Source organism: Canis lupus, chromosome 19 (assembly GCF_048164855.1).
Source record: "Canis lupus baileyi chromosome 19, mCanLup2.hap1, whole genome shotgun sequence".
In the NCBI taxonomy this organism is placed as follows: domain Eukaryota; kingdom Metazoa; phylum Chordata; class Mammalia; order Carnivora; family Canidae; genus Canis; species Canis lupus.
The window spans coordinates 33575507-34142518 of NC_132856.1; the positions used below are offsets into that span (position 1 = coordinate 33575507).

Sequence of the window (567012 nt, forward strand, 5' to 3'; positions counted from 1 at the left end):
AATAGACTCTGTGAAGTAATAAATTTTACTATTGCTTTTTTTGTTTACCAATTTAAAAAAATTATTATTGAGTATAGTTGACATACAATGTTATATTAGTTTCAGGTATACAACAGAGTGATTCCACAAATCCATACATTACTCAATTTTCACAGTAAGTGTGGTCATTTTATTGCTATTTCAACTGCTAAGTTTGAGGCTAATGTGTTCCGCCGTGAAAGATAACTAATGTACTTGGTATGCTATAATCCACATAAAAGAGTGCACAGAAAGATAGAGATATGGCATGACTTCTTTAGCTACTCAAAGTGTCTCTTCCATCCCAAGTTTCATTCCTCATGAGTAGGTGTCTTTAGATATTTAGAATTTTACCACATGGCCAACCCTGTAATCATGAGAAAATGCCCCCCCCCACCATCCCCTGCCAGATCTTCTTCTTTATGTCTTTCTATCCCACTGCCCCAAAGGCCCATCTCCTCATGTTTGGCTTCCCACGGTGAATTGTCAGCCATTTTTATCCATCCGGTTCCACTGTCAGATGGCGAATGGGCCCTCCAGCCCTAAGACTGGAGAAGGGGAGGAAGTGTTCTCTCCAAAGTGTCTACTCAAAGTGGGGAATCAAAAAATAAAACTCAGACCTTTCACACAACGAAGATTGACCCTCTTTCTTCCCAACATGTCTCCTGTAAGTTACTAAACTCACTACATGGCAAAAGGCTTGAGAGGATCCAGTGCCTGAAGCCAAACAGTAAAATAATACTGCCTGCTTTCCTCTTCTCTAACAAATGCTCTAGCTCAGTATTTCTCAAACACATGGATCCCTAGGCTCTTGGGATTCCCAGGGGAGAAAAAAATATGTATCTTCTGTGGACAAGAAGTTAGAGAATTGCTGTATTCTGTAGCCCCCTTGTGGAGATCCGCAACATGTGTTCATGTCCTGCAAAGCAGTGTTTCAATACAAAACCTAGTTAACCCAGCAATTCCCAAATGTGTCTGGACACAGAATATTTATTCTTGCCTAACATGAAAGTTGTGGAATTAGTGTTTAGCAGAATCTTTTGGGAAAATAATGTTTTAGCCAAAATTTTTATTCTCTTTTTCAGTTCAGGTTTCATGACAAAGGCAAATAATGAAGCATTGGATGAGGAGCATCACTGCCAGGTAGATGGACTACAGGAGTGAAGTAAGAAAACCCAGGGTATTTTATTTTAGAGTTTTATTTATTTGCTTACTTTTTTGGAAAAAAAAAACCTTAACATTCACAAGAAATTATAAAGAGTACGGAGCTCCCATGTATACTTTACATAACTTAATGATAATATCTAACCACATCATCAAAAAACTGACTGATGCATTAATAACTAAGCAATTACTCAGATTCCACCAGTTTTTACATATACTTTTTTTTGGCATATAGATTCATGACATTTTATCACATGTATATGTTTGTGCAACCACCACCACAATCAGGATTCAGAACTGTTTTGTCCCCATAAAGAAAGTCTTTTATGGTCTCCTTTTATAGTCATTCACAGAATGTCTCTCTGTTTCTTCACCAGTAATGGGAGATAATAATGGTCCAAATTTCGTACTGATTTGAGAATTGGAAATGTAATGTCCAAATTACCAGGCACACTGTAGGCACTTCTATATGACAGGTCTCTTCCTTCCCCTATTTCAGGAAGAAGGAAGGAAGGAAGGAAGGAAGGAAGGAAGGAAGGAAGGAAGGAAGGAAGGAAGGAAGGAAGGAAGGAAGGAAGGAAGGAAGGAAGGAAGGAGAACAAGAGAGGGGGAGAGGGAGGGAGGGAGGGATGGAGTAAGGGAGAAAGGGAGAGGGAAGGAAGGAAGGGAAGGAGGAAGGAAGGAAGGAAGAAATCATAGAAGAGATCACTCTGAGAATAAGAACTAAATTAAAGGGAGGCCTGGGTGGCTCAGCGGTTGAGCGTCTGCCTTCAGCTCAGGGTGTGATCCCGGGGCCATGGGATTGAGTTCCACATGGGGCTTCCCACATGGAGCCGCTTCTCCCTCTGCCTATGTCTCTACTTCTCTCTTTGTGTCTCTCATGAATAAATAAATTAAATATTTTTTTAAAAAAAGCTAAATTAAAGTGGAAAGTCATTCTGGAAAAAAAATAATATTAAAAAAATTTTTTAATAAAATGGAAAGGTGTGTTTGAGCTTAAGTGTCCATTTACATTTTCTGAACATCAGTCTCCTCATCTGTCAAATGAGGATAGTAATACTATGAAAACTCCAGTCACTGACCCACCTCACCCAGCCCACTCAATTAACTCACACCCTCAGGCACCCAGTGAATGCCCATGGCATCCCGAGCATTCTCAGCAGCACTCAGAGTGCTATCTGACCCCTCCAGCCAATTCCCCACTTGAACTGATGTTCTGATTAACCTCCAACTACCGGTCTCAATTATACTGGGTGAGAGGGCTGCTATACTAGCATGGGCCACCCCAGGGCAGTATAAAACCCTGTTCGATGGTCATTAATGAAATGAACTGTTCCTAGTCACCTTGGTCCAGGTATTCCAGCTATCAGAGCGCTTACAGGTCCTCCATGCACTGGAGATTCCAGGCAGGTGGAAGCCAATGCTCGAGCCTCTCCAGGCTCACCTGAGCACTGCTGCTAAAGTGTACTAAGTAGGGCTTCTTCCAGTAGCTGAGGAGGGACAGGTGCTTCTTCACTGAGTCGGGAAGGGCCTCTCCTAACTCTCCTTCATCCCAGCTCTTTAATCTTACTCTTTCCCATGGGCCGTGACCCTGCCCTTGCCAAGGTCAAGCAGGAGATCCAATTTATTTAACTGAGCACATGCTAACAGTGCTTTAAAAGAAACGATGCCCATCCCTCATACCAAAAGATGACATTCAAGGTGTGCATCAGCCCATAGACACACATACAAATCAATGTGGCTGAGCATTGTGCTTGTTAAAATTCTCAACTTTGCCTGTTTTTGTTTCAACGGGTATATGTGAAAACTGCCCAGACGAGGAGACACAGGTTGGGTGTGCTTACAGTGGTTTCTTTCTGGAGGCCAGGGCCATGTACCTTTTAATTCTCTCCTATGTGTTTACATTCCAAGTTTCTACAATAAGTATGTCTTGTTTTATGAAGGGGAAAACAATGCAGTAAATTTTTTTTTTCTTTAAAAAATAGTTCAGAGGACACTGGTGGTTGAATGTCTGTCTGCCTTTGGCTCAGGTCATGATCCCTGGGTCCTGGGATCGAGTCCCGCATCAGGCTCCCTGCCAGGGACCTGCTTCTCCCTCTGACTATGTCTCTGCCTCTCTGTGTCTCTCATGAATAAATAAATAAAATCTTTAAAAAAATATTTCAGGACTGGGGCACCTGGGTGGCTCAGACAGTTAAGCGCTCGACTCTTAATTTTGGCTTAGATCGTGATCTCAGGTTGTGGAATTGAGCCCTGCATGGGGCGTCACAATGGGCATGGAATCTTCTTACGATTCTCTCTTGCTCTCTCTTAAAAAATAAACAAATAGCTCAGGATTAAGGAAAATATTTTCCAGCAGCCCATTTGCACAGTATAAAACATACTGGACATATGAAGAGCCGCCTGGTTCGAGCTGTGTTTTGGGTAAGATGGAAGCTTGATTGGCAGGCATCACCACATGTAGGGTTGAATGGGCACTTGCCCAGCACTTTCTTGACCGGTGGCAAACCAGAAGGTTTGCCTGGAAGTTTCCCAACCTGCTCTCGGCTAGAACACCTGGCCTTTCAGGCCTCCCATTGCCCAAGAAGAGTCCAGCCTGTTAAAAAAAAAAAAAAAAAAAAAAAAGAAGAGCTACATGAAAACCTCCCCTTGTCCAAACATCACTGATTTCCTCCTGCCTCATCCTGCTTTGGTTCCGTGAACAAAAGTGCACATTGGCAGCCAGGGCAGAAAGCTAAGCCCTTGTGAAAGGCTGGACAAGCCACTAGTTCTGATCAACATAGGCTATGTGTAAAGAAAATAAACCCAGCAATAAAACATGTGTTTGACATAAGAAAATTATGACAGAAATGTATTTGGTAATGTTTCCTCCCTGACACCTGAAACCAGCCAGGTCTGTGAATAAGCATCTCACAAACATTTGCTCTTAATGTTTACACTCTGTAGGTGTGGGCCAAGCTAGAAGGAGCAGAACAGGAAGCAAGAGAACTTGATTCTAGTCATGGCATGAGGGATGGGCTCCCCACTAAGCACTGGCTGGTCTTGGTCAGCGGGCAGGAGATGGGGTAAACCATGGGCCAGGGCCTGGGAAAGGCAAAATCTATGCATCACCTGCTATGTTTCTTCCCATTGCAGAACGTGTAAAGATAACCCCCCAAAGGGTGGGGGTTGATCTCATCCCTTTGATATGGAAGAGTTTGGTTCTTGTCTCACCAGTCAAAGAATGAATCTTGTGGCAGACAGAGAGGGAGCAAAGTGATAGAAATTTATCAAGCGAAGATACAGACAAAGTTCTCAAAAGTGAGAGGGGTCCCAACAGGGTTGCCATTGAGGGCTTTTTTTTTTTTTTTTTTTTTTTTTTTTTTTCTCTTTTACAGGCAACTGACCAGGAAACTTAGCAAATTTCTTATCAATATCAGAGTGGATTTATAAATTTCATGTCTATAGTTAGAACAAACATGGTGGACTTGTAACAAACAAGATGCTTCTTCATGAGCACAAACAAGGTGTTCCCTTCTCTCTGGTTAATACCCCCTCCATAATATTTCTCTACATCTGGGGTTTCTGTGAGTCTAGTAGCCATTAAAGGGGGATACTCCCTAACAATTTGAAGCTAGGGAGCCAGATTTATTTTCCTATTTTTACAGTCTTATCTCTGTTTCCTTGGGATGGGTAGGAGCCTGACTCTGGGGCCTTTCCCTTACCTTGCCCTGCCTAGCCCCATCTGCCCTAACTTGTTCCTACATCTCCTTGAGCAGGATTTCAGGCATCAGGATACCACAGGCTCCCGTGTCCAGGGAGAAGAATATCAGGTAGCCTTGTGGGGAGGAAAGAACCCTGAACTCGGGAGTATGTGACTTTGGGCAAGTCCTTTAACTTTTCCTCTCCCACGTGTTAAATAAGATAATAAGTAGTTCTATGTATTGAGCATCAACTGTGCACCAGGCACAGACTAAATACAGTTTATCTCATCCCCTAAGCCCTAAAAGCTGGTGAGGACATTAAACAACTTGCTCAGGATCCTACTGCCAGCCAATAGTCAAGCTGGAATTCGGTCTCAGGTCTCTCTGACCCCAAAATTTATGCTCCTAACTAAGGGGCGACACTGTCTCCTGCCTCAAAGGGATCAAGTTGAGTTAATGCAAATGCCAACCATAAAATGATAATCAGGTATCAGAGCTGGCTGTTGTTATTGCCATTTTTAATAACCAACAGAATTACAGAGGCTAAGGTCATTGCTTCTAGCAAATGACAGTCCAAAGCAGACCAGTGTTGGATATAAAAGTTTGTAATATGAACCAAGACATTGACAGATGAGTGAAAGCTTCAGAGAAATGGAAAGAGGCTATGGGGAGTCCATAGAGACAATTGGCACACCCACCCGTTTAGGTCTTGTCTGCCCGTCTCCTGAGATCCACGCTTTTGCTGAGCCCTAAAAGATTAAGACTCACGAGTGAGCATTGGCCAATTATATACACATAAGCCTTCTAATGGGGACAAAACCTCAGTCAGTATTTTCTCTGAACAACATTTCTCATCAAGATACTGGGGCTTAGTTCAACTAAAAGCTATTATCCTTCAACAGAGACTCTGAACAGGACTCGAGGTGAGGAGTTTACTTAGCTCTCTATGGATTGAGGTCAAAGTTGGCCTGGGCAGTGGATTTTAGCATTGTGCTGGTGGCCAAGGGCTCACGGAGAAGCAGCCCAGAGTGAAGACAGGGCCGAGACAATCATCAGAAATGGAGCCAGAGCAATGAGTCGACCACAGTGTGTTCTCTTCTGGAAAAATGTATCCTCTTAGTCAGTGACAGGGATCCTCCGGAAGGCAACTGAACTTTGGTATCAGAACTTCTGCAAAAAGGGACGCCTGGGTGGCTCAGTGGTCAAGCGTCTGCCTTCGGCTCAGGGCATGATTCCAGGGTCCTGGGATCGAGTCCCACATCAGGCTCCATGCATGGAACCTGCTTCTCCCTATGTCTCTGCCTCTCTTTGTGTCTCTCATGAATAAATAAATAAAAATCTTAAAAAAAAAAAAAAAACCACCTCTGCAGAGCCCAGATTCTTCCTAAGAGAAACAAGAGGGAATGCTGAGTGCTTTCTCCCAGAAATTCTGCCCCCTGACTCAAGTGCTAGAAAGGTACGTCCAGCCCAGTTGGGGGTATCTCAGAGATTTTCCACAAAATGTAATTCTGAAATTTTAGAATCTTGGAATCATAGCCTCTTAGAATCAATGAATTTCAAAATTCCTCCAGGGCATGGGTCATGTCTTATATTTGCTTCCTCAGCACATAGCACAGACTCTGACACAGTAGAGGTGATGAAATGTTTCTGTAACCTTCCTATATTCATGAGTGTCCTCTAGCCAAGCTGCGGAGTCATATCCAAATAAGTACGGTCCAGCTTCTAAATGAAGATTTTTGAAGAAATCTTTTTAATTTATGTTTCTCAGGAAACCTGATAGGGGCTCCAGTTAGTCATCCTCAAGTACTCATGCCTCTTCTCTCCAGTTTCTCACACCCAGCAACCTCTCCAGATGACATCTCCCCACGCCCCAACCTCTTGGACATTTTTCCTGTATCCCTCCTTAACCTTCATCCCCCAGCCCTTTATTTTTTTAAGATTTTTTATTTATCTATTCATGAGAGACACACACAGAGAAAGGCAGAGACATAGGCAGAGGGAGAAGCAGGCTCCATGCAGGGAGCCCACTGTGGGACTCAATACCAGGACCCCAGGACCATGACCTGAGCCAAAGACAGATGCTCAACCACTGAGCCACCCAGGTGTCCCTCCCCAGCCCTTTATACCATGTTGCAATTCAGCATGTCCAGCTAAGTCCTTCTCCCCTTCTTCTCTGCCAATCTCTCCCTACATTTTCTTGAGATTAAATACAACATCAGCTCTGAGAACAGGGATGGCAACCACTGAACCCATCCTGGATGGGAAGGGAGAAGGTGTCAAAAGTAAAGAAGGCAAATCAGGGTGGCTGGAGGTAAATTTAGCAGAAGACAAAAGACATAGCAGAAAACCCTCACCTCCACTATAGTTTTAGGAAACACCATCCTGCAGGTTGATAAACAAGTGGATACCTAGAACGTCAGAGTCTGGAAGGACCCAGAACACACCTCATTCTTTCCCAATCTACCAGCACCAGGAGTTTTCTCTGTACTGTCCAGGGTTTATCCAGCTGCCACGGGAACACTTCTGGGAACCAGCCACATCCAGAGAGGAGCAGAGCCTGGAACAGGTCCATCCCCTCATGAGCCCTCACACGGTGAAGCTCTCACGAGGCTCAGTCTGGAATGGGAAGCCTCTGGCAAAGCTAACCCCAGAAACTGCTCCAAATGGACCCAACCTGCCACGGAGCTACCTCTCTTCTTCAGGAAATCGCTGAAGAAATGGCAAAGGAAAACCAAGAAGCAAGTCAGGGAAAGAAAGGACGAAGCAGAGAAAGGAGGTACAGGGCTGCCTATGCGGGGGCCTGGGCCCGGGCCCTGAGCGCAGGCTCACCTCTGCAGCCTTTTGGGCAGCGGATCATCCCGGGCTCCTGCCCGCGTCCTGAGGCCGAGGCCGAGGCCTCTCGTCCCTCAGCACCTTGCTGTCACCGTCAAAGGCAAAGGTACTTGCGAATGCTCATTCTCCTGATTTCCCCTCCTCCCCGAGCCCCCATCCCTGTGTACAGAGTCCCAGGCCGGGAAGTGGGTGTCACCTGCCGTGTGCCCGAGTCCCTGCTAGACTCGCACTGAAGGCTGTGTTTTTTTGTTTTTGTTTTTTGTTTTGTTTTGTTTTTTCTGAAGGCTGTGTTTTAACAAGTGCGCCAACGCCACTATATTGTCCCCTGCTCCCCGAGGAGAGAATCTGGCACCGTCTCCGGGTTCCGTGAGCACCTGCTGCTCGCCGGCAGGCTGGATTTCCATGCTCACGAGGGCAGGGCAAGGGGTCACAGATTTTTCTTGGGCCTCTCCAGCGGCGCCAGGGGCCACAGCGATCTGGTTCTCAGGCCCAGCAACTGGCATACGCTGGACCGGGGAGTGGATGGTGGTTTGAGCATCTCGGAGGCCGTAAGCGCGCTCCTCCTGTACCGTGCCCCTGGGCAGCCAGCCAGCAGCACCAGCTGCTGTCAGGGAGAAGCTTCTGGCGCGGCCGCTCGCCACCCGGAATGGGAGTGGGGAGACGTGATGTGATTGCACTCTAGATAGGGCGGTGGTTACACAGAAGGAACAGCGCAAATACTTGATGCGATGGCTCTGGGCAGGGCAACGGCTGCAAATAAATAGAACATTTCACTTTTGGTCAAAGGTTAAAGGAATTAATACAGTTTTTGACACAAGAAGAACTGAGGTCTTACCTTGCTAAGTGTACTAAGGTGCCGATGCCAGATGACCTCTGCTGCTCCCTAGCAAGCAAGATGATTCGAGTACCTGCTGTGTGGTGGTCCTTGTGCTATGTGCCAATACCGGGGACCACCCAGAGACGAGCAGGCATATATGAGAAGCTGTTTAGGGGAGTCCCCCATCAGCTAGAGCCCAGGTAAGCATGCCCCTCCATTCGCTGGCTGTGTGTCTTCCTGCACGTTACCAAACGTCTCTGTGCTTCAATTTTCTCATCTTAGAAATAATTTCTGTTTCATAGTTTGTAGGGATTCAGTAACAAAGTACACTTACGGAGCATAGCACATTGTCAGTGCTTAAAAACGAGATGTGACTTAGTAAATTAATTTTTAATAAAGTCCAAGGCAGACTCTAGTTAGTGCCTGTAGTTAGTGCTACACTGTGAGAAATACAGAAGGAAGAGAGACAGTTGCACATGAGAGAAGCAGAGAAGCTGCCCTGATGAGGAGATGCCTCAACTGCAAAATTTATAACACCTGCTCCACTACAAGGTCCTGATAAGGTGTATTCTCGAATTTTCACACTCATTTTAATCTAAAGCATTGGAAGGATGACAGAAATGGCCGCAGGTTTAGAAAAAAAAATTTACCAAAAGTGGAGGTCATTTTAAGAGGCAAAATAATAGTTAATAAAGATCGATTATTAACTCTCGTATATCACGGGATCTAAGACACATGGATATTTTATGCACCACCAAGAAGGAGTAACAGCTATGAACTGAATAATGAGACAGTGTTTTCATAACAGCAATTGTTAAGATGCATCCTATTTCAGATATGTTTTAAAAGGTGAAAAAAATGAGCATCTGCGAATCAGTGAAGTATTTGCCATACTCTATACTAATGAGGATGCATTTTAAAAGCATTTTTTCATTAAGCCCCTGCAAAAATAGGTACAATAAAATCCATTCAACAGATGAGGACACTGAGGCACAGAGTAGTGAAGTAATTTGTTTAGGGTCCCATAACTAGAGCTGGCAAGCAGATTCAGAGCCACCTGACAGAAATCCCAAGGGCCTATGTGCCATAGTATGCACGAAAGCCCTAAAACCCCGAGCACCTGAGTGAGAGAGACAGAGAAGTACATGCAGAATGTAGAGAGCTCTGAATGCTGGGGTTAGGACTGGCCCTCCGCTCCAGGGTCATACACTGAGCCTCGCTGTATGGCAAGGACCTGTTAGGCACTGGGGGGGTGGGGAGGGGGGGCAGCCCCAAGTAAGAAACAGACCAGACCCGTGCCTTGCAGAGCTCATGGCTGAGCAAAGGATCGGCATCTGATGGACCATTCAGGGGGACAGGTGCCAGGCTGAAGGTTTGCAGAGAGTACACCTGGAAGGGAAATTTGACCCAGTGTTGGGAGGTCAGGGAGGGCTTCCCAGAGAAAGTGACATGGTGATCTGAATAATGGATCAGAAAAGGAGAAAGGTGTGGCACCAAGTACCCCATGCGCTCTCCTACAATTTCCCAGCCTCCCTTGCAGCTAGGTTGGAGCCATCTGACCAATTCTGCCAATAGAAGGTAAGAGAAGGTGACCCGTGGCACTTCCAGGCTGAGTCCGTTAAAAGACGGGGACTCCTCCTTTTCCTTTGCACCAGTGACTTAGAGGCCACTTCTCCAGAGGGAAAGGACCACCCGATCCATACTGCACCTCACAGGAATGAGACATAAACTTTAAATGAGTTCAGTGACTGAAATTTAGGGTTTAATTCACTATCACCACATAACGTAACTGATTCTGATTCATTCAATAGGAGGAAATGTTCCATGCAGGGAAAACAGAATGTGAAAAGGCAAGAGCGTGGGAACTTGGAGGAGCTGAGGACTTCCTCCGACTGCAACAGGAGCACAGGGGAGCTGGTGGCATGAGAGGAAGCTAGAGAGATAGGACTGCCTCCCAGGGTGCTGCAGGCCGTGAAGGAAGTCTGGGCGGCTATGGTTCAGAGAATGGATTAAAAGTGGAGTGAGACCAGCTGACCGATGCTGGAGACTTCAAGTTCTGAGAGTGGCATTGAGTGTGACTATAAAGAAACAGACATGAGAAATACCACCACATGGTATTTGAGGTGGGTCAAACTTCCCTCCAAGATCTTGAGATACCAGGACGATGGTGGTGTGCTCAGCAGAAGGGGTCTGACCTGCACATGTTGACACTGAGGTTAAAGGATCATCGTCCCAGGGAATTCAAGGAGCAGGGCCTGGCAGGGCAGATTCAGATTCGGGAGCTAGCCTCTGCTTCCTCCTGGGCTACGATTCCTTCCTGCTTCTCTCTATTCGCAACAGGTTCAGCTAGATGTGCTCTCTACATTAAGACTTCTATGACAGGCTGAGTTTTCCTAAATGCTCTGTAAAGACCAATTAATTGCACTAATTTATCTATCAGCTTTTTCTGGAATGAGCATCTAAGACATAATTAGACAACTGTCGTTAAACCTATGGAACAGCTCCCTGGGAGCAGTCAGCAGTGAAGGGGTATGTTTTCCTTTGTGGCTGCCACCTCAGGTGGCGGTGGGAAAATATAAAGAAACAGGTATAGAGGTGTCGGAGAAGGGAAGGAGGCTCAAAGCTACCACCTGGTGAATTGCTCCCTAGAGAAGAATGTGCTGTGACCCGGTGGTGGCTCCGTGTGCTGGAACGGGCTCCTACCAGCTCAGAAATTAAATATTTAGGATTCTTGCAAGCTGGCTGGTAGCTCAAGGTTGGCCATGGCGAGAGTCAGCACAGAAATCCACAAATGCTACAAGTCAGGGCTCTTCACGAAAGGAGCAGGGAGCCTGTTAACCAGCACATCACTGGTTTATACCGAAGGAAGGTTGCAGGAATGGGAATGTAGGGGTTGGAAAGCCATCTCAGTATCTGGCGCCACCCACTTCTTGGGGGAATAGCCAAGAGCCGTTCTTGATGGCTACCTTTCCCTCATGCTCCAGTTCCAATCGACCAAATACTCTCAATCCCGTCTCCCAGAGACATCTTCGTTATCTGGCACCTGCCCTCTCACCTAGCACTCCTCTCCTTCTCACTATGTTTAGAACATTTCCAGTCTGGACCTTTGCATACTCTGGGGTACTCCTAGAATGTTCTTCCCCCCGTTAGGAGTGATTGGGGTCGGGACATCTGGGTGGCTCAGTGGTTGAGCATCTACCTTCAGCTCAGGGCGTGATCCTGGAGACCCGGGATCGAGTCCCACGTCGGGCTCCTTGCATGGAGCCTGCTTCTCCCTCTGCCTGTGTCTCTGCCTCTCTCTGTGCGTCTCTCATGAATAAAAAAAAAAAAAAATGGAGTGACTGGGATCATCTTATCTTCAGATCTCAACTGTAAAGTTGCTTCTCCTGAAGACCTCCCAAGACTACACCTCCTAAAACAACCCCTCTGGGGTGTCTGGGTGACTCAGATGGTTAAGCGTCTGCCTTCAGCGTAGGTCATGATCTCAGGGTCCTGAGATCAAGTCCCAAATCTGGTTCCCTGTTCAGTGGGAAGTCTGCTTCTCCCTCTCCCTCTGCCTCTCCCCACCACTTCGTGCTCAACCTCCCTCTCTCAAATGAATAAAATCTTTTTAAAAAATAAAAAATAAAACAGCATTCTCTATAGTATTTTTCTTTTTTTCACTTTGTCTCTTTCATAGCACTTTTTACACTTTATCTTGTTGTATGACTCTTTCGTTGACTTTCTAGCAAGTGGGAAACTCCAGGAGGGCAAGCTTGGTTTCTATCCTATTACTCATGCCTCCCATGGAGGCACAGAATTGGAGACCAATAAGTATTTACTGCAGAAACATTGGATAAAGTGGCAAACCCCCCAAATTCTGTAGTTGTGAGTCATACCAACACCCCCTTTTTCAAGGTCTGGTCCTTCTTAAGGCTGGAGGGTGTTGCTATTAAAAATTCAAACCAGGGCGACTGGTGGGTGGCTCAGTCAGTTAAGGAACTGCCTTCAGCTTAGGTCAAGACCCTAGGGTCCTGGGATCAGTCCCACATTGGGGCTCACTGCTCAGCGGGGAGCCTGCTTCTCCCTCTCCACCTTGCTCTCCATCCTATTCATTCTCTCTGTCAAATAAATAAATCAAATATTTTTTTAAAAATTCAAACCAATGGAATTCACAAGACGGATGATCTCGCTGATGCTGTAAGCCATCTCCAGTGGCCAGATGGAAGTAAGGTGATGATGTTTCCTCCCCCAGCTGATATGGGAGGGCATTTCAATGGAGTTTATGGGCCCACCTCTTCCATTGCATTATTTCACAAGTTTCTCTCTTCACCATGACAGTCCAAAGTAAAATCAAAGGGAAGAGTTTTCCTGTCACTGTGACCTTCACTTCTAAGCCTGAAATGATCGCTTTTGACAGTCTCTTCTTTCCCTGAGCCCTCCTGACATCATAGAACACTCAGGACCTTCCTTGGAGGTTTAGAAGGATTGGAGTTTACTAGACTTGGCACCAAGGAAACCATTTGGCTCCTCCTATGTGTTCCGCATCAGCATAAATAAATACCAAAATCACATACATCAACCACCTCAACAGGGAAATGTTCTAAAACAGGAGAATGGCCCTCTTCCCCAGACTCCTTGGTAGTCTGTCAAGTGGGAGAACCTTGTTGCCGTCCCTTCGCCTACTCCACTCCCAAGGAGCCCTATAAGTCTCAGTCATACATGAGTGTATCTCCATCCACATTAGACAGGTTGGTGTCTAGATCAGCAATGCCTGCTGGGAGCTCTGTTGCCTAGAACATGGCATTCAGCCCAATGGCCAGATGCCAAGTGACAAAACCATTGGGGGAGGAGATGACTCCTTCAACACCTTCTTCAGTGATACAGGGGCTGGCAAGCATGTGCCCAGGGAAGGGTTTGTAGACCTGGAACCCACGGTCATTGATGAAGTTTGCACTGGCACCTACTCAGGCTCTTCCACCCTGAGTAGCTCATCACAAGCAAGGAAGATACTGCCAATAACTATGCCCAAGGGCATTACACCATTGACAAGATCATTGATCTTGTCTTGGGCCAAATTAGGAAGCTTGGTTGACCAGCACTTGGTTCTTCAAGGCTTTTTGGTTTTCCACAGCTTTTGGAGTGGGAACTGGTCCCAGGCTTAACACCCTGCTGATGGAACATCTCTCTGTCAAACATGGCAAGAAGTCCAAGCTGGAGTTCTCCATTTAGCCAGGCCCCCAGATTTCTATAGCTGGATTCGAGCCCTACAACTCCATCCTCACTACCCACACACCCTGGAGCACTCTGACTGTGCCTTCACAATAGACAACAAGGCTATCCATGACATCTGTCATAGAAACGTCACTATTGAACACCCAACCTGCACCAACCTTAACTACCTTATTAGCCAGACTGTGTTTTCCATCACTGCTTCCCTCAGATTTGACGGAGCCCTGAATATTGCTCTGATGGAATTCCACATGAAACTGGTGCCCTATCCCTGCATCCACTTTCCTCTGGCCACATATGCCCCTGTCATCTCTGCTGAGAAAGCCTACCATGAACAGCTTACTGTAGCAGAGATCACCAATGCGTGCTTTGAACCAGCCAACCAGATGGTGAAGTGTGACCCTTGTCATGGTAAATATATGGCCTGCTGCCTGTTGTACCATGGCAACATGGTTCCCAAAGATGTCGATGCTGCCATTGTCACCATCAAGACCAAGTGTACCATCCAGTTTGTGGACTGGTGTCCCACTGGCTTAAAAGTGGGCATTAATTGCCAGTCTTCCACTGTGGTACCTGGTGAAGACCTGGCCAAAGTACAGAGAGTTGTGTGCATGCTGAGCAACACCACAGCCATTGCTGAGGCCTGGGATTGCCTGGACCACAAGTTTGACCTAATGTGTGCCGAGCATGCCTTTGTTCACTAGTATGTGGATAACAGCATGGAGGAAGGAGAGTTTTCTGAGGCCTGTGAGGACACAGCTGCCTTAGAGAAGGATTATGAAGAGTTTGGATCAGATAGTGCTGAGGGAGAGGATGAGGGTAAAGAGTATTAACCTGTCTATGATTTTAAACTCTGTTGTCTTGGGACTGTCTTATTTCTGTTGTGGAAGCTGTCTGTTGTGGCCCTAACTTGTCAATAAAAATTATGTTTCTATCTTTAATTAATTAATTAATTAATTAATTAAAATAAAACAGGAGAATGCAGGGATTACTGACTGACTCTTCTCAAGAACTAAAGCCATATCTCACGGTGGGGTTGGGGACAGGGATACAAAGCAGTGTAGCCAACAGAGCCTATGGTGACCTCCAATGACCTCCACCTCCTGGTATTCATATCTTGTATAGTTCTCTCCCAATGTGGATGGAAACCGTGACTTGTTTCTAACCAAAAGAATATGGAAGATATGAAGGGAATTTGCTGATTTGAGATCCTAAATCAATTTGAGTTCATCAAAGGATGTATTATCCTCAGTGGGTCTACTTTAACTGCACAAATGGCCTAAAAACAGAGACTTCACCCCCCTCAAGGCAAGAGATTCTCCACACTGGCTTGATGAAGTACTATGGTGAAGAAGCCCATATAGTAAGGAACTGTGAACATTCCCTAGGACCTGAGAACAGCCTCCAGGCCACAGCCAGCAAACACCTGGGGCCTTTAGTCACATAACCTCAAGGAAATAGGCGACAACTTCAGCCACAGCACACGAATGAGCTTGGAAGCGGGTTCTTCCCCAACTGAGGCTCCAGATGAGAATGCAACCAAAAAAAAAAAAAAAAAATACCCACTTGATTACAATCTTGTAAGACACTGAGTGGAAGACCCAGTTAAAATGTGCCCAGATCCAATGCACAGAAACTTTGAGATACTATTTGTTGTTTTAACCCATTAAGTATGTGGTAATTTGTTATGCAACAATAGACAATTCACACAGGCAGTGACAAGAGCTAATCCCATGAAATAGTAACTAGAGATTCATTAATACCCACCGTCTGTAATGTCCTGCTTGTTAGTCCTGCTGTGGGTCATTTCTGATCCCAGACAAAGCATTTCAGGTGTTCCCTAGGATGTAAACTTGGTCATTCACTTGAGCACCCCCTATGTACCAGGCACTGTTAGGGACTGAGGATTCAAAGAGACTATGATATTATCTTTCTTTCAAGGAGCTTACAGACCAGGTGGAGAGATAATGTAAGTCACTGCTTGATCAGCACATGTTTACAGAGGGATGACAGTGTGGCAGGCATTGTGCTAAGTACTGTGGCCAGAGAAGGAAAAGGGTCCGCTCAACTTGAAGTGTCATCCAGATTATAAGGAACTGGAGGCAGCTTCTAATGGCTGACAAGAGTCAATTGTTAAAATTTCCATGACCCAATTGTTTAACACAGTCATAATTAGAAGTTAAATTATTTAAACTTACAAATTAAATAAATTATATTTTTTAAAGGTAATAAATACCCAAAACTCATCATATCCTAATTGTTTTTCTACATTTTACTTCTATCTATGCTCTTGAAGTTGCAGGCAACTATTATATATGTGGGGTGGAAATGCTATATAGTGGTGTGCTAGTATGTGTGTCTTCCAAACTCCACATTTAGTGATTTTTGCAATGGCAGCTGCAAATACACACAGCCATAGTGTGTGTATTTATGCCACAGAAATTGGCAAACATTACAGATTTGAGCTTGATTTACTGCCTTGTTGATACTCTAAGCCCTAGGCCTTAAGAAAGTGATGGAGAAATGTTAACAATGCAGCAAACATTAAGTGTGTCATGTGCTATAGCCATTACATTTAAGATGAACAAAAAAATCAAGGAAACATTCTTCCAGTATCCAAAAACTGTTGTGTAATTCAGCAAAGGAGTCATTCATGTCATTGACAATCAAGTGAAGTTTTGACACACATCTTAAAACTCACTTTCATTTTATTTATTAATGTAAATGAAAATATCAACCAAAGTTCATCACAGAACTACACTTGCTCATCATGAAAGACCTCTTTACTGAATCAGAAAGTGATCAAATATATATTCATAGTCTAATGGTGTCAAATCGTGGTTGAATTGCAACCAAAAATTGGCTAAGATAAGAGTCAGAATGAAAGCATTCTGTGAGTCAATGACCATATGAAATTTATAAGAAAGAGTATTGGGGATCTCTGGGTGGCTCGCAGTTTAGCACCTGCCTTTGGCCCAGGACATGATCCTGGAGTCCTGGGATCCAGTCCCACATCAGGCTCCCTGCACGGAGCCTGCTTCTCTCTCTGCCTGTGTCTCTGCCTCTCTCTATGTGTCTCTCATGAATAAATAAATGAAGTATTTTTTTAAAAAAGAGTATTGTGTTATTCTTATGTAATAATAAGTGTGTTTTTGACACATATCCTTTATACCAGTACAATATAATAAATCTACTTATGTAAAGAAGATGTGGTATATATATACAATGGAATATTACTCAGCCATCAGAAAGGATGAATACCCACCATTTACCTGGACGTGGATGAAACTGGAGGGTATCATGCTGAGTGAAATAAGTCAATTGGAGAAAGACAATTATCATATGGTTTCACTCATATGTGGAATATAAGAAATAGTGAAAGGGACTATAAGGGAAAGGAGGGAAACTGAGTGGGGAAAATGTAGAGAGGAAGACAAACCATGAGAGACTCCTAACTCTGGGAAACAAACAAAGGGTTGCAGAAGGGAAGGTGGGGGTGATGGGGTAACAGGGTGATGGGCACTAAGGAGGGCACGTGATGAGATGAGCACTGGGTATTATACTATATGTTGGCAAATTGAATTTAAATAAAATATTAAAAAATAATAAAATAAAATAAATCTAGTAATGTATATATGTGCCTACATATTTTTTCTGAAGAGCTGGTTGCGAACTTCCATTTACACATCACCTGGCGGAGACAGACACAGATGTCTATCAGTGAATTCAAAGCAATCATCAAAGTATGAATGAAGATGCGAGGCAGTAGCAGGGAGTGACATCTCTCTAACTGAAAAGATATGAGGGGCGATTTTCTTACCCAGGTCACTACTCTTAACTAGGTTGGGGAGGATGTGATTCAAAGACTAAGGTGAGACACTAACTCCCCACATCACCCTTGCCCCAGCCTGGGCACAGGCTGGCCCAACATTGTGTCTCCTTCCAACTTAATAAGGAAAAAGGCATTTAGAAAGCTGTCAACCAGGGAGTTCTCTTTATTGCTCCTGTCTGAGTCCCAATTCTAGACCTCATTGTGGCCTGGGAGATGGGGTCACAAAGCAAGGTCTCAGCAACCATCAGGATCTTCTGCAAAGAAAAAGGACAATGGAGTCACAAAGAAAGATAGCAGCTGACAGGGAAGAAGCATCCTGCTTGCTAGGCTCCGTGGCAGTTTTACCTGCATCATCTCATTTCATCCTCATGACAACCCAGTGAGGACATCTATCTTATCAACTTCATTTTACAGAGGAGGAGACTGGGGCTCAGAGAGAGGAAGTGACATATCCAAGCATTCTCACACTACCAGTCAGTGCTGGAGTCAGGATTTGAACCCAGGAAAATGGACCACGTGCACATTACAGTGATGGGGGAAGCTGGATCTTGCCCAGCCATCTTAGTGAAGACAATATGTGAGCAAGACAGGAAAGCATGGGAAACATAAGGCCTCATCCATGTCCATCATGATAATGATGAAGAAGCATCTGTAAGAACTGGGGGTGGGAGGAAATTCTTCCATTTAATTTGGCTTTCAGATTTTTTTTGCTGTTAGGTTGTTTCCTCCAACTTACAAGAAACAAATTTTTCATTGTTTTCACAAATTTTTATTGAGTTGCTACTATAATTCTAGGGGTGGGAGTTATGGCAAAGAACAAGAAAGACAGTAAGAAACAAATGGTGGAGCTCTTCTTTTGGCATCCACCCCAGACTATGTCAGGAAGCAGACTAATCTTCCCCAGCTTGGTGTCTAGCCCAGAGAAGGTACTCATTGAGTGTTTATGGGTGAACAGCTGAATGGGTGAATACCACAAGGGATAATCATACCACTTTACCTGTCCCATTCCAAAGGTGCCTGAAGATAATCAGAATGAAAAAACTCCCAAATGTGCTCAGTGTCTGCTTTCCTCCAGGCTGGCCCTAAGAGAAGACCCACCAGCCACCTCCTGACTGGCCCACCCACTCAGAGCCCAGCCCCTGGGTGGGAAGCTCCTGGTCACCCATGCAGTTGGCTCCCTGCACTTCTGATTCCTCTACTTCCCCCACAGTCACTGTAGAAGACAGACCCCATAGCAGAAGGGCAGGTAGGAGCCAGCATGGTTACCTGGAATCTGAGAAGGGTGAGCCCTCTCCTCTGGAATGAAAGGACAATAGCTGTGAGCTCCAATAGAAAAGTGATAAGGTGGCCATAAAGGCCAGCTGCTTCCTCTCCAGACCATCAGATTCCCTGCTCCATCTGAGTCCTCCCCACAGCATCAAAAAGCAGGGCAGCCTCAATTTGCATTGCAATTTGTTTATCTACTTTTAAAACATGTGTCCCCACCTAACGAAGATTCCACCCAAGGAAGACCCCACCCACGGAGGAACTACCCAAGGAGGATTCCATGGTCTTGGGGAGTGGGGCACCCACTGAAAGGAAAGGCTAGGGGAGAGAAACACAGAGTATCGACAATAAATTTTATTATGATGATTATAAAGCAATCTACTAGGTGTAGAAAATGTAAGGGGTGGGGGGAAGAGTTGTGTCAAGGGGAAAATTAAAATCACCATAATCCCACTTCTGAGAGACAGCATTGTTTGTACTTTGCTGCATTTCTTGCAGCCTTTCATCTATATGTGTCCTTGTCTTCACAGTGTGTAATTGAAATCCTTTGCAGAATACTGTTTAGAAATCTGTGACCATGTGAAAAGAAAAGGAGAGGCCAGATCCTGTTTCCACAACATCACTAAGCCCCACCCCACCTCCATTTTTTTTAGGCAACCAGGAAAGATGAAGGGAACTCCAGAATTATGGCTGGTACTGAAGTTGAATTATGGTTAATACTGAAGTTCTCGCCACCTGACAAGTGGTTTGGAGTAAGATTTAACTTGATTTAGAAAAATAAAGAAATATGACATTTCTTATACCTGTGGTGTGGAGTAAACTTTATGCCAGCTGAATGGATGAGTGGATTGAGGGATGGCTGCCTGGACAGCAGGTAAAAATGAGGAGTAATAGAGAAATGGAAAGAAAAAGAGAGAACAAAAGAGACACACATATATATGCTTGTATGTGCAGAGAATATTCTAGAAGGATACTTAGAAACTTTGAACAGTAGATCCATCTTGGAGAGTAGGTGAAAGTGGGCCTTTAAATGGTTATTTTATTACCTCTGCACCACTTTGAATATTTGACTATGAAGTAAGCATTACCTTTTAATTCCTAAAACATTCAAAGTTATTTTTCCCACATTAGGTATTATGAATACATTAGGAATGAAGGCTGCAGATGGTATTAAGGTTGCTAATCAGCTGACTTTAAAATAGGGAAATTATCCTGGATTATCCAGGTTGACCCAGTTGTAATCACAAGGGTCCTTAAAAGTGGGCGAGGAGGAGCAAAGAAAAGAGTCAGAGAGGGCAGCCCAGGTGGCTCAGCGATTTAGCACCGCCTTCAGCCCAGGGCGTGATCCTGGGGTCTCGGGATCAAGTCACATGTCGGGCTCCCTGAATGGAGCCTGCTCCTCCCTCTGCCTGTCTCTCTCTCTCTCTCTCTCTCTCTCTCTCTCATAAACCAATAAAGTCTTTTAAAAAGAGAAAGATATGCAAAGATAGAGGAAGGGGCTGCAAGCCAAGAAAGTAGCCTCTGAAAAGTGGAAAAAAGCAGATTTCCCCCTGGAGCCTCCAGAAAGGGATGCAGCTCTGGGACACGCTGATTTTAGCTCTGTGAGAGCCATATCAGACTTCGAACCTGATCCCATGGCCCTCCCCCTCCCACCCACAAAGTGATCCACTTGTGCACAATTTGGCCAGACTGCCCATGGGCCAGGCCTCCAAGGCCAAGAGCTTCTGCACCAGCTACCCACACTGGTCCCAGCATGGTCGGCAAGACTTCCATTCCCACGTTTTGTTGTTGCTATTGTTTAAAGAAACGGCAGCAGCACTAAATGAATGGAGGAATTAATTATTACTGCTTGCAAACAGAATCTCGAACTCTATTAGTATTCTAAGCTTAGCTGTGCCTGTCACGCCAAGGCGCGGATTCTATTACACAGCAGATCGAGGCACCAGGCACACGTGGCCACATTGGATTTGGTCGATTAACAAGGGGCAAGGAAAAGTGTTAAGTTATTCGTAGTTTCCAGTGCCACCACTTGGCATAGTAATGTTCGTGCCTTTCCCCCTTGGCTTCGACACACACCTGACTTCCTTTTGTTACCAAGGCCCGTGGCAGCTGTGAAAAACCGCTGGCGATCTGGTGCTGAGGGGAATACACAGGAATCCCTGCCTAGGTCCTGGTCCAGTTTCTTCTCGAAGATTAGAACCAGAAAGATCGTGTGGTGGACATTGATCACATTAGCAAACCACTTCTTTTATCTTTGGGCACCCAGACGGTTAAATACTGAGTACAAAATACAGTGAACCAAACACACACACCTGTATACCCCTGTGCACACACGCACACACGCTCATGGGTACCCAAGAAACAGACACACACACGCTTTTGGGCACCCACACTTAGACACACACATACACACACACATACACACACACGGTGACACAGCTCTGCATTTTATCTCAGACATGCCGGGGGTAGGTTCTGCTCCTCTGGGCTTTCCTCTCTGAGCGAAGCATTCTAATTCAGAAGCTACCCTAGCTCTGGGGAAATAATCTTCAGATTAGTTTCTCTGCCTGCCAGGAACACAGGGCCATGTTCGATTTTTAAAAAGTGCTGTATTTCAGGAAGTGCTGGGGGGCCTAGGGTGTTCTGGAGCCCCTGAGAAGGTCCCAGCTGCTGACCCCACAGCTCTCAGAGGTGCAGATGGGTGGGTGGCGTGTGTCCCTTCCCAATTTCCCACTTGCTAGCTATGTCATCAGGGGCAAATTGCTTATACGCTCTATGCCTCAGTTTCCTCAAGTGTAAGTTGTAGGTAAAAATAATACTTCCCTTGGAGGGTTGTGCTAGGAATTATTCTGATCCACCCAGGCGCCCCTAATGCCCCCTACTTTTTAGGAACACACACATACACATACACATCCCTTAAAAAGGCATTGCTCAGAACACGGCTTTCTATTTGTGGACAGCTCTTTTCCCCCATGGTTTTGAAAGCCCCTTGAGATTCATGTTCTTTTTGTTTCATAAAACCTTGTGGGGCAGGAAGGCTGAAATTATTGGTTCTATTTTTTAAAAGGTGCACCCTCTGGGTCTCAGGAATCCTTGCAATAGCTCTGGGAGGAGGAGAAGGTCACAAGACGTACCTGTAAAAATTCATCACAGTGTATGTATAACCCACACACACAGAAATCATCAAACACCCAGCAGTCGAGGAGGGCAAATGAAGGTGGTGCTTTGTAACATGCAAGAGTGTGCAATCATTAAGAAATCAGTCCACGAGTTTCCAGTGACGTGGGAAATGCCTGAGCTCTAATGCTGAGTGAAGAGAAGGGTTACAAAACCGGATACACATGAGGAGCTCCATTCAACAATCAGGGGGAGGAAATAGGCCAAAATATTAACGTCATTCCCAAGAGAGGTTATACTTGCCGGATATTTTTTCCTTTATACTGTTCGGTGTTTTCCAAAAATCTCCAGGATGGAATTGTATTATTTTTATAATAAAATTTTAAAAACACAGGGCACCTGGGTGGCTCAGCAGTTGGGCGTCTGCCTGTGGCTCAGGTCCTGGGATGGAGTCCCACATCGGGCTCCCCGCGGGGAGCCTACTTCCCCCTCTGCCTGTGTCTCTGCATCTCTCTCTGTGTCTCTTATGAATAAATAAATAAATAAATAATTTTAATAAGCTATCGAGTTACAGTTGCTTTCCTGAGGACATGCAGCTGGCTGGCAGTAGAGACAGTGCCCTGAACCATTCAGCAATGGGAGGGTTGGTGACCATCCCCTCCTTCGATACCAACACTCCCAAGGAAATGAATCAACTGTCATCAACTGTCACACACCAATAATTTTACTTTGAAGACCTCTTACCAAACCCTGAATCCAGGCTTGACAGTGACCCCCACTCCTGCAGTATTGTCATCTGAGAGAGAGAGAAGGCATCCTGGACCTTTCACCTGAAAAGTCAAAGTCACAGAAGACTTTTTTATACTAATAAGAAGTAATTATAATCACAGAGTTTACTGAGCATCTACTATGGGCCAGGTTCTTCAAACAGATTCTCATAACTATCCTGTGACATGAGGATTACCCCGCTTCATAGAAGAGAAAATCAAGGCTTGAAAATGAGAAGGCACTGGCCAAGGGCGTCCAGCAGGTCAGTAGCAGAGTCAGGCCTGAATAAGCCAGGGCCCATGCTCTCCACCTGCACTGCAGACTGGGCCCCAGTGCTGAGACCCAGTGGACTCCTCTCTGAGCGAACACTGGAAAGAAGTTCCCTGGGAGGCCTGCTCAGGCTGATGCTTCATTAAGGGCTTTGCCATTGAAAGAAAAATGAAGCAATGATTTCCTGATGGCTAGTAATTTCTCCAAGGCCTGAAGCCCTTGAGGAGACAGACTTTCCTGGGCCTTCTCCTCCTCTCAGAGCTATTGCAAGGATTCCTGAGACCCAGAGTGGGGGGAGGGAAGGCCCAGGGGTCACACAACTGCTCTGAGTAGAGTAGGGGTCATGGCTTATGGCCTCCAGACTGGTGCTGTCCGTATTGATACCAATGCAGAGATGAGCTGGCACTCACTCACTCACTCACTCACTCATTCATTCATTCATTCAGTAAACCTTTACTGAGCACGTGCTGGGCACCAAGCATTGTTCTAGTGAGCAGAACCCTGCCTGCATGGGATTCACTTTCCAGTAAAGCAGGACAGATGACAAGTGAACAAATATTCAAGAAATATCTTTTCAGGCCGTCATAAGTGCTACAGAGAAACTGAAACAGGATTGCACTTGATGTTAGCAGAATAATGGCCTTCGAGGACACCAACCTCCTCAAACCCAGGGCCCTGCAAACATGTGCCATTAGTTACATAACTAAGGAATTAAAGTTGCAGATGGAATGAAGGTTGGTAATGAGGAACCCCTGAGACAGGAAGAGTATCCTGGAGTATCTGGGTGGGCCCAATGTCTCCAGGGGCCTTTAAAAGCAGAAGAGGGCAGCAGAAAGGAGAGGAAAAGAGGTGACCCAAGGAGGATCATTGATATGACACTGTTGGCTTGGAAGATGGAAGAAGGGGTCATGAGCCAAGGACAGCAGGCAGCCTCCAGAACCTGGAAAAAGCAAGGAAATGAATTCTCCCTGGGGCCTCCAAAAAGGAGCACAGTCCTACCTACACCGGGATTTTACCCCAGTGAGGCCCGTCAGACGTGTGGCCCACAGAACCGTGAGACAGCACATGCATGTTGCATCGAGCCACTCAGGTTCTGGTGGTTTGTTACAGCAGCCCGGAAACAAGACAGCATCGGAGAGGCCTCAGCTGATCAGCTGCTGGAGGACGTTCTCCTGCTTTCTGCTATTCGCTGCTACAGGTTCCTTCCCAGAACTCACCACAATTTTAATTCAATAACTCATTTGTTTACTTTGGGAAGGAAGGGAGAGGACCTTGACGTGGAAGGTCGGGCCTGAAGGAGGAAAAGACACCAGCCATGGGCATATCCGTCCAGGCAGGGGAGAGGAGTAAAACGAAGACAGGGCCAGATGGGAGGCCAGGCCTAAAACCAGCCAGGATGCAGGAAAGTGCACCCCCACTTTGGTGGGCGCCAGAACAGCAGGCCTTTATCTTCTTTATCTTCTGACCAGCTCTCTGACCTCATGTCCTTGGATAGTCATCCCAGGGGGCAGCACATCCTTTCTGGAAGCAGTCGGGGTAGAAATCACCAACTACAGCAACACCCTCTGCCAGCAAAGAGGAAGACACCAACCCCCCAACCCCACAACGAGCCCATGTGGAATGCAGTGCCTACTGGGAAAGAACTCACCCTAAGGGGAAAAGTTCTTGGAAATGAGAATCACGAGTAGTAGCAAAGCTGGGGCTGTTTGATGGGAGTGGGGGACACTGAGTCCCAGGGAGAGAGAACGGCAATCAACACTACATTTGCTGTTGTGCAAGAATTTTACCACCTATTGGCACTTCTCTGTTCCCTTCCCTCCTGCCCTCCTCTCTCCAGCTTCAACTTCTAACTCGTCCCCCAGACCAAATCCAGAATTTTCTCCCCAGACCACTTCCTGTGCCTGGTCATGAGGGCCCCTTGTCCATCATCCAGGCTCACTGTCTTTAGCTGCCTTTACCTCCCCCACCCACAGCGTGTGTCTCCTCCCCCGGCTCACCTCCTGCCTACTTCCTCCAGTGCAGCCACCCTGGCCTAGAACCTCAAAGCAGGTGGCTTCACTCACTCACTGGACTGCTCCCTCTTCACACCCAGGGCCTGGAAAGGGCACCATCAGGGAGTTGGTTTGTTTGGCGGGGCGGGGGGGTGTCATATTGTGTCTTGTTTCCCTTTCTCAAGCAACAATTGTGGTATTTCATTCCTCATTAAATTGTTCAAATCCCCACCCGAACTTCCCCTGCCAAGGCCAGAGAGCTCTGTGGGGAAGAGATGCTCACAGCCCCCCTAAGCCAGGGCTCTAAGTGGCTCTTCAGCCAGGCAAGACTTTGGACTCATTTCCTCCTCTGGATTAATTTCCTCCTTCCTGGGAAGATTGTTTAACAGGGCAGGGAGAGTTTATGGCAGGCTCCTCTGCAGGAGGGCAGAGCCAGGGCAGAACCAGGAGGAGCTAGCCTGTCCCTGCCCATGAGGTGCCCATGAGCCACTCTGTCCCTGCCTCTGGGCCTGCTGCATCTACAGAGCCCACCTGGGAGGCCCCAGCCCCTCAGAGAACCAGCAGGCTGGCCCCTCACAACAGCTGGTCCAGGGGGCTGGCTGGCTGGGTCAGGGACCCCAAGGCACCAGCTGGAACATCTCATCTTCTCCATCGAAGCAGGGAAGCGGGAGACTTGAGCCCTCAGGTATGTTTCTACTAGCATGGAAAGAGCTATCCATCTGGGTCCACGTTATTTAGAGAAAGGAAAATAGATGTGGGGTGGGTGGAAGATTAAGGAGCAAAGGTGCAGGGCATGCAAGCCAGGGATTTGATCACCCACATTGCAGGCTTTTTCTCTACGCCACAGGGGCCCCTCAGCTTTTGTTCATTCATTCATCTCTTCATTCAAAAAACACATTTGAAAAATCAACCATGAGCCACACCAATATTTAAGGAATAAACAGGGACGCCTGGGTGGCTCAGCGGTTTAGTGCCTGCCTTCAGCTCAGGTCGTGATCCAGAGGTCCTGGGATCAAGTCCCACATGATCCAGAGGTCCTGGGATCAAGTCCCACATGAGGCTCCCCTTGAGGAGCCTGCTTTTCCTTCTGCCTATGTCTCTGCCTCTCTGTGTCTCATGAATAAATAAATAAAATCTTAAAAAAAAAAAAAAGAATAAACGAGAGAGGCCCCAAATCTCCTTTTTCTCTGAAAATAATGATCTGAAAAGTTACAACAAAAGCACGTGGTCTTGAGAGATCTTCTAGCTGTGTGATTTTGGGCCAGTCCCTACGCTTCACTAAACTTCAGTTTTCTGATCTGTAAAATGGGAGTGCAAGTCTGGCTATCCCCCATCCATCCTTGCAGTTCCCTGTCTAGGCATCTAAAATAGCAATCACAAAAACACATAAAACAGCGTCTGTCATGTGCCAGGCTCTGGGCTAAGTGCTCTCTATATAATAACACATTTAATCTTCGTATCACATCTATGCGATAGGCATCATATCACTCCCATATTTTGGATGGGGCGCTAAGGCATGGAGAGACTAAATAGCTTGCCTGAGCAATGTGACTGCAAAATGTATGCTCCCAGCATTAGGCAGCACTGCCTCTCTCGTGCGGTTCATCCAAAGTCTGTGGCTGGAAGAGCTGGTGCGAGAGAACCCTTCCAGATGATTCATTCAGAAAGCATTAACTGAGCACTTCCTGAATGTCAATTAAATAAGAATACAATGATTAAGACAGGATTAAAAAAAAAAAAACAGGTATCGGGTGCCTGGGTGGCTCAGTCAGTTAAGTATCTAACTCTTGGTTTCGGCTCAGGTCGTGATCTCAGGGTCATGAAATTGAGCCCTGTGTCAGGCTTTGCCCTCAGCGTGGAGCCTGCTTCTCCCTAGCTCTTTGCCCCTCCTTCCACCATGCTTGGTCTCTCTTTCTCTCTGTCATAAATAAAATCTAAAAAAAAAAAAAAGAAGTATGGCTCTAGCCATCAAGTGAAAAACAATTTGCACAAATAGTCATTTCAAGAACACTTCGGACACGTACCATAAAGGAGGTAGGCGTCAGGACAGACTTCTCGGAGATTAAATTTGCTGAGGAATGCTGGGGGGGGGGGGGGGGGTGGTAAGCTTTGGCACCCTGCAGAATCTAAGAGAAATGGGAGAAGGGGCAGGGAAGAGGGGGGAATAGTCCCACAGGGAGAGGGCCGGAGCCGGCAAGGGGAGCTGAGGACAGACAACAAGGTGCTCACGCCTACCCGGGCCCAGCAGGCTGCGGGGTGGAGTCCGGCTCTCCCCAGGGTTTGCTCCAGTCTGTCCGTCTGCTCTTGGGCACCTCCCGGCTCCCCCTTCCGGCTGGCCACTGCCTGCCTGAAGCCAGGACCAGTAGACGGGATGATCTGGGAGGAGGGGCAGCTGCCACTGGGGTTCCGTCTTCTGGCCATCATCTACACCCCGTCCCTCTGAGCTCACCTCCACCTATACACGGCCCGAAGCTGCATTCCAATAGGAATTTGGAAGCCTGCTGAGCAGAGGTTATTTCCTGGGGTGAGGGATGCTGGAAGCCATGGTTTGCCAACACCTGCTCAGGCTGGGCAATTCCTCCTCGGATGAGACAAGCGTGTCTAATATTGCTGGGCAGACCGGGAGCAGCTGCTGGTGGGCAGCGGCCAGCCTGTGTGGGGGTGGCAGGCCCCCGCTAGCCTGGCCCCCCCAGCACGCAGCATAGGCCTCCTGGAGAGGGCAGACACTTCTGATGGTCGGTACCCATCGCTTGCTCTGGGAGGCCCTGGGAAACAGAGGTGGGAATGCCAGGGTCTGCTCCCCAAGGCCTAGAGGTCGTGGAGAGGGCACCACCTTTGGAGTTGGAATCCTAGCTCTGCCTTTTTTCTTGCTGTGTTACCTTGGGCAGCTTACTCACCTGTCTGTGGATGTAACTATGGTTGAAAATGGGAAAATCTTTGTGTATCAGGGGTTACTCTTCTGGGTGCAAGTAACAAAAAAAAAAAAAAAATTCAAACCAGCGACAAATAAAGGACCTATATTGGCTCACTTACTGGAAAAGTCCAGTGATCCTCTGACAGACAGAGCTGGATTTAGGGGCTCGATGACATCTCAGGACTCTGACTCCATCTCTGGGATCCTTTCCTCTACGTTGCTTTATTCTGGCAAAGTCTCCCCACACAGTGGCAGATACCCATCAAGTTTTAAGTCATTTCTAGTCAGCAACCTCAGCAGAAAGGCAGATCTTCCTCCCTGCCAAGTCCATCAAGACCCCTGGGAGGGCTGTGATCTTCTCAGCATGGGTTGCCTGCCCATCTCTGTGACCAAGAAATCGAGTTAGGCCTGGGTCCCATGGCCACGCTTGGAACCAGGATTGGGGCCATCCCTAGCCAACTGCACAGCAGGGAACACAGGAAGGGAGTTTGATTCCCAAAGGAAAATCTAGGTGAGCTCCAGATAAAGCAGGAATGGGTGCTGGAAAGATGACCCAAGCAGCAGGTGTCCACCACAGTCCGGCTCCAACCATCCCTAATCACAGTTACAATATTGCATCAGTCACTCCACTTGTGTGACCTTGGGGAAACCACTTAATCTCTTTAAGCCCCTCACCAGTAACATGAAGTCCATAAAAGAATCTGCCTCACAATACTCTTGGGAAGATTAAGTGAAAGGACACGGGGCTCAAATCCAGCCAACTAACAGTGTTAGTACTTGTTAGACTCATCACTATGATTATTATTAAGATTTTTTCTCTTTCAGAGATGTGTAGATCCCACATGGCTCTGGGGAAGATTTATCTCCTAAAGCCTTCCCAAAACCCCATTGACGTCATTGTGAAGGCCGCCATCTTGTTAATCACAGAGGCCAAGACCCAGCTCTCTCTGATGGAAAGGAATAGGATTGCCCACTGGGTCTGAGGTGAATTTCGTCATGCTTGACCTGCTGAAGTGATTGAGACAGGCCAACAGCAGGCCATGGCTCAGGGGATGAACCCAGACGCTCCAGGCAGTCCCCTCCTGATACAGTAGTCCTCTCTGGTGACACAGAGCCAGACTCAGCAAAGAGAAATTCTGATGGCACTAACTGGCCTCTCAGACTAATGCACCCAAAGATGCCTAGGGGAGGAGAAGGAGGCTGCATGTTTGGCCAGATACCTCCTCCTTCCTCCTGTTGCTCCATCAGGGCCTGGAGGAACCCATTCCAGATCCATAGCATACTTTTCTCTCATTCTGGAGGGATTTCTGCCAACTTGGGAGGTAGGGAGGAGGGCACAGGGGCATCCCCAAGCAGAGCACAAAGGGGCCTACTTGCTTAACAACTGTCCTTATAGAGCATTTCCTCCATAACAGGTACTGTGAGTGGGGTCTATTCTCAAATTTAATTTTTACTAAATTAGGGATTGTGATAATCACATAAGGAAACCAAAGCTGAAAGGGCTGTGTCCACAGAATCCAGATGGGGCTTCAAACCCCCCACTCAACCACCGTATTATGTAAACTTGAAATCCCCAGGCCAGATGAGGCCTCTGCAAACCCGAAGGTGCAAATATGGCTAGAGCTGCCATTTACCGGTTGCTTCCTGAGTGCCAGGCACTGAGCAAGGCAACTTCAGATAATAATCTAGTCAGGTAAATGTGGAGGAAAGTCCAGGGCCGGGTTGCTGGGCCCTGCTAAACAAGCAGGGAGTTGGTGGATCTGCCCCTGAGGAGCACACTGGCTGCTGGGTGGAAACGGAGGACAGAATGATAGGAACTCTCTCTTATCCTACGGAAGCCTTCCTTCTCCACTACCAACGGTCGAGCCAAACCCAGGCAGGCTGAAGCTCAGGAAAGGGAGCACCCAACCTCATGCTCACTTTGGACTAAAAGGGGCAACACCCAAATCAGGTTGGACAAACTAAGGCCCATGGCTAAATTCAGCAGCACCTGTTTTTATAAATAAGTTTTATTAGAACTTAGCCACATTCATTCATTTACATACTCCTACTTCTGCTCCTTTCCCACTACGATGGCAGAGCTGAGTAGCTGTGACTGAGAACATACGGCCCAGAAAACCCAAAATATTTCTTCTGGTCCTTTGCAGAAAACTGCCCAGCCCTAGTCTAGAGGAGTTGGACACCGTGGTTAAGACTGCAGACTCCTGGGCTCCTCTCTGGGATCCTTTTCTTCCTCTGCCTTTCACCAGCTATGCCCTCTCACTCTGTGCCTTAGTTTCCCCAAACTCTTCATTAAGCTGCTGATGATTAAATTAGTTAAAATAAGGAAGCCTCAAGGCAGCAGCTGGTACATGTGTTTTTTTTGTTTGTTTGTTTGGTTGTTTTTTTTTTTTTTTTTTTTTTTTTTTTTTTTTTTTTTGTCTTGTTCTGGGAAACATCCCAGGCACTTGAGGAGTAAAAAGCCTCAGAATCCTGTGCCTCTCACGGCTTCTTGAATCTCCTGTTGGGTGGCTCTGCATGGCCCAGTAATTCTACAACTGGCCAGAGCTGGAGAAAACCATTCAAACCAATAAATAAAATCAAAACAGGGCAAAATGGGAATCACGGGCTTTTTTTCCTTCTAAAATAAATGTCACTGAAACAAATTGTTCGGGCCACCAGCCTTATTGTTTACAGATTCATTTGCAGTTTCTGTCCCTCTGTACTGGTGACATGATCAATTAATTGCCCCTAAATACCAGGGGTTGACCAGAAGGACCGTTTAGAGAATGAAAGGCAGCCTCTGGTTCCTCTGATTCTGGGCCTGGGCCTTGTGGTCAGGATGCAGGATGGCCTTGAGGGTCGACTGGAAGCTCAAGGCAGGTGGCAACTGGGTCTGGGCAGGGCCACACGTGTCCCCTGGTCCCACTCAGCACCTGACTCCCATGTGTGTGTGCATGCACATGCGTGCACACAAGCGGGGTCACGTGCCAGCGCACGTGTGCATCTGTCAGTGTGTCTGTCACTGTCTCCTAGTGTTTCTGCTGCTTTTCCATTCTGTTGTGTCCCTCTGCCTTAGTGTCCCTGGTGCACAGAGCGTCCCTGCACCCTGTGGCCCCTCTGCAGCTTCTGCCTCCTGCGCTGGGCATCCCGCCTGCACAGGGGGGTGGGGGGCAGAAAGAAGCCCATGGAAGAGTAAATGCCCCCTCCTCCCCCGTGCCGCCTGTGGAGATGTCTTTTTTTTTTTTTTTTTTTTTTTGTGGAGATGTCTTTAAGTCCGCAGGACTTCCAGGGCTGACGAGGAAAATGGCCTGAGCTTGCATTTAGCCAGAAGAGGCTAGAGTCTGAACCTGTCCTCTCTAGAGGGAGTTCACTTTGGAGAAGACCGTGGGGCGCAGGGAAGACACCCCTCGGATGGAAGGAGCATCCATGGTGTGTCTGGGGCCTTTTCTCCCTTAGTTTCTTTCCCAAACAGAAAGAAACCTGTTTGGTTTCTGCACACCTACTATGTACCATGGTGCTAGCGTCTGGGCCGTGCGTGAAGAAGGCTCTCAGGCCCCCACATTAGGCTGAGCATGAGGCATGACAAGGTGATTCCTTAATGGAGGGATTCCGTAATGGAGGAGCCAGAGGCCGGGGAAGGCTTCTTGGAGGAGGTACCACTGTCTCCACGCTGAGCTGAGGTTTTATCACTGGCCCCGTTTAATTCTCCCTGTAGCTCCCCCATCACCTCAGAACAAAGCCCACGGTCATTACATTAACCCAGTCCTTAGGGCCCTAATGAACAGTCCCCCTTCCCTCCTTCACTTTGGTCTCTACCTTCAGAGTTTCCCATTCTGCCTCTCCTCTGAGCCTCTGTACATGCTCTTTCCTCTGCCATGTTTCCTCTGGTCCCAAAAAAGCTAATGCCATGAAGAGGCCCCAGCTCCAAGTCCACCCAGCCCCTTGCCCCACACAGAGAAGGCCCCACTCTAGGGATGACAGAGCTCATGGGCCAGCCCCAAGAGACTGGTGGGAAAGAGTCTGAGCCCTCTTCTGTTCTTGGCCAGGAGAAGCACCGTGCTGACTTCCTGAGGCCATGGATGGGGGTCACGGAGTGGCTGCACATCCCTGGCCCAAAGCTCAATGCTCGAATGAAGGAAAATGTGAGCCCTCAGTGGCCTGGGGATAGGACCCTTCCTCGGTGAAGAATTATCCTTTTGTTCCTAGTTTTTCAAGAGTTCAGCCTTACTTCTAGGCACACAGAACTCACTTGGACCTAGGCCCTTCCCTGTTGGAATCTGGTGAGCGTGGGTCAGCCTCAGGCCCACCAGCTGCCACAGTTGTCATCCGTCTGCTGTCTGCAGCTGAGGTGTGACTCTCGGCTCTGCTACCACAGCTGTGAGACTCACCCCCTCCAGGCTTCAGCTTCCTCCTGGAAGAAGAAGAGACAGTAATATCCAACTCACGGGGTTGCCATGGGGATTTGGCAAGATATACATGTAAAATTCTCAGCCTAATTCCAGCCGCATGGTAAGCACTCAATAAATGGTAGCTAGTTTTCTTATTTTATTGATAATTTATTATTTTTATTATGAGCTAAAGCTCTAGGACTTGGGCAGTAATTTGAGGTATGGTTCTGGGCAGAGAATAGGAAACCTGATTGCCAGCAGGTGCCTGGAAAACTGAAGGGCTAAAGCTAATAGGAGTGCAGCCATAAAGCTACAGTTGTTGTTCATTGCAACCTGATTTCTCCAAGCTCCATATCAGGCTTCAAGTTTATGCCTCCTTAGAAACGACCTGATACACAGAGAACAAAGTTGAATCTGTGGCTAATGCCCATATCGGAAAATGCAGAGCATGCTCATGGAGCTCTTTCCATTTTACCTGTGGCTTAGGGCTAATTCAGAACTGAGTGTTGGCTGAGCCTGGTTCCTTAAGATGTGCTAGGAAACACCTTCTGAGTTCTATCTTTTCAACAACAAAGGGCTGCTTGAGTAAGGACCTGAGGCCAAGGAAGAGTTGCCCACGTGGATGAGTCAGGGAAGGGCAGTCCACATAGGGAACAGCATGTGTGAAGCTGGCGAGGGAGAGAGCCTCATTCGGGGCAACTCTGAGCATCTAGGGCAGAAAGTGAAGTGGGGACCGCAGATGATGAGGTTGGCAAGGTCAATCCCGGCGAGGGTTTAAATCATGCAAGGCCTTGTAAGTCACATGAAATACTTTGGCCTTTATCCCCTAGGGCTTTAGGGACCAGAGACCAGACTTTAGCAGGAGAAATACCTGTTCCATCAAGATGCTTTCCTATACCCTCCTCGCCTGGACAGGGAGTAATCCTCTCTCCAGCTGTCTTGGTTCTGGGACAAGTCATGGTTGAGTCCAAAGGCATGTGAGTATAGAGGACTCCAGGAAACAGGAAGAAACCAACGTCCCAGCTCCTATAGGACCATTAAGAAAAGTCATGAACAAGCAGGCTGTGATGGCATTTTGGTTCTGTAAGAAGAGCAAACATCCGGATAGGAATCCTGCCAAGGAGTGTGCTAACAGGAAGCAGCAGGGTGAGTGGGGCATGCCAACAGGGAGGAGAGGTGGGGTGCATATTATCAGGCCAGCAAAGCCCTCGTAGATAGGCTGCCTCCCTTCCTGACACCCTTTCACGACAGGTAGGTGGCATCACCCTCATTTACATAAGAGGAAGCCAGGGCCCAGAGAGGTGTGCCCCAAAACACACAGGTACTGAGTGACTAACCCAGGTCTGTCTGACGGACCCAAAGTCCATCCTCTTTCCTGATATCACAGGCTTTTTCCTCTCTGATTCTCTCAAGACCAAGGCCCCAAGCACAGCCTCAGGTTCAGCCCTGGTATTTGCATCTTCTGGCAGGACTTGCCCACAGCAGGGGGTGATGTGTTAGAGTAGCTGAGAAAGGGGCTCCAGCAGCCCCAGACTCACAGATGCCCAGCTTAGAGCCATCGGGGACAAAATAGCTTCTCTCTCCTCAGTTTCCAAAATCTATCCCAGGAAAATCTCCAACTGGCCTTGATTGGGTCATTCTGAACCAACCACAAGGAAATCGCTGTGCTCTGACAGGCCAACTCCTCTTGACAAGACTGGGTGCCATGATGGGTGTCCCCTCATCCAGGACCACAGGAGGGCATTTAACCATGATTTGAAGGGCCAGGAAAGGCCTCTCAGAGGAAGTGACTTCTATACTAAGACCTGAAGTATAAGTAGGAGTGTTCCAGGCAGAAAGAGGGACAGAAGACAGAGAGGGACTAGCAGCAGAAAGGCTCAGGGATGTTCCAGAGCATGCCTTGTCATAGCCCTACCCCCTGCCTCATGCACAGACTGCCTTCCCTGAGTGTTGAGATAATCCTTCAGAAATGAAACCCACAAGTGGCTGTGTGGCCTTAGACAAGTCACTTGCCCTCTCTGAACTTCCGCTTCCCTCTCTACACAGTGGTTTCATTATCCTAACCCTTCAGGACTAAGCAAGAACCCAGTTCATTCAGTCCCCAAATACTCATCGAGCACCCCCTCTGTGCTCAGCACTGTACAGGGCCTGCAGGAGACAAGGCCTGCCACGGGAAAGAAAAGCATGTCTGGGACTTATGCACCTGGCCAGACCCACAGCCAGAAATCCAAAGGGTGGTCCAAAAAGACAGGCAGGACAAAGGCAGAGGCTCAAGACAGTGAGGGTGGACAATGGGCTCCGCCTTCCCCCTGCCCACCCCTCCACTCCATCCCCTCCTTCCCACCCTCCACCCTCCTGCCCCTCCAGCCTTGTGACCACATACTGCCCTGGGGCCACCATACGTGTACCTGGGCGGGTGGAGCCAGCGTGCAAAGGCAGTGGGACCTTTCTTCCTGTGCCTTTGGCCCACAGCTCCGTAACCTGAATAACAGGTTGCGACAGACATTCTCGAAGGAACAAATAAGAAAGAAACTTTTGGGTTTGGGTGGCTCTGGAGGGAATTCCTGCCCCGCCCTGTGTACCAGGCGCCTTTCTCCCTCCCTCCCCACCCCTAGCAGACCAGTCCTGGAGCCCAAGGACCCTGGAGCTGGAGCCTCCAGAGCACCCAGGCTGCCAGGTTGAGCCGGCTGGGGACTCAGGAGCCTGGAGGGCCCTGCAGGTGCTGAGCGGACAGTCGGGGACTCAGCCAGGAGGGACATCAGGCTGGAAGAGGCCTCACGGCCCATGCCCCTCCCCAGCCCCCTGACCTGAAGCCGGAAAGAATCCCTGCTTGGCATGGGCAGGACAGCGAGAAGCTAGCCCCCTGCCCAGGTACGTGCCCCGCCTCTACCTCTGTCCTGTTCCCTCGTCTCTCTGAATGGCACGGTCGGTCGTCTCCCTCTGGGTCTCTGTGGATACCTGTCCTGAGGATTTGCTCTTTATCTCTGCCCCTTTATCTGTTTTCGTCCTCTGTCCCTGGCCCGTTTTTCTCTTTGTGTCCCTCTCTGGATCTCTGCCGACCTCTCTCCCCTTTGTCCTTTGTCTCTCCGAGTTCTGTCTCTGGCAGGCTCTCTGTGAAGAGAGCATCTGTCCCTTCATCTGTGCCTCGTCAGCTACCTGACCCTGTTCCCATCCTTCCATCTGGTCTGGCCCCCCAGCTCTCCCGGGTCCTCCACACGTGGGGATCCACGGTTCCTCCTTCCAACATCATGCAGGGGCCTGGGCTCCCGGACTGTAGGTCAGATCCCATGAACATTCAAAAGCATAATATACTCTTGTATCTGAAAAAGGGCGGGGGTGAGGGTGGGGGTGGTGGATGAATGATAATTTGAATTTCAGGAAGTTAAGTTCTACAAAATCTCTGCGGGGACGGGGAGGGGTACAGGGGTCAGGCACCAGCTCACCTTTCTCACCTGGAAGGACCTAAAGAATCAGGCCAGAGTGGGTGGGAACATTTTCATACTTATCAAAAGGAAATGTAAATTTATACTTGCTATTGTTTAGATATCAAGGGCTGATCCAGCCCCAACTGCTTCTAAGGCAGCCATTAAGCCTCCTGTCTCTTATCTGGGTCCTTGGCGGTTGGACTTTGGAGACCATGTCTGTTGAAATGGATTCTTAGGATAAAGAAGATTCTGAGGTGGGGAGGGGGGCAGGAAGAGTAGTGGGAGCAAGTCCCTGCAGTCAGAGCCCTTCCAGCTGGCTGCAGGGGTTCAGAGACTTGGAACAGTTACCACCAGCCCTGCCCTCCCCTCCCCTCCCCTAGGTTTCTAGAGACCTCCTGGGGGGTGAAGCTGTCAAATCACTGGTAACTGCCCAGTACCTGGGGGTGGCATAGGGGACAGGTGGGGCCGAGGGTAACCCTACCCCTGCCCAGGGTTCAAGAAGGGAGGAAACTCCAATTTCAACTCTCCTCTAAGACAAAAGGCACTGGCAGTGGGAGGCTGTGGGGATTGGGCAGTGGAGACCGGCATCCAAATTCTGACTTTGATCCTTACAAGCTGAATAACCCTGGGCTTAACCATGGTGAGACTTGGCTTACCTACCCCTAAAATGAGGGAGTGTGAAGATGAAAGGAGATAATTGCATATCTAGCACCTGGTACAAACTAATCTGTAATGTGAGCTTTCTCATTAGTCTTCATGTTGGCACTTCAGCAGAAATCACTTGAGCTTGTTTCCTGGTGGTTTTACTAGAGCTACCTAGCTCAATGTCTCTCAGCTGGCTGGAGGGATGGAAAGGTGAAGGGTAGAAGGATGGATGGATGGAAGGATGGATGGATGGAAGGATGGATGGATGAGCCAATAGATCAATTCCAGGGACAGTGGCTGGAAAACTACATCTTCCTCTACCTGCCAACCTCTGCATTCAAAAAAGACATGTTGAAGTGAATATAAAATTCTAGAGACAAAAGTGAGGGAGAGGTGGAGGCAGAGGGTGAACAGCTGGCAGATGGTGAGGAACCAAACTGACAGGTCTGTGATCTCCCCAGTGAGAAGATCCATCCCTAATCGTCAGTCTAATTCATTTGTAGACCCCAGGTGCCAAGTTTCCAATTTGATTTCTTTCTCTCCACAGGCTAACACTGACCCCAAGCTGCTCCTCACCTGGACAAGATGAGAGTGTCAGGTAGGACCAGATTCTGAGGATTCAAGGTCTCAAAGATGAGGTCTGATATTGGTTTAGGAATCATTTTTCTATTTGCAATGCAGCCAGTCCCAGGACTCAGAGGTTGTTCGGCTATATGTGCTCTCAAATCGTCAGACCAGAATAACTCCAGGAGGAAACCTGTCCAGGGAGAGCCTGCAAGAGCGGGGAGAAAGACAACTTGCTGCCCCACAGCTGAAAGGCTGGAGAAGCTTTGGCATCATGGCCCCACCTGGCTGGGCTCACAGGGACTGACCCTGTTTTGGAAAAACCTGACGCTGGAAGGAAGTGAGGGACAAAATATTTGTCTCAAGGAGGGCTATTCCAGGATCCTCATGCCACAGAGCTGGGCACAAGGAGCAGGGTGCCTTTGCCTTCTCATCCAGGCTCTCATGCTGTACCCTGTTTGTACAGAAAGGGAAACTGAGGCACCCAGGAAGAAATGGACATAATTCACTTACATTTCCAAATAGCTGTGAGGAAGTTAAGAGCACAAGTTTCAGAGTTAGCACACTTTCCTGGGTGCCTGTGTCACTTACCACCAAGTGACCACCTCCCTGAGCCTGTTTCCTCATCCACAAACTGGTAATAATCAGCAGCATCCAACGCAGACGTTTACTGCGAGGATGGACTGAGATGCTGTATGTGAAAGATGTTCACCTGGTGCCTCGAACAAAATGGCTGTGAACTCCAGGTGCCAACAGCCACACTGTGTCCCAGAAGATGAGGGACCCCCACAGACCTGAGCCCTGCCACCACAGGATCCAGGGGGCCTTCTCCACTCCCAGTAGTCAGAGACCAACACAAGACGTCAGAGCTGAATTCAGGGCCACAAGGAGGTCAGGAGCAGAGCTAGAGAACGTGTTCTGATGGCTGCTGGGCCACAAGCATCCCTGAGCTGGGAGGTGTAGTGAATCCCCCTCTGGCCTTCGAGGAAAGGGAGTGAGACAGGGAGCTCTGAGGATCTGTCCTGGTTGGGGGGGGGGCTCCCCACAGATGCAGAAGCAGTCACGCTGGGAGGCCAGGGAAGCCACATGAGCAAGGCCAGCGAGTGTTCCTGTGGACAGGACTGTGTGGTTACAGCCCCAGCCCCAAGCCACCCTGGAGGCTGCCCACTAGTGACGACTATCACATCCCTCCCAACAAGCTGTGGGCTAGAAGCAAGGATGTTGAATCATGTCTACTCTGTGACCAAGACATCCCTGCCCAGAGAGACTGAGATTTTGCCCAAGGTCACACAGCGGCGCTGGCTGCCCAGAGCACTGGCCGCAGCCTTCTAGACTCCAATAGTGGGGCTCACCCCCTAGGACTGTCTACAGCAGAGTCTGCCTCTTGCTTTCCTGCCACACCTCTCAGGCTCCACCTCAGGTTGCTAGATAAAAGTGTAGATTCCCAGGCCTTACCCCTAAAGAATCTGTCTCTGGACACCTAAGTTGAGCCCGGGAAAGAAATTTCTAACTTTTTGTCCCAGTGGACCCACTTTGGGAAACGTTGCCATGTAATCTTGCAGCATGATCTCACCATTTGATCATTGCATGGATTCACACATGGTGTCCGGTGGTCCCCTGAATTGGTCCAAGGTGTGGGCCTTAGTCTGGGGCTACAATATGGGGTCTCCTGGTGGGATCTCATGACATGATCTTATTGTGGGGATTTGGTAAGGACTCACAAATAGCCTTGCTATGTGGCCTTGTGACATGGCTTCATGACTCTGTCTCCTTGCTCTTCAGGTGTGCTTCGCCTCCTGGCCCTCATCTTTGCCCTGGTCACCACATGGATCTTTATTCGCAGCTATGTCAGCTTAGACATGAAAACTATCCGTCTGCCCCGCTGGCTGGGTAAGTGGGGCTCACTGCTGAGGGTAGGGACTGTAGACCAGGATGGAGCCAAGGATATAGTCCTCCCTCCATCTGTGGGTGACCCATGAGATGGCCAGACATGGTAGGGTGTGGGCTGCCTTTGGGACATGGGGGTGGAGGCTGCCAGGAAGGCTGGAGCCCATGGGGGAACAGAGAAGTGTTCCAAGGCCCTAGCCAAAACATGTGCCTGTATCAAGGGCCATTTTGGAAATGTGATTCCAAAAAAAGGAAGGACGGAGGGAGGAAGAAAAGAAGGAAGGAAGGGAGGAGGGAAAGAAGGGGGCCAAGAGAAACAAAACTCAGCATTGAGGGGCATCCAATTGAAGCTGCTATTACCTCTTCCTGAAACACTCTTCACACAGATGTCCCTGTAGCCAGTTCTTCTCCAACTTCAGGTCTCTGCTCAAATGTGACCTCCTCAGAGAGGCCTTCCTCAACAACCCCAGCTGCAGCCATGCCCCCTCCTCCTACTTGAGACCCTCATGTTAGCCTATTTCCTTCAGAGCTTCACTGTCATCTGTCATCAGGATGTTTATTTGTCTACTTAGTTGTTGCTGATCACCATCTCCTAGAATGTAAGCTTCTTGAAGGCAAAGATTTTATCTTGTGTACATCCATTTCTCTAGCACCTGGTGCAGAGCAGATGCTCAGTAAAAATTTGATGAATGAAAGAAAAATGGATGGATGGATGATGGGTGGGTAAATGGATGGATGGATGGATGTATAGGTGGGTGGATAGATTGATGATGGATGGATGGGTGGATTGGTGGATGATGGATGGATGGATGGGTAGATGGATGGATGAGTGGCTGACAGATGGGTGAATGGTGGATGAATGATGATGGATGGATGGACATGTAAATGGATGGATGGATGTGTGGAGGGGTGGGTGATGGATGAATGATGGATGGGTGGTAGATGGATAGATGAGTGGATGATGGATTGATGGATGGGTAGATGAAGGATGAATGATGAGTGGGTGGATGGATGCACAGATGGATGGATGGGTAGATGGATGAGTGGACAATGGATGAATGATGGATAGGTGGATAGATGGATGGATGGGTGGGTGATAGATGGGTAAATGAATGATATATGAGTGGATGATGGTTGAGTAATAGATACCAGTTACTTACATGAATAATCTCATATAATCTGCACAAATGGCCCCATGGTGTGGTTGTGGAATGGACTCATATGTGACCTTAGGGTGTGGTTTTATGTGTAGGCTAAAAAAAGAGAAGCTCAGGGAGCTTCAGAGGGATGAAGAAAGTTGCCCAAATTTCCCTTATAGATGTCAGCAGGCATGGGAACCCAAGTCTCCCAGTTCTAAATCCTTTCAAAGGAAGGAAAGAAAGGGAAGGGATTTATGCTTCTTCATTTGTCCTCCTTGGATCAGAGAATGACCCTCACTGACATAGTCAAACTAAGTAACCTCCAGTGGCCCAGGCTGGCTCACAGCTTCACAGCAGCAAGAAGCCAGTCACCCCACAGAGGGGTCCCTGAGATCCCTCACCTCATCCTTGTCATTCTTGTCAAGTATGGCTCACAGCCACGTCAGGATGAATTATATAGATGCATGGTAGCCACCATGACCCCAGCCCCAGGGCACTAATTTTATAGAGATGGACTTGGCTGCGCTGACAGCCTGGGAAGAACTGGGCCCATGTCAGTGTAGGAGGCTCAGAGAAGTGGAGCTCAGGGGTATCCTCTAGAAGAGAAAGCCCCAGCCTGAAATGAGAAAGAGAAGAGTTTGAAAGTACATCCCAGAACTCAGCTATCTGAAGTTTGATGAATCAACGCCTCCAACCAATAGTCATGGAGCCACTTTTCTGTGTTAGGTCCCAGGGACCCCAAAATGAGAAACATGTGGTCCCTGCTCATGGTCTGAGTCGGGGAGACAAACAGACTTAATTACAGAATAAACAAAAACGAAAGTGATGATCCAGTCTTGAGAAATGCTTACGGTGACAGGACATGGGAAAGTGGGAAAGTGGGAAAGTGGCCATCGAAAGCCATGAATGTTCAGCCACTGAAAGGGGTAATATTCATTTTCTTCAGAGGTTCCTAGCCTGGCTGCACATACCCCCCACCTTGTTATTTAATGCATTAATATAGAAACATATATTACTGTAGCACAAATTTATGTTTTAATATTTTATTATTATATTGATATATAGTTGGTTTCCATTCTAATCTATTTTATTTTATGCATTTAATAACATGCTCTGTTAGAGTAGAAAGTGCTGTGTGTGTGTGTGTGTGTGTGTGTGTGAAGGGGTGGCAGCAGCAAGTGAGGGAGGGCTCCCTGACAGGGTGGGAACTTTAGAGCTCACTGCAGCAACCCCCACAGGAGGAGAATGCTTGGCCAGGCCAATGCCACGCCCCAGGCTCCAGCCTCCAGCAGGGGGGCCCAAAGCATTTTCCCTCTAACCAGAGTCTGTCCTCTCTCCAGCAGGTTTCAGCAGCGCCAAGAAGATCCGTGAGTATCACCCCAGCCCTGTCTTTGCCTCAGGGTGAGATTTCCCAGGGTTGCTCCTCCTGGCCCTGCAGGCCCTAGAAAAATCCTAGTGTCCAGAATCCGCTCCACTCTCCCCTCCCATGGCCCAATGGGGCCTTCTGAAGCCCCCGGGCCCTGTAGCAGTAGGGGCCTCCTCTCAGCCATTCAGACTGATAGGGATGGCTCAACTGTCCATTCCTCAGCACCCCCACTCTGCAGTCTGGATTGCCTCCCTAGTCACAGCACCTGGCCCTGCACAGCCGCCTCCCCACTCTGACCCCCACTGAGTCTGAGCCCTGAAGCTGGGCGCTGTGCTTATGATCATCATGCAGTGACCCCAGGCTTCATTCACAGTACCTGTGCCAAAGTCCCAGGAGCCATGTGGGGCACTAGGTGTGCCCCCAGAGGAATACAGAAGGGGGTGCTGATTGTCTGTTGGGGTAGAAGTGCCAGATGTGCCAAGAGAGATGGGGCATAGTGTTCGGACTCAGAGGGCTACCCCTTCCAATGGGATGAGATGAGAGAAGGCATCTGGGAGGGACTGGCAAAGGTCTAGAGGCAGGAATGTGTGGGGGTGCAGGGGAGATGGTGGCTGGAGACTCATTCATGGAGAAGTGGGAATGCCGGACACTGCAGCCTTCTGAGCAGGGCTTCAGCAAAGACCCCAGCACCCAAAGTCTGGAGACGGTGGGAGGGAGGGACTGTTATGATGACTGCAACAGTAGAATAATGGAGGACCTACTATGTGCCAGACACTGTGTTCAGAGCTTTACAGGCATCTCATGCAATCCTCACCACAACCTTGTGTGGATGCCAGAATTATCCCCATTTTATAGATGAGCAAACTGAAGCTCAGAGAAGTGAAATCTCTTGGCCAAGGCAGCACCACTGTACCTGGTGGAACAGGAGTTAACGTCCAGTCGAGCCCAGAGCCCACCGTCTCAACACCTCCTTGCAAGAGGCAACATCTCCAAGTCCCCCCTTCTCCCACCCCAGCATAGTAGTGACTGAGGGGGACATGGTGGTTCCAGGAAAAGAATTTTGGCATGGGACCCCCAGTGCAGAGCAAAGGCCATATGCATCAACACCAACCATTGGCCCCACACCCTCAACTCCATTGACCTGAAGCCTCCTGAGTTGTATTCTGAAGTAGACGCAGAGTGTCACAGCATCTTGGTACCAAACAAACACTCTGATGTCACCTGCTGGGGGATGGCAACTCCAGGCCCCTGTGCCACCACCTGCCTTGGCTGCTCCCCTGGTGGACATGGCCAGCCAATCCCAGCACTTTCCCTCCAGGCCCGGAGGTAACCACTACGGCTTTATCATTAAGAGTCTAATAGCAGATGTGCTGACAGTTCAGAGACAAGCTGTTTGACGTCTCTAATCTAAACCAACTCCCTCATTTTACAGCTGGCAAAGGTAAAGGGAGAGAGATTTCTGGCACAGCACACCGCAGATCACTGAAGAGCAGCCCATATTTCCTGACTGCTCCCCCTCCAGTGTTCGGCTTCACACCCTCAGCAGCAGCACTAGGAGTTCCCAGGTGGCTTGGGCCTCAGGGTTTGAGGCAGCTGGTGGGGGCAACCCCCAAGCCCGAGCCCAGAGAGCAACTCCCCTGCCTCTTAGTGGCTGAGACCCCTGGACATCATCCCCTTCATCCAGTAGCTCAACCGTGAAGGCTGGATGGTCAGAAAATCAATTCTGGAAAAGCCTGCTTAAGCCAGTCTGTTGACACCAGGTTTATCAGACTTAGCTGCAGTTGATTAGGCTCTGGGCAAACTCTAGGGTAGTGTCAGGGCCACAGCAATCCTTCCAGCATAGGTGGGAACCTCTGGTCTCAAGAGCAGACTGGCCTCCCTGTGAGGGAGGGGTCAGGGGACCAGAGGTTAGGGCCCAAGGCTCACAGGAGAGGAGGACCCTTCCTCAGCCTCATCCTCAGCCTGGTCTTCGGGCAGGTGCTGGGCCTCCTGAGAAATGTCCTCTCCAGAAGTTAGGGAAAGGGAGCTACAGGCCTAGACATCCACTCTCTCCTCAACAGCCCCTTGTGGGTGTCTCTGCTCCTGGCCCTCGCTCTGGTGACAATGTCCTGGTCTGAGCTCTGGTTATACCCGTCAGGTGGGTGTATTGAAACTCGGGGTGACACAGGGGCAGAGTGCCTAGGATAAGCATTCCACTCAGACCTCCAGGGCTGCCCAGTTGGCAAGGGTACCCTGATGTGAGCGGCGTCCACTCCTAGGAAGGAGCACCTTTACCTACTCAGAGGTGCCATGGGCTTGCCAAGTGTTGCTCCAGTGGGTTGTCTCTCCCCCTCCCCCAGGGCACTTTTCCCTAATGCACTCCCTAGAGGCTGGCAAGGACCCTGAAGATCCTAATCACCCTGACCACGTTGTTTCTCCCAGGTTGGAGCTCATCCATGCCCAAAGCTCTGTGTGTTCATCAGTGAATATTTACTGAGTGCCCACTATGTGCCAGGCACAGCAGTTACCGGCACAATTTAATAAGATAATAAATGCAAAGTGCTTGCCACAGTGCCTAGCACACAGCAAGCCCTGGGCGTGTGCCAGCGCCCCGTAGGCAGCCTGTGGGTTTGCTCCCAGAAACGCACTGCAGTAGCTCAGCCATGTGCGTGGCTCGGGGTGGAGGAGAGAGGCTGCCGGCCCAGCTTTCCCTTTGCAGGTGAACTTTCTCGAAGTCCTAAGTCCATGTTTACCCAATCCTCCCGACTGGTAGTTTCCAAACTGTCAGGTGGTAGTAAAAAAAAAAAAAAAAAAAGGCATTAATGTAAATTAGAACCTGCCAGGCTGAAAGCACAGGTGACAGATATCCCAGCTCAGCATCCGTTGAGGGCTGAGTAGCTGGGCAGCTGGGGACGTGGCGGGGGGGGGGATCCTATATACCTCTCCCACCTTTCACAGGCCTCCCCACTTTGCCCAGCAAGTACCACGTGGAGAGGACATGGGTCTTAATCAGAGGCACAGAGAGCCAGGCCCTGAGCTGGGGCTAGAGGCATCGGGAAACCCTGAAAAGACGTCTCTGGGGGGATGGCCGGAGGCACCCTGCGAGCTCAGAGGGCAGGTCCCTGGACCCCGCGGTGGGCCCAGGCGCCCTGGACAAGGCCTCTGCGCCGCTCGCCACCCCTTCCCTCCCTCCCTCCTCCGGGGCCTGTTCCCCAGCTGCACCCCTGAGGTTGGCTGTCCCCCCCACAGGGGTCGTGAAGACCAAGTGCGGCCTCAGCAAGCCCTGCCCAAACGACTTCTTCGCTTTTAAAATCAGCAGCGGAGCCGCTAACGTGGTGGGCCCCACCGTGTGCTTCGAAAATCTTGTGTAAGTTTCTTGCGTCTCATTTCTCCTCGTTGGTTCATTGGCAGAGTCCGAGGCTGCAAGGGCGGGCCCTGGAACCAGCCCACACCTCCACTCGCTTCCTTTTACTCTGGGGGGATGAATCACAGATAAAAAAAAAAAAAAAAAAAAAAGGATTATTGTTAAGATTTTACTAATTTATTCCTGAGACAGAGGCAGAGACACAGGCAGAGGGAGAAGCAGGCTCCATGCAGGGAGCCCGATGTGGGACTCGATCCTGGGTCTCCAGGATCACGCCCTGGGCCAAAGGCAGACGGTCAACCACTGAGCCACCGAGGGATCCCCACAGATAACAATAATCCTAAGAGCTTCCGCATCTCACAGCTCCTGCTAAACGCTCTAGAAGCTTCCTCTCATTCATTCCCCCAGCCGTCCCAGAAGTGGGGCCGCAATGATCCCCTCTGTAAAGATGAGGAAGTTGAGGCTCAGCATTACCCAGCTGACTGATGGAGAGTCAGGATTTCAGCTCCGGTCTGTCGGTCAGCCAGGCTGCTGGGCTTCCTATAAGGAGGAATGCCTTTGGGGACGGTTCAAAATCAAGATCCAGGTGTCAAAGTTCAGATGCAGCAGGTGCCAGGGCCTCCACCCAGGTGCAAGAGAAAGCACCATTATCCAAACCAGGTAGTAAAGGCCCTGGGACAGTAAGTTGATCCTACAAAAGAAGCCAGAGACAGGTGTTTTGTTTATTTATTTTTACTTCTTTCTTTAAATTCAATTTAATTAATATATACTGGGGGATCCCTGGGTGGCTCAGTGGTTTGGCGCCTGCCTTTGGCCCAGGGCGTGATCCTGGAGTCCCGGGATCAAGTCCCGCGTCGGGCTCCTGGCATGGAGCCTGCTTCTCCCTCTGCCTGCGTCTCTGCCTCTCTCTCTCTCTCTCTCTATCATGAATAAATAAATCTTTAAAAAATAATAATAATAATAATTAACATATACTGTAGTATTAGTTTCAGAGGTAGAATTTAGAGATTTCTTCGCATCTTCACCAACATCTGTCATTTCCAGACTTGTTCATTTTAGCCATTCTGACTGGTGTGAGGTGGTATATCAATGAGATTTTGATTTGTGCTTCCCTGATGCCGAGTGATGTTGAGCATCTTTTCATGTGTCTATTGGCCATTTGTATGTCTTCTCTGGAGAAATGGCTGTTCATGTCTTCTGCCCATTTCTTGACTGGATTTTTGTTGTTGTTGTTCTTTGGGTGTTAAGTTCTTTATAGGTTTTGGATGCTAAAATCTGATGAGACATTTGCAGAGATCTTCTTCTGTAGATTGTCTTTTGGTTTTATCAACTGTTTCCTTTGCTGTGCAAAAGCTTTTTATCTTGATCAAGTCTCAACAGTTCACTTTTGCCTTTATTTTCCTTGCCTTTGGAGACCTGTCTAGCAAGAAGTTGCTGCATTCGAGGTCACAGTGGTTGCTGCCCGTGTTCTTCTCTAGGAATTTGATGGGCTCCTGTCTTATGTTTAGGTCTTTCATCCATTTTGAGTCTATCTTTGTGTGTGGTATAAGAAAATGATCCAGTGTTATTCTTCGGCTTGTGGCTGTCCAATTTTCCCAACACCATTTGTGGTAGAGACTTTTTTCCACTGGATATTCTTCCCTACTTTGTTGAAGATTAGTTGATCATAGACTGAGCGGCCATTTCTGGCTTGTCTATTCTGTTCTATTGATCTTTGGTCTGTTTTTGTGCCAGTATCATACCGTCTTGATGATTACAGCTTTGTAATATAACTTGAAGTCTAGAATTGTGATGTCACTAGCTTTGGTTGTCTTTTTCAATATTCCTTTGGCTATTTGGGGTCTTTTCTGATTCCATACAAATTTTAGGATTATTTGTTCCAGCTCTGAAAAAATATTGATGGTATTTTAATAGGGATTGTATTGAATGCGTAGGTTGCTTTGGATAACACGGTCATTTTAACAATATTTGTTCTTGCAATCCATGAGCATGGAATATTTTTCCATTTCTTTGTATCTTCCTCAATTTCTTTCATGAGTGCTCTATAGTTTTCAGAGTACAGATCCTTTGCCTTTTTGGTTAGGTTTATTCCTAGGTATCTTATGGTTTTTGGTGTAATTGTAAATGAGATCAACTCCTTGATTTTTTTTTTTTTTTCTTTCATCTTATTACTAGTGGGTAGAAATGCAACTGATTTCTGAGCCTTGATTTTATATCCTGCCATTTTGCTGAATTCCTATATCAGTTCTAGCAATTTTGGGGTTGTCTTTTGGGTTTTCCGTTTGTGAAGAACGAGTTTGACTACTACTTTGCCAGTTCAGATGCCTTTTATTTCTTTTTGTTGTCTGATTGTTGAGGCTAGGACTTCCAGTACCATATTGAACAACAGTGGTGAGAGTAGACATCCCTGTTATGTTCCTGACCTTAGGGGGAAAGCTCTCAGTTTTTCCCCCATTGAGAATGCTATTTACTGTGGGCTTTTCACATATAGCTTTTATGATACTGAGATATGTTCCCTCTATCCCTACACTGTGGAGAGTTTTAATCAAGAAAGGATGCTGTACTTTGTCAAATGCTTTTTCTGAATCTATTGAGAGGATCATATGGTTCTTGTCCTCATATTAATGTGACCTATGACATCGATTGATTTATAGATGTTGAACCACCCTGGCAACCCAGGAATAAAGCCCACTTGGTCATGGTGATTTAATCCTTTTAATGTACTGTTCGATCCTATTGGTTAATATCTTGGTGGGAATTTTTGCATCCATGTTCATCGGGGATATTGGTCTATAATTCTCCTTTTCAGTGGGGTCTTTGCCTGGTTTGGGGAACAGGGTAATGCTGGCCTCATATAAAGAGTTTGGAAGTTTTCCTTCCATTTCTATATTTTTTTATTTTTATTTTTTTTAATATTTTTTTCTTTATTTATGATAGTCACACAGAGAGAGAGAGAGAGGCAGAGACACAGGCAGAGGGAGAAGCAGGCTCCATGCACTGGGAGCCCGACGTGGGATTCGATCCCGGGTCTCCAGGATCACGCCCTGAGCCAAAGGCAGGCGCCAAACCACTGCGCCACCCAGGGATCCCCATTTCTATTTTTTAAAACAGCATCAATTCTCCTTTAAATATTTGGTAGAATTCCCCTGGGAAGCCATCCAGCCCTGGACTCTTAGTTGCGGGGAGGTTTTTGATTACTGATTCAATTTCTTTGCTCATTATGCGTCTGTTCAGGTTTTCTATTTTTTCCTATTTCAGTTTTGGTAGTTTATATGTTTCTAGGAATGTATCCATTTCTTACAGATTGCCTAATTCATTGGCATAGAGTTGCTCATAATATATCCTTATAATTGTTTGTATTTCTTCTGTGTTGGTCATGATCTCTCTTTCATTCATGATTGTATTTATTTGGGTCCTTTATATTTTCTTTTTTATAAGTCTGGCCAGGGTTTATCAATCTTATTCTTTCAAAGAACCAGGTCTCAGTTTCGTTGATCTGTTCTACTGTTCTTTTGGTTTCTCTTTCATTGATTTCTGTTCTAATCTTTATTAATTCTCTTTTGCTTACTTTAGGCTTTATTCGCTGTTCTTTCTCCTCCTTTAGGTGTACGGTTAGGTTGTGTACTTGAGACTTTCTTGTTTCTTGAAAAAGGCTTGTATTGCTGTACACTTCCCTCTTAGGACTGCCTTTGTTGCATCCCCAAGGTTTTGAACAGTTGTGTTTTCATTTTCATTTGTTTCCATGAATTTTTTTAATTCTTTAACTTCTGGTTGGCCCAATTTTTCTTTAGTAGGCTGCTCTTTAATTTCCATGTATTTGTGTTCTGTCCAAATTTCCTCTTGTGATTGAGTTCCAGTTTTAAAGCACTGTAGTCTAAAAATATGCAGGGAATGATACCAATCTTTTGGTACCAGTTGAGACCTGATTTGTGACCCAGTATGTGATCTATTCTGGAAAACGTTCCATGTGTACTCGAGAAGAATGTATATTCTGTTGCTTTCGGATGGAATGCTCTGTATGTGTCTGTGAAGTCCATCTGATCCAGTGTGTCATTTAAAGCCCTTGTTTCGAACGTGAGAGACTCCTAACTCTGGGAAATGAACAAGGGGTAGTGGAAGGGGAGGTGGGCAGGGGGATGGGATGATTGGGTGATGGGCACTGAGGGGGCACTTGATGGGATGAGCACTGGGTGTTATGCTCTATGTTGGCAAATCAAACTCCAATAAAAAAATATACAAAAAAAATATATATACAAAAAAATAAATTAAAAGTTGGGCTAGTAGGTTGTTTCAAAATTAAATAAAAATAAAGCTCTTGTTTCCTTGTTGATCTTCTGCTAAGATTATCTGTCCATTGCAGTGAGTGGGGTGTTAAAGTCCCCTACTATTATTATATTATTATCAGTATGTTTCCTTAATTCTGTTATTACTTGATTTATATAATTGGCTGCTTCCATGTTAGGGGCGTAAATATTTACAATTGTTAGATCCTCTTGTTGGATAGACCCTTCAATTGTGATACGGTGTCCTTCTCCATTTCTTATTACAGTCTTTGGTTTACAATCTAATTTCTGATATAAGGATTGCTAACCCAGCTTTCTTTTGATGTCCATTAGCATGATAAGTGGTTCTCCACCACCACCACCCACTTTCTTTTTTTAAAAGATTTTATTTATTTATTTATCCATGAGAGACATAGAGGCAGAGACATAGGCAGAGGGAGAGGAAGGCTCTCAGCAGGGAGCCTGATGCAGGACTCGATCCCAGGACTCCGGGATCATGACCTGAGCCAAAGGTAGACACTCAACCACTGAGCCACCCAGGTACCCCTCACTTCATTTTCAATCTGGGGGTGTCTTTGGGTCTAAAATGAATCTCTTAGATACCATCAACAGGTCTTTTTTTTATCCAATCTAATGCCCTGTGTCTTTTGGCCTATTTACTTTCAGAGTAACTATTGAAAGATATGAATTTAGTGCCATTGTATTACCTTTAAAATCACTGTTTCTGTATATTGCCTCTGTTCCTTTCTGGTCTGCATTACTTTGGGGCTCTCTCTTTGCTTAAAGAATCTCCTTTAATATTTCCTGTAGGGTGGTTTACTAATCACAAATTCTTTTAGTTTCTGTTGGTCCTGAAAGCTCTTTACCTAGAAGGCTGTCATTTAGAAGGAGAGATAAAGTATTCTTGGATGCATATTTTTCTCATTTAACACCCTGAATATATCATGCCAGTCCTTTCTGGCCTGCCAGGCCTCTATGGACAGGTCTGCTGCCAGCCTTATGTTTCTACCCTTGTAGAGTAAGGACCTCTTGTCCTGAGCTGCTTTCAGGATTTTCTCTTGAGACAGGTGTTTTATTTTATTTTATTTTATTTTTGAGACAGGTGTTTTAGTAGGGATTCTGAACCTAACTCCAACTCACTTAAGCAAAAGAAGAAACTTAGTGATTTACATATAAAAAATCCGGAGATATCAGGCTTTAGGACCAACTGGATCCAGGGATTCAAACCATATCATCAGGGATCCCTCTCACACCATCTCTAGCCTTGTTCTCCTGTTAGATTCAGTTTTCTCAACAGTGAAGGAGGGAAGCCACTAGCTGGTTGATATATTAGCCCAGGGTGGCACCCCACTGGGAAGAAAACTTTCCCATCCAAATCATCCCTGTAGAAGTCCCAAGACTGAGTTTCATTGGCTGGCCTGGGTTACATGACCATACATACCTGGCTCAATCATGGTGGTCAGGGACACAGGATGCTCTACTACTTTTCCAGGCCTGGAAGACGGAGATCAATACCAAGAACTACCTGGTCTGAAAGTAGAGAAGGACAGTTTTCCCAAGAAACACTGGAAGACTGGCGTGTGGATGCTGCACAGGCAGCTGGACTCCACACAGCAATCCCAGACTCTGCAGGGTGGCAGCAATGCTCTGGGTTCAGCCTTCTTCCTGGCAGCCAGGCCTCACTGCTTGGGGGAGGTGGGCCGGTCCCACCTCCAACACCTCAGATCCCCAGGCAGGGACCTTCCCTCTTTTCTGAGCAGATTGTTCCCATCCAAACATGCCAGGAGTAGTCTTCAGAGAATCCAGCCCACCGCTCGTTTCCAGGAGAAAACAGATGGCCCGAATTATTCCGTGTGCTTCCTAATGCTTCTGCATAGCACCATGTGGGCCCTCTCAGAGCCACAGAGTCACAAAAGCAGAGTGTTCGTTCCACACTTGGGACCAACTGTTGTATTTTGTTTTTCTTCTTCTTTAGGATCATGAGTCCCGTGAAAAACAATGTGGGCAGAGGCCTGAACATTGCCCTGGTGAATGGTGAGCTGCTGATCCACATACCACCACCCCCGACCCCAGAAAGCCCCTACATACTCTTCGTACTGGGAGGGGCAGTGGCACGGGGAGGTAGTTACACATTTATTCAACCAACACTGGCTCAGCCCCCATCAAGTGCCTGGGGCCGTCCTGTAGTGTGCAAGAGGAGAAGCCTGTGGAGACAGAAGGTCTAAGAGACCTGGTCCTACCCACCAGAGTCCTGATCAGGCCTCTGCCATGTGCAACTATCCCAAGAGGGTACGCTCCTCCTGTGAACCATGACCCCGTCTTCAAGGTCACACAGCCTAAACCAACACACATGAAACCATGGGGGACAACTACCAACAACGTAAGATCGTGAGCTGATCACACACCTTCATTCATTCACTCAACAAAGATTAACAGCAGCTACTGTGGGCCAGGCCCTGTACAGAGCACTGGGTGGTCAGCCATGAACTAGAAGGGCAGGCCCCGGTCTCATACTCCCTAGGGTGTCCAGGAAGTTGACAACCAATCCAACGTGGTAAGCATCTATGAAGGAGAAGGAAGCACAGCCCTGAAACCTGGGACACAGAGCTGGGAGCGGCAGTAGTCAGGGGAGGCTTCCAGAGAGAGGTGCTGGTCAGCCGAGGCCTGAAAGATAGGAGGGGTTGGCCAGGAAGAAAGTAGGAGAGGCTCCTTTGAGGCAGGGACAACAGTGTGGAGGGAGCAGAGAAGGGAGTGGGAAGAGGCATTGGGGGCCACAGAGGGTCTTTCTGGCTGCCCTAGAGAAGCAGGGGTGACCAGTACAGCTGGGGAGGCAGGCAGGGGTGACAGGGTGAGGGGTACCATCCTGCTATGAAATACGGGCTTGAAGCTAAGGACAATAGGGAGCCTGCGAAAGGCTTTATCAGGACATGAGGGCCCAGCCCTGCATTCCAGAAACTTCCTTCCAGCTTGGAGTAGGGAGGCTGGAGGCAGGGAGATGTGGGGGGAGGCCCACAGCCTCACTACTTTGCATCTCTAGCAGGGAACAGCTGCAGGCCAAGCCTGAAACAGGGACACATTTCAGGAGGGGATGGGTTTATAGGGACGGAATAAGGAGCAGGTGTCTGCCCTAGCCAAGACCCTCCCCTCTGCTGTCAGCTCTTAGATGGAGAACAAAGACCATTTCCCTGAATTTAAGAGCCACTTCCTGGGACAAAGACTAGGGCAAGTAGAGAAAGGGCACAGCAGACACTCCAGGAGGAAAAGGTGAAGCTTGTGTATGGCATGGCCGCGTGAACACACCTAGGAAGGGCCAGGGTAGGATTGGAAGCCTGGCCTGTTGTTCCAGGGGAGCCCTCTCCCTTCTGTCAAGAACCGCTGAGTCAGGGGAAAGGTCAAAGCCTGAAACAAAAATGGAGCCTCACCCAGAGCAGGAGGTCAGAAGGTAGCCCTGGCCAACTTCCTGGGAGCCTGGGAAAGTGGGGCGGAGCAGGGCATGGCCCCTCCCAAGTCTTGAGAAGGAGAGCCAGGCCTGGTTCACTCCATTGGGGGCCCCAACCTACAGGGAGGCCGGGCCAGCAGAAGACGGTGGAGTCTCCGTCTACAGTGACTCTTCTACCCAATCTCCACTCCCCCCCACACACCCCCTCCCCAGTGAGGAGGGCAGTTACTAGCCGAGACTGCAGCCCATCTGGTGGAAACCTGCTGGCTCTCTCTTCCCTGAAATGGGCCACTGCAGAAGAAGTCTCCCAGGAACTGGCTCAGACTGGGGTGGCCTTCCCCGCTGCCTCACAAAGCACAAAGACAAAAACAAGCCCTAAGAGCTAAGGTTTACTGAGCACTCACTGTGTGCTCGCTATTTCATTCAACCTCACCCCGAAACTACGGTGGCATGTGCACAGTATCCCCATGTTCCCGGTAAGAAAATGGAGGCTCAGAGAGGTTAGGCAACTTGCCCAAGGTCACACAGCCAACAGAATCAGCTAGATTTGAACCTGGATCTGACTGACTCCAGGTCTCAATCCCTCAGCTGAACTGAACCTCCCTAAGCTAAAAACCCCTGGAAGCATCTACTGCATGCGGCTGTGGGGAAGTCCAACCAATCACTCCCAGGGCTTCATCTGTATAATGAGCCAGCAAGAATTGCTAAAGATTAGTGGTTCTCAATCTTTTAGGGGCAGAGATTCCTTTAAGAAACTGTTCGAACTACACGTTCTCTTTCTAATTCCAGAAAAATCCGCAAATGAACATGATCATGGTTTCGTGTGCATACAGACACACACCCCGGCCCCCTGCTTCCAAGGCCCCTGCACTGGTGGCTCCGAGAATCCAGGAAGGGCTGCAGTGTAAAGCCCCCACTCTTCCACCCAGCAGGGGAGCCTCCACTACCCAGCACCTGTCCCCACTCTTCAGGGATCCACAAACTGGTGGGGGGGATGGGACCAGTGGTGAAAACGTAGAGCTGCCATCCCCTCTGCAACACCCCCATCTAGTGGCATAGACGGGGAACTGCGACCCCCCAAACACCTGGTTCCCCATAGGACTTAGAACCCTTTGCAAAAACCTACAAATGCAATTCAGATCCCTGAGCTCAGAGCTTTCCATACATTTAGCCCACTGCAAACCCCTTTGCCTCCAAGAGTCGGAGGACTCAAATTATAGATTTCCTGTTCAGGGAGGAATGATGATAATGATTGCAGTTATTTTTACCACTCTTCTCCAGCTAAAATTTATCTTGTATGTTGACTACCTATTTTAAAACCCATCTCCCTTAGTTCCTATAGCCCATTGTTCGGATGCCAAAAATTGAGGTCAAAATACCAAGTGGTGCGTTAGGAAGTGGCAAGGTGGAAGACAGACCCAGACTGGTTGGATACCATTCGATTCCAGAGATCCTCCACTATTGTGTTCTCATACCTCTCAGATCAGCCCAAAACTTATTGGGCCCCAACTTAGTCCTGCATGCTTTCTATAGGACCTGATTTTACTCCCATTATTATTCTATTTTTAAGTCTTAGACTAAAGACTAGCTATTTTCTGTAAAATGATAGGATGACCTGTTTCAGGAAATCATGGTTTTTGCTCTCTTATCCCCAGGAACCACAGGAATGGTGCTGACACAGAAGTATTTCGACATGTACTCTGGAGGTAAGCACCTCTGTTGGCACTGAGGTCACAGGACCCCAGGATCACACCCTGAGCCGAAGGCAGACGCTCAACCCCTGAGCCACCCAGGCGTCCCAAAGGTATTTTATTCTAAGGCCACGGAGGTCTCTATCGGGCCCAAGGACAAGGCCTCCCAAGGCCCAGGAAGGATAGCTCTGAGGCTCCCAGCTCTCTGTGTCTTTCTGCAGACTTCTTTTCTTCTCTCGCGGCATAGACACACTTTCTGAGCTCCTCTGTGCAAGTAGCCACCCCCACTGTCCTCCCTGCCCTTAACCTGGGGACAGGACGCTGACCTGCAGGGGCTGGAAGCTCCTGCCAGCAACTTCCTCACCCACAGGCTGCCTGGCAAAGCCATGATGGGGGTGGGACTCTCACCCTGACATCTTCCAAAACGTGCTAGAATCAGTCCCAAGCCCAGCTGGCAACCCTCCTCCTTCCCGCTGACCCAGGAACCTCAGCAAGGAGCGAAAAAGCATCTGGGCAGCCCCTCACAGACCTACAGAAGTTGTGGTCCTGCAAGGACTGGTTTCCATCAGGTCAGATGAGCCCGCTTCCCAGATCCCAGCTCAGCTCACTTTGCCTCCCGTGCCCAGCAGCCACAGCTGGGGACGTGCCGAAGGTGATCTGCAGCAGCACCCTTAGAGACAGGCGCCGGGGCCCGGGCCCAGGGCTTCAGATGGTCTCGTGGGTCCCCTGGTGGCCATCATCCAGCTGAGTCTCACCTCCCACGGTGGGTCTGAGGGTCTGCAGGGCTAGGTAATGTGCCCACCAGAAGCCTGTATCACGCAGACTTCATGCAGGTGTGCCCCGCTAGGACAGGAGCTGCAGACACACACCCCTAGGACTGAGGGGTGGCCAGGGCAGGGCAGTGGCTGGAGGGGAGGGAGGTGAAGACGGAGCTTGGACGGGCAGACTGGGGGTGTCTACATGCAGGCATGCGAGGCCCCTCCTGGTGAGGAGAAGGTGGGGCAGGCTAGGGGCCGAGGGCTCTGTCCAGGACCTTGAATGGGTTTGGGGTGGCCCAGGGCCAGGTTTATGGACAAAGGAACTTCAGGTTGAAGCAGGTGACACCTTTTGAGTTTCAGTTTTGCCGTCTGTAAAATAGAGGTAAACCACAGTGTCTACTTCATGAGACTGATGTAGGGGATTGAGTGGGAACTGGCACCCAGTGGGAGGGGCCCCGCCTGGCCTGGGGAGGGACCCAGGGGTCCATTCAGTGCTCATTACATACAGTGCCCGTCTCCCAGTTATGCCATCCACCCACCCCCCTCCTTTCCAGCAACCCTGTTTGTTTCCTAGGATTAAGAGTCTCTGTGGTTTGTCTCCCTTTCTGATTTCATCTTGTTTCATTTTTCCCTCCCCCTGTGATCCTCCGTTTTCTTTCTAAAATTCCACATACGACTGAAATCATATAATTGTCTTTCTCACATGGACTTCTTTTGCTTAGCAGGATATCCTCTAGTTCCATCCACATCATTGCAAATGGCAAGACTTCATTCTCTTTGATGGCTGAGTAATATCCGATTGTGTATATAGATACACCACATCTTTATCTGTCAATGGACATCTGGGCTCTTTCCATAGTTTGGCTGTTATGGACATTGCTGCCATAAACATTGGGGGGGTGTGCCCCTTCGGATCACTATGTTTGTATCCTTTTGGTAAACACCTAGAAGTGCAACTGCTGGGTCATAGAGTAGCTAGCTCTATTTTCAACCTTTTGAGGAACCACCGTGTTTTCCAGCATGGCTGCACCAGCTTCCATTCCCACCAACCATGTAAGAGGGTTCTTCTTTCTGAGCATCCTCACTAACATTTGTCCTTTCCTGACTTGTTCATTTTAGCCATTCTGACTGGTGTGAGGTGGTATCTCACTGCGGTTTTGATTTGTGCTTCCCTGATGCTGAGTGATGTTGCGCACTTTTTCATGTGTCTGTTGGCCATTTGTATGTCTTCTTTGGGAAAATGCCTATTTATGTCTCCTGTCCATTTCTTGACTGTATCATTTATTCTTTGAGTGTTGAGTTTGATGAGTTCTTTATAGACGTTGGCTACTAGCCTTTTATCTGATAAGATATTTGCAAATAGCTTCTCCCATTCTGTAGGTTGTCAAAAAGGGTAAAAAATAATTTAAAGGAAACTAAATTTTATATTACTCTATTATGAACATGGATGTAACCGTGGCTGATGGGGACCCAGAAACAGAAGCAGTTGAGGACAAGTAGCCCCTTCCCACAAGAGACAAAGGGAGACTATGACTTCTTAAAGTGGGACGATAATTAACAGAAGGCACACTTCATTTTTTTCTAAACATTACTGTCCATCCCAGACCAGAACAGATCTTGGTATCTAGAGCTAATGGCTTCAACCAATTTTCAGAGTTCCCTATTTGTCTCAAAAGTTCAAGGGTTCAAAGGCACCTGGGTGGCTCAGCAGGTTAAGCATCTGCCTTCGGCTCAAGTCATGATCCCAGGGTCCTGGGATTGAGCCCCACATGGGCTCCCTGAGCAGCAGGGAGTCTGCTTCTCCCTCCACCCCTCCCCTCCCAACTTGTGCTTACTCTCCTCTCTCACACTCTTTCTCAAATTAATAAAATCTTTTTAAAAAGGAGATCAAGGGCCATTGCACTAACAGAGCCACTGTGGTCATTGACTGCAGACCTCTGTGTTACTGAGCTGGTTGGCAGCTGGCCTTGCTGTCAGGATTTGATTCTTCCCCTAGGTCTCAGGGATCCCTGGGGACTACTAAAAACTGGCTCGTCTTCATGGGTGTGTGCCATACAGGACACTGCACTTAGTGCAAACTCAGGTTTGGTCCGATGCTCTGCCTTCACAGTCTTGAAATGCTTAATTTTTTAACGAAAGACTCCAAATTTTTATTTTGCAATGGACCCTAAAATTTATGTCACCAATCCTGCTAATAATTGCAATTCCATTATAGTGTACTTTCCATATGCCCAGAGTCATTGTCACAATTTGCTCTTTACAAAAATGCTGTGGGCAGGGCTACAAATCATCCTCATTTGACAGATGTCACCCCTACTTTTCCCACTAGGCCAATCTTGCCCATACTTCCTCAATTATTCAAGAGCCTCCTGTACCAGCTACACCACATCCAGAGTATCATCTGAATTATTAGTATTTTCCTTTGAATTGGCTCCCTTTTTTTTAATCTAAGTATATGTTAAAAGGAAATTATATCACTGCCCTAAGTTACGAGTTTTTGTGCAAGAAAGGTGACCATAAAAATAAGCACAATGGAAACAAATCCATACCCTTGAAGTGAGCTGGGTGCCGATGCCCCCCGCCCCAGGTGCTGCACCTAGGCCTGCTCTCTGTTAAATGCAGAGATTTTGCAAGTGCAGGGAGATATTAAAGATGCAAAGGGAGGCTTGTTCCTTGGCATAAACTGGAGAATTGTAGGACACTGATGTTCTCTCTCAGTGACCTGAGTCGCTTGTGGTCCAGTGAGTATATCCTATAGACAAGTTAGGTTCTTAACTAGTGTAGCAGGGGGTCGGAAGGGGTGTGCAAAGAGCCCAGAGTTCCTGAGAGATGCCTGTGCTCCATACCTTGGGTCCCCAAGGGCCCTTAGAACAAGGTCTCTCACTCCTGGCTGCACATCAGAACTGCCTGTGGAACTTTTGAATTCCAGTGTCCACCCTTGACCATCCGAATGAGGGTCCACTTGCTCTGTGCACTTTGCTCTCCCCTGGACAAAGGCTGCAGGGAGCTCCACCCAGGATGTCCCCTCCTGCTGACCCCAGCCACTCCTGGATCATCAGGGCAGCAGAGAATGAGAATGACCAGCTGTCATTTCCCTTAAATGACAGCTTTCCTTCCTCCCTCAGATATTAAGCTCCTGGAGAAATTCCTTCAAGAAATTCCAGAGGGTGCGCTGGTGCTTGTGGCCTCCTATGATGACCCAGGAACCAAGTAAGTGGGAACCTCCACCTGCCGGGCCATGGGTTGAAGCGAACCAAATGCTTCCAAGCCCTATCAGTGCCTTTCCCCGCTCTCCTGCTGGCTTGATCTTCCAGCAGCTTCTCCTAGGGAAATAACCAGACAAGTAAACAAAGACGGGTTCTAGAGCCTCATCACAGCCTCGATTACAACATTGGAAAACTGGACACTCTGTCCCTGTCCAATAAAGGCCAACTAGTTTCAGAAATTGACACATGTTGATAGGACATATATATACATAAAAGAGGATATGCTGCATCAAAAATGATTCAGAAAATGGTTTAAGGAATGAAAGAATGCCCACCCTTTAGTATTAAGTGAAAAATGACACAGATTATCAAAGCATTGGGAGGATCCCCCAGTGCATGGGGGGAAAAGACCCTAAGGAAACACAGTAAAATTTTACGATTATGTCAAGTGAGTGAGACTGTAATTTTCAGTTTCTCTGTGATGTTCCATATTTTCCAAAGAAACGTGTATTTGTAAACAGAAGCAAAACCACTCGGCCCTTTCCTCCTGGACACAATTATGCACAGCACAGCTGCTGCACACAGCAGATCGTAGGGCAGAGGGGAGGCCAGGTACTTGAGAACCCCACCTTCCTACCCCCCCACCCCCCACCTCATGGTCCTCTCTGGTCCTCTGCAGAATGAACGATGAGACCAGGAAGCTCCTCTCCAGCTTGGGCAGTTCCTATGCAAAGCAGCTGGGCTTCAGAGATAGCTGGGTCTTCTTAGGAGCCAAAAACCTCAAGGATAAAAGCCCCTTTGAGCAGGTAGGTCCCTGGCGGCCTCCCTGTCCCAGGGAAGCAGGTGGAGGTAAGGTGCCAGGAATGGTGGCTTGGGAGGGAGAGTGTGGGGACCCCAGAGGTCATGCTGGCCTGATTGGCTAATCCCCTAGCAGAAGTAGCCTTCACCATTTTGCAAGGAGCTGGGTCATATATAAATGGATGAGTAACAGAAAGGAGAAGGAAAAGGAGAAAAGAAAGATGAGGGAAGTGAGGAATGGGGGAAATGAGAAAGGAATGTAGAGATGAAGCCTGCATGAGGGGCAGAGAGGGGCGCCCAGAGCAGGGGTTGGGGGAGGGGGTTGTCTGGCTTCTAGTCCCAGTGGAAACCTAAGCCAAGCCCCTTCTCCCCACCCCCTTCCCTGGCCTCAAGCTCCCCTCCAGGGGGGAGAGGTTTGGACCAAGGGTGCTGTCCCCTTCTAAGCTCCCAGTGGAGAGGATAAATTTGCATCAAGAGGAAGACAGGAGAGTGCACCTGAGTATGTGGAAGGAGTCAGGAGTGGCCCATGACATGCAGCTCCACACTCACAACCCAGGGGTGGCCCCAAGCAGAGTCTGGGAGGCAGCCCGCAGTGGAGTCTCAGAGGAGGAAAGGGGAGTCCGTGAAGGGTTGGGAGCCTCCGGGGAAATTCTGCACTTTTTTTCCTGTCCCTCATCTGCTGATCCACAGCTGGAGCAACTCCCAAATGTGGGAGAACTAGCCAGGTCCTGCAGGGCATGAGCTAGTCCGTTGTCTGGTGGTGAGACTGTTCAGCGCTGCCCAGATGCCAAGGCAGGCAGCTAAGAGTCGACTCAAACGTAAAGGACTACGGGGAGAGTCCGCTCCATCCTGAAGGCAATGGGGAGCCGTGGAGGGCTTAGGCGGGAAAGCCAGAGGGCGCATTGATCATGTAGGAAACACAAGCGTTCAGCAAGCACTTGCTCCGCGCAGGTTGATTCCGCAGTGAGGTAGGTAGGGTCATCCTCCACAGCTCTAGAGAGGTGTTGGCCAGCGGCGTGGGTCCGATGCGCACGTAGCTCTGGGCTGCGAGCCTGCCTCCAGAGATGCCCGTCCTGACGCCCGCAGCACAGCCTCCCCGGCTAAGCAGGGAGGGGCCCAGGCCATAGGCACAGCGTCAGACACTGGACTCCAGGTGAGGGGACCGCAGCGGGCTGCAAAGGCGGCCTCATCTGGAAAACGCTGGTCTGGTTTGCACGTGTGCGTTTCTGAGAGAATGAATTCAGGGCGTTAGAAATCAGTGTTTATAGCCCCTGGGGAATGAACACGGGCGGCGGGGCGCAGACCTATCACCCAGAATGAACTGGAGACCATGATGTGACGGAAACCATTGGGTCTTTTGGTTCCCACACATGGGGCTCGAGGATTTGGAGAAGGTGCATTGAGAATTCCTTTTTTTTTCCTGAGGGTTAGCCACAATTATTCCCCTGGTAGATTTTGCTGTTTATACTTTTTTTTTCCTCCATAAATGAAACCTAGGCATTGGAAACACAATCTTAACTGATTTTATTCTCTGTATTATTAACCTTACACAGTGGTTCTGCCACTAGGGTTACTTTGGCCCTCTAGGCCTCAGGTTTCCCATCTGTAGAATGGGGTGATGATGGTATGCCCTTCCTCGGGCTGCTGTAAGGGGAAAATGCCCAAGGCACTTTGCACCTGGCATAGAGCGAGTGTTCATGAATTGCTAGCATGCTCCTCTTCATTGTTGTGGGTGGTGTTTGGGGGTGTCCTAAAGAGGCTGGTGCAGAATTTGACAGAGGAGCTAACACTCTGCAAGCCTGCACCCCCCCCCACACACACACACACTTGGTACCCCACCCCCGGGGCATGACAGGCAAGGACTGAGCCCTGATCTCCTCTGTAAAACCTTGGGCAGTTGCTGTTCCTCTGTGCCTCGTTCCCCCACCCGTGAAACGCGCTGGTCCTGTCCAACACCACCACCTCCCCATGGGGCCAAAACCAGGGTGATATGAGTAAAGGCGTGAGTTGTTTGTTTTTTTTTTAAGATTTTATTTATTTATTCATGAAAGACAGAGAGAGAGAGAGGCAGAGACACAGGCAGAGAGAGAGAAGCAGGCTCCATGCCGGGAGCCCAATGTGGGACTCGATCCCGGGACTCCAGGATCGCGCCCTGGGCCAAAGGCAGGCTGTAAACCACTGAGCCACCCAGGGATCCCCAAAGCGTGAGGTTTTAAAAGCACAGTGAAAACTCAGGTGTGAATCCTGAACAGCCTCCCCCATGGTCTGCGTCATTCTCTGTCTCCTCTCTCTCTAGTTCTTAAAGAACAACCCAGGCACCAACAAATACGACGGCTGGCCGGAGCTGCTGGAGCTGGAGGGCTGTGTTCCCCGGAAGGTCTTTTAGGGCGCCGTGGCTCTTCTGGGCCGGGACCCAAGAAGCTCCTGGCTGGCCTAGGGTTGGAGCCCGCCGCGGCGAGGAGGGAGCCAAGGGCCTACGGAAAGTGCCGGGGCCCCCACTGCGCATCTTCGAATGCACCCCCTCCCGGGGGCTGAGGCGGCCCACCCCAGGGCCAGCCATCCGGGTCCTGGAGGCGCCCGGCTGCAGGAAGAACAGGGGTGCTCTCCCTCAAGACGGCTGGCGGCCCTTCCCAAGGAAGGACGGACTGCCCACACCTGCGGCGCACAATTAAATTTTATTTTTGCTGATTTTGAAGGAACTTTCTGACCTGCAGCGTTTCTCCCTGGGATCGAACTGGCCCGGGCCGGGTTTGCCTCCGGCCTGCAAGGTGGGCGGGTCGGTGACAGCTCTGGGCACCAGGTCAGAGGCTGGGGGAGAGGCTGAACTCACAGGGATTGTGCTGGAGGGCGAGGGAACCCTTTGCTCCGGGCCGAAGGTGCGAGACCCCGGGGAGCAGAGAAAGCCAGGGGCCAGGAGCGGTGGCGGGGAGCGCTGGAGGATTCCAGAGTGGGGGCCCGGCCGAGGCAGGCTGGGAGGAACAGGCCGGCTTCAGGGAGGACCCCAGGAGCGGCCCCTGAGATTTAATCAGGAAGCGATGCTGGCAAACGCCAGTGGGAGTGGGAAGGCAGGCAGTAGGGGAGTGTCGTCGGCTCGCCTGGGGCCCTGGGGAGTGGAGCTTCGTTCGAGGAGCCCCGGGACTCAGAGCAGAAGGGCTCTCAGCCAGGGCCATGGCTCGGGGCGGGGGGCCGCTAGCGAGGGCCTGACGTGAACTCCTGAGCACTCTGGTCTGCCCCACAGAGGAAAGGGTGCCCCCCCCCCATGGCTTCACGGTGAGTCCTTGGCCAAGCGACGTTGACACCGCCACTGGGGCCCACGGAGGTGGTAAGGCCCGAGGGATACGGTACAAACACCCTGCCGGAGGTCTCTGAGAAGGGCCAAGGGTGGGGTGCCTAGACCAAGTCCTGGGAGGGGGACATGGGAGCCAAAAGTACCGGTACCCGGGCTCCCAGAGTGTGGACCAGGGCGACTGCAGAACTCACGTCCTGAGCAGTGGATGGGCAGACGCCCAAGTCCCGGGCACACCAGCGGTGTGGGGCGCTGGGGCCAGGCAGGGCTTCGAATGTGCCAAGCGGGCCTGGGGTACAGAGGAGGACAAGCGTGTGGGACCCTTCGGCCAGGGGCCGTGTGGGCTGGGACTTGGGCTACGGTTGCTGTGGGGTTGAGATCAGTGTTCAAAGCCTGATGGGACAACTTTGAGCAGGTTGGGCAGAGGGAGGGCACCCAGCCAGCCACTGCACCCCCAACTCCATTACCCCATTTTCCCAGTGCAGATCACGATCAAGGACTAAAGAGGGAGTTTGCTGGCAGCCCCCACTAACTCTTATACAGACGCTCAGGTGTGTGTGTGTGTGTGTGTGTGTGTGTGTGTGTGTGTGTGTGTAGAATGCCTGGAGCTACGTAAGCAAACGAATTTGTTCCATTCCTGCCATTTTGTTCCAAGCGGCAGGGTCTCCTGTTCACATCTGACACTCAGTGCTAGAAAGGGCTGCCACTGAACCCGGTCACCCTTCCTTCCCACGAGCCTGGAGTGAATGGAGGGTTTCTGCAGGCCGGAGAGCCTGGGGGTGCCACTCCTTTCTCTTAGCTGACTCCCCTCCCGTCCTAACCTACTACAGGCAGTGTGGCCAGATGCAAAGCCCGGCCTGGGTCTGAGCACTGGTTCTCCACTTGCTCGCTGGGTGAGCAGATGTCACCTCACTGAGCCATAGTTCCTGTTGAGAAATGAGGGATTAAATCAGTCTCTCAGGGGTTCGTGGGCATTAAATATGATAAAATATCCCCATCACCAAAAGTTGTCAAAGAAGAGGGGGAGAAATTATATAATGTTTGGGAAAATGTCTGGCCAGAGACCCACTCTGGGAATGAAGGTGGCGGGAAATTTCCATTACGACCCATAAACACCTTCATATTTTTACAACAAGCAAGAATACCTTATAAAATTAGAAGGACCAATAAGGACTTCTGAAGTGAGCTCATGGCCAGAGTGGGGCTAAGCAGAGCTCTTGGCAGCGGCCACGATTTTAAAAGGACATGCGGTGGCCAGCTGGTTATCAGAGAAGACTCGTGGTACTTTTCCAGAAGCTGTCTTGCGTAGCACTTTAAAGACGATTGAGGCAATGTCAGCCGTCTGGATCAGAGAACTGGGGAAAGGGTCCCCTGGGATGGGGGAGCTTGGAAAGGTACCATGGAGGAACGGCTCGTGCCCACCCGCGTCCTCTCTCCCAGTTTTCTCTTTGGAGAACCGCCCTCAGGCTACTCATTTTTAGCTCCCAGAAGCAAAAAAGAGAGGCCAGGAAGAGCCAGGAGTTTCCACTGGGGCAAGGTGGGCCCTAGCTCATGGCTGCCTGGCTGGGAACATGAAGACCAGGGGCCCCCTGTCTTGGGGTAGGACAAGGATGGTGCGATTGACATTCCCCAGGACTCTTCCATGGAGTCCAGCTGGGAGTTCACCTGAACAGGTCACTTAGCTTGGTTTTTTCCCCTTCCCTATCCTGCTCCCCTACCTGTGTCCTTAAGAAATCACTTGCATGAGAATACCCCAAATTCGGCTTGGGGGGGGGGGGAACCCATCATAAAAGAGTTCCACCCAGCTGGCCATAGTCACTTTCTGAGTCTGGGCTAGGAGACAAGACCACCTGGTGGGCACGAATTGTCGTGAAGAGTCTGATCCCCGTGAGGAAAGGCTCCAAGTCTTGCTGACTCCCACCTCCCCTCCTCAACCAGGGGCAGGTCTCAGTTGGCACATCCTCCAGATGGTGGAAAGGAGCCCAAATGACCATCCTGCTATACCACCAAAACCCACCAAGGAGATAGCCTTCTCGAGCCAGCCCTTTCTAGGTCCCCCTCCCTGGGTGGGCATCACAAAGTGGCATATACCTGTCAGGTTCTCTCAACACGATTGTCAGGGCACTGTGGCCACTGTAGAGACCCCAGTTGGCTCAGGATTGGGCAAGACAGAGTCCAAGAAAATGGCTGTAGAGAGTTGGGTCTGCAGCCCCTGCATGAGACTGTCTGACTCTGTCATTACTCACCCGCTGTGCATTGATAACTGGGTAGGCAGTGAGGATGCCACGGGGAAGGACACCAGACACAGTCCCTGCTCACAGTCCAGGGGCGGCCCAGATCAAGAGACACGTGACTTGATAAGGGCTATGTTGGGGGAAAACTGCAGATCTGGGAAGGCATCCTGGCGGAAGCAGCATCCACACTGAGCCTTAGGAATGCACGGGAGCTCACCAGGCAAAGAGGGAAGGGAGCCCAGGCCAGGGAGCAGCATGAACAAGGCCTGGAAGGGGCAGAGGTGGGTCACCAGGGCTGAGTGGGCAGGGGTGACAGCCATAAGGGCCCTGTGGGCCGGGTGAAGAGGTTTGAACTTTGTCCAGGGGCTGTGAGGAGACATTGAGAGATTGAAGTTGGGGAAAGACCTGATAAGATGAGCAGTTTTTGGAAATTCCTCTTGGCTGCTGTGTGGAGAAAGGGAGGCTAGTGAGCAGGCTGCTGCATCAGCCAGAGTGGTGGCCTGGACCGGACGGAGCAAAGAGGACCAGTCCCAAGGATATTCAGGAAGTAAAACGGACAAGACTCGAGAACGGGTTTTTCTCATCAGGGTGGACAGGCCTTCCAGACTCTCTGCAAGCTACTCATGGGCTTCAAAATGGGGGGCTCCTATTTCCCTATCCTCTTCCCGCCAGCACACTGCTCCTCTCTCCTGGGACTGAAGACCGAGAGGGCCCAGGGTCCTTCCCTCAGCCACTGCAGGGCTTCCCAGCAGCTGTAATTCTGGTCTTCACCAGTAGGTGACAGCCCAAGATAGAAAGGGAAAGGTAGCAGGGTTACCCCGGCCCCCCGGTTTGGCGAAAGGTGCTGTGCTTAATGGACGAGATGCTTGGACTTACCAATGGGCAGTGGGTTTACTATCACGTTATTAAGAGCATCGTAACTGCAGCACCTAACTCCTAGGGAGTTGCTGCTGTACACTCTGTGCAGGGGGTTACACGAATTCCATCCTCACAGCCCCATGTGGTGGGGCTCATTGTTACCTCCTTTTACACGTGAGGACAGTGATGCTCAGAGAGGGCAAGGGACTTGCCCAAAGACACACAGCTAAGGAGCTTCAGATTAAGGGTTGGAATCCCAGCCTGTCTACCTCAAGACAGAAAACAAGCCCTTCGGAAATACTTGCCCTGAAACTACTCAGAGGCGAACAAGCTCTCCCCTCCTTCCTTTTCTTCCTCCTCCTCCTCCTCCTCCTCCTCCCTCTTCCTGAATGCCTCTGAAGACATTTGAAAATTGCTCAGAACCTCTGAGTCAACAGTCTCAAAACTTTCCCCTGTTTTGTAAGCCTTGCTTCCCTCTCCAAGACCGTAGGTCAAAAAGCAGCAGGTGTTTATGTCCATTTCACAGGTGGAGAAAGACTACAGGCTGTGCCCCGGTCACACAGTGAGACAAGGCAACGCTGGATCCTGACCCCGCACCACCAACTGCCTTTTCATAAATCACCTGTGCCCGCCTCCCGAGCACCTCCTTGGTGCCTGGCCCTGGGCTAGGCTCTGGGGCCACCACCCCCCTTCCTACCCGGGGCATGGGGTCTGATTGTTGCATTTCAGACCCACATCCTGCCAGGAGCCGGGCTTCGGACCCTCAGCCAATCAAGGCCTCCATTTAACCAGCCTTTCAGTGCAGCTCATAAGTCATATTTCAGTAAGACTCCAAGCAGATGGGGAAAAATTAATAAATGGGTAAAATTCCTTTTCTCTCCTCCCATCCCACCAGGATCCAAGCTGGTGGATAATTATGGGATGGCTGCCAAAGGAGTTTGATCTTCAGGGTTGACTTATGGCATTTTTACCACTCTGGCTGACAGCCAACTTAGTCACTGCTCTTTACAATTTTGTGGATGGTCTCCTTACTGCAGGAATTAGAAGCTGTACCCCAGCCCTGGCTGAAACAGGGAGAAATGGGGGGAGGCTGAGGCAAGGGCTGGACCTGGGAGAAGGAGCAAAGGAAGAAGCCACGTTTGTGCTTGCCTGGTGGGGACAGTACTAATATTTGCCATGCAGGGAGCTCCTGCAATGAGCTCGGACTGTGTCAGGCGCTCTATATACTTAGACTATTTCATTTCATCCCTCATCGTGTACTTACCCACTCCACCAATATTTGTGGAGTGACTGCAGTGTGCCAAGCTCTATTTTAGAACCAGAGGGTAAACTGATGAATGAACAGACTGGGTCCCAGCCCTTGTGGAGCTGCCATTCAGGTGCAGGAGCTGAACCATAAACGCAGAAATAAAATCATTCCAGTTGCTGATAAATGTTATGAAGAAAAAAATGAACAGAGAGCCTCGGAGGCTACTTTGCATAGAGGGTCAGGGCAGGCTTCTTTGAGGAGGTGATCCTTGAGCCTAATGGATAAAAAGGAAAGAATTGCACGAGATTTAAAAATGTAGTCAAGGGAGAGAGATGGAAAACCTTCCCAGCAGAGAGAACAGCATGTGCAAAGGTGCTGGGGTGAGGAGGAGGGTGGTATGATCCAGGAATTGTCAGGCAGAGAGGGGAATGGGAAATGAGGTCTGAGAGGCCAGCAAGACTTCATGGAACAGAACTGTGTTGGACCATGGGGAATTTGATTCTATGGGCAAAGGTGGATCTAGAATACTTGATCCTGACCCTTCACTACCAACTGCCATTTCATAATCCTTTGTACAATAAGTCCTCACCACCCCGGAGCCAGGCATTGTGCTAGATAGAGGAAAGACAGGGCTGCAAGTTTTCCCTGGCCCAGCCATCTCTTAAGAAAGGCTGTTCTGCTTAATCAAACTGGTTACCTGGGACTTGCCAATGGGCAGTGGTTTTATCACGAGTGGCATTAACAGCATTATAACAAGCAGCACCTAACTTCTCTGGAAAATTCCTATTCTCCAAATCCTCTGCCCAGAGCTTTACACAAGTCACCTCATTTCATCCTCAGGGCCCCATGGGGTCAGGGGCCATCATTACCCCTCTTCCGTCAAGGGGGAGAGTGTAAAACAGAGAATAACATCATCTGATTTATGCTTTAAGGGAACAATGGCTCTGGCTGTGCACACCGACTTCTTTCAGCCATCAGAGCAACCCTGTGCTGTGTGATTATAGGAACACACACACGAAGAAACGGAGGCTCCCAGAGGTCAAATCATGCCCCCCACCCCCCACCCCCTGGGTCATACAACAGTGAGGAAAGAGTTGGGTTTCAAGCCCAGGCTGGTTCGGGCCTTAACCTCCTCGCTCCATGCTGTTGATAATAATGAAGGAGGGTAGCAAGTAAGGAGGAGGGTAACTGCTGGGGGAACTTTGAGAACTTGGCCCAGGGCCCGGAATCCAGCCTCCAGATAGTCTCCTGGCCTAAGCCCAGACCAGCCCTCCCCAGCTGGGCTACTGTCCTGTTGAATGAAGTACTCTGCTCTCAGTGTCTCCGCTCCACGAGAGCCCTTGCCCCCAAGTGTCTTCAAAGATCTACTATTAATGGGGCTGCTGCCCAGCCCGAGGTTTACATCCCCACACAAGCCAAGCCTGCCCTGAGCCCCATACCCCAGCTAGTCCACACAGCCTCCACTGTCTGGGGCCTGTCTGCTGATCGGTGCCCAGCCTGGCAAGAAGGCCAAGTCCTGCCTGCTGGGCCAGCCAGAGGTCACCCGCTGTACTCAAGCTGCCGGCCGCATGGTGAGAGGACGGCTTTGCTTCTCACCTCCCCACGGATGCCTCAGTCTCCCCTCCTGAGAGAGGCAGGGGTGCAGGAAGTGAGGAGCTACAGGGACCACAGGACGTGTGGGCCCTCTGGGGACACCATACCCCTCTGACAGGATCAATCACCCTAAGCCTGTCTGAGGAGCTCTGGGCTTAGGAGCAGCTGTGAAAGCCTCCTTTGTGCCTGAGAAGAATGAGCCACGAGAGGACGGGGGACCCTGGCCCAGGGAACCCCTTGGGCCCCAGCTCCTGAGATCAGCATCGGCAGGGAGGACCCCAGCCGGGCCCCCCAAGGCCCACCCAGGCCTGGTACCCGCTTTGTGCCATGGGAGCAGTCCATGGGAAGAAGGTAAGAGCCCCCGAGGGTCCTGCTGGGTCCCTGAACATGGGGAGGGAGACTGCACCTACCGGGTGGGAGCCCCCATCTACCTACCTGCCAGCTCCATGGGCCTGAGCCAGGCACTGCCCACCAGCCTCCCTCCCTGAGCTCACAGCCAAGATTTGCATCTAGAAACCTAGCTGGGGCTTAGGACAAAGCCTTCGGATCTCTCCACCCCTGGAACAGACCTGGACTGCCCAACCTCACAGGCTCTCTGGTCTTAGACACACACCTCTCTACTTCCCTGCATACAGGCTCCGTGGCCGCACCTTCCCCGTGTGCCAGGGAGCGCCGGTGGGCAAGTTACTGACGCTTCCTGTAAGTCATTTCCCCATCTGTAAAATGGGGACAATAGTCACTACCTCAGAGGCTTATAGTGAGAATTAAATGAACAAAAATATATGTAAAGTGTTTCAAACAGTGCCTGGCACATAGTGAGCTATATATAAGCTATGTTCTGTTATTAGAGTTCTCTTCATATTTTTATGCATCACCTTCTATGTCTGGGCTCTCAGTAGGAGATTTGTAGACAGAGCCTATGCAGTGTTTCTGAAAATGTGGTCTATAGAGACCCCGTGTCTGCATTAGAGATGGGGCATGGGAGGGGGCTTGCTCCACAGTCTCCTTCTTAGGGCTCACCCACACTTCCTGGATCAGGGGAAGGGGAGGCAGGGCTCCCCAGGGATTCTTATACACGCACTCAGTCCACATCACCAGGACTGTGACCCCAGCGGTAAGGTCAGGCTGCCTGGGCCCTAGCTCCTCCACCTGCCTTATAAGGAACTGAACCCCCCTGGATCTCTGGATCTCAGCTCCTCACCTGTAAAGTAGGGCTGGTCCTCACCCCTTGGGAGGGGCCACGAGAGGATGCTATAAAGTATGTAGCATGCAGCCTGTCACCCAGACAACCCTAATAAACGGGGGCTCTAACCCTCAAACAACTATGGTTCTGCATGACTCTAAATTTTCTGCCAACCGAGCCCAACCCACATTTTTCAAATTTAAAGTAAAACACATCATTGGCAGTCCCCATGGAACAAGCTTTCTGGGCCTCAGTTTCCTCATCTGGAAAATGAGCATTGGGTTAGATAACCCCTGGGGCCGCCTTGCACCAGCCTCTGCTCCCAACCTCCTTTGTTTCGGGTGCAAGTCAGGCCTGGAAACTCCTGCCTCCCCTCAGCACCCCTAGCAGCAGTATCCTAGAAGGTTGTTGTCCTGGGGCTGTCCCTTCTCCATCCCGCCATGCTCATGGGAGCCCCCAGTTGCTGTTGTGGGTCACCTGCTGTTCTTGTGTCTTCTCTGATACAGCCCAGAGCTGCCTTCCCAGCAGAGCTTTGCACCCTGGCCCCACCCAGCCCCCTTCAGGAACATTCTTCCAGCTTCTCCCCTCTCCCAAGGGAGAATGAGCTCAGCCTCTAGATCCTACCTGTGCAGGTGCAGTCACCTTGGAGAACGGCTTCTTCCCAGGCCTGGAAAAGACCCCGACAAGGTCTAGCCTAGGAACAGCAATTACAGCTCACAGACTGCCTCTCTCTCTCCTCTCACCGGTGACAAACTTCACGAATCGGTCCCTACACCCTTTCCCACGAAGTCCAGATGACCTCAGAATCTTCCTCAGCACAGCATCCCGATCAGAACTAGCCCCCAGACTGAAAAGCAGGCATGTGCTGGGCCCAGGCCCTCCTCCTGCCCCCAGGGAGAGGAGGCCGCAGAGGGTGAATGGGAACACGGGCTCTGAGGTCAGACACACCTGAGTCAGTTCTTCCAAATACCCGGGGACCGTGGACAAGACAGGACCTCAGGTTCCAACCCCATAGACTAAAGATAATAATCCTTCTCACACTGTTGTAAAATCTAAATGACACCATGCCTGGGGATGAAGTAGATCCTTAGTCAACGTTGTCTCCCTCTGGGTTTGATCCTCTCCTACCTGCGTCCTTGTCAGCTCTTCACACCCTCCCTTTGATCCACCAGGGGCATTAACATCACACCCATGGCAGATGAAGAAGCTGAGTCATGAGCCAATGTGACTTCCCACAGCCAGCCAGTGGCTGAGCCAGCCTGGAGCAGAGGCTATGAGCCGGCCCAGGCCAGGCCTGCTGTGGGGCTCCCCCGTCTGTGGACCACCCCCCAGCCCTCCCCCACACATGCCTCCTGCTCTGTTTCTGGAGGCAGTAACCCAGCTGGCCTCTGCAGGATGTCTGTGACATGCCTGGGCCGTTTGAGGTCTAGCACCCACTGGCCTGTGCTATAAAGGTCACGGAGCTGTCCTGGGGGGCTTCTCGGACCCCCTTCCCACACTCATGGCTTAACCATAGCTATAAAATCAGTTCTGGAAAACCCCTGGCAAAGTGGTCCAATCCCTTCCCCATTGTACAGCTGGGAAGACCGAGGCCCAAGGGCGGAAAGACTTGCCAGGGCCACGCAGCCAGGGTCAGACCATTTCCACAAGGCCCAGCAGCTCCAGGCCAAACTCTGGAAGCACACGGGAAGGCAGTCGGTCTCCTTCCCCTGCACCGTGAAGGGCGGGCATAGAGGACTCCTGCCCACGTGTACACAACTGTCTGCCCCATCTTCATCTGCCCCCACCCCAGCCGCCCGATAACAAACCTTAACCAGGTAGGTACCTCTGCTGGGAGCTGGGCCAAGGAGGGAAAGGCATCCCTGCCCTCACACCAACTCCCACCCACCTCAGACACCAGGTGATAATCCATGGACACCGGGGGTCAGGCACTCGGTCCTTGGGCCCCAGTCAGCAGCCGAGGTCCCTCCCCCAGGAAGGGGGCAGGCCCACAGGCTGTCATGGGCAATTCCTACACAAGTCCAGCGCCCCAGGCATGATCCTAATTCTACCCCTAAAGCCACCAACACTAAAAACAGAGACTAAACGATATCCTGATACTAAACAGAAAAGGTTGCTCGCCACGGCTTACCATGCACTGCAGCTTCGGCAAAGACTCATTCAGTATTCCCAGAGCATCCTCTGCGGTGGGCACTTTCATGACCCAAACAACCAGAGGCACAGAGACACTGAACGAGATTCGAGAGCACAAGGCCACCCGGCTAGTAAGCAGTGGGGTGGAGAATCGAACCAGGCGGTCTAAAGAGCCTTGACCCCTTGGCTCACGAACCACACTGCTGGCGTGTGTGAGGTGGGCTCTTGAACCGGAAGCACGGTGTCCAAATCCACCTGCTTATCCTCTCTGAGCCTCGGTCTCATCATCTGCTAAATGGGATCATGATGTCCCCTTGCACGTCAGGAGGAGCTGAGGCACCTGGCACAGAGTTGGTGTCAGGGAATGGTGGGTCAAGCTCTTACCTCTGCTCTGGAAGCTGAAGGTGGAGCTTCATCAGAGAGGGGCCGGCTGTACCCCCAGATCCACAGTAGAACCCCTTCAAGGCTTGGGCACTCAGCATGCTCTCAGACATTTCTCCAAACTCAGCACCACCTGGGTTTTTCACTTCCCTGAATGAAGCCTGTATTCTGACTGCGTTGGCTTTTGCCAAGTCACTCATCGCTCTGCATTCGTCTTCATTAGAAGAAAGTCTCCTTGACGGAAACAAACGGAAAAAAAGATGAGAGATCCAGCTAAATTTGATAAATGGCCTGAAAGGGAGTGTTCGTTCTTATGGAGTCCAAAAGGCGCACATCTGGCTGGGCCCCCCTGGCTCCCTGAACAATTATCCCCACCGATGATGGATGGTTCCTGCTCACCGGCACCTGCTCAGCGGGGCGTGAGGGCCTCGTTAGGAGGCTCTCGCTGCCCCTGCCATGCCGTGGCCCCCACTCTGCCCACCGCCTCCGACTGCTTCCCTGAGGGGAACTGGAGCCAAGCTCCCCCACTCCTACCCTCATCTGTGCACGCAGGGCACGCTCCTGGGGGCTCTGGGATGAGGCATGAGCACACATGCTACGATTGTGAGCACAGCTTGCCAAACCCTGGACTTTGTCATTCAGGTCCAGACTCTCCTTTTAATTCCATCTGTTCACGCCATGGATCTGAAAGCCCCTGAATATTTTCCTCCCCGGCCTGAGCAAACTGATAAACATGCTGTTCTCCCCTTCACTGTGAGCTCCCTCTCCACCTGCTTTACCACCCTCAGAATAGCCTGGCTTGCAACCCTTGAAAAAGTTGGAGCTGAAATTTCTTCCCTGGGAAAGCCCAGGGACAGAGGGTGAGGACTGGGAGCTGTAGGGCTATGTACTGGCAGCAACTGAAAGGGGTATTGAAAGCAGGCAGAGAGGCCTTTGGAAGCAGGGAAATGCACTTTTCCAGTTCCCAGAAGCCTCCCAATGGGGCTTTCCTTCTCTTCTGCCCTTGGCTTCCCCAAGCTGGGTTCGGAAGCTGAATGCCCTGGGCTGCCTTGAACAGATGCACAGGCTGGGCACTGCACAAAGGCAATGAGTGGATGGGTTAGCAGTCCACTCTCTACCAGAGGAGCTTGGTACCCAGGTGTTGGCTAGGTCTGCCCAGAGCAAAGAATGCTGCTCTGTGATTTCACCGTGCCATCACTTTACAGCCCTACAATACCCCTTCCAAGATAAAATTTCTCCTGTCCATCCTTACGGCTGGAAGCCCCACTTAGGTGGGAAAGAAACTGAAGGAGAAATAAAAGAAGAAAGATGCCAGCTCAACTGGCACTTCTTCCAGGAAGTCTTGCCTGAGTGGGTCTCAAATGTCAACTTAGGGCAAGAGGCTAAGGTGGGGGGTGAGAGAGAGCAAGCTTGTCTCAGAGTTGTATTTTTGTGAATAGGCTGCAGGTTTTCCTAAGCCCGGAGGATCACCAGGGATAGCTGAGAAGAGGCCAGAGAGATTAGAAGGTGCCCAGGGCACCACCACTCGCCCTGAGTTCCCAGACTGGGACAAATCCCATTATGCTCTCAGCACTCTCCCCACCACACTGATCGTGGTTGTAATTTCATCTTTAGCTCTGTGATTTATCCAAGAAGGAAGAGACACTGTGTTTGACTTGTGGCTCACCATTGTGTCCCCAGCACCTCGCATCAATATGATCAGTCCCCAATAAATTGAGGAAGAAAAGGAGAGAGAGACAGCGAGCGTCTGGATCTCTGTGGATAAAGGCCAAGCTCATGGAAATGATGTGGTTTGGGAATATAGGTGAGCCTGGTGGGGTGCAGTCTGGAGCCAACAACCTTTGGTGCACACGGTGCAAAAAAACCCTCATGGGTTGATTTTTCATCATTCATTCAACAAGCGTTGACTGAGCCCCACTCAGGGGCTCAGGCATGGGAGACAGTACAGTGCACTGGACTCAGGCCCTGACCTCGGGGTACACAGCCCAGCAAGAGAGAAATAAGTCTCTGGTGATGACAAGACAGGTACTGGGTGCTCTGACAAAGCAAGAAGAGCAGTGAGGGAAGCTTCCAGATGCCCAAGCTGTGTTCTGAAGAATGAAGAAGAGTTACTCAGGACAAGGAGCTGGGAGAGGCTTCCAGGGAACACAACAGGACCTGCCAGGGCCCAGAGGTATGGGGGGCCTGACATGTCCCCAGAATGGAAAGAATCTCTTGGTTTGCAACACTCTTCCTGAGCCTGTAGGGCCTTCTGATTCCTGGTTCTAGGGTTGGGACCTGCCATGGGGCTGGTTCAAGTGGGGCCCTAACTCCCCACTCCCCCAGCTACCCCACTACTCACCTTGCCACAACACTCTCCCCCCAAAAGCCAACTATGTATCTGTCTCAGACTCTTTGATCAAGGAGAACATTTTCTTTTTTTTTTTTTTCCCCTCTACTTTCTTTTGCTCAAGTATTCAAAACAGCAGAGAAGAAAGCAAGAGAAAGAGATGGAGAGGGAGAAAGAGGCGAGGATACAGACAGAAGACACAAAAGCCACCAAAAGAAAGTCCCCTGAGAGCAGAATGAGGAGACCCCAAGCCTGTCCTCCCTGACCTCCACCCCTCTGCTGCCTCCTGACCAGAAAAGGGGAGGAGGAGCCAAGATGGCAGGCTTTACCTCATGCTCGGGCCACAAGAAACAAATCTTTCCTGGACAGTAGATGGAGGACATTATTTTCATTCCTTCCTTACATCTTAGTCCAATCTTCCCCCTCTGCTAACAAGAAAAAGTCTTCACCTCAGAGGCCCTGAGTGACCCTGGGCAAGATGGTTTACCTCCTGGGTTCCAGTTTCTTCCCCTGTCAATGCAGAGTTGGTAGCCGTGCTACTCACAGGTCTAGGGGCAAAATGAGGCAGGGAAAAGAGGGGAGGTGGGAACAATCATCCCCCAAAGGGTGCAGTGCCAGGCCCCATGCACACAATGGCAGTTGCCCCTCTCTGCTGCTTGGCCAGTGTTGTCTCCCCCATTGCACGGCCACGAAGGGGTGGGATTAAATCACTGAGTGGATGTGAGGTGGCCTTCAGACTCCTCTCACACATGCCAGGAGCCAAGAGCTTGCAGGAACCTTGCAGCCTGACCCTCGCCTATACCCGTAAGCCAACCGAACCCACCTGCAGGGGTTCCACAGCCTAAGGGGTCACAGGCCTGAGAGGCCTCCTTCCTTCTCATCTATAAAATGAGCGCTTCTGGAAGGTAAAAATACAAATGCTTTCCAATTACTAAACTCCCATGGAATCCTCACCACAAACTTAGTCACAAACATCTCCATGTCCCCACTTCACCAAGACAAAAATCCAGACTCTGAGAGGTTGAGTTCACCGCTCAAGAGCACACAGCCAGCAACTGCCAGAACCGAGACTTGAACCCAGATACCCGGGTTCCCAGCTGGGAACAGCTCCCAGCTCTGGCTCCCCAGCTCACTGGCTTATTTTTCAAGTGTCTCGATGAAACCGTGCCTCTCAAGCCAGCGTAAATCTTCACCTTGCTGGGTAGGGTTACTTAGCTGGTGGTGGCTCCAGTCCCACAGGGAGCAGAGCTGTAGAGGGACCTCAAAGTTCAGAAGAATTTAATTTCCTTCATGAAAGGGCTCGGAGGTGGGGCAGGAGGGGCCAGATGAAAGGCTGGCTTTGAAAAAGGCAAGAATCCAGAAATGCAGCTCCCTGGGGGTGGGGGGTGGGGGGCCAGGGATCTACTTTCAGAACACAGTGTCTCCCAAACTGACATGAAGGAGGGGCTTTGTTTAAGTGAGAGATCAGATCTCAGGGCCTGGGGTAGGGAAAGGGCAAGGAGCTGGAACTTTCCTTTTGTCTTCTAAAATCTAGGAGGAGGCCAAGGAAAACATTAAGGCACCCTGGGGAAGCTGGGGTAGCCTGGCTGGGTCTTGGCGACACCTTGCTCCCATGGACATTCAGGGGAGGGCACGGGGTGTCCCCCAAGGGATGGCACCCCCAGAACCTGCAGAACTCAGAAACTGGGCAGTGATGCTGATTTAGGGGACCACCCAAGAGCTTTTCCTCATGCACCGGAGCTCTTGGGAGTACTTTGGGGTCATCTTGGGGTAGATGTTGTGGCAGATTTCACGGAGAGTCCTGCCATCAGGACCTGCAGGCCCCACAGCGGCCAGTTTGCAAAGGGCCCGCGGTGACTGTGCCCCAGCTGGGCAGCCCGGAGGGACGCGCTGGCTCCCCAGGGCTGCCAAGCCACCTACCGCCCACCGGGTGGCTGAAAACAGCGGAGGTCTATTCTCTCCCGGTTCCAAAATCAAGGTGTTGGCAGGGCTGCGCTCCTGCGAGGCCTCTAGGGGAGGAATCTTTCTCTGCCTTTCCTTTAGCCTCTGGTGTCACCAGCCATCCTCCTCCCGTGGATGACAAATGCCGCCGCCACTGTCACGTGGCGCTCTCCTGTCTGTGTCTTGTCTCCTCTACTTATCAGGACACCGGGGTCGTACTAGCTTAGCGCCCACCCTAACCACCTCGTTTTAACTTGATTACAACTTCAAAGAACCTACTTCTAAATAAGGTGACATCCACAGGCATGGGGGCTAGGATTTCAACATATCTCTTGCGGGGGGGGGGGGGGCATAATTCAATCCGTTAACTATGACCCTCCGAGCCACCCAGGCGCCCCACAGACCTCTATGCTTCTTAGGCACCTAAAGGTACATGTTAGTGTAGCGGGAACCCATCCATCCTCTGCTGGCTGCCCTCCTGGGGCCTGGAGTTCACTTTAGCTCCTGTTTGCTGCAGCGACTTTCTACACGGCACGGCCAGAGCAAGCAATTTTGATTCAGAATCAAATCCCCTATTCTCCTGGGTAAAACCCTTGGAGAACAGATACGTGGAAATCCACGTGGAAATCCACAGCCCCCAGGGCCCCCGTGACCCCAGTGACTCCCATCTGGCCCAGCCTCCTAAGGAGGCTGGCTTTCACTCTGTTTCTCTGCCTCAGAGCCTTTGCCTCTGCTGTTCCCCCTGCCTGGTGCTCTCTTCCCACACAAGGCTCAGCTCAGAGAGAGGCCTTCCCCGCCCCTGGCAGCTCAAGCATCCCCATGTTGGTCCCCAGTCTTGTGGTTGCTCACAGAACTTACCGCCATCCGAAATTAGCTTCTTTGGGTAGGACTTGAGCTGTTTCCGACTGGGCTTTCCCAACCAGCACGCCTGCCCTCCCAGGGCAGGGCCTGGTCTCTGCGCTCACCGTGGATGCTCAGGGCCTGGTGCAGGTCTGACCTACAAGGCATGAGCAAATGCATGAATGCATGGCTAGCATGGAGGGAACTCACTCTCTCTGATGCATAAACATCTCCTGAGCATCCGTGAGGAGCCACGTGCTGCATCAGGCCTGAGTCAGTCACAGTCCACTCAGGGAGACAGTACAGGCCACAGTGACCGACCGACAGGAACACCATCCTTCTTCACAGGCCTTCAGCAGCAGCTGTCAGAAAAGCAGAAATTCAAATTACACTATCTATAAATGACAACGACGCTGAGATGCCAGCACAGGGATGTCCCCAAGGACCAGCTGCCCCCTTCCTGACGTCCAACCCCCCACTCCGCAGAAGCCCGCTACCCCCTATGGCTCTGGAGCAGAGGAAGAAAACACAAGATCTCGGAAACTATAGAGATGGAGTTTCTGCCAACCAGCAGGTTCAGGACTCAAACTGGCACTGAAATTCCACATAGCAATCAAGAACTTTGTCATTATGCAAATGCTGCTGTGAACTTTGTCTCAGAGCTTCCACGTGTCTCTCACGTGTGGACCCAGAATGCAATCACGGAGTCCGAGGGCACATGCATGCTCCTCCACAGGGGAGGCAAATTCTAGCTCTACTCTCTTAGGGTCTCTGGCTGGGCCTGAGAATCCAACCAACCTAAGACAGGTGAATAGGAGAAAACCTTGGGGGTTTGCACAGGTACATTAGAGACCCCACAGGAAAACAGCCCCAACCAAAGCGGGGAGGCCCAAGACTTCCCCACCAGGTTCAGCAAAGAATAGCGATGGTGGGAAAGTAGCTGAAACATATGGAGAGATGAAAGGAAGGCAAGGTGCATTCTTACAAGATCTGTTCCTATAGATTTTTCTCGGCTCACTTCCCCGTCTCTGGTGATAAGAATGTTTCTTTTCCCCTGGGTAGGGAGGGCATCTTTCACGTGGGATTTTTATCTCCTGCTTTTGGGGAGACAAAGAAAGGTCAGGGCACCCTTCTTACACCTGCCGTTTTCCAAGCGTCTTTAGCTCAAAATAATCCTTAGGCAAAGTGGCATGTTTGGCGGTGGCCTATATGCCGCCCTCTGCACCTTTACTGGATAAAGCCAGACTGGGTTAGAGCAAATTCCATGCCCATGGCCAAGGTGTAAGTGTTTGGTTGCCCTGCACCCTGACATTTTTACTCTTCAAGCTTTTTTTTTAAAAAAAAAAGAATTAGATTATTTATTGATTTATTCATAATAGACACAGAGAGAGAGAGAGAGGCAGAGACACAGGCAGAGGGAGAAGCAGGCTCCACGCAGGGAACCCGACGTGAGACTCAATCCCGGGACTCCAGGATCATACCCTGGGCCAAAGGCAGGTGCCAAACCGCTGAGCCACCCAGGGATCCCTACTCTTCAAGCTTTTTAATTTTTGTGAAACTGACAGCAGTCTTGATTTTAAAAGTATATGTTTTTTTAAGATTGTATTTATTTATTTGAGAGAGAGAGAGAGAGAGAGAGAGCTCACGCCTGGCTGAATGGGAGCCACACATGAGGCTCCATCCCAGGACCTCAGGACCATGACCTGAGCCGAATGCAGACGCTTACCGACTGAGCCACCCAGGTACCCCTAAAAGGTATATTTAGACACAGATAAAAATGTTTGCAAGCTCTAGCAGAGTATTCACAAGTGTTGACCACATGGTAAGTTACAAAACAAATCCGGATACCCTACACATTATAGCGTAGGTCTACCACGTAACTAAAAGGCAATAACAAACAAGTTACAAAGAAAACTAAAATATATTTGGAAGATAGGAAGCACTTCTAAATGGATCAAAGATATTGGGACATACATCCTCAGACCTGAATGGTGATGAAGATGTACGTCAAAACACAGCTAGCCCTGCGTCTAGGAGAGGCTTATAGCCTTATAAGCAGATAGAAAAGAAGGCTGGGATTTAATGAACCAAATGTCAAAGGTAAAAAATTGGTAAAAGAACAGCAGAACCAACCCCCCCCAAAAAAAGTGTAGAAATAATGAGAAAATAAAAATAAGAGCAGAAACAAAAGTGTGATAACAAAGATCAATATGGCGCAAAGTTAGTTTTTTTAAAAAGATAGCAGATATGGCTATGATATGGCTGACTTTACGCCTGTAAAATTTTAAACTCTCTAGAAACATCTAGAGAATATTGTTGAACAACTGGCTCGAGGAGGAATAAGCAACCTGAAGAGCTAGTAAACACTTTAAGAAATTGAACTATGGGTTAATCTGCCCACAGAGAAACCATCAGACCATCAGCTTTATAGGGGAGTTCTATTCAACTTTAAAGGCATTTTATCCATTTGGTTTTATACTCTGACTTCTGAACAACAGAAAATGAGAGAACATTTTCCACTTCACTTTATGATAAAATAATTTTGATATTGGGGCACCTGGTTGGCTCAGTCAGTTAAGCTTCTGACTTGATTTCAGCTCAGGTCTTAATCTCAAGGTCATGAGTTCAAGCCCCACGCTGGGTATGGAACCTACTTAAGTAACAATTTTGATATCAAAATTAAACAACGACAGTGAAAGAAAAGTAAATCACAGTCCAATCCACTCATGAATATTGGTGCAAAAAAACTCGAAGCAGGACTCCCAGATCCCACAGCCAGGCCCTGGTGGCACAGGCATTACATTTAGCCCGTGGACTACACACACCTCCTCTCTGTGATTCTAGTCTGACTCACAGACAGCCAAGAAGTTCAAGCCTGAAATGGCCACGGGCTCTCTCTCCTCTGAATCCTGCTATTCTAGAGCCAGGCCAGAGTAAATGGAAAGTTCCAGTGGCAGTTTTTCCAGGGATGTCTCACCCAGGCTCAGGCAGGTTAACTAACATTGGAGAGAGGGAGAGACATCCTGGGGTGACTTCACTGCTCCAGTCCTGCCACTGGCACTGTGATCTGCAGGCACCCCCCTGCCCCTGGCCTGCTCTGCCTGCAGCTGGGAGCCACCAGGCAGCAGACCCTGACCTGCCTCCCTGGGAGCCACAGGCTGCAGGGGGTCACGGTGCCAGCAGGAGCGCAGCCAGAGGCTGTCTGCGGCAGATGGGACTTGTAGACCTCAGACAGGCCATAAGCGCTAAAGTTTCCTATCTTTGCCTCCTGCCTGGCAAAATTCCCACCATCCCAGAGCGAGGATCTGACAGTCCGGGAGGCTGAGCTCCTTGACAGGGCTGGGTAGAGTAGACTTCTTCAGAGATCAGGGCCTCTTCCAAGCTCACCCCTCACAGGGAGGAGGGAGGTAATGGCCATGGGGTACCCAACCCGAGGGAGGGGGGCATGCTTTCATGTCAATCCCTTCTCTGTGGGCACATGGTATTCCCCTAATATAGACATGCCATGATTTGCTTGAACAATCCTTGATTTGAGAGGGTTTTTTTATTCCTGTGCATCCTGGTAGATATATCTGGGTGCATATCCTTTATGCCTTCCTTGGGATAAATTCTACTTTTAGGCTCATGGGTGGGTTTCTATGAAGTTAGATGCAAAGTGCTGTGTGTACATGAAGATTAGACCCTTAAGGGAGCTTGTTTCCAGCATCAAGAACCTCTGCTGCAGGGACACCTGGGTGGCTCAGTGGTTGAGCATCTGCCTTCAGCTCAGGTCATGATACCAGGGTCCTGGGATCGAGTCCTGTATCAGGCTCCCTGCAGGGAGCCTGCTTCTCCCTCTGCCTGTGTCTCTGCCTCTCTCTGTGTGTCTCTCATGAGTAAATAAATAAAATCTTTAAAAAAAAAAAAAAGAAAGAAAGAAAAAGAACCTCTGCTGCGGAAAACACAACCTGCAGTGTGACTTGTCTCCCCGCTTTCTTCATCCTCATACAGAGCAGTTTGACAACTTGGACGATGGGGTTTCAAATAACTTTATTTCAAGGAAATAATTTGCCATTTAGTTAGTCATTATTCCTTTACACACACCTTCCCAAAACAACTCCATGAAGTTGGTACTGCTGTTATCCCCACTCTACGGATGGGACGCTGAGCTCAGAGACGTCAGGTGCCTTGTCTAAGGTCACACAGCAGGTCAGTGGTGAACCCAGGAATCAGACGCAGGCAGCTGCCTCAGAGCTACCTCCCTGAGCACGCACCCACCCAAGCATCACCGCCCAGTGCTGTGGGTGGGCTTCCCAGAGCCCAGGAAGCAAGCCCTGAAGCAGCAGCGCCCTTGCTTCTCTCAGGCAAGTTGACAAGTCTCTTTGGGCTGAGTTTCCATCAGAGTCCTGCCTATAAATAGGCAGAGTAATAAATCAAGAGTACGTGCTGATGGAAGGAGCCGTCCAGGGTGAGCAAAGGTCAAGCTGCTGGCTGGGCCTGCTGAGCTCCACTAGCGACACTTCCACCAGCTCAGAACAGCACCGTGTCAGGAGGACGAGCGTGGAGGTCACAGTTCTGCTGATCTCAGACTGGGAGGAGGAAGTAGAATGGATGAAGGGGATGTTGGGGGCCTTTGGGCAGGACCCCCTCTTTCCTGCCACCTCCTTTCACACTGGAGCTCATGTCCGCCGCAGCCCAGACCAAAGGTGACATTATCTGGCACGACGGAACCAACCCCCACGTGCTGGGGGAAGGCAGGGGTTTCCTTGGACTAAACCGGCCACAGCCCTGCCCACCCCTCAGGTGGAAGGAACGTGGCCTTTGGACCTTCAGTAAGTGCTCCGGGAATAACGTCAGCGATAAAGTTATTAACAGCGGGATTTACTGAGCACTTACTATGCCCCACGCCTATGCTGAGAGCTCTAGGTCATCCAGTTCCGTCCTCTCGCCAACACTTCGATCATCCCCACTTTCCAAGTGACAAACTGAGGCCCGGAGAAGTGAGGCAGGTGACAGAGCCAGGAGGTGTCGGAGCAGGAATCTACACCAAGGCAGTCCGACCCCCGAGCTTGCAGCCTTCTCCCTCTAGGCCTCGGCACACCCGGGAACGTGGGGGAAGCTCTCAATCCCAGAGGGGGAGCTCCCCACGGGCGGGCGGGGATCAGGCCTTCCGCCCCCAGACTGGCTGCAGCTCCGCGGGAGGCTCCTCCACAGGCGGACCTGGGAGAAAGCCCCCGCTCGCCACCTGCCCGCTCTGTGGCCCTGGGAGAGTTACCCGGAATGGCCGAGCCTCAGTTTCTTCACCTGTCAGTGGGAACTAAGGACACTCAGTTCCTTTGGTGGCCGTAAGCAGCAAAAGGAAGGAGTTGGCGCAGGGCTGCCTCGTGGGTGGAAGTGGTCGTCATTGATGCTGTTGTTTCCATCCTGCAAGCGACTCAGCTCTCTCCTCCTGTCCGATGCCAATCAGAGGCGCCGAGAGGGACTAGCCTCAGGCTGCCGAGCCCCCCTAGGGCTGCCGAGCCCCCCTAGGAATCATAGCAGCAGCTAAGATGTATCGCCTGTACACTGTGTGCCAGGCACCGGTCCTAATCGCTTTACGTATTAACTAGTCAGCAGGAAGCCCCGGAGAGGGCAGCAGGGAGGAGAGCCAGAGGTCCACAAGCCACGCCAGGCCAGCCCACCTGTGCGTGGGCCTGCTGGTCACATGGGTCCCCACCAGCAGCCTCTAGGCCCCAACGATGGCCCCAGGTACATGTGTGAGACCTGCAAAATGCCCTTCGACCTCACCAACCCCTCAGGTGGTTCTGAGTGAGGACCCGGGGTTGAGTGTGTTGCCAGAGGGCTGGAGAAACAGAAGGAGGATGTGGGGGCTGCCGGGGGAGGGCTGCCTCCAGGTCACCCAGGGCCTAGAGCAGTGCTCAATAATGTTCGTTGACTAATAATTGCTGATTATGATATAAGTGGGGGCTCTATTTTCGGGCACAGTGGCTCAGGTATTGGGATCTACTAGCCACTTTTTTTTTAAATGCATGCATGGAAAGAAACCTGGAAGGATATATACTAAAAGTGAATCCTGATGATCTTAATGGGGAAGAATAATGGGAGGATCTCATGGTCATTTTTTTGCAGGTTTTTTTCCCTTTTGTACTTGCTACATTGTCTATAATGAACAAGTATTAATTTTATGCTCAGAAGAAAATAAACTTTTGTGTGAGCTTAGGACTCATTCAATTTTACAGCACAAAAAGAAATTTTACAGAAGAAATTGAAGTCCAGAGAGGTTAAGCCGTTTGCCCGAGGCCACACAGCAAGGCAGGTAGGGCTGGGACAGACCCAGGTCTGCTAGCCCATCCCCTGCACCCTCTGGGAACTCAAGCCTTAGGACGGGGGGGGGGGCATCTCCAGCTCCTGCATGGTGAGGACTCGTTTCTCTTTTTTTCACCACCATACCCTGAAAACACCCCCAACCCAATCTTGCCAGCTCCCCCAACTCCTGCGAGAGTCCCCTGAGAGAAGGAGGGATGTCTGCAGATGTTAGTAAAGTGATCAATGGAAAGAAATACATATAAGCCCCCATTCCAGCTTCACGGACTTGCTGCTGATTCATAAATAAAAGAATGCCCAGGCTATTTTGGGCACCTGCAATTTTCTACTTGAATAACCAGGGAAGTGGCTGCCTGCCCGCTTCTCTGCCCTGCTCGTGGCGCCAGAACGGGGGAAACGTGATCTCCCCCGGCGTAATGGGATCTGGGGCCAGGCCTCACTGCTGATTTCCTTGCTTTGCCCCGCTCCAGAAAACCCAGGTGTCCCCCACACCACATCCATGGGAGTATGGGAAGGGAGACTCCAGGCCCGATCCAGATGCTGTGGATTCAGTGGTTCCTTCAAGGTATAGGAGGCAATCTCAGCTCTGCCACCTGCCATCTGTGGGACTTTGGGCAAGTGATTCAACCTCTCTGAGCCCCAGTTTCTTCATCTGTAAAATGGGGATACTTATATCACTTTGCAGGTTTGGTACAGGTGAGGTGCCTGGCTCTCTCAGGGGAATTATTATTTAAGGTATGAGAGAGGAGCTGCTCTGGAAAGAGCCCCAAATAGGATTCTCAGGCTGTTGTTTGATCTTTTGGTTCCAGGAGCTCTGAGTTAAGGGGGAAGAAAAGATCATTTATCAGTTCTTGTCTGAAAGTCTGGGAGTAATGGCTTCAGGCAAGGCTGGATCAAGGGTCTTGAGTGAAGTCTTCAAGATCTGGTCCTTCTCTTCCTCATGGCTCCACTTTACTCTGGTTGACCTCATTCCTGGGCCAGTCCCCCTTCATGGAAATTCCCAGCAGGTACAGGCTTATATCATTCTTACAGCTAGAAGGGTATGAAGGCTGGAGGGGGAAATAAGTATGGGGGGAAGGGTGACTTATGACAAGTGAAAGAATAGGTTGAAATGTTGGACTGGAATGCAGACAGAAAATACTAGCCAGGAAAGGAAAGGAAAAAGGAAAGGAAAAAAGGAAGGAAAGGAAAGGAAAGGAAAGGAAAGGAAAGGAAAGGAAAGGAAAGGAAAGGAAAGGAAAGGAAAGGAAAGGAAAGGAAAGGAAAGGAAAGGAAAGGAAAAAGACTAGCCTTTACTCTGCGGCTTACTCCTCTGTAGTCCATTTTCCGGTATGTTCCACAAGATTTTAATAGGCATTGGATGAGCCAAGGGTTTCAGGGCCAAAAGACTGGGTGAAGCCCAATGTTTTTAAAGATTCTACTTATTTATTCATGAGAGACACAGAGAAAGAGAGGCAGAGACATAGGCAGAGGGAGGAGAAGCAGGCTCCATGCAAGGAGCCCGATGCAGGACTCGATCCTGGGACCCAGGGACCACACCCCAGCTGAAGGCAGACACTCAACCACTGAGCCACCCAGGCGTCCCTGGGCGAAGCCCAATTAAACAGGTTTCTTTGCTACAGAGCCTCTACATGGTCACTCTTCCAGCTGTGATTCTCCAAGAGGAGAGCTATGGGCTATAGCATTCCTTAAGTTCTCAATTCTTTGGGAAGGGCCACTATGGGTCATAGGAGCAAGATAATAAGACAGCAAGTGTTCTGGGGAGAGGACAGTGGAAGCCCCATAGGCGACAACTGTAATTGTCCACGTGAAGGGTGATGACTGCCAGAACGGAGTTCCATGGCAGAAACAGGAATAAGGGTACACAGCGAGAGATGGGATGTAGGAAAATATGTGTATCAGCTCAGAAAACGTTGCAGTTTTGGTGATGGTAACAGCGAAATATAGTTTTGATCTTAGCTTCTCCACTGAAAGCAATACAGAGACAAAACATGGGCTCTGCAGTCCAGCAAATTCTTCAGTAACTTGCCCCATTTTGCTACTAGGGCAAGTTACTGCACCCCTCTGAACCTGTTCCCTCGCTTTTTTTTTTTTTTTTTTTTAAGATTTTACTTATTTATTCATGAGAGACAGAGAGAGAGGCAGAGACACAGGCAGAGGGAGAAGCAGGCTCCATGCAGGGAGCCCGACATGGGACTCGACCCAGGTCTCCAGGATCATGCCCTGAGCCAAAGGCAGACACTCATCCCGGGAGCCATCCAGTCACCCCCTGTTTCCTTGCTTATTACAGGAGGATATTAAGCCCTTTTTCTCAGGGTCCTTGTAAACATTCCAAGATGAATGTAGAGAGAGTGCCCAGCTATGAGCTGGACTTCCCCTTCCGGCCATAACAAAGGACTTGGTACCACACCAGCCCTCCCAACAAAAATAGCCTAACACTTGACAAAATCAGAGGCAGCCAGTCTTCAGAGAGCAGGTCAGAGGGACTCCCCCCACCCCCACCCCGCCCATGAGCCCCTCCCCACCGGGCTCTCAGAGGAGCTCACACAGAGCACCACGGTCCCTCTGAGCTCAGGAGGCAGGGATCAGAGTTTGGGCCTCTGGGACGACAAAAACAGAAGGAATCTGCAGGACGGGACACTGGAGAGGAGGGAGCTGCATAGCCAGGGGGGTGGGGGTGTCCCAAGAAGTCTGTGGAGGGGACTCCGGGACCCACAAGTCCTTGCCCAAAGGCTGGTCTGTGCAAGCACAGGATGAAACTATCCAAGGTTTACCAGCAGGCTGGGAGAGGTTGGAGAGACCTTCCTGAGCCCTCCAGCTGAGACACCAGAGAGGCTGAGCCCTAGGAGTGAGGACCGTGCCCTAGTGCAAGTGCGGCTGTAGACCTGCCCCAACAAAGCCTGAAGCCAAGTCCTTTGATTTCCTCAGAGTTGAAAGGCAAGCTCTGCCAGGTTCTGGAGGCTTGGGAAACAGCTCGGGCTTTGCGTGAATTCTCCCCAACAAAGTGTAAAACGAAGCGCATGGGATTTCGAAAGGATCAGCCAGTGATTGTGCTGTCTGCTAAAATAAAACTTAACACTCTTCAGAAGAAAACAGAATCCAGATTCTATAACACATCACACACACAACATCCAGTATATGATCAAGATTTTCTAGACATGTGAAGAAATGGGAAAATGTGATCTTTAGTCAAGAAAAAAACAGCCCATGGAACCAGACCCCAAGATGGTTCAGAGGTCAGATTTAGCAGGTGAAGACCCTAAAGCACCTATTCCGGGTTTTGGCACATAGTAGATGCCCACCAATTAATGCTAACTGCTCATCTCCATTCGAGCAAAGTAATCATTTGTCCCCCAAAAGGCTTTGAAACGCGAGGATTAATAAAGGGGAAGGACCCAGTCCTCATATACTGAGTGTTGCTGTCTTCCCCGTACACGATTCAGAGAATGGGGGGCTGCCTTGTGCAATAATGAAACACAAGTGATGACCGTGCCACTAGCTCATTGTGTGATTTCCTCATCGCCCTGTGCCTCAGTTTCCCCATTTACATAATAGGGAGGGCAGGCAGGTCATCTCAAAGGGCTCTTTCTTTCCATGATTCTGAGTTTGTCTGGCCCAGGAGTTGTTTTCAGCCAGGATACACTCTGAGCTGGGACCTGGACGAACCAGTAGAAGGAATTGGATCCACATCTAATACCTTGGGGGAAACACAGGCTGGGATGGCTTTCTCCCAGGTATCATAATGTGAGGCTATGAGCAGAGCCGGGGCTCATTTCCCAAAGGAAACTTTCTTGAGAAATGTCTCCTAGCAACCAGCTCCACCAATATACAACCTTCAGGGACCTCTGCAGAAACATAAAGGCTTTTTGTGACTCTCTTCTTCAAAAGCTCACGTTGGAAGTGCTTATCAATCAAGACGCTAATGTGAAGCAGGTGGAGGGGGCCCATGGTGGGCAGGGGATGTTGGATGGGCATCCACCCACAGCTTCGATCTCCTTCCACTCTGTGAAATTACCAGCAGTCTGGTTTCCGGGCTCAGAGCAAGAGCTTCAGACTTGTTCAAAACCAGGCTCCATCTCCTACCAGCTGAGTAACCTTGGGCAAGTCATTTAACCTCTCTGAGCCAGTTTCCCCATCTGTAAAATGAGGCTAATGACATGTAGGAGGATAGTTCTCCACCCAGGTTCCCGGCACTCGTCCAGCACACGCAGCCACCAGGTGCTGTAAGCGTTTGCCGCTAACAGCTACATTCTTAGAACTATTAGCTGATGGGAGGTGACTCACCAGAGGTAGATGGGAGGTTGACACCATCTGGTTATCCCTTCTCGTGTCCTACAGCCAATGACCAACTAATGTAGAGGGATAAAAGACCAGTCCTCTTGCCTCAAAGCAGGACAACGTGGTGCCATGTATAGTCATGACCAGACTCCAGCTAAACCCCCATCCTTGCTGAACTTCTACTACCCCATCCTACTTCCCTCCCTTACTCCTTCACAGACTTCCTATGAATGCCCCCCTCAATAAGTCACTAGCACAAAGTCCCCATTTCAGGCTGTCCTAGGAAATCCAAAGACACGAGAGTATCTATGTCTCAGGTCACTGTGAGGATCCGATGAGAGAATGTGCATGAATTACCAGGCGCGCAGGGTGTGCTCAATAAACCAACATCATTATCCTCTTCCTCCTCCTCATTATTACTGTAATTACAGACAGTCCTGAGATCAGAGAGGGCTTCCAAAGTGGACAAGAGTTGGGGGCAGTCTTGGTGTGAGGGGATAGTTGCACTTAGACTGGCTAACATAGGTGAGACAGAGTTATCAGCTTTCTTTGCTTCCTAATTAATATTAACGTTATTTTTCCTATTATAAAAACAATACGAGCTCATTGGCAAAAAATGAATAAATAAACCCCTCAGCAATGCAGAGAATGACAAAAATGAATGAATGAATGAATGAATGAATGAATGAATAAAATTTCCCACCACTTGGGTATAATCACTGGAGACATTTTCCCTCACACCCTTCCAAACATTTCCCACATAAATTCAAATAATATACATATGTGGACACACATATACACATATATACATGCAAACATATATAATTAATATATGTAACATATGTATATATAATATGCTATTTCTAGAGGATAATACTATATGCATAATAATATACATATAACTAATTTTGTTACTGATAAAAATGGAATCACAAATACTATTTTGTAACCTGGTTTTTTTCCACTTGATTTTCATATGCAGATAGTGGGCATCTCCCATGTTAAAAAACACGAGTCTACAGCATCAGTTTTAGCCAAAGATTGTTACCTTTTATGGCAATAACACAGCTTATTTAATCAATCCTCTACCTCTAGACACTTACTTATTGTCACTTTTTTTTACTATTATAAACAAGGCTGGTTAATGCAAATCCTTGAGTGTGTATCTTCGTGCATATGTTCAGTTGTTTCCTGAAAACAAATTCCTAGAAATAGAAGAGTATGGATATCGGAACGCACACATTTCCCTGCAGGATGACTGGACTATCCTCACTCCCTCCAGGAGTACTGGAGTGTACATTTCCCCACACAAAGTATCCAGCAGTCTCCAATACTAGATATCATTTTTGTTTTAATTTTTGCCAATCTGATAGGTGAAAAATAATACTGCGTTGTTGCTTCAGTGTGCATTTCTTTGGCTGCTGGGGAGGCCAAGCATCTTTTCTTACACTTGTGGGCTGTTTGGATTTCGCCTGCTGAGAATTGCTATTGTCCAGTCCTTGGCAAGGCCCTGCTGGGTGTCTTTTCTCCTCTCCCTTCCCCACCCAGATCCACAGGTTCAGTTCATAAGCAGCAAAGCCCTGTTTCCTACAGGATTGGTACACTGGGAAGGCAGAGTTTTTGCCCTCAGGCTCCAACAGCCAGCCAGAGCTGGGATTAGGAGGGGTTCAGTCCTCTGACTCCAGGGTGCCCTCTCACCAAGCCCCCTCTCCCGCCCTTATCCATGTCCCTACACAATGGAGACCTTAGAAGCCAGATCTGCTTAAAGGAAAAATTTCTCCAAAATTCCAAACTTACCCAGCAAATACATTCCAGGGGCGATTATTAGCATGGTTTGGGGAGTCTTGTCAGAAGAACCTACTAGAACATTCCTTTAAAGTCCAGCGCTCTCAAGAGGTTTGAAATGAGATTTTATATATGACAAGATCTATCACAGTTACGAATACCCCAACCATTGCCCCAGCGACACCACAGGTAAGAATTTTCCCTCCAGCAGACCCACTTACCCATGTACAAAAGGCACACGTAAAGTGCTCATGGAGGGCAGCCCTGGTGGCGCAGCGGTTTGGTGCCGCCTGCAGCCTGGGGTGTGATCCTGGAGACCCGGGATCGAGTCCCACATCGGGCTCCCTGCATGGAGCCTGCTTCTCCCTCTGCCTGTGTCTCTGCCCCTCTCTCTCTGTGTCTATGAATAAATAAATAAAATATTTAAAAAATAAAAAATAAAAAAATAAAGTGCTCATGGAAACATCGCTCACAATAGCAAAATACATGCTAACGACCTAAATGTCCATCAGTAAGGACCTGCAAAATAACTTACCAATGACATTTACCAGGAAATATCATGCAGACAGTAAAATAATTGCACGCGTGGAAAGACGCCCTTGAGGTATCATAAAGTGACAAAAGCGAGTTATAGAAGAGTACATTTAGTGTGATCCCTTTTGCACTTTTCAAAGGGATAGATTAGAATTGTTCCAGATGTTTATGAGAGTGGAACCAATTCCTGGGTGGTCACATAAGAAACTGCTCACAACAGTTTCATCTAGGAGGGGGCTGGGGAGTTAAAGTGTTGGGAGATTTTTAGGTCCCATTTTATACCCACCTGCCTTATTTAAATTATTAGCATGAATATGCTTTACCATTATATAATGAAAAACCTTTAAAGTTTAAAAGTGAGCCTATGACCAATCATTGTGACAATAGTCTATTGACAAGCTTACTGTCAAATATGTGCCAGGCAGTCTGCATTCTCTCATTTAATCTTTTTTTTTTTTTTAAGATTTATTTATTCATGAGAGACACAGAGAGGCAGAGACACAGGCGAAGCACGCTCCCTGTGGGGACCCCGATGCGATGCAGGACTCAATCCCAGGACCACAACCCAAGCCGAAGGCAGATGCCCAACCACTGAGCCACCCAGGTGTTCCTCTCTCATTTAGTCTTAAAACAAGCCCTAATCTGATACCCAGTTTATGCATGAGGAAACTGAGTCTTCAGTTAAGAGGTTTGTTAGGCCACATCTGATTACAAAGCCCTGGCTCTTGCTGCAAAGTGTGGTTCTATGTCTGGGCTTTGTCAGGCCTGCTATGAGTGAGTCCCTCCTGATGGGCTGGCTGGTTTCCTACTGGGGTGGCTGCTCTGTCACCTGCACCTGTACCCTGCAGTTTCTCTCCTCGTGACCTGATGCTTTAAAGTTGGCGCTGTCCAATACAGGCTACTTAAATTAATTAAAATTAAATGACTAAGATTCCAGTTCCACAGAAGCACTAGCTGCATTTCAAGGGCTGAATAGCCACATGTAGCTAGCGGCTACCGTATTGTCAGCACAGATATGAAACATTTCCATCATTGCAGAACATTCTGTTGCATACAACTGCTTTATCATAGCATTAAAGCCAGGCAGACTTGGGCTCACCCTGCTCTTCTACTTACTAATGGGTAAGCTGAGCTAGTTATTGAACCTCTCCGAGCCTCAGCATTCTCATCTGTAAAATGTAACTACCTCACTGGGCTGTTGCAGGGATTACTTGCAATCATGCCTATTACATGGTTAGCCCAACGCCTGTCACATGAGCAGCTCAAAGGGTAGGACTCTGCAGTCAGACAGTTTTGTGGCCTGAGGCATGTCACCTCACTGCTCCGGGCCCCAGCCTCATGAGGTGAATGGCATCTACCCTGAAAGAGTGCTGTGAGCATGAGAGCATACGTTTGGTGCTCAGGGAGGGTCAAGTATCTTTTCCTCTTTCTGAAAGGGGGTTTCCCTGTCAGAAACCATTCTGATAAAACCCAGAAGGCCAATGTACCAACAAGAGAGGGCTCAACCTCCAAAATAAAATGATCATGGGATGCTGTTTGTCACCCATCATATTGGGGGAAGGAAGAAATGGTTTAACTTTTTTTTTTAAGATTTTATTTATTTACTCGTGAGAGATGCAGAGAGAGAAGCAGGCTCCATGCAGGGAGCCCGATGTGGGACTAGATCCCAGGACTCTAGGATCACACCCTGGGCTGAAGGGAGGTGCTAAGCCACTGAGCCACCCAGGCGTCCCAAATGGTTTGACATTTTATTGAAGAATAACATACATACAGAAAAATGCACCTGTCACAAGCATGCCACTCAATGAATTTTGAGAAACTGAAATATTTGTGTAGCCACTAGTGAGATCGAAAACCAGAACATCAATAGCTTCCCAAAAGCCCCCTCATGTCCCTTCCCATCCACTATCACCCTTCACAAAAGTAACCACTATCCTGACTTGTAATACCATAGACTCATTTTCAGTAGACAAACCCAAAGATTCTTAACACCCAGAGTTAGAAAGGGTGTAGACAATCCAGTAATCTGAGACACTGATGGTGGGTGTGTGAAATGGTACAGCCATTCTGGAGGGTAATCTGGTAGCATCTGCTAAAATGTAGCATTGGCCCGGCATTTCCACTTCACAGTGTCTGCCCTGAGAAACGCCCACATCCCTGCACAGAGAGGCAAGCACATGGATGCTTGCAGCAGGATTGTTTGTTAATAGCGGCATATTGGAAACAACCTCCATGTCCCACTAAAAGGGATTGGTTGGGGGGAAAAATGATGGGCATCACACTATATTTTACACTGCAATAGATCAAAATAGTGAAGAGGATCTACATGTATCGCATAGAAATTTCTAGAAGACATATTATAGAATTTTAAAAAGCAAACTGCAGAAGAATGACCCAAACATACACAGCATCCACAACAGTGATAACTCTGGGGAAGGGGTGAGACGGGGTTGCGAGGGGACAGTAAGGAGAAATGTGACTCTTAAGTTTATATGCACTTAGGTTGTTCCAAACGTTTAAAGCAGCGGACTTACATATATGTGTGTTACTTGTGTGAAATACTTTACGAGCTTTCCAGGATAATTAAACAGCCCAGCCACCGAGTCCAGGCAAGGAAAGGAAGGCTGCCCCTCTGGCTCCTGGCCCCGGGCCCAGCTTGGGTTGCGGGAGGGCAGAGTTCCCGGTCTGAGGCCTGAGGGGCTGAAATGAACGGAGCAGCCAGGGCCCCTGAGAGCGGAGCGCGGGCCTTCCTCGGGGGCAGGTGGTGCCCGGGCCACCGCGCTCGCCGCGAGCCCAACGCCAGGGGATGTAAGTGGACCGCTGCGAAGGAGCCAGTCTTGGGGGTCGGCGCCCTCCCAACAGCGCCCAGCACTTTAAGAGAAGGATGGGGCTGCCCGGGTGGCCCAGCGGTTTAGCGCTGCCTTCAGCCCAGGGCCTGATCCTGGAGTCCCGGGTTCGAGTCCCACGTCGGGCTCCCGGCATGGAGCCTGCTTCTCCCTCTGCCTGGGTCTCTGCCCCTCTCCCCACCCCATGAATAAATAAATAAAATCTTTTAAAAAAATAAATAAAAGACTTTATTTTAAAAAATAATTTAAAAAATGAAGGATGGCCGGGTTTGGTTCTCTCCGTCCCTGGGGATGGAGGACAGGGAGGCGGCAGGTGTCACCGCCACAACAGTGGCTCTGTGAGAGTGAGGCGCTAAGACAGACACTCTCAGTCAGTCCTGTAAACCCGGTGGCCATGTGCTCAGGAGTGGGGAACAGGACGTAAGGGGCAGCAGCCAAGGGTCCACATTAAAAATACTCCACCTTCAAGAATTAGCTTTGCAGGGGCCCCCGGGGGTGGCTCAGTGGGCTAAGCGTCTGCCTTCAGCTCAGGCTGGGGTCCTGGAGTCCTGGGATCGAGCCCCACCTTGCTGCTGCTTTAGGCTCCCTGCTCAGCAGAGAGTCTGCGTCTCCCACCCTCTGCCCTTGCCCCTGCTCCTGCTCTCTCTCTGCCTCGCTCACTCTCTTTCTCAAAATTTTTTTTAAAAAATTTAGCTTTGCAGGGAGGCTGGCCCAGCTGACTCCATAGAGAAGGGCTCCTTAATGTTTCTGAGCCTCAGCTTCCTCCTCTGTAAAATGGGGTGCAGGCTCTTGCCACCACACACACGCACGCACACACTTGATCTGTGACTGTGGCAAAGACCACAGACTCCCGAGTCAGACTGCCTCCAGTCCAACCGCAGAGCTGCTGCTCGCAGCTGTGTATCCTAACCTGCTCAGGGCCACAGCTTCCTTTCTCATTGATAAAACAACAGCCCTGTTCTCCCCTGAGTTCAGAGGACTTACCATGCAGCTTAAGTGCAACCATATTGGGAAGGTCTTACCACAGCCTTCAGCTCTAGGACGTGTTCAGTACATATTTGCAACAATGATTAAACTGGTTTTTCTGTACTACGCACCTATCTAGGTGCCAGGAACCAAGCTAGGCATTGAACACAGAGGCCTGAATAAGTCACGGGGCCCGAGCTCAGGGTGTTTACAGTGTAATGATGTGGGGTGGGGGGATAAATGAGGACACCTAGAGACACGCCTCCCTCTGATGCCCTCCAGGCTACAAGGACAAATGCTCTCAGGTCCTATCCTCATCTCTTCCAAGGTCAGAATTCAGGCCCATCTATATTCATCTAAGACATAATTTTGCTAATACCTCCTTCCTCTCCCCCACCAATCCAAAGGATTGCACACAAAAGTGACCTCAACGTGGTTTTTTTAATCTATATTGCGAAGATATCAAAAGCACAGCACATAAACTGATACAATCACTGTTGACAGTATCTACTGGATATCTTATGACCCACAATTCCACTGTTTCCAACAGAAACAAGCACTGTGTTTACCCAAAAGTTCACAGAAAGTTGTTCACAGCATCTTTATTAGCCATAGCGTACACTGGAAACCACACAAATGTCCATCCACACATCAACTGCTCATACAGGCAAGAGCATCAACGAATCTCAAACATACCATTGAGTAAAAGAAGTCAGGCCCCAATGAGTAAATTTTATGCTTCCATTCATATGAAGTTCTAGAACAAGAGAAACAAATCTATGGTGCTACTGGTTAGAATTCATGCTTACTCTGGGAAGCAGTGGCCATTGACTGAGAAGGAGTACAAGGGAACCTTCTGGGGTGCAGGGGATATTTTATATCTTGACCTTGGAGGTTGTTGTATGGAGAAGCACATAGGTAAAACGTTGCTGAGCCACATACTTGAAATCAGTGCATTTTATGTATGAGTGCTATACTTCAATTTTTTTAATGTTTGCAAGCAAACAAAGCAAAATCCCTTCAGTGTAGCTTGGTTCATGCATCCTGTGAAGAAGACTAAAATGGATATGTGATGGGTCGGTCCATAGCCTTGACACTTCTCAAATACAGGCATCAGCCTCCAGGGGAAGCAGCAGAGTAAAGTGGAGAAGAATCTTTGTGGGATAGGCTCATTGTGGGATAGGCTCATTGAAGGTCACCAAGGACCAACCCCCAAAAACTTTCTCAATAATCGGGGCATGAAAAAGAGGCAGGTGGTGGCCACAGTAAGGTCAGGAGAAATGCAAATGCAAACACACTGGGTTGTGCTCAGCCCCAGTTGGGTATGTTGTACCATACACAATAGTATTTCCTCTGGAAATTGTGTGTGTTAACTTTCACTAACCAAAATTATAACTAAGCCAGCATCTTCCGATCCCAAAAGTGCGTGAGCAAATGATAACTGACGTATTTGCGAGCAAAGTCTTTGGAAAAGACTATCAAATACCAGTAATGTGTCAGCAAATTCAATTCAGCTTTGCCTTTGCAAGGGGTTGTGTGCACGTGCAGTGTTGTTTTGTTCACCAAACTCCAGTCATTGAAGAGAGAGAGGAATCTGCCTCAATCAGTGAGGTCTTCCTGGACACAGGATGGCCTGATTTTTCCAACAAGTCTTTCTTGCAAAGGGGGTTGGTGAGTGTGCAAGGAACAATTCTTTGAACTCTGGCTCTGGGAGCAGCTCCTTATGAAATTCTGGCTTTGTAATGCTAATCTTGCCCCAGCCCCACTTCCCAAGTCTGTAGGGAGACGTGAGAAGAAGCTCAGATCCCCTTCAAGCCCTCTGGAGCAGGTCCTTTTTCTATGCCCGGAAATTTTCTTACAGGGATGAAGTTACTTGTCTTCTTAATCCCTTTGTCAAAAACCACAAAAGAGGCTTGGCCAAATCCCAAACACCCGCCCTTTCTACATCCTCTCTGAGTGACAAAGTTCAAAATGGGAGCACCCTAGGGAAATGTCAGCACCCCAGGCCCTTCTATGTACCTGAATAATCCCTGGGCAGACAGCACGGATCCTCCTTCCATTCTGGCCATGGCTTACTCTCTCTGGAACTGCCTGCCTTCCCCATATAGCTCAGAGCTCCCTGTGTGGGTGCAAGCACTCGTTCCCTAATTCACTACATTCCTTCTTTCAACAAATCATTACGGGAGATCCGAGCCATGCCCAATTCTGGAGGAGGCCCTGGGGAGACAGCTGTGAACCCAGTCCTCCCCACGCAAGACTCATACAGTCTGACGGAGGAAATGGGACTCAAATAATTATAACTCAGTGGTGAAGAGTCATATAAGGGAAATCTGCGGTGCAGGAGCACACGATTGAGGGAGACCTCTTTGGGGAAGTGGCATTTTACCTGGGACTTAACTGATAAGCAGGAGAAGCCAGGCAGAGCTGGGGAATATGCATGGGTCCAGGGAACAGCTTGTGAAAAGCAGGAGGTGAGAAACAGCACAGCTTTCAGGAACCCAAGCAGAACTCTTAGTGGCTGGAGTGTGAGGCGTGAAGGAAGGTAGCCCTGTTTCCTGCTGACCTTCCCTGCGTCCCTTCCACTCCAGCCACCCTGGCAGCCTTGCACTTCCCTGAACCTTCTGGTACACTCAGCCTCAGGACCTTTGCTCTATTCCCTCTGTTTGCAACACTCTTGCCCAAAACATCTGTCTGGCTAGCTCCCCCACTCCCTGCAAGTTTGTGTTCACATCTCACCTTCTCGATGAGATCCTCTAGGGAGCCACTAATTACCACATACTGCTCCCACTTACTCCCCTATACCTCTAATTTCCCTCTTTTCCATAGTACCTGTCATCCTTTTGACATACTATCTAGTTTATTTATTCATTATGCTTATTGTCTAGCTCCCCCCACGAGTGTGCCAGATCTGTAAGGTCAGGGACCTTTGTCTGTTTTCTTCACTAAGGCATCACAAGCCCTTGAACATTTGAAGGAGGAAACAGATGGTATTTAAGAGAGTGGCAGGCAAGGTTTGGATGGTGGAGTCCTTAAAGGCCAGGGGAAGACATGTGAGTTTGACTCCAAGTACAAAGGAAAGGCACCAAAGGGTTTTCAGTTGAGCAGCAGCAGAGTCTGAGTTACATTTTAAAAGCTTGCTCTTGGAGACATCCAGGCATAGGAGTGGTGCCTGGGCTAGGGTTGGGGCATTGGAAGAAATGACTGGATGGATGGAGAAGATGCCAGGAAGTGGACTCATCATGCCTTGGTGACTGAGGACTGTGGGCCTGTGGGAAGACAAGGCAAAGCAGACCTCCAGGCTCCTGTCTGAGCCACAGGGCCAGAATGGAGTCACTTGACAAGATGGGGGGACAGTGGAGGAACAGGTTAGGGGCTGGAGTGATCAATAGTTCTGTTTGGGCCATGGTGAGTAGGGCTGTTTAGACTTTCAAGTGGACACGTCAAGTAGCCTGTTGGCTAAAGTTTAGGCTTGGAGCGAAAGTCTAGATTGGAAATAGGCATTTGGGGATCATTGGCTTAGAGTTGTTTTTAAAGTCATGAGAGTGTAGAGAGAGAAGAGAAGATGTCTAAGACCTGACCTTGAAGACCAAACCCAGGAACCTTCTGAGTTGGCCCTTGAAGGATGAGGAGTTTGCCAGGAAGGTAAGGTGAAGGTACTCTGGGTAGAAGCACGGATAAGACCTCAGCATAAAAGAATGTGGATCTCAGTATTCTTTGAAACTGTCAAGGTTGGGACGCCTAGGTGGCTCAGCGGTTGAGCGTCTGCCTTTGGCCCAGGGCATGATCCTGGAATTCCAGGATCGAGTCCCATATCGGGCTCCCTGCATGGAGTCTGCTTCTCCCTCTGCCTCTCTCCCTCTCTCTGTGTGTGTCTCTCATGAATAAATAAATAAAATTAAAAAAAAAAAAAAAGAAACTGTCAAGGTCATCAAAAACAAAGAAAATCTGAAAAACTATTACAGTCCAGAGGAGCCCAAGGAGACCTAACAACTAAATGTAACCTGGTATCTTGGATGGGATCCTGGAATAGGAAATGGACATTAGGTAAAAACTAAGGAAATATGAATAAGGTATGGTCTTTGGTTAGTAATAACGTGTCAATATTAGCTCTTTAATTATAACATATGTGCCATACCTGTACATCTACACACATATAAGATACTAACAGAAAAACTGGATAAAGAGTATAAGGAACTCTCTGTACTATCTTCTCAATTTTTCTCTAAATCTAAAACTGTTCTAAAAAGGTTTATTTTTTTTAAAAAAGCATGTCTCATGAATGGCCCCCCAACTTGCACATTCCAAGGACTATAGTAATTTGTTTCTCTGGAGAGGACTTTGACCTGGATCAGTCCCTCCTGTGGGAACTTGGAGACACTATGAATATTTCTTCGCTCCTCTCTTGCCAACGAACAAAGGATCCTCACCTCCACCTACTTTCTTTCTGTTCACAGAAAGAATACTCTCCTCAGGCTATATTTCATAATGAAAATGAGAAGCAGAGACTAAATGGCTCAGGTAAGTCAGACTCACCTAGAATTCTTCAGGGGTGTGACCAGAGTTAATCCTTTTTGAATGCTCTGTAAAAGCATATTTCTTAGTCACAATTTTCCTGAACCCCCCCACCTTGTTCAATAGCTAGCTTTGTTTCGCCCCTGCAAAAAAGCTTTGGCATCATCTGAGTTCCAATTTCAGCTCCATTACTAACTAGTTATGTGACTGTGGGCAAGTTACTTGAAACTTATCTCTAAAAGGGGTTATAACCAGGGGCATCTGGGTGGCTCAGTGGTTGAGCATCTGCCTTTGATTCAGGTTGTGATCCCAGGGTCCTGGGATCAAGTCCCACATCGGGCTCCCCATAGGGAGCCTGCTTCTCCCTCTGCCTATGTCCCTGCCTCTCTATGTCTCTCATGAATAAATAAAATCTTTTTTAAAAGTTAAATAAAAAATAAAAGGGGCATAACCATACTTGATCAAAGAGTAGATTAAGTGAGATGAATAATAAATTGTATATAATTTCATCCTCTAAAGAATGGATCTAAAATAGTCAATGCCAAATGTCTGTAATCGTGCCTGGCACTCATGGTGGTTGGCTGTTGATGAGATATATGTCAGTCTGACCAATCAGTGATGTCCCCAAAGATCAAAGTGTGTCACTTGGGTCCTTGGGACCCTGGGTGGTGACTGAAGAGCAGAGAAGTACAGGAAGCAGAAGCTGGGCCTGGGAAGTGGCAAAGGAAAGCTAGAGAGGATTTGGCTGGCATTTGGCCTGGGGGCACCAAGGCTGGAGAGGACGCAGAGGTGCAGGGAGACAGTACTGTGTGGCTGAGGCTCCAACAGCCAGCTCAAGATTCCCTGGCCCACACAGGCTCAGCCTTGAACAGAGGCCATCCAGTACCCTGGACAGCTCTGGGGGTCTATAGATTTCAGGGACACTAGTTTTGTGGGTAGAGACTGGATTGAGTTTTGGTTCCTCCAACTACCTGTGTGAGCATGAGCAAGCCACCTCACCTCCCTGAGTCTCAATGACTTCATCTCTCAACTGGAGATAATACTTCCCCTTCAGTGCTTTTGTGAAGAGTAAGTGAGATAACAGAGGGACAGTAGAGTGGTCCATGTCTGAAGTCAGAACCTGAGTTTGTGTCCCCACTCCACACTGTGTGATCCCAGATAAACTGCTGAACCTCTCAGAGCCTCAGTTTCCTCATCTGCAAAATTGGAAGACTAATAGACACTAATTCATAGGGTCCTGAAGATGAAAGAGGACATTAGTTTTTATATTAGAAGAAACTTAGCATGGCATCAGACAGCAGAGTAGATAATCAAAATTATCAGTTTCTTATATCTCGCAAATCTGCCGGATTGACTTTGCTCCTCCATCCTTAGACTCTTTTGGCTGGTCCTCTCATCTGGCTATTAAAGGGATTATACAAATTGGGAGACATCAATCTTTTTTTTTTAATAGTTTTAAATCTGTAGCTTTTTCTTTTTTTAAGATTTTATTTATTTATTCATGAGAGACACAGAGAGAGAGAGAGAGGCAGAGACACAAGCAGAGGGAGAAGCAGGCTCCATGCCGGAAGCCCGACATGGGACTCGATCCTGGGTCTCCAGGATCCCTGGGCTACAGGCAGTGCTAAACCTCTGAGCCACCTGGGCTGCTGGGGAGACATCAGTCTTGTGGAGTCTCACCACAACTGTCCTCCTACAGTAACACCTCCCTACAGTGCCACTCCCCAGGACACTTTTTTAAATAACAATATATAGTGTTTGTTCTGTGCTAGCCGCTGTTCTAAGATTATATATAATACATATAATCATATATATGTAAAATCATATAATCATTATATATATACATATATATAAATAAAAATATAATGAACATATAGGGTGGCTCAGTGGTTGAGCATCTGCCTTTGGCTCAGGTCATGGTCCCCAGGTTCTAGGATCAAGTCCTGCTTGGGTCTCCCCACATGGAGCCTGCTTCTCCCTCTGCCCATGTCTCTGCCTCTCTGTGTGTCTTTCATGAATAAAAATATATATATACTTTTAAAAAAAAGTGTATGGGGATCCCTGGGTGGCGCAGCGGTTTGGCGCCTGCCTTTGGCCCGGGGCGCGATCCTGGAGACTCGGGATCGAATCCCACTTGGGGCTCCCGGTGCATGAAGCCTGCTTCTCCCTCTGCCTGTGTCTCTGCCTCTCTCTCTCTCTCTCTCTCTCTCTCTGTGTGACTATCATAAATAAAATGTTTAAAAAGTATATGTAAAATGTGTATATATATATTCATAAATATAAATATGTACACACACATATATAAAATCAGTTGCCCTCATAACCCTGTGAGATAAGTACTGTGGTAATTCCCATTTTACAGATGAAAAGACTGTGGCTCTGTGAGGTTAGGTAATTAAATCGCGGGGTCACATCCCTATTAACTGGTGGCCCTGGGGCGCGATGCCAGGGATGCCGCTCCAGAATCCCACACCTGCTCGTAGCATTCAAGGAAGCCAGTGGCCAGGGAAATGGAGAAGAGTGGGGAGTGGTGGGTGGGAGACCAAGGCTAAAAACCAGGACATCGGGCTCTCCCTGGGCCCCGGAGGAGTCCTGCCCCTGCCCCTGCCCCTGCCCCTGCCCCTGCCCCTGCCTGCGCCCTCCCGGCTGCGCGCAGAGCACCCCTGCCCGCGCCCTGCCCGCGGTCCCCCCTCCCGGCCCAGCTCAGCTCCAGCTCAGCTCCAGCTCAGCTCCAGCTCAGCTCCAGCGCGGTGGTAACTCGATCCGCAGCTGGGTTCGGGCCTCGATTGGCGTCACCCCGCGGAGGCGCCGGCCCCGCAGGACTCTCCTCCGGCCGCAGTGCGGGCTCCGCAGGCGGGCGCGCGGGCGCATGGCGCAGAGGCTGGGCGAGCGGACTCGGGGCCCCGCCGAGGCCTCGGGTCTCTACCGGGCCGTGCTGCTCCGGTCCGGTAAGTGAGGCCAAGTCCCGGCCCGCACCCCGTGGAGAGCGTGGAGAGGGCAGCGCGGGCTCCCTGCGCCCTGCGCCCAGCCCGCCGGGCACCTCGGTCCTCCTTCATTGCTCTGCTTTCCTCCCTTCCTTCATTCTTTTAAACTACCTTTTCCTTTCATTCCTTCTTTCCCTCCTACATTCTTTTTGGGGGGGACCCACCCTTATATTGCTTTATTCCAGGGTGCAAGTGCGCGCCCCCCCCCCCAACACACACACATAGGCACCCACTCGGTGTCCTAACTATGAAAGCCCTGTAGGTTCCATCCCCTGGCGGGGTCTGAAGCCCACGAAGGCGCTTGTAAGGAGGGTGGGAAACGGGTAACCCTGCGGGGCCGGAGCGCAGTGGGGCAGGGGGGGATGGCCCGCCTGGGGTTGCATCAGCAGCCGGGAGGCGGGAGAGCGAGCTGCAGGGAGAGAGCTATCCATGCGCAGGTAAAGAGAAAAAGATTTAGAAGGAAACACACAATGCTTAATTTTCAAGGGTGAGAGTTGGATAACACTGTTGTTTTTTTTTTTTTTTTTTTTTTCTCCCTTCTCTGTCTTTTTGTTTACTTATTTGCGGTAAGCTCTTACCACTTTTCTGCTCTGGACAATGAGATTTTTTTTTTTTTAACTTGGAAAACGAGACAAACATGGTCTTTAGTCGGTGTAAAAATAATTTGGAATACCAGAGATGTAGAAAGAAGAAAAGGAATGCCCGCAGTAAGCATTTGGGGAGTTTCCCCTCCAGACTTTATGCTTGGAAAGAGAAGTTTGGGGAAGGTGAAACTCTGCCTCTGGCCAGCGTGGACCCTGCCAGTCGGGGTGCTACGGGATTAGAAAGTGTCACAGGGGACTCGGGCTCACCTGGGCTCATTATCTGCCAGCCTGCCAGCCTGCCGCGGGCAAGGAGCCCACCTGACCCAGTGGTCCAGCCTGCAGAGGGGAGTCACTGTCTGCACATCTGCCCCAGGGGTGCCTGCCCTGCCAACCCTCCCCCCGACCCCCAGCCACTCCCCACCTCCACCAGCACGACCTCAGGACCTCAGTTCTGAGACTACCTCTGGACTTAGTCTGGCTCTGCCCTGGGGAGATCCCCATGCAGGGCTACTGCTTTGGAACATTGAAACAACTGTTCTCTTAAGTCCAAAAGCGAGAACTGGCCAAGACTTGAGGATTGCCGGCGCCTTCCTGGGGGAGGGTCTTGAATCTGGCTGCGCTGGGGCAGGCAGAAAGGGAGCAGCTCCATAATTAGATGAATCCGATTTCAAATCCCAGCTCCAGTGATTTCCCACAAGGCAATCCTCCTAAGTGTTCCCACCCAGTTCCTATCTTCTCACAAAGGTGGGGGGGGGGTGGTATCTAATCTGAAGACCCTGTGTTCCCTCTAACCTGGAGCTGCAGCCATGAGCCTCATTCAAAAGGCAACATTTTTTATTTTTCACTGGCAACCTATTCAGAATAGCAGACAGATCAGAGTCTTTCCAGGGGCCACATGCTGTACCACTAAGAGCTACAAGCCAGGGAGGGAGCAAGGAGTTTGGGGCCCCCAAATGTCCCCTCTGGGAGCATTTACTTTGTGCTAGGCACTGCTTGCTCATTCAGTCTCAAGAACCCTACAAGGTCACTGCTGAGCTTGCTTGCCCAGGCTCCTGCTAAGACAATGCTTCTATCCCACAATGAGGTAGAAAACACATGCAGACTAAGGCCCATCTATGCCAAAGTCTGCACATCTCCTGAAGCTAGTAATAATAATGGCAAATAATATTGATCACTTATTGCCACTCACTTTGCCAAATGCTGTACATCTGTCATCTCATCAATGTAATTCATTTATTCCTTCAACTAGTATTTATTAACCACTATTATGCACTACCCCATGCGAGGCATGTGGATGTACTCATAACAGATATGTCCCCTCTCAAGGAGGGAAGTAGTATTAACCCTTATTTTACACATGAGAATATTTAGGCTGGGAAGATAACATGACTTGTCTAAAGTCACACATCCCATCAGGGGTAGAGCTGAGTTTTAAATCCAGGGCCTCTAGAAGCACTAGTCTGCTTGTCTCACACATGGAAAGCAAGAAGAGTCAGGGATCCAACTGGTCCATTTAGTGAAGAGGCAAGAGCCCTCCTCCTTTAGAAGCTTCCAAGGATGGGGTTATGGAGTCAAACCCAAGATGGTAGCCATCCATCTTCATTTACAGTATTCTCAAGTCATGTACAAAGTAAGACAATACTTCTAGAAAATTTTTCATCAAAAATTATTCTTAAATAACTTTTTAATATTAAAGTATTGTATGTTCACCGTGAATATTTTGGGAAATCGAGAATAAAGAAGGGGAAGCCTTACCCACAATCCCACTAACCATAAGCAACTGCTGGTAACATTGGGGGTGTCTCCTATCCATAGTCTTTGCTGTTCAGAGCTTGTATGTGTGATTGTGTTTGTTTTACATCACTGAGGCTGTATCAACTCTAATCTTTAATCGCACTTTTTTCACGTGGAGGAAAATTTATATTGCTTTGAAATGGGTTATCAAAATAACATCTACCACTCTGGAGCCCACACTCTGTGACAGGTAATGTGAAAGGCATCCCTTTGTGCTGTGTCTCTTTTCTTCCTCAAAAGAATGTCTGCCCCATATCAGAATGAGGAAATGAGGACTTGAAGGTCACCTAGCCGTCCACCAGTAGAGCGAGGAATGGTATCTCCATTGACACCACAGTCCACGCTCTTAACCACTGAGCTGGAAGGGTGGGTCACCTTTGGGAATAACTCACACTTGGCCATACCTGGTAAGCTACGCAGCGCTGTTGTAAAGGCCCACCTGAGGTTCGCACCCTCATCCTACCTGGAGCTCAGGTCGGTTCGGCAGGGAGGGAGGCATCTCTCGGCAGCAGGGACAGAGGAACAGCACTCCAGGTGCCTGTAGACATCAGTAACTGTGCTTCTCCCCTGTAGCCAGAGGGACAGCCATCACCTCCGTCCCTGCCTGCCAGGCACAGTTGCCAGATAAAATTTGAAGGACACCCAGTTAAACTTGAACCTCAAATACACCCACAAAATATTTTAGTGTAAGTATAGCCCAACTACTGTATGGATATGCTTATACTAAAAACTCATTGTTGCTTATCTGAAATTCAAATTAAACTCAGCCTGTACATTTTTATTTGCTACATCTGCCAATCCCATTGCCAGCAATCATGGCAGTTTGATTCGCTTGACAAGCTCTGGTCTGCCCAGGTTCCTCATTCTCTTTCCCTACACACACACACACACACACACACACACACACACACTCCCCTCCCTATCCCTAGCTCCACTGTCCCTCTTTCACCTGGCTACTGGCTACGAGTGAGTTAAAATGTGCTGGGGATGGGGGGCAGCCCAGGGCCCCTCTGCAACTAAGAGACGAAATTCACCATGCCCAACCGCAGCTGAGTGGAGAGCCAGCTTTCTGAAACAAAACTTAGTTCTTCCCCACTCCCCACTGGTACTTTCCTGTTTGCACACTTGAAATCCCTCCACCGGGCAAATTCTTCCCGGTTCAAATTTGTTGTAAAGGCAACTCTCATTCCTTTTATAATCTCTCCACAGATCCCATGACAAGTTTTTCTGCCAATACAGTTTCTCCCCCCACCCATGTCCTTTCAACTGAGCATGTTGGGGGTGGGGAGGAGGTTGGATCCTGAGGTTGTTTTGTGGGTGGCTTCTCAGAAACCTCATTGAGGCCTTGAAAAAGGACCCTGGAGATTTAGACTGAGTACAGGGCCGAGGAGGAAGTTTTGAGTTGCCATGGGAACTTCTTGTCTGATGTTTGTGCACCCAGATAAGCTGCTCTAGGCGCCTGTGAGCTTGGAGAAAGGGTAGCAAAAATGAAAGGAAAGATATTTTTGGAGGTTGTTTTGTTTTGTTTTTAATGCAAACTGCAGCCCCAGCCCACTACAGATGCAGGAAAATCCCCCAGCTCCCACTCCTGACTGCCTCTCCGGGTCTTCACTAACCCCCCCTCCTTTGGGCTCCTCTAAATTCCCAGGAAAAACAGACTTCAAAGTGACGAGAAGGAAGTGTGGGAGGGGTGTGCTCTACCTCTGGGTTCCCCCATAGTTCTTCTGGGGCTGAGCAAAAAATCTGATCTCCCACCCCTGGCATTCCAGAGTCCTTCCTTTAGGGAATGGGAAGGCCTCCTGGGAAAGCTCCACTGCCCAAGGCAGGAGGCAGCAACTAGGTTTGAATTTGGCCATAACCTGGAGTAAACTCCTGAAAGGCTCATTTTGCCCAGAAGGCCTCTTTTTTCCAATATGCAAAATGGACATGACTGAACCAGATGTGAATCATAACTATCATCGGTTAGAAAAGGTTGCTATTTCTCATATTTTTAATCTTTATTGTTTTCCAAGAGCAAAAAACGATGTATGCCTGGTTTTGTTTTGCTTTTAAACCACAAACATTACAGAAATATTGTGACTAAGGAGAAAGGCCTGTAATTTTATGCTGTAAAATAGTGGTTCTCAAAATCCCAGATACAAACAAATCTCCAGGGGGCTGTGCTAAAAATCCAGATTTGTGGGCCCCTCCCCCTCATAAATTCTAATACAGTAATCCAGGAGCACGGCCCATTGTAATTCCATCTTAACACTTATTTAACAAATGATGGCTAGAAATGACATTTAAGATACATTGATCTAAACCTGACCACTTTTAACAGTCCAGTGTATAGACCTCCAGATTGGTCCTCTATCAACTGTAAGTACTAACTTTTGTATCTTGAAAAAAAAGGGAGGGGAGGAATCACATTATATGTGATTTTGCAGTTTGATTTTTCACCAGACATGTACCAGACCAGACATCTTTTTAGGTGAATAAATAGACACACTATCGACCTGGATCCCATTATGGGGTATAGTTTTATTTCTTACTGATGAGGTATGGCTTGGAAGATGTTAACTATTGATCTCATAAACAGTCACACACACAGCAAGATGGTACTATAACAAGCACAGGCATGTCAATGTCTTTGGTATCTACAAGTCAACAATCATATTGAGCACCTTGGTACTGGGACAGGATACTGAGATAAAGTGAGGCCCCAGCCCTCAGCCTGACAGCCTGGTGGGTGAGCTTGATGAGTGTGTACACAGGTTGGGCTGTGAGAAGAGCTTTAATGGAAGAGGTATAAGGATTCCCAACTGCCTGGGGAACATGGCGCCCAACCTTGGGTGGATGCCTGCCCAACTCTCTTAGGCTCTCCATTGCTCTGGGCTGCTATCAGAGTCCTCCAATAAAGAAAATACAAAGTGGAAATGAAGGTCATTACTGGCATGGGGACTGAGTCTGCTCCTCTGGAGTAAGCGGGATTAGGGGGTTCTGTCTTCTGCGGGTGGCATACAGAAGCTGTCAGTTCCCCAGGATCCCTCCTATTCCCCCACTGCCACAGGGCACCCGGACTGGTTCAGATAAGCCACTGTGCGCCCTGGGAAATGCCCAGAAGAGCCATTTGCACAGCAAGACAATATATGGCAACAAAGAGAAGCTTGACGGGAATTTAGTGGCAGTCTTCCACCACTAGAATTTAGTGAAATTAAGCCACAGCAGGACAGGAAGCCTGGGGAGGATACTATTCAAAGGACTTCAAGAGAAGCAGAATTTAGGAAGAAGGAATGAAAAGGAACACCTGTTGTTTCTAGAAAATTGTTTGATACCCAAGAACTTATGACCCCCTAAGTTTAAGTGGTTCCAGAATGGCCAGCTTGGTCAAGGCTCCAAGGCCATGCACAACTTGTCCCTTGCCTCCCTGATCAGGTCCCACACCCCACCTCCCCCTCATGCCAGCACTCCGGCCCCGCTGGCCTTCTTCCACCGTATCAAACTCACTCCGACCCTGGGGCCTTTCCACTGGCTCTTCCCACTCCCTGGAATGCTCTCATATGGGAACATGTTGCTGATTCCTTCTTACCACCCAGGCCTCCCTCAAAGGTCACCACCCGGGCATCCACCCTTCCTGAGTCGGCCCCTCCCTTCTCCTCCCCTGTTCTTACTTTAGTCCTGCATTCATCAGAGGTCCAAGTCTCTGGTTTGTCTCCTTATTTTTTGTCTGACTACCCCACGCCCACCCCCGGGAATGTCAGTTACCCGAGCCCAAACCTATCCTTTACACCATAGCTCCAGCTCTTGGAACAGTGCCAGGAACGCAGTAGGTACTCAACAAATGTCACGTAAGATAACACGGGCCGAAGAGGGCGCACGTTGCCCTTTTAATGCCCCTGTTCAGGGTTGATACACGTCCTGGGCTTCATGGCCTTCGAGGCAGCCACACCCTTCACCGGGTCGGTGGGAAGAGAAACCCGTTTAAGCGGCAGGTGCCAGCTTCCTGGCTAGAGGATTAAGGAGGATGATCAAACCAGAAAACCTGCCCAAACGTTCGCGTGAACACCGGTTCTGAACTGCGGAGAACGCTCCCAGCACCGGGGAGCACCAGGCACCAGGCGGTCTTCGGCGTCCACAGGTGTCCCAGACGCCAGGACCCTCGGTCACACGCTGAGCCGGGGTCTGTGGAGCGCCAGGCGCCGCGTCCTCGCTGGGCCCTGTCCCAGCCGGTTCGCTTGTCCCCGAAGGAAACGTCCTGGCTGCTGAGCGCGGCCCCCTGCCTTCACTAACCCTGTGTCACTCTCTTATCCCGCGACCACCTGACAAACCCGGGGATGAAGGCGCAGGGGCGCTGGGCTGCTGCCCGGGCTGGCGGGGAGCCCGGCTGGGCTGACTCGGGGACCCAGAGGGCCCGGAGCCCGTCAGCTTCCCGCATCCTCACCCTCTCAATGATGCCACTCATTCAAGGTTGAGGGTACAGAATGACAGGGTGTCTGGGGGGCCTGGCCGTGTGGCTCGGGCCCCTCCCGCTGGCGGCCAGGCTCCCTGGGCGGGCAGGTGGGCGGGCAGGTGGGGGGCAGGTGGGGCTCCCCGCTCTCCGCTGACCCTGACCCGCCGGTCGGAAGCGCGGGAAATGCCGGAGCCCGGCGCTCACTCCTCCCCAGGCTGACGAAATAGGTATTTATTTGTGCCGCTCGAGCGTGTGGCTTGGACGCGGTGTTCCGCATTGTGGAAGTGGCCGCGCACCAAGTGAAATATCTGTTACTATGGCAACAGTTCCTTTTTATTGATACCAGAATAAACAGGAATGCAGAGCCGCCCCGGTGGCTGGCACCCGCCTGCGGCCCCGGGGGTTTAGGACCCGCCCTGCAGAGGCGGCCCTTCCCGCTAGTCTGGGACTTCCCAGCGGAGCGAGGGACCTGCCACCGCTGCTCCCCGAGTTCCCTTCCCGAAGACGCATCCAAGAAGTAAGACCATTTCTCTTCCGTTTCCCTGGCGGCGGGGCCAGGTGCTGTGCGGGAGGAGGTGCGGGAAGGAGGGCCCGGGGCCAGCCCGGGGCAGGCAGGCTGGCTGGCTGGGGAGCCGAGCTGTTAGAGCCCGGGGCCCTGGCTCCGTCCCCCACCCCCAAGCCCATCATCACCCAGAACAGGGGTTTATCCTCCTCGGTATCAGACAGGTGACAGGCGGAGGGCTGCAGGGCGCAAGGGACAGAACAGGGGTCTTGGCATCAGACATAGCTCCCAGCTTGGATTCTGGCGCCTTCCCTTACTGGCTGTGTGATCTGGGGAAATCAGATGACCTCTCAGAGCCTCTCTACCCACCTCCTCCATCCGTGGTGAGAGTTTTCCAAGCTACAGCTCTGAGGGGCTCAGCACAGTGTGTGGCACACGTGCGTGTGAACATGGTAACTGCCTGGAGAATTTGGCTCTAGCACCTTGCAGCAGAGGCAAGTCTGAGATGGAGCTAGAAACCAGGGTGTTTGGTATGTCGTTTCCTGCAACTGCTGCCAAAGCTGGCTGGTTTCCCCGGCTGTGAGCTGCCCCAATAGCTGTGTCTCCAGGGGCTTGGATCCCGAGTGGTTCTTAGCTCAGCGGGTGATAAGTACCTGCTGGGATTGTTCCCCTGGAGGCATATTCCAAGTGGAATGGCTGGCATCACACCCTGGTGGGCTAGTGGGAATATCTGGTCTGCTGACACTTGTCCCTTGCACCACACTCTGCACCAGCCTTGCCAAGGACTTTCGGTGTCCAGCTCTGGACTCCGCTATGGAATTGATTCAAAACCCTGAATGCCCACCCAGACCTTCTCATCACAAATTAGGAGGTCACAGTGGACCCAAGGCAAAATGTTTAGGACTTTTGAACCATTTTCTCATGGGTCGGGGAGATTGCATCCAAATGCACAAGGAGCTCTGATTCTAGGCAGCGGCCACCATAAATACTGTTCTTTGGTCTCTGGTCAGGGAAACAGAAAAGGGCACTTTCCCCACTGGGTGGGAAAAAGCCAGAAGGGGCTGGAAAATCCAGTGGTCACACTCATCATTTTCATCGAATGCCTCTCTCTCCTTTGCCAGTAGTTATTTTAAAAGCCTCTCTTGTCCACTACCTTTCCACCTCTTGAAATGTTGAACCAAGAAGGTCCCACTTGTGCTCAGAACCCACAGCTTGAATGGTAATGAGGAACAAGGGTGCAGGGAAGGAGAGCACAGAGGGAAGGCCACCAGCTGGTCTCCTCCTAAGCAAAGACCAGCCCCTGGGCAGACAGGCCTATAGATTCTGGCTCAAGCCCAAAGCGGCTAGGGCTGGTCTGATTGGGCTGGGCCTCCCCCGGTGAGCCTGGATTTCATTTGGGCTAGGAGTTCTCCACGGGCCAAGCCAAAAGCCTCAGTTTTCTCATCTACAATGAGGCATAATAAAACAATACCCCGACAGCCTCCCTGGGCAATTGTGAGATCCAGATGCAGGTGAGTGAGCCTTCACCAAGGGCTGAGGGTCCCCTTAGGAAAGGAGGAAAATCTGCCTTTTGTGAGCATCACTCTGCTAGGCTGGACTAACCACGTCCTGCACATTACATCATTTCACCCTCGAAACAGTCCCATGAGTAGGCATTGCCTCGGCCACTGTCCGCATTGAACAGAGGCTCAGAGAGGTTAAGCTATTTGCCCAAGGTCACACAGCTGGTAAGGAGTAACCCACCATGATTCAAACCCAGTCTGTCTCCTCCATTTGCCTTAACCATGCTGCTTTACTGGCTCATGTGTCATTTGTTGTAACTGATGCCATCAAAGACAGAACCAGAACCTCCAGGGCAGAGAGGCAGATGAAGGGGACATTAAGGCCTTAGACATCTGGGATCCTACAGCTCTTCTTAGGGTAAACTGAGACCTGGGTCCCCACCACCGCCACTTCCCTTCAGTCTCTCCTCACTGCTCTCCTGCGGCCAGGGTGGGTACCATTGTTTATTTCAAAGCTACCACCCTATCATTAGCCACACTCACCCCAGCGGCTGGTGAGCTCACCCTGGGAGCAGTCAGTGAGCCCAGCTAAGCCTTGCCTAGCCTGGGGCTGCAGTCTGCAGAGCCCCTGGGGAGGAGCTGTGGGACCTTTAGGGTTCTCAGCAGAAACAGGGAAGAACCAAGGGAGAAGCTCCCAGTCTCTCCCCTGACCTATTACTACCCATCCTACTCTGCCCCCAAAGATGAAGTCAGTCCCACAGTCTGCAGATAAGCAAGAATTACTTGTCCAGTCATGCAAGACACTCCATTTAGCTGTCACCTACTGGCTGCACCTTCCCCTGCCCAGCTCATCCTGTCCTCACAGCATCATGATTTTACAGAGGAGGGTCCTAGAGATGAAGACCCAACCAAGGTCACACAGTGGCTAAAAACTATGACCTTAACCCAACCTGTCCACCTACCAGGCCAATCAGTCAGCTGAAATCACTCAGGCCAAAGCAAAGAAGATTTTTTTTTTTCTTTTTAACTCCATGGTTTACAAAGCTGCCTGACTATTGGAATCACTTGGGGAGCTTTTTAAAATCCCAAAGGCCAGGCTGCCTCCCCAGGCCAGTCACATCAGAATTCCTGGGGTGCCACTCAGGCATTGGTATTTTTTTAAAACTTCCTCTGGTGATGGCAATACACAGCCAGGACTAAGAGCCACTGATTAAATCAGTGCAGTTTTTAAAGAGGATAAGAATGCTCCATCCAAGACTAAGACTGGGATTTATTGGTACTAATTGTTAATAGCAGCTAATGGGGTGGCCACACTGCAATTCTAGGGGCTCCACTCAGTTTAATTTACAGGAGTGAGGCCCTAGAGTTGTGCAGTGCACAGCCTGCCTTGCTGTATTTGGCTGCCCAGATGGGTAGCATTTATTGAGTCCTCAACTCTGTGCTAGGCACTTACCAAGCACCAAGCAGGTATCCCCTCATTTATCTTGCAACAACCTCATGAAGAAGGGTGCTGAACAAGAGCAGCTGTCGCACCTTCTCCCCTCTGCTGTTCTAGTGGAAAGCAACCATATAGACAGTGAGTAATGCGTGGGCATGGCCGTGTTCCAAAGCAGTGGAATTTGGTCCAAAGGCTTAGTTTGTGGACTCCCGCTGCAGGGGAGAGGTAAACTTGCCCGAGGCTAGGAGGGGGCAGAGTCAACATTCCCATCCAGGTCCTCAAGACTCCAGCGTCTACACACCTAAGCTCTGTTCTGCATTTCTCTGGCAACCAGTGAAGCATATCCTCTAGCCTTTTAGCTTTCTCCTCCACCAGCCTGTTCCTCTTCTCTGCCAGCTCTTCCTTTGGGCATTGACCTTTGTCTTTTCGGAGGCGACCTAACACTTTGCCCCATCACGGCCACTTCCCTGACAGTCTCTGATCTCTCAGGATGCCTCAGCTGCCTGGGAGACCTGGCCAGAGCAGCCCTGGGGGCAGATCCCACCTCGGCTCAGGAGGCCCACCCGACCCCCAGGGCAGCCTGGATTTTCTCAGCCCAGCATCTGGGCTTTGTTGAGCAGTCTCCGTTGTTTCAGCACCTATGTGAGGCTCTTCTACGTGGAGGGGCCTCTCTTAATTAAAGTAAAGGGCAGGGAGTCTGGCTCAGGGGCTCTCTAAGCCCTGGAGGGCCCCCACCCGTGTGCCCACAGATCTCACAAGTGTCAGTCCTGGAGCTGGGCACACTAACTGGCCAAGGCAGCGGTTTTCCCAGGCTGCAGTTTTGGTCTGAAGAACCAGCCCCATCCTTCAGAATCCCTGCCTGAACCACCACACCACCCTAGCCTCAGGAAGACAACATCGCCCATGACTAAATGCTGATTTCATTTACAAAATAAATTAAAGGCCTGCAACCGGAGCTGGTCACCGGTTGGACCTGGGTGCAGGACTGACTACAACATACAGGGCCCCTCTTCCGAGCAGGACTCAGCCGGAAGGGTCCTGCTGCTGCGGTGGTGGGGTCAGGCCCCTGGGGGGCAGCCGGCCCAGGAATTAGCTGGTGACCAGTGGGGTGAAGATTCTCAGCCTGGCCAATCAGATGATTTTCCTCTGGAATTTAACAGGAGGGAGAGCCAGTGAGAGTGCCCAGTGGAAGTAAAAGAAACCAAAGTCAGATAAAAATTTCCCAAAACCTGCTGACAGTTTTTTCCCCACACACACACCAGGGAGAATGACCTTTTTAAAAATCGAATGAGACGCGATCTTTCCCCGGCTTGAACCCACCCGTCCACCCTCACACCAAACACTCTCCCTGTCACTCACGCACACCACTCCAGACACACTATGCTTTTTTGTTCCTTGAACAGACCAAGCTTGTTCAAGGTACATGAGTCACAACATGCTGTTCCTTGCCTCTGCTCCAGGCTCCCTCCTTCTCCTCAATCCCCAGATCTGAAATGTCACCTCCTCCGAGAGACCCCCCCGCCCTGCAAAGTGCACCTGGCGGGAAAGTGGGTCCTCCTGTTAGTCTCTATCCCAGCCCCCTGGTTCCTTCAGTGGGTTCCGGGCAATTTGCAATCATTTGTCAGCAATGCAAGAGCAGGAACCTTGTTTGCTTCATTCACCCTCTGTGTCCAGCATCTACCACAAAACCTGGCAAATTGCAGGAACTCAAAACATATTGTAGAATGAATGAATGATTGTATTGTGTACTTTCCCAATGGTTATTCCTGTTACACAGGAGCTCTTCGTTTTGTGTGCTTACTTAGTATCTGGCCACATTATTGAATTCTCTCGCTAGTTCCAAATGTTTTTCTGTTAAACCGCTTGGGAATTCTGGGTATATAGTGATATCTTAAGCAAATTAATTCTGTCTTCGCCTTTCCTAAAGTTATACAACTTGTGGTTTCCTGCCTTATGGCTTTGGTAACATCCAATACAGTTAGCTATTTCAAAGACAATGTAACTGATGAAAATTATGAAGTTCTGGAAGGTTTGGGACACAAAGGAACTTCAAGCAGGATGAATAGCTAAGGAGCTACAATAGTTACTTAAGTGTGGTGTGATAATGGGCTGGATAGGATGAGAGCTGAGGACACAGGAAGGAAAGAGAACAGCCAAAAGCCACTCAGATAAAGGATTGGTGGGACATGATCATGGGAATGGACATCAAAAGGGGAAAAAAATTCTTCAAGCTCCAGTCTGAATCAGGGTATTCTAGTGCATTGGCTCCCAGACAAGCCCACAGACTAAGAAAATATCCACATTTTTCAGGGGCCCCTGGCTGGTCAGTCGGTAGGGCAAGCAACTCTTGATCTTGGGGGTTGTGAGCTCAAGCCCACACTGGGTGTAGAATTTACTTAAAAAAAAAAAAAAAAAAAGGAAATATCCACATCTTTAAAAGATGAAGGAGCCGATATAGCCAACTGTTTATTTTGTTAAGTGCCCATTTTTAACTATCAAATACTACCACAATCTTTAAAAACCAGGCCAAGAGTTGGGAAGGATAGAACCTGAAAACAGCCTTATGAAGAAAGAGAAGAAAGGAAATTAGAATTCTCATTTTAGAAACAGTTCTGAGAATGTGAATTCAAGGGGAAAAAATTAGCAGATATGTTTTTATGCTCTGACACTTCATCTGGCTACTTCCAAAATATCTTGTAATAATTAACACTTTTTTCCAGTTTACACAGCACCTTTACATATGTGATCTCACTTAATCCTCCAAACAGCACCCTGCAATAGAAATGCCAAACGTGTGTGGTGAGCCACAATTTGTAAAACATAATCTCCCCTTCGATGCCTACATTCCCTGACAGGTCACCTTGCAATTTACACTCTACCAACCCCCCTCCTCCTGTATTTTCCAACCCCACTGAGCTATTACCTACCTCCAGGTTTTTGCACAGACCACCATCCCTATCCAGTTTACTTGGAGAACCCCTGTTTATGTCAGTACTTGGCATATGGTAGATGCTCAACCTTAGAAAAGCAGGATTCATGAAGGAGCAGACCCAATGCCTTAATTTTCACTTTAATTACTGTAAGAAGCTGATGGGCAGGCTGTGTCATCCCCTGGAGACTTTTTCTTAAGAAGTCTTCCTTTCTGTCTGTCTCACTCACACACACGCACACACACGTCTGCATGCACACATACAGACACTTACTTCGGGGCATTGCAAGGATACAGAGCCAGCTTGCAGAGGAGGGAGCCCTTCTGCCTGAATTTCAAGTAAACTGACAAATTTCAAGCTTCTGTGGTGAAAGTAAGACCATCAAGAAGCCAGATATCCACATTAAAGATGACAACCATCCCTTTGTAATTAGAGACATAGCCATCCTGGGATTTCATACTCTCCTCTTTGATCTGGAGAAACTGAAAAACTTGACGCTTCCACAGAGAATTTGGAATTATGGAGAGGGAAACTGGACAATACGGGGTGATACTTCTTTTTGATCACTACACTCATCCAAATTTAACAAATGCATACTGCTCTTTTTAAAAAATCTTTTTCTGATTAAAGCTCACTGAAAAACAGAAACTCAAACATGATTCTTTTTATGGGATATTGTTTTCTCCAAAGTCAGGCCAAAAACATAGGCACATGTCAACCCATACTTTGTAACCCAGTATCATTTCACCTTCACACCCCACTTTATAAACAGCACTTCCAATCCTTACAACAATCCTGTACCCAGGTCTGATTATTTCCATCTCACAAATGAGGAGATCAAGGCTCAGAAGGTGAGGGAGTCTGCCCAGGGCTGTACAGTGGCAGATGACCAGAGTCCATCTAACATCGAAACCCTTCAGCTGGGGCTCAGTCGGTTAAGTGTCTGCCTTTGGTTCAGGTCATGATCTGACTCATGGGATTGAGCCCCACATCGGGCTCCTTGCTCAGCGAGGAGTCTGCTTCTCCCTCTGCCTCTGCCCCTACTCATGCTCTGTCTCTGTCTCCTCTCTCAAACAAAATCTCTCAAACAAAAAGAAAGAAAGAGAGAGAGAAAGAAAGAAAGAAAGAAAGACAGAAACAAAGAAACAAAGAAAGAAACCCTTCAGCTGTGGGGCTCCCCTAGGAGGGGTTAGATTGTAGATCCTGCTCTGACCAACCCCTCCCCTGCCTCCTGCCTCTACAGCCTCGATGTACTCTGAGATCCAGAGAGAGCGAGCGGACATCGGGAGCCTGATGGCCCGGCCCGAGTATAGAGAGTGGAACCCAGAGCTCATCAAGCCCAAGAAGCTGCTGAACCCTGTGAAGGCCTCCCGGAGTCACCAGGAGCTCCACAGAGAGCTACTCATGAACCACAGAAGGTAGGAACAGAGCTCAGTTGCCTCAGCCCGGCAACCATCTCCTCAGGCCTGCTGCGGCTTGCGGAGGTGCCTCTTGTGGAAGGCAGGCCTGATGGTCATGCTGGGTCTCCTGGAGGCTGAAGAGGGCTGAGTGTACCCCACATAGTCACCCACAGAAACTGTGAAAGTCCAGTCCCCAGTGGTCCCCCAAAAGCCCTGCCCTTCTTCCCAGCTACCCACTCATGCCTGTCCTCCACAAACATTTACTAAGCACCTACTATGTGCCAGGCACTGCATCCAGACCTGGCATACAAGAAGGAACAGGACCCAGTTCCAGCCCTGAGAGTGGGGATGGATGCATAACCATGCAGTATGATGAGGGCATAAATGGGCCTGGAACCTCAGAGGAGGCACCTAGGAGTAGTCCAAGGTGACTTCACGGAGGAGAGGATCCCTAACAGCTAACACCTGAAGGATGGGCAAGAGTCAGCCAGACTAGGAGGTGGGCATCGGCGGGGGGGGAAGCAAGTATGTTCCCAGCAAAGGGAAGAGCATATGCAAATAGGCTGGAAACACAAGTAGCTCAGGGTGTTTGCAGCATGGATTTTGAGGTTGGCCAGAGGAGATGTGCTGGCCAGGGAAGGGTCTCAAGCAGGAATCACAGAGGGGGCATGAGTGGAGCAGGGGTGCAGTGAAAGAGCAGGCTTGAGATGGCAGGGCTGGAATTCAGCAAATGAAGGAAGGTGGGGGAGGCCTGGGAAATACCTCCCAGCTGGCTGGCACCAGGCCGAAGGCCGTGGCGCCTCCGCAGCTCCCTCTACTGGCACATTCTGGAGTTGGCGTAGGCTAGGATTCTCGTATTTTCAGCTCTGTGCAAGACCTTCCAGCAGGTGTCATTTTGTATCCACAGTGGGTTCTTTTTTCCTTGCTTAGTATATATATATCATGTGTATTTTCTCCGAATGTTTTTTAGAGTCATCCCTTTTAATGTAAAAAAAATACTCCCACGATAGAAAAAAAAAGCCTAAAAGACAAATCATATTTATATTTATATTTATATTTATATTTACAATACAAAACAGACCAAAAAATATATACATATCACTTATAAATCCATAAGGAAGAAAATGAACAAAGGCGGGTATAGTCAGTTTACAAAAGAAATGCAAATGTCTGGTACACATCTCAAAGGCTGTTGTTCATGTAACTAATAATCAGAGAAACAGAAATGAAAACCAGGTATTATTTCTTGCCTACCAGATCCTAAAATATAAAAAGACTGCATGGTGATGGTGGGGAGGAGTAGATGCTCTTGTACACTGATGACAGAGTATAAATTAGGTAACCTTTCCTAGGGGGCAGATGGAAATATATATCCAAACCCTTAAAAAGAGCCTGACAAAGCAATTCCACCTTTAGAAACTTATCCAGGGAACGTAACCAGAAATAACACAGAACCTGGCCTCTGCAGTCAGACGGGCCTGGGTGCTCATGCTCGCTGAGCCCCTTCATAGCTGTGACCTGGACTGGTGTCTTAAGTCCTAGGAGCCTCATTTCCCATCTCCGGATAACAGGACAGGAATGGGACCACGTCCCAGGGCTGCCAGGAGGGTTGTACTGACAGGATGGTATAGGTAGGTGTCACTACAGGGTGCAGCCCTGAGACTGGGCGGGGCAAGGGGAGAGTTGGGGTCACCTGACGGCTCCCTCCACCCAGGGGCCTGGGCGTGGACAGCAAGCCGGAGCTGCAGCGTGTCCTGGAGCACCGCAGGCGGAACCAGCTCATCAAGAAGAAGAAGGAAGAGCTAGAAGCCAAGAGGCTGCAGTGCCCCTTTGAGCAGGAGCTGCTGAGACGGCAGCAGAGGCTGAACCAGGTGGGTGCGGAGCCTGGCCCAGGGAGGAGCCCTGCCTGTGGTCGCAGCTGGCAAGAGGGAGGAGATGAAGCAAAATGAGGCCTAAACCAGCAGTCCACCACGGGCTCAGGTCCTCACTCTGCCACTCACTCCGTGTGACTGAACCAGTGGCTTTCCCTCCCTGACCCTGGGTTCCCTTATCAGCCCAGTCGATTGCACGCTGATCCTGATCTCATTCTCACTATGTGTCTGCGAGCCAGGCAGCGTTCCCATTTTAGAGATGAAGAACCGGAGGCCCAGGTGAGGCAAGTGATTTGCACCAGGCTTCACAGCAAAAACTTAGTCTCCTGCCTGGTCACCCCAGCTACCAAGGCTGGTGGCAAAGCTGATCCCTGGTTCTGTTTCCCCAGAGAGGATCCTTGGTCCAAACACTGTGGTTTGGGGAATAGGAATTCCCCCGAGCCACACCCACTTTACACCTCTACTTCTTCTCTCCTTTAGCTGGAAAATCCACCAGAAAAGGAAGAGGACCATGCCCCCGAATTTATCAAAGTTAGGGAAAACCTGCGGAGAATCACCACGATAACCAGTGAAGAGAGAGCCCTGTAGGGCCAGGTGGGGGAAGCTCTGGTCCACGAAACCGCCCCCCTCCCAGGCCATCACACCCTCCTCCAGCCCTTCTGTATCCAGCAGCCCTGGGTCCCCAGTCTCGGGCCATCTGTGATGTTCATGCTTACTCTTGTGAAATGCCCCAGCAGGCTTGGACCCCCCTTCCCACCCACCAAGAAGCTGGGGGCCCCAAAGCTCCCAGCTTCTTCCTTCTGAGCATTCACCGCTTCTCCAAAAGGAAGCTGCTGCTCAGAAAACATTCCCAAGGCACCTCTCCCTGAAGGGGCTTCTGAGCTCCGCTGAGATTTTTCTGGCAGAATTGGGAAGGAAAGAAAGGCACCTCTTTGGCCCAACTAGCCCTCCGTTTTGCCCGTGCCTCATGGGCCCTGCTCTCAGAAAACTTCCCTGACTGTGGTTTACCTGCAGCCAGGTGTGGGGCAGCTAAGTGCTGCAGGTCAGCTTGAAAGCCAGCTGAGGGCAATCTGGTTCAAGTGCAGCTGCCCTGGTGAGGAAGGGCGGGGCGGCCCACCGGGCAGCCTTGGGGCTCCCTCCTGCCAGATTGCAAGACCACCACCGAGGACAGCTTCCCCTACACCATGCTTTCGCTCTCTCCTCTCCAAAACCTCCCTGTCTGGGCCTTGTAAGGGCATCTAACCAGGGCTGCAGCCTTCCTGCTCCCAGAAGTCTAGAACAGTGCTTCTCAAACTTTATTGTGCCTGCGAATCACTGGGGATCTTGTTACAGTACAGCTTCTGATTCAGTCGATCTGGGGTGGGGGCTGAGAGTTCGCATTCCTAACCAGCTCCTGGGCTGCTGGTCTGAGGCCCACACTGTAAGCAGCCACACATGGTAAATAGTGGAAACATGATCCCTGAAGCCACCTCTGCCCCCTAACTAACTGCCATGAATCTCTGCCCTGGGGGTGCCCTGCCTCTGCAGCCCCAGGGGCTCTCCATAATCCACCCCCTTCCAGGGCCCCAGACCTTGGAAGAGAGTTGCCGAGCAAATTATATATCGGTTGCATAATTGTCATTGACACTGGAGAGGTATATCATTGCCAATCTGCATTTTCTTACCACACTGTTCTGATGTAACTCTAGCCAAAAGGAATTTTTGTTTTGTTTTGTTTTACCTTTTCCTAAAGCCTACGGAGAACAAATATAGAGTGATTTCCAGTGGGTTTCTGGAAATATGAACACTGGTCTGAAGACCCCACTGCTACCCTTACAGACTGGCTCCTCTGAGTCCGCAATTCCATCCCCTGCTCCAACTCCCTACTCGGTTTCTACTACCTGAGCCAGCTCCAGTGAATTCACTTACTCTTCCTCAAAAATCCCTCCCCACAGGAGACCAAGTGTTGCAACATTTTGCTTCTATCCCATTGTTAAAGATTCAGAGAATAAACCAGGCTGGTTGTGTCCGCCCTCCCCACTCCCCGTGAAGAATAAAATCCCCACCTCTGACTTTGCAAACCTATCATTTAAGGTGATAGGACAGTACTAGAAAAGCATTTCCTTTCACCCCTCAAAACTGCGGGGGGACAAAGCTGCCACTGGAATGCTATTTTATTCTTGGACCAAAAGTGGGACGTTCAGGAGGAAAGGGGTCATCCTGGTCTTCACTCCTAACTGAGTGGTTTGAGGATGACCAAAGATGTTGCTCTTTTCATGCGTGGGTGCCAGCCATTGTGTAAATAGACATGCTGTGTGCTTGTGTGTGTGTGTGTATAAATGTAAGTGAGGCTCTAAAAGGCCCTTGAACGTGTCTTAATGAGAACGTGGTGATGCTATTTTAGATGTCTGCCAGGTGAGAGCAATGCTAAAGCACAATCCCCAAATAAAGACCACCATTTCCCCAAAGAAGTCTCCCCAGCAGTCTGTGTGGTGTTCAGACATATGAAGAGAAGCAAGACAGCATCTAGGACGGAGTAGGCCCCTCAGAGAGAATACTTGAGACTTCACTCAGTGGCCCCCAGAGGTGCTCCATGGAGAAGGCAAGCCATGGGGATGAAACCCCACATGGTCTAGTGGAACCATGGCAGCCACCCATGTACATTCCCCATGGTCGGTCCCAGCCCCTTCATTCCAGTTGCCTCCCACTGTAGAGGTTGTAAATCCCAATTCCCACTGTTCCAGCTTCCTTTGCAGCTTGGGGTGACAAGTGACCAGGTATGGCCAGTGCAATTTAAGAGGCAGTCTTACAGGGGCTTCTGGGAAAGTTTATGCTTTTCTGATAAAAGAGGCAGACATGGGTAACACCTCTCTGCCCCTCCATTCTTCCTGCCTTGATTGAGGATGTGATGCCTGGAGCCCCAACAGCCACCTTGCTACAATGAGAAAAAGGCCAAGAGAATCTCACAGACACTGACCTACCCTACCATCATTTGACCAAGCTGATGCCGGCAGCCATACTCCTTCAGAATTCTTGTAAATAAAGTGAAAATCCCCTTTGTTTAAAGCCATTGTTGGTCAGTCTCTGTTACTTGCACCCAGAGTATTTCTGAATACCAGCCCCCATGCCTAGAATGACCAGCAGACTATACTGAAAATCCAGATTCTTCCTTCCCATTAGAGATCAAATGGAGGGGCTCCTGGGTGGCTTAGTTGGTTAAGCATCCAACTCTTGATTTCAGCTCAGGTCATGATCTCAGGGTTGTGGGATGGAGTGTACTCACACACGCATGCACATCCTCTGTCTCTCTCTCAAATAAATAAACAAATCTTTAAAATAGTTAATTATTTTTTGAAAAAAGAAACTCTTTGGACTAGGATCCCTGGCAGCGATGCCTGAGATCTGTTTTTCTGTATCTTCTCCACATAGCCCACGCACCGGCCTGAGAACTGGTATTCGGGCATCTTTAATTCACACATCATTCAGTAGGGATTCGCCGAGTGCCCACCCTGTGCAGGAAGCATGCTGTGTGCTGGAGGCACAGTGGGAAGCAGGACGTGTTTGGATTACTGCAGTGGCCTCCTCCTAACTGGGCTCCCGGCTTCTGCCCTGGCGCCTACAGCCTACTCTCAAGAGTGCGGCCAAAATGAGCCTGTTAAAATCTAAGGCTGGTCTTGCTACTCCTCTGCACAGAGCCCTCCCTTGGCCTCCGGGAGCATCCCTCCTGCCACCTGGAAGGCCCTGCCTGTCCAGCTCCCTCTTAACCTCCCCCCTCCTCCCCTCTGCCCTCTCCTCCACTCGCACAGCTCTGGCCAGTCCGGCCACCTCACGTCACCACCATCTAAGTTCCACGCATGGCCTTTTCACCAGTTGTCCATCAGCCAGGAGCGTTGTTACAGTCCTCTCCTCCACTTTCTTCAGGGCTTTTTATTATGCTCTTACTAAATGAGGTCCTCCGTGGTCAACCCATCTGAATCACAGCATCTCCTACAAACTTCCTATCCCTTCCTTCCCTGTCTTGTTTTTCCTCCTCACCATTTGCCACCATCAGACACATATTATTATTATTTTTTTTTTTAGACACATATTATTTTACCTGTTTATCTTGCGTGTTTCCCCTAGTGATAATGTCAGCTCCATGAGGGCAGAGCTGTTTGTCTGTCTTGTTTATGGCTGAGTCCCAGATGGCCGTCTTCCCTCCTCCTTCCCCACCAGCTGGTGGCCCAGCTTGTGCCAATCGGGCAGATGGGGCTCCAGGAACAAGAATCCAGCCCCATCCCACTCACGACTTTGAGAAAAGGCAGTGGCCAAATAGGGCATGGGGCTAAGGGCACAGGTGCTCAACTCATATTTGTGGGATAAGCGAATAAGTGAGAAAGCACTTCTCCTGCTGCAAGACCTCTAGCCTCCTCCCAGCTTTGGCCTTCCCGCTGCCATCATCTTCTTGCCTCCTTCAATTTGACCCTGGCCCAGAGATATCAGTTTGAACTAAAAGCTTTCCTTTGGCCTCTTGGGTTTTGGTCAGGACACCTGGGCCCTTCTGGCATTTGCACCTACAAGACCAACGTTGGTGCCATGTGGGCATCCAGGGAGTTAAAGTACCCCTGAAAGCAGAGGTCGGGTCATCACCAAGTCCTGTGGGCCCTAGAGAAGGAAAGGGTTGCTGCAGGAGCTCTGACATCAGACTCTACCCTAAAGCAGAATGAAGAGCAGCAAGCCTCTTCTAACTGAGCACCACCCCCCCCCCCCCCACCTCACACCTGCCAGACCACAGGTCCCAGTCTGGGTTTGGGGAGAACCTTCTTCAGTGGCAGACCAGCACAAAATACAGCACATGGGAGATAGACAGGAGGCCTTCGGAGGCGAAGGGACTCTCCCTCCCTGATTCTGCAGTATGTACTCCAGGGGATTCCTCAAAACCCAGCTTTTGCTGGGCAGCCTCCCTACACTTGAGATGGTACAAATTCCAAGCCCCAAGAGGGAAGGCACCCTGTCTGACTCTGCTTACCGTTGCCCATACCAACCCAGAAAAAAAAAGTTCAAAAAGTTGTGAATGGGTGTCAATTATGATATATGGAAGGCCAGCAATGTCACCGGTCATGACGATTCGGTGCCATTCTCACTCAGACTAACTAAACAACATTTAGGTAAATTAAAAGACCTGCCTGACAAAACATTGCCTGGGGAAAGACAAGATTCACACAGAGCCATCTGTCTGCAGAGTCCACATTTTCTCCACTATAGCTAGACCTTTCTCTTTGGAAGGGCTCAGAGGAGGGCCCTGTGCCAATATGACGTTTTGTCATGAGATTTGATGACCTATTTCACCCTCTCTTTGTCTGTTTGAACTTGAGGGATATGGCCTTCAGCCATAAAAAATAGATTCAGGCCAACATAAATGGATATTACACCCCCACCTCCAAAGCCACAATCTTGGGGACCAACCAACAGGTTAGTATATACCATCGAAGTGGGATTCCTGCCCCCTTGCTGGACTGGACCTTTGGTTGAACAGTAACCTAAATAACTTGGTGTTTCAGGGCCCTATTCCCAGACCCATCAACCCCCAGCCACCCTGCTCCCACCAGGGCCCTGCCTCACGGTGCCCCTTCTGTAGGGCCTCACAAGAACAAAGCCCGAGCCTCCCTCTGGCTGCCTGCCCTCATCCCAGCCATCAAACTATTATCTGAGTTGATTGGCAGGCACTCACCTTGAGAGGACACTGAGTACTCATCTACTTCTCAGAAAGGAGTCAGAGAGAGATGACCAAGATTTCCCAGTAAAGCACCCTGATAACAACTCCTCTGGGCTTCCTGGCACTAGCTAAGTGAGTGGGGCTCCCCCCTCCAAGGAAGGGCTTCACATGGGTCTAGGGCACTTATGCTCACCCTTTTGGGGGCCTGACCTAAAATACTCATCCCCCACTGCAAGGCTGCCCTCTACAGAAGATAAATCCTGTGCCCAGACCTGTATTCAAGCCCCAGTTCAATCCTAATCACTACTTGCCACAAGGCTCAAAAACTTGATGGACCACATTTACCACATCTGTGACACAGGTAATGATAATTGAACATTTAGTATCTGTGCCAGGGACTGGGCTATTTGTACTTTATATGAATTCTCTCGATTAATCCCCCAGGACTGTCATTACATCCATTTTCCAGGTGAAGAATCCAAAGTGTAGGGAGGCAAAGCCACGTCCCAAAGGCACACGCTCAGCAGGTGGTGGAAGCGAGATGTGAACCCACGTCTGCCTGACTGCAGCCAGAGAATTTATCCTGGCAGCACTTGCTGGTGGAGGCTGCAGAGGATGTTTTGCAAAGCACCCACATTCAAGCGTTCCCATCTGTTGCCAAGAAACACCCCGCAAGAACACTGAGGCCCAGTGGCCTTCCTGCTTCCTCCTTCCCTGCCAGCAGGTAGTCCTGCCGGCACCCTATCTGGCAGACTGGGCCCCAGGGACAAGAATCCAGGCCCATCCCAGTCACAGCTTTAAGAAAAGACAGTGGTCAGTGGGAGACAGGGGTTCATATGCCTGCCCTTGGCCCAGGAAGTTTCGTGAAGGAGCAGAAAGGAGAGAAATCTGCATTGAGCATCCACTGTATACCTTGCAGGTCCTAAAATGTGAGACACCAGATAGAAAATGCCTAGCCGGGGGCCTGGCCCGTTTCAAGGGATGGAAGAGCCTTCTCCCTCTCTCCCACTCTCCCTCTTAAAGATACAATGACGGGTGGTGCAACATGACTGTTAGGAGTTCAGGCTACAAAGTCAGACTGCAGATTGGGGAGGGAGCCCGCTCTGCGCACTCTCCAGTGGGTGACCTCAGACGAGTTATTTAACATCTCTCTCTGAGTTGTCTGTTAAGTGAGGGTTCCCATAGTGCCAGCCTCATGGGTAGCTGAGAGGACTGAGTTAGCAGATATAAAATGTCTGGTGGGGCACCTGCCTGGCTCAGTCAGAAGAGCATGGGACTCTTGATCTTGGGGCCATGAATTTGAACCCCACGTTGGGTGCAGGGATTACTTAAATAATTAACTTTTTTTTAATTTTCTTTTTTAAAGATTTTATTTACTTATTCATGAGAGACAGAGAGAGAGAGAGAGAGAGAGGCAGAGGGAGAAGCAGGCTCCATGCAGGGAGCCTGACGTGGGACTCGATCCTGGGACTCCAGGATCATGCCCTGGGCCGAAGGCAGGTGCCAAACTGGTGAGCCACCCAGGGATCCCCTAACTTTCTTTTTTTTAAGATTTTATTTATTTATTCATGAGAGACACAGAGACATAGACGGAGGGAGAGGCAGTCTCCTCTCAGGGAGCCCCATGTGGGACTCAATCCCAGGACCAGGATCACACACTGAGCCAAAGGCAGATGCTCAACCGCTGAGCCACCCAGGTGTCCCAAATAATTAACTTTTTTTTAAAGATTGTATTTATTCATTTTTAGAGGCAGAAGGAGTAGAGAGGAAGGGAGAAGGACAAGCAAACTCTAAGCCAAGCGTGGAACAAAACTAGGGGCTGGATCCCACCACCCTGAGATCACGACCCGAGCCAAAATCAAGAGTTAGACACTCAAATGACTGAGCCACCTAGACTCCCCAATAATTAATCAATTTTTGTAAAGTGTTTGGCAAATACAGCCAAGTGCCAGCACTCAATAATAGTTTGTTTTCATATTCCATGTCCCTGCTAGTTTCCCTGGTCATATCTGTCATTGACCTTCAAGTCATATTTCCACTCGTTTATTTCTCTTGGCCCCTAAGCTTGTCTGGCATCCATCCCTCCCTGTGGCTGGCCACCCCAAGAGCCCTTGCCCTTCTCCCAGTCACCCATTTTGGGAGAGGTGTCAACCCATACCTTTTTAGACTCCAATCCAAATTGAGGGACTTTCTAAAAAAATACCTGACGGGGACACCTGGGTGGCTCAGGTGGTTGGGCATCTGACTCTCTGTTTTGGCTCAGGTCATGATCTCCTGGTTCTAGGATCCAGCCCTGTGTCAGGCTCTGCACTCAACACAGCATGTGCTTTTCCCTCTCCCTCCCCTTCTGTTCCTGCTCTCACTTGTAGGCACACTCTCTCCCTCTCTCTCTCTCAGATAAATAAACAAAACCTTAAAGAATAAATAAAAATAGGGACGCCTGGGTGGCTCAGCGGTTGAGCATCTGCCTTCAGCTCAGGGCGTGATCCCGGAGTTCCAGGATGGAGTCCCACATTGCGCTCCCTGTATGGAGCCTGCTTCTCCCTCTGCCATGTCTCTGCCTCTCTCTCTCTGTGTCTTTCATGAATAAATAAATAAAATCTTGAAAAATAAATAAATAAATTAATTAATTAATTAATTAAAAATAAAATAATGCCTGATGGTACTCACCATATGTCAAGGTCATAAAAGACCAAGATTGAGGAGCTATACCAGTTGGAGAAGACAGGAAAACTAAAGACAATGAAGGATCCCGAACTGGATCTCGAACCAAAAAAGGGGCATTCATAGGAAAACTGGCCAAACACTATGTGCAAAATAAGTCACTAACTCAGCAGGATTTCAAACTCTGAACATTCCAGAGACAGGACAGGCCCTTGAAGCTCCTAGAAGATAAGCTCTAAGTTCTTGGAATATCCTGCCTAAAAAGAGTGTCTCTGTATACCTGGGGCCCTGGGTCACTACAGGCAGTTTGCACTACCAATGTGTTTTATGTAGCTCCAAGGGCCCTGCTGTATCAGTTTGGCCTCTGGAGGGCTAGGTACTAAGTAGTTAAATGACTGAGTAATCAGCAGCCCATTCCTCTGTGACAGATACCCAAGAACCCTGGACACAAAGTCTGAGATGAGCTTCTCTGGTTATCAGCATTTTATGTGTGTTGTCATGCAGGGAGAATTAAAGGCCATCCTTAGAGTACCACTGGGAAGGGACAACTGGGAGCTCATGCCTGGTCTTTCCTGGACTCTATCCTATATGCCTTTTTCCTTTGCTGATTTTAATCTATATCATTTTGCTGTACTAAACCAAAACCATAAGTATAACAGCTTTTGTGAGTTCTGTGAGTCTTTCTTGCAAAGCATTGAACCTGAAATTGGTCTTGGTGACCTTCCAACACACTCAAGTAAGTTTTGAAGATAAGTTAATAGTATTGGGTTCAATAACCACACTATGGTTATGTAAGCTTTAACCCTGGAGGAGGCCGTGGGGAAGTGATCCAGAAACTATTTACTATATTTAACAACTTTCTGAAAGTCTAAAGTTATTTCAAAATAAAAAGTTAAGGGAAGCCTGGGTAGCTCAGTAGTTGAGCGTCTGCCTTCAGCTCAGGTCATGATTCCGTGGTCTCAGGATCGAGTCCTGCATCAGGCTCCCTGTGTGGAGCCTGCTTCTCCCTCTGCCTGTGTCTCTGCCTCTCTCTCTGTGTCTCTCATGAATAAATAAATAAAATATTTTTTAAAATGAATAAACAAATAAATAAAATAAAAGGTTAAAACACAAAGAATAGAGAAAGATGAGATGATCATTGTTAAAGCTGGGTGTTAGATACACGTGGATTCATTATATTGTTCTCTCCACTTTTTTTAAAAGATTTTATTTATTTGAGAGAAAGAGAGCACAGGTGGGGGTTAGGAAAGAGCAGAGGGAGAGGGAGAAGCAGACTCCTTGCTGAGCGGGTGGGATCCCAGGAGCCCAAGATCATGACCTGAGCTGAAGACAGATGCTCAATCGACTGAGCCACCCAGGCACCCTGTTCTCTCCATTTTTGTATGGATTTGAGTTTTTTCAAAGTAAAACAAAAACAAAAACAACTTAAGCTAGAGAATTGAATAGTTTGGAGTGACAATTTAAAATAATCACATACAAAACATATAGAGAGGGTCAACTCCAAAGTTGATGAAGAAATTATTTAAACATGGAATTTGGAGAACCTGGGTGGCTCAGTGTTTGTGCACCTGTCTTTGGCTCGGGTTGTGATCCTGAGGTCCTGGGATCAAGTCCTGCATCAGGCTCCCCACAGGAAGCCTATGTCTCTGCCTCTCTGTGTGTGTCTCTCATGAATAAATTTTAAAAACCTCTAAAAAAAAATCTTAAAAAAATAAATAAACATGGAATTTATCAACTATTAAAAGAATGTCAAAGCTTAGTCTAAAAACAATCAAGATGTGAAAACTATGGCCGAAGCTGGAGATGGCAAAGTCACCAAGTCTGCCCAGAAAGCTCAGAAGGCTAAATGAGTATCATCCCCAAACCTGGCACCCCAGTCTTAATCAGTGGTGGAAGAATGGTCTCAGAACTGTTTGCGTCAATTGGCCATTTAAGTTTAATAGTAAAAGACTGGTTAATGATAACAATGCATCATAAAACCTTCAGAAGGAAAGAAGAATGTTTTGTGGACTATTTGTGGGGGTTTGTGTGTGTGTGTGTGTGTGTGTGTGTGTGTGTGTGTGTGGCAGTTTTAAATTATTAGTTTTTAAAATCAGTACTTTTTAATGGAAACAACTTGACCAACAATATGTCACAGAATTTTGAGACCCATTAAAACAAAAGTTTAATGAAAAAAAAAAAAGAAGAAGAAAGAAAACTATGGCCGAGAGGTATTTAAATATTAAATATCATAAGACACAGCACAAGTCCTTGGCAAAGACCAGTTTGGGACACAGAACTTGCCTGTCTGAAAAGTAGGATCAAGGCCATCTCCCTGCAGCCATCACCTGTGTCAGGCCATTGTTAAAAGCAATAGGGGATCCAGGGCCAGCCCCCCAGTCCCAGCAAGATCTTCTGGGTAACATTCCAAAGCATGCATCCTGCCTCCTCCTCAAGACACAAGCTTGACACTACCTCAGGGACACAGTGGGAAGGTGAGAGGCCCCTTACTGAGCAGATAACCATCATCACAGATGGGAAGGCCAAGATCTAGGAGAAGAGAGCACCTGCCCAGAATCACCACATCTCAGAAGTACTGCCAAAACAGGTACTCTGGCTCTCTTGACTTCTTTCCCAATCTTGTACAAATAGGTAAAGAGTTAGAAAACCAGGTTCAAATTCCACCTCTGTATCATACTTATTGTGCAAACCTCGTCAAATGACAACATCTCTCTGGGCTTGTTTCCTCTTCTGCAAAATGAAGAGAGGTATCCTACTTTCCACGGTTGTTATGCAGTGGAGGTTGCGGTAACCTATAAACATCCCATCCCACTCACAGAGACCTGGTTCCGCTCTGGGTCTCACCCCAAGCAGTGCTCAATGTACTATAGGTAGTCCAAAATATTTATTCAGGGAATTAAGGTTAGAGGCATATGAATACTAATGCTAAGCATAAGACAAGCCAATTTTTTTTAAGATTTTATTTATTCATGAGAGATACAGAGAGAGAGAGAGAGAGAGAGAGAGAAGCAGAGACACAGGCAGAGGGAGAAGCAGGCTCCATGCAAGGAGCCTGACATGGGACTTGATCCTGGGACTCCAGGATCACGCCCTGGGCCAAAGGCAGACACTCAACTGCTGAGCCACCCAGGTGTCCCAAGACAAGCCAAATTTTAGCACAGGAACATAAGAGAAAAGTCATTCACCCTTTCATAGAAAAACCACCTATGGGAAGACTTTTAAGCTCCTTGGATATTAACAATTTGAGTTCCTCAAGGGCACAGGATGAGGAACCCTCTTCATCCAAGAAAGGCTGCAGAAAGACCAAGGTCACTTTGGAAATCGAGCTGGGTACACAGCTTTTTGGTACAAGTAGTCCCAAAGGAATCCCCAGCTTTGAGATTGGAGGCCTGAGTCTCATGTCGAGGTATACCAGTGTGTACAAATAGAGTGGACACAAATACATACCCACTCCTACCTTTTAAAACAATGCTGAAACTTTAAAGTCCTTCACTGCTAACCTTTGTTTATTCATTCATCCACCAAATAGTTGTTGAACACCTACCCTGAGCCAGGCCCTGGTTTGGGAACAGGACTGTATTGGTGACCAAGAGCCACACAGTCTTTGCTTTCATTGGTGATTTCCACAAAAGCCAATAGGGAAAGAAAAAAATATGCATCACTGTAGTGGGTGTACCAAGAATGTGGTGTCTTGGGACACCTGGGTGACTCAGCAGTTGGCCGTTTGCCTTTGGCTCAGGGCATGATCCTGGAGTCCCAGGATCAAGTCCCACGTTGGGCTCCCTGTATGGAGCCTGCTTCTCCTCTCTCTGCTTGAGTCTCTGCCTCTCTTTCTGTGTCTCTCATGAATGAATAAATAAAAGCTTAAAAAAAAAAAAAAAAGAGTGTGGTATCTTTTTCTAACACCAATGTGTGTTTTTTCCACACCAACTAGCAATTCTCCAATACCAACTGGGTGTTCAACAGTTCAGTTCAATTCTTTTTTTTTTTTTTTTTTTTAAGATCTTATTTATTTACTTGAGAGAGAGAACAAGAGCAGTAGGGAGGGGCAGAGGGAGAAGGAGAAGCAGACTCCCCACTGCGCTGGAAGCCAGATGCTAGGCAAGATTCCAGGACTCCAAGATCATGACCTGAGCTGAAGGCAGACTGAGCCACCCAGGGGCCCCCAACTCAGTTCAATTCTGACACCAAATCTTGGGACTAGTGGAGATCTCACAGGTTTAAGGATCAGTCCCACAAGGCTGCCCCCACTTCAAACAACAACTGCAGATCCCAGGGGCCACCTGTACTTCCAAACTACTGGCCATAAATTCAAGGGTGTCCATAACTCCCCACCCCAGGTTCAATAATTTGTTAGAATGACTCACAGAACTCAGGAAAACACTTTACTTACAACTTTGGTTGATTATAAATGATACAACTTGGGAACAGCCAATTAGAAGGAATGCAGAGGACAAGATCTTGGGGGGGAAGGGATGGATGCAGCAGGGAGCTTCCCATGCCTCCTTCCCTGTAACTTCAAGTTCGCCAACTCTCCCCAAAGCACGTTATTTAGGGATTTTTAACAAGGTTTTACTACATAGGTATAAGAGGTTAAATCATTGGCCACTGGTGAGGAGCTGGAGGGTATGCCGGGGACAACTAAGAATGCAACTGCTCTAGTAAAGGCTTGGTCTTTCCAGCAACCAGGCCCCATCCTAAAGCTATCTAGGGGCCTCTGGCCATAAATAAAAAGGATAGAGTCTTATCACTCAGGAGATGGCAAGGGTTTTTAGGGGTTCTGTGCCAGGGACTGAGGACAGAGACCAAATATATACATTTTTTTATTATACCACAAGGGGCAAAAACTTGGACCTAAGGAAGCAGGTCCTGGGACTTCTACTCCAGACTGCAATGACTTCCCAAAACAGTGTGGTGAGATGAAAAGATGAAAAAGGAGCTGGAAAAATAATAAATAAATAAATAAATAAATAAACAAACAAACAAACAAATAATAAAAGAAAAAGAAAGAAAAAGAAAAAGAAAAAGAAAGGAGCTGGACCAGTAGAGCCAGAGAGGCCTGGGAACAGCAGGAGCAGGAAGAGAGGGCAAGAAAGTTTTAAGTTCAACAAAGTTATAAACTCATTAGATGTGATCCTGCATATCCCTTCTAGGTTTTCCTTCTGCTTCCTCCTGTGATTATTGTCTCCCCAGCAGCCCCCCAACCCCAGCCTGGATGCTTCCCGAGGTCAGAGGACTGGTACAGGTGTTTCTTTTGTTTTTGCTTCCTCCTGTCCCACACTGCTTAGATCATGGTGGGGACTTCAAACTATGTATTGATAATAAAGCAAATCAATGCTTCCTGTAAAACCTAAACCCTCACACACCTGCCCATAAATACCTCACCTACAGGCTGCCAGAGAATGGAAATTCCACCATTAAACGTCACTCCTGGGAATTAAGAAGCTCTGTCATGTGGAACCATGAAAACAGTAATAATCCCAAATTACAAATACTCAGTGCTTCAGAGTCCACCAAGAGCTCTTCTTCATAGCCTGTGAATGATAAGAGACCAGGGAAGGGAAGCTCAGAGGTGAAGTAATTCAGTCACATCTGAGGATTTGAGGCTAAGTCTCCGGACGCGGACGCCGGGGGGTGCTGTGGCGTTCCCTTGCGCAGAGGGATGCAGGGTATTCAGGGTACGCATGTTCCGGGAACAGGCTCTGGAACGCAGGCCCAGATGGGCAGAGAGAGGAAGGGCAGGATAAGGCTCAGCAGCTGACACCAGAGCAGTCCCCCCTCCCCCACCACCCTTCCGGGCAGCCCGGGCCCTGGCAAAGGGCACTCACAGCCATCTGAGGGAGGCATGGGGGCAGGACAGAAAAGCCCTGAGCTCAGCCAGGGGCACCGGAGAGCTGAAAGCCTGCCAAGCACAGCTTTCAGTTTTCCAGGTTGCGCCCCATTCTAGGGGAGGAGAAAGTGGGCTGGGCTACCCATAAGAAACCTAGGCCTGCAGCTAGAGAGGCCAGGCCTGCAGGCCAGACACAGGACACAGGTGAGCAGGTGAGCTGGGCCCAGGGACAGGGGTGGGGGTGGGAGGCCCCTGAGGACTGGACCTCCTGAGTAATGACCCTCCTTGAGCTCCTAATGACTCTGAGCACTGCTTGCTTTCATTTCATTTCAACCCCTATCCATTAGGCCCTGCCAGTGGGGCCAGGCCCTGTGCTAAGTGTTAGCGTAACTTGACATAGGCCTCTGCCCTCTTGGAGTTTACGCAGTAGTAGGGGATACAGCAATAAACAAGAACATGAGTGAGTAAATGATTTTGTACATTGGAGAGAAAGCAGAGCAGAGTGAGGGGAATTGGGAATGCTGGGGGAAGGGGCTTGCGATTTTTCTTTTTTAAGATTTCATTTATTTATTCATGAGAGACACACAGAGAGGTAGAGACCTAGGCAGAGGGAGAAGCAGGTTCCCTGCAGGGAGCCTGATGCGGAACTCGATCCCAGGACCCTGGAATCAAGACCTGAACAGATGCTCAACCACTGAGCCACCCAAGTCCTCAATCCCAAGTGAGATTTTATTTTTTTTTTTTAAGATTTTCTTTATTTATTCTTGAGAGAGACACAGAGAGAGAGAGAGAGAGAGAGGCAGAGACACAGGCAGAGGGAGAAGCAGGCTCCACGCAGGGAACCCGACGTGGGACTCGATCCTGGGTTTCCAGGATTACACCCTGGGCCGAAGGCAGGCGCCAAACCGCTGAGCCACCCAGGCTGCCTCAGGTGAGATTTTAAAGAGGGCAGTGAGGTGGGCCTCACTGAGAAGGTGATATTAAGCAAAGACTTGAAGGAGGTAATGAGGGAGCCGAGAGGACACCCGGGGAAAGAGTATTTCAGAAGAAGAATGTTTGAGGCAGGGACTACAACCTGGCAAATGTGGGGGTTGGGGGAGGCCTGGGGTGTCCAGGCACAGCAAGGGGGCAGCAGCAGTCAGGGTGTAGAACAGGAAGATGGGAAGCCAGCTAGGCAGCCTTGCAGGGGTCCAGGGGGCAGATGAGAGGGGCTCCTTGAACGTGCCAGGCCCCTTGTCAGCAGCCCCATGGCCCTGCCACCCCCTCAGGAGGTATCGGTTTGGAAGCCTGCATGCACATCTCACTTGCCGCTTGTGGCTACATGACCTTACAGTCTCCTTCCTTCCCTCCTGACCTCTCTTAAAAGGGTAACAGTAACAGGAGTGCACTTGTAGGGTTGTGGTGGCTGCCGGTGGGAAAGACTGACCACCTGCCTCCTGACAGCTGGGGGCACTCCGTGTTTCCAGTGGGCTGTTGGTGTCAGGAAGGCTTCTTAGAGGAGGGGTCCCCGAAAGGCTGGGTCTCAGTAGGAACACAGGGGTGGGGTTAGAGGGGGAGCAGCAGAGGTGAAGGGTAAGAGGAGAAGGAGGGGAGGGTGGCACCCTGGGGGCAGGGCGAGAGGGGGGTTGTTGATAGGCTGATCCAGGGCAAAGGGCAGGTGGGTGGGGCCGAATGGTTGATGGGCTGGAAGCGTGGAGTCTCTCCCACAAATAGTGGGCAAGGAGCAAATTCCAAGCAGAGGAGGAAAACAATGTGACTGCAGTTTAAGAGCTCAACCTGGCAGCCTGGAGAACAGACAAGCGAGTCTGAGGCCAGGTGAGAAATGGCGGTGGCCAGGGGACAGATTCAGGGATGGAACAAATGGATTTGAGATACTCAAGAAGTAGAATGGACCATACATGGTGGTTGCTTTGCTGTGGGGGAGCAGGGGCTTCTGAGAGCCTGAGGGTTCCCTGAAGGACAGGGGTCCTCCCTGGCTATGGGGGACACACAGGGGTCCCAGGGTAAACACACCCCTCCCCTCCAGCTCCGACGTACCCCCCAAGGCTCACAGAAATGGGTGGAACGAGCCCAGGACTTAGGGGATCAGGTGAATGGGACAACAGGTCCCTTCGTTGAGGCCCCCTGGCAGGGCTGTAGTGGGGACAGAGCATGTGCTTTGTGGTCAGATCCCGTCCAACTCCTGACCACCGCCAGCTGTGTGGCTACAGGCCACATGTGCTCAACCCCACCAAATATTTTTTTCATGTGTGACTTTTAACTGACTTTCTGTGGGAACTCCCCCAGGCAACCCTTATAATACTCGCTACAGTGGACGGAGCACGAGCCCGGTGATTGGATCCCGTCCAAAGCTCAACAAACAGGTACTGTATGTACTACCATTTACCGAGCAATTACTGCACGCATTGCCAGCCAAGTGCCCACAGAGAAGGGGGTTAGGGGTGCAGTGGCCCTCAAATATCCAAGGGGAGTTGCTTTCCTACACCAATCAGCCCCTGGCTGATGCTCAGCTCTGGGCACTTCCTCCTGCACAAAGGCTCTTAGCACCACCCAAGGCTCAGAGCAGCTAGGCCAGAAGTATCTCTCCTCAGGCACCAAGAAGATCCAGGCTAGGATGGGCAGCCCAGTGCACCGAGTGTCCCTGGGGGATACCTGGAGCACGCAAGTGCACCCTGACATAGAGAGTGAGAGGTACATACAGTCCTTCAACGTGGAACGGCTCATCAACATCCTTGATGGAGGTGCCCAGAACACTGCGCTCCGGAGGAAAGTTGGTAAGAGGAAGCTGGGGAGTGAATCATCTGCTTTGTGCCCATATGCTTCTCTTGGAAGAAGAGTCTTTCAAATAACAAATTTTGCTTTCAAAATTCCACTGTTAGAAATTCATTCCTTTGGACTGTTAGACATCTTTAACCAGTCCATATTCCCTGGGCCCATCTGAAGGATAGAAGAGTCCCAGGCAGCAGAAGACCTGGACTCTGGTCCTTATTCTCCCACTGCATAGCTCTGTAACCTTGGACAAGTCACCTTCCCATCTCGGGTGCTCAGTCATTACATCTGTAAAGTGACAATAACGTCTGACTCCCTTTCCACATCCACAAGGCAAGAGGGCGGGAAGATCTGAAGGTGCCAGGAACCTCACTCAGGTCTCTAAGTCCTCTGTTCTCTGTCTCTGAAGAAAGTATCATCCACAGTGACCCAGAGTTTAGCCTGAAGGATAATTATTTCATGACCCAGAATGAACGTTATGAAGCCGCCGTTAAGAGGAAATTCCACCTGCAGACAATAGCAAAGCGCCAGGGCTGGTCGGAAGGCAGTCCTGAATTATATTACAGTTACAGGTACTCACTTCCAGGCCAGCCCCCCAGAGGGGAGTTCACCTGGGATCACCTGGAAAGCCCGAACCCCATGAGAGGGATTTTCCCCAATTTTAAGGGCAGTGGTCATTGGGAAGCCAGTATGGTGGATGCCCCTTCCCTCCTGCACCCCGCCAGGCTGGCGGTACCGGGGTCCCTGTCTCGGGTGGGCTACTCAACCACCGGGTCTCTCCCCCACAGAACTCTTTCTGGAGACCTGGCCTTCAGTATACACATGGTGTTCCTGAAATCCCTCAAGAGCCTGGGCTCAGAGGAGCAGATTGCCAAATGGGCCCCACTCTGCAACGATTTCCAGATCATCGCAACATATGCCCAGACAGAACTGGGCCACGGTGAGCCAGGGCTTCTGCCTGCAGAGTTCAGGTGGTGCACAGTTCCGGAGCGTCAGAGACTGTGTATTTCAATGCAAATGTTCCAGCAGGTGGCAGTGAAGGGTCTCGAAGGCGGGGGTTCCTTTTTCTAATTGATACAAACACCGCCCGTATGAGCCAGCTATGAGCCAGCGTGTGGGGCAAGTTGTCCCTTCTGGAAATGACAGCAGGCATCCCTTGTCACGGGCTGGCCATGTGGGCACAGCCCACGGGTGAAATCCTGGAAATGCCTGTGAGTATAGCTGCGAGCTCCGACTCCAGACTGGGCTGGTACCTGGCAGTTCCCGGCCCACCAGGACGCTGCTCCCCAGGTGAGATCCCTGTCCTGACCCCCTGTCTAACTAACTCCTCTTCTTGATTCCCAGGGACATATCTTCAGGGCCTGGAGACTGAAGCCACCTATGATGCAGCCACCCAGGAGTTTGTGGTGCACAGCCCCACGATGACGGCCACCAAATGGTGGCCTGGGGACCGTGAGTATCCATCCGTTCTCCTAGCCCCACCCGGTCCCCAAGGAGAACAAAGTTGGACAGCAGAGTAGCACTGGCTCCGAGGTCCAACGGATCTCAGATTGATTCCCCGTTCTAGGCTGGTGACCTTGAGTGAATCACTCTGTCAACAGGGGGGATGTGAAAAATTTCATCAGTGAGTGGCTCAGAGCCCCAACTTTGAAGTCGCTGAGGAAGCTGACCCAACCTTCCCCTACACAGACATGCGCGTGCACACACACACCACATACACACAGTCCAGTCCCAGGCACTCTCACCTCCCGAGTTAATGATTCAGCTTGCCAATGGGTCACGCAGTGCCCAGATCACACACAGCCCTTGCTCCGGACATCCAGGAAGGCTCCGCCCAAGCTGGCCACAGGCGCCACAATGCCCCTGTAGCCACCAGGTGGCGACCACACCAGGCTTCCCCCAGGCTCAGTGATATTTGCCTGATTTTGGGGGGTGGGGGGCATCCTGCTGAGCTCCTCTTCCTGGGGTTGTGACAACACACCTCTGAGGGCACGTCTGTGGTGCTTCAGGACCCATTTGATGAATGCTTCCATGGGGGAGAAAGTCCAATGAATGCGAGGAGCACAACTAAGCAGCAAGAGAAAGAGAGAGAAGTCAGAGAAATAATGGAGGGGCAAGAGAGCAGTGAGAGAGGAGAGGGAGGGAATGGATGAAAAAAGAAACCAGCCTTTCCAATCGGGCCGCTTGAAATGCCAGCTCCGTCCCCTCCGGGCTGGTGACCTTGAGTGCCTCACTTGCCTCTCTGAACCTCCGTTTCCTGATCTGGAAAATGGGGCTCATCATACCCGCCCTGCAAGAACTGGGAAGCATCAGCACAGGGACCGTCGCCACCTGGGTTTAGATAAATGGTAATTATCTGTATTTGTTATTATTAGGTGGATGGTAGAGTGATTCATTTATGTTTTTGAGAACGGGGGGGAAAAAAAAGACTTGCTCATTTCACAGTGCCTTTTGCACAACACTGCTTGTTTGGCTCTTTGGGAGCAGTTCGCCCTCCCTGGGATCAGTGACTCTTTGAGGCCCCTGGGATGGGAGGCAGCAGTGCACACCTTTTCCCATCATCAGGGGCCAGTTTCCTCACCATGGATCTCCAGCAGCCTCCTTGAGCCTCCCTACCTCATGCCTGTGTATCTTAGGGCATTTGCTCCACACATCTGACATTTAGACAGAACCCCCTGCACCTCCAGCCACCAAATGGCTGTCCATAAAGCCCTCTGCCCCAGTGCATTCTAGAGCCAGACACTCATATTAAAGCTCTCAGGGCTGTTGCAGTCATTTCCAAGGATGAGTCAAGGCCGTGTGAATCAAGGGGTATGCTGAAAAAGCATCACTTTGTTGCCCTGGATGCTACCTCTTTCCTCTGCCTGGCTCCACCAAGCCAACCCAGCCCTCAAGCCCACAGTGCTCCCTCTGCCTTGCCCTCCCTGCCCTGTGCAAGCTCCCCCTGGAAAATAAGCCCGTACCTTTCAGGCTCGCATGCATCCTCCTCTGGCTCGCACCACTTGAGGCAAATCAAATAAACTCCATCCTGGCTTCACAGGGTGCCGTGCCCTTCCCCGTGCCACCACACTGGTCCTCCTAACCCATTACAGACTGGACCCACATCCAGGTTCCTGATGGGGAGAGTTAGCCTGTCTGCTCCATACACCAGGGCCTCCTACACCAGAGATCATGCTGAGCCTCTCATCTCTCTGCCTTCAGTGGGACGGTCCGCCACCCATGCCTTGGTCCAGGCCCAGCTGATCTGCTCAGGAGCCCGACAGGGCATGCACGCCTTTATTGTGCCCATCCGGAGCCTCCAGGACCACACCCCACTGCCAGGTAAGTCCATGTGGCTCCCAGGCCCACTGCCAGGAAGAGACACTACCAGGCCTCCCTATCCTGAGGCCGCTGAGGTGATAGGAGAAGCAGGGACATGTCGCCCTTGGGTAGGGAGGAGTCCAGTTGGACAGACCTGTGCTAACTGGCTGGGTGAACTTGAGCAACATTCAACCTCAGCTCAGTCAATTGCAAAACAGGTGTGATTAACCCCACGTGACTGGCTGCTGTGAGGCTCAGGGGAGCCGGGACATGTGTGAATGGTATAGAAAGTACTTGGTGGACAGATGTTTCCATCTCCATCTCCTTCTAGGAGTCACTGTTGGAGACATCGGGCCCAAGATGGGCTTTCACCACATAGACCATGGCTTCCTGCGACTGGACCATGTGCGGATCCCTAGAGAGAACATGCTGAGTCGCTTTGCACAGGTAGGAGTCCTGGGGCGGCTGCAAGCCTCCACTGCCTGGAGAGGGGACAGTGGCCCTGTGCAGACTGCAGCTGGCTCTGGGTCCTCCTTTGTAGAGCAGAGTTTGGGGCACCCCACCCCAACCTCAGAGAGGCTCTGGTATCCCACAGATCTGGGTAAAGCCCCGGTTTAGGAGCTGTGTGATCTTGGGCAAGTCACTTGACCGCTCTGAGCCTCAGAGTTCTCCCGAGTAAATGCTCAGAGCTTCACGGGGTAGTAGAGCTGTCATGGAGTAGGTGACAAAGCAACGTGAGAAAGAAGGAAGGGCTGAGAGTGACATGCATTTTTACCTACAGTGAGGCTTAGACAACCAATCACTGAGCAGACACTAGTCGAGTGCTGGAGGAAGTTCTGGAGGTCCCCATCATGCCAGGCATTGCCTTTACCTGTGGATTTGGGGGAGGTCTTAGGTGTCCCAGGAGAGGAGCTGCGAAGCAAGGCACTGCCTTTACCTGTGGATTTGGGGGAGGTCTTAGGTGTCCCAGGAGAGGAGCTGCGAAGCAAGGCACTTGAGGCAGTGACTATTTAGCACAAAGCACAGGTGTGTTTCACAAGCAGCGTCTCTGGCTGGCGGTCCGCTCTCTGCTCCAGGTGAGCGATCTGAGGACTGTGCCTGTAGCGTATGGGAGTCCACACTGTGGGTGTAGGACAGGCTTGGGTGCCTTGGCTCAGACCCAGCCCGTGTTTGGTCCACCAGGTCTTGCCAGACGGCACCTACCTCAAGGTCGGATCATTGCAGATCAACTACTTATCGATGGTGGTGATGCGAGTGGACCTGCTCTTGGGTGAGATCATACCCATGCTGCAGAAGGCCTGTGTCATCGCCATCCGCTACTCGGTCATCCGCCACCAGTCCAGCCTCCGGCCCAGGCAAGGGACACCCACAGGCTGACCACAGACAGGGCTACCTTTCCATCCCATGGTGCCTGCCCCCCGATCCACCCCTCTGCCAGAGTTCACATTACCCTCATGACATATGCACAATTTTTGCCCAGACCCCGTCCGTCTGGCCTTGTCTGCAGGGTCTCTATCCAGCTCCCTCTAACCCCAGCTGATCAGCTGCCCAGCCTGTGTTGGTAGGGGTCTGTCCCTATTGGGTTTCTGTGTGATCATATGTCTTTGACCTTGTAGCATCAGATATGACTCAGTCTGTCCAAGTCTCACTAGGCTCTGGACGGCTGTGACTGGCTTGTGTCTGGGTTGTCATCTGGTTGACAGGCTGTGGGTGACTTAGTAGCTTCTGAGCTTGTTCTGTCAGAGTGTGAGTAATCGTGTCTGAGAGAGCCCAGCTGTCACATCAGATGGTATATGACTGAAGCTGGTCCTATCTGGCTGTGCTGTCACCATCCACCTGTGGTATGTCCAAGTCTGGATCTGTTTCGTTGTATGTGACTGTGCCCAGCTAATGCTCCCTCTGTCCTGCGGGACTGACAAGCTGACTGTACACTCTGTGGTAATTGTTTAAATATTTATTTAACCCAAGTTTAAGACCCAATGTGGGACTTGAACTCATAACCCTGAGACCAAGTTCTGCATGTTCCTCCAATTGAACCAGCCAGGTGCTCCTGGACTCTGTTTTTAAATATGTGTTATGTGTCCCCATGCATGTGCATGCCTGTGTAAAGACACACACGGCTGCCAGTTAAATTTTAATTTTAGGTAAACAGCAAATAATTTTTTAGAATATGTCCCAAATGGGGACTCTGGATGCGGCAGCGTGGGGCTGAGCAAATGGTGATATACTGGCAGCATGGAAAGAGAGGGTACAGTCATAGTTGACTGAACTTGTATTGTTGAGGGATGGGCTTCAGCCTGGAAGTTCTTTTTTTTTTTTTTTTTTTTTTTAAGATTTTATTTATATATTCATGAGAGACCAGAGAGAGAGGCAGAGATATAGAGGAAAAAGCAGGCTCCCCACAGGGAGCCTGATGTGGGACTTGATCTCAGGACCTCATGATCACCAACTGAGCCAAAGGCAGACACTCAACCACTGAGACACCCAAGTGCCCTCAACCTGGCAGTTCTTATCCCAACTCTGCTAAGTGACCCTGGGCAAGTCCTTTGCCTGCTCTGGGCCTCATTTTCCTCACCTGTAATGTGAAGAGTGAGAGAACTTCTGGTCTAAGAATCTGGTGATGTTTCATGCCATGGGCTCAAGGATCCAGGATCCAGGATCAAGGATCCATTCTAATGCAGAATGGACTAGGGTCAGATGTCAGACAGACCTGGGTGATACACGGCTGGGCCACTTGCCTAAGCCGTGACCTTAGGTGAGTCACGCCCACCTCCTTGTCCCTCAGCGTCCTCACCTACAACATAGGTGTGAGAGGAGCACTCTTTCAGGACAGCGTGGAGAGTGAAATGCAACAAAGCGTACCAGGCCTGTAGCCCAGGGCCCTTTCTTCTGGCAAGCCCAGGGCACCTGTGACTGGCCTGGGCTTTGTATTCCCAGACTGAGGGAGTCTTCTCTGGAGGACAAGAGTGCGAGGAAAAAGGTGCTGCCACTGAAGTCCCATCCAGAGTCTAGTTTTCTGACTTAAAGTGTCCTCAGGATGGTTCTAATAGTCCGTGTCTGAGGCACCTGGGTAGTTAAGCATCCAACTCTCAGTCTTGGCTCGGGTCATGATCTCAGGGTCGTGGGACTGAGCCCCATGTCTGGCTCCACACTCAGTGGGTCTGCTTGAGAGTCTCTCTCTCTCTCTCTCTCTCTCTCTCCCTCTGCCCTCCCCACTCTCCCTAATAAATAAATAAATAAATAATGTTTTTTAAGTGTCCAAATGAGGGGCTGCTGACCTAAGAATCCTCCAACAGCCATACGAGACTTCTCACATTCATGCTTTTTTCTTTTTAAGATTTTATTTATTTATTTGAGCGAGAGCAGGAGGAGGGAAAGGGGCAGAGGGAGAGGAAGGAGCAGACTCCTCACTGAGCAGGGAGCCTGACATGGGGCTCGATCCCAGGACACTGAGATCACCACTCAAGCTGAAGGTAGACATTTAACCGAATGAGCCACCCAGGTGCCCCATTCATGCTTTGTTTTAATCCACAAATAGTTACTCTGGTCTCCTTCATGCTGGACACAGTCTTAGGCACTGCAGACACAGCAACAGACAAGGCAGATGCAGTCCCGGCCTTGCGATTTCCCCCAAATTTACATCTCAGAGTTACTGAGATTAGAATCGATGTACCTCCCAGCATATACTATGTGCATCTGGACAGTAAAGGTCACATTTCAAATCATCCCGGGTACAAACCACAACCCCTCACTTGAAATCCTTGGGACCATATGTGTTGGAATTCAGTACTTTCCAGGTTTGGGCAGGTTAATAATGGTACCTACGCTATAATTTTCTAAACTTCCCCCATAAGGAACAGCACCCGTAAGCAAACGTGTCAATATTTCTACAGAGAAATGTGTGGGTATTCATGTTAGATGGAATTGTAAAAGTATTACTAACCTCATGTCAGCTCGGGTCAGGTTTTTCAGTGAGTTGTAAAAAGCCATCAGTTTTTAAGTCTTTTACGGCACTGAGGATACGGGAAGGTGGAGGTGGCATGTAGCCGTCTTCTAAACCTTCTGCTTTTCTTCCCCTCAGCGGCCCAGAGGTAAAAATCCTGGACTATCAGACACAACAGCACAAACTCCTTCCTCAGTTGGCCACAGTCTACGCGTTCCACTTCCTGGCAAGCAACCTCTTGAAATTCTTCCACAGTTCCTACAGTGCCATTCTGAACAGAGACTTCAGCCACCTGCCTGAGGTAACCGCTGTCTGCTGGGAGGCAGAGGCTGGGACAATGGCTGAGATTGTTCTGCCCATGGGGAAGTAGCCTCAGCCCTGTTTCCATGGGCTCCTTATACTCCCTCCCCCCAGCCTCCCAATATCCCAGGGCACCCACAGGGAACTGCAACCCGACCCCGTCCACCCACATCTGGCCTCCAGAAAGCCCCCAAAATGTTAGAGGGAATAATCACACATAATACACAGAACATGGGAGCACAATCCCAGGTGTGTATTTGAAACCTAAAAAGCCCTAAAAAATTGTAGTTGCTGAGAACACGATTGGTCACACAGTATGACCTGAATTGATATGATTTATCCCGCTGGATGTGTATCCATTTTACAGCAGAAATACTAATGAGTTTGATCACTAAAGTTGCCCCAGACTCTTCTGGGTGTTATATATAATCTACCATAAATGCCCTGCTTTAGCTTTCTAAAATTCAAAAAATATTGATTCCAAGACACATCCGACCCCAAGGGTCTCAGATGAAAGACTATATAGACTTAGGTACACACTAAGATTAATCCATCAGACCCTATGCTTTATAAGCCTTGCTTCATTAACCCTTCCCATTTTACAGATTAGGAAAGTGAAGCACACAGAGATTAGAGAACATGACCTTCTTCCCAAGGACTTTATTTTTTTTTTTAATTTTTATTTATTTATGATAGTTACAGAGAGAAAGAGAGGCAGAGACACAGGCAGAGGGAGAAGCAGGCTCCATGCACCGGGAGCCCGATGTGGGATTTGATCCTGGGTCTCCAGGATCGCGCCCTGGGCCAAAGGCAGGCGCCAAACCACTGCGCCACCCAGGGATCCCTTCCCAAGGACTTTAAAAGTCTGAAAGATAGATTAGGGCTTTCAAGAACCAAGAACTCAAATCGGGTCTGCTGGCAGCCTCTCCTACAACCCGGGCCAGTGGATTGATGATGGACAGGCCGGCCCTCCAAAAACTCCACTTGCCAGCAAAACCCTAAATGATGGTGAGCCCAACCCAGGAAGCACCTGGAGACACTGGCCTGGACAGTTCTTTGTTTTCACTGCCCTTACAGCTAGCTACATTGCCTCATCGTATGACCTTGGGCAAGTCACATCACATCTCTGAGTCTCAGCCTTCTCATTCATAAAGGCTCAAGCTGAGAAAATAATTCTTCCCTCAACAGGGTTGTGCTCAATGAGCAAGAAGTGTGGTTGTTACTGGAAGGACCTCTTACTCGCCCTGCCCCCTGTTCTTGCAGCTTCACGCACTGAGCGCAGGAATCAAGGCCCTGGTGTCAGACCTGTGCCTCCAGGGGACTGAGTTGTGCCGTCGAGCCTGCGGTGGCCATGGCTACTCGAAGCTGAGCGGCCTGCCCTCCCTGGTCAGCAGAGTGACAGCCTCCTGCACCTACGAGGGTGAGAACACTGTGCTCTACCTCCAGACGGCCAGGTAAGGCCCCTGCATGGGTTGAAGCGACGCCCAATGCCCACGGCAGGAGCAGGCCCTGGGCAGCACCCTGTAGAGATGGCCCAACACACATGGTGTGTCTCTAGGCCACCCAGAGCCTCTCGCAGGCCGAACAAGAGTGTGGCTCTCCCTTGCTCCAGCCGCTTCTCTCCTTCAGTGGCTCCCCACAGCCCGTGGGAAAAGGCTACACTGCACCTGGCCTGCCCCCTACCCCACCTCCCTTCCCATCATGCTCTCCCTTCCCCCAGCTGGACTCAGTTCCTCTTTCCCATCACGGGCTTCACGCTCGCTTCCCTCCAGGACCCCTCCCTGAAAACCCTGCCCCAGCCCGCTGGGCCTGCTGTCAGCGGCTCTGGCTCCTCTAGTCCCTCGGGTCGCTGCTTAGATGCCAGCCCTGAACATGCCATCTGGAGTTGCAGCGGCCCTTCTACCCAGTACAATCCGGGTGTCTCTTCGTGAGCCAGAGTTCCCGAGGGCCTTGCTCACCGCCTGTCCCTGGGCTTAGCACAGGGCCTGCCCATGGAGGCTCCTGAGGGGCAGGAAGGGTCTTGGGGTTGACTTCCCCACAACTGGCAGCTTCTGTTCATTCTTTTCTGTCTGTGGGGGCTCCGCCTGACAAGGCCTTTCACATTCATAAAGGGTTATAGGCTTTTTCAAATGAGAAGAGGGATACAGTACTGTGTATTAGATACTCTGTGCCCCACAGAGTACAAATATTGTCTCAGTTTTCAATCAGGTGAGTATTGTTATCCCCATCTAGAGATGGAGAAACTGAGGTCAAGGGAGGTGAAATAATGCGTACAAGTGTCACAGAGGTCCCAGCAGAACTGCTTGGGAATCCAGACTTGGCTGAGACCACAGCCTATAACCACTGGGTCATCGCAGGAAAGAAGTCAAGGGTCACCTGTCACTCTCCACTCCTGTTAGCATTCTTACACCTATCCTTCCTCAAGTAAGAAAATTTAATTTCTGCTGTCACTGTACAATTCAGCATGAATCCCCAAATCACAGGATCCTAAGCAGAAGAAAAGACTCTGTTTGTTCAGATACCGAAAGGGTTGATGTTCAGGATCTGAGTGTCTGTCCAGCTCTGTGGCTCTGGCCTCCTTTCCCTGAGGAAGAATCAACAGCCTCTGGGTGCACTTTCCTGAGGGGCTCACAGCAGGAGGGCTCTGGGGGTGCTCAGGAGTGACGATAACCATCAGGCAGGACCAGGCAAGAGCCTGCATGGCCCTGGTTCTCCCGTAGGGAGCATGAGAGTGCATGTTTCTGGGCAATAGGGGTGTTGGGCTATCCCACAGGGCTCCCCACTGCTTACCTGCTTCTATCCCCACCCCCAGGTTTCTGGTGAAACACTACTTGCAAGTTCATGGGTCCCTAGGCTCCACATCGCAGATGTTTCTCCCCAAGTCCACTGCATACCTGACTACACCTTACCAGGCCAGGTGCCCAGCCCAGAAAGCAGCTGACTTCCTCCATGCAAAACTCTATACCGCGGCCTGGGCACACGTAGCAGCCAGGTGAGCAAGAAACTGGCCATTCCACCTGGGGGCAGGCTACTTCCCATGCTGGGGCCTTTGGGATGGGCTGGGTGAGCATTTGTGAGTACTCCTCTAAAAGGCACCCTCTTCCCCAACCTCAGTGCTCTCAGTTCCTGCCACCATGGGCAGAGAAGGGGAAGTCACATCCATCAGCCCCCATCACTTCCCCATCCTGGTCAAACTAGTAGAAGGACATCACCACTCTGGCCAGTACAAGGAACTTTTTTACATCTTTAGGTTCCTACTGTAATTTGCAATCCAAAGAATATGCCCACTTGTATAAATGTATCTATGTAAATATCGAAAAATAAATAATGTAAATACCAATACTGTATTTAAAATATCCCACAAACTAAAAATAATTTTTAAAAAGATGACTACATCCAGGGGTAGGATTAGTTTATTTCCAGGGTCTAGTGGGCTCCAGGGAACACAGACAAGACCAAGGACTCATTCACTCTGTCATTCAACAAATACCGGCAGGAGGTGTCAGACATGTTCAAATGTGCCAAGGGGCTGCAAATAAAAAGAAGTCCTGACCAAACAGAGACACCATCACAGGAAAGAGAGATTGAAGGACCTAAGAAATAAACTTTCCGAAACCACCCCCACCCTCAACTAAAGCACCAAAACAGCCCAGAAGAAATATTTTCAGTATATAATAAGAGGTCTTATAGCCCAACCTGTGGTCTAAGGACTGGTTAATAATTATTTCAAGATCACAACCAACTTTGGACATTCATGTATTTATTTCACAAGTACTAAGTGTCCACAGTGCACCAGGCATTGTTCTAGGCACAGTGGATCTATCGGTAAACAAGTCATAAAAAGCCCAAGCCTCATGGAACATTTTGTTTTTTAAAAAATATTTTATTTATTTATTCGTGAGAGACACACACAGAGATACATAGAGAGAGGCAGAGACACAGGCAGAGGGAGACGCAGGCTCCATGCAGGGAGCCTGATGTGGGACTCGATCCTGGGACTCCAGGATCATGCTCTGAGCCGAAGGCAGATGCTCAACCACTGAGCCACTCAGGCGTCCCTGGAACTAACATTTTAGTTGGAGGGAGGTGGGGCGTGCCAAATAAGGCTGCTCAGGGTAAGTAAAATGCCATTATATTGATTTTTGCTTGTATTTCAATATAACATCTGCTTATCTAACTCCCTGATAAGAAAAAAATAAATATTGCTTAATAAACAGTTTGTTTTGCATAGCAATTTCATGGGTTATGAGTGGATGGATGGGCAGGAGTAAAAAAGTAAGAGAATACAGGTTAAGTAAATGGCAAATGACCAATTTAGTGGTTTGGAGGACAAGAGTTTGTTTGGTTTTCTTTTCTTTTCTAGCCTTTTAAGGTCCCTTAGGTAGAACCTACAGGCTGGGTGACTGACTGGCTTCACTAGCCTTTACAGGAAAACCATTGTCCTTGCTCAGCCACAGAAGTCGGTCAACAGAGTGGCCTGAAAACACTGGCATCAGGATGGTGTCTGCATTAGGAAGGGGTTCAGTGCCTGGCCTAGAGCCCTCAGGCTTTACAGCTCAGAGGTTAATACGGCTTTACCCTTACTAGTGGTGTGACCCTGGACCAGCTAGTGAACCAATCTGGGACTGTTTTCCCCTCTGTAAATTGGGAATGCCTACCCTTAGAAGGGTTAAAGAGATAATGTAGAGCAAACATTTAGCTTTGCAACACAAACAAACTGTCAATAAACGGGAGTTACTGTATTTCTACTTGTGAGGCTCCCCAGGCAGCCTGAGACCAGACTCCATCAGTCTCTTTCCCACTCAGTCAGGAAGTTGAACCTTTCTTTTTCTTTGGCCTTCAGGCTCATAAAGGACTCAGCGCATCACTTACAGACTCTGATGCAATCCGGAGCTGACTGGGATGAGGCCTGGAACCAGAGCACTGTCCTACACCTCCAGGCTGCTAAGGTGAGCTGCCCGCCAGCTAAAGCTCCAGCTGGAAGGGACCTGTTTTGTTTCCCCCACAGGCCACCATGCTGAGAAAATCTGAGCTCTGCCATTATTCCCAGCCCTGCTCAGTGGCTGCCCTCATTTCACTTCCAAGGCTTTCGTCCAGGGTATTTTAATTAAAGGACTTAACTCCAAAGCAATCTTGCTGACAGCTCTTAGGGAAAAATGTAATGAGGCAGTGTTATTGGATTTGCTTGAGGTTGTTCAAATATTTCCTCCCAGATAGAAAAGCAGGTCAAGTCTCCCTTTAGCCCCACAGGCAATCCTTAGATGTCTGATTCAATTTCTACTATGTTTTGCGTTTCTGCATAATTCACATTCAGTCAGCAAATATTTGAGCACCCACTCAACACCAAGCATTGGGCCGGGTACTGGGGGCTCGATGGTGCCCATAGGCAGTACAATCAAGGCAGCACTGGGATGGGGAAACAGGCTACAGGATCCCAGGGAGGTACATCGCTACCTGGCATGAGGATCAGAAAGGCTTCCCAGAAGTGGCATCCAAGCCAAGACGTCAAGAGTGAGCTGAAATTAGCCAGGCAACAGGTAGAAGCTGTGGTTTGGGAAATGGAGGTTTCCTGGCAAAGGGAACAGCAGGTGAAAAAGGAAGCGAGGCAAGCAAAGACATGGTGCTTGAGAAAATGCAAATCCTCCCAAGGAGGAGTTAAAGGAGGAAGACTGAACCCAGAAAAGGAAGGCAGGTAAGGGAGGGGGAAAGATGGGCAAGGCCTGGGACCTTCTGCATCGCTGTGGACTGTTTGGTTTGTTTTCACTGCAATGGGAAGCCTTTGCAAACTTTGTACCTGGGGAATGAGGTGATCAGAGTTTCACTGTAGAAGAACCATACAGGCTGCCTGGGGAGCAATGGACTGGAGGCTGGAGGCCAACTAGGAACAGGCAGCAGCTGTCTGGGCAAGAAGGGCTGAGTGAGGGTGGTCCAAGAACTTGGCAGACGGCAGGGAGAAACGTGGGTGGACACAGACATATTAAGGGGGTAGAAGAAAGCGACTGCTTTCAAAGAGTAATGGGGTGGGAAAGAGGTTAACTCCTGAGCTCTCACTTAGGGAGCTGGGGCTCTGGCCCTACCTACAGCTGGAACTGTAAACCAAGGTGAACACTTTGACCCTCAGGCATCAGGCCCAGGAAATGGTAGGAAAGCCTGAAGGAGTGTAGCAGCCCTCGCGGTGCAGGCTGGGCATGAGCGCCACCTGGTGACCCGCCGTCTCTACCACACATCAGCTGGTACTGGTCTTAACTCTGCCACCATCCACGGGGCTGTGTCCATCGCAGGGGGACTCCCTGCTGTAATAAATGTCCTATCAACCCAGAGGAGGGTGAGCCAAGGCTGTGTTCTCACCAGACTACAACAAAAGGAACCACAGCTGCCCATTAGGCATCCATTTTCCAAACCTCTGCCCTGCCTTCCAATGGACCAGGCACTGCATGCCAGGGTTACCTCAGTTAATATATACCACCCTGGAGGTGGAAAGTAGCATAACCTCCATTTTACGGATGAGGAAATAGAACTCAAAGGAATTAAGTCCCAGAGGTAGAAAATGGTTAAGATGCTTTGCTTTCCTTTCCCTCACAGATGCAAGCTATGACCTCAGCCACTGTGTATGAGGGAGAGAGGTGATTCTCCAAGTCCTAGGGGCATTGAGGGTGGGTAGTTCAGCCAGCCTAGAGGAGAAGAGCAAGTCCCTTCTTCCCCAGGCATTGTAAGCTGAAGAAGAGTGGCTTCCTGGAGAGATGGTGCCCAAGCTGACTCTCCAAAGTCATAATGGGCAGAGAAATCTGCAGTTTCTGAGCTTCATGCTTTGGAAAAAACATATACTCTACAGAAACCTTAACCACTCACCATGTCCCATCTAGAAACCATAAATATGCAAGTAGAGAGTGACAACAACACAAGGGGAGTGGAGAACAGTGCAGAGTGGTGGCCCAAGTTATGTTTCCTGCTCTCTGCATGACCTGCCTCTCTATGTGACATCCAGTGTCCTTCCTTCCCTGGGCTGTAACTTTCTGGTCCATATAACAAAGGGGCATGAAAAGGACCTTTAGGCTCTGATAAGCTCTGGTTGTGTAACCTGAGGCCCTGCCCAGGAGAGGCTGGTTCCTAGGACCACTAGAGGAAATGCTGGTACCCATTATAATCCAGCCTCAGTCTCTGGTGGCTTTGGCAAGGCAAGGCAGTGGTGAAGACAGACACTTAACAAGGATATGGACAATTTTTCGTTGCTACCACCTACTAGCCATGTGACCTTGGGCAAGGAATTTAATCTGTCAATGCCTCGGTCTCCTCATCTGCAAAATGGAGCAAATAATAGTACCTACCTTCTAGATTATTATGAAGATTAAATGAGTTAATACATGTAAAACTTACAGATGCACCTAGCATATAAATGCTACACATCCCACCCCTTATACCCAAATTAGGCAGGAGGCAAGATTTAAACCAACACACACACAAAGGAAGTAAAGTGCATTGTGTTCAAAGCATGGTGCCAAAGTTTGACTCACTGTCACCAGAGGCCACAGAGGCCGGGGCCCTCAGGCAGCTCTTTATCACCCCACTCCACAACCCCAAGGCCCTGAGAATTTAAGGATGTGGCCCTCAGATTAGAAAAGGGAAGCAGGGTCTGTCCAGTTTGAGCACCAAGGGCTGTCTGACTCAGCGGAGGCAACAGGGCACATCTGTTCGTTCCTCTTCTATATCCAAATGTTGCAAACCGAGTGTGGCTGTGAGCGCACTAGGTCCAGGTGGCAAAGCAGTGTTGTTAGCACCCATGTGAGGCCTCCATGGGAAAGGCAGATCCTTTCCAAGTGAGAAACCTGATGGGGTCAATTCCCTGTTAAAGACTCTGGTGGCCTTTGGACCCCCAGAGAATGAAATCCCAACTGATGTGAGCTTCGGGAACAAACAGTCAAGAAAAAATTGAGCCATTTTCTGTGCAAAAGAAGGTGGTTTTATTAAAGCATGGGGACAGGACCAGTGGATAGAAAGAGCAGCCCTGGGATTGTCAGGAGCAATTGATCACATACACTGAAATTGGGAGGGGTAGAGGCCAATGAAGTTTCCAAAAGGATTTTCACATGTTAAGGAAGGAATATTTACAGGATCCTGGAGGCCCGGCTAACTGTCAAGCTAAGGCTGTTTTTTCCTCTAGCAAGGCGTTAATATTAAGACAGGAGTTCCAGGAGGAATGTCATATTCAGTCTCAAGTACTTGTCAGTGAGTTGTAAGTTATAAAGAAAGTTCATTTTACCTACATTTCTTTTGCCTTTATTCCCCACCTCACCAACCATGTCAATCACAGCCCTTCAGGGGCCTAGGTCGCGGTGCCCACCCACCCTAACTTACACAGTTCTGTCATCACCTCATTCTGCCCCAGTGATGCAGCCTCCCGCAAGTACAGCCCCGTGTACATGCAATAACCCCCTGCTGAAACTTCTCTGAACCCTCAAGACAGTCTAAGCCTTGCTACTTAAGACATTACTCGGAAGCTATCTGGAAATCTGCATTTTCACAAGATGCCCAGCTAATCTTTACGCACATAAACCTTTGAGAAGAGTTTTTATGTGCTCTTCTTTCCTCCCTCCTCCCATGGAATTCATATACCTTACCTGATAACAATATGTGCATTTGTCTTGGGGAGAAGGGAATATTCAAAATATTCAACAACCAGTAGGGCAGGGGCACAGGCCAAACAGAAAGGACTTCAGGCCTAATGGAGGCAGAGGCCTGAAAGCCTCCTGCTGGGTCAGGCATTCATCCTTTATTTGCAGAGCTGTAAGGGGTGGGGGGGGGTCCCAGGAAAGGATCCTGGCTGACAGGGGGGTCTTACCGGGTTGAGGGCAGTGGTCACTTACCAGGTGGTACCAAAAGTTTTATAATTTTATTTTAAGTAAGCTCTTTGCCCACTGTGGGACTTGAATTCATAACCTCGAGATTGACAGTCCTTTGCTCCACTGACTGAGCCAGCTAGGTGCCCGAAAGTTTTGTTTTAACCAGTGACAAAGCCAGATTGTTGGATATGTGCCAAATAACTGCCCTGCTTACCTTGCAGAGTTTACCCTCAGTAGCTGGGAAAAATTCTGTGTTCATACTGAACCTCTAATTTCTCACCCCAAGACACACACAAGCACACACCATGGCACTGAGCATGGCAAACAATAAATAGCTGTTTTCTTAAGTGGTGCTGTCCTCCACCATCTCCATGCCAGCCTCCAATACCCCTGTATTCTTTCTACTTTCAAACCTCCTTGAAATTTCCCCCCAACAAAATGAGGAAGCTCAGGGCCAAGTCCCAGAGCCCACAAGCCTCCATCAAGAGCATGTGTATACATGCGTGCATGCAGACACACACACACACACACACACACATGCACACACACACATACGCACACAGGTATGCTGTCAAAAAGGCTCAGTCAGACCCACAGGGAGCTGAGAGAAAAGGTGGCACTGATCAGCCTCCTGGGAAAGGATCCTCCTGATCACTCCTGGCCGCAGTGAGCTTATTCCAGCAGTCCTACCCTGCTTCCAGGAGGACTTCTGGAGTCAGAAATCAGAAACTAACGTATCTTTGTGTCTTTCAGGCACATTGCTACTATATCAGTGTGAAGAATTTTACAGAAACTCTGGACAAACTAGAAAACGAACCAGCAATTCAGCAGGTGCTCAAACGCCTCTGTGATCTCTATGCTTTACACAGTATCCTGACAAACTCGGGTGACTTTCTCCACGATGGCTTCCTATCTGGGACCCAAGTAGATGCGGTGAGAACAGCCTACCTGAACCTGCTCCTCCTCATCCGGTAAGTGGCTGGCCCTCAAAGCATGGTAATCTTCAGAGACTAGCCCTAGGTCCTTTGTTTACTTCAAACTCTGAAACTGCAGCTCCATAATCTTGCTACATGAGGTCTGGCAAAAGTAGCAACCACCCTGGAGAGGTTTATACTCTAGCATGATTACATCAACATAAAGTATTATGGATTCATGAAAGAAAAAATAAAATAAAAAAACAATTAGAAATAAAAATACCTAAAAACAAATTATCTCAATTGAATAATCTTCAACATTGTAAAGGAAATAGGAATAGTATCTAAATGAAGCATACTACTGTATTCATAATATGTACTAATAATGAGTCTCAATCATAACTAATTATTTAAGGAACACTTATGTGTGCCAGGCATTGTGCCAAAAGCTTTCACATACATCATCTCATTTAATCCTTCTAGCTTTTTGAAATGAGTACTATTAATTGCCCCATTTTACTGGGGAGGAAATTCAGGCTAAAGGGAGTAAGGAACTTGCTCAGGTCTCTCAGTTAGCCAGGGGAGGAGCTGGGTGCAATCTGGGACCTATTGGACCCCAGAGCATATGCTTCTACACTGTATTAAAGTTAAGGTGAGGGGATTGTTTATTTCAAATGTATCCTTGTCTTTGTTGAATGTGCTTAGGCAAACTCTTACTAAATTGACTAAACTTAGTTTCTCAGCTTCAAGATGAAATTTTCTTTTAAACTCAGTAATTCACACATTTATTCATAAAGCAATAATACAAATAGTTCTTAAATGCAACATAATGCAGTACAGTTTAGGGTCATGACATACTAATGCAATGCTTTCATTCTGTTACGTTATATATATAATCTAAATGATCACTTTAAAAACATCGAAACCAAAGCCCCAGCCTGAACAGCATACTAGAAGAAACAACTTAAAACAAAACAGGTCAGTCACCATTGTCCATAAGATACAATGGGCTACCTTAAGGATTTAACCTTTTCTGAGAAAACAGGATGACTCCTTCATATGGGGTGGTGTGACACTGTGTCTGTGTTTGTGTGTGTGTGTGTGTGTGTGACTTTTCCGCTAGAACCTCTAATAGTTCACATTATCTAGAACACTAAGATAATAAAAAAGGCAAAAGATTTGAAATTTTAAAAATTAGCTACTTGTGACAAAGTTTTTAAAAAACTAGATCAAATTATGTTTATTTCTAAAAAAAAAATTATGTTTATTTCTAACAATATGCAACATTACCACTTATGACTCCTTATCAGCACCTAACAGATATTTGGCAATCAGCAAACGTTTAATTAAATCATCAAAAACTGTCAAAAATACATTTCATGCAAGTATGCCTCAGGTATTAAACTTTCCCTTATATAGAGAATACAGTGGTGGGAACCATTAATAGCAGAGCTGAGTATTGCACAGTTCAAACCCAAGTCTAATTCTGAAGTGCTTGGCATTTTAAACATTTATTTATTTACTTGGGGGAGAGAGAGAGCTCATGAGCAGGAGGAGGAACTGAGGAAGAGGGAGAGAGAGAATCTCAAGCAGACTCCCCACTGAGCACGGAGGCCAATGCAGGGCTCCATCCCAGGACCCTGAGATCATGACCTGAGCCAAAATCAAGAGTTGAGCATGGAACTCAATGGAACCACCAGGCACCCCTGAAATGCTCTGCATTTTAAAGTACATGAAAACAGGGATGCCCGGGTGATTTAGTGGTTGAGTGTCTGCCTTCAGCTCAGTGTGTGATCCCAGGGTTTTGGATCAAGTCCCGCACTGGGCTCCTTGCAGGGAGCCTACTTCTACCCCTACCTATGTCTCTGCCTCTCTCTCTGTGTCTCTCATGAATAAATAAATAAAATCTTTAAAAAAAATAATAAAGCACATGAAAACAATAAGGTTTTAGCCTGACTGACAGAGATGATTAAACACAAAAGATAACCCCTAACATCTCATAAGCATGATTTTTTAACATCTGCAACAGCATTTCTAAGCACTTGCCTTGGCACCAGAGACTTACAAGTTAAGACAAGACCAAGAGCACTGGCACAAACAGGCAACTTATGCATTGCTGTAATTGTTTTATTAAATTAGCTGGAATATTAAATTTGTTATGTGAGGTTTTAGGTATCCATCTAACCCACAAACTGATTTACTCACCTTATGTTTCCTAAGTAACCTTATTACTGCGAGGTAGTTAGGTATGTAACAGACTCCATGTTTGTAACGGTTCTGTGTCAGAATTCCTTGCCTTGGTTACTTAGTATCACCCTCTAATTTCTGAGATAACAAATGAAGGATGGCACACTATTCCCTGTGACACTAAGAACCAGCTTTCTGTGTAATGTTAACTAACTGACCCAGTTTATAGTTGTTTAAGGGGTCATAAAATCTCAAGTGAAGGACATACAGGTATAGATGACAGATTGAACATATGTATTTACTTTTGTTCCCTCCTGAAACAGCATGGATTACAATTTTTAAAAAGCTACACACCCACAAAAAGAAAAAGAACAGGGGAGGAAACATGAAAATATGAAAGCAGATGAACAGTAGTAGACCAGAGAAAACTGGATCATAAACCAGAAGTGAGAAACAAGTTATACCAAAGAACCCCAAGAAGTAGCAGCACTGTGCACCTCTGACAATAGGGATAAAGTTGAGACCCACGGGGGTTCAGCTCCATCTGAAACAGAAGGAGCTGAACCCCCAGGTCCCCTCCTCCTCTGAAAGTAATTTTGAGATTCTCCTTGACTCCACCCTGGCAGAAGAGTATACAGCGGGTCTGTGGGCCAGGGAATATCAGGCATAGTTGACAGTGAGGCTACCCTACAGAAACCAGGGGTCTGAATAAATGTTTATAGGCCAGGTGCTAACCTAAGCCCCCTCCCTCAGCCCTCTTTTCCCTGGCTCCCAGAAAACTGGCAGCCAGGCTAGTATGCTACAGAAAGATGATAGTATGCTCCTTCTCTGAAGAACGTGACCAGCCCAAAGGAGACAAAACTGAAGATACTGACACCATAGCCCTCTAACTCACCCACCCCATAGTGAATCCCACATATTGACAAGCACACTTGGACTTCTAATCAGCTAAGTAATGTCCCACTCTTAGCTATGATCAGAGACTCGGGGATCACTAGACACCCAAGGGAAGCCCCCGACTTAAAACAGAGACCAAATAAGCAAGAAGGAAACAACTTTGAGGGCACAAGAGAATCTTCCAGGAGAAGGAATCTTTTTAAAAAGACCAGTAATGCCCTCAAAGAGTTAAGAGGAGATACACAAAACCACAAAACAAGAATGTCATTTCTTAAAAAGTAATATTCAGAAGAAAAAAAAAAGAGAGAGAGAGAGCCCTATGAAACAAAAATGATAGTGGAAATGAAAAGCTCGGTGGAAGGACTGGAAAAGAAAGTTGCATAAAATCTCACAGAAAAGAAAGCATAAAGATAAAAATTAGCAGAAAAGATAAAAATAGCAAGAAAACTGATTCTAACTGCCCATCATCTGAAAAACAGGTCTAGAAAGAGCAGATAGAAAAAATAGAAAGGAACAAACCATTGATAAAATAATTCAAGAAGCAGGAGGCTAATGAAGAACACGAGTTTCAGACCGAAAAGCCCACAAATACTTAAAGACTAGAGGAGACAAACACACACAGAAAAGTCAAACATACAGTGTGCGACATGGTAAATACATGCTACGAAGAAAAGGAAAGCAGGGAAGAGGATTAGGAATGCGGGGATCCGGGGGGTGGGGTGGGGAGACAGGCTGTAGTTTTATTTCATTTGATTTTTTTTTTAAGATTTTATTTATTCATGAGAGACATACAGACATAGGTAGAGAGATGGGCAGAGGGAGAAGCAGGCTCCTCACAGGGAACCCAATGCAGGACTTGATTCCGGACCCTGGGATCATACCCTCAGTCAAAGGCAGATGCTCAACCACTGAGCCACCCAGGCATCCCTTCATTTTGATTTTTTAAAGATTTTACTTTTAAGTAATCTCTACACTGAATGCAGGGCCCAAACTCACAAGCCCAAGATCAAGAGTTGTACCCTCCACTGACTGTAGTTTTAAATAAGTCAGAGAAGGCCTCCCAGGGAGGGTGGTATCTGAGGAAAGATCTCAAGGGGTGGGGACATGAGAGGAGCCATGGGGTTGGCTGGGAAAGGAACATTCCAGGCAGAGAAGTACAAATGTTGGAGGCCAGAGCTTGCTTGGCACGTCTCCCCCAGAGAAAAGAGAAGAGGCCACAGAGGCTGGAGTGGCATGACTGAGGTGAATGAGAGCAGTGGTCAGAGAGTTAAGGGTGTGCTGGGGCCAGGGGTGAAGACAGGTAGAGATCATTGGAAAGACTTAAAAATTTGGCTTTTAGTTTGTGTGAGAGTGGGAAGGTTTTCACCATTTCACTCATCTGATATATTTTTCTAAAGGATCACTCCAGCTGCCATATTAAGAACTGACTGGGGAAGGAGATGAATAAAAAGCAGGGAGCCCAACTAGGAGGCTACCTCAATAATCCAAGTGAAAGATGATATCAGGTTAGACTGGATGAGAATACTGGAGGTGATGGGAAGTAGCTGAAGTATGGATATATTTTGAAGGTAGAACAGGATTTGCTGACAGATCACAGGTGTGGGGTGTAAGTGACAGAGAGGAGCTCGAGTTTTTGGCCAGGACAGAGTTGCCATTTCCTATATATATGCCAGGTTTGGGCAGGATGCACAGGAGAAGGTGCAGAAGATGTGGAGTTTGGCTTTGAACATGTTAAGTTTGAAGAGCCTATTAGTAATCAAGTAAGATGTTAATAAGCAGGTAAGTGAGACTGGAGAGATAAATTTGGAAGTCATTAGCATATGACTGGTATTTAAAGCCATGAGAAGGATATCACATGGAGTGACTATATGAAGAGAAGAGGCCTGAGTACTGTGTCTTGGGACCCTCCAAGGTTGATGAGAGGAAGTAGCCTTGACAAGAGCTATTTCAGTGGAGTGGAAGTGAAAACCTGAATGGATCTAGTTTAGCAGAACAGGTGGAAAGAAGAAATATCAAAGCATAAACAAGCACAACACTTTTAAGGAGCTTTATCATAAAGGGGGGCCAAGATATGGAGTAGATGATGGAGAGGAAAACAGACTCAAAATCTTGTTTTAAGGACGGGAGGTAGGATAGCATGTTTGTATATGAAAATGATCCAGTAGAGAAGGGGATTTTGATATTGTAATGAAAAGGCAAGAAAATTTCTAGTATGTTGTTCTCTAATAGGGAAGAGGAGAAGGCATCTAAGGGATGAGGAGGGGCTGGCATGAGCTGGGAGCCTGGACAGTGTACCTATACCAAAAACAGAGAAAGCATGTATAAATAAAGTGGTGGGAACTTGTGGGTGTGCTCTTACCCCTTCTATTTTACCAGTGAAATTGGACAAAAAGTCATGTAAGTAAGAGAGATGTGAGATAATCATCTAAGGCAATGAAAGAGTAAAGGAATGAGAGCAATGTCTTATGACTGCTAGCCAGCAGATAAGGGCCCACCTGAACTCCCATTACACCAGTCAGTACTGACTTCCCAGCCACATATGGCTACAAAGGTGGTGACACAGAGTTGATGAAAAACTGCTGAATATATTTCTGAGGGAGTGAATATAACAGACCATAGAATTTCAGCTGAATAAGGAAGGAAGGGAGGCCACCAGGAGGATGAGGGACATTAAGTTAAGTGGTAGGTACTGGTAGGGTCAAAGAAGTATAACCAGCCCTAAATGGAAATCCTCTCACAGTGATGATGAAGGGTCACCCAGAAAAGATTAAAATAGGAAGCTACAGTATCCCAGTCACCTCAACTGCTTTGTAAAAGGAGGACTAGGGAAGAGTATAAAAAAAAATTGCAATGTTATGTTTCATACCCTTGCTAAAAAAAGTTAAAGAAACATGTGAACAATTTTTATTTTATTTAAGATTTTATTTATTTATTCATGAGAGACACAGAAAGAGAGGCAGAGACATAGGCAGAGGGAGGAGAGCCTGATATGGGACTGGATCCCAGGACCCCAGGATCACGACCTGAGTCAAAAGCAGACTCTCAACCACTAAGCCACTCAGGCATCCTGTGAACAATTTTTTTTAAATATTTCATTCAATAGGCTAAAAGAAAACACATTTTGTTGCTTGAAAAAGAAAAGAAAAAGATTATCGGAGTCAGAACTCTAGAGGGGGTAAGCCAAAAGGGCAGGAGCCAGTGAAAGGAACACGCCCCACATCATGGAGAAGGTGCAGATATGGAGAACTGAGTCCTGGGATGGCATCTTGGTGGAAAGTGACAGAGGGAGCCCTAGAACAAGGTCAGTAGAGAAGATCCAAGAACCAAGAAGCCGCATTTTAGAGGAACATTCATGTAGGTATTGAAATTGCTATGGATGATGACAAAAGTTACAGTGAGAAACAGCAGACCAGGAGGTAGATCACTCTAATGGGAGAGACATGGTAGGGACACTGCTCAACCACGAGCAAGATATGTGAAGTCACAGTTATAGACACACATATAGTCATAATAATGCAAGCACCAAATATAAGTCTGACCAGAATTATAACTATACTGGGAGCAGGAACACCAAGAAGCAGCAGAGGTGAGGCAGGATGATACAAGGGTGACAAGAGGGAACTAAAAACACATCCTTATCTTTTTGTAATGGAGAGTTGACAGATAATACCTAAAACTGAACAACCAAGAAGTAGCAATCCACACAAGATATTTAGAGGCATTCAGGTAAATACCAAAATACGAGCTGAAATACTGAAACTGATTGCCCGAGGTGGGGGAAGCACAGATGAGACAAGGATGTGCTGATTTTAAATAATAAGCCTTGAAGATTACTGGACTCCTTCTACTTGTATATCTAACAGATCAAAAATTAAAACTTTTAGAAAATTAAAGCTGAGTTGTTCAAAACAACCGAGCTGAGTTGTTGTGACCTCTTAATTAGGTGTTGTTATTCACCATCCCTGATTAAACAGATTCATAAAAGCAATCTAAAATACTCACAAACTCTTGTTTTCTCTCGCAGGAAGGATGCCATCTTGTTAACTGATGCTTTTGACTTCATGGATCACTGTTTAAATTCAGCACTTGGCTGTTATGATGGAAATGTCTATGAACGTCTGTTCCACTGGGCTCAGAGGTCACCGACCAATACTCAGGTAGTTGAGTAGAACTCATTATGAATTATGTAAGAGAGCAGAGAACAAGCATGAATACAACCTCCATGTTTTCTCATTTTAATTGATTCCCCATTAGGTTGGAAATTACTTGGCATAGCATGTCTGTTAAAAAGATTTTGAGAATACATGAAAAAATCCAGGAGTGGCCTGGATTGGAACTCTGAGTATAGACTGTAATCAGCAAAAGACACGGCTCAGAATTTGGTAAAGGGAATTAAGAGGAAGGTCCAAGCTCTAAATCATGGCTTGACATACCCAAGGGCATACACACATAGTGCCAAACGAGCTTTTAAGTAACAAAGAAGATAAATCATTGCAGTGATTGAACCATCATGTTTTCAGCCTTTTACCTCTCAGTTTTGTGTTGATAAAAATGGGTATTCAGAGGTGATAGGAAGCTTCGGGTGGGGGATCAGATCAGACTCTCTGTGCTGGAGATGCCTCCTTCCTCTTCACTCTAAGGAACACAATCCCAGGAACAAAGAAGGCTGTTGCAGGACCATCAGCAGCCCAAGAAAGCCATATAAATGTCTATTACAAGGGTTATGGCAAAAAGATCCCCAGCTGTCCCTAAGAGAGAATACCAGAACTCTACGTCATTGACAGAAGGGAGGACTCATAAAATCCTAATGATTTAGGGTCAGCGTCCCAGACTCTGCCATAAGCCTCAACGGGAAAAGTTATGAATGTCAATGACTACAATAACTGGAATAAAGAAATAAACCCTATATTTAGAATTGGGTAACCAATATTTAATAGCAAATTTGATACAGATGATCAAAACAAAGATAATCTATAGATATGCAACAGATTATTTTAAGCTCTGTAGTGCAAATGTTATTCAGGTAACGAAGCTTACTTTTTTACCCCTTAGGTCAAATTTCAGAAAAGTGTCTTAACACCTCATAAAATTGGCAACTCTTAGGCTTTCATTCACACTTAGCATGGTGTTAGACTTGCTCTTCACATTTTGCATCCTGTCACACCTCACAGCGTAATTTAACACGATTATCTAAAATTATAACTGGTCACCTCCAAGATGCTTGTCAGATAGAAGGCCAATCCATTTTGGTCATTTCCCGTCTCCAGGAAGGCATCCTTTTAACTTGATAAGAAAATATAAAGAATTACCTGAAGAAAGTATGATACATTTACTGCTTAATACAGTTAAGCTACTTCTGGTGTGTTACTTTTTCTATTAGATTCCCCCTACTTTCTAATATTTAAATCCTGGCATGAAACGACAGCAGTCCTCCTACTCCAGATTAGCTCCTATGGTCTAAGGATAAATCTATGCCCTTTGCTGCTCATGAGAAAAACCGACCCTGCCAGCAAATGCTAAATATCTAGCTCAAACCTGCTCAACTAGCAATACAAGGAAACATGCCAGTTCTGATTCCTCATCATCACTAAAGAACATAGTGCATTTTTTTTTACTTTGTTTCTAATCTTTATTTTAAAAGCATTTAATCTGCATACTATATGAGGGCAAGCTTATGTAAATGAGGAGCATGACTGGTCCAGAGCATCAACAGATTTGGTAAAATGTTGATGCTCATCATCTCATTCGCTTTTCTTTCTTTCTTTCTTTCTTTCTTTCTTTCTTTCTTTCTTTCTTTCTTTCTTTCTTTCTCTTTTCTCTTTCTTCTTTCTTTCTTTCTTTCTTTTCTTTCTTTCTCTCCTTCCTTCCTTCCTTCCTTCCTTCCTTCCTTCCTTTTTTTGTTTCTTTTTTTTCCCATTCACTTTTCTGTTTTTCCCTATCTCCAGCTACCTGACTGTGAACAAGGATAGAGTCTTTCTCTTCCTAACTCTAGGATCTGTCTCGGAGTAGACACTTTGCATTTATGGAATAAATGAACATAGTTTTATGACCCACAGTGAAATGAAGAACCTCCTGCATACACAGTGCTGCAGACTCTGACCATCTTGGCTTACATTACCTTGCTAAAAAGGTGACAAGTAGAGTAATGTGACTGTTCCATGCACAGCAATTTGGGAATGTGAGATTATCAATGGCCTTAGAGAACTGTCGCCAGTTAGTTAAAATGACAGTCGGTTGACTATTAAAATATAGCCACATAATCTTACACTACTGGCTCCTTGAGAGTCTACCAAAATAGCACTTTTAAGGTATATATTTCTAATCTCTAGATAATTTTGAAGCTAAAGACATTTTACTTCAAATGTCTTTTGAAGTAAAAGACATTTTTCCTCATTGGCACCAGTAGAAAAAGGCACAATGAAGGTATTTCAAATAAATTAAAACAATAGCTATGTTAAAACATACCTTGGAGACACAAAATTACAAAGGGGAATATATTTCACTGACATTTTCTACCAAAAGAAAAGTGCTATGCTAAGTTAAACATCTTAGAATCCTAAGACAGTCTCTCTTCTGTCTGGGGCAGGCTGAGTGTTGAGCTTTATCCCTAGACAGGATGATGCGCTCTTTCATAGTTTACTCTAGCCATGGTGTGTTTGTTTTTTGGCTTTTTTCCTGAGCTGGATGCTATTTCCAGCCAGATTCTCCAAAGTAAATTGCAAAAGGCTGTTCCTGCTCCCCACATGAATTCATATTTAAGTGATTCCCTATAGATGCAAGCAGTGCAGGAACCACTGGGGACAATTTCAAAACAAGAATCCTATTTCCCCCAATTATTCTACTGTAAAAATTTGTCCAAGTAGTTGCTAGATACATGAAACACACCTACTGATTCATTCATCCATTCATTCACTCAATGAATATTTATTGAGCATATGCTCTACACCAGAAACTGTTCTAAGTACTAAGGCTATAAGGGAAAACAGAAGTCATAGACCCTGTCTTTAATGAGGAGCTCAAAGTTTTAGCCTAGACAGGCAAACAAGTAAATATAAAAGATGAGGCTAGAACTGTGAAGCAAAGAATTAAGACATATATTAGTGAACAAGGGGAAATAACCTACTCTTACATAGAACCTTAATTATCCAATTCATCTTCTGAGTCCTTGCTTTGCGGTTAATGTTCAACTTCAAAGAACTTCAAAAAGTCAAGCATTTTATTTGTATTAAATTCCAAAAGCAAATGATAAGCTGTTTCTTAATTGGCCACCTGCATCCACAATTTAAAATCTGCATGAGAAAAGGAAGGATGCCCTTTGGAAAAAATATTTCTCCATATGTTCACACAAAACAGATTTAAAAAAACTAATTTTTAAAATTAAGAATCTTATGTAATGTTACTTTTTTGAAACTAAAAACTTAATGTGGAGGTAAAAGTCATTAATCCTGGCAGAAATATTGTCTTAACAATGTACTTTTTTTTCTACAAACAGGGGAACCCTGCCTATGAGAAATACATAAAACCACTATTACAAAGTTGGAGATCCAAGCTGTGAAATAATGAAGAGCATTCAAGAGGCGCCACCATGGGACTATGAACTATGGCATATATAGCATTCAACTTTAAAGTATACTTCATATATACTTTATATATTTCAAAAAAATATATATATATATACACACACACACATATACATAGTTGTTGTTTTTAAAGTAAGCTCTAGGGGCGCCTGGGTGACTCGGTCAATTAAGCATCTGCTTTTGTTTTTGGTTCAGAGGTCCTAATCTGGGGTCCTGGAATGGAGCCTTGCATCAGGAGGCTCCCTGCTCAGTGGAGAACCTGTTTCTCCCTCTTCCCTATACCCCTCCCCTGTTCATGCTTTCTATGCTATCTCACTGTCTCTCAAATAAATAAATAAAATTGAAAGGAAGGAAGGAAGGAAGCAAGCAAGCAAGCAAGCAAGCTCACTTGCTCTGAGGGCGGCCTGGGTGGCTCAGATGGTTAAGGGTTTGCCTTTGGCTCTGGATCCTGGGATCAAGCTCCATGGCGGGCTCCTGACTCAGCAGGGGATAATAATAGCCCTATTATCTTAAAAAAAATAATAAAGTAAGTTTTATACCCAATGTAGGACTTGAACTCACAACTCCAAGATCAAGAATCACATGCTCTACCAATTCAGCCAACCAGGCACCCCCTAAAGTATATATTTTTTAAAGAGGGTCATTATCTGAATGGATGGATGAAACATCTGTGATTTACTTCATGAAAATCTATGGAAGGAAAAAGGGAGAGTGAATAGCTGAAGATGGGGTCATTCAAGGGGTTCGTGGGTATTTGCACTATTCTACTTCTGATTATGTTTAAAATTTCCCATAATAAATAAAGTAGTGCTATCCATTTGTAGCATCTATTTTGTTAAATACCACAGTTTTGCTTTAGATCTAAAAGTCAATAGATTCATTAGTTATCATTTATGTCTAATTTAGCACACATTTATCCAAGGTTTAAAGGGATATACACATGTGCACACACAATCCTCCTCCAAAAGTGCCTGTTCTTGGAGTAATCTAAATAAAATGTAGAGCTCTGAGAATACCACTAAGTATCAATTTTTGAAAATCAACTATTTTGCAGGGAAAATGATTTAAAATTTTCTTAAAAAGACATAATTGTCTCAAATTACCCAAATATAATCAAACTACATTTTTCATATTGCACAAGTAAACACTCAAAACTAAATGCCACCATATTAAGTTGCAAAAAAACCTCAGCTGGCTACTTTTCCTAATTTACTTATAAAAATAATCATTTAGTTAATTTTTTCTTTTTTTCTTCTCCTTCTTTTTTTTAAGTAAGCTCCTCACCCAGCATGGAGCCCAATGCAGGGTTGCAACCCTCGACCCTGAGATTAAGACCTGAGATTAAAAACTGGATGCCTAACAACTGACTGAGCCACCCAGGAGCCCCTTAGTTAACAATTAATAAACCTAAGAAAATTGACCAAAACAAACTTTTCTCCAGTAAACTGGGCAAGGAAGAGACCCCATAAGATTTTAATTTTTAAAACCTTAGAACTAATATTATTTTCATTTCCAAATCATCCTGTCTTGCTTCTATCTCTGCCAATTCAACAACACATAAGTGGCTGGATGTTTTTTTGGAGGAGGGGGGTAATCTCTAATCAATTTGAAGTATCAGACAATTTTCTAAAAAGATAACTTCACACCATTTAATGAAACCACAGCAACCTGCCAATAGTATGATAGGATTTTAGTTTGAAGACGGCTGAAGATGGTTTAGTTGAAGATGGTGAAAACAGGGTAATTACAGGTTTCTAGATATTGGTCATTTGTCAAATCTTAAATTTTCAGAGAGACATGGGCAAAAATGGATATAGGTAAGTGTTCTCATCCTCCTTTCAGAGACAGAATTTCAGAATTCTCTCATGTAGAAGAGAAAAGGAAAGGGCACACAGCCTCAAAACTCCACTCTTCCCTTAGAAAACAGGGAAGAAATTACATGACTTACTTTATAAAGTGTTCCAGCAACTAGGAAGTCTCACTATAGCTAACATAATCCTTCCTATAACTTCCAAGAAAGAGAATCAAAGCAACTATTCAAAATAAAGACCACAGTAAAATAAAGTACATATGTATCTCCAACTGTTCCAGAGCCTTCACTCACTGCAGTTTAGTTTTTCTCCTCAGAAACAGACTTAACTATAATAATAAAATATATTTGTGGGCCACCATAATATTGTGAGAAAAAAGTAAAGAGCCAGTTTGTCCCTGTGCTCAGTGCAAAGCTAGCAAAAGGGTCATATTCAGTGCTGACAATTAGTGGCTTCCTGAAGAAAAATCTTCAACGTAAGTCCTATTTGAAAAAAAATTTATCAAATTGTTTGATTCCCTGTTTGAATATGCACTCTTTTAGACAAGATGATTAATTCCATCCATTCCTGCTCCAGTAACACAGTAGATTCTATAAACTGCCTCCTCAGGTTCTACTGAGTCCTCTGGAGTCAAATACAAAGGTGTTATAAGCAGGATATACTGGGACATAAACCAAACAATACATACTTTAGGCAAGAAATATGATGTCCCCCCCCCATAAGTAATAATAATCAACAAATACAAACCTAATTTTCATATTTCATTTTTTATTAGTTTTTTTTTCTTCTTCTGGTAGACAGTACACTTGGGAATTATACTGCACCAGGCATAAGAAGTAAGAGTTCTACCACAGGGACATTTTGTATTCAGAATCCAATATAAATATTTCTAGTCAGACATTTCCATGGCTACAGATATTTGGTTGCTTGATTTATATGCATAGAAAGAAACAGTTGTCATAACTGTAAAAAGCAGTACTTAACAAGTACTTTTAAATGATTGGAACAGTTTTCCTTTAATATTACAATACTTCTTATTGGTTTGGAAACTAGGTCACCCTACATGATGTTTTGATTTTTCTCAAAGGCATCATGAATACTCTGTTTATTCTTTCATTCCTGCATTTTTAGCCTTCTAGTTGAGTTAGGGACCATTTAATCAGAAATCATTGTAGCACTGTAATAAAAAAAGCTCTGTTAAGAGTAGATTATATACCATAATGATTTTCATACTTCTTTTTATAAAAAAGGTATCTGGAGGCTCCAAACAGGCACATGCATACTCAAGGTAAAAGGAACAAAACATAGAGGAGTCTGCTAACGCACAAAACTTCCTTCTGGTCCTCAATGCCTTCAAATAAATACAAATATTAAAAAAAAAAAAAAAATCCCACACTGTGATTTAAAAAAAAAAAAAAAAAGTCTCTTCCATGTCCTGGAAAGTGAGTTTCCAGGAACTTCTCCCAGGCTTATAGATCAGTCATCGGTCTTCCGGGCCAGCCTACAGAAAGTCCAGTTGTGCTCCACTGTGTTCTCGTTGGCCCGCTCACTCATGTGATGCACTCGAGTGTTGCGGATCGTGAAACCTTGTTTCGTAATGTATTCCATCAGGTGGACCCGGAGAGAAACTTCCTGGTGATAATCACAGGGTCCAAAAGTAAAGGAAACCTGGCAATCTCTGGTGTCCATCATATGCTTATTCCACTTCGTGAAATAGTTTGAGATACCTTCTAGTAAGGAATGGACCTTAGTGGTGATGGTTAATTGGGTTATGATGACAGCTACTGGATTGGAGTACTTAGAAAGCTTCCGAGTGCTAGATAATTCCACAACCTCTTCAAAAGTATCCATAGGATACAAAGGCTTAGGGTCATTGAGACACTGAATCAAGGGCTCAATCTGATAAAAATCTGCTTCTTTCCGAAGCAGATCAAATTCCTTAAAATCCAAAGGTAAGGTCAATTCTGAAGTTCTTAAGAAGTTGAGAACATATCGGAAAAGAGGTCCATCTCGATCAATGAAGTAATTGCCTTGAGGGTCTCGAGCTGTGGGGAAGTCCCCCCCAAACATAGCTCCAAGCATGGAATCCGGGTAACGCGTCAGTGTGGTCAGAGACGTTGTATACAAGTGTCCACCTACATTTAACGTGACTGGGTCAGTCATCTGAAATTTTTAAAAAATGATCAGTCATCTGAAATCTCTTAAATCCTAACTTTGACAAACTAAAAAAATTAATAGTAACAAGCAAAAGATTCCTTCAGGCTATAATGTATTTAGCAGTCCTATAATACAAAATAGCTTTACTATCAATGATAAACCTACCCAGATAAAGGGATCTAATACTTTCTTTCAATAGGAAAAGGGTAAATCTAATTCATTAAAACCTTACACTAAAAAAAGAAGAGCATGACTTCCAAAGCCATTTAATTTCAGGTCCAATACCTATAGAGAAGTTTTTAGGTCAGAGTATACTATGGGAAGAGAAAAGCCAAGCTAAAATATACCCATATAAGTTTTTTTCTGATTAAAAAAAAAAGAGAATTTCCTTTTTCTTAATTCAATTTAACACATACTTCTTTCATTTTTCCCACTCAAAAAAGGGGAACAAATCATAAAATTTATTTTAAAAATAAAAATTAGTGCAGACCTACTCTTTATAATTTCTCCATGGAAAATACAGTGCCAAATACTAACATAACAATATACTAGTCAACACAATCTTATATACCCAAAGGCTAACAGCAGCTTTAAAATTTTATAATCTGATACTGTATTCACTTTTGTAACATTAATGTTGCAATCTGGCTTTTAATTTTGAAAAGCTACCTTCTCTACATAATACATACCTTCCCTTTTAGAAATTATATTTAAGAAAAAAATAAAAATAAAGACAGATGGACTCCAGGTACTAGACAAGTGAAATATTTCTTTGATTAAAGGATAAGTAAAAAAAAAAAAAGAAAAAAAAAAGGATAAGTAAAATAGGAAGACCAGCACATTCAAAAAAAAGTACAAGTGGAAAAAAAAAAAGTACAAGTGGGAGAAGTGGCAACTTCTCAAACTTCAACTTTCCTAACACAAGAAAAATCCTCTGTACCATTACCTACTAGACCATTTTAACAGTTACTACTCTATGTAGGGTTTTAAGAGTGATATACTTTGAAGACCTTTAAATTATTATGATCTCTCTCAAGTAAGTGATTATAAAAAGTCACTTAGAGAGCTCATATTGACTTTGCTTACATAAAAAGACCAAACTAAACAAAAACACCCCAAAAATAAACTCATTAAGAGGGGAGAGGGTGTTATACTAATTTATAACTTTCATTCTTTGAAGATGCATTATACCTAAGAATACAGAAGAAGGGGGAAAGACACAAAAATTATTGGCCAGCCTTCAAAATGCATCTGTAAAAGCATCTCACCATATAGCCCCAGTCTCCATTATCCATCTGCTCCAGCGCTGCGTCTTGGGGAGCCCAGGTTCCAGGGAAACTTGGGGGGAGAAAAAGACATATGACAGAGCATGTAACTACGAAAACAGAATGATTCTTCCACCCAAAAGAGCAGGCCAAGCATCGGGTAACTACTCATCTTCACTCAACCAAAACTGGCTACAAGGCAAAGACCTGGAGAGGATAGCGTTCCTCTTAAGACTGTCTACGCATGCCTGAGAGATTGACGATCTTTAGAGAAAAAAATTATCCCATGCTTAGGGAAGGAGAAGGAGCCCAGTAAGTACACCAGTCATTCAATTTCTACCTATCCTTTCTCCCTCTGCCTGTGTCTCTGCCTCTCTCTCTCTCATGAACAAATAAATAAATCTGTAAAAAAAAAAAAAAAAAAAAATTCTACCTACCCTCTCTGGGAATTCAATTTTTAGAATTTCTACAGGAGAACATTACGGTTAACTGTACAAGCTTATCCTGGTGCAAACCTACAATGATCCTTATCAAAAAGGTGATTTAAGGAAAGGGAGAAAGAGAACTCTTTTTCATCCATTTCAGCTACACAACCAAACATCTCAGTAAAAGCATTAAAAGTCATAAACCTCCCAAGACACCAGTACACTTTCCAAGAGAAATACATCAGAATGGTATTTCTTTTATAACATTAAAAAACACTAATTATGCTTTTAATAACGATAGATTTCATTTTGTACAATAATCAAAACAAATAGAAAACAATTTAAATGCCAAATCATTAGAGCACAATTTGGGACAAAAAGAACCTTTGAAATCTGGTTGCCAGTCATTCAGCCGGCATTTATGGAGAGCCAGCCTGAAGACATTGATAAACACCCAGATACTAATGATGCCAGTTTGAATTTATTTTTATCTACAATTCAAAAGCACTTAAACACTTTCCCAGCTACAGAATTGCTTTAGTCAGTCCCCTCTCACACACTTCATTCTCCAAATCAACCAGCAAAGCAAACTGCAGAGCAAATTTCAAAAGCTCTGGCAAGAGACAGTAAGAAACGTGAACTTATCGGTATTTATCCAGGAAAAGCACTGGCTTTTTATATGGTCTTTGAACAAATTCACTTTTCCCACTTTTAGAGAAATCTGGCACACTATTCCCAGAACAGGCCCTGGCTACAGAAGATCACAAAGGCTCTTTCTCAAAAAGGTCACTCAGGCATGTAGAGAACATTTGCATAGCACAGCATGGGCTGAAATCAGAGCCTGAAGCATCTATTTTTCCACCTTGCACATTCTTCAAAGAAAACAAGCTAAAATGTGGACCAGACAACGTGCCGTCAGGTTTAATTCTCCATACTCAGCAGCTGGATATAGATAGACCTCCACATGCTACAGGGTGAGAAATAGAACAAATGTCAAATTCAGGGGGGTTGTGACAACCTTTCATTCCTCTGACTTGCTTCATAGTATTTGAAGTAAACAGAATCAAGAAAACAGGCTTTACCAATTTATATTATGAACATCTGATTCAGTTACGATACAACAGAAAGATCAGTAACTGAGCAATTCAAAAGGCCAGTCATCCGAAATAGACTCATCTTTGGTATCTTCCCATCACCCAAAGTATTCATTCCTGACAGCCTCAAAAATAATTCAACCAACATTTATTAAAGGTCAACGGGGTGGGTGGACGATGTGCAATGTAGAGACACAAAAATAAGAAAGAAACAATCTTTGCCTTCATGGAGCTTTCTATCTGTGAAGAAAAACAACATGCAACAACTGTACAGAAAAGTGCTACATAATGGATGGACTAGCAGAGGCCTTCAGGAAGATAAAACAAGAACACTTCCAAGTGGGCGACTTCAGGAAGAGCTCACTCAGGAGAACTCTGAAGGAATATCTGGACAACCTGAGAGAAGGGATTCCAAAATTTAAATAAAAAGATATTCTAAAATGTAAATAAATTTTCTCCCACAACATTCCTGATACAATAATCAGTGCATGAATTACCATCCCCATTTCAGAGATGCAAAATAGAAAAAAAGCAGATTAAATGACTTGCTCAAGTTCCCACAGTTTGGAAAGTAACGGATTAAGAACTTGGATTTTCTGGGATGCCTGGGTGGCTCAGTGGTTGGGCATCTGCCTTTGGCTCAGGGCGTGATCCTGGGGTCCAGGGATCGGGGATAGGGTCCGCATCAGGCTTCTTGCATGGAGCCTGCTACTCCTTTTGCCTGTGTGTCTGCCTCTCCTTCTCTGTGTCTCTCATGAATAAATAAATAAATCTTTAACCAAAAAAAAAAAAAAAAAGATCTTGGATTTTCTGACAACTAGTCTAGATCCTTCTATAAATCCCCTCTTTGGGTGGAAATTGAAAGAACAGAATCCAGGAAACAAGAAACTGAAAGGATTAACTATAGACTCCCTAGCAGGTGGATTTTATTTATAAATAAATTTAATAGTAACTAAGTCTAAGTGAGCAGTCACAATGGGCTTGTAAAAATTCCCCTGAGGCAAAAAAGCAAGCACCTACTCACAAGCACCACTGTCTCAAGTAAAGAACTCCAATCCATGAATATCCAAATGGTTAAATGAGAACTGGGAGACCAAAGACAAAGGAAAAAAACAGACATCATCAATGTTACAGGTGTTATGCAAGGTCTGTCCACTATTAATCCTTTTCTCCCCCCTTTTCTACTGCTAAACCAAAATAAGATAACTTCTTAAACAATCATAAAAAGAAAATTAGATGACTTGGAGTCTGTTCCACAGCAAAAGCCCAGGTTCTGCTCCGATTCAAAGATGTAATGAAACCCAAGCTTAATAATTCAAGAAATCAATTATGGGAATCTATATAAGTTCGTGTTTCTTTAAAAACACCCCAAAACCTCCCTACATTTGTGTATAAGATACAAATACTCAAAATAAAATAAAGTTACTATTAGTCATTTCCAATAACAATGACTAAACTGTCTTAAAAAACCAAACTGTTCACTAAAGAGCCCTAAGGGGAAAAAACAGTATTGATCAGTTTAAATTTTATCCCTACTCCTTACTTCTAAACATCCTCTGTGGGGATGCTTAATGCTTAGATACTGCAAGAAACAAACCAAAAAAAAAGCAGTTAGATTCCTGGTCATCCAATAGCTGAATAATCAGCCTCTAAACTGATGACTATTAGGAACATCTCAGAGACAATACAGATGAATGAAATAAAACATAATCTGAAAGAATTTCTGGGATAGCGTCAATCTCTTCTACTAAATCATTTTTCAGAGCTGCTAACATTTAGAAAATGATTCATTTGCTTTTCATCTTCTCTCTCTTCTGGCACAGTCTCCAATAGAGGGTTCAATGAGAAGTTAAATGACCACAAGACAGGCAGCAGAAGGAAGATCTTGAAATGGGTATCAAATGGGCCTGTTTTACTTGATGAAGACAAAGAAAAATCTAATATTCCAGAAAATCTGCCAGGAATAGGGATTATGAGGGTAACAATGAAAAACTTATTTCTTTAAAGTGACTATCCTAGGGATCCCTGGGTGGCACAGCGGTTTAGCGCCTGCCTTTGGCCCAGGGCGCGATCCTGGAGACCCGGGATCGAATCCCACGTCGGGCTCCTGGTGCATGGAGCCTGCTTCGCCCTCTGCCTATGTCTCTGCCTCTCTCTCTCTCTGTGTGTGTGACTATCATAAATAAATAAATTTTTAAAAATAAATAAATAAATAAAGTGACTATCCTTACTAAAGATCATTTTAAACAACTGTAAATGCAACCAAGCACAATTATAAAGTTCAAAGAAAGGCTTCTGACCCTTGAAAATCAGTCCTACCTGAAAGTATCTCACCTACAGAGCAAATAAAATTCTTGTGGAAACAACTGGCTGACCATTCCCAAAGAATATAAAACAGTACTGAAAATTCACCCACACTTAAGCTTCAAAGGTTAATTATGACTAATGTGTAAATTCTGACAGAATAATGTTAGCAGATAATTAAGCGAAGGAAAACACACACTAAAGAATTTATAAAAGCCTTAAAAGAAACTGCTAACAATTTTCTAAACTAGCAAATCTGAAAAATCCACAATCCAACAAGTTAATAACTTACCTAAGAACCTAGACCATTCTCCTCATCACTGCAGAACTGCAAGCAATCAAGCTTTTGGTTATGATGAACTAATTCTACATAAATATTCTGGGTTTATCATTTCTGCTACAGACTAAAACTAAGCATTCTCACAAGCAAAATTCCTACTTCTATATAACAACTTATCCATCAGAATGCACACCTCCAAACTCGGATAAATAATAAAAACCTGTAATTACTGCCTTCCCAAAGTTTCTAGGTAACCCCTGTAAAATGCCTTTCTACGGAAATCTTTGTGTCTGGCATTCAGAAAAGAAGACTCAATAAATTCCATCTATACATACCTCAAAATTCCATTTGTATGGAACTCCTCAGTTCTTGAAACATAGGAGTTTGAAAATGAAATACTTTTTATAGGAATGAGTTCAGCGACATCTAAAGGAATCTTCTGGGTTAACATTTCACATATAGGCTGACACAAGTAGCCAGGCACACAAGGAGAAAGTGATTATGGTGTTAGGGTGTCCTTACCAACACAAAAATAGATTGTTTTTTCCTAAAATTAATTATTTTTTCTCCTTCCTCTCTCCATGTAGTCTAGAGGAAACGAGGTCTAGGTTGAAAAAATGACCTTAATACTAAAGAGTTGTCACAAATAGCCACAAAATCAAAACATACCTCTTATCCTCAGTTTCTACAAAATAAAATAGTATAATACCACCTTCCCAATCATAATGATACCATACAGGCGTAACACAAAAGGAAACAACCAGCCTACAGGGTCCTAGTCCTAAAAGATCAGGACTAGGGTTCTGAAGTCACATGCAAGCCAGTGCAGAGGAAAAGAGAACTGATGACCAGCGAGCCTCTGCATCCCACTTCTACTCCTTTTATTCATCATGAGACCCCCGAGGAAATCCCTCTTTAAGTCCAGCTTCTTTGCAGAAAAAGAAAATAAGCAAGATCATGACTAGGAAACCATGTGCTAACTGGCAAGTATTACACAAACGTGAAGATACTAGTGGTGGTAGCATAAACGAAATTTGGGTTGGTAAATTGAGAAACTTCAGGAGTGTGAGCACGAGTAATTTACAGCCCTGGCATGGAAACAGAAAAAAATATATGGGAGAAAAGGCCTCTTAGTTTGCTTCCAATCTCCCCAGGTCCTCCTTTCTCCAGAGCTCCAGAAGGGAGAATTAATTACAGGTAAAGGGGAGCAACCAGCTTTTATAGAGACCACCAGATATCTGAGCTCTTGATCACAGAAGGGACTTCTCTAAAGCATGACTCAGGATTATCTATAAGGTAAAGCCCCATCCAGATAAATATGCATATTCCATTTTAAAATAGACTCTAAATACCAAAATCCGAGATAATACTGAGGGACCCATAGACGGATTCACCCTAGGATTCCTTTATGTACTAATGCCTTGAGTAAAACATGACTTGTGAAAATGTGAATCACACACATCTCGGGAATGGCATCGATGGCAGTCCTCACCAACTCAACGCTTCGTATCTATCGGCATCACGTAAAATGAAATACTGGCATGGACCGGCAGTTCTCGACCAAAGAACAAGTTCTCTCCCAACTACCAACCCTGCAGATAAAACGATTTTTCCTTTTCCTTAGCTACATATTTGTTCATTTGAAAACATCAATCTTGGGATCGGGCCTGTGCTAACTGCTGTGCTACTAGCTCTCTTCCTATTCTGAGATCGCACCTGGGCATCTGTGGCAGGGGGAAATAAATAAATAAACAAACAAACAAATAAATAAATAATAACTAGATAGGTAGATAAATAAGTTAAATAAATAAATAAATAAGCAAGCAAGCAAGCCAGACGAGGGGGAAAAAGGGTAGGAGATACCTGGGCCCACCCCAAACATTCTTGGCCAAGCCAGGTCACGGGGCGGGGGGGGGCGGGGGGGGTCCGCCTGTCACTCAAACCTCTTCTATCACAAAGTCCTAAAATCGGATTTTTATCAACTTGGTCCAGAACTATACTGGAACAGAAGAAACGTGACAACTTCAGCAGAATATCCAGAGGATCTGTTTTCGTTTCTGCTGTCCCACACCCTCAGGCACAGCCTCCACCGCCGCCAGCCTGGCAGGTGCCTCGGGGCTCCCCATCACCGCGGTCATCTATCACCTCCGACGTCCACCACTGGAAACGCCAAGACACACACCTCCGAGCGTAAGGGACTCAGCTGCACTCACAGGGTCGTCTCGGGGGGCGGGGGGGGCAGAAAATGCCCTAGAGCTGGGTTCAGAAGCCCTGCCATAGCCTTTGAATTAGGGCAATTGGTGGCTAATAGGCGCCACCCCCTAAAACAATCCTTTTCGGGCAAAAGTCGATGTGTCCCGGTCCGGGCCACGCTTCGCTGCTGCCCCACAGCCAAGACCCCCACCCCCCACCGCACCCGGCCCGGGCGGGGCACGAGATGCTCTCCGGGCCCGGGCGGGGGGCGCGCCCCGGCGACGCGAGCCCGGGGCCCCCGAAGCGCCCGGCCCCGCCCCAGCCCGGCCGCCCGGCCCCGGCCTCCGGCCCCCCGGCCGCGGGCTCGTGCCAGCCCCGGAGCGCGCCGCCCCGGCTCCCCGCGGTGCCCTCGGCGCGGCCCGCCACCGCCCGGATCCCGGCCGCTCCGCGCGGGCTTCTCCTGTGGCCGGCCCTCCCGAGCCCCGGGCCCCCGAGCCCCCGAGCCCCCGGGCCCCCGAGCCCCGGGCCCGCCCCCACTCACTGCGCGGCGGCGGCAGCTGCCCGGCCCGGAGACGCGGCGGCCGGAGAGCGGGAGCGCGAGGACGAGCGAGCCTGCGCCCGGCGGCGGCGGCGGCGGCGGCGGCGGCGGCGGCGACGGCGGCGGCGGCGGCAGAGCGGACGACTGAGCCCGCGCCCGGAGTTGCGGCTCCTGCCGCCGGGCGCGGGCGGCGCCTTCCCAGCAGAGCCGCGGCGCCGCAAGCGCGGGCGCCCCCTAACGGCGGCGCGGGCGGGAGGCCGGAGGGCCAAGAAGGCCGGAGGAGCTCAGCCGGGCGCAGCCGGGGCCGAGCGGTCAGGCTGGCTCGGCCGCAATCCCGGAGGCCCCGCCCCCGAGGCGCCGAGGCCCCGCCCCCGAGCCCGCCCCCTGCGCCCCGCCCCCCGCCGCAGTTTGGAATCAGCCCAACCCCCCGCACTTCTCCCTGCGGCCTCCGACGCGGGTCCTCCCCGCTGTTCCTGCTGTTTCCCCAACGCGTATGGGGCCCCGGCCGTGTACAGCGGCCACCAAGACGGAAGGGAGGGGAAGACAGGCAAGACCCAAGCAAACAGGCAGGAGACAAAATAATGACAAGTTGTAATTCTAAGTGCTGACGGTGAGCGAGAGGAGGGGCCTCTGCCTCGCGCGGGGTGGCGGCCAGGACCTGGACGCCCAGCCTGTGGCCAGAGCACCTGGGGGGGTGGGCAAGCCACCCTGTGATATCGCCCATCTAGCCTGCTGGGCAGGGTAGGGAAGGGCAGGCGGGGAGTAGGGCGGAGCTGGCTTCAGCAAAGAAAATGACCGGTGCAAAGGCCCTGAGGCTGGAAGCCTCAGGAAGAAGCTGGCCCTTGGTGAGGCTGGCGCCAGTATTGTCCTCAGTCCACCACTACAGAAGCCAAGGTTGCAGAGGCTAGGAGATTACCTGAAGTCTCAGAGCTAACTGGTGGGCAGGCATAGACTCCTTCCAAATCCCATTCTATTCCCGCTAACCAGATCTCTGTCCCCTTTCAGGTAGGACCAGGTAAATGATGTTGGTTTTGTCCTTTTCCCTTCTCCACCAGGATAACCCGTGGCTCTAGGAACTCACCTGTGTTTCATGTATACATGTGCCTGGGTTGGCTCTGGAGTTAAACTGTTGGGGTTTTTTAAAGATTTTATTTATTTGAAGAGCACGGCAGGCAGAAGGGGAAGCAGGGCCCCAGCAGAACAAGGAGTCCAGTACTGGGCTCAATCCCAGGACCTGAGGATCAGGACCCAAGCGGAAGGTAGATGCCTAACTGACTGAGCCACCCAGGTACCTGTGGGGTTTAACTTTTATCAGCATGATCATCACAGTCATCTGATAATTTGGTTTTTCTCTGAAAACCCAAATCGATAGATTAAATGAATGGCATATGCTTCATGAACATGATTTAGTGCTATATTATCATACTCAAAAAGACCAGATGAGGATACAGGAAAATATGTATGAAAATAAGCCATGCACAAAGTGGTATATGTGGTATAATCCTAACTTTATATTTAAAAATACAAATATGGGATGCCTGGGTAGCTCAGTGATTGAGCGTCTGCCTTTCACTCAGGGCATGATCCCAGGGTCTGGGATCGAGTCTCACATGGGCTCCTTGCAGAGAGCCTGCTTCTCTGTCTTTGTCTCTCTGTGTGTCTCTCGTGAATAAAAATAAATAAATAAATAAATAAATAAATAAATAAATAAATAAATAAATAAATAAAATACAAATATACATAGACAAAAATTTTGAAGAAAATAGATCAAATCATTGATCATATTATCCAGGTACTAGGATGGGAATGTTAGTGGTTTATTTTAATGTGCTTCTGAATTTTCTGTACTTTCTAGAATGCATAGGTAACTGAATTTATAATCAGAAAATATGATGAGTTTATAGTTTTTAAACAAGAAAAACAATACCAAAATTACCCAGCACTCAGATTTTCAGGATTTGGTGCCACTGAAAATCCAGAACTGCCTCTTGGTATACCAGTGTCCTTAGAAGAGTTATTTCCCTTTATAGGGTTTCTGTTTCCTCAATTAAAAATAGAGGAATTAATTTTGTCAGTTTTCTCAGAACTATTCCCATGTATCTCTTGTAGTGTTTATTGCTATTATAAATTATATTTTCAAATCCATATTTTCTAATATATTGATTACTGAAATGTGGTTGGTTTTTATATAATAATATTATATTCAGCAAACTTGAACTCTTTTTTTAATTCTAATAAGTTCATAGCCTCTCTTGAATTTTCTGTTAAATAATCATAGAGTCTGCAAGTAATTACATTTAGCATCTCCCTGTCCAGCCTTTATTTCCTGTCTCTTGTTTTTTACTGCACTGACTAAAATCTTCAGCATGCTGTTGAACAACAATGATGACAGTGGGGATTTCTATCTTGTTCTTGACTGTTTCTAATATGTTACCCTTAAAGATAGTGTTTGTCATAGTTTTTTATTTTTATTTTTTTTAAGATTTATTTATTTATTTATTTATTTATTTATTTATTTATTTATTTATTTATTTATTTATGGTAGACAGAGAGAGAGAGAGGCAGAGACACAGGAGGGAGAAGCAGGCTCCATGCCGGGAGCCCGACATGGCACTCAATCCAGGGACTCGATCTAGGGACTCCAGGACCACCCCCTGGGCCAAAGGCAGGCACTAAACCGCTGAGCCAACTAGGGATCCCCGTCATAGATTTTTAATAGATACCTTTTATGAGGGTAAGGAAGCACTATTCTGCTTTATTAGGAATGGGTGCTGTACTTTATCAAATATGATATTTTTCCCCCTTATCCAATGGTGGATTTTGTTTTATTAAACTGTCTACACATTCCTGGAATCAACACACCTTTGGTGATGTGTTATTTTTTCAATATACTGCTAGGTTGCATTGCTAATATTTTATTTAGAGTTTTTGCATTCATATCTATGAATGAAATATGCCTGCTAATTTCCTCCCCTGTTCTCTCCTTGTCTGGTTTTGCTGTCACAGTTACAGGAGCTCAAAAAAATCAAAGATTGAGTATTAGGGCCCCTGGGTGGCTCAGTGGTTGAGCAACTGCCTTTGGCTCAGGTTGTAATCCTGGGGTCCTAGGACTGAGTCCCACATCAGGGTCCCTGCATGGAGCCTGCTTCTCCCTCTGCCTATGTCTCTGCCTCTCTCTCCATGTCTCTTATGAATAAATAAATAAAATCTTTAAAAAAAAAAAAGATTGTCTATTCACTCTACAGCTTATATAAGACTGAGATTTTCTGTAGTTTGGATTTTCTATAGGGTTCTCCTGTAAACCATCTTGGTTTGGGAGTTGGGGGTGGAAAGTGTTTATACTGACACCCCAACCCACAATATTCAATCTGGCCTCAATCTCTCCACCTAAATAGCTCTTGTGGGGCCACCAGGAATCTGTTGCTGAATCTGAAAGATCCTCCTCAGTTCTCCCTCACTCAGGCCTCCCTGTAGTGATACTGTGACCACATCCTCCAGGAGATAGCCTCTTCCTATGGCTTGTTCCAGTTTCCCTCCTTCCTCTCAGATTCATGGAGATGCTCCTCCTCTTGCTCTACCAGCCCCTTCTGCCCAGGTTTCTGGCCAAGGCCATCCTCTCCTGTCTACCCATTTCTGTGGACTGGCTCAGCCACCTCCACGGAGTCCATTATTATCTCTAAGCCAAAAGATTCCCAGATCAATACCTCCAGCCCCAGCCTCTCTCCTGAACTCCACCTACAGATGCTGCATATTCTATGGCCCCTACTATGTGCCAGGCACTGTGCTGAGTGTTTCTGCCTTCTGGATCAGTTCTCTATTGCCACATAATTAATCAGCCCCAAATGTAGGGGGCTCAAAACATAAACATTTCTTATCTCATAGTTTCTATGGGTCAAGAAGTTAGAAGTAGTTTAGGTAGAAAATCTTACAGTCTAGATGTCAGCTGGGGCTGCAGTCAGCGGAAGGTTTGGCTGGCACTGGAGAATCCACTTCCAAGATCACTCAGGTAGTTTTTAGCAGGAAGCAGTGGCCCCTCTTCACCTGAGCCTCTCCCAACAGCATGGCAGCTGGGTTAGCCCCCAGCGGGAGTGATCTAAGAAAGAAAAGCCTGAAGCCACGATGTCTTTTATAATGTAGCCTTCAAAGTAACATACGTGTAGTCTCTCAGTCTCACAAACCAACCCTTTTACAGTGTGGGAGGGCACCACACAAGGACGTGAGTACCAGGAGGTGGGGATCACTGGGTATCTTGGAGGCTGCTCACCACACCCTCAGGAACTCTGAGGACAGACTTCCCACATCATTCCAGGGTACAGATGAGAAAAGTAAGGCAAGGAGGGGGAAAGTCATTGACCAAGGCCACACAGCCAAGTGGGAGAAGAGAGATTTGAACACAGCTCTGCCAGGCTCCCCTCCTCCAATGGCCGTCACCAGTTTCTTCACCTTCTCCATGTGCAAACCTGAACCCTGTCAATTTGCCACCCCCAAACCTCTCAAGTCCCCAGCTCAGCTCAGCAAGTGGTGCCACCGTCCTCCCATCTGTCCAAACCAGAAGCTTTGAGTCACGCCTGCTCCTCCCGCCCCCTCACTTCCCAGTGCCGGATAACCCAGCCCTGCCAAGTCTTCCTCCTCAACACAGCCTGGATCCATCTCTCCTTCTCTCCATCTCCACCACCATCACGCAGGCCCAAGCCACCAACTTGTCCGCCCTGGACGTCTGCAGGAGCCCCCTCCCTCATCCCCCTCATTCTCTCTGCCCCCACACTACCCATCCGCCCTCTTCTCTTCAGCATGAATCACCTTTAAGAACACAAAGCTGGGTATGCCACCCTGCCTGCTTTCAACTCCTTCAATGGCTCCCATTGCTTTCAGGATCCAGCCCAAATTCCTTCCAGTGTGATCACTTGCTCACTTCTCCAAACTCCTCCTCTGCACCCGCTTCTCCTCAGGGCCCTGGCCCCTCTGGCCACATTTCAGTATCCAGGACCCACTGTGTATTTTATTTTTTTTTTACTTTAGGCCCTCCATTATGCTATTTCCTTAGTCTAGAACATTCATTCCCCAGCCCTCAGCATCCCTGTCTCCTCATCCTTCAGCATATTGTCATCTCCTGAGAGAGGCCTTTAATGACCTCCCAGCCAAGCTGGTGCCTGCCAGCTATAACTTCCACAGTGCCTGTCCTCTTGCCCAACCTCACTGCCTCTCAGTTGAACCATGAGCTCTCTGAGAGCCAAAGCTGTTTCCATCTGGCTCAGAAGAGCACCCTGTGTGAGCACCATGGGCCTAGACCTTAGTACATACTCGACAGATGTGCCAGTGTGGTGCATTCTCTCTACTCCTCCCCCTCTGCAAGGAACAATATTCAGTTCCTTCGGTGAAGTATGGGGACCCCCACCTCCAACTTTACACATGCTGTTCCCTCTAGAGGAATGTTCTTCCCTCCTGTCCCTCTATTTACTCAGCTAACTCCTATATCTTCATCAGGAAACTAGGGTTGACAGATTCAGCAAATGAAAATAACACAATGCCCAGTCAAATCTGGATCTCAGATAAGTAACAATTGTTTTAAGAAAATTATGTCATAAATACTGCATTAAATACAAGGGTCCTGTATTTCATCTGACAACCTGAGCAGAAACCAGCACCACTTCCCTCCTCTTTTGGGAGATTTCCCTGACCTCTACCCTACCCTCTTAGGTCCACTCAGCCCCCAACACCTGGGCTCCCAAACCACACCCCTGCTTACCCCCAGTGAGCATAAAGCTCATTCTGTTTTGAAACTGACCTAGAATGTGACCTCCGTGACAGAGAAGATTGTGTCTCAGTCCTCATTCAAAGTGAGTTTTCATCTGGGACAAAATCCTGGCCACAGGAAATGGTCAACAAGGTTTACTGAGTGGACAAATAAAAGAGTGCAGAAGAGATAAAAGTAAACAAGCTGGGAAAAGGAAGCAGCACATGAAATTTGGGCCAAAACACAGGACAAATCTCTGGGATGATTGCCTGCAGTGGGGAGCTCCTCTTCCCACCTTACTGCTACCTCTGCCTCATCTCTGTCACTTAGAGCCCCTATATACCTACCCGCAGGGAGCCTTAGAATGGGTAGAGCAGAAATGCAAAAAACAAAAAAACAAAAAAACAAAAACAAAAAAACACAGTCTGGGGGCACCTGGGTGGCTCAGTGGTTGAGCCTCTGCCTTTGGCTCAGGTTTGATCCTGGGGTCTGAGATGGAGTCCTGCATGGGTCTCCCCACAGGGAGCCTGGTTTTTGGCTATGTCTCTGCCCTCTCTCTCTCTCTCTCTCTCTCATGAATAAATAAATAAAATCAAGAAAAAAGAGAAAGAAAGAAAGAAAGAAAGAAAGAAAGAAAGAAAGAAAGAAAGAAAGAAAGAAAGAAAAAAGAAAGAAAAAAGAAAGAAAAAAAGAAAGAAAGAAAAAAGAAAGAAAAAGAAAGAAAGAAAGAAAGAAAGAAAGAAAGAAAGAAAGAAAGAAAGAAAGAAAGTCAGTCAGTCTGTGGGGGTGCCTGGGTGGCTCAGTCAGTTAGGCGTCTGCCTTCGGCTCAGGTCATGATCCTAGTATCCTGGAATCAAGCCCTGTTTCAGGCTCCCTGCTCAGCCGGGAGGCTGCTACTCCCTTTCCCTCTGCTCCTTCACACTGTGCTCTCTCTCTCTTTCAAATAAATAAAATCCTTTAAAAAAAGCCCCCCCCCCCCCACACACACACACAAACAAAAACAAAGAAAGAAACAGTCTGTGTCCCTTCAGGGTTTGCTTCTTCCAAAACAGTCTCTTGAGCATTCAAATGGGCAGCCTATAGGGTACAGGAAAAGGGGTAGGGGGTAGCATGTGCCTCAGCCTTAAATTAGAAAGAGGCTGGGAGGATCCCCTGAGAAGGGAGGTGCCTGCAAAAGTTATAGGGTGCTGCTCCACTGCTCAGAGAGCTATTCAAGTCCAACCAGACCACCTGGGGGCTAAATCTACATTCAGCCCACGTGTGGCATTCCAATTATCTCCCACACTCCTCCCACACTGAGGACAATCCCTAGATTCTTATAGATAATCTGGACCCAAAACGTTGCTGAGCTCTTTCCAACTATTAAATTTTGAAGGGCCAAGGACCCTGCGGCTAATGGAGAAGCCCACTACATCTGCCTGTCTTGCTAGGTGGGATCCATCTCTTCTGTGTGTCTGTCCCTTTCTTGCCCTCAGTCCCCTTTGGTCCTTGTACCACTGGTTTCACCGGCCAGGTTCTCCTGGGGCAGCTAAAAGGCATTCCTTAGACTTTTACTCACTGGCTGACCCAATTGAGAAATACATTTCTAAACCATCTCCCCACCCCACCCCTGGGGACCAGCCCCAATCCCTCTGCACACTTGCCCCAGCCTCTAGGCCACCGCTTGGCACAAGTGACCCTTGTAGCCAGTAGTTTACAATGCCTCCCCCACTTCCAGCCACAGAGACGCTTTAGTAAGTTTGATGAGAGCATTTTTCCTTTTTATAAGGTTCCTAATGACCTATTATTTCTCATCTTCTCTTTAATCAGCTTCCAGAACTCTGCTGGGAGCTACAGAACCAGGGGGAAGAATCTGGTTCTCACCAGCATTGAGAGAGAGGCCCTGCGGTTGTCCTCGGATGTCACCATCCTCTTCACCATTATGATTCTGTAATTAGAGAGAATGGATCTGACATTAGACCAGGAATCAGAAGCTCTGGCTTCTGTCTTTGGTCCCATGAGTGTCTCAGTGTGCCACATCTGAGAATGTCGTGGGCCTTGAGAGTCCAGAGGGAATAAAGCCGCCTGACCATAGCCTGGGCAGCTGGAGTGCAGGAGGCAAGGCAACCCCATATTATGAATTCCCATTCTCCCTGACAGCTCAGTGCTCTAAACGCCTGTCAATAACACATTTCTGGCCTTGGTCGTCTTCCCACCTCATTTCTAATCCAAACCACTTCCTCTGCATATGTTTGTTAGTTTAGCAAGGGCCATATCTACTTGCAAAGCACAGCTTCTGCCTCTTTGCTATCCCTCCCAGGCTAGATCCCTCCAGGTGCTACAGCCTCTCTTTCCTGCCATATCCAAGGTCATCTTCCTGCTGGATACCTACCCCCCACTCAGTCTAGTGAGAGGACATCCATGCACCCCCACCCCCACCATCCATCCAAATGCATCTATTTTGTCAACGAGTTCTTTTTAGGTCTCTGTCTGAAATATGGTTGCTTACTTTTAGAGAGCTCTTATGTTTTACACAAGGTCCAAAAAACAATATTAGTAAAGCTGCCTTAATCTGTTAACATTCCAGGAGCTTCTGAAATAAAAGGTATGATTAAAAGGCAGGAATGCTATTTTAAGCCTATTAAAATGTCCCTCGGGTTTCATGATGAAGGTAGGGGTTCCAACACCTCAATGGCTAACAGTGGATCCATTGTTATCTCAGCAAAAATGTGAGCATCATGTAGAGAAGTAACTATAGTAACCATGTGAAGAGCCATGATTCGGGTTTCAGAATTCTGTTACACATGTCACTTATTTCCTGTCACTGACGTCAAGTCCCAAGACATAGCAAAGCACACTGGGTGGGACTCCAGCTTATTCTCTGGTTGTGACTTACCAGCAGTGTGGGCTTGGACCCATTCAGGAGCCCCCAGCCTCAGTTTCCTCAACTGCAAAATGGTAGAAGACAACATCTTGGCAGGGCTGTTGAGACAATGAAATTAGAGAATGAAAAACTCTGATGATGCAGTGCTTGGCATGAAGTCGGCACACAATAAATTGGTAGCTCCTATTATAATAACTAATTGCTATACTGCTGATTTGGAAAGATAAATATAGAATTGCGACTCTGGCAGGCAGCAGAGGGGGGACATTTTGAGACTGATGATTTGATTGTTCCACCAAGGCCTCTTCAAACATCCGTTTATTTTGGTTCCAAGTTGAATATTGTCCACATTGATAATTGCTGTGAATAATTAAGAAACAATGGCTTTCACTGACATTCTTATAGCACTTGGGTGATTAGCTAAATATATCTTCTTATAACCCTTTCTATACTAAGACACATAAAACCTAAATCCCTCACATCATAAAACTAAGTTGGCAGGATGATGTCATAACACAAAATAATAAACAGGAAAGTACCTCTTTATTCGGAAGTTATGGTGTCCCCCCACCAAAACCCCATCTTGGCTGATTTTTTTTTCTTTTCTCTCTCTCTCTCTTTTTTAGTAAAATTTGTTACTGGGGTATAATGTTCACATAGGAATGTGCACAAGGCATAAATGAACGGCTTGATGAATCTTCACAAAGTAAATGGACCGGACCCTACGATCAACACCCAGAACAAGAAACAAAACATCATCAGGACTCCAGAAGCCCCCTCAGGCCTCCTCCTCCGGCCCCTCCTGGCTGATCATTTCTTTTTCTCCTCCTCTTTTTTTTTTTTTTTAAGATTTTATTTATTTATTCATGAGAGACACAGAGAGAGAGGCAGAGACACAGGCAAGAGGAAGAAGTAGGCTCCATGCAGGGAGCCTGAGGTGGGACTCAGGACCTCAGGACCTGAGGTGGGACTGAGGACCGCGGGATCACAACCTGAGCTGAAGGCAGATGCTCAACCACTGAGCCACCCAGGAGTCCCTCCTCCTCCTTCTTTGAGATATAATTTACAAACTATAGGATGTATTCATTCGAAATACACAGCATGATGAATTTGTCTAAATTCATAGAGATGTACAATCATCACCACCAGCCAGTCTCAGAATCCTTCCCATCATTCTAAAAACTTACCTGGTTCCTGCTCAAGGACAGTCCCCACTGTCCTTAAATGTTCATATAAGTAGAAGCACACAACAGTAAACATACCAGAGTAGTTTTTTATGTTATGACCGTTTTTTAATTCTAAAATATATAGACATAATTATGGCAAGATTAGTGTTTCCCAAGTGTGCCCCATGAAATAACTTTAGATGGTACATAGACAAGTATCTGAAATCTTAATTGTGGATTTTTTCTAAGATATATGAAAATAACTAGCACATCAAGCCACTGATGTCACAGACACTATTCCTAGATCTAGAACAGGTGTAAAAACTATTCAATTTAAGGAACCATATTAGTAAGAACACAGATAGTAAATAGATAACACGGAAATTGTAAAGGTACGTGCAAATGATTGACGCAAGTAAAATAGTGACCTCGATTAAGAAAGATAAATCATTTCTGTGAGCCCTGAAATTCTTTGCATATTAACCAAATACATAGCTTTAAAAAATTATTCAGAATTGTAAAGCCATTCAGGTGTTTTATTGATCATTCCAAAGTTTTAAAAAAGTAATCTCTATGGGACACCTGGGTGGCTCAGTGGTTGAGCATCTGCCTTTATCTAAAAAAAGTAATCTCTACACCCAACATGGGGCTTGAATTCATGACTCAGAGATCAAAAGTCCTGGTGAGCCAGCCAGGAACACTTATTCCAATATTTTTTATTCTTTGCCTTCTACGGCTAGATGCTAGATAAATGTTCATTTAGAGATTCCAGTCAAGCTGCTTTTTGTATTTACATCATAAATATTTTTTAAAGGAATCTGATGATTTAAACACAGTAACACACAGGAGAGTATAGTTATGTGTTCACATGCAGGAATTGCCCCAAAGCTTCTGGACTGGCAAGAACCAGAATTCAGAAAAAGGAGAGAAGGTGTGTTTGGATGATGAGGGATTCGGCCCAAGGGAGGGGGTAATTTAGATAGGCAGAGAAGATGGGAGGACAGTTCTAGCAAAAGCAGATCAGAGGCTGAGAAACAGCTGGAAAACCTGCATCCTTACCATCACCAGTGAGCCACTGAGTCAACCCTCACACCTTTGGATATATTTTCTTATTATTTATGCCAATTTGGGTCAGTATTTTCCTTGCAACTGAAAATATCCTATCGATATATTGTCACTAAGCTGCATTGTAAATATGAACTCCTAAATACATCTAAAAGCATTAGGGCACCTGACTGGCTCAGTTGACAGAGCATGTTAGCTCTTGATCTCAGGGTCTAGCTCTTGATCTCAGATCATGAGTTCAAGCCCTACATTGAGTGTAAAGCTTACTTAAAAACAAACAAACAAACAAACAAATAAGTAAAGGGATGGGATCCTTAAAGAGTTTTCAGAAAGATCTTAAGCTTAAATTGATAGAATACTCTAATGTGGTTGGTTTAATGAACAGAGATAGGACCTAGAAGTTGAGTAAGTGCCTACAATTACATACACTCTCAATATTGCAGAGGTACCTTTTATTATTTCTCCCTTTTTATGGACATTTTGTGGAGACTCAGAGAAGTGTGCAAACCAGCTCAGGTCACACAAATGGCAAGTATCTGAGCCAGGATTTTAAAAGCCAGGTTTGATTTAAAAGTCATGTCTGACTTGCCAAAACCCTACAGGGCATACCATCCTTGAATGAGTTTGGATGAGAACTAGGAAGTCAAAACAAAGGAAGAGTTGAAGGAGTCTCAGTAGGCAAACAAGTATAAGCAAGATTAGAAGGGGGTTTTTTTCTCTTTTTTTTAAGGTTTTATTTTATTTTTTAAGATTTTATTTATTTATTCATGAGAGACAGAGAGAGAGAGGCAGAGACACAGGCAGAGGGAGAAGCAGGCTCCATGTAGGGAGCCCGATGTGGGACTCGATCCCGGGTCTCCAGGATCACACCCCAGGCTGCAGGCGGCGCCAAACTGCTTGCTGTGCCACCAGGGCTGCCCAGGGTTTTTTTTTTTTTCTTTCTTCTTTTTTAAGTAAACTCTGTCCCCCAACATGGGGCTCGAACTCACAACCCCAAAATCAAGAGTAACATGTTCTACCAACTGAGCCAGCTAGTTGCCCCTGAAAGGTTTTTCTTATGTTTTTAGATAAGACAATGCTGCCAGCAATGTCTCACTTTTTCTGCCACATCTGAACCAGACATAAAAGTATTTGAAGATGCAAAATTCCTTATGAGATGTACAATTCAAACAAGTGTTTATTGAGCTGGAGTAACTGCTAGGTGCTGTTTTATAATCCCACTGAGAGAAGGGCTGGACTATGGTAAAATTCTGTACAAATAGAATTTTCAAATGCCACACTAGACTTACAGGTCTGACATTTTTTCAAAAGCATCTACGATGCACTGCTTATAAATAAGGATTTGAACTCTAATGTCAGAAGACCGAGATTCAAATCCCAGTTCTCCTACTACCTGCTATGTGACCTTGAGCAAGTTTCTTATCTCACTGACTCTTAGTTTTCTGATCTTTAAAATGGAAATAATAATAGTACTTATACTTAGTTCATGGGCACCTGGATGGCTCAGTTGGTTAAGCATCTGCCTTTGGCTCAGGTCATGATCTCAGGGTCCTGCGGTGGGGTGGGGTGGGGAGGGAGCCCTGCATCAGGCTCCCTGCTCAGTAAGTAGTCTGCTTCACCCTCTCCCTTTGCCTCTCTCCAACCGCCCCCCCCCCCCCCGCCCGACTCCTGCCCGTGTTCTCTCTCTCTCTCTCCTAAATAAATAAATAATTTTAAAAATAGTATTTAATTCCAAAGGCAAGTATGCTGATTAAATCAGATAATGCTGGGTTCAGAACTTACTCAACAGAGGTTATAGAGATTATTACTTTTTGTCATTTTACTATTCCTTTTGAAAAAATAAATGTCTATAATCTCTCATTTTACAAACAAAGCTGGAGCGAAGGAAGAGCTGGCTGCCAGCCTGGATTATGCAGGAGGGTGTTAATCCATACTGTTGGTTCTTCCTGTATCTTCTTTTCTCCCTTCCTCCTATTAAAGAAAGGAGCTGATTCTAGGAATATTGACTGGAGTCTTGAAGCCTGTGGAAGGTGGGGCAGCCAGCCACTGGGACAATCTCAGAAAGATTCCTGGGGCACTATAATGTCAAGAAGGGAGCAGAGCATCCTGGAGCCACAGGGAAGAGGTGGACCCACTATTTGACTGATGACCCAGAGCCAGAGTCATCCCTGCCCATCACCTTGACCTTCCTTAAACCCTCAGCAGGGTGTGATATTCAATTTGGATGTGTTGCTAAGGAATGGGCAGTATATGCTCAGTAAAGACTGCAGTTAGGGGTTTTACACCAGCTAAGGAAGGGGAAGGCCTACACTGTGTGGAGTTCTACTCATCCACCTGAGTTGTAGACTGAGATTCATACGAACTACGGCAACAAGAATTCAGAGTGGCTCGTGCCCAGGACATTTGGGTGGACACAAGGTCCACAGATGCCAGCAAGGAATAGAAAAGAAGGTAAACCTATAATTGCCACTATAAGCCCATCATCTGTTGGCCAGCACGGTGGTGGCATCTGTCCAGAGGCCTTTGGTCTGGGTTTGAGCACAAACAAGGAAGCAAATGAGGGAGAGAAGGAAATAGAAACACCTGGCAGAAAACTGCCACCATTCACAGCCTTTCCCACCCAGTTCTTATTAAATCCAGAGATTTGGGTTTGCAGTTATGGTTTAGCAATTAAAGCTGTTATGTTGCAACACCTTTTTGGTTTTAAGTGGTGAAGGCATAAGGCCTGTGAATTTGTGAATTTGATACCACAGCCTTCTGTGCAAACAGGTGACTCACTCTGTCCCTCCCCAGGAATAGTTGAAGGGAGAGAAGGCAGCTCAGGTTTCACTATTAGCCCCCCAAGCCTCACTGTGAATGTCAGCTCTTTCCCAGAAGCAAATTGAACCACCAAATCTCTTTAAATCAGTGCTGACAGCCTAAACCCGACTTTATGAAGCTGCAGGCCACAGAGGAGGCCTCTGCTCCAGGGTTGCACAGTGTGGGGTGAGTGCCTCTGACTCAAATGAACCAGAGCCTAGACTTCACCACCTTAACATTTACATTCGGAGAGCCTGGGGAAATGGATCTTTGAGAGAGAACATTAACCTTTGCCATAGCAAAGTCTTGGCTGTCTTTGAGCCTCTCAGAAAAAATGGTACTCCTTATCTCCATTCTAGCCTTGAGTCGACTGGAAAGGTCAAGACAGGGGAGGAGCTCTGATGACAGTGAAATCTCAGGAAATCTTAGAGCTTATAAGGGACTGTAGTGACCATCTAAAGTCCACTCTGGCACTCAATGCATGAGTACACTCAAGCTGTAGAGGGGTTCAGTTAGAGAACTTTTGCAAAGTCACATTACTGGATGGTCAATGAACTGTGACTGGAATTCATGTTACCTGACTATTCATTCACTATAATGAACATCTGTTGGTTACTACATTTGACCCTTGAACAATGCATGGGTCAGCGGTACTGACTCCCACTTAGTTGTAAACCTGAGTATAAATTTGACTCCCCCCAAATTTAACTACTAATAGCCTACTGTTGACAGAAGCCTTAGTAGTAACAAAGTCAATCAATACATTGTGTTGTATAAATATAACATATATATACTATATTCGTGCAATAAAGCAAGCTACAGAAATGTTGAGAAAACACATTTACAGTATTGTACCGTAATTATAGAAAAAAAATCCATATGTAAGTGAAACTGAACCTGCACACACAGTAGATGCCCATGTTGTTCAAGGGTCAACTGTATTTGGAGACCTCTGTGGTTGTGTGAGTCACGGCAGAGAACAAGCTTCAAATTATCCTATGGAAGTCAGAGAGGCTCCAAAATCCCTCTCCCACTTCCCGAAAGCAGGGAGATAACCTAAGTTCAGCCAGTAGGACGCCCTATTATCAAGTCCAACCTGCCTATGACCGCCATGTTGGTTCTGCCCTAGGAACAGACTATTCTGAACAGAGCTATATGTCCTAATGATAAATTTACATGGTGAACAGTTCACTCATTGACCAGCTTGCATTATGAATAGTTTACCTAAAAGTCAAGCCTCTTTTGAATATTTTTGCATTCATCCGGCTGCTATGTTTTGGGTTTTTTTTTTTTTTTTTTTTGCACCTTTTTGGGCATTTTTACAGATTAAAAAATTTAATTTCCTCTAAGGGTTCTTCCCCTGCTAAATTTTGTATTGTGTGTGTGTGTGTGTGTGTGTGTGTGTGAGTTCTACACCCAATATGGGGCTCAAACTCATGACCTCAAGATCAAGAGTCACATGCTCTACTGACTGAGCCAGCCAGTCGGTAAATCTTGTATTTCTGATTAAACTTTTAAGAAATGTGTCACCTTTTATTTCTGATTAAGTATTTATGAAATGTCACCTTTCATAAACAATAAAATTGTTTATTGTTATGGGAGTCTTTTTTTCCTTTTTCTTTTTTTTACACTTTTATTTTTTTTCAAAGAGATTTTATTTTTTTATTCATGAGAGACAGAGAGAGAGAGAGAGAGAGAGAGAGGCAGAGACACAGGCAGAGGGAGAAGCAGGCTCCATGCCGAGAGCCCGATGTGGGACTCGATCCCGGGACTCCAGGACCGGGCCCTGGGCCAAATGCAGGCGCTAAACTGCTGAGCCACCCAGGGATCCCCTTGCATATGCCTTCTTTCTTGGTTCAGCCAGAGCAAACTTGTAGAAAGCTGCAGCCCCCAGGGATACAGTGAATGCTCCAACAAAATGAAATCACAGACACTTGGCCAGAAGGTCTCGTACCTGAGGTTTTGTCAAAACACTGGAAGTCACAGTGGTTATTCTCTCAACACCAGCCTCAAACCCAACATCCTTCCTGACACCTGAACACTATACATATGTTTTCTCTTTCAGTTGTGCTCCCTGAGGGCAGCACTTCTTTGTCCACTACCATGTCCTCAGCCAGCCTATAGCAGACACCCAATGGCCCTGTTAGCTGATACTGTTTATTATTTATCACCTCAAATGTAAAGGTAAGGAAATTCAGGTTCAAGAGTTGTTATTTGTCCAAAGACATCAGGAAGGGCAGCGTGATCCTAGAGCCTGCACTCTTCACACAGAAGAATGTGACCCCATCCGTGTATTCCAACAATGAAAGCCTGAGGGGTGGGGTGAAGGTGGACAGACTCAAAATTTTTAATGCTCTTTAGTGCTGGGGAACTGGGACCAGGGTGTATAGGTATAGAGGCCCCTGAGAGGGTATGGTTCTAAAACAACACTCTGGGGCCTCTACATGACTGTTAACGGGGGTAGAACATTCCAGAACAAGCCCAAGCTTCATGGGGAGCCTTGGGGCAGAATAGAAGCAGGAGTCAGAGGTCAGGGTGGCCTGTGCAAAATGTAGCTTTCTAATGAAAGGTTAGCTTGATGGCAAGGAAAGAATCATTCTGAAAACCTGACACAATAAACATGGGACTTTAAGGGCCAGCAGAGATTAGTTTTGACCTCTCTTTTCTTTCTTCACCTAATACATATTGAATTTATTTTCTCTAGAAATTAAGAGGGTCTCAGATTCTCGTGTGCCTTTGGCCTAGTGTCATATGCTAACAGTAGTCAATGACATTTTGTATAACAAGAAAACTGTGGTTGGGAATGTAAAATGGTACAGCACTCTGGAAAATAATTTGGCAGTTTCAAGAAAACCAAGCATACATTTATTCTACAACCTAGCAGTTGCAGTCCTGGGCATTTATCCCAGAGAAATGAAAACTTATGTTCACACAAAAACCTATACATGATTGTACATAGAAGCTTTATTTGTAATAACCTCAAACTGGAAACAGCCAAAATGTCCTACAACAGGTGAATGATTAAACCAACTGTGGTACACTCAGACTGTATGGAATAATATTTAACTGTAAAAAGAGCAAGCTACTGACACAGGCAACAACTTGGATGGATCTCAAGGGCATTGTGCTAAGTGGGAAAAAAAAAAAAGACCAAAACCCTCCAATCTCCTGCTATATGATTCCATTTACATAAAATTCTCCAAATGACAACATTTTAGAAAAGGAGACCTGATTAGTAGTTACCAGGGGTTGGGAAGAGTGGGCGTGACTATACCAGGGTAGCACTAGGGAGATCTGTGTAGTGACAGAACAGTTCTGGTGGTTAATTCTACACAGGTGACAAAACAGCATATGCACATACTGTACCAATGTCAGTCTCCTGGTTTTGATACTATAGTTCCTGGAGCCATAACCATTGGAAGAAATTAGATGAAAAGTTCAAGGACCTCTCTGTACTATTTTGCAATTTCCTGTGAATATATAATTATTTCAAAATAGAAAGCTTTTTAAAAAGAAAATAAAATTGTGGTTGAAAGCATCACCAGACTTCTCAAATTTTCCTTCTATGCCATTGTGAAGAAACTCTAGTCAAATGGAAGGATGGATATGCCTCTCATAATAGAAGTCTTCTTTATTCCTTTTAAAGCATCGTAATATTCCATTTCATTTCTATACCATGTATATTTTTTCATCTAAACGCTGAGAATTTCCATCATGTGCTATTGTGAATAGTTGTTATAAATATTATTATAAATAGCTACCACAAATAACCTTATACATAAATTTCACTCATTTCTTTTATGACTATGTTTGCAGTACAAATTCTTTGAAGTGGTAAAGCTGGTTTTCTTAACTATGCTGTATTGCTATATTTACTCTGTATCTTAAGCAGCATTTAAATTTTTTTCAAGAAGCTTCATTTCTGAAAATAGTTATTTATGCACACATGCTTAATGGCAAAAGTTTTTAGTCTACCTCAAGTTGTACATATTCAACATTAATAAAACATTTCTATTTCACTAACTTAAGCTCGTCATTTACCTATTGGTGTTGATTTAAATACAGTTTTAAATTTTTTAAAGATTTTATTTATTTAGGGGTGCCTGGGTGGCTGAGTTGATTAAGTGGCTCCTTTCAGCTCAGATAATGATCCCAGGTCCTGGGATGGAGCCCATATGAGGCTCCCTGCTCAGTGGAGAGCCTGCTTCTCCCTCTCCCCCTGCTCCTCTCTCCTGCTCATAATCTCTTGCCCAAGCTCTCCCTCTCAACTAATAAGATTTTATTTATTAGAGAGAGAGTGTGTGCAAGGAAGAGAGCAAGCACAAATAGAGGAAAGGGATGAGGGAGACGGTGAAGCAGGCTTTCCCTGAGGAGGGAGGAAGCCCTCCCCCCAGCAGACCCCCACCTTCTCAACCCACCCCCCTCCCCATAGAGACAGGATCACAACCTGAGCCAAAGAAAAACGCTTAACTGAGCCACCTAGGCGTCCCTTAAATACATTTTAAAAAATATATTCTTTTAAAGTAATCTCTACACCAATGTGGGCTCAAACCCACAACCCCAAGATCCAGAGTTTCATGCTCTACTGACTGAGCCAGTCAGGGGCCCCAATTTAAATACATTTCTACAGTTATGCACTATTATAATACAGTTCATTTTCTACACAGATCCAGAGAAAATGTGAAATCTTGTCTACCTAAATATAACAACTACACAGAGAATAAGACTGGTGTTATTAATTCAGAGACATCTTCCAACCCAGTATTATAAATAGGTTCTAATGTATTAAACAAAATGGCTTTCCTTGAGCCAAGAAACATTTTTTTTAGTCTAGTCAAGCAATCAACATCAAAATGTTTGGGATGCTATGTAGTGCCTGGAAATGGGGTGTTGTATCCATCCTTTAAAAGTTCATGGTACAACGTGTGGGTGAAGGTTTCTGGGCAACCTTTCCCTCTTTCAGCCTTTGCTACTGCGAAGCCAAAATGTGGGCTCTTAGTCTGAGTTTTACAACCCACAGAAAATGTGGCTAAGGCCAGAGAACAGACGTATTTATACTTTTGGAGGTCCCACTTTTCATGAGTCACGTGGCTGCCCTGACACAGTGGCTTGGGGCCTTCCACGCCTCGCAGCCGCCAGTCGAGTGGAGCGGGCGCCCTCTAGGGCTGGGCCTCGAGAGTACAATAGTCCCCGACACCTGGGACAGGGAATGGAATTCACCTGCATGGCTTTTCCTCCGCAGCTACGCTTATAAAGCTTCCAAAAAGGAAATTCTATCAATGCGGTACCAGAAACAACCCAACAGACCGATGTGTGTGAGTATGAGTGCGTGCATGCGTACACACTCATAAAATTCCCTTTAAAAACCTCTATAAAGGGGGCACCTGGGTGGCTCAGCGTTGAGCATCTGCCTTTGTTTGGCTCAGGTCATGATCCCGGGGTCCTGGAATCGAGTCCCGCATCAGGTTCCCCGTGGGGAGCCTGCTTCTCCTTCTGCCTAAGTCTCTGGGTCATGAATGAATGAATGAATGAATGAATAAAAGGGATTTTTTTTTTTAAAGGATGCCTGGGTGGCTTGGCCGTTGAGCGTCAGCCTTTGACTCAGGGTGTGATCCCAGTGTCCCAGGATCGAGTCCCATACCAGGGTTCCTGCATGGCGCCTGTGTCTCTGCCCCTCTCTCTCTGTGTCTCTCATGAATAAATAAATAAAATCCTAAAAAATAAATAAATAAATAGATAGATAGATAGATAAATAAATAAATAAATAAATAAATAAATAAATAAATAAATACCTCTAAAAAAGGAGAAGCAGGAAACCAGTAAAGGTGCTTGACTCCAAGGAGGGGAACCTCACTAGGACACAGGGATGGGTGGGACACTCACTTTCCCTTCTTCCCAAATTTATTATGAAAAACTTTAAAACATACAGGACAGTTGCAAGAATGCTGCAGTGAATTTCCACATGCACTTAGATGCCACAACTATTGTCATTTCTCATATGTGCTTTATCTCTATATTTATTTGCCTGAATTATATAGAGACCCACATGAAAAATTATCTCTTTAACAGACAATATATGAGGACTATCCCATGGAACCTACAAAAAAGTTTCTAGAAATAATAAATGAATTTAGCAAGGTTGCTAAATTCATAATGAAACATAATGAAAACATAATGAAAGCCATTGTATTTCAACATACTAGCAGTAAACAATTAGAAACTAAAAATTTTTAAAATAACATTTATAATAGCCTAAAAAGGACAGAAATACTTAGAAATAAATCCAATAAAATATGTGCGAGATCTGAATGCTGAAAACTACAAAAGTTCAATGAAAGAAATCAAAGCAAATGGAAGTAAATGGAGAGACACGCTGTGAACATGGTTGGAAAACTCAGTACAGTTAGGATATAAGTTCTTCCCAAAATGTTCTATAGGTTTATCACTATTCCAATCAAAATTCTATCAAGATATTTTTTGTAGATGCACATAAGCTGATTGTAAAACATTTTTGAAAAAGAAGAGTAATGTTGGAGGACTTACACTATTTGATTTTAAAAACTCTTACCCAGGTATGGTAATTAAGACAGTATAATACTGGAGGGATAAATATACAGAGCAATGGAACAGAATAGACAGTCTCCAGCTATAGACTCACTCAAAAGAGCCAAATGATTTATGCACAAAGGTGCAAAAGCAACTCAATGGAGAAAAGATGGTCTTTTTACCAAATGACTCAAATGCAAATGGACACCATATACAAAAAAAGAAACTCAGTACCTAAACCTCATACCTTCAAGAAAAATTAACTCAAAATGGATCATAGATCGACATGTAAAACTATAAAACTTTAAAAGGAAACATCAAAGAAAATCTTTGCAATCTGGTGTTAGGCAAAGAATTCTTAGATAAGAAACAAAAACGTGGTGATGCCTGGGTGGCTCAGTGGTTTATCGTCTTGCCTTTGGCCCAGGGCATGATCCTGGAGTCCTGGGATTGAGTCCCACATCGGGCTCCCTGCCTCTCTCTCTGGGTCTCTCATGAATAAATAAATAAAATCTTAAAAACAAAAACAAAAACAAAAAACATTAAAAAAAAAAAAAGAAACCAAAATGTGACCCATAAAAGAAAAATTTGGTACATTGATTTCTTCAAAATTTACTTTTGAAATTTACTTCTTTATTTACTTTTTCTCTACAAAGGCATTGTTAAGAAAATGAAAGGATATGTTACAGAGGTTGAGAAAATATTTGCAAGTTAGATATTCACAACACAGAACTTGTATCCAGAATATACACATTATGTAATATATATATCTCAACTGTAAGAAAATTTCAAATGACCTAATAAAAAATGGGCAAAGGATTTAAACAGGCATTTCACCAAAAAATGACACACAAATGGCCAATAAGTATTGAAGAGATGCTCAACATCATCAGCCATTAGGGAAATGCAAAATAAAACCATGATAATATCAGTACACACCTAACAGAAAGGCAAAAAAGCAAAAAGAACAAATGATAATATCAATTGTTAGTGAGGATATGGAGCAGGTGGAACTCTCATATACTGTTGGTGAGAATACAAAATGTACAGCCACTCCAGAAGTTTGAAAATTTCTTAAAAGTTGAATAGACATACCATATGACCCAGCAATCCCAAACCCACACCACAGAGAAATACAAACATATGTTTACACAAAACTTTGTAAAAAATTTTTTTTGTATTAGCTCTATTCAACATGGCCAAAAACTAAGAACAATTCAAATGTCCTTCAACAAGTAAATGGATAAAGCAACTGTAGTGCATGCATACAATAGGGTACTACTCATCAAGAACAAAGAGTGAACTATTGATACATATGACAACTTGGATGAATCTCAAATGTATTATGTGAGTGAAAGAAGTCAGTCTCAAAAAGTTATATACTGTATGAATTCATTTATATAACATTGTGGATAAGATTAAGAGTATTGCGACAGAAACACAAATTAGTGTTTATCAGGGATGAGAGGAGGGAGTGGGCTTTATGAGGACAGTAGGAGGGAGTTTTGGGGGTCATAGGATGGTTCTGTATCCTCAATGTGGTTGTCAGCTTCAAAACTCAGAGCTGGATACACACACACACACACACACACAATGTTTCTGTATGCTCACTTAAAAATATATTTTTAAAAAGCTAACCTTCATGTAAAGAAAATGAGATACAGACATACGTGCTATTACACACAAATGGTCCTTCTCTGTAAATACACAGAAGGAATGAGTCATAGTGGCTGCTAAGGTAGGGGAAGGAAGCAAGGTAACCAAAGTGCGGGGAGGGGAGGGCAATTTATACCTTTCTGTACTTGAATTTTTTTCCCACAATGAAATAAGTTTCCTACTAAAAATATTTTTAGGGATCCCTGGGTGGCGCAGCGGTTTGGCGCCTGCCTTTGGCCCAGGGCGCGATCCTGGAGACCCGGGATCGAATCCCACGTCGGGCTCCCGGTGCATGGAGCCTGCTTCTCCCTCTGCCTGTGTCTCTGTCTCTCTCTCTCTTTCTCTCTCTCTGTGTAACTATCATAAATAAATAAAAAAAAAATTTATAAAAATATTTTTAAGATTCAAAATAAAATATAAAACATAAACGCATATGGATATATGGGAAAGAAATATGTAAAAATGATATTTTGATCACAATTGAGATTTATTATAAAACTTCCTTTTATTTTTTATCTCATGTTAAGCTACTGCACATTATCCTTTCCAGGCATTTTTCTTTTTCTTTTTTTTTTATATTTTATTTATTTATTTGAGAGAAAGACAGAGATAGTAACAGAGAGCATGAGCAGGGAGGAAAGGGAGAAGCAAGCTCCCCGCCAAGCAGGGAGCACCATGCAGGGCTGTCCCAGGATCATGACTTGAGCCAAAGGCACTCACCCAACTGACTGAGCCACCCAGGTGCCCCTCCAAATATTTTTCTATGCATACATATTATTAGGTAAAGTTTGGATTATATTTCAAACTATTTTTATTCTGCTTTTTTTTACTTGATGCCACTTCATAAACACTTTTGCATATTATTTTATTCTTTAAAAATAGAATTTTGGGGTATCCCTGGGTGGCTCAGTAGTTCAGCGCCTGCCTTTGGCCCAGGGCATGATCCTGGAGTCCTGGGATCGAGTCCTGCATTGGGCTCCCGGCATGGAGCCTGCTTCTCCCTCTGCCTGTGTCTCTGCCTCTCTCTCTCTCTTTCTCTATGTCTACCATGAATAAATAAATAAAATCTTTAAAAAAATAAAAATAGAATTTTTTAAGCATTGTGCAGTGGCAATGAGGTTTATTGTAATTATTGCTAATTGAAAAAACAGAATTTTAGTTTTATGCAATAATTCAATATCTGGATATATCCTAATTTATCTAATCATTTTCCCAGATACTTACATAGTTGAGAAACTGTCCTACTATATGGACCTTTTCACATAAATTAATCAGAAGCAATCAAGATTTAAGATGATAAATCCTTACAAGTAGAATAACTAGGCCAAAGGAATATGTATATAATATGTAAACACATTTATTTCCATGTATCAATATTTTTTTTGAAAGTTCTTGAGATCAACTAACACACTGCTTTCCAGAAACACTGGAACAATTAATACTGTGTAGGAGTTCCGTTTCCTTGAACCTTTACAAGTATTGGGTAAACTTTGTTAAATCTTTAAGGAATTTGAAGGGCCAAGAAATGGGGGTCTCATCGGTGCTTCAATTTCTATTCCTTTGGGTATGAGTGAAGTCATACATACTTCATGTTTGCTAGTATTTCTACTACTTTGTGAAGTATCTTTTCACACTCTTTGCCCATTTTCCACTGGGAATATACTGTTTTCTCCTTACTCTTTAGGAATTCTTTATGTATTAAATATTTATATAAATATATTCCCATATCTGTGACAAAAATTTTCCCAGTATATTATTTGGCTTGTAATTTTAGGAATTGTGTATGTTAATTAATAATCAATTAAGGAAATATATTCTCATTATAAAAAATATCATACTACATAAAAGGTATAAAAAGAAAAGTAAAACATTCCTTTTTTTTTTTAAGATTTTATTTATTTATTAATGAGAGACACAGAGAGAGAGAGAGGCAGAGACACAGGCAGAGGGAGAAGCAGACTCCCTAAGGGGAGCCCAATGTTGGGACTTGATCCCAGGATCCCGGGATCATGATCTGATGCTCAACCACTGAGCCACCCCAGTGCCCCAGAGAAGTAAAACATTCCTTGACCTCTATTAGTCAAATCCCACCTCTCCACCATTTACCCTCTCTTCATAATTTCTTTTTTTTCCCAAGATTTTATTTATTTATTCATGAGAGACACACAGAGAGAGGCAGAGACATAGGGAGAGAGAGAAGCTGGCTCTATGCAGGGAGCCTGACGTGGGACTCAGTCCAGGACTCCAGGATCACACCCTGGGCCGAAGGCAAGCACTCAACTGCTGAGCCACCCAGGCATCCCTCTTCACAGTTTCTTATGAATTATTTCAAAATATTTTTATGAGTATATATATTTATTCCTACATTTTATTTACATAAATGGGATTCCATTTTTTTTTTTTATTTTTTTTTAGGGATTCCATTTTTTAGTTCATATCTCACCTTGCTTAGAGATTGTTTCCAATAAGTACATATGGTACATATGTATAGATCTGTACATGTAGACCCTCCTCATTCTCACATTTTTATTCTTTTAACAGAAGAATGATATTCCTTGGAGGAGATGTAACATGCTTCATTAAACCAGTTCCCAACTGATGGATATGTGAATGCTTCTAGCTTTTCACTACTTCTACTTTCAAAAAATTTATCAAATATTCATTTGTATATTATATATATACACACATATATATATACTGTGTATACACAAACACACACACACACACACATATATATATATTTAAAGATTTTATTTATTTATTTATTTATGAGAGACACAGAGAGAGAGTTAGAGACATAGGCAGCCCAATGCAGGACCTGATCCTACAACCCTGGGATCATGACCTGAGCTAAAGGCAGATGCTCAACCACTGAGCCACCCAGGTGCCCCTGTGTATTATATTTTGGTACAGGGTTTCTCACTTTTTGTAACCTGTGAAGAAAGATAAGATTGTTTTCATAAAAATGTATTAGTAAGATACCATAGAAACTGGAGGCATTGTTGTTGATAAAATAATAATAATCACTAGTATGCCAACTATCCCTGGAAACAAAGCATGTCTTTTCTTCTTCTTCCTGAATGTAACAGAAGGAAAGTTTCATTCACTGAGACCTTACACATGAAGTTTGAATTCTGTTGTGATCACTTTCTTAGAAGAGGTTGATAGACACTAAGCATATGGAAAGGTGCTCAACATTGTTGGTAACCAAGGAAATAAAAATTAAAACCCATGAGATATAAACATACACCAAACAGGATAGCACAACCTTAAAAACTGATATCATCAAATGTTGGCAAAGATTTGGAGCAATTGAAACTTGCTCATCTTGGTGAAACAAATATAAAATGGTAACACCACTTTGGAGAATTGTTTGGTATTTCCTGTAAAGTTAAACATATACCTGCTCTACCTATGACCCAGAATTTCACTCCAGGAGAAACAGAAACACAGGCCACATAATGACTTTTATATGTACATTCACAGCAGCTTTACCCATAATGTCCTCAAACAAGAAGCAGCCCAGGTGTCCATCAACAAAATGGGTAAAAAAACAACAAAAAGGAGTGAACTGGGTCATGATTCTAAAATTTATATAGTAAAGTAATAGAACTAGAAAACCAAAATGATTTTGAAAAAGCATAATGTTATAGGAATCCCACTACCCTATTTTAAGAATTATAATATACTTACAGTTATCAAGACAGTATGGTATTGGAGGAAGAAGGACAGAGATAGATCAATGGAACAGGATAGACTCCAGAAATAACACCCACACGAGTTTGGCCAAATGATCTTTGACAAACATGCAAAAATAATTCAATGGAGAAAGTAGTCTCAACAAATGGTATTGGGGTAATTGGACATACTTAAGGAAAAAAAAAACAAAATCTCAATCTAAACCTAAATCTTAGACAAAAATTAACCAAAATAGATCACAGATCTAAATGGAAAACATAAAACCATAACACTTTTATAAAAAAGAAGAAAATCTTTGTATGCTGGTGTTGGGTACAAATTTATCAGATATAATACCAAAAAGCATAATCCATAAAAGAAAAAAGTTGAAAAATTGGACTTCATCAAAATTAAAAACTTTTGCTCTGTGAAGTATCTTACAGGATGAAAAAATGTCTCATAAACTGAAGAACATATTTGGATATCACATATCTGACAAAAGACTTGGATATAGAATCCATAAACAGGGACGCCTGGGTGGCTCATTGGTTGAGCATCTGCCTCCTGCTCAGGGCATGATCCTGGGGTCCTGGGATTGAATTCCACTTTGGGCTCCCTGCAGGGAGCCCACTTCTCCCTCAACCTATGTCTCTGCCTCTTTCTCTGTGTCTCTCATGAATAAATAAATAAAATCTTAAAAAAAAAGCTCTCTTTCTCCCTCTCTCTCTCTCTCTCTCTCACACACACACACACACACACATACACACACCTATTAGAACTAATAAACAAATTCAGCAAATTTGCATGATATGAAATCACTCAAAAGTCATTTGTATGTCTATACACCAACTATGGACAATCTGAGAAGGAGATTGAGAAAGCCATTCCACTTATAATACTATTAAAAAGAATAGAATAATTAGGAATTAACTTAACCAAGGAGGCTAAAGACCTAAACACTGAAAACTACAAGGCATTGCTAAAGGAAATTAAAGAAGACACAAGTAAATGAAAGACATCCTCTGTTTATAGACTAGACGGCTGAATATTGCTAATGTCAATACCACCTGAAGCAATCTACAGATCCAATGCAGTCCCTATCAAAATCCCAATGACAGCGTTTGCAGAAATAGTAAAACCTATCCTAAAATTCACATGGAAACTCAAGGAACCACAAGGGGCCAAAATAATCTTGAAAAAGAATTAAAAAGCTGGAGGACTCAACTTCTGATTTCAAAACTTATTACCACACTATACTAATCAAAACAGTGTGGTACTGGGGTGCTTGGGTAGCTCAGTCAGTTAGGTGTCTGACTTTTAGTTTTGGGTGGAGTCATGATCTCAGGGTCCTGGGATCAAGCCTTGCATCAGGCTGCCTGCTCAGCAGAAAGTCTGGCTGTCTCTCTCCCTCTGCTCCTCCCCTGCCCTCTCTCTTTCTCTCTCAAATAAATAATAAATAAATAAAGTCTTAAGATAAAACAGTGTGGTACTGGCATAAAAAGAGACATAGAGACTAAGAAACAGACTAGAAAACTCAAAAATAATCTCTCCCATATATGGGTCAGATGATTTTCAACAAAGGTGCCATGACAGTCAACAAGGAAAGGACAATGTTTTCAATAAATGGTATTTGAAGAACTGGATAACCACATGCAAAAGAATGAAATTGGACCCCTACTTTACACCATCTATAAAAATTAACTCAAAATGGATCAAAGACCTAAACATAAGAGTTACTAATATTAAACTCTTAGAAGAAAATATAGGAGAAATGCTTCATGATATTGAATTTAGCAATGATTTTTTTTTTTTTTTAATTTATGATAGTCACACAGAGAGAAAGAGAGGCAGAGACACAGGCAGAGGAGAAGCAGGCTCCATGCACCGGGAGCCCGACATGGGATTCGATCCCGGGTCTCCAGGATCGCGCCCTGAGCCAAAGGCAGGTGCCAAACCGCTGCGCCACCCAGGGATCCCTGATTTTTTTTAAAAGATTTATTTATTTATTTATTCATGAGAGACACAGAGAGAGGCAGAGACACAGGCAGAGGGAAAAGCAGGCTCCATGAAGGGAGCCTGAAGGAAAACTCCATCCCAGGTCTCCAGGATCACGCCCTGGGCTGAAGGCAGGCGCCAAACTGCTGAGCCACCCAGGCATCCCTAGCAATGATTTCTTAATTATGTTAAATCAGAAACAAACGGAGACCAACCTTGAAAATTCCATGAACCGACAAAATCAGTTTAAGCATACAAACACAGCTTAATTTAGCTTAAGCAAATTAGCTTGCAAGGCTAACTTGATCTGGGTAATTTCTTACTTGTACCCCTATAAATGATAAGCAAAACTTGAAGTGTTTCCCAAGGTTAATATGAAGTAATCACTGAAAATGTGATATCATAACCAATCACCATGAAAAATAAACTCACTGCTTTCTCACTATATAAACTGCTCTATTAGCAATATACTCCTGAACCTCACTTCATGCTTTGGTTTGAATGTTCCTAGCCTACAAACTGTCTTTTTGGTCTGTGCACAGTAAGTTTTTACTAATTACTACCTCAGTGATTCACTGGTTTTACTTGGGCTATTTTGAATCTTTGACAGATATACCAAAAGCATAAGCAATAAGAGAAAAAATTAAAATAAATAAAAATAAATTAAAAAAAGAGAAAAAATAAACTGGATGTTATCAAAATTATAAACTTTTGTGTAACAAAGAACACTATTATTAGAGTGAAAAGGAAACCCAAGGAATGGGAGAAAATATTTGCATAACATATATATTTGATAAGGGATTAATATTCAGGATATACATAGAACTCCTGTTAATTCAACAACAAAACAAGAACTCAGTTGAGAAATAGGCAAGACTTGAACAGTCATTTCTCCAAACATACAGATGGCCAAAAAGCACATGAAAAGATGATCAATATCACTAATCATTAGGGAAATGCAAATAAAAACAAAGATGAGATACCACTTTACACATATTAGGATGGCTATTAGCAATTAAACAGAAAATAGTAAATGTTGGTGAGAATGTGGAGAAAGTGGAAACCTTGTGCATTACTGGCGGGAATATAAACTGGTATATCTGCAATGGAAAAGAGAATGGTTATTCCTCAAAAAAATTAATCCAGAATTAACATGATCCAGCAATGCCACTTCTAGGTTATACCTCAAAGAATTAAAAGTAGGGGCTCAAATAGGTATTTGTGAACTAATGTTCATAGCAGCATTATTCACAAATCTAAACATTGAAAACAACCAAGAGGTCCATCAACAGAAAAATGGATAAACAAAATGGGATATATGCATACAATGGACTATTACTTAACCTTAGAAAGGAATGAAATTCTTTTTTTTTTTTTTAAGATTGTATTTATTTATTCATGAGAGACACAGAGAGAGAGAGAGAGAGAGAGAGAGAGATAGAGAGGCAGAGACACAGGCAGAGGGAGAAGCAGGCTCCACGCAGGGAGCCTGATATGGGACTCAATACCCGGGCCTCCAGGATCACACCCTGGGCTGAAGTTAGCATTAAACCGCTGAGCCACCGGGGCTGCCCAGGAATGAAATTCTGATACATGCTACAATATGGATGATCCTCCAAGACATTACCATAACTGAAACAAGCTAGTCACACTCACTCACACACACAAATACTGTATGATTTCACTTACATGAGGTAGAGCAGTCCAATTTATACAGATGGAATGGTCATTGCCAGGGCTTAGCGGAAGGCGGAAATGGAGAGTTACTGTTTAATGAATAGTTTCCTTTTGGGAAAATGAAAAGGTTCAGGAGGGGTACCTAGCTGTAGAGCCACCTGTAGAGCGTGCAACTTACGATCTCAGGATCATGCCTGATCCTTATCCTAAATTCATGCCCCACACTGGGTGTAGAGATTATTTAAAAGTAAAAAGAAAAGAGAGAAAGTTCTGGAAATGGATAGTGGTGGTGATTGAACAACAATATGCACATATTAAATGCCAATGAACTATATGCTTAAAGTGGTAAATTTTATGTGATATATATTTTACCACAATAAAAACCAATCTAATTAGAATACGAACAAAAGAACAGACACTTCATCAAGGATGGATGGCAGAAAAGCATATGAAAAGATGTTTAATAATTAACCATTAGAGAAATGTAAATTAAAGTCATGAGGGACACTGCTACACATGTATTACAATGGCTAAAATAGAAAATATTGATAATATCACACACTGGCAAGCATTTAGTGCAACTGGATGTCTCATACTTTGCTGGAGGTCATGTAAAATGGTATAGCCACTCTGGGGCAGCCTGGGTGGCTCAGCGATTTAGCGCCGCCTTCGGCCCAGGGTGTGATCCTGGAGACCCGGGATCAGTCCCATGTCGGGCTCCCTGCGTGGAGCCTGCTTCTCCCTCTGCCTGTGTCTCTGCCTCTCTGTGTCTCTCATGAACAAATAAAATCTTAAAAAAAAAAAATGGTATAGCCACCGTGGAAAAACACTCCAATATAATCATACTGCTCGGTATTTACCTGAAGAAATGAAAACTAATGTTTAAAAAGCCAGTGTTCATTGCAGGTTTATTGGTAATAGCTAAAACTGGATACAAACCAAATGTCCTTCAAGGAGTGAATGGATAAACATGCAACCACTTAGAGATATAAAGAAACGTTGATACATGCAACAACTGGAATGGATTTCAAGAGCATTAGGCTGAGTGGAAATAGCTAATCTCCAAGAGTTACATATTGTACGATTCTGTGTTGAAATATTCTTGAAATAACAAATTATAGTGATTGAGAACAGATTAGTGGTTGCCAGGAGTTAGGGGTGGAGGAGGTAACAATGAGGTAACAGGAGGGAGGTGCTTTGTGGGGATGGAACAATTCTGTATTCTGGCTGTGGTAGTAGTTATGTGAATCTGTACGTCTAATACAATTCTATGATACTACACTCCCCCTACCCCTGCCAGAATGCATATAAAAACTGATGAATGGGGGATCCCTGGGTGGCGCAGCGGTTTGGTGCCTGCCTTTGGCCCAGGGCGTGATCCTGGAGACCCGGGATCGAGTCCCACGTCGGGCTCCCTGCATGGAGCCTGCTTCTCCCTCTGCCTGTGTCTCTGCCTCTCTCTCTCTCTCTGTGTGACTATCATAAATAAATTAAAAAAAAAAAACTGATGAATGCTGTATAAAGTCTCTACCCGAGTTAAGAGCATTGCACCGTTATCAATTTGGGGGATTTGACAATGTACTATGGTCATCCAAGATATTGGGCAAAGATAGTTGAAGGTCACATGGATGCTCTTTGCACCAGTTTCACAATTTCTTGTGACACTTAAACTCTTTCAAAAGAAAAGAAAAGAAAAGAAAACTTAAAGAAAGAAAGGAGGGGTGCCTGGCTGGCTCAGAAGAGCATGGGACTCTTGATCCCAGGGTCATGAGTTTAAGCCCCAGGTTGGGCATAAAGAATATAAAAGAAAAAAAAAAAAAAAAAGAAAAGGAATAAAGTATTGATACACTTAACGACATGGATGAATCACAAAAACATGTTGCTGAGCGAGACGCAAGAATGATAGAATTCCCTTTACGTCAAGTTCTAAAACAGGCAAATTAAGTTACTGTGATGGCGATCAGATCTGTGGTTGCCTGTGGGGCGATGTGTGGGGAACGATCGGGAGGAAACGTTGAGGGAACTTTCTGAGGTGGTGGGGGAATGTGCATTTTACTGTGGTCGAGGAAGCGAAAAGCTCTCTTTAACACATTTCGCTTGAAATGACCAACCAAAAAACAAAAAAAAGATTGAAAATTCTGGATGAAGGACTTTCTGACGACTGACAACCCGAAGTGACTTGAGGAAAAGTGGAGGTAACAGTCATCACGCGGGAGGGTTCCTGTGAGAATTACAGGAGCTGGACAGCACTTACTACGATGCCCGGCACACAGTAGGCGCTTCATGCCTCGATGAACACTCCGGTTCGCATTCCAGGGAGCAACAGACGGACAGCACGGTCCGGCCCGGGGACCACCGGGCTCGTTCAGAGCGTGCGCAGGCGACACTTGGCGCCCTACGGGTTTCAGTGCCCGCAAAAGGCTGACCCAACTCTGAAGGTCCCCGCAGCCTCAACCTAACGTTCCTCAGAACCTGCCTTCCGGGCACCGCGCCTCAGGCAGCACCGCTTACAGACGCGTCCCGCCGCGCAGCGCGCACCGCAGCAGCCGCCCGCTCCCGGGAAGTTGATTGGCCCCGGCCCCAGAAACAGCGGTAGTACCGCCCCACGCGCCACCTAGGCCCCGCCCCTCGGCCCCTCACCCGGCAGCGGATGGGCGGGGCACGCAGGCGCCGCGCGCTGCCATTGGCCTGAGCTGGCGCGGGAGGCGGAGCCTGAGGCGACTGCGGTCCTGCGGTGTTGTCATTCGGCGGCGGCTGGAGGACACGGTCAAGATGGCGGCGGTGTCTGGCCTGATGCGGAGACCCCTGGAACAGGTAGGCAGCGGCATGCGTGCCTCCGCGTGGTCTCTGCCCGCCTTGCGCCCCCTCTCAGCGTCCTCTCTCTCTCTTTTCGCCAGGTGTCGGGGTTGCTGAGGAGGCGCTTCCACCGGACGGCGCCGGCGGCGCTGCAGGTAGGTGGCCTGGGCGCTAGCCCGAATCCCGGGAGGGACGCGCCTGCGCCGTGGGGACAGGGACGGCACGGGCCCTGAGGTCCACGGGTTCCCACATCCTGCGTGGGACTCCGAGTGCCTCTGTTGCGACCCAGCGCCGGACACACCAGCAAGTCGCCCCGGCCAGGCTCACTGGAATCTGTGGGCGATCTGAGGAAACTAGACCTCGCGCTTCCTCCCTCAACCGCCCCATTTACATTTTTCAAGTAAAATATACATAACCAGATTTACCATTTTAAAGTGTATATTCAGCGGCAGTACTTCCGTTTACTATGTTGTGAGACCATGACCACCATCGGTCTTCAGAACTTTATCACCATCACACACAGAAACTCTCCACCCCTTAAACACGAACGTCCCATTTCCCTCTTGCTCCCGGTAACCTCTTTGGCACTTTCTGTGCCTTTGAATTTATCTATTCTAGGTGTGTCCTGGAAATGGAATCCTGCAGTGTTTGTCTTTTTATATCCGGTTTATTTCACTTAACATATGTTTTCAAGGTTCATTCATGTTGTAGCATGTGTCAGAATTTCATTTCTTTGTTTAAGGTTGAATAATATTCCATCTTATGCATATATCACATCTTGTTCCTCCATTCTGTCTGTTGATGGACATGTGGGTGTTTTCACCTTTGGGATTTGTGAATAATGCTGCTAAGAACACTGGTGTGCAAGTATCTGAGTCCCTGCTTTTATTTCTTTTGATCATCTCTAGAAGTGGAATTGTTGGATCATATAGTAGTTCTGTGTTCAACTTGAGGAATTTCCTACCCCGTACCCCCTCCTTTTTTTCTTTTTTCTTTTTTTTAACTAGAGGACTCTCAATCTGTCTAGTAAAATAACTTGTAGATTCTGAAGGTAGTGTTTGGAAGTTCCCAGTACCTAGTGAGTGCTCAAAACATAGTTTTATTTAGGCTTTCTTAACAGTTTTCTGTCCCATACTACACTGACTGTGGAAATAAAACAACTGAATAGAATTTTTACTCAGGAAACTTGAGCTGGTCTGGCCAGCAAACAGCTTTTGTTAAGTTTAGGTGCACATTAAGAAAAGCATTCAGTATTTTCATTAACAAATTCAGCCAAAGACTGTGTATGAAAATGTTACTTTTAGAATTCTTTGAACTTTTTTTTTTTTTTTTAGAGATTTATTTGAGAGAGAGAGAGAAGGGGCACAAGCAGGGGGCAGAGATAGAGGGAAAGGGAGAAGCCGATTCCCTGCTGACCCTGCTGAGCAGAGAGCCCACTGCAGGGCTCAATCCCAGGATCCCGGGATCATGTCCTGAGCTGAATGCAGATGCTTAACCAACTGAGCCACCCAGGTGCCCTCCCCTCACCTTTTATTTTCATTTTTTTAAAGATTTTATTTATTTATTTGAGGGGGGGATTCTTTGAACTTTTAAAGAGAAGCCTGTCCTAGCGATAGTTTTCATACCGTATGCTGTAGGCAGCCTAGTAATTATAAAAGGAGAGAATCTCAGTAGTATCTGAAATAATCCTGTAGCTTATTGGCTGTTTTCCCCATACCTGTGACAGGTGACAGTTCGTGAGGCTATAAACCAAGGTATGGATGAAGAGCTGGAAAGAGATGAGAAGGTATTTCTCCTTGGGGAAGAAGTTGCCCAGTATGATGGTGCATATAAGGTAACCCAAGATATGTGAAAGCGATATAAATTGAGGTGGCTGTTTGCCCCCATATACACTTAAAAGTAATGAGATCATTGTGTAATTTTAGGTTAGTCGAGGCCTGTGGAAGAAATATGGCGATAAGAGAATCATAGATACTCCCATATCTGAGGTGAGCCTTCCATCAGGACGCAGACTTTTCAGGGGCATGTTAAAGTGTACACTGTTCTGATTTTTATGGATTTTCACTTGTGTTTGTGTTTTACTTCTAGATGGGCTTTGCTGGAATTGCTGTGGGTGCAGCTATGGTGTGTAATCCTCTTTATGAATCTCATCTAAAGAGATTTTTTTTTAATAATTAAAAAAATTTTTTTTGTATTTTTTATTGGAGTTTGATTTGCCAACATATAGTATAACACCCAGTGCTCATCCCGTCAAGTGCCCCCCTCAGTGCCCATCACCCAGTCACCCCATCCCCCCACCCACCTGCCCACCTCCCCTTCCACCACCCCTTGCTGGTTTCCCAGAGTTAGGAGTCTCTCATGTTCTGTCACCCTCTCTGATACTTCCCACTCATTTTCTCTCCTTTCCCCTTTAATCCTAAAGAGATTTCTTTTAACATGACCTTTTAAAAACATTGAAGTTTGGAGTGGTTGCCACTTTTTATTGCTTTTTAGTTTTTCTAAGATCTCTGTTTTTTATTTGACAGGCTGGGTTGAGGCCCATCTGTGAATTTATGACCTTCAATTTCTCTATGCAAGCCATTGACCAAGTTATAAATTCAGCTGCCAAGACCTACTACATGTCGGGGGGCCTTCAGCCTGTGCCTATAGTCTTCAGGGGGCCCAATGGTGCCTCAGCAGGTGTGGCTGCCCAACACTCACAGTGCTTTGCTGCCTGGTATGGGCACTGCCCAGGCTTAAAGGTGGTCAGCCCCTGGAATTCAGAGGATGCAAAAGGACTTATTAAATCAGCCATTCGGGATAATAATCCAGGTCAGTAGAGTGAGCCTTGGGTCTCTTTTGAACATTGAGGAACTAAGTTGAAATCTTTGCCTGGAAGGAAGCCGTTTAAGGGTTCTAGTTAGGCTTAGACATATAAAATGTTATGATTTACAGATACAGCAAAGACCATTAAAAAGGTGTTGTTTTTGCTTTTCTGACTATATGGGGCCTATTAGGTACCTACAACACCATTTTAACTACAATAGATAAAATTAGGACTGACCAGACTATAGATGCCAGTACCTAAACCATCCTCTCAGGGCTACTGGACACAATAGATAGGAGGCTTCCTAATCTGCACAGTGAAACTTTGCACAAAATGAATGATAGTTATGTATATACATTTGGTCATGTAGTTAGTTCTGTTAAACATTTGTATTTTGTAGTGGTGGTGCTAGAGAACGAACTGATGTATGGAGTTCCTTTTGAATTTCCCTCCGAAGCTCAGTCAAAAGATTTTCTGATTCCCATTGGAAAAGCCAAAATAGAAAGGCAAGGTAAGAGCACTTAGTACATGCTAAAGTATTTGTAATCTAGCTCCTGTATTTATGTTTGTCAAATTCTTTTTTTTTTTTTTTTCCAAGAAGTGTGGGAGGGCCAGAGGGAGAGAGAATCTTAAGCAACCTCCATGCCCAGCAGGGAGCCCAACCCAGGCTCAGTCTTTTTTTTTTTTTTTCCAGGCTCAGTCTTAACAATCTTCATGACCCGAGCTGAAATCAAAAGTCAGACACTTAAGTGAGCCACCCAGGCACCCTGGTCGAACGATTCATTCTTGAAGTTCCTGCCCTTTACTTTGGTTAGGAAATTATCAAGTTAAGAAATCCATCATGTTGGGGATCCCTGGGTGGCTCAGTGGTTTAGCGCCTGCCTTTGGCCCAGGGCGCGGTCCTGGAGTCCCGGGATCCAGTCCCGTGTTGGGCTCCCGGTAGGGAGCCTGCTTCTCCCTCCTCCTGTGTCTCTGCCTCTCTCTCTCTCTCTCTATGCCTATCATAAATAAATAAATAAATCTTTAAAAAAAAAGAAAAGAAAAGAAAAGAAATCCATCATGTTGAGGCACCTGGGTGGCTCAGTTAGTTAAGTGTCCAGCTGTTGGTTTGGCTCAGGTCATGATCTCAGGGTCCTGGGATCAAGCCCCATGTCAGGCTCTGCACTCAGCATGGAGGGTGCTGAAAATGATCTCCCTCTCTCTCTTTCTCTCTCTCCCTGTGCTCCTCACATGCTCCTGCTCTCGCACACATGTGCTCTCTCCTCCTCTCAAATAAAATCTTGAGAAAAAAGAAATGAAGAAATGTGTTACACTTTCCTCATAAACTTTTGTGCTTTCCTGATTCTCAGTCCAGTAGATTTGTATTTCATTTTTAGGAAGGCTATCACATTCCTCACCTCACTGGAACAGAGTTGAATTTTATAAATGAACAAGAGCCACAATGGCTGTGGAGCAGTACAACAGCTTTAGTTTCAACCTGGTCTCTGACCTGTGACCACTCTGTTTCAGGTACACACATAACTGTAGTTGCTCATTCAAGACCTGTGGGCCACTGCTTAGAAGCTGCAACAGTGTTATCCAAAGAGGGTATTGAATGTGAGGTATGTAGACATTCACTTCTTAAAGAATCAGAAAGTTTCCTTTTAAATTTAAGACCCAGAAATAGGAGTTTGAATTCTGTAACAGGTTAATAACTAAGTGTAAAATCTTGCTTTGTCACTCACTTTTGCTTAAAGCTGGGAACCTTCTTGCTTTTCAAATACCTATTTTTAGAATAGTACTTACTTTCTCAAGCTGGGATCCAGCCTTGGAGCTAGAGGTTGGGACACAGGGAATCTTAGAAATCAGTGTCTAACCTTTTCATGTCCAGGACCTACCACTTGCTAGTTAAACTTGGGCAAGATCTGTCCTCTGAATCTCAGCTGCATCAGCTGGAAACTGAGAATACCTTTACTGTCCCATTAGGGTGGTTGTTACACTCAGTGTAGCACCTGGCACACAGTGACCAGTCAGTTGTTAGTTGTTTTGATGAGAAGGAAGTTAAAGCCCAGGAGGTTAAGTGAATTCTTAACCACTTGTGAAAGATTTTTGTTTTAATTACCATTTCCCATTTTACATTTTGTTCTTGAATAGGCAGATTTGATTTTCCTAGACTCTGAGATTAACAGGAAACAAAACAGGGCGTGGTATTATGGGGATGAGACTATACTTGTGGTGCAGTGGCTCTATAAAGCATATCTGTATTATCTGTTTAGGTGATAAATATGCGAACCATCAGACCAATGGACATTGAAACAATAGAAGCCAGTGTCATGAAGACCAATCATCTCATAACTGTGGAAGGAGGCTGGCCACAGTTTGGAGTAGGAGCTGAAATTTGTGCCAGGATTATGGAAGGTATTTCAGAGAACCTGGTTCTAGAATACTCAAGCTGTAATAAACAGTGTATACCGGGACACTGTATAGAGAGCAAAAGCTAGGGGTGGCCAAAAGTCTTAACTTTTCAATTTCACCTTGGCATTTTTTCCTTTGGGTAAAATTTTTTTTAAAAAAGCCAGATACAATCCCCATAATTAGTATATTCCTTCAGGTTTTCTCTCCTTGGAGAGCCATACCTCCTGTGGGAAGGTGCTGGTGTTCAGTGACTTTTTTTTTTGCTTCTCTCAGTTGAGCCTCCTTCTCTCCTAGGCCCTGCATTCAATTTCCTGGATGCTCCTGCAGTTCGTGTCACTGGTGCTGATGTCCCTATGCCTTATGCAAAGATTCTAGAAGACAACTCTGTACCTCAAGTTAAAGACATCATATTTGCAATAAAGAAAACATTAAATATCTAGTTTGGACTTGAATTTCAAGTCATTGGGATTTACTTAAAATACTTTCTGACAGTTCACCTGAATTGTACTGTAAGACCTTATGATTCATAAAGCTATCTCTAAAGCAACATCACAGATGTTTTTGTACTTGGAAGAAGTTTAAATGTGCTTGTATGTGGAAAAACTCTCCTCTCCTGCCCTAGACTCCATGGGGGGGGGGGGTTGGTCTGTTACAGTTATGTTCTTTGAATAAGGCTAACTTAAAATTTTACCCTTTCACAAGGACAAGGTCTGAACATGGCAGAGTTCTGCAGAAAGACATATCCAAAAAGATAACTTGTATGTAAAGATAAAAGCTATTATCTACATTTGCTGTTTGATTGTTTTGATAAGGAATAAAAGAATTCCTAAGTATGACTAATTGTATTTTTATATTCTTGAGGTAATAAATCTGGGGTGGGTGGAGGTCTTAAAATTCTGCTAAGAATTTCTATTAAGAAATGAGCGATGCTGGGCAGCCCCGGTGGCATAGCCGTTTAGCGCCACCTGCAGCCCGGGGCGTGATCCTGGAGACACGGGATTGAGTCCCACATCGGGCTTCCTGCATGGAGCCCGCTTCTCCCTCTGCCTGTGTCTCTGCCTGTGTGTGTCTCTCTCTCTCTCTCTAAATGAATAAATAAATAAATCTGAAAGAAAGAAAGAAAGAAAGAAAGAAAGAAAGAAAGAAAGAAAGAAAGAAAGAAAGAAAGAAAGAAAGAAAGAAAGAAAGAAAGAAAGAAAGAGAAAGAAAGAAAGAAAGAAAGAAAGAAAGAAAGAAAGAAAGAAAGAAAGGAAGGAAGGAAGAAAGAAAGAAAGAAAGAAGAGAAAGAAGAAAGAGAAAGAAAGAAAAGAAAGAAAGAAAAAGAAAGAAGGAAAGAAAGAAAGAAGAAAGAAAAAAGAAAGAAAGAAAGAAAAAGAAAAAGAGATTAATGATGCTAAATCACCTGAACTGCCATCACATTTATAACTAACTTGTCCACAGACTCTTCAAATGCCCAATTGTAATAGGGTTCCCTCAAAATTAAATGAAAATTTGTATCAGGTATTTTTCCCACTGCTGAAAAAGAGATATGCTGCCATATGCTGCCCTCTTTAGAAGTTGAGACAGAAAAGATAGATTTAAATTAGTTACAGAAGCATATGAGGGATGTCTAATTTAAATGGCAAGACAGGATTGTTAGCTTTTAGTTAATTAAGAGGGAAAATATGACACAAAAGAGACATAGGATAGGTGGGAAGGAAACCAGAAATATTGTGTGGATCTATTCTTTGTTTATAAGAATTCCCACTTAAAATGCCTAGCACCAAGCTACAGACAACATACTTTCTTGACATGGTTTATTTTAATAAAAAATACAGCTGAACATTTATCACAGATTAAATGAAACTATACACAATGACATTCTCTCTGCATAGTAACCAACACTGATGTGTGTACTTGAATTTTTAAATGGATTATTTATAATCCTTTAAAGTGCAATTTATTTAAGGGTTTAAGCAAATCATAGGATAAAGGATCTAATAAATGAGTAACATTAAAAAGATGATATATTTGGATAAACCTTTCAAAAAATCAGAATTGATTTTTATGAACGCCAAATTTACTTGTGTGGTAATAATAACCCCCCATAAACCACAAACTTGACTTTATTGCTGAGGATGAAGATCCTTTAATCAGCAAGAGCTTTTTCTGATATTAACATTTCCTGTCCAATACACTCTAACTAAAAGGAACTATGAGTCTAGAGTGGTTGCCTTCGCAGCCCTGAGTTCTATAACCACAATGGTATTCTTGTTAGAACCTAGAGAGGTTCCAGGCTTGACTTGCCCCTGACTATCTGAATGGAAAAGGAAGAACTCAGTTGCTTCTCTCACTCCTCGACATAACTATGCTTTGGACTACAGTGTTAATAATGTCGAAGACAAAATAAGGTAGCAAAAATGGGAGTTACCTAAGAAATAACCAGAAAATGCTTTATAGAGAAATGAGAGGAACATTTCTGGGAGCTGTCTGACATAAAAGGAGGGATTGCAACACAAAGGTCATTCACTGTTCTGAATATTGTCATTGGTTTTTTTGTCCGTTTCCTTCAATTGGTGAAAAGGTTGACTCAGATATGCTGCTGCCCCCAAAAGATGCCCATTAGAAGATGAATAAGACTCCTTTAAAATGGTAATAAAGGAGCAAAATAAGGATTTCTTAAGGCAGAAATGCCAGCCTGACTTCATTCTACTTGAATATTTCCCTCTTGAGAAGCCTCTTATATGAGCATCTGAAAACAGTATGTGACTGTACTGGCTCAGCAATTATTCATCCGAAAAAAGAGTACGTTAGGGGTTGGAGGTGGGAGGAAAAAACAACGAACTTTTCCCTCCAAGTGTAAACACGAAGCTTTAGCCGATCTTAGGAGCACTATGATCACAGGTTTCGGCTTTCCTCAAAGTTCCCTTTTGGAAATTCTGGATGGAGCTGAGTAAGGCCCCTCGACTCACACCATTCACAGCCTGGGGCGGGAGCTGTGTAGGCGCCTCTGTGCTCGCAGGAAGCAAGGGAGCTGCTGGTGGTGGAGGCGGAGGCGGAGGTGGAGGAGGTGGAGGTAATGCGGACATCCCTAGGTTTGGGAGAAAGGGGACAGTCAGATTCATCTCTCCAAACACCCTGCACACATGTTACTGCCCAGGCCTGGATGGAACACGCTTTGATGAGACTGCAAATATTTTCCCACAGAGGGACCAAGAAAACCTGGTCCTGTATGTTTTTTTAAAATGCTGAACAAGAAAACTAGAAGCATCAAAGAGGAATTAATTTCCCCAGATAATAGTCAACTAAGACTGAATATCAAAGATTACATGAAACTATACATAGTGACATTCTCTCCGTTCTCCGTGTAAATGAGGCTCTAACTCCATTTCCAAATTTTAGCGATGATCCCAAAGTTCCATCAGCTGTTTTAGGCAGGTCCAGGGCACCTACTGAGCTAGCAAGTAAAAATAGACATTTGTATGCAGAGTTGGGCTACCTGAATATCAATTACTGATAAAGGATGAACATTTCTTTAGCTGCTCCAACACACACAACATTTGAAGGACGTGATTTAATAGAAAATGACAAACCACTCAGAATTCTCGGCAAGGAACCAGTGCCTGCTGGGTTAAGGGTTCCCCAAGGGCCTGTGTCTCCAATCATCATTTTCTATTAGGCTGCATTAGAAATATAATAGGCTAATAACTGTTAACAGTGCAAAGCAAGGGGCAGAAGGCTCTTTTCCCTGGCAATGGTATTCTCAGGGATGAGTCTTCATCAGCACCTTCTTTCCACTGCGGCCTAAACCAGGAACAGAATGGAACGGTAATAACCCTACGTCTTTGCTGAAGCCATCAGGAGAGACTCTACCCTGGTGGGTGAGGAGAAGGAATCTGGACACGTATCTAAAACTTAGCTTCCAGGCACATGAACACTTGGCAGTTGACATTTATAGTTCTGAATAGATGAATGAATTATTCTCCTAGGACAAGATAAAAACTGAGTACAGCAAAAGACCTGCTTTAAAGAACTTGCTTGTGCCACAGAGTTAGCTGCCCCATTTCCTGTGAACCTTGCAGCACTTGGTGACTCCCCTGTTTCTAGCCTTGCCCTTGGTCCATCCCAGGGCTACCCTAGCGAGACACTCTGTTAGGTGTTCTTCCCCTCCAACCTGCTACTGAGCTGTGATGGTAACAAGTAAGCATACCATTACCACTTGAGTTTATATGGACGAGTGGTTCAGGATCACCAATAAAATACTTCGCTAAGAGATCCTTTTTACCAAGTGTGCCACATAATGGTTCAAAGTCTTGTATTTCATAGAAAACCACTTACCTTCGTTACATCTTTTACTAAAACCGAAGGCAGCTGAAATTAAAGAATCACACAGATACACACATTCATGCTCTGCAATCTTAGAATTCTCAAAAATGAAAATATAATATGAATAAACGTTAAATACAAACAAATGAACAAAATGTAATTCTCACTGGTTCTATACAGTAACAACAAATGAATGATGTTCTGTTATGTTCTCTGCCAGGATGTCTCCTGGAAAAATGTTCCCAGCTTCATGTTACAAGGTTACGAAGATAAAAAAGACTTTAAACCCATAATAACTGCTGAGGTGAGAAGAGCAGGGAGGATAAGTGTGCTAGAAGCATTCCTCTGAGGGAGTTTTTGGAAAGTGGCCAGTGAAATCCCAGTGGGGGTGGGGGTGTGTCTCTGAAGGCTCTTGGGACCTAGCAGTAGCACCAAGAGTGCCCCCGAGGAGCCAGCAGGCTCCGATACCCCACCACCCAACAGCCAACAAAGGACAGTAGAATCTGCACTTGACACACAGGGCCCACTGTGTTCCAGAATGGGCTCCAGAATTTCTGCCTGTCAGCTTTGTGCTTTGACCGTGGAGAAGAGTCACTGCAGGTAACAAGAAAGAAGACAAGCTCTGGGCTACGACAGCACTTGCACCCTGCTAAAGGCAGAGAGTGACCTGTCCAGAGACCTGTCACCCTTCCAGTCCAGGATTCTGGAAGGCTAGGGGTGGGTCTCAGCAGCTGGACCTGGATTTCGGCTGCCTCTTGGCACAGAACAAATCTGCTTGGACTTCGCAAGGAGCCAACCCTCGACTTTGGCTTCATTATCAGCCACTCAAAATTAAAAGTGCAAATTGACTCTCTCAGAGCTTGGAGTTGGGGGTGGTGTTCAGTACATGGATCTTGAGTTTCCAAGTAAAGGATGAGATTGTTAGGACTTTAAATGAATCTCTTTGAATATGTAGGTAGTGTAAATAAACACACGGTCCCAAGCATCACAGAGTAACTTGTGCTTATAAAGCAAATGAGATGTCGAGGTTGTACAAAAGGAGAGGCTGCTCATTCAGGGATAAGGAGCAAGGTCACCCTGACATCTGCTCAGAGGGCCAGACCAGACCCAGAGGGCCTAACTGTCCCACAAGGCCCACTCTTCCTCACTGGGCCTGCGGACAACTAGGGCAGATCTTGATGTATAATCAGGGCAAGGCCAAATCTCATCTTGCCAGCTCAGAACACTCTAGAAGAGGGAAGGAGGTCCCCGAGTTAGAAGGTCAGTAATGGAGGAAGTAAGAACACAGACCCAAGGATTCAGCCTCTGATGACAGGCCCCACCAGGGTTTTTTTGGCATTTTCTTTTTACTTCCTCTATAGTCCACAAGATTCCTTTAAAGGTTCGTTGGGGCTTAAGCTACAACACATTCTACCAGTTGCAATATTGATATGGGTCAAATTCAGAGCTGGCTATTTGGTCTGAGGTGGACCTGGGAAAAGCTGCCTAATGCCTGAGTGCCACTGACTCATCCCCCACCAAGTACCCAATAGTCCTTATCCGCAGGCCACAGACAAGATCAGGCAGATTCCATGTAACATCAGTTGCTAACTAACTAGAATTTAAGTAAAAATTTGAAGGGGAAAAAAAAGCTTGGTTGTCAACTGAATTCACCCATCTTTGAAAAATATTGGCCTGCTCCCAAATAGTTCTCTTCCATCATAACTACTCTTATAGACAAAAATCCCAAAAGCCAACTACTTTTATCCTCCCCAGAATCCCATCCACCAAACTAGTGAGAACCTGGCAATACAGTAGAGGCCCTGGAACAGACCACAGACTGTTCCAGAAGAACATAGGTTAGATCTAGGGTGGAATACTTGGCCAGAAACATCTTCACCAGCCTCGGGGAAAGGATGTCTGGGGGGAGGTCCCCTCTGGGGCCAGTTTTAGCAGTGGGCAATCTATAGGTCTCTGTAGATCACGAGTTCCTTTGTGGTCCACGAATAGAAGTAGGGAGACCACGTGGCCATGAGACCAAGACCAGAGCTGCTAGCCACCCTCAGAGGGAACAGAGTACAGTGACCCCTGGAAGCAGACAGCCCTCCCAGCTCTTGGCAACTGCCTTGGTATTTTGCCTCAGATAGATGAGGAGGCTGCCCTCATGTCTGAACTCAAGAGTTATTAGGGATGCTTAAAAGAGAGCTGTTTTTCCCTGCTGTCAGTTATAAAATGTCAGTGAGTTGTCTTCCTGTAACTAAGAACTGAGTTGTCAATCGGCTAACACTCTTTCCCTTCATCAGAGTAATAGCAAACCAATATTTTTGCTCCATCAAGACTCTGAGATCCTACCTTCCCAAATTAAAACATAACAAAATACCATGCAGTTGATTTGCAGGTTTTAGAGTTGTATTTTAAAACTATAATCAGAGTGGAAATGAGGATTTTGAAGGTCACGGTGAAAATGAAATGAATGTAAATGAAGTCACTTGAGTGTTTTTAAAGATGCTGTATTTCATTTAAATGTTCAAATAAGGAAATCCTCCCAAATCTGCTTTCCCATTTGTTCATCACTTCAGTGATCTAGATGCACTGGGTCCCATTTCACAGCCAGAAACAGAGCATCTTTAAAGTTAGAGAAATCAGTATAGCTTACTTTACCGAAAATTCACGTTCAAAATGGTGCATGCTCTACTGAAAACAGCAAAGAGAGAAAGAGAGAGAGAGGGGACACAAGTCATTATTCAGATTTTAGTGTCATTTAATCAAATAGTAAGAGACAGCAAAATATTAGTCTGAATCACATGCTGATTATTCTCACTAACAAACTAGGATACACTTCACTGCAAAATGCACTGCTTTGTCAGCACATCTGTGACCCTTTTAGAATTCGGCAAATGTGCTAACACAGGAACCAAAGAGTCAATATGCTGATAGAGTTGCCAGGGAGTCACTTTCCTCTTCATACTTTTCTGTTTTGTTTTGTTTCAGAGCCATTTAGGTGCTATTTTTTTATCTGTTTATAAGCACAACACTCACTTCAAAAGACCTGGGAAAGTTTTTAAAGCCCCCCTGAGAAGTGGAATACTAGAAGCATAATTAGTTCTATAGCTTAATAAAAACAGTCAAGAAGGGAGAAAAATTAGAACTCACCACTTTTTCCCAATTGAGTCTTCTATAGTCTAAAATGGAGATCTGTCTTTTTAAAGTTGGGAAAAGCAAGAGCACAGGGTAGGTCTAAGGGGTAGCTCCTGGGCAGGGGCAAGCAGCCCCTCTTTGACGGCCACTGGGATCTACAGGCTGAGTTGGGGAGTGAGTGACATTGCTTATTTATGGCTATAAAACCATTAAAAAGAAAATAAGCAGGGCAAACACTTCTTGTCTTCCCTTTAACTGACTGGATTCTAAGTTAAATGTGAAGGATAACGCTTCTCCGGACAATGTATCCCAGAGTTCCTGATGAACCAACGTGCCCTACTGCCCAGAGGAAAACCGTTTCATCTGGGGAGGGGCCAAGAAATGAGGCTCAGGAGGGGCCAGGCAGGCTGACCACTCACTTGGGACAGATCTAGGAGGATATATTGTGGACATTGCGCTGTACCACCTCCACCCACAGGAGCCCAAGGCTCAAGGAAGGAGCTTACAGCCCTGGGCTTGGAAATGGGGAAGGAAGGCTATAAGAAGGCAGCAGAGCACAGCCAACACACTCTTCAGAGAAGCAGAGCAGGAAGACTTGTTCATCCCAAAGATGGCAATCACTTTGTGTATGTGTAGGTTTTAAGAAAAAGAAGCAATTCTTATGGCCAGAGACAAAGATTTTGAGCCTAGAATGGGTTTCAGACATTTGACCTGGCTAGACAAATTCTAAACATTCTGAACAAATCACTCTCTTTTTCATGCTGTATTTATTCTTAACCATCCTTCCTATTATTCAAGTTTTCAGTTACTCTGTGCCCACAAGGCTGTTTTCCCTCCTCCAGCTCTCTAGACATGGAACTTCCCTCTCTCTCCACTCATTCTTACACATTGAGTTTTCTATCAGTTGCTAGTTCTCTCTCCAAAATTACTGCTTTAAATTATAAGCTGTAAGCAAAAGGGCTAGAATTCTCTTGCAGGGCATTCATAGCTTATACGTGATAGCACTTTACTGCTTATAAAGCTTTGTTGTGCACATTACCTAATAAAGACCAGGAATTCTTCAAAGAATGGAAATTACTTGTCCAAGGTCACAGGTACAAAGTGGTAGAGCTGGGACCCATGCCCAGGGTTTTCCAATTCTACTTTCAGAGTTCTTTTCACACCACTGAGCAATATTTAACAGCCTACACTCTGCAGTGCACCCCGAAAGAACAGGCACTCAATCAAAATTGGTGGGGTAAATGAGCAAAGACAGAACCAAGTTCTGAGTCCTGGCTCTAGCATCCTTTAACCTCACTAGAGCCTCCATTTCTTTGTCTTTAAAATAGAGCTATAGTAGAAACTACTTTCATTGGATGGGAAAGTATTTATGACAATTAAATAAAATGACTTTAAATCACATAGAACAGTGCCAGGCATAAGTACCCAAAATATGTTAGATATGATTACTAAAAACAACAATAATTCAGGGTCTCCTCTTACTTAGCTTTCCCCAAATACCCTTTTGCAAACCTGTTTTAAAAAGAACCCCCCCCACACACACACACACAGAAAATAGCAAGGCAACAGGATTGTCCGCTCTCTCAAAACGGAGTGCAAGAGCATATTTGTGTTTGTGTAAATTGGGACCTTCTAAACCGCTCAGTTCTAGGAATACAGATTATAAACATGAGTTGGTGATATTTACCATGAAATAAGTCAGGATAAAGAATTTTAAAGCTCTTGAAAGAGTGACTTTCCAGAGGTAGGAAGCATAACCTTTAGCAGAAAAGAAAGGAGTGTTCTCACTGAAAATATAAGGATTGCAGCAATGGGGTTTTAGAGAATTCTACTTCTCCCAGTGGAATCACCAGCAGACTTAGGGAAATGATATTTCTCCCGTCAATCTGGTAAGGATTTCAAGAAGAGGCTCCACGGCAGGGAGGTGCAATAAGAAATGGGAGAGGCCCCAGCCCTTACACAATTGCTGAAAAGAGCTTATGAGGGTGAGACCCCTTCGCTTAGAAACATCTGTCACTTCTGCCCCATACTAGAAGTAACAGAGCCTAAGACCACCACCGTCCGCTATCACGAATGTGCTTAAAGCAGACACTTTCGAGAAGGCAGACAATGCAGCCAAACTAAACTTGCCTAAATTGATCTGTTGCTGAGCAAACAGGATTCCCAGTGGATTTACAGTATGCTTGATTAGAAGGGACTGTGAGATGGTCTCTCTCCCTTTAATCCAGATCTTTTTGCCTTCTACAACAGAGGGAGTAACCAACACCCAGACAGGCAGAGTGACTTATCCACGGTCTCCCTATAAGGAACAGGGTACCGAGGGCTTACTGTATGCCAGGTGCTGTTCTAACCCCATATATATGGAATGCGCTGGATCCTCATAATACCTCCCCTAGGCGGGCACTATTATTATCCTCACTGACAAATGGGAACCTAAGTGACATGGGGGCCAACAATCTTTTTTTTTTTTTTTAAAGCAAGAAAGCCCTTTTTTTTTTTTTCTTAAAGATTTTATTTATTCATGATAGTCACACACAGAGAGAGGCAGAGACACAAGGAGAGGGAGAAGCAGGCTCCATGCAGGGAGCCCCACGTGGGATTCGATCCTGGGTCTCCAGGATCGTGCCCTGGGCCAAAGGCAGGCGCTAAACCACTGCGCCACCCAGGGATCCCCAGGGGCCAACAATCTTGTCCAGGGTCCCAGAACTAGCAAGCGTTCATCCTCAAATTTAGGTTCCCCAGCCCAAGGTATAGTTCCCAAGGGCTCCCAGACTGAGTTATGTTTGAGATGCTACCTTGAGCAGGAATTCTTTTTTCAATACTAGTCCTTGAAAGTGAAGATTTTTCTTTCCTTCTTGAGAAAACTGCATTTCATCATAAAGCTAGAAGACACTTATTCTTGGTTCCCAGATAAGCATGCCTTTTTTTTTTAAATGATAAACTTGGTCTAGAAATAAAGACAAATTGGAATAGATGTGATTCTAGCAACAAGATGGGGAGTGTGCAGAGAGGCAGTGAGAAAAATGAGCCCAGGGAGAAGCCTGTCCTCCTGTCCTAGAAGGAGAGGCCAGTCTAACCAGAGGCTGACCACCAGAAGATGACACCCTGAGGCTAGGAATCTGCTCTCACCCAGGAGAGGTCTTGAAGGCAGAGCAAGCCCAAGCAATCTAGCAACAAGGATTTACCAAGCAACAACCAGTAGCATGAAGCTGCTCCTTATTCATGGCTCCCTCATGCCTTGCACGAACAGAAACTGATGGACCAGTTTTTCAGGTAAAGATTCTCTATTGGAGGTAGGGAAATGCTAGGAGAGAAGATATTACCCCAAGGAAAGTATTTGCTTTACTATGTCTATCACTATGGAGCTCTTGAGAGGCACTGGAAATGACTCTACATGAGCTAGGGCCCTGCCTGTCTATTCCTCCCTATAACCCAGGACCACCTACAGTGCCCAGCACATTGCAGGCTCTCACTAAACTCATCTTAAGTAACTGAATGAATAAATTTACTGTTTAGGGCCTGAAATGCTGGGTTGACTGGCAAAGGCTAGTTGTCATTTTTAAGAGATGCATTACAGTTAAGTGCCCAGCAGAGGTCAGAGTACAGTCTGGGCTGAGATACTAATTTCATCAAGAAATTGTTTGGAGGAGATAAGGGAAAGGAGCCAATATTTGCTGGGAACCTACCACCTCTACCAGGCTTTGTGCTTGGGGCCTCACATGTTTTCCCTCTCAATCCTTACAATTCCCTTTCAGAATAGGTACCATCAAATTCACAGTAATGCTCCCTGCTGCTCCACTCACCTCAACATTTTTGCAACATTGATCTAATTACAAAAGATTCCCTTTTCTCTTCTCTCATTCTAAAAACTTCATCTCACACAAACTTGCTACAGTATGAGATAGCTCCCATTCAAACACAAGTAAATCAGAGGATTCATGAACAAATCCAAATAGATTGAGAATTGCCCAAGGCATTTAAAAATGAGAACTGGCAGTTAACTTCCCAGGACCACATCCAATGCACACGTAGGTGCTCCATATGACTAAAAAGATACCCTGTATATTAAAGAAGGGTTTATGGATTCTCACTAATTTGTTCTCTCAATTTCCTTCAAACAAAGTGGTGTGAAATTAATATCCTTTCTTCCAGAAAATGGCTGAACATGATCATCTGGGCAGTGGAACTCCAGAAATTTCTGACCAACCTATACAAGTCACCTCTACATAAGACAGAGACGATTTTCTTTTTTAAGACAGAGAGGATTATATTCTCTCTTGAACAATATTTGGGGGCTTTCTTGTAAAATCTGCTGACAAAGTCAGCCAGAGAAAAGAATATCATTCCCATGAGCCGGTACTTTGCTCCTCAAAATGGGTCCTGGCCCAGAACACTCGGTAGTAACCATTCTCAGTCAGCAAGAGGAGACAGCACCAGCCAGAAGTAAGCTGTCCAAACTATTCCTTTTGTACTTTGTCATTTTCTTAGCAAGGTCAGTTAGAAGACATGAGAGCAGATGGGTAATGTCTTGATAGCTCCTGGGTATTGCCTTAAGCCTTGATGAATATGGAATTGTCAACTCATAAATCAACCTCAGGCAATGACCCTCCCTTCAGACAGCTGCAGCAACTCTTCCAAGCACAGTTGACAAGCTCTGAAAGGCAGAACCAGCTCTTTTGACGTCCAGAACATCTGGTTTCTTTAAGAAGTGAAAAGAAATACTGGTCTCCCCATGTGTTTTTATGAGGCTTGCAAAATGGTCAGAAAAGAGATACTAGTTCAAAAAGGAAAGAGGGAAAGAGCATTATGAGACTATCCCAAAGAATTAGAGATTATTTTTATAAACATTCCCTAGGATAAATTCTTTCTACATTTTTTTCAAACAGAATTCATAGTAATCTGATTTAACTCATAAAGACAAAACCAAGGCAAGCCACAGAAAAATATTCTGATGAGTAAATGCATTACAGAGCACAGTTATCAGGAAATCAGAAGCCGGTGGCTAGGTCACTCCCACACCTGGGCATTTCACCAGTTCTGCTCCATGACAAAACAGACATTGTGGCTGGGCTCCCTGAGGAGAGAGCTCTGGAAGGACAGGCGCCTGGGCAGCAGAGCAACTGTGTTGTTCAGCTCAGCATGTACCAAAGCAGGAGCTGATCTGAGGAGCCCTGTGTGAGGCTTTTCAGCAAGAAAGAGGCTGGAGGAAGAGGGTGGCTCCTGCCTCTGAAACCAACTATTCCATTCCCCATAAAGTCTGAGTTTGTTAATCTAGACCCTCCGCGCTCTCAGCGTGCACACCCTGGTTTACCTGGAGAAGGGCCAGTAGTGCCTGAGCCCTGCAATACTCGGGCCTGGGCAGGAAGAGAAGGGGCCCCACTCCTCCTCCTGCTGGGTGAGAGGAAGGCGGCAGGTACTCTGTCTCCCTCACTCACCTGCTGTAGATGGTGGAGTCGGTGACGACGGGGATGTGAGAGGTGAGCTGGCCCCAGATCCTGCTAAGAGAAAACACAGAGAAACCCTCCTGGGGACCAAAGACAGACATTTGGAATCTGGCCTGAGCAGGGACCCACCGCTGTTGTCTAAGAATGAGTGAGTGGGCCCTGTGGTAAAAGGTAAGGAGGGATGAAGAAGTCAGAGACTGGGCCCAGTGACCACAGGCTTCCACTGTAGTGCAGGGTATGCTTCCTCTGCAGGCCACTAAGGGCTCCCTGCCACCCACTGCTCCCCACAACCTCCCTGTTTCGAAACCAACCCTAAGCTGTCGATGGTGTCTGCAGTTGGCTATGGCACCTCTTCCTGACCCAGCCTCTGTCCCTGAGTGATGAATGACAAATGACAGTGGCCACCGTACAGAGGACAGAGAGGGTCAGAGCAGTCCAGTGGAAGCCTCTCCAAAGGAAATGAGAACTCCCCCCACAGTGTCCACCTAGCAATGCACTTAGCAAAAGTTCCATTTTATCAGCAGCTACGTTCAATGAGATAAGGGTCAGCCTGTGCAGTTTGTGGATCTCCCAGGCCTCTTCTTAGATGAAATCCAGTAAATACCCTTCTTGTCCTTAAAACAATGTCCATACTCCCATATTCTCAAGTTCTCAGCATCTCCCATTGCTCAGAAGTCCCCAGAGAATACTCTCCTGGCCTGACAGGAAAGTGGCCCAGTGAGCAGATAGAGGTTCCTACATAAGCCCTTTTGTAGCAATCAAAAGTCCCTCTGTGCCACAGAGGTCCAAAGAAGGGCTGAACAGAGCTCCAGGGAGGGCTGTTGTCATGCCCCCGAGAAGCCTCCAACCAGCACCTCACCCACCACCCACGGGACAGGTTGGACACAGCATGGACACTGAGCGTCAGGAGAAGCTTCCGAATTAAACCACACCTCCCTCAAGCAGGGTAGCTTTTCACAAGTTGCAATAGTCTTTCACCTCCCTCTAACCTAGGAGAGGAGTTTTCCTGAAAGTTGAGATAAAACCCAACCCAGCCTGCCTTCCCACTACTATGCAGAGCTAACCTAGATTTTTAAAGTGGAGAAGACTGAACTTGTGAGCCCAGTGGAGTTGGAGATGGTCTGTACATTTACACCAACTGCTACTTGGATTTCCTGAGCTCCTTGAGGGTGTGGCGGGGTCTCTGCGTCCTTGGAATCTCATATGGCTGCATGTGGCCCAGAGCCCTGCAGGCAGGCAGGGCCTTGGGGAGGCAGGAACATCCTGCTAGGCTTTCTCTGCTTTATAAGGAATCAGCCACTGGACAGAGTATCTGTCAGACATGCTGGTTGGAGACATGAGTCTGAGCCTAATGATGACAATGACTGGCCCATGTCCATTGCATCAACTGAGGAGAAAAGAGACCTCCAACTCTGGAATTATTGCTGGCCACAGCAGCCACTAACCCTGAGGAGCCGGCCAGGGTCCTCACTGGAGGCTTCAGGGTCTGGGGCCTCCCGGCCTCCCTTTACTTCTGTGGATGAAGTCTACAAGCAGTGGTGTCAGCACATTCTCCCCTCTTGGAGTCCATGATCTTCCCTCACAGTCTCTCTTCCAACACCCCTACCTGCACTGCCAGCGATCTCTGGCTGCGGCTGGTCCAGCCTTGGCGTCCTGTGCGCCCAGGCTAGGCGTCTCCTCACTGACCTGAGAAGGGCAAAGCTGTGAACACCCTCAATGTCCTCCCCTCCTTCCACTACTAAATGCCTCTGCCTCTTTACCTAGCTCTCCTGGCTCCTGCCTTCAGGAGGGGATGGGTGGGCTTCCTCCATGGTAAGACCCACACCTGGGCTCCTGAGGCCAATCTCTTGTCCTTCTGGCCTCCTGGTCACTCTCTTCAGCTTCTCCCTCTCTGCCCAGCCCTTCTCCTGCCTGAAAGTACATGCAGCTATCCCTCAACCTAACAAAAACCTCCCTTTTCCTTGGCCCTCCAGGCTAAGCCAAAGCTGCCTGGAGTCGGGTGAAGTCTCCTCTTCTTTATGTGGAACTCTACCTCACAGATTCATAAGGTGGGAGAACTGGAAGTCCCCAAAGGATCATTCCATCTGGCCCTGATTTCTGAAGATGGACACATTAAGGTCCAAAGCCAGCAGGACTAGGCGAGGGGCAGCAAGGAATGGCAGCAAGGACTGCCAACTCAGAACGATGCTCTCTGTACCACCCTAGCCCTTCTGGAATAACACTCTCTGCCACCCCAACATACACTGTTGAGTGCTCCCCTTCCAACAGCTTGTGTTAACTCACACACGAGGGCACTTCCTCCTACCCCATGGGCACTGGAGTAGAGTGCAGGATTCAGGGTCGTTTCTGTTCGAGTAGGTTCTACTGACAAACAGGCGGCCTCATGTTGTAAGTTGGACTGGTTTTTCATCCATGCCTAATGCTCATCTTTAGTTGATCAAGTCTCACCATCAGTGCACAGGTTGTTTCCCCATACCCTCTGAAGATCTTCCAGTGCCAGAGTCCTGTGAGCCCGTGAATGTTGTCATGATTCTTTACTAGGGGAGGGTTCTTTTGTTCCCACACTGCCCAGTCTCTGGCCACCAGAAGCCAAAAACTCTTGACTCCTAGTCCTGACCCTTATTTTATTTTTTTTTAATTTTTTATTTATTTATGATAGTCACACACAGAGAGAGAGAGAGAGGCAGAGACACAGGCAGAGGGAGAAGCAAGCTCCATGCAGGGAGCCCGACGTGGGATTCGATCCCGGGTCTCCAGGATCGCGCCCTGGGCCAAAGGCAGGCACCAAACCGCTGCGCCACCCAGGGATCCCCTAGTCCTGACCCTTGAGCCCAGGGCCCCACTACAATCTAGAATCAGTTACCTGAATTATTGGAGTTGCTGTATTTTGCTGAATGCTCTTCACTGTTTTCAACAGCAGATCGTTTTGACTTCTTTAAAAATAAAAGAGAGATGGGGAACAATACAGAATAAACACACTAAAGCTGAGAGTTAGAATACAAATATTTTCCAGGCACACAGTTAAACTAGCTATGTACGAGGTCATATCTGGCCTTATAACTTCATACAGTTAAGAAGCCACAAGCCATAACCAAAGGGGGGAAGAAAACCAAGAATGCTGAGTTTACTATCTCAGGCCTGTCATTCTCCCCAATTACATCAGGCTGTCATCAACCCAGCAAGCCAGGAAACTATATGGTCCATTTCTCTGCTGATACTATGTGGCTCTTTTTAAAAGCTGCAAACCAAGTCATCTGGAAATTGTTTTAACTTTCAAGGAGATACAGCACAAAATCTTGTCATTAGCTAGATATGCGCTATTCACCTACAACTTTCTTCATATGTAGTCAAGAATTCACAAAGAGAATTTGGAGATACCAGGCTTACCTTTCGAGCTAAAATCTTTCTCTTTTTCCTTTCTTCTTCAGATCCATGATGAGACTGAGCTCTTGTTAATCTTCGATGGTGGTGAATCTATAAGAGAACACAATTCACCACAAACGTAAGTGTATCCCTACATTAATGAAATCTCTAGCATGTTTTGCCAAATCATATTATCCTGGATGAAAATTCTGTCCTTGCTCAGCCTGTCTGCCTCCGAGCTTGGGTCTGGATGTCTGGGATAAGAGGATGCCAGAAGATGAAGACTTTTCTCATTTCCCCCTTCCTGGCCCGTTTCTTCCTGCCCTTCTTTCTTTGAGAGAAAACAAGTGTGGCTCCCAGTACCTAGAGCAAGGGCCATATGTACCCTACCACTGCCCCCACCTGCCCCCATCATAAAGGATGACCCCGTGTTATGCATGTGTTTGTTTCCCCCACAGGGCTGAGTGCCTGAGGACAGGACTGTGAAGTAATCAGCTATCTCGCAGCATTGAGAATGGAGCCTGGTTCAGGGCAAGGATGAAAGAAATGTTTATGGGATGAACAACCAGTCAAAAGTAAGTCACTATGAATACCATAGCAAAGGATGCAACTGCTAAAAGATCAAAAGGCAAGGAGCTACTAGCAACTTACCTGTTTCTGTTCTTCAATTAGTCTTTTTTCTATACATTCTTTGGCAATTCTCAATGCCTCTTTTAACTTTGTGGGGATCTGAAAGAAGAGAAAATACATAATCCACTGAGTAAAATGGCCAGAGATTCTCTTAAGTCGTGGTTTCAATAAAGAGCAGTTGGTTATTATGAAGGAGAGCATCTGAGCATCTAGCAAAAAAAAAAAAAAAAAAAAAAAAAAATGAAGGAGAGCATCTGGAATAAAATCAGTTATAAGATATCCACTTGAATACTATCCTGGACACTTCTGGCATCCCCAACATGCTCACTTCATTATCATTTTTTAGTAATGAATATATAAAACACATAAATAAACATGATATATGTTTCTACTCAAGGGATCCCAAAATGCCAAAACAATCTTGAAAAAGAAAATAAAATTTGGAGGCATCACACTTCTTGATTTCAAAATATATTACAAAACTACAATAACCAAAATAATGTTATACTGGCATAAAGCCAGACAGACCAACAGAACAGAATAGAGAGCCTAGAAATAAACTCTCATGTATATGGTGAAATGATATTTGACTAGGGTGTCAAAAAGTACATAGCAGAAAAAAAGACAGTGTCTTCAATAGATGGTGCTGGGAAAATTGAATATCTACATGTGAAAAAATGAAACTGGACCGTCACCTTATACCATATCCAAAAATAACTCAAAAAATTGGACTGAAGACCTAAAACTATAAAACTCCTAGAACAAAACAGAAGCTTTATGGTATTGGATTTGATAGTGATTTTGGATAAGATGCCAAAGCAAAGGCAAGAAAAGCAAAAACAGATTGAACATTTTAGAAATTTCTGCATATCATCAAAAGAAATAATCAACAGAGTAAAAAGGAACCCACAGAATGGGAGAAAATAACTAGAAATCATGTATTTAATAAGGGGCTAAAAGCTAAAATATATAAAGAACTCTTACAACCCAACGACAGAAAGAGAAGTAACCTGATGGAAAAATGAATTTGTCACAAAAAGATTAAACCAGAATAAAGCTGAAAAAAACAATCTAAGAGGGAAAAAATGAGCAAAGTACCTGAAGAGATGTTTCTCTAAAGATTTACAAATGGCGGTACGCCTGGGTGGCTCAGTGTTGCATCTGCCTTTGGCTCAGGGCGTGATCCCAGAGTCCCGGGATCGAGTCCCATACTGGGCTTCCTGCATGGAGCCTACTTCTCCTTCTGCCTACATCTCTGCCTCTCTCTCTCTGTGTGTCTCTCATGAATAAATAAATAAAATCTTAAAAAAAAAAAAGATTTACAAATGGCCAAAAAGTCTATGAAAAGATTAATCAAGATCTCTCATCATTAGGGACACTTGGGTGGCTCAGCAGTTAAGCATCTGACTTCGGCTCAGGTCATGATCCTGGAGTCCCGGGATCAAGTCCCGGAATCAAGTCCCACATCGAGCTCCCTGAATGGAGCCTACTTCTCCCTCTGCCTATGTCTCTGCCTCTCTTTGTCTCTCTCTCTCTCTCTCTGTGTCTCTCATGAATAAATAAAATTAAAAATCTTAAAAAAAAATATGTCTCATCATTAGAGGAATGTCAACCAAAACTATGCTGAGATATCACCTCACACGCATTAGGATGGCCACTGTTGGGATCCCTGGGTGGCGCAGTGGTTTGGCGCCTGCCTTTGGCCCAGGGCGCGATCCTGGAGACCTGGGATCGAATCCCACGTCGGGCTCCCGGCATGGAGCCTGCTTCTCCCTCTGCCTGTGTCTCTGCCTCTCTCTCTCTCTCTCTGTGTGACTATCATAAATAAATAAATAAATAAATAAATAAATAAATAAATAAATAAATAAAGATTAAAAAAAAAAAAAAAAGGATGGCCACTGTTGAAAAAGCAGGAAGTAACAAGTGTTGGCAAGGATGTGGAGAAAGTGGAACCTACAGGCACTGATGGTGGGAACATAAAATGGTACAGCTGCTATGGAAGAGAACAGGAAGTTCCTCAAAAGACTAAAAGAAATACTATGATCCAGCTATCCCACTTCTGTGTATGTATCCAAAAGAATCGAAAGCAGGGTCCTGAAGAGATACTTGCACATCCAAGTTCACTGCAGCATTATTCACAATAGTCAATAAGTTTTAAAAAAAAAAAAAAGCTCAAACATCCACCAACAGAGAAATGGATAAAGAAAATGTGGTATATGCATACTAGAATAGTATTCAGCTTGGGCAGCCCGGGTGGCTCAGCGGTTTATCATTCCCTTCAGCCCAGGGCGTGATCCTGGAGTCCTGGGTTCGAGTCCCACATTGGGCTCCCTGCATGGAGCCTGCTTCTCCCTCTGCCTGTGTCTCTGCCTCTCTCTCTGTCTCTCATGAATAAATAAATAAAATCTTTAAAAAAAAAAAAAATCGTATTTAGCCATTAAAAAAAAAAAGAAAATCCCGGGGTGCTGGGTAGCTCAGTCAGTTAAGCATCTGCCTTTGGCTCAGGCTGTGATCTTGGGGTCCTGGGATCAAGTCCCACATTGGGCTCCCTGCTCTGCAGGGAGTCTGCTCCTCCCTCTCCCCCTGCCTCTTCCCCCAACTGATGCACTCTATCTCTCTGTCTCCCTCTTTATCAAATAAATAAAGAAAAGGAAAAAAAAAAATCCTGTCACATGCTATAACACTGATGAACAGATACAGCATTACACTGAGTGAATAAGCCAGTCACAAAAAAACAAATGCTGTATGCTTCCACTTATATGAGATATCTGAAATAGTCAAAGTCATGGAAGCAGAAAGTAGAACTGTATTTGCCAAGGACTGGGGATGGGTTAATGGGGAGTTGTTTGATGGGGCTCGAATTTCAGTTAGCAAGATAAAAAATTCGAGGGATATGTGACACAACGAATGTGAATATAGTTAACACTACTGAAGTGTATACTTACTTAAAAGTGGTTAAGAGGTTAACTTTTCTATTTTTTATCATAATTAAAAGTAAAAATATATACAGCTTATTGGAACACACACACAAATTCAAGTAATCATAGTATTTTATAACTTGAGAGGAATCTTCTCTGTGAAAGATTTACTTTCTAAATTTCAAGCTTAAAGTTTTTTCTGTCAGAAAATCCCCCCTTTTTTTTGAGAGAGTGTGAGGGAGGTGGGGAAACAGAGGGAGAGACAGAATCTTAAGCAGGCTCCTTGCTCAGCATGAGCCCCAAGACGTGGGGCTCAATCTCACAACCCTGAGTTCATGACCTGAAATGAAATCAAGAAACCGATGCTTAACCAACTGAGACACTGAGGCACTCCCTGCCATTAGATACTCTTAACAATAGCCTAGTACCTATCTGGTATGCTTCTGAGTCTGTCATTTCTTTCTTTTTAAGATTTTATTTATTTATTCATGAGAGACACACACAGAGAGAGAGGGAGGCAGAGACACAGGCAGAGGGAGAAGCAGGCTCCACGCAGGGAGCCCGATATGGGGCTCGATCCCAGGACTCTGGGATCACGCCCTGAGCCGAAGGCAGGCACTCAACTGCTGAGCCACCCAGGCGTCCCCTGAGTCTGTTATTTCTTAATTTATTAGTTTCTCAAGCCACAGGATGCTCAAGCCTGGGAAAGAGATACCTGGATCATGTTGAACTTTCTGTCTCTGTCTCTATTATCCTTTTAAAAATTTAAATTTAGGGCAGGCTGGGTGGCTCAGCGGTTTAGCGCTGCCTTCAGCCCAGGGTGTGATCCTGGAGCCCTGGGATCGAGTCCCACATTGGGCTCCCTGCATGGAGCCTGCTTCTCCCTCTACCTGTGTCTCTGCCTCTCTGTCTCTCCGTGTCTTTCATGAATAAATAAATAAAATATTTTTTTAAAAAATCTAAATTTAAAAACTTTTGAGTAGGTGAGGTGCCTGGATAGCTCAGATAGTTAAGCAACTGCCTTTGGCTTAAGTCATGATCTCAGAGTCCTGGGGTTGAGCTCCACGTCAGGCTCTCTGCTCAGTGTGGAACCTGCTTCTCCCTCTGCCCCTTACCCTGCTTGTGCACTCTCTCTATTAAATAAATAAAATCTTTAAAAAAAAAAACAAAACATCTAAGGGCACCTAGGTGGCTCAGTCAGTTAAGCATCTGCCTTTGGCTCAGGTCATGATCCCAGGGTCCTGGGATTGAGTCCCACATTGGGCTCCTGTGCCATGGGGAAGCCTGCTTCTCCCTCTGTCTCTGCCTCTCTCTCTCTCCCTGCCTCTCATGAATAAATAAATAAAATATTAAAAAGAAAAAACTAAAAACCTTTTGAGTAGGTAATATGGTTCAAAACCCAAAGATATGAAAGGGTACATACAGAGTAAAAAGTCTGCCAACTAGTTCTCTTTCATGGAAGCAACCACTGTCACCAGTTTCTTGTATCTCTTTCCAGAAAAAGGTGCATACACAAGAAATTAACCTTGGTTTTTAAAATCAAGTTGTCATTGTTACACAAACTCTCTGATTTGGAGAAAGAACAAGGTCTAATAATAATTCTTGGGCTGGACTTTCAGGGTTGAGGAGAGAATATTTATTTACTAGGCTGAATATATTTCCTGAGGGGTTTCAGTGAAGAAGAGATGGATTTAAATGTTTTTCTTTCCTACTTCAGATCCAAACAAGCTATTTTTGTCAGAACTATGACTGGCAAAACAGGACAGAGGAAAGCGTCCTCCTCCTCTGTACAATCTTCTGACCCTACCTTGTTTTTGTTTTTCCTAAACTGAATTTCATCATAATACTATTATGTGTTCTTTTAGGAATATGGAGCTGGGGAAGAATCACTCTTTATTCACTACCCAGAACAAAATTCACCTCAAGCCTTGAGGAAAGCCAGGCCCTGTACCAGGATCTCAGTTGACCAAGGACAATAAACAGGTGTTACTCACCAACTGTACACACTGAGTAAACATCAACTCAAAGATTAGGCCCATAAATGGGTGGATCTCAAATGGGGGTGGTTTTGCCCCCTTCTTTCTCTAAGGAACATTTGGCAATTTTTGGAAACATTTTTTGCTGTCAAAATGTGTGGGGTGGAAGTACTGCTCGCATCTAGTGGGTACAGGCCAGGGATGTTGCATAACCTCCAAAATGCACAGGACATTGGGGATCCCTGAGTGGCTCAGTGGGTTTAGCGCCTGCCTTCGGCCCAGGCCATGGTCCTGGAGCCCCGGGATTGAGTCCCACATCAGGCTCCTTGCAGGGAGCCTGCTTCTCCCTCCGCCTGTGCCTCTCTCGCGCTCTCTGTGTTTCTCATGAATAAATAAAATCTTAAAAAAAAAAAATGCACAGGACAGCCCCCACAACAAACAGCATTCTGATCCAAAATGTCAAATGTCGGAATGCCTGGGTGGTTCAGTGGCTGATGTCTGCCTTTGGCTCAGGGTGTGATCCCGCAGTCCCGGGACTGAGTTCCTGCATCGGGCTCCCTGCATGGAGCCCGCTTCTCCCTCTGCCTGTGTCTCTTATGAATAAATAAATAAAATCTTAAACAAACAAACAAACAAAAAAACCAAAATGTCAAATGTCATGTCTGAGAAAACCAGCCTTATAGATATACAATTGGTATTAATAAAAGCAAAGCATCATTCTGGGATTCTTTTTTTTTGGTTCCAAAGTCCCTGCTCTTTCCATACCATACAACACTTTTATTTCCCAGGATATGTCCTTCTTTCTTTTCTGCTAGTCACAGGTATTCTTTTTACACATTGTATTTTATATCCTGTTTCTTTTTCTCCCTTAGCCCAAATAATCATTTTCCATGCTACTATAAAATCTTTATAAACTTTACTTTTATTAGATAAAAAGCATTTTATCAAACAGATGTAACATGAATTATTAAGCTATTCCCTAATTGCAGAACATTCAGATTTTCAATATTACAAATATTGTACCTAAACTTCCAGTTATAAAATGAATAAGCCATGTTTATTGCAGCATAGAGAATACAGTCAATAATATTTTTTTAAAGATTTACTTATTTATTTATTCATGAGAGACAAAGAGAGAGAGAGAGAGGCAGAGACACAGGCAGAGGGAGAAGCAGGCTCCATGCAGGAAGCCTGACGTGGGACTTGATCCCAGGTCTCCAGGATTGCACCCTGGGCTGAAGGCAGCGCTAAACCACGGAGCCACCCCGGCTGCCCTCAATAATATTTTAACTGGTGGTGATGGTAACTAGATTTATCGTGGGGGTCACTTCATAATATATAAAAAATATCAAATTGGGGTGCCTCGGTGGCTCAGTCAGTTGAGCATCTCTGTCTTTGGCTCAGGTAGGTCCTGAGGTTGAGCCTGGCATTGGGCTTTCTGCTCAGTGGAGAATCTGTACATAAATTTTAAAAAATACCATAACTTCCCTTGTTTGATTAAAAAAAAGCACTAGGGATCCCTGGGTGGCGCAGCGGTTTAGCGCCTGCCTTTGGCCCAGGGCGCGATCCTGGAGACCCGGGATCGAATCCCACGTCGGGCTCCCGGTGCATGGAGCCTGCTTCTCCCTCTGCCTATGTCTCTGCCTCTCTCTCTCTCTCTCTCTCTCTCTCTCTCATAAATAAAAAAAAAAAAAAAAAAAAAAAAAAAAAAAAAAAAGCACTAATTTGACATCTTGACATACAGATGGCCAGGTAATGAGAAGGTGCTCAACATCACTAATCATGAGGGAAATTCAAATCAAAACCACAAGATGTATCACCTCACATCTGTTACAATGGCTAGTATCAAAAAAACAAGAAATAACAGTTGGCAAGGATGTGGAAAAAAAAAGAGAAAACTTTACACTACTGATGGAGATGTAAATTAGGAAAATAGTATGGAGGGTCCTCAACAAATTAAAAACAGAACTACCATATGGAAATGAAAACTCTAGGGGATCCCTGGGTGGCTCAGTGGTTGAGCATGTGCCTTCGGTCCAGGGCATGCTGGGGTCCCAGGATCGAGTCCCACATTGGGCTCCCTGCATGGAGCCTGCTTCTCCCCCTGCCTGTGTCTCTGCCTCTCCCTCTCTCTATGTCTCTCATGAATAAATAAATAAAATCTTTAAAAAAAAAAAAAAAGAAAACTCTAATTCAAAAAGATACACTAAAAAAATAAAATAAAATAAAAAATAAAAATAAAACAACAACAACAACAACAACAACAAAACCTAAAAAGATAGACACTCCTGTGTTCATTGCAGCATTATTTAGAATAGCCAAGACATGGAAACAATTGAAGTGTCTGTCAATGGATGAATGGATAAAGAAAATGTGGGTATATATGATGGTATACTACTCAGCCATAAAAAAGGAAATCCTTCCATTTGCAAAAACATGAATGGAGCTTGGGGGCATTATGCTAAGTGAAATAAGTCAGAGAAAGACAAATACCATATGATCTCACTTACATGTAGGATCTAAAAACAAAACAAAACAAAACAAAATCCAAACTCATAGAAAACAGATTGTTCACAGAGAACAGAATGGTGGTTGCCAGGATGGGGAAGGGGAGGAGGAGGGCAGATGAAATGGATGAAGGCGACAAAAAGTACAAACTTCTAGTTCCAAAATAAGTAAGTCACAGGTATATACTGTACAGCATAGTGACTATTATTAATATACTGTATTGTATACTTGAAAGTTGCAAAGAAAGTTAAATCTTAAAAGTTCTCACCACAAGAAGAAAAGAATTATAACTATATATAGTGATAGACATTAACTAGACTTATTGCGGTGATCATTTCACAATGTACACAAATATAGAAAGCATTATGTTGTACACCTGAAACTGATATAATGCTGTATGTCAGTTCTACCTCAATAATTTTTTTTTAAGCACTAAGTTTCAAAATCAACTTATCTATGTCACAAACCGAAAAAATGATATGATTTGCTTTACCTTAAACTGTGGCTTTTCAGAAGTGGTTAGTAAAACATCACTGAATAATCTGTTAAGAAAAGAAACAAAATCTTTCTTAAGCCAGTTGTCTTCTCAGAACAGGATCAAAACAGAATGAGATATCTTTACCCCATGAGGCTCTCACATTCCCCAGCCCTGGCCCAGTCCACAGTTTCAGGCTTATCGACAAACTCAGAAGTTTATAGGCCACCCTATGTGAACTCGGATAAACCTATGACCCTCCTCCCTATACCTCCAGTATCAGAGGCACTACCAGGGAGAGACTGGGCCAGGCCTGAAGGTCATTTCCCCACACTTCAGGGCAACAGTCCTCTCCTGCTATATAGTAAAGTAATCAACACTTTAAAAAATCAGTTTTGCAAATTATTATATTATTATTTTATCACATTGTTATATTTATTATACTGCAAATAATATATGTGGTAGATACTTCTAAACAGGGTAATCAATTTCTCCTTTTTTAAACCCCAGAAGAGGGTAAAATCTACTCTAGGGGCACCTGGGTGGCTCAGTCAGTGGAGCGCCCGCTGCTTGGTTTCAGCCCCGGTCATGATCTCAGGGCTGTGAGATTAAGCCCCATATTGGACTCCACGCTCAGCTCGGAGTCAGTCAGCTTAAGATTCTCTGTCTCTCTCTGTCTCTCTCTCACCTTCTGCTACTCCCCCTGCTCTCTCTAAAATAAAGAAATAAATCTTAAAAATTTATTCTAGAACTCAGTAAAATAAAATGTGCAAGTAGAAAGAAACTGTTCTGATTGGAATCTAACAAGAAAATAATTTTCTTCTAAGAAGTTTTTCTTATATTCTTTTCTTTAAAAAAAAGCAGCTTTTAGAGTATATCAAATGTCTCTTCACAAGTCACGTTACTAAGAACAACAGCATGAGGAATTCTGAACTACTTTGGCTGAGACAGTTTGGAGAATTTAAATGGTTGCTTGGGCTGAGTGAAGTAAGTCAGTCAGAGAAGGACAAACATTATATGTTCTCATTCATGTGGGGAATACAAATAATAGTGAAAGGGAATATAAGGAAAGGGAGAAGAAATGTGTGGGAAATATCAGAAAGGGAGACATAACGTAAAGACTCCTAACTCTGGGAAACGAACTAGGGGTGGTGGAAGGGGAGGAGGGCAGGGGGTGGGGGTGATTGGGTGACGGGCACCGGGGGTTATTCTGTATGTTGGTAAATTGAACACCAATAAAAAAAATAAATTAAATAAATAAATAAATAAATAAATAAATAAATAAATAAAGATGGAAAATAAATAAATAAATAAATAAATAAATAAATAAATAAATAAATAGTTGCTTGGGCCATGCCCACATGGCTATATGGGAGTCTTGCTTGAGGAATCCTCCTTTTTAAAAAACAGGAAATGCGTCACAAGTAGAAATGACATAGTTAACTCTTCCCCACAGCATTCCCTGGGTTCCCTTGTTCTCTCAAGGTGGTGACAGAACTCTCCTTGTCAAGGCCACAGACCCATTTACTTCCAGAAAACATGTTTTAACTGAACATCAAGTGTTCTTCTCAAGGCTGAAGGCCACAGGGTAGAAAGACTTAAGGTGAGGAAAAAACAATGTGGTTTTCTTTTAGACCTGAAAGACTGGGAGAAGAATTTGGGGGGGGGGGTGCAAATGCAAACCCGAGTAAATCAGTGTGGATCCGCGCTGTTCCCAGACTACAAATCCATTTTCTTCTAAAAGCTTGTGTGAAAATTGTTTCATTGCCCTAACCGGATCTACCTTTTCATAGTCACACTGTTGTTAATGGTGGCCGCTGGGGAGAGGGGCGTACCAGTGTCAGTATAATTTTTAAATGCCACATCCTCAGGGCAGGGTCTAGAGGAGCTAGGCAGGGCTTCTTCAGGGCTAGAGCAGTGCCCGGGCTCAAGCAGACCCTCTCTAAACACATAGACGTCCTCTGAGCTCTGGCCATATGCACTTCAAGCTAAGCCCTGCTCTGTTTTCCCACATTACTGTCTCCTCTAAGTACACCTGTTATACAACAAGTTGGTCCAGACAATGCACTAGGTACGCTGCATGGCACGTGGTGCTCCCAAACTGTAAGCTGAATTCATCTTCATCACAGCTAACATTCAGTAAGCTCTTAAGTACCTGGCACTTCACCAGAATCTTCTTATTCCATCTGCCCAAGAACCCTCTCAGATGGGGCCTCTTATTATCACCATTCCACTGACAAGAAGCCTCAGCTTCCAAATGCAGGAACCTTGCCCAAAGTCACCCAGGTAGAAGCAGTAAGGCTGGATCCACCCCCAGGTCTGTCTAACCTCAGATGCACCCTTCTTAACCACCCTGCTACCCTCTCCAGGGATGGGAAGGACACATACCCAGAGGCAAGGCCCTGTGGCACTATTTCAATGGTCTTGAACTAGGCATAACCCAGTTGAAGGGAGAATGTCTTCTGAGCTCCAAGCCCATCACACAATGCCTGGTACATGTTAGATGTTTAATAAATGTTACCCAGGGAGCAAAGGAACAAACGAGTGCATGGGGAGTCAGAAACATGTTGTGCTCCTCCTAGACGGCAGAATCAGCCATGGCTGAGGGCCATCTGGGGCACTGAAACAGGGCCATGAAGCTTGAGCAGGCCCTCCGTCAGCATGTCTTAAGCGGGAGCAGAGGTGGGCGTGGGGAGGCCACGCGTACATACACATGATGCTAACATCGACAGGGAGAGACATACATGAAGATGTGAACACCGAGGGAGAGCAGTCACACTATGGTAGGGAAGTTACAAGGAGAGGTCATGACATCATGCTGCAAGTGACCAACAGCAAGCAGGTCACTTCAACTCTGCAAGGACCACACCTGAGTCCTTACTGTGGCACTAGGCACCTGGTCCGGCGTTCTACATGGTTATGAAGATTACAACCAAGGCATATGATTGACTTACGGCATCTGTAAGAGCCGGGAGACGGTAGGCATGCCATTTTTACAGGCTTCACAAGACAGCGTAGACTCCAACACGGCCACTTGAAATGAACAGATACACATTTTAGTTCCACAGAACATGCTGGCAAATCCACTTGGTGATGAAAAGTTTGACACCACTTTGCCACAACTGTCTGCAGGCTTATCAGGATGGTGTCAAAACTCTTCACGCACAGACAGATGGCATACGTGGGGAAGGGGAATGTTGGCAATACCATGTTACCGATGACTCAAAATAAATGGTTCAGAAACCACATGCTGACAGAAAGCTAAATATATTTCAAAGATAATTGGAGGAAGGATTCCAGATATCATTCATAAAAGTGTTTGCTCTCTTAAAAGAGAAGTAAACACTGCACAGAAAATCCCAAACTTGAAAGACATTTTGCTGCTTGCTTGCTTTTAATCAAAACCAGTACACAAAATGCCAATTGTTGATATCACGTCATCCAGCACCTTGGATAATATAAACAGAAGCAGCCGGATTTTTCTATGCACAGGTCACTGCTCAGTTTCAGCTCTTCGAACTTAACACAAAGTAGTCTCAGGGCCTGTACTCTTAAAGCACCTCATTTGACACAAACCCAGCACTTGGTGGAGAGTTAGCTTGCATACCTCAAAGGCTTGGTGGTCTAAGATCTACCCTGCCCTCCCCTCTCGGTGTCCTAGAAGTGAGCTCTGAGCTGGTATGGGTGGGCAATGGAAGGATTCCTGGAAGAGTCTGCATCAGCTCTTACATGTCTCTCCCCAACGTGTCTCCCACCTGTCCATTGGCCCTCCTCTGTCCCCTAAGAACTCCTGGATCCCACTGGCCAGGTGTCTATGATTCCTGCCTACCCTTCCTCACTCTCGTCCTACTAGGCTTTTATCTACCAGATGACTGGCCCATGGCTCTTATTCCTTGCAGGTCCCACTCCAGCATTGGTCTGGCTCCTGGCACCTGCCTGAGTTGAAAGGCTGGCTGCAATTTGCCTGTTCCTGGCTTCTGCTTCTATATCAGACTCAGTCTGGCCAGACTTCTCTTTATAACCTCCTCCTTCTGAAATTCGAATGCAGTTACAAAATGTCTCCTGAGGTTTCAGATACCCTGACAAATGGACAAGCCATCTGAATTTTTAGTGAAGTGAATTTAAATAAATTGCTCAGACATGGTTTACTTTTAAATTGATTTGGCTCATTATGGGAGCATGGCAACTTCCTCTGGGTCCTTCCTGGACTCTGGAGGGGGTGAGTAGCTCTGTAGACTACCAGGGCCCAGAAGACTCCTCCAAAACCCATACTGACCCACAGCCATAGACGGTGCAGGAGGGAAGGAGTCTACAGGCACTGAGTCTGGCGGCCGTCCATAAGTCATCTCATACAGTAAGTGGCCAAAGCAATGGACGTCCACGCTTTCCAATGTCTGTGGAGACAAGAAAGCAGCAACATGGTTTTCTTTCAGTTTGGCTTTGTAACTGGTAGTGAAAACACAACTCCAAGGCCTTTTGCAAAAGCTCACAAGGCACTGCTCTGACCCAGTCTTGGTCCTACTCTCCATTGTTTTCCAGTCAGTGATTCTATGTCCCTCCGTGTCCCATCTACCATTTCAAAAAGGCTCCTAAAGACAGAGTGATGGGAGGCGCCTGGGTGGCTCAGCCAGGTAGGCATCTCTGCCTTCGACTCATGTCATGATCCCAGGGTACTGGGATCGAGCCCCGCCTCAGGCTGCCTGCTCAATGGGGGAGCCTGCTTCTCCCTCTCCCTCTGCTGTTCCCCCTGCTTGTGCTCTCTCTTGCACACTCTCTCAAATAATAAAATAAAATAAAATAAATAAAATAAAATTAAATTAAATTAAATTAAATTAAATTAATTTTTTAAAAAAGGAGTAATGCTCTGTGGGAAAGCAGAGCCAAGAGGCATGGCCTACCCTGCCTGTACCTTTCACTGCTTAGTGCATATTTCTTCCCTGGGCAGATCACAGGGATAATTTATCATTAAAAATGAACATGCAGTTTCATTACTTTTAGCAACTTACATTGATTTTCCTGAATTGTGAAAAACAGGATCGGTAGAAGGAAGGAAGACCCAATAAGGAATTCTCAAGGTCTAGCAGCCGGCAAGTGTCACCATCTAGCATCACATTGGAGGCGTGAAGATGCCCATAAGGGAATCCCTTGTCATGTAGAAACTTTAATACCTGTTAAAAAAAATATATGTTCGGTTACATTCCCTGTCCCCCAACTCATTCAGCTATGAGACAGGGTAAACTTTGTTTTTTAAGTCAATGTATTTTGAAACAAAACCAAACCGGTCACTGAGGACATTCCTAAAGAAAAATGCCACCTCCATCCATTTCTTTGGAAAAGAGGGTGATGCTGAATGCTTTCCAGCTGTGCGATGCAACGCCAAGCTCCCTCATTTCCAAAGAACAGAGGAGCAGCCTACATCTGCTTGGGGTTAACAGCTTTGATGCCAAAAAGCTCTACTTTAAGCATTTTCTGATCTCAACAGGCCAGCTCTTTTCAGGCCAAAGTCTTGATCCTCCTGCACAGATGAGTAAAGCTATCATGTCAGGGCATTGGCCAATTGTTCAGGAAAAGAGACTGAGCTAAAAACATCTCTAGGACAATCTCTTCCCAGAGTGTGTTGGGCTGTTTATTAATAGGAACACATGACAGGCTCCCACAGAAAGAAGCAAACTTTTTCGGCTGCCATTTAATAAACAGTGGTTCACCCAGTAAGAAGATATACCCAGAATGACCTCATGAACTAGAGTACTGCTAGTCAAAGGGGGTACCTGGGACAAACTACTAAGGACTAGAAGAAAATATGACTTCTCTTTCTTTTTTGTTTTTAATCTCCTTCTTTCCAGGGCTCCTGGGTGGCTCAGTCAGTTAAGCATCTGGCTCTTGATCTCAGCTTGGGCCTTGATCTCAGGGTCATGAGTTGAAGCCCCTTGTTGGGCTCCACATTGGATGTGGAGCCTACTTTAAGAAAAAAAAAAAATCCCCTTCTTTCCTAACTTAACTTATAATGTACGACAGATATTAATAGTAGTGTATGCATATAATAGTTATATATATGAAACATTGGGTGGGAGGGTGAGGCTTAAATTGTTTTCACTGATAGGATCACACAATCCAAGAAGCCTGGAGGACACTGCTCTAGAGAGTGGTATGGGAAAGACTTTTCATGCTAGTTACACTTCTGCAAAGAAGCCATATGGTTATGTATTAATATAACAAAACCAACGATCTTGGCACAAAGATAAAGATCAACCAAACATAACACAAGCTGGTATTTGCATGCTAAAGTTCTTAAAGATCAGACACTAAACTCCAATAGCTAAGCTTTCAGAATTTTCTAGATCTAAATTAGATGTCTTAGTCTCACATATTTGATTTTTGGGATAAAATAGGACAATGCCATCAGTTTATAAGTGATCTGGCAACTTAAACTATTTTGGATTTATACCTAAGAATTTTCCCAAAAGACTGTAATCTGGGTGAAATTCCAATGCAACCTAAGCAAATATTAAACACCTCTTACCTCTAATATTTGCCGCCCATATGTTTTTATTTGCTGGAGTTCAAGGCCCTGAATCTTCTTAGGGTTGCCATACTTCTTGAGGAATGGGTCTTTTGGTTTTGCCTTTGGAAAAGTACAAAGAGCATATAAGAACAGCAGAGAGTTTGAATTCTGCATGTAGCCTCCTGGAACAAGCAAGACTCTAAGCAGTTGGGGGTGCCAGATGAGGTCAGCTCGCAGGATGTGGGTTTTTAAAATATAAGTCTATATTGTTGATAGAAAGAGGCTGACTTGAGTTCCATCCCTTCTCTGGTCTAGTGAAGATGGGCCTGGACTTGGCCTGAGCAGACCCCAAAGTCTTGTTTCCAACTTTACTGAGATAGGTCAGTATTACATTGTTAAGTGAAAGACACAAACCTTAAAACTGACCTAGAGAGCAGCCTACAACATAATGGACCTGATCATTATCTGTTCAACCTTCTTTCATTTGGGGAAAGGAATGCTCTTTAACCAGACTGGGTAGTTTTATTGTTAAAATCAAAATAAGGAGCACCTGGGTGGCTCAGTGATTAAGCATCTGCCTTTGGCTCAGATTGTGATCCCGAGGTCCTAGGGATTAAGTTCCAGCATTAGGCTCCCTGGGGGAGCTTGCTTCTCCTTTTGCTTTTATCTCTGGCTTATATCTCTGCCTGTGTCTCTCATGAATAAATAAAATCTTTTAAAAAATCAAGTCAAATCAAAATAAACTTCAAATCAAATTAAAATAAAACCTTCAGGGCTTCTAAAACCTTAGGGATCAAGTATCTGTAACAAGTTCTCAAGGGATTCAAGAACTTCTTTATGACCATGAACTTGCACCACAAGTACCTTGTAGATCAGGTCCTTCAAAGTTCCTTTTTCATTAAACATCCTAATAAGCAATGCTGAGGATTCGTTAGCTGTGGCAAAGGTAACTCGATAGATATAAGGGTGCTGCCAAAACAAAACAAATTCACATTTATTTGCATCAGCATCCAGGTCCTTTGACCTCAAGAATCTGATAACATAGAGTTAAGTACCACCTCAGTAGTGTAGTTGTGCAAAAATGTGAGGATGTTTCCTGAACATGTGGCATTTTCTTATCAGATGATCAACTAGCACCCCGTTCTTTAGACGAGAGAAGGGACATAAACTATACCGACAAAGGGACATGCATAACCGGCCCAGTGAGCTCTAGGCATGAACGTATCTGCCTGGGTCTGCACATTTTCATAGCTCAGCCAAAAGTGTGGAAGAAAGAGAAAGTCTGGGGAGCCCCAATGGCTCAGCGGTTTAGCGCCACCTTCAGCCTAGGGCGTGATCCTGGAGACCCGGGATCGAGTCCCACATCAGGCTCCCTGCATGGAGCCTGATTCTCCCTCTGCCTGTGTCTCTGCCTCTCTCTCCTTCTGTGTCTCTCATGAATAAATAAATAAATAAATAAATAAATAAATCTTTTAAAATAAAATTTTTTAAAAAAGGGAATGTCTGAGTTTGGAGGATAGTGGTTTAAATGTTCTGCTTCTGTAAATTGGTAAAGAATACAGCCAAAAAAAAAAAAAAAGAATACAGCCAAATCCTAGAACAGCCAGGTGAAGACCAGGATAAATGTGTCTCCATTCACAGTGTTGCCTAACATTTCACACTGCTGTTTGGTGTTAAGCCAAGGAGTGTAAAAGCTAGAAAATAAGCAGAAGCAGCATCTTTTGGCATCTTGGCCTTCTTCCAAGGCAGCTGGCATGAATCTTCCCATTCTTCTTTTGGAGTGTACAGTATGATGATTCACAGTATCTTCCTGAGATGGGGACATTGATGTCAATCAAGTGGGGGTGGAGAGTAAGACAAATTAATGACTGAAAGGAAAGTCCCCGTATGACGTGGAATTCTGGTTACATGAACCAACTGGCTTCAGACCGGTATTACGATGTCCATTAGCTCAAGGGAGCACCATTAAAATTTAAACCCATAGGAGCTGAGCTGTGCAAAGATTTGGGAGGGCAGGGTTGAGTGGGTTGTGGGATGGAAAGATGTGCCCAAGAAAATATAGTCTTTGATCATGAAGTTTTTTCTGACCATCACATCAAAATGACTGTTATTGCTATTGTAACAGCTTTATTGAAATATAATTCATATGCCATTATAATTCACCTATTTATAGTGTACAATTCAGTGTTTTTCAGTATATTCAGAGCTGTACAAACTACCACATAATCTAATTTTAGAATACTCTCATCACCCCGAAAAGGAACCCAATGAATGAAATAAAAATCCTTGACTCCATACTGATATAAATAGACAAAGGGGAGAACAGGAAGCCCTTCCTTACAGTAAAATGCCAACTGATGAACATAAGAGAAATGATGGCGTTGGAAAATCTCAATGAAGCTAAAACTAGCGGGGGTTTAATAAGAATAGGATATTTATATAGTCTCAAAATATCCCCCTTATTAATTCTTGTTAATTTGGGGTACAAATATTTAGCCTGAATTGCTCACTGTGGCTTTCTTTAAATAAGAACAAAAACTGGAAGTGGTCCAAATGTCTTGTGGAAGATTAGTTGAATAAACTGAAGTAAAGCCAATGATAGTCTATACAGCCAGTAATAATGATGTGTTACTATATTTATTCAACATAAAAGATGTGCATGGCATACCATTAACCAAAAAATCAGGCTTTAAAACAATATGTGTATAATTTTTCAAAAATAACCATATAAAGTTCTAGAAAAGCAACAACTGAACATTTTGGTTCATATTTCTGGCTAGTTGGGATCACAAGTGAGTTTTCTTATTTTTGCTTATTCGTGTTTTCTGACCCTTCTACAATTAATATGCACCACTTACCTGCACTACTTTCTTTTTTAAAACCATTTTAAGCACAACCATTAAAAGAAATCTGGAATTGCATGCTGAGAGCCTGTGTCACACAACTAGTCACACACAAAGACCACAGCATTTTTCTTGGCTACACTGCACACCTCATTAAAAGCTTGGTTTTGCTAGCTTGACAAGACACTCTATCCTCAAAAATGAACCTGCCAACCCAACTGGATAGGTCAGCAGAATTATGCTCATGAATCACTCATTCTAGGGTCCTACATCCTCATGCAGACCACAGATAAAGAACATCAATACTAACCCACTTTTCTGGCCATAAGATTAGTCTTTTCCTGACATTCTGTATATATTCTGAACTATACCAATGTGGTTCTTTCCACTAAAGGCCTTGGGTCAGGGATCCCTGGGTGGCGCAGCGGTTTGGCGCCTGCCTTTGGCCCAGGGCGCGATCCTGGAGACCCGGGATCGAATCCCACATCGGGCTCCCTGCATGGAGCCTGCTTCTCCCTCTGCCTGTGTCTCTGCCTCTCTCTCTCTGTGACTATCATAAATAAATAAATAAATAAATAAATAAATAAATAAATAAATAAGCAAGCAAGCAAGCAAGCCTTGGGTCAGAATTGTATATTAGCACAAATAAAGCCAGACACTCCTAAAGCCCACACAGTCAGCCTGTGAGAAGAGTGACTTGGGGATCCCTGGGCGGCTCAGCAGTTTAGCGCCTGCCTTCGGCCCAGGGCATGATCCTGGAGTCCCAGGATCAAGTCCCACATCTGGCTCCTTGCATGGAGCCTGCTTCTCCTTTTGCCTGTATCTCTGCCTCTGTGTGTCTCTCTCACATGAATAAAGAAATAAAATCTTTAAAAAAAAAAAGAGTGACTCAGAGAGCTAAAGGGCTCTAGTGTCTTCCCTCACCCAGCTTATCTAAATCCATCTTAGTTCTGTTTTCTCAGGCCAGAAACAGATCTGTCAATTCCACTGGGAGAAACATCTTCACCAAGAATTAAATGGGTGCTTCCCTCCTCTGCTATGTGCTTACAACACACATAAGCATTTAAATTATCATGTTTCATGGGTTGTGCAGATGTCATGAATGCCATTTAAACAGCCTCTGAACTACGGCAATAGCCTGAGCCATTTCAGTCAACCGACATCCACTATACCTGTCTCCGTTCTGCTAAGCCTACAAGTATTTCCATCTCTTCTGTCCATAGTCGTCAACAAGAAAACACTCTGAATCTGTCATTAGCACCTAGAATTAAGAGAAGGTCTCAGGGCACCAGCTGGCTCAGTCTGTAGAGCGTGTGACTCTTGATGTTGGGGTTGTACGTTTGAGCCTGATGCCTGTAGAAATTACTTAAAATAAAATAGTAAAAAAAGGAAAAGAATAGAAGGGCTTGTACTCACCAAACAGGAAGGCAGAAGTTTGATTAGACACTGAAAATCTTTATCTGACAGATACTTGTCGGGACCAAGGTCAGCCTTGAAAACATGAGGGAAAATATCAGGGTGCTGCCTTAAGTCATCAAAAGAAAAATTCCTTCTAAGTCTGTCCCTGTTTTTCATTTGTCCAAATACACGACTGTAAATCAAAGATGAAAACCACACTAAGTCTTACAGCCTCAAGGCTCTTCTGGAGAGACAGAATACAAATATTTAAATACTAGGACTTAACTATACTCTTGGTGATAGGTATTAAGGAGGGCACTTGTTCTCATGAGCATTGGGTGTTGCATGTGAGTGATGACTCACTGAATGCTACTCCAGAAACCAATATTGCACTGTATGTTAACTACCTTAAAAAACAAAACAAAACAAAACCTAAAAACTACACTTTTATCAAATTCCATTAGCCAAGGGCAGCCCTGGTGGCTCAGCGGTTTGGCACTGCCTTCAGCCCAGGGTGTGATCCTGGAGACCCGGGATCGAGTCCCACGTCAGGCTCCCTGCATGGAGCCTGCTTCCCTCTGCCTCTCCCTCTCTCTCTTTCTCTCTCTCTCTCTCTCTGTATCTCTCATGAATAAATAAATAAAATCTTAAAAAAAAATATTCCATTAGCCGAACCACCAGAACTCCCAAAGTGAGAGATAATATAAAGTAATGCCTAGGTATTTCTTCTTTAAAACAAACTGCAAAATTGCCAATCCTAAAGAGTTCCAGAACTCTTGTTCTTTCCAGATGTTCACTAGTTGATCAAATACTATCACATCGATATAACCAAATAAGTATGCAAAGTGACTGAAAATGATTCTCCCTTGATGTGGGACTGAAGAGGCCTTTACAACATCACTCAGAAGCATAGTACAATTTTAGTTCTCTTTTTTCATTATCTGCTTTCATAAACCCACCTAAAGTCCCCGGAAGGAGAATGAAGCAAAAAACCAGCTTACCCAGCTTAACACGAGCCGTTCTTTTGGCTGATTTTTAATCTTCATCAAGAAATATTTCTTCCTTATCCTCCAACCTGCCATAAAAGCAGAGATATATTCATAGCAAATAATTTTTATACCAATAGATACATGTTTCATCAACTAAGTAATTTAAAAAATTAAATTTGGTAATATTATCCATAGCAACATGGGCACTCGTTAACCATTTGGTAATGTTGACATGGGGAAGACCTGTACTTAGGAAAAACAAAACAAAACCAAAAACCAAAAAACCCCACTAACAATACCAAAAACAACTGCAGACAAAGAAACTATTCACAGGAACAGGAAAACAGAACTTCAATTTTAGTGAGAAAGACAAAGAATGATGGATGGCTCTGAAAGTACACATTACCACCCTCCTAATCTCCAGGTGGCTCTTTACCCAAGATTCATTAAGTGTAAAAGTTAGGGACTGCATCTTCAAGCACCAGGAAGGCAAAGAGAAAAAAGAAATCACTGGCATTTTAGAGCTTTCTGGGGATACAGATAGGAAAGCGTGACAAGAGTCCAGTTCTGTGATCTGTTTTAATAGATCATGTGCCAGTTTCTCACCTATGTCTTTCAAAGGTTCCACCACCTCCCACTTTGGTTCTGATCGGAAGAACATGGAAACTTGCTGTAAGGCAATCTCTGCAAAGACATTTTAGAAACTCATCAGTCCAACATGTCAGGAAAGTACCACATGCTTTAGATATCAATCTTGCAAATGAAATCCTTTTAAGTGTATGACCTTCTAAAAAACTTAAATTACCAAAAAGAAAAAAGAAAAAGGCCACAGAGTAAATGCAATGTAGGATTCTAGATTGGACCCTGGAACAGAAAAAGGACATTAATGGAAAAACAAGTGAAATCTGAATAAAATCTGTCGTTAATAGTAATGAACCAATGTGTATTTCTTTAGTTTTGATCAATGTGCCATGTTTGATCAACATCTTAACATATGTAAGATGTTAACATTAGGGGAAATTTTGTGAGGGGTGGTATATGGAAACTCTCTGTACTATCATTACTGTTTTTCTGTAAGTCAAAAATTATTCCCAATTAAAAAGTTTATTAAGAAGATAATTATTAATGATGTGGGAAAAATACATATATATATTTCAAACTGAAAGATCTAAAATATGTAAACTAGGTGGCATAAACCAAGAATTCAATATATGCACCAGGCCACAACCCAAGCACAAAACTCAAAACATGTTCTGAGGTCATCTCAGAACGGTATTTATGTTGCTCCAAGTAATATTTATCCTGTCTTCATTCCTCATGGAATTATAGCTTTCACCAACAAAGAAGCGATTAGCCTTAAATATATATTGGAAATAAAAGCCAGTGTTTTAGAAAAACATCTATGTTACAGCAACAACATAGTTCTATTGTGGGACAATACCATATCCCTGTTTACTGGAAAAAATCCATCCCTCTTTTTGTGTTCGTTTATCATAAGAACATTTCCCCTTTTTAAGAAGACAATGAGAAGAGGAAGTCCTTTAAACTTCACTATATTAAGAAATTATCAGAATAACTGTGCTTTTACATTTCCTGCAAAAAGCAACATCTGTAATTTGCTATTTTCCCTCAACACAATGAGAACATGAAGCTGCTCTAGATCCCTGAAAAGCAAACAGCAATACTGCAAATTCACTGTGGAATTTCACCACCGCCTAGCATGAATGGCATTCCAGGCCAACCGGTGAAGAATGAGAGAATGAGAGATTCGGCAGAAATGCTCTCTATATGTCAGAATGACCTAGTCTGGAATTACCATGCCCAGCATTTGGCAAACAACATCATTTTGCTACATTTTACAGTACATTGTGAGTTAAGAGTTTCAGGAAAGATAATGATCTACTAGCTATTGGTCTACTGATTGAATATGTAAATTGTTGATGTTGTCCACACAGAAGAAAACATGAGATGACTATATACAAAACTGACTCCATTTACATTTGTTTTAACGACCCAAGAGTGACAAACCATTTGGAGAGATCAGCTGTGGCAGAAGCATATAAAGTTGTCATAATCCATGCTGGGAACTCTGTACCTTCCTTATAATTAATGTTGATATAAAATGTTTTTAGCATTTCCAAAACAACTTGAATAGAAACAATCATAAAATAACTCAAACATAAGCAACTCAAAAAGGTATTTTCTGTGAAAATCATATCAACTTTGAGAAGGATTATGAGAAATAGTTTTCTAAATGCAGTACAATGTCATTCTAAGAGACTGTAAAGGACAGTTGATTCATAACTAACAGTGACTCATAATTCTCCACAAAATCATTATTCAACAACATTTATCATATGCTACTATGTATCATACCTTGTTCTAGAAATGGGAGAAACAGCTGTCAACAAATGGAACATGCTGGATTTGTTACTGATAATTTGAGGACTGGGAGGTAGCCCTTTTTTTTTTTAACCTTAGAGAATCAGGAAACTGTAGAAAAGGACATATTCTTTCTCCTGAACTATGATTTATTGTCAAGTAAATCACGTGACTACCATACTTCCAACATAACTCCCCACCCTCCCCAGAGCTACATGTCCTTCTCCTATAGGATTCACCCACGATCTATCCTGTGTTAGGGCTACTCTCTTCCACAAGCCTGTGAACTCTGGCTGTGAAGGAAGGCTACGTACGTCCCAATCTGGGTAAAAGCCCACAGCCACATGGAAATATTTTTTTCTCTCCTGGAGCACTGGCCCTTGCCTCTTGGCCTGGCTAACTTTTCTACTTATCCTTAGATCTTCGTATAACCATCAACTCTTCTGGAAGCCTTCCTCCGCCTTCAGATCTGGAGCATCTGCACCCCTACCCTCATCCCCAAGTTGCCGGGAGATGGCTACTCTGCCACAGCCTTCACCTGTCAATCTCTCTGCAGAAGTGCCTTGGTGTGGGGGTAAGGGCCAGGCTTCCCTTAATGCTGGATTTGTAGCACCTGACAAAGAGCAGGCACTCAATAAATATTTAATGAAGCAAGGACTACGAGTTCAATACATGTTCAATGGATATGGACACTCTCTCCCATAAGAACATGAAATCCACAAAAAGAAAAGCATCTGCTCTCTATTTCTTCCAATATTGGCTGACACATGGGGGGAAACTACACACTCAGGAAATGCTGATAAACAAGCCCCAGGCAGGAAATGCAAAACGATGCCTTCAGATCCATCCTGTGCTTCCCATGGAGCTCTGACTTCTCCCCTCAGAATGTACCAGCTGCATCCACCGTGTGTAGCCTTGGAGCTCCTAGATCCCCGACCCACAGTAACTGCAGAGAACAGAGTCCTCCAGCCCAGCAACTGGGCTCCAGATCCCCTATCTACGCAGAGGCCTGCAAAGTGGACTTGGCTCTACCACCTCTCCAAAGCACCCTGCCCTTGATCTGAGTATAATCCCCACCCCATCCGTCCTCCCTCCTCTATCCTGGAGCCCACTACTACCTGACCTACTCTTAGGGTTCCGGGGTTTCAGGACTAGAAGAGGGCCCACCTACTCCCTGTCCACTCACCACCCCCCTGATCTTGTTTGACAGGTCAGGACCGAGGCTCGCAGAAGGGAAATGCTGCTGGGACCAGGATCCAAGCCTTCTTACCTTTCTGGTCTGCATGGACACTAAAAACCACCTTATTCTGAGGGGGTTTGAGGTTTGCAATGGGAAGATGGCTTCTGAGGCTTATAAATGATAGAAGCACCTTGTTTTTTGTTTTTTTAAATATTTTATTTATTTATTTATTTATTTATTTATTTATTTATTTATTTATTTATTTATTTATTTATTCATGAGAGACACAGAGAGAGAGAGAGAGAGAGAGGGGGGAGGCAAAGACACAGGCAGAGGGAGAAGCAGGCTCCATACAGGGAGCCCGACGTGGGACTCGATCTCCTGGGTCTCCAGGATCACGCCCTGGGCTGAGGGTGGCGCTAAACCGCTGAGCCACCCAGGTTGCCCGAAGCACCTTGTTAATAAGATGAATAAAGTAAGGTATGCAGGGGGGTGGGGTATGTGCCTATGACTGGGAGACACCTGTTCTCCCTGTACAAAAGCTGGCCCTCAGTTAAACTTGGTAATACAAATGGACACCTCATAACTCCTCCACAGGGCACCAAGGACCTCTATTTCTTTGGTCATCTGGAGAACACCAGGAAAAGAAAGAAAAGATCAGAAATCTCAGGCTGGAGACTCAGAGAGAGTGGAAGTAGCTATGGATACCCTGAAGCTCCTAGTCACTCATCCCCTGGGACCTGGGGTGGCATCACAGTCCCCCTCCAACTAGATATCAACCTCAGAGCAAGAGGCAGGAAAAGTGGCCTTGGTGACGTCAGCCACATGACACAAAATTCAAGTCCTGAAGTAGAGTAGGATGGTGACCATAGACCACTTGGAAAAAGATAAGAGGTGGAGACATTATCCATGTAAAAGGGGGAAGTGGCCCTGCTTAAAGAAGTGTCCCATGTTGGAAGTATGCAGAGTGCCCTTAGGAACCACAGGCCATGAGTTTTCGGGAAGCCCGGAGAGGTCCTCCTGGCTTTCTGGGATGGAGCTGGTGCAGAGGAGGCTGCCTGGGCTTCCCTTTCCTGAGGCTGCTAGTGAGTCAGCCCAAAGGCAAGACAATTCTGACATTTCATTCAACCGGGCAATAAATCAGCATCTCTCTGATTTCATTGTTTCATTACTGGACTGTGTCCTCTAAATAGTAGCAGCTTCTTGAGCATTTGTGCTCAGTGAGTCTCTGGCAGCATTCTTACACATCTGCCCACATCTGCTTTGGAGTCCTGACTGTCTGCCATGTGGTTGGGGGCGGGGATGGGGAGAAAGATCAAGAATAGCAGCAAATGAGGGGGTACAGTAGAAAGAAATATAAGGGTTGGATAATCTTCCAGGGGCAAAAGCAGCATTTTAATTGGAAAGCATTCAGATACTGTACACTTGTACAGTCATACGAATGTACAACCCTAGGCAAGGCCTTTACTCTCAGGCTAGCTCTCATCTATAAAATGAAAGGGTTAACCTTGATACACCTGCTCTAAAATCTCTTCTAGCTCCGACCCCAGGTAATTCAGTGTCCTCCTAGTTCAAGCTCCCTAAGAGCAGGGAGCACAACCTCCAGGCACTTGCACCCCCAACACCCAGGTGTGCACCCAGCACATGGAATAGGTGTAGCAGAGAGTGAAGGTCTACAGAGAGAATGGTGTCATCATGTGTGCACTATGCCTCGATGCTTGCCCTCAGGAACACGTGAGCAGACACTCTCAGGAAATAAATAGACAAACCAACAAATGAGGCTACGTTAGGGCATATTTGGTAACAGTCAATCCAGATGGCTCACCATCTGACAATTTGGGGAACAATCAAGCGAAGCATAGTAACTGAAAGCCATGAGAGATGTTACTCTGGAAGAATTTAAGCTGTCCTGGGAGCCCCAGTCTTGTGATGCCTTTTCTCCTATATGAACCAAAAAACAATGGGGTGAAGAATGAAAGCCTTTTAATAACTTAGTGATCAATTTTGTCACTTAGAGTAACTGTGCGTTTGAATTAAACTTTCCTTCACTTGGTTGCATTTTAGAAAGGCATTCTTCTCACCTCTGCAGGTACTTCCACTAGAAGACAGGAGGTACATTCTACAGCAAGGCTTCTCAGCAAGCACCTGGGGACTTTGTTAACAAACTCAGATCCTGATCCCTAGGTTTGGGATGGGGCCTGAATTCAGCACTTCTGACAAACTCCTAGTGATGCCAATGCTGTGGGTCAGAGGACCACACTGTGAATACCAAGGCCCAAGGGCTGTAGTTTTCAAACTTGGCTGCATATTGGAATCTCTTGGAGAGCTTTACAAACTAGGAGCCCCACCAGTAGAGATTTTGATTTAATTGGCATGAGTGCAGCCTAAGCATCAGGATTTTTTAAAGTTCTCTGGGTGAGTCTATTACACGAAAAATTTGATACCTGACAAGCAATCTTTTATTTCCCTCTCTCTGAAAAAGGAATAGAAGTGCCTCCCCCTAATTATTTCAAAAGCTGTGTTTTGAGGACCTGAAATGTAACATGTAAACAATCTATTCTCTTAGCAAGGAAATCAGCTTATTAAAAATATCCACAGTTCCACTAAGACTCTAAGCGTGGCTCAGCTTTAACAAATCAGTCCAGTTCTTCATTACTGGTTCAGTTCTACAACAGTTTCAGTGGTCTCTTCAAGGCCACACCAGCGTATACTGAATATTTAATCATTCATCCTTCTAACAATGGGCTTAGTTTATTGATGCTAGCTTTGTGTGTAACCAGCACTGTTCCCAACTCAGTCCCCTGACTGATCCAGGAAAGGTTTGGAAGAGAACTAGCACTTCCTTAGGCTTTGCACTGAGTGGGTCTCCGGTAGCAACTGGGAAGACACAAAAAAGACCCTTTTTAACCACTTGGTACAAAGTAATTCCCAGAAAATACAAAACAGAGCCAAAAAAAATCCAAATCAGATTATGGTATAAATTATTGTGGATTATTTACTTTCTGTTCTGTCAGGGAAGATAATAAAGACAAGACTCTAAGTACCTAGACCCAGTAACTTCTCTTTCATATTCTCCTGTGCAAATATCACCAACATTTTAGAAGCAATTATTTTCCTCTCACACTCTTCCAGTATATTACAATCAGGTTAAGTATGAGGAAGTGAATAATGCCCTGTAACAAACACACACACGTCCCTGTTTGGAAATAGTTTCTCCCGCACGTCGTCTCCAGCAAGGAACAATGCCTTTTTAGTCACACAACCATAATCCCGAGATCCCTTTGCTTACCAGTGTAGTTTGCAGAATAGTTGTTTGGATCTAAAAACTTCTTCACCAGCTCACAATTAGACAAGATATGATTTGTGGTGATGACGTTGAGATAGTTCTGAAGACCTTTCTGCCTCTCAGCTATGAATTCACGATCCATGTTACCAATCAGTTTTTTGGGGGGAAGAGGTAGACTGAGGCCCGCAATCTTTAATTCAAAGAGAAGAAGCATTACACTCATGTCATCCTCAAATGAGACCTGAGCCTCCACGTTTCATAAAGATGCAACCTAATTTCAGTGCTATGATAAAAAATGCGAAGAACTACAACTCAGAACTGATAAAATGCTATATTCACCAGAGCAACTTTCAAAGTTAATTTTTTTTTGTTTTAAAGATTTTATTTATTTATTCATGAGAGATAAAGAAAGGCAGAGACATAGACAGAGGGAGAAGCAGACTCCCAGGACCCGGGGATCAAGCCCTGGGCCAAAAGCAGATGCTTAACTACTGAGCCACCCAGGTGCCTCAAACTTAATGTTTTAAAAAGACGCTTTTCTTTCTATCAAACTTATACGTGAAAATAATTTCAAGAGTCAAATAGTCTTTTTTTTTGTTAGTAGTCCCATGACACTCCTCCCCAAGCAACCCTGCCAACAGATAACCTAGCCATTCCCCGCTACCCAGACACAGCCACATCCAATTCTCTCAGCCAATCTTTTGGGCTGAGGGCTGAATTGATTTGCATTTTTAGGTATTATCTATTAATTTCCCATTATGGATTAAGTTCTCTTTCACAATCCTTTTTTTTTTTTTTAAAGATTTTATTTATTTATTCATGAGAGACACAGAGAAAGAGAAGCAGAGACATAGGTAGAGGGAGAAGCAGGCTCTATGCAGGAACTTGATCCCAGATCCCAGGATCATGCCTTGAACCAAAGGCAGACGCTCACCCGCTGAGCCACCCACAATCCTGATTTCACCTCACACACAACCTATTCCTAATGCCACCAATATAGTTATAATTTTATTTAGTGCAATATTCCCATTTACATTAGGTGATACTAACCACTAAGCCAGAAAGCCATGCACAATTCCTTTATATCTACTGGTCTTGTTTGTTTGTTTTAGCTTTCTCTTCAACTCCAAACTCTCCATCTAAGCATTTTCTCAAAATATTCAGGAACAAAGATGCATCAATTGCATCTTCTTGAGAAGCATCTGTTCCAAGCAGGACTGGTAGTCCCTATGCCGGCTGTGAAGGTGGCATCCTGAGACATCATCCTAGGGATGCTTTTGCTTCTCTTCTGCTGAACCCCATTTCTATATCCATACTTCCCTTTTTTGTAGAAGAATCCCTGATTTTTGGTGGGGTTATCCTCCATCAGCTTTCTAAAAAGGGAGCCGAGGAGGTCAATTTTCGAAAAGTTGCATGTGTAAATGTCTTTATTCTACCCTCACACTTGAGTGATAGAGAATCTTGATGTGGAATTCTAAATTGGAAATATTTGTTCTTCAGAATTTTAAAGAACTGCTTTATTGTCTTCTAGCTTCCAGTGCTGCTGTTGGCAGTAGATTCTTGCTTCCGTTTTTGTTTTGTGGTTTTTGCCTCCCCCCCCCCCCCCCCGCCCCCGGAAGCTTTTGGGTCTTCTTGACCTGTTTGTGAATTCCGTATGCCTTTTTGCAGGTCTATTTTCACCTTCACCTTCTGTGCTGAGTACTCAGCCCTTTCTATCCGGAAACCAATATCCTTATGTTCTTTGGTGCTTTCTTACATGAGAAATGCCCTTTGCTTTCTTTTTCTAGAACTCTTATTCCAGTGTCGGCCTTCTGGAATGGTCCTCCATTTTCTCTTTTCTCTCCTAGTTTCCACCTTTGTTAAACAATTTTTTTTCCTACTGAAAACTTTTTCTGGGATATTTCCTTTATCTTTCAGCTCTTCTAAAGAGTTTTCATTTCCACTAATATCTTTTTTTTTTAAGATTTTATTTATTTATTCATGAGAGACACAGAGAGACAGGCAGACATAGGTAGAGGGAGAAGCAGGCTCTTGGCAGGGAGCCTGATGCAGGACTTGATCCCAGGACCCCAGGATCACACCCGAGCCAAAGGCAGATGCTCAATCACGGAGCCACCCAGGTGTAACTTCTTTTTATTTCTGAGTACTTTTCTTTTCTTCAAAAGCATCCAGAATGTAATGCAATTTATCTGAGATTATGAAAGATAATTTTTCTAAAGTGCCTGAAATGTTCCCCTTCCTGTATATATTGTTTCCTGAAGGTTCTTTTTTTTTTTTTTTCCTGTTTGTTTTCATTGTTATCTCTCATGTTAAAAGTACTCCTTAGAAATCTGGTGATCCTGGGCTGTCTGCTCATATTGGAGAGCGGACAACAAAAGCTGGCTGAGGGGCACTCGATGAGTGGTTAGGGCTTATCTGTTGTGGCTTTTATTTTAGCACAGGACCACACTCAGCTGGTTCCTTGGGAAAACCTGTGACCTCAGTGTCTTCGGCCCTTTCCTCAGATCCCTCTCCCCCCCCCCCCCCCACATCTTCCAGTCTCCTGCCTGGAGGGTCTAGGTCCGACTATCAATATTCTGGGAGCTAAAAGGAAGGAGGTTTGCAGAAGGGAGCAAAGTCAGGGGTTATGTATTACATAATACATAACAGATGTATCATGTAATTATTTTCAACTGTGCCTGCATTCCCCAATCCAAAGACTGTTCTACCCTCTCTGGAGAATAAACTTCCAATTCTCTGCTGGAGGGAGAAGTACAGGACTAACTTGCTAGATGGGTGAAGACCTGGGGACGTGACCACTTCTTCAACATACTCTCAACTCCTGATTTCAGCTTGGCCTTGCCCCATATGGGAGGCAGCACCTGTGCTAAACCTTTTGGAGATTCTGTGGTGTAAATTGGGACCCAATGGGGTTATCCTCTCCCCTTCCCAGGTCAGAATTCTGCCTAACAGATTAACTCTCATCCACTGGATTTTCAGCTTCAAAGGTTTTGTTGTGATTTTATCCTTTCCTATTCTACTTGTCCTTGAGGGTGCGTTTGTGCGCGTGCGTGTGGGTATCAATTTACTGTTGTTTTAGAGTGGCTTTAAGTGGAAGGAAAAGTAAATGCAGGTGCTCAATCTATCATTTTCTAGATCACTTACAAATTTATGAGTCTATTTTTAAAATTTAAAAAACAAAGCATCAGATTCATATCTTAATGAGAAAAATCACTTCCAAAGAGCAGTTGTATTCTACACGTGTGCTTGGATTAGAGCAGTCCAAGTGACATGCATATTGATTGAGGGGAAGGTCTAAAGAGAAAGGCATCTTCAATTCAGACAAGAATGTAATCTAAGCTACCCATGTGGGCAAACCTAACTTAGCCTGTTTCATTCTGTATTTTTCAAACAACAGTGAAGACCTTGAACTCAATATTGGACAAGATGAAAAGGTTGGCTGACAATCCTAAATTGCCTATTTCTCCAACATAATTATGAAAAAGTATCAGAGCATACTTAGAATGAATTTTCTATCATGGCATAATTCACTGCCAGATAAGACATATAAATTTCAGGTCATTTTCCTCATTCATACAATTGGATAGCAGCTTCTTTATTGACTAAATAAAAAGCATACTTAAGAAGAAAGCAGATCACTCGGCTAGTACACATCCAAGTGAATCACTTTATTATTATTATTATTATTATTATTATTATTATTATTATTATTATTATTATTTTGTTCCAGAGCATTGAGTAATATACAATAATCAAAGGTACTACTAAAAACACAACTGGTATTTCTTTTTAAAATTCTTCTATTAAGTTGCAGAATATAATATCATCTATGTGTGTGTGTGTTTAAGCCCATGCATATGATTATATGTTCTCAAAAAAAGTCTAAAAGGACTCAAACTATCTCCTCAAGAACAGCTAACACTGGGAGTGTGTTAGCCAACAAATTTTTTCTATACTATGAAATGTTTACATTTCTCATTTACTACTTTTTTCAATTAAAAAAAAACAACTCTCGCTTATGAAACTGAACATATATACAGCACGGAGTCTTAAAAATTACCATGAACTTGGGGTGCCTGGGTGGTTCAGTCAGTTAAGTGTCTGACTTCAGCTCAGGTCATACTCTCAGAGTCCTGGGATCCAGCCTCACACCAGGCTCTGTGCTCAACAATGAGTCTGCTTATCCCTTTCCCTCTGCCCCTCCTTCCCCACTTATGTGCTTGGGCGCACTCTCTCTCTCTCTCTCTCTCTCTCTCTCAAATAAATAAATAAATAAATAAATAAATAAATAAATAAATAAATAAATAAATAAAATCTTTTTAAAAAAAGTGTCCAACTCTTGGAGCTCAGGTTGTGATCTTAAGGTTGAGATTGAGCTCCGCATCTGGCTCTGTGCTCAGTGCAGTCTGCTTGAGATTCTCTTTCCCTCTCCCTCTGTCCCTCCCCCTAATGCTCTGTCTCTCTAAAATAAATAAAATAAAAAATAAAAACTATATACATGTATATATAAAAATATACATATACATATATATATAATTGCCATGAACCAGTATCAGCCCATTTGCCTGCACTACCCAACAGGAGACCCAGCTGAATCCCACATGACTCAGAATGGAGAGTTGTACAGGACATCATCAGATTCAAACCCCAAGAGAACTATTTTTAATTCATGGTAGGGATATGAAAATGAGACTAATAAGGTATTCATTCTGAACTTTGTGGCCTCCAAGCTTCCATCAATCTATTTGTTCAAGCTTCATTTCACTTTAGGAAAATACATTGATCTGCCCAGACATCCCATCAACTCTTCCAAATCATCAGGTGAAACCAAGTGTTCTTTGCCAACAGCTGCAATTAGAGTGCCCCTGCTATGCCAGTCTGCTAGACAGATTAGAGGTTTTTTCCTGCTCTGCCTTAAGATCTCACAATAAATATTTCCACAAGTATTAGAAGTATATAATGTGTGTGTTATTTTAAAATCTTGCCTTTTAAAAAAAGATTAGCATTCAAGAGACACTTTCTCTTTCTGCTTTCTCCCAAAAATTCTAAAATGTTTGACAATTATAGAATATAAAATTTAGAAGTCCAATGACTCATTAGAAGGGAGGGAAGAGAATACTAGCCCAGAGAGCAATCAAGTCACTATGCCAATGATTTTCAAACACCTCCACATTGATGGCTTCAAGCCATGACACCTCACCATCCCATTTTCAATAGCTTTCCTTTTTAATGTGCCCTATGGATTCCCTTCTTGAGTTCCCTGTATATGAGGAAAGAGAAAGCCAGTAGAGAAGTCCCCAAAGACCCATCCATAACACCTGCAGAGTAACAAAGCGAAGGGGAAATGATTGCCAAAGTGAGGTCTAGAGCCCACAATCTGACCCACGCTAGTAGAAGCCTCCAAATTACATAACAAACTATACTGCAGCTTCAAGAAAACTAGCTTCTGTTTGGAGGAGGAATCTTCAAACTCTAAATCTGTTAATCTCTCATTTTCATTATCAGATCTCAGTGGTCTGCAAATTGCCTTCAACTATATTTCAGTAAGTATTCTAGGGAGTTCTGAGCTCTCAACAGACCCTTTATTTGTCCCAATACCCCTCAGTGTACAGTAGAGTCTCTCCTATGTCAACAGTGGGCAATAAAATTCAAATCACAAAGCATCCAATGCTATAACAGAACTGAGAAGTCATCTGGTTCAATCCCTTGTTTGATGGGGAAAGTGAGGATGGAGAGGGAAAATAAATGACTCCCTGCTGTAAGGGCCAGAGTCTGGGATCCTTCCCAACCCGAGCATTCCCAGCCCAGTTCCCATCATTTTAGCTCCTGCTCTTTTGCTGTTTGTGGTCTCCCTACATGGTTACTAATTTGATGTTGCCTTTAAAATAAAGTAGGGATTCAGGACACCTGGGTGGCTCAGTCGGTTGGGCAGCTGCCTCTTGGTTTCAGCTCAGGTCACAATCTCAGGGTCATGGGATCAAGCCCTGTATCAGGCTCCCAGATCAGCAGGTAGTCTGCTTCTCCCCCTCTCTCCACCCCTTCTCTTCCCTGCTCACATGCTCACACACTCTCTCTTTCTCTCTCTTCAATCAATCAATCAATCAATCTTGGCAAATTAAATAAAAAATAAAGCTTTAAAATAAGGTAGTGATTCTTCTTTACTGTTACCACAAAATATGCTCACTATAGTAACTTGGGAAAATGCACCATTTTTTCCTATTTCTTTGTTTATATAGCTTACATGTGCTTGTTTATAGAGAACTTGGAAAGTACAAAACAGTATAAAGAACCAGAAAAAAAAAACATAACTCATAATCCTGCCACCTGGAGATCACCATTGTTAACAGTTTGGCATATTTCCCTCCAATCTTTTTTTCTAAACAATTCATGTAATTATATTATATTATATTGCATGTATAATTTTACATCCTGCTTTTTTTTTTTCACTTTGTCATCTTTCCTATTGGAGTCAGACAACTTCGCATATGTGTATTATATTTCTCTTTCTTCAGCAGGAACTCATTTATCCATCAGAACGGTAATCAGACACTAAAAATCATGGTCACAGTTTTATTCTGTGGTTTTTAGAGTCTTTTTGGTCTGTTTTATGGAGGTTGTTTTGAAATTATTTTCTTGCCAAAAAGCTGTATGTACTTTCTTCTGTTTGTTTACTTGGATTTAGAAAAACCTCCCACTGAAATGATGTCTGGCCATATCCTGCCCAGCATATGCCAACATCAATACACATGGATATTTGCATTTGAAATAAAATGCACACTGAAAGTGCCTATTTTTAAAGGGAAAATTACACTGAAGCAAAAATAAAATCCTATTATATTAAAAAGGTCGTAAATGAATAGTCACAGAAATCCAAACTTTCATTCCCTAAGCAAGAACAAACAGCAGATAAAATCCTCTTCCCCCACTCCCCCATTCCCCACCTGTTCTTGGGGGCTGGGCCTAGACATTTTCAATTTCAGAAATCTTCCTCCCATGAGTCTTACTCAGTCCTGGCTGAATGACACTATATGAAGATTGCTGGGCAAAAGTTCACCTGTGCATCAAGGTGAAAACACATACTAGGCTCAATGCTAACTCCCAAAGGCTCACACCGTTGTGGAAATGCTGCATGAGAATATCTAGAGAGATCTGTGGAGAAAATCCACTGCTGGAGTAAACCACACATCGGTGCCTTATCTACAATGTCATCACAGACCCAGCTTCTAAGTGGAAAAAATATGCTGTAAAAATCCAAAAATGAAACCAATTAAATCCATCAATGAAGAGAGTTTGATCTCTGCCAGTATTTTACCCAGAAATTTAAATTTGTCATACTATAATTAACATTTAAAAAAACAGTATTTATCAAATGCATGATTATCTGTCAATTACATAAAGGTCTGCAGACACTCAGGCCAATTCTATTAGAGAGAAAGTGAGGCATTCATGTTTTTAGCAGGATTGTAAAGAATGTTAAAGTTTGGACTCTACCTATGCTATTTTCCAAAGTCTGATCAATAACCATGGCCTTTTGAAGGAAAGAAGCATTTTGCTCCCTCCCAGTCAGCAGTCCTTCTGACTTCTGTGGACAGGATCAGAGGTCACTCAGAGTAAGTAAGAAGTGACAGCTAGGGCAGCCCGGGTGGCTCCGCGGTTTAGCACTGCCTTCAGCCCAGGGCCTGATCCTGGAGTCCCGGGATCAAGTCCCACATCAGGCTCCCTGCATGGAGCCTGCTTCTCCCTCTGCCGCCTCTCTCTGTGTCTCTCATGAATAAATAAATAAAATCTTTAAAAAAAAAAAAAAAAAGAAGAAGAAGAAGAAGAAGAAGAAGTGATAGCTAGCTCACCAATGAAGAGGGAGCAGTGCTTCACTTCCTGGCTGAACTGGTCATAAGCCAAGTGCTCTGGCTCAGGTTTTATGTTACCAATCAAATCTGAGATATGCTCACTCTCTCTGTGTCTGTCATGAATAAATAAATAAAATCTTTAAAAAAAAATCTGCGATATGACCCAAGCCCGGTGGTCTGCAGTTACCCATGGCACTTGAAGACTGACATGTGGAATGGAGATGTGGGTGCTATTGCCAATACTTACTGTGGTGCTAAAGCCCCTCTAGGACCCTTCACTCATTACCACCACAGCTGTTTCCAGAAAAAGACTCTACAGCTCATTCTTCTTTCCTTTATGGCCACCAAGTTAGGAACATTTAAATCAAAGGGATTTAGATGTATTTAAGAGAAAAAAGGTTACACTGAAAAAGGCTGTCTCTAGTTACTGCTGAGTACTGATCTGCAATGCTGCATATGAGAGTCTGAGATAGTCCCAGCTCTAAGTGAATGACTCCAACAATCCAGCTAGTCATTCCTCTGTGCAAGGAGATGATACACAGCATCCCATGCCCATGGTAAGGATGCAGTCTCGCACAAAGGTACTCACTTGCAAGGTGACTATTATAAATTACATGTTTGTTCTCAAAAGTTTACTCTTAGAGCCATGCATTATCTATTTAAAGTATAAGTCTATCTCCTCCGCCAGGGAAATTTGCTAATATTTTGTCTTGATACTGCCATTTCCAACCCGTTTCTGAGACACCCAAGCAATGACTGTGTGTCATTGGTATTTTCAAATATTTACCTGCAAGCTGTTGTTCAACAAATCAAAGTCACTGTATCTCCTAACAATCTGTAAGACAAGAGAGTGGTGTTTTCATTCGGCAAAGACCATCTCTTTCTTGTACTAAAGGTAGTGGGTATACCTGGTGCTTAACTTGCTTAACTGGACAGACCCAGAAAACAAACCTAGCAGTGTCCAGAGTTCGCTGGGCCATGGGAAACTGGTTAATGCCAGCCAAACACATAAGATGCCAACAGGTAAGAGAGAAAGATGATATATTTGTTTTCAGGGTGAATAGCCCTTTAAATACCTTTCTCATTAACCAGGCACCTGGAAAGATGAATTAATGATTTACCTCCAAAAAGTTTTACTGAACATGAAATCAAATTAAAAGGAAGTGGACAGCTGTGAAGCCATTTGATCCTTGCCCTGGATAAAACTTTTCCCAGTTGAGAGCCCACCATTCAAGAGACAGGACTGTAACTGCAGGCAGAGAGGCCATACCTCTCCTGGATTCCCCGTGTTTTCCCTCTTGGCAGACAGTCCACTTTCCATTGTCTATACATTCTTTCTGAGTTATGTTGATGTCACTGATTAGGCCAGAGTCAAATTCCACTAGCTCTTCAGGCTCTGGGCAAGGAAATTATTTTGCTTTTGAATGGTTTGACTTCAACCTTTATTGATGAATCTCAAATGTTAGTGAGTAGAATTGCCCACCAATCATCTCAGACTCTGCCCTCAGAGAATCTCCTACCAGTAGGTCCACGGTGGGGCTTAAGAGTCTACATTTTTGTTAAATATCCCAGGGATCCTAATGCATTATATCTGGAAGACTACACCAAGGATTGATTTTTCTGGTAGGACAATGGCTGTTGCCCTGCTTGCCAACTACACATCAAAGAGTTAAATAAGGCCATCCCTCATAAGTGCAAAGGAGAAAAGGCAGCACAGCGGTTAATCATAGAGAATATACAAACTCCAACTCTGGTCTGTCACTGACTGGAGTGTGACCATGGCCTACTTACTTACCCCTTGAATGTAAAATGAGGAGGTATAATCATGTAGAATGGTTTTTAAATGTGCCTGAACCAGTGCCTAACAACAAATGCTCACTAGATATTAAATAGTGTAACTATTCAAACAAAAAGCTGTTTGAAATTTCAGGCAAAGACCAAGGGAAGGTGATTGTAATTACAGAGGCAAGAAAGAAATGGCCCCTGTAGAGAAGTCAGCTACCCTCTGCAAGTCAACTAACATAGTTAGGACCTCTGGATCTGAGTTGGAAGTTTTTTCTCTCTGAGGCCCCCTCTAAGCCTGTAAGGTGACCCTCACCTACAGTCAGGGGGGAAACTAGCACTACTAGCATTTGCCCATGAGTGGACTGAGGAGTCCATGAAATGCAGAGCATCCAAGCTGTACGATGTCCAGGGTACCATCTCGCCTTTCTACCTGATGGACTTAACTCTAACCACCCCCACCTACACCATGGCTGCAGGGGAGGAGGTATGAATTACTAAGAACAAAACAAGTAATCTGCCTACTATCTATCTATCCTAGTCTGGGTCAAACTAGAGAATACATTCCTCAATACTCTCTGTGGCAACATCATACACAAATTAAACCAGATAAATGGGAGCAGAAAAACCTCTGCTAATAGACATTGTAAAGCTGAAGGTTTATTTATTTATTTATTTATTTAAGCTGAAGGTTTATACCTAAAAGTAAAAGGATTCATATTTATGCATGTTTTGGTTTTTCCACATTTTTGGACGCCCCAAGTCAGGCTTTTGTTTAAATGCTTAAACATTTTTCTAGTGACAAAAAAAAAAAGCTTACCTGCCAGCTGTTTTCTACAGAAATTCCTCTTTGCACCCGAATTATATACTCCTAAAAAAGAGGAAAGAGAGAGCCTCAGTTATAAGACACCCACATCGGGGGCACCTGGGTGGTTCAGTGGTTGAGCATCTGCCTTTGGCTTGGGTCATGATCTCGAGGTCCTGGGATCAAGTTCTGCGTCGGGCTCCCCAGAGGGAGAAGCAGGCTCCATGCAGGGAGCCCGATATGGGACTTGATCCAGGGACTCCAGGATCACACCCTGAGCCGAAGGCAGATGCCCAACCACTGAGCCACCCAGGCGTCTCATGAATAAATAAAATCTTAAAAAAAAAAAAAAAAAAACACCCAAATCAGAGAATCAAAACTAAGTGAAAATATCAGATAAAGTAGACTTCAGAGCAAAGAAAATTACTAGAGAAAGATAGTGCATCAAGATAAAACAGTACTCTACCAGCAAGACATAGCAATCTTAAATGTGTATGTACCAAACACCAGAGCTATAAAATATGGGAAGCAAAAACTGATGGACCTGAACGAAGAAACTGGGGAACCCATGATTACAGCTGGAAGCTTCCACTCTCTTAGAGATTGATAGAACAATTAGAAAACCAGGAAGGACACAGAAGAACCCAACAATACTACAACAATGCATCAGCCAACAGATTTAATGAGCATTTTTGGACACTTCATCCATCAGCCAACAGACTAATGAGCATTTTTGGACACTTCATCCAAAACCAGAAGAATACACATTCTTTTCAAGAGGGTATGAAGATGGCAATAAGCATAAGAAAAGATGCTCAATATTACTGGTCATCAAGCAAATGCACAGGAAGACCACAAAGAGATATTATCACATACCTACCACAATGACTAAAACAAACAAACAAAAAAACAAATGCTAGCTAGCATACAGAGAAACTGGATCACACATACACTGCCAGTGGGAATGTAAAATGGTACAGTGACTCTGGAACATAGTTCAACAGTTTCTTAAAAGATTAACCCTGCAACTATCTTAACAACCCAGCAGTTGTAATCCTGAGCATTTATCCCAGACAATTGAGCATTGATGTTCATACAAAACTTGTACAGGAATGTTCACAGCAGGTTTATTAATAACAGTCCAAAATTAGAAACAAGTCAGAAGTTCTTTAACAGGCGAATGGTTAAACTTTGCTACATCCGTATCATGAAACAACACTCAGAAACAAAAAGGAATAAATTATCAGTTCACACAACAATTTCGATGTATCTCCAGAGTTATGCTGAGTGAAAAAGCCAATCCCAAAAGGTTGTAAACTATATGACTCCATTTATAGAACATTCATTAAATGACAAAATTATAGATATGGAGAAAAATTAGTGGTTGCTAAGAGTTAAGGCTGGAGTAGTAGGGTGTATGAGCTAGGGAAGCAGGCAGCTGTGGCTACAGAAAGGCAAAGTGAAGTGCTATGCTTTGAATGTTTGTGCCCCCTCCAGAATTCATGTCAAATACTAACCCCCGAAGATGACAATATTAGGAGGTAGGACCTGCAGGAAGTTCTTAGGTCATGGGAGTGAAACCCTCATGAATAGCATTAGTGCCATATAAAGGAAGCTCCAGAAGGATCCCTTGCTCCTTCCACCATGAGTAAATTTTGAGAAGGTATCAGCTATGAACCAGGAGAAGGACCCTCACCAGAAGGCAACCATGATGGCACTCTGATCTTGGACTTTCAGCATCCAGACCGAAAAATACATTTCTGTAGTGCTTGAGCCATCCAGTTTACGGTATTTTGTTATAGCAGCCTAAACAGCTAAGACATGAGGGATGCTGGGATTGATGGAAAGGTTCTGTATCTTGACTGTTTCAATATATTAATGTACTGGTCGTGATACTGTACTATACTTTTACAAAATAGTACCGTTCAAATAAATTGGGCAATGGATAAATGGGATCTCTCTGCATTATTTCTTACAACTGCATGTAAATCTACAATTGCCTAAAATAAAAAGTTTAACCTTAGGCATTCAAACCAAGGTGTGGTACCAATCAAAGGACTAAGATCCATGATTTTTGGAGTTCAGAGTTTCCATATTATATGCATCATCAGCTAGAGAAGGCCATGATTAAAAAAACAAGTGAAAAAGTAGAGGAGGGGGACACCTGTGTGGCTCAGTGGTTTAGCGGCTGCCTTTGGCTCAGGGTGTGATCCCATGGTACCAGGATTAAGTCCCACATCTGGCTCCCCACAGGGAGCCTGCTTCTCCCTCTGCTTCTGTCCTCTGCCTCTCTGTGTCTCTCATGAATAAATAAAATCTTAAAAAAAAGAAAGAAAGAAAGAAAGAAAGAAAGAAAGAAAGAAAGAAAGAAAGAAAGAAAGAAAGAAAGGTACAGTCTGATTCTATTCCTTCCTTCCGCAGACACACAATTTAGATTTTTAAAAAACTTATCTACTGGGGTGTCTGGTTGGCTCAGTCAGTTGAGTGTCTGCCTTCGGCTCAGGTCATGATCCCAGAATCCTGGGATTAAGCCCCAAATCAGGGAGCCTGCTTCTCCTTCTCCCTCTAACCCTCCCCCGGTTTGTGCTCTCTGGTTCTCTGTAAAACAAATAAATAAAATCTTTTTTAAAATAAAAAAATTAAATTAAAAAAATAAAAACTTGTCTATAAGTATGTGACCCTTGATCTCAGTGTCATGAGTTTGAAACCCACACTGAGGATAGAGTTTATGTAATAAAATAAAATTCAGAACTTCCTGAACATATATTTGTGCCAGAATAGGTTATGTCTACACTACTCAGTCAAGTGGCAAACATCTTCTCATTGTATCCCTTTATATATGCTCTTTGTCCTTTATTCCTCTCCTCTCCCCACAACAGACAGTAACAATTATGTGTTCTAGCCTTTAGAGTTGTCTCTACTTCAGGATTCTAGCACTGTCAGGCTAAGAGTCTTGTTAAGGCATTCCTGAAGCCACTTCATGGATACCCTATACATTTGGCTATTATTGTGATTATGATCACTATATTGCCTTCAAAAAAAAAAAACTTGTCTATAAAATGGCACACAATAACAACTTGGCAGAAGAGAAGCAGTAGCTACAAGATAATGCCTGGGTCATGACATAAGAGTGTGATAGCCAAGATGACATCCTCATTAATGTTTGTGCCAAAACATTCTTTAAATTTAGGTCAGTGAGATGAATGGATAAAGATGTGGTGTATGTGTACACACACAAATGGAGGAACACTACTCAGCCATCAAAAAATGAAATCTTGACATTTGCAATGACGTGGATGGAACTGGAGAACATTATGCTAAATGAAATAAGTCAATCAGAGAAAGATAGTTATACGATCTCATGGGAAGAGAGGAAAAAATAAAACAAAATAAAATCAGGGAGGAAGACAAACCATAAGAGACTCTTAATCATAGGAAACAAACTGAGGGTCACTGGACGGGGAGGGGTGGAGGGTTGGGGTAACTGGGTAATAGATGGGCATTAAGGAGGGCACGTGATGTAATCAGCACTGGTATTATATAAGGCTGATGAAACACTGACCTCTACTTCGGAAACCAATAATATATTATATGTTAATTAATTGTATTTTTTAAATATAAAGCATTAAATTAAAAATAATAATATACCCAACAATAAAAAATAATTTAGGTCAGCGATCTCCAAAGAGGTTGATTCTGACCCAAATGACATTTAACAATGTCTGGGGTCATCTTTGGTTGTCACAGAGGCTGGGGGAGTGCTACTGGCATCCAGTAGATAGAGCTCAAGGATGCTGCTAAACACCTACAATGCAGAAGACAGCCCACACCCACCCCCCAACAAAGGACTATCTGGCATTGAACGTCATTAGTGCCAAGGTTGAGAACCCAGGTTCAGGTGCATCAATAAACCAGCCATCCCAGTCTTTGGAGGCTTGGGATACAGGGTAGTGCTAGAGATTACTTATGTCACCATCTGCCCTTGGCTGTGGCCCACTGGTACCTCATATACAACACTATAACACACTCGTGTCCACCTATACTTTGCTTAGTTATTGGCAGCCTAAAAGTACCACCCATTATATAAAAACACATTAAGACCCAGTAAGGCTTCACTGTAGTCCCCAAGTACTATCTGCCATGTGGTAACAGGTACAGAAAGACAGTGGGGAACATAAGGTGATTTTGCTTGAAAATATTTTTTTTTAAGTAAACTCTACCCCCAACATGGGGCAAGAACTCACAATCCCAAGATCAAGAGTTGCTCTACCAACTGACCCAGCCAGGTGCCCCTGCTCAGAAATATTTTTATTCCACTTCAATAAGACAGGTTGGTCCCTAACTATAAAACATTTGAATTTTTTTAGTTTGCTTGATACCACCATCCACTTGACCAAAAGGAAATACTTTCACCTCACATCCCCAATTTGTAAACTAAACACAGCACAACTGTCCTCTGCTTGCAACCAGGTGGTAGCTCTTATTAAAGCAGAGAGGACAGTGCCCAGGGGAATAAGAGAAACCTAGCATCTGAAGTCAGGTCTCGGGATCCCTGGGTGGCGCAGCGGTTTGGCGCCTGCCTTTGGCCCAGGGCGTGATCCTGGAGACCCGGGATCAAATCCCACGTCGGGCTCCCGGTGCATGGAGCCTGCTTCTCCCTCTGCCTGTGTCTCTGCCTCTCTCTCTCTCTCTCTCTGTGACTATCATAAAAAAAAAAAAAAAAATTTAAAAAAAGGGCAGCCCCAGTGGTGCAGCGGTTTGGCGCAGCCTGGGGTGTGATCCTGGAGACCCGGGATCGAGTCCCACATCAGGCTCCCTGCGTGGAGCCTGCTTCTCCCTCTGTCTGTGTCTCTGCCCCTCTGCCTCTGTCTCTGTGTCTATGAATAAATAAATAAAATCTTTAAAAAAAAAAAAATGAAGTCAGGTCTCCTCCTCCCAAGCTGGAGTCAGCAGCCCCAGAATCCTCCAGTGAATCATTCCCATCTTTACCACCATCTCTGATGTGGAACGGAAACTGCAGTGTGCATGTATAAAAGAGACAATAAACCACCAAGGCCAATCAGGCAACGAAGGGAAAGCTAACTCTGTAGTGCAGCCCTGAGTCAAGTAGATATACGCCTGCCACCAAACCCTGCCATCTGCTGCCACGTCCCCAAAAGGCCCCTTCTTCTTGCTCCTCCTCACAACATCACACCATTTATCTTAGTGGGGCAGGGTGGCCATCCCATCAAACCCTAGCACGTGGGTATTTCAACTAGTCTGTGTGGTCTGCTGAAGAAGTTCTTCAAACTGGAAAGGCACCAGGACCATGTAATTTCTGACTAAGTGAGATTAGAGAAGAGAGATATAAGTGAGCAGTGAGCACCGATCTTGTGTCAGGAGCTTTGCTAAACCCAACACTTCTCATTCAATTCTCACAGCTGCCTAGAGGGTAGAGCTCAGCTCCCCTCGGCTGGGCTCGGCTCGGGCAAAGTTGCGTGAGCTGTCCAAGGTCACACAAGTGGGAAGCAGCTGAGTGGGAAGTGCAACCCAAGTACCTGATTCCCAAGACCTTCCAACCAGACACGCATGACTGGTGACCCGGGGAGCCCCGAGCTCTTTCTGCAGCCCTGAAAGATGGGGATCCTCACTAGCTGGTGGAACTCAGGTGGTTCATCTCTAATGATGCTGATCTACTGACTCCAATCCTGAGGGGGAAGTCGGGGTTGGGGCTGTCGTTTCCATAACTGTTGATTAATGCTTCCAACACAGGCCATTTTCCAAGTAAGCATCCTCACTTTTGTTACTGGAGTTTTCGGAAAGATATATACTTAAGATTTCCCTGCGCAATAGCTGATATTCAAAGATGCCGTGGTTTGGTGAAATTTTAGGAAAAACTGAGGAGGAAAACTTATTTTGAACCTGTCTGGCCCCAAATTACCTTAAGGAGACTACAAACACAGATCACTTTGGAAAAAAGGTGTTCAAGGAGCTAAAGCCAAAACTTCAGCAAACCTTCAAGCCAGAATAACCTGCATAATTCTTCTCCCTCCCCTTTTGGCACAGATATCAGATTTACTCAGAGACTCAAAGTACAGAGAGATGCAGACAGCTGTTTGGAGATATTTTACACCTTGTCAGTGTTCCCACATCACTATCTCCAAAGCAGAGGGTCTCAACCCTGCTGCATTCTATAATCACCTAGAGAAGTTAAAAAACCAAACAAACAAACAAAAAACTAGATACCAGTGGTTCCATCCTCCCTCCCAGAGATTCTGATTTAACTTGTCTGGGCTGAAGCATAGGCATTAGTAGGTCCTAAAAGTTCCCCAGGTGACTGTAATGTGCAGCCAGGCGCAAGAGCCATCTTAAAAAAACTTCTTAAAAAGGAAGCAGCTTTACAGTGTAAAAATAAAAACCCTCTCAAGAGAGGAAGGAAACAAATGAACCACGCACCCACCAACCTTACAGCCTCCTCTATCCCCGTCCTCATCCCTCCCTGCCTCTTCAAGGGTAGAGTATGTACCTAAACTGAGCCCTGTAGGGGTCCCACCTACTCAGGGCCCTGGAGTGGTGGCTCACAGGTACAACTCATACCATCTGCTGATGGTTCTTTGAGGTAAGAAAGAACCATTACCCTCATTGTGCAGCTGGGGACAGTGAGTATGCCTTGACACCTCTGGGATAGGAGGCCAGGTCTCCAGCACCTACTAGCCACACCACTCTCTCGGGTTCATTCCCAAACCTACTTTCTTCTGGCACTTTCCCCTCATAGGAAGGCCCACAGAGAACACTGAGCACACATGAACTTGCTGGACATCCAACATTATCCTACTTCCTTGCTCAGGAACCTTCCAGGGCTCCCACTGGCCACAGAATAAAACCCAACTCCTCAGCCTAGCTTCCAAGTTCTGCTATCACCTAACCAAAGCGTCTTAACACGTTCCTTCTCCTCTACCCAGACTCTGTGTCTCCCAGACGTCCCTTACTTACTGCCCTCTCTGTTTTACCTAGACAACACCTGGCAAGGGTAGCTGTTTAATCATGTTACTGCTATTTCTGTCCTATCTATATCTACCTATGTCTGTGGAGAGGGGGGCGCTCTCCAACTGAATTAAGTTTTTTAGGGCTAGGATCACATATTTCTTTGTATTGCAAACAGCACCCAGCACAAGGTCAGCCCAGTAGTAGAAGTGCAGCAAATAATCCTTGGTGGGTATTTTGTTAACTGACTGCTTGCTCTTTTGGGAAGGAGGAAGCTTGCTGGTCTTTTTCATGTGCACTTACATCTAGGAAAAGTCAAACAGCATCCTCAAGAAAATCTCCATGAGGGTCCGGGCATGGGTGAAAACAGGTGAAGGGGATTAAGACGTACAAACTTCCAGTTATAAAATAAATAAGTCACAGAGACAAAGTACAGTATAGGGATGCCTGGGTGGCTCAGCGGTTGAGCATCTGCCTTCGGATCAGGGCATGATCCTGGAGTTCCAGAATGGAGTCCTGCATCAGGCTCCTGCAGGGAGCCTGCCTGCTTCTGCCTCTCTATGTCTCTCATGAATAAATAAATAAATCTTAAAAAAAAAAAAAGTACAGTATAGCGAGTATAGTCAATAATAACGATATTTAATGATTTCTTATAATTACATTAATTACTTGATAATCATTAGAATTAATTATTAAAATTAAATAATTAAGAATTAATATTAACACTGTATGGTGACTACATTTATTGTGGTAAGCACTAAGTAATACACAGACCTGTCAGATCGCTATGTTGTACATCTGAAAATAAGATAGCACTGTATGTCAACTCTACTTAAATAATAAAAAAGAAAAAAAATTTCTAAAAAGAAAGTAAGTCTCCATGGATCTTCCAACCCGATTTATCATCCCTTTATAAACCCAATATTCAAACCCATGGTATCACACAGCACAAGAGCCACAGCTCACGGGTGGTGGGCAGCAACACCCCGAAGGACAACAAGGTCTCCGAGGAAATTCTCAGTTGCAGGACTGCCACTCAGCTCACCAGCAACCTGCCTGGCTGCTTGCAGTTCTTAATAGTTCACCTAGAATTAATGATTACCCCTTACTCTGCTAAATATTCATTACTTATTGTTGCATTTGTAGGTTCTCAGTGCTACAACATACCTGCGTTTTATTTTCATTGCTGAGCCCTCCAGCAATGTGCAAAACCTGCCCCCAAACCGATGAAATCACTAGGGTTTTAAACGGCATTGGAAGAATGACCACTATCTTAACCTAATTTGCTCAGAAGAGTGAAGCCAACTGTAACTCCTTTTCAACCAAGTAAAATAAATCTCATTTAAAATCTAACTGAGGATCCCTGGGTGGCGCAGCGGTTTGGCGCCTGCTTTTGGCCCAGGGCACGATCCTGGAGACCCGGGATCGAATCCCACGTCGGGCTCCCGGTGCATGGGGCCTGCTTCTCCCTCTGCCTGTGTCTCTGCCTCTCTCTCTCTCTCTGATGTGACTATCATAAATAAATAAAAATTTATTTTAAAAAATAATAATAAATAATAAATAAATAAAATCTAACTGAATCTTAGAACTGTGTGCTTCACATTTATGCAAAGTAAGTTCTCCAGTTTCTACTCTGTGTTCCCAGAAAGGGCAAGGAACACATCATAAATGTGCTTTGATGCCTGCCGTGAGATGCCACTGCCTTACTGAGCATGCTTCTCCCTTCTCCAGGCCTTTTGAAGTCCATGCTCTCCTCTGCGGGACAGTCTCCTGCCCTGCCAGGGGAGCTGCTCTCCACACCTAACTTCAAAGGCAGCCGATGTTTCAGCTAGGAGAAACACTGCAAAGCAGTGCTCAAAAATCCTTTCAGCCTCAGACATGACTAGAGAATGAACATGACATTTAAAAAAAAATTGTTTTTTTCTGAACATGGCATTTTAAACAGCAGTTCCTGTGGCATTCTGTAGTACGAGACCCTTAAATGACGCCAAAGAAAATTACTTAATTTGCTAAGATGGGAATCCATGAATGCCATCTTACGTCAAAGCAAAGGGAAAAAAACGCTCAAATATCTCGGGCTCATTTAAATAGTAATTAAAAATGAAATGTGACCTCCAATAATCCTCAAGCTTCTTGGGCCGACGCCCTTTTAAAAGTGTAGAAACAGATGCAGTAAATATAACCTCAGAAAACTACTATTTAGCTGGCTGGCCAGAAAAGACAGTAACCACACAAACTCCAACCTGGTTGGAAATAATGATTTTTATGTGGGCTCTGGTATCTCAATTCTCACACCCTCAGCTGGTAACAACCCAAGTACCAGCTAGGAATGAACTGTTCCTCCTTGTGGGGCCACTTCTCTGCCCACCCCCATGGTCCACTGCCCCAAGTCTTCTGGAAGTGGATGTACTGATCAGCCCTCTTTCCCCAGGCCAAAACCTCAAGTGCCCAGGGGGAAAGGGCCTGGCTTTACAGTCAGAGACTCAATTCAAAGTCCAGTGCCACTTACTAGTTTTGTGACCTAACTCTGCTGAGCCTCTGATCTCAGTTTATTATCTGCAAAAATCATATCTTTCCAACAGGATGGCAGTAAATATTGGATGAGACTCTATACTTACAGCACCCAGCACAGAGGCCAATTTTGTAATTTAGTTTGTTTTCTTTTCTGTTATGAAATAGAGAATGCATGGTGTGTACAGGTGAATACACTATGGCCCTAAACAGCAAGCACAGGAGATGGCCACAGCACTGTCAAGAGCCCCAATGGAACAAAAAGCAGCTATTCTCTTTTAACACAGGGAATAATTTTATCAGTCTCTGATTTCTGATAGCAAGCACTATTACTCAGCTTCGCTTGTCCCAGCTTCTATGCCCACGTTTATTTATTTATTTGATTATCTATTTATTTAATTTTTTTAAAATTTTTATTTATTTATGATAGTCACATAGAGAGAGAGAGAGAGAGAGAGAGAGAGAGGCAGAGACATAGGCAGAGGGAGAAGCAGGCTCCATGCACCGGGAGCCCGACATGGGATTCGATCCCGGGTCTCCAGGATCGCGCCCTGGGCCAAAGGCAGGCGCTAAACCGCTGCGCCACCCAGGGATCCCTAATATTTTATTTTTAAGTAATCTCTATACCCAATGTAAGGCTCGAACCCACAACCCCAAGATCAAGAGCCACCTGCTCTACCAACTGAGCCCGCCATCCACCCCCTCCATACTCACTTTTTTTTAATCTTTTTTTTTTTTTTTTTAAGATTTTATTTATTAAGTAGAGACGGAGAGAGGCAGAGGGAGAAGCAGGTTCCATGCAGGTAGCCCGACATGGGACTCGATCCCAGGTCTCCAGGATCACGCCCTGGGCTGAAGATGGCACTAAAATGCTGAGCCACCTGGGCTGCCCCTCCATACTCACTTTTTTTTTTTTTTTTTTTTAATATGATAGTCACAGAGAGAGAGAGAGAGAGAGAGGCAGAGACAGAAGCAGGCTCCATGCACCGGGAGCCCAACATGGGATTCGATCCCGGGTCTCCAGGATCGCGCCCCGGGCCAAAGGCAGGCGCTAAACCGGTGCGCCACCCAGGGATCCCCATACTCACTTTTAAGGAAGCTAAGTAAAAAGCCTCCCGCTAAAAGAATCTGGTTTTCAACAATAAGAGAATGGTTATGCTGTTTATGGTTTTTTTCTTTTTAAGATTTTATGTATTTATTCATGAGAGACACAGAGAGAGGCAGAGACACAGGCAGAGGGAGAAGCAGGCTCCATGCAGGGAGCCCAACGCAGACCTGATTCCAGGACTCCAGGATCATGCCTTGGGCGGATTACGCCCTGGGTCGAAGGGAGGCGCCCAACCATTGAGCTACCCAGGTGTCCCTGTTGTTTATGGTTTAATCATATAGTGAAAGAATATGCAACTCTTTAGAAGGATATTAAAAGAATTTTTCATTACACAGGACAAAGTGAATGCTGTAATTTAAATATTCTGAAAAGATAAAAAACTGATAACATTGATAGGAAGAAGAGGAACTACAACAAATGTTTGTTTGTTTTTTAAGATTTTATTTTTTCATGAGAGACACAGAGAGAGAGAGAGGCAGAGACACAGGCAGAGGAAGAAGTAGGCTCCCTGCAGGGAATCCGATGAGGGACTCAATCTCGGGACCCCAGGATCAGGTCCTGGGCTGAAGGCAGCCCTAAACCGCTGAGCCACCGGGGATGCCCACAACAAATGTTACCAGTAGTTATCTCTGGGGTGAAATTAGGTGTGGCTTAAATTCTCTTAGCTATTTTTTTCATATTTTTTTAGGTTATCCTCAAGCATATTTTACTTTCTTGATCAGGAAAAACAATGTTCCCAGAAGTTCCTTGGTTTACTACACAGGTAATTTAAAAAACATGTTACTTTCAAACAAAGAATCCTGCCTGAGTGATAAGGATTGAGATATCTGAGCTCAGATAAGAGCACAGGATGTTATCAGTGATAAATGCAAGCTATCATCTTTTTTCCTTTGGTAAGAGAACTTCTAGTCCTTTTATGACTCACCAGCACTTTTATTGTGCTGGGGAGATTGGAAAAACAGAAGATGAAAGTCAAACAAATTAACTCTTCTATTAATATCAGCGGTGGTAAGATATTTGGTGGGAAAGAAGCTTGAAAGTATGGGGAAGTCAAACTAGGGAAGTCCCTACTGGTTTCAACAGAAGAGAACTCACTGTTCAGCATCACGAAGGATGAGGGAGGGTTGATGGCACATAAATTTACCGCACCTAAAAACATCCCCGGGGGGGGGCACCTGGGTAGTCAGTGGTTGAGCGTCTGCCTTTGGCTCAGGGCATGATCCTGGGGTCCTGGGATGGAGTCCTGCATCGGGCTCCCCACAGGGAGCCTGCTTCTCCCTCTACCTATGTCTCTGCCTCTCTGTGTCTCTCATGAATAAATAAATAAGACCTTTTAAAAAAATAAAAATTAAAAATATCTTGTGTCCTTCTGGGACGGAGTTCCAATCCCAACTCTGTAAGCTACTATACATGTCATGCTGCCATAGGCATCTTCAGAGCTGAGGGTAGTAACCGCTATGTTTGTGGAGCACTTATTCTACTGTCCTTCAGCTTATCCCATCTCCCGGCAGTGCTTGGAGGTATGTGTCACTTTCTCTCTTTTACAAGAACCCCACTTCTCAGAGAGGGCAGATGCCTTAAACACAGACACTCAGCTAGGAAGTCAGGAGAATGGACTCCATCCCAGGCCTGTCTGCCCCACAGACAGGGGGGGCAGACTTCCTATCCTCTATGGCCGGAGGCAGGATGCTTAGACATCATTCCATCCCTCATATTGATGGAGCAAGTTCAGCTAAACAGGCAGAACCAGTCCCTCAAGTGAGGAAGGAGTCCTGAGAGATTGAGGGGCAGATTGTGGACAACAGGAACCCAGGCCTGGGTAGTAGGAGTTGAAAGAGCTGCAGGGCTCTCAACACTGGCCCAGTCTCCTGACTTGAAGACTTCTGCACTCAGCAGGCTGCCTCCAACTGCAAGGTCACGAACTGCGGGCCAAATGTACTCGGGCACTGCATAGAAGCTGCGTGCAAGGGGATCCCTGGTTGGCTTAGCGGTTTAGCGCCTGCCTTTGGCCCAGGGCACGATCCTGGAGTCCTGGGATCGAGTCCCACATCGGGCTCCCGGCATGGAGCCTGCTTCTCCCTCAGCCTGTGTCTCTGCCTCTCTCTCTCTCTCTATGTCTATAATGAATGAATAAAATCTTAAAAAAAAAAAAAAGAAGCTGCGTGCAAATACGAAAATTATTTTCTCTTCCCAATGTTAAATAAGCTCCTCCATGAACATGAGGCAGTTTCTAGCGAAGCAGAGAGGAACATTTTCATATGAACTTGCCTGAAGTGGACATCAGGCTTCTGGAGGGAGCCTCCAGCAATGTGAATGGTGGTTAATTTCAGCTGTACTAGGGATCCCTGGGTGGCGCAGCGGTTTGGCGCCTGCCTTTGGCCCAGGGCGCGGTCCTGGAGACCCGGGATCGAATCCCACGTCGGGCTCCCGGTGCATGGAGCCTGCTTCTCCCTCTGCCTGTGTCTCTGCCTCTCTCTCTCTCTCTTTCTCTGACTATCATAAATAAATAAAAATTAAAAAAAAAAATTTCAGCTGTACTAGAACAGAAGAGGGTCTTTGACTAGGGCTGTTCTGTTTCCACCCTATGCTCCTATTGAACTCCAACAACAGCTGCCCCTCTTTCCTGTGCTTTACTGTTAGAAACCATGAAGACTCTGGGTCTCAATAGTCACAAAGCCCTACTGGCTGCAGGGCTAGCAGGTCCTGTCCTCCAGCTCAGCCCTTCTCACAGTTCAGCCCTCTGGACAGAGTACTGACCCAAGGCTGTGATGTCCAACATAGCAGCCACTGTGCATCTGTGGCTAGTGTTGACTGAGGGACTGCACTTTAAGTATTTAACTTTATTAAATTTAAATAGTCTGGGCAGCCCCGGTGGCGCAGCAGTTTAGTGCCGCCTGCTGCCTGGGGCGTGGTCCTGGAGACCCGGGATCGAGTCCCACATCAGGCTCCCTGCATGGAGCCTGCTTCTCCCTCTGCCTGTGTGTCTGTCTGTCTCTCTCTCTCTCTCTCTCTCTCTCTCTCTCTCTCTCCCCCTCTCCGTGTGTGTCTCACATTAATAAATAAAATCTAAAAAAAAATTTTAAAAAATTTAAGTAGTCTAAGTAGCTAACTGTAGCCACTGGACAGTATATAGACTATTTGCTTGCAGATATAAACATCAGATATTTGTGGAAATGTAAGCACACTAAACACAGTATGTTATGACTTTTCTCTTCCCCCTCAACTTAATATAAGATGAATCTCTTTCCATGTTGGTAACCATGCATCTGGATTTTTTTTTTTTAATTTTATTTATTTATTCATGAGAGACACACAGAGAGAGGCAGAGACACAGGAAGAGGGAGAAGCAGGCTCCATGCAGGAAGCCCGATGCGGGACTCGATCCCAGGTCTCCAGGATCACGCCCTGGGCTGAACCGGCGCTAAACTGCTGAGCCACCCGGGCTGCCCCCTGGATATTATTTTTAAAGTCCATATCTTGGGCTGTCCAGTACACTAGCCACAAGCAGTACGCAGCTATTGAGCACCTAAAATGTGGCTGCTCTCAATTGAGATATGTTGTAATTGTAAAATGCACAACAGATTTCAAAAAAAAACTTTGTATGACATAAAGAACATAAAACATATTAATAGTTTTTATATTATCTACTGAAATAATATTCTGGATATATTGGGTTAGGAACAGATTATTTAAATTAATTTCATCTGTTCCTTTTTACTTTTCTAATGTGGCTACTAGAAAACTTAAAATTACATATGTGGTTTGCATTAATTTCACTGGCAGCATTGCTCTAAAGCCTCCACAAGTATGTAATGAACTAACTCCACATCTCTGCAGGCAGGCTGGGAGAATTGGGAAAATGGTAACCCAAACCAGTGTCTCTGGTTCTGCAGCTCAGTTAGGAGGGTGGCTAACTCATCTTCATCTAGGCCTGGGCTTAGCAGAGCCATCAAACAGATCCACTGCTCTGCAGGCCCTAACAACAAATCAGGCTGAGGATGGCTCAAAGTCCACTGGCCTACAAACCATTCTTCCGCCCTCAGCCCTATGACTTGGAGCAAGTTACTTCCCCTCTCTGCACCTCATTTTCTTCCAACTGAAAAACGGAAATAATAGTGAACTCAATTCAGAGTTATCATGAGAATCAGGTAAGAATCTAAAAGAGTTTGGCCATTTCTTTTTTAAATATATGCTTACCATATGACTAAGCAATCCCATTCCTAGATATTTGCCCAGGAGAAATAAAAATATGTCCATACAAAGACTAATACCCAGTGCTCATAGAAGCTCTATTCACAACAGCCCCAAAGTGGAAAGAACCCAAATGTCAACCAGCTAATGAATGCATAACAAAGAGTGAAATGCTACTGAGCAATAAAAGGAAACATGCAACAACATGAAAGAATCTCAAAGCTTTATGCTAAAAAGCCAGACGCAAAACATTATACCCTATAAGATGCCATTTATATATGACATTCTAGAAAAGGTGAAATGACAGTAATGGAAAGCAGACCAGTAGCTACCAGAGATCAGAGGAAGGATACTGACTGCAAAGAGGCCCCAAGGAAATATCTGGGGTGATGAAAATGTTACACAGTGGTTACATGGGGGCACCCATTTGTCCAGCTTAGGAAATGAGATAAGTGACATAAAGAACTTACCAAAGGCTGTGGTCAACCCAGCCGGCCACAGTAAGTGCTTAAACAATGCTAGCTATTATCATGGCAAGTGCCACTGCTTCTTCAGTATTGCCCGAACTTTCCAGAACCATACTCAGACTCATGATCTTCCTGGGAAGACCACTTGCTTACCTTGGACTATTTCTCTAATCATTTCTGGTGCCTTTGTTTCGGTCATGGCCTCTACCTAGCGGAATTCTGTTGCGTTCCTACCTCCCTCTGGTCCTTCTCTCCCTCCTGCCACTGACCTGATGTGGCCTTTCTAACTCCAATGCTTTATTACTACCCTGGACTCTCCTCTCCCCTTCCTTCACACTCTTCCCGGACCCCTACTCACCACTACCAAATTAAGCCTCCTAAAATACCACTTCCACGAGCTACATACCTGCTCCAGTCCAACTGCTATTCAGTTCCCTGAGTCTGGCCTCCTGGGGGCCCCACAACTCGCACCAGTCTCCCTTTCTCATCTTTTACCCCACCCCAGAATCCTCCATGACAGATCCTTTTGGAATGAACAAAGGCAGGGACTACGTCTCTCTTGCTCCCATCTGCACCCCAAGAGCCTAGCATGGGGCCAGGAGTAAGCGGCATGCTCACAGCAGTATTTGCTGAATGAACTGAAGCCTGCAAACATAACCTCACCTCAGAGAACATAACTAGTCATTCTCTAGTATTTTTTTTCTAGTATTTTTTTTTTTAAGATTTTATTTATTTATTCATGAGAGGCACAGAGAGAGAGGCAGAGACATAGGCAGAGGGAGAAGCAGGCTCCCTGCCAGGAGCCCAAGACAGGACTCGATCCAAGGACTCCAGGATCACGACTTGAGCAGAGGGAAGGAAGGGAAACACTCAACCACTGAGCCATCAGGTGCTCCTATTCTCTAGTATTTTAAACTGAGATCCTTATGGTGGGTTAGTAAGGGTTTGGAACAGGATGAACAACTAGAGTTTCTGGAAGGATTTATGTGTTAAAGGCTACATAAAGGCTTCTGTTTCTCTTTCTACTTAAAAAAAAAAAATCAATAAAACAATTATTTAAATATTTTCTCCTTTCAGGGCACCTGAGTGGCTCCATGGTTGAGCATCTGCCTTTGGCTCAAGTCATGATCCCAGGGTCCTGGGATACAGTCCCACATTGGGTTCCCCACAGGGAGTCTGCTACTCCCTCTGCCTATGTCTCTGCCTCTCTCTGTGTGTGTCTCATGAATAAATAAATAAAATATTTAATAAATAAATAAATATTTTCTACATTTCTACCCAGAGCAGACTGAGAGCCTCCGAGTGAACACAAAGGAAACATGGGGCCAGTCATAGAACTTAGATGAGTGTGTTCATGGTTTATTTGGTTTATCATGGTTTTGGCTACTACATAGCTTTTTAATTGATTTTGTTATGAGTCATACATGGTTTCATTTACACCCACTAATGGACCATGACTAAAGGCAGGCTATAGAAATGCCAATTGTAAAATATGAGTTAAATGAGAAGTTAGTGAGAAACATGAGAAGTGAGAACGACCATAAAACTGGTAATTGCAAATTGTCTGAAGATGCTCATTATCAGTACCTTAAGCTATATTTATCTTATCGCAATTCTCACTGCCTCTCATATTGCAAAAAACAGTGTAATTCAGATCCCAAACATTAATAAAATTCTCAATAAGGTACTGATCTGAATAAAACATATTTTTAATTCAAAGTCACTTCCAGAAGGGTTTTTTTTTTTTTTTTTTTACACAATTCAGTATTACCACGAAGGGAGTTTACAAGTTCAAAACCCTGGGGAGTGCTGATTTAGAACCCATTCTCTGAAAGGCTGTTAAGCCCAAACCCCCAGGAGGACCTGGGTGGAAGGAGCCTCTCCCACTGCACCCTCACTGCTCCCAGGAAGACTGGCACTTTCAGTACCTTACTTCACCTTTGGTTTATACATCTGCCACCTCTACCAGGATATAAGCTCCCTGCTTTGTTCATCTTTTTATCTTAATACGTGGCCCAGGGCAGCCCAGGGGGCTCAGCGGTTTAGCAATGCCTTCAGCCCAGGGCTTGATTCTGGAGACCGGGATCGAGTCCCACATCAGGCTCCCTGCGTGGAGCCTGCTTCTCCTTCTGCCTGTGTCTGCCCCTCTCTCTCTCTCTCTCTCTCTCTCTCTGTCTCTTCTCTCTGTGTCTCTCATGAATAAATAAAATCTTAAAAAAAAAAAAATACACGGCCCAGTGTGCAGCTCACAGAAGACTCTTCATAGGTGCTGGCTAATGTTCCCAACACCTTAGAGGCTTTCGGACAAGGAAGAAAGCACGTGCGTCACAGACTGAAATGCACCCTGGCCCGGTGTATGTGTCCACAGCCTGACTACTGGAGCGTGACACTTCGGGGAAGAGAAGGCAGCAGGGCTGTACAGAATATAAGTGCATTTCTCAGGAAGCACCCCCCCCCCAACCTGCCCCTCACAAATGTCAGCTGGCACAGTCACTTGGCAGGGGAAGTGGCAGAGGAAAGAACAAAGCAGACAGCTTTCTATTTTATTTTTCACCCCACTGCCAGAGGTCAAATGTGTGTACGCTGATGTTGGTGATGAACAAAAGCCTGGATATGAAGAGCTAAATGGGCATTTGCCGGGGCCCAGCCTCTGGGAGCACATCTGCCCGTTCAGAGGCCCAGCCCCATGGCCTGCCTGTTTGCCTCTTCCATCTCTCCTGCCACCGCCTTGGAACACCAAGAGCCGGCTCTGCGGCTAGGCAGGGGACCCCTGTGCTGCATCCCCTGAGCCTGGCTATCAAAACATGTTCCTTCAGAGTTAAAAAGAAAAAGGTGGCAGGGGAGTTGCTCTTTGACATGTCACTGGTCTGTCTTGCCATTTGTTAACAAAGCAGTCACAGTTGACAGTGAGACAAACATTTATATAAATAATTCTCCTTTTCCCATTGAACATAATTGAGTCCCTAACAAGTACTAATACCTACCTAAAAAGTTACTAGTGTTCTGGCAAATAGAGGTAAGACACTACATCAAAATAGCAGACACTTATGCGTGGAGCTCAGTTAATACCCACAGCACCACTAACGTACTCTTACTATCCCCACTTGACAAAGAAATAGGCCAGACAGATTAAACAATTTGTCCAAGATCATTAAGATATTGTCCCTCTGCTCATGCTTACACTTTCACATGTGTGGGAGGGGGAGATTATAAATAGAAAACAGAGTAGTAAGAAATAACACCTATGGAGGCGCCTGGGTGGTACAGCTGGTTAAGCATCAGCTCTTGGTTTCTGCTCAGGTGATCTTAGGGTCGTGAGTCGAGCCCCACGTCATGCTCCGTGCTCAGCACGGGGTCTGCTTGAAATGTTCTCCCCTCTCTCTGCACCCTCCACCCCCGGTGCATGTGCCTTCTCTCTAAAATAAATAGAGAAATCTTTAAAGGAAGGAAGGCAGGCAGGCTGGCTATATAAAATGCTTGCACTTTTGGAACCAATAAAGCTGAATGGGAATTTCAGAGGAAGGAAAGGCATATCCAGCTTGGCAGGTAGTTGTCCACAGGAAGGGTTCCCCAAGCTGTAGCTCAGATAACTGCAATCACACAACAAATCCACTTACTCAACAAACATTTACTGAATGCTTACTATCCATATGCTAAGGAATGTGCTAGTTTGAAACAGAATCAATGTAATAAAACATAGACAGGAAAGGCTGGATTTAGAAGAGGAAAAGAAACCTTAGAGAGAAAGACATGGACAGAGGCAAAACAAGCTGCCCATATGATCCTCACCATCTAAGGAGTGAGAAGGGGAGTAGTGTGTCCTTACACAGATCCTCAGCAGCCTAAGAGCCCCTGTAGTAGGGTGTGCTCACCACTGCATCCCAAGCACAGAGTGCAGTGCTCTTTTGAGAAGCCAGAGCTCAAGAAGTACCAGGGAGTTAAGAGCGTAAGGGGACTAGTGAATGTGGTGAGCTACATACATGGTCACATGCAGAGATGCCTAGCGTGTAGCAACGTGTCAGCCAGCCAGCCATTCCCTGTGCTCTGGAGGGACAGTGAGTAATGTCGTGCTGGCCAGACGCTTGGCCTGACTAGAGGTGTGGTGTGAGCAGGACAGTTTCAGGCTCTATTTCTCTCTGCAGGACTAAAGTGCACTGAGTCCCCACCCACCAGACACCGGTCCCCTGGGGGGAAGGGGAGGCTCAAGGGAAGGCCTGCAGAATGACACTTGCTTTCTGCTTTTCACAGCTACAGGTAGTTCTGACATTTTAGGTCCAGGATTGTCCCATAGTAACACTCTATCCATTCCCCACCACCACCACCCCAAAAACAGCCTCAATTGAACTGAGGAGAAATGACCAGTTTCTGATGAGCCACAGAAATTTAATAACCAAAAGAAATTCGGGCAGCCTTGTTTAGATGTCATAAAACAGAGAGCTGGCCAGGGCACAAACAGCCTGCTTTCCAACACAGAGCCCTCTGCCCTTCCACTGGACTACTCTAACAAGTCATCGCAGCACCTACAACTAAATACTCGAGGCAAGGTACAAGCCAGAGTAACTCTTTCACGACAGGACATAATCATCTATTGTTCCAAATCCAGGACTTCCTTAAAGCAGAGTGCATATGGCAGTGAGGTGCACTGTCCAGATATATGCTACTTCTCCAAACCTATAGCTGAAAAACTTTCTCCAGCACTGATTCTTACCCTAAGATTTGCTGCCTGAGAGCAGGCTCAGGGCAGTGAGGTTCTAGAAGATCATCATGTGTATGAGCATTTATGGAGAATATATCCTTCTAATAAGATTGTGAAAGGAGTTAAACCCAAAGCGGTAAAAGAACTTGTGCTAAGAACGTGTCTGTGAGTTTAACATCCTGTAATGTTAGAAAACTTCCCAGGGTGATGGCTAAACCTTTCAGGGTAATGAAAATGTTCTAAAGTTGATTATGATAAATAAATAAATAAATCTTTTAAGGGGGATGGGCACCTGGCTCAGTCAGCTAAGCAGTGGGGTCTTGATTTCAGCTCAGGTCATGATCTCAGGGTCCTGGGATTGAGCCCAGCATCAGGCTCTGCCCTCAACAGAAGTCTACTTGAGGATTCTCTCACTCCTTCCTGCTCTCTCTCTCAAGCTCTCTCTCTCTCTAAAATAAAAAAATATATCTTTAAAATTGATTATGGAGGGATCCCTGGGTGGCGCAGCGGTTTGGCGCCTGCCTTTGGCCCAGGGCGCGATCCTGGAGACCCGGGATCAAATCCCACGTCGGGCTCCCGGTGCATGGAGCCTGCTTCTCCCTCTGCCTGTGTCTCTGCCCCTCTCTCTCTCTCTCTATCATAAATAAATAAAAATTTAAAAAAATAAAAATAAAAAAAATAAAATTGATTATGGAGATAAATACACAACTCTGTGAATATACTTATGTTGAGTTGTATAGTAAGTTAACAACTAAATTGTACAGTATGTGGATTATAGCTATAAAGCTGTTACTGGGTGACTGGTGGCTTAGCCGGTTAAGCATCTGCTTTTGGCTCAGGTCATGACCCCAGGGTCCTAGGACTGAGTCCTACATTGGGCTCCCTACTCTGCAGGAAACCTGCTTCTCCCTCTCCTTCTGCCTGCCACTCTCCTTGCTGGTGCTCACGATTTCTCCCTCTCTGTAAAATAGATAAATAAAATCTTTAAAAAAAAAAAGCTCTTACTAAGAAAAAAATTTCTTGAAGACTCCTGTTGCAATGGGTTCCCCAAACTAATATTATAGTAATAGGAATACCCTTTTAGCCACCAAAAAATAACTACTCAATTATTTGAAGACAACAGTAACAATGTACTCTTTAGTAAGCAAGAGGAAACTCTTGACAGCTTGATCTCCAGCTAGAAATAGCCAGACTCACCCCAAATTTGGTAGTCAGCAAGATCAGCTGGAGTCTATAGTGGTCAATCTGCACACTCTTTCCCTCCAGAGGTCCAAGTTTCACCCCGGATGAACCACGTGTCCCTTAGTCCTTACTCAAAAAACTCCAAATTGAGGGACGCCTGGGTGGCTCAGCGGTTGAGCATCTGCCTTCAGCTCAGGTTGTGATCCCGCAGTCCCGGGATGGAGTCCCACATCAGGCTCCCCTGAAGGAGCCTGCCTTCTCTGCCTATGTCTCTGCCTCTCTCTGTCTCTCATGAATAAATTTTTTTTTTTAAATCCAAATTGAAAATGAAGGGCTCTGTCACCTCCTGTAAAGAAGTCATATCTTAATTTCCCTACTGTGTGCATCTTATTCATAAAAGAAGTCACTGACAAGGACGATTTCCAGTTTCAGGGGGAAAACAATGGAAAAAACCTATTACTCTCCCTCCTACAATACCCCCCAGCACTCAAGCACTTCTGAATTCTAAAACAATGTTTGGGTCCAGCTCTCCTGCTTTCAGGATGCCAAAAGCTGGAACATAAAGGATCCCCATTTTATGTGAAGTCACTCAGAAACCTCTAGCAGCTTGAAAAGGAACCACTACCTGCCTTCGTAGAAAACAAGTTTGTTCTAATTGGCTCAAATGAACCCATTTAGACCATTAATCAACAACCTATATTTTGAACAATCTTATTAAGACCACAATCTATATGGAAACTATGTACATATGGGCGGATATTTACAATATTCCCCCAGAGAATAAAACAAATAAGATCTTTTCTCCTAAAATAAACTTCAGCCCTAGAATCTTGTTTCTTTCGAGTAACTACAGCCAGCTTCTTATTTGTATTCCTACTACGAGAAATCTTCAGAGTGGGAGAATCCTCAAAAGAGGTGATGAATGAAGATTAAGAATCACCTAGCCTGGGGCAGCCTGGGTGGCTCAGCGGTTTAAGCGCCTGCCTTCAGCCCAGGGTGTGATCCTGGAGTCCCAGGATGGAGTCCCACGTCAGACTCCCTGCATGGAGCCTGCTCCTCCCTCTGCCTGTGTCTCTGTCTCTCTCTCTCTCTGTCATGAATAAATAAATAAAATCTTTAAAAAAAAAAAAAAAAAAGGAATCACCAAGCTCCCAAAAATAAAAAATTAAAAAAAAATTAAAACAACAACAAAAAAAAGAATCACCAAGCCCCAAGGGGCGCCTGGGTGGGCATGTGACTCTTCATTTCGGTCAGATTATGATCTCACAATCTTGATCTCCGGGTTGTGAGGAGTTGTCAGATTAGGCTCTGTGCTGGGTGTGAAGCCTGCCTAAGGTTCTCTCTCTCCCTCCTGCCTCTGCCCCTTTACATTCACGCTCTCTCTCAAAAAAATCAAATCAAATCAAATCAAATCACCAGCCCCTAAATAAGTCTGTAAAAAATTGACTTCAATAGGTATAGTTTACTTACAATCTCTAAATTAATACCATTAACTAAATTTACTAATTCCAACTCGGACTTTTGTAACTGCATCTAAAACAGGTTTCGAAAACAAATGAGGAAAAATACATAACTAAGTAGAAGACAAGTGATCAGATTTCAAGAAAATTTATTATCTTATTATAAAATGAGGAAATGCAGGACACCTGGGTGGCTCAGCAGTTTAGCACCTGCCTTTCGGCCCAGGGCGTGATCCTGGAGTCCCAGGATCGAGTCCCACATCAGGCTCCCTGCATGAAGCCCTCTGCCTGTGTCTCTGCCTCTCTCTCTCTTTCTCTCTCTCTCTCTGTGTCTCTCATGAATAAATAAATATATACTTTTTAATGAGGAAATGCTGTAAGTTAACTATTGTATGGTGGGTATTTGCCTATGCAAATATCTTCGAATAATTTTTTTAAGTGTCCACTATAATTTGGAATTCTAAAGAAACTTCCAAATAGCACCCCAAAAGGACGCCCAGATTGATCCTGATACTGAGCACTGGGTTGCCTTAAAATGTCAGGCTCTGAAGGCAATGAGGTCTGCTAATTTGGCCTCACATTCGAATAGGTATTCTGATGATGTATGAATAGAGTTTAAAAGACTCTAGGGGCACATGGGTGGCTCAGTGGTTGAGTGTCTGCTTTCGGCAGCTCAGGGTATGACCCAGCAGGTACTGGGATCAACTCCCATATCCGGCTCCTCTCAGGGAGCCTGCTTCTCCCTCTGCCTATGTCTCTGCCTCTCTCTCTCTGTCTCTCATGAATAAATACAATCTTAAAAAAAATAAAAGACTCTATAAAAAAAGGCCACTGATTAAAAAGCTGAGGCTCAATAATCCAAGCCACAAAAGGAACTTCAAAACCATCTGTGTTATGACAGGTAAAGACTCTGACTGACTTGTCTACCCCTTGGGAAATGGAAGACCTCAGAACCCCATAGAACAAAAGCTCAATGAAAGCAGGAGCTTGTCTAGTGGATCAGCAGATCTCCAGCATGTGCCTGGCACGAAGTAGGTACACAACACATTTTTGTTGAATTGATGAGTATTGCTGAATAAACAAACTGTGCAGGAATACAATTTCCAAAAGTCAAGGGTTCAAAGAGAGACTCATTTTCAGTAAATATCTCAACATGTAACATTATCTTTCCCAGATTTAAAAAATGTTGTCATGCCTCAAATATCACTAAAATTATCTTTTGTTTCTCAGGAACAAAATGCACCAAAACCAGAATAAATGGGCCTTGATTCAGATGAACCTCACAGGAGACTTTTTTTTTTTTATATTTTTTTTCTTTATTTATTTATGATAGTCACACAGAGAGAGAGAGAGAGAGAGGCAGAGACACAGGCAGAGGGAGAAGCAGGCTCCATGCACCGGGAGCCCGACGTGGGATTCGATCCCGGGTCTTCACAGGAGACTATTTTAAAAGGAGAAAACTGAGATGAGGGCTAGCACACTACATCATACTGACCAGCAAAAAATCTGATATGCATATTTGATAACAACATTCTCCTAAACTGTTGGTTTCCTCTGGTTTCTATTTCAGCTAGGTAAGCATTTTTTCGGTCTATTGATTTTTAGAAGTTTTCCCTTTCACGTCACCAAGAATTCCTATATTTCCCTGGTCTTCTCTTAGTCCTTCCCCAAACTCTCCCACAATTCACCTGTATGGCTTTTTATTCAAATTCCTTTTGTTTGGAAAGTCCTTCCTGTTCCTCCCTAAATATGGTCCCTTCTGATTTTATGGAAGTTTCATTTCCTTGCAGCAGAGGCCTGGTCTATTTCCTGAAGCCAAATTCATTGTGCTCCATAAAAGTGAAAATAAAATCATTCAAAAAAATAAAATAAGGGGATCCCTGGGTGGCGCAGCGGTTTGGCGCCTGCCTTTGGCCCAGGGCGCGATCCTGGAGACCCGGGATCGAATCCCACATCGGGCTCCCGGTGCATGGAGCCTGCTTCTCCCTCTGCCTGTGTCTCTGCCTCTCTCTCTCTGTGTGACTATCATAAATAAATAAATAAATAAATAAATATTTAAAAAAAATAAAAATAAAAAAAAATAAAAAATAAATAAAATAAAATAAATAAAATAAAATAAAATAAAATAAAATAAAATAAAATAAAATAAAATAAAATAAAATAAAATAAAATAAAATAAAATCATTCAAACCCCAGTCAAGAACCAAATCATCTAGCAGTCTGTGCCCTTTCTGCCAGTTTCCCAACCAAATATGCCTTTCTGGTGGTGACCTTGTGTTCCCTCCATCCTGGCTTCTGTATTTTCCAATTTACAAAATTTTTCCCTCCCCAGTCCATAAACTTTAAACCATATGTAACCTGAAATTTCCTGCTGTAAATTGTATTTCCCAAAGCTAAACAACCTTGATTGATAAATGGAAGGAACTATGGACAGAAAATAGCTATTCATAAGAACACTTGAACATGTTTAACCCTTTGTTGTTGTTTTTTTAACCCTTTGAATGTCATTTCACCAGGGAGTGAGTAGATGGAAGAAGAAATGCTCTTTACCAATACTTCATAAAGACTATTTCATTTGATCTTTGCAACAACCTTGGATGGCAGGCAGGCAGGCATTTACTACCCTATTTACAACATCAAACTACAACATCAAAAAGTTCATTTTTGGGATCCCTGGGTGGTGCAGCGGTTTGGCGCCTGCCTTTGGCCCAGGGCGCGATCCTGGAGACCCGGGGTCGAATCCCACGTCGGGCTCCCGGTGCATGGAGCCTGCTTCTCTTTCTCTCTCTCTCTGTGACTATCATAAATAAATAAAAATTTTAAAAAAAAGAAACTTTAAAAAAAAAAAAGTTCACTTTTTTGTGACTTGCTCAACCAATGTCTCAGACTAGCAAGTGTCTGCCCAAAACCGTGTTAACGTCTTGCTTCTTCCAACTCAAAGGCTGTCTACTGTATACTCTCTCTGTACGTTTCTATCCTACAGCCAAGGAGCAATTCCCAATTTTCAGCATTTCAAAGGGAGGACAGCCCTCTGACTTCTGGAACACCAACTCCCTTCAGCTAACAAGTAGGAAAGCCACCTTCAGTTTTACCAATAGAAAACAATGCTCTTTTCTTCCATATGCCACCATTAACAACTACTTTTTTCCGAAATAATTTCCAACAGTTCCTGTTTTAAAAGGACTTACTCATAAGAGGCTAATAATCCAGAAAGTCTGCATCAGCATATGATTTTCTCAATAAAGTTCAGGGCTGATGCAACATTTCCCAGTCTCCAATTCTACGGCTAAAATGACAAGAACATGGAACAGTCAAAAATTGCGCAAGACAATGCTACAGTGTTTTTACTCCACATCTGCCTCTGTGGGTCTCCGGTGAGTCACTGTCTTTTGTGATCAGTCATCATTCTAGGGACTCCCATTCTCTATTTTATTTCTTAAAGAAAAGTTCTGCAGTTAAAATGGAATCCTATTACATCTTTTACTATCTTGCTGAAGAGCTGACCCCTTAACTTAGCATCTCAGACGCCACGTTGTTCCAGTTTTCACCACTACCATTTTACACAAACAAAAAAGAGGCAAAGTAAGGTTGCAATTCATTTGCTTATTCATTTAACAAACACATATGAAATCCTATCAGACACTAGGGACTGGGACCCAAAATCAGGCAAGGGGCCCTCCTCTCAAAACGTGGTGGAGAGGAAAAACTAAAGAATTACAAGAATAAACTGATCTAGGTTAAGGTGGAAATGAGCACAGGGCTTGGCCATCATGGAATGCTTCCTGGAAGAAGTTCTCTGTGAGTGTTTATATGCATCTCTTACTTTCAGCACAAAATAAACCTAAAAGACTCAACCCCTCTCCGTGAAAGTTTGTAAGATTACTTGCCAAAAGTTAAGTCAAATATTGAATATAATAGCAGAATTTATTCTTGACTACCTGCCCTAAATTTCCACCTTTCACCCATACTCCTGTAGGCATACATTACAAATGGTAATGTAATGACAGGGTACAAATTCTGTCCGACACAGCGCCTCTTCACAAGTCTGTAAAAAAGGATTAAAGAGATGCACGATGGGCAGCCCGGGTGGCTCAGCGGTTAGTGCCGCCTTCAGCTCAGGGCGTGATCCTGGAGACCCGGGATCGAGTCCCACGTCGGGCTCCCTGTATGGTGCCTGCTTCTGCCTCTGCCTGTGTCTCTGCCTCTCTTTCTGTGTCTCTCATGAATGAAATAATAAATAAAATCTTAAAAAAAAGAGAGAGAGAGATGCACGATAAAATACCATGCACTTTAAAAAAATATACAATCATTTCCCTAACTGGAAATGAACACTGTGAACAATCCAAACCCTGCAAAGCACGGCTGTGGGAAGAGGAAACTGAGGTTCAAAAAAGTCTCACTTTAATACAACAGGAATAAAAGATCTCTTTGAAGTCACCAGAACAGCTTGAACAGAAAGGAGAAACAGAAGGCTATTGTGGGGCTTTCGCCTCCAGAAGATGAACCCTAAACACACTGCAATGGTAAACAAACAAGCCTCTGAGCCGGAATCTGATTCTGTGACCTGACAAAACATTACGATTTAAGGAATCTCTCTCTCCCCCCATTCATTATTTCCCAAAGTCCCACTGGATGGCAGCTTTAGGGGTTCTGTTTTGCTGTTTTTTTGTTTTTGTTTTTGGGTTTTGGTTTTTTTTTTTTTTTTAGTTGATGTTTTTGTTTTTCTTTCTTTTTTTTTCTTTGCTTTTTTTTTTTTTAAGTTGATGTTGTTTTGTTTTTCTTTCTCTCTCTCTCTCTTTTTTTTTTCTTTGCTGGTTCCTAGGTTTATTGCTTGTAAATGATAATGCACAGTGTTTTTTCAAAACAAAAAAACGGGGGGGGGGGGTTGTTCAGGCAAATGAAAACACTCCTGGGTTTAAAGACCCGCTAAAAGACAGTACACGCAACAGAAATGAACTCTGCCCGTGTTGACTAGGAGGACCTATTAGCCCTTTACGCTACTGCGGTGGACCCTAAATCCCGAGGGGTGCTACCCCTGCCCACCCGCAGCAGGTCGCGGGAGGGAAGGCGCGCGCCCGCACACCTGCGTCCCTCAGCACCTCCCCGCGCGGGCCCGGCACCTGCCCAGCACCTGCCCAGCACCTGGGGCTGCCGACCCGGCCGCCTGCACGCCGCTGTCCCAACGAGAAGGCTCTCAAGTCACACTTCCATCGGGCCGGGCACTTGCCCGCATCGCCACCGCTCGGGTCCCCAGCTGGAGGCAGGGAGACTCCGCGGCCCCGGCGCCGAGGCTGACGGCGGACAGAGGCGGGCAGAGGCGGGCAGAGGCGGGCAGCGTCCCCCGGGCCGCCCGGGGCTGCCCCACTCCGCCGGCCCGAGGTGGGCCCGGGAATCCGGCCCCGCCCCGGGACCACCGCCACGCCCGCCTGCGCCCCCGGCCCGCGCTGGGCCGCCCGCCGCCCGCCCGCCGCCCGCCCGGGGCCCGGGGCCGCCCCTCCGCCCTCCGCCCTCCGCCCTCCGCCCGCCCGGCGGGCCGCGCACCGTGTGCGACTGCAGGCTCTGGCTCGCCTCGATGGCTGCTGTCAGCGGCACCGTGTCGTCCAGCAGCACCTTGCGGGCCGGCGGCTTCTCCATGAAGGCCATCCCCGGACGCCCGTCCGCCAGCGCCTCGACTCCAGGGACAGGAACCGCGGGCGCCGACTCCCGCCGCCCGCCCGGCTCCGCCGCCGCCGCCGCCGCTGTCAACACGCGCCGCCCCACGCGCTGTCGCCACCCGCCGCGCCCGCCGGGTCCTAGCGCCGGCCGCCCCGCCGCCGCTGTCAACACGGGCGCCCCTTCCCGCCGCCGCCGCCGCCGCCTCCCGCGGGGTCCTAGCGCCACCCCGTCGCGGTCGCCGCTGCCTTGGACCCGCGTTTCCAAGCTCCTCGCAGCCGCCCGCAGGCAGGCCGGGTTCTCCTAACCCCCAGCCTCAGGCTCGGGGTCCTCATTTCCCAAAACAGGGCATCTTGAGCACAGCGGTCCAGGAACCCTCAACCCCAAGATGGCCACATAGCCTCGCAGCTGTTGGGCTTTTCGCCTTAGGCCCTCGCAGCTGGACTGCCGGACCGAGACCTCTCCAGCTGGACCCCTCCTCCCCAGGCCTCCTGGCCCAAGGGCCCTCAGACCCAGGCAAGGGGCCTTCGGGATGAGACCCTCAGTCCGAGCCCTGGAGACCCAGAAGCTCCCTACAACAAGCCTCTAGGATTCAGGTTTTACTGAACCTTTGATCCTGGCTTTTCAGACCCAAGAACTCAAGAGGTGGGCCTTCAGAATTGGACCCCACACAGTCCTTTGGACTCCGGGCCCTTCCGACTCAAGCTCTTCCAACTGGGGATCCTAAAAACTGGGCCTCCAGCTGGGACTCCATCCCCCACCCTTGGCCCCAGCCACGAGGCATTGTCAAAAAGAAAACCAAGAAACCCAAAATGGAGCCACTTAGGCTAGGCGACATCACCAAACCAGGGTTTACTAACTATGGTTCCAGCCTCCCCCATAAATGTAGTTTTAGGGACGCCTGGGTGGCTCAGCGGTTGAGCATCTGCCTTGGGCCCAGGGCGTGATCCTGGGGTGCTGGGATCCAGCCCTACATCAGGCTCCTTGCAAAGAGCCTGCTTCTCCCTCTGCCTAGGTCTCTGCCTCTGTGTTTCTCATGAATAAATAAATAAAATCTTTTAAGAAAATGTAGTTTTAACCGTCAGTCAGGAATTTTCTGACCAGCACCAGTGAGGTTATCTGACACACAGACTCTATCCATCCACCCCCCACCCCCACAAAAGGAAGATGAGGCAGTTTGCATAATTAGACCCCCTGCTCTTTCCCCTAAGGGAAAATGTCTTTGCCTGAAATAATCCTTTCTTTTGCTAATAACTTCCTTGCCTCACCCTCCTTCCTATAAAAACCTTACTTTTGGTAGGCTCCTCAGAGCTCCTTTCTGCTTGCTAGGCCGGATGCTGCCTGAACCATGAATCACTTAATAATGCCTATTAGAAGGTGGGGGGATGGGGTAACTAACTGGGTGACAGGCATTAAGGAGGGCACAAGATGAGATGAGCACTGGGTGTTATATGTTGGCAAATTGAATTTAAATAATATATATATATTTATTTTTTTTTTAATTTTTTATTTTTATTTATTCATGACAGAGAGAGAGAGGCAGAGACACAGGCAGAGGGAGAAGCAGGCTCCATGCAGGGAGCTGGACATCGGACTCAATTCAGGGTCTCTCCAGGATCACGCCCTGGGCTGAAGGTGGCGCTAAACTGCTGGGCCACAGGGGCTGCCCAAATAAAATATTTTTTAAAATAATGTCTATTAGATCTTCAGATTTACTTGGCTGAATATTTTTAACAGCCTTCACCCCTGAGAACCTTCAACCAAGATGCTGCAGACTTGGGGATCATCAGCCCCACTGTACTGGCTCTGGGAACCTTAAGCACAGAGCCAGGGAACTTTGAGATCAACTTCTCAGCTCCAGGTTTGCCCCCACAGAATTTCTGAAACCAAGGCCACAATTCTGGCTCTCCCCTTGCCTCCCCAACCTCTTCCCCTACCTCACCCCGGCAATCCCACCCACACTGCTCTTTCCAATGGCTGCATCCCAGGACAGTGGAGTTAGACTTGGAATCAGATGACCAGGATCTCTGGGGCTCTGGTATTTATAGCTGTGTGGTCTTGAGTAAGTTACCCAAACTCTCTGAGCCCCAGCTCCCTATCAGCAAAATGGAGATACTAATACCTATATGGAAAGGTTGGGATGTGGAATACAGTAGGACAGGAAGGAGCTTGGCACATTTTTGCCCCACAATATTAGTTAACTTCCTTCCCCTACATTTCGCAGAATTTCACAGAACGCAGAATTTAAGAGTTTCTAACTCTTAAATTTGTCTCCCCTAATTTTCAACATTTCAAACAAGATAATAAAGTTTCTTGGTAACTCCCCCCACCTCCCTACCCCTTCCCACAATCACCACCACCACTATTAGACATGACAGCAAAGGCCTAATATCTAAAGAAAACCCTCTCCAAATCTTGAGCTTACAGAGATTGTTCAGCAAGTAGCCATGGCAGACTGACATGTGAAAAAGGAACTTCATGATTCTGTCCTAACCAGAATTCTTCCTGCATTCCATTTTGGTCTCTGAGTGTTTAAAAGCAGCAGTCTACAGACACCTAGGTGGGTCAGTGTTTGAATGTCTGCCTTTGGCTCAGGGTGTGATCCCGGGGTTCTGGGATCAAATCCCACATCACACTCCCCACAGGGAGTCTGCTTCTCCCTCTGCCTGTCTGCCTCTCTCTGTCTCTCATGAGTAAACAAATAACATTTTTAAAAATAAAATAAAATAAAAGCAGCAGTCTATTAAAACACAACCATATATCATTTAGAGATGATTCAACTTTTTGCTTCTTTTTTATTTTTTACTTTCTTTTTTTGCGGGGGGGAGGTGGGAGCAGAGGGAGAGGAGGAGAGAATCTTAAGCAGGATCCATGCCCAGTGCAGAGCCTGCCATAGAGCCTGATTCCACAATTCTGAGATCACAACCTGAGCCAAAATCAAGAATCAGGGGGCGTCTGGGTGGCTCAGTAGTTCAGCGTGTCTACCTTTGGTTCAGGTCGTCTTCCCAGAGTCCTGGGATCAAGTCCCACATCTAGCTCTTCACTCCCCCAGGGAAGCCTGCCTCCCTTTGCCTATGTCTCTCATGAATGGTTGGATAAAATCCTTTAAAGTAAAACAATATCAAGAGTCAGATGCTCAACCAACTGAACCACCTAGGCACCCCTCAACTTTCTTCTATTTTTTTAAAGCAAATGGATTATTTCATTGCCAGAATCACAGAAACCAAAATTCTACTTTAATCATTATTCCTGTCATGATGTGGACTGATCAAGACAAGGCTCTTCTCAAATAGTGCTGGTATTTCTGAAAGGCATTTATTCATTCAACAATAATTTACAAAATACTGATTGTGTAATAGGTACTTACCTAGTGCTAGGAGCTGGGATTTGATAATACATATCAAGGGGTTTGAAAATATTCTCACCCAGTAATTACACCTTTAGGAGGGTATCCTAAGCAAATAATCAGAGATTAGTGCAAATAAATGGCATACAAGGATAAACCTCCAACAATAGGGAATTGGACAAAATCATGGACAATCACAAGAATATTTTGCAGTGATTCAAAATCAGATTATCAAAGGATATTTAATGATGTTGGGAAATGCACTTCATATAATAGTGAGTGGGGAAAAAAGCAATATGTGCATTTATATGATCCCATGTTTATATAGAACAAGGGAAAACATCAAAATATTGAGGGTCTCTTGGAATGAGATCATGATGCCTTTCATTTGTATGCTTTTCTGTATTTTCCAAAATGTCTCTAATGAAGATATTTTACTTGTATAATTATGAAAAAATAGTATACAATCAAGTTGCAAAGTTTGTAAAATAACAATCTTGTCTAAGTTTTCCTCACCAGGGAAAGGAAACTGAAAGCAAGAAATCAGATGTTTGATGGAATGAAGCCAAAGACTAACTCTCAATTAGACTGTCCCTTTCTCTGGAGATTCTTGCCTGAAGTAAGGCCCTCAGAATAAATACCACAGCGAACCTTATAATTTCATTTTCATCTGCCCAAATCAGTACCTTGTCAGCGAACCCCTGAGGATCCTGGATTTAACTGGATCCGTAGATCCTCTGGAGACCAGGCCCCAAACCCTGTGATAGCTTTTGAAGTAGCTTATGCGGTATGTGTGGGGAAACCCTCCCCAGGCCAGAGCTGATCTAGATCAAATTAGCTCTGCTTCCAGCCTCAGACCCAGCAGAAGCTAGTGAGTTATGCTTATTTTGTTTTTTGCCACATACACAACTCCTCAGGCTAACAAGGAAAAAAAAAAATTTATATCCTAATATGTTGCCAAATGTTTCAATGGCCCACAGGTTGTTTAACAACTTGACATTGGGCCAGATTGAAGATAATGAAAATGCTTTAGTGAGGATGCTTCTAGACCTGGCAACTGCTCTACAAACCAAATCATAGAAGCTTGTGAAAAACTCAGTGCTTCCTAAGCAACATTGCCTCCCAACGGAAAATTATTTTATTTCTTCAAATATTCATGATGTGGACAGAAAACAAAATTTGATCAAATTCACATTTGATCATTTTTCTTTCCCTTTGATATTTGCCATTGCATCACAGAAGAATTTTGTCCAGTGTTTATAAGAAGGTCATATACAGCTAAAAGCCACCCTAGAAATTGATTGTGGCCTAGAAATTGACTGTTTGTGGGGTCTCCTATTAATCCTGTTCTATTCATGTAGTGTCAACATCAGTCTTGGGTTCTCTTAGGATTCTGAACTTGAATGGTTTGTTGTACTTGATTTTACCCCAACCCAAAATTTCTCTGAAGAGTTTGAGAATTCTTGTCTCTGCTGTGTTTGTAATCCAAATGAAGACAAGCCAAGAACAAAGAATGAAACATCTGGGACCTGGGAGATACTGAAGTGCACCCCAAGAGTAATTTCCCAGCACTCTCACTCTGCTCAGATAGAGCCAGTTAATAAATTATGCCAACACATGAAGCATTCAGAGTGGCACAGCTGCTCAGAGTGACAGTCAACCCTTGCTAGAGTATGTTTTAGTATAAAAACTTAATAGTTATAATTTAATAGCAATTTTCTTTGGGAGTAAATTGGTCTCTGAATCACACTCTAAGAACATAAAAGAAAAATGACTAATAATGCAGCACCAAATGAAAACCTGTGGTTACCTAAGAGGGTACCAGCCTGCATTTAGCAATTTCTTCCTTTTCTAGATGAATACGCAAGTCAGGTCCACAAGATGAATGGTGGCTGTGGTGAGGCTTTCTTCCTGCTGCTACTCAAGATTTGCTGCTCAGAGAAAGAAATGAGTGGCATCTCACTAATATGGAAATGTTTCTAATAGAATATAAAAATCTGTTAAGCAATTTTCCAGTACATTAGGCTGAAATTGCTTAAGATGGGTATATCTTTCTGTAGCAATCAAACATTACAAAAATTGCAGTCTTACAATGCCCCTATGTGGAAAGTGCTAGTACAGTTTGGCCTATTTTAGTACTTTTGTACTCACTTCCACCTATAAGCTAGTACAATCAAGGCCCCCTCTCAATTATCCTGGACACAATTTCCTAATTTGAGGGTCACCCATGCTTTCAACAGAAGAACTGCATTCTTTTTGGCATCTGCTACAGGGCTCAACATGAACACAACAACCAGCCAGTTTCTCTTCTAGCCAGCTGTTAAAGCATGAGTGGTTTGAGAATCTCTGAGTACAAATAAGAAGTCCTCATTTATAGAGCAGCATCCTTTCTTGTCTAATTTTGTATTCTTTTTATTGATTTATGGAGATCAAAGAATACCATGGCACTCAGGGACCCTTTACAAAATGAAAATGCTGATATTGAGAAGTTACTTTTGAATTACACTAAGTCAGTGACCAGCCAGATCTGACATTCCACCTTTCCCCACCATACTTGGCCTACACGTAACTTCTCACTTTTTAGAATAACCCTTTCAGTAATTCTGCTCTAAAGACAAATAATCACTGAATGTCAACTGAGATAAAGGGTAGGTGATGGTTATGGGTGGAAGCCATGAAGTAATAATATATAGTAAAATGCTACAACTGTAGCAGGGAGTAAGATCTAGCACATTCTGAATATGAATATAAAAAGAATTAAAAAAAAATTTTTATAGGGGTGCGTGGGTGGCTCAGTGGTTGAACATCTGCCTTTGGCTCAGGCCATGATCCCTGAGTCCTGGGATCCAGCCCCGCATCAGGCTCCCCCTGCAGGAAGCCTGCTTCGCCTTCTGCCTGTGTTTCTGCCTCTCTCTGTCTCTCATGAATAAATAAACTCTTTTAAAAATAAATAAAAACTAGTTTGCAAAATCTTAAAAAAAAAAAAAAAAAGGATTTTATAGAATGGTTCTGAATACTGTAATGCTACATAACAAGATACTATTACAGAAACTGACAGTGCTTCAGTAATGAGAACATTATAAGACCCACATGGAGATGGAAAAAAGAAATGCTCTGGAGCCAGGTGGGTCCCCATTTACATCCCAGCTCTACCACATACTAGTTGTACAGCCTTGGGCAAGACACACAGCATGTCTATTTCCTTGCCTATAAAATGGGACATTAACTTTAATTCACAAAGTTTTCAAGGATTAGAGTTAATGTAGAAAACTGGCTCATTGGGCCAACTGGCTGACTCAGCTGGTTGAGCATGTGACTCTCAAATCTCAGGGCTCTAAATTTAAGCTCCACATTGGTGTAGAGACTACTTCAAAATAAATTTTTTTTTTTTAAGATTTTATTTATTCATGAGAGACACAACAGAGAGAGAGAGAGAGGCAGAGACACAAGCAGGCTCCATGCAGGGAGCCCGATGTGGGACCAGATCCCAGGACTCCAGGATCACGCCCTGGGCCGAAGGCAGGCATTAAACCGCTGAGCCACCCAGGGATCCCCTAAAAATAAAATTTTAAATAAAAAAAGAAAATGGAGCACCTGGATGGCTCAGTCAGCTAAGTGTCCAACTATGGTTTCAGCTTCAGCTCAGGTCATGATCTCAGGGTCACGAGATTGAGCCCTGCAATGGGCTCCATGCTCAGTGCAGAGTCTGTTAGATTTTTTTTTTTAAGATTTTATTTATTCATGAGAGACACACACAGAGAGAGGCAGAGACGTAGGCAGGTGCTCAACCGCTGAGCCACCCAAGTGTCCTGAGTCTGTTAGATTCTCTCTCCTTCTCCCTCTGCCCCTCCTCCTACTCGCACTCTCTAAAATAATATCTTAAAAGGGGGGGGGGGGAGATTGGCTCACAGACAGTGAAAAAATGGTAGCTACTAGTATTAATAATCACATTTATGGACCTACACTTCAAGAGTGCTACTAGTTCCAGAGGAGTTCTACAGGAAAAGGCAGTCTTGGCTTTGAGTCTGCAGTTTTTCAATATTGTATCAAAATTTTAGCTTCCATAGCCTTCCCCCTATAAATAAGTCTTCTGGTGCACCTGAGCCCGCACAACTGCCCATTCTGAAACTTGTGAGAATGGCACTCTTGCTTCTCATATTGATTTTCGTATTTTCTTCTCACCATCACCAACTGGAGTATGGTACAATGTTAAACAGTTTAAAAATACTATTTATAGACATCACTGCCCTCTAGTGACTAGGATGATTTTTTTCTAATAATCTGCTTAATTTATTTCTTTGTTGTTGAAAAAAATAAATCTAATTACTGATCCACCAGGAGGAAAAACCTTTTCCCAGGAAATGGGGGCTGATCCCACCAATGACACTTGATCTATCTTCCTGATAAAAGCACCCAGCTGTAATCAGAACCACCATGTAAAGCCAGAGAGCAGATGTTCTGTTATAGATTACCTTGTGTTGGCTATGTTGGGGATGACCACTCAGTATGAACACATTAAGTGCATTTCCTCTTCAGTACCCAACTTTTTTTGTGGATACGGATTGATTTTTCGATACCTCTTGGTTCTTAAGAACTTGGCCTCTACAGGGTTCCTTATACTTTTTATTTAAAATATCTTTACAATTGACATATGTATTATTTGTAAAGGGGAGAATCCAGTGTTTTCAAGGGAGAGAGAAAATAATCTGGATTAGTAAAATAGAAACTTCTCACTCAAACTCTATTTCAGGCTTAGATGACCAACATCATGAAAATTAGTCTGTTATGTTTAATTGTGAGCCAGTTTGCTTTAAACTCAGGAAAAACTGTAACTTCATCCACAGGGGAGAACGGTCGACAGCAGTTAACTACTTTATAGGTTGGACTTTGTGCTTAGCTATTAATACCTAGCCTCTCCAACAATCCTGTGTGGTAGGTGTTGTTATCCCTGTTTCATACATGAGATTGAGTTTACATGAATGAGTCCAAATGTGCATATAGCCCTTCTCCATGGAAAACCATGTGAAAGGCAAATGCCACTGAGGATGCAACAAGGTGCCTTTGTGGTGTGAGCAGTAACAAATTACAATAAACTCTGAGCCAGAAACTGCTGAACAACAGGCTCTAAGAACACTGCCTGGTAAAAGGTAGGTGCTCAAGATGGCCTGGCTTCTGTGGTTGCTTTCAATAATTAACTGCTAGTTATAAATTCAGCGATGAACTTATTCTGCCCAGAAGCAGGTTTGTATTATCAAAATGCAGATCTAACTAGACGTGAAATCTGAAAATTAGAACCTTCAGCTAAATAACCTTCCTGGTATTTTTTTCAATTTTAAAAACCTAGACAGGGCAGCCCTGGTGGCGCAGCGGTTTAGCGCCGCCTGCAGCCCAGGGTGTGATCCTGGAGACCCGGGATCGAGTCCCACATCAGGCTCCCTGCATGATGCCTGCTTCTCCCTCTGCCTGTGTCTCTGCCTCTCTCTAGCTGTGTCTCTATGAATAAATAAATAAAATCTTTAAAAAAAAATAAAAATAAAAAATAAAAGCCTAGACAGATGATGAATATACTCAAGTCTGTGTGAAGCATAAAGCCAAATCAGACAGTGAACCTTTGTACACCCAGCTCCTTGCTTCCACCCCCACCCCCAACCGGGCTTTGAGGTCTACAAGGCATCCCCTGGTGAAAGGCAGCAATCCCTAACTTCCCCAGAGGCTCTTCACCAACATTACCACTGGCACTTGAACATGCATCTTTGACCACGTTTCAGGATTTGGGAGTTTCTGGGACCATAACTTTAACCCAGCCTTCCATAACCGTCTTCTTACTTTCTGTTACAAAACATGACACTGCAATAACAGCAACAAACCTCTTCAGCTTTTTTACCTCTGCAGAAGCTAAGACAACTTCTCCAACATATAAAGGGGCTGGAAAGCTAATTTCCTGTGAAAGTAATACACAGCCTGGCCCTGGCATTTTAGTTCCCAGGAGTGCTGAAATAAGTCCATTGACCAAAACTCCATGTACAATTCTCTTTCCAAACTTGGTGTGTTTTGCAAAATCTTCGTTTAAATGCAAAGGATTGACATCCCCCGTTAATTCTGAGAAGGCAGCCACGTCCCTCTGCGTGAAGGCCCTGCTGAGTTCAGCGCGGTCTCCCACTCGGACGTGCATCTGCTCGATACATTGCCTGCTCAGCACTGGCTGGCTCGGGCAGATGCTCCTCTGAAGCCCACCCCACCACAGACGATGGCGGGAAATTACTGGGAACATCTTCAGCACCATCAAATTTCAGCAGTTGGAGCTTTAGACTGCTTCAGTCTTCAAACATCATATTGTCACCAAAAAGCACTTTTGAGAGTGGCGGTGTATTTTTGAAATTGAAGACTTCTCAATCCAATACTAGTTCCCTACTATTACCAGATAAGGCGAGGAGAAATGGAGAAACCTGTAAGAGAAGGAACAAAGTTAGGGAAATAAGGGGAGAAAACTGCACTGAAACACAGGGTGCAGAGAAACATGCTTAGTTTTAAAGGGTAAGCAAAGCCGATGCAGTGACATTTTAAAGAGCATCCCTAGAGGTAGCCTTAGATACACAAGTGGTCATAATAAGTTCATAGTGTTCTAATATTTAAGGCACTAGGCATTAAGCAACAAATGAAAAGTTAAGACCTTTCCACAAGAGTTCCAAGTTTCACCCCCAAACATGTCCCATACAATCTAAAATCTAAGTGCTTTCTCTCACTTTTCCAGAACGTAGTCCTTATTCCTCCCCGCCGCCCCTAGTTGGATGTTAGCCATACTAGATTTTTGCAAGCACAAAAATGGGACATGAGCCCTGCTTTGGGCTCCATGCTCAGAGGAGTCTGCCTGAGATTCTTTCCCTCTCCCTCTCCCCTGCTCGCGACATGCACTTGCAAACTCTCTCAAATAAATAAGTCTTAAGAAAAAGCAGGGTTTTTTTAAATTTTTATTTATTATTTATGATAGTCACAGAGAGAGAGAGGCAGAGACACAGGCAGAGGGAGAAGCAGGCTCCAGAATCAGGCTCCAGGCTGATGTGGGATTCGATCCTGGGTCTCCAGGATCGCGCCCTGGGCCAAAGGCAGGCGCCAAACCACTGAGCCACCCAGGGATCCCAGAAAAAGCAGTTTGATCCCTACTCAGCCTTGTTTGGAATATGTGAAGGAACAGTCTTTACCTGAATCACTCTGAAAGCACATTTCTTGCCTTTATAGGATCCCAATAGAGTCAAAGAGCTCCACAATTTGACAAGACCACTGTAGAGAGATCAAGAATGCATAAAGATTTGTCTGTGACATCTCCCCGGTATTTCTGTGATAGTCCAGATAGTTAAATTAGGTCCAGAAAACCTAATCTAAATGAGGAAACTTGAGTATATGTACTGCCAAAGTGAGCACTAAATGAGAAAACTTTATTTTTTTTAAAGATTTTATTTGTTCATGAGAAACACAGAAAGAGAGGCAGAGACACAGGCGGAGGGAGAAGCAGGCTCCTCACAGGGAGCCCAATGTGGGACTCGATCCCAGGACCCTAAGATCACGACCTGAGCCGAAGACAGACACTCAACCACTGAGCCACCCAGGTACCCCGAGAAAACTTTATGGAGCCTGCTTCTCCCTCTGCCTGTCTCTGCCTCTTTCTGTCTCTCATGAATAAATAAAATCTTAAAATAATAAAATAAAATAAAATAAAATATAAAATAATAAAATAAAATAAAATAAAATAAATAAAATTAAAATAAAATAAAATAAAAAAATAAAAAAAAAATAAAAAAAAATAAATAAAAAAATAATAAAATAATAAAATAAAATAAAATAAAATAAAATAAAATAAAATAAAATAAAATACACATTTTTAAGTTTGCACCCATGACCAGCAATTGGGAAACCCTACAGTTGTAAGCAAAGAGTTTTGCTCTGGATAGTTTAAGTTCCTGCTAGATAAATATTCATCCTTCCCAGTTTAAATTTCCAAAAGCTGCTCAGAGCAAAACTCTTCTCATACTCAGAGAAGAGCAGTTTTGCTTTATTTCTCCATTGTCTCTCTGCCCTGTTGTACTACAAATGTGCCTGTGTCTGTCATACCTGCTACATATCCTCAAGATGGCTGACAAGGTCTTCTCTTCATAGGTTAGGACGTCCAAAGGTAAGGCTGCAGCAACCTAAGTATGGAATAATACTATTAGCAGACCATTATTATCACTATTCTTTATTTTTAAAAATAATCTCTAGACCCAGTGTGGGGCCCAAACTCACAATCCTGAGATCAAGAGTCACATGCTGTACTGACTGAGCCAGCACGGCGCCTATCAGCACTATTCTTAAAGTCTAATAACTAATTCTGTGAACTGCTTTTCTCCTCCAAAAAGGCAATATTTTATTAGTGGTGCTATAGTCCTGAGCCTGCTTATTTACAATTCCCCGTCTGGAATGTTCTTCCTGTAGCTCTTCATATTGTTAATGACTCTTCACCATTAAGTCATTTTTTAAGTTGTCCCATCCCTGGGGGCACCTGGCTGGCTCAGTTGTAGAGCATGAGACTTTTTGATCTCAGGGTTAAAAAGTAGAAAGTTCCATTCCTGATCCCCAAGATTAAGCTCAATTGTTTGCTATGCTCCTTCACATACAGGAACCATATACTTCCTCTCTTATAATACTCATCATTCTTTTTTTTTTTTTTTTTTTTTTAAAGATTTTATTTATTTATTCATGAGAGACACAGAGAGAGAGAGGCAGAGACACAGGCAGAGGGAGAAGCAGGCTCCATGCAGGGAGCCTGATGTGGGACTTGATCCCGGGACTCCAGGATCACACCCCAGGCTGTAGGCGGCGCTAAACCGCTGCGCCACCGGGGCTGCCCAATACTCATCATTCTTGCCATTAATTGTTCAACAAAATTTCTTAAAGATTTTATTTATTTATGAGAGACAGAGATTGGCAGAGGGAGATGCAGGCTCCCCACAGAGCAGGGAACCCAATGTGGGACTTGATCCCAGGACCTTGAGATCACGACCTGAGCTGAAGGCAGACACTTGACTGAGCCATCCAGGTGTCCTCAACATGGTATTTTTTTTTTTTTAGATTTTATTTATTTATTCATGAGACACACACAGAGAGAGAGAGAGAGAGGCAGAGACACAGGCAGATGGAGAAGCAGGCTTCATGCAGGAAGCCTGACATGGGACTCGATCCTGGGTCTCCAGGATCATGACCTGGACTGAAGGCGGTGCTAAACCGCTGAGCCACCCAGGCTGCCCCTCAACATAGTATTCTACTAAAATAATCAAGACCATTCATCTATGAGGCAGAGCCCCTGCCTGTTTACAGCCACATCCTCAGGAAGCAAGTTTTATACCTGACACAGAGAAGGTACATGCTATTTTCTTAAACTTTCTATTTTAAAAAATCAGAGTCTCAGGAGGTTGCAAAGAAATTTATGCGAAGGTTCTACGCACCCTTCATGAAGCCTCCCCTAGTAATATAATATCAAACCCAAAACCTAAAATTGATAAACCAGAGTTCATTCAGATTTTACCAGTTATACATGCACTCAATATTTGTTGGTGCATTTGTGTGTGTGCACGCGTAGTTCTATGCAATTCTACCACATAGGGAGTTTCATGCAACCACCACCACTATCAAGATAAAGAATTATACCATCACCACACGGCTCTCTCCTTCTGTGTGTTTATAGTCACACCCACTCCTCCCCAATCTCTAACCACGGATCTTTCTCCAGATTATAGAATTATGTTATTTCAGGTGCACTACACAAATGGTATCCTTCAGAATGTTACCTTTGGGGACTAACTTTTTCACTTAGCATAATTCTCCAGAGATTGTTATTATCTGTATCTATAGTTTGTTCCTTTTTATTATTGAGTATATTCTATTGTATGAATAGTTCATGAATGTTCTTTATTTACTCACTGTAGGACATATTATTTCTTTTGGGCTCTTACAAATAAAGCTGCTAGGGGATCCCTGGGTGGCTCAGCGGTTTAGCACCTGCCTTTGGCCCAGGGTGCGATCCTGGAGTCCCGGGACTCCAGGATCATGTCCCGCATCGGGCTCCTGGCATGGAGTCTGCTTCTCTCTCCTCCTGTGCCTCTGCCTCTCTCTCTCTAGGTGTATCATGAATAAATAAATAAATCTTTAAAACAAAACAACAAATAAAGCTGAACAAATGAACACTCATACACAAGTTTTGTTGAACCTAAGTTTCCACTTCTTTGGGAGAAATGCCCAGGTGGGTAACTGCTGGGTAGTAACAGTAGATGCATGTCTAGTTGTTTTTAGAAACTGTCAAATGGTGTTCCAAAGTGGCTGTGCCGGGATCCCTGGGTGGCGCAGCGGTTTGGCGCCTGCCTTTGGCCCAGGGCGTGATCCTGGAGACCCGGGATCGAATCCCACGTCGGGCTCCCGGTGCATGGAGCCGGCTTCTCCCTCTGCCTGTGTCTCTGCCTCTCTCTCTCTCTCTGTGTGACTATCATAAATAAATAAAAAAAAAATTAAAAAAAAAAAATAAAAAAAAAATAAATAAAAAATTTAAAAAAAAAAAAAAAAAAAAAAAAACAAAGTGGCTGTGCCATTTAACATTCCACTAGTGATCCAGTTTCTTTGCATCCTTGCCAGCATTTAGTGTTATCATTTTTTTTTTAATTTTAATTTTAATTTTTTTATTTATGATAGTCACACACAGAGAGAGAGAGAGAGAGAGGCAGAGACACAGGCAGAGGGAGAAGCAGGCTCCATGCACCGGGAGCCCGACGTGGGATTCGATCCCGGATCTCCAGGATCGCGCCCTGGGCCAAAGGCAGGCACCAAACCGCTGTGCCACCCAGGGATCCCTCATTATTATTATTTTTTATTTTTATTTTTTTTAAATTTTATTTATTTATGATAGTCACAGAGAGAGAGAGAGAGAGAGAGAGAGAGAGAGAGGCAGAGACATAGGCAGAGGGAGAAGCAGGCTCCACGCAGGGAACCCGACGTGGGACTCGATCCCGGGTCTCCAGGATCGCGCCCTGGGCCAAAGGCAGGCGCCAAACCGCTGCACCACCCAGGGATCCCTCATTATTATTTTTTAATTTCAGTTGTCCTGCTAGGTGTGTAGTGCTAGTTCACTGTGTTTTTATTTTTTATTTACTCGTTTTTTAAAGATTTTATTTTTAAGTAATTTTGACATCCAACGTGGGGCTCAAACTCACAACCCAAGAGATCAAGGGACCAAGAGTCACATGATACACCAACCAGCCAGCCAGGAGCCATCTCATTGTGTTTTGCTATTGTTGTGATTGTTGTCTGAACCTCACTGTGTTTTTAATGTGCATTTCCCTAATGGCCAATAATGTTGAATATCTTTTCATTCACATGCTTCTTTGCCAACAGAACATCCTTTTAGTGAAATGTCTATTTGTGCCTTTTACTCATTTTCTAACTGGAATGTTTTGTTTTTTTTTTACAATTGAGTTCTGAGCATTCTTTTTATATTTTAGATACGTAGTTTGCAACCAGTTTTCCCATTTGTAATCTGGATTTTCATTCTCTTAACTGAGCCTGTTGTGGAGTATGTGTTTAATGCGATGCTTACCAGATTTTGATTTGATAAAACATACGAATCAGGAAATAATTTCCTGATTTGATAAAACGTATCAGTCAGGAAATAATTTCCTGAATCATCTCTTTGTTCCCTCCTAAAATTCTACTTATTTTCAAGTAAATGCTAAAACAGGACTCCTCAATGTGCTGATCTGCGACAAAATAAGAGGCTGTATCACAATGTAAATCGACAATATCACTAAGCATATTTAGTTCAGCTTAGTTTTTTTTTTTAAGATTTTATTTATTTATTCATGAGACAGAGAGAAAGAGAGAGAGGCAGAGACACAGACAGAGGGAGAAGCAAGTCCATGCAGCGCCTCACGTGGGACTCAATCCCAGGTCTCCAGGATCACACCCTAGGCTGAAGGCAGCGCTAAACCGCTGAGCCACTCGGCTGCCCAGCTTAATTTTTTTTTTAAGTTATTTACATTTTTTTTTTAGTACATCGATGTGGGGCTCAAACTCACAACCCTGAGATCAACAGCTGCATGCTCTTCTGATAATTCAGCTCGATTTTTGCATAAGGAGAATTTCTAAGCAAAGGAAGTGGTGTGCTGATTCTGGTGTGAGTCACAAATCTTCACAATAGACAACAAACTGTTTGCATAGGGGGCCAGGGTAGTTCAGTCAGTTAAGTGCCCGACTCTTAATTTATAGCCGTGATCTTGCAGTCATGAGATCAAGCCCCACACTGGGCTCCACACTCAGCATGGGGTCTGCTTGGGGTTCTCTCTCCCCTTCTCCCCCTGCCCCTGCTACCCACCCCCTTCTCATACACTCTCTCTCCCTAAATAAATAAATAAAATCTTAAAAACAAAACCAGACCAAAGAACTGCCTGCAGGTTGCTAGTCTGGACCATACCGTGAGTAGAACTACACTAAAACATCTGTGTAACAAGTTCCTGGTCAAATAGAAGGCATATCAGAACAAATCTACTCAGAATTCATTATTTCTGAAAGTCTGCTTTGGCAATTTCAAATATGGTTTTAAAACAATTACTTAGGGATCCCTGGGTGGCGCAGCGGTTTGGCGCCTGCCTTTGGCCCAGGGCGCGATCCTGGAGACCCGGGATCGAATCCCACGTCAGGCTCCTGGTGCATGGAGCCTGCTTCTCTCTCTGCCTGTGTCTCTGCCTCTCTCTCTCTCTCTGTGTGACTATCATAAATAAATAAAAATTAAAAAAAAAAAAAATTACTTGGAAAAGCATTGTTTTAGTACTTCCTTTTTTTTTTTTTTTAAGATTTTATTTATTTGAAAGATAGCCCAGCAGGGGGAATGACAGGCAGAGGGAGAAGAAGGTTCTCCACTGAGCAGGGAGCCCAACTTGGGGCTGAATCCCAGGACCCTGGGATAACAACCTGAGCTGAAGCAGACATCCAACCAACTGAACCACCCAGGCACCCCTGTTTTAGTATTTCTTAGAAAGATCTTAGGAGTGGTCAATCTATCAATGGTTCATACCTCCCCAAACAGGTCCTTTAAGGCTGAAATAAGCAGCTGTTTGAACTGTGCAACATTCAATCCAACCCCATGATCTTGAAATTCTCTGTAAAAACATTAAAAAGAAAAAAAAATTTATTAAATTTCATACTATTCAGATTCATAAAAAGTAATCGAAAATAGAATTCAGGAGACTGAACTTACAGGCAGACTTTCATATAGTGGTGCTCAGAGGGATTTCTGTAAACTATTCTTTCATATGTGGTGGCTGGAGCTGGCATCTTGTCCAAAGCTGACCACATCTAGAAATTGTCAAGAGAGCTAGAAATTAGCAAAGTACAGCCTATTTTTTACTGATTTTTTATTTTTTATTTATTTATTTATTTTTTATTTATGATAGTCACACAGAGAGAGAGAGAGAGAGAGAGGCAGAGACACAGGCAGAGGGAGAAGCAGGCTCCATGCACCGGGAGCCCGACGTGGGATTCGATCCTGGGTCTCCAGGATCGCACCCTGGGCCAAAAGCAGGCGCCAAACTGCTGCGCCACCCAGGGATCCCTTTTACTGATTTTTTAAATGAGAAATTGACCCATTTGGAATTTTTTAAAAGTAAGCTCTACACCCAGTGTGCAGCTTCAACTCACAACCCTGAGATCAAATGCTGCATGCTCTACCAACTGAGCCAGCCAGGAAACACAACCCAATTGATTTTTTTCTTTTAAGTTGATTTATTTAAGTAATCTCTGCACCCAACATGGGGCTCGAACTCATGACTCTGACATTAAGAGTCACATGTTCCTTGGACTGAATCAGTCAGTTGCCCCTTGTTTGTTTTTATTTTTTTTTACTCATTTGGTTGTTGTTGTTTTTTTAAAATTTTTACTTATATATTCATTCACAGAAAGAGATGCAGAGACATAGGCAGAGGGAGAAGCAGGCTCACTGCAGGGAGCCTGATGTGGGACTCCATCCCTGGATCACACCCTGAGCCAAAGGCAGATGCTCAACTGCCGAGCCACCCAGGTGTCCCTTGACCCATTTGGTTTTTATTTTTTTATTTTTATTTATTTTTTCCCCATTTGGTTTTTTGTTTGTTTTTTAGTATTTTTTTTAATTTTTATTTATTTATGATAGTCACAGAGAGAGAGAGAGAGAGAGAGAGAGAGAGGCAGAGACACAGGCAGAGGGAGAAGCAGGCTCCATGCACCAGAAGCCCGACGTGGGATTCGATCCCCGGTCTCCAGGATCGCGCCCTGGGCCAAAGGCAGGCGCTAAACCGCTGCACCACCCAGGGATCCCTCCCCATTTGGTTTTTAAAAGAACTTCTAGTATAGTAAATCATCTAATTCTGGTCAAATCAATTTTTTTTAAAAGATTTTATTTATCCATTCATGAGAGACAGAGAGAGAGAGAGAGAGAGAGAGAGGCAGAGACATAGGGAGAAGCAGGCTCTCTGCAGGAGCCTGATGTGGGACTTGATCCCAGACCCTGAGATCACTCCCTGGGTCAAAGGCAGATGCTCAACTGCTAAGCCACCCAGGGATCCCCCTGGTCAAATCAAATTTACCCATACAGACACAATGAAAGTTTCTAAATTTTATATATGCCGACTGTTGTACTCTTAAATTCTAATAACACAATCCCAATGAACATTTTTCCTAAGTACCCGGCTCTTTGCTAATAAACACTTCACATACCTTAAAGGGTCTTAAGTCTTCAAAACGATCCCATGAAGTAAAGGCTATATTCCCACTCCCCGCCTCCTTTTTGAAGGCAGTGAGGCATGGCAAAGGAATACTTGCCCAAGAGCACACAGATTCTAGCCACTCCTAAGCCCCCTCAAAATCACTCTGCTATGATGCCTCCTAATACAAAAAAACAGAAAAAAAAAAAAAAAAAAAAAAAAGCTTAGTTATAAAATCCAGGATCTTATTTATTCTGTCAACACAGACCATGAACAAGTGAATGAGAGGTGGTAGTTCAGGTATGCCATCTCATGCCTGTTCTCTGTCTGAAGGCCAGGTCTACATAGAGCTGTTTGGTAGCCCCCCCAAAAGACTGAGCAAGGGGTTTGAGAAGAGGAATTCCTAGAATGGGTGCTCATTGCCATTTCCTTTTTTTTTTTTTCTTTCCCAGATCTTATTTATTCATGAGAGACAGAGAACACAAGCAGGGGCAGAGGGGGAGGGAGAAGCAGGCTCCTCCACGGAGCAGGGAGCCTGATGTGGGGCTCAATCCCAGGACCCTAGGATCATGACCTGAGCACAAGGTGGACACTTAATGGACTGAGCCACCCAGGTGCCTTCAATGTCATTTCTAGTAGAGCTAGATCTTTCAAGAATTCAGAATATGCTGATCCCCCTGTGGAGAATCCCCGTCATTGGCTCCACTCCTACCTCACTCTCTCTCTGGAGAGACCCTACTCATCCTTTGAATTTTAGCTTATAGTGCACCTCTTCTAAGAATTTCACCTGCTCAAGAAAGCCTTCTTTTTGACTCCTTGTTCTAAGTCAGATTCCCTTGTTATGCAATCTCTTAATATTGTCTATTTGTTCTATATCTGGTTCCTCACTAAAGCAACCAGGAAATTGAGGTCCAACCAGGGAAAGGTACTTAGCCAAAGTCACAGAGCTGTAAACCAGCATTTACAAAACCTCTGCATCAGGCCCAGTTCCAACCACTCCTAGATGATATATATCCTCAGAGAAAATGAAAAGTCAGAGTCGGGCAGCCCTGGTGGCCCAGTGGTTTAGCGCTGCCGTCGGCCCAGGGCACGATCCTTGAGTCCCGGGGTCGAGTCCCACGTCAGGCTCCCTGCATGGAGCCTGCTTCTCCCTCTGCCCCTCTCTCTATGTTGCTCATGAATATATAAAAAATATCTAAAAAAAAAGTCACGGTCAAGGAGCTACATCCAAGCATCCACTTAAAAACATGAACAGTAAAAAAAAAAACAAAAACAAAAACAAAAACAAAACCACACCACGAACAGTTACTGTATCTGGCAGAGAGTAGGCATTCAGTGACACCTACTGAATGGTGAGAAGTACTAAGCCTATATGTTCAAGGGTATCTTTGGTCTCAAGACTGCAGAAATAAGCACCTGATGATTCTTTTCCAATCATTAGAGCCCTTCCTGACTAGAAGGGTGGGGAGAACAGGACGCTCCATCACTTCATCCATTGTCTGGCACAGGATAGGTGGTTTTTTTTTTGTTTGTTTGTTTTGTTTGTTTTTTTTTAAGATTTACGGTCAGCCTTGGTGGAGTTGGCTGCCTGAGGTAAGAGACTGAGATTGGGCCTGGGGCTCAGGATGCCAGTAACAATCAAGACTTGTGGTGTATTCTGGAAATGAACGGTCACAATGGTCGCCCAGCAGCGTTAAGGTACTTAATGCCAAAGAACTGTACACTTAAAAAAAATAGTCTTTTTTTCAAAGATTTTATTTAGGGATCCCTAGGTGGCTCAGCGGTGTAGCGCTTGCCTTTGGCCCAGGACCTGATCCTGGAGTCCCGGGAACGATTCCCGCGGCCGGCTCCTGGCGTGGAGCCTGCTTCTCCTCTGCCTGTGTCTCTGCCCCTCTCTCTCTCTCTCTCTCTCTCTCTCTCTGTGTCTATCATGAATGAATGAATGAATGAATGAATGAATGAATGAATAAATAAATAAATAAATAAATAAAGATTTTATGTATCTATTCGTGACACAGAGACAGAGAGACAGGCAGAGGGAGAAGCAGGCTCCCTGCGAGGAGCCCGATGCGGGACTCGATCCCCCGACCTCCGGGTCACGACCTGAGCCAAAGGCAGACGCTCAATCATTGAGCGACCCAGGGGTCCCTAAAACGGTAAATCTTTCCTTATGTATATTTTACAAAAAAAAAAAAAAAAAAAGGCTTAAGGAACACGTGTTTACGGAGCAGTCACCTCCACGTCCTCCGGAGGCCCAGACGCAGAGACAGTATCGCTGCCTGCAGGCTGTCCTGGGGTTAGAGGATGGCTGAGGGCTCTGCACACAGCCCGGCAAACCTGCCAAGGCTCACGGCCGCGAAAGCACTGCCACAGCTTCGGTCACCGTCCCTGCCCGTTAAGTGACCCATTGGTGGTACGCGTCCCTGCTTCCACCTCCTCCCACCAACCTCCCTCCGCCCCCATCTAGTCGCTACAGCCGCCAGAGGTAACCAGTTACAACCTAGTCAAGCCCGGGCCGTTCCTCTGCTCAAAAACCTTGCAATGGGGGCAGCCCGGGTGGCTCAGCGGTTGAGCATCTGCCTGCAGCCCAGGGCGTGACCCTGGAGACCCGGGGTCGAGTCCCACGTCGGGCTCCCTGCGTGGAGCCTGCTTCTCCCTCTGCCTGTGTCTCTGCCCCCGTCTCTCTCTCTCATGAATTAAAAAAAAAAAAAAAAAAAAACTTTGCAACGGTCCTTCTAACTCAGAGTAAACCCCGAGGCCCTCGGGCCCTGCAGGGCTCTCGGCACAGCTGAGCGCCCGCTCCCGCCTCCGCGCTGCTCCCGGGCTCTCCGCTGGCTGGGATCACTCTGGGGGGGGGGGGGTGCACAGGGCCCCCCGCCTCCTCCCCGCGGCGTGGTCCGGCGGCCCTCGTGCCGGGTCCAGCCCTTCCCCCCAGCACTTACCAGCTTGTAGCACAAGCACGCGGCTCACTGACTCCCGCCCCGCCCCCGCCCGTCCGCTCCTGCAGCACACGCGGATCGGTCTCGCTCGCTGCGGCCTCCCAGGAACCTACAAGCGCGCCGCACGGCACACACTCAATATTATAGAAGTTTGGGACCAAATTCATCATTAAAAAAAAAAAAGCTCAGTCCCCTACTGTTGGGCACTTCAGTGGTTTTCAACCTGTGTCGGCTACCGGTCGCCCACCTGGCGCCGGGCGCATGCGCTCTGCACACCCGTCGCAGCCCCTCCTGCTGCCGAGACCCCGTGGGGCAGGTGCCCGCGGACACGACCCCGCCAGCGACCCGCGCGGCCTCCTGGGCGGCGGACAGGTGCCTCCGCTGGCCGCCCGCCGCCCGCCGCCCGCCGTCAGGCTCACCTTGCGCATGCGCCCCTGGCGCGCACGGACGCACCTCACCGGCGTGGCCGACTGAGCTCACGCCCGACCAAAAGCCGCCCCGCCATGGGCTTCGGCGTCCCCGCTTGTCGGTCGGACTAACCTGGCGCCGCCTGACTTCTACTCGCTGCAACAATCCGCCAAAGCTTGGAGCTCCTCCGCAGACGCCAGGCCGCAGACCCAAGAAACTCCGGGGATGTTTACGTTCGGCTCCTGTCTGGGTTTTTTTTTGGGGGGGGGGGGGGGAGGGGGGGGCCTCCCCTCCCGGAAGCGTGACGGGTAGGCGCGGATATGACGTCACCGCGCGGCGTCCTCCTAAGAACGTGGGCGTGAATCCCGATCGCGAGCTGAGACTGGCCGAGCTCAGTGCCCCCTGGTGTCCACTCCAGGGATAGCTCCATGAGCAAATGTGGGCGCGGGGTTGGGGACTCCAGGAGCTCGCTTCATGGTCCTTCATATAGCCATCCGTCCATCCGTCCATCCATCCGTCCATCCGTCCGTCCATCCGTCCATCCATCCGTTCATTCAGCTTTATATGTAGCATCTCTTCTGCTGAGCATCTTCTGTCAAGCGTCCCAAGGACCGCAACCACTCTTAATGTCCCCTGTGGCTCCCAGCACAAAGTAGGTCATCTGTCTGGCTTGACATAAGATCCAGATGGTCAATATATTCGAATGTAAGCCAGGTTTCCTTTATGCATTTATTCATGCTGAGCCCCTATTATGTGCTAGGTACTGGGAGCACAGCGGAGAACAAGAAGACAGGGCCCTGTATTCGTGAAAGATAGTATTTGCATAGAATGATGATGATGATGATGATGATGATGATGATAAGAGCAGCTGTGGAGGCTGAGAAAATCAAGGCCATGCCACCTCAAGTTTAGCGTTAGCACAAGTACAGCCATCTCAGGCCCCTGTGACTAAGAGCTGGACTTTACAGGAAAAAAACCGCAGAACACCCTTGACAGAGAGCCCCATATCAGAGTGAGAGCAGAGCTTAATGCCCTGGACAGAAAATCCCATATCAGAATGAAAACAGAGCTTAAGAAATTCCTCCACCCCTTCTGGAAATCCCCTAGACCAGCCCATAAAAACCCAGCTGGAACCCACCTCGGGGTCCAAGTCTCTGCTCTGCTGTGTCAGGTATACTTGGACCCAAGCTCGAGCTTGCTAATAAACCCTCGTGCACTTGCATCGGTGTTGGCTCCTTGGTGGTTTCTTGGATTCGCAATCTTGGGCACAACACAGCTAATACTGATCAAGTACTTTCTTTGGGCCAGGCACTATGAAAAAAAATTAAAAAAAGCTTTTCATATGTCATCTCGTGCAACCCTGCACAATCCCAAGGTGGCTATTACTACGATCATGCCCATTTTACAGAGGTGGAGACTGAGGCACAAGATCCCAGTTGCCCAAGATCCCAGTTGTCAGTGGTGGAGCAGGCGGTCTGACTCTAGACGGTGCTCCCCATACCGCACCATACTGTTGCGTGGCATGAGTCAGGGGTGTGTGAGGGAGAGGAGCTGGAGCTGCCAAAAGTGCATGGAAGCCCCATGAGGATGGAGCCCTGTCTGTTGGCTCACCATTGTATTCCAGTGCTTGGCACTCACCACATGTCTAAGGAATGCAGCAGTTCATAGATGCATGTGCTGACTGGGCCTGGGTTGGGGGCAGAGCGCTGCCCCGAGCAGGCAAGCATGAGCCCAAGTCAGCTGGGACCTTCTCTCTTGGGTCTTTTCTCAAAATTCCACTTTCCTGCAACTTCAGCCCTTGGCTATAGTCGTGTTCTGCGGTCCTGCGGCTCTGCTTCCCTTCCTTCCCTCATCGGAGGAGACAGGACTTGTTCCAGATTGGGGGAGAGGTAGGGGAAATCAGCACAGACCCCACAGACAGTGGCACTTTTTTTTTCTTAAAAGAGGTTGAGTTAAAAAAAAAAAAAAGAGTTTGGGTTTTAGAAACTGCCAAAACGGTGCTCGCTTCGGCAGCACATATATTAGAAACTGCCAACGCTCGCTTCAGATACATCCTCTGCCACTTATTCATCCTCCTCATCTGTCAAATGAGAAATTAGTAGGACCTACCTCAGTGTTGTGGGGACAAAATAGTTGGTGTAAAGTCTCTGGCTCAGGAAACACTCTGAGATGGGAGAGGGTCCCCCCAAACCAGCCACCTGGCAAACCCATCCTGCAGCCCAGTAAAACCAGAGCGGCTCATGTATTTTAGACTTCAAAGAACTTGGATAATTTTTCACTTTGCTGCACCAAACCCTGAAAATGAAGTGCCTTCCAAGCTGCCTGAATTTTCTCAGTGCTGCCTCATTAATTTGGAGTTTAGAATAAAAGAGATAGCTTTGAGTGATAAAGAGACATGAGCTGCTTTTCTTTTGTTTTCCGGTTAAATTGTATTTATTTTCTGGGGATCCCTGGGTAGCTCAGCGGTTTAGCGCCTGCCTTTGGCCCAGGGCTTGATCCTGGGGTCCTGGAATCGAGTCCCATGTCGGGCTCCCTGCATGGAGCCTGCTGCTCCCTCTGCCTGTGTCTCTGCCTCTCTTTCTCTCTCTGTGTGTCTCTCATGAATAAATAAATAAAATCTTCAAAAATTTTGTATTTATTTTCTTAATGGAGACTGTTGGCATCTGGCATACATTTCAAATAGTATAAATGGACAAGCAATGAAAAGTAAGTCTCCCTCCCACCCCTCATGCAGGCAGCCTTTCTCCCCAGGGGTACCCACTGATTCAACTTTGTTAAGTTGTCCTTCCAGAGATAAGGTAGGGGATGCTTTCGCTTATTCTTCACCCCCCCCCCAAAGATTTTATTTATTTATTCATGAGAGAGGCAGAGACACAGGCAGAGGGAGAAGCAGGCTCCCTGCAGGGAGCCTGATGCAGGACTCAATCCTGGGACTCTAAATCACAACCTGAGCCAGAGGCAGTCGCTCAACCACTGAGCCACCCGGGTGTCTGCCCCTTCTTCACAATATATCTTAACATCACTGCAAATCATAACACACGAACCCGCCTCTATCTTTTTAAAAGTTGCCCGGGATTGCACTGGTGGAGTCATTTGGCTCAAGATGTCCATTCCCGACGCTGTGTTTCTCACACTTCTGAATGAAGTTGTTGGGGGCAGATCTGAGAGTATTTTATGTTCCTGGAAGAAATGGCAGCCCAGAAAAGAGCTGAGCCCACGCTTCTTCCCCCTGCTGTGCTCAGCTTTCCCCCTCCCTGCCTTGTGAACTGGTGCCAAATGGCTTTTGCTAAAACCAAGGTGCTTTTACAACTTCTGAAAGAAAAGGCAAGAGAGAGGCCCCAGTAGGATTACAGCCACAGGTCTCCATCAGACTCACGGGAATCCTATCCACTCATGTCAGCAGATTGAGAAGGTAGGACAAAGGGAGTGAAAATGACCAGAAGCTAAAAGCTATGGAATGACAGCTGTTGTTTCCATTTAGGGAGACTTGCCAATTGCCAGATAGGTTGCTCACATTATCCCATTTACCCTGCAATGTCACATTATTGCCTTTCACAGATGAAAAAAAAAAAAAAAGAGTTGAGAGAGGATAAGTCATTTGTCTAAGGTGGGAAGAAGCCCCAGAACCCATGGGATGACAAGGCTGGAAGTTGCTCTTGGAGGCAACCCAGAGCATCATCTCCAAACAGGAAACTGAAAAAGCAGGCATGTTTTTTGAGTCCCCAGAGGCCAAGCATGAGACAGAGATCCTTGTGGAAGTAATTTATTGGGGACAGCTCTCATGGAGGAGGAGGAAAGCAGGATAGGCAGGGAAAGAAGCTAAGCAAAGTTGGGGGTTCAACTGACACCCGGCCTCAGGCTGATCCCACACGGAACCCTGGAGCATAAACGATACCAGCAAGCTTCCAGCCGTGGACGTAAGGGGGCCAAGCCTTCATCATACTCCTCCCCAGTCATTGACTGCCAACTGTAGGGTTGCCAGATTTAGCAAATAAAGATACAGTTGCCCACTTAAATTTGAATTTCAGATAAACGACGAATGGCATATCCTTCTGCTAAGAGAGTATTCATTGTCTGAAATTAAATTTAGCTAGGCATCCTGTATTTTGTCTGGCAACCCCAGGAGGTGAGAGCAAGAGGATAGGGTGCAACCTCTCAGGCATCTCCTGTTGTGAGGGCAGGTGTGTTTCCTCAGCAGCAAGTACTCACAGTAGGTGGGGCGAGGGTGGGCAGCTGTCAGTAAAGGGGATCTGGGAAGGACATTAGCAGCAGGCAAAGACCCTGGGGGGCAGCTCACTAGTCAATGGTAAAAAAAAAAAAAAGACCAGAAGCTCCTGCCCAGACTGTCAAGTGCACACCATCCCCAGCATCCAGGGCAGTCGCAGAATCCCGGGCCCCATCCCTGGCTGCTTTCTGAGCATGTTGTTGCTCCTTCCCAGTCAGCCGCCTGCTTGTGTTGGGGCTGGAGCCGAAGCCAGACTATTTAATTTTGTTTCATCCAGCATTTCTGAAAGGTATTTAAATGACGGAGGAAGCTTTTCTTCCAAGTGACCTTAGAAACTTCTCCCCTAAAAAAAGCCTCAGGGACTCTAGGAAGGGAGAATTTGGGGAGAAGATAACCACCCTGTAATTAAGTAGCCTGTTTCTGGAGGGGCCCAAGAATTTCTTAAAATTCAGAGATCCTTTCTGAGGGATTCAGCAAAGATTCTTCTACAAAGAAGTCCACCCTCTCTGTATCCCCCCCTTTCTCTGGGGGCCTCTGCATCTCCATTATAGGAACCTGGGGGATCTGTGGCTTCTGATCTGTAAGAGGCCCAAGACATAGAGGTAAGTGAAAAGAGCGAGCAGGGGATGCGGGGTGGGCACCAGTAATGTCCAGCATGACCCCATTTATGTAAAAACAAACAAAACATCAATAAACCAGATGTAGGGGCCTCTCCGTTTATACATATGTATATATAAGTGTATTTTTTAAAACTTATTTTGTTTGATTTATGTATGTATTTATTTTATTAAATATTTTATTTATTTACTCATCAGAGACACAGAGAGAGGCAGAGACATAGCAGAGGGAGAAGCAGGCTCCTTGCAGAAGCCTGATGCAGGACTCAATCCCAGGACCCCAGGATCACGCCCTGAGCCGAAGGCAGACACTCAACTGCTGAGCCACCCAGGTGCCCTTGTTTGATTTGTTTTAAAGTGGTAAGGTATTATTTTTATAATTTAACAATTATTAAATCAAAATCAGGACTTGCCCCTAATAGTCACAAGAGAGAGCCATAGACCACACCCATCTATATGCCTCTCTTACCACTTGGAAGAACAGACTCTTCCTTAAGATGCCCCCCAATCCCCCACCCCAAGGCAGGAGAGAGGAAACTGGGAATGGAGGCCTGCCATCCCTTATCTGCAATTCTGAAATCCAAGAAAAACATGGAAACCGAATCTTTCTTCATGTGGCGACCAACACTTAATCTGAACAGAGATGAAGCTTTTTATAGCTTTTGTCCCATTTACTGTGGATATTCATACATTGCACAGCAGAAATGTCAATGCATTTGATCATGTAAGGCAGCTCCAGACCCCACTTGGGGATGTTACATAATCTGTGGTGTACACACCATAATACCTTTCTGAAATGGGAAACTTTCTAAATTCAGAATCACATCTGGCTCTTTGAGGTTTGGTAAGGGGTTGTAGACCTATACTCATGTCAATAGTTGCCACGTTCTTGCCCCGAGGAATCCTTCCTTCTCCTCCCATCCCCTGCTGGACCTTGGAAACCCCTCAGGTGTCCCCTAAGTTTCCTACTCATTGCTTGGAGGATATAGAGACCAAAGATCCAACAAGCCGCGAAGGAAAGGTTCCTCTAGGAGCCAAGGGAGAGGAGCCTTCCGGTTACTGAAGGAGCCATCTGATATTCTCTCCCTGACTAGGTTAATGATGGTCACCCAAGACCCTTGTCCCATCATAGGCACGGACAGGCAAACACAGGCCCACTTCTTGGTGACTTCCAGTCCAGAGCCCCAGGGCAGCAAGCACAGGACAGCTGTGCACCTGGCTCCAACCTCAGTGGGTAATTTGAGGACATATCCACTGCTCCATCTGTGACCACTCCCACCCTCTCTTCTACTTTTTTGCCTCCTATCAGAGATGGAGAGATTGCATGAGCATCATCCAACTTAGGCAGGGGGCTCGGGGGGAGTGGATGGAAGGAGGAGAGAGAAGCGGATGGTGAGAAAGCCCAGTCTGTATGGTTAAAGAAGTGTGTTGGAAGACATACAAGATGAAGGATCAGAAGAGCAGAGCTCCCAACTGTCAGGGGAGAGTGTGTCTCTGTGCGCCTGTGTGCGTGGTTGAAAGAGACAGACAGATGGATAGGAGACAGACAGTGATGAAACAGATGGGGTGAAAGTGCTCCAAACCTGGCCAAAGAGTATTGCAGCAAACATTTCTGGAACAGACCCAGGGAATTGCCACTTTTAATAAAAGACTTCTCGATTTACGACAGGAAGTCCCCAAAGCAGAAGGCTGGTACATGTGGATGTTAAAATCTGCATCTATCATTTTAGACCAACGTTAATTAACTACCAGTTGATGATTGTCCTGAGATCGATATTCAGGGCTTGGGAAGTAAACGAGGGACCTAAAGTCAGCATTTATATTTAATTACAACCTAAAATTTGGCAGCCTGGGTGGCTCAGCGGTTTAGCGCCGCCTACAGCACAAGGCCTGATCTGGAGACCTGGGTCCTCTGTCAGGCTCCCTGCATGGAGCCTGCTTCTCCCTCTGCCTGTGTCTCCGCCTCGATCTCTCTGTGTCTCTCATGAATAAATAAATAAAATCTTTAAAAAACAACAACAACCCCCCCCCCCCAAATCTTAAAAAAGGTGGGTGGGAGGATCCCTGGGTGGCTCAGCGGTTTTGCACTTGCCTTTGGCCCCGGGTGTGATCCTGGAGTCCTGGGATCGAGTCCTGCATCGGGCTATCTGTGTGGAACCTGCTTCTCCCTCTGCCTGTGTCTCTCTCTCTCTCTGTCTGTCATGAATAAATAAATAAAATCTTAAAAAAAAAAAAAACCTAAAATTTTTCTGAAGGCCGTGGGAAAGCCCTGGCCAGTATGAAGTCCAGGGAGTTGACACCCTTCAAAGGGAGCCTAAACTTGATCCCAGGCAGAGCCCTGGGCACTTCTGGAATGGCAGCAAGGCGCAGAGCCAAATCAACTGACCACCTTCTAAGCCTGACCCAATGGGGAAGAAGCAGAGGAGACCTCCCCTCCAGAAAACTCCTTTGGGCGAACAACACTGATGATTATTTCCAGAGTATGGCAGAGGGATGAAGGTATTAACAAGGAGAATAAGCCCTTCCAGGTAGGGCAGGACACCCATCCTGGCTATAAAAGGCTGGAAGATGAGCAGACCGTCCCTTCAGGCAGCACCCTTAAATGCTGGAATGTAGATATGCTTGTTTCCTCCTAGCAGGAAGCTGGGCAATAGGATGGCCTTAACTATTTGCTGAGTAGAACAACCAGGTCACCTTCCTTAGCAGAGGCCTGAGGTGCGGCCTTGGTGATCTGTGGCTAGAACAGCCACACACGGACCTGGTTCAGGTGGGCCAAGAGGCCCCAGGCTTCACTGGAAGTTGGGCCAGAGAGCTCCTGCCTGAACCAGTGAAAGCATTATTTTTATAAGTCACCTTTAATCATAAACTCTTTTTTAATCCTTTTTTTTAGATTTTTAATTTTTATTTTTTTTATTTATTTTTTTTTTTTAATTTTTATTTATTTATGATAGTCACACAGAGATAGAGAGAGAGAGGCAGAGACATAGGCAGAGGGAGAAGCAGGCTCCATGCACCGGGAGCCCGATGTGGGATTCGATCCCGGGTCTCCAGGATCACGCCCTGGGCCAAAGGCAGGCGCCAAACCGCTGCGCCACCCAGGGATCCCTTAATTTTTATTTTTTAAGATTTTATTTTTATTTTTAAAAAATATTTTATTTGTTTATTCACGAGAGACACAGAGAAAGGCAGAGACACAGGCAGAGGGAGAAGCAGGCTCCATGCAGGAAGCCCGATGTGGGACTTGATCCCCAAACCGGGATCACTCCCTGAGCCAAAGGCAGACGCTCAACCGCTGAGCCACCCAGGTGTCCCATTTTTAAGATTTTATTTACTTGAGAGAGAGAGCATGAGGGGGAGGCAGAAGGAGAAGCAGACTCCCCAGAGAGCAGGGAGCCTGACTTGGGGTTCCATCCTAGGACATGGAGATTATGACCTGAGCCATGCAGGCACCCCTTATTTTTTTAAGTGATCTCTACACCCAACATGGGGCCTTGAACCCACAACCCTGAGATCAAGAGTTGCATACTCCACCAAATAAGCCAGCCAGGCACCCCTCTCTACTTATTTGTGTAACCTTGGGCAAGATACTACATGTCTCCATGCCTTAGTTTTTTGGCTATAAAATGGGCACAGCTTAAAAAGTAAAAATAAAGGGCACCTAGGTGGCTCAGTAGGTTGGACATCTGCCTTCAGCTCAGGTCATGATCTGAGTCCCCAGATCAGGCCCCACATTGGGGTGGGGTGTGTGTGTGTGTGTGGGGGGGGTCCCTGCTCAGCAGGGAGTCTGATTCTTCCTCTGCCCCTCTCCCTACTCTTGTGCTCTCTCTCAAATAAATAAAATCTCAAAAAAAAAAAAAGTAAAATGGGCACAGGTTATATGTACCTTCCAGAGATGTGTGAGATGCATGGAACACACTTGAAGAGCATCTGGTGCACAGTTAGACAGTTCAGTCCTCCAGCTGGCCTGACCTACCTTATAAAATCTCAACAGTACTTTCTGGGCACTTCCTTTGGAGAAAGCAACAAGTCAGTTTCCCTGGGATGGGGAATACTCATGGGGCCTCAAATGGAAAGCAGACTTACATGGGCAGCAGGATCATGCTGATGTGTTTCTCTCATCAGTCACTCCTGGTACTGCCTCTGTGCCGGATAAGAAGCCCAGAGCGGGGGCAGTTAAGACCTAAGCATGGCCTGTCCCTCAGCTCCCTCGGTACCTGCCCCCAGGGTCCATCCTCAGCAGCCCTGAAGGCCCCACTCCAGGAAATGGGTGTAGAGTCCGCTTGTGATCCTTGGGGCTTTCCACTGTCACTTCAGAAGCTTCTGGCGGTCTTTCAGGCAAGGCCGTGATGAATGAACCCTTTTCTTCTTCCCAAGACTGTCATTAAAAACACCCGCCACATGACCCATTGAGCTGTGGCTTGGGGGGCAGCCAGCTGGCGGTAACCAGCAAGTTCTTCATCATCACAAGGGCAGAAAGCAGGGTGCAAAGGGGGAGCTATGCAGTTCGTTTTTCAGTTTTAAAGATTTTATTTATTTGAGAGAAACAGAGAGAGTGAGAGGGAGAAGCAGATTCCCCACCGAGCTGAGCTGAGAGCCCGACAAGGGGCTATCCCAGGTCCCTGAGATTATGACTGGAGCCAGAGGCAGACACTCAACTGACTGAGCCACCCAGGTTCCCTGATGCTGTGCATTTCTGCTTTCCAGTCTTCCTTACAGTGGGGTCAAAACTGCAGGCCCAAGGGAGAACCACCACAACCCACTTTGTAGGTTTGTCCAAATGACTCTTTCATATGCTCTGCTCATGACTTCCTGTTGATGCTTTCCAGTGACAGCAGCAGAGGAGGTGAGCCCTGCATCCTGCTGCTGCAGACCCTGTCCACTGTCCTCTTGGTGGGATGGGCAGCACACACCTTGCCTGGCTGAGCCCAGAGTGGGTGCGGTACAGCAGCAAATGAGGATATGATCCTTAGCTGCTGTTCACCCCCGGGCATAACAATTCCTGCACGCAGTATGGTTTCCAATTTGTGGTACTTACCCCAGGCTGGAGGCTTCTTCGGCTACCCTGGGTACCATCTCTCATCACCCAAACCCACCCAGACTGACCCCCTTCCCCAGGACTGCATTAAGCTCAGAATACTTGATGAACAGGAAGGATTGGAACAAGCAGTGTGTCTAATATCTACTTTTTTTGCTCTCACCTGTATTATGTCCATCTATTTTTTGCTAGGTTTGTATTTGATTAATGATTTTTCATTATTAAAAATATTTTATTTTTAAGTAATCTCTACACCCAGTGTGCAACTTGAACTCACAACCCCAAGATCAAGAGTCGCGGGCTCCACCAACTGAGCCAGCCAGGTGCCCCTCTTCTCTGCTAATATGTTACTGAGGCCTATAACATTCCCTCTCAACACAGCTGTAGCTGCAGCCCAACATCTGAGACATCACTTTCTTTCTTTTCTTTCTTTCTTCCTTTTCTTTCTTTTTCTTTCTTTCTTTCTTTCTTTCTTTTCTTTCTTTCTTTCTTTCTTTCTTTCTTTCTTTCATTTCTTTTATCTTGTTTTTAAAGATCTGTGTTCTACTCTTCTCTGATAAATTAAACTATATAAAGTTTAAACTAAAAACCATAGTTTTTAAACTATAAAGTTTATCTCACTTTATTTCTAGAACTACTTGGCTGCAGGCTGTCTGTAAAAAGATTTGAAAGACTTAAGCTCCAAAGATTTTTTTTTCTTTCTTTCTTTCTTTCTTTCTTTCTTTCTTTCTTTCTTTCTTTCTTTCTTTCTTTTTTTTTTTTTAAGTAGGCTCCATGGAGCCCAATGCAGGGTTCAAACTCATGACCCCGAGATCAAGACCTGAGCTGAGATGAAGGGTCAGATGCTTACCCAACTGAGTCACCCAGGCGCCCCAAGGCTCTGGGGACTTTAAGTGCTCTTCTGTACACCAGACAAGGGTCAAAAGGAACAGTTTGATGACTCTTGCCTTCTGTTTCTTTTTTTTTTTTTTTTTTTTTTATGACAGTCACACACAGAGAGAGAGAGAGGCAGAGACACAGGCAGAGGGAGAAGCAGGCTCCATGCACCGGGAGCCCGACGTGGGATTCGATCCCAGATCTCCAGGATCGCGCCCTGGGCCAAAGGCAGGCGCCAAACCGCTGCGCCACCCAGGGATCCCTTCTGTTTCTGATATATAATTTCAGCTGAATAAAAATTACAAACATGACTTCTTAAAAGAAAACTAACAAAGGTCTTCCAATGCCTTCGAATAAGCCTCACTTGAAAAGACACTTCTTAAAGTTAACAGAAAATCTGCCAGCATTGTACTTAAATAGAAACTTAGGAGGATGCCTGGGTGGCTCAGTAGTTGAACCTCTGTCTTGGGCTCAGGTCGTGATCCTGGGGTCTTTAGATCGAGTCCCACAACAGGCTCTCCTTACGGAGAGCTTCTCCCTCTGCTTGTGTCTCTGCCTCTCTCTGTCTCTCATGAATAAATAAATAAAATCTTAAAAATAAAAATTAAAAAATAAATAAGAGCTTAGGAATCAGAACTGTCTGCATGTTGCTGATCTAGATTTATTAAATTTATTTCATGTCATTGTGGTCACGTTTACAGCTGTTTTAGATTTATTTTCAATCACATTACTGTTCACGGAATTCACAGAATTCATTAACAAACTAGTATTTTACACCCAACAGTCTTCATAGCACAGCAAGATAGAAAAGAGGCCCACGAGGCGCTTGTGTGGTGGAACCCGAGTCTGATTATAGCACATTATTGCTTCATTAGTCCTATTTTAAAAAATAATAAATTATTCCCAGGACACCTACCCTGCTAGGTGTTCTTCATACCTCGACGGGTCTGGGCTCCCTTATGCCAGGGGCTGACATGCGGGGGAGCCCATCAAACCACCCACCTGTGCTCTCCACTGCTCTGGCAGCTAGGAGGGCTAGCAGAAGTGGACCTGCACCCCTCCTCATGTGCTAACATTTCTTACAGTTTGCATTCTCCTGGTCTTGCAGTGGACACAGTGCATTCACATACGGGCCTCTATGCAAAACTTAAAACTAGACAGAAATGAGAAGGGCTCAGCAGATGGAGACTAATGCTCCTAAAACAGCCACTGACCATGCAGGGGAGAACGTCGAGGCAACAGGAAAACCTCGAGTTCTCAGTCTGTGAAGGATGTTTTAAAGGAAATGGCCTTGGTGATCACGGTCCAAGGCAGCTGCTTTGCAACATGAACTTGAAGACTTCCGGGTAGATTTCATGGCTGGGTTTTCTTTACTTTGTCCCACAGGATTTTCTAGATTGTGAAAAAATATCTTGGAGATTCCCTCATGGCCCCCGAAGCTCTGTGGATCTGTCGAGACCGGGGACAGGGATGGTGGCGGGGGGGGGGGGGGGGGGGGGGGGGGACTGGCCTCCTCAGGGACGCTGGCGCTCCGACCACGTTAGGGGCAGGATCCCTGAGAAACGGTGGCCGCGTCCGCTTCTGGAGATGGGGGTAGATGCTGTGTGTGAGCGCAGGCTGCGGTCGGGGTCTCAGTCCAGCTTCTTATTGTTGCCTGGGCTGTGCACAGAAGCTAAGAAGTCAACGATGAGCTTGGCTGTCTTCCTGGGCCTCTCCATTACCACGGAATGCCCACAGTTTTCTAGAAGTTCCACCTGGCAGTTGGCGATTGACTTGGCCAACATGTCTGCACCAGACACGTCAAGCACCTGTGGGGCGAGAGCGGACGCTAGATAGAGAAGACTTACAAGCCTGTGTGTGTGCGGGGCCTGGCAGGGGTGATGTTTAGGACCAAATCACTTCAGGGGCACCTGGGTGGCTCCACTGGTTAAATGCCTGCCTTCAGCTCAGGTCATGATCCCAGGGTCCTGGGATCCAGCCTCACAATGGGCTTCCTACTCGTCAGGGGGCCTGCTTCTTTCTCTCCCTCTGCCCCCTCCCTGCTTGTGCTCTCTCTCTCACTCTCTCTCAAATAAATACATATTAAAAAAAAAAAAAGGACCAAGTCACTTCAGCGTTGGTGCTCGTGGCTCTCTGACCGAAGCGACTGCATGCCTGTTTTATTCTGCAATCTCGTGCCAGGACTCATGTTCTGCCAGCATTATGAAAGGGGAAACACATAGTCCCTGCCCATGAGGAAGTTTCTTGGTCTGGTAGGGAAGCCAGGCTGGTCAGCAGACGAGGGCTCCCCTGGGGGAGACATCCTGGGAGCTGAGAGTGCACAGAGGGGAGAGATTTGCAGATGGTGGGCAGGTCATGGTGAGAGCAGGGAAGGCCTGGTGGAGAGATGGGCCTCTGTCTGAGGGCAGTGGGGAGCCATGGGGCTGTGTTAGAGATGGCCACAATCAGGCTGGACCCCGAGAATGCACCCTACCGTCCTGGACTAGAGACGGCCAGCTCTGGGAAGGGCACAACAGGGAAGACACAGGAGGTGAAGGCTAATTATCCCAAGCCAGGAGGAGAATGTTCCTTTGAAGGTCTTTTGGGGGTCCCCAGAGCTGTGTGACCACAGGCCCTGATATTTGTGAATGGGGAATGCTCTTCTGACACGAATGCCACGGCTCTCCAGGATTGACCCCTGACCCTTCCTGAACAATGCACTTAATTTCACTATCACCTGGGTTACCTTGCTGTTTATACTTGTCCAATGTTTTCTCCCCAACACTGTCCTGTAGTGTCAGATTTGCATTTGTTCCCTGTTTGTCATCACTTACACCTTCAACTCATCCCACACAGGAGGACCCCTCCTTTTACCTTCAATGCAAAAGCAAGACCCCTCACAAACTCAAGTGCTGTCTATTTTTGAGCTCCATCCTTGTCAACTCAGACTATTAAAACCAAGATTTTCCACCTGGGAACTGGGGTGAGCAGCATGCCTCAGCCACGGTAGGGAGCACAGAGCATGGCAAAGCACCCCCCTGGGCCACAAATAGGAGCAGCAAGTAGGGAGCTTAGTGAAAGGGGCACCCCATGGAGGAATCAGACACCTCTGCCAGCCCCATACTCACAGGAAAGGCTGCTCTGGTAATGGTCTGAGCAGAAATAAAGCCCAGCTTCTGTAGAATGCCCAGAGGAAATGCAGGTGGAGTCAACCAGTCAAAGCATGAAAAAGTAGTAATTCCCAACTGAAAATCTACCTTGCAGAGAGGTCAGGAACCATAGCTCAAAAATAACCCACATGAGTCTCTAGGTTTGACACTGTTAAGCTGGCCAATCCAGCATTCCCCATGGTCACTCAGAGGTATGTGAAATAGCTATGTGGACCCTCTGAAGGTATGCATGTCTATGGGAACTGCCTCAGCTATTTCTCAGGCAAGACATTCACATAGATGGTCAAACAATTTTCCTCCACCCCATTTCAGGCCAGAGCCAGGACTAGGGTGAGGGCAGTGAGGCACTTGCCTTGGGCACAAAATTTATGCAGGCTCCAAAGACCTCAGTAATCAAGATGAAGATTATTTTAATGCAGTATTTAGAAAATAAGCATTAATGCAAAAAGATCCATCTTGAACAAAATATAAAAATTACCAAGACAGGATCCAACCTTACACTCACATGACATACCTCACCCAGAGTTTGAGCTCTGCATGCATTCTAATGGTAGGTAGACTAGAAGTTGCTGGATCCCCTGAGCCTAACATGGTGACAGGCATGTAGCAGGTGCTCAATATAAATCTGTTAGCTGACTTAAATGTATAGGTAGTCAGGCGGTGGGATTGTCCCTTTGCTAGTGTGTTTATTTATGTTCTTGCTTGCTTGCTCACTCAATCACTGTATACTCTGGGTCTCCTGCATCCCAGGCACTGTGCTGGCAGGCCAAAGGGACGTAAACAGTAATAGACCTTGTATATCTCTACAAGGCCCTCCCACTCTGGTGGACTGAACACAGAGGGGGAAATACTTGAACTGATGCACAGAACTCTTTTTGGGAAGGGCTGCCAGGTTCTGCTGTGCAGGCTGTACAGTGCTTGGAATAGTGGTAAGCAAACAATGGCCCACTGCCTGTTTGCAGAAATAAAAGTTCACTGGAACTCTATCATGCCACTTGTTTGCATATTGTCTATGGCTGCTTTTGCACAGCAACAGAGCTCAGGAGTTGCGACAGAGATAGTAGGGCCCATAAAGTCGAAAATATTTGCCGCCTTCACAGAAAACATGTCAATCCGTGCCTCGGAAAATGTAAGAAAGGTAGACAAGACAGTAAAAGCTGCCTCAAGGAAATAGGAATTGGGATCTGGGATGGAAAAGAGATCTCATTTTCATTATAAACCTTTTTTTGTACTCTTTAAAGTTTTTTGTACTATGAGACTACATGGTTTTGATAAAAGTGATTTAAAATTGCCTTTAAGGGCAGCTCCGGTGGCGCAGTGGTTTGGCGCTGCCTGCAGTTCAGGGTGTGATCCTGGAGACCCGGGATCGAGTCCCACGTCGGGCTCCCTGCATGGAGCCTGCTTCTCCCTCTGCCTGTGTCTCTGCCTCTCTCTCACTCTCTCTGTGTTAAATAAATCTTTTTTTAAAAAAAATAAATAAATAAAATTGCCTTTCATTTTATTTATTTTTAAGATTTTATTTATTTATTCATGAAAGACACAGAGAGAGAGGCAGGCTCCATGCAGGGAGCCCGATGCGAGATCGATCCCAGGACCGTGGGATCACTCCCTGAGCCGAAGGTAGATGCTCAACCGCTGAGCCACCCAGGCGTCCCTAAAATCGCCTTTCATTTTAAAAGATCAACATAATTGCTCTCAACGCAGAGAATGATGCTCCCCATAAATATCAGCACCTCACCAAGGTGCATTCTATCTCTTCCTGGTATCAGAAACCAGTCAGTGAGGCTCACTTGATAAAAGACCTCTTGCTTGTCCCCAGAAGCTGCTGTAACTGGCAAAGGAGGCCCCAGGGACACACTACATACCTGGTCTTGCTTCCCCCAAATGATCTGTGTGGGGACCTTGATCTTGTCCATGTTCTGATGGAGGGAGTATCTTGACTTCTCACTGACGATTTCCAAAAACACTTTGCAGACAAGGAAAACAAAGTGAGTGCATGCTGGGCTGTGCCGTGGGCACTGCTATAGAGTTCTGGGACAGTCATGGAGTCCGGGCCACCACTTTCTGTCTTTTAGGGGCCCCAGAAAGCTATCAAAGTGTCAGAAATGTAACATACAAAAGCCAGCCACCCACGAGGCTTCACTTGTCACAAGTGCAAAGCTTCAGCAGGGCTACTTACGCTTTCGGTAGAAGTTGTTATGAGGAATGCGGACGTCAACAAGGCCTTGAAGGATCTGCAGAGAAGTGGGCCACCATTAGAAGGCAAGACACGGTGTGTTTCCTCAAGCCCCATGGCTCTGGGACAGCGAAGGAGGTAAGTCTAGCAATTTACGGCATTGTCAAGGTTTAGGGCCTGGTGTTCCAAATCCCCACCATGTAGGATGCATTGTAATTGGGAGTTAGGGTCAACTGATACTCTTTCCTTTGTAATTAGGAAGGAAATTGGCTAATCCTGGGAAGCCAAAGCATGTAAAAACACCTGACATGGGCTCATAGCCACTTCACCTGGACATATTCTCTGCTTAGCCTAAGATACAATCAAGGCTGGAAATAACATCAAGTAATTGTTTGGTTAGGTTTTTTTTTTAAGTTTTTTTTTTTTTTTTTTTTTTTTACAGATTTTATTTATTTATTCATGAGAGACAGAGACAGAGAGAGAGAGAAAGAGAAAGAGGCAGAGACACAGGCAGAGGGAGAAAGCAGGCTCCATGCAGGGAGCCCAACGTGGGACTTGATCCCAGGTCTTCAGGATCAGGCCCTGGGCTGAAGGTGGCACTAAACCATTGAACCACCAGGGTTGCCCCCAAGATTTTATTTTTTTGAGAGAGGGAGAAAGAGAGCACAAGTGGGGAGAGGGACAGAGGGAGAAAGAGGAGCAGACTCCCCATTGAGCAAGGAGCCCGACACCCAACATGAGGCTTGATCCCAGGACGCTGGGATCATGACCTGAGCCAAAGGCAGATGCTTAACTGACTGAGCCACCCAGGTGCCCTGGTTCTTAATAATTCTTAAGAGTGTAAAGCAGTCCTAAAATTAAGAAAAGAGAAAAGGAAAAAAGTCTCTGCAATCTCTTGCCTCCCTCCGCCACTCTCCCTCTCTAGGGACCAGTCACACCCCCAACCCGCAGCCCCCTTCCAGTGTCTTGCACTTACCTATGTTCTTCCCATCTGTGTCCCCACTATTTCCTCAGAGGGGCTTAGCAAAGTCTCCTCTGCCGCCCTGCTTTCCATCACTATACCATTTTCACTTCCTCCATAGGACTTATCACAATTTGTAAGTATTTACTTGTTAATTGCACTGGCCTGTGTCTGCCCAGGTACCTTCTCTGTCTTCTTTCTTCACCACTGTCCAGACACGGTGCCTGGCATGTCACAGGCACAGTACAGACACCCGCTGAATGATGACAGAGAGGAGCACAAGAGGGAAGGGTACGAGCAGGAAGCTGGCACGGGCCACCCAAGCACTTGTCAGAGGGCAGGCCTATCGCAGCTGGGGTCACGGTACCTGCTGGGGCACCTTGAAGCGGACATAGGAGCAGAGCTGGAGCATTTCACTCATCTCTTCTGGGGTGGACGGGATCAAGGGGATCTTCTCGACGGCGGCTGAGTCCTGCAGTTCTTTGAGCCGCTGTACAAATTGATTATCAGTTGAGTACTGCAGGCCTGTGGGATTCAAACCAAAACATCTTGGCAATGTATCGACCTTCTTACCAACTCCCATTTTATATAGGAAACCTCTAATATCGGCCTAGAGCTAATATATTTCAGGTGCCTTTCCACCAGATTTCTTTTTCACTGCTACTGCCATCCTTGCTTGAAGTCTAAACCACATTCCGAGAAACACAGAAAAAAAACTCTTTCGGGATGTTTCAGGGATCGGTTGTTCAAACTGTGGTCCATGGACCAGCAGCACTGGAAGCCTGTAGAAAATGCAGAATCTCAGCCCCTCTCTTAAGTTTCTTGAATCCAAATCTGCACTTGATCAAGTTGCTAGGGAGGCACATGTAGCATAGAGTTTAAGCAGCATTAGTCTAGAAGACAACTTGCCTGAGCCCCTTCACATCGTATCATTGAGAGGAGAGCTAATAAAATACATGGTGGCAGGAATGGAGTGACTGACGCCTCCTTCCCTTGGCCTGGAGCCACTTAGTAATCTCTGTTTGAAGGTCAATACATTACCACAGGGAGAGAGAGAGGCCCCTTCTGAGCCACCCCCCATGTTGGGGCAGGAGGTGTCTGCTACATAGCCCCTCTTCCTCCCGGACAGCATTAGGTGCTCACTGAGACTGACCAGCATTTCCTATCTCCCTGAAGCAAAACACGAGAATTCACATGAGCTGATGTGCGCACAGGAGGGCAAAACTAGTTCTCACTTCCAATGCAGAGCCAAGGTCTAAGTGTTTAACTTCGCTGCTGGAGCTATATTTCACAAAGAAAGGTGGTGACATCAATACCGTGCTGCTGAGATCCACACTTTGCAAATCTCCCATATTCAGCAGTTCGTTTAAAGTTAGCACGGGCATTGTGAGGCTTTCGGGATGCCATGGGGCAGATTACAAGATCTACTTTCTTTTACTTTATTTACTTTTAAAAAGATTTTATTTACTTATTTGACAGAGCTAGAGAGAGCACAAGCAGAGGGGAGCAGCAGGCAGAGGGAGAGAGAGGAACAGACTCTTCACAGGGCAGAAGCCCGATGCGGGGCTCAATCCCAGGACCCCGGGATCATGACCTGAGCTGATGGCAGACGCTTAACCATCAGAGCCACCTAGGTACCCTTCCTTCTACTTTAAAAATAATCTTAGATTAAATGTCATGTGCTATCCTGGATTGGATCCTGGGGCAAAAAAAGGACATGAGTGGAAAAATTAATGGAATCCAATAAAGTTCAGTTAATAGTAGCACACCAGTGTTGGTTTCTAAGCTCTGACAAATTTACCATGGTAAGGCGAGCTGTTAACAATGCGGGAAGCTGGGTGAAAGATATATGGGACTCTACTATTTTTTAAACATTTCTGTAAATCTAAAATTTTTTAAAAAATATTTTATATATTTATTTTACAGAGAGAGAGAAAACACAAACAGGGGGAATGGCAGGCAGAGGGAGAGGGAGAAGCAGACCCCCTGCTGAGCAGGGCTCAATCCTAGGATCCTGGGGACCATGACCTGAGCCAAAGGCAGACACCCAACCAACTGAGCCACCCAGGCACCCCTTAAAATTATTTCAAAGTAAAAAAGCTTATCATTTCATTTCTACACACAAAAATCTTAATAAAGAGCACAAGTAGGGGGAGGGGTAGAGGGGGAGAGAGAGAATCTTAAGCGGCTCCATAAGTCAGTGCAGAGCCAGGTGCAGGGCTAGATCTCAAGACCCTGAAATCATGACCTGAGCCAAAATCAAGAGTCGGACACTTAACTGACTGAGCCATCCAGGTGCACCCAAATATCTTAATTTTAAATTTCCAATTGAAACTTAGGTGTGAAACTCTTCTCTGAGTAAATGAACACACATTCAAAAAAGCCAGTTAGATCTGACCTTCCATAAGTGATTAAAAATGTAAAAACTTCCAAAAGGAGCTATTTATCCAATTCTCAAACCTTATTACTACAAGGCCAAATGATTTCAGACATGGTACTTGGGAAAAAGAGAAAAGAAAACCCTTTGGGAGTTTACTTTCAATTTCAATGTCCTCAACAGACCTGAAAATGATTTTGGTGACAAAGATTTTAAAGGTCAGTTTCGTTAGGTTTCAGTAGAAGGTTTGACTCATGGCAAGTTCCAGCAGATAAAGGAGGTAGTGAGTAAGAGTGACATCAAAGAGGTAGCGGACATTAAAGGATTTCCAAAAAAGCCACACTTTGGGTTTTTGGAGTCAGACAGCCTAGGATTTGTTCCTATTGCAGCTCTAGCAGTAACATAATTTCTTTGTGCCTCAATGTTCCCACCTATAAAATGAGCATACTATCTTGACCTGGATAGTAATTATCCATGTGAAAAGTTATTGAGATATACACTTACAATTTGGGTGATGTACTATGTGTAATTCATATTCCAATAAAGTATCAGAGAGGGAGCAGGAGAAGGAAAAAGAAAAAAAATTAAGATTTTCTAACACATTATAAATCCAAATTTGAAGACTTATTTAAGAAAAATGAATTTTTTTTTTGGAAAAATGAATTTTAAAAATCCAACTTCAGGGGCACCTGGCTGGCTCAGTCGATGGAGTATGCGACTCTAGATCTTGGAGTTGTAAGTCTGAATCCCTACTGGATACAGAGATTACTTAAAAAGATATAATCTTTTCTGGGACACCTGGGTGGCTCAGTGGTTGAGCATCAGCCTTTGGCTCAGGGTGTGGTTCTGGAGACCCGGGATTGAGTCCCACATCGGGCTCCCCTGAAGGAGCCTGCTTCTCCCTCTGCCTATGTCTCTGCCTCTCTCTGTCTCTCATGAATAAATAAAAAAATCTTAAAAAATATAATCTTTTTTTCCAATAAAATCTTTTTAAAAAATCCAACTTCAAATTGTAATTTCTAGGGACCTATTACAGTTCAAGTTGACACGTATATACATAAAAACACAGAAACTAGGGTTTTTTTATTTTTTTAAAAAAGATCTTGTCATGTGTTGAGGTTTCTGAGTTTTCACAAAAAAGGAGAGAGGCATAAAAATAGCATTTTCAAAAAAGCATTTTCACCTCATAAGAATATGGCAAGAACTAAATCCATATAAAGACCTTAGCTCGTAAAAGCTCAATAAATGGTGAATGTTAAGGGCACCTGGGTGGCTTAGTCAGTTGAGCATCCAACTGTTGGTTTCAGCTCAGGTCATGATCTCAGAGTCATGGGATCGAGCTCCGTATCAAGGTCTGTGCTAAGCGCAGAGTTTACTTGTCTTTTTCCCTTGACCCCTTCCCCTGCTCACGCTCTCCCTCTCTCTCAAATAAACAAATAAAATCTTTAAAAAAGGGTTGATGTTAATATTATCATTATATTTAAAAGTATTTATATGCTGCAAAGTACTAGACACATTTTAATTAACTACCTTGAATCCTTTGTGGAACAAGGCTGGCTCTAGATTTTAAAAGTCTGTATGGTTATGATTATGGTTATACAGCTATTGTTGGTTAGTTATCACTTAAGCATTGCATAACTCTCAAGTAGACACCGAAAAATGGTTCTATAAGACAGTCAGTGCAGACACTGTTCTTTAGAGATTCAGACCATGCCATGCTCAAGTCATGCACAGGGCTATTGCCTTATAACTCACCAGCAGGGCACACAAGACAAAGACTGCAGACATCTGATGGGTAGTAAGCGGCATATACCCCAGCCACATGGCCACCCATGGAGGTGCCTATCAGATGGAAGGGTTTTTTGTTCAGCTTGAGGCATTCTACAAACTAGGGAGGAAAATGAGAAAGAGCTTTGGTTATATAGCTGTAGACGGTAACTACAGATTATACAGCAGAAAACCTCTGTACTTCCCAGAAGAAGTGACAAGTAATGAACAAGGGCCTGCAATCTACTAGATCCTTACCCAGACAAGCCCTGTGGCATCTAATCCTCTTTACCTGGCACAGGTGACTGAAGGGTAATTTATAAGTATAAAACTGACAAGGATTCCCCAACTCACGAGCCAGCAAACTTTTTTTTAACAAAGGTCCCAAGGGAAAAATATTTTTTGCTTTGTGGGTCAAATGTTTTCTTTTGCAACTACTCAACTCTGCTGTTGTAGCACAAAGTGGCCAGAGGTAATATGTCAAAGAATAAGCATGGTTATATTCTAAGTAAACTTGGCTTACAATAATAGGTGGCAGGCCAACCATGGTTTGCTGACTCTTGCCCTACATTGAAAGCCCTTCCCACTCATCCACCCATCCATTTCATATAACGATCCACCTATCTGTCTATTCAACAATCTAACCATTCATCCAACCATCCACCCACATAAAAAAACCATTTATTGGATATCTATTATGTACAAGGAACTAAAGTCAGCTCTTAAGGATATAGCAGACCCCAAAAGACTAGGTTCCTGACCTCATCAGAATACACACTTTAAAGGGGGTTAGGTTGGACACAGACATCAAATAAATAACCTCATCTGAGGAAAATTCATAATGTCAATCTGAAACTTACGAATACTAAATTCTGAAGTGGCTCATGAGTCCCATAACCTTGAAAGCCCAGCCAGAGAGAGGCTGAAGCTAGATGCTAAAACAGAACAAAATGCAAAGAGTACCTGCCCCATCCTCCACAACTAGGCAGAAGGGCTATCGTTATATTATGTCATGTAGGTAGTAAGCAAAAGATAGACTCCAGGGAAATGGTCTTGAGAATTCTAAAATCCTTTTTTAAAGAGCTAAAAAATGTCCATATCATATTTCTTGAGAAATAACTAAAATGGGCTTAAAGGAGAACAGTCTGCAATAGGTCCTGGCCCTCCACAGCTGACTAATGATACCATTAGGGTGCCATTTTGTTTAAAAATATCTGTAGTCAGAATGCATTGGAGACTGGTTACAAGTCAGCATAGAACTCTCTTACCTGCTCTCCGGACCTGGGTATATGAAGTGGGTAAGATATGAGCATTTTTTTTTTAAGATTTTATTTATTTATTCATGAGAGACACACATAGAGAGAGACAGAGAGGCAGAGACACAAGCAGAGGGAGAAGCAGGCTCCATGTGATGTGGGATTCAATCCCGGGTCTCCAGGATCACGTCCCGGGCTGAAGGCAGCACTAAACCGCTGAGCCACCCAGGCTGCCCAGTATGAGCAATTTTGGGTGGAGCCTCCTCTTACCTGGTGTATTCTCTTTACTTGCCCATCTATAGACAGGTCATCCAGGGAGGATCGGGTGGTCCCCTCATGTCCTGGCATGTCCACACAGACCAAGTGCAGGTTCTTTGGAAGGAACTAAGGACACACAGGTGCAGAGAGTCAGTATGTGGTGTGCAGGACATGTCTGCTCACTCTTCTAGGGAGGTTGCCCCCACTTACAAGTGACCTAGACAGCCATCCCTGAGGATGTATGGGCCTAAGCTACCCAGTGTCTTATCCTAGTTACATCTGATGTGAGTAAGCACTGCCAGTAGTTTCATAGGGAGCAGAGGCCCTCAAAGACCAAGACTCAAATGGAAGGGAACTCAGGAGGCTCTGGAATAGGGGGGAAGTGGGGGACAAAGGTTGGGGTAGCCTGCTTGAGTCTCTCACTCTTTTTTTAAATAGAACTGTTTTCTCAAATGATCTTGCTTTATTTTTTTTAAGATTTTTACTTATTTGACCAGGAGAGAGAGCGAGAGAGCAAACAAGCAGGGGGAGCAGCAGAGGGAGAGGGACAAGGAGAAGTAGGCTCTCCACCAAGCAGGGAGCCCAATGCGGGACGTGATCCCAGAACTCTGGGATCATGACCTGAGCCAAAGGCAGATGCTTAACTCATTGAGCCACCCAGATGCCCCTCGCTCTTTCTTGATCCAAGTTGATAGGTACTAACTCCTTCCCTTTCACCCCTTCCACACTTATTCTAGTTGTGTAGCCACTGACTTGGAACTAGGAAAGAAGCCTCTGTTCTCCCAGAACTCTGGGCAGCTCCAGAGCCAACAGGAGCAAAGCTCAGAAACATGTCTGATCACACTGCTTCTGATTTCAACCTTTTTTTTTTTTTTTTTCGCATTGAGGTCTAATTCCTGGAATGATTATCCTAAAACACCTTCCATTTATATTTATGCCACTTTTTACCAGAAGCTGAGAAATATCAGTTAGCAATACACAACTACCAGTTATACCAAAACCATCTGAGGTGGGTCAGGAAGTAAGAGGTTTGTTAAGGCATAAGGATGACTTTCCTTCCAGTAGAATTTGGAAATGAGAAGAGAACTATAGGATGTGTGAGCCTTTCCCCCTGCTGTAGATCCTACTTGGAATCATTCAGGTATGGTTCTGCTTGAGGTGGGAGTCTGGGGAACTTCCCTCCCAAGACATGGGGCTTGAACTCCCAACCCATGAGATCTCGAGTCATATGCTCTACCGACTAAGCCAGGCAGGCACCCCTATACTGAATTAGTTTTGGGGGTTTTCTTGTTTTTTTTTTTTTAAGATTTTAATTTATTTATTTGAGAGAGAGAGAGAGAGAGCACAAGCAGGGGGAGCTACGGGCAGAGGGAGAGGGAGTAGCAGACTCTCCACTGAGCAGGGAGCCCAACATGGGGCTGGATCCTAGGACCCTGGATCATGACCTGAGCTGAAGTCAGAGGCTTACCCAACTGAGCCATGCAGGTACCCCCTGAATTAGTTTTAAGATGATTTGAACCACAGTTCTGGGTTCCCTTGGCTCTCCATCATTGCTGATGACATCACATGTAAGTAGACACTCTTTTCTTTACTGAGTGACACCCTGTTGAGAGAGAAGAACCTAGAACTGCACCTTGACCACGCTGAGCCACATATCCTTGTGTGCAGAGAATCCATGGAGCATGAGGATGGACGGTTTGGGCCCAGGCCTGCCCCGGAAAGAATAGCAGAACTGATAGTCTTCATGGTACGCGTAGCGGACCTGCATGCCCAGTGTTCTCCGCCAGTACCTGGGGAAGAAAAACAGAGGCGAAACAAAATTAGCAAGCTCCAGAGAAGTGGCTTTGGGAGGGGCATGCACCCTCTCCACACTCCTACTTCCCTCAGCTTCCCTCTTCCTCCTCCCCACAGGTTCCCACAGAGCTTCACCCTCAGGGAGCACAGAGTGGAACCATTTCAGGAAGCAGTTTAAATAAATATCCTGGTATGTATTCTTCTAATACTTCTAACTAGGGGGAGGAAAAAGAGTGTTTTCTGAAGAAGCATGACACATAATAACCTTTTGTTCATCTATAGATCTATATTTTTAGCAGCTTCAATGGTGGTATGATGGAGTAGGTGGTGGGATTGCCCGAGCTACCTCAATGGCCTTTCTCTGCCTTGCTTCTCTGAGCTACAGCTGAATTCGAAGTGGCTGGCAGTAAGGCTGGGAAGAACTCCAGAACGGCCAAGACAAAGGCAGCTCCCCCTGGCAGAGAGCTGGTGTGCAGTTCCTGGTGGGCCATATTCACAGACGCCTGAAATCTAGGACGAATAGCCATGAGTGCTATTCGCGTAGCGTGGGGGACAGTGAGGCTAACCTGGAGTAAGGACCTCACCGCAGAGCGACTCTGAGGGGCAAGAGAGGCACCCCAGACTTGAAGGTAAAGCAACTCGCTATTTGTGGAGATGAAGAACTAGCCTCTCTCATCAAGGCCATGATTGCTGATGGTGGTATCATTCCACACATCCACAAATCTCTGGTTGGGGAGAAAGGCCAAGAGAAGACTGTCCTTACAAGGCGTGCCTGGGTTTCTTACAATCTCAGGATTAAACCCTCTGACAGCTGTTCTGACTGGGTGAGTCCAGGGGACTCTTAGCTCTGTGAAAAAACACAATTTTGTTACAAAAGTAAGTCTATTTGAGCAAGTGGGAAGTATTTTTGTTTTTAAAGATTTTATTTATTTATTCATGAGAGACACAGAAAGAGAAGCAGAGACACAGGCAGGGGGAGAAGCAGGTTCCCTGCAGGGACCCTGATGCAGGACTCGATCCCAGGACCTCAGGATCATGACCTGAGCCAAACACAGATGCTTCACCACTGAGTCACCCAGGTGCCCTATCAAGTGGGAAGTGTAATTCACTTTCCAACCAAACAAAGTCCTGCTTTTTGAGTCTTAACCTTATTTAAGTGTTGCTGTAGCTTCAAAGAAGGTATTGATTTTTAACTAGTGGATTTTGATTGAGTGGATTTTAACTGTGATGCAGAAGTCATAGTAACAAACATTTGTTTTAATACAGATACTATTTCCACTCTGGTGGATAAGCTCAATAAGGGTCACATCCCCCCTCCCCAAACATATATACACATAAATGTATTAAAATATATTAATTATATGTATATGTAATACATAATTAATATATGCTGGTTTCTTACCCCTAGAGATTTTGAGTGAGAACTGGACTTTTTTTGAAGACTTTATTTATTTGAGAGAGAGAAAGAGAGAGAGAGAGCGCGCAACAGAAAACAGGAGCTGGGGGGAGGGGTAGAGGGAGAGGGAGAAGCAGGCTCCCCGCTAAGCAGGGAGCCTGACATGGGGGTTATCCCAGGGCTCTGGGATCATGACCCAAGCCAAAGGCAGATGCTTAACCAACTGAGCCATCCAGGCACGCGAAAACTTGACTTTTAAGAACTATCTGCATCAGTTCTCTGGCTTTATTCCTCACAACATATGGCAGCTGGTTGAAAGCTCAGCTTCTGTTGGGTTACGTAAGACTTGGCAGTGCTGGGGTTTGGCCTGAATTCGACTTCAACATGGAATTACCTTCAAACAAATTGAACTCTCTGCATGAAGAATCTCTCCAAGATGAAAGATAATTAATTTAATCAGAGATTCACTTTGTGGTATACTTTGCACCAGAGAGGTAGCCAAGTCTTGCAAAAAGCATATAGCCTAAACGGACCAGTGTTAACCCTCAGTGTAAATAAATGGAGGAGATAAGGATATATATTCATATTTACTTGCATCTGCATATAAAACACAGGAGAGCATATACAAGGCACTATTACAGTGAGTATCTGGAGCAGAGGCGGGGGTTATAGTGAGAAGTAGGTGGAAAGGAACAGTGGTAGGAGAGAGACTTTTACCACTTTCCTTTTTCAATGAAATGCATTGCCTATTCAAAACATTAAAAATAACATTGGCTAGCTTAAAAGCTCTTATGACAAAGCAAGCATATTTCAAAATTCTAAATCATGGCACCGTAACATGAGTTCATTCATTCATTCATTCATATCCAAGTTCATTCATTTATTGACTATATGATGTTTCTTAAAAATTCAGTATAATTGATATACAATGTTTTATTAGTTTCAGGTATACAATATAGTGCTTGGACAATTCTATACATTACTCAGTGCTCACCACAATAAATGTAGTTGCCATCTGTCACCATACAACACCCATGTGACAGCATACTGTTTTTACAGTCTTCTTGACTATATTCCCTGTGCTGTACTTTTGATCTCTGTGACTCATTTATTTTATAACTGGAATGATGTACATCTTAATTCCTTCTACTCATTTTGCCCCTACCCCCACCCTCTTCTCCTTTGGCAACTACCAGTTTGTTTTCTGCATTTATGATTCTGTTTCTGTTTTTTGTTTGCTCATTTGTCTTGTTTTTTAGATTCCTCACATCAGTATTTCTCTTTCTCTGACTTATGTATGTCACTTAGCATAATATCCTCTAGGTACATCCATGTTGTCACAAATGATAAGCTCTTTTTTATGGCTGAGTGATTGATAGTCCATATATATATATTCCTCCAAGATCCAGACCCTTCATCGTACAAGTCTCAGTGTTACTAGATTACAAGAACCTCTGAAGAAAAGTACTTCAATGTTTATTTTTTAATTGTGATAAAATACGCATAACAGAAGATTCACCATTTTAACCATACAATTCAGTGACAGTAAGTACATTCACAATGTGGTATATTAGCCATCACGATATCAATTTTGGAAACTTTTTGATCATCCCAAATAGAAATTCTTTTTTGGGGGGGGCACCTGGGTAGCTCAGCTGGTTAAATCTCTGCTTTTGGCTCAGGTTATGATCTCAGGGTCCTGGGATAGAGCCTCACATCTGGTTCCCTGCTCGGTGGCAAGTCTGCTTCTCCCTTTCCCTCTCTCCCTCCTCCCCTGTTCATGTTCTCTTTCTCAAATAAAGAATTAAAAAGATGTTTATTTATTTGAAAGAGAGAGTGAGATAGCACGGGCAGAGGGAGTGGCAGCAGGAGAGGGAGAAGCAGGCTCCTCTACAACACTGTTCTTTTGTGTCTGGCTTATTTCACTTCGCATGATGATTTCAAGGTTCATCCATGTTTTAGCAGGTATTGGAATTTCATTCCTTTTTTAAAACTGAATACTATTCCATTGTATATAGGTACCACACTTTTTAAAAAAGATTTTATTTATTTATTTATGAAAGACACAGAAAGAGAGGCAGAGACATAGGCAGAGAGAGAAGCAGACTCCATTCAGGGAGCCCGATGTGGGACTTGATCCTGGGACTCTGGGATCACGACCTGAGCTGAAGGCAGATGCTCAATCGCTGAGCCACCCAGGTGTCCCTAGGTACCACATTTTGTTTATCATTCATCTGTTGATGAATTTTGGGCAGTTTCATTTTTTTGGCTATTTTGAGTAATGCTGCTATGAACATCAGTATACAAATATCTGTTTGAGTCTTTGCTTTCAAGTTTTTGGGGTATATACCCAGAAGTAGAATTGCTGGATCATAAGGTAATTCTATGTGTAATTTTTTTGAGGAACCACTAAATTTGTCCACAGCAGCTGTACTATTTCACATTTCTACCAGTGATATACAAGGGTTTCCCTATATAGCCTCACTAACACTTATTCTCCATTTGTTTTTTTTTAAATAGCCACCCTAAAAAATATATATAATAATAGCTGCTCTGATAGGTGTGTAGCATTTCACTATGATTCTGATTTGCATTTCCCTAATGACTAGGATGTGGGGTATAGATCTCTTTTCATTGAGATACAATTGATATATCTTAAAAGTCACTCTTTTAAAGGGTACAATTGAGGACCTTTTAAAAAAATATTTTATTTATTCATGAGAGACACAGAGAGAGAGGCAGAGACATAGGCAGAGGGAGAAGCAGGCTCCACACAGGAAGCCCAATGTGGGACTCAATCCCAGGACTCCGGGATCACGAACTGAGCCGAAGGCAGATGCTCAACTGCTGAGCCACCCAGGTGTTCCGAGGAACTTTTTTTTTTAAAGTATATTCACAAAGTAGTGCAACCATTACCACTATCTATTTCTGGAACACTTTCATCAAAAAGAAACAAGACTGAACTGTACACTTTAAAAGGAGTAGAATGGGGGATCCCTGGGTGGCGCAGCAGTTTGGCGCCTGCCTTTGGCCCAGGGCACGATCCTGGAGACCCGGGATCGAGTCCCACGTCGGGCTCCTGGTGCATGGAGCCTGCTTATGTCTCTGCCTCTCTCTCTCTCTCTGTGACTATCATAAATAAATAAAAAATAAAAATAAAAAAAGGAGTAGAATGGTAAATTTACCACAATTAAAAAAAATCCACACTGGTTAGCACTCACTCTCCATTGCCCTCTCCCTATAGGTCCTTCATGTGTCTAGTTTCCTTCATGTCTCTTTGTGTTTACTTTACGGATCAGCTTATTCTGGACATCTAATATAAATGGGGTCATTCAGTATGTGTTTTTTTGGTGTCTGGCTTATTTTGCTCAGCATAATGTTTTGTTTTTTTTTAAAGATTTTATTTATTTATTCAAGTTGCTCCACATTCATACTGGGTTGGATATTATTTCCCCCAAATTTATGTCTACCTGGAACCTGTGGATATGACCTTATTTGGAAACAGTGTCTTCCTAGTTATAATCAAGTTGAGTTGAGGTCATACTGGACTAGGGTTGGCCCCAGACCCAATATGGCTAGTGCCCTTATAAAAAGAGGGAATTTGGACCCAGAAACACACAGAAGGAAGAACACCATGTGATACACAGAGACAGACAGTAGAGTGACACATCTGTACATGAAGCACATGTGTATAAGTCAAAGAATGCCCAGGATTGCTTACAGTCACTGGAAACTAGGGAAGAGGCACTGAACAGATTCTCCCTCAGAGCCTCCAGAAGTAACTAACCTTGCCAACACCTTGATTTGGTATTTCCACCCTCCAGAACTGTGAGAGAATAAATTTCTGTTGTTTTAAGTCACCTAAATTGTGGTTGTTTGTCACAGCAGCTCTAGGAAATGAATACAACGTCCTTGCCCAGACTTGGAATTATTAGGCTGTTTCACTTTAGCCATACTGGTGGGTGTGAAATGGCATCTCATTGTGATTTGTCTTTTTTTTTTTTTTAAAGATTTTTATTTATTTATTCATGAGAGTCATAGAGAGAGGAGGAGAGACATAGGCAGAGGGAGAAGCAGGTTCCCTGTGAAGAGCCCAATGTGGGACTCAATCCTGGGACTCCAGGATCACGGCCTGAGCTGAAGGTAGATGCTCAACCACTGAGCCACCTGGGCGTCCCTCACTGTGGTTTTATTAAATTTCCTGTATGGCCAATGAAGTTGAGCATCATTACATATGTTTACTGGCCATTTGGATAACCTCTGTTGTGAGGTTTTTCTGTGTTTCCTTATAAAAGCGTTATTGTTTCATTTAGATCTATAATCCACCCAGATTTGATTTTTGTGCATGGTACAAGGTTGTGGATGAGGCCGTATTCTTTTTTATAGCTGCATTACAAAGTACCAAGCTTAGCAGCCTCAAACAACACTCAATTATTAACTCACGGTTCTGCAGGTCAGGAGGGAGCTTAGCCGAGTTCTCTTCTGAACGTACCACAAAGCTGAAATCAAGGCATCAGCTGGCTCTGATCTGGAAGCTCTGAGAAGGAATCCGCTTCCAAGCTTATTATATTTAGGTTATTAGCAGAATTCAGTTCCTTGTGGTCTAGGACTAAGATCCCTGCTGTCTAGCTGGTTGTCAGCCAGGGGCTGTCTGCTCCTAGAACCCACTGGCATTCCTTCTCATGGGGCCCTCTCTGACTGCAAACCAGCCATAGCACTGAGTCTTTCTCGTGCTTTGAATCCCTTCACTGTTAAGTGCTAATAGGATTGGATCAGGCCTCCTCAGATAATCCTGTCTTTGGGTCAACTGTAATATAACATAACAACTATGGGAGTGATTTGTCATCATATCCACAGTTTCTGGGGATTCAACAGGTAGATATTTAAGGGGCTGTTTTAGTAACTCTGCCCACCAAAGAGGTCATGATTAACTTTTTTTCCCAGATGGATAGCTAGTTGACACAGCCCCTTTCCCCCCTGCAAAGCAGTGCACGTTTATCATAATTCAAGGGACTGTATCTACATGCATCTGTTCCTGGGCTGTCCCGCCCCACTGGTTGGCCCTACTTTGTGCAATTTTACACTGCCTTGATTTACTGTTGCTTCATAATTAGGTTTGACAGCTGGGCATGTAAATCATCTAGCATTGTTCTTCTTCGGGACTATCTTGCTTAATTGGCTCTTTGCTTTTCTTTACAAGTTTAAGAAGCAGTTTATTAAATTCCATAAAAAAAACTTGCTGGGATTTTAAATGGGTGTACAGTGAATCTATATAGCATTTTAGGGAAGTCTGGTATGCCAGTGATAAAAAGCCTTCCAACTCACAAATACTAGTCTCTACCTCCATTACTTTAGGTCTTTCAACATTCCTCTAATACTTCATAATTCTTTAGACTCATTCTTATTCTGTATTTCTTGATTCTGTATTTGTTGATACAATAGTAAATATTTTTTTGTTGTTGTTGGTTTTTAAAATTTAATTTATTTATTCATGAGAGACATGGGGGGTGGGGAGATGCAAAGACATAGGGAAAGGGAGAAGCAGACTCTCTTGCAAGAAGCCCAACGTGGGACTCGATCCCGGACCCTGGGATCACGCCCTGAGCCGAAGGCAGAGCTCAACCGCTGTAGCTCAGCAACCCGGTAAATAGTATCATTAAATTTTTTTTTCCATTTTCTATTTTTTTGTTGCTGTCATATAATAATACAACTGATTTTTGTTTACTTATCTTGTATTTAGCAATCTTGCCAAACTCACTTATTAATTCCAAAAAATTATCTATAGAGTTCCTTTGGACTTTCTATGAACATGTTCGTGTTATCTGCAAACAATGCTGGTTTTCTTTTTTTCTTTTTCAATCCTTGTACATTTTTCTCTCTTATGATTCCTTACCTTTATGTCCCAACTGAGGTTCTTTGGGAAAATAAAAATCTTTAAAAATCCCAATCTTTTTCATCCTGTGAATATTCTTAATATTCTGCACAAGAAAAATCAGAGCTGCCCCTGATGTCACCCACAGTGGCCCCAGCATCTCCAGCTGTGGTTCTCTGTTGACTCCCAGTAAAGCATTTGGTGCCTCCTACAGGGGCAACCATGGTCCACGCTGCTATGCAGACAGGCTGGCCATGCTCCAGGGACACTGAATCTTAGAGAGCTGCTCCGAAGACCAGCCATGGTCTACTAGGGACACCTGTTCTTGTTTCAAAGGGGCTCAGAAGATCCCAGAGAGAAGTCTAGGAGAGAGCCTGCTGTGATGATTACACTGCACCATTGTCTGGCAGAGCAGCTCGGGGTGTTTGGGACGCCCAGCTAGCTCTGCTGCCTGCTATTCCTGTTCACATAGCAATCCTGAAAATTAACCTGGCCCATCTAGCTCTGCAGAATGAATCCACTGGTGGTAATAATGGGCAGCCAAGCAAACAAAGGCATTTGGAGGTGTAGCTGTGGTTAAGGAATGTAAGTGACTCATAGTAAAGCTGTTCATCCCAAGATACCCACTGTATAAATGTCACTTGTAGTGAGGTAAGATGAAGAAAACAGGCTGTGCATTTCAGTGGGGGTGGGAGGAGGAGGAAATCACAGGATTTCCGACAGCCTTCCACAATGGCACCATGTACCATAATCCCAACCCTTCATGCCACAATACAACCTGGCACAATCCAAAAGATTTTCTAGGATTTTCATTCTCTCCAACCAGCTAGGTTTATTCTTGGCCTGTGTGCCTGAGTTCATAAAATCAAGAGCACTGTATTTGTCCTCTGGCTATAGCTCTGAGCTGAGTGACAGGCATGGGCAGGCTTCAAGATCACATGCATCTGTACTGTCATTTAATAAGGGACTGAATGCTCTGCTATGTGGGGCCTCTCAGGGCTTTAGTGGTATTATTGGTTGATAAAAGTGAATAATTTGCCATGTGGCTTATTCACAACAGGCAAAAAAGTGGAAACAATACAAAATGTCCATTTAAATACATATTATATTGTATAACCACACAATGGACTAGAATTTAGCTATAATCATAAAGTACCAACACATGCTGCAACATGGATGCACCGTGAAAGCATGCTAAGTGGCAGAAATTAGACATTAAATGCCACAAATTTTATGATCTCATTTACATGAAATGGCTAAAACAGGTAAATCCAAAGAGACAGAAGATGTAGTTATAGTTGCCAGGGGATGAAGGGACAGGGAAACTGTGAATAACAGGAAACAGGTACAGGGATTCCTTTTGGGAAGAGGGAAATGTTCTGGAATTAGATAGTGGTAATGGTTGCACAACACTGTGAATATATACGTATATATATATATATTTTTTTGACTTTTAATTGTTTAAAAATATTTTATTTATTCATGAGAGACACAGAGAGAGACAGAGACATAGGCAGAGGGAGAAGCAGGCTCCCTGTGGGGAGCCCGATGTGGAACTCAATCCCAGGACCCTAGGATCACGACCTGAGCCAAAGGCAGATGCTCAATCACTGAGCCACCCAGGCATCCCTTATTTTATTATTTTATTTTATTTTATTTTATTTTATTTTATTTTATTATTTTATTTTATTCTTTTCTTTTCTTTTTTTAAAGATTTATTTATTTATTCATGAGAGACACAGACTGAGAGAGAGAGGCAGAGACATAGGCAGAGGGAGAAGCAGGCTTCTCACAGGGAGCCTGATGCAGGACTCGATCCTGGATCCCAGGATCATGACCTGAGCCAAAGGCAGGCGCCCAACTGCTGAGCCACCCAGGCGTCCCTATTTTAATTTGCTTTAGTAATCTCTACACCCAACATGGAGCTCAAACTCACGATCCCAAGGTCAAGAGTCACATGTTCTTCTGACAGAGCCAGCCAGATGCTCTAATGCCATGAATATATTAAAACTTGAATTATATGCTTTAAAATAGTGAATTTTATGTTTTGTGAATTTTAACTCAATAAAAGGTGAATTATTTGCTACAAGGTTATTTTTCTTTTAAAAGCTTGAATGGCGGGGGGTGGGGGTGACTGGGTGACGGGCACTGAGGTGGGCACTTGACGGGATGAGCACTGGGTGTTATTATATAAGTTGCAAATTGAACACCAATAAAAATTAAAAATAAATTTATAAAAATAAAATAAATAAAATAAAATAAAATAAAATAAAATAAAATAAAATAAAATAAAATAAAAGCTTGAATGTCAAAATTATTCTGACACTCCTAACTCTGAAAGCCTCTTCCTGATGGCCTGGAGGAAGCTGGGGATTGAGGGACTACACAGCATGGAGGCTGGTTTCCACACGCAGTGGGTGGAATCAGCCTCTATATAATCACACCTCTGTCTGCAGCCATATCCATGGTTACAGGCCACATCACTGAACTGCGTTCTCTGCCTTGATCTGACTTAAGAAAGATGGCATTTGTGTGCAGAAGTCCAAGGCACCTCTGGAGGGCCACAAGGGGCCTGGGACTCTGGCCTCTCCATGTCAGGGGCCGTCCAGGGGCCTCGGCCCCAAAGCACTCCTGCCACTCATGCTGCAGGGCCACGGCACTAAGGCAGCCAGCATCTCAGCTTTGTCAATGCAGAAGTGGGTCCTGGGTGACCCTGGGAAAGGGTCACCACCATCCCCCCCAAGAGAGCGAGGGAGAGTGCAGGATGAAAAACTCCCTTCTGTTCAATTAGCTTCTTTTCAAGGATCAGAGGCTGGCTGGCAGGAGGATAATTCTACACTCTCATGAAACAAAAGGGAGCCAGAAAGGAGAGCAGATAAAGGGCACAAGTACAACCTCTCTGCATTCTCGTCTCTGTGCCCAGAAGGCAATTCTAACAGCCAGGGTCTGGAGTAAATCTCAAAGTGCTTCCCTTTTCCCTACGACACAGAGAGGAACCAGGTCTATTTTGGGATTGCCTTCGCCAAGAGACACACACCATGAGGCATGGGGGTGATTTTATTTGGTAAATGGACCATGGCATGAAAAGTCACTGAAGCACACCATGAGAAAGCTAATCTCCTTTCAACTGTTAATCTTCTGATTCCATCAACGAGGAAGGCTCTGTTCAGGGCTGTTACATCTTTCACACCTCTCTGGACTTTGTGACAAAGAGAAAGGAGACACACAGTCTTTGGTAGGCTAGAATTTAAGAACATAGTTTAACTGCATTGTGTTCCTTTTTACTTTTTAATATAAATTTACTATTTATGGCAGAGTATATATGGCAAACAGGAATTTTCTGCTTAAGGGAGTGAGATTTACATCACTCTTAAATTGACTTAAGGTAAAAAGAGTGACTTACTCTAAAGAAAATACAAAAGGAAAGCAGAGGTGTTATACAGATAGGGCAAGAATCATAAAGATACGAAAATGATAAAAATTTTGGAAACTCCTTTTTCTTTCCATCACTTTACTAATGAACCTGTTTAGAACAAATCTAAAACCCATTCTTTTTTATTTTATTTATTTACTTGAGAGAGAGAGAGAGCCTGAGCAGGAGAGAGAAGGAGAGGGAAAAGCAGACTCCCTGCTGAGCAGGGAGCCCCAGACACAGGGGCTTGATCCCAGAACCCTGAGATCATGACCTGAGCCAAAAGCAGACACTTAACCGACTGAGCCACCCAGGCACCCCCTAAAACCCATCCTGTCCTACCCATGCCATCTCCTTTGGCCCTGGTCTAAATTCATTTTTCAGTGCACATCACTGCCCTGTCAGGACTCTACTGGGTCAGAATCCAGCAACCAAGATAATAGCAAAGGAGCTCCCATCACCATACACAATCCTTGCCTGAATACAGAATCCATGACTTTGGTGTGAGGGTGGCTTCCCAGGCAAAGACGCTATCATAAACCAGAAAAGAATTTACCTAGTGAGGCGATACCATCAATTCTTCAAGAACATTCCCTAAACTCAGATAGGTCTTTCAACTTTTCTGTATGTTTGAAATATTTCATGATAAAATGTTGAAAAAAAACACCACCAAAAGGACAAGCAGAGAAGATGACACTATTATTATGATACTCTTGAACACTTCAATTATAAAATTAACTTACCAGTAGTAGATTTTTATCAACGCTGAAGGCCATAGGAGAAATGAGGCTACAAACGCCAGGATGGGGATGGCCAGTGTCCCGCCGGCGATCACAAACATGTTAACCACGTCAAGATCCATCCTGCTCTGTGAGACTGGCTGACACCTGTGGGGCTGAAGAAAGCGAGTATTGAAACCCTGTCTCAAGAGAAAAGGTAAAGAAGCAAAGTAGAAGACAGAAGAACCCAGAGTGAGGGTAGAAGTCAGAAGGGAACAAAAGCTGACAAGTGCTTAAAGAATTTGAACAGGCATAACAACCAGATATAACAAAGAGTCCTTGAGAAGATCCTGGATTTTTTTTTTTTTAAGCTATAAAGGACATTATGAAAGCAAATGGGAAAATCTAACTAAGGACCAGATATGATAATGATACTGCATCAGTGACATACAGTTGTTGAGTTTGAGGGTGAAATTGTGCTTCTGTTTGTACGTGGGAAGATATCTTTGCTCTTAGGAGATGTATGTTGAAGTATTAAGGGGTGAAAAATAGTGATTTTTGCTACTCAGTTTGTTTCTGCTGCTCACTCTTAAAAATTGCGGAAAAAAAAGGGGGGGGGGAGAGGGAACATTAAAGCAAATATAATAAATGCTAACCACTGGTGAATCCAGGTGAAGATTACATGGTATTATTCTTTCAACCTTTTTGTAAGTTTGCAATTTTTAAAAAAGATTTTATTTATCTGAGAGTACGGGAGAGCATGAGCAGGGGTTAAGAGGCAGAGGGAGAGGGAGAAGCAGGCTCCTTGCAGAGCAGGGAGCCTGATGGGGGGCTTGATCCCAGCACCCTGCGATCATGACCCAAGCTAAAGTCAGATGCTTAACCGACTGAGCCACCTAGGCACCCCAAGTTTGCAATTTTTTAAAATTGAAAGTTAGAGAGGACTGGGGCACCTGGGTGGCTCAGCTGGTTGGGCATCCAACTCTTGATTTTGGTTCAGGTCATGATCTCAGAGTCGTGAGATCCAGCCCTGTATAGGGCTCTGTGTTTAGCGGGGAATGTGCTTGAAATTCTCTCTCCCTCTACCCCTCCCCCCGCTCCCACACACTTGTCCTCAATCATTCCTTACAAAAAATTTAGAAAGGACAGAAAACCTAAATGACAGAAATGGAAGCAATGTACATGTGTACCTGAATGCTACTATCAGTGAAAAGATGTGTGACATCATTGGGTTCATCTAAGGTGAGGAACTAGTCACTGGGTGTCAGGGATAGAAGGGAGACTTGTTTTTCACGGTCTACCTCTAAAATCTTTTGGTTATTTATCACTTACACATGTATAGCCTACTAAAAAATAAGTAATATACAATAAAAGAGTGAAGAGAGAACAAATCCAAACAGCAGAGTTTTCAGTGCACTTTCTGAGGTCTTCTTGAACACCTCCTGGGCACATCTCAAAGCCAGTATGTGGGTACCAGGAGGCCACAGACTACTGTGCAGCCCCAGCACCTCGACTATGGCCCAACGTATTTCTAGGTGATCTAGAAACCACAGCTGAATCAGTAGCCCCTTCTCCATCCTGTCTTATGAGTTCACAATACAGTTCATTTTCTCATGAAATGAGAAATATTTCAAGACCCATCATTCTCTCTAATCAAGAGAGTAACTCTTGTATGGACCTCTACTCCAGGTATGCATGGACCTGTACGCCAGGTGTGGGCCTTTGCAACCTGAAGATGCCCAGCTGCCTATGGTAAGAGTGCATTTCACCAACCAAAACAGGGACTTTTTTTTTAGATTTTTATTATTTATTTATTTATTCATGAGAGACACAGAGAGAGGCAGAGACACAGGCAGAGGGAGAAGCAGGCTCCCTGCAGGGAGCCTGACATGGGACTTGATCCCAGGACCTTGGGATCATGACCTGAGCCAAAGGCAGATGCTCAACCACTGAGCCACCAGCTGCCCCCAAAACAGAGACTTCTTCAAGAAAAACCATTAATATCTGGCAAACCCCGCCCTTATATTTCTTGTGAAATGAAGAGGTCTTTCCCATATACCTGTGTCAATTGATCTATATTTCAATTTTATAATGAATTCATGATGGTATTGGTATGTATGGTATGACCTTACTGAACACAGGGGCCAGATGATAAATATTTTGGGATTGAGATCCCCATCGGCTCTGTCACAACTACTGTCGTTGTACCGAGAAAGCAGTCACACACAGCATGTAATAAATGAGAGTGACCATATTCCAATAAGACTCTATTAGAAATAAGCTACAAGCTGAATTTGGCCTGCAAGCTGAAAGTGATCAACCACTGGTATGGAACACCAGTCCTGTCCAACAGGCAAGGTGGGTGTTTTATGCCATTTCATAGGCTGAGAAAACTAAGGCACAGAAAGGTTAAGTAACGTGCCCAAGGTTACTCAGCTGGTAGAGTCATGATTACAAAACAGGTTTCTGCTTGGACACACTCTCTCTGCACCAAGCTCTACTTTCTCTAAATTATTTTCAAGTGGCCTTTTTTCTGCTTTGTAAGCTCTTTGCTATTAAATACTCACACTTGCTGTCATTCCTAATTTCTTCATGAAGATACGACATCTCCACTCTTACAATTTTTAATTTAAATTTTGTTAGTTAACATATAGTACAATATTGGTTTCTCCCATTTACATATTTTGTTCTGTACAAAGAGGTTGGTGAACAAGCCACTCACAGTCTTCGGATGGCTGGGGGAAGACAGAGGGCACATATAGATGGGATAGATGGTTCTTTTCAGCCACACGCACACGCTCTATCTGGGTACACTCTTGAATCTGTAGGGATGAAAGCCTTCTCAAGGGCAGAAGCACTGTGTGTGCTTCTGATTCAACTGTTCTCTCCATTTCTCAGTCAGCATAAACACCTTCAGCAAGTTTATGTCATTGTCTTGTTTCTCCTTCTAGAACCAGAGCTCCTTGAGGGTAGGGCCAGTCGTGTATGTTCTTTTTCAGTGCCAAGAATAGCACAGGACACAAATATGGTGCAGGTGAATTAATGAAAAGCAAAGTTATAAAATGGATTGTTATAAACAATCTTGTTTGTTTTAGGGACAACCAACTATTCCCAATGATGCTGTAAGAGACCTTTTTTCTTTTAGTAATTACAAAACTCCCTGGAGGAGTCACCTATTTAATGGCTGGGTACAATTTACGATGCTAAAAGGCCTCATTGTCAAGGGGTAAGCAAATTACTTTTGGAGTGAAGGGAATGTTATAAATCTGTTTAAATACTGTGGGTCACAAAAGAGTCAAGAAAATAGGAACTGTCAGCTTCAAGAGGACTTTTCCACATTACATAAAGACCTTAAAAAACTGCTGAGGGTTACCATGAATTCCGAATCCTGAGCTGCAGGAAGTTAATTATATGATGTTCTTTTGGACGAGGAACTAGAACATTTTATGCCCAAGGCCGTTATATCACAGACCCTGACATTGAAGATGGTAGCCCCAAGGTGAAAGTATGATCATCATACCATCACAACGCCTGCTACGGATGTCCCAGTCAGCTGGGGGGAAGGTTTTAGCTGGCTCCATTTTCCATTTAATTGCAGAATGAAGCCTTCAATGAAGAGCTTTTGTAGTGGCTGATCAATTCAGCAAGGCTTGGACTTATTACAGAGAAGCCTGCACACTTTCCCTGAGCAGGTCAAATATAGACAGGCCCCTCTCTGCGCCCCCCCCCCCCCGTTTCTCATGAATAAATAAATAAAATCTTAAAAAAAAATAAAGTCAGCTCCATGCCCGATGTGAGGCTTGAATTACGACCCTGAGATCAAGAGTTACATGCTCTATTGATTGAGCCAGCAAGGTGCCCCTGACAACCCTTCTGTTGAAACAAGCACATCTGGTCTGGATCCTGAGATGCTATCCTCTCTCCCCTACTAGATCTTCCTATCATGCTCTCCTCACTCTCTCCATTGGATATTCCCATGATGCTCTCCTCTCTCTCCTCACCGTCTTCCTTTGGAGAGCTCTCCATCCCTGTATCTTCCACCATTCCCTCCTTCAGGAAATTCAAAACTCAACATGTCTGGCCAGAACCCCCTTCCTGACTTTTCTAAAAGCCTGCTTGACCACTCACATGACTCAATGGTCTTACCATGTCCCAGACACATCTCTCCCCCTTCTCTGGACAGTCTCCCATCAAGCTAGCTTCCCAGATTCTTTCAGTCTTCCCATTCCCCTGCCCCCGCCCCGTTACATAGAGGTGGAGAGGCACCAGCACTGGAGCCAACTTGTGTGAGTCTTAGACAAACCATGCCATTCGATACATGACTATTTATTCTTTTTAAGGTTTTATTTATTATTCATGACAGACACACAGAGAGAGAGGCAGAGACACAGGTGGAAGGAGAAGCAGGCCCCATGCAGGGAGCCCAATGTGGACTCAATCCCAGGTCTCCAGGATCATGTCCTGAGCCAAACGCATACACCCAACCGCTGAGCCACCCAGGCATCCCAATACATGACTATTTAAATTTAAATTAATTAAATAAAATTCGGAGTTCAGTTCTTCAGTCACACCTGTTACATTTTAAGCGCATGCTAGAGCCATACAAGAAGAGGAGTTTCTATATTAGCACAGCATTAGGGGTTTATACCCCTGAAAGCCTCTTGCAACCAATTCCTTAGGCTGATCTGGTTCAACATATCCTAGGAATGTTGGGAAGGAAACCTGTCCCACCAGGTGTGAGACATTAGGGGCAAATGGGACCACAGCTCCCTCAGCCACCACACTGGGTCTAGGTGCTCATTTCTTCTTGCTCCCATCCTGTCACACCCCTTAACACTTGTTGCCAGGGAAATCCTCACAACTTACACCATGCATTAGGCTGCCCTAGTCTGCTGTGAACTCAGACCACGCAAAAACAATCCCAATCTGACTTCCTGGACCAACTCCCACATCTCTGCCTGCACCCCCGAATGACCAACTCCAGGACCCACGCCAGCCATGTGCAGCCTCATGCTTTACCTTTGCTCAGGTTCTTCCCTTGGTGTGGAGCACTTCCATGTCCTGGCTGCTGGGTGAACTCTTTGCCTCTGGGGCTAATTCAGGTGTCACACTCCCCAGGAAAGCATCCTGGTTCCTTCCTACAGGCTTGGATCTCCTAAACTCCCTTCAAGCTCAGAGCCCTGCTCCTGGCCCAATCCACTGGGGGCTTTCGGGTGTGTATTTGACCTTCAAGTGCCCAAACCCTTCCCCCCAGACCTGCTGAGCCAGAGAAATCACCCACGACAATTGGCCACAACAAGGGTTTTGAGCGAGCTTACAGAGGAGCCCAAGGCTCATTAAGAGCTGCTTTTCTTTTTTTTTTTTCTTTTTTTTTTTTTGGTAATCAACAATGCTAAAAATCCATACTCACTCTTCAAAGAACACAGCCTTCTTTCCCAACTGCTACTGGCTCTGGCAGAAGCTGAAAATGAGATTCTGGAATCACAAGAAAGAAAATGACAAAGCATTAAATCATATTATCATATTAGAGAATATGAATGAAGTGCTAACAGCCACAAAATTGCTGGCTTGGTAATCCCTGGGTGGCTCAGTGGTTTAGCGCCTGCCTTTGGCCCACGGCGTGATCCTGGAGACCCAGGACTGAGTCCCACATCGGGCTCCCTGCATGGAGCCTGCTTCTCCCTCTGCCTGTGTCTCTGCCTCTCTCTCTCCTCTGTGTCTTTCATGAATAAATAAATCCTAAAAAAAAAAAAAAAATGGCTGGCTTTGCTGGAGGCAAAGTGTTCTCCTTAGCACAGGCAAAGTCTAAATATCCTGTAGCTTTATAGCCCACCTCTTGTTCAAGTCACCTACCCTGATTAAGCAACCAGCACAAAGGGCAGGGCATATCAGATAATGAGCCAGGCTTAGGAAGGCAGAAAGGAGGTCAAAGAAGAAATCTGCAGGGAGAAGACAAAGCAGGGAGTGACCTGGGGATTCCTGGGCTGCAGTGAAGAGGAAGACAACAAGGGGGTGGGGTTGTCAGGCACAGTGAGGCAAAAAGGGACCCTGGGACCAGCAAATGTAACTAAGACCCCCAAATAAAGACTGGATCTTGCCTTCTCCATTTAGGATTAGGGTTTATGTAAAAGTTATACTCAGAAAAGAATGAGACGGGGCGCCTGGCTGGCTCAGTTGGTAGAACAGTTGATCTCCAGGTTGTGAGTTCGAGCCTCATGTTGGGTGTAGAGATTACTTAAAAAACAAAAACAAAAAGAGAGAGAGAAAGGAATGAGAAGAAGGTGGCAACCAGCAGGGAAATGAGGATAATGTTTCTACCCGAGTGGCTAATGAGAGGGGACCCCACAGCTCAAAACTAGGGCTGGACAGAGAGCTACTAACAAGGCACCACAGCAGGAGAATGAGGGGCCAGGCGAGAGAAGGTAAATCCACAAAACCCCTGAGCTATTTCAGAAGAGTCAGTTAACATAAAAAAGAAAAAGAAAACCATGGAAGTTCTAGAAGAAAGCATAAGAATTGTTTGAAAATACCTTCACAGGGAAAGTCTAAGTCAGATGTAAGACCAGAGGCCATAACAAAAAGATTAACATGTTCACCTCATAAAATGTTTTCAAATGTCCACATGAAGAGACCATGAACAAGATTAAGATTTGTCAATACAAACCAGAGGCAACACACTAATTTCCTGAATGTATAGGAGGTTCTTACAAATCAATTAAAACAACAGTGAAATCCAATATGGGCAAATGAGCTGAGTAGCTATTTTACCAGAAAAGAAATATAAATGACTCTTGAACATATAAAAAGACCCTTAATCTCATTTATAATAAGAGAACTGCCAATTAAATCTACGAGGTAATGGCAATCTTGATTTATCATACTGGCAAAGAACAAGAAGTTTACTAAGAGAGTGTCACCGAGGCTGTGGGGAACCGACTATCTCATACACAGACACCAACTTCTATTCCCATCAACAAGCCCTATGGAAGGCAATCCGGTAAACATCTGAGGCAATGTAAACCATACATACCTCTGACCTGATCATCTCACTTTTATGAATTTGTATTTATACCTAACATGTGAAATCATGCCTGTGCAAGTTATTTGTTACAGTAGTATTTATGGCTGCAAGAGACTGGAATTAACTCATATGTCCACTTTTAACGGGGCCTGTTAAGTAAATGATGATATAGCTTTAGAAAGGAGCGTTATGTATAGCCATTAAATACAAATAAAAGTAAATGTAAACCATTAAAATAATGGCCTCCAAGGTTCATTGTTAACTCAAAAAACCTAGGCTCAGGGGCAACTGGGTGGCTCAGTGGGTTGAGCGTCCAACTCTTGATTTTGGCTCAGGTTATGATCTCAGGGTCATGAGATAGAGCCCCATGGTGGGCTCTATGCTGGGTGTGGAATCTGCTTAAGATTTTCTCTCTCCCTCTACCCCACCCTCCTCTAAAACAAACAAACAAGCAAACAAATAAAACCTCAAACTGTAGACAGTGACCAGAATAACAGCTCTTGCATTAAAGGAGAGAGGAGAGGAAGAGCAGAGAGGGAGGGAAAGAGAAAAGATGTTATGTTTATATATGTGTGAAATGTTTCTGGATAGATACAGAGGAAGCTGGTTATCGTGGCTGCAACTGGGAAGGGAAACAGGGGGACACGGGGAGACAGACAGGGAGACTTGTCACTGATACCCTTTTGTATCTTTTCAATTGCTACTATGTGAATGTATAAGGTTTTCTCTAATTACAAAATATAAGTCCTCAAATAGAATGGTCTATCCTGCATTGTCCAATACAGTAGCTGCTAGCTGCATGTAACTGTTTAAATTGATCACAATTAAATAAAATGTAAAATTCAGTCCCTTGGCTGTACTAGCCACAGCTCAAGTGCTCAGGAGCCATCCTGGACAGTGAACAGAGATCACTTTCACCATCACAAAGAGTTCTACTGGCCAGTCCCAGGCTCCGTGCTAGTGAAAATGGCCCATGAGAGTGAGCAACCAAACCTTAATTGTTCCCCATAAGGGAAGAACTACAAATGTCTGCTGTTAGCCTGCAAATTCCTCTCCCTCTCTACAAGCTAAAAGGCCAGGCTGCCTACTATAAGATAACCAAGACAGGGAGGGCTCCTCCCCTGTGTGACTATCCAAAGGTTAAGTCAGATTGACAGGACTGTCAGTCCTCAAATGTCAAAGTCCAGCACTCTAAGAAAATAAGGATTTCCATTCTGGAACCATACATGCGCATAAACTGGAAATGCTTATCTCCTTTGCGACTCTGGGAGAGGTAACCATAAGATGATCACTCAGTTCCACTTGGTGCCAAAGTGCTAGCAACTGGTTCCCCTTGGGGATTCTTGCTTAAGAACCAGCCAAACCCACAGGCCCTCTGCATTGCTTCTACCACCAGGGGCAGCTCTGTGGGCAAGGAGACTCAGCGTAGCCAGAATGGTCCTGTGGGCAGGGAATTAGATAATCCTACTGCCCGATTCTCTGGAGAAAGAACACACAGTCAGGGGGTGGGGGGAGAGGGAAGGAGGCAGCTGAACTAGGGGCTCAGTTGGAAGGTAAGTGGCTTATGAATCTGGCAGCATATCTTCTAAAAAATTGTACTGGCCAAGAAATAAGGCAATCGAATATGCAACGTATGACCTAATCAGCCTAGCACCTTCGAAATACCAGCCTTGAAAGTCAAGATGTAGGCTGATCTTAGTCTGGCATAACTGCCTGCTTGAAATCAGGCTTAAAACAAGAAAACCCTCCAGGCCAATCTCCTGCTGGATAAAATAAGAGCCAAAGTCACTTGACCATTTGCTTCCAAAGACCCCCACGTCTTCAGGCTCTCGGGAAGCTCAGAACCAGCTTTTAGTCCAGCACTTCTCCCTCGGATTAGTGTAGATGCATGCACTGTCATCAGCTGAGGTCACCTCTCAAAGGTAAAGTGCTAGAAAGAGCATCACTTAAGTGATTATTTTCCACATGACTGAAAGGAATTAAAATAGCCCTCTATATGGGTGTGCAATCCCAGCAGGCCTAAAATAGAACCTCAGCACCCAGAAAACATTCTCCCATTGCTGAATCTGTGCTTCGAAATAAAAGGAAAAGTGAGGAGATTAAAGAGGGTTTTGTCATTTCTAAAGGAGGCGAAGTTGGTCTCTAGCATTTTCTAGCTATGGGAACAAAGTCGGTGTTAGACAAAAAGGAGCCCTGTTATCAAGAGCCAGGAGGTGTTTTTTTGTTTTGTTTTGTTTTGTTTTGTTTTGTTTTAAATCAGGACAAGATTTTTGGCTTCCAGCAGAAGTCCAGCATTCAGGCCCCTTTGTGAGCTGATCCCCACCTTCTTTCTAGCCAGAATCTCCTCCCAGAGGAGATCTCTGTAACCCTGGAGAATTAGCATCAGGAAAGGGGACACGTGGTGAAGCCACATAGGGCAAGTTCACAGTGAAGAGAAAAACATGGTTCTGTTTAGAACTTAATCTAAAAAAAACAAAAACAAAAACAAAAACAAAAAAACAAAAATCCAAACATCAAATATATTCTTAAAAGCAAAAGGAAATGTTGAACAAAATTAGGTCATAACTGCAATCCTGTGCTAATTCTTAGAACAAAGAATAAATCTCACATGGATTGTCTTAGAGCATGATAAATCCTTCCGGTTAACATGTGGTTATCACAGTGCTACCACAAAGAGGACATTTTTGCCAACCGACCTTATTGATCTCTCAAGGCCTTCATTCTTTGATTTTTCAAAGAATTGATTTTTGAATTCAATTTTCCCCTTCTCTTCATTAGGCCTCACATGGCCAGATCCTCATCTGTTACTGCCTTGATATGTCATTCAAGCAGTTCTGCAACATCATTTGCTCTGATTTCATGAAATCCTGCCTCTCTCACAAGAGTTATAATTGCACTTTCCACCATTTGTTCTGTACCTAATTGCAAAACATCCTATGGAGTTGGGACAGACAGATGACCAAGACCTGGATGCTCCTGGAGCCTGGCTAGGCACCAGGATGGGATGAAGGAATGGCAAGTCCATTACTGAGTATCTTCCTGCTATGATGACTTCTGCTTCCTCTCTACAACCTGGAAACTATGGGGAATCATCTAAGAGAAATCCCAGTAGTCTGGCCCTCTAGGGACTGTACCTGAATTGGTTTTTTATTTCTCTCCACTTCCCCCATTTCCTCTCCCTGGGAGATACCCCTGACCTCTCCCTAGTTTCTCCTTTACAAATCCTCTGGCAGAGCTAGGAGTTATCTCCTTCAGTAGATCTTCCTCCAGCCCCTCAGTCATTAGTAACCTCCATGCCTCAGATGTTTTGTAGGAATGCTCTTCTTTCGTGGCACTGCAGATCTGTGCTTTTAATCACAGTACCTGTGAGAACACTAGCTGTACCCTGCTGCAGGTCTCTAGGATGAGTCTTACTACATCTCTGCATCTGCCACAGCACCTCAGGACACATGCCTTGCCCTTGGCAGGTGCTTATTAAATACCAAATGATAAGTTAGGAGGTCATGAATCAACAGCTCTGCCCCCTAGTGTCACCACAGGCCACCCCCTCACTTTGTTCATGATGATCACCAACTAAAGAAATATTCCTCATCAGAGCACTGAATTTTAGAGGCCTTCTCCAGATGCGGAGCTGGGACCCAGAAAAGTTAAGCAAGTTGTCCAATGTCACACAGCTCTTCTCTGCCTCTAATCCACCAGTGGCTCACAGTGGCCCTCGGCGTGATTTACAAGGCTACGTAGGATTTAATACCTGCTGGTCACTCAAGTGTCATCCTCTTCTATCACTCCCCCGCCACCCCTTTCCCTGAATGAGCCACAATCCCTGATATGTCATACTCTTTCACCCTTCCAAGACTCTGGCACACATGGGACTCTCCCTGGTATGCCTTTTCTCCCTCCCACCTGGTAAGCTCCGGCTCATTCCACAAGCCTTAGCTATAAAGCACAGCTTCAGTCTGTGAATGCTCCTCTGAGAATTCAGTTTCCCAGTTCTGTAACCTGGGTTCAAATCTCTGCTCTGCTACTGACCATCTGTGTGACCTTGGCAAAGTCACTTCGCCTCTGACAGCCTCGGTGAAAGGATAAAATGAGAGGGTGCACAGAGACAGCTCAAAGCAGTGACTGGCAGATACCAAGTGCTCACTCTGGACAGCTGGGAAGATCTTGTAGCCAGCCCTTGCAGGCCCAGGAGGGAGCCCTGCCACACCTCCATCCCCATGCAGTGTCACTGGACCTGGGTCTCTCAGAAGCTCAAGTCTGTGGGTATGTCTGTGTTGCTGTTTTTATACTCCCAGAGTCTGGTCCCTAGTTCCGTTCCCAAATTTTATCACACACACGGCTGGAATCTTGTTCTGAGTATATCACAAGGCAAACACCCAACGCCAATAGCCAGAGCCACAGCTTCTGGAAGACAGCCTAAGGCAAAGGCTGCTGTTACTTTAGATAATTACTTAACAAAAAGAACAGGATCCCAACCTGCAGCAGTGTAAGAACCTCTGCCTGCACCTCCTGCAGACTGCCCTGTCCCCCTGAATCAGCAGTTTCCATGGTGCCACCCCAAACGCATCAACCTACAGGCAGCGACCTCCTCTGTGGCTTCTGGGGTTGGAAAGCCTGGAAGATGATCAAGATGGTTTCTGAGGGCCCAGTTTAAGAGAACATCTTGATCTCCTTTGAAGAGACAACTACACCAAGGTCAGAGAGGACTTTGGTTTGCAAAACTTGCTTCTAGATCAGGGTTTCTCAACCATGATACAATGGACATTCTGGGCCGGTTAGTTCTTCGTTGTGGGAGGCTATCCTATGCACTGTAGGATATTTAGCAGCATCCAGGGGCCTCTACCCATTTGATGCCACCTCTAAGTGGTAACAAGCATTCTGGTGTTGCCAAATGTACCCTGGAGGGCAAAGCTGCCCTCCCTTCTGAAGAAGTGAGCCCACTCAACTCCAACCTCGGATTTATTGCTGCAGTAAATCAATGAGGAACATTCTTGGCCACTCACCATATCTACCTTAAAACAATGTCTTCCAGTCCTCAGGGATTTTTTTTCCCCTAAGTTTACAGTCTTGAAGGCAGTTGTTCTCAATCCTGACTGCACAGAATCCTCCAGGGAGCATTTTAAAAATATAGATTCCAGGACACTACTCCCAGAGATTCAGATTCACTTGGCTTGGGGAGGAAGCTGGATATGGGTATTTTTTAAAAATTCCCTGGGCGGTTCTAACATGCAACCAGGATAGAGAAGTGCTGCTGGAAGACATTCCATTTGCTTCCACCTTCTCCCCCATCCTTTGAATCTGGCAGTGTTAAAAGCCAGTGAATCAGAAAACCAAAATGAAGCTAAGGGGATTTAAGTAACATCCTCATTTGACAACGAAACATCCTCGGCACACTCCACTTCTTGTCCTGAGGATGACTTGCTAGGAAGAATGCAACTTAACACTGTAATCATGCAGTTTGCCCATGGCCTTACTGATCTCAACAGTGCCTTCCCATAAAACTTTCTGAGAAGATGGAAATATTCTCTTATGTGCTCTACCTAATACAGTAGTCACTGGCCACACATGGCTATCGACCACTTGAAATATGGCTAGTGTGATTTAGGAAGAGAATTTAAAATTTAATTTGAGTTTACTAGCCACCATTCTGAGAATACGAAAAGTATCTGTGTCCCTACAGGGTCACAGAAATAAAGTCTCATAGCCTGCTAAATGTCTCAGAACCATGAAAATTTACAAAAACGTATGCCTTAAAATAACTAAACTCAACAGTCTTGAAACTGTCAAACGGGATCCTAAGTAACCTCAATTATCAAATTAGGAGAAACTTTTAAATAATTTTTTTCAACCTACAGAGCTGGCTTCCCAGCATATTCCAAACACTTAGCTTTGAGGGAGACATTCCTGACCCTTTACTTTTGAACACTCATCACTGTAAAATTGATCTAATCACCAAAATAATCAGGAGTTGATAGAGAATATGACATAGGGAAGTTAACTTCTACTCTGAGCAGCTGACTAGTGTACTAAGAAAAAACACTCACCCCAGCTTTCCTTCCCTCCAAATCCACAGTAAACCTTTGATTCAAACCTTTGTCCCTAAGATAAGCCTGAACCAAGGTCACCTCTAAGAACAAGCTTTTTTCCCCCCTCCTATCAGTAAGTTTCACAATTACTTGCAATTGCATGAACCTCATTCACACGTTCACTCTAGGTGTGTGCAGCCTCACAGAACTCAAAGCTCATAGATGTTTAAAGCTAAAAAACAGAAAGGTAATTCCTTTTGCCAAGGCAATGGATGGTTTAGAGTCAAAGAAAGCATCACAGGCCTTTCTGAGCATACACACAAAATGCTTACCTCGAGGTACCTAGCTGGCTCAGCTGGTGGAGTGTGCAACTCTTGATCTCAGAGTTGTGGGTTTAAACCCCACTTTGGGTGTGGAAATTACTTAAACTCTTTAAAAAAAAAAAAAATGCTTTCCTCTCCTTGCCTGGGACTCCTCTGGCCCACCTCTAAGTGGCGTCGGTTTGAGTCATTTAATAATGATTTAATACATCTCCAGTAATTCAAAGTGGGGGTCGACACTTAACTCTTCATAATAGCTGGTGCTTACTGAGTGCTTACCACATTCTGGGCTTTGTGCTTTATTTTATCTAAATCTTACCACTGCCTTCTGAAGCAGGTGTCATTACCAGAAGTTAAAACGTAGAGAGGTTAGGTAATAGGCCCATGGCCACATAGCTAGCAGTGGTAGCAGTGGGATTTGGACCCAAGACTCTGACTATCTGGTAGGAATCCTCTGGGTTATGAATAAAAACAAACATGTAATTATAATTGCAGGAACCATGCTGAGCCATTCTCCCCATGATCACACTGTAGCTCAATGAAGGGAGTCTGGTGTTGAGGGGGGGTGGTTTCTGAGCCTATCCTTACTTCAGGACCCCTCTCTCTCTGTCTTGGGGCTTCACCTGGCAGATGGCTAGAAGGGTCTTGGGGAGTGCTTCTGATCCTGTCAGCACAGCTGTACCCCAGAGCATAGGCAGACACATGCAGATAGGACTTTACAAATACCATCACGGGGGTGGAAGGTAATGAGATCCCAGTTATTATAAGATCCCAGGGGAGAAAGAAATCGCTTTCAGTTGGGGGCAGGGGAGGAATCAGAGGTGTGTTCCTGAAAGAGACCACTGAGCTAGAGCTAAGGGGAGGTAAGACTGAGACACTGGAGATTCCAGAGAGGGCATTTCGGAAGGACAGTACAGCCTAAGCAAAGGCAGCAGCTCACCTGCCTGGGTTATAGCAAAGGAAGGGGGTAGAGGATGGGAACAGAATCTCCAGGGGCCCGGGCTGATGGGCTGGGGCAGAACTGGGAGCATAGGAAGTAACTGACCGTCCAGGACATGTTCAGCATCCCAGCCCTGATACTTGTTAGCTGTGTGGCCTCCAGCATGTCCCTGCTTTCTGTGCATTAGTCTCCTTGAGGAGGACACCCAGGACCCCCTTTGGGTGTGAGAAACTACTTTTAGAAAAATTGGTGTTAAGAAAGCAGGTTATTAATTTCTCTTATTTCTAACAAAAATATTGTTAAGAATTTATTAGTTACAATTGGGTAAAAATTCAGTCTAGTGGTTCAGAATGGGGGCTTTGAGGTCAGATTCCCGGTGTGTCCTGGAAGGGGACACATTCTTCTCTGAGAAAGGAGCATAACATTGGCACCTACCTCATGGAGCTACTGGGATAAGTAAGGCAGGTTAACTCCTAAAGATGCTAGGACAGGATCTGGCAGCCAGTACTTGCTTATTCCATGGCAGCTATTACTAATAATAAACTCTTCCTAACTCCTAGGCAGGTAGACCTAGCCATTAGGGATTTCTCAACAGGTGAGAAGTCAGGCAAATGCTGAACCTCCAGTCCAGGGTGGGACCTCTTCTTCATCAACCAGACGCTGAGGCATAAGAAGGGCTCAAGGTACATATCCCAGACTGCACAGCCTCTGGACCCTCCGGCACCCGCCCCCCAGATTTCACTCTGTTGACTTGGCCTCCTCCACTCGAATGCAGGTACAAGGGTGCAAACCTTGCATGTGCTCTGCCCTGCAGCCAGCGTTACACAATCCCAATTTCCAAGGCTGCCAGGAAGCCAGCGGAGGTGTAGGCGGGGGATGCTGGGGGTTGTGGGGCAGCACCGAGCTGTCCTGTCGGGGTGGTTGGACCAGCATCCTAACTCAAGGGTTGCAGGGAGGAGAGAGCATGAGGCCGAGGGAACTGGGGCAGGATCTGGAAGGGTGAGCTGAGAGGCTGCTGGGGGGTAGGTTAGGTACCGGCTGGGGGGAGGTCCCGAGGGGCGCAGGTATCTGGGGCGGGACGGGGGTAGGTGCCATCAGCTGGGAGGTCGAGCTGCAGCCTTTCCTCAGGAAGTGGTTGGAACGAGGATGCACGAGCCTCCAAAGCATCCAGGCACCAGGGGGGGCGCACAGGGGCTGGGGCCGGAGCCGGAGCCAGCGGGGGGAGGCGGCGCAGAGAGAGGGTGCAGGTGCGCCACCCATCCTCCCCTCGCCCCCGCTTAGGGCGGCAGGCAGCCCGGGAAGTGAGGGCGCCTGGCCCCGTCCGGGCTCTGCAGGGCGAGGAGCCGAGCCGAGAGCGAGGTGCAGGTCCCCGACCCCTGCGGCCCCGCGTGCGGCTCGCGGCGAGGCCAGAGCCCGGACTCGAGAGGCGGAGGGGGTCACGGGCACGGGGGGGTCACGGGCACGGGGGGGCCGCGGCGCCCCTCCCTCCCCCCTCCCTCCCCCCCCTCCCAGGCGCGCAGCCCCCGCCCGCCCGCCCGGCCTGCGCTCCCGCCGTCTGACCTCGGGCGCCTGGGTCGCGCCGCGGGCTCCCGACGCCGGTCCTCGGCCCCCAGCCCCGCTCGCTCGCGTCCGGCAGCAGCGCTCGTGCCCGCGCCGCTCGGTTCCCGGCGCCCGGCTCCGCCGGACGCCTTAAAGGCGCGGTGCGCCGGCCCGTGTCCGCCGACAGAAAAGCCGGCTCCGCCCGCCCGGTCTACGTCGGTCCCGCTCGAGAGCCCTGGGCCCCTGGGCCCCTCGGCCCCTCGGCTCCGGGTCAGGGTCGCGACCTCAGCTCCCCGGCTCCGAGCACCCCCGAGCGCCCGCCAGCCTCCCGCGCACCGCGAGCGCCCAGCCCCGCCCCTGCCCCGCCCCGCCCCTGCGGAGCTCCCCCGCGAGCGGAAGGGGTGGGGGGCCCGAGCAGCCACCAGCTCCCCCGGCGCAGCACACCCGCCCCGGCGTGGTTTCATTGTTTACTGAGCACCTACTAGGTGCCTGGTGCTGCGGGGCACGCGCCGTCAAAGTGACTCTGGCTGGATCCGTCCCCAACGGGCTCAGAGGGTCAGGCACAGGTTCACCTTACACACGTCGGCCCTTTGGATCCTATAAAGGGGTGGTTGTGACTGGCTTCCTTTCCCAGAAGAAAGATGGGGAGCTTGCGCATGGCTTCGACCTGTAAAGGGCAGAATTGTGAATTCAGACCCAGCGGCTGGCCCCAAAGCTCCCGGGGGGGGGGGGGGGGGGGGGGATGGAAGTCTTAAAAGACTTTCAGCCACCCCTGGTTAAATCCCCAATATGGTCATTTCTTCTTTTTAAGGACAGTTAAACCTCATTAGGCCAAAATAAATAAAATCAGGGGAGAGAGGGGAGCATAAAAATTGTAACCCATTAAATTCAAATGTGGTGTTGTCTGACTAGCTTATCAGCCACAAAGTCTGGATTTTTTTAATAGTTTTTTTTTTTTTTAAGATTTCATTTATTTATTCATAGAGAGGCAGAGACACAGGCAGAGGGAGAAGCAGGCTCCATGCAGGGAGCCCGACGTGGGTGCAGGGAGCCCGGGTGTCCAGGATCACACCCCAGGCTGCAGGCGGCGCTAAACCGCTGCGCCACCGGGGCTGCCCAAGCCTGGATTTTGAGCATCTGACGTCAGTTTACCACTCCAGCCTCATCTAGTATTCAGGGCACTCAGGCTAAATTCTACCACTTTAGCCTTTGCATGGACTGTTCCCTCCACCAGAACTCTTCCTTTTCTGCTTGGCCTGACTACTTCCTCTTTTCCATGCCTCAATTTAAATGTCACTTCCTCCAAGAAATCTTCCTTAAGTCCCCTTTAGCCCCACACTACTCTATGGACTTCTTCCATCAAAGTGTGTGTTCATTCATTTAATAAATATTTACTGAGTACTTACTGTGTGCTGAGTCCTGTATGCTGGATGTGGTGTGGGGGCTGATGTTTTCTGGTACTCTGAATCCATGGCTTCCTCGTTAGCCTCTTGCTCTGGACCTAGGTGGGACCAGTGCCCAGCAGGACTGGGTATTTAAATCTATCACAAAGGCAGCTTCCTGCCTGCCACACCCTCCGGACTGGTGGAACCTGGCTGAGTAGGGCGGGTCTGAGTTTTAAGACTGGGTCATGGACAAGAAGCCACAGGGATGGGGCAAAGGAACATTTTTGAGGCTACTGGTGACCACCTTGTAAAGCCAGCATCTGTCAGAGCTGCTGGAATCCATCCAGAGTTAAGGACAATCTCCCTGGCTTGGACTGGAGCATCTTTCTCTAAGATGTTGGCCACCTCATCATTCAGATTTCAAGAGTTGCTTTTGACATGCTTCATGGAATGTTCTCAGAGCTTCAGGGACAAGGTACTCATCGAAGAGCAAATTAATCAGGATTCTCATAGATCATAATTAACCAAACATGGTGATTTGGAAGATCTACCTGAAGAAATTAATCCGAACATAACACAGAGTGATATGGCATGAAAAATATGAAAAGAAAGATATTACAACTACGCAGAATAGACTGAAAAGATCTCAAATACATTTAAGCAGCACCAAAGAAAGAGAGAAGAAAGGACAGGCCATATTTGAGATAGTAATGGGTGAGAATTTCCGGAGCAGAAAAAAGATATACTTCTGCAGATTTAGGAATCCTAATATATCCTAAGCAAGATAAATAATAGGAAACCCACATCAAGAAATACTGTAGTGAGGGACGCATGGGTGGCTCGGCAGTTGAGCGTCTGCCTTGGCTCAGGGTGTGATCTCCCGTCTTGGCATCGAGTTCCACATTGGGCTCCCCGTGGGGAGCCTGCTTTTCTCCCTCTGCCTGTGTCTCTGCCTCTCTGTGTGTGTCTCTCATGAATAGATAAATAAAAATTTTTTTAAAAATAGGGACTGTACCCTATTAAAAAAAAAAGGAAATATTGTAGTGAAACTACAGAATACTAAAAACAGTGAAAAAATCTTAAAAGCAGCTAGAGATTTTTTTTTTTAAGATTTTATTTATTTATTCACGAGAGACACAGAGAGAGAGAGAGAAAGGCAGAGACACACACACAGGCAGAGGGAGAAGCAGGCTCCATACAGGGAGTCTGATGTGGGACTCGATCCCGGGACTCCAGGACCACACTCTGAGCTGAAGGCAGGCACTTAACCACTGAGCCACCCAAGCCTCCTGTGGCTAGAGATTTTTAAAAAGGTGCAGATTATGCCCAAAGGAAGGAATTAGATTGTCAGCAAACTTCTGAATGGCAACATAAGAAGCTAAAAGATGTTGAATAGTATCTCCAAAGACCCGAGAATCCGATCCTCAGCCTTTCAAGAATGAGAGTGACAGATGGACAAAGTGAATTTACAACTGGACGATCTAACTGAACAACTGAACTTCTTTTTTTTTTAAGATTTTATTTATTTATTCATGAGAGACACAGAAAGAGAGAGAGGCAGACACAGGTAGAGGGAGAAGCAGGTTCCATGCAGGGAGCCTGATGTGGGACTTGATCTCTGGTTTCCAGGATCACGCCCTGGGCCGAAGGCGGCGCTAAACTGCTGAGCCACTCAGGCTGCCCCTAACTGAACTTCTAAGATATATACCTCAGAAAGAATATCAGGGAATACCAATTAAGGACTTCAGGGAAAAGAGGAATAGTGAGTGAATAAATTGGTAAATACAGTGAACTTAAACAAAATTGTCAGTACAAGACAATAATGATTACAACAATAGTACATAAACCATAGGTTTAAACAAGATCAGAACTAAAAATACAGGACAAAAATAAATTAGGAACAAGGTGGTCAAAATTAAAGTGTTCCAATAACTTTGCATTTGGGGTGGGAAGGGAATTAAGATATTAACTTTGGTCTTTGTTAATTAGGTGTGGTACAATCTCAATGGTATTCACTAAAATAATACAAATAAAATCTATAACTTTCAAATCAGTAGAAGGTGGGAAGTGACATAAGCCAATAAAATACTCAAGTGCTTATGAAACCCAAAGACATGTAGAAAAAGTGAGACTTCCTAAAAAAAGATAGTAAAAAAAATAAGTCCAGATATACTAATAATCATAGTCATTTAACTAAACTCATCAGTTAAAAGTCAGAAATTGTCAAATTGGATGTTAAAAGAATATAAGAGGTACTGTTTCAGGAGGTATTCCTAAAACAGGAATTTGGGAAGTAAAAGTATGGAAAATGATATACCTCAAAAATTGTATCCAAAAGGGAACTGGTGTAGCTATGTTAATATTATATAACAGACTAACACAAATCACTGAGGATGGAGAGGATCACTACATAATGATAACAAGTTTGATTTGCCAGCAAATTATATCAGTTGTCAACTATAGAAAACGTAAATCTTATTATTAGAGAAATTGGTAAAATATCTAGTCAAAGGAAAACATTAAGCCTGATGGTTCTAAAAGTCTAAACTTTCAAGGAATAGATCATAATACTCTCTCATAAGCCCTTCTGGAAAATAGAATAAGGGAGAGCACATCAACTCTATGCTGCCGATCTAAATTCCATACCAAGAAGATCAGGCCAATATTACTCCTAAATTGCTCAAAAACATGGAGGTGAAAACCCTTAATAAAATATTAGTACATTAAGACCAGCAATATATAAAAAGGATAATGCATCATTCCGAAGACAGTTTTATCCCAGGAACGTCAGGGTAGTTTAACATTAGGAAATATGTTCTTGTAGCTAACCACATCAATATATTAAAGAGGAACTAGAAGATCATCTCAATGGTTGCAAAATTTTAAAATTCAACAGTTCCTCATAGCAATAACTCACAGAAAACTAGGACGAGAACTTCCTTAATCAGTTAGAAGGCAATGACCAAAAGCCCCAAGCAAATATCATTCTCAATAATAAAGGTTAGAAAGGTCATTCAAAATAAAAAATGGTTCCAATCAAAATCCCAACAGGGCTTTTCAAGGAAGACGATGAGTTGATTATAAAATTTATGTGGAAGGGGTGCCTGGGTGGCTCAGTTGGTTGAGCATTTGACTTGATTTTGGCTCAGGTCATGACCTCAGGATCCTCAAGCCCTGCATTGGGCTCCCTGCTGAGAGGGGAGCCTCCTTCAGGATTGTCTCTTTCCCTCTGCTCCTCTCTGCCACTTGCTTCTCTCTCAGTAAAATACATAAATAAATCTAAAAAAAAAAAAAAGATTTATATGGAAGAGCAAAGGTCCAAGAAAAGTAAAAATATTTCCAGCAAAGAAGAAAAAGTAGATATCAAGATTTGTTATAAAAGCATGATTATTAGGACAGTGTGTATTCACTTAGGGACAGATAAAAACACTAATGAAACAATAAAAATCATAGGGAAACGTGGCTTATGAGGGAAGTAACATTTCAGATCACTGGGGAAAGGAGGGCTAATTCAGTAAATGTGTTAGGACACTTGATTATTCACATAGAAAAACATGGAATTTAACAACCTACCCCCCTCCAAATTGATTCAGGATAGATTAAAGACTTTAATATCAGAGGCAAATCTAAACTTTCAGAAGGACAACATAGGGGAATATATCTAGGGTCTTGCCAGCATTTGGATCCATGGGGCTGCCTTTAATCTAGTAGGTATAAAGGGTATCTCGTTGTGATCTTAATCTTCATGTCTATCATGAATGGGCTTGAGTAATTTTTCATATAGTTATTTGTCATTGTGTTTCTGTGTCTGTGAAATGATACCTGTTCATGTCCTTTCCCAAATTCCTAATTGTCTGTGTCTTAATTATTTGTAGTTATATGTGGTGCAAAGATCTTCTAGTTTGTGGCTTATCTCTTCACTTTTTTTTAGTGCTTTTGGAAAATTGTCAACTTTATTTTAGTCAAATTATCCTCTGTGCTCTGTGTTTTTTATGTCCTGTTTAAGAAATCCTTTCCTACCTCACCTAAACCACGTTGATTGAGATCAGGGGAGATCTAGCACCCCAAGGACACTGGGGATGCAGGTACCAAACTGGGACTAATAGGTGGGCTGGCAAAAATCACAGCAAGCAGTACAGATGAGCAAACACCAGCCCTAAGTGTTTGAGTCATCGGAACACCTCTCAGATGAAGATGGTGGGTCCAGCTCTACCACTTACTAGCTATCTGCCTGTGAAACCTGAGTTTCTTCATCTTTAAGTAGGGGGTGACGATGAGCAACTGATGATGGGACCAACCTCATGGAGCTGCAGACAAGATCAAGCTGAATAATGTGTTTACAGATTAGCCCTGCACCTGGCACCAAAGAACTATGCATAATATCAGCTATCAGCAGCATCGCTGTTCATACACCAAGCATTTACTGGCTCGCCCTGTTCTTAGAGGGGCCTAAAAATCATCTTTGAATAGTCAAAGATCGGTCAGGGAAGAGAGATTATGAAGACCCCAGCGTGAGCCAGGAATCAATGGGTGAAGGTTACCAGCATGTATGTGTGTGTGAATGTAGTGCATAGTTCTTGCCAAGAAAACATACATTTCTCCAAGATCCTCCCAGGCTTCATTTCAACATCCGTATCACTCATGACACTGTACTGAGACCTCTTCCTCTTAGTGTCTCTCCTGGGCCTTTAAACTTCCCACTGGGTAGCCACTGTGACATGAACAGTTTAATGAAGCTTTCAAAGATGTGTGTCACCTTATACCATCTAAATCATAATGCTCCCTTACCCATCTGATCTATCAAAAAAGATAATACTTCTTCACTTGTTCTTGTCTCTTCTCTGAGCTGCTGAAGTCATGTGCGGACCCAGATCGTACAACTGTGTGGATGGATTAGAGTCTGGTCACCCTTCAAGCAGGGGTCCCGATGCCCTAATTGGGGTTCTGGGGACTGGAGGTACTGGGTTCCCTGGGGAACTGGGGCCAGGAGCAAGAATACCAAGTTTAGTCATCTCTTCCCAGTGGCACACAAGTTGCTGGGAACAGACCAAAAAGCTAGAAGCTGGATGAACAATGGGAAGGATGAAGCTAGGGGGAGAAGGCAGTTGTGGGGAATAGACTCCTGCTCCTTTTTGCCAGTTCTCAAGTGGATTATTCTCAAGACATAGGATGAGCAGATGTTAATTAGTAGGTGGTATACATTTCTTCATTGCCTACTTTGTACCGGGAATTGTGATTTTCATGCATTGTATCATTTGTTTTCCTCTTCACAACAGCTGTGGAGTGTGGATGTTATGACTTCCACCATTTAACAGACAAGAAGATTGGGCTCGAGATTACATAACTTGCTCATGTAGCCAGTGAGTGATGGAGCAGAGACAGACATGTTTCCTGAATCTGTGCTCTTAGCCACTGTACTCAATGAATACCTCCTATATATAAGACTTGTACAAGACTTCTATTTTGTAGGCTGCCATGGAGACTCCACCAAAGTCTTGAATGATAGAATGGGCGTTGGTAGAAGCTCAGGAAGTTGCTACTGAGGGTCTTTTTCTTAAGAAATCCACTGCATTTGAGTGATGGCAGGTCTCCACTGTTATGGCTACATGTGAGCACAGCCTGGCTGGATATGAGTGGGTCTCCATGGAAACATAACTTTCACTGGCTACCGCTTCCAGAGTAGTCAGCTTAAATCTCTGAGAATTCTTCTCAAATATAGTTTCAAGACTTTATCTGCACCACATTTTACACATGAGACTCTGAGGCAGTGCAGAGTAACGCCTGGGAATACAGGATTTGCTGCTCTCTGGCAGACCTGAGTCTTCCATTTACCAAGTGTACATTTCTGACAAGTGGCTTACTTTCTCTGGGTCCCAGTTTAGACCTCTATAAAATAAGGAGTAATACAGTACTTACTTCATAAATTTGTTTTGATCATCACTAAATTCTTAAAATTAGGTGTTGGCTGTTACTATTTCTTTCCCATTTACCATTTTCTTTCTGCTGCCTCTGTTCCCAAGTAAACTAGAGTAACTGATTCATCCCAGTTTGCTCAAGACTTTGTCTTTGCATAAAAAGTGTCTCTTCACTTTTGGGCAAACCATGATGCTTGGTCACCCTTCCCGACTCTCCAGTCAAAGAAGTCATAATGGTCCCCATAAAATAGTGCCCAATGGGGCTCAAGAAGGTTTGAGTCCCAAGAATTTACACTAGTCATTCATATTCATAGTAGTTTTTTGGCCACTGGATATGGAATGAAGGCTCAGAGGCACAGAAAATGACTGAAATAAAAGGCAAATCCAAATAACAATCTAATTTTGAGTCCCTGCGGTGGCTGGGTGGCTCAGTGGGTGGCTCAGTGGTTGAGCATTTGCCTTTGGCTCAGATCATGATCCTGGGGTCCTAGGATCAATTCCTGCATCAGGCTTCCTGCAGGGAGCCTGCTTCTCCCTCCACCTATGTCTCTGCCTCTCTGTGTCTCTCATGAGTAAATAAAAATCTTAAAAAAAATTTTTTTTTTTAGTCCCCAAGAGCAGGAGCTGCCTTATGATCTCTGTGTCTCCCTCCACATTTAGTAGGTTATCTGTTAAATGAGTGCATAACCAATCCCCTAAAACACCCATGATGCAAAATGATCCCCATATCCAGGCAGGGGGCTCCTTGTGCCAACAAATCTCCAGGGCTGATCTCTTAAGACTGTGGTATGTTATGAATGACACCAGCGTGCATCTAAATCTGGTTCTGGGATGATTTTGGAGCAGGCTCAGCCTATGCAGGAGAAATCTCATCCCACAGTGGGACTCCTGCTTCAAAAATCATTCACGAGTCACTGTTTCGTTAAGGATTGACACCCACTCACAGCTGCGCTCTTTGCCCTGTCTTTGGGACTGATATAGTTATCAATGGATTTGTAATTAATTGTCCAATGATTGATGACCCAAGAGGGATATCTGCCCCGGGAGAACACCATACAACCTACTGAGGCCTCCTACTCACAGCATGGGGTATCTCCCAAGTTCTCATGCTCCTTATGTGTGGGGTAGGCAGGAGAGCTCAGAATATGGGGAGAAAACATCCCTGCTTGCTGGGAGTCTAGGGGATGCGACATGGATTGTTCTCAGTGTTCTGAGCTGGAATACTATCAGGGCCTTGTCACTGCTACATGCCAGAGAAGAAATGATATGGGGGGACTAACCAGGTATTTGTACTCTGGTGTCAAACAGTCCTGATGTACCTCTTGGTAGCTGTGAGACTTGGTTCAAGTGACACCCTCTCTGACTTTGTAATTGAAGAGAAGATGTGTAATATGGGGCCTACAACAGCTCGATACCCATAGCTGTTGCTACTGATTTATGACTGTGACCCAACATAAACACCCCATGCAAGGAGAGAACAGTCCCCAAATCAACAAATCCAGAAGGGAGTGTCAAACAGCAAGCACTAAATAAATGTCAGCAACTCTTATTAAGAGCTTTTAAATCATCATCTACTTCCTGTGTCTGAGTCATTCAGCTTCCCTGTGAATACCAGGAGAGGCTTATTTAAGAACTTCTGTGAAACACGTAAGTAATATTCCCACTCAAAGTGCATCACCTGAATCTAATCATGAGGAAGTCCCAGACAAACCCAAACTGAGGGAGATTAAGCAAAATAACTAGCCTGTACACTTCAAAAATGTCAAGGATATGAAAGACAAAGGCTGAGGAACCACTCGGATTAGAGGGGCTTCAAGGACACAGGACTGCTAAGTACAATGTGTAAGCGTAGATTGGATCCTGCACCAGAAAGAGATAACTGCTTTAAAGGACATTATGAGAGTAATTGGTAAAATCTGAATAAACTCTGTAGATTAGGTAATAATATTATATTGTTGCTAAACCTTCTGGTTTTGATAATTGTCCCGTGGCTCTATAGGCAAATTATTTGTCCTTGGGAAATCACTAGGAAGTATTTAGGGATAAAGGGTCCTAAGGCCTCCAACTTACTCTTGAGCAATTCAGGAAAAAAAAAATCTGTATGTATGAAAACTTATGAAAAAACAAATGTGCCTAAATGTTCATGGGTGAATCTGGGTGAAGGGTATATGTGAGTTTTTGAACTATTTTTGCAACTTTTAAAAAATATTTTTATTTATTTATTCATGAGAGACACAGAGAGAGAGAGAGAGAGAGAGAGGCAGAGAGAGACGCAGGCTCCATGCAGGGAGCCCGACGTGGAACTCAATCCTGGGACTCCGGTATTAACTTCCCGGCCAAAGGCAGGCGCTAAACCACTGAGCCACCCAGGGATTCCCAATTTTTGCAACTTTTAAGCACATTTGAAATGATGTAAAAATAATAATTAAATCATAATTAAATAAAATGAAGAAATTACCAAACCCTCGGAAAAAAAAGAAGAAATAGTGCAGTCAGGCAAGCAGTCAGCTCCCTGCTCCAGTACCACCAGTCAGCAGCTGCGAGAAGCCTTCCACCTCGGGGTCCTGTTTCCTCACTGTCCCCTCTCCTGGTCAGCCTGGAGAGGCCAGCTGTATACTAACAGGCAGCTTTAGAATCGGCCACAGAGGCAGGGACAAGGGCCAGGCTCGTTTCCCCATGTGGTAAGGAGAGAAAGGCAATGGATCCAGCACAGTGCGGTGGCCAGGGGGAAGGGGTGAGGTGAGGGGTGCTCCAATGGCATCATTTGGCCTGCCTGCAGCCTTTTAACCTAGGTGTCTCATGAAGGGCAGGGTGAAAAGTCCTGTGGTGCCAGAAGAGAGTGTTCTAGCTCTGAGATGCTGCTCTATCCCAGGAAGAAGGGGAACTTGGCTCCCCAGGAGAGGGGTGGTGCTCACTATCAGCCAGAAGAGGGCGCTCTCTTCTCCCGCATCTTCCTGGACATCCATGCTCACAGATCTGCAGATCTCAGGGGGCAGATTAGGTTCAGGTGAAAGAAGCAGGAGTGTGAAAGTGAGGGTTGGCTTCTGTCTTCGTTTAAGATGTGATACTTTGTTCATAATGGATGCTTTGCATTAATTTTGATTAATTACTCAAGATTAATTAATTATTGAAAATATTGCGTTAAAATATTATTGATCTTGATTAGTGAGTTCTTTGTCACCTCCTTAAATGTTCCACCTGAGGCCAGTGCCTCATTTGCCTCCTCCTAGTCCCACTCTGGCAGGTTGAACCTCTTCATTGCAACACCACCAGCTCAGAGTTTGCAATTGGTCAGATGAGGTCTAGAATTAATGGGTCTTCTCGTACCATAAAGAAAGGGCTGGCTAAGAGAATTAATTCTGAAAACCTGAATTCCTGCCTTTAATGTCACTTTACAGTCATTTACATTTAATGAATGTAAAGTGACATTAAAGTGGCTGGGGCCTGACATCATTATCCCCAAGTCTCAATTTTCTCATCTGCAAAATGGGGATTACAATCCCTTCTTTGCACAGTTCATTCTGAAGGCAGTATATCACCCAACTGAGATGTTCTGAGGGCCAGACACTGTGCTAAGTCTGCCCTTTATTTACAAACTCACAAAATGGTCACAGCTTTACCACGTAAGAGCTATTATTATCGCCACTTTTGAGGATGAGGAAATGAACACAGAGAGCTTTAGCTACTTGGCCAAGGTAGAACAGCCAGTAACTAGAAGTGCGTATGCTTTCACCTTCACACCAACGGGGATAAGGGGATGTGGGGGTCTGGTAGTGATTTCCATCCCAGTGGAGACATTTGGCAATGTCTGGAGATATTTTTGGTTGTCATGACTAAGAGGGTGCTACTAGCATCCAGTGGGTGAAGGCCAAGAATGCTGCTAACCATCATGCAATGCATGTGGCAGCCCCCACAACACAGAATTATCTAGACCAGAATGTCAGTAGTGCTGAGATGGAGAAGCCTGCTCCCTGCTCTACTCCTGAGTTCGGGGAGCTATATGAGAATTTAGCCCTCAGGGCTCCCTGAAAGGCAGATGCTATGTGGAGGTGGTTGCTATATTTCTTTTGTCTCAGTGGCCTGGATTCGCTTGGTTATCCAGGGACCTGAGTTCCCCTGGCTCTGTGTCCTCACACGATGGTTGAGAAGACAGGCTCTGGAGTCAGAGCACCTATCGTGCTTTCAACAACGATTGATCAAACACCCACTGTGTGCTGGTCTTGTCCCAGGCCTTGCAGACACACATACGTGTCCCTGTCCCAACAGAGACAGACATCCAACAACGCACAGCTCATACATAATCATACACTGTGATACATACCATGAAGCAAAAGACATAGGCCCCATGGAAGAGAATAAAAAGGAAGACGCTGATGGGCTAGGGGTTCCAGCAAGGCTTCTCTGAGAAGGTGACATTGAAACTGAGACCTGGGTGGCTCAGTGGTTGAGCTTTTGGCTCAGGTAATGATCCCAGGGTCCTGAGATTGAGTCCTGCATCAGGCTCCCCACAGAGAGCCTGCTTCTCCCTCTGCCTATGTCTCTGCCTCTCTCTGTGTCTCTTATGAATAAATAAAATAAATAAAAATCTTCAAAAGGAAACTGAGACCTGGGGGTGGAAGAAAGGAAGATCACTGCAAGTGGAGGGAACGGCTGTGCAAAGGCCCTGAGGTGGCATTGAAAACTGCTCAGTATCAGGGGAGGCCAGTGCAGAAGGAAGAAGGGAAAGGAGTAATGTTATTTTGAAGAGATGAGTCGGTAGAGGCCAGGGGAAGGACATAACGACCAGTTATGTCAAATGAAGGGCTTTTGAAGGGTTCTGATCAGAGCAGTGACACCCCGAGGCCCGTCTTCAGAACACTACCTGCATGAGGTCCAGGCACAGCCCTGTGTGGAAGATGCTATGTGAGGCCAAAACCCAGAGCCTGCTTCATCATCTGGAAACCACCACACAAAGGCGAGGTTTGTCTCTATTAAGCAACCTTCAGTCAGGCACCTCCCCTGATGGTTGGGGCGAGGGAAAATGGCTCTGAACCGTGATAACCAGAGCAATTTGCATACATTACAAGATTATTGCTACGGCTCATTTGTTACTAGACAAAAAATTACATCAGTCACTGGAGACACCTGTTCAGGTCATGAGGCTTGTCCCCCCAGCCACTGGGGGGATTTTCCCATAAAGCTTTTGTTTCTTCTTCTACTTTTGCTACTTTCTTATTCCTACTCAGCCAGTGCACTTTCACTACCCCTGAATTCTCCAGATCTGAGGTGTCCTTTGGCGCCCCTTGACTCCCATCCCACCAGGGTCCATGGTGGATGGCTGTGGCTCCCAGGGACGATTGGGACCATGTGTCTGGACTCCCACTCCTCATTTCTGCCCATTCACATGACATGAAGGGAGCTTATCAGTAGGGGCTTTGTGAGGTGGTTTTGAGGGGACCTGGCCATCCCTCTCTGATTGGGATGGGATTTCCCAAGGTGGACATTCCTCCAGACATTGAATGGAGTTTTACGAAGAAAACAGTTCTATGGACAATAAAGTCCAGATACCCTGTTTCAACACACTGAAGCAGCTTGCTTTATTGCAGAACTTTTCAGAACATCTAACATGCTAATGTGCTTTATAAAGCTCCAGGGAGTAATATATATTTATCCTTTTCTTGAGGAGAATTTTACAGAGTAGTGTCTGGAAGTACATGCCCCAGGTCATCTATAGCTGCCAAGTGGCAGAAGGAAGGACACTTCAAAGTGATCAATGTGGGTCAGGCCAGTGTCTGCCTTTCCTTCCCAGCTCTGGACTCCAGGGTCCTGGAAGGAATAGTGTCAAACCCCCAATTCCCAGCACAAGATGGAAAAGTGGGGGTTTCTCCTTTCCTTGAGCCTGCAGTACACAGTCTCGTGTCTCCGACCTCTCCGTGTTATCAGTGACTCCTGGAGCCGGTTGAAATCCACGCTTGGCTCAACTGTACAAAGACAGAAAACATGTTGGCAGGGGCATTGTTTAATCTGCTTTAAATAATGGAAAGCTTTTCAGTACTTTTATCTTTCTTTTTAATTACTAAGCAACTACCTATTTTTGGAAAAATGAACAAACGAAAAAAATCAAGCAATACCCAAATGTATAACAGTAAAAAGTCAATGTCTCCTTTGGCCTCCTCCCTCTGCCTGGCCTGCAGCATTTGTTTGCTACGTTGGGTTTGGCAGATGAGAAGGCTGGTCTGCAGTCGGAGGGCCTGGGTTCAGCCGCAGCTGAGACGGCTAGCTGTGCGTCCTTGCGAGCAAACCTCAGTTTGCTCATCCATAAAGTGGAGGGCCTGGGGGAGTACTGAGTGATGGGAAATACAGAGAGCGCTCAATAAAGCCCCTGCTCCTAGTGGACTTCAGTTAAATGTGAGGCTTAGCATTTTTTTTTTTAAAGATTTTATTTATTTATTCATGAGAGACACAGAGAGAGAGAGGCAGAGACACAGGTGGAGGGAGAAGCAGGCTCCATGCGGGGAGCCTGATGTAGAACTCGATCCCAGGATCCCAGGATTACGACCTGAAGTGAAGGCAGATGCTCAACCACTGAGCCACCCCGGTGCCCTGTCTATACGCAGAAGCTACCATACAGAGATTTATTTTTCAAGTTAATATTCAGATGATGAAAGTTAAAGATTCAAAAACAGATTAGTCAACTCATCCTACAGGTTAACCTTTTTTTTTTTTTTTTTTTTTTTTAAGATTTTAGTTTTAAGTAATCTCTATACCCAACATGGGACTCAAACCCACAACTCCCAGATCAAGAGTCGCATGTATCACAGACTAAGCCAGCCAGGCGTCCCCAGGTTGGCTTATTTTTGACACTGGGAACTAAACCCTATTCCAGGACTGGGATAGGATCATAACTGCTGTAGAAAATGTCATGCTTTTAACTTCAGCTTATAAAAATCCTTTTTATAAATCCAGGCGGGATTGTCAGATAAAACAGAGGATAGGATGTCCGATGAAATTTGAATTATCTAAAAGTCAAATTTACCTGGGGGTGCCTGGGCGGCTCAGTTGATTAAGCATCTGCCTCTTGATTTTGGCTCAGGTCATGATCTCAGGGTCCTGGGATTAAGCCCTGAGTCAGGCTCTGTCCTCAGCAGAGAGTTGGCTTAAGATTCTCCCTCCCCCTCCCTCTGCTCTCTCTTTCTCTCTCAAATAAATAAATCTTAAAAAAAAAAAAGTCAAGTTTACCTAGTGCTCTGTATTTTTATTTGCTAAATCCAGCCAACCCTACATTCAGCAAACTTAAAGATTTACTTTTAAGGGGTTATAGACCCATTTGTAAACACTTTAAACTTCTTTTTGTTTTTTTAAGATTTTATTTATTTATTCATGAGAGATACAGAGAGAGGCAGAGACACAGGCAGAGGGAGAGGCAGGCTCCATGCAGGGATCCTGATGCAGGACCTGATCCCGGGACTCCAGGATCATGCCCTGGGCTGCTAAACCACTGAGCCACCCAGGCTGCCCTAAATTTCTTTTATACATTTAATAGACCCCATTTCCTAGTAAACTTTAGTTGTCTGAACTAATCAAAAAGCAACATTTTAAAATACTAAGTAATTCTTTTATCTTTTTTTTATACAATTTTTAAAAGTAATCTGTGTACCCAACGTGGAGCTTGAACCCACCACCTTGAGATCAAGAGTCCCACGGTCTACTAACTGAGCCAGCTAGGTGCCCCTAAATACTAAGTAATGTTAATAAATTAAACTTATAAAACAAATTCTTATAAATGTTTCAGAACTGTGCATGAATCTAAAAAGGTTACAACTGACAGTCACAAATCTAAATTGGTCCCTCTCACTGCACAGTTGATGTGGAGTTACAAGATTGTCAGTTAAATAGGCCAGAATCTTTCATATGTTACAAGTTCATAAAATGCGCATATGTACAAATTCCTTCTTAAAGGCACAAAAGGTGTTTCCCCACATTCAATTTTGCCAAGGAAAACAATCATCACCCTTTTCCTCAGAGATTCAAAGAGGCCTGTTGCAGACACCAGGGAGCTGCATTTCACCAGGAGCTCAGGAAACCATTATTTCCTCCCATGTGCTATTTGGGGTTATCTCCTTGGGATGCCTGAGTGTGCTTGGCCAGAGATTTTGGCCAGGATGAGCCTGGCTGTATGTTAGTGATATGTGCATGCTTTTCCCTGTGGCTACAGCCACCCGCCCATCTCTTCACGAGGGGGTGACCCCAGAGATTCCTTCTTCCCAGAGTTTTCCTTACCAAAGACTGCAAATCTCACCAGGGCTTATAACTTGATTACATTTTGTTTCTTTTTCTTTTCTAAGATTTTTTTATTTATTCATGAGACACACACACACACAGAGAGAGAGAGAGAGAGAGGCAGAGACACAGGCAGAGGGAGAAGCAGGCTCCACGCAGGGAGCCTGACCCAGGACTCGATCCAGGGTCTCCAGGATCACACCCTGGGCTGAAGGCAGCACTAAACTGCTGAGCCACCCGGGCTGCCCTGCATTTCTTTTGCATTTCAGATCTTCCTATCTTCATGCCCACATCTCTAAAACTCATTTTACATGGGTTGAAATCCTATAGTTCTTGAAAAACCTTCCTTTTGGGGGGTGTATATCTCTCACACACATTAAAAAATATCTGGCTCAATCGTGGATCTCTCCAGGGCTTTAACTGGTTCTCTGTCCTTAGAGTCCAAGGACATTGTACAGACCCAGCAGACTAGAGATTGCTCTCCCTGGCAACACATAGCTAGTAGTTGGTGTGTTAAACTGTATGTGGTAAAACTGCCTAAAACATTATGTAAGTCAAACCAGAGTTGACCTTAATTACACCCATCAGGGTGACTAGAGAGTCAGAGCCTGGGTGTGTCCAAGGACAGCTGGCTGCCAAATCCCAGCTAAGACAGAAAACCTGGCAGGATTTCCCACTGAGCCCTGCCTCACCGTGTCCCCCCCCCCCCCCCCACCCGCCCAGAGGGCCCCCTCACCTGGCCTGCCTCTGGGACGGACCACTTCCGAGTTATCAATTCTCAGGAAAAGGCACATGGCATGCCCCCACAGGGTTGGTGACCAGATGTCACAGCTGGCTCCCGGTTGGGATGTGAGTGACTTTGCAGGGATGGTCCCTCAATTACGCAGGCTGATTTCCTCACCAGAGCAATGAAAACAGGGGCTCCTCAAAAGACTAGCCACTTTTCTTAATTCCTTGGGGAATGAAACCCATGATCTTTAGTTCCTCAGAGAAGTGAAAGTAGCAACATGGAATCCAGTAATTCCTGTTATCTGCAGGCTTTATAAGTCAGCTGGGCTTGAGGAGGTGGCCTAGAGCCCACACGCTAGACACCGCTGTCCTGTGGCTGAAGCCAGGAGCGCCAAGATGCCTCGGCTCCCAGCCTTCCTGCTGTTTCTCCTCCTTTCCATCAGCAGTGCCCTGGCCCTGAGGCTCTGCTCCTTTAACGTGAGGTCCTTTGGGGGAGCCAAGAGGGAAAACAAGAATGCCATGGATGTCATCGTGAAGGTGAGACCCCTTCCTGTCAAGAGCGCTGGACACCCCTCACGCGCTCTCTGGGCTTTCCGACTTTAAGAGACTTTGGAGAAATTTCACCAAAGTTAGTCTCTAGGGGGAAGGTAGCAGCTACCTCGGCATTTTGTCACAATAATGACAGCAATAATTCCGATAACCACATCCCCTCTCTGGGCTTCATGGCATCATTTGAACGCGATGGGTGTTCAGGAGGCCTGAGAGTTCCTCTCTGTAGGATTCTTTGGGGGGCATGTGGGAGTTCGTAAATGTAAAGCTCCTAAAACAGTATCTGGCTCAGGCGAGCTCCGGGTAAGGGCTGGCTATTACGCTAATTGTGATCCTTACCGTTTACTGAATGCCCCTGTCAGGCACTACAGATACACGATTTCATGTCATCACCCTTAAGAAAGAAGGCTATTAAAAAAAAAAAAAAAAAAGAAAGAAGGCTATTATCCCCATGAAGAGATGAACAACTAAAGGTGTAGTGACCTCATATAGGTGGTGGGTGGGTGGGTGGAGTGGGAGCTGGGATGCCAGCCCAGCCTGGTCTTTTTTTTTTTTTTTTCAGCCTGGTCTTTTGATCCATCAACACAGGACAGAATTTTTGCTCTTTTTTTTTTTTAATTTTTATTTATTTATGATAGTCACAGAGAGAGAGAGAGAGAGAGAGACACAGGCAGAGGGAGAAGCAGGCTCCATGCACCGGGAGCCCGACGTGGGATTCGATCCCGGGTCTCCAGGATCGCGCCCTGGGCCAAAGGCAGGCGCCAAACCGCTGCGCCACCCAGGGATCCCTGCTCTTTCTTTTCTTTCTTTTATCTCTTCTCTTCTCTCTTTTTTTTAAATTAATTAATTAATTAATTTATGATAGTCACACACAGAGAGAGAGAGAGAGAGAGAGAGGCAGAGACAAAGGCAGAGGGAGAAGCAGGCTCCATGCACCAGGAGCCCGACGTGGGATTCGATCCTGGGTCTCCAGGATCGAGCCCTGGGCCAAAGGCAGGTGCTAAACCACTGCACCAGGGCAGCCCTGGTGGCTCAGCAGTTTAGCGCTGCCTGCAGCCCAGGGTGTGATCCTGGAGACCCGGGATCGAGTCCCGCATCGGGCTCCCTGCATGGAGCCTGCTTCTCCCTCTGCCTGTGTCTCTGCTTCTCTCTCTCCTCTCTGTCTATTCTCATGAATAAATAAATAAAATATTAAAAAAAAAAAACCACTGCACCACCCAGGGATCCCTCTTCTCTTCTCTTCTCTTCTCTTCTCTTCTCTTCTCTTCTCTTCTCTTCTCTTCTCTTCTTTCTTTCTCTTCTCTTCTCTTCTTTCTCTTCTCCTCTTCTCCTCTCCTCTCCTCTCCTCTCCTCTTCTTTCTCCTCTCCTCTCCTCTCCTCTCCTCTCCTCTCCTCTTCTCTTCTCTTCTTTCTCTCCTCTCCTCTTCCTCCTTCCCTCTCTTTTCTTTCTTTTTTTCTTCTTTCTTTTATTCATTCTTTCTTTCTCTCTTCCTTCTCTCCCTCCCTCTCTCCCTCTCTTCATCCTTCTCCACCTTCCACTGCATCAACCTTTTCCCAACTACAATTTTTTTTTAAGATTTTATTTATTTATTCATGAGAGACACAGAGAGAGGCAGAGATGTAGGCAGAGGGAGAAGCAGGCTCCCTGCGGGAAGCCCGATGTGGGACTCGATCCCAGGACCCCGGAATCACGACCTGAGCCAAAGGCAGATGTTCAGCCACTGAGCCATCCAGGAGCCCCCAACTACAAATTCTAATCTTTCTCTGTACTTAGATAAGACTTCCTTTGGGTAATATGACCAAGGTCTAGAGCTTCTGCTCACATTTCTCTGGAGTCAGTTGACATTTTTTACCTGACAAATTAATTTATCTTTGCTGATGCTGGAGCTGATACCTTTCTCAGGACTCTCTCTGGGTGTTATCACCTTAGAAAACCCTGGAGGCACCGTGGTATGGTGGGAACATCAGGAGCCCTGAATTCAGATCCTGCCCAGCAGCTGTGTGAGCAAGCTCGGGAATTCCCTTCTCCTCCTGAGCCTCTGGGCTTTTCAGAAAGTGGGCCTTATACAACCTGTAGCACCAGTTGACTGAGAGAACTCAAGGTGTGGAAGGGCTGGGACCGGGCAGGTGATCACAGAGCTGCCACTGTTGTTATTAATACACAAAATGGATTAGAGCAAGGACACATGCTCAGTTCTTACTTAGGTGGTCCTCTCCTTGGTTGGCCCTACCCTTTGGATGGAATCCAAGACCTTCCAGAGGTGGTTGTTTAGCCAGAATAGCCATGCCCAATCTGTAGGAGCCGAGACTCTCTGGCTCAACAGGGAGCTCTGACATGCAAGGAAACTATTTTCCCTGCTTCCTCACACAAGGGCCCTCTGAGCCTGGGTATCTACGAGCTCCCAAGTTCCCATCACCTTCCTCACTTACTCTACCCAGGAAAAGTCATCATAGTCTTAAGAGGCTATCTTTTGTTTCTTTCTTTTTTTTTTTTTTTTTTAAGATTTTATTTCTTTGAGAGGAAGAGAGAGATATCGAGAGAGAGCATGAGCAGAGGGGAGGGGCAGAGGGAGAAGCAGACCTCCTGGTGAGCAGTGAGCCTGATGGAGGGCTAGATCTCAGGACCCTGGGATCATGACCTGAGCTGAATATAGATGTTTGACTGAGCCACCCAGGCACCCTGGACTTTTATATTCTTATTTAATATTATGGCATAGGTGGCATTGTCCCCACTTTGTAACTAAGGAGACATACTCAGAATGGTGAAGTGATTTACCCAGGATTCTTTAGCTGGTAAGTGGAAGAGCCAGGATCGAATCCAGCCATATGACCCAACTCTATTAGTGGAGATGCCCTTTCTACCCTTCTATACTGGATTTATCACTTAGGAGACGAGCCCAGTTTCATCATGCTGTTGTCATTAGGACCTTCATCAGGGAGTTTGGAGAGTGAGGGAGGCCTGCCTTTTCCATCTCGGGTTTGCTGGCTGGCACAACGGGCAGTTCTCCAGATGCTAAACTCTGCCTGGGCAAGGCTGCTTCTATCTGCTTCTTCACTCTGTGTCCTTAAAGAGCAATGTTTTTTCATCCAACAAATACTCACGGAAGGTAGGCCATGTGCCAGATGCTCTGAGGCATTGGGGATAAGATGGTGGACGTGGGAGGCATCGTCTCCCACAGCTCATGGTAATTATAATTTCAGGAGTGCTTACTGTATGCTGGGCCCTTAATATGCAGAATCCAAGCTTCACAGCTCTCTGGTTGCCTTTTGCTGACAGGCAAATAGAGTTCGGAGAGAAGTAAGTAGCCCCGGGTCATGGGGCCAGTAAGTGTAAGAGCAAGGGCTAGGACCCAGGCCTAACTGACCCTATGTGGGCTCTTTCCCCTGCTATGCTGTGCTGATCCCAGGTTAGAGCCACAAAAGAGGGCTTCAGAGACTTCTAGTGGCCCAAGTCTTCGTAAGACTTCTCTAGACTGTCCCTGCCACTCTCTCCAGGCCCACTCACAAGACAACACCGCTTGCTGAGAACCCCTCACCATTGGCCATGCTCAGCTCCTACTCCTTCCCCTCTGTCAGGAAATTCCTGAGTTTCAGGTCTGGAAGGAGCCTTCTGGGGGGCCCCCTTTGTCTTTGGAGCCTCATTCTGTTCCATTCTGTTCTGAGGAGGCGATAGCGTCAGGGGAGATATATCTTTCCCGGCCTGAAACAGGGGCAGGGAAAACATGTACCAGTGATAGATTTGAAAAGTGAGTGTTAAATCACTGTGAGGAAAATGCTCACGACATCACATGAGGCTGAAAAAAAAAAAAAAAAACCCCGACAAGACCCCAATTTTGAGATAAACATTGCCACTCTTTGTGGAGCTCTCTTCCACACCAGGGAATGGACTGAATGTTTTATCTCATTATATCCTTTAATCCCACATGGCAACCTCATGAGGGGGATATTGTCCCAGTTTCCAGATAAGGAATCTGGCGGGTTTGGGGAGCTTAAGTGACTTGCTTAGGGTCACACAGCTGGTGAGCGATAGAGTCAAGATCCGAATCTGAGGCGATTTGATTCAATGTCTATATTTTTAACTGACAGGCCAGTTATTTTGATGTATTTTTGTCGATATGGATAAGTTTAGAAATCACATGAGGGGTGTCTGAGTGGTGGGTTTACAGGTCATCAGGTGATTTTTTAGTCTTTTCTGCATTTTCCAAATTTTCCGCAATAAGCAATACTATTTTTATAATTAGAAAAATTTTCTTTTTTAAAATAAATTCTACATTTAAAAAAATTTTTATCTATTTATTAATGAGAGACACACACAGAGAGAGGCAGAGACACAGGCAGAGGGAGAAGCAGGCCCCATGCAGGGACCGGACATGGGACTCGATCCAGGGTCTCCAGGATCATGCCCTAGGCTGAAGGTGGCGCTAAACGGTTGAGCCATCCAGGCTGCCCTAGAAACATTTTCTAATTTATAATTAGAAAATCCTATTTTTATAATTAGAAAAATAATTAGAAAAGGACTAGCTAGGAAATTTAGTCCCATTTTTCTTACAATGGCCATAAAGAAGATTTAAATACAGGGAGGTATTTGTGCTTGATAAATTTGGCTCGACTGTTTCTAGTATGGCCGCCTCTCCCTCTCTCCCTCCTTCACTCCTTGCCCTCTCTCATTTACTCATACGAGATGCTGTACAATTGTGAGTAAAGCAAGGCCTAGCATGTTGTCTGGCACACAGCAGGCCCCTGATAACATTTTGTTGGATGGATAAGCAAATGAATAGATAGATGGGTGGGAGGATGGATGGCTAGATGAGGGCCAGCCACTTATAGATTTCATCACCAGGAGAATTCTGATGATGAGATTTTTTTTCTTTAAAGATTTTATTTATTTATTCATGAAAGACACACAGAGAGAGGCAGAGACATAGGTAGAGGGAGAAGCAGGCTGCCTACAGGGAGCCCGATGTGGGATTTGATCCCAGGACGCCAGGATCATGACCTGAGCCAAAGGCAGACACTCAACCACCGAGCCACCCAGGCGCCCTTGATGATGAGATCTTGAGCCATTCCTCTACTGCAGTGTAGATTCCAGTCTATAGGAAATATTCCCAGAGGTTCAGAGGAAACTGCCCAAGGGAAGTAGAAATCTGCTGGAGTTACTGCTGGAGATGTGGGGCTCCAGGGTGTCTGTTATGTGAGCAAAAGTGCTGTAAGCAGGGAATTAAAGGGCTCGACCTTTCTGCTCAGGAAAGGGTGTCTGAACCCTGGTCCACTTTTGCCCTGCACCTATGAATTATATTCAAAAGGGAGGAGGAAATCACAGGAACCATGGTGATTTCTTTGGCTATTGAGTATAGTGGTCAAGAGAGGCTCTGTAGTGGATGATCCCATAACTCATATTCACATGATGTTCAGATTACTTAGCCTGAGTCCCCAACTATACAATGGGGATAAAAAGAGGACCTGTATATAAGGATTATTAGAAACATTTAATGAGTCAATGATAAGAGCTAACACTTACAAAGCCGTCCCTATGTGCCAGGCATTGTATGAGGTACTTAATGTAAGACAACTTATTTAAATGTTAAATAGTTAGAATCGCATCTGTCATATCTTAATAAATATTGGCCATCGTGTCCTCCCCCATCATTCCTTCATCATCAAGCAGTTTTCTTTTTTCAATAACTCATTAATTTTTTAAATTAGAAAGGCATAACTCTTTAAATTATACATTTATAATTTCTGAATTAATTGTATCAAGTTAAAAATAGTCAGTAGGGACTATTTTGAAAATATAGAAACAAGTAAAGAAGTATTATTCTATTACTTGAAGATAAGAGCTGTTGGCATTTAGGGCATTATGGGCATTTTTCTATGCAAAAATACATAAATTTGCATCTGTTTTTCAGCCTAGAGACTACCCTATACCATCCATTTTGTATCCTGCTTTTATATTAGAGGCATTTCACATGTTGTTAATATTCTTTTAAAACATGACTTTTTTTAAGGGAGGGATGAGCAGAAGGAAAAAGAAAATCTTAAGCAGGTTCCACAACCAGCGCAGAGCCCGACAAGGGGCTCAATCTCACGACCCTGAGATCATCACCTGAGCCAAAATTAAGAGTCAGTTGCTTAAGGGCTGAGCCACCCAGGCGCCACTAAGCCATGACTTTCAATGCCATATAATGCCCTATGCTATGTTTGCAACATCTTTCATTTAATGCTTTCCTGTTTGGGGATAGTTAGGTTATTTCCAATTTTTTTGTTGTTGTTGCAATGCGTCTTCCTCTTTGATCTGTACAAGTAATAACAATAGCAATAATAATCTATTGTGTGCCTTCTATCTGGGTGGTACTACTCTCAGTATTCATTTAATCCTCCAGCAACCCTATGAGGGAATAACTATCATCATTCCAATTTATAGATGGGGATACTGAGATGCAGAGAAGTAGTAGATAATTCTTTTTTTTTTTTAAGGACTTTATTTATGTATTTGAGAAAGAGAGAGAGAGCAAGAGAGAGAGAGCATGAGCAGGGAAAAGGCAGAGGGAGAGGGGGAGAGGCAAAAAAAGAAGGGGAGGGGCAGAGACAGGATCCCTGCTGAGCAGGGAGCCTGACTCGGGACTCGATCTCAGGACCCTGAGAAGTTAACTTCATCTTTATTATTATTTTTTTAAATTTTTTTTAACTTCATCTTTAATTAAAAAAATAAGATAGGGATCCCTGGGTGGCTCAGCGGTTTAGCGCCTGCCTTTGGCCCGGGGTGTGATCCTGGAGTCCCGGGATCGGGTCCTGCGTCGGGCTCCCGGCATGGAGCCTGCTTCTCCCTCCTCCTGTGTCTCTGCCTCTCTCTCTATCTCTCTATGTCTATCATAAATAAATAAATAGATAGATAAATCTTTAAAAAAAAAAAAAGATAAAACGGAACTACCTCAGGAAGTTCCTCACTTGTTTCAGCAATGAAATTAACTCCTTTAACAAAGCACCAATTCTATACTTAAAATGTAAGTGCCTAATAAAAGATTATTATTTATAGATCTTTAATTTGCCTAAAACATCTGGGAATTGTCTCTGCAGGTCATCAAACGCTGTGATATCATACTCCTGATGGAAGTCAAGGACAGCAACAACATGATCTGTCCCACGCTGTTGGAGAAACTAAATGGGTAAAGACAGGGCCCTGGGGACCCCTGCAGGCTCAAGGTCAAGTGCAAGGGCACCTGAAAAGCCCAGAAACTGAAACTAGGGTGAAAGCTAGCACTGGCCCTGACCACCAGGTCACATGGTCAACACTGCCTAGGCTCCCAACTCCACTGGCTGCAGTCCTGAGAACTTTCCATTGTCTAGTTTTCATATGATAAAGCAAAATAGAGGAAACAGATGAGGAGCCAGGACAGAGAAACGAAAGAGACCAGAGGCTGAGCTGAGAACTACTGTTATAAGCTAAGACTGAGTACAAATATGAAGTTATGATATGCCCGCTGGCTAGAATATTACGTAGCCATTAAAAAATCATGTTCACTACAGACTAGGTTAGAGCTAAATATGGAAAGACGGCTGCAATATGTTGAAAAGAACAGGGGGTGTATGTAGAGTAGCCCATTTTAATAATCACATTACACTATGCATGAATGAGAGTGTGTTTGAGTTTACATGGGCATAGAGGAAAGAATGGGAAGGATGTGCCCCAAACTGTTAACAGCGGTTATTTCTAGGCCAGGAGATAAGTGTGATTGCAGGACCATTGTGGACAAGGTCTGTAAAGAAATGGAAAACATTTACTTTTTATTTTATATACTCCTATATGATTTAAATATTTTACAAAAGTCTGAATTGATTTTATAACTTCAAAAAACCCCCAAAGATAATGTCCTCAAATAATTCTATATTACATTGGATTATATTTATGATTTATATTCTTTCTCAAAGAATAGTCAGCAGACCCACCCACCTGAAAATCACCCCAAAGTGAGTTAAAGAGGCACTTTTGAGAACCTCCCATCTATTAAATGAGAATGTCTGTGGTATCCCTAAGAATAATCTTCTAGTATAATATTTCTTTTGTGCAGGCACGATAAGATTACACCACAAACCAGAGTATATTCAATTATGTCAAAAGAAAAACAAAACAAAAAAACATATAAAAGATTCAAAAGCAGTGAACCAGACCATTTGACAATGGCTATCTTAGCTTTAAAAATCACAAGGCATTTAAATGTGATGTCTTTTCTATATATTTTGTATTTTCCAGATTTTCTACAATGAGAATGTTATACCTCCTTTCTTTTTTTTTTTTTTTTTAATTTTTGTTTATTTATGATAGTCACAGAGAGAGAGAGAGGCAGAGACATAGGCAGAGGGAGAAGCAGGCTCCATGCACCAGGAACCTGACGTGGGATTCGATCCCAGGTCTCCAGGATCGCGCCCTGGGCCAAAGGCAGGCGCTAAACCGCTGCGCCACCCAGGGATCCCTCCTTTCTTTTTTCTTATGAAATATTTTAGATATACTTAAAAGCACAGAGAAAATGATAATAAACAACCACGTAATCCACCATCCAGACTGAACAATCAGTACATCTGGCCATTATTGTACTTCCATAATTAAGATAACTCACATAGTGTTTTTTAAAATAAATGAATGGTCAATCCAGCTTCATTAGGCCCTGGGAGGAACAGCTTTGGACACTCTCATTCACACAGAGGCCTCTTGGACTAGCCCCACCCACCCTGGGCCTCAATTTCTCATCTGAAAATACGGAGTTGGAGCTGAACTTCTCCTTTTAACCTCAGAGGCTCTTTTCTGTCCCAGATCGGATCTTTGACAATAGAAAAGGGAATTTAACACAAGGGTTAGGTGTCTACACTGGTCTCAGACCACTTGTGTTTGGATCTTGCCTCTACTACGACCTTGGGCAAGTTACTCAAACTCTTTGACCTTTTTTCCCATCTATAAAATGAGGCTAATAATGAACCTATCTTCCTGGGGTGTGGCAGTAATTAAATCCTGCATTTAAGTGGTTGGACTGTGCCTGGCACGTAGCAGTGATCATAAGTGGTGGTAGTGTCTATTACTAGTAAAAGGAAGAAAATGATGATGGCAGATGGTGGTCCAGAGGGCCACATGTAACAGCTACCATCCACACCCTAACTATATGCCAGGGATTCTGTTAATCAATTCCTGTGTGCTCTTTGATTTACTTCCACAACTCCTTTGTGGGGTTGGCACTATTACTCCTTCCCTTGTAACCAAGGGAACTGATGCACAGAGATGAGGGACCTGCCCAAGGTCACCCAGCCAGTAAATGGTGGAGCTTACCTTTGGACCTGGGTCATGCTTGACTCCAAAACCGGTGCTCTATTCTGAACCTCCTCAGTCTTCCAACAGAGGGTCTCTGATCAATTTTCAGAAGTATGAGAGGACAGGGTTCTCCTGGCCCCTCCTCACAAGCAGCCTGGATAGGGTCTTCCTACCCACCACTCAGTTCTCCTCAACCTCCCTAGAGTGTCCCATGGACACCAAGCAGAGGCAGGCCTCTTTGTCCCTTTATCCCCAGTAAGCCTGGAGGGGCCTTACTCACCTTACAGCTGAGTCATTGCAAGCAGTTTGCCAACCCCAAATTTGGCAGGCTTGATTCAGAACAAGGCCAGCTTTCCCAAGCTGGATGCCCAGTAGAATCCACTGTCCATACTTCTTGGGCCCCAATGGCCGGATCTGCCTTAGAATGTGTATCTAAATTCCCAGGAATTTTTGTAGGGCCTAAGGCGGCTCCTAAACACCCCCTTTGCTATTTTCCAACTGAACCTGAGAATATGCTGCAGCTTAGAGGTGTACTAAATCTTTTTGTGGACAAATGGAGTAAAACCACATCAGGCTCTGTCCAGAGTGGAGTTATCAGCAGGTTTGGCAAACACACAGAGTCAATTTCCCTGGTACACAGCTATATCTCTATCCCAGGACATAAACAATAGCTGATTTGAAATCATAGTTCTAGGACTTGTGAGAAAATGTTTGGGGATTTTCAGAGCAGAAGTGAATGTCCAATGAAAATGGTACCAGGAATGATGCATATGATAAATGTTCAGGAGTAGTGCAGGGACAGGATGACCTGATAAGGTTTACTCCATCAGGAAGTATGAGGTCAGCCCAGCCATGAGCCAGAATGGGATTTGGGACTGATTCTGGCCTGAATCGTCTATGGTCTCAATAATGTGCCACAGGTATAGGCCCAAACATGTGGATTTGGAGTAGGTAGGATCTGAGCTCAAACCCCAGCTGTACACCTGCAAAGTATAAAAAATGAGTAATAATAGTATCCACATTCTAAGGGCAAGAAGAGATAATGGCTGTAAAGATCCTGGAAGATAGATGTCACATTCCCAGTCAATGGTGGCCCTTCTTATTAGACTCCAAGGTTACAGCAAATGGTAGCCTTTCTCCATGATGTAATTGGTGATATGGACATAGATTGAAAAGGGGGAGCATGCAGTAGGAGGTAGTTTCTTTTTTAAAATGTAATGTAAAATCTTTATGTTTTCTAGAAATTCGAGAAGAGGCATAAAATACAACTATGTGATTAGCTCTCGGCTTGGAAGAAACACATATAAAGAACAGTATGCCTTTCTCTACAAGTGAGTATAGTCTCTGCTTCCTGGGACATGATTCACTTACAAATGATGACCATGAACTGAATCAAAATGCATATCTTTTCTTCAAAACCAAATTTTGATATCTAATGGTCTCTAACCAGTTCTCAATATTGATCAAAATAATTGCTGTCAAATTGAGGCTGAAGCAAAGCATTACCTCCTCAAATTAAAAAGCACATGCAGCTTCCTGACACCTAATTTGTTGGTTGACTCAGTGGCTGCCTGGTCAGGAGGGTCAGGAGTTCTTTATCCTTCAGAGTTAGTTAAGTGCTAGCCAGGGATGGAAACCTAAGCTGCCCAGCATGGCTGACTCTGAAACTACATAGCCTTGTCTTCTCCCTACTAGTAATTTGCTCTAAGTCTGAACAGTAGCTGTGGATGCCCCAGATAACTGGTACCGCTCAGATCTCCAGCTTTCAAAGGGCCCTGGTCATTGAGAAGAGTTGATGGAATTTGTTCTGGAGTGAAAGATCCCTTGCAGGGCAAGAGCCTGCCTGGGGGCGCTACTAAAGCCATGGGAACCTGTGTCTCTGCTTCCTGAATAAATTAGGAAGGCAACTGACTCAGCTGGAAGGGCTTTCTTTTTTTTATTTCTAGGGAAAAGCTGGTGTCTGTGAAGAAATACTACCTCTACCATGACTATCAGGCTGGAGATGCAGATGTGTTTTCCAGGGAGCCCTTTGTGGTCTGGTTCCAGTCACCCTTCACCGGTGAGACCCACAGTATCCTCTTGTGCATAATCTCCCTGTGATCCATGAACCGACAGTAGCCCCGAGTGTGAGCCGTGGTCCTGGGGTTTGTGCAGCATTATTAGGGAAGCCTTAGACTTGAGATGGCCATTAAGAACACCTAGTATTTGAAGGCTGTAGCCTGGCCTGTCAGAATGTCATGACTCAAGATCTCCTCAACCTGGAACCCACCCACCTTCTGAAACTGGGATAACTCCACTCTCTTTGGAGGATTTAGGCTGATGGAAATTATTTACCACAATTCTTCAGTCCCAATCAAATACAACTTCATTTAAAATAAAAATCCCAGTGATGGTTACCAGAGATGAACCTCTAACCTAGAGTCTCCCTCTCCCTCTCTCCCTCCCTCTCCAGTCCTCTCTACAGACTGGGTGTAGAGAGGAAATCCAATCAATTCCACCCTGAACTCTGACAACACCTACACATGTACAAGCTACTATAATTATTGACCCCTGATTAGTGCCAGGTTCCTGTAATCCTTGCAACACTCTGCAGGGTAAGACCTGGGATTATCTGCACTTTACATTTGTGGAAGCTGAGGTTCAAACAGCAGGTGGAATCACTTGCCCAAGGTCACCCAGCAGCTCTTGAAATGAATGAGCAGGGTGGTAACACAAGCCACTATCTTGGGCGCTCACGGTTTTTTTTTTTTTTTTTTTTTTTTTTTTAAAGATTTTATTTATTCGTGAGAGACACAGAAAGAGAGGCAGACATAGGCGGAGGGAGAAGCAGGCTCCATGCAGGGAATCTGATGCAGGATTCGATCCCGGGACTGCGGGACTACGCCCTGAGCCAAAGGCAGATGTTCAACCGCTGAGCCACCCAGGCATCCCTGGACGCCCACAGTCTTAACCACTGTGTGGATCTAAATGGAAAGTCAAGAGTTCATTTGGTTTGCAGATTGGAGCTATACAGAATCAAATATTTTTTTCAGTACTTAACACGTGCCAGGCTCTGTTCCAGGCCCGGAACAAGACAGACAAGGTCCCTGTCCTAGTGAAGTTACGTTGTAGTGGGCAAGACAGATAATAACCAAATAAATATGCGCAGAGTTGTACGTATGCACACCCCCATGTATACTACACATATAAACACCCTAAACTGGGAAGTAACTATTTCTGCCCTGGGTTGATTAGTACTTTAGGAAGACAAACATGGAAGAACGGTGGAGGAAATTTCCAGTAGAAAAAGAGGAGATGAGGACTGCTGAGGCCAGAAATGCACTTGGGAGAGTATGTGTCATAATCGCCTTGGTCGTGCGTATGATTCACATTTGGCTGACCAGGCAGTGTTGGGAGAGCACCCTGCCCCCTGCCCCTTTTCTCTAAGAGAATCTTCAGCTACACGTAGCTAAATATTGTTAAACAAACCTGTTTGTCTTGAGATTCCACCTTTTTGCCTTTCTCTACCCCTCCTCCCCAAGGATGGCACCACAGCCATGTCCTGTTTGGAATTTCCTCTCTTGTACAAGGAAACATCCTTATGTCCTCTCTATTTGAGATTGAAGAGAGTTAGCCATTCATCTATCATTTCTTTCCTTTATTCATTTACTCATTCATTCATTCATTCATTCATTCTTTCTTTCATTCATTCATATATTCAATCAACAAACGTTTTTGAGTACCTCTCATGTGCCGGGTGCTGTGCTAGGTCCTGGAACCAAGAGGGTGAGCAAGACAGAGCTCAGGTTCCAGTGGGCCAAACTAAGAATTTCAGAGCATGAAGGAAGTAAAAGCAGGGTTCATTCTATAATGGGGTGAAGGGCTCACCTTAGATGGTGCAGACTACAGATGGCCTCTTCAGGGTGACATTGGACTGTGACCTGAAGAAGCCAGTCACAGAGGGCTGGGGGAAGGAAGGGCCATTCCAGGGGGAGGTCCCAGTGTGCACACACAAGATCAGAAGTGGGAAAGGGGTTGAGGTATTTAGGGGGACTAAAGAGAGGATGGGGAGTGGAGTGGAGGCATGAGAAGGAGAGTGGGAGATAAGGCTGAGTGGTAAGGGCAGGGTTCTGGAGACAGGCTTCCTGACCTGAGTCCTGACTCCCCACTATGTCACTTGAGCAGTGACCCCCAACAGCCCTCAGCTCCTGAGCAAGAGTGGAGGCCCAGGCACAGGAGGAGGAGGAAAGCCCGGGAAAGAGGCAATCAGAAATGTCAGCTGCCACTGGCAGGTGGGCAAGGCATTGTTCCCAGGCTCACTTACATTCTCTGAGATAGGCTCTCTCAGTCCTTCCTGGACGGGGGAGGTTTTCAGATGTTTCACAAAAGGCTGCTTTTCAAAAAAATAATGGGAGGGGTAGGGTAGTTTTTTTCCAAATTATAAAAGAAGCATAAACTGACAAGCCTCAATTTTTTTTCATTAGAAAAAAATTTTTTTCTTTAGTACAAAAGCCATGCAGGCTTATTTTTTAAAAAGTAGAAAATATAATTTTTTAAAGAAAGAGAAAAGAAAAACACCCACAGTGTCATCAAGGAGTGCTGTCTTCCAGCTTTCTCTTAGCCATGCAAGTGAGTGGGCGAGAGGAAGCTTTCATCCGCTGATGACAGCGGCCCAGTGGTCCCAGGAACAGGCACATCTCAGCCACCAGCTGGACCCTCTAGAAATGAGGGGACTAGGGATGGCTGGGTGGCTCAGTGGTTGAGCATCTGCCTTCACCCCAGGTGTAATCTGGGGTCCTGGGATCAAGTCCCATGTCGGGCTCCCTGCATGGAGCCTGCTTCTCCCTCTGCCTATGTCTCTGCCTCTCTTTCTGTGTCTCTCATGAATAAATAAAATCTTAAAAAAAAAAAAAAAAGAGGAGACCAGACCACATAATCTGGGCCTCCCGGCGGCGGGGGGTTAGGGGGCAGTGGGCATCCTGTTTCCCCTCAGCAGTGTTCGAGGCACCTGCCCGTGTCCGGGGAAGTATGTGACCTCCACATCTTTCCTGTTCCTCAGCTGTCAAGGACTTCGTGATTATCCCCCTGCACACCACCCCTGAAGCCTCTGTGAAAGAGATCGATGAGCTGGTTGATGTCTACTTGGACGTGAAGCGCCGTTGGAAGGCGGAGGTGATGACCCTCTGTGTCCCTTGAATTCTCCTCTAGCAAAGGCAGAGTCAGGTTCTGGGAAGGGATGTATCACTCCCCAGGCGGGCCACCCGTGCAGACCACCACCATGTTAGAACCTCCTTTGAGCCTTTACTTCAGCCTTAAATATCCTTCTTGCTAGATGTGCTGGGTACTCTCCAGGGGGGTCTCGGCCGTTCATGCACAGCGCCACTAAGAATGGCTGCCCCAGGTCACTGAGTGAGCAGCTGGTGCCAGGCCCTATGCTGAGGCTAGACTTGGGCAAGTTGATTGAATCCTCCCCATAAGCCCACGAAGTAAACACTTTTATCATTCTCACTTTGCAAGGAGAACAGGGAGACACTTGGAGGTCGGGAGTCCTTTACTGCAAATGACAGACTCTCAAATTGGAGCATGAAAAGGGCGGTGCAATTTATTGGTTCATGTAACTGGATGTTCAGGGGTAGTTCAGGCAGAGGGGGATCTGGGGCTCAGACAAGGTCATCAGGGCTCGGCTTGTCTCTTTCTTTTCATCGCTTTGCCCTTGTGTCCTCTTGGTGGGCTCCACCTTTGAGATGGCAACACGGCCTCCAGCAGTTTTCAGACCACTGAGGAGTGTTCTGTTCCACAATGCAAGAAGTGCCCCAGGGTTAAGTCCCATTATGGGCGCTCGTTGGGGCACATGTCCATCAGGGGGCTTGAGAAGCTCTGATTGGTTAAATATGTGTGTTCTTCAGCCCAACCTCACAGACTGAGGTGAAGGAGGGAAGTGATATCCCATAGAATATAGGGGAATGCATCCACCAACATTCTTGGCCTCAATTATTCCCTCATCTGGAAAATGGGGATGCCACCTCATGTGGCTGGCTGTGAGGGTCTGTGAAAGCTCTTGGCAAATATGGAAGTGTTCCAGGGGCTTTTCCTCATTCTTCCCTCCTTTTGGGCTATAATTCCTGTGACCACCCCCCTCCTTCTGCTCCACCATTCAAAGTGCAACATGAATCAAGTAAAGTGGGGACACGGAGCTAGGACATGGAGAGCACAAGGTGCGTAATTCATTGCTTATTTGTAAAAAGCAGGGCAAGAGAAAGGCTCATTCATTCCTAAAATTTTGAATTCTTCCAGTCATTCAACAAGAATTTATTGAACATCTCAGGCACTAGGCTGGCATTGATGGCAGACCAGGATTTAATTCTTGACGTAACCACTTGAGTCAATGAGTTGAGTGGTCTAGAGCCGGTCATTGTATTCCTCTATCCTGTTTCCACAAAGATTAAGGATCTCTTCTACCTCCTAATGTTTATCATGAGATATATTTTAAACTTTATGAAACTTTTTTTTAGGATTCATTTATTTATTTGAGAGAGAGAGAGCATGAGTAGGGGGAGGAGCAGAGGGAGAGGGAAAAGAGACTCCACACTGAATGCAGAACCAGATGTGGGGCTCAATCCCAGGACCCTGAAATCATGACCTGAGCTGAAATCAAGTATTGGACGCTTAACTGACTGAGCCACCGAGGCGCCCCAACTTTATGAAACATTTCATGCTTGGTCTGACATACAGTGCATGTTCAGTAAATTGTGCCTATAACAATAGGAACTGGTGGTCACTTGGGTTAAGAATGACATTCTGTCCTCAACCACACCCATCAATGTCAGGAAAAACCGTGATCTCTGAGGTCAAAATAAAATGTTTTGAAGAAAACTCTAAAGTCAGCAACAGCCACAAACAATAGCACCGACAAGGAAATATGACACTTCCTCTGAATTGAGGAATCTTAAAATTTTGTTCCAAAGCTCTGTGGGGAAAAACACTTCTGAAATAGAAGGTTCTGTTGGTGGCCTCGGGGCAGGGGTGGACAACTCACTCTATCATCCCCTCCCTTTCAGGCTCTTCCCACTTCCTCAGTAGACAGAATTTCCACAGGAATAAGCTCCTGACTTCCAAACAATAGAAGAGAAAGCATGATGCCAAGGTTGTCAAATAAACCACCCAAATTCATTTTTCCTGCTTGGAAACAAAAGGCGTCAATTCATTCAAATATTTATACCCTACAGTAGTTTGAGCCAGAAAGATTTGAAGGAATAAATGAGCTGGATTCTTTTATCCCCACCTAATTCAGCATGCTGAATGACAGGGACGTGGTGACTAAGAACAGGAGGGAAGGGCTACACCAAACATCCACTTTCCAGTGAGAACACCTTTCCTTGTACAGTCTCGCCTGTCAGATACTTATCAAAACTGTAGCTTCATTTTTAACTTTTAAAAACCAAAAGAAAAAAGACCCTGTATTGGTTTGCCAGGGCTGCCAAAGATTGGGTCACTTAAACAACAGAAACCTATTCCTCACAGCTCTAAAAGCTGGATGTCCAAGGTCAAGGTGTCAGCAGGGTTGGTTTCCTGAAGGTCTCTGTCCTTGGTCTTCTCTCTGTGTCCTGATCTCTTTCTTTGAGGACACCAGGCATATATATTGGATTAGGGGCCATCCATTTGGTAACTCAGTTTACATAGTTACCTCTTAAAGGCCCTCTCTCCAAACATAGTCACATAAGTACCATGTGTTGGGACTTCAGGATATCAATTTGTGGGAGTGGGGGCAGGGGCAGGGGAGAAGGACACAATTTAGCCCATAACAGAACCCATTGTTTACTGGGCTTGGGAGGTGGAGCCATTGCCACCGGTTCTGAGCAAAAGTATTTGGCAATAATACCCAAAAGGTGACAGTTCCAAACAATGTCTTTCAGAATTTCATTTTCATGGGTGACTTCAACGCCGGCTGTAGCTACGTCCCCAAGAAGGCCTGGAAGATCATTCGCTTGAGGACTGACCCCGGGTTTGTCTGGCTGATAGGGGACCAAGAGGACACCACGGTCAAGAGCAGCACCCACTGTGCCTATGACAGGTAGAAGGCATCTGCCTCACTCAGGCTGGCTCATGCAGTGCTTAATACGCATCAGAGAAGGCGCCCCCCTCAGGGCGGAGGAAGAACACATCTTACAGAGCTGAGTCAATCAGACTTCAGGCCCATGCATGGGGTACTTGTGCAGGGTGCATGCTGCATGGCCATACCTGGGAGCCCTGAGCATTGTAGCTTAGCAGTGGCTAGTTCAAGGTTTTTGTGTCAGAAGAGCCTGGGTTCAAATCCTGCCTCTACCACCACCTCAGGACTTACTGTGTGTCTTTGCTTCCTTGCCTGTAAAACAGAGACTGTAGTAATGCCTCATTCATGAGGCCATGACGAGGAGTAAATGAATAGTATAGGTCTTCTCACACAATGCCTGGCATACGGTTAAGTGTTCCACACATTCACTGGCTGTTAATTATTTCATCACAAAGACATACCAGAATTTAGTCATTCAAATCCCCTGTCATTAAGCTTAGGTTATTGCCAAGAGTTGGCTAGTATAAGCACTGCCCAAATGGACCTCCCATCTGAGACCAGTTATTAGAAGGGTGTTTACACTTTTAAAGCTTTTGCTACACATTCCCAAATGCAAATACATACCTTTAAATAATAGCATTCTTGGAGCACCTGGCTAGCTTTAGTCAGTGGAACGTGCAGCTCTGGATCTTACGGGATGAGTTCCAGCCCCATGTTGGGGCTGTAGAGCTTATGTTACAAAACAAAACCTAAAAAACCCTAGTATTGTATTTGTGAAGTCTCCCTGGGAATTTTCAGTCAGCTTTCATTTTTGCTCCTTAAACTGGGAGGTGGGGGAGGCACTTGAAGCCTGTGAATGTTCCTGATCTTCCCATCCATAGTAGAACCTATGGTGGCCGTGGTTTCCAGACTCAGCCTGCCTCCAAGGAAGCACGAGGTGGCTTCTGCCAGAGACAATTGTTCTCACTTCTCTAGTTTTGAGGTCAGAATTTCATTTCCATCCCACAACCTCTTTTATTCCTCTTGGAGCTTTCAGGCTTGGTGTGCCCTTTGCAGAAGTCATTGCTCCAGTTCTCAAGAGTAGAAGCAGCCCTAGCATTGGGGAAAGTGGAATTGAGGCAGGAAGTTACAGGAGACGAGCGCTCAGTGCCTGCTGCCTCCCTCTCACTTTGAGGGCTTGCCAGCAAAGTGCGTTGGAGATGGCCACTCGCCCACTAGCCTGCTCGCCTACTTGCCTGCTCACACGTGCCAGCTGTGTGGTGTGGCCTTGAGCAGATCTAGTCCCTTCTGCGGTCCCATTCTTTTCCCCTGGCCAACAAAGGGGAGGTGACCAAGAATAAGGAAACAGAACAGTGAATCACAGGAAAAGAAGCTCACAATAGCTTAGGTGGGGTGGGGGAACAGGTTAAAAAGGTGTTTACTGAAAGAACTTCGGTTTTATACAATATATGCCAAAGGATGGCAGGATTACATGTGACTTTTTTTTTTAAAGATTAATTTCTCATTTTGTTGCTCTAAAGTTTCTATGTTTTCCACACCAGCATATTTCTTTGATGTCTTTTTTATTTTTATTTATTTTTATGTCTTTTTTTAAAGGGGATATCAATTTCTGGGGCACCTGGATGTTTCAGTCAGTAGAACATGTGACTCTTGATCTCTGGGTGTGAGTTTGAGCCCCATGTTGGGCATGGAGCCTACTTAAAAATTAAAAATTTTTTTAAATTAAAGAGATATAACTTTCTAGTAAGGGGAGTAAGATGAAATGGTCTCAATTCCAGTGTTTGTTCTGTGTTCAAGTATTTATTGAACACCTCCTACAAGCTATGCTCTGTTGGACATGAAAGATGCCAAGAACTGGCCTGTGCACAGAGCAACCTCAGGAAAGCCTTCAATGAGCAGCTGACCTGCCCACACATGTACCTGGAAGTCAGAAATGGGGGAGCCTTAATTATGTTGCTCTTGACTCTCTGGGTCTGAAGGATGGCTTTAAAAAAAAACTCCAACCAAATGTGAAGAGTTTACTTGTGGACTGAGTTCAAATTTAACCACAGTGGTAGCAAACGCAGGAAACCAAATCAGCTACTCGGAATCAGGGAAAGCTCAATGCATAGTCATGAACTGGAAGTTTGACTCACCTTGTCCTTCTTCCGTTGGTCGGGTGGGGCCACGTAGACCCTGACTGCATCACTCCACTTGAGATACATTAGAGTCCATGTTTCCAAAACTCATTTAACTACCATGTTCCCAGTTTTTGTTATCGCTACAAAGCAACTATACTATGGTTTTCCCCTGTATTTGTCTTTAAATCCATTAATTTCTAATGAAATAAATTAATTTTTAAAGGAGATCTCATACTAAGGTAAGAAAATAGCATTTGTCATAAATCAAAAATAACTAAAAAAGTAAGCCCAGTGAAAACTGAGCAATGTTAAATTCTGCTTTAATTATCTGGCTTGCAGAGTGCTTGGTGATTGTAGCCTGCTCCATCTTGGTCAAAATGGGAGCTTAGGGGGTTATTAAAGATCAGCCAGGGGCGCCTGGGTGGCTCAGTTCGTTGAGCATCTGCCTTCAACTCAGGCCATGATCCCGGGTCCTGGGATCAAGGTCCACATTGAGCTCCCAGCTCAAAGGGGGTCTGCTTCTCCCTCTCCCTCTGCCCCCCCATCTCTCACTAGTGCTAGCTTCCTCTCTCTCAAATGAATAAATAAAATCTTAAAAAAAAAAAAAAGATAAGCCAGTACCTTTCTCCATAATTGAATCAGGAAAAGTGAAAAATAATTGTCAAGGGAATAATATTCTCAGTCTGTACATCACTGTTCCATGGTGTGGTGTTCATGTTTCTTTTTTTTTTTTTTTTAAGATTTTATTTATTTATTTATTCATGAGAGACACAGAGAGAAAGAGAGGCAGAGACACAGGCAGAGGGAGAAGCAGGCTCCATGCAGGGAGCTCGACATGAGACTCGATCCTGGGTCTCCAGGATCACACCTCAGGTTGCAGGCGGCACTAAGCCGCTGCGCCACCGGGGCCACCTGGTATCCATGTTTCATATAATATCTTTTCTTCCACCTTCAGGGCTACTGCCCACAGGGCCCCAAGCAGGAGATGATCTGATTTCCCAGTTTTAGGCACTGTCCAAAGGGTCAGAAAACCAGGCCTGGACTTTGAATATCACACAAAAAGTCCAGGCTGCTCAACCAATTCCAGATGTCAAACAGGAAACTTGGTTTGTCTCAAAATCAACAAGGTGGATTAATGTGACTGTCTTCCATCCCTTTCTCTAGGATTGTGCTTAGAGGACCAGAGATCATCAGGTCTGTTGTTCCCAGATCAAACAGCACCTTTGACTTCCAGAAAGCTTTTCTGTTGACTGAAGAGGAGGTACAGCTGCCACTTTGTCTTTCTTTGCCACTGTCCTGAGAAGATGGGTTGGTGTTACCCTTTGAGGCCACCACTAGAGACACAACATTGGGCCATTGGACCTTGGGTCTCAAAGTCTATGATTCTGGGGCTTGAAGACCTGTCTAAATTTCTGATTGGGCTGGTCCAAGGATGATGCTCACTAGTGTGTGTTCTGTTCAATGACTTGAGGTGTTTTATCTTCCCACCTCAAGCCTCGAATTTGTTCATCACTAAAATGACAGTCTCCTAATTCCCAAATTTATGTCCCTTTTCTCTTCATAGGCCTTGAATGTCAGCGACCACTTTCCAGTTGAATTTAAACTACAATCTTCAAGAGCCTTCACCAATAGCAAAAAATCTATCTCTCCAAAGAAGAAAAAGGTCCGTCACCCCTAGATACAAGGGTACCATTATAATAACCATTTCTTGCCTCTAAATAAAACAGTTCTAACAGGTGGTATGAGCTGCTGCCTGCACTCAGGAAACAAGACTGGTCCAACTACTTTCATTTTCAACTTGAATGTAATCTGTCTTGAGTCAGAGCACCTAGGTGGCTCAGTCAGTTAATTGTCTGCCTTCAGCTCAGGTCATGATCCCAGCGTCCTGGGATCAAGCCCCACGCGGTCAGTCGTTGGGCTTCCTGTTCAGTGGAGAGTCTGCTTCTCCCTCTTTTGTTCACTCTCTTTCTCTCCAATAAATAAATAAATAAATAAAATCTTAAAAAGAAATGTCTTGAGTCACATTGGAAGGAGAGTCTCCTATTATCCTTCTTGGGCTGGTACCTCCCCTGAATTCCCTAATAGGAAACTGGGGGCTTTTATAGTCCTAAAAGATAAGTCTTCACGTCCCAAGCTAGAGCCCCATCAGTCGTCACTGCCTGGGCTCAGCCCTGCCATGAAAGAGGCTGCAGGAAGAGGAAGAATGTTGGCTTTCAGCTCGAGGGGATCTCAGTCCACAGGAAATGACCAGAAAGGACAAGGCCTCAACTGCACCCCATGATTTGGGCACTTAATTCTCTGAGGAATCTACTGCATCTTGTCTGAGCTCAGGGTGGTAATTATGTCTCACCGGGATGAAGAATAAAGGCTCTCCCCGCTGGTCTCCCTGCCTCAAATTGTCCTCCAACTCAGCCAGCCCAGTACCTACCAGGGCCATCCTTTGAAATCCCATTCTGACCACAGCCCACCTGCATTCCCATCCCTGCTTCTAAATCCTTCAGGGCCTCCCATCACCCACCTGGGGAGAGCCCAGAAGTTTTGGATGCCCACAGGGGGCTGTATTTTCTGGTGCACCATATTAGCCTCCTTTTTATCCCACCTTGTACTCCACAGGACTGTCCCTTCCCAACACTCCCTAAGCCTCCCTTCTCCTAGGCTTTGAGGAGGCCAATGGCTGGCAGAGATTCAAGGATTTTATCATCATTCTACAACCAAAGAGTTGCAGAGGAGTAGAGAGCACCATTTTACCTGGGTCCATGGTGGTCATTTTTGTTTGTTTTGCTTTGCCTTCTTTTAGATTATATCTTTTGTTTAAATAGTACTCGTGCATGGCTAGATATGCAAGAATACCAGCCTAAGCAGTGAAAAAGTGAGCTGCTCCGGGACCCCACCCCCTAGTTTCCTGTGTCAGAAGCAGCCTCTCTTACCAGCCTATGCATTCTTCCAAGAGTCTATGATAAATAGACTCCCAAGTGATGGGAGCACTTAATGCACCATATGTAACCCTGAAAAAGAGAGTTTCAGCACGCTATATCCATAGACTCACTTCTTATCTTCCTTAATATATGAGGGATGATGTGACTTTTGACATAAGAAAGAGACCAGGGATGCCTGGGTGGCTCAGTGGTGGAGCATCTGCCTTTGGCTCAGGTCCAGATCCCAGGGTCCTGGGATCGAGTCCCGTATTGGACTCCCCACAGGGAGCCTGCTTCTCCCTCTGCCGATGTCTCTGCCTCTCTCTGTATGTCTCTCATGAATAAATAAATAAAATCTTTAAAAAGAAAGAAGGAAAGCAAGCAAGCAAGCAAGCATACGGCTGATTTTTGAAATTTGGTTGCATCTAACCAAGGGAATAAAATCAAAAGGGCCCTGCTTAAATGGGAAAACCATTTTCCTTCAAATATCCAATGAACCTCAGAGGTCTTGTTGGAATTGGTGGGGGAGGTGGTGAGGCTATAAAGCCTTTGTCACCTCCCCTCTTCTGAGCAGGGCTCGCTGTCCCAGGAAAACTCCCAGTTTCCAAGGTCCAAAATGGTCAAGTAGGCAATTCCCACATGAGCTTATTCTGGAGGAAAGGATCATCCTTTTGCCCTAAAGGCCAGCAGGATGGCTGGGACAAGAGCCCTGTGCTCAGTGGAGGAGGCAGGGAAAGTGGACCAGACACTAAGTGAACTTGTCCATGGCTCCGAGCTCCAATCCTACCTCCCTACGATCTGTTCGCCTCCCAATAACCAGGATAGACTTCCTAAAATGGAAATCTCGTGCTATTGCCCCCCCTCACTAAAATCCTCAGTGGCTCCCCATTTCTCTTTGGGTAGAGACCCCAATCCTTATCATATCTTACAAAAAGCCTTGTATATTTTGGCCTTCACTTACCTCTCCATTTTCAACCATCTGTACATTCTTGCCACGTCTAGTTCCTCAATTCTTCATGCTCTCCCCAGCTTCTGGGCTTTTGCACAGGCTGTCTCCTCCACTCCCATCACTCTTTCCCCCCATTCACTTAGCTAACTTCTTATTCCTCAAAACTCAGCTGAAATCTTGCTCAATCAGGGAGGCTTTTTTTTTACTAGGTTCCCCCAGTTTTTCTAGGACCCTCCACCACACCTGCCCATGGTGCTCTCCATGTCTCTTTCCTAACCTCCATCACCTGTGTAGCTAGTCGTTCAATGTCTGCCCCCGCCCCCAACCTACAGCCTCTATGAGGACAAAGCTGTGTCTTCCTAAGTCACTGTTCACAAAGTTTTTGTGGAATTAATTAAACTCAGGGGGCTCTACTGTGCCGTCTTGGAGAAGAAGGCAATAGTCTTTACATAGTTATCCCCTCAAAAAAAATTTTTTTGGAGCTAAAAGTAGTAGACATTGGGTAGTAGAATTGTCGTAATTTTTATTTTAGAAAAGCTTCCCAATGGAAACACCTAACTTACAAAATTAGGGAGTGGTTCAAATTGGGGATTACAAAACAGTGCTGGGGCCCCCTGGGGGCTCAGCTAGTTAAGCATGTGACTCTTGATTTCCGTGCATGTCTTGATCTCAGGGTCATGAGTTCAAGCCCCACACTGGGCTCCACACAGCTGGGTGTGGAGCCTACTTAAAAAAAAAAAAAATGGACAGTGCTTTCTAGGGTATTCAAGTTCGTCAAGGAATATTCAAAAGATATAACCTGGGATGCCCCAGGGATACAAGAACTACAATTCAGCTAAGAAAAGGTAAACCTCAGGACGCCTGGCTGGCTCAGTGGTTAAATGTCTGCCTTAGGCTCAGCTCATGATCCTGGGGTCCTCGGACTGAATCCCACGTTGGGCTCCCCAGAGGGAGTCTGCTTCTCCCTCTGCCTCTCTCTGTCTCTCATGAATAAATAAAATCTTTTTTAAAAAAAGATAAATCTCAGCTTGAACTTGCCTCCTGCCCCAGACTTTTGGATATACTGTTCCCTCAGCTTAAAGTGCTCCTCCCCTCTTTGCCCCTCTTCCCTACAAATACGATGTCCCTGTCTCCATAGGCCTGAGGCTTTCATAGCCTTCAAACTCTATGCAAATCTCCTTTTCTCTAAGATGAATGCAACAGACACACACACACACCTTTCCCAAGTATCTGCCCACCTGGCACATATTCTCCAGCTGGTCCAGATTCCAGCTGACTGGTGCAAGCCCATGTTCCTTCCTCATGAGCTCCTCAATGGCAGGAGAAAATCTGCATTTGTCATCTGTAAAAACTCCTTCTGCTGATACACTCTTCTCTGGGAAACTCTTCTACTTCCCCCATCAAATAGCCTGGAAGTTTCATTTCTTTTTTTTTTTTTTTTTAATGTATTTTGAGATTCTTGTTTGAAATATTTTAATAGTTTCAGAGAGATTAGAGCTGAAAATACCCTCAAAGATGATAAATAATAATAATAAAAAGAAATAATAGTTCCATTTGTAGGGCTTGCTCTAAAGATTCATGGCATACACTCTCTCACTGAATTCCAACTATGTCACTAAAAAGGTGGGGTCTGTTGTCATCTCCATTTTATAAATGAGGAAACTGAGGCCCAGAGAGGTTGAACAACTTACCCACGGTCACACAGCTGGTGAGTAGTGGAGCCCAGCATGATTCTTCATGAGGCACAGTTGGCACAGGGCCCGGGGCTCATGATACTTTTAAGGCCACAGAAATACTTTCTTTCAGAATAAGAAGGAATAAGATTAAATTTTGGGTCAAAGAAAAATTTTAATACGTAATATTAATATATTTATATTTATACCAACATAGTTGTAAAACATAACTTCTGCTATTTCTTTATGGAAGAAAGGATGCATGAAGGCAAAGTGCCTGAGGACCGTGAAAATCATCATGTGGCTCTGGTGGGGTCAAAACTCAAATCAGGTCAGTCTGTCTTAAAAGTTCATGTTTTCACTAGGCCAGTCTGACCCCAATTTACAGGCGAGGAAATCGAGGTCCAAGGCCAGGCAGTAAATGAATGGCAGCCCCCAGCCTGGAACGCACGTTTCCAGCAAGCCAACCACCTGCTCTGTGGTCCCACAGCACCACCTGGTGCTCTTGCTGGGGACTTCCCTGCAGTCAAAGGAGGAGCCTAAGTTTCCAAGATCTATAAAGAACTTACTAAACTCAACAGCAAAGAAACAAACAATCCAATCATGAAATGGGCAAAAGACATGAAGAGAAATCTCACAGAGGAAGACATAGACATGGCCAACATGCACATGAGAAAATGCTCCGCATCACTTGCCATCAGGGAAATACAAATCAAAACCACAATGAGATACCACCTCACCCCAGTGAGAATGGGGAAAATTAACAAGGCAGGAAACCACAAGTGTTGGAGAGGATGCGGAGAAAAGGGAACCCTCTTACACTGGGAATGTGGGAATGTGAACCAGTGCAGCCACTCTGGAAAACTGTGTGGACGCTCCTCAAAGAGTTAAACATAGATCTGTCCTACGACCCAGCAATTGCACTGCTGGGGATTTACCCCAAAGATACAGATGCAATGAAACGCCGGGACACCTGCACCCGATGTTTCTAGCAGCAATGGCCACGATAGCCAAACTGTGGAAGGAGCCTTGGTGTCCATCGAAAGATGAATGGATAAAGAAGATGTGGTCTATGTATACAGTGGAATATTACTCAGCCATTAGAAGCAACAAATACCCACCATTTGCTTCGACATGGATGGAACTGGAGGGTATTATGCTGAGTGAAATAAGTCAATCGGAGAAGGACAAACATTATATGGTCTCATTCATTTGGGGAATATAAAAAATAGTGAAAGGGAATAAAGGGGAAAGGAGAGAAAATGAGTGGGAAATGTCAGAGAGGGAGACAGAACATGAGAGACTCCTAACTCTGGGAAACGAACTAGGGGTGGTGGAAGGGGAGGAGGGCGGGGGGTGGGGGTGACTGGGTGACGGGCACTGAGGGGGGCACTTGATGGGATGAGCACTGGGTGTTATTCTATATGTTGGCAAATTGAACACCAATAAAAAATAAATTTATAAAAAAAACCAAAACAAACAAAGAAGGAGCCTAGCACGAGGTTACAGACTCAGGCGTCTGCCCTGAAAGCAGCCACAAGCCAGTGGGTCCTTGGGCTCCACACTCAGCAGTGGGGGAGCCAGGCCAAGGAACATCAATGTATGCGCTTTCTTTAGGTTTTCAGCAGAATTCACACATTTCCCCACCCTCAGGTTAATAGTTATTCCTCAGAGTTAATATCCATAAAGTGCTTAGATGAGCCCTGTCCAGTAAGAATATCATGTGAACTAAATGTAATTTGAAATATTCTACTAGCTACATAAAAAAAGCAAAAAAAAAAGTAAATTTCATTTTAATAATAGATTTTATTTAACCCAGGGCTCAGCAAATGACAGCCTGTAGGTCGAATCTAGCCCACTGCCTATTTTTTTAAATAAAGTTTTATGGGCACACGGCCACGCCCATTGTTTCTGTATTATTTATGGCTGCTTTTACACTCCAGCTGCAGAGTTGAATGGCTGTGGAGTTGAGACTGGATGGCCCACAAGTGGAAAATACAACTAGTCCTTTTAGAGAAAGTCTGTCAAACCCTGGTTTAACCTAGCAAGTGCAAAGTTAGTGATTTTAACATGTAACTCAGTATAAAAATTACTAATGAGATATTTTACATTTTTTATCGTGTTAAATCTTCAAAATTTCGTGTGTCTTTTATACGTACAACACATTTCAAGTGCTCAATGGATATGTGTGGCTTATGACTACCAAATGCCTCAGTGCAGCCTTAGAAAAACATCTGCACGAAGCAAATATCACATTGGTGTTTATTAAATACATACAAAAATAAATCCCCCCCAGAAGAAGTAAGCCCCAGCCCCCTGGGACACCCACTGTTGGTAACGAATCTCTTTCCTAGGTCTCTAGAATGATGCTAGCTATATAGTGCCATCCTTGAGAGAATTGAGAAAGTAGTCACTTAAATCATTTTTGGTAGGGCTTGATCAATTTCCAAAATCCCAACTGAGAGCCTGCCCTGGTGGCAACCTGTCCTCTTCTGAGCAGCTTGCAGATTTGCTGCTGACAGAGATCACTGTCATCACAAGTAATACAATTCACATGTATAGTCAGGTACCCGCTAGGCATTTTCTGAGCGTTATTTCATTTAATGACAGAAACAGCAGTGACCTCCCAGAGAAGCTGCCCTGAGACCCCATGCTGGCTTCAGTGTCTCCTCTGTGCTCTCAAAGTGCCCATCTTCCCCCATCCCAGCCCTTCTCAATCTGTACTATGAGATCTAAGAAGATGTGGCTCCTTATTCCTCAGGCGCCCAGGCCAAGCCTGACCCACAGGAACTGTTAGACCTTCGGTTGCTACAGACAATCAAATGGCCCTAGAGGAACCCAGGGCATTATTTGGTATTTGATTAGTGAATTCAGCAGGTCCTTGCCAAGGCCTCTGTTGTGCAAGGCCACAGTGCAATTTCCAGCAGTCACACACACACATTGGCCCTCGCTTACTCTCTGCCTCTTGCTCTTTCCTACTCAAGAACTTCCCCAAAGTTGTAGGTGGCCTAGCTCTTCTGCAAAGTGGCAGGCTAAGAGGCAGACCAGGAGCGACACAACTCTCCCAGCCTTCACATATCCAGAAGTCATGTGATGTGTTTTCCCCAGCAGAATGTGACAGGAAGTGACATTTGGCAGTTTCAGGCTAAGGCAGGGTAGGATGGGTGTGTTCTCAGCCGACTCTGTCTCTTCCCTTGCCCCTAGTTGGATTCAGAAGGACTTGGGAAAGAACCCTGAGACCCTAGGAGATGGCAAAGCCACCAGATGGGAGAGGCCTGGATCCCCAGATCAGCGTGTGGCAGGTGGCCCACTGAACATCAGAGTGCACTGTGCAGTGAGAAATACACCTTTATTGGTTAAAGCAAGTGGGATGCAGCGGCTGTTTGTTATAACACTGAGGCAAGCCTGACCCAGGCAGGCAGGGGGCCAGTGAGAGAAACAGCAAGTAACCATGGAAACTACTTTTCTTAAACTGTGGGATACACTGGGGCCAGAGAGAGTAAAGATGGAGATATTCCCTCCTGTACGCAGCTCCGGAAGATCCTAGCAAGCCCCTCCCCACCTAACTCTGCTGCTGGAGCACGTGGAGACTCCGCTGTTTCCCCCGGGAGAGCACCTAGCACCCCACCTCTTGATGGTGGGGCCCGAGCTCTGCAAGGGAGCTGAGGTCCCTGAGGACATCCAAGAGGCAGCAGGTAGGCCACCCTGAATCCCAGAGGTACAGAAAAACACTCACATCCCCACCTTGCTCAGCAGAGGAGACAGGGCTGGACAGAACGGATGAGGGGTTGGCTGGAGTAGGGGGCATCTCTGCTCAGCAGGGTCCTGACAGGCTGTAGGAAAAGGCAGGAGCCGCTCCCGAACCCCCATGAGCTCAGATTAGCTGGTCTGTTCGCCGTGGAAAGTGAAAGACGCTACTTTTGATGTAAAAGACCTTCATGATGGGCTGGCACCTGGCATACGTGGGAGCCCTGGCATCCTTCATGATGTCCCCTGGAACAGGGCAAAGGCCTGGTTGGGCTGGGGCTACCATTCCTCCCTTCCCTGACCACCTGTCTACCACAAGAGCCCCCTCAGGCTTCCTCTCCTTTTCCTGACCGATCTCTTTCTACAATCACAGCACTCACATTCTCTGTCATATCCCTAGGGACACAAGGTGCCTGACGTATATTAGGTGCTCACTTAACCTTTCTTGAATGAATGAATGAATGAATGGACAAAGAATCCAAACCCAGGCCCCCTAATTTCAAACTGAGCCACTCTTCCATGCTTGTTCATTTGCTAACTCATGTTGGGGCAGAGCTGGGCTTCAGGGACTCTGGATCTCCCTCTCCGGGCTGTCCCGAATGAAAGCATCACATGTTGAATGAGTGAATATCTGTCCTACCCACCTCATGGGGCTTTGTGAGAAAAATTTCTGTTCAGGGTACTTTCCCATTTGATTTCCCCAAAACTCTGTGACATTGGAAGGCAGGTACTACTATAATCCCATTTTTCAGATGTGGAAACTGAGGCCAAGAGAAGTTAAGGTTCTTGCTTGAACCCAGCTCCCAAGTGGAGGAGCCAGGATTTGAACTTGCACTTCCTGATTCCAAACTCAGGCCTCATTCCCTAGTCCACATTCACTCATTTGTTCATTCATTCCATGGTCACTGAGTAGTAGCCCTAAGCTGGGAGCTGGGAGGGCATTAGTAAAATTAACTAAATTCTGGAGCCCAAAGGGCTCCCTAGGCCAGGCAGACACTCAAGGAATGGGGACATGGTGGGGCCAGTGCGTTTGTAGACTCAAAAAGCTGTATAACCACAAGGGTGGACTCACATCCACCGGGAGGACTTTCGGAGGACTTCCCAGAGGTGGTGACATGTGAGTATTAGCCAGCGGAGGAAGAGGCAGGCGGTACGTTACGGGTGGAGACATGAAAATGGGCAAAGGCCTGAAGGTGTGAAGGTGCGTGGCCCCTGCTCGCGGCAAGGTGAGCCTGAGGGATGGGCCGGTGCCCGCGGGTGACAGGACAGGGCTGGGGAGGAAGGCCGGGCCTGCCCGCGGGGGTCCGGAGTGGCCACAGGGTGGTGGCCCTTACCGATGTTCCAGCCGTACTCCCAGGATGACAGGACTGGGTACAGAAACTTCTCCTCCGGCTTCTGCCGGTGCCGCTCCCGGAGGTACAAGGCCCGGCCTTGGCCGTCGTGGGAGATGCCCTGGAAAAGCAGCTTCAGGGTGCCGGGGGGCGCCCGCCTCATCTCCAGGCCCTCCGGCTTGGTCTGGGCCGCCCCTCCCAGGCTCTGCCTTCCCCGGGCGGCGGGCCCCGAGGCCCCTCGGTCTCAGGGGAGCTGCAGCCGCTTCCTGGGCACGGGCCCCTCCTTCGGGTACTCGTGGCCGTGGGTGACGGTCCAGGCGACCCGGGCTGCGGTCTCCCTCCGGACGCGCTCTTGCCAGCAGGCCTGGCTCTGCGGTTTGCCGCGGCGCTGACCGGCGCTCGGGTCCCTCATGGCGCTGGCGGGGACTGTTCTGCCCGCAGCCCCGGGCCGTCTCCCAGGATACGGTTGCCGAGGCCGAGGCCGAGCTGCGGAGGAGGGGCGCTCCGGGGCACCCTGAAGTGCTTGCAGCCCCTGGGACCAGAGGCCGGGAAAGGGAGCAGAGGCTGCCCACAGCCCACCCAGGGGGCCTGGCAGGAGGCTGTAGTCTGCCCCAGAGGGACTCAGGGCCCGAGCCTTTCCCCCTCACAGCCGGAGGGTCCCACGGAGGTGCGTGGGCAAACCCTAACAGGCACCTCCTGTGCACCAGGCACCAAGGGGGTCCAAGGGGAGGCCCGGTGTCCACCATCAGGAGGCCCTGGACGCATGGCTGGGGCAGTTGCCAGGGAAACTCTGGACTCAGCCCCTCAGCCCCGGCTCCGACCCTTGCCAGCTCCCTGGCATCCCTTGATTATCAGAGTGCCCGCGGGAGTTACTTGTGGTATAGAGAGAGTGACAGAGAGGGGACAGCGCCCGGAGGGACTTGCCGTATAGAGAGAGCACCGGGGACAGTGCCTGGCGTCGGGGAGGCCCTCCGTAGATGTCAGCTGCTAGGCGCCTGCTGCCGTGCCCGGTTCCGTCGGCCTCTCCCGTTGCTGGGGCTCCCACTAACCTCCTTTCCAGAAGGGGGACGGGAGGCCTGCGGGAACTCCGGGCCAGGCCGGCCCCAGGCAGGCAGGACGCTGGTGTGTGGCGGGGCTCCCCCTGCCCGGCCCGGGCGGGAGGCCTTGTGAGCCATCCCACCCAGCGGACTCCTCGGGTGACTCACTGACAGGCTCTCTTCCCTCCTTGAGGAGGAGGCCGAGGCTCAGCAACGTTCATTTGGCCACCCTGGGGCGGACGTCAACCCCTGCACCTCTGTTACAGACACCCAGCTCTCCCGGAGAATGGGACAGCATCGTGTGAGAGGCACAGCGGCCGGGGGGGGGGGGGGCAGAGGAGGACGCACCGGTCACCCAGTTGCACCACAAAGTCAGCCTCCAGGATCCTCACACCCTCTGCTCTCCCACCAGGGCCCTGCAGCGGTGAGCAGTGTGGGTCCCGGGGAGAAGGAGGTCACCCATCATGCTGGGGCGCCCCTCACCTTTCTGGTCCCCGCTCAGCGCGCTGTCGCTTAGTCATTCAAAATAGACTCATTTGCTCTTGACCCTGTTGCTAGACACTGAGCCAGGTACTGATGCTTCCTGCCCTCAGGGTTTCATACTCCAGAAGGGGAGACAGACTCATAATCAGGTGGATGGGGAGCAGGGAGTTAGGGAGATGATCAGGGAAGGCTTCCTGGGGGAGGTGCCGTTGGAGTGAGCCCTGAACTATGAACAAGAATTAGCCAAGCAGAGTAGGGGAAGAATGTTGTAGACTGGGACTCTCAAGGCAAGAAAGGGCAGGGCTGCCTGGACTGCCCTCTCTGCCTCAGTGTTCCCAGCTGTAAAATGAGGGCTATGAGGTTTGGGACATCTGGGAAGATTCAGAACCAGCTGGTTAAGTAAAACAGCCCGGGCCTGGCATATGGACCCTGGCGCCCTCACCATGGTCATCCATTACCTGTGCCATCACCCATGTGATCCAGGCTTCTGTGCACCTGGCGCTGCAAAGGAACAGCACGGACATAAGGTGCCTCCCTCACCGAGCTTGTGCACCTGCGTCCTGTCCTCTTCACGCAGCATCTCTATGTCCAGAGGGGGTGTTGTCTGGCATCCAGGTGGTGCTCGAGGAAAGGGCCAACAGGCCCCCTGCTGCCTCGGGGCGTGTGCGCCAAGGAGGCAGGGAGGAAAGGGGAGCTGTGCGGCTGCGGCTGGTGGGGCTTGTGGGGCGGCCTCCGATCCCAGAACCCAAGAAAGCCTCCCTGCCCCAGACCGGCTCAGCCCCAGGCAGGAGGGGCAGGGGCCCCGGGCGCGAGGGCAGAGGTGGGCGCGCTGCTCCAGGGCTTCGGAGGCCGGGTGCCTCCCTGACCGCGGGATTCTCTTCGGCGCAGCAGTTCGCGCGCCCAAGGCGACCCCTGGCGGTCACGACGGTAACGACAGTCGCAGCGGCGGTCCTCCAAGCCGCAGGCTCCTCAGCTTGGCCAGAACCCGGGCTGTGCTGAGGGGTGGACAGGCTCCCCTAAGAGGGGTGTGGGGTGGAAGGGTGCAGAAAGGCACCCCCAAAATACTGCCATCCAAAGGACTAGGGACAGAGGTCGGCTCACAAGGAGAGTCGCCTTCAGATTCCAAGTGCACAAGGCTCGGCTTCATGGCCTCCTTCCCATACTCAGGCTTTCTGGCTTTTTTTTTTTTTTTTTAAATTAAAGATTTTATTTATTTATTCATGAGAGACACACACGCACACAGAGGGGCAGAGACACAGATGGAGAAGCAGGTCCCATGCAGGGAGCCTGATGTGGGACTTGATCCCGGGACTCCAGGATCACACCATGGGCCAAAGTCAGATGCTCAATCGCTGAGCCACCCAGGGATCTCCAGGCTTTCTGGCTTTTAACAGAGCCTTGACCATTACTGTGTGACGTTGCACAGGTCACTTAACCTCTTTGAGCCCTGGGAAATGCCCCTGTGAAAAATGGGGATAATCCTAAGACCAGTGCCTAACATTAGTTATAAAGTTAAATAATTTATATTTTGTTTACTACAGATTATTGATTTAACACTCATCTCGATCAACCCCTGGGGAGGTGTGCAGGCAGCCCCAGGCCTGTCTCTGGCCTAGATCTCTACTAAGGGAAAGCTGTCATTGAAGCCTGCACACCAGGGGAGGCTGGTAGGTGAGCTGGGGCCCTCCCCCATGCCCCTGACTCACCTAGCTCTCCCCCCACCTTTCTGGCCACTCCTCCAAGCCACCAAGGAACTGCCACTAGAACTGCCATTGGCCACCCCATCCACTACCACTGTGACTCCCAACCCAGTTTTCAATCCTGGGCTCTGTCTCCAGGTAAGTGCCTCTTCTATTTGTGCCCTGAAAGTAGCCCCTTCCTGGATTTAAGATCTCTGTACAGAAGAATCCTCTTAAGCACCTTTCACCAGTAATCATAATTCTCTGAAGGCTTATCATGTATTAGATCCTGTGATATGTTCTTTACATGCATTTTGTCAGTTAACCCTCAGAACACCGTATGGGGTAGGGTCTAGTATCCCATTTCATTGGAGAGGAAACAGAGGCTGTGAGTTTTCTGTGAGAGTAAGTGATCTGCTGGAAGTCATGGCAGGGTAGGATTTGAACCCTCTGGCCCATGCTTTGAACCACCATGCTTAATAGAGGCCCCACAAGCTCCCTTCCCCTAACTGGGGTGCCCCTTCCTTGCCAAGATTCAGGCAGCCCCTATTCCAGCAGCTCTGGGTGGGGAAGGATTTGGCCAGCCAGTTGGAGGATGGATGTGTGGGAGGATCATTCTAATCTTAGAATGGAAGTTTCCCACTTTCTCATTTTATGGATCAGGGCACTGAGACTCCGGGAAGGCTTCGTGGAGGAGGTGCCCTTTGAAACCTGAACTATGAACATGAGTTGGCCAAAGCGTAGAGGAAGAATGTTCCAGACTGGGACTCCCAGTCTGTAAGACAACACAGGGTAAGGCTGTCTAGACTGCCTTCTGTGCCTTAGTCTTCCCATCTGTAAAATGAGCGCCATGAAGAAGTTTGGGATATGTGGGGAGATTAAGGGCCAGCCGGTGTCTGAGCCGGTAAGCCACAGAGCTGGGATTAGAATCCAGCCTTGAACCGCAGTACCTGACCTGCTGCTTTCTGAGTGTTTCTCATACATCAGGCTTTTCTGGCTGCTACCGGTGCCAGCTGCTTGGAGCTGGGCCCGAGGCTGGCATTTCCGGGGCGTGGCCCTCTGCCAAGATTTCCTTTCTTGAAGACCCCCCCACCCACCAGGGTTCAGCATGAGCTTTGCACTAAGAACGCCCGGGAGAGGCATTCTGATGCCTTTGGGAAGACGGTGGCTATAAAAGGCTCCAGTACTCTTTCATCTTTGAACTTTGTCCTGGGGAGATAAGCAAGTCCAAAACACGAAACACCCTTGGATGCAAGCCATCAGGCTCATACATTCCCCATCTCCTGCCTGCCTGCTTTGGAGAACTCTTGAGGAGAGAAAGGGTGTGGGGTGGGCCACCCTAAATTCCTGGCATATGAGTTGGTCTCCTGTGGGCTCAGGGACCCAGACAAAAGCCTTATCACAAAGCAAAAAGGATCCCTTTGTTTCACAGATTCCTCCCACCGTGTGTTTGGTCAGCATCCTTAGGACAAAGCCAGAGGGGGAAAAAATCGAATTCAGGCTTGCCTTGAGCCACGGAACAGTTTGACTCCCTTATGATTTGCCATTGTGAGGAGAAAAAAAATTAGCTAAACAAGATGTGTTTCTGGGAGAGAGTTTTCATTAGTGGAATATCCTGATTGCAAAGCCCCTTCCCCTTCCAAGTTAGTGGGGATTTGAAGATTCCATTCCTTTCCTAGACCTTGTTTCCATCAGATGGAGAATTAAGCCCAAAGAGCGCTTAAATTAATGAATGAGCTTGTTCCCCATTTTAACATACAAACTTGGGGGGGGGGTGCGTGGCAACAAGAGTCAACCATTCATTTTGCCATTTCCGTTTATTCTGCTAATTTTTAAGGCTGTGCAACTTTTAGGGGAAATTAAATCCCTAGTGCCTGACTCATTTTACACCAGGCTCATCAAGATGTGGCTTTCGAGGCCGCTTTGAAGTCTCAAGACTAGACGTGTGGTCAAGGGCCCACATGCCTCTAAGTGCACTGGAAGCAGACATGGTAATACATGTTTCCTTCTTGGCGGCGCTGCCGGGGAGGAGGGCTTCGGGGCGGCGGGGGGAAGCTGGCTGAGGGAGAGGCAGGCCTCGGGGCCTGGAAGGGAACGAGGCCTTCTCTGGGTGGAGGGTCCCTGCAGGTCTGTGCCATCTGCTCGAACCTCTGTTGGCCCCTAACCAGGGATGCCCCATGAGCTCCTTGTAGGAAAGGGGCAAAGTCAACAGGGAAAAGCCAGAAAGGGCCTGGTGCCTAGTTTTAAAGTCACCGACGTGCTTGCACAGACAACAGCCTGTGCCAACGGCAGGGAGCCCACAGGAACGGGCAGGTAAGAGCGGCCCAGACGGTCTAGCCACTGACCGGCAGAGGGGTGTCCAGGTTCACCTGGGTTTTTTGTGATGTGACAGGCAGGGGCCCACCCTCTGGGGCAGCCCTGGATGGCTAATGTCATCTCTGGTGGATGTTGGTCATGGAGAGCAGCAGCCAAGGCTCCCAGCTCCCAGTGAGACTGCATGAGATCCTCACAACCACTGGGGAGCGTGGGCTGAGAGGTGAAGCAGCCTCCCCAAGGCCATATGCCACCAAGGGGCAGAGCCAATGTCCATACTCTACCAGATGCCCAAGTCCAGCTGTGAACACAGAAGTGCTGCCTCCCCGACAAAAGCCAGCCAGACATCAGGGTATTGAAACCAGTGGCTGTGGCCCGGTGCTCCCCCGTGAGCAAGGTCAGCATCGCTAGGCAGAGCCTGTGCCCCCCTCCCTCCAAGTCCAGAGACCCCTTGGGAGTCCAGGGACAGTCATTCTCGGCCCAGACCCATAAATAAGGGTGCTCCCACCAGAAGGAAGGGCAAGGGAAAACCTCCTTTCCTCCCACCTCAGAGGTAAACAAGCCTCCATCCTGATCAACAATCGGAGCAGGGAAGAAACACCCAAAAAGAATCCAGTCTTCCTTCCTTGACTTTCCCTCTACCCCTCACCGCCCGTGGAGGAGGGCTAGGAGCCCAGGAGGGACCTCCAGGGGCTTATATGGGGGCTCCCGGTGCCCTTCCCTCTGTGTTCCTGCTCTCATCGAGGTATAACCAGGGAGGCAGAGCTTCCACTTTGTTGTCCAATGGCAGTGGGGGCGACAGGTGACAGAGCTTCTTGTTTGAGTCAACTCCCTAAAATGACCATTTCTCATGTCACTGGGAAAAAGGCTTTCTCTCCCAGAGGAGGTGTTAGGTGTCGCGGCCCATGTGCCCCTTCGCCCAGTGCCCTCTCCGCCAGGCCCCAGCTGCTGGACTGCCTGGACTCCCCTGATGATACACGCGCAGTGGGGGGGCTCGCAGGAAAGCCAGCTCCCCCCCCCCCCGCCCCCGCAAACAGAGGCAAGGCTCGCTGTCAGAACAAGTTGCTAATCTGCGTCCTTTCGGCCAGGGGTAGGGAGAGCTGGTCAGAGACTCAAACGGTTTATTCAGAAACAACACCTTCTAAGGACACCAAGGGAGCTTGACAGAGCAAACATTTAATAAGTTATAAGATACAATTTACAGTCGGCATTTGATTCCAGTTTCTGCTTCCATGTCCCCATTTATAAAACCTGTGGCCCTTTCACATTAGGCTTCAGGCTGCTCCGGTTTCTAAGAGGTGGGCTACTGCCAACACCTGCCCCCAGCTGCTACATCTTGGTGACGGTCCCTTACCTTGCTCCCTCCCTGTCCCATCCACGGAGGTGCTCATGACAAGAGCAGCCACTTCCTTGAGATGGAGCAGCAAATCAAAAAGCTCTGCCTGCCGAGACAATGCCACACACCCGGGCCCTACAGTCAGGCAGTGTCCCCGAATGCTTTAACTTTATTCCAAAGCCAGCTCAGGTCTGCAGAAAGGGATGCAAAATGCCTTATACTCCGTTTTTGGAATTTTGCACCTGCACATTGCTTTCCAAACAGCTTCAGGTACTGTGGTCAGAGCCAAATGAATACATAGCCACCATTAGCTATGTGGCTTCCACTATTTCTGCCCAATGACAGAAGACCCCCCCCCCAATGTCCTGACTTTGAGGCCAAAGGTCAGCAGGACTTCCATTCTTTCCTGTCTATAATCCTTTTCCAAGAAGCAATCCCACAGCTGACTGGAGGTGGGTTGGAGTGTTCTGTCCCGTGACAGGCCTTCCGCAGACAGGGACGCTGACATAGGGACCCACCTGCGGTCACTTCGAACGTGTTGGCAAGACTCATTGGTCTGACAGATGGCTGGAGTGTGTGTTAAGAACAAAGGCTCGTGCTGTTTAAAAAAAGGTCTTTGGCAGGAGGGGGCTGCTTGCCACAGTAGAATTTCCTCAGACCCAGAGACTTCAATGGCCTTTAAAGACAAAAGCAAAAATGTGGCTGCCGAAATGGGCACATGTTACAACTTTGCAGGGAGATAGCAGAATGAGGGGAGATGCATCAGAGAGCATTGAGGTCACTCTGCCACCAGGTGCCCACTGCCCTTTGAGACGTGTAACAAGGCCACAGACAGGTGGGGGTGTGGAGATGAGTAATGTCAAAACAATGGCATCTGCCTCAGAGCCTTTTATGTTATAGGGCGCTGGAGAGATGAAGCTGGTTTTAAGTCATCTTCTTTCCTAAATCATAGCCTAAACTAGGTCGCCTCTTTGCCCTGTCCCTTCCCTGCCAGTCTTGTTTCAGATATGGGTTACCAATATCATTTTTTAAAAACGTCAATCTTGTGGGTGAACTTGGTCTGTCTGCAGGGGGTGATCTGTGCCAACAAGAGATCGGATTTGAACCAAGTGTGCATGGAAATCTTCTCAGCCCACGGCATGAGTTTGCATTTCTTAAGAGTCCCCAACACGTCCCCAAAGAGCCAAGTCTAGGACTTATTTCTCAAGGCACTTTAGAACGGCAATGTTTTCGGGATGGGTTTTCAGACCCACAAACAGGCTGGAGGAAAACTTTGTATAAAACAAGTTACAAACAAGCAACAAAAGCAACCACCAGAACTCCTCCCAGGGTTTGACGAGAACCGTTTTAAGGCACCGTGACGTGGAAGGGGCTGCCGGGGATGTGTTCTTCTCCCCACTTCACGGCCAGAATGTAATCTCCCTTCTCCTTGACGACATATGTGACATTGTATTGTTGGTTGCCCACGTGCTTCATGGAGACCTCTTCGCAGGGGGTGGTTGGCCCATGGACACCAATCAACAGCATGTTGGAACCTGGGAGGCAAAAAAAAAGGTGGTTTACTCTGTCAGGATGCATCATGCAAGGCAGAAGAAAGGGAGGGGATATGGGAGACAAAGGAAATATACCAGCTGTTATCTGTTGAGATTCTATAATGATGCTGGGACCTCTAAGAGGTGGGACGGCATGGCAATTACTAATGTAGACTCAGAGCCCAGTGGCGTGGGTTCAAATCCCTGCCTGCCACTTCCTAGCTGGGTGGCCTTGGATGTGGGACTTTGCCTCTCTCTGCCTTAGCTTGACCATCTGTAAACAGGAGTTGACACTAGATCTACTCCATGGGATTGCTCAGAGGTTTACAGAAGTTATATGTGAAGCCCTTAGCTTGTAGTAAGGGCTACGTAAGTGATGGCTACTCTGATCTCATTTATTCTCATAAGAAACTTAAGGTGACTTTATTATTCACATTTTAGACAAGAAGAAACTGACTTTTAGAAAAAGATTTAGTAACTTTCCCAAGATCACGCAGCTAAATTTGGGGAAGGAAGGCGGGGAGGGAAGGGAAGGAGAGCCAGGTTTCCAGCTCCGATGTGCCAGATGCCAGAACCCAGGCAACCAACCACTGACACTCAAATAAATACCCAAGTTTAAACTGCAATTAAAGCAATTATTGGCAGAGAAGGGGCCAGGTTCCTGACTTAGTCTGCCCATCTGTAATGGGGATAAATGCCATCTTTCCTGTCTACTTTGAGGGCATTTGAAAGAATCAAGGGGCAAAAGAAAGGAAAATCATTTTAAAATATTAAGTGCAGGAATGGGGGACTCCTGGGTGGTTCAGCAGTTGAGCATCTGCCTTTGGCCCAGAGTGTGATCCTGGAGCCCTGGGATCGACTCCCACATTGGGCTCTCTGCATGGAGCCTGCTTCTCTCTCTGCCTGTGTCTCTGCTTCTCTCTCTGTGTATCTCTCATGAATAAATAAAATCTTTAAAAAAAAATGCAGGAATGGGGTAATGAACAAGGTTACTTGTAAATGTTTGGGTTGCATGGGTAGGTGGGCCCTGCAGGGAAGTCGAAAGTTAGCAGAGGGTGCTTAGCCTGCCTCCACCCTGACCCCTGGGCAGGACCAGGATACCTACCGGCTTTGCTGCAGTCCACCAAGAAGGAGCTCTTCTGACCCACAAACGCCTTTGAGAGCCCTGCCCCCTTGGAGGTCACCTTGCTGGCGTCTGATGATGCCTTGGGGATGGCACTGTAACAGGTCTCTATGGATGACCTGGTCACGGACTCCACCAGAATGGATGAGGTCTCATTGGCTGAGCCAGGGCTGACCAGACGCTGGCCTAGAACATGGAAGGGAGAGGAGGCAGGAGTGAATGGCCAGAGCAAGTGGGTCCTCTCAGCTAGAAAGGAGAGAGCCCCAGGCAGAAGCCGCAGGAAAGTCCATGCACCCTAAACATTGGATCCAGTCCATGCACCTGGATCTAAACATTACCATTTCCCCATCTTAACCCCATAATGTCTTCCAAACTCCAGGGGTCCCACCCCACACAATGAGGCAAATGACAAAGCCTGGAAATCCCTCCCACATAACACCATGCCACTCTGTAGAAGTCATTTCATATCTTCACTGATATAAAATACCCTTATGTATAAATAGTGTAAAAGTAGTGTTACATGTTGGGGAGAACATATAACAAAATAATAAGAATGGTTCTCTGCATGTGAAAGGATGATTTTTCTATCTGAATCTTCAAATGTTTCTGCAATGAAGCTATACTACTCCTCCAACAGTGAACCAAGCAGGGACATGTAGAAGGGATCTACCACAGTATGTATGGTGATAACCTTGGGCCAGGGGCTGTGAGGTGCTTTTGACTGGTATTTTTTCTAGTGTTCTGAAGGAGGCACATTTTTATAAATTTAATAAAACCTTTTGATTATTTTAGAAGTGAAGGTTAGAAATGAGATTTTTCAGGTCCTGTTCTAAACAAATATGTAAGATTTAAAATATGTAAATATTTTTTCTTTTCTGTTAAAAACAGAAAACATGATTTTTCAATTTCTACCCTCCTCCTTATTATCCTGTAGGGGGAGGATGCTAGCATATATCCTTGGGATTCTAAAGATGTTTATTCCCCTGACATGTCATACCCTTTCTTTATATTCAAGATTCAAAGTAAATTCAATACAGATAAAATTACCCAGTTTCTAGTATCAAGGAACTCCGTTGATAATCTGGCAAGATATGCTCCACTGAGAAAAAGAGTCATATCAAAGCTGTTTGGCTGTTACCTGTCACCTTGGCCTTGAAAGGACTGCCCACAATGTGGTTGGGGCCGCCATATTTGACGCCAATCAGGTAGTTTCCAGGAGCCATGGGAGTGTACATGACTTTGTACCCTTCTGGGGTTTCCTGGCAATCCATTTTAACCTTGGACGGGCCTTCAATGGTGACAGATAATGTCCCTGGCCCTGCTCGGGTGGTGTTGATGAAAAATTCAGACTGGATACCTGGGAGAAAGGAAGAGGCAATGTCGTATTGGTTTGGAGGGATGAGGGGGTGCAGCTCAAGGAACTTTCCCAGGGGCACTGAAGTGACGGGGGTGCACACAGGTTCCTTCACAGAGGGGTGGCCTTGATAGTGGGCAAACCCACTGGTGCTAGCTCCTGCTCCTCACAGGCCCTGGGGGCAGTAACTCCCTTTCCAAGACAGAGGCAGGAGTGCGGCTGACATTTCGCCCACCAGCACCAACCCGCCAGGACACTCTGTTCTCTTCTCTGGGCAGGAGCAGTGGCCGAGAGCAAGGAGCCCAAGTCTTCATTGTGAGCCTGAAGCGCTGCTTCAGCTGCCAGGGCCCAGCCCTGCCTCCGGGAGGTGGGGGGTGCGTGGGCCCCTCTGACCTTTCCCTTTTCCTCTGAGTGGACTTGGAGAAGCTGAGCAGGCCCAGCATCTTCCCCCACAGGCTCTTTGGCCCCGACACCATGCTAAAGACCAGGGCAGCAGCTACAATGGGCCAACCCCTCACTTTGCCATGGACACTAGCAATAAGAACAGGGCCAAAACAACAGTTCCTGCTAACTGAGCAATACTTGCACCACTCAGGCTCCAGATCCCACGGTTAGCATCATGCTATGTGCCCAGTGATTCCCGTTTAACAAATGACAGAGGCTCAGGGAGGTCCGGGCACTTGCCAGTCAGCGTTACAAACTAGGAAATTGCTAGAACTGGGATGTGAACAAGTCTGTGTGGTTCTGGAGCCACCTGCCTGGCCTGTGGAGGCCTCCTGCATGGACATCCTGCCTTCTGACAAAAGAAAAGCTGGGCTGACCAATGACCAATGACCGTGGTGCCTTCCTGCCGGAGCTCAATGCCCTGCAAAAGCCTCCACTCTTTCAGGCCCATTTCCAGTCCAGAGGCGGGTGAGGTGGTCTCAGAGAACTGCCCTCTATGGGCCATCCCTGGCACAGTATCCTTGTGCAGGGCAGTGCTTCCTTCAGAGCCCTGGATGCCGCCCCAGCTGGGAACTATTTGGGTTTAATTATAGCTCCTAGGCCAGAGAAAGAATTATTGTTCTGGCTATCAATAAGACAAAGGCGCTGCTATCGTGCAGCCCTCAAACACAACCCAGCTGCTTCTGGAAGCTCCTGAGGCTCCTGTCCCAGGCACCAGCCCCCACCCGACTATCTCAACCTTGTTTCTAAACCGTGCAGCCAAGAAGCCCCTCATGCAGCAGCTGCCGAGCGAGGCTGTGCAGGGAAGGGAGGGGTGGCGCACGACAAGGGACGGCATTTCCAGGAAGTAGCTGCAAGGCGATGATAAGGAAAGATATTTTTAAAGTGAAGATGAAAAGACCGACCCGGCTGTAGTGGAAAGAAGCCCAATCCATTTTAACAAGTTGCACCCTTCTTGAGAAAGATCATGATCCGTGAATCCTGGCCGTGAGGGCCTGGAGAGGCAGGGGAGATGAGGTGGGTAAAGGGAAATGAGGACTTACAGGGCAAGAGCCACCTTGAACAACCTATCGGGAGGGCTCCCTTATTCTTCCCATTTTACAGGAAGGAAGTGGAGGCTCGGTGAGGTCAGATCCTTTGCTCCAGACCACACAGCTAGGCAATGGCAGAACTGGGATTTAAACACAAGATCTGCTCAATCTGGAGCTAAGGCACTTACCTGAGGGACGTGAGGAGAAAGAAAATCCACGTGCAGGAGTCCCTCTGACCGCTGCTTCCAGCTAGAACCAATACGATACCCCAAACATCTCTGGGCCTGGCAGTCTCCGCGCCCCCCGCCCCAACTCTGTGTACGCACAGCCGAGTCCCTGGGGGGTTAATGCAAGTTTACTGCAGCCCTACTGCATCGTGAAGGTGGGCGAGGGGGCGGGGGAGGGAAGGAGGCTCTTCTCTTCCACCCTGTGCACACTGGGGTTCCTGGAGCATTTTATCAGGAAGGCTGCTCTTCCAATCCAGAGCGTCTAGAACTCCCTGGTCTAATGCCTGACCTCTGAACTCCTCTGCAGCAGACAGTTCCACCCCAAATTCTCCACATTCCCCTGCTCCAAAACCTGCAAAATGGACTATTTAAAGCTCAAGCCAAGAGATACAACAAGCCCACCCATAAAAACACAGGGAAGTTTTCTTTATTCTGGAGGTCAGGGTGCCAGGCCCTCCAGCAGCCAAGCACAGATACCTTTTCATTCCATGCACACTGCAGCTGTGTAATCTTGGGATGGATATTTGGGAAAAGACTTGGGAGCAGGAGGGCTAGAAAAACAAGACGCCTTCCCCTTGACAAGAGCAATATTTACACAGGGTTTGAAACAGGCATGCTCTGTACCTCTCCCTCCTGCCTGTGAGTCGCCCTGTAAGACTGGCTCCTTCTCTCTGTGACATCCAGTTCTTGCAAAGCACAGCTTGAAACCCAAGCTCCCGAGAAGGCATGCAAACAGCCAAGTGGAAGCACGAGAGGCCCCGAAGGCAGCAGGTGTGACCCAGCAGGAGGGTAAGGTGGCTGCTGGCAGCTGCAGGAGACCTCAGTGGCTGCTGTGGGACCTGGACCAAGGTGTGTGTGGTTCCAAATGCCAGGAGGCCCCCGCATGGTCTTTAATGGTGGGTAGCTTGCCAGGGACCACATGCCTGTACTACTGCCTGGGAACCATTCCAGGCAGCTGGGAGAACAGGGGTCCTGGTTTAGGACACCCCACAAAGTGGGCCAGGGGTGCAGTTACTACTTCTGGGTGAGTCAGCCACTTAGAAAGGCAGCAAACCTCCAGGGTTAAGGGCACAGGCTTTGAGGTCACGGACCTGGGCTGATTCCTGGTTTGCCCCCTCCCAGCCCAGTAAGCTTAGGGAGGGACTCAGCCTTTCTGAGCCTCACTTTCTTCACCTATAAAATGGAATGGCATAGGGTGAAGTGTTACCATGCCTCTTCTAAGGGCAAGCTGCAGGCCCACAGTTCAGCGTGGAGCAAGACTGGATGGGCCTTGGGAGTCTAGAAGCACTCAGGCCACCCCTGTGGGTGGTTCTGCCAAGGCCACTGCTTTGACCAGAGCTTGGGGTGGCACGCCAGCCTGTCCGCTACCCCTGCACCTAGGCAGGGCCCCTTGGCCACTTAGGACACTGGCTCCCTAGGGCTGGATGCCATGTAATCGCAACCACTCATCTCCTTGCCCGTGGCGAGGCGGGTCTGCTCTGTCCAACGCACTGGATCAGGGGGAGACTAGAGCAGAATGTGCACATGCAAGGGACTCAAGCCGGGACCGGGCTGCCTTCCAAAGGCCCAACGTAACACCCAGTGCAAACCGTATCCCAGTGAGTCCGTGGCTATGGACATGCCCTGCAGAGAAGTATGAGTGGACAAGCTGGCACTCCGTACCAGTGACCCACCCGATGCCCACCTTTGGATCACGGTACAAATACTAACTACAGCCATCACAGAAAGTTCTTTAAGATGTTAAGTGAAAAATGTTGTATGACAATACGTGCACCAAGATTATTTCTGTAAAATAAAAGCAAAACTGTACATCAATCTTTTTAACAAAGCAACTAGCTAAGCAACCAAGCATAAGGATGCAGACACAGGCAGTTGGAAGGTCCTCCCCTGAACCATCAGTGGTGTTTCCTTCTGGGTCTAGATGGAGGGAGGGAGAAGCAAAGAGATGGAGCCAGTTTCATTTATATCCATCCCTGCCACCTCTTTCACAATTCCATGTGTCCCATCCATGGCAAAGACTAAAGACATTGTAACAAGTCCAAAAAGCTCTAGAATTCTTTGCCACAGTCCTTTTTCCTCTTCCCTGAGGACCAGAAACTATAAGGAGGAGGCAGGCCGTGATGGGTCCTACTGCCGACTGAAGGCTGTTTCTGTGAGCCTGGGGACCGCTGAAGGAACTAAGGAAACTCCCCTGGAGGCCCGTTACACGCACTGAATCCTCTGCAGGCAAAGAAACCCTCAAAAGCAAAGACAGGGCGCTGTATTTCCTCACAATCAGTGTCAAGGCACTTGGCCAAGGAAGACAGGCGACACACAGCACACAGTAATGAGGTGTGATAACACGGTCATCAAGCCCTTGCTCGCGGGTCAAACCACATGTCCCAAAACAACTCTGGAGATCAAGAGCTCGAGAGTATACATCATTACAGCTTCCCTGGGGGAGTGTGGAAAGAGCTTCTGAAGCCTGAAGAGCTCCAGCTGGCTCTGCCCCTGGAGCCGCCTCAGTTAAAGATGAGAGGCAGAGGTAGAGTGTTACCTGTGGTGCCCCCCTCAAGCCCGGCACCATAGGCGGACACCAGGGCAGGGTTCCCCGCTTGTCCTGGCTCCCCGACGCGCACTTTGAAGGGGCTTCCAACCACGTGGCTCCCGTTGAACTTGACGTCGATCGTGTGGATGCCGTTCTCATGGGGGATGAAGCGAACGGCGTACTTGTCTAGGAGAGTGAGTAAAATACAGGGTAAAGCTGAGTACGTGGACACCACCAAGTGAGGTGAGGACAAAGGATGGAAGGCCGGCCTGAGATGGTGAATTTTAAATCATTAATAAGACAACAGCTCTACTGGATGCCTGGCACCCAATATGTTGGATTTCAAAACCAGACGAGCCTATTTGTGTGTCCCTTGTCAACCCTTTGGGAAATGCATCCAAATCTCAAATTCTAGGTTTCATCTTCTGTGATATCTGCCTCGGGAGAATATTTCCTTTGTGAAAAGCTCACTTCTCACAGTTTCCCTATTTGGCAACTTGAAGGGAAAAGAAATGGTTCTGAATAAAGCTCTAAGCTAGTGACAGCCCCCCAGGGCAACAGCCAGGTTTTTCACAGTGTGTGTGGGTCATGGCATGTGCCAAGATAATCTGTGCACTGAAACAGACGCCAACCATAGCCATCCGTCATGTACCACCCAACTATCTCTTCCTCCTTGAAGCCCTCCCACCTGGGATGCAGACTGCCTGTTGTACCTCTCCAGATGTCCACCTTCACTGAACACATCACAGGACACGTAGTAAATGCCCGATAAGGGCAGTGATCACAGGGCCCTTCCTCATGCATCGGGGCCCACGTTCAATGTCCAGGCCTCATCAAGGCAGAAACTATTTTTTTCTCCTGTTCCTTTATCGTTTGGTTCTCTGTTCCCCTGGGGTCTTGGTGACCATCTGGGGTCCTCCCCAGGGGACTGCAGGCTTTTGACCAGGTCCCCACCCCACTCTGAGCTTCTCTGAGGGCAGGCATCGTGTCCTCCCAAGTGTCTCACACTTAAGGTTCACTGGCAAAATGGCTCCTTAAAGTTGATAGATGTCAGAGGATTCCTTATGTCAAGGGAGCAGGCAGGAAAATCTTAGGCTACTAAGCATCCTGGAGACCCAGATTCTTTGAAATTTATGAATGATCATCAATTAACTTTTCCCTCAGAGTAAAGTGAAGTCAAAGAGTACTTACTCATGCCATAAGGTCAACAACATACTAAAAATCTGTAAGATTTTGTTAAACTATGAGAAAAAAATCACAATGAATGTAATATGAATGGAATCTGAAAATAAAGCAGTATTTACTTTAAAAAAAAAAAAAAGAAAAAGAAAAAAAAAAAAGAAGGCTATATCCCAAAGTGTCTCCTTGTCCCCAGCAGATGTTTATACCCTAATTTGTAAACAGTGCCTGGCAACAACAGCAGAAGGGAATCTGAAGGCTCACTGGCCTTGATGAGGCTGACTAGCCCTCCACGGAGGTGCACGTTTGCAGAAACGCTCCTTGGGGAGGTGCAGATGCTGGGGCCTGCACACCGGCCTCTGGCTTACCTGGCTCCAGCTCAGACACGTGGCACTCCTCCACGGCTCCAGAGGGGCTGTGCACCTTTGCATCGATCTTGCCTTTTGCCCCATTCAACCTTATAGCAAAGGAGGCTGGCTGGTTAACTTTTAATCCCGATTCCTGGGAATTTAATACATTAGGACAGGTTACGGCCCATGGTGTTACTGCTCAGTGGCACACACTGACCTGACCCCAGGACTCCAGGGGACAGTTCTCATGCAAAAAAGGCCCAGAATGTTTATCCATATAACATCTGACAACAGAAGAGCAGGTGCCTTGTTTCACACTTCTAGCTTTGTATATATGGTGGTGGAGACACACATCAGCGTAGTCTAGCACTTGGTTCCGGCTGGAAGAGATGGTTACTGGATTTGGAGACTTACAGACATCCTGGTCAACGGAACTATACTTTCCATGTCCCAAACAAGACCTGGACAGCCAGGAAACCCATTGTTTTCCCAGCCAAAAAAAGGAAGGGCCCCCTTTTAAGAAGAGCCTGGCGACCGACAAAACCATGTACTCACCAACATGAACAAAGTTTTCTATCATTGCTATTTTTTATCTTGAGACTAGGAATGGAGACAATTAATAAACTCATAAAGGACCATACATGGTTAAGGGTCAGCAGGACTTGGGGTGACTATCATTTCCTAGCTATGCAAATAAGTTTCAACCTTCAAGTCCCAGTCTCCTCATCTGTAAAATGGGCACAATAATGGAATCTATACCAGACAGCTGCTGTGTGAGGATGAAATGAGTGATGCATTCTAAGCACTGAGCACAGGGCCTGGTCCATACACAGAAAGACTCGCAAAGGCCAGCTTATCATTAAATATTAACACACATTTAGAAGTTATCTGCATCCCCTCCCCCCAAAAAGAACACAACAGGAGGAAGATTAGCTTTCACTCTTCACTGGATCAGTTTCACCCTCCATGCTCTGCCCTGGAAACTACAGCCTCTTCCAGGAGAAGGGGATTAGAGGTTTAGATGCTTAAGATATTTTAAAATTGGCCAGTCCTGAGCCACAAAATTTTACAAGTTAGCAGTTTTGCGGTAAACTTGATTGGACGACCATTCCTCAAATGGTACCTCAATGTGCGATTGAAGGACGTGGGGGGTCTCGTTAAAATGCAGATTCTGATCCAGTGGGTCTGACGGCAGGGGGCGAGGAGCCTGGGATTCTAGGATTCTAATAAGTTGCCAGGCGATGCCGAGGCTGCTAGTCCTAGCAAGGCACTAAAGCTGCACTGCCTAATTTGGTAGTAACTAGCCATAGGAGACTATATATTTTTTTATATTTAAATCAATTAAAGTTAAAGCTTTGGTTCCTCAGTTACACTAGCAACATTTCAAGTGCTCAATAGCCACATGTGGCCAGGGGCTATCATATCACACAGAGGAGATGTGAGACATTTCCCTTGTTGTAGAACATCCTATTACACTGTGCTGCACTAGAGGTTACAGACTGGGAGGTGAGGACTATGCACAAAATTAAGGAACCTCTGATTACCAGATGGCCCCCCCCCCATCCCACCATCCCCTCCTCCACCAAATACCAGCCGACTTCAATTTTCTAAAAAGTCTTAAAAGCAAGACAAAACAATACACGCCTCTCTTTTCCTAATCAGCACCAGATGTTGGCGTGCAGGCCTCCAGCAAATCTCCGATAAATAATTTACATATCACTCAGCACCAAGTGATCCGGGGGAAAAACAGGACGAAGCTGACACTCGTCCCTCCAACTGTGGCAGCGGGTTACAAAAGTGTGACAGATACACAGCCTGCCGCATGCTTATTCAAATATTTACAACCCAACTGCAATGAGAGGACTCTACAGAAAAGTCTTCTGGAGAGGATTTCCCCAAACCAGGTTTTTGGGGGACAAAACCATTTACATTACCTGAATCCGCTTGCCGCTAAATCCTCAAGAGGGAGATAAACACCTCAGAAGATCTGAAAGAAATCTTTGAGATGCATGAGGGCAGCTCTTTGCCCTCAACAAATGCTGGTTTATCTCCCTCCATAGGTTTTAGTTAAGTTGGCCACAAAAGGAACTTCTGTTAAGAAGCCTTTAAATGAAACACAAGAAAAACATCAACACCACAGCGACCAGTTAGCACCCTTGGTACTCTCCAGATGAGGCCTCTTCAATCTGCTGACTGTGATTCTGCTTTGGGTTCTGTCTGGGTTCCCTAATGTCTGGAACAACCAACTATTCCAGCAATACCAATTCTCCTTAGGCAAGGTTAGAATCTCCAGTGTAAACCAAGGGCATGGAATTAGAGCCAAGGAGATGACCAACCTGAGATACAGGATTGGGTTTATATCCAGTATTTTCAAGAACTGGGGGGCAGCTGAAGGCTACTGAGAAATTCCATTAATCAGAAATCAGATTTGGGGATTCTGGTGTTAGGCTGCAAAGGATTCAGACACCTAATTACTTTTCAGTGTCCTGAGCAGAGATCCAAAGGTATCCCTAGTGGTTCTTAGTTCGGCTGTAAGCTCTAATGTAACCTTGAACTCAAAAGTTGATTTATGCTAGGAGAAAAGTGGCATTTCCTGGCATCCCAACAGGTTGGGATGTGACCACTTGCCACAGTGCCAGGGTGGGGATTAAGGAGGCCACAGTTAAGACCATGGGTTCTGGGGCCATAGAGACCCTCACTCTGCCTCATATTAGCTGGTTTCTGGTAGCCATAACCTCTCTGTATCTCAGCTTTTCCATCTTTAAAATGAAGTCAGGAGAAACCTACCCACTAGCCTCTTGCAAGGATTTAATGAGGCAATACTGATAAAGTTCTTACATAATGCCTTGCACACTTATTAAATAAGTCCTCATCACAAAATTAATCGTCAAGGAGCTTGAGGAAAAGAAACCCTGCAATAGCAGGCAAAATGTAACCAGACTGTTGGTCTTGTGTTCATTCTGTTTGAAAGCCCTCCTTATCCCTTAACCAATTATTAACAGGCCTCCTTTGTTCCTTTTGAATAAATATTTAAAAGACAACCTTGTTCTCAAACGTTAAGGTGTTTTGTTGACTGTGGCTCTGTTTTCACTTGCCTCAAGTGTCTCCTGTCCTAAACGTGGGGCGGGGGTGTGTGTGTGGGGGGGTGGTGTTTGACTCTGCCATGGGAAAGCTCCTCTACAGTTAGCAGCATCTGTGGTCACACTGGGATAGGGCCCTTGGCACTGCAGGGAGGATTGAAGCGGCCTCAAGAGTCCAGGGTCTCACTGGTTGGCCTGTGGCCAAGGAGATGGATGTTTCCTTGCGTCTCACCTGAAGGCTCATAACAGTGAGGCGGCGGGCGTCGTCAGAGGGCGCGATGACGGGTACCAGGTAAGGACTTTCGGGGATGTGCTCATCGTTGAACTTGATAGACACCTCGTAGTTACCTGTGGAGGCAGGAAAGTCCCATCATTTCAGATATTCTGGGAAGGTGGTTCCAGAGCGGCCTCTTGCTTCTTTCCTAGGACTGAAATGCCTTCCAAGAGACCCTGCCTCCCCAGTGGCAAAGGCCAGTTGGTTGAGGGTAGGTCACTTAGTCTAGGTTGAGCCAATATGATTCCCTTAGTTGGGCAAGGGCCAAGATTCTTTTTTTTTTTTTTTAAGATTTTATTTATTTATTCACAAGAGACAGAGAGAGAGAGAGAGAGACAGAGACAGAGACACAGGTAGAGGGAGAAGCAGGCTCCATGCAGAGAGCCCGATGTGGGACTCGATTCTGGGTCTCCAGGATCATGTCCTGGACTGAAGGCAGTGCTAAACCGATGAGCCACCCGGGCTGCCCAAAGGCCAAGATTCTTAATCTGGGTCCACAGGGCCTCCCCAAGGGCCTGTGTACAGAATTCGGGAGACCCAGGAAAGCTGAATTGGAAAAAAATATTACATCCTCACTTTCACTAACCTCAGGTTGAAATTTAGCATTTCCTTTCTTTAGAAATGCCAACAAGAAACACTAGAAGTACACATTAGAAGTCCTTGTAACTTTGTCACCAACAAAGATCACAGATATTTTCATGTCACTTTACAGTTTTAGATATGCCTTGACACATGATTTACACTCGCCACTATTTTGAAATACAGGTAGTTAACAGACCATCACCAAATGCTATGACTTCTTATGTTAAGGGAGACGTGTATATGTTACTATGCTACACATTCCCCTGAAGATTTTGATAACTACATTTAATTATAACTGATTTCCTTTATACTCCAATGCATTATATATGTTTCAAAACATTATCCTGACAAAAAGGGTCCATGGCTCACAGAAGGTCAGGAGCTGCTGCTTGAGCGAGCACAGATGCTGAGGCCACTCTTCTAGAGCAGCCACAACAACCAGTGGCCAAGGATGGGCAGAAAGGCTGGTTAGTGGCAAGAACACCATGGCTGAATGAAAGCATGAAGCAGAGAGGCCAAGAGAGAAGGACCAAAGAATAGGACTTCCTGCCCCCTGGAGGCCTGACTGGATTTCCTACCGTGGCAGTTCTAGGAGGCACTCCCATGCACCCCTACAGATAAACTCCTTTTCTACAAGAGCTAGCTAGCTTGCCAGGGTTCTGTTCCTTATAACCTAAGCACCCCCAACAAGGAACATGTCCTCAGTTGGCCTGTGGTTACATACCAGGCTCCTGGGCAATGTAAGACACTCCACATGATCCATTTTTATGGTCATCGAACGTAATCTCGGCCTTACTGGGGCCCTCGACAGCAATGGACAAGCCGCCAGCGCCTGCCTCCCGGGTCCAGATGCTGAATTCGGCTGAAGCAAAGAAACACCTGGTTTGTGACTGAGCCTGGGACAGGCTCTCTTCTTGCTCACACCCACAATGCTGGGTTATGGTTGCTCCCTTTTCTCTCTTTAACTCCAAGCAGAGCCCCAGGGGAAGGCATCATCAGTGTTTTGGAAGCATCAGCCATGAGAACATGAAATTCATGCAAAACCGGGCATCTCTGAATATATCCAACCAAGGCAGAAAAAGATGAGAATGCTTTGTTTTGTCCCCACCAGCAACCACCCTACAATTGGTTTTGTAGAATTCTAGTGTGTTCCACCGAATGTTAGCATTGCAGGATGCTCTGAGGAGCTTTATTAGTCTGCTCCCCTCTTAGATGCTCACAGAGTCATTATAGGCTTCAAGGGGCCCCTCAGTGAGAAACTTGTTTAGCTTTGGGTAAGTGAGCAACTCCCAAACATGTGGAGCCACAGAAGCCTTGTTTTAAAGAATGCCCCTTGAAAGGAGAAAAAATGAGTGGGAAATATCAGAAAGGGAGACAGAACATGAGAGACTCCTAACTCTGGGAAACGAACTAGGGGTGGTGGAAAGGGAGGTGGGTGGGAGGTGGGGGTGACTGGGTGATGGGCACTGAGGGGGGCACTTGATGGGCTGAGCACTGGGTGTTATTCTATATGTTGGCAAATTGAACACCAATAAAAAATAAATTTATAAAAAACATTAAATTAAATTTAAATAGAAAGAAAGAAAAGAAAGAAAGAAAAGAAAAGAAAAGGAAAAGAAAAGGAAAAGAAAAGGAAAAGAAAAGGAAAAGAAAAGGAAAAGAAAAGGAAAAGAAAAGAAAAGAAAAGAAAAGAAAAGAAAAGAAAAGAAAAGAAAAGAAAAGAAAAGAAAAGGATGCCCCTTAATACCACCATCAGAACCATCCACCCAGAGAGTCTGTTTCTGGAACAGGGTGAAGAACACCGGGTGCTCACACCACCAGGCTCCTCGTGTTCTTCTCAAGTAAAACGCCTGCCTGAACACTCACCTGGGACCCCTGCTTCTCCTCTCTCCAGGCCGGGGCCTCCTGCGCGGACCTTGTGGGCACCCCCCTCACCCAGAGGCCCCACAGTGAACTGGAAGGGGCTGCCGGTGACATGCTGGCCACGGTACTTGACGCTGACCGTGTGAACACCCATCTCCTGGGGCACAAACCGGACACAGTGAGAGTTCTTCCCCATGGACACGATCTCTGCCTCGGTCACGCGGCCAGAAGGGCTGGTGACATGGGCCGACATGTCACTGCTGTCGATTTCTGAAAGGGGGGGGGGGAGAGTTTGGGGGGAAAGAGAGCAGGGTTAGGGTGAGGGACCAAGGCAGAGAAGGCCATGCAGGACAAGCAGCAGAGGGTAAGGCAGGTGCAGCCCAGCGGGTATGGGGTGCTCAGGCTTCCTCCCATTCAGGGGAGACCTTCCTGTCTCCCCCAAACACTGGGTGGCTGTGGCCACCATAGATACAGCAGGGCCCCTCCAGCCACCCAGTGGAGAGAACATTCTAGGGACAGTGACACTTTCTGCCCCACCGAGTACTTTTACCATCTTCCTGGCTGGAGCTAATTCCACACAGCAGTTTCAAACCAGAGCCTGTCACTGAGAGTGACAGCAGGTAAATAAAAACTACAATAGCCCAGATGTTTCTAAGCCAAAGGTGACATGTGCCCATCTATCATGCTTATAGGAGCTCTTTTCCATAGGTAGGTAAGGGCAGAGAATTTAAGAAACGTCACCCTGTACTTTCGACAAGCCCTGGCATTTCTTTTAGGCAACAAGACAAAATGCATTTAGAGAAAAAAGTGAACACATGTTGGTCACAACTGCAAAGGGAAACCATGCGTGAGCAAAGCTTTGAGCAAGTCAAATACCAGAGGCCATGCTTTCAGAAGAGTGATGCCTCAGGTCACCGACAGCGGGAAGCAGACCACGTCTGCTGCACCTGAGGTGCTCATGCCATGCCAGTGACCATGCCCACACTGACGTGGTGGAGACAGGCACACTGCATGCTGGGTGACCAAGTAATGCCATCACCTAGAGCCACATGAAGCTGCACTCGCCAGCCCTACACGACCTGGGCTGAGCAGCCGTGACTTTGAGCCCTGAGGACAGAGAAAGGAAGGGGAGTTGAGGAGAGGGTCGCCCCACACGGCCTGGGTCCAAAGGAACATCCGGAAGCTGATGAGCCTGTCCTCCACTCTAACTGACAGAGGCTCATTTAGGTAACGAGGGGAAAAGTGAGTCTCACCCAGAGTGAGCTGGCACCAAGGATCTGATCAGAACAAAGAGGAGCCAAGAGCTAGAGAGACTTCGGAGGAAGAGTAACTGACCCGCTAGTTCCTCAGGAAACAAACAGATAATTCGCAAAAGGAGGAATGTAAAGCAAAGGAAAAAAGTCTGTCACCAGTGACCTGAGAAACGAAACTGAAAACGGGACACCGTATTTTTCCATCATATTGGTCAAAGTGAGAACGAAACCTAGTGCCCAGTGCTGGTGGGGAAATGGAGAAATGGGCACTGATCCTTTATCACGAGGGTGGTCTGCCAAGGTGGGGGAGCATTTGAACCACGTCAGCCCTGCCATCCCAGCCTGCAGCATCCATCCGACATGAAGCCAGCCTGCAGACACGGCGGTGAATGTTACAGAGCACCAGCTGCCAGAGCCCAGGGATGGAAGTGAGCTTACGTGGATGGAGACTATGCGATGAAGCACGGTGCATCAGGACATGGACCAGAATCTCAGGTAGTCATTAAAGATATGATGTGGAGGGGCACCTGGGGGGCTCAGTCAGGTAGGTATCTGACTTGATTTTGGCTTAGGTCATGATCCCAGGGTTGGGCTCCCTGCTCAGTGGGGAACCTGCTGCTCCGTCTTCTCCTGCCTGTGCTCTCTCTCGCTATCTCTATCTCTGTTGCTCTCTCAAATAAATAAATAAAATCTTAAAAATAAAAAAAAAGGAACAATGCCATCGGGCTGACATCTCTGAAATACCTCCAAATAGGCATCAGCAGGGCCATTCTCTCACTGACACGACTCTATTTGACAGATAGTAAATTCAAATCTAAAAGCTTATCTTCCCCACCTTGTGACAAAATAAAGCCATTTTCATTTGGAAGAGGAAAAAAGTAGCAGGTAGTTTTTCTGGGATGGGGCTGTGTGAGAAGAGTACTAAAAATATAAATAAATAATTACTTACTTACTTACTTTAAAATAGTTACCCATAGAGCACTTAGTATGTTCTAGGTCATGCCCAGACCTGGTTTCCAGTGGTGCTCACTGCCCTGACCCCTAAGCTCCTCAGGCTCACCTGGGATTTTCAGGTTCAGGTCACAGATGCTCCCGACAGTGGCCACAGATGGGGCCCGGCTGGTGCGGGTGATGCTCTCCTTGACTCTTCCCTCCCCGCTGATCTTCACAGTAAACGGGCTCCCTGCAAGAACCGAGAAGGCCCTCATAAGCAGCCCAGAGGCTGAGGGGCACAGCATTTATAGAAAACCCAAGCATCAAATGGGGAGGGCGGAGGGGATCAGACGCACCAGGTACATGCTCATCAGCGAACTTGGTGGAGACAATGTAAACCCCAGGCACAGTGGGGAAGTAGGAGACCTTGCAGGTACCATCTTCCAAGTCCTCTGTCTGGATGTCCACTTTGCTGGGGCCTTCCACTGCCAAGGATATGCCACCATAACCTGCAACATGGTAGCCCGGGGCTGATGGGACCGCAACTCACTGGAGAGGGGGAACTCAATGCATGCAGAAAGGATGTTTGGCTCTGGAAATTCAAACTGCTATTTCCAGATGGCACAAAGACAGAAGCGATAGGCAGCCCCCTATTAAAGAGGCCCAGGCAGAGAAACAGTTTAAAAGGCTCTGAGAAATCCCGTAGTGAAAAAATCTGGTAAGTATGGCTTTGATCACAGAATTCTTTTCTCAAAGATATCTATCAACATCCCATGGAGCACCTATCTCCTACAGAACCCACTGAGGAAGACACCTTGGCCATACGCCTCCAAGAACGGCATGTATTAATCACCAGCTACAGGTCTGAGAACTTGAACTTTTAAACTATCCCCAAATGCCTCAGATGTCCAGCCAGTGAATCATTAAGATAGAAAATTCAAAAGTTTAATGACCTAAAGAATCAACAGGGAGCATCGGCCCACCAAGATGAGAAATTTTCTAGCCCTCTGCCCTGGGACTGAGACTTTGTCTGGAAGCCACCACTGTGGCCATGACTCAAGAAGGCAGAAGATGAAGATACTAACAATGTGGCATAGCTTGAAGAGGCCCAATCCAATTCAAACCATTTTAAAGAGGAAACAGGGAGAGATTCCATATTTCCACAAAAGCACCACTCAGCTGACATGACCTTGGCCAGCTGGCCCAACCTCCTATGCTTGGGATAGGCCCAGGAGATCCTGGAAAGCTGCAGACGGTGGTGTACCGTACATGATGACAGAGAGATCTGTGATTTGTTTTGGCTCTGGATTCAAATGCCAGGAGCAGATAGGCTGTTTACTCCTGTAAGCCTCAGTTTCTTCATCTTGAAATGCAGATAATACCTACTTCACTAAGGGTCATGGGGTCTAAATGCTAATGCAGGTTCAAGGACCTACAGCTTGAAGGATGCTCAGAAAGTAACGGGAGGTGGTAGGATGAAAAGACAAAGCAGCCCAAGCAACAAGAAGACCATTCCTGTGAGCCTTCCCCCACAGACCTGCATCCCTGGTGTCCACGATGAACTCAGACATCTCGAAAGTCCTGCCCTCTGAGAGGCCACGGCCATAGACTTTGGCTCTGCGCGCATCGCCAATCTCAGACTGGACCACCATGATGGACACGGGGCTGTTGGCCACGTGGTTGCCATTCTTCTTGATGCTGACCAGGTGTTCACCCACCTCCCGGGGGATGAAGGAGATGCCTGCATCAGAGCACAGATTGGGGTTTGTAAGGAGGGGTGGGGGGAGGGGGGACAGGATGAAGGAGAGGAAACAGGAGGGAGACACACACCCAAGGACGGAAACTTTCCAGCAGCCCAGAGTGTCCAAGCTGGGGGGCCAACACTGCAATGGAGAAACTCGGGCTCTCTGAGGTGCTACAGGTCCTCAGGACAGGAGGAAGGCCCATCTCCCACCCAGCTCCGGCTAGGAAGGCAGCCCAGGCTCACCGATGTGGTTGTTGGGCAGCCTCTTGAGGAGACAGGGTTCGTCGCGGCCGGATGGTGCCTTGATGCTGGCTGTCAGGGTGCTCAGGTCCGTCTCGCTGATGTCGAGCAGGAAGTCGGCGGCAGAGCCTAGCTTGACCTGAGAGCACCGTCTGCTATCGTCTGGGAAACATCCCCCCCGGGCAGCTCCTATTACATGTGGTCTCCTCAGCTCCCAGGAGCCCTCACACCACATGCCAGTCACAGAGGAGCACATAAGGATGAATGACTCAAAGTTAAGAGAAAAAAAACCCATCTGGGACAATGAGCAGGACTAACTAACAATGAGTGCTGGCTATTTCTGTCTGGTTAAAGGGAAGACTGGGAACTGGCAGGAGACTGGGGTCTTCTCTCGGATCACTTTTCAAAGGAGACTTTGCCAGCGGGAGGCACCTGTCACCTGCCTGCCATCACCTGGGGTGTTCCTCAAGCGCATACACCTCCTGCTCCACATGGGACTGCTGACTGCTTCACAGTCCAGGACAAAAACCTTGCCTTTCAAATTCCCATATAATCTATTGACAGTGTAATATGAACACAGCAAGCACCAGAGACATTAGGAGTGTGGGCTTTGAATCAGATAACCTGGATAGGAGTCCCAGAATACCTACCCATGAACTTGGCCAAGCCACTACCTCTCCCACCGTCAGGTTTTCCAACCATAAATAGCAAGGAAATCTATCTAGTGGTGATGCTGAAGGGCATCTTTGAGTTCATGTACTCCTGTAAAAGGTATCTGAATGCCGCTACCTGAGGGCCTACTATTGGCTGCTGGAGTCAGATTGGCACACAAAAAGGTACCCTCTGAATGGTTGTTGCTTCCTTTTCCTTGGATTACCAGCTAAGGGAAGAATTAGGCCAGCCCAAAGTTGACTTTGCACCCCACAGACTCCCCCAAGGAGTCTGCATGAAACCTACACTTAGATGCAGAGCCTGCTGCCACTGGTCTGATGGGGAGAGGGGCTGTTGGGGGAGCCATACCTTCCCCTAGGAAGCACCCCCCACAAGCCAGGTAACCCTACCTGTGATCTTGGCTGTGAAGGGGCTGCCGGGGATGTGCTTGTCATTGTACTTGACCAGAATGCTGTAGTCGCCTGGCAGGGTGGGGAGATAGGTCACTGTGCATGTTCCATCTTTGTTGTCGATGCAGCTGATTTCGGCCTTTGAGGGTCCCTCAATAGCCAAGTCTAGGCCACCTGGGGACGGGAGGGAAAAGGGAGAGCCTTTAGTGAGAGAGTGTTTTCTTGTTTCAACAGGGATAACACCTCATCTAGGGCGGTCCCAATGCCAGGAACAATAGACTATTACATGCCACATAAGCTCAGGCAAGGAGCATGTCAGAACAAAGCAATTTACATGGTAAACCTGCCCAGTGGAAAGACTTTCCACCATCTGAATTCTTCACTAGGAGTGACCCTGAACTTTTCTCTATTCTTCGGGATACATGGGACATGAAAGGGATGGCACATCAATCACACATATGGGAGGGTCACATAAAGACTGTCCCTGCTGGTGGGGCACTGACTGCCATCATGAAAGTCCCATAAGAACCACAAATTTAGGGGTGCCTGGCTGGTTTAGTCAGTGGAGCATGCAACTATCGATCTTGGGGTTGTGAGTTTGAGCCTGCATTAGGTGTGATTACTTAAAAATAAAATCTTTAAAAAAAAAAGAATCACAAATATAGAAGTCTCCAGGACAACTATGGGCATAGGTATAGAGCTTTATCTGGAATGGGCAGTAGCTTATGTAGTCCTCTAGATATACGTACATATGCAAAAAAAGAAAAGAAAAAGCATCATCTACTAAAAACATGTTTGAATTTCAAGCAAGTCTCATAAAATATTTCATAGCATTGATCTGATTTTCATCAGAATACAAAGGACTTCAAAAATTCTGTTTTGGGTAAAGACAGAGCAGCTCTACCTAAGAGATTTATGAGAAAAGAAAAGACAAATGCTATCATTCAGCTGTCTTATTTTTAAAAGCTGCTCTGGAACTGTATCTACTTAACTCTCCAAACTTAAGGCCAGAAGCATAAAATCACATAAAACACACGGTACCTTCTCCTGCATCCTCAGTGACGATGGTGAAGGTGGCAGTTTTGTTGGCCACTCCATATACCAGGCCTGGACCATATGCAGAAACGCTCCCACTGTTCGGGTAGTTCACGTAGAACTGGAGTGGGCTTTCTGTGTTGGCAAAGAACACAAAATCGAGGGGGACTCACTGACGGGGGAATGCATCCCTTGAACAACCAGTGTCTTAATAGTCACCTAACAGCAGGTAGGCGTGGTGTCTCCTATGCAGGGGCAGAAATCAGAAGGAGACTCCTGTAGAGCTCACCATGCTGCGATATCCAAGGGGTCTACTCGTACTGCACAAGAAAAACAATCCCAAGGGTTGCTCCAGAATAGAAGGGGGCTCAGGTAGGACAGTGCTGCTCCACTTGACCAATAAGGAGGAAACATCTGACCATGTGGAGACATGACCCACTACTGGAGGGAACACAACTGGAAAGGTCTTTTGTGAAGGCCATTTGCTGTGCCTTTCAAAATGTAAGGCTCTATGAGGCCCCTCGTAATCTATCCCACAGTGGTCCTTTCTCCCCACCCTGCTCTCAGCCCTGTGCAAGGTCTTCTATTTCCATAGCATGCAGATCCAAATTAGAAAAAGACTCCAGTGTCCAACAATAGGGAGCCAGTTAAGTAAACAATGGTCTACTCGCAGGTCATTAAAAACAATGATGGAGGGATGCCTGAGTGGCTCAGCAGTTGAGCGTCTGCCTTTGGCTCAGGGCTGATCCCAGGATCTGAGATCAAGTCCCACACTGGGCTCCCTGCCTGGGGCCTGCTCCTCCCTCTGCCTGTGTCTCTGCCTCTGTGTGTCTCTCATGAATAAATAGGTAAAATCTTAAAAAAACCCAAAAAACCAAAAAAACAAAAACAATGATGGGGGGGCACCTGGGTGGCTCAGTTAAGTGTCCGACTTTTGATTTCAGCTCAGGTCATGATCCCAGAGTGGTGAGATCAAAACCCTGCGTCCAGCGCCACACTGAGCATGGAGCCTGTTTGAGATTCTCTCTCCCTCTCCCTCTGCCCCTCCTCCCTTACTTGTGCTCTCTCTCTCTCTCTCTCTCTCAAAAAAAAAAAAAAAAAAAACGCAATGAGGGAGATCTGTATTAACTTCAGAGATTATTCATAATGTGCCACAGAAAAAGACAAGCTGCTATATAACATTAATTGCATTATCTCATTTCTTTGAAGAAAAAACAGAACAAAATTATATTCATGTTTTTCAGGCACAGAGAGAAACATCTGGAAAGACACACACCCAAGGAGTGGAAGTAAAAGGGAAAGAGGAGAAAGACATTTTTTACTTTCTCTGTATCTGCATCTTTACAATATTTAGATAAAAGCAGATAATGTATTTTCACTTTAAACAAATATTATACACGCAGAAGTGCATAAACTACAGCAAATACTGAACTGGGAGAAATATTTGCAACTTTTATCACAAAGAGCTAATCTCTCCAATAGTTAATTTGCTCTCAGAAACTGATATGAACAAAGGGTAATAACCCAATAGAAAAACCTGGCCAAGGAAACAAGCGCTCAGTTCACAGAAATCAAATAGTACTTAAACATATAGAAAGTTGCATAATCTCATTCATAAGAGAAATACAAACAAAGCCACAGTAAGATACAGTTTTGGTTTGTTTTTTTTTTTTTTTTTTGAAATGTCAGTCTTGCAAAGATCCAAAACTGGTGGAAAAGCGGGTGCTTGTCTTTCCTGATGGTGGTTGTATGAACTGGGGGTGCCCCACTGAAAGGCAATTTGGCAAGACCTATTGGAATGACAGATGTCTCTACCTGTGGCCTACAATTCCTGCCCTGGGAACTAAATCTCACAGCTATACCTTCATGAGTGTGAGATGATGGATATAAAGGCTGTTCACTGCAGCAAAAGGTAGGGGAGAGCCTAAATGTCCTCCAATCAGGGAAATGGGGTAATATATCACAGTTCATCCAAACAGCGGGACACCACAAACATGCTCTATCATTTGGACATGCAAAGCCCACCTGGATACACCATTAGACTGCAAAGGACAACCTCAGAATGATGTGTAGAGTATGCTACTATTAATGTACAAATGGGAAAGGGCTTAAGACTCTGTATTTCCCCTTTGTTTGTAGGGTCTTAAAAATATTCTGAAATCCAACATAAAAAATTAACAGCAGTCAAGTTCAAGGAGAGGTCAGGTGGGTGATATAGACAGGAAGGAAACCTTTCCCCATATCATTTTTTACACTATGTGGGTATGTTGTTCACTCAAAATATTAAATTAAAAAACAGAGAACTATTTGAACATTTTTTTTTTTTAAGAACAAGTATAACACTGTGCTGGTTGATGGACATGAAATCTGAGCTGGATTTCCTTGTCAAGGGCAGTGTGAACATAAGGCAGCTTGTCCTTTCCTCCTCCCACCCCAAAACCCCACGCCACACAGGGCTCTGCAGGCCAGGCTGGAAAGTCCCTCGATGTGCCTCACATTTTCTCCCAGTTCACCCTTTGGCCACACTAGGCATAGTGACAAAGATAAATAATCATGGACCTAAGGGCTGAACTGTGACCCAGGATGCTCAGCCGTACCATCCCTTCTGGAAAGTAGCTGGTTCTGCTGGGGTCACAGGCTTTTTGGTTTCAGAGGGACACACAGCATTCCCAATCCTGCCACCAAGAACTGTTTCCTGCACATCAGCTAGCTGAACGTCTCTGCAAACCTCCCAGATGTTCAGGCCCCACGTCCCGTCATCTTGCAGGGCACACTGCCCCAGGTGCCAAGCCTGACTCACCAGGGATGTGGCCGCCCATGTATCTGATGTGCATCTCATGCAGCCCAACCTCAGTGGGGGCGTATCTGACAGTGACCGTGCCGTCCTTGTTGTCCACAATCTCAGGTGTAGCTGTCTTCCCAGAAGGCATATGGACCTCTCCTGTTAGAGCACAGGGAGACAGGGCAATGAGCCCCCCAGCGACTTGCCCTGGAGAAGCTGAGTGCCAAGGCGCAGGTGGCCTTCAGATGCAAGAGCACTCATGGCTGCCTAAAGCATCCACGATCCACAACAGGAAAAGAGACATGTTTGCCTTTGTTCTGTTTCCTTTTCCTCCACAAAATGCAGCAGGCAACTCAAGTCAAAAGTTATCTACTTTTGTACTGACTAGAAAAGACCACAAGGCCAGTAGCATTAGCAGAATGTCAACTCAAAGAGAAACAGACATTAAAAGGAGGCTCGGAGAGAAAGAAAGTCTTGCACAATATAGACTTTAGTGTCAATGTCACATCTGGAAAGGTGCAAGAATAAGACAAGGCAGGAAGAAAGGCAGGACAGGAACCTGACAGTCAAGAGGGATCTAATACAGCCGTTCTTAACCTGGAGAGAAGCCCCGGCCTTCTCCAGGATGTAAACAAGTTATAAATCAATCACCCCCTTCAGAGACACCACATAATGTACGGAGAACATTCTGCAATCTCAGGGGCTCTTGGACCAATCTCCTACAGCAAGAACAAGGGATGCTGGGTTCAGGACCCCAAGTATTAGGGACAAGTGGAACCACCTCCCAGGCACTGTTCTGGAAAGCTGGTACAATCCAGGGAGAACAAGGTGGCTTTCATGACAGTGCTTACCAGTGATTTCTCCTTTCCTGACCGCAAACGGAATGACCAAGTCGAAAGGCTTGAACCCCAGGCCGTTCATGTCACTCACTGGGACATAAGCCTCTTCGGTTACCTAAAAACAGGAAGCAGTTGTCACTGGGGAAAGTGGACAACAGTGTGGGCCAGTGAAGCAACAGAGGGCAGAGCAACTGGGAATTTTGCAAGTCAGTGCAGCCAGGATTTGGGAATGTGGCTGTCCATCCATGGAGGATGGGCTTTGTCTAACTGGCCCCAGGGCCAGAGCAGAGCCTGAAGGATTGGAGAAGTCATGCTGACCAATTGCTAAAAAGTCACTAGGCATTTTGCTTGTAAAATTCCCAGCAGTGCTCATGGGAAAGTGAAAAAGTGAGAGACAGCAATGTCTGTGAGTCCCAAGAGGCTCCACCTGGAAAGGTTTAGTTGCTTGTGGCCTGGAAAAGAAGGTGCGTTTTAAGTGGCAGAAAGTAGCAGCAGGTGGTTTTCCCCCTGAACAGAAACCAAATGTGCAAGGGGCGGCCTTGAGAGTCAGCAGGAGGGCTGAAGACAGTCCAGGTTCCTCTGAACCGCGGTGACAAACTACACTGAGCGTGATCACAGATATGACGGCTGGAGATTCGTGGAGCGCATACGATGACACAGGTGGGTCTCATTACAGAGGAAGCGGGGATCATTGTGATGGACCAATCAGTGGGGGACAAACCAATGACCAGGACACCCAGAGGGCTTAAGCAATCCCCAGAAGCAGGCTGTAGCTTTTCTGAAATGAAGGCTGAGTAAACACAGAAACGCAAATAGGAAAAAAAAAAAAAAAAGTGTACCCAGGGCCTGAATCCAGGGGAACATGCATTTACCGGAGCCTCCTCCACAGCCTCGACTTCCCCATCCGTGGCCTGGTCGGTGGCAAATGGAGATTAGTTGGGAATCACATTGAAGGGACACTGCTACTTAGTAGGTTCTAAGGTCTGAGGGCTGCCTCCTCCCTGTCTCTGCTCCCTCTGGTACAGCAGGGAGCCACTCGCTCTGGCAGGATCCTGCATTCTTCCTCCCCTCATGGAGAACAAGTTGGCACCCTTTCTCCAAATGTCAAACACCCAAGCCCTTTGAACCCGAGATGCCACTTCTAGGAAGCAAGCCTATAACAATGGTAACCCGAAAGTCCATAGGTAATTGATATGTGCCATGGATTTTACTAGAGCTGTCTGTGGTCAAGAGAACTTGATGTAACCTAAAATGTCCATCCGCCAGAGACTCAGTTTAGCAAATTATGCAAACCTGTACACTAGAAGAAGCAACCAAGCCTGATGAATGAAATGTGGAAGGGTGCCTATGCCTATGAGACGAAAACAAGTGTATGTGGATGACACGATCCCTTGCACCAAGCTGATGGGTGTGTTGTGCAAATAGGGACTAGTCACTTCTGCAGCATGGAACTAGGAAAGTGGTTTCCTCTTGTTTGATAAAGGTCTGTGGTATTAATGTTTTAAAAGTCTATAAATTAAAAAAAAAAAAAAGTCTATAAATTCGGGTAGCCCCAGTGGCCCAGCGGTTTAGCACTGCCTTCAGCCTGGGGTGTGATCCTGGAGACCCGGGATCAAGTCCCACGTCGGTCTCCCTGCATGGAGCCTGCTTCTCCCTCTGCCTGGGTCTCTCTCTCTCTCTCTCTCTCTGTCATGAATAAATAAATAAAATCTTAAAAAAATAATAAACAGAAGTCTTTTAAAAAAATAAAATAGAAGTCTATAAATTCATTTTTTTAAACCATAGACGTTATGCTCCTGCTCCGATCAACCTGATAAGAGAGGGTCCCCCTCTTCTACCATCATCAACAAGAATTGGAAGGCCACCCCCTGGAGGAAGGCTTACATCCCTGCTTTACTCCTTTCTGTGTATTTTAGCATCTGCAGAAAGGGGACTTCACTTAGAAAGGCAGCTTTGTAAGCTTCCACATGGGGAACAGCCCTATCCCTGCCTCCTGGGGCTCTCCCACAGTGGCGCTATGTGCGGACAAAGTGGTCGGGAGCAAGATCTTTCACTGACCACACTATGAACTGGGACCTAGGACTTCTCAATGCTGATGAGCAGATAAGCCGCTAGACCTGTGACTTCATGATGTATTTAACTGAACCAGCCCTGCTGGGGCTCCTTGAGACGTGAGCTCTGAACACAGTACTGGGTGCACCCGTCCTTCTGGCCACAAGTCTATAGAGGGAGGCAGGGAATCCACATGCAAAGAAAGTCCATCTAGGTAAGGCTGGAGAAAGTCTGGAACTTTCTGGGAGAATACAGACCTAAACCCGTACTGTGGGTGACCTACCCCCACCCCAGGCCCCTTTCCTGCCTTCAGTAGTGGCTAGGGGGCAGTGTGTCTGCACAAAATATCCTTGTAATCCAGAGCTGAGGGGACATTCATTCCCAATGAGTTTGGTGGCCCCTACTTTGAGCCCCTGTTGCAGCAGCTAAAATGGCTCAAGATTTTTTTCACACTGACTTTTTCACTCGGACCCTCCCAACCCATCCCTAGCTCTTGGCACCAGCAAGGCTATGGCCTCTACCCAGGGGCTGCTCTTCCATGCTGCTATTCTAATCAACCAGATAAAACCCACTACAGGGATCCCTGGGTGGCGCAGCGGTTTGGCGCCTGCCTTTGGCCCAGGGCGCGATCCTGGAGACCCGGGATCGAATCCCACATCGGGCTCCCAGTGCATGGAGCCTGCTTCTCCCTCTGCCTGAGTCTCTGCCTCTCTCTCTCTCTCTCTCTCTGTGACTATCATAAATAAATAAAAATTAAAAAAAAAAAAAAAAAAAAAAAAAAAAAAAAAAAAAACCCACTACAGACTAAAACAAATTCTTGAAACTACAACTGGGACCCGTCTCTGTAAATAAGAACAATATAAACTCTCTAGCTGCATTTCTCTCTGCCCTGAAGGAGAAAAACACTCCCACACGAACAGTGTCAAAGTTGACAAGTGCTTACATCCTTGAGACCAAAAAAAAAAAAAGGCTCCAGATCTCTGGCAGAATGTTTACAGATAAACAAACATCTACAGAAAGGGGAAAAAAAGCTACAACAGATTATAGATGTTTGGAAGGCACGGGCTTCTGTTTGGAACAAGTCCCTTCTCTGCTGCTGCATAAAGTGAAATCATTAGAAGGGGCTTCGTGGGCTGTGTGTGGAGCCAGGTCACTGAGGCCTGAGGACTTTGTGGTCAGGCGTGGCTAGCTGTCGTGACATCAGAGGACACCACGTGAGGGGCAGTCGGTGGCCGTCCAGAGCAGGCACACTGGGCTCAGTGAACTTGACTCTGAGCCTTGTTCCTATACCTCACCTGCAAAAGGGCCGACAATGGTTTTACGGGTCAAATGAGGTTTCTAATCTTTTCCTGATTAAAGAACCTTCATAATCAGTGGAGAGTCCAAAAGTCACTCGTTGAATATGAAGGAGTCCCACCCTCTCTGGAACCCTTCATTCCAGGTGTTCCTATTCAAGAGACATGCTGCTTCCCGCATCTCTACAACATCTGAATCTTTTCTAAAACAGAGCTGGAAGCACTCTGTGTCCTGGGGTAGGAGTCAAGTCTCCAGACATAACGGCATCAGGAACCTCTCTCCTCCAGGCCGTGGAGATGAGGAAGGAGGAAGGAGGAAGAACTAGCAGGATGAAAAATTGTGGTGTCTTACTTATACACATTTTTTTGGTCAGAGTGTATCCTTCTGAACTGGGCTTATGCCAGGACCTTGCCTAAGATCCTTCACATGATGGATACTTCGATGGCTAATAAGATTCCTTAAAAATTCTTACAGCCAAGGGTCTCCGGATTTCAAGAGATTTACTCTGGGACTGTACGAGGTCATGACTGCTTAAGAAAAATTTTTTTAAAGAAAACGAAAAAAAAAGCGGAAGGGGATGTTGTAGCCAGGATTTAACAGATGGCAGCTGTTATCATCGCTGCCTGTCGTACCAGAGTGCTCTAGGGAAGGAATCGTCCTTACCATGACGGTGAAGGGGCTATTGGGAATGTCAACTCCGCCAAAGCGCACGTAGATGACATAGGTGCCCGGCTTGGCGGCCGTGTAGAAGATGTCGTACGTGCCATCCTCATTCTCGATGACATCGGCCTCGGCCTCGGTGCCGTCGGGGGTCAGAACCGTGCAGGTCACCTTCCCCTTCCCGGCGGTCTTGGCATCAACCACAAAGCCCACTTCCTCGCCGGTTTTCACAGTGGAAGCGATTCCAGGGCCTGGAGAAAAGTTCAGGAGAAGGGAATGGAAGCTCCAGCCGCGGACAGTTGCCCTGGAGGCCCGAGAACAAACCACGCCTTCGTGTGGTCTGTGTCGTCAATGCTCGCCCCTCGACGGCGGCCACAAGGGGCTGTCCCACAGATCACCCGGGGAAGGCGCTGCTCACGGGACCGTTCCATCCGTTACTCACTAAACAAGCTCTGAGTGTCAACCACATGTTGGACCCGGCTTGCCGGCATTCAGGGGTCTGGGGAAGACAGTCAGCTTCCCGAAGCAGACATCTACGGGGCATTTTCTTAAGGGCCAGGTACACACAAAAGGGAACCAAACACAGTCTCTGCTCTCAAGATGTTCCTCATCTCACAGACTTTGCAGGCCTGGCACCAAGGACCACACAGCTTGATGTGCTGTGTTCACACAGAGGGGGAGCTAAGTTACAGAAAAAATGATCTGTCGTGCTTCAGGAGTGTCCTGTAGCACATCTCTATAAATAAAGGTCCAGGAGTCTGTATCCCACGGTTGCCACACCGACAGAGGGCTTTTTGAGAAAACGGGTAGCAACTGAGTTCTGAAGGACAGGTACTCTTGGCTAGGGGAGACCTATCACCCCTGTCCCTAAACCATGACCAGTCTCTCTCTGACTGGTGGCACCCTTTCACGTGGGAACCACACAGCAGGGAATGCAGACTAGTGAACTAAAAGCCTATTGGCAAAAAGAAAAAAAAAAAGGCAGAAAGTGTGTAGAAGCAACAGGGAATGCTAAGAGCATGTTGTTCACATTCCACTACTGGGAATGGTAAGTAGCAGGGAATCTGGGGCCAGTCTGTGGAAGGCCTTGAATGACAGACCGAGAAACGTAGCCTCCAGTAGCCCCCTGGCTGAGAGATGATTCTGCTCAGGATCTGCCCCAGCAAGGGAGGGAATAGGGTCCAGAGTGCAAGGAATAAGTCCCTGCCCAATATTATCATTCCTACAGGCTAGTAAAGGCAATCTAATCATTCCTGGCAGAGCATAGACCTAGGGTTAGGGTGGATTGGTTTGGCCAGTGGTTCGAAAGTTCTCAATTTTTCAGCCCCAAATCACCATCTTGAGCAGTTTATAGCTTACTCTAAAATCCAAAAGCTTTTCTCCATTTAGAGCAAGATAAGATATGAGAGAGAACACATCCAGGGTAGACCTATGTTTAATTTAAAGAGATGCAAATCTGTTTCATTTCAGAGATGGGGATTCATGTTTTGGAATCTGCTGGAATAGTATGAGAGTAGCAAGAGCTATTCTCAGGAACAAAAGGGTCCGTGGTTGTCTTAGACAGTCGTGTCTCAGAAGCTAAAAGGAGTGTGATGTTCAAATATTTCTGGAGATATTCTGAGAGCATGGGCATAGTCTCGAGTGCTAAGGAAAAACCTAGATCCTTGAATGCGTTTCTCTAATGCTGACCTGAATTGCTCCTGAATAAATCTTGAATAATTAAACCATTTACTCATGAAAGGAAAGGCACACATTTGCAGCTTCTCATGGGAGCTGCTGCCACAGCTGAGATCTCAACAAACGCACCCACTTCAAAAGTAACATAATAATAGCTTCCATGTGCCTGGCACTGTGCTAAGCATTTTTTATGCCTGACCTCATCTAATCTTTGCAATGACCCTGTGAAACAGTCTCTGATCCTGAGAAGAGTTTCTTGAATTCAAAAGTTCTCAGAAAGATCTTCCATCTAAGTCTGACTGAAGCTCAGAGTGGTTGAGCAGCTTGTCCTAATCACACAGCCATTAAGTGGCAGAGAAGGGCTAGCCCCTGGCTTTCTGACTCCAAAACCCACACTCACCTGTGGCCAGGCACTTGCTAGCATCTCCAGTCTGTGTGGCCCGGATGCGATAGGGAGACAGTGGGATGTCGTCCCCGCCATAGGTGACCCCAATCATATAGCGTCCGGTCTTGTCAGGGATGTAGGTGACGGCATACGTGCCATCTTTATTGTCGTGGACAATGGCTCTTTTGGGTTTTCCCTCTTGGTCCTGTGGATCACAGAGAAATGCTACTTAGGATGTTGTCATCAAGACGTAAAAACCACTCATGGGAAACTGAGGCACATTTTGCTTATTAATTTATGTCTTATTCAGGAGGAGATAGAATTAATGGTTTAATACAATCTTTTCTTTTGGGGGGGTTGTGTAGGGAGAGGAGAGGCTCACGGATCTTTTTAACACCATATGGACATGGTCAATTTTTAGGAATTTTACTGTCACATGAACAAGTAGTGATTTAGCTCCGGATCAACTGAAAGGTAGAAAGACAAGTGGGCAGAGATTCCTGCTCTTGCACCACCACATCTACTGTCCCTCTTTTCTATAGTAAAAGGCTGCCAATTCTTGGCTGGGTGCACTGCTTCCACTTCTTAGCAAACTCTGCCACTAGGTTACGGCCATATGACTTGTGACAAAGTTCCAGTAAATGAGAGGGAAGCAGAAGTCATACAGAGTTGCTCAAGATTGCTGATTGAGTTGAAAATCCCCCTTTCCCCTTCTGCCTTTTCTCCTCCTGGCAGCCTGCCATGTGTACCAGCTCATGGTCCATGAAGAGACCTCAGGACAGAAGCCACATGGCACCCAAGCGACTTGCCACCGAGCTTCTTTAACAAGAGAGAATTGTCCCCTGTGTGAAGGAACTCTTATATACATAGCGCCTTAGTCCTAATTAATCTGATGAGTCATTTCAAGCATTTTATAACCAAAGCAGAGGAATACTAGATCAAATACTAGAGATCAAAATACATGAGATTCATTCAAACATGGTCCTTGGAGCCACACCTTCAGACATCTCGCTCAGGCAAGCATATTTGTTCTTGCACAATTACTGACTCTCTGATGGGAACAAAATCCATCAAACATTTGTATCAGGGCAGAAATTGGTTATTAAAAATCTTGTTTTTATCCTTGGCCCAGAATTAAGGTCTTTATTAATCAAGTTTGACTCTAGAAAATAACTCAAAGTTACCGTGATCTGAACAGCAAGCAGGCCTTCCCCAGCATCTCGGGCATCAATCGCAAATTCCACAGGCAGGCTGGCAGGCACACCATAGGAACTGAGGCCAGGGCCACTGGCAGTCACTTTGCTGGCATCATATGTGGGAAGAACCTTGACCTTAAAGGGACTTGAAAGACACATACATATCCCAGTCAGTGTGGACACCGTCATCTCAGCTACATTTGATCTTCCGTACACAAAAAGACTGGGCTTGAGGGGGGTGGATTTCTATAGCAGGTAAGACAGCGAGTGCCTTATGTACTTTAAATCCAGCAAAAATTTAAAACCATGTGACCGTCATATGCTTTCTGTGAGTGCATTCCACGGGATACACACTAATCCCCAACTCAGTTTGGGAGACACGGTTAACTCATTTTTGTTATGCTAAGAAAATGTTCACCAAAATGGGAAGGGAATAGTGGAATTAGGAAACAATGCTGGAATGATAAAATTATCATTTTATCTCATCTTCTTCTATTTTTAATATGCTTCAGATGGCAAACTACCTATTAGCAAAGTAATACATAAATGTAATTTATAAATTACATACTGCTACATACTTAGAGCTATATGTGTATCTCTATATAAAAATGTGTATATTGGGGGTATGGGTAAAATTTTTTCATCCCAAGGGGTATAAAAAGAATCCTTTGGAGGTTGTTCTGAGAGAGGAAGAGCATATGCAACATTTCATATTCGTTTGAATGAGGAACAAGGTTTCTATCCAATACCCTCTGGGAATACTACTGTCAACCAAATCCTCAAGTAAAGAAGTGAAAAAGTAAAAAATCTTTGCTCTAATCAGAGAACTACCTGCAAGGTCACTGGAAAGAACTTTGATGAATTAACACATTCCTTGTTTCTTCAAAGATTCTCAACTCCTTAATTTCAGCTCATCTTTAAATTAAAGATGGCCAGAAGGAACAAAATAGGAGGGTACAGGATACCAAGAGAGGATTTGCCACAGATATCAAGGCTAGTGTGTTGTAACACCTGTGCATAGAATGCAGGTTCTCGCTGATACCTGCTGATCAGATGGTTGGATGGGTAGACAGATGGGTGGGTGGGTGAGTGGATGACAGATGGGTGGATGGATGGGTAGATAGATGGGTGGATGGTTAGGTTAGGCAGATGGACAGATGGATAAATGAATGGATGAGTGGTCACCAGGACAGTGCTGGCCAATCTTACAGAGGGGTGGGCTTCAGGTTGGTTTGGACCCCCTTCTATAAGTGTCAGGAGCTTACCTACGAGGGATCTCCTCATCAGCATATTTAACTGAGACCATGTAAGGCCCCTCCTGGGACGGGGTGTAGGTCACTGTATGTGTGCCATCCCCATTGTCCACTATGTTCACTGGCTCCACCAGGCCTGAGAAAAGAAATGAAAGGTCTTGAGGAACTGCTTAGACTCTCCTTCACTCCACCTTCAGCTTAGCTTGAACAGAATCACATTCATCCCCAAGAGCTATTGGTTTTCACTTATGAGTAACATAAAGGCAAGCAGGCCATAATCAGAGGCCCAAGAAATCACAGGAGACAGGATCCCCAATTCATGGTTGCAGAAATGACCCCAAGAGACACCTTTAGCTTTCTGTTGGCTAAAGTACACTCACTGAGCCCTTGAATATAATTACGGAGACTGCCTGTGCTTGTGCGAAGACACGTGTTGTAGGCATGCTATCCCCTTTCAAGCTGGTGAGGCATGCTTGGGATGTGGCAATTTTACTCTATAGCTGAGGTACAGCCAAAGAGTCCACAACTCTGAACAGCAAAAGTTAACTAATGGGCTGGCCAGTCAAACTTATGGTCACCTTTGAGCACAGACCATTATGGTGCCAGCAGGCTGGGTGTAGGTGCAGGGCAGGAGAGGATGCCAATCTCATGGGGTGAGGGGATCTTCAAAGTGATGCCTGCGGGGGATGGTTAGAGACTATGTTAAAGCATAATCAAGGCAGGCATTGGGTTGGTAGATTCCAGATCCCAGTTCTGAACATGAGCATCAAGAATGGGTCGATTGCAAGGTAGGTTAAGCAAAGCATGGCACACTCATTAAGCAAAGCAGATGAGGCAAGAATAAGGCAATTTTAGGGGTAAGACTAGCAAGAGGCATTCAGATCACATATATTAGAGCAGCAGCCAATAGGAATATGCAAACCTGTCTCCGTAAAGTCACCCTTCGGGTCACCTTTAAAGAACTCTGAAATGGCTTTCAAGGGGCTGCGCCATGACTGGGAATCCATCTCATCAGCTAAAATTAAAAGGCTGTTACTTCTGAGGCTTCCATAATAATATAATAGAGATAGATATCTAAGTAAAGCCTCCCCCCTCTCTCATACACACACACACACACACACACACACACACACACACACACACACAGGTCTTAAAGCTCAGTAACTATGCAGAATCAGATTCCAGCCCCATGACCTCATTTCCCTCAAACCACATCTGCCCTGAGCTTCAAAGGGCATAACCTCCTGCTGAACCCCATTAAGTAGAAAGTTCCTCTTCAAAGAAGGAAACCCTCGTTTGCCACTTCTGTAAAGCTAACACATCACTAGGGAAAAATCCAGATAATTTAAGAAATTAGGGAGAGAATGGCACATTTTAAATACCGGAAGAGGAAATGTGATGGCCTACCAAATAAGGTAAATTTCAATGCACTTCAGGGCTCTGTCCCAAAATGGCCTGCTGGTCATACCAAACCCCAGTTCCAGGCTGCCAACAAGGCAGGCCAAATTGTCAACAAAGGCCATTTCCTAAGAGATCCTCTCCCTCCAGGAAGTTGGGACAATGACAAAGGCATGCGTCCCATGGGCTGCGTAGCTGTCATTTCTAGAAATTTGGGGTGTGTTTCACATGGGCACCAATGTGGAACAAGGTGCTATAAGGCATCTCAAAAAAAAGTTTGCATTACTTCCGAACCTACTGCGCACCCAAATTCTAGGCCAAACCCAGTCACTGCACAAATGCAGAAACATACATGTGAGAGCCCAAATCCTACTGGCTTCATCTCACTGCTTAAGAAAAATGAAAATTTACAAAGACATTGAGAGACATGTTATTAAATGGAAAGACCACTAGAGAAATAAGAGGTCTGCCTGCTTTTAAAAGCAGGAGCTTCGGGGCTAAGCCTAGGTAGCTCTGTTGGTTAAGCATCCAACTCTTGATTTCGGCTCAGGTCATGATCTCAGGGTTGTGAGATCAAGCCCTGCATCAGGTTCCGTTCTCAGCAGGCAGACTGATCAAGATTCGTCTCTCCCTCTGCCTCTGCGGCTCCCCCTACTCTTTCTCTCTCTCAAAATATAGAAGTAAAAGTTTTAAAAATCAATAAATAAAAGCAGGAGCCTCTCCTGTTTAGGTAGGATATGGAGCAATAAAGTAACTTAAGAAATTTGCAGTTCATGACCAAACTCAAAAATAAAGTGCCTGCGCTGGGTCACAGTTGCCCCCCACTGGGGCAGAGCTTCTGGCAGGAAGGCAGGATGTATACTCACCTCGGGGGCCCAGGACCCTCACTTCCAGTGGGGCCAGGCCAGCCTTGCTGCTGTCCACCGTGAAGGACTGTAAGATGTGGGCTCGGACACCGGAGCCCAGCCCAGGGCCAGCGATCTTGACCTTGCTAGGGTCCACCACATCCTTCACAGGAACTCTGAAGGGACTGCCTGGAAAAGAGGTCCCAGGGTTCTAAGCACAGCTCACGTAGTGCCAGGAGGCCTGCCTTGTGTGCACCCATGGGCATCCTCCACAGGCATCAAGCCATGTGCTGGGCCCAGAGTGGTTAATGCCTCCCCCCCGCCCCCCCCCCCCCCCCCCGCCGGAACCCACAATGCGGGAGAAGGGCGAGGAAAACTAGAAGTAGAACATCACACGAAACAGATGTTGGAGGCATGTATAAACATTGGTGGAGCACTTAAGAGGCAACAAATCTGGTCTTCAGGAGGCCAGAGGAAGCTTTCCAGTGATATCTAAGTTGAGATGAGAGAGAGCAGATAGCACCCAGGAAACAGATGGAGGGGGTTTTGAGCACAGTGATAGGCACATGCAGAGCCCTGGAGGTGAGGGAGAAGGCAGGCTGTCAATGAAGTGGAAGGAGGACGCTGAGTGGTGGAAGGAAGGAGTGCAGACTGCTGCAGAGGTGGCTGGGGCCTTGTGGCCCACATCTTATATCCTCTCCCCAAACAGCTCCTGAGGGCTTCCTGGAATCCTTGCCTTACAACACAGCCCACAGCTTCCTGCCACGAATGGCCTGCTTGGTTCCCTGGCCATTGGGTGAAGCCTTGCTCTTTCTCCCTGTCAGCTGTGGTCCTCCTCCTGCACGGCTGACCCCAAAGGGACACTGGGGGCCTCCTACTCTGTGAAGGTATTGGTTTTAAAGACCAAGGAAACAGGAGTGCCTGGCTGGCTCAGTCAGTTAAGTGTATGCCTTCGGCTCAGGTCATGGTCTTGGGGTCCTGGGACTGAGCCCTGCACTGGACTCCCTGCTCAGCAGGGAGTCTGCTTCTCCCTTTGTGTGTGTGCTCTCTTGCTCTCTCTCTCCGAAATAAATATCATTAAAAAAAAAAAAAAAAAAGAGCAAGGAAACAGAAAATGTTGTGTGATCAGGATTTGCAAGAGAAGTACTAAACAGAAAAACTAGGGCTGGGCCAGAGATCCTCATGGGATTCCCCCACCAACATGGACCAAGTAAGAACCCCCCAGAGGTGAGCCAGAAATAGGAGCCCCAGTGTCCCTGACATCATGCCTCCTCAGGCTACCAAGTCCATCACCAAGGGGTGACATGCGCCTCTTGCTATGTGAGGAGTCTTTGTGCTCTCCAAGAAGGCTGGCAAAATTAATAACTTGTAACTGCCACACAAACTCAGATGTCCCTGCTTGGCCTGCCTCAAAATCTATTGTAAAATAGAGTGGTAGATCAAGAGATCACAAAAGAGTAGAGGTCTTGCCTTTTTAACAATAGCTGGGTTTCAATGGCATCAAATTTTTCAGCTAACTGAAATAAATGGCTGACCCTGGCAAAGACAAACATCACCTTCCAGGCGGGGGTTTAGGGGAATAAAAGGGACCTTCATTTCACAGAAAAACAGTTGAGAATTTCAGTGTCAGCAGCTGATGACAATAGACTACCTCTGAGGCTAATCTCCAAGTCAGAGCTTCCCCTGGAAGGTGTCTGAACTTAGCATGAGAGCAGCCAAGAAGTAATAGGAGAACTTTAGAACTTTAGGTGGCAGATACCAAGCATTCCCCAGGCAGACATCTAAAACCAATCACGGCAGCTTTTCTTCCTGATGTGCTTATCCCACGTGATCTAGTTGACCCAAAAGCCACCACCAACCAACCACAGCTGGCCCACCAGAGGAATCCAATATGCCACAGCGGGCAAGACAGCATATCCCATCAAAAATAACCCCACTAGGGGTTTATACCAGGCCAGTAAACACTGGGCTAATGCTTAACCAACAAGAATTCCATGAAAGCAAATAAGAAGCCAGAAGGTTGTTGAATGTTTCATAGCAACACCTCATGAGGTCCTCCAACACGTGAACAACCACTTCCAGTCAAAATGCCAAGCCAACACATTTCGCCAGGTTACTGGTCCTATTGGGAGTTGGGATATTCATGGAGACACAGCCATAAGGAAAATTCTCCCTTTGCAGCTACTGCAAATATTAGACTCTTTTTCCCATTCAAAGATAAGCAAAACAAAACCTGCTTTCATGCCACATCAATTATTCTTTGGGTACCTTTCTGAGGGATAGCTTACCAGGGATGTGGGCTCCTCCGTATGTAATGTTAACATCGTAATCCCCTGGAGCAAAGGGGATGTACTCAGCACTACAGCTTCCATCTTTGTTGTCTCTGCAGTTGATCTTTGACTCTGAAGGTCCCTCAACAGTTATGCCAAGCCCACCAATTCCTGCCCCTCTGGAAAGTGTGGAAAAGAAAGCAAAGTAGTTCTAGTGGTTCATGCTGGTCTGTTTATTGCCAAAATTATTTTAAAATCCCTCCATATGCAATCCCATTTAGCCAACCTGGCTCAACTACTGTGACACTTCCGCACAGAAAATTCCTCAACGGTGTAATATAAAGGCAGCTCTGACCCCTCCTCCGATGCTTATCCTTCATTTTTTTTTTCCTATCTAATTGTATTGGCTAAGACTACCAGTACAATCAGGTATGTGACATGTGATGAATTTTAGAAGGAATGCTTCTAATACTTAACTATGAAATTGGCTATATGTTTCTACATTATCACGTTAAGGAGTTTCCATCTAGTTCTGGTTTACTCAGCAATTTTAAGACTTTAAGTGAGGGCTTTCTGGTACTTTTTGAGGTATACTGGCCTTTCTGTATAGCATAAGGCTTGACAAAAGAACATGCCTGGGGATCCCTGGGTGGCTCAACGGTTTAGCGCCTGTCTTTGGCCCAGGGCGTAATCCTGGAGTCCCGGGATCAAGTCCCGCGTCAGGCTCCTGGCATGGAGCTTGCTTCTCCCTCTGCCTGTGTCTCTGTCCCCCTTCTCTCTCTATGTCTATCATGAATAAATAAATAAAATCTTAAAAAAAAAAAAAAGAACATGCCTTATATGCCATGAAAAAAAAAAAAAAAAAAGCCTCTCAAAAGTTGGGAGACCATAACACCTATGCAGAATATACCCATACAACTCCTTCCGAGCAGTTAAACTACCTAAGGCTACTCCTTTTAGAGAGTCAACACATAGATCCCAGGACCTTCCTCACCTGGTAACAACAGTAAAGACATTGGGTTTGTTGGTAAAGGCCTCTTTCAATCCTGGTCCTTGAGCCTGGACTCGAGATGGCTGGCAGCCTTCGGTTACAGCCACTTTGAAGGGACTATTTGGGATGGGCACATCATCGTATGTCACCTCCACTACATGGAGACCTGTTCAAAACGACAAACAGAAACATAATTGCACAGGAGTCATCTATTTCTGGGAAATAACACTCTACTGTAGAGTTTCATCTAGCATTCTCATCTACCTGCTACCCCACATTATTTGAAACAAGCAGGTTAGAGAAAGGTATCGGTTTGATCTGATTTTTTAAAAAAATATAGCTATTTATTTATGCTTCCTGTTCACTTGGCAGCCACATAACCCTCCCTCCCCAGTACCCATACACACCAGGCCTCTCCCTTAAGCAAATATCACTAAGTCTGTATTCAAGTTAGTCATCTTAAATGTACTATCCTGATTTGGAAAAACTCCATCTGGTCGTTAGCCAAGAGACAAAGGGAAATCCATGAAATAGAATATACATGCATCTACATAAAAAGATTGAAAGTATCTATACCAGAATATTTATAGGAATTATATATTCAGGTAATGAGAATATATGGTACTTTCATTTTTTTCTTTATCCTTTCCTGATTTATCAAACATTTCAAAAATTTCTAATATTCAGGAAAGAGATTATGCAAAAAAAATTATACAAATGGGCAATATGCCATGACATCAAGCTGCTCGAGGAGCCTGAGACTAAACCTGGCCCAACTGTCACACAGCAGGCCCAACATGTCGGGCACTGAGCAAGCACTGGCTCTGTTGGGGAAGAAGGTTTCTACGTGTCCCTGTCACTTTGTCCATGCCTCTGCTGAGACAGGCCAGACAACACGGGGTAGGAGTCAGTACCAGTCACCAAAGGAAATGGCCCAGCATGGCTCTGAATGACAGTCGTGTCCAAGCAGAAGTCATCTCACCTTTCTCAAAGGGTGTGTACTCCACCTGGTAGGTCCCATCAGCATTGTCCGTGACAAAGCACTCGGTAGAGGCCCCTGAGGGGTTGGCAATGTGGGCCTTGATGTGGTCACCCCCAACTTGTGTCAGGGGCCGTGAATCAACTGTGAAGTCGGTGGTGGCTTCGCGAAACACATCTGCAGAGCAATCACACAGATAAGAACATCACCAACACCCAGGACCTTGGACCAAATCCAAGAACTAGGGTTCTTGGCACTTTAGGTATATTATGTCTAATTTCAATGACAATAGACAACTGTTTTCTCTGACTCTCCAAATCAAGAGTATTAATGACCACCTCCCCCCACCCACCACCACCACCCTGTAAAAGCTCCTTCTTCCCAGGTAGCCTGTCGAAGCTCCTCCTCCCAGCCCTTTCCACCTGTAGGATGTAGGATGCATAGCACCCAGGGTGAACCCTCCTGTAAACTCTGTATCTTGGGTGAACTCCTTGCATACTTTTTGGACAAAGGTGGGGTTAGTGCTACGACAGTTGAAAAGACAGATTTGCTCTATAGCAAGTATGGTATTAGTATCACATTTTAAACCTTGTCAGTTAAGTGCCAAAAAATGAAAGATCTTGAATTTCCACATAAAAAAACAAGATTTCTGGCTTTGCCAGAGAAATAGGAAAATCTGCTGGCAGTGATAAGCCCCATGCCCCCTAGAGAAACAAAGTGAGGGGCGGGCAGCAGAAATGCCACATGCTCACCCCTTTGCTGTGGTCCATCTCTTCCTGCTGTAGAAACCACAGGTGAGTGTTTTCTTATACCCCACCTGGCCCCAGTGGGCATATTAGTTTGCAGCTCTGCTCTGCATTTCTGGTGACCCCTAAGTCCCAAGTTATTTTGCAGTCTCCCTCTTTTTTTATGAAACCCACCTTTTCCTTCTATGCCTGGCCCAAAGACTTTGACCCTGCTGGTGTCCACGGCAGGCTCCACCTTGACCCTGGCAGGGAAGTGGGGCACGAGCTCGCCACCATACTTCATGGTCAGCGTGTACATGCCGGCTGTCAGGGGCACATAGGTCACCGCGTAGGTACCGTCTTTGTTGTTTTCAATACAGACTTCAGCTTTCGTTCCCGAGTCTGAGACGGCTTCCAGGCCCAGGGCCCCGGGCCCTGCTTCTGAACAGTCAACACTCAGCAGCCCAGCTTCACCCACTTTCCCATGCTGGAGACCTGGTCCTGAAGCCACGACTTTAGAGGGGTCAAAAGGCATTTCAATGTCAGCTTTGAAGGGAGAACCAGGTATGTGGACTTCTTCAAAGAGAATGTTGACGAAGTATTCCCCAGGCTTTGTGGGCAGGTAAGAGACGGAGCAGGTGCCGTCACCATTGTCAGAACATTCAATTTTGGCCTCACATGGACCTTCCACGGTGAGGCCCAAACCTCCAGTGCCTGCTCCTTTGGTGTCGATAGTGAACTCGGCAGGCTTGCCCACGAGACCACCTTCAAGGCCAGGACCATGGGCCTTCACCTATTTGAACAGAGAATAAAAGTCAAAGTCTGCCTGATGCTTAGCCAGCACTGCTTAACCCCTAAGCCTGCAATCAGCACTGAGCTGCATCTTAGTTGAGTGGCCCTCCTCCCTGGGGTCTCTGAGTCAGACAGACCACAGAGAGCCATAGTGCCATCCAGGCTGTGAACAGCTATGAGAGGGAGACAACGCCTGAAAGCCACAGCCCAGAGGCGTAGCCCTCCGAAGCACGGGGCATGACTTCCCCTCCTGCTGCACCCAGCATTTCTGAACCACAGGGCCGCAGGTGGAGACCTAACGTCTGGTCTAACAAACACACGCGGGTCTGAACGTTTATAGGATGGTTTTATGGACCTTTCTGTTGCTTTGACAGCTACACCTCTCAACAAATTCCATATAATAAAACATGACACTGGAGTGGTGGATATGTGTCATTATACATTTGTCTAAACCTGCAGGATGCATAGCACCCAGGGTGAACCCTCCTGTAAACTCTGTATCTGGGGTGAACAGGATGTCAAGGCAGGTTCATCCATAGTAATACATGTACTCCTCTGCTGGGGGAGGTTGAGCACGTGCAGGCACAGCAGGTAGGAGGGAAATCTCTGTACCTGCCTCTCAATTTTCTAAAAACCTAAAACTCCAAACACTATAGTCTAATACAAAAATTTAAAACCAAACAGACTAAACTACTTTTCTAAGCGGGTGGGGCCAGGGCTTTCATCTCTGATTCAACAAATAAGAGAGTTTTATAGGACTCATGCTATTGAGACCACTGAAAATACTCTAAAGCCCTGGATTCCGGGCTACTAGGAAGAAATGATAATGAGCCTAATCTATTTTTCTATTGAGTTAAATAATTTCTGCAGGGTGAGCTCACCTGTCATGCCGGCCACTGGGCTCTCACTTTGCCCTCACAGGCTCATTGTGAAGCAAGTGCTGCTATCATGCTAACAAATGGGAGGAACAGGACTTAGGGATGAGGAGTACCTCACCAAAGCCTCACCACCAGCGAGCAAGAGGAGGAGCAGCGGGGAGTACACCCAGCTGCCCAAGGAATCCTCAGGCTGAGATGTAGAACAGAAAACTACTGTCAGCTGGGGATAAAGTGCAGCTGTTAAGAATGGACTTTCCTTGGAAAATAACTTTCCAAAGACCACTGTCACGCAGGATCAGTGAAGGACTACAGTGGTATATTGGACAACAGGAGACAAAGTCCTGGTACAGAAACCAAAGCTGACCTTGGTGGGATCCGGTGGCAGTGAGGCCTCCACTGTGTAGGGGCTTCCAGGCACAGGGTGTCCGTCGTAGGTGACATCTACAGCGTATAGTCCTTCCTCCCGAGGGATGAACTTGGCCGTGCTGCTCTCCCGGCCTGCCACGGGTGCCACCAGACATGGCACAATCTTCCTTGAGGGGCTCGAGATCGTCACATCCAGCTTTCCCTGGCCGCCTGCCCCCTTGGTGTCGATGGCAAACTCCTGCCCCTGCCCTACTTCAACTCCTGGAAGAGAGGAATACACCCTAGTGATGAGCTGACCCTTTGCAGCAGCAAAAACGGCTGAAAGCAGAACAGTGATGGTTCCCTGGACATGAGGCCTTATCTTGGCATGTCCAACAAGCAAGGGTACCAAGGACAAGAAGAAAGACCAAGTTGGGATAATCAGCATTTACCTGGATAACGACCAGTACAGCTACTCGCTAATAATGATACAGATGACAACGATAGCTGACACGTACGGATACAATAATGATTGGTTACTTACTGCCTGCACTTTATCCCCAGGCTCAGGACAGCACATCATCTCCTTTCATTTTTACCACAACCCTCTAGGGTATTATTAGTTACCAATGGCTTTAACAAACTGAGGCTCAGAGGGTAAGGAATGTGTGCAGGGTGCCATATGCAGCAGACCACAAAGGTGGGACTCACACGTAAATTTACTTGACCCCACATTCTGCTCTGCCAACTTATAATCTGACACCATTCTCTCTCCTTTTACTTACTTTTGGTGTTGACTTTGTATCAAAACATCCCCATAAGCCAATGTTTTATTTAATAATCCTTGGCAGCAAATTTAATCCCATAGCCAACAAAGCAAAAGTCACCAAGCTGGCCAATGCAGGGGCACCAAAGAGAGTCTGAAAAACGGACTCTCTGGGCTGCGCTGGTATTTGAAAGGTCTCTGCAAAGCAGGGCCATGGAAAACTCATGTGTTATACTTGCCAAAAAGGGGGAAAGGACTAGGGCACCTGGCTGGCTCAGTCCATTAAGCAGCTGCCTTCGGCTTGGATTGTGATCTGGGGGTCCTGGGATCGAGCCCCATGTGGGGCTTCCTGCTCAATGGGGAACTTGCTTTTCCCTCTCCCTCTGCCACTCTTCCTGCTTGTGCTCTTGCTCTCTCTCAAATAAATAAATAAAGTTTTAAAAAAAGAATGGGGGAAAGGACTTTGAACCAAAATGAAAGCACTGAGAGCATAGGGCCCCCACCACAAGCCAAGGAAATCCTGACTCTAGGGTAGCAGGGGGCCTCCCAAGATATGCACTGCCTAATCACAAGCAAGGAGGCCGTAGAGCGCCATGGCCCAAAGGCTTGCCCTAATCTGCATGGCACCTTCCTGGTCTGGAATTGAAGCCCTAGCTATCTTATAGAAAGCAGCAATGAAGAGATATATGAAAGGCTTGGAATAATGACTTTCATATGCTCAGCCCTCCAGTGACAAAGCTGGCATCTGGCTCTTGCTTCAGAGAGCTCAGAGCTCGGAGGTGGCCTTCTTCACAAATCATGCTTTTGAGTCACAGGTCAGTGAATGTGCTCAACCATGGTCCACCAAGACCAAATAGGCCTGCCCGGGGCGGGGGGGCGGGGGGGGTGCGCTGAGCCCCACGTGACCAGGCAATCAGGTGAATGTGTGCCATTGTGGTGTGGTCAGGCTACGGCCACATGGCAGCTCATGCCAACAAGGGGACACAGATGTGAATGTTCTCCAAGATGCACTGCTGATGTCAAAAGGCAGGCTGAAGACATATGCATAGAGCAGGATAACTTTAATGCAAAATGAACATTGCCAAATGTTTTCTGCTGGCATATATGCACGTATACATGTAGAGAGAAGGTCTGGAAGAACAGAAACTGAACGGCTCACTTTGGTTAACCCTAGGAAGAGTAAGAGGTGATGGTTAGACTAGAGTTTACTCTCAACTGTGACTTTTTTTGGGTGAAAAATGGATTTATGCATTACTTGCATAAAAAAAGAATTTTATGATCATGTGGTGAACTTTTGAAGCCAAGTGGTAAATACTTCAGTGTTCATATTACACGACTGTCTTTCCTTTTGTATGTTTGGAATTTTCCCTAATAAAACAAATTAAAACATTTTAAAATAATGAAATGAGCTAATACTAATAAGATACCTACCAAGCCAAAGGAATATTGGGGTGGGGTGGGGGTTGTGGTTTCTGAGTGCCAGAGAGTTGGCTTTTATGCTTGAGTGTCCACCCGCATATGAATTCCGTGGCCAAGGACAGCTAAACACAGTAGAAAGTCACCAGAAGGCAATGTGTCCCAACTTCTCTTTGTAATAAAAACGTCCCACCGCGATGCCGGCAGTTACCAAGGGCTATGTGCCAGCCCCTGAATTATGAGCTCATTTAACTTTCAAAATATTCCTGTGAATGTTAAGTGTTCTTGACCACCCCTCCTCCACAGTAAAAATGAGGAGACCGAGGCTTGGTGAGGTTAAGCACAGGTAGGGTCACAGAGCTACCCAGTGCATGGCCCCAGTTCTCACCCACATCTGTCCCATTTCAAAGTCTCTTAAGGCACAATTTGCTTCTCTGCAAACTGTCTTTTGAAGGGAATCTAACTGGCAGCCCTGGTTGGTGGTCTTCGGTGACCTGTCTCCCCTCCATCCACACACTTACTGTTTTCCAGCCCATTAATTTTTATCTTGCTCAGATCCAGCGGAGCAGCCACGCCCACAGTGAAAGGGCTTTTAGGGATGGGGTCGCCACCATACGTAACCAGAACCTGCATGCTGCCCTGGAACGAGAGGAAACAGAGTGCACCTTTGGGCACCAACATCTAATGTGTTGTTTAAACCTGCCTTCCAGATCTTTCATTCCTCCAGAGACACAGGGCACTTGCCTCCACGGATTTAGAACACCACAAACGTATTTCTCTAAGCTTCTGGCCCCATGGCAAAAACTACTGAGAAGTCAGATAAAATCAGAGCAACAAATAACAATAAGCACACATACTCAGTGCTTTTAAGCACTGTCTGGACTCAATCTCCAAACAGTGGTTCCCATCGATGTCCCCATTTTTCCAGTAAAGGAAACTATAGCTCAGGGAAGTAGTCACTTGCCCCACATCACATGCCTGGTAAGTCTGAGAGTTCATACCCATGGCACCCAGATCGGTGTCCCAGCTGCTCTGCCCCACTACCTCCTACGCAGCCACAGCTGACCCCAGCCATGGGTAGAGCTGCTGGGTATGGGAGCCTCTAACTAAACAAAACCAGCTTTCTCTACGTCTTGGAAATCAATTTCAGGCCACTAGACTGAAAGGGATTTGCACACTAGAGCAGTCTCTAAACTCCCACATCTATGTCAAGGAAAGAAAAGTTGCAAGTGTGAAGGGAATCATGTCCACAGGCTTGGCAGATCCCTTGTTAGCTACCTAGGGGGCACAGGAGTGCAGTATGTGCCACGGCTGCTCTCCTCCAGCCAGTCCTGGCCCACTCACTGCTGGCCTCCCCACCCCCTGCCAAACCAAGGCTCCATGAAAGCCCAGGCCTGTCTCAGTAGATTAGGATCTCCCTCACCTCAAACACCCCAGGCATAATGTAAGGGGATGTGGAGGGAGAGACTATGCCCCCTCAAGAATCTGGGGGGCTCACCAGAATTCAGGCTCTGCTGAAAGCTGTCAGTAATCAAGTGTTAAAAGGGTGTAGCTTTTGGCTCTTATATATTTTCTCACATTGCTTTCAATAATAAAAAAGGGGGAGAAAGCCAAGAAAAAATTTGGTTGCATCAATGAAGGAGGGAGGATTGATTCTCCAGGATTTATTGGCAATGAGCACAAACCAACTGGCCCCCTGCCTCAAGGGTGTAATATTTCATGATAGAAGGTACACGGGTCAGATCCTACAGAGTTGAGAGCCAGCCGGGGACAGGAATGGTCTTCTCTTTGTAATAAGGACGTCAGGGGGTGACTTGTGACTTCAGCCGCCATGGCACTCCCATCATGCTAGCTCTTCCCAAGGTTCAATTTGCCCACAAGCCCCTAACTCCTTGAGGGATAGGCCTCACAGCTATCATGGAAAAAGCTTCTCCACCAGCCCTTCTCAGTCTTCTGATTGCATCTCTGGAGTGCCACAGGAGAGGGAAAAATCCCTTCAGTTAAGCCTACGCATCTCATAAAAGAACAAGTGTTCTCATTACCAGTCATAAAAAAAAAAAACCTCAGATAGGAAATTAACTCTACCTCAAATAACCTAACAGGGGGGAGGAAGAAATCTTAGGAGACTTACACCTGCAATGGCTTGTAGCATTTTAAGGTCTCCTCTGAAGCCCAGCTAAGGAACGGACTGCTTTTCCCTGGAGGGTGGTGACATGAGGAATGTCTGAGCAATGACCACTGGTGCGTTTCACAAAGACCTTGCTGACGGCAGAACAGTTTTATTCTTTCCCCTCTGTGCCTCTGAGACCTTAATCCTACCCTGAGCAGCACACGAATGTAAGACTCTGACCCTAGAGCTCAGGTAAGGACTGGATCAAGTGAGCTACTCACAGCCCCTTCCTCAGAGACCTCCAGGACAGGCAGGGAGGCTCAGTGAAGCTACAGGGTCTCCTCAAGGAACTTCCAGAAAGTATGTGGGGGTTTCAACTTCCAGTGGCTTCTGACCTGGTGGGTCATGGAGCTGTTGCCACCAGCTTCTCAAAGAGCTCACTCTACATGAAGGAACATGGGCTTGAGAAACTGGAAGTCCCCTGAGGGCACAGACAACCAAAAGCATAGAAGGCAAAATCCTCGGGAGAATATGGCATTGTGTGATCTTCCTTCCATAAAAATCAAGCCGTTGTCCAACCTCTGGTAGGATCCTGAAGCCCCAACCCAACAAGTGACACTCTACTGTACTGCCACCAAAGCAAAAAGAACTCTGACCACTGTCCTGCAATAAGACTGCGACTGGCCCACTACAGGTAGGTGGGCATCTGCAAGCTGTCACTCAGAGACCCTGCAGGGGACAGCAGCACCCGGCAGGTGCCAGGGAGTGAAGAGTCAGCAATTAGGCAGGGCTCCAGATCCTCACGCAGCACAGCCTGTATTCTGAGGGCGACATGCTCACCTGGGCCAAGACCCACCGCTGTCTCTCCACACACACACACCAAACAACTACATTTCTGGAAAGTTCCAGCCTGTTATTCCCCAAAGGGAATAACCATGAGAAGGTACACCTGTGGGCATCAGCCATGTTGGGCACAGCCTTCTGGGCTGACCTCTTAACCACATCCAAGGGCACAGCTCAGAAGACAAGCTAGTTCAACCAATCCTGAGCTGTATGCTGCTCTTCAGAAAAGACAGATCAAAAGAGTGTGTTGGCCCCACTCTCCCTACAAAGTTCCTGAGTGGTCTCTGCTTGAGAGTAGAGCCTCAACTTTGTGTATTTCCCCCTTTAAGCTGTCAATTCAAGCAAAGAACCCTGTTCTCAACACTGGGGATGGAAAAATATATATGACATATATACAGGACATGATGTCCCATTGTCAGGGAACTCACAATCAAAGAGAAGAAATTCAATTTGTTTTATTTGCCATAGAGAAATATACAGAACTGCAAGTTGCCCCAAAAATGAAACCATAAACTTTGCTCTAAACTCCAAACAAGATCAGAGAGGCATCATGTGAGCCATCCACACTGGAGGCAGTGACTAACACCGAGACTCTGCCGGGCTCCTTGGACATATGACAGGCAGCATCTGAACAAAGCCCCAAGTAGCCATAGAGCCTGCCAACAAACCTGCTATTATCAAAGAAATGGATGAACTTGACCTTGGGATGACTTTGAACTAAGAAGCCTCCCACTTTAGCCTCTACCTCTGCCCCAACTGGCAGCTGGTGCATCCAGGGCAAGAGGTTCTGAAGCCCTTTCTGGGAGTACAGGCTAAAACCTGACTCTGTCTTAATGTGTGCAACTTCCTTTCTAATGGCTCAGCCAAAACCCCAAAAAGCTGATAGATAAAGGATAAAGCAAGAGTCTCAAAATGTTTTTAGTAGAGTCTAATAAGACCTTATGACCTTGACCAGTGTGCATGGCTGTGCTTTCTGGTACCTTCTCCTAAGGAATGTAGAGAACAGGCAACAAGGATGATGTCAGGCTCATGCTCCCAGTGGTGAGTCTCCCTCTGGCCCTCACCATGAGGAGGAAAAGAATTACCCATTCAGCATTGAGCAGCCTGGATGGGAAGAGTATTTTACCTACAAAAGTATTATTACCACTGCTAGCAATGAACCCCTCATGAAGGTAAAAACAAAGAACAAAACCATAGGAAGAAGCACATCTGGATGTAAGAGGCCACATCTGTACTACAGTACACAAGAATTCACCCTGGAGAACCCCTCCCACTGCCACAGATGTTCTCACAGTAAAGATTCCATCTCCGAGGATATGTAGCCCCCTAACGAGGGGACACCTACACCACCCCCTCATCCTCACCATACTTCTCATTCCTTCCCACTAGACTCTGGGCAGCTCCTCACTGACTGCCAGGAGAGAGCAATGCTTCTCGGGTGTTGTTTCTACAGAACACATCACCCCTGTCCTCCCACAGAGGGTACCTCACACAAGGGAGACTGTTTTCCTCAGGAAAGAAGAAACCCGAGAGGTTTGCAATGGCTGTGTAGAACACTACACAGAAAAATAGTAAAAACCAGGCTTTTCTTCTGGGTTATCTGTTCCTCAGACCCCAAAGGTGTGGCCATGAAGCAAAACCCAATTTTGAACAAATTAACATGAATTCATACAGAGCAGCAGTTTAGGTGCTTCTTGCTTAAAACAATCAAAGCAAAGTGGCCTGGATCATAGGATCCTGTCTGTGTTCCTGAATTTTGTACAAGGGGATATTCTGGGGCCCTAGATAGTATTTCAGGGGGACTAAAGGCTGACTGGCTCTTTGAGGGAGACCCACAACACCACCTTGTAAAAGGGCCAGCAGGGGAATATAAAGGTGTTGGTATTGCCGCTCCTCCCCATGAGGAATTCAGCAAAGACTAAACAAAGGCCAGATGGCAAGGAAGGGCTTGTGTGTGGAATAAGAGGTAGATACCAGGCCCCGAATTTCAAGAGCTCACTGTTTCTGCTAAAACCCAAAATGGAGGTAGAAGATGGGGACACGGAGAGAGGGGGTAGCTTCCTGCTTGTTCTTAGGGAAACCTTCAGGCTCTCCTCACAGGACCAACCACCTCCTGGGAGGCTCAGGAGGACAGGCATGGAGAGCCGCCACCTGCAGAGGAGCACTTCAACAGAGCGCAGATCACAGCCTTGATGTCCAAAGGGCCCAGCGCGGCACTGAGGGGGAAGGGGCCTGGGTGACGGGGAGGCAGAGGACAGGGGAATGGGAAGGACCCTACCTGCTGGGTGGGTGTGTATTTAACGGTGTGGGAGTAGTCATAATTGTCGATAATGTCCAAATCCCTCACGGCGTCTCCAGGAACGGGGCTGCTGAACTGCACGTTCAGTGGGGCTTTTCCGGCTCCTTTGGTATAGACCGTGAAGTGGGTCGGTTTCCCATTTTCCACACCTGGAAAGATATACCGTGAAGTGAGGAGACAGGCCTAGGTGGAGCGGTTTCACTTTTACAACCAGTCAGACGGGTTCATCAGCACCAGCTCTACCAAGGCAGTCAGTGACAGGGGCTGGTCCTCAGCCACTGCCAACAGCTCCCTGCTGAACGGGGCCCCCACAGACCACCTGCCTTGGACAGAGACAAGTCTCTCAAGGTCCCTGGACCAAACATGTCCATGGCCACTGGCCTGCAGTAGTCCCCCAGGACAGCCTCACCAGCGTGCCATCCTACCTGCTTTGCTGAGCCCAGGGCCTTCCGCCTTCACTTTGCTGGCATCATGGGAAGGGTCAACTTTCACTCTGAAAGGGCTGGCAGGGATTTCCTGTAGGGAAGACACTGTCTCAGTAGGAAAGCCCCTGAAGCATCTGCCAGAGTTTAGCCTTCTAACGACACGAAGGAGGAGACCTCTGTGACTCTGGCAGGTGGCAGGCAAACTTCCGTCACCACACGTCAAGCCTTTGTACTTTAGCCTCAGGTAGAGGCCATTGGGGGTCACTAACAAATGCCTGGACTTCTAACATCGCAGGCTTTGACCTGCTCACTGCACAGCTAAAGGAAAGTCTCCTACAAATGCATCTGAAAATTCTGAGCCTTTAACACCAAAGGTTGAGTACTTAGGATGCAAAAAACCCAGCAAGAATAAAACCGAAGATGACAAGAACATGTAGGATTGGGGGGGGGGGGGGGAGGATATGTCCTCAGGTACAGCTCAGAGCTGATCAGAAATAGAATGATTATAATTCATAAAGAAAGTTGCAGATTATTGGAATAAAGGCAAAACAGGTTAACTGGATGAAATCAATTCAAGACCAACACTGTCAGGCACAGAACTTTCTCCTGAGACTCCTATCCTTATGTGAGATTAATTTGAATCACCAGGATCCCACTGTTCCCTGTTTTAAGTACCACTCGACTTATCCTCACCTATCACACATAAATATGAACTCAATTTGAAAGGTCAAAGCGCCTGTTACTATAAAAGTTTAAGGGTCAAGGCCAAAGCCATTGCTTCAAAGTGGTCAAAGTAGAACACATCTAGAAGCTCATTGTGTTTCAATCAGAAACTTGATGAGTGTCTCTAACAAACCAGTCTCCTTCCAGAGCCCTGCTGTAACCATTGAATACAGTCTGCCTCACTTTTGCTAGAAAGTGGTAAAATTTTAGTTCTGAGTGTTTTGTTTTGTTTTGTCTTGTTTTTCCTTCATGGTTTTCGGAAACCAGAAAGGAAAACTGCTGAGCAGAATTCTCAAGACACTGCCCTACTGCTAAAAACAAAAACAAAAATAAAAAGGAAATATGCACACAGGTGGCCAGAAAGAACCCAGGCCCAAAAACACACCTGAGATGCAAAGAGAACTTTGATAGTGTATCGCCCGGCGGCAGGAGGCACGTATTTGACCGTAAACGTGTCGTTGGCGTTGTGAATAATGTCAAAGTCCACGTCTTCCTCATCCTCACTTAATACCCGAGCATCACATTTAATGCCAACGCTGACATCACCTGGAACAGACCAGCTTATGAGCGCACCAGTGTACAAGAAACAGCACGTCCCATGCAATCACTTCCAGCTCAGCTCAGCTAACACCCCAAAAAAGCAATTGGGAAGTTTCCAGTAACAAACCTGACAAAGGGATGGTGCTAAGTCAGGGCTTTGGAGAAGGGATGAAGGATTAGCAAAGATCACCAAGGAATTGACACAGACGCTCATTAGATGAACAATGACCTATTCAGGTGCACTATTTTCTGGCTCAAAGTTCACTGCCCTTCAAACGTTAGGAAAAGAATGTTCCTCCTCAAGGAGCAACAGTCACCACGCTGGGGGAAGCCCCATCTTACCTTCCCCAGCCTCAGTACAGTCCACTGTGAAATGAGTAGGCTCATTTGCCTTCAGTCCACTTCGCTCCACACCTGGCCCAAATACCTTGACCTTCTGGGGATGGCTACCCTGCCCGATATTGACCTGAAGAGAACATAGGAGAAAGTTATAACCAACTCTTCCTCCACCTGGACCCAGTGAAAAATTGTTAGTTAATATTGTTAGAAATAATAGTTTTGGGGAGCAATCTAGAGCACTCTGTCTTTCAAACCACTCCATCTGTCATAGCTGACCAGGGATGGATGGATCTGCCTTGGTCATCAGGCATGGAGCACAGGCTTGCCACAAGACTTAGTTTTTTCATATAACAGCAGGATCATGCTTCACAACCTACCCTGTAGGGACTGTGTGGGATGTTCACACCTCCCCAGACCACAGCAATGGTGTGCTTGATGGCCTTAACCGGGGTGTACGAGCAGGCATATGTCCCATCCATCCGGCTCTTCATCTGGATGTCAATGGGCTGGCCTTCCCCATCCTACAAAAGAACAGGGGCTAAGAAAAGAAACTGGCCCTCACACATTCTTCATCAAACAGGGCCACCACAGCTTCCCGATACAATCAAGTCACCACTCATCCAACAAAACTTCACAGAAGAACTATGCTATTCCCCACTCTCACAATGCATGCCATCATTATAGGTGATAAAATACTGCCTGTATTTACTTCTTTTTAATAAGAGACATACAACCCCAAAAGAAAGCCATGGCTACTCAGTACTTCTTAATTTGGGAGCACCTGGGTAGTTCAGTCAGTTAAGTGTCCAACTCTTGATTTCAGCTCAGGCCATGATCTCAGGGTCTAGAGACCACGCACTGCATCAGGCTCCATGCTCAGCAGGAGTCTGCTTGAGATGCTGTCCTTCCTCTGCCCCTCCCCTCACTCAGGTTCTCGTGCATGCACACATACACACACACTCTCTCTCTCTAAAATAAATAAATAAATCTTTAAAAAAGTACTTCTTAATTTTAACTCCTGCACTTAAATCATTGGGCCAAATTCAATTAAATTAGATAAACATCTTTAATAGATTCTTATTTACAAACCTCCTGCCAAGCTACCTAGGTAGCTTTGGCCACACTGAAGGATGTGGACAGGGAAATCTGAAATCAACCCTGTTTCCAAAAAATATAAATCATAAAGATGAGAAAAGCACCCTGCTTTATACATTAGAATCCCATTTAATCCTCACATAACCCCATGAGATAAATATTCTTATTATTCTCAATATGTGGATGAATGAACTGAGGGTCAGATGAACTGAGCAACTTGTCATTGCAATGACAGAAATGTGTCCCCTGATCATTAGCCCCTGGAAACTTACCTGAGCAAATATCTTCAAGGGAGCTTTTCCAGCATCCTTAGGATCCACAGTGAACTCAGCCAGGTTGTTGACAATGCACCCAGATTTCTCCAAACCTGGCCCATATGCTTGAACCTGGGGCAAAGGGCCAATAATGATTCTTTCTGTGCAAGGCCCCAATGAAACCCCAACATAACGACCAAGTAACCAGAGAATGAGATGAGAACAAAACCACTTGTTTTGGGGTCTCACTTTATAGTACCTAACATCATGCTCAAGTAGGTTGCAACTCAAAAATAAAAACAGGATCATTAACCTCCCACGAGGAAGGAAACTCTCAAAAACCAAGCTCCAATCCAACCTGGGGCTCCTTGCCTTATTCTGAGTTGATATAGATAACTTCCAATAACCAGGGCAGGGACCTCTAGCCATGTCCTTTCAATATTCCCACTTTAAGGGGGCTCAGAACCTTTACCACACACATTCCAAAAGTTAGCAGCTTCCAGAGAGCAAAGGACAAGCAGTTGGCCAAAGAGGGAAACCAACCAGCCCAGAATGACATCAGCCTATATAAACAGCGGCCCAGGTGGGCCACAGCAGCACACGTGGGGTTGTGGAGGCTTCCTTCTAGCAGGTAGGCTGCCCCAGACTCGATGCTTATCAGCCTCCTAAGAGTGTGACAGAAGCTCTTAGAAACACTGCTCCAATTTAAGAGAAGGGAGCTAGGGAGAAAAAAAATATCTTTCATTTATGAAGAGCGGCTTCTGCAGCCCCCTGCATGGGCCAGGCCCTGAGCTAAGGGCTGTCTTTGTGCACGTTAGCTCCCCAAATCGTCCCAGATACACTAGGAAGCAGACCCTATCATTCCCCTTTTATGGAGAAAGAATCAAGAGTCAGAGAGGTACGTGACTTGGCCAGCATTAGAGAAGCTCTACATGGTACTACCAGGGTTCTAACTCAGACCAAACTCCACATGGCTCCCCGCTGCTCTCCCTCAACACGCTGTTTAAGGTCACTCTCTGGGTACCACAGGGAGGGCCAGGAGCCAGCAAGAGAGCACAGAAATATGACAAACAGACTCACCAGATCTGGGTTGTAGTCTCCCGCAGCTGGATGGATGAAGGCCATGTATGGGCTCTCCTTGATGTCTTCATCATCACACATGATGTGAACGGCATATTCGCCGGGCTCCCTGGGCCAGTACTTGACATCACATGACCCATCATTCTGGTCGTCATACTCAATCTTTGCCTGGGAAGGGCCTTCAATGGCAAACCCTGGGGGACAGGGTGAGAGGGACCCCTATTTGCATGGTGGAAAGAACCTATCTTGTGTTACCAGCAGCTCAAACCCTCAAAGCCAAGTATCAGCCAGAAGCTTGAAATCTGTTTGTGTCTCCTTCCCACAAAACCAAGCCTCTTGAGTCTCTACTAGACATGGAAGGGTTGGATCTTCTACTATGTTTTTTGGTTTTGTTTTTTTAAACTTCATCTAACAAGGAAGGTCAAGCAAAATCTTAAACCGATGCCCACCCTTTGCCCCATCAAATCCACTTCTGGGCTTTTGTCTGAAGGAAATAATCAAGGATATTCATAAACAGATACAAAGTACATGGATTCAGCACTGTTTCTACAGGAAAACTGTGGAAATAGCTAGAGAGCCTAACATTAGACATCCATACAATGGAATTCCAAAGAAACCATGGAAAATCAAGACATAGCCTCTATTTATCTGAGGCAGAAAAATAGATTCCCCCCAGATATTTTTTTGTGGCAGATGAATGTATTTTTTTTTAAAGTCTAGAAGGATATGCCAAAGGTTTAATATCATACCAAAACATTTATTTATTTATTTATTTATTTATTTATTTTTTAGAATTTTATTTTATTTTTTTAAATTTATTTATTTATGATAGTCACAGAGAGAGAGAGAGGCAGAGACACAGGCAGAGGGAGAAGCAGGCTCCATGCAGGGAGCCCGACGTGGGATTCGATCCCGGGTCTCCAGGATCGCGCCCTGGGCCAAAGGCAGGCGCCAAACCGCTGCGCCACCCAGGGATCCCCAAAACATTGATTTAAACACTAAAGGTGATTTCTTCTTTTTCCCAGTTTGCTTATTTTCACTACCTAAAACAAGTAGTCACCAAACTATGGCCAGTGGGCCAAACTGATCTGCTACCTGTTTTTGTACATAAGGCTTTGCTGGGACACAGCAACACTCCTTTACTTCTGTCCTTTCTATGGCTGCTTTCATACTACAATGGCAGACTCACAACAGTTGCAGCAGGGCAAATATGGCCCACAATACTAAAATATTTGCTCTCTTGTCTTTTCTAGAGCAGGCTTGCTGACCATTGTTCTAAATGAATCCTATATACATCAGATGTGTACTTAAAATATCCTGTTAGGCTCCTAAAACATCTTGTTAGGCTCCAAAGAATATTTATTCTTCAAATTTCTAGTTTCAACAAAATTCATTCATCCATCTAAACTAAGAATTAGGGGCACCTGGGTGCCTCCATGGTTGAGTGTCTGCCTTTGACTCAGGTCGTGATCCTGGAGTCCTAGGATCAAGTCCTGTATCAGGCTCCCAGTAGGGAGCCTGCTTCTCCCTCCATCTGTGTCTCTGCCTCTCTCTGTATGTCTCTCATGAATAAATAAGTAAAATATTTAAATAAATAAATAATCAGTCAACAATATTTGCTGAGCATCTTGTATGTTCTCAGCACTATTTCAAGCACAACACCCATAGGAAACCTCTGCCCTTGAGGTTTAGCAGATGAATGAATGAAGAGGCAGAGGGGACCTTGAAAGGCATGAGGAAAATGAAAATTGCAATCCCATAGCAGTATTAAGAGTTGGATTTGGGTGGTCAGGAGGCCAGGAGGCTAAGGGTAGTGAGGTTTGGAGGAAGCCCCAATTCTCAGTCTGACCCTGGGACCAAGCCTTGTATAATCTCAGCCCTCCAGAAGCTGTTGGCCAGCTGTTTCCACCTACCCAGAGACCCCACTTCAGAGCCAATGGACTCTACCACGAAGTCTGCTGACCGCCCGACAATCCCACCATGAAGGCCAGGGCCCCATGCACGAACTTTCTGCATGCCTGCTTCAGGGCCAACTTGAACCTCAAAGGGGCTAGGAGAAAAAGAACAAAAAGCATTAAAGAAAAGCAAAGAAGGGACTAATTATAGCCATAAGCTGTTTACACATATTTTTCCACTCCTTCTACCTGGCGTCCTAATGTTCAGCCAAGCCCTTCCTCCACACAGGTGGCCCCACAGCCATTGTTATGTCAACAATATAATGTACTATGGCTGCCACGGGACACTCAGGTAACCACTGGCACACAAAACACACTAACTCATCCTTTTGATCATTCACCTTTTGAGTGTAGGGCTCACCAGACTGTGAGCTCTGGAAGGTAAGAGAGAGCATTCTTTCCTATATCCTGCTTATATTATATGAACAAGGGGCACCTGGGTGGTACAGTCAGTTGGGCATCTAACTCTTGGTTTCATCTCAGGTTATGATCTCAGGGTCCCAGGACAGAGCCTCACATCAGGCTTTACATTCAGTGTCGAGTCTGCTTGAAACTCTCTCTCCATTCCCCTCTGCCCTTCCCACTTGTGCTCTCTCTCTCTCTAAAATAAATAAATAAAATCTTTAAAAAACATATTATAAGAAGAAAACTAGGTTGAATAGGCTTTATTTCATATATGAACGAATGCGCTTTAACTTTAGTATAGAAGAATTTTTAAAAATTTGCTTAGAGGGGTCACCTGGCTGGCTCAGTCAGTAAAGCATGTGGCTCTTGATCTTGGGGGCTGTGAGTTTGAGGCCCATGCTGGGTGTGTAGATTGTTTAAATAAGTATATTTAAGAAAAAAAGTTTGCTTAGATTCTCAGAACCCTATAATGCCCAGATATTTCTCAAGGTAAATGTAATTTATTCAGAATTTAAAGTTGCCCCCAGGAGAGCTGGAAAACATGTGAACAGGGAAGGGTAACTGTGATCCCCACAAGGCAAAGCTGTAGACTGCGTCCCTTGGCTCCTGACTGCGCTCACGTAGAGAATTTTAATGTAAACCATGGCAGATTTTACCCCCATGGCATTCCTGAACAGAGGCACACATTGAAAGAAAGAGAATCCTAGTTTACATAAGGGTGTATAGATACACAGCCCATTTGCTCTCTATTACTGCTCCTTCTGGCTTCCCTGCCTCCCGTCAGCCCCAAACCGCCAGCATTTGATTTAAAGCAAGGCAACTGAAACCACAGTGACTTTCTGCTGTTTTTGAGAACAAGCCAAATGTCTGTGCTGCTCTGGAAAAAAAAAAAAAAAAAAAAACATTTTCAACAAAGTAGATTTCTTTCCCTCCTACAGCCCAGGAAGCAACCACCGTGAGCCTGCCCCAGGCTGAACACGCCTCCAGAGAAGACACAACTCTTGCTGGAGACTCACCTCTTTGGAATGTGGTGTCCCCCCCACGTGATGGCGATGCTGTATTTCCCTGGAGTGCTGGGGTAATACTCAAATGCATAGACTCCATCCAGAAAGCCTTTCTGTTTCACCAGCTCCTCCAGACCCTCTGTGGGAAGAAAGCACACCTTCCTTCCAAAGCAATCCCAAGCTGAGAACAAGAATCCAAAGGACAAGAACAGAAAGAGCAATATCCACAAGACATAAGCCACACAGGGAACCAAAGTGGGCTGCCTCAGAGTGTGACACCCTCAAAAACTGAGATTCATCCAAGCCTAAAAATAGACCCATCTCTGCCTCAAAGTGTGGGGAAATGAAGACTTTCCAGCAAACCGGCTTTAGAAGGCTCTCTGAGCTATTGGGGATGGAGGAGTCCTTGACCTCCTGGGTCTGTGTAAAAACAAATCTAGTCATACCTCAATTTTTCTTAACGATCGCTGTCTTAGCCTCTCACAAAACTGAGGAGGGACTGAACCCTTATGAGTATTTGGCATGCGTTTCAGGTTACTGTCTTGGCACATCTCTTTTAAAGCTGGACAACCAAAGGGAGAAAACTCCTGAGTACTATCTACAAGAAGACAGGTTTTAAATGCTGTACCACAAACTCCAAACTGAGCCATCAGGTAGGAACTTGTTTTATGTTGAGCCCTGAGGTTTGGCTGGGAAAGCCACTTAGTCAAGCGAGAATCCAAAGGTCAGAAAAAACTTCTCCTTGGCTTCTAAAGCAACAAGCCAGCAGTTATGGCAGCCCCAGAGCAGCTTGGCTCCAGGTCAGGGCAGTCTAGAACCTCAGCCACCCTTCAAACCCAGCCCTCCCCACAGCTCAGTGCTCTGGGATCAAATATTAACTTTCTGGAGCTCTGAACACTCCTGCCCCAACCTGTTGAGAATACAGAGGGTGAGAGCAATCCCGGCAGAGGAAGCACACATTCCCACCAAGCCTCGGCAGCCAGAGATGCAGGGCTGCTTCTCTGTGGCAGCGGAGAACACGGACAGAGCAGACGCTCATCCCTGCGTCTGCGGTCTCCTTTCCCAAAAAGGGGAAGAAAGAGTCGCAGAGTACAACCCACCCCTCCACAAACAGCTTTTATCTACAAAGAAAACGTAATCTTAGGGAATTTTATTTTCCTTCTATAAGCACTGATCATAGTAATTAGGTACTTGGCATAATTTCATAGTCTATAAAATGTAACCTGTAGTGGGAAAATTACTGGCTTTCGAGACTGCTTGAATTCCAGCTCAGATGCTTACAAGCTGTGTGACCTTGGGCAAGACCCTTCCTCTAGAGCCTACGTTTCCTCAAATAAAAAATAAGTCACTTCAGGTTGTCGTTCCAAGGATAGCACTTCCCAAACTCCATTACATCAGTGCTTCTTCTATTCCCAGGAGCCTTAATACAGGAGGCTGTCAAACCACCACTGTTCCCATTGCACCCAGGGCAGACGTTAACTAATTGATCACGGCCTCTTTCCTCATGGAGCCCAGACAGCCTCGACTCTTTGACACAGCTCTCTGGGATCCATCAAAACTGGCTGTGGGATGAAATCCATATGCCATGGATGCAAAGCCAGCTGAAGTCACCCCTGAGATGAGGAAACAAAGGAGCACTTACTAGGACCCTTCACGGTGACACTGAGCTCCCCGCTTCCAGCAGCTTTGGTATCAACCTTGAAGTCTGCAGTCTCCCGGATGCGGACGCCTTTGGGCTGCAGGCCCCGGCCACTGGCCCGGCAGGCATTTGGACTACAGGCTGCAAACACAGTTTTGACATCAATTCAACCTTTCATTCGTTAGAGTCAAGCAAGCCAAGGTAACTGGGAGCCACCTGCCAAGAAAATGTTTGCTCTGCACAGAGAGTTTGCAGCACTTGCCCAAGGCCAGGGGTCCTGCTCAGGGAGCACACCAGGCTAGCAAATAAGGATACAACATAACTTTGTCCAGCCACACCACAGAGGGCCTGGGATGGGGGTGGGGGAGTGGGGGAGTTACTTTGGCAAAGAAAGAAGGAGAAGCACAGCCTGCATTTGCTGTGCTCCTGGAACCCGCTGAACCCTGGCATTTATCCTCTCAGTGGTAAAGGAGAGTTAAGTCTCATTGCCACACTCAAGGGCCCAGTAATTGAGAAGACGGAACTTTCTCAAGTCTACTTGGAAAACATAGCACTTGAAAATATCTGACTGTGTTCCAAACTCTGGATTGGCCATCTCTAAAAGTCGAAATGTGATCGTCTTCCGCATGAAAACCAGAGGACAGCTCAGAAAGAAAGCAGCTCAACCCCACCTTGGCCAAGGCAGACAAACATTTTAGTGCTGTCACCAGGTAATCAGAATGTGGGTGGCTATCAATGCAACAATTAGCAATAAACACCCCTCTCCATTTGATTTCTGGATCCAGTTTAAAAACCTAAAGTCAGAAGACTAAAAATTAAATACAAGTAGCTTCTAGTAATTTCTTACATGAGAAGTCCACAAAACTACTGTTCTATAAGGGTCATCAGACGGTTGATAAACACGCATTCTCACACCCTAGGAATTTTTTGCCAACACAGGCAACCCTTTCTAAGTACAGAAATGAGAGAGCAATGGGTAAAATATCATGTCGTTTATTAAGTAGCTTTTCCTTTCCAAATCTAACATTGCACATTTAACAAGTCTCTGTGTGCCGGAGTGCGATCACAGACTCCAGAGGATAAAACTCTTTACTCCACAGAAAGAAAATAATGCCTCCTCTGGTTCCTCCTCACTGCAGTGTCCTCAGCTGGCTATTTGGCAAACAACTGCTTTGGAAGAGAGAGACCCACACTCGAGGAGTTAATTTTAGGTGGTTCATGGATGAACATGTTTATGGCCACATTTTGTCACAAGTGACATTGGTTTTCCATTGTTAAAGTGAAATGAAGATTCTTTTTAATATAAAATCAGTTAAGTAGTGGAGGAATTAGTACGTCAAAAGAAAAACTCTATCAAATACATACTAAATAGTATAAGTGATGGATGGATACACAAGAGATGAAAAGCATAGTTCATGAGTGAGAGGAAGTCAGAGGACAGTTTTAGAACAGGAAAGCTGTTAGAAATTCTTTCTTGCATTATGTCAAAGAGAGTTTTGTTTATGAATATGTTGGTTTTATTTTCTTTTCTTTGTCAAAAGGAGAAAAGTTGGTCATACCAGAAATAAGTCACAACAGGATGACAGGACTTCCCTCAGAGGGTTTTAATGTGCCTTAAAAAAAAAAAAAACCAACCAAACACTCATGGAAATTCTGAACATGGGTAATAGTTCAACATTAAAAGGGCAACTGCTCAGTTCATATAAACACTAAATGGAACTAAAGAGTTTGAAGGAAACCACCAGATTCTCCACCATTTTGAAATGTTTTAGACATGTCTCAACATAAGTGGAGAGTGGGTTTGGGGCCTAGTGAGACAAGTAATAGTGAAACCCCTACTGTCATGTCCTGAGGTCACAAACAGCATAGGCTCAGCTGACCTGTGTGTGGGCAGCAAGGAGAACTGGCACAAATTCCATTCAACCAACCCTTACCCAGTGAGATGCCTTTGGCCCACTGCTCTCAGTTAGGAAGCCAACAGTTTCGGGGTCCAGGCTGACCCAGAGGCAGGATTCAGAAGAGGAAGCTCAGGTCTACAGATGCAGATGCAGAGGATAGAACAGGGAAAAGCAAGTATTGGTTAGAAAAGGCAGCAGAGTTGGAGAACAAAACAAAAAGAACCACCAAGTCAGAAGGAAAAGGAGTCTAACATTAGAGGAAAATGCAAGCTCTGGCTGCAGGAGGGGTTTAGCAGCATGGTTAACAGGTGGACAGAGACATGGGTTCTCCTTCTACTGATGACTAGTCTGTGTTCACCGATAAACTATGTTGTCTAAGCCTTGGTGTCTCCACCAGCAAACTAGGGATAACGCCAGCACCTGGAACATGCTGGCCAGCATGATGATTGGCTGCATTCATGCTGAAGTGCGCATGGCAGCCAGTAAAGGCCAAGCAGTGAAGGCCACGGCAGTACTATAGCTGCTAACCTCGGCCTCGGACATCAACGGTGTGAACAGCCTCCATCTGGCATCCCTCAGGGAGTACAATGACTCTGCCATATGAGTGTTCCAGGAAGGATGAAATGAGTTCATACAAGTGAAGCACTGAGGTCATTGCACATCTCACAGAAAGACAGTAGTCCTCTCTTGAGGACAAAGCAAGCTGCTTCCCACCAAAGGGACCCTGGCAGAAAGGGAACGGGAGTGGGTCCAGCATGGTCCCCACTATTCTCCTGGCTGGTGTGCACCATCAGCCTCAACATCAGAGGCAGATCTACTTGGCCATCCCAGCACTCACCTTCCCCAACCTGCACAACGAAGGGACTCTTGGGAATGGTGTCCCCAGCAAAGGAGACCTTCACCACGTGAGGTCCAGGCTGCAGTGGTTTGTACACACATCGGTACACCTGGTTTCCTTTGTCTTCCACCAGCAATTCCACCGTGTTCTTCCCCTGGGGGTCCTCTACCTCAACACCAATGTCACCCACACCAGCACCTAGAAGACAACAAGCACTCAATGAGCCCAGGTCACCTTCTCAGAACACTTACTGCAGATGAGTGTAGGTGCAAATGCAGATGGAAGAAGACAGGCACTCAGAAGGTCCATACCAAGATGCTAAAACCGTTTTCTGTTTGGGGGAGGAGGGTCATAAACTTTTCTTTTTCTCCCATTCTCTATTTTTAAAATTTTCTACATGGAATAGAAAGGTGATATTTCAAGAGTTGTATCATAAAAAACATTTTTTTTTAAAAATTGAGCCTGATCATTCCTCCCCGACCCCTGCACCTGGCATAGAATTTGATCTAGTAGATGATTCTTAAAACTTAGTTTCTTTGGAACAATTTTTAACCAAGGTAGAAATGTGTACAGAAATTATTTACAATTGAAGCCAAGCTTCAATCATATACATGATTATAAATAATTTAGGATTATTTGAGTGTAAGATCTTAAAGAAAAGCTTAAAGAAATTGATTATTTACAATTGAAGCCAAGCTTCAATCATATACATGATTATAAATAATTGAAGATTATTTGAGTGTAAGATCTTAAAGAAAAGCTAGTTTTGAAAAATCTGTAAATATAACCAACACACTTGAAAAAGGGCATTGGTGGTGGTTTGACATAAAAGACAAAACGTCAGGCATCCCAAGCCTTGGGTCTCCTGAGGATTATCTCAGGCTCTGGAAGAAAGCCTGATCCACAATACCTGCTGTATAGATGTCAAAGTACGTGGGTTTATTGGCGATGTTCCCGGAAGCTTCCAAGCCTGGGCCTTTTGCAGTGACTTTACTGGCATCTCCCTGTGCCTTGTCGACATTCACTTCAAATGGGCTCTTGGAGATGTGCTGTCCTGCAAAGAGGACTGTAACCTACGAGTGACAAACAGATGTGATATAATCACTTCTCCCTGACCAGTGAGACCTTTTATTGAGCCATATGCAATGACAATCTTCTCTTCCATTCTCCTAACTATACACACAAAGGTGGCTGGAACCAAAAGCCCTGGTTAAGTGCCTGAGTGGGACTCCCTCCTGGCTCCATCCCACACTGGGCCTGGGACATATCATGCCTTTAGTGAACTAAAAATGCTTTAGATCAGATATGGGTAGCGTCTATAACAGGATGCAAACCAGTGCTTCTACTTGAATCTGTAGAAGGGGCCACCGTACCCCCAGAAAATAAGGCACAGTTCCAGGATTTCAAACCTAGAGTCAAAATGTTTTTCAAAGGACCAAGATCATTCTCACATACATGAATTTGAGATACAGTATTGATTTTCATCTAAAATTTGAGTAGGTTCTCATCTTTTAAATTTTAAGGAATATAGAGCTGGATTTCCTATGAATAGAATAAATTAATTCCATCATAAATGCTTCCTTCAAGATTTTTTTCCCAAAATTCAGGATGTCCTAACGGTATAAGAAAAATCAATAGCCATGATTCCAGGTGAATTCACTAAAGGTCAAGGTAGTAAATATGGTCTATGTCTCGAAATATTGGCATGGTACACAGGGACTGACCTGTACATGCTGTTGAAGGCCCTATTTTAAGGAAAAACACACTTTTTACGGATCTTTCAGACTCCTCAGGCCCCTGTCATATAGGCCAACTAGACACCCATTCAAACAGAATTCAAAATGATGTTGAGACAAAGGACCTGGGGGGACTAGACCCCCATCATTTCTACAGGTGCATGACTGGGTCACTGTCCTCAACTATATCAACTGGCCCCCTCCACACTCATGCTTCAATACAGACAGACCCTCCAGAGCACCCCAAGGGGGAATACTTAAGGAAGCATGGAAGACAAAGAACCCATAGCTTAGCATCTATGCTCTAGGCATGTTAGCTACAATCATTTGTTACCCAAGTAGAGTTAAAAACAATCTTAAATTGCAAAGAACTTAGTAGAATTCAGCCTTCCTAAGATACCCTCTTACACACATATCAAAGCAAGCCCAGAAGAGCAGTTCAAGCAACAGCCATGACACTTCATCTTACTTTGTGCAACCCGGTGACCTTGGGCAGATACTCCACAGAGTATGTCTTGTTCTTGTCGCTATCAGGGGTCACTTGTGCCTAGGACAGAAAATGAACAATAGTTAGAGAAGGTGCTGGGTTTGAGTAAAAGCATGCCATGCCAGCCAAGGCTCTGCAGCAAGCTGCCAGGTCAGGAACCTGTCCTGGCTATTTCCTGCCCCACCACTCCTGAAGGATGCCCAAGAAAAGCAGCAGCCTAAAGTCAGAGAAACAAAGTCATATAGCACAAATGTATAACCAAGTCATAACTCCACCTTCCCAGGGCTGGAACTCGGTAGATGAGAGGGACCACAAAGCCAGTAATTTAAAACTTTATTGGCTCAGTAATTATTAAGAGTTTATGAAATGCCAGGCCCAGTGTCAGGTGCCAAAAATAAAACAAGTCAGGCACAATCCTTGCCCCAGTGGGAGAAACAGACAATATGCCAGTAAACTTAGAATTTTGGATGGTGCTGAGCACTAGAAATAAAACAGTCTTAAGAAGATAAGTAGAAGGAACAGCATGGGCAAAGGTCCTGAGGGAGGAACCAAGAATGGCCCGCCTGGGAAGAGAGGAAAGCTTCAGTACTGTTGCTGTATTCTATCAGTATTGTCATTGTTATTCTGACCATCAGCATCTACAATGTCAAGTCACAAGGCCCTTGCTAAATAAAGTATTCCTTATTTTATTAAACATTGTGTCCTTGGGTATCAATTTCTATTACATTTCAAGGCACAGCCCTTGGGCAATTACTTTGACTGCTCTAAGCATCAGGATCCTTTTGGAGGATTGTGAGCTTTATTTGCTGATTTTTTTTTTAATTTTAAAGGTTTTATTTATTTATTCATGAGAGACACAGAGAAGCAGAGTCATAGGCAGAGGTAGAAGCAGGCTCCCAATGTGGGACTTGATCCCAGGAACCCGGGATCATGAACTAAGCCAAAGGCAGACGCTCAACCACTAAGCCACCCAGGTGCCCCTTCTTGTGAGCTTTAATGAGGAAAATGGAAATATAGTCCTTAGCCCTGTCACAAGCCCCCCAAACTCTTCCAACCTACCTCTTCTTTGTTCCCTTCTGGGTCCTCAACAAACACCATCACATCTCCTTGCCCGGCACTGATGGTGTCCACAGTGAACTTGGCCGGCTGCTTCACCATGTTTCCAGTAGGCTCGATTCCTGTCAGGTTTACACAAGCACATTACAAAAGGCAGGGCCTTGACACAAGCCATCACCCACCATTTTCCTTTAGGGAACTGAGAGATGGGACTCAGCCCTGCAGCTGCCATGTGGGAGACAGGGATGCCTGTGACAAAGATTATCAAACAGGTCAAAACCCCTGAATTTGTCCTTGTTTATTTTATATTATATTTTATTATTTTATATTTTATTTATATTTTCTATTCTATTCTATTTTATTTTTTTAAGTAGGCTCCATAGCCAGGATGGAGCTCAATACAAGTCTCCAATTCACAAGACCTGAGCTGAGATCAAGAGTCAGACGCTTAACGGACTGAGCCACCCAAGTACTTCTGTCCTTGTTATTTAAGCGATACCTGATTCTGAAATATTCAGAGCAGTTCAGTGAGAAGTCTATACAACTATGGAAAATGATTTAGTAAGTACCAGTGGGATTTGCCCTGAGGGAGGGGACATGGGAGGAGGAGGAATGAGGTGTGGGAAACAGCTCATTTTTCATTAAAGGCCATTTTGTATTACTTGAAATGTTTAAAAATGGCATTTGATCAATACTTTTAAATTAAACTATTTACTTTGAGATGACTGAGCAAATTAATTTGAGATAGTCACATGCAGGTAAAAGAAATAATACCCTTTATCCAGGTCCCCAAATGGTTACATTTTACAAAACCCTAGTATAGTATCACAAGGATCCTGGGCTTGACACAGTCAAGATCCAGGACATTTCCATCCCCATGGGAATCACTCCTGCTGCCCTCTTATAACCATATGCACTCCCTCCCTGCCCCACCCTCCTCTTACCCCAACAACCCCTAATCTGTTCTCTATCTCTGTAATTTTATCATTTCTAGAATGTTCTATAAATGAAATCACACATTACACAATCTTTTGAGGTTGCATGGCTAAGCATGATCTTCTATAGACCCAACCAGGTTGATGACTCTATCAATACTTGTTCTTTTATTGCATATTCCAGGATATGAATGTACTACCACGTGTTTAACCATTCACCCACTGAAGGACATCTGGATGGTTTCCAGTTGTCTATTACTGATAAAGCTGCTATGAACATTAGTGTACAGGGTTATGTATGAACGTAAGATTTCATTCCTCTGGGATAAATGCCAAGGAGTGCAATTGCTGGGTTGTATGGTAGCTGCACACTTAGTTCTTTTTAAGAAACTGTCCAACTGTGTTCTAGAGTAGCTGTACCATTTTACATCCCCACCAGCAATGGATGAGTGATCTGGATCTGCTTTCTCTGCATCTTTGCCAGCATCTGGCATTACCACTATTTTCTATTTTAGCCATTCTGATAGATATGTAGTGATTTTAATTTGCATTTCTCATATGGCCAAAGATACTGAATATCTTTTCATGTGCTTCTTTACCATTTATATACCCTCTTCAGTGAAATGTCTGTTCACATCTATTGCCTATTTTCTTTTTTTTTTTTTTTAAGATTTATTCATTTATGATAGACACAGAGAAAGGGAGAGAGAGGCAGAGACACAGGCAGAGGGAGAAGCAGGCTCCATGCCAGGAGCCTGAAGCGGAATTTGATTCCGGAACCCCAGGATCGCACCCTGGGCCAAAGGCAGGCGCCAAACTGCTGAGCCACCCAGGGATCCCTACTGCCTATTTTCTAATTGGATATTTTTTACCTACTGAGTTTTGAGTGTTCCTTATATATTCTAGATACTAGTTCTTTGTTGGATATGTGGCTCTCAAATATTTTCTCCCAGTCTTAAGCTTGTCTTTTCATCCTCTTAACTGAGAAAAGTTTTAAATTGCTTTAAAAAGTTCTTAAGAGTAAAATCCAACCATTGTCTCAGCAGCATTCTGAATTTTGTTTGAGATGGTATCCAGGTGGCTTACAGGGTGGAGGTTAAGGGCACTTGTCTTGCAGGAGAGCAGGGTGATCCAGGAGTGTGCCTTCACTGTGAGAAAGCCCTCAACAGCACAGTCCAATCCTTGTGTGCCATGCCAAGGCACAGACCATGTTTCGTGAAATTTTTTATGTTCTTAATTTTGGTGAAGTCCAACTTATTATATTTTTCCTTTCACAGATCATGCTTTTGGGGTCAAATCTAACAACTCCTGGCCTCATCCTAGATCCCAAAGATTCTCTTCTATGTTGCTGTTGATTATCTGGAAGTTTCATAGTTAGATATGGTTCACTTTGAGTTAGTTTTTCTATAAGGTGTGAAACTCAGGCTGAGGTTCTTTTTTTCTTGGCCTATGGATGCCCAATTGCTCTGGAACCATGTGTAGAAAAGGCTCTTTCCCCCATTGAATTGCTTTTGTACCTATGTCAATAATCAGTTTGCATATTTATGTAAATCTCTTTCTGGGATCTGGATTCTGTTCCATTGATTCATGTGTCTTTCCTTCCACCAATATCACATGGTGGTATATTCATTTCTATACCTTCATAAGTCCTGAAATCAAGTACATTGACTCATCCCACATTTTTCTTCCTTTTCACAATCACTTCCCTACTATAGTTCCTTTGCCTTGCCATATACACTTAAAATAATAATCTTTTCTGTATCTATAAAGAATCTTGCTGGGATTTTGATAGAAATTGTGTTAAACCTATATAACAATTTGGGGAGAACTGACATTTTTACTCTTTGACTTTTTCAATTCATAAAAACAGTATGTCTCTCCATTTATGTAGATCTTTGATTTCTTCATTAGTGTGTTTTTTTTGTAGTTTCCAGCATAAAAATCTTAACACGTTTTATTACATTTACATCTATTTCTCAAATTTTTGAGTAACTATAAATGGTATGATATTTAAACAGTATGATTTTTTTTATTTTAACGTCCTTATGTCCATTGTATGAAACCTAGATGACATACATTTTAACATAAGTACAACTGATTTTGGCATGCTGATCTTATATCCTGAGACCTTGTTGAATTCACTTATTCAAGAAGAGTTTTGGGCTTTTTGTTTTCTTTTGTTGCAGATTTTCAGGAATTCCTACACAGACAATCAAGTCATCTGCAAAGAGGGACAGATTTATTTCTTACTTTTCAATATGTATCTTTTATTTTCTTCTCTTGCCTCACCATACTTGTTAAAACTTGCATCGTGATGTTGAATGAAATGGTAGTGAGAGTGGATATCCTTGTCTTATTCCCAATCTTAGGGGGCACATCCAGTCTTTCACCATTAATTATGTTAGGTAGGGAATCCCTGGGTGGCTCAGCGGTTTAGCACTTGCCTTCGGCCCAGGATATGATCCTGAAGTCCGGGGATCGAGTCCCACATCGGGCTCCCTGCATGGAGCCTGCTTCTCCCTGTCTGTGTCTCTGCCTCTCTCTTTCTCTATCATGAATAAATAAATAAAATATTTTTAAAAAATAATCATGTTAGGTAAACTTGTTGTGGATGGTACCCTTTATCAAACTGAAGAAGTTCTCCTCTAGTCCCCTTTTTCTGAGTTCTTAATATGGTTGAATTTTGTCAAATGCCTTTTCTGTATCAATGGATGTGATTATGTGATTTTCCTTCTTTAGCCTGTTAAGGCAGTAGATTGTTTTCACCAATGTTTTAAAAGATTTTATTTATTTATTTGACAGAGAGAGAGAGAACAAGAAGGGGGAGCTGCAGAGGGAAGAAAAGCAGGCTTCCCACTGAGCAAAGTCTGGTGCAGGGCTTGATTCCAGGACCCTGAGAGCATGACCTGAGCCAACGGCAGATGCTTAACCAACTGAGCCACCCAGGCACCCCTTAAAGATTTTATTTTAAAATAATCTCTACACCCAACATGGGGCTCAAACTTACAACCCTGAGATCAAGAGTAGCATGCTCTAATGACTGAGCCAGCCAGGTGCCCCTACACTTTCATATCTATATTCACGAGGGATATTGATCTTTACTTTCTTTTTTGGTATTATCTTTGTCTGATTTTGTTATTAGAGCAACAATAGCTTCATAAAATGAACTGGAAAAAATTTAAAAAATAAAATAAAATGAATTGGAAAGTGTTCCTTCTTCATATTTTCTGGAAGAGACTGTGTAGAATTGGTAATAATTCTTCTCTAAATGTTTGGTAAAATTCCCCAGTAAAACCATCTGGGCCTGGAGATTTCTTTTCCAAGAGCTTTAAGTTATAACTGATTTCTTTAATGGTTACAGGGCCACTTGGGTTATCTATTTCATCTTAGTTGAGTTTTGGTAGTTTGTGTTTTTTGTGAAAAGTCTATTGTTACACACACACACACACACACACACACACATATATATATATATTTTTTTTTTTATAGCATGTTCTTTCTCCCTATAATTGAAAGATTCCTTCTTTCTTTGTTCCCCTTCTGTCTAGAGAATTTCTTTTAGTCATCCTTTTAGGGTAAATGTGGCCACAAATTCTTTTAGTTTTTTCATCCAAGAATGTCTTTTTTCTTCATTCCTAAAGGGAGTATACTATCCCTGGATACAAGAATCTGAGCTGACAATTCTTTTTTTTTTTTTCTTTTCTTTCAGCACTCGAAAAAGTGCCACGTCTGCCTCCATGGTTTTTGAAGAGAAATCTGCCATCCTATTTCTTCCTTATGGGTAAGGTATCATTTCTCACTTGATGCTCTCTCTCTCTCTCTCACTCTCATTTCTGCTCTCTCTCTCTAATAAATAAAATCTTTTTAATACAAAGTTTATGATGGAGAATTACAAATTTATACAGACACAGAGAGCTGTCTACTGAATCCCTAGATACCTATTACCTCAATGCAACAACTCACAGCCAGTTTTGTTTTACATCTTCATTCCTACCTCTCCCCTCCTCCTATATTACTTTGATATAAATCCTAGACCTCACAGAGGGGCAGGGGAAAAGGGAGAGAATCTCAAGCAGATTCCCTGCTGAGCATGGAGCCTGACCTAGGGCTTGATCTCATGACCCTGAGAACATGACCTGAGCCATAACCAAGAGTTGGTCGGTCAACCAACTGAGCCACGCAGGTGCTCCTGGACCTCATATCTTTAATCCACAAACATTCACTATGTATCTTTAAGAGATATTTCTAGAATATCCACATCAAAAAAATATTCAGTGTTCAAATTTCCAACTATCTCATGAGCATCATACTTTTTAAGTCAGTTTAATAGGATCCAATAAGGTTCCCATATTACAACTGGTTACTAAGTCTTGTAAGTCTCAATTTCTAGATTTCTCTCTATCTTGTTTTTCCCTTGCCATTAGACTGCTGAAGACACTGGGTCACTTGTTACTGTACTCTGTATTTGTATTTGTTTTCTAATAAATAATTTAACATTAGAAGAATTGGTGGTAGATTGCTATATAATAAGATAACATTCACACATTGCCAAGTAAGAATTGCAAATTGAAAAAACTACATAGCTGGGAACTCCTGTCAGCACAGAAAAAAAGCTGGCAAAAAGTACCTTGGACTTTGAAAGAGGGAATGGGATTGGCAGTTGGAAAACAGGGTTTTCTATTTTTATGTATCATATTTTCCTTCTGCTTAAAATTTATGCAATGATCAGGTCATGTAACAAATAGATTTAAACATGCACTTAAAATATTCACAAACACCCACTCCACCTGACTCCAACAGCCTGAGAAATAATTGACTCTGCAGCTTATCCAGGGTTGGGCTGGGCTTGTCCACCTGGGCTCACCACGGTTGGCTGGGAGAGAGAGAGACCAGAGCCCACCCTGTGAAGTCCTATTCCTCACAACTCCTCACAATGAAGGGTGCTTACGGCTTGCTCTGCAGTGAATGCTTCACACAGAACATAGGTTTTAGGAAAGGTTTCTGCTTAGCTCATGGATGCATGCTTTCAACATACCCAGCCCTGCAAGCAAGCCCACCACAAAGATCTACTTGTAGCTGTGAGTTTACCTCACTCCAGCCCTCTATCCTTTCAGTGAATGGGTCTCAGTGAGTGGATCTGCAAGTGCCACCCAGCTGCTAACTGAATTCTGGCCAACGTCCAAAAGATAAAATTAAAGAAACCTCTCAACCCTTGTAAAACTAGAGGATGGGATGTTCTCTATCCTTTGGTTCAGTTGGCAAAAATGAAGCAATGTGGCCACAAAAGAGAGAGAGAGAAAACTGCCCCCAGCCCTTGGGTTCATCACAGGACAAAGATAGTATCTTAAGAGGCCCTTTACCCATGTGGCCTCACGTGTGGCCCTGTTGCCTAAAATGACACTTGGTCCTCCTACTTAAAAAGAAAAAAGAGGTGCCTGGATGGTTCAGGTAGTTAAGCATCCGACTCTTGATTTTGGCTTAGGTGATGATCTTAGGGTCGTGAGATCAGGCCCCACATCAGGTTCTAAGCTGGACATGGAGCCTGCTTAAGATTCTCTCTCTCCCTTTGCCGTTCCCCTTCTTCCCCCACACTATTCCCCCTCACCTCACTGTCTCCAAAGAGAGAGAGAGAGAAACAGATACAGAATTATTGTATGACCCAGCAATTTCACTTCTAGCAAAATATTCAAAACAGAAACTCAGATACTTGCATACTCATATGTTCACAGCAGCATTATTCACAGGAGCTAAAAGATGGAAGCAATTCAAATACCCATTGATGGGAAGAATGGATGAGCAAAATGTAGTATATACATAGGGTGAAGTATTATTCAGCTTTAAAAAGGAACAAAATTCTGACACATGCCAGAACATGGATGAATGCTGAAAACATTATACTAAGTGAAGCTGGTCAGACACAGAAGTACAAATATTGTATGATTCCACTTACATGAGGTACCTAGAATAGGCAAATTCATAGAGAGAGAATAGAAAGGTGGTTGCCAAGGGCTGGGGGGTGGGGAGGGGAGCTATAGTTTAATGGGATTATAGTTTCAGTTTGGGAAGATAAAAATGTTCTGGAGATGGACAGTGGTGATGGCTGTATGCCACGTGAATGTACTTAATACCATTAAATGGTCCATTTTAAAATGGTTACAATAGGGAATGTTGTGTTATGCATATTTTACCACAACAAAAAAAAAGTATATGTACATACATATAACATGTATATATATTTTTTAAGGTGTGTTTTCTCCACAAGGACACAACACTTAATAAAAAGCAGATGAGGGGCACCTAGCTGGCTCAATCAGCAGGATATGTGACTCTTGATCTCGGGGTTTTCAGTTCAGGCCCCATTTTGCGGTGTAGAGATTACTTAAAAATAAAATCTTAAAAAAAAAAAAAAAAAAAGCAGATGAAGGAAATGGCAATGACTAGCCACATTCCTGACCGTAGCAAATAGTCACTTTCTAGAAAACAGCAGCGTGAAAGGAAACCGTTTCACATTAACAATGGGGAAGCTGGACAGCCAGTGATAAGGTGACTGCAAACAAGCATTTTATGCTCTGATTAGATTGAATCCACTTGACCAATTTTGTCAACCAGAGACTTATTTGGCTGTTTGAAGCTTTTTTGCCATTAAGGAAGCATAACCTTGAAACACCAAAGATTCCTTATTCTAGCCATCATTGCTTAAAATTTGGTTTATAGCGTAGAGAAGGCACCTTCAAAGCAAGCATGGACATGCCAACTTATGAGTGAGTGCACATCTGGGGAGGGCTTGAAACAAAGTCCCCAGTCCCTATACATACAAATGATTGCATGGACCCAACCTCGATGCCAAAAGGAACCTCAAATGGCAAGTGGCTTTGTTCCAGATCTATTAGGCAGGCCCTCTTTGCTGTTCTAAATCATGCTGAAAAGACAGATGAGAAGAACCTGACTATTAAGATTGAGAACCACACCCAACACCACTGCTCTAGTTCTGTGTCATCTTAAGACTAAGCTAACACCATGTAGGGAAGCGCTACCTTCAAAGGGAATGAGTGTATAGGATATCCTGTTACAAGACAAGTGCTCTGAACTCTTCAGAAAGTCAATATTATTTTTAAAAAATGGAGGGGGGGGTGTCACCTGGGTAGTGCAGGTGGTTAAGGATCCGACTCTCAGTTTCGGCTCAGGTCATAATCTCAGGGTCACGGGATTGGGCCCCATATCGGGCTCTATGCTCAATGTGGAGTCTGCTTCAGACTCTCTCTCATCCTCTCCTTCTGCCCCTCCCCACCTCCTCTAAAAATACATAAATTAATCTTTAAGGAAAAAAAATTTTTTCACAGAAATTATTCTAGATGAAAAGAGTCTAAAGAAACACCAAATACCATAAGTGAATCTTTTTTTTTTTTTTTAAGATTTTATTTATTTAAGAGACAGAGTGAAAGGGAGAGAGAATATGATGCAGACTCCGCACTGAACACAGTCCAGTGTGGGGCTCAATCCCACAACTTCAAGATCATGACCTGGGCTGAAACCAAGAATCAGATGCTTAACCAACTGAGCTACCCAGGTGCCCCTGTAGTAAGGCAATCTTGGTCAGATCTTGGTTTATAAAACAACAAAAAATATGAAAGATAATTTTAGAATAGGGAAATTTTCTTTTTTTTTTAGAATAGGGAAATTTTCATGTAAACTGAATACTAGCTGATATGATATTGTTAATCTTTTTATGTGTGATCATGAATATCGTTGTTATACAAGAGAATGATGCGGTTTTCAAGAGAGGCCTACTGATGTATTGAGTGAACTATCACAATGCCTGCAGTTGATTTTCAAAGAATTCAACAACCTCACACACACATACACATAATACATAAGAAGGGCTAGAAAAAACTATTATGTTAGAATGGTTAGAACTGTAGATTCTAACAGAGGATATACAAGATATTTTGTGTCTAAATGTTATCCCAACTGTAATTATAAAAATTAAGAAATATAATGCACTTTCCCTTCTTCATAAAAAAGGGAATAAATTGTATCTCACTGTCCTAATCTTTACCAGAAACCACACTGGGCTGAAATGCAATTGTTCTTAAAAAGCTGGTGTGCTTGAAGTTAGGTGCCAATCATAACATCAAATGCCTCAAAATGCCTTCAACCCACCATAACATTCTGAGCAGAACACTGTCCTGCAGCTGCCTTGGTGATCATAAACAGGATGTCTCAGTGAGGAAGTATCTAGGGGTCACAATAGCTCCCTCCTCATCTGGAAATCTGAAGCAGTATGAGCAGGACCAAAGGAGAAATGAATCACCAGCCAGATGACCCAGGCTCCTGTTCTACCCCCATCGCTGACTGGTGATTTGGGGTGGACACCCCCACCTCTAGTGAATCAGGCTTCTGATTCTTCATCTGAAAAATGGGAACAATAGTCTTCTCTTCATCCCAGGGTTACTGCACTAAAATCACAATGCAACAAACTCATCGTTCTCCATCACGTTAAAGCAGCAGCATCTCCTACAGCCTAGATTCATGGAGCAGAAATGTTGGTCACAAACAAATGGACCTTTAGGTAAAAACATCTTACAAAGGAGGCCTGGAGTGCCTGAAAGGATCAAGCCTATAATTCTTGATGCTAAGAACCTTTTTCGTGGAGCCACATAATCATGTCTAAGAACTGAGAACAAGCCTGACACAGCAAGACCAGTGCTTACCTCGGCCATAGGCCCTGGCTTTCTTTGGGTTGAGTTTGGGTTTGAGAGGAGCCCCAGGCTTGAGCTTGGCTTTGGGGAACTGGGACAGGTAAGTCATCACCGAGTGCTCGTCCACATCTGGATGAATAATTTCTTCGGGAGTGATGACCTAGAATAACAGCATGGTAGGTGAATATCCAGAACATATCACTTGTAATTGCTAAAGATTTCCAAATGTCTCTTAAGCCAAACACTACAAATTAAAGAAATTGAGCCAAACTCATTACATTAAATTAAAATAACATGTCAACATCAGTGTTTTTATCTTTTAGAGGTGTCACTCTTCCTTTTGCAAGCTGAGGACCCCCACCCCCGACAATTCTATATGTGATTTCCAGAGGTACATATCCACTCTTGAAAAAGAGGCCCACCTACCACCCCACCTGCCCACCCCCACCAAGGGAAACTTTCCAGAAGGGGTAAGCTACATCAACTGAGGAGGAAGAAAAAATAAGTATACATGGGATTGGAGCATATTACCAAGAAGCATATAAATTGCCTGCATCTCTATTGACTCTGCTACTAATAAAAAATAGTAATAAAAACAAAGAGACAACACAGCGACATATTAGATATGCGGTCTTAATACAGCATGAATGTTTGTATCCTCCCAAAATTCATATGCTAAAGCCTAAGAGCCAGTGTGATGGTGTTAGCAGGTGTGGACTTTGAGAGGTAAGTAGGTTGAGATGAGGGTATGAGGATAGGATTAGTGCCCTCATAAGACGGGGAGGAAAGACGAGACTTCTCTGTCTTCTCTGTCTGCCATGTGAGGACACAGCAAGAAGCCAGTTGTCTGTGAGTCACAGAGAGGGCCCCCGCCAAGCACTGAATCCACTGACACCTTGCTCTTTGACTTCCAGCTTCTAGATATAATAAATAACTTCTGGGGGGCAGCCTGGGTGGCTCAGCGGTTTAGTGCTGCCTTCAGCCCAGGGCATGATCCTGGGGACCCAGGATCGAGTCCCACGTCAGGTTCCCTGCATGGAGCCTGCTTCTCCCTCTGCCTGTGTCTCTGCCCCTCTCTCTCTCTCTCTCTCTCTCTCTCTCTCTCTCTCTCTCTGTGTGTCTCTCATGAATGAATAAATAAAATCTTAAAAAAAAAAAAAAAAAAGAAATAACTTCTGTTGTTTACACCAGCCAGTCTATGGTACTTTGTTATATAGTAGCCTAAGCTGACTAAAATGGGTTTTAATATATTATGAACTGTTTAAAAAATAGGGAAGAAATAAAGGTCTCCTGATATGTAGCCTAGGAGCAAGATTATGCCCCTACCAGACAGGTGCCCCCCTTGAAGTCATCAGAGCCTCCAGTCCACTACTTGACCCAGTCCTAAACAGTACAAAAAATCCCTCTGCCCCCAACAAGGGTGCTGAGCTGCTAAGGTGCTACTCCTCAGACCCAACAGAAGGCTCGGTCTCATGAACCAGGTTAGCCAAATGCAGATGAACAACATATATACCCAGCTTCCCTCACCCCTCAGTTAGACACACACACACACACACACACACACACACACACACACAAACACCTACACACCAGAAAACATTCTGATAATGAGCCTGCAGCAACAAAATAGCTACTTGGGTTTGAATAGTTGCCTTCATTCATTCCATAAAATGTAGGATGTGAGTTGATTTGATATTTCTTCCAGGCAGCTCCTTCAACAACTATACAGTGCCAACATCACATGAACATGCAAAGGAGATGGTTTTCAGTTTAAGAGGAGAAGAAAAACATACCACACCACTTACTGAGGGTGGAAGAGCGAAGAAATAGGTCATGAAGCAGAGACATGATGTTAAAACCAAACCAAAGAAACACAGGTGAGTTTTTTTTTTGTTTTTTTTTTGTTTTGTTTTTTGTTTTTTTAAAGGGAAAAGCAAGCTCCATGCAGGGAGCCCAACGTGGGACTTGATCCCAGGTCTCCGGGATCACACCCTGGACTGCAGGCGGCGCTAAACCACTGAGCCACCCAGGCTGCCCACAGTTGAGCTTTTCTACCTCCCAAGGGATCCTATTACAAAATAAACTGAACTCAGCTCTGAACACCAACTTAGACCATAATGTAACCTGTGGTAAGGCCATCCATCCATGGCACTGGCTACCTACAACTGCTCTTGACCGGGGCTTCAGGCACAGGGTCTGAGGGAGTTCTTTAGCATCCCTGGAAAACCTTAGAAGACAGGATCTCAGCTATGCAATGTGGCTACAGCTGATGGTATCCAAAGGTTACCCAATTTCCAAGTTCCCTTGTTATATTCCTGTGATAGGATTATGGGCAATACAAATTCTTCCACAATTTCCAAAATGGTAGGTTATCCTGGTTTAAAATTTTTTAAGAAGTTCTAAGGGACTTTCCGTAAGATATTGGATTTTTAAAAGACTTTTAAAATATGTAAAAAGTGGCCAAATATTGGCTATTTCTTACAGTTCAACCTAGTCATTAAGATCTACATTTGCAGTTTGGTGTCCCAAGATAGTCTTTAAAATTTTTGGAGCAAAAACAATAGAAAATTTTGCCACATGTGACAAAGAGCGATGTGAAGATTTTTGAATGATCTGCAAGCCCCTAAGAAATAAGAACCTATTATTATGGGTAAACTGAGGAAGATGGGAGCATGCCAGAGGCAATACTCTTTGAAGGCGGATGCTGAGGAGGTCAGACTGCCTGCCAGACCCAAAGGGTACCCACAGGGTGCCAGAACAAGCTGGAAGATGGAAATAGACTCATTGTATTGCTCATATATATACCTGTGGAACACCCAGCCAGTCATCTGCTTGCTGCATAGCCTCCCGTGCATTGTCTACAGGCTTTCGTGGATCCCATGATTCCCAGTCTGGGCACAGACCTGTTAATATAACACAAAAGATTCTGTAAGTATTAGCTGACTGAAGAGATTAAAGGAAGTCATGTGCTTAAATTAAACCCCTTTGGTATCTTAATTCAGAAAACAATTTCTTCCAAAAATCATAGTCAATTATATATCTTAAGGGCAAAAAGTAACACAGATATGAGTATGCCAGTATTCTGAGACTAAGCTGAGACTTCTTCAGGCTGTCATTCTCTTGCATTAACATAGAGATTATCCATTCCTTGAAGGTGTGGTATAAATAAATAAAGCCTGTAAAACTATTTGGGCCTAGTGCCTTTTTGCAGATTTTTTTTCCTCCTACCACCTTCATACTTCTGCTTTGGTCACCAAATGTATAGGAGCCACACCAGCTGCATATCCTACAATTTAACTCAAATCTAACATTACCTATGTGGAGATAGTGTCAGATCCCACAGATGAAGGGTTAAATCCTGTAAGACTGCCTGCCCCCTTGCTCCACTTCAGATGCCGACTGCTATAAGTTGGAGGTTCCCAAACTTTTCCTCAATTCACTTACTAGAGTGGCTCACAGAACTCAGGAAAACAGTTTAATTGCTAGATTACTGATTTATTATAAAAGGATACAATTCAAGAACAACAAGCTGAAAGAGATGCACAGGGCAAAGTATAAGAGAAGGGGTATGGAGCCTCTATCCCCTTTCCAGACGTGCTACCCTCCTTGTACCTCCACATGTTTACTAATCCAAAAACTCCCCAAAATTTGTAGTTCAAGAAATTTTACAGAGGCTTCGTTATGTGAGGGAGGCATGACTGGTTAAATCACTGGCCATGAGTGATTAACTCAACCTCTAGCCCCTGCCCCCTCCCTGAAGGTCAAGAGGTGGGGCTAAAGGTTCCAACTCTCTAAGCACTTGGTTGGTTCCCCTGGCCCCACCTCCATGCTGAGGGGTGGTCCAAAAGTTATCTTATTAACAAAAACTCAGGTCTGGTTGAAAGGAATCATTATCATGGCCCTTATCATTCACAAAATTCCAAGGGTTTTTGGAGCTCTGCGCCAGGAAAGGGACAAAAACCGAAATATATATTTCTCCTTATAAGTCACAATATCACAATCTCACTCCTAGATACATCTAAAAAGAATATGCTAGCATCTGCAGAATTCAAAAATCCACGTGCGGGGATACCTGGGTGGATCAGTGGTTGGGCACCTGCCTTTGGCTCAGGGTGTGACCCAGACTGCCAGGATCAAGTCCCACATTGGGTTCCCTGCATGGAGCTTGCTTCTCCCTCTGCCTATGTCTCTGCCTCTCTCTCATGAATAAATAAAATAATCTTAAAAAAAAAAAAGTCCACATGCCCCAGAGCCCAAACCTAGAATCATCTTTAAAACCTTCATCAGCAGGGACACCTGCGTGGCATAGCAGTTGGGCACCTGGGATCATGATCCTGAGATCCGGGATCGAGTCCCACATTGGGCTCCCTGTAAGGAGCCTGCTTCTCTCTTTGCCTATGTCTCTGCCTCTCTCTCAGTTTGTGTCTCTCATGAATAAATAAATAAATCTTTAAAAACAAATAAATAAATAAAACTTCATCAGCAGAAGAAGTATAAGACTGAAGTACATATCCACAAGTTTAAACTGGTAAAGAGATATCTTAAAATGTGTCTGTGCGTGGAAGCAAGGAAGAAAATGTCAGGAAATTAACTAATGCTGAACTCTGAGTTAGTTCTGGCTAACATCAGCTTATAGGCTCTCAGGGAAGAATGAGGCCTGAAGTCAGTCCTCCTATCCTCCTTCCTATCCAATCAGACAAGCCAGTTCTGCTTGCAGCATGTTGAGAACCATTAGTTTACTAAAAACTAACGTGACCAGCTATACAGAATATCTATAAATGGAAAATATGATTATTAGAGTCAATTTTTTATTAGAAACTATTTTGGGGGTGCATATAAATACAGGCTCTGGTTTTTCTACTGAGCATGTACCAGCAAACTCTACCCATCAATCTAAACCCTCCAGTGAGGATAATTACTACCTTGATGTACACTCAACCACTCACAAAAGGGTGGAAAAACCTCCAACTGGATCCTGACCAAACACTATTTCATAGCAGTGCAGGAAAAAAAAGGGTGGAGGAAGCCATATACAGTCTACCCAGTGGTTGATAAAAATGGGTACTTTCCGCTCAATGGAAGTTTTTAGATTTTCATGCCAAGTCAAAGAACAGGGTCACGTGTTTCTGCTGAAGTCAATGGGAAACCAGGCACCAACTGTGGGAAGAAGCAGGACTTTCGAGTCTGAAAGCTAAACCAAAGCCTGCTCCAAGAGCTATGGGCTTCATTGGGAATTTGGGTAAACAACTGAGTTCAATGCTCGAAAAGTCAATGGATACACCTAGAAGGTAAACAGAGCTATTCTAAGTTCCCTCTGTTCTTACAATGGGCTAAAACCAGGAGAAGACACCAATTCCAGCAAACCCAGCTTTCCTAGTGGAAAGCCCAAGAGGCTTAGGGCTCATAAAACCCCATCGTAAGGAGATGGCTCAGGCAGCCCCAGACACTCACCTGGAGCACAGCTGTCTACTAAGGCTCCCAGAGCCTTGCCATCTTGCCAGTTCTGGTTAAAGTTGGTGATGGGCAAGTAGGGGATCTTGTTCTGAATCCATCCCAGCAGCCTCTGCTTTGGTGTCTGCTTCTTGGCATCGTCATCCCCTTCATCCTCCCACACGGGCATGGAGATCGAGTAGTGGAGGATCAGTGTCCACACCAGGCCCAAGATGAGCTTCAGGTTCCCATCCACGATGGCTTTGCTATCTGAGGAGAGAGGTACAGGCTTGGGTTGGCATATTCCTCTGGGCTCTAAATTAAATCCTCATCTGTTAAAGATCCACACAGAACTACTCCAGAGTGAAAGTATGCAATATTAGAATATGCTTCAGAATACTTGACGGGAAGAGTTCCAATATGCTTACCAGTGCCATTCGATCATGGGTATACATGAGAACGCATAAGACTAGTATCCCTACTTTTGCATATGTTTGAAATTTCCCATAATAAAAAGAGCTTTTCAATTTTAAAGAAATAATTTCAGAAATACAGACAATAAAAAAAACGGTGGTTGAATTCCAGAGACAACCATCTGTTAACTCAAAGAATGTGATCTATCAGATTATATGTGCGTATATATATATATGTGTGTGTGTGTATATATATGTGTGTGTGTGTGTGTGTGTATATATATGTATATATATATATATATATATGCGTGTTTGCTGCCCTAAATTTGTATTATACTATACAATGTGTCTTGAAATTTTTTTTCCACTAATCGTTATGGTTTTTTCCCTATAAAAAGTTGTTTCTGCTGACACTCCCAACTATAGGTTTAAGAGGCCAGTTTCTCCTCAAATCTCACCATCACTGGGTGTTACCATTTCCATCTCTGCTCTTCTCACAAGTTAGTCATTTATAAGATAAAGTCCTTAATAGTTAAACTAATCCAACCAGGCAAAGTCTCTGTTGCCAAGAGGCTAAGTGTCTGGCCCAAGGTCATGTCTCCTTTCTAGTCCACTCCCAGCTAAACAGAACACGCCAAACCCAGGCCCCTTCTAGGAATCCTCTAGGAATCTCACTGCTGCTGGTTTTTATCTTCTACTCTCTTGGCTTCTCTGCGGCCCTCTGTCCTGGGTCCTCTTTCCAAACTCTACCTATGTCATCAAAATCCAAATGTTATCAACAAAATCTCCTCTCTCTTTCATTCTCTCCTCCTCTACCTCCCCCCTCACACTTCCCCATCTATTCCCCCATATCTAACTTTCTCCCTCTGCATCCTGCCCATACTTCCCCTCTCAACTATCTCCCCATCTGTCTCCCCCTCCCCACACACTTCCCTTCCTATCTACACCCCATCTCCCCCTCCCTCCCTCTCTCCCCCCCTCTCGTGCTTTCTGCTACCTCTCCCCCTCCCCATTCTAGACCCCAAGCTGAAAATGTTAGAGCCATCTTTGAGGGATTTCTCCCTCAACCCAAGGTTGTCGTTTCTGCAACATTTCTACCTACATCTATTGGCAAATCCTTTCCTCCACCTTCCCAGTAAATATGTGGCTCCTCCTCCCCTCTCTCAGAGTCCTCAACAGCCATAAAGCTGAACTATGTTCACATATCCTCAGGACTATCTTTCTAATCAGGTAGTTCTGTGCTTTCAAATTCACCAATGGTCCGGACTGCCCCACATTCAAACTCCTTAAACACACAGCACTCTCAGAACCCCCAAACTTAACCTGCTTTTTCACCCCTGTCACCCCCTCCCACCATAGTTCACACTCCAGACTCAGAGACCCCTCATTCCTGGACCACATCCTGCTTCGAACCCCTTGGACCTCTTCCTGTGATCTGTATTCTTTTTGAGGGGGAAGACCCTTCACCCCATCCTCCTGTGGGACAATCCCTAGCTCATCATTCAAGGGCCAGATCCAACAGTTGGTGGTGCTTCACTCCCACCAGCACATGTGTGACTGTGCCACAGCCCCCTCAAGACAAAAACCAAGCCTCTTGAGCCCCCATTCCAGGACTATGAGCACCTGCTAGGGAGTAACTGAGCCTTTGTCATCTCAGAGCTCTTTTTACCCTGTCCCACCCACCCACCCACCACAAACCACCTGAATGTCGGTTAAACACACGCCAGCTTGCACTTAATGAAACCCAACTCCAACCACATGAGAAATAGACACACATGCTGATAAGGAGTAAAGGGCATGCCACTTAAAATCAAAAGGGTGGAGGCTTTTTTTTTAATGAACCTGTTTATTGTCAGTCCTCTTACAAGAAAAGATCCTCTTAAAAGGGCACACCCAAACCCACAAAAACCAAAGGTAGTTTTATGGTTGCAGATTCAGTCATAAAAAAAGTTGATCATGTCAAACTGTACAGAGTAAAGATTATCAGGAACAGCTGGTAAGACAATCTATATTCGAGCACTCCACTCAAAGTTAAGGTGCCCAGAGATTTTCTCTGGAGTGAACTGTATAAATAATAACTTTTAAGCAGGACAGTCCATGTAACACTCGAGGCCCCGCCACAAATGAAAATACAAGGCTCCTTGTCCAAAAAAGTATTCAGCATTTCAAGCACAGAACCCTTCTCAGGGAAGGGTCCTGTACCGCATGACCATGAAGCCACCTCTACTTCTGAGGTCCTATGGTCAATAAAAAAGCAAGCATCTGCATAAAACACTTGACCGTGCACAGAACTTGGACAGTCAAGGAATTCATCCCACCAGACCATATGTTTCTCCAAGTGACAGTCCTTGACTGTGACAGAATTTTTTTTTATTAGATGTCCTGTTATAAGGTTGTCTTTGAAGTGCTATTGATTACGGAATTACTACCTACCACTCATAAGAAATTCCAGGTCATATGATTTTCCATGCCAGTTTCCTTTATTCAAACTAAAGGGAAAAGGGCAGTCCTCAGAAGGTGGCGGGTAGGAACACGAGGAGAGTAAAGTTTGAGTGTGACCTAACGATTACGTTAGGTTACCCATGGTGGACCAGGTAGGGTCTGGTCTTACACCAGGCAGGATCTGAACAAGCCAAAAAGTCTCATACAGCCACAAGCATCAGACTGCAAAATTTAACTTTCCTGAATTATGTGTTAAACGCTTTTCAAATGCAAACTTGCAGATCTTATCCATAAATCAAAACATGAAACCAGTTTGCTCTATTTTTACCCAGCTTACACATGTTGGTCTAAAGGAATGAGACATGAGTCTTTTTTGAAAAAGATTTTGGGGGAAATATGACCCAGTAAAAGTCTGGGCCAAATTTATGAAAAATACAATGCCCAGAACTTCTGTTTCCAATGAATTCAAAGTGGGTGTCCAAACGGGAAAGCCCCCATTAAGGTCTCATTGGGATAAATGATACTTTGGTTCTGCTATTCTAAGAAGCTGGAGAAAGAACAGTCCTTGTTCCAAAAGTGATTTTGACAGGTGAAGGTTCAAATGCTTTACCGAACTCTTGGAACAATAAAAAGATGGCAACTTGCCCAAAAGGTCTCCCTCTTTCCCACCCACATGAAACAGGAGACTCCCAATGCCTTAAAAATGAAATGCTACACAGCATTACAGTGTCAATGTCGGACCATCGCAGCAGACTACAGGATTTTCAAATGTGAGTGTACTCTGTGATGTTTATGTCGAATATAAACACGGAACAGAAATGTAAAAGGAGGAAAGGCCAAGTCAACTGGAAGACTCTCTGGCAGGATTCCACCTCATTGAGAGCCTCTTTCTAGAATAAAATAAGCCAACACCCGCCACGCCTGCCGGACCTCCTAGAATCTGCTTAGATTGTCGGTGGGTTGGAACCTGGCCACAGGTTTCTCCTCCCCAGATCCAACCAATCACAGCTCCCATGTAACTGGTCCTGGCTCTGGACAACACTGACCCTCAAACCACACACACCCTCTGGAACTACTTAAAATGATCCAGCATTGCTTCTAAGTGAGGGCAGCAGCTTTTTTTCTTTTTCTTTTTTTTTTTTTTAATAGCTAGAAAGTTAATTTGAGCTACTGCAAATTCTAGGATGGAATGTCTTCACGTCACTTTTGTACACCGGTTCCCAAGTCCTCTCTGAGCAGTAGTCAGGAACGGGCACATTTACGGGGTGGTGGTGGGGGGAACCAGCTATTTTTAGGTAATCTTTGGAAGCATCATGGAAACATCTACTATGTAGACAAGTTCCTCTGAGGAAGGGAGATGGTGCTCTTTCCCTCTCTCATATCAGGAGGGCAGGATCCATGCAACCAGTGGCGTGTGCCTGCCACATTCACTGTGCCCACCTCCTCTCCCATTACTGAGAGCAGCATGGTGGGAGGCTGGGAGGAGAGGCCTGAGTGAACACCATCCCACATTTCTGCTCTCCTAAGAACAACAGGTCATCCATTAGCCACAATGCAGCAGCTTGCTGCTAGGTCAGAAACAGCTAACACAGGACTACAGGAATCAAGGAGATGTAGACATTTCAGAAAAGCTCCTTCTAGGATGCTTGGGGTAAAGCACCCAGGCCATACTCCATGATTTGGCCTCCTAGAGAAGAAGAGTTGGCCACATACTCTGCTCTTCACCATCTCATCTCTGTTACCCTCTGAGAGGCAGTTGTGGCAACAATGGTTGCAAGGCTCTGGAACCCGCGGTTCAACTAGCTATGCCACTTTGAACAATCCGTCCATCCTTTCTGGGCTTTACATTTCCTCATTTACCAAATGGAAATGATCACAGTCAACACCTTTGCAGGGCTGTTAGGAAGGAGCAGGTGGGTTCTAGAATGCCAAGAGTTGAGTACAATGCCACGTATGGGGTAGGTGCTTAATATTACCTCCCTCTGCTTTCTTACTCATTCACCTCACAGCTGAATACCTGCCATGTGCCCAGCACACCTCCCCAGAACCAGAAGCCCAGGCCCTATAATCCCAGGTTTGCAGGCAAGACGGAAACAAAAGGAAAGATAGTACCTTATGAATTAGGAGGAGGAGGATATGTTCAGTGTGTCACTTCTCTGAGCCAAGCAATTCATTAGAAGGGTAGTGAGTCTCTGAGGTCCCTGCTCTCCTGTTGGAGGAGGCTGACCCGCACAGTGCAGTAAACCTAGGACATGGGGTAAGTACCACGGGGACACTTCAGCGCTTAGTGCTTTAGGGAGACCAATATGGCCTGAGATTCCCCAGATAGACACCAAGAACCATCCAGGAACCCAACTACTGATAATTTGCCAGACGTCCCTGAAAGAGAATATGGTACAAAAAGGAGCCCAAAAGAGTCTGGCCCCTTCCTGACTTCTCAACTTCACATTGCCCAGGGTTAACCTGGATGTCTGGCCTCAGCTGGCTTAGCCTGGAACTCTCTCCCCAACTCTTCTGACCTGGTTAATGCCTCGTCTATATCCAACTCTGCAAAACTAGACTAGGTCCCTGGATAAATGTGCCCTTCTCTTCTAGTGAAATGACAGCTGTGCTGAAATAACCACCTGCCATGTCTGCCTCCCCTGCTCAAAGCGTCAGCTCCACAAAGGCAGGAAGAGGTCAATTTGCTCCCCTAAGCATGGACACTTGGCTGTTTGGGGGACGGCCGCCATATGCACGGCTCCCTGCCCTCTCTTCTCTGGTGCTCTATGAGACAGAGCTGCCTCTTGCTGAGCAGATGCAAAAATCCACGCACAGACTTTCAGACAGAATTCTAACCTGCTCCAGACTGTGGCCACCTCGCACCCCCGGCAGGAAACAGAGCACATGGCACAGGATGTCGGCTGGAGAGGTCACTAAGGCTCCGTGAGTGTGGGCTCAGCAGCACCACCGGCTATAGAACCCTGGCCAAGTGATCCGGTCCTAGTGTGCCTCAGTCACTTTCCCTGGAAACTGGGGATCATGCTGGAATGGGAGCACAGAGCTGCGGGAAACCTGCACGTGGTAACACATGCCCAGCACTCAGAACCCCCCCCCACACACTCAGTCATAATTAAATGTTAGCATTATTACTATTATTCTTTACCACCACTGGCTTCAACATGCTTTTATCAAACTTGAGACAAGGAGGACAAAGGCAGAAGGGAAAAGTGAAAGCTTAGTAGTTAAAGGTGATGACCTCCATGTTGGCACTGGGGTTTCCTGTCAGCCTTGACTGCTTGGGGGAGCCAACCACAGCAGCATCCTGTGAAGGGCTGCCCTGAGGTAACCCCACACTGCAATGCTCAGATCACCTGGGTCCAGGATCCAGGCAGCAGAACTGGAGCTCACTGGCATCTGGTTTCTCCCCATCCAGCCTTCTTTCCCAGCCTCCACAGACTGTAGCTGAACTGCTGGCCTCGGTCATCCAAACAAGAGGGCACCCTCACCTAAAAGAAGGCAGTTCATCACTGTCTTCAGCTTCTCAGATACCATGAGGAGGAAGGACCATCTCAGCCTGCTGTCCAGAATTGGGGTGCATTTCTGGGGGTGTAACAGTCCTTCCATTCATACTACAGATGATGGACTATGTACCTTGGCAGGACAGTGTACCTGCCCAGAGGTGTCTGGATTTGCCCAGAGGTGTCTGGGCAGGATGAAGGGGCCTGGCTGGTTTCTCTCCTGCTAGGGCCTCCTATAGGGCCTGAAACCATCAAAAGGCAAGCCAGACTTACAACTTGGTGACTCACACTGCTGATGATTGAGGGGTACTGCATGAAGGCCACTAAATCCCTTCCTCCCCTTCTCCCAGGCATATGGCTTTCAGCTGGATGGCCTTTCCTAGCATCCCTTGCAGCTCAGCAGCATGGCTGCTTTGCCAGTGGGCAGTGAGCAGAAGGAAGTGTGACATCACTTCAGGGCCCTGGGCAGGAACACGCCTCCTCCAAGCACTCCCTGCTACTGCCAGCCAGAGCCCCTGACATGACAGTCACTTAGCTTTGACCTGCCCTAGGGGAGGCCAGGCAAGGTGACAGAAGGAACCTGGATCCCAGAATATGGTGCCCTGCCAACCTGAATGCTGAAAAAAGTCACTGTATTTGGGTTAAAAAAAAAAAGAAAAAAAACTCTTTGTTACAGCAGTTTAATTATAACAAGAGCATGTTCTGGGCCTTGCAGTCCTGGAGTCACATGGGCCTATTTCTATCGGTAAGATGAAATACAGACCACAATAAAGTAAGGGTGGATGGAGGCACTCAGGTCAGCTGGATTTCCGATCCTTTGTCATCCTCAGGAACTCTCAAGGATGACAAAGGAGCTGCCTAAGTTAACAACTTTTATACCTTACAATGTTAAGGTTCAGCTAATCAAGAGACCATGTGGAAGGCCTTTTTATATCAGTAATTTTTCAAGAGATGGCATAATAGACCAGGGGTGGCAAATGGCATTGGCATGTGAGGTAAAAACTCTTTCAGTGTGTTGAGAAAGATTATGAGGCCCTATCTGGGGTCAGCAGGCAAGAAAATCTATTATCAAGATCTGCCATGAACAGGCGCAGGGAATGGAGGCTCACTCAGTGAGGTAGAATCACTCAGATTGGCCGTGCCTGCCCTGGGCACAGCACGGGGAGCAGTGGCTGGGATTCTTCTGTAGCAGAACTGAGTAAACATTGCCAGATCCCTGATTTGAGATTTCTACTATAGGCCCATAACACATTCTTCATGCATAACCTCAGACTTCAAATTTCCTACTTTGCCAACTATTCCTTCTGTTTTCTCTCACTTGTTGGACAACTTTTGCCTGGAATAATTGGAACAAATTATTTCATAAATACCTTATTTTTATTTTTAAGATTTTATTTATTTATTCATGAGAGACACAGAGAGAGAGGCAGAGACATAGGCAGAGGAAGAAGCAGGCTCAATCCCAGGACCCCAGGAACACGCCCTGAGCCAAAGCCAGACACTTAACCACTGAGTCACCCAGGTGCCCCTATTTTTATTTTGGTACGGAGTTTTGGGTGAACATTCAGATCACAGATACTCTGGTCAGCACCCTGCTTCCTAAAATATCCCAAGCACCAGATTTTCTGGTTAAGAGGCATCCTTTATTTAAAAGGTGCCTTTGCAGGACACCTGGGTGGCTCAGAAGTTGAGCGGCTGCCTTCGGCCCAGGACATGATTCTGGAGCCCCAGGATCGAGTTCCATATGGGGCTCCCTGCATGGAGCCTGCTTCTCCCTCTGCCTATGTCTCTGCCTCTCTCTGTGCCTCTCATGAATAAATAAATAAAATCTTAAAAAAAAAAAAAGCTGCATTTGTATCACCAAGTAGACTTCCAACCAAATGCCACTTTTGAAAAGTTTTTATCACTTCTGAGAATTACTTTATATACAGCAACAAAGTCACACTGGACTACATAAGATAGGTATATTAACAAGCCTAGAGTTTACTAAATCCTTTCCAACTAGTATTCCTGGGATAGCCTTAAAAAGTTAGAACAGGGATTCTAGCCTTGTTGTAAGGATTAAAGAAAGGAAAAAAGGAAAGACATTCCAAAAATGTAATGTATTTTACACGGTCAAAGCAATGTATTTTACACGAGGTTTTTGATCTCAAAGCCACAGGCCTCCTGAATGAGTGGTACGATAAGCGCCCCAGGGACCCCTGGGCCTCAGCAGGGAGTGGAGGAGCCCAGAGTCCAGCCACTGGGAGGCGCTGGGAAACCCCACTGTGAGCTCAGAAGTTCTCTGCAAGCTTCCAGCCAGGATGACTCTGAGAACGTGTCCAGCTGAAATAATAAACGCTGGCTGTGAACGGAGGTCTTGGTCACCTTCTGACTCCAGCTCAGGCTCACCTGGAACACAGTACTCCAGCTCAGGGATCTGTCATGTGGCAAGACCACCTCACCTGAAACACAGCTCGTGGCTCACCCTGTGCACACAAGCGAAGCCCATCGGTTGACCCACCTGAGAAAAAGCGTGAGGGCAGGAGGAGCCAACTGGAAAGACTCCTAAGCCCCTCCCCTCCTTACATCAAGAGCAACCCTACTAGAACAGCTCCCTCTCTACCAGACCTCCAACCGCTCCCCCGGGGCCAGGCCCTGTGCCACGTGCATCACCTCACATCACTCACCACAACCCTAGAAGAGTCGTTTTTATGGTTAATCTGATAATCTGATTTTACAGATGAGAAGACAGAGGTCCACAGAGGCGTTTGCCACAAGTAACAGAGGGGAGAACCTAGATTTCAACCCCATTCTCTCTGTTGTCTTAAGCCCAAGCCTCCCTACTTGGCATGCACATTATGCCAGACAGCTGTATTCAGTGGGCGCAAGAGAACACACATTTCACAGATGAGGAGACTGAGCCCCAGGAAGGGTCTCAGCCCCAGGACCCAGAGCCAGTTAGTAGTCTGCTTCAGAAGGGAACACAGGCAGGGTCTCTATAACTACTCTAATCATTCCCACGGTCAAAAGGTTTCTGGCTGAAAAATGTGGATAGAAGGCACAGAAAGTGACAGCACAAGGCCTGGGTGGTGCAAGCAGAAGTCAGACATGGATTATTTTAGTCCCCGTGTCTCAGTCATGACTCAGCCTCTACTACACCCTAGGAACTGGGGATTCGAGTGTCCCAGCATCTGGGAGGTCCGTCATGCATGCCCTACTGCTCAGCATGGGAAGTCAGGGAAGATGGCAGATGATACAGCTCTGCCTTCATTTCCCAAACCTATTATTCCATATTTTCCCTGGAGAATAGAAATTAGGGTCACTTACGTACATGAAGCTCAAGTTGTTCTATTCATCTGTTATTGTACTCAACAAATACCTCCTGCCTACTGAATGCCAGGCCCATAGCTGGATGCAAATTATATTTTTATGTAAGATAATAAGTTAAATTGGCTCTACAACACTCCACAAAGAGATGACAACAAATTATAATGAAAATCATTTGCCACCCCACCCGCAACCACCCCCCCACCCCTGCAACCCTGCCCCAGGGCAAAACATTGAAGATCTTTTCAGAGAAAAAAGAAAAAAAAACTTTCCTTTTTTGTCTTTTGTCTCTCAGGCTCTAAGCTATGTTTCCTGAGGTTAGTTTTGTTTTTGTTTTTGTTTTTTTTCCTTTTATAATTAAGAGTAAAAAGTAAAAGATGATAATGCTGATGACTAGGACAGGTATTCATCCTTCCATTGTGGACACATAAAAGTTGAGCCTTGTTACAAAAAAGATCAAGGTGGTGTCCTTGGTTTGAAAGGGGAGAAATCAGTTTGTATCCCCCCACCCCCGTAGCTCACCTCATGTTACAACTCATATAAGCCTGTTACAGAAATGGCAGCCTGCCCAAAGATTGTGAAGTCATAAAAAGAACAAAACTCCCAATTTAAAGTCTTGAATAGGGACCAAGCTAAGGGAAATTCCAAATAATTTATAACTGCTGGCTCCCATCATTACCAACAGAAAAAGGATAAAGTTTGAAGAAAAGAAATTCTCAAAGGACAGATCCAGGGAGGGGCACATTCCCTGCTTTACCTGTATTGATGCTTTTCAGACAGTTCTCCCCACTGTCGGATCTGTACCCCCGAATTTGAATCTCCAACCCAAAATTACACAAGGCGGCCTCCGGACACACAAGCCACCCACCACAACGGAGCCTGCTCAGCCCAGACACCAGGCTCCTCCTTGGGGCCAGAATTCCATGCCACCAGCATCCCCGGGGGAAAAGCATGGACGTGGGGGCAGGACTTACCCACCCAGACAGAGGGGAGCTCACTTGTTGAAATAATCGCTAGCCAAGTAACCCAAGGGCCAGGGACACTGAGGGCGTCGGCGATGGGGCAGGCAGGGTTGAGGTTTCCCTCCCAGCACAGCTACTCACTGGCCACCCAACTCTGGTGGGTCACCTGTAAGCTGAGAGTCAGACCTGAACTCACCAGGTCAAGGGCTTGTCAGATAATATAGTAAATCAGGTCACGTTTTGCCCGATGAGGGACCCACCGTATCAGCAGAGACTAGTACAGCTACTGTTATTATTACTGTAACATTATAAACACACATAAGTTCGAGGACTAACAGTGCCCCTTTATAATATCGTCTAAGATTCAATGCCATTCAACTCTGGTTCAAGATCGCTCAGAGCCAAATACCCCAGAACTATGCCTTCCAACACAGACGAGCATTCCATCTGCTAACGACCACAAGAGCCAGCCCCCATCAGGGACCCAGGATTAAGGCTGATAGAATCAAGATGTTCTCTGCTCAGTGAGCTGCCTGAATGAACTGGCGGTTTGCTAAAATCTGCAGGCCACCCCAACTCCTCCAGCAGATTCCTGAGCAGTCTGCAGGGGCCAGCCTGCCTGGGCCACTGTTGACAGAAAATTAAATGCAAGGTCAATAAATTCAATATGAAGCACAAAGTATTCAAGAAAGTTCCCTAACGGGATTCCTTTCTCTAATGGGGGGGAGGGAGATATTTGGATACTGAAGTGCTCTTTAACCATGAAAGCAGCTCATTACCATAATATCATGAGGGAATAAAACCAAAAACAAGGTATAAAAATGCCTCCCCACAAATGAATGGTCAAATAAACTTTACAGAACATTCAAATAAGAGAGTAACAGGAGGCAGTGAAAAGAATGAGAAAGATATGTTTGTTCCAATAGGGACAGGCCTTTGTGATGTATTAAGGGAACAGGACCATTTGTAGAAAAGCATAGAATGTATAATTCTGTTTTGGAAAAGGCATGCCTCTGCATCTGAACAGAAAAATCTGGAAGCATGTACATCCAACTGTGTTCACTAGCTCTCTCTGGGAAGAAGACTTGGGGTGATTGCAAAAGACGAGCTTTCTCTTTTTTCTTGTGACACGCTCCTGTGTTGTCTGAGTTTCTTTTCCCAGTTTAAATTACATGCGTAACTTTTATAATAAATTGTGACACCTCCCAAAAGAAACACATAATGTACACATGAAGGAATTCTTCATTTAACAGAACTGCTTGTGGGTAGAAGGCACTGATGTGGGAAAACTGACAGGGTGTATCAAATGATGAAAGCAATCTGTACAGTAGGTTCGCCTATGAGTAAAGGGGTGGCCAGGCAATGACATAATTGGGTTCACAGATGCACAGAAAACCTCTTGAAAAGGCAAGAAACTGTTCACCAACTGCATTTGCTTCTGGGTAGAAGGAACAGGGAATGGGGGTGAGGAGGAGTGCGAGGGAGCCAGTCTTATCCTTTTAGACTGTGTATGATTTTCACCATGTTTGAGGTCGCTTATCAACAAGTAACAAATGAATACGTGGAGGCTTTGCAGGACCGGGTGGCTGTCCTTCTGGTGACCACTTCTGCTCAGTTGTCACACAGTGGCCATCCAAATGCCTTCCCGGTCCTCAGCCACACATACTCTACTGGACAAGCAGTCTCCCTGCCTCAGGAGATGGCCTCTGCCATTTCCAAACAGCTTGCTAGAAGAGTGGAAGATGTTGATGGTTACCCTATGAGAAGATGGGAGTCACCTGGTTGCCTTTGGACATGCTTAGCAAGCCAAACAAACAAACAAACAAACAAATCAACTATCCACCTTCCTGATCCCTTCCTACTCCCTCCTTGGCACCCTCCCTAAGAATGTCCTTCCCATGATGCAGAGGCCCATCCACTCAGTTATATGTGAGGGCCTGGTCCACTGAATTCTCGTGGCTGCTTTAGGAGGTACCCCTGTTAGTCCCATTTTCCAGATTTAAAAAATGATAAGCTTATAAAGATGAGTTATGCAGCTCATAAGTAGTGGAATGGGATTTGAATCTAGGTCACCCAGCTCCAGAATCTGCTGCTGACCATTCCACCTGGAGGGCAGGATGGGGCTGCAAAGGAAAAGGCTCCTACACAGACATAATATTACAAAGGCCTTCTAAACTGGCAAAAGCTGAATAGGAAATAAATGGGTTACATCATCCTGAAAGAGATTTATCACAGTGCCCCTGAACTCTGTCCCACAATAAACAGCCATGGCAGTAAAATAAACAGACCAGGCACATAGCAGGTCAGCTTTTCTGCTAAAATGGGAACAAGTTCCAACATCCCTGAGATGTATATCCCTGAGATATACTGTCCAAGTGCAGGGCAAGCGAGTGACACATACTGAATATCAAAGGCATCACCCTCGCCACAGCTGGCAGTTACTGAAGACCTGATGCCCCATTGCCAAGGGTCCTCAGTACCAGTTCTTTATCTAAAAAGTCTTGCACTTGAGTTAGAAGCCACCTCCTGGCTTAGCAAAACACCAACTCTGTTAAACTTGGCCTTGAAGAAGATTTGTCCCTCTGGCCACACTCATAAATTTGGTCCTATCCTTTTACCACTTGGACCATTTACCAGGAGTTGTTTCCCTTAAATCAATTCACATTTTTTTTTCCCTCAGCCGAGTTTATTTATGTACACACACACACACACACACACAAAATTTACATATATATGTATGTGTTTATATATACATGTATACGTGTATATATATAAAAAACATACCCTAGTCATGTTATTTTTACACTACATGTGAAAATACATAAGTTACAATTTTTTTTACAGTTACAATTTTTAAATGAAGTTTGTGTAACACCTACTGTCATCTTGTGTAACATATCTTCAAAAAGACATTAGCTGGTTTTCTAAGACAACAGCTCCTGTGATCAAATAAGCTGGGGATAAATGGAATTGAAAAATTTTATAGCTAAACTGTGGAAGGAGCCTTGGTGTCCATTGAAACATGAATGGATAAAGAAGATGTGGTCTATGTATACAATGCAAATGCACACTGAGGATCTCTAAGAGCACTAGGGTGCTACACAGCATTTCCCAACTTTCTGAATTAGGGAACTGTTTTTAATACACTCCCAAAGGACTTTAATAGTGTCCAGAAGATACTTCAGGAAATATTGCCTCAAACTGCCCTTCACATCTACAAACTTTTCCTGAACACTCATAGGCCTGGAGATTATGTTTTATAAAACTGGTAGATGTGGAGTGAAGGAGACAGGCAAGGGGTGCAAAAGGAAGATGACAGGAAATAAGTTATTGAGACTTTCTCTGATCTACAACTATTTTGATGGTAGTGATTATGAATCTAAAACCTTATAACTTGGCGGGATCCCTGGGTGGCTCAGCGGTTTAGCGCCTGCCATTGGCCCAGGGCGCGATCCTGGAGTCCCGGGATCGAGTCCCACGTTGGGCTCCCGGCATGGAGCCCGCTTCTCCCTCCTCCTGTGTCTCTGCCTCTCTCTCAATCTCTGTGTCTATCATGAATAAATAAATAAATAAATCTTTAAAAATAAAAAAATAAATAAATAAATAAATAAAACCTTGTAACTAATGAATTTTGCAGATAAAGGGTAATAGAATTGGGTTCTCAAAACATCGCTCCTAACGAAGGGGGCTAAAGGGGGGGGGGTTTAAGGGAAGTATATCCCTTAACTACGATGTTTATGAAATTCTGGTGATACCCTAACTCACTTAAAAACTACACTAGAGGGATCCCTGGGTGGCTCAGCGGTTTAGCGCTTGCCTTCGGTCCAGGGCGTGATCCCGGAGACCCGGGATCGAGTCCCATGTCAAGCTCCCTGCATGGAGCCTGCTTCTCCCTCTGCCTGTGTCTCTGCCTCTCTCTCTCTCTCTGTCTGTGCCTCTCATGAATAAATAAATAAAATATTTTAAAAAAAACTACACTAGAAACATCTTACTGTTCTGGTGCAAACTGTAATTCTTAAACACAGGTAATGATTTAGAGGGATCCAGGCCAAAAGCAGCCTCCTCTTTTCTGGGTTTGCTTTAGAGCTTCTAATGTCAAAATTTTTATCCGCAGACAATGTATTACACCAAGTGGGAAGAGTCAGAGATGAAACCTGGTAATTTGGACCAGTGCTTAATGCAGCAGAAAAGGGGAGTTGCCCTGATGGGACCAATTGCAGTATCAAATTATGTGAACAGGGGAAACTTTCCAGAAGCCCCACCCCATGGCCACTTAGCTCTAAACTTCCTGTAATGGGGGGGAGGGAGGGAGATGATGGGGGCAGGGGATTTAGTAAAAGCTAGTAAAAATTATTTATATAATAATTGAAACACATCCAAGTAGCATTCCTAGTGCTACTTAAGGATGACATACTCATAAACATACCAATATAGCAACGAGCCACACAGCTTGTGTGCTAATTAAATCCACTCTCTAAGCTTCTGTGTAAGTGCTGGATCTGAATCTGAGACTTAGCCAACTGTAATCCAAGCATTCTACAGACAGGGAGCAAGCTGTCTCTAGCATCATTGTGATTCTAGTACCTAGCATGATGCTGATCATATAGGAAAGAAAAGCAAAAGGTGGCGGTGGGGGGGTGGGGGCAGGGACCACTGCCACCTACTACCCAATCAACAACCACCCACTCATCAATGCACCTAGCAACCAACAATCAACCAGACAAACTGATCAGAAACCAGTGGTTCACAGACCTACCAGACCACCACCAACTTAGTCAACCAACTACCAAACCCGAGTGGACTCATCCTTGACCACCATCTCCCACCAAAACCTTTCCCTCCCTCAGTCTCCCTGGCTACTTCTAAATTGATCCCTAGCACAGCAGCCCTCAGCTAATGGAAGGCCCCCCTTTACTAGCCACCCTGTCTCAATCTACAGATCAGGAACTCTTAACTCTTCCCAAAATTTTTCCACAAGCTCCAGCAGGAGCCTCACAGCCCTTAGGCACACACAGCTCCTTCTCAGTGACATGCAAAACAATCTGAAAGTTGGAGGGTTAGGGGGGAGGAATTGGTTCCAAAACATAAAAAAAAAAATAAAAGAAACTGAAATTAATAAATGTTTTATTAAATGCCTGGATTAGCATTATCTTCCTCACTAATTGTGATCTATGGTTGATATCTACAGAAATTTCAGTACATTTGAAAATGAGTTATAGGTTCATTTTCTCACATCCCAAGAATTCCAAAGTATACATTAAAATTGCTAAGAAATCAGTCAATTGTAAAAGGAGTGAGTCATGGCTAAATAATACAGCAAATGCAAACAAATAAATAAACACAAAAGTTCTTTTTTTTTTTAAATCTTTCAAATTATTATTTTACAACACATGCACAAAACGCATCTTTTTTTTTTTTTTTTTTAGTGTGAGAGAGGGTGTGTTTTATTGTATTTGATAGGATGGGCTCAGGGCCTAAGGTCATAAAGCATCCCAGCACGCCTTATGAAGTCTGAACTCCCTAACAGTGACCCAAGGCTCCCCCAGCTGGCCTCTGCTGGTGTCCCCAGCTGGCTGGCCCCACATGCCCTGGTCCGTGGTCCCACTGTTGGTAGAACCCAGGGCTGCTCCCTCTATTCGGAATGCCCTCCTCTCCCACCTTTCACTGAGTGGTTTTCTTAGCCACCCTTCAAGATTTAGCCTTCTTGGTATGCCTGGGTGGCTAGCGATTGATTGAGCGTCTGCCTTTGGCTCAGGACGTGATCCTGTCCGGGGATTGGATCGAGTCCCACATAAGGCTCCCTGCGAGGACCCTGCTTCTCCCTCTGTCTTTGACTCTGCCTCTCTCTGTGTCTTTCATGAATAAATAAATAAAATCCTTAAAGAAAAAAGAAGATTCAGCCTGCTTGGATACATTTCCTTTCTCCTTGGCATCATGCTTTCTGGTATCTTTTTTTTTTTTTTTAAAGACCCCATTTATTTACTCATGAGAGACAGAAAGAGAGAGAGAGAGAGAGAGAGGGGCAGAGACACAGGCAGAGGGAGAAGCAGGCTCCATGCAGGGATCCCAACGTGGGACTCCATCCCAGGTCTCCAGGATCACACTCTGAGCTGAAGGCGGTGCTAAACTGCTGAGCCACCCAGGCTGCCCCATGCTCTCTGATATCTAAAGAATGTCTCACAAAGTAGACAGAAGTGGAACTTCCTACATAATCTACTAGGAAGCCAAATGTCTGGGACAATGAGCAAGACAAGCCACAATCCTCAATTATGTCACAGCTTCCTATAGGGACTAAGTCAGGGACTCTTGCAGAAGGTGTGTCATGGGGAGGGTCTATGAGCTTGAATAGGAAAAACAGTGAAGTTTTTGCCTTTGGTACCCTCTAACTAATATGTAGCCTATTGTTCGATTATGAACGTACACCATAAAATACAGGTGTATTAGCAGCACCTGTGATTTCTGTCACCTGCAAAATCAGATCTTTTCCCATCATAGTGTTGGCAATATCTCAAAATAATCCTGTATGCTCATCACTACATCAAAATCATGGCAGTTATTAGACTCATTTCTAGATCTTATTAAACATCTAAATACATATGTACATGTATTACTATATCCAAAAATTTATTTCTGATAAATGTATTTCAATATAACTAGTTTCCTTTGTAACCCCATGTACATGATTTTATGCATAAAGGTTAAGAGTACAGTCTTCAGGGAGCCAATGGGGTCCAAGACACACTAAGTTAAGAATCCTAGCTCCCAGCTGCCTGGCTGGCTCAGTCAGTAAAGCATGTAACTCTTGATCTCGGGGTTGTGAGTTTGAACCCCATATTAAGTATAGAGATTACTTAAAAAATAAAATCTTAAATAAAAAAATTCCTGGATCCAATTAATAAATTTTTAGAACCAAGAAATGAAAGGACTTCAATAACAGATTGGTGAAATGGGCCATAGCCTAGTGAAACTGCACCTGTCAGGGCATGGCCTTGGTCAACTCTCATTCCCATGAGTGACCCTAGGAGGTCACTGCAAATGGGTCTCCCAACCAATATGGCCTATCTATCATCACTGAGTTATCCTCTCAGGCCAGAACTACAATCATGTTATTCTCAGCATGAACACCTTCCATTGCTCCCTATGGTCTATGGCAGGGGCCAGCAAACATTTTCTGTAAAGGAGCATATAGCAAATATTTTTGGGTTTACAGGTCATACAGTCCCTGTTGCAACTATTCAAATCTATTGTTGTAATGAGAAAGTGACTATAGGTAATACATAAAATAGTGGGTGTAGCCTGTGTCTCAATAACACTTTATTTACAAAAACAGGCAGAGCGTCAGATTAGGCACCACTGTCTAACATAACTATCTATGATGATGGAAATGTTTTAGATCTTCACTGTCCAATTTGGTACCACAAGCCATACTACTGAGCACTTGGAATGTGGTTAGTGTGACTAAGATGCTAAATTGTACATTTAATTTTCTAACTAATTTAACCAGTCACAGGTTGCTGAAGGATAGGTTTACACAGTCAAACCCAAGCCTTTTTTTTTTTTTTTTTTTTAAGATTTTTATTTAGTTGAGAGAGAAGAGAGAGAGAACGAGCAGGGAGAGAAGGGCAGAGGAAGAGGAAGAAGCAGATTCCTTGCTGAGCAGGGAGCCCAACATGGGGCTTAATTCCAGGACATCACAACTTGAGCTGAAGGCAGATATAAACTGAGCCACCCAGGTACCCCTCAGGCCTTTCTTCATCCCTTCTGAGGTTCTGGCCAACATCACAACCGATGGTCCCAACCTCAGTAAGTACTAAGCACTGAGGCCAAACAGTGGGTAATACCAAGTGCTCTCACCCTGCATTCACTTCCCACTCCTGGGCCCAAGCAGTTCTGCAGCCCAAAACATCCTGTCTCCTGACTCTGCTCCTTTAAACTCCATTGTTCACCAACCTCACCCTTGCCACAGGCCTTCCCTTACACCCCAGGTGAAAACTGTTGCTCTTTATGTGTCTCTGGGAGGCACTGTAAGAACCTTCTCCTAACAAAGCATGCCACGGTGACTTGTGCAGTAATTCTGTTTCTTTACCTTCACTTTAAGATATTTGAAGATAAAACCATGTCCCTACCACACACAGTACCTTTATTATTTTTTAAGATTTATTTATTTATTTGAGAGAGAGAGAGAGTGCATGCACAATCGGGAGGAGCAGAGGGAGAGGGAGAGAGAATCTTAAGCAGACTCCACTCTGAGCATGAAGCCTGATATGGGGCTTGATCTCACAACCCTGAGATCATGACCTGAGTTGAAACCAAGAGTCAGATGCTTAACCCTCTGTGCCACCCAGGCACCCCAGCACAACACCTCTATGATAAGCATTCCCTAAGTCTGTGAAATGAACACACTTTAATTATAGCTAAGTACTGAATACAAACGATCTCTAAAAAAAAAAAAAAAATTCTTGTTAAAATTAATAGATTTAACTAAAACCTGTTTATCACATTTTTTTGAGGGCTGGAATCTAGATGAAAGTAAAAAGGCCCAGATGGATTTCCAATCTGCAGTACAGAGGGATGTGACCACTCAGTTAACATCCCACTCTACCACCACAAGATCTCACCCTTCTGAAACCTCAGTTTTCCTCATCTGTAAAATGGGTTGACAATGTCTACACCTAGCAGGGATAGAGAATGCTTAGCACAGTACTAAGAGACATAAATGGCAGCTTCTGGGTGGATACAAATCTCCTCCTGAACACAGGGTGTGGAGGAGGCACACAAATCAGACTTAGCAGGACAGAAATACCAGGATGACCCTTGGATTCCTACACCAGTATAGGTCTATCTCTGGGCAGGAAGGATACATGGCTTTTATACCACAGCTGTGCTCCCTAACATCCTCTGAGCACACAGATCACACCACCACTGAAACCACTTGGGGTGGGTCAGTGCACACTTCAGGCATCTGCCAGCCCAAGAGCTCTAAAATGTGTGCTGCCCTGGCTGCTCAGATAACAACCCGCCGTCCCCATAAATGTCACAGCCACTCCACGCACAACGCTGTAATTTTTGCAGCTTCTAGGGCTTCTCTGAACAGATAAGAAAATCCAGCCAGGCCACTCATTATCCTAGTTTTTCTGACCCAAGGCCCTGTTCCCCCTCTTACTCAGCTGCCTTACTCACCAGGCTGGGTGCCAAATGATTGGGCCTTTGTTAGCAATCAAACCCACCCTCAGAGAGGAGGAGGGGGAGCAGCGACTGAGGAAATTCAAAAGAGTGGACTATGGGCTGTTTTAAACCTAGTTACAAAAAATGGCTTTGAACTCCAGCAGCCCTGTTGGAAGAAGTTCTTCTTTGCGGGCATCTCAGTCACCTCTCCTGTTGATACTGATATATATGGAATGTGCTTTCCTGATTATTATCTATTTTCCTGAGTTATAAAATATGCCATTACAATCAATTCAAATTATACATAAAACAGATATAATGTAAACTGAATCTCTCCCCACTGACAGGTGAGGGTTGCTCTGCCATTAATGGTGGTCATGACCTTGGTCCCACGCTTGGCATATCCAACTTTCTTCTCAAGCCTCAACACCTCTGTTGCTTATAGAAACCACTTGAGGGACGCCTGGGTGGCTCAGCAGTTGAGCAGTCTGCCTTCAGCTCAGGGCGTGATCCCAGAATCCGGGATCGAGTCCCATATTAGGCTCCTTGTAGGAGGCCTGCCTCTCCCTCTCTCTCTGTGCCTCTCATGAATAAATAAATAAAATCTTAAAGAGAGAAAGAAAGAAAGAAACCAACCACTTGAGCTTCAACTCTGGCTACCCAGTGGAATCATCTGAAAAGCTAAAAAAAAAAAAAAAAAAAAAGCAGTGGCTCTCCCCAAAAGAAAACAAAGTAAGGATTTCTTCAGGTAGGGCCAGGTATCAGTAATTTTTAAAGCTTCTGAGCTGGTTCTAAGGGTTCAGAATCACTATCAACAACCAGACCCCATTTGAATCCCATCACCCCAAAGCCCTCACCCAAGAGGCCAACCTTTTCCTTGACTGGGAATGGGCCTGAGGCAGACAGACCCCAAGAGAGGTGACCCAGGAAGGAGAAAGGAAAGTGAGTGCACCCAGGAAGCCAGGAACTCAAAGCCCAAAGCTATTGCGTCAACGACGTCTTGCTCACAGACATCATGAGCCACTTGTCTCAAAGCAATGAAGCCACATTCTAACAAAGACAAGGATTCTGACAGTGCCTTGGAATTAATGGGTTGCAATGGTGAACAGAGGACCAGAAAGGTCCTCTTGAGAACTGTATTTTTGACTTTTCCTTTTTTTAAAGAATATCCACTAGTAATGGAAGCTAACGAAGAGGATCTAGTCGCCCATTGGAGAGATTTTGCCCTTGGTTCCTGGGGTGACTCCAGGAATGCCCATTCTACAGGGGGATTAGAGAGACGCAGAAGGTCCTGAATGATGAATGGCCAGGCATACCCAAAAGTGGTTCACGCTCAACCCTCTTTTTATTTTTTAAGATTTTATTTATTTAACACAGAGACGGAGTGCACACACAGGCGCGTGCCAGAGACCACAAGCAGAGAGAACAGCAGAGGGAGAGGGAGAAGCAGACTCCCTGCTCAATGGGGACCCCGACATGGCTTGATCCCAGGATCCTGGGGTCATGACCAGAGCCAAAGGTGGATGCTCAACGACTGAGCCACCCAGGTGCCCCCAAGCTCAACCCTTTTAATGACTTCCTCTAAAATGCCCAGTCAAGGGGATCCCTGGGTGGCTCAGCGGTTGAGCACCTGCCTTCAGCCCAGGGCATGATCCTGGAGACCAGAGATCGGGTCCCACATCGGGCTCCCTGCATGGAGCCTGCTTCTCCCTCTGCCTACGTCTCTGCCTCCCTCCCTCTCTCTTTCTCTCTCTCTCTCTCTCTCTCTCTCTCTCTGTCTCTCATGAATAAATAAATAAAATCTTCAAATAAAATAAAATGCCCAATCAATATCTGCCACCTCCTGAGTAACAGCTCAGGACCTGAGCACCTTGGCTGCAGCACTTCACATGCGACAGGCACAAATGGCATGCCACTTTACAGCTGCCCAAACAGAGGCTTCACGAGGCTGTGCTGTCTGCCCAGGGCCACTGGACCAGTGGGTGGTAGAGCCCCAGGGGAAGATGTGGAAGAAAAGGAGACTCAGGAGGATCTGTCCCAGCCTTGCTATTATGAGAGCCAAGCTGGAAACTCAGGGGCAACGCTTCTGAATTCTAACTAGACAATAAAGCCAGATGGGATGGAGGCCAGACCTTCGGAAGCAGAGTTCCGCGCCCCCCACCTGCTCAGCGGAAGTCTTCACACCTGGTAAAGTGTGCCTGCCGTTAGCACTTGAGCTGGGCAGAACTGCCATGGGCAACTGCTTGAGCGGAGCCTCCAACAGGCCAGAGAAACCGGAACTGCAAAACCCAACCTTGAGATCAGAGCCCCCACCCTGGCACCCATCTTTTCCCAAAATGTTTTATGGGAAATTCCAAGTAAAATTAAATGGTGTTATTTACCACACTCAGCACTTGATTTAAGTCAGGTCCCCTTCTAGTCTGACAGCCTGGTCATCCACAATAAATTAGCCTTTAAAAATAAGAAAATTTCAAAGCTTGCTCTAATTCTTCCAGCTAACAAGGTAAAAGAGGGTTTTTCTGAGTGTCTATATCCAGACAACTTGACCCCTTAGCCCAAAGCCCTCCATCCCCAAGTGGAGGGACCAGATGGTTCCAAGTATACATTTTCTAGAACTACTCTGAGCAGCATAATGAACACTTACTACATTAGCCTCCCCTCCTCCCCACCATAAGAGTCCCACTCAGAGCTACAAAGCAGTCCTGACACCCCCTTTTACAGCTCCTGGAGTGTTCACCGAGAACAAGCCAATTTTTCCAGGGCATTGGGCCAACAGTATAATCACATGCCGCGTTAGAAGCTTCTGGTTGTTCATCAGAACCCAGAAACTTGGCTGGGGGCTGCACACGGCTGGAGGCTCCATCAGGCTTCCTGTTGTAACAAATTCCTCCACACCCCACCTGTGAAAATCCATTTCCATTTATTACCAAAACTGGAGCCCTGTCTTTCGAGCTTTTTCCTGAGGCCTGGAAGCTGGCTTTTCCAGCTGGTGATGTCACTGACAGGATTCTGACAATGGCTCCCGAGAGCCTAAACCTCTCGCTAATACCTAGCAAGAGCACATTCCTCACGGGTGAGGTCATGCTTAGCTAATTACTAATCTGGCCCCTACCCTAGTGCCCAAAGCCCCAGCATGATGAGATGCCACTGGGGTTCTCTCTTAGGGCACTCCCGAAACAGCAAATACTACCCTGCAGCAAACATGAAAACCCCCAACAGGCAGTGGGATCACGAACTGCCAGATTTTGCAAATAAAATACAGGATACCGAGTTAAATATGAATTTAGATAAGTAAATAATTGCTTAGTGTATATCCCATTCAATGACATATAACAGGAGATAATTGCTTGCCACATTTGGAATACTGAGTAATTCATTGTTTCTCTGAAATTCAAATTTAACTGCTTTCTCTGGCAACCACAGGTGACTTATTGGCAACTCTTTCATTTTGGGGACTGTTGAAATACATGTAGAAAAAAATCACCTCAAGAAATGAGGGAGGATAGGACGCCTGGGTGGCTCAGCCGTTGAGCATCTGCCCTTGACCCAGGGCGAGATCCTGGAGTCCCACATCCATCAGGCTCCTGCATGGAGCCTGCTTCTCCCTCTGCCTATGTCTCTGCCTCTCTCTGTGTGTCTTTCATGAATAAATAAATAAAATCCTTTAAAAAAAAAAAAAAAAGAGGGATCCCTGGGTGGCTCAGCGGGGGATCCCTGAGTGGCTCAGCAGTTGGGCGCCTGCCTTCGGTCCAGGCATGGTCCTGGAGTCCTGGGATCGAGTCCCACATTGGGCTCCCTGCGTGGAGCCTGCTTCTTCCTCTGCCTCTGTGTGTGTGTGTCTATCATGAATGAATAAATAAAATCTTTAAAAAAAAAAAAAAAGAAAGAAAGAAAAAGAAATGAGGGAGGAGAGTTTCTACAGAACCCCCTCACACTGCTTCTGCAAGAGTCCTTCCTCTACCTTAAAGATGTCAAAGCTAGAAATTAGATGAGGCATTTTGAACATGGTTTATACAAGAAAATCCATGCACCTCCAGCCAATGCACTGCCAGAAAAAACAAAAAAACAAAAAAACCTTAGTCCTACATGAAAAGATAGATGATCTTCAGCTACCATCCATACCTGAGCTCCACGGGGCAAAGACATACCTGGCATTGGAGGAGCAGTGCGTGGCACAGAGTAGAAACTTGGGTGACTTTTGTGAAATGGCTCTCCCTGGTTAGGACTTCATTTCTAGAATAATGACGATGCTGAAAGTGGCCAGTGGTAATCCATTCACTACCACCCAGTCTGATTATGTATATCAAGCACAGAACAGAATAAATGTCTATAATTTAGTGCTGTCATTTCTTAAATTAATGCAGTAAACCAAAACTTTATACAAAGAATCTCTGATAATATGGGCTAATATTTATTGAATAAACAGTGATAAAATGAGAACATGGGTGTTTCAAAAATAATCAACAAGTAAATGCATTGTTATAGGTTTTAAATTAAAATAGATTCGATCAGGGGATCCCTGGGTGGCTCAGCGGTTTAGCGCCTGCCTTTGGCCCAAGGTGCGATCCTGGAGTCCTGGGATCGAGTCCCATGTCGGGCTCCCGGCATGGAGACTGCTTCTCCCTCCCCCTGTGTCTCTGCCTCTCTCTCTCTCTCTCTCTCTCTCTCTCTATCATAAATAAATAAATAAATCTTTAAAAAAAAAAAAAAAGATTCGATCAACATGTGTCATGCATTCAGTGTGTACCAGGCTCTGTGTTAAGCACTACTGTGATCATCTCCTTTCAGCCTTCCAACAAACCTACAAGGCCAAGACCCATTATTATCGTTCCCATTTCATAGGGAAACTAGGGCTCAGACACTTGCCCAAGGCCACAGTGCTGGTGAAAGGTGGGCCCAAGGAACACCTGGGTGGTTCAGTGGTTGAGGACCTACCTTTGGCTTAGGTCGTGATTCAGGGTCTTGGGATCGAGTTCCACATCAGGCTCCCTGCAGGGAGTCTGCTTCTCCCTCTGCCTATGTCTCTATCTCTGTGTGTGTGTGTGTGTGTGTGTGTGTGTGTGTGTGTGTGTGTGTCTCATGATTAAATGAATAAATAAAATCTTTTTAAAAAATTAAGAATCAAAATGAATAGCTTATAACATGTAAGAATTGCCTGCCCAGTTTAGAAAAATGATTTTCAAAAAAAAAAAAAAAAGAAGAAGAAGAAGAAGAAGAGCAATTTTCTGAAATCTGTGAGATACTTAAGAATCCCAATTGTGGTCTTGGTAAGCAGCTTCAGGAGGTACTCAAAAATCTAATTAATTTTTTTTTAAGACGCCATGCCACCCCTGTCTGTGGGATGTAAATACCTCTCATGGAAATCATACAAAACAGGATTGTAAAGCTTCCAAATTTGGGAACATGTAAAGGGCAATGTTTACAATACATATGGGAGTCAATCTGCCACTAGCTACATTTAAAAAATAAAAATTACACACAATCGCAAATTACAGAAGAGGCATGTATTGCCAGCAAGAGATTATAACTCAAATGCTTTTCCCAAAAAAAAAGTTGATTAATGAGCGAAAATTGTTGGGATCCAGGATATTAAAACAATCTCAATGGTTACTTTAAATTACAGTAAGAGAAAGGCACCCGGCTGGCTCAGTCAATAGAGCATGCACTGATCTTGATCTCATGGTTGTAAGTTAGAGCTCCACATCAGGTGTAGAGATCACTTAAAAATAAAACTTTTTTAAAAAGTTACAAGGAGAAAGGTACCATCTCAGTGAAGTGCTGGCAAACACTGTTCAAATCAAGAGATGGCACTTAGCATCCCTAATAACAGAACAAATTGACATGATGTGCCTCCTGATGTGATTCAACGGAATACACTCATGGCTTTCTTTGGAAGTGCACTTGTCAAAAATGTTTAACTTGAATTTAATCATGAGGAAACAAACAAATCTAAAATATAGATATTCTACAGCCTTGCTACTCCAAGTGTGGCCTGCAGGTTAGAAGCATTGACATCAGCTGGAAGCCTGCTAGAAATGCAGACTCAGGCCCAACAGTGACTTCCAAAATCAGAATGTACATTTTATTAAAGACCCTCCCCACCATCCTGCATGCCCCCACCACTCCTCACCCTGGAAGTCTTGTGCACATAACATTTGAGAAGGCACTGGCCTTAGCTTTTTCAAAACTGTCAATGTCAGAAGTGACCAAAACCAAGAAATGTTAAAGATGGGAAGCTGTTCTAGATTAAAGGTTAGGATGAAGTAACTTTGAAACCAAATTCAATTAAGTAATCTTTAATTGTTTCCCAGATTTAAAAAAATGACCATAAAAGAGACACTTGAGAGCATTGGGGTAAATTTTATATGAGATATAAAGTGTTAACCTCTTGGGCATACAGTGACACTGTGGTTATGGAAGTGTCCTTTTTCTTAGAGAACCTGCTGAAGTACTGGGTGGGGGCTGGGTGGTGGTGAATGGTCATGCCATGTGCTAGAGACTTTCAAATGATTCAATAAGAGATAGATGTGATGTGTATCCTTAGAGAGTGACAAAGTCAACGAATGTGGCCAGATGTTAACAACTGGAGATTCTAGGGCATCTTGATGGCTCAGTCTTAAATGTCTGCCTTTGGCACAGGTCATAATCCCAGGGTCCTGGGATGGACCCCCGAATCCCTGCATCAGGCTCTCGGCTCAGCAGGGAGTCTGCTTCTCCCTCTACCCCTCGCCCCTGCTTGTGCTCTCTCTCTCTCATGCATGCTCTCTCTCTCTCTCTCTCTCAAATAAAAAAAAGGTTTTTAAAAGTCTTAAAAAAAATATTGTACTTATTTATTCATGAGAGACACAGATTGAGAGGCAAAGACACAGGCAGAGGGAGGCAGGCTCCCCTCCAGCCCGGGGAGCCCAATACAGGACTTGATCCCTGGACCCACGATCATGCCCTGAGCTGAAGGCAGAGGCTCAACTGCTGACCTACCCAAGCGTCTCAATAAATAAATAAAATCTTTTTTAAAAACCAAAAACAATTGGAGATTTTAGGGGAAGGTTATATGGGAGTTTGCTACACTGTTATTTCATATTGGAGGATTGAAAGCTTCCAATGAATTTGGGGAAGGGAGGGAAATTTACATTATTGCAAGAATTTAAATTTTTTTAAACAAGTCAAATACCTGGAAAATAAATATAAGGTAAAAATTCATTACAACTCTGGTTCTTAAGCATCTGTATTAATCAGCATGTATTAATATTCTTGGCAATACAAGAAAGCACATACATTCTTCTACAAACCAACTTTTCTCCCAGGTGTCAAAACATTTAAGGAAAGTAGTAACTACTTAGGTACAGGGAGGCTGAGAGAGTCTCTCATTTCACCTCCAAATGTAGAAACTGACTCCTCAGGAGAAAGCTTACCAGGCAAAGGAAAATATAAACCTGAAAATTTTACAGCTTTATTTTAAAATTCGAGCCCTGTATAGGCTCGATTCCCACATTTGGCCATAAAAAAGAATGAAGTATGAATACAACATGGATGAACCTTGAAAACATTTTGCTAAGTGAAAGAAGCCAGTCACAAAAGACCACATGTTGCAGGGTTCCCACTATATGAATGTTCAGAATCAGCAAATCCATAGAGAAGTAAACCAGTGGCTGCCAGGGCCTGGGTGAGGGGAGGACGGGGAGTAAGTGCTAATGGGTATAGGGTTTGTGGGGGCCAGGGGATAAAATGTTCTAAAATGATGTAGTGGTGATGGCTGTACAACTGTGAATATACTGAAAACTGTACAGCTCAAAGGGGTGAATTTTATGGTGTGTGAATTATATATATCTCAGTAGAGCTGGGTTGTTTTTTTTTTTTTTTTCCCCTCAAATCCTATATATTCCTCCAGGCTACAAGATCTGTCTTCTTCTTTCTAGCAGAAGGCAGTTACAGGACTAAGACAAGGCAAATCTCTGCGACCTGGGACCCAGGAGACCGGGGTTCTAGTCCAGCCACCACAACTCCCTCTGTGACCTTAAGCACATCCTGTCCCTCTCTGAGTGGGTAACTTCCAGACTGCAAATTCAGGGCTGGACCTGAAAGCATTTTAAGGTTCTCCAAGATATTCTGAAAGCCAAATACAAGTCCTCTGCTGCTATTTTAAACAGCACAGTTATTGAACTTCCGGGAACTTAATAATAAAACTTCATTCAGTTCATCCAAGATGTGAATTGCGTTATTTCCTTTAGATGATCTTGGGGTTCAATAACATGGCATCTGTACTCATACTTAGCATTTCAACTGTGTTCAGAAGACATAAACTTGGGTGAGAGAAGTCATTTTCACCACTGAGCAAGGATTTTTATAGAATTTTTTCCTCGACACACTTTCAGGATTTCATTTAAGCAAAACTCCACCCCCAAGTGCTAATGCCTAAGTAAAGGCCAGCCAATGACCTATGAATCTGGTAATTAGGGTTTCTCACACCTAGTAAAGGTCAGGATGGCAAAGGGACTCAGCCCACCACTGGGGCTCATCCCAATAAACTCATTTCTCATCTTCTGGGCAGCAGAAGTCAGACACTGCAGCCACAATGGACAAAACCCTCTGCAGAGCCAAAGGCAACACGCTGGAAGTAATCAGGACTGATTAGTGTTTGGGGAAATCCTTGGCCTAAGTGTACTCTTTGATTCAGATTTTCCAGTCAAAGCCATCCCGAGTCATGCTGACTTGGGCCTGGAAGGAGGAAATTCCCATTCATGCCTCTCAGACAGTACCGTCTCCTCTGCAGGAAGGAAGGGCCCATGCTGGAGCAGAAAGCAGAGCTCAGAGAGGTCCCAAGGTGCTGATCCTGGGCATCTCTTCCAGGCAGGAAGCGGGCGTCCCTGTCGCTGGGCTGAACTTTATGCAACATTCTCCTAGCTTGGGACAGAGGCTCTTGATGATATTTACCATCAACTTGGACTCAGAGAAGGCTTCTCAACAAGATAGGGAGAAGCGCTCATCTATCCCTTCTGGACCATCGGCCCCTGCACCACATCTTCTCCAAGAAGAGGCTCCGCCCATCCAAATTAAACAGCCAAGTCTCAGCCTCCACAGCTAAATGGGTTGGGGTGGAACCTCCAATGTGAGTTGAATCTCATTCTCCCTCGAGCTTTCTGCATATGGCTAGACTGAGTGAAATGTAAGCAACCAGGAACAGTGGGGCAGCCATGCTGTATGGGGTGCTAACAGGGCCCATCTACAGAGAGGGGGAACAAAACAGACACCAGGGAAACAAGGCAATCTCCATGGCTTTCTGATTCCTGGCTCCAAGCCCTCCTGAGGCCCCCTGCCAGACCACCCTATATCTGCAAAACCACAATTGTTCACTGGGATCACTGGTTGTTTCTGATGCCAGGTATGGGGACAGGTACATGTGACACGCCCCACAAAGCACAGCAGTCAGTTCAGAGCTAGGCATATGATTCAAGGGGCCTGATCAGCCAATCCTGGGACTCTTATGGGAGCTCCAGGAAACAGGTCTGTGCTCACCAACCTCATTCTCTCTCTCACCTGGCTAGGCTTAGTTCTGGGAGGCCTAAAGGCCCAGAGATGCAACAGCCATTCTGCCTTGATGGGGACCCCTAGCAGACACTGCTAGAGATGAGGAGAGGGATCAAACTCTGATGACCTATTTGAGCCTCAAGACCCAGCCATTCTTGCAGATTGCTCTACTGCAAGATTTCTCAGTTACTGGGCCAACTGGCTCCCTTCTTTTGTCTTTAATTAGTTTCAAATGGGTTTCTAGAACCTGCCACTAAATCAATCAATCAATCAATCTTGACAGACCCTCCCTAACAAAAACCAATTTTTTGCACTTAAGCTAGCTCAAGCGAGTTTCTCTCACTTGCCCTTGAAAGAACGAGGCCTCATAAATCACCAAAACAATTTATCCAATCTACATGGCTAGAGGTTTAAGGCATATTGTCTCAAATTACCCAATGCTGCAGAGAAAAATCCATGAAATTTCACAATTCCTTTCTGGCCCATCAGAAGAACTGACGAGAAGCCTACTGACCTTGGTCAACAGCACAACGCAGTCCAATGGTGGGCCTCCTGGGATCAATTCCCTCCCAGCACCATGCAAGCCGCCATAAGCATTTTCAGCATCACATCACCAGCAGGGTGAGAATCTGAGATCTCCTCTGTGCCATGAGATAGAAGGGAAGATAAACCTACACACACTAGGGCAGCTCAGGTGGCTCAGTGGTTTAGTGCTGCTTTCAGCCCAGGGTGTGATCCTGGAGGCCTGGGATCGAGTCCCACGTTGGGCTCCCTGCACGGCGCTTGCTTCTGCCTTTCTGCCTCTCTCTGATGAATAAATAAAATTAAAAAAAAAAACACCCTACATACAGTAGCGTTCCTAAAAGGTGAACAAATACCATCTAAAGAGCTCCCCCCCATCAGCAGGGCACATGCAAGTCGGAGGTTTACCCAGCATGAAGGAGGAGCCCCAGCCAAGTGGGGAAAGCAAGCTGGTATGAATCACGGGCTATTTAGGAGTCTAGAAGATTTATTCAACCCAGGCTGCAGAAAACCCACACAAACCAAACACCAGCGGCTCTGCAGAGAATACAGCACGGGCCTGCACCCAGGACAGTCCCTTAAAGAGCGAGAGGGAGAATGGGCTCAATTGGGAAATCGAAGAGATGAAACAGTTTACCAAACTGGCCACAGAAAGAATGTCAAGAATGCAAAAATCTCCCACCTCTAATGAATCTCAGAGCTCTCTAAAAAGCAAGCCATGAGGGCACTCAGGGCAACCCAGCTGGAGGAGCCCCTTCTGGGGCTGCTTGACAGTGGAGCTGTGTGGCTGGGACCACCCACAGGCCACAGTCAGGATAGGCTGTAAGGCCTCCAGAAGGAAGGTGGCAGAGGCAAGCCAAGCAAAAATCCACGGGTAGGTTTGAAAAACACAGCCTGCTGACCCAGCACAATCACACAACTGCTCTATAGCCTCAGTTTGCTAGAACAAGGGTCTGTGGATCCCTCGGCTACAGCGCAGGCCAAGGCCCTTTGGCTCTAAGTACAGATTCGAGGCAAGCACATTAATCAGACAACGACTGCCTAAGATACCAAAGCAACAGGAGTAGGTAAGTTACTCATTATTTGGAAACTAAGTTAGGAATGAAAAGGCTGCCATAGAGCTCATAGGCTTGCCCCATTGGAGGCATGGGGTGGGTGGTGGGAGGGTTGATCAGGAGAAGCAAGGAGCCCTCCCGGCCAAGCCACCACCCGCACTGAGGTGGGCTGGCACCCTAGCCTGACAACATATCCTCTGGCTCAGAGACTAACCCAGCACAGCAGGGGCATTCAGCTGCCTGAGATGGAGGCACACACCTGATAGTTCGTCTTTCGAGACCCCTGTTCACATGTCTTTTTATCTTATGATAATAACCTGGATGGCTTTTCTTCTGAAAATAATCCATGCTCATTCTACTTACAAGTAAAATGATACTGAACCAAGTTAAATCTTTCTTTCCAGAGAGACTGTCCCTCAGAGTTCTGGTTTCCAGAGTCATCTAGACCTGCTAGTCCAGGTGAAATCCTTTCTTTACCGGCTAGGTGACTTTAAACAAAGCCTCAGTTTCCTCACCTGTATAATGGGGATTAACACCATTCCTCAGATCTAGTGTGAAGATTAATGGAGATGAGGCCAAAAATAAATAAATATATAAAGCCACCTAGTACATAGTAGGAACTTGATCATTATGGTTAGCATGCAATATCTTAATTAAGTTTCTGTAATGATCAAACTTTTTTTGTTAACAAGCATATATCTGTTTTGTGATCTAAAAATCAACAAAAATGTAGAGAGAAAAAAGAAGACAAAAATATCAGATACACTCAACATCCACATAAAAACAGGATGCAAAGGGAATATTATTTAAAGAAACTAGGTCCTCAGATCTCACCCCCACCCTATCAGGGCTTGCAAGCACAGGCCAGGACACTGCCTATGCCCCTAAACGAGAAGGCCAACGGCTCCCTGAGAGTGGAACGTAAACAGCCATCAGGTTGCTGGCCAAAGGCCAGCTCCACAGGGCCGCCTGGACTGTTTACTCACACTCCCCCTGCGGTTTCAGCATCGGGCATATTTGCTTTTGCTCCCTGGGTCCGGGTGTACTATTATTCAACAAACATGAATCCTGCAGGAGAGCTATGGAGATTCGATGCTGCAGCCCAGGGCCCAGGGAGTTGCTGGAGCAGCACCCCGGCTGCTTCTGTACAGCTTTTCACAGTGTGGGTTCTCACCTCCCTGCAGGGAGCAAGTACCAGAGTTCAACCATTGCAGGTGAATCCTAAAGCTTCCCGCCCACCAATAAAACATGGTACCATTCTAGGCAGAAAGTACAGGCAACCAAGTGATTGGCATTCTTCCAAGCACGAACCAGAGCACTTCTGAATCCTTCGTTAGGAAAAAAAGCTCCGATAAATTCCTCTTATCAGAGCCCAAGAAAAGGTTAGTTCTGCTCAGTCTGGTCACTGTGTTTCTTTTGTCACTTGGCAACCTGAACTACAGCAGAACAAAGGTTTAGCAGATGCAAAAATGAGGCACAGGGAGGTAACCTAGTTTCATTCCAGTCAGACTTGCTTCCAGATTAGTTGTTAACCTCTGGGCATCAGTGTTCCCATCTGTGAGATGGGATGCCTGCACCACCAAGCTTTCCTTAGATGTTCCTAAAGAACAGACACCCCAGGCATCATTTTCCCTAAGAATTTGCTCAAGGGTGGACTTACTTTTCTACAAGATTCTTTTTTATCTGTCAAATACTAATCCAGCAAAGCAAGGAGTCCTTCTTACCAGAGGCAGGGAACAAACCAAAGCCATATGTGTCTGATTTTCCACTCAATGGTTGTGATGATCCTCACACAATTCTTACTTTTGACAGTACACAAAGGTGCTACATGCAAGCTGGGATTCCAGTCTACAGAGGGCTGTCCCTTCTAGGCACTGGGCCCCTGTTGAGAGTCAACACAGCCTTTCCCAAGAAGGAGCCAGACAGACAAAGCAGATGAGTTAGGTGGTAACCACTAGAGCTGCATGGTTCACACTGAATCACTTTGTGATTCAAAGCAGACCTCCAGGTCAGAAACTTCAACAAGCTTTTCCAGGGATGCCTGAGTGGCTCAGTGGTTGAGTGTCTGCCTCTATCTCAGGTCGTGATCCTGGGGTCCTGGGATCGAGCCCCGTGTCACTTAGCAGGGAGCCTACTTCTCCCTCTCCTGCTCTCCCTGCTTGTGCTCTCTTTCTCTCTCTCTCAAATAAGCAAATAAAACTTAAAAAAAAAAAAAAACAAGCTTTTCCAGAATTCAGTAAAACTGCTATTTTCATTGATTTTACTTTAATAGTTACCTATCCCTTACGACCAGTGATAGTGGTTTTCTGTTGACAGTTGTGTTCTAGTTTCCTTTTGAAATAAAGGAATATAAAAAATGCATAAAGAAAAAATATTCCGAAAATAAGTCTGGCAGAAATCATGATGGTTAAAAAAGAAGAAAGAAAAGAAAAAAAATAAAAGAAAAGAAAAGAAAAGAAAAGAAAAGAAAAGAGGAAAGAAAAGAGAAGAGAAGAAAAGAGAAAAGAAGAAAAGAAAAGAAAAGAAAAGAAAAGAAAAGAAAAGAAAAGAAAAGAAAAGAAAAGAAAAGAAAAGAAAAGAAAATTCATGATGGTAATGCAAGAAAGCCAAAGAGCTTAGAGTCTGGTCTGATAGAACACAATGGTCATAAATAGGATCATAGCCATTTTATAAGGATTATAATTTGTATGTACACTGCTGTGGGAACACGAGAAGAAATGACTAATTCTACATGGGGGATTTGAAGAGGACTTTTTTCTGTTTTTTAAGATTTCTTGATTTGTTTGAGAGAGAGAGAAAGTGTGGGTGGTGGGGCAAAGGGAGAAGGAGAAAGAGAAGATCCTCAACCAGAAACCCCTGGGCAAGGAGCCCGACTCAGGGCTGGATCCCACACTCCTGAGCTGAAATCAAGAGCCAGCCGGCCGCTCAACCAACTAAGCCACCCAGTGCCCCTTGAAGGACTTCTACACAGGAGATGCATATGAATTGATTCTTGAACTGCAAGGAAAAAAAGAGGGGTTTAGCAGAAGGAAGACCAAGGGCCGAGGTATAGGGGTATAAAGGAGAACAGTACCGTCAACACAAGGGGGTCAGTACAGTTCGTGTGAAAACTCTTTGAAGGGCAGGATTGAACCCACTATAGATAAAAGGGAAATTCAAGTTCATGTAGTTTCATCATGACAATAAATGAGTTTCATCTCAAGGATCAAGTGGCTGCCTGGAGCACCATAGTGAAAAGGATTCCAATGTCCATTCTGGGGTCAATGGGGAAAAAACCTCATGACCCCTCAGTGATGTTGGCCATGGAGACAGAAAAGTATAGCATGGGTGCCAGCTATCTGTGGACCCTGATTCTCGATCAATGCTCCAAGTTTATAGACCAGAACAATGAGACCCATAGACAGAGCTAAGATGAGCACAGTCAGAATAAGAACCAGGCAGGAGGACTCCACATTCTTCCCATTCTGTGCTCTATGATCTCCTTTCACCTGAGTCAGAGCATTTAAGGCCATGGATTCATTATAAAGAAAAGCAAGTTTGCTCTAAGTCTTGAGTCAATTCATTAAGAGGCTTAAATTTATGAGTCCAAAACAATTAAGCTTTGTGGAGTAAGGGTGCTGGTGAGATCACCAGTGAGAAAGGATGGTCTCATTTGAAAATGCATCCTTATAGAAAGTTAATCCCAATAAAAATCTTTCCCATGTTGCTGCCCCAGGCTGAGTATGTTGTGCTGGGCCAGATTTCACACGTGGTCAACTCATCTCTCCACTAAATAGGGTGGTCTCCTCTAGTTGAGGCTGTGATGAAGAGCCACAACGTCCAATGAGGAATTCTTGAAGCTTCCACTTTCCTCCTAACAGAATCTTCCAATCTGGAATAACACTCAAAATGACTGAGGCTGCTGGTTTGTCAGAAGTCCAAGCCCCATAACCACGATCTTTTTTTAGTTTTTAATTGGGTAGAGTCACTGTGGCTGAGCTACATTTTCCTCTCCTTTAACATGGACCGTGGAAGGCAATCAAACCCCCTATTCTGCACACATTCATTCTTTCTTTCAATTCTTCCTCCTAGAAAGGGGGGAAGAGGTGCCTGTTGCTTTCACTAAGCTGCCATTTTGCATCCTCTTTAGATGGGGATCCAACAAGTGCGCAAAACTAGAGATCACAAGTTACCTGGTATTTTACCATGGAAATTTCACCACTTGAATCTGAAGTCAGATTTTATTTTATATCCAAGTTTAGCTCACACCTCCTAATTATATAGTCAGCTTTTAAGAACCCTCAAGCATGCTACAATTTACAGTTGATTTTGGTTTTTTTTTTTTTTTTTCTGTTTGATCTGCCTGTCATGGGAAGAGGTAATGCCACTTCAAGGTGGGGAAAGAGGTGATAATCTAAGTCACAGGCTATGTAATACTACAGCCAGTGACACCAGACTTCCATAAAATGAAGGGGGTTTCTAAAAAACAAATAGCAACCTAGTACAACAGTGGTCCAGTGTGAGAAGCCTCCTTGGAATCCATTCTTCCATCCTCTTCAATGTCCCAGATTGAGGAGGAGAGAAGGGAGATAGGACAGGTGATCAAGGTGAAGCCAATCCCAACAGTCAAGCATCCTGACCAGTAACTGGTTGAGAAGAGAGCAGGTGACACAGGCTAGTCCAATCACAGTGAACTCAGGGCCCACCTTCTTCCTCGGTTGGGTGCGGGTGTGGACATGGCTGTGTGGCCTGGAACCGCTATGCCAGCCTGTCCATGAGCAGAGATAACAGAAAACAGAATCTGAGAGAAACAGATCCAGGGCTCTGACAACCTCAAAACCTCTAGGTCAAAATGTACCTGTAGCCTGCCCTATCCCTGGCCTTTTTAGCCGTAGGAGCCAATGAACTCCATTTTTTGGAGGATCCAGGATTGGTTGGGTTTCCTATGATATGCAACTATACGCAGCCTGATACGTTTACTTTCCAAATCTGTCTCTTCTGCTTCCTGGCTATGCAGCAAGTCACTAAACTTCTCAGGGCCTCAGTCTCCCCATCTGCAACACAGAAGTAAAACCTACTTCATAGGGCTGTTAGAATTAAGTGAGATACTTGATGTAAAGCACCAACGTGGCCCAGTCACTGGGCACACGGCAGATGTCAGCTCACCCACCCATCCCTGAATGACTATTGTAAGAGACTCTGTTTCCAAGAAGCACCCACCACTCTACTAGTTAGCCATGGTATTAGGACTCTACAGGGCTTTTTTCTCTAAGTAAACTAGTTCCAGAATCTGATGACGGCAAGAATAAAACTTGTGGTAGAGGACAGAGAAATACAAACTGACCAAAGCCACAGCTGCTTTTACCAACTGGCTTAAAGAATTCTATCTTTAAGAAAACAACACTTCTTACGGATAGGATGTGCAAGAATTGGAATTCAAATACCCTGTTGGTGGAAATGGAAAATGGAAAACTTTAGCGGTTTCTTAAAAAGTTAAATATAGGGCACCTGGGTGACTCAGTTGGCTAAGTGTCTGATTCTTGATTTCGGCTCAGGTTATGATCTCAGGGTCATGAGATAAGCCCCATGTTGGGCACTGTGCTCAATGGGGGTCTGTTTCTTTCTCTCTCTCTCTGCCCCACCCACCCCCTCTAAAATAAATAAATAAATCTTTAAAAAAAAGTTAGGGGCGCCTGAGTGGCTCAATAGATTGAGCATCTGCTTTCGGTTCAGGTCATGGTCTTAGAGTCCTGGGATTAAGCCCCACGTCGGACTCCTTGCTCATCACAGAGTGTGCTTCTCGCTTTCCCCCTGCCCCCGCTCATGCTCACTCTCTCTCTCAAATAGATAAATTAAAAATCTTTTAAAAATTTAATAGAAAAGTTAAATACATCCCTACTATATGGTCCAGACATTCACTCAGGAATAAATATGTATGTCTACACAGACTTTTACAATGTTCACAATAGCTTTACTTAGAAACAACCCAAATGTATGGACAGTACAATGTATAAACAAATTATGGTATATCCCTACAATGAAATGCTGCTCAGTAATCAGAAGGAACAAACTATTGATACATGCAACAACAAGAATGACAGGCAAAACAAATAAGGAAACAGACAAGGAAGAGTATATACTGTACAATTCCATTTACAGAAAATTCTAATACATGCAAACTGAACAACAGTGGCAGAAAGCAGATCAGTGATTACTTGCTGATGGGAATGGGGGGAGGAAAGAATGGGAGGGAGGAATCGCAGAGAGGCTCCAGGAAATTTTGGGGGCTGAACAGATATGTTCACTCTCTTGGTTATGATAATGGTTTCCCAATGTGTGTTTGTATGTAGGTATTTATGTGTATATATCTCAAAACTTAGCAAACTATACACTTTTCTATTTTATTTATTCATTTGACAGAGAGAGGAAGCATAAGCAGGGGGAGGGGCAGGCAGAAGAAGAAGGAGAAACAGGCTCCCCACTGAGCAGAAAGCCCTATTTAGGGCTCCATCCCAGGACCCTGGATCCTGACCTGACCCAAAGGCAGACGCTTAACCAACTGAGCCACCCAGGTATCCCAAACTGTACACCTTTTTTTAAAAAGTCATTCCGATAGAGACTCAGTAAGACTCTTCCTTCAGAGCAAAACGAAACACGGCATATGACTGATGTTTAGAACTTGAGCTTCTGCCCTCAGTTCAGCAGATGAATCCCTTCTGTCTTCTCTCAAATACTTGTATACATTGTGAGATGATCACCAGAGTAAGTTAACATCTGTTACCATACATGATGACAAATATTTTCATCTGATAACTTTTAAGATCTATTCTCTTAGCAACTTTCAAATACGTAACAGAGAATCATTAACGATAGTCACCATGCTATACATTAAGTCCCCAGGACTACTTATTTATACCTGGAATTTTGTACCTTTTGATCCTCTTCTCCCATTTTGCCCATCTCCCAATCCCTACTTCTGGTGACCATCAATCTATTATCTGTATCCATTATTTTGATTTTTTTTTAAGATTTATTTATTCATGAGAAACACACAGAGAGAGAGAGAGAGAGAGAGAGAGAGAGAGAGAGAAAGAAAGAAAGAAAGAGAGAAGGGGGGGGCAGAGATACAGGCAGAGGGAGTAGGCTCCCTGCAAGGAGTCCGATGTGGGACTCAATCCCAGATCCCGGATCACACCCTGAGCTGAAGGCAGACACTCAACTGCTGAGCCATCCAGGCATCCCTCAACTGCATACTTTTAAATGTGTCCTTTTTTGTATGTCAATTATACCCCAATAGAGGTTTTGTTTTTTTTTTTTTGTTTTTTTTTTTTTTTTAATTAAGCGCTTCTGAGCTTGTATGCTCAAGCACTGGGGAAACCGAGATAGGAACCACTATACCACAATACAGACGGACTTGATTTTGGCCATAATGCAAAGGTGTTCTTAGAATGCAACTCCCTTAACATTCATTCCACTGCTAAGCATCACTTATCTGGGACTTTTACCTGCTTTTAAGGACAATGCAAATATTTCAGCAGTCCCTCAAAATATCTCCTTGAGAAATACCTCCTTCACTTAGACAAAAAGCCATTGACTACAGCTTCCAGAGGCAGATGTCTGAAGCTCTGCCTTTGAGAAACCCAAGCCTGCCATGTTCACAAGCAATGGGAGGGGCCTTACATTCTAAGGTCATTAGCTCAGGAGTTTCAACACATACTTGGGGAGTAGGAGGGAAAAATCCTGCTAAGTGTGAATGTCTTTGTCTTAATATCATCCTGACATCTTGAGGACCATCTGTTTTCTTTCTTACAAACTGGGCCCAAGCTTGTCTTTCTAACAAATATACAAGATAATAAAAGTAAGATACATTCTTCCCCTTCCTTTGGTCAAGCTCATTAATGCACTGTACCAGCATTCAAATGATACGCTCTTTGTAAGGGAAATATTTCCGACAAATACACACGAAAAAGGGGAGACAGAAAGAATAGTACAATATAAGCACCACACAAGTAAAGACATAAAATGTTTCAAAGAGTTAAGAGCCCCTGCACACACACCCCTCCCCCCATATAGGCAACCATTACCCGAAGTTTGGTGACGGTCATTCCAATGAACATATCTGTATTTCTATTACATATGTAAAACTTTATATAAACAGTAACACAGCATAGGTATCTTTCTGCAATTTGCTCTCTGTTCAATATTGTTTGCAAAACTGATGCAGGGTGGTATATCTGGTAATGCCACTGTTGCTACGTCCATCCTCTTTCCAGGCCCACTTCTGGTTCCAGCCTCAGTTATGGTCAGCAGTTCTGTGCCAGCTCAAATCACTCTCTGGGGACCACCTACCACCCAGCACACACCTTCTCTTTTCCCTTTTGCCCCAGCAAAGCCAGCACACATCCTGCCTGGGAAGTTTGAAGAATGAATGCTTCCAGCACTGGGGAGCAGGAGCTAGTGGATCTCCAGCTCCTGTCCTTCTCTGGGCAGACGGTTCTAGAGGCATTCTGTCCATTTCTCAGGAGGCCCCACTGCACTGACCTTGATAACTCACCCTGCTGCTGGCTTCTCCCCCTTCCCTGTCTCATTCACTAATTCCTCTTTCCTGCTTCCTGGGATCACCTCCCCTGAAAAAGGCAAACCCACATGGGGGACGGTCCTTGTGTCCAGCCCACTCTCAGAAGAATCCAAAGAATCCAAATTAAGCAGAGCTCCAGTTTATTTATTATTGCTCTGTATATCCCATTTTTACTGGCACAATTTATTTTAAAAGAATATCCCCTCTATGATGGATGTTACAAGAAATCAAGTTTCTAAGTGACACTTGATGACAGAAATTGTCATCGAATGATGGAATACCAAACGGCATACAATCTGGCTCCTGAGCTATTTATAACATGTTGTATACACACGTGTAGGGAAAACTGAAAAGGGGAGACTAACAATTCCTTTGTTTTCTCTGGACGGTGAGATTAGAAGCAATGTTTCCTCTTTTACTATTTTTATACAATTTTCCCATTTCAATGCAAAAACATGAATCACTCTGAATGAGGAAAAAACAATAAAGGCTATATAAATGATACACCGTTGACATCAGTAGGATTCCTACAATGACTCAGCCTGGAGGAGGTCTCATGGCAGAAAGAGGCAGGAGGGATCCAGGGGCAAGAAGAGGGTGTGAGCATGGCCCCTGGGTATAAAACAGAGGGGCTAGGGAGGTAGAGAGATGGACAAAGAGGCCAGTAGAATAAGACACACACCTTCCTTTCCCCAATACACTGCCCCCCACCCAGGCACATCCATCCCCTTTTCTGATACCACCTGCTACAACAGGACCACCGCATCCAGCCCCCTTTTGCCCTTCCTAGAAGAGTCCTGATAGGAGTCCAGATCCCTCTCTCCCAACAGGACTCCTAGGCCTCCAAGGAAGCTTTGGTGAAGGCCTCACTGGTCTGAGGGTAATCCATCCCCCTTGCCAGGTACTGGTTCAGAAATCACCATGTAGTCCAATTTTGGCAAATGAGATATAAGAAGAGGTCTCTTGCCAGCTTCTGGAAAAGCTGTTTTTGGCTCATAGGGAACCCCGCAGAACTCTCTTGCAACGTTGCAGAAACTCTCTGCCATGGGAAACCACAGGGGAATTGGCCTCAGGACTACTGAAACCAAGAGAGCAGAGACTTTAAGAACCTGGATCCTTGATGACAGAGTCGCTGGGTCCCACGAACCCATAACCCACTCTCTGCTTGCTGACAGGAGCCAATCAATTTCCTGGTCTGTGAGCCAGTTTTGGGTCCCATTCCTGCTGCTGAAAGAATTCTAAATTACCCCACCAGCCCCCTGGAAGGCTCTTCTTGTCCATTTCATCCTGATTTAACCCTTACACCATGTCTTGGGGCCACGGCATCATTTGTCCCAAGCCTTGAATTCCTTCCAAATGTCCTAATGCCAATCAGCATGATCTAACCAAACCCCACATCTGACATCCCCCTTCACCTCACTTACCACCAGCCTAGAGTTTGTAAACACCTGAGCCCTTGAATCAGAGAAGTGTGGGATTACCTGTTGGTGCTTTCTAAATGCTTCCCGTATGGCATGTACTTTACAAAATTTAGCTCATTAAATCCTGACACCCACTCTTTCAGGTAGAAACTATGATTATCCCCAGTTTACAGGTGAGAACACTGAACACTAAGGCTCCAGAGAAATTCTATAACTCAATCCTAGTCACAGTGAATTCCAGACTCAACTCCAAAGTTGCCTGACACCCCAGTCCTCATTTTTAACCACAACTTCCATCCTCCCAGAAACCCAAGAGAAGCAGATGTTGCCCTTGGTTGGCAGATGGACAGAAAAATCAGCCTCAGCCTCAACTTCACTACCTCGAAAAATGCCATTCATTCCTAGACACTAGCTGGAGGCATTTCAAAGGTTCAATCTTGGGGTATATCTTGCTTGCAGAAACTACAGGACATGCTAATCTGAGGGGGAGGAAATCATGCCATCAAGAGCATATCAGGACATCTTGTTTTTAGCTATTTACAGTGGACATGGACCAAAAGGAGCTCAATCTCAAATCAGGCTTTAGGGAACTAAGGTTGGATATCACCACATAAAGGGTTAAGATGGATCACTCTCTTCGGGGGGCCTGGGTAGCTTAGTTGGTTAAGCATTTGCCTTCAGTTCAGGTCATGATCCCGGGGTCCAGGGCCTGAGCCCCGCATAGGACTCCCTGCTCAGCAGAGAGTTTGCTGCTACCTCTCCTTCTGCCCCTCCCCGCCTTGATGCTCATACTCCCTCTCTTGCTCTCTAATAAACAAAAGCTTAAAAAAAAAAAAAAAAAGATGGATCATTCTTTTAACACCATAAGAACAACTATGTAAAATTTTAATATGTTTCTCTAGAATCATTCTGAACTGAAATAGGTTTATTGTTCATTCAAAACAATTCAAAGTAAAAGAATCATTTTCTTCTTCAAAATCATTTTCTAAACTTTTGTTTGTAAAGGACCCCTACAGGCAGGACAGAACTTAGTTCTGCAATTTTCTTGCCGCAGCTTCTATGGCTTTGCTCTGCTCTTCATTTATGTTAACCTACTCCTATGACTCCCATTAGACTGTGAGCTCCCTGAGACGGGTGACTGAGCCCCAATCCCCTCTGTCCTCCTGACCACTAACCCAGCTCCTGGCACAGCTCCTGGCACATGATGAACATTTTACAAGTATTTATAGAACAAAGCATCTATACGGTACTACTCTGAACTTTGGTGACACTATCAATGCCTTTGCATCACTGAGACATTACTCTCTTGCCAATTCTTTCTCAGTCCTTCTGGGCAGGTCAGGGAGAAAGGCTCAGTGTGGTGCTAGATTACTCTGAGCACCTATCACTGGCTAATTTTCCTTTTTTTTTTTTTAAAGGTTTTATTTATTTATTCATGAGAGACACAGAGAGGGAGAGAGAGGCAGAGAGACAGACAGAGGGAGAAGCAGGCTCCATTCCATGCAGGGAGCCCAACGTGGGACTCGATCCTGAGTCTCCAGGATCACGCCCTGGGCTGAAGGTGGCACTAAACCGTTGAGCCACCTGGGCTGCCCTAATTTACCTTTTTAACCAAAAGAGTAGGTCTTCTGCTGAGAACAGGCAACGGTGCTAGCTAGAATTTAATAACACTGTTTTGGGTTTATTTATGATTACTCTGATTTACCTATAGACCTTGCTTTTTTTGTTATGAGTGTGACACAAGTCTCCTTTTCAAAGGCATTTGTCTTATTTTTATTTTTTTTAAGATTTTATTTATTTTATTCATGAGAGACACACAGAGAGAGGCAGAAACACATACAGAGGGAGAAGCAGGCTCCCCATGGGGAGCCCAACTCAGGATTCTACCCCAGGACCTAGGGCTCATGCCCTGAGCGGGAAGGTGCTCAACCACTGAGCCACCCCGCGTCCCTCAAAGGCATTTGTTTTAAAACTGAGTCAACTACACGGGGGAGAAATGTTAAGCAAAAACGAAATAGAGGCAGCTGGGGGAATGCAGCAAAAATAATAAAAGTGATCCCTTTACGAATGCCTGAAGTTCAGGAAACACAGACCTGGTCCAGTTCTCCCCTTTTACAGATGGGGAAATACGCTGAGAGAGGGAGGCAGGGCCTCTCCACAGCCCCAGTGATGATGGAAATAGGCCCAGGTCTGCCTGGGTGCCACAAGCTCGCCAAATCCAGCTTGCTCTGGGCCTTTCCCAGGACCAGAAACTGGTCTCGGGAAGCAGAGCGGTGAACACCTGCTGATCTTATTGATAACGCCTGACGGTCAACTTCAATAGCTGGCAAAACAAAAGCCATTGTGCAAGTGTTTAAATTTTTGCCCTGTCACAGGGAAACAGTGCCCAGGCTGACTAATTTCTTCCCATCATTAAAATGCAAAGATCTGCATGAGTCATCATTTGAAGATAACCCCCCCAAATTCTACCTCTGGGAAAGGTGTTGGGTGTTCCCTGCCCCTACAAGAGACAAACCTAAAAATGACACTCCCCTAAAAGGACACAGTAGTAGAAATCTGCCCCAACCAGGGAACAAGAAGGAACTGAAGGAAGCAGGTAGATACACAAGACACACAGATTCCCTGGCCTGGCCAGGCTGAGACTAGTGAGCCCCTGAAAAGAACTGGGAATGATGCCCGCCCCCCACCCCATCAAACATACATACAACCTCCCACATCCTTCTGGACTTAGAAGCCACAGAAACTGTTGTCAATCTCCTCCAGTCACCCAACAACCCTGACACTGTTTGTACAGGGTGTGACCCCAGGATTCCAGTTTCCAAGCACTACTGTAAAAATATTGTCACTAGCTCCGTGGCAGGAGTTTGGGCAGTGCTGGGTTTAAGACCACACCCAGGGCAGCAAAAATCTTGGCAGGAAGCCCCACCATAATCCCAGGTATCAAAGGGCCAGGACTAGAAGGGAGAGAAAACAGTGCCCAGGGCCAAGGCAGAGCCAAGCCTGGCTCAAGGAGGGCAGCTGGTCCACTCCCCTGTTCCATATTGAAAGTACACAAGGCAGTGGGCACAGGCTCCTCTCCAGCATGGCTGCTCCCTCTTCATCCTCCCTGATTGAGCCCTGAAGAGGGTGAGTGGGAGGAGTGGGGCTTTACAGTAAGAATCTGATGCCAGCATCACATGAGCAGCAGCTGCCAATTACTGACCATTGCCCATGAGCAGGGGCGGGACTAAGGACTTTAGGTACACATTCACTTTATACCTTAGAGCTCAATAAGTCAGAGCATTTTATAATCATATTCTGCATATGGAAGACAGGCTCCTAGAGGCAAAACAGCGTGCTGGGGTCAGCCAGCTCTCAAGGGTCAGAGCCAAGGCTCAGAGCCACCAGCAAGTACATCACCCGGATGGTGTAACAGCTGCTTCCATAAAAGCAAAACCAGGAAAGAAATGAGAGTGAATCGAAGGGACAAAAAGAATTAAAGAAGGGAAGGAAGGGGAAAAAAATTAAAAAGCTGGTTAAAACAACAGATCCACTAGCCAAACAGGACAAAAGGGAAAGTGGGGGAAGACGTCAAGAATAGTTGGCACCTGTTTTCTCTCCTTAAAGGAAGCTTGGCCAGAAGATCAGGAAGTGCCTCCGGCCCATGGTTCCTGCCCAGCTACTACTCAAAAACCCAGGTCACCTCTTCTAAAAGCAGCTCACAAGGTATGAGGCACCCTGGACCGATTTCTGGGAGTATTCCACCCACCTCTGCCCTCCAAGATAATTAGGTCACTTCTTCCTCCGGTCTGAGGAGGCCGTCTCAGGTCAAGGAAGGAGGAGAAAGGAGGAGGAGGAAGAAGGAAGACCACCACTCATGGGACGCTCATTATCTGCCACGTGCTTTGCAAGGACCGTGTCATTTAATCAACAACAGCAACAGCTGGGGCACCGTGATAGCCTAGGACACCGAACCTCAGAGAGGTAAAGCAACTTGCTTCAGGTCTTCCAGCCAGTAGGTGGCCAGGTCTAATTGACCCATACTCTCCAGCACACTCTGGACAATAGTTCAATCTGTATCTGGAAGTGGTTTCATTCCACCTCCTATGATTCCATAGACCTGGTGTCCTGAGGGTTGTTGAGAAAATGTTACAAAAACACCAATACCAGGAAGCCCTCAGGGCTGCATAGAATATTCAGACTTCTAAAAGTTCCCAGATGGGCAAGGGTGAACCAAGCTGCCAACTACATTCTGTTAGGCTCATATTGGAGACATTTAAATGGCCAATGGTGCTGAGCAACTGAAAAGTAAGTGAATTTCCACACTGGGCTAACCGTGAGACAAGGGCATAATAGTTACCAAACATAATAACTATTATTAAGAGACCCTGGCAGACCCAATAAAAGCTGGTCCTAAAAACTTTTAAGAGACAGAAAGTAGCCGGAGCACCCCCACTCTGTGGTTGACCAAACATATTTGTAGACCAAGGGAGACTTGCAAACCATGAGCCTCAACCAAGACCCTCCAATTCTAATGCTGGCCACTGCTCTGCAGTAACTCAAGGATGCATCTTGTTACAACCATCAGTAGGATCAAAATGATTTCACAAAACTTTTCCAGTCCAGTCTCTTCTTCCTAACTAAATGCAATCCCCTTTGCCCATTCTGATCAAAAGGCAGCTGTTGCACAGAACTCCCCAAAAGTAGAAAAAGATTTGTTAAGATTCTCCCCAGGTGATGTGGTTTTTTTCTTTGTATTTCTCTGTGTTCTGGCAATTGTCCTACATTAATTACAAACACAAATTTTTAATATGCAAAAAATACTTAGAGATGAATTTTGAAGACCATGCTGATGGCTTTCCTTTGACAGTTAAAATTTCTCAGACAAGGGTTTGACTCATAGTCGGCCACATACTCTGTGGCTGAGATGTGCCTCAGTTTCCTCACCTGTATAATGGGGATTACAACAATAACTACATCCCAAGGTTGCAATTAGTCCTCATTTAGCTGTTAGTGAAAAGCATCTATCCCAATTTCTGGTACTGGTAGGTGCTCAATATAATATTCACTATTATTAATGGAACTAGTACTATGATTATAGTGACTCTCAGTAGCTTCCATTTATATTCATTTTCTGAGCCCCACATGGTCACTTGGAAAAGACCTTATTTTCTCACAGTTGAAGCAAATCATAGACATTCAGAGAATGACAAGGAAGTGCTGAATTCTTTACATTCAGCATCACTATCCCCAAAATGAGGTGTCCTACTGGGACCCCAGACCCAGAGGTCCACTACACACAATTCCCTTTTTCTCTACTAGCTACAAAGGACCCTAATTTTGCATTTTCTAAAAGCAGATATATTGCAAATTAATGTATCAGACTCATTATTCAACCCATTTATGCTAGAGGATGTATATTTATTCAATACTTCATTATATTCCTACCAGGTGCCAAGCTCAGAGCCACAGAGGTGAACAAGAGATTCAACACCTGCCCCGAGAGCAGTCGTGATCCAGTGGGAGAACAAAACAGGCAAGTCAAGAGACTGCTAGAGCTCAGGAAGCTGTGAAAAGAAACGGCACGGGATGGGAGGGGAGCCGTGGGTGTCCAAGAGGGCCTCATGCCCTCCATTCTCAGGTGTGACTTCCCATGGGTGTCAAACAAGAGTGTCAAGAAAAAGGGACAGGAGAGATAATTATGGTCAGAAATGCATGCCCAACAGGAAGCGTAATGTGACACCTGGATCATTTCCTGTAAGGGACTCCCAGACAGGAGAGGCATTCCCCAGGTGTTAGCTTGCCTCCTTTAGTTCAGATAAGGAATGTGACAAGCCACTGCCCAGGTGCTTGCCAGCCAAGATCCCTAAGGCTCCTCCTCTTGGAACTTTCTGGGTTCTGCCCCTGGGTGGCTGGAAGCTCCAGTGAGAGGCCCCCTGTCCCACCAGTAGCAAGCCCTTGGTCTTCCAGCTCCTGCCTCTTCTGACAAGGAACCTTAAAAATGGAACCCAGAACTCTGCTCAATTAATAGAACCACCAAGTCACAAAGGCCTTTTAGGCCTGAGCCCGAAGACCCCAGTGCCTTTGGTCCCCTGGAAGACGGTGCCTCAGCCCCCCACCTCTGGCCTGCTTTTACCCCACTGAGGGAACAAATTATTTTGTTCTTGAGAAGAAGCCCCAGGCCCAGCCATGCTCCCAACAGACTAGAGAATGCCAAATAATTCTTGTTTCCCTGGAATATCTGATAAATTACTTCAGGGAGGTAGAGGGAAAATCAGGGTGATTCACACAAGCAGCGCAGTACCAGCATGATAAGAACTTGATTATTTTCTTGGGGACAGCAGGGGAGATGGAGGAATCTGATTTTAGCCACCGAGAATCTTTTCAGACCCCAGCCTCCACGGGAGGCCTGCCTCTGCCTCGGTCACTAGCAGCATGAGGCCGAAAGCAACACCATTCTTGTTTGCAGAAGGAAAGCCAACTGCTGCTTGCCTTTTTTAATCTTAAAACCCGAATTTATGGGCCGCAGCAAATTTACATATCCCTGCCACAAATCCCCACCCACTTCCCTATAGCTCAAAAGCCAAAATTCCACACTGTATTCTCGTTATATCTAAACGGAAATTCCAGAGAAGTTGTCTGGCATGGCAAAAGCTGACCAGCCTTATGAAAATACCCAGAAAGGTGACCCATTTAGTCAAAAGAGCTTTCAGATCTCCATGAGAAAAGGAATTCATGCCAGCATAAAGGCCCTTCAGAGAAGGAGAACAGGAGTGTTGTGTTGACGCCCAGACCTTGCAACAAACCAGCCCTGAGAGTTTGGGGAGGCTGAGCACCGAGTAGGCCAGCCAGGCCAGCTTCCTCTCTCAGGAGCGCTGCAGGAGAAGCCCTTGGGGACGCAAGTGCAGCTCCAGAGCAGCCTGGCAGATGTACGCAACCCAGCAAGGGGCCTACCCATAAGGCTCCCCGAAGAGGAGCTGGAGAGCTGGAGCTGTTGGCTTGGAGTGGGAGCAGGCAGCTGTTGGTGCCAGACTGATAAAGGCCAAATGCCAGCCAGAGAAGAAAGGTTCTGCTCAGCAGCAAACACAACCCAACAAGCCCTCCCGACAGTTAATGTTTAAAGGTAGCAGAAGGAACGGATGTGGGGTGAGGTCATTTCTGAGAATGCACAATTGCGCCAGTGGTGTCAGTAACCAAGGATCTCCTGGCATAGCTACATCTCTACAAACCCAACCAAGCCCCCCCACATACACACACCAAGTGATGTACACTGCGAGCCCCACAGGACTGCAGCCAAGGCGATCTCCAGGGGCACTTCGTCCTCACCTCCGGCCTCTAGACCCCCACAAAGAAAGCCCTGCCTGGCTGCCCAGAGCAGCCTTCAGCTGGTCCCCACTGTCCAAACTCTGTCCCTGGGAGCCAACTAAAGACAGGGAAAGAACTAGAGATGCCCCCAGAACTGAAGAAGAGGCCCCAATTAAAGCTCAACGGTGCTGGAAGAGACAAGGCAAATGGGCCCCCAGAAAGTTTTGTTTCGTAGAAGAACATTTCAATTTCACATTCATCAAGGTCAAGTGAGTAAAGTTTGAAGCAAAATAGAAATGAACAGAACTAAAGCTGCAGAAAACCTCTCCCTACAGTTTATCTATCTTACTTTTAAGTGTGAAACCAAACTTTGAGATGCAAAAAAATACTTGATAGTCTGCTGCAGGCAAGCATTATGCCTGGCATGTGCAGGGAGATTGATTTGGGCCTCAATTTTCTCATCTGTAAAATGGAAATAAATACAGTCACTCCTTTGCAGGGTTCTAATGATGAAAATTAGAAGCAATAAAGATAAGGCACTCAGGACAATGCTTAGCAGACAGCAGGCACAGGGAAGTGCTAGACACTATATTCGAGGGTGCGTGTGCAGACGTCAACATTCAGTACACAAAGATCTCATCACTGTGTATCCGTGGAAAAGCCAAGGCATATACAAGAGGGCAAGTGTCCTCCTACCAAGCCATCTACCTATGCCAGGTTGTGATGATGAGGAAAAGGAGGAAGTCAGATACTCTGTCAAAATAATTCAGACCTATAACCAGTCTTGACTAAGCAAAAAACCAAACCACCTCTTTCCCTATAGTACAAGAAAATCTTAACCAAGGGCATTCTACTGCACAGCGACTGGTCAAAGAGAGGGGTCAGAGAAGTTAAAAGTTCTCTGGCATGTTTTAGAACCAGAGGATGGGTATAAGTAAAACCCCATTAAATTTTTTTTAAAACTGAAGAGTTAAAAAAAATAAAATAAAATAAAAAATAAAAAAATAAAAATAAAAATAAAACTGAAGAGTTTGCAGAAGAGTTATAGCAACGATCTACAATGTATCAAATGAATGTATTTAAGGCAAGTGCTAGAAGGCTCTGAGAAGAAAGGGAGCACTGTACATTATTCACAATATGATTATGGAGAAAAGAAACCATGATCCTAAGTGGATAGAATTAAAATACCCAATAGTTCCATCCTTTATACCACGTATAGCTACTCTCCCATACTACTTTGTCGCTTCAGTATAAAGAGAACCATTTGGTTTTCTAATCATCTTTCCCCAAAAACTCTCTCCCTAGGACATGGACGCAATTTCCCAAGGAAAATGAGCAAAGCACTTAAAAGCTGCAAAGCCACACTTTCTAAGCCCCAGCAGAGTAAAGTGCTGTTGTTTATTATACAGTAACCTGAGCCAATCTGGTGATTATTGAGCATGTTTAATGGATAACTAGATTTAAAACAGTAATGTACGGTGGCTTCTACTAGAATGTCATGAAAGGCAATTTTCATCATTACAAGAGCAGGAAACAGCACACATTCAGACTGAAAGGGCTCATTCCATTGGCTTTGCTAATTTGGGCCAACTTGTTGGGTGAAGGGGATAGAATTATAGACCCACCTCCTCAACTAAGGATAACTACAGATCAAAACTAAATGCAGAATAGCAACAAAAAGGGAGTTGGGGGGGGGGGAATGAAATGTAGAAACAATACCAAACAATACCAAATTCGGTATATGTACCACAAGGGTGCACAAGAGCACAGGAAAAGCCAGATCTTATATTTGGATTTGTCCTCTAAAAAGAAAATATGCTTTACAAATATTTAATACAGGTTGATAGCAATATATGTATATAAACTTAGGAATTTGCATATATGAGAAAGGGGCATGTTAGAATTTTTTTTACTGATAGGAATGACTGCAGTAAGAATCAAGAGAGCCCCAGATTAGACAATCCATTTCAGATGGGTTCACCCACCCCACACCAAGCACCCTCAAGGAAGATGGCTGGTTGGCAGCCTTCAGCTTCAGAAGGCCCTTGGTGAGACAGCCCCTGCCTACCTCTGGGCCACCCCTCTGACCTCCACCTGACAAACTCTTCTACTGCTGCACCTTACATGAGCTAATCGTCTCTTCACCTGCCTAATTCTAGCCTGGCTTTAGGTCCCAGCTTGATGGCCTCTCCCTCCAGGGAGTCCTCCAGACCACCCACCGCAGCCTGAAGGAAGGTACTCCTCCCCTTCCGCCTCCCAGAAAGCGGGTCATCTGTTGTTTTTTAAGATTTTATTTATTTGAGAGAGTGAGAGAGCGAAAGCATGCACGCATGAGCAAGGGGAAGCAGCAGAGGGAAAGGGAGAAGCCCGCTCCCCACTGAGCCCGAAACCCCACACGGGGCTGGATCCCAAGAGAACATGTCTGAGCCCAAGGCATATACTTAACCAACTGAGCTACCCAGGTGCCGCAGAAAGCTGGTCATCTTTTTTTTTAAGATTTCATTTATTGGGATCCCTGGGTGGCGCAGCGGTTTGGCGCCTGCCTTTGGCCCAGGGCGCGATCCTGGAGACCCGGGATCGAATCCCACGTCGGGCTCCCGGTGCATGGAGCCTGCTTCTCCCTCTGCCTGTGTCTCTGCCTCATTCTCTCTCTCTCTCTGTGACTATCACAAATAGATAAAAATTAAAAAAAAAAAATCAAAACAATATATTTAAAAAAAAAAAAGATTTCATTTATTTATTCATGAAAGACACATAGAAAGAGGTAGAGACACAAGCAGAGGGAGAACCAGGCTTCCCATGGGGAGCCCAATACAGGACTCGATCCCAGGACCCCAGGATCAGGACCTGAGCTGAAGGCAGGTGCTCAACCACTGAGCCACCCAGGAGCCTCAAAACCTTGTCATCTTGATCCTCACTATCCACAGTGTGGCGCCCACTGCTGACAGCAGCAACTGGGAGCGGGCTGGAAGTAAAGAATCTCAGCCTTCACACCTGACCTGCTGAGTCAGACCCGCACTTTTAACAAATTCCCCAGGGGATCTGTGTGTGCCTGAAGGTTTGAGAAAGACACTCCCTGGTTACTCTCATCTCTGCATTGAGCAGTGTAAGGCAAGTGAGGGAACTGATTCTCATTACTCCTGTGGTCCTAGCGCTGGGCCTGGCTCAGAGCTGGTCTCTCCTGTATTTACTGAATGAGGAAAGGAAGAAAGAAAGGATCTTAGGAGGCATCTTCATGAGATGTTCCAAGCTACAAGGGAGGGAATATCTAACACACCAGATGACAGCAGCAGAACTGGCCAGAAAGTAGACAGAAAACGAGACAAAGTCCTAGACTTGGGTTCAGAAGCACATGAACATTAATGATAACGCCGGCATTGTGACATAAACATATAATGCTCTCAGCAAGTGAGACAGGAACTATTATTCTCCATTTTACAGATGGAGGAAATGGAGGCTCACAAAGGTTACGGCAGTGGACCAGAGTTGCACAGCTATTAGAGAAGGAGTGGGGCTTAGCATCCTGGCAGTCTACATCATTCGCCTGTACCTAGTTTAACCTAGGATGTGCTGACCCGGAGGCTGTTTATAGAGAAAGTAGGATGACGTGATACCCCTGCCCAGAAGCCACCACAAGCAGGACCCAAAGGCTCGAAGCCTGAGCAGCTGCCCAGGGAGCAAGGCAGCCATCCTCAACTACCCCGTGCATCTGCCTCACAGCCCAGAACCAGGATCCAGGCAGTGAGGGGAGGGCTTGGGACACCTGGGTGGCTCAGTGGTTGAGCATCTGCCTTTGGCTCAGGAAGTGATCCCAGGACCCGGGGCATTGGGCTCCCCGCAGGGAGCCTGCTTCTCCCTCTGCCTGTGTCTCTGCCTCTCTCTGTGTGTGTCTCTTGTGAATAAATAAATAAAATCTAAAAAAAAAAAACAAAAAAAAAAAAGGAGGGGAGGGCTAGTGCCCAAGAGACATAACTTGGTTCCTAATCAAAGCCCTCCTTCAGCACAGACTCTCCAAGAACGAAGGCAGCTGCTGACTGGCACGCCGGCTCCGTCGTTGCTGGAGGAGCTGCTCAGAGCCCAACTGCCATCTGGAAGTGATTTGGCCCAGAGATTCCTGAACGGGGTGGAAGGCTGGAATGACCGGCCGCCCCATGCTCCAGTCCAGGTCTCAGAAACAAAGCTGGTATGAATGGGCCCCTGAGGCAGCCGTAACCTAACCAGGGGTCCTCCCCTTCCAAGGAGGCCAGTCCACAGCCCTATTAGAGCAAGCAGCAGCAACCCTAGCCAACCACGCTGGTCTCCCCGGCGCAGCACCGATTCTAAATGTCCTTTCAGTGTGCAAACCCTCCAGCAAGGACGTTTGGGAATACTACTGGATAGTACCCGTATTTTTTTTTTTTTTTTTTTTTTAGCAAACATTCACGTAGCACTTACCACGTGCCACAAACTTTTCTAAACATTTTTGAAAATATTAAAATGTTTAATTTTTCTAACCACCTTTTGAAGGAGGTAGTTATCATCCCCATTTTAGTGATACGGAAACCAAGGTACCCAAGTTTCTTAATAGCTACTTAGTGGCAAGTGGGATTTGAACCAAGAATCTTTGCTCTTACCTACTACAAGAGCCACATCTCCGACTGTGTTATTTTGTGGCAAATGGCCCAGAGCTCATGGATTCTGACAAGGAAAGCATGCTACTTGGCTACTTTTAAAGCATCTTCTACTACCTTTGCCTAAAAGCCACACTGGCATTTGCTAGATCAGGAAAGAACGGGATTTAGGATTATCGTATTTGTGTGTTATTTTGGTGGGGGTGGGACAATAGGAAGGAAGAGGGGGCCAAGCCCCGTGGTGACCCACCACCCTGGAAACCCCACCCAGTGACCCAAGGTCTTGGGAATACACACCCACCTGCTCTGGGGCACTGGCCTGGCACAGGCAACTTAAATCAACATTAGGGTCAGACCGCATACTCTGAAAAGGAAAGAATTCCTTTTTCTAAAGGATCAAACCAAAACACACCACCCAAACTTCTAGGCAGGCTTGACTGTCATTCTTGGGCTGGGAGACCCCTTTTTCTCCAAGCTGGCTGAGCTGCTCAGGGTCAGAAAGGTTTTTGGAAAAACAAGTAAATAAAACTGCCAGCTCCTGGCAGGCAACTAGGATTAAATATGCTGAGGCCTCGCTATGAACTGCCCAAGACAGAACACGAAACTGAAGAAAATCTTCAACTCTTGGATGCAGCCTAGAATGGGCCCACCTTACAACAAATCACAAATGTGAATAAACAGCCAGAGCTGTCTTTCAGTGAATTCTAGGCAGAAAAGCCAGTCCTCTGGCAGCTTCTGACCATCTCCTGTCTCAGAGCTGGGAGCCTGTACACAACTCTTATGATTCCAGCAATGTACATTGTTGGAAGTTATCCAAAGAACACAACACCCTGTATTCATTCAAAGATACCTTCCCAGATTATGGAGTAAAACACCATCCATTAAGTAGCAGGAAATACCACCCACCCTCAAAAAAAACAGAGAAAACAGGGCGGCCATTCCCTCAACAAATACACCTTGATGCAAGATGCAAGCTGACTCTCCTCACCTCCTGACTCATCTCATGGGACCCTCATCCTGTCACTCACCTAAAGTTTTGAGATCCCTACTTTGCTCAAGATCAGAGGTTCGAAGTGTGGGTATCCAGGTGCCACCTCAATACCCCAGACTTGCGAAACCTGGTGTTACAGGGGCTTTCTGGGTACGGGAGAGGGGCTGTGTTTTACTCATTTCCGATACTGAAGAGCGGGTCAGTTAAGGGTCAATTTCATAACTGGACAGGCCCAGCCTCCAGTCACCGTTACTAGCCGGGTGACCTCTGCAAGTTATTTCACTCCTGTTGCCTCATCTTTAAATGGAGATCATAATACTAACAACCACCACAGAAAACACAGCAACCATCTTCTAGGCACTGGGGCAGAACTAGGGCAAGCCCTTTACCCTCTCAGTGACTTGCTGAAGCAAATCATTATGAAGACAAGGAAACAAATCGTGAGGATTCTATTGGTGATCAATGGGATGATGAACAGAACATACTGTGCACCTAGTGTATGTCACCAAACTCAGAGCGAGCGTCTTTGTCAGCACAATGCAACACAGCATAAGCAGCGAATACTTGAACTGAAGTCTGAGCTCGCTGCTACTTTTTTCTGAAGGGCCGTTACCCAGAACAGCCCCAGGAACACGGCGAAGAGGCCCCAGGCATCACTCCCACGGGAGTTCTGGCACTTGGCAAGTCTCCCTCCAAGCTCCGGAGGCTGGAAAACCTGTTTACTGCGAGATCTTTCTGGAGAGCAACGAGGCAGCCAATGACAGGAGTCATAAAAGTAGCCACACTCTTTGACCCAGGAATGTCACTTTGGGGGATATAATCCAAGAAATAATTTAAAAGTAGCAAATAAAGCAATGTAACCTGTTGTGGTAAGACGTGCACAGCAAAAAGCTGCCAATAGCCCACAGGCCCACAACCAGAGAAGGGGAGGCTAACCCTGGAATGTCAGGACAATAGAAGATGCCATGGCCTGGGTGGGTTTAGGAATGAAAATCACGAGGGTCAAGTAGAAAAATGTAAGGAACCAAAGTCTAGAACGAGATCCCCAAGTTCAGGAAACTGATGGGAAGCCACGCTGGAAGCAGCTGTGGCCTCTGTAAACAGTGGGTAAATGAGGCAGTCCAGGATTTTCTGGTGCTGTGGTTTCATTTTTTTGTTTGTTTGGTTTTGTCTTTTAAGGAGATTTCATGTCATGTTTGGATACTCCTGGTTTACTTTAAGTTTCTTTGTTCACTTAATTAAATAAATACACATTTTTAAAACAAAGGAAAAGCGATCCAAGTTGAGCTCAGCCAGGCCTTGAGATTCCTCAGAAGGAAAGCTGGTTTCTGAAAAGGGAAGAAATCCAGGAGGATTCTAGGGTTCTCTTTCCCCAGTTGTAGGAGATGGCCCCCAAAAGAAGAGGCAAGCGTGTTACACAGCTCTGTAGAGAACACCCCTGACGCGGTGCTGACTGGGCGGTGACAGCTGCCTGGGCCCAGGAAGCAGGAAGCAGCCCTACCAGCCAGGACAGGTGTGGGGGAAGGGGCGGGAGAGGACCGAGGAGACAGCCTAGAGGGAAGCCCTTTTACTCAGGAGAAAGTCCCAGCAGCCACACCCACCACCAGCCTTTCTTCCTATCACAGAAGTTACCATAAGGCCCGGTTTTCTCTGGAAGAGACCCCAGACCCAGGCCTGGGTCAGCTCCAACGGCAAGACACTCACCTGGCAGTACACAGACACACACAAAGTAGGTGCACACACTTTCTCTGCACACCCACGCTGTATACCCAGATGCTCTTTACACAAATGCTGTGTATACACACATACTGCGCGCGCGCACGCACACACACACACACACACACACACACATTACAGACCCCTCACCCTACTGTCACAGCCCATACCCTCAGCAGCCTTGTGACCCTCCTGGAAACTTTCAACGAGTCCAGGTCCTAGTGGGGCCCTGACTCTCATGCTCTCTACCCAGCTCTGGGGAGAGGAACCCGACACCAACTCCCTCCCTCCTCTCAGGAAGACCCTGGTGTAGGGAAGGCAAGGAGAGGAAGGCACAGTCTCCTTTCATTGTACCCGCTTCCTTCAATTCTCAGCTAGACCCTTCCCACTTCCATGACCTTGGGCAAATCAATTAATCCTCTGGACTTCCCCCCCCACCCCTTGTCTGTAAATTAGGTCTCAGGACACCCCAACTCGCCCCATGTGTAAGAACTGGGAACTTTGGAAGGCTGCTGGCACACAGTGCGCACTAGTCCGGGCTCCCTACAAAACAGTAGTTCCTCTACCTCCACTGTCCCTAAATGATCACCTGGGCCGCAGGGCGGGCTCACCCCCAGGCACCCGGCCAGAGCTAAGCTGGGAGCAGAGGCAGCGAGGAGGACACACCCCCGCGGCTCCCCTTCCCACCTCGGGGCGCGCACCCAAGCCAGAGACGGCGGGGGAGGGTACCAGGTCCCCATGCCCACCTGGGCGGCGAGGCCCCCGCGCGGAGAACTGTCCCTCCCCAGGTCTCCCGCCGCGCGCAAGGCCAACGCCCGTTCGTCCGCCACTGAGCGCACCGAGGTGGGCGCAGCGGGGCGAGCGCTTCGGGGAGCACCGGCCCAGGACCCCACTTCACGGACTGCGGACCAGGGGTTTCCAGCTCCCCGCAGGGGAACCCTGGGGGCGGAGAAATGCCACAGCCCTTCCTCTCCCCGTGCAGCCCCAACCCGAGCCCGGGACCCACAGCCCCCCAAGGACGCACGGCGAGGCGCGGGGCGGGGAGCTACCACGGTAAGCCCCAGCCCAGGGAGACGCACCGGGGAGGGGGCCTAGGTCTCTCCGGCGTCCCCGCCCCCTGGAGGGCAACCCCCTCCCCGGCGCCCACACCCAGCCCGCAGCTCCCGGGAGCTCTAAGGGCTCGCAGCAGGGGGCCCCAGCCTCCCCCCACCCCGGGCGCGCGCGCGGGGACCGGAGGGCACACCGGGGCACTCACCGATGGACACGAGCTTGATGCTCTCACGGTCCAGGAACTCCAGCGCCACGGACACGTTCTCCAGCTGCATCTGGCGGAAGGTGGGCCGCTGGTGGTACTTGCGGTACATACGCTTCTGGCTGAGCACCTCGAGCAGCGCGATGAGCCGCAAGCCATCGCTCAGGTCGGTCTGCAGGTTCCCGATGCGCTTGTTCACGCACTTGAGGTGCTCGTTGCACCAGCGCGTGAAGGTGTTCTGCTGGATCTTCTTCCACGGCGCGTCCTCCGCCAGGTCCTTCTCGGTTACCGGCATCCTGGCGGCGGGGAGAGCGCAATGCGCAGCGACTGCCGGGGACGGGCGGAGGGAGGCCCAAGGGCCGGCGGAGCGAGAACCGAAGCGGAGCGGGAGCGGGGCTCGAACTCGCTGCTACTGGAGCCGCGGCCGGCACTGCTCTGCGGCCGCCTGCCCCTGGCCGCGCGAGGCGTCTGGACCGGCGCCTGCGCACTGAGCCGACCCGCCCTCGGGCCCCGCCCTGTCCCAGCCCCGCGGCGGGAGTTCCCGAGCCACGCTCGCCCCCTGCGGTCTCTAAGGCGCACTGCACCCTGCGGCCTCCGCGGTGTCCCGGGACCCCGCGCTCGGTGCGAAAGGGAGCCCCGGGAGAGACTTGGGGTTAAGGAGGTCACGGTCTGATCCCTGAGTCAGGGACGTGCAAGAGAGAAGACCCCGTGTAGGGGGGACGGCCGCTTGGGCCACGAGGGCAGGGAGGAGTACTTGATCCACCTATAGGTTCAGTATGAGTTTTTATTGAGCTCCTGCTGTGTGCCAGAGGCGGTGTTAGGCACTGGAGGACCCCATGAACGAATGGGTATTTTACTATTTGTATTCATTAAGCTCGGAGCATGTATTGAGTGCCTACTGTGTGCGAGGCCCTCTTAAGCACCTGAGAACTAATGGTAAATAAGACAAACTTATTCCTTGACCTTGAGGACTTGCTAGAGTAATGGGAGAGAAAAATACAAATCAACTCTCGCAAACAGCTCAGTAGCAATAATAGGAATGAAGAGTGGGGGCACCTGGCTGGCTCAGTCAGTAGGCCATGCCACTGGATTTCAGGGTTGTGTGAGTTCCATATTGGGTGTAGAGATTACTTAAAAATAAAATAAAACAAACAATAATTTGCAGGGCATATCAGTTTCTCCAATGCTACTGTAACACATTACCAAAATTTTGCCTTTAAAAAAATCATACCGGGAATCCCTGGGTGGCTCAGCGGTGTAGTCCCTGCCTTCAGCCCAGGGTGTGGTCCTGGGGTCCTAGGATTGAGTCCCACCTTGGGCTCCCTTCATGGAGCCTGCTTTTCCCTCTGCCTGTGTCTCTGCCTCTCTCTCTCTCTCTCTCTCTCTGAATAAATAAATTTAAAATATATATATTTAAAAAAAAAGACTGAGGCTGTTTTAAATAATAATAATAATAAAAATTTAAAAAAATAAAAAAATCATACCAGCGCCTGGGTGGTTTGGTGGTTAGGCGTCTGCCTTTGACTCCAGGCGAGATCCGAGGATTGATTCCCTATCGGGCTCCTTGTGGGGAGCCTGCTTCTGTCTCTGCCTATGTCTCTGCTCCTCTCTCTGTGTGTCTTTCATGGATAAATAAAGTCTTTTCTAAAAAATTAATAATAAATAAGTAGTCACAAATTTATTATCTTGCAGTTCTGTAGCTTAGATGCCCCTATGGGTTTCACTGAACTAAACTCAAGGTGTTGGCAGGATGCATTCCTTTCTGAAGACTATAGGGAAGAATCCATTTCCTTACCTTTTCCAACTTCTAGAAACTTTCCATATTCCTTGGCTGTGGCGCCTTCTTCTACCTTCAAAGGTGAGTCTTTCTCATACTGTCATCTCTCTTGTTCTCTATAGTCACATCTTCCTCTTTCTTGTTGTTGTTGTTGTTGTTAAGTAGGCTTCACACCCAGGCTGAGGTGTGAAGCCTACTTAACAACTGAGTCTTTCTCATACTGTCATCTCTCTTGTTCTCTATAGTCACATCTTCCTCTGACTCTTTTTTTGTTGTTGTTGTTAAGTAAGCTTCACACCCAGCCTGGAGCCCAACATGGGGTTTGAACTCACCACCCTAAGATCAAGACCTGAGCTGAGATCAAGGGATGCTTACCCAACTGAGCGACCCAGGTGCTCCTTCCTCTAACTCTTTTAAGGGCCTGTGATTCCAATCAGCCCAGTTGGTTAATCCAGGGTATCTTTAAAACAACTGATTAACAATCTTAATCCCATCTGCAACCCTAATTCCCCTTTGCCACGTAAGGTAATTTTGACAGGTTCTGCAAATTAGGATTTGAACATCTTTAGGGACTGTTATTCTGTCTACCAACACCATATATTGAGTACCAGCTGTGTGCTCGTCTAGGCCCTGTGCTAGGTGCTGAGACATAGCAGAAACCAGGCCAGATCTCTACCGTCAAGAGCTGAATACATTATAAAAGTAGCAGCTAGCATTTCTTAAGTACCTACTCCTGGGCCAAGAGCTTTGCTAAGCAGTTCCTTTGCTATTGACCCAGTTTGAGAAGAGTAATTGCGAGTAAAGTGACTTGCCCAAGGCACACAGTACAAACAGGACTGGAATCCAGGTGCGTATGAGAAGCACAGAGTGTCCTGGGCACAACAAGGGATACATAATTTAGGCTTAGAGATGGGGGTCTTCCTGGGAACAGGACTTGGACAGGAGTAAATCAAGGGCTTCCAGCCTAAGGGTTGCCCAGGAGAAGCCAGCAGAGTTGTGGTTGTAACATTTATACAAACAGATCGTTTGCATACAACGCTGAAGTGGTTTGTTCAGACAGATCGCCTCACTCATTGGAAACACTCAAAAGAGCCTGGGGGCGCAGAGAGTGTATCACCTGGCCCTAGCCCATACTAGGGATGCAATAACTACTTGAAGGACCATACCACTCCTTAGTGATTAAGCGCAGAGATTTGCTAGAGGTCAGCGGGTAAAGACGAGACAAAGCTAGATTTGAACCTGGTTCTAACTCCAAAGTCTACACTATGTCTGAGAGCCCCCTAAAAGCCCCCTAAGAACCCTGTTCTCAGCTTGGGTTTTGCTTTTCTCCACACCATCTGAGCAGTGGTCCGCACCATCTTGATTAGAGGCAGTGTTGGTAACCTTTGCCTCCCCCATGCCCAAGGCTCCCAGTTCCTCATGCTTTCTCCACCCAAACTCATCCATCAAAACTTATCAGCCCATGTCTCACTCCCCAAGGGACCTCCTCCCTGCCAGGTAAAACTGGAGCTAATGTCCTAAGGCCCTCTTTCTTATGTAATTGTTTTCATCAGATCTTGACACAAATAACTAAATTCTGCGTGTAAATATCCAGCGCACTTCACCCAAAGCTGAGACACCCTGTTTTAGGACGAGTCTAGTGATTGTCTCCACCCAATCAGAAGAAACTTGAGAGTTTTCCAGGGAGTGATTCATGGAGGATGAAGGGGACTGAGCAATCACGGTGGAGGTGGGTGGTCAGTGGCTTCAGAAATAAGGAGAGGGGGTGGCTCAGTCCGTTAAGTATCTGCCTAAGGCTCAGGTCATGATCCTGGGGTCCTGGGATTGAGCCCTGCATATCAGGCTCCCTGCTCAGTAAGGAGCCTCCTTCTCCCTCTGCCTGCTGCTCCCCCTTCTTGTGCTCTCTCTCCCTCTTTGTCAAGTAAATAAATAAAATCTTAAAAAAAAAAAAATAAAGGAAGGAAGCAAGCAAGTAAGCAAGCAAGCAAGCTGACGAGGTCTTCAGATGACTCCTTATCAGTATTTGATAAAAGATGAGGGCTGAACAACTCAAGTAAGCATTTCTACAGGTAGCATTTTAGCCAACACATTCCACAGTTTTGCCTGACAAGGCCTTCACTTAATAAATACCCAATCCCTGTTTTCTAAATTCTGTCCTAGGCTTCTCTGATCTCTTGGTAGAACTGCCCAGAGTGGAAGAGTACAAGGAAGTAAGAAGCCCAGGCTTTGGGTGTGATTTTTGGCTGTTCTGGCTTTGTGATCTTGAACAAACAACCTCAGCAAGCTTCAGGCTTCTCGTTCAGGTAATGGTGATAGCACTGCTCTTCCTAGGGTTTTTAGATAATACAAGCAAAACTAGCATCGTGCCTGGCACACAATAAGCAATGTATAAACGTAGCTAGAAACCAGGCAAAATTAACAGACTTCACAACCAGTCTCTGACAAATCTGGAATAAGCTGCATTTTCCCTAGCAGACTCTGGTCTGTTTCTGTAAGAAGCCATGGCTCCTCTGCATGTCTGTTATTTACAGATGTTGACACCAGTGTGCTGCAACCCTGAGAGATCTCGGTAAGAATAAACTGACGGAGAAAACACAAGCACAGCAATAACCCTGACAAGTCAGTGTGGCCCTGGCAGGACCACAGCAGATGTGCAAACATCCATGAGGAAGAAACCAGCTGAACTGGAGGAGAAACACTGAGTGGAAGGCTGAAGCTCTGTGAGCCTACTTCTCAACATTGTAAGAGTTGCCAAATCAATGGGATTGGAAGAGGTTCTTCTTTCCAAGCAAGTGTGCAAAAGTTCACCTGATCACCTCCATGTCTTTGCTCAGATAGTTCCCTCTGCCTGGAATGTTCTCCTCTCTCCTCTCCAACTTGGGAAACCCATGCCCATCCTTCAGTCCCCCACTCTCACAGCCCGTGCAACTGCACCACTTATTTTATGCTACAGTGTAGTTGATGTGTTCCATGCCAGTTGCTGAAGGAGGGCACCTGTCGCCTCTGTCCCTGGCAGAGTGTAGCCTGGGGTTTAAGACCTCATAGAGTCTGCATTGGCCAATGGAAATATAATGAGAGTCACATTATAGTTTTTAATTTTCTAATAATGCTTAACAGTTATTAATTAGATGTCACTTAAAAAGAAACAGTTGAGGGCACCTGGGGAGCTTAGTCGGTTGGGCATCTACCTTTGCAACAGGTCATGATCCTGGGTCCTGGGATTGAGTCCCACATCAAGCTCCCTGCTCAGTGGGGAGTCTGCTTCTCCCTCTCCCTCTGCCCCTCCCCCTGCTGTGCTCTCTCTCTCTGTCAAATAAATAAAATCTTAAAAAAAAAAAAGTGAAATTACTTACCATAATGTATTTTAACCAATAATAAGATGATCAACTGTCCTGGTTTGTCCAGGACTAAGGGGTTCTCTGGGCTGCAGGCATTTCATTTCAGTGCTAAAACCAGGTATGTTTGTGGCAAACCAGAACAAGTTGGTTATTTTATCCAATATATCCAAAAAGTTGTAATTTCAACAGACAATCAATATGTTTAAATATATATATGTGTGTGTATATATATACATATGTATGTATATTCATACATATATACATAAACATTACGCATCGGCACAATGGACTCATCAGTACTCAGCAATATAACATAAACATATGTTACGTTATACATGTATATAAACATTATATTTACTGTCTTTGAAATTTGACGTGTATTTTATGCCTACAGCATATCTTTTTTTATTTTTTTTTATTTTTTAATTTTTTAATTTTTTTTTTTATTTATGATAGTCACAGAGAGAGAGAGAGAGAGAGAGAGGCAGAGACACAGGCAGAGGGAGAAGCAGGCTCCATGCACTGGAAGCCCGACGTGGGATTCGATCCCGGGTCTCCAGGATCGCGCCCTGGGCCAAAGGCAGGCGCCAAACCGCTGCTCCACCCAGGGATCCCAGCATATCTTTTTTTAAAGATTTATTTTATTTATTTGAGAGAGAGAGAGCAAAAGTGGTAGGGGCTAAGGGAGAGGGAGAGTCTCAAGCAGATTCCATGCTCAGCATGGAGCCTGACATGGGGCCTGACCTCACAAACCTGTAATCATGACCTGAGCTGAAAGCAAGAGTGGGATGCTCAACCTACTGAGCCACTCAGGCGTTCCACTTAAAGTTTGTCTCAATTTGGACTTTGCACATTGCCAGTGCCCAATAGCTGCCTTTGGCTACTGGGAGTTACCATATTGGACAATGCAGGTATAGAGAGATACTTGAAACTGAGATAAACCAGTTAATAAGCTGGAGACCCCTAATGCTCTCACCAGAGTCCTGACCTTGGGACCCCAGCCTATATGTGAAACCCACCTCCACACTTCAGGAACGCCAGCTCTGTTAGTGTCAGAGCTGACACTAACTAAAGGGGTTCCAGGTGAACCTGCATTCTGTGGTTTCTTGGCATCCTGGGTCCACTGGATGACAGCATGTCAGGATATTCATGACACTAAAAGTAGTTAAATAATAAATAATAACAGAAGCTTCCATTTCTCAACCATTTTCTCATTTAATCATCAGAATAACCCGAGGTGATGTTATTAATAATTTTTTAAGGATTTTATTTATGGGGCGCCTTCGTGGCTCAGTCAGTTAAGCGGCTGCCTTGGGCTCAGGTCATGATCTCAGAATGCTGGGATCGAGCCCCACATCGGGCTCCCTGCTCAGCGAGGAGTCTGCCTCTCCCTCTCCCTCTGCTGTTCCTCCTGCTTGTGCTCTCTCTCTCTCCTTCAAATAACTAACCTTTATTTATATTTATTTGAGAGAGAAAGAGCGAGTGCACTTGTGTGAGGTAGGGCGGAGGGAGAGGGGGAGCTTCACAAGGCTTGATCCCAGAACGCTGAGGTCATGACCTGAGGGAAAGCAGACACTTGACCGGCTGAGCCCCCCAGGTGCCCACTGGGTGATGTTATTTCCCTTTTTACAGGTAAAAGAAACTGGAGCTGAGAGAAATAATCCTATGTCTAAGCTCAGAGTGACAGTCTGGATACAAGGATACTAAGAAAGGCAATGGTCACGATGGAGAGCAGGGAGCCGGGGCAGCCCTGACTCTGCTTCCTTGTCTGTGGCCTATATTCCCGTCCACCTCGGGGGAGGCTTCTGACAAGGGAGAGGCCACGTGTGGAGCACTTAGCATGTAAGCATGTGTGAGAGAGCTGCTGCTATTAGTACCATGATTATCACGTGGTAACGTCATGATAATGTCATGACTATGGTACGAGCAGACCTCAGAGAGCGAAGACGGTAAGTTTCCGAGCAGAGATGGAGAAGCAGGGCTTGTAAAATGAACGCCGCCTTCCCCGTTGCATCTTTGCTCCAGGGTGGGGGCCGCCTCGGTTGTAATTTTACACCCATGTCCACACCCTGCTAGGGAGCAAGAGAGGCGAACTGTAAGTGAGAATATTTGCTCTGCCTCCACCCCCTGGAGGAAGAGGAGCTGGTTCTCTCAGCAGCCTGCGAGCAGAAGTGGGAGGGCTCCCCCCACCCCAGCCCCTGCGGCCAAGGGCCTGGGGCCATGTGGGTGGGTCCCGAGGAGCAGGTCTTCCCCCCAAAGAGGTGACAAAGACAATGGCAGTTTGAAGGCGCAGCCAGCCCTGCCTTGAGGTAAGGTTGGGGGTGCCGGTAAGCAGGCTGCTCCGAGAAGGCACCCCGCTCTCCCACTCAGCCAGCCAGTAAGGTGGAGCTCAGTCAGAAGGGACAGAGCGACAGTCGTGGAAGTCATTCTGTCCTGGACTCACACGGTGCTACAGGACTGTGATTTCCTCAACATTCCCTCCTTGAATCCTCTAGCTGTGTAAGTGGCCACTTCTCCGGTGCCTCAGCATCTCATGTCCATGAGTTAATCTTTTTTAAGCTTTGCAAGAACTCTGTGAGCGCGGTGCTATCAGTATCATCCTCGGGTTACAAACAGGGAAATTGAGGCTGCAAAAAAAAAATCAGGTCGCTCACTCGGGTCCCTTTGGTATTAGGTGTCAGGGTCTGGATTCAAACCCTCTATTTAACCAGCTCCAGAGGTCAATTCTGAGTCTCTGAGCTCTCCATCCCTTACAGTCCAGACGGCCAGAAGCAGTTCACCTCACGCTGGTACAGGAATGAAGGTTGTGGCCACCATTCACTGGACATCTGTGCGCTGTTCGTGGAGCAGGGGCGGGGAGACAGGGCCGCTGTGGGCCTTGATTCTCTCCCTCTGGGCCTTCCCAGCCCAGAGTGGACGCACCCAGAGCATGCCCCACCCCCCACCCCACCCTCTGCAGTCTTGCTAGAATCACCAAAAAAAAAAAAAAAGTTTGCAAATGACTGGGCTGTCTTCCTCCACCCAGTTTGGCTGGCTCCTTTGGAAGATTTATGTGTGGGTCTGGTTTGTTTTTTTAAAAGTGCAGACAAATGCCACAGAGCACTTTTCTACTAAAGAAAACCCTGTCTAGCCACTGCTCACCTGGCAAACCTAGACTGCCTTCCAACTGGAACAGAACAGCCTTTGTGGCCGGCAGTACAGCTGACAAAGGCTTTTCCATCCTTATCTCGTGTTCTCCCCTCTCCCCCAATTCCCTGCTCACCAGGATTAGAATTATTACTCTCAGAGCACTCAAGGACAGGGACTGTTTATCTTTATCCCTAGGGTTTAAAAAGAGTAGAGACGGTTTGTGACCACTCACTGAATTACCAGGGAGGAGGGACCCGCTCAGGGTCACACAGTTAGTGTCAGAGCTGAGCTGAACACTAAGTTTTCTGACGCTAAGACCCAAGTGTGGTCCTCCTTGTGGATACTCAAGGGTGTT

At 45.8% G+C, this 567012-nt stretch overlaps 12 protein-coding genes, 7 long non-coding RNA genes and 1 pseudogene across 96 annotated transcripts; 9 read left to right on the top strand and 11 right to left on the bottom strand.

Moving 5' to 3' along the window:
- Positions 1-13316: 13316 nt before the first annotated feature.
- LOC140611316 (tubulin alpha-1C chain pseudogene) lies at positions 13317-14558 on the top strand (annotated as a pseudogene).
- A 3144-nt stretch (positions 14559-17702) lies between these two features.
- LOC140610087 (uncharacterized) lies at positions 17703-35907 on the bottom strand. Of its 4 annotated transcripts, none has more exons than XR_012011879.1 (5): positions 35697-35907; positions 34662-34760; positions 33125-33279; positions 32115-32276; positions 17703-17811 (listed from the first exon to the last, which is right to left on the bottom strand). It is a non-coding gene; the product is annotated as an uncharacterized lncRNA (long non-coding RNA). The 4 variants fall into 4 exon arrangements; XR_012011878.1 differs by lacking the exon at positions 17703-17811 and adding an exon at positions 27975-28266; XR_012011880.1 differs by lacking the exon at positions 17703-17811 and having other exon boundaries at positions 31089-32276; positions 34662-34734.
- Positions 25417-61496, top strand: FAM3D (FAM3 metabolism regulating signaling molecule D). Of its 5 annotated transcripts, none has more exons than XM_072785623.1 (10): positions 25417-25654; positions 36871-36921; positions 38670-38777; positions 41254-41280; positions 44508-44625; positions 50881-50939; positions 54000-54050; positions 57919-58003; positions 58679-58805; positions 61094-61496. In XM_072785623.1, the coding sequence occupies exons 2-10, from the start codon at positions 36909-36911 to the stop codon at positions 61181-61183; spliced, it is 678 nt and encodes a 225-aa protein (XP_072641724.1). In that variant the 5' UTR covers positions 25417-25654; positions 36871-36908; the 3' UTR covers positions 61184-61496. The 5 variants fall into 5 exon arrangements, with proteins under 5 accessions (XP_072641724.1, XP_072641723.1, XP_072641727.1 ...); XM_072785622.1 differs by lacking the exon at positions 25417-25654 and adding an exon at positions 34872-35124; XM_072785626.1 differs by lacking the exon at positions 25417-25654 and adding an exon at positions 34872-35124 and having other exon boundaries at positions 41257-41280.
- Positions 61078-65236, bottom strand: LOC140610088 (uncharacterized). Its single transcript, XR_012011881.1, has 2 exons — positions 65194-65236; positions 61078-63009 (listed from the first exon to the last, which is right to left on the bottom strand). It is a non-coding gene; the product is annotated as an uncharacterized lncRNA (long non-coding RNA).
- Positions 65237-66445: 1209 nt separating this feature from the next.
- On the bottom strand, positions 66446-73067 carry LOC140610102 (uncharacterized). Its single transcript, XR_012011892.1, has 3 exons — positions 72249-73067; positions 71718-71948; positions 66446-66698 (listed from the first exon to the last, which is right to left on the bottom strand). It is a non-coding gene; the product is annotated as an uncharacterized lncRNA (long non-coding RNA).
- On the top strand, positions 67999-120531 carry FAM107A (family with sequence similarity 107 member A). 3 transcript variants are annotated; one of them, XM_072785679.1, is made up of 5 exons: positions 67999-68368; positions 97991-98054; positions 115455-115629; positions 117326-117482; positions 117963-120531. In XM_072785679.1, the coding sequence occupies exons 1-5, from the start codon at positions 68345-68347 to the stop codon at positions 118068-118070; spliced, it is 528 nt and encodes a 175-aa protein (XP_072641780.1). In that variant the 5' UTR covers positions 67999-68344; the 3' UTR covers positions 118071-120531. The 3 variants fall into 3 exon arrangements, with proteins under 3 accessions (XP_072641780.1, XP_072641781.1, XP_072641782.1); XM_072785680.1 differs by lacking the exons at positions 67999-68368; positions 97991-98054 and adding an exon at positions 100774-100996; XM_072785681.1 differs by lacking the exons at positions 67999-68368; positions 97991-98054 and adding an exon at positions 108104-108356.
- Positions 120532-131533: 11002 nt separating this feature from the next.
- ACOX2 (acyl-CoA oxidase 2) lies at positions 131534-163194 on the top strand. 17 transcript variants are annotated; one of them, XM_072785627.1, is made up of 18 exons: positions 131539-131862; positions 132398-132581; positions 133364-133465; positions 133937-134013; positions 134242-134424; positions 134829-134991; positions 135208-135359; positions 135764-135871; positions 137621-137740; positions 138051-138166; positions 138902-139074; positions 141801-141963; positions 143226-143416; positions 144775-144954; positions 146806-146911; positions 151553-151770; positions 158822-158954; positions 162290-163194. In XM_072785627.1, exons 5-18 carry the CDS (start codon positions 134265-134267, stop codon positions 162350-162352), a joined length of 2046 nt encoding a protein of 681 aa, XP_072641728.1. In that variant the 5' UTR covers positions 131539-131862; positions 132398-132581; positions 133364-133465; positions 133937-134013; positions 134242-134264; the 3' UTR covers positions 162353-163194. The 17 variants fall into 17 exon arrangements, with proteins under 17 accessions (XP_072641738.1, XP_072641728.1, XP_072641730.1 ...); XM_072785629.1 differs by having other exon boundaries at positions 132420-132581; XM_072785628.1 differs by having other exon boundaries at positions 131539-131854.
- Positions 152486-293713, bottom strand: PXK (PX domain containing serine/threonine kinase like). Of its 32 annotated transcripts, none has more exons than XR_012011887.1 (24): positions 293489-293700; positions 265385-265435; positions 263570-263617; positions 254939-255125; positions 248694-248771; positions 248100-248173; positions 247117-247191; positions 243722-243826; positions 242876-242977; positions 241362-241523; positions 240632-240749; positions 239310-239388; positions 236374-236422; positions 228500-228577; positions 227873-227959; positions 227349-227418; positions 224477-224539; positions 183054-183139; positions 182042-182105; positions 180230-180336; positions 178374-178537; positions 167614-167683; positions 160008-160080; positions 152486-159432 (listed from the first exon to the last, which is right to left on the bottom strand). XR_012011887.1 is itself a non-coding variant. In XM_072785662.1 (20 exons), exons 1-18 carry the CDS (start codon positions 293588-293590, stop codon positions 218578-218580), a joined length of 1542 nt encoding a protein of 513 aa, XP_072641763.1. In that variant the 5' UTR covers positions 293591-293700; the 3' UTR covers positions 214592-214689; positions 215937-215969; positions 218565-218577. The 32 variants fall into 32 exon arrangements, 26 of the variants coding, with proteins under 26 accessions (XP_072641752.1, XP_072641751.1, XP_072641771.1 ...); XR_012011885.1 differs by having other exon boundaries at positions 178374-178552; XR_012011883.1 differs by lacking the exon at positions 180230-180336.
- Positions 164937-205927, bottom strand: KCTD6 (potassium channel tetramerization domain containing 6). Of its 6 annotated transcripts, none has more exons than XM_072785674.1 (4): positions 205878-205927; positions 183054-183139; positions 167614-167683; positions 164937-166351 (listed from the first exon to the last, which is right to left on the bottom strand). In XM_072785674.1, exons 2-4 carry the CDS (start codon positions 183074-183076, stop codon positions 165665-165667), a joined length of 780 nt encoding a protein of 259 aa, XP_072641775.1. In that variant the 5' UTR covers positions 183077-183139; positions 205878-205927; the 3' UTR covers positions 164937-165664. The 6 variants fall into 6 exon arrangements, with proteins under 6 accessions (XP_072641775.1, XP_072641777.1, XP_072641776.1 ...); XM_072785676.1 differs by lacking the exons at positions 183054-183139; positions 205878-205927 and adding exons at positions 170154-170214; positions 172049-174111; XM_072785675.1 differs by lacking the exons at positions 183054-183139; positions 205878-205927 and adding an exon at positions 178374-178509.
- Positions 206314-212455, top strand: PDHB (pyruvate dehydrogenase E1 subunit beta). 2 transcript variants are annotated; one of them, XM_072785672.1, is made up of 11 exons: positions 206353-206437; positions 206521-206574; positions 207754-207931; positions 208146-208253; positions 208345-208407; positions 208508-208543; positions 208945-209230; positions 209626-209736; positions 210735-210826; positions 211481-211622; positions 211914-212455. In XM_072785672.1, the coding sequence occupies exons 4-11, from the start codon at positions 208176-208178 to the stop codon at positions 212057-212059; spliced, it is 954 nt and encodes a 317-aa protein (XP_072641773.1). In that variant the 5' UTR covers positions 206353-206437; positions 206521-206574; positions 207754-207931; positions 208146-208175; the 3' UTR covers positions 212060-212455. The 2 variants fall into 2 exon arrangements, with proteins under 2 accessions (XP_072641772.1, XP_072641773.1); XM_072785671.1 differs by lacking the exon at positions 207754-207931 and having other exon boundaries at positions 206314-206437.
- On the bottom strand, positions 287583-291235 carry LOC140610103 (uncharacterized). The gene is made up of 2 exons (XR_012011893.1): positions 291136-291235; positions 287583-289388 (listed from the first exon to the last, which is right to left on the bottom strand). It is a non-coding gene; the product is annotated as an uncharacterized lncRNA (long non-coding RNA).
- A 7842-nt stretch (positions 293714-301555) lies between the features above and the next one.
- Positions 301556-303228, bottom strand: HTD2 (hydroxyacyl-thioester dehydratase type 2). The gene has a single exon (XM_072785682.1). It carries the CDS (start codon positions 303226-303228, stop codon positions 302710-302712), a length of 519 nt encoding a protein of 172 aa, XP_072641783.1. The 3' UTR covers positions 301556-302709.
- Positions 301556-315332, bottom strand: RPP14 (ribonuclease P/MRP subunit p14). 4 transcript variants are annotated; one of them, XM_072785684.1, is made up of 7 exons: positions 314882-315037; positions 311709-311876; positions 310216-310313; positions 310033-310117; positions 305052-305128; positions 304145-304223; positions 301556-303391 (listed from the first exon to the last, which is right to left on the bottom strand). In XM_072785684.1, exons 3-7 carry the CDS (start codon positions 310311-310313, stop codon positions 303335-303337), a joined length of 396 nt encoding a protein of 131 aa, XP_072641785.1. In that variant the 5' UTR covers positions 311709-311876; positions 314882-315037; the 3' UTR covers positions 301556-303334. The 4 variants fall into 4 exon arrangements, with proteins under 4 accessions (XP_072641785.1, XP_072641784.1, XP_072641787.1 ...); XM_072785683.1 differs by lacking the exons at positions 311709-311876; positions 314882-315037 and adding an exon at positions 315175-315332; XM_072785686.1 differs by lacking the exon at positions 311709-311876 and having other exon boundaries at positions 314882-315062.
- Positions 315333-326432: 11100 nt separating this feature from the next.
- On the bottom strand, positions 326433-393114 carry ABHD6 (abhydrolase domain containing 6, acylglycerol lipase). 4 transcript variants are annotated; one of them, XM_072785688.1, is made up of 11 exons: positions 392929-393114; positions 367261-367445; positions 356343-356407; positions 350957-351108; positions 339373-339529; positions 337752-337865; positions 336214-336346; positions 332449-332606; positions 331124-331178; positions 330810-330910; positions 326433-327603 (listed from the first exon to the last, which is right to left on the bottom strand). In XM_072785688.1, the coding sequence occupies exons 4-11, from the start codon at positions 351073-351075 to the stop codon at positions 327427-327429; spliced, it is 1014 nt and encodes a 337-aa protein (XP_072641789.1). In that variant the 5' UTR covers positions 351076-351108; positions 356343-356407; positions 367261-367445; positions 392929-393114; the 3' UTR covers positions 326433-327426. The 4 variants fall into 4 exon arrangements, with proteins under 4 accessions (XP_072641789.1, XP_072641790.1, XP_072641788.1 ...); XM_072785689.1 differs by lacking the exons at positions 367261-367445; positions 392929-393114 and adding an exon at positions 366800-367058 and having other exon boundaries at positions 350957-351100; XM_072785687.1 differs by lacking the exons at positions 367261-367445; positions 392929-393114 and adding an exon at positions 366800-367057.
- On the top strand, positions 375312-405069 carry DNASE1L3 (deoxyribonuclease 1L3). Of its 2 annotated transcripts, XM_072785691.1 has the most exons (9): positions 375313-375725; positions 383375-383603; positions 390690-390778; positions 394152-394241; positions 394857-394969; positions 397949-398061; positions 400803-400960; positions 404224-404320; positions 404624-405069. In XM_072785691.1, exons 2-9 carry the CDS (start codon positions 383463-383465, stop codon positions 404735-404737), a joined length of 915 nt encoding a protein of 304 aa, XP_072641792.1. In that variant the 5' UTR covers positions 375313-375725; positions 383375-383462; the 3' UTR covers positions 404738-405069. The 2 variants fall into 2 exon arrangements, with proteins under 2 accessions (XP_072641793.1, XP_072641792.1); XM_072785692.1 differs by lacking the exon at positions 383375-383603 and having other exon boundaries at positions 375312-375725.
- A 6857-nt stretch (positions 405070-411926) lies between these two features.
- Positions 411927-414114, bottom strand: LOC140610107 (protein SPMIP1). The gene is made up of 2 exons (XM_072785693.1): positions 413678-414114; positions 411927-412589 (listed from the first exon to the last, which is right to left on the bottom strand). Exons 1-2 carry the CDS (start codon positions 413835-413837, stop codon positions 412471-412473), a joined length of 279 nt encoding a protein of 92 aa, XP_072641794.1. The 5' UTR covers positions 413838-414114; the 3' UTR covers positions 411927-412470.
- A 58-nt stretch (positions 414115-414172) lies between these two features.
- LOC140610108 (uncharacterized) lies at positions 414173-418855 on the top strand. Its single transcript, XR_012011895.1, has 5 exons — positions 414173-414341; positions 414978-415135; positions 416938-417032; positions 417537-417665; positions 418306-418855. It is a non-coding gene; the product is annotated as an uncharacterized lncRNA (long non-coding RNA).
- Positions 418856-420342: 1487 nt separating this feature from the next.
- On the bottom strand, positions 420343-558879 carry FLNB (filamin B). 7 transcript variants are annotated; one of them, XM_072785695.1, is made up of 47 exons: positions 558417-558878; positions 501711-501959; positions 499065-499162; positions 496272-496419; positions 486629-486747; positions 485552-485629; positions 484257-484419; positions 483347-483544; positions 480614-480751; positions 478984-479110; positions 477521-477657; positions 475608-475801; positions 474546-474659; positions 473556-473699; positions 473182-473305; positions 472685-472845; positions 471577-471667; positions 471131-471300; positions 466421-466538; positions 463737-463999; positions 461898-462495; positions 460981-461154; positions 460002-460164; positions 459026-459186; positions 456759-456926; positions 455417-455509; positions 454507-454630; positions 453230-453386; positions 452061-452250; positions 449987-450234; positions 446848-446886; positions 445988-446090; positions 445155-445295; positions 442361-442489; positions 441320-441493; positions 440262-440420; positions 439812-440015; positions 438631-438783; positions 438402-438524; positions 436092-436358; positions 434950-435087; positions 433602-433717; positions 430308-430440; positions 428770-428946; positions 424316-424534; positions 423160-423363; positions 420343-422057 (listed from the first exon to the last, which is right to left on the bottom strand). In XM_072785695.1, exons 1-47 carry the CDS (start codon positions 558706-558708, stop codon positions 421870-421872), a joined length of 7869 nt encoding a protein of 2622 aa, XP_072641796.1. In that variant the 5' UTR covers positions 558709-558878; the 3' UTR covers positions 420343-421869. The 7 variants fall into 7 exon arrangements, with proteins under 7 accessions (XP_072641796.1, XP_072641795.1, XP_072641800.1 ...); XM_072785694.1 differs by having other exon boundaries at positions 446815-446886; XM_072785699.1 differs by lacking the exon at positions 438631-438783 and having other exon boundaries at positions 446815-446886; positions 558417-558879.
- On the top strand, positions 477843-499368 carry LOC140610112 (uncharacterized). 2 transcript variants are annotated; one of them, XR_012011899.1, is made up of 6 exons: positions 477843-477943; positions 478906-479624; positions 486997-487186; positions 491270-491341; positions 497965-498136; positions 498776-499368. It is a non-coding gene; the product is annotated as an uncharacterized lncRNA (long non-coding RNA). The 2 variants fall into 2 exon arrangements; XR_012011900.1 differs by having other exon boundaries at positions 487000-487186; positions 498776-499367.
- LOC140610111 (uncharacterized) lies at positions 557836-563812 on the top strand. 2 transcript variants are annotated; one of them, XR_012011896.1, is made up of 3 exons: positions 557836-558214; positions 562351-562493; positions 562722-563812. It is a non-coding gene; the product is annotated as an uncharacterized lncRNA (long non-coding RNA). The 2 variants fall into 2 exon arrangements; XR_012011898.1 differs by lacking the exon at positions 557836-558214 and adding an exon at positions 560667-561919.
- The last annotated feature ends 3200 nt before the right edge of the window (positions 563813-567012 follow it).

What these genes read in the sequence shown, in the direction of transcription:
- FAM3D (XM_072785623.1), top strand. An exon ending in CAGCAGCGCCAAGAAGATCC is followed by an intron (nt 41,281 to 44,507) that starts GTGAGTATCACC and finishes TCCCCCCCACAG; the next exon opens with GGGTCGTGAAGACCAAGTGC. An exon ending in ATAAAAGCCCCTTTGAGCAG is followed by an intron (nt 58,806 to 61,093) that starts GTAGGTCCCTGG and finishes CTCTCTCTCTAG; the next exon opens with TTCTTAAAGAACAACCCAGG.
- FAM107A (XM_072785679.1), top strand. Translation starts at nt 68,345, where the DNA reads ATGGGAGCAGTCCATGGGAAGAAG. An exon ending in GAGCAGTCCATGGGAAGAAG is followed by an intron (nt 68,369 to 97,990) that starts GTAAGAGCCCCC and finishes TTCTGTTCACAG; the next exon opens with AAAGAATACTCTCCTCAGGC. An exon ending in CTACTCATGAACCACAGAAG is followed by an intron (nt 115,630 to 117,325) that starts GTAGGAACAGAG and finishes CCCTCCACCCAG; the next exon opens with GGGCCTGGGCGTGGACAGCA.
- ACOX2 (XM_072785627.1), top strand. Translation starts at nt 134,265, where the DNA reads ATGGGCAGCCCAGTGCACCGAGTGTCCCTGGGGGATACCTGGAGCACG. An exon ending in ACTTCAGCCACCTGCCTGAG is followed by an intron (nt 141,964 to 143,225) that starts GTAACCGCTGTC and finishes CTGTTCTTGCAG; the next exon opens with CTTCACGCACTGAGCGCAGG. An exon ending in CTCTACCTCCAGACGGCCAG is followed by an intron (nt 143,417 to 144,774) that starts GTAAGGCCCCTG and finishes CCCCACCCCCAG; the next exon opens with GTTTCTGGTGAAACACTACT.
- KCTD6 (XM_072785674.1), bottom strand. Translation starts at nt 183,076, where the DNA reads ATGGGTCCAAGCCCACACTGCTG. An exon ending in GGTCCAAGCCCACACTGCTG is followed by an intron (nt 167,684 to 183,053) that starts GTAAGTCACAAC and finishes TCTCCCCCCAAG; the next exon opens with TTTCCCTGGAACCTGGGCTC. An exon ending in ATGGAGACTGGGGCTATATG is followed by an intron (nt 166,352 to 167,613) that starts GTGAGATGCTTT and finishes TAAAAATTTCAG; the next exon opens with ATGACTGACCCAGTCACGTT.
- PDHB (XM_072785671.1), top strand. Translation starts at nt 206,396, where the DNA reads ATGGCGGCGGTGTCTGGCCTGATGCGGAGACCCCTGGAACAG. An exon ending in AGTATGATGGTGCATATAAG is followed by an intron (nt 208,254 to 208,344) that starts GTAACCCAAGAT and finishes GTGTAATTTTAG; the next exon opens with GTTAGTCGAGGCCTGTGGAA. An exon ending in TAGATACTCCCATATCTGAG is followed by an intron (nt 208,408 to 208,507) that starts GTGAGCCTTCCA and finishes TTTTACTTCTAG; the next exon opens with ATGGGCTTTGCTGGAATTGC.
- PXK (XM_072785669.1), bottom strand. Translation starts at nt 293,590, where the DNA reads ATGGCCTTCATGGAGAAGCCGCCGGCCCGCAAGGTGCTGCTGGACGAC. An exon ending in AGAGCCTGCAGTCGCACACG is followed by an intron (nt 265,436 to 293,488) that starts GTGCGCGGCCCG and finishes CCTCTTTTTTAG; the next exon opens with GAGTATATAATTCGGGTGCA. An exon ending in CTGAAAAGCCACAGTTTAAG is followed by an intron (nt 228,578 to 236,373) that starts GTAAAGCAAATC and finishes CTCTTCTTTCAG; the next exon opens with ATCCCCACAAAGTTAAAAGA.
- HTD2 (XM_072785682.1), bottom strand. Translation starts at nt 303,228, where the DNA reads ATGGTGCTGAAGATGTTCCCAGTAATTTCCCGCCATCGTCTGTGGTGG.
- RPP14 (XM_072785683.1), bottom strand. Translation starts at nt 310,313, where the DNA reads ATGTGGTCAGCTTTGGACAAGATGCCAGCTCCAGCCACCACATATGAA. An exon ending in TAAAGGACCTGTTTGGGGAG is followed by an intron (nt 305,129 to 310,032) that starts GTATGAACCATT and finishes TTCCATACTTAG; the next exon opens with GTTGCTGCAGCCTTACCTTT. An exon ending in ATCTTGAGGATATGTAGCAG is followed by an intron (nt 304,224 to 305,051) that starts GTATGACAGACA and finishes ATCTCTCTACAG; the next exon opens with TGGTCTTGTCAAATTGTGGA.
- ABHD6 (XM_072785688.1), bottom strand. Translation starts at nt 351,075, where the DNA reads ATGGATCTTGACGTGGTTAACATGTTTGTGATCGCCGGCGGGACACTG. An exon ending in TTGATAAAAATCTACTACTG is followed by an intron (nt 339,530 to 350,956) that starts GTAAGTTAATTT and finishes TTTCTTCCCCAG; the next exon opens with GTACTGGCGGAGAACACTGG. An exon ending in TTTGGGGGAAGCAAGACCAG is followed by an intron (nt 327,604 to 330,809) that starts GTATGTAGTGTG and finishes CTCGCCCCACAG; the next exon opens with GTGCTTGACGTGTCTGGTGC.
- DNASE1L3 (XM_072785691.1), top strand. Translation starts at nt 383,463, where the DNA reads ATGCCTCGGCTCCCAGCCTTCCTGCTGTTTCTCCTCCTTTCCATCAGC. An exon ending in CAGTATGCCTTTCTCTACAA is followed by an intron (nt 394,242 to 394,856) that starts GTGAGTATAGTC and finishes TTTTATTTCTAG; the next exon opens with GGAAAAGCTGGTGTCTGTGA. An exon ending in TTCTGTTGACTGAAGAGGAG is followed by an intron (nt 404,321 to 404,623) that starts GTACAGCTGCCA and finishes TTCTCTTCATAG; the next exon opens with GCCTTGAATGTCAGCGACCA.
- LOC140610107 (XM_072785693.1), bottom strand. Translation starts at nt 413,837, where the DNA reads ATGAGGCGGGCGCCCCCCGGCACCCTGAAGCTGCTTTTCCAGGGCATC. An exon ending in GGAGTACGGCTGGAACATCG is followed by an intron (nt 412,590 to 413,677) that starts GTAAGGGCCACC and finishes GCCCTGTTCCAG; the next exon opens with GGGACATCATGAAGGATGCC.
- FLNB (XM_072785694.1), bottom strand. Translation starts at nt 558,708, where the DNA reads ATGCCGGTAACCGAGAAGGACCTGGCGGAGGACGCGCCGTGGAAGAAG. An exon ending in CATGGGCGGCCACATCCCTG is followed by an intron (nt 442,490 to 445,154) that starts GTGAGTCAGGCT and finishes TTGCCAACACAG; the next exon opens with AAAGCCCACTCCAGTTCTAC. An exon ending in CGTGGACACCAGGGATGCAG is followed by an intron (nt 438,784 to 439,811) that starts GTCTGTGGGGGA and finishes ACCATGTTGCAG; the next exon opens with GTTATGGTGGCATATCCTTG.